Source organism: Panthera leo, chromosome B3 (genome assembly GCF_018350215.1).
Source record: "Panthera leo isolate Ple1 chromosome B3, P.leo_Ple1_pat1.1, whole genome shotgun sequence".
Classification (NCBI taxonomy): domain Eukaryota; kingdom Metazoa; phylum Chordata; class Mammalia; order Carnivora; family Felidae; genus Panthera; species Panthera leo.
In genome coordinates, this window is record NC_056684.1 from 119,896,400 (window position 1) to 120,430,553 (window position 534,154).

The 534,154-nt window shown below is 44.7% G+C and overlaps 5 protein-coding genes, 1 long non-coding RNA gene and 1 pseudogene across 26 annotated transcripts; 3 read left to right on the plus strand and 4 right to left on the minus strand.

Moving 5' to 3' along the window:
- The first annotated feature begins 2,293 nt into the window (after positions 1-2,293).
- Positions 2,294-57,624, plus strand: FLVCR2 (FLVCR heme transporter 2). Of its 2 annotated transcripts, none has more exons than XM_042943836.1 (10): positions 2,294-3,421; positions 31,826-31,967; positions 35,106-35,246; positions 45,482-45,549; positions 46,750-46,853; positions 50,200-50,310; positions 51,460-51,565; positions 51,716-51,827; positions 52,415-52,470; positions 56,307-57,624. In XM_042943836.1, exons 1-10 carry the CDS (start codon positions 2,717-2,719, stop codon positions 56,385-56,387), a joined length of 1,626 nt encoding a protein of 541 aa, XP_042799770.1. In that variant the 5' UTR covers positions 2,294-2,716; the 3' UTR covers positions 56,388-57,624. The 2 variants fall into 2 exon arrangements, with proteins under 2 accessions (XP_042799770.1, XP_042799771.1); XM_042943837.1 differs by lacking the exon at positions 56,307-57,624 and adding an exon at positions 52,724-53,258.
- A 2,746-nt stretch (positions 57,625-60,370) lies between these two features.
- Positions 60,371-70,131, minus strand: ERG28 (ergosterol biosynthesis 28 homolog). Of its 5 annotated transcripts, none has more exons than XM_042943857.1 (7): positions 69,913-70,131; positions 67,884-68,011; positions 66,961-67,124; positions 64,294-64,388; positions 61,718-61,861; positions 61,246-61,364; positions 60,371-61,117 (listed from the first exon to the last, which is right to left on the minus strand). In XM_042943857.1, exons 3-7 carry the CDS (start codon positions 67,091-67,093, stop codon positions 60,673-60,675), a joined length of 936 nt encoding a protein of 311 aa, XP_042799791.1. In that variant the 5' UTR covers positions 67,094-67,124; positions 67,884-68,011; positions 69,913-70,131; the 3' UTR covers positions 60,371-60,672. The 5 variants fall into 5 exon arrangements, with proteins under 5 accessions (XP_042799791.1, XP_042799789.1, XP_042799790.1 ...); XM_042943855.1 differs by having other exon boundaries at positions 67,884-68,020; XM_042943856.1 differs by lacking the exon at positions 67,884-68,011.
- Positions 70,132-70,270: 139 nt separating this feature from the next.
- Positions 70,271-355,208, plus strand: TTLL5 (tubulin tyrosine ligase like 5). Of its 14 annotated transcripts, XR_006203962.1 has the most exons (36): positions 70,271-70,553; positions 71,901-72,070; positions 77,809-77,915; positions 89,448-89,530; positions 91,340-91,446; positions 99,038-99,168; positions 103,910-103,992; positions 111,948-112,017; positions 112,518-112,602; positions 125,252-125,353; positions 127,154-127,245; positions 128,283-128,390; positions 138,775-138,856; positions 140,449-140,510; positions 141,657-141,751; positions 144,228-144,269; positions 152,169-152,282; positions 152,561-152,652; positions 160,085-160,147; positions 165,277-165,315; positions 172,422-172,589; positions 173,497-173,829; positions 178,341-178,461; positions 181,271-181,417; positions 182,755-182,858; positions 185,729-185,856; positions 188,412-188,492; positions 189,088-189,486; positions 198,412-198,599; positions 218,424-218,578; positions 264,476-264,671; positions 286,478-286,695; positions 305,042-305,121; positions 309,228-309,350; positions 354,557-354,660; positions 354,986-355,208. XR_006203962.1 is itself a non-coding variant. In XM_042943838.1 (35 exons), exons 2-34 carry the CDS (start codon positions 71,997-71,999, stop codon positions 309,347-309,349), a joined length of 4,071 nt encoding a protein of 1,356 aa, XP_042799772.1. In that variant the 5' UTR covers positions 70,271-70,553; positions 71,901-71,996; the 3' UTR covers position 309,350; positions 354,557-355,208. The 14 variants fall into 14 exon arrangements, 13 of the variants coding, with proteins under 13 accessions (XP_042799772.1, XP_042799773.1, XP_042799774.1 ...); XM_042943838.1 differs by having other exon boundaries at positions 354,557-355,208; XM_042943839.1 differs by having other exon boundaries at positions 198,415-198,599; positions 354,557-355,208.
- On the minus strand, positions 213,135-214,439 carry LOC122222965. The gene is made up of 2 exons (XR_006203964.1): positions 214,164-214,439; positions 213,135-213,694 (listed from the first exon to the last, which is right to left on the minus strand). It is a non-coding gene; the product is annotated as an uncharacterized LOC122222965 (long non-coding RNA).
- LOC122222964 lies at positions 234,800-235,868 on the minus strand (annotated as a pseudogene).
- Positions 355,209-355,757: 549 nt separating the features above from the next.
- On the minus strand, positions 355,758-380,023 carry TGFB3 (transforming growth factor beta 3). Of its 2 annotated transcripts, XM_042943853.1 has the most exons (8): positions 379,117-380,023; positions 378,621-378,768; positions 370,864-371,027; positions 370,429-370,558; positions 365,081-365,188; positions 362,281-362,452; positions 360,032-360,185; positions 355,758-359,144 (listed from the first exon to the last, which is right to left on the minus strand). In XM_042943853.1, the coding sequence occupies exons 2-8, from the start codon at positions 378,724-378,726 to the stop codon at positions 358,986-358,988; spliced, it is 993 nt and encodes a 330-aa protein (XP_042799787.1). In that variant the 5' UTR covers positions 378,727-378,768; positions 379,117-380,023; the 3' UTR covers positions 355,758-358,985. The 2 variants fall into 2 exon arrangements, with proteins under 2 accessions (XP_042799787.1, XP_042799786.1); XM_042943852.1 differs by having other exon boundaries at positions 378,621-380,023.
- A 4,391-nt stretch (positions 380,024-384,414) lies between these two features.
- On the plus strand, positions 384,415-465,201 carry IFT43 (intraflagellar transport 43). 2 transcript variants are annotated; one of them, XM_042943860.1, is made up of 9 exons: positions 384,415-384,479; positions 385,583-385,675; positions 413,699-413,763; positions 441,735-441,767; positions 442,423-442,469; positions 463,721-463,793; positions 464,071-464,146; positions 464,657-464,719; positions 464,886-465,201. In XM_042943860.1, exons 1-9 carry the CDS (start codon positions 384,426-384,428, stop codon positions 465,003-465,005), a joined length of 624 nt encoding a protein of 207 aa, XP_042799794.1. In that variant the 5' UTR covers positions 384,415-384,425; the 3' UTR covers positions 465,006-465,201. The 2 variants fall into 2 exon arrangements, with proteins under 2 accessions (XP_042799794.1, XP_042799795.1); XM_042943861.1 differs by having other exon boundaries at positions 464,657-464,783; positions 464,886-464,971.
- Positions 465,202-534,154: the final 68,953 nt, after the last annotated feature.

The window sequence follows — 534,154 nt, forward strand, 5'->3', positions numbered from 1 at the left end:
CCACGTGGGGCTCTGTGTTGACAGCTCAGAGCCTGGAACCTGCTTCGGATTCTGTGTCCTTCTCTCACTCTGCCCCCCCCCCCCCGCCCCAACTCATGCTCTCTCTCTCTCAAGAATAAATAAACATTAAAAAAAAAATTTAAAAAATCTTTTAAAAAATCCTGAAAATAAATGACTGTGGGTTAAGCCTCTGACTCTTGATTTCAGCTCAGGTCATGATCTCACAGTTCGAGAGTTTGAGCCCTGTATCTGGCTCTCTGCTGACAGCTAGGAACCTGCTTGGGATTTTCTGTCTCTGTCTCTGTCTCTCTGCCCCTCCCACCCTCTCTCTTTGTCACTCTCTCAAAAAAATAAAATAAATAAAATAAACATTTAAAAAATACTATAAAGGGGCGCCTGGGTGGCTCAGTCGGTTAAAGGTCCGACTTCGACTCAGGTCACGATCTCGCGGTCCATGAGTTCGAGCCCCGCGTCGGACTCTGGGCTGATGGCTCAGAGCCTGGAGCCTGCTTCCGATTCTGTGTCTCCCTCTCTCTCTGCCCCTCCCCCGTTCATGCTCTGTCTCTGTCTCTCTCTCTCAAAAATAAAAAAATTAAAAAAAAATAAAAAATACTATAAAATAAAAAATAAAATAAAATAAAATAAAATAAAATAAAATAAAATAAAATAAAGCTTTAATTTAGGAGGTCACGTGTGGGGCTGGGCTTCTGCCCTTGTAACAAGCTCCCAGGTGATACCCACACTGTGTCCCCAGACTGGCACTTGAGCAGCTAGGCTGCAGCTTGAATGAAATCAGACTGGCATGAGAACTATGTCCCTTCAAGCCAGCTGGGGTCATAGTAAGAGGTTACTTCACTTTTTAAGCCTCAGTTTTCTGATCTTTTTTTTTTTTTTAATGTTTATTTATTTAGTTTTTGAGAGGCAAAGAGAGAACGAGTGCAAGCGGAGAAGGACAGAGAGAGAGGGAGACACAGAATCCCAAGCAGGCTCCAGGCTCTGAACTGTCAGCACGGGGCGACATGGGGCTCGAACCCATGAATGTTGAGATCATGACCCCAGGTGAAGTCAGATGCTTATCTGACTGGGCCACCCAGGCACCCCCTCAGTTTTCTGATCTTAAATGCAGGCGAGCAGTAGTAACTACATCATAGAATTCCTGTGATGCTTTAATGACATAACGTACTAAATATGTTTAACACGATACAACAAATGCTAGCCTTTGAATAGTTAGGATAGCCAACACTCATGGAATGCTTAGGATCTGCCAGGAATTTTCGAAATACTTTCACGTCTTACATCATTCAAGCCTCAAAACAACACTGTGAGATGGGTACTATCATTTCATCCTCCCTATTTTACGGATGAAGAAACTGAGGCACAGAGAGGTGGTGCATCTTAATTTACATTACACACCTAGGAGCAGCTAGGCTGGTGTTTGAACCCAGGGAGAATCTGGGCTCTTATCCCTCCCGGGGCTAAAATGGACACTGCGAGAAGGCATTTCTGCCCTGCAGGTCTGACTTTCGGGAGGCGATGACTCGAGGCATTCATTACCCTCTATCACGGGCTGGGATCAACAGGTGGCAGCCCAGGGCTACCTAAAGACCACGTCCAGAGCCAGCGCTGTGCCCCACAACACCGCAGCTCTAAAGAATCTCCAAACTCCCGTCTACCCTCCACCCTCAGGTGCTCGCCTAGGGGGCTGCCCAGGGACCCCCCCCCCCCCCCCCCCCCCCCCAGGAAAGAAGAGCCCTACCTCACAGGTTCAAATCTGAGTTCCGCAATAAAGGACCAGGTCCTCAGGGAAAAGCAGCCAGCAAAACGAGTTTCCTGCAATTCCCGTTTACCCCAGGAGCGCAACCAGACTGGGAAATCTACAAATCTCTTTACACCGGAAAGTTCAGCAAGGATCTGGGAGCTCAGCCAAGTGGGAAAAAGTCCGGAATCCCTCTTCGATTCCCCAGAACACTTTGGAGGCGCCGGGCATCGGTGCCCGCGCGCAGGGAAAGGGGACAGGCGCGGAGGAGACTCTGTCTGTGGGGTCACCTTCGCAGAGTCGGTGTTTGTTTTCCTGCGGGCTCCCCTGGGAGGCGCAAATGCATTTGAGGGGCAGTGCGGGGGGTGGGGGGGGGTGGGGGGGGTGGGGGTTAACCCGGCGGTTTCCATGGCACCCGGGGCGTGGGGGAGGAATGCACCCCGCAAGCTGTGTCGAAACAACTGCTCAGCCGGACTAGCCCGGCTGGAGAAGGCTGGAGGGAGTGGGGGGGCAGGAGGGTGGGGGAAGCCGGGCTGGACGGGGGTGGGGCGGTCACGTGCGCCCGAGGGGGCGGGGCCCCAAGCGGAACCGAGTTCCACCTAGAGGCTCCGTGCAAGGCGCGAACTTTTCCCCCGAGATTTGAGGGGCTGACCTTGACCTGAACCCCTCGGGAGGACTCGAGGCACCCGTAGCCAGGACCGGGCTGAGGTGTCCGCGGCCAGCCTGGGACAGCGGTCGGGGGCTGAAGACACCCAGGAAAAGTGGGAGCAGAAGCCTGGGGGTGAGTGCAGGAAGAGCTCTGCTCGCAGCTTTTACGAAGGCTCTGGTCTCCGTTTATTCCGGGGTGGGCCAGGGCAAGTGCCCCTACAGCTCAGCTCGAAGGCGGCAGCCGAGGCCACTGTCCCTTAAGAGTGCTGGAGTCCTCAGCACCTGTCTAGGGCTTCAGCAGGGGCTGTGGTCATGGTGAATGAAGATCCCAACCAACAGGAGCAAAATGGCACGCCCGCGCAGGACCCCGCACTCCGGGTGGACCACAGCGCCTCGGGGCACCAGAGCGTGTCCACGCACCCGAGCGCGTCGATGCACCGGAGCGTGTCGGCCCACCCCAGTGTCTCCATCCACCCCGCCGTGTCGGCCCGCCCGAGCAGTTCGGCCCACCCCAGTATGCTGGCCCAGTCCGGTGGCTTGGCTCACCCCAGTAGCTCGTGCCCCGAGGACCTTAGTGTGATCAAGGTGAGCAAGCGCCGTTGGGTGGTGGTCCTGCTGTTTAGCTGCTACTCTATGTGCAACGCCTTCCAGTGGATCCAGTACGGCTCCATCAATAACATCTTCATGCACTTCTACGGGGTCAGCGCCTTTGCCATCGACTGGCTGTCCATGTGCTACATGCTGACCTACATCCCTCTGCTGCTGCCCGTGGCCTGGCTGCTGGAGAAATTCGGCCTGCGCACCATCGCCCTCACCGGGTCCGCTCTCAACTGCCTGGGGGCCTGGGTGAAGTTGGGTAGCCTGAAGCCGCATCTCTTCCCGGTCACCGTGCTGGGCCAGATCATCTGCTCTGTGGCCCAGGTCTTCATCCTGGGCATGCCCTCCCGCATCGCTTCAGTCTGGTTCGGGGCCAATGAGGTATCAACGGCCTGTTCCATAGCTGTCTTCGGCAATCAGGTGGGTTGAGTTGTTGGCCCGCGTTCAGAGGAACGGGCGTCCTATCATTGTGTGAGGCTCAGTGTGTTAAGAGTGTACCTGACTGCACCTGAGCCTGCGGGAGACTGTCATTTTCTGACTTCAGCAGTGTTTGTGACTCTGGGTGACTTCGTGGCTGGGTGTGACCGACGGTGGGAGTGAGTGATTGTGACTGGATGGCTGCGTGAGAGAAGTGCAGGGAAACAGAAGAGGAGGGGACCTTTTCTTTCACCAACAATTTCTCCTCCCCCAGCCGAAAGCATGCTTCTGGAACATACGCCTTCCTGACCCTGCCAGTCCACCAGCTTAGACCTGTGATTTCAGGAAAGCTCTTCTTTCTCAGGGAGCAGCCCATGGGTGTCAGATTATTCTGGTATCACCAGAATTGGCAGATGTTTTTAGCCTGACGAACCAACTTTCCTAGAGTGCGGTATCTCCTGTAGCACACAGGCTCTCCCAGAATGCTGCCCTGACGGTTGTTTGGCACTGTTTTTACCTTCGTTTATACACAGCTGAAGCCAGAACAGTGGGAACGATGCTTTGGGCCAAACTCCTTCCCTGGGGGTTAAAGCCAAACCCAGCAGGGTGGAGTAGAAATCTTTCTCTGAATTTCTAAGGCCTAGAAAACCTTTTGGGAAAGGTGTGGAGAGCTCATATCTCAATCCCTTCTCTCACCTTCTTTGTAGAAGGAGGATCGCAAATTCTTTGCGTCTCAGTTGAGGTTATGATCCCAAAAGTTGGGATCCTGCTTTATCTGGACCTTTGCCTCTGGGTCTCACTTCTTCGCAGGCGGACGCAATCGTGGCTGTGACCAGTAACCCCTAGTTCTTATAGGATTTTTCCCTTACAGGAGGGTAAAGCTGGGGGATGAAGGTCATGACCTTTGAAGCCTCCCAAGGGTGAAATCTCCCTGTTAGCAACAGAACACGATTCAGACAAGGTCACTGCAATCTCAAACCCATTGTTTGGGGAGGGCAGGATTGCTAACTGGGAGAAGACCTCAGGTCGCCTGGCGAGATCAGAGAATCCAGAATTTTTTTGTAAACCATAAAGCATAAACGAACAGGTTTTCAGGTGCCTTCTCACACACCTGTGAGGGAACTTAATACCAGATATATCTTTAAAATTTAATGAAACTGTTTATTCATTCCCCACGCGCACTCCCCACCGAGGTCAGGAAATGCGAAGAATTTTGCATTCAAAAACACTCTGACAGCATATATTTGTATCACGGAGGCCTGTGTTTCATTTGATCTTTTAGGTTTCACCCTAAAAAAAATTATGAAAAACTGAATTGTTTATGCTTCCTCACGTAGAGATGACCGTGTCTGGTTCTTGGAGTGTGTTTTTACCTTTCATTTTGAGGAAAGCAGGCTGAATGGAGGAGAAATATTATTAGAGTAACTTGAGCTTTGCTGCGTAGGAAAAAAGGCTCCACAAATTTGTCTAAACAGATTTAAAAATTTTTTTAATGTTTTTATTTATTTTTGAAGGAGAGAGGGAGACAGAGCATGAGTCGGGGAGGAGCAGAGAGAGAGGGAGACACAGAATCCAAAGCAGGCTCCAGGCTCTGAGCTGTCAGCACAGAGCCCGATGTGGGGCTCAAACTCACAAACTGTGAGATTATGACCTGAGCCAAAGTCGGACGCTTAATTGGCTGAGCCACCCAGGCGCTCCTGTCTAAACAGATTTTAAATGCTATTCCACAGAAGAATTCTTTGTGGCTTGCAAACCTCACACTGGTCAGCAAATACCCGTGCCCTGGTAACTCTCTGTTTGCATCACATTTGTTCATTCATTCATTCATTCATTCATTCGTTCAACAAGCATTCATCTGGTACCTGCCTTGTGCCCGACACTGTGCTAGGGCTGTAAAGATAATCCCTGCCTTTGCAAAGTTCCTGTACCAGATTTTAAAATTGCGCCAGGCACTAAGATTCCCGTAAACAAATGAACAAACAAACACCCAGACAGACCTACGCATAAAGGACTTATTTTCATTCTCCATGGGGTTTTTTTTTTAAATTTTTTTTTTTAACGTTTATTTATTTTTGAGACAGAGAGAGACAGAGCATGAACGGGGGAGGGGCAGAGAGAGAGGGAGGCACAGAATCGGAAGCAGGCTCCTGGCTCTGAGCCATCAGCCCAGAGCCCGATGCGGGGCTCGAACTCACGGACCGTGAGATCGTGACCTGAGCCGAAGTCGGACGCTCAACCGACTGAGCCACCCAGGCGCCCCTCCATGGGGTTTTTAATATCTTCTTTGCCTAAATGCTTAGGAACAATTGAAGGGGAAGGAAAGGCACTTTCTCATCTATTATTTAATTTTTCAATTCTGCGAGGTAGGTGGAATCGTCCCCGTTGTTACAGGTGAGGAAATTGAGACCCAGAAAGATGGAGCAAGCTTATCGAGGTCCCACAGCTACTAAGTGGTAGAAGGGAGATTTGAACGCAACTCCACCTCCAAAAGCCCGTGTCAGTAGGCCACTACCAACTTTATCCACATGAATTGTCATGTGGATAAAGCATATATTTAAAAAAATTTTTTTTAATGTTTATTTTTGAAAGAGAGAGAGAGAGAGAATGAGAGAGCGAGTGCGTGCAAGTCGGGGAGGGGCAGAGAGAGAGGGAGACACAGAATCCGAAACAGGCTCCAGGCTCGGAGCTGTCAGCACAGAGCCTGACGCAGGACTTGAACTCACCAACCGAGAGATCATGGCCTGAGCCAAAGTCGGACACTTAACGGACTGAGCCACCCAGGCGCCCCTGAAGCGTATATTTTTTTAAAGGGGGCCGGGCAGGATTGTGAGGTTCAAATCTTGCCCCTTGTGTCTGATTGTTGTTGGTGATAAAGTATCCAGCAGTTTTCTCCAGGATCAGAGCCTCGAACCTGTTTTCGGTTTTGGAGTGCTTGGCATTAGCATCGCCTTCCCACCCACCCTATTCTGCCCCTTTGAGCCTAGCGGGAGGCACAAGAAGGTGGGGCTCCGGTCTTTAGGGGAGAAGAAACCAGTGAAGCCTCAGCTGGGGTGAGAGAGGGAAGGAGTCTTAGAATTGCAACCGAGCCTCTTCCCTTTGGCTCTGGCCACTGGCACAGGGGTAACAGCCTGGCATGTAGCAACACTTGTTCCAGGGCTTCCAGGGAAATGATCCACGTGAGGTTTTGAGTCATGTGGATAATGTTACAGCGGAAGGGTTGGGCAAGAGCCCTGTCTTGGAGTCTGGTGCTAGCTTGGTGGCATTGGAAGAGAGATGTGGAGGCCGGAAGAGACCAAATGAGCTCCAGCCCCGATGAGCCTATAGCACTAAGATGGGAAGGGCCTTCCTCAAGGGCCCTTGGACAGCCGAGAGCACAGTGTCACCCAGAAGCGGAGTAGGAGAGAATGTTTGCTTTTTGAGTTAGGGTGCAGTAGTCTCCCCTTATCTGTGGCTTCACTTTCCGTGGTTTCAGTCACCTGTGGTCAGCCTGGAAACGGATGGGCCTCCTTCTGACTTACAGAAAGTCACCCGTCACCTAATACTGTGTCACAGTGCCACATCATCCACCTCACTTTGTCTCATCACTAGGCGTTTTATCAACTCACATCATCGTAAGAAGGGCGAGTACGGTACAAGAAGGTATTTTGAGAGAGAGAGAGGCGTCACTCACATAACTTTTATTACAGCATATTGTTAGAGTGGCTCAATTTTATTACTAGCTGTTGCTAATCTCGTCCTGCGCCTCATTTACAAATTAAACTTTATCATAGGTAGATAATGTGTAGAAAAAAACGTGGCATGTATAGGGTTCAGGACCGGCTGTAGTGTCCGGCATCCAGTGGGGGTGGCTTAAAATCGGTGAAATGTACATTTTTTAAAAAGTAGAAAGAGCAAGGGCACCTGGGTGGCGCATTCAGTCGAGTGCCAGACTTTGGCTCAGGTCATGATCTCACAGGTCGTGGGTTTCAGCCCCGCGGGCTCTCTGCTGTCAGTGCGGAGCCTGCTTCGGATCCTCTGTCTCCCTCTCTTTCTGCCCCTCCCCAGCCCACTCACACTCTCTCTCTCTCTCTCTCTCTCTGTCAAAAAAAAAGAAAGAAAGAAAAAGTGGAAAGAGCAGGTGAAACTAGTTTTAGTACTCTATTTTCTTTAACCCGATATATCCAAAATATTCTTTCAACATATAATCAATATGATAAAATCACTAATAAGTTGTTTTACATTCCTTTTTCACACCCTTTGAAAATAGGCACGTATTTCACCCTTGTAGCCCAGCCACATTTCCCAGGAATGATGAGACGTGTTCCATAGACAGGTTGGACTTGCAGATCTGGAGCAATGATGCTATTTAGGGGGTGAGAGGGGGCAGTTTTCCTTGACCCTTTTAGGGTCTCAAAATTAAACCGATGAAGACAGATTATCAGGAGAACATCATCCACGTTTGTTTAAAAAAATTTTTTTTAATGTTTATTTTTTTTGAGAGAGAGAGAGACAGAGTGTGAGCAGGGGAGGGGCAGAGAGAGAGGGAGACACCGAATCCGAAGCAGGCTCCAGGCTCCGAGCTGTCAGCACAGAGCCCGACGCGGGGCTCGAACTCACGAACCGTGAGATCATGACCTGAGCTGAAGCCAAGAGTCAGATGCTCAACTGACTGAGCCAGCCAGGCGCCTCCATCCGAATGTATGATAAGTATTCCATGACATGGGAGCCTCCCTGAGGAAAGGAAGAAACAGTGCTGTGTACATTTATGCGAGGTTTGGTGAAAAGTGCACCATGGCGGAGGGAAATGCCAGGTCAGGAGTACGAAGTTAACGTGGTGAACTGGGGGAGCTGAGGACGGCCTGCTTGTCAGGGTTCTCCTTGGCATCCCTTTGTCTTCAGGGGTAAGGGTGCTCCTTTGCCTGGTATGGGAGTGGTAACTCTCACAGGAGGTTTTTAAGGCCTCTTCCAGGGAAGAAGGGCGAGGAGGAGGAGGTCAGAGTGACCTTCCTGCTTCTGTTTCCTCAAACTCCTTCAGCGCAAAACATTCCAGGTGCCAGAATTTAGAGGACTCTGTCCTGAACCACATCATGTTTCAATATTTCAATACTGGAAATCAGATTCTAGCAGATAAAGATGGGGTCTAGGAAACTGAGGCCAGCCTCGAGGAAGTGGTATTTGCGGGACTGGCTAAAGGTGTGGTAATATTCCGAGAGGCCGGGTGTCTGACACCGGGTCCTTGTCCCTCTGACTCAGGGTCATGAGGTGGGTGGTCAACCTACTCCTGTTGCAAAATCATGGTCATTGGGGTGTGTTAAAGTCTAGGCTTATCACTCGGGATTTTCTTTTTCTTCTTTTTTTAAATTTTTTAAAAAAAAGTTCATTCATTTGGAGAGAGAGAGCGAGAGAGAGAGAGAGAGAGAGAGAGAGGGAGAGCACCAGCAGGGTAGGGTCAGTGGGGAGAGAGAGAATCCCAAGCAGCTCTGCCCTGATGCGGAGCTCGAACTCAAGGACCATGAGATCATGACCTGAGCCGAAATCGAGAGTTGGACACTTAGCCGACTGAGCCACCCAGGCGCCCCCACTCTGGGTTTTCTAACGTCAGAGGCGTTTCACGGTCTGAGTGAAGCTGGGGGAGGTGAAGGCAAACTCTTGTTCTCCGCTAGCATTTGCTCTTGTTACTTAAAGCACGTGGAGAGCCTGCCCTCACGGCTGACCACTTCTGGGCCTCCCCTCATGCACCGGAAGACAGGAATAGACCAGGGCCGGGAAGACAGACAGAGACAAGTGGTGACTGACTTGGGTGAGTCAGTGATGACTGATGGGGTGGGGCCGGTGCCAACCCTCAAATGCTCCTGGGGGCCAGCCAGGTCTTAGAAATGTGATAGAGTCGAGATAAAATTAGGGTGTGGTGGGGTCACAGCGTGAGAGCCTCCCCCCCCCCCCCTACAGAGAGCAGCTGCTTCCCTCCCTCCGACCGTTGACAGACAAAGCAGGACCCAGTGTTACCAGATCTCATTTGGGGGTGGTGATTGTTGAAGGAGAAACAAGATATCCAGATTTTTAGGTGAAGTCTGTTTTGTTGGTTTATTTGTTTTTATTCTGGTAAAAGAGACATCATGTGTATCATTTTAACTCTTCGCGAGGGTACAATTCGGTGGCCTTAAACGCTTTCACGGTGTAAGCATTACCGCGCTCTATACCCAAAACCTTTTCATCTCCCTCAACAACTCTGCACCCATCAAGTAACTCCTCCAATCCCCCTCCCTCCAGCCCGGAGTGACCTCTCTTCTGCTCTCTGTCTCTATGCATTTGCCTCTGCTAGGGACCTCATATAAGTGGAATCAGACAATATTTATCTTTCTGTGTCTGGCTTATGAAGTCTATTTTTTTTTTTAAATGCTGATAACTAATGCGTAAGTGTGTGTTTAATTATATTCTATCTTTTGAAACTGTGGATCAGATAAAACTTACAGTTTGGCGCCTGGGTGGCTCGGTCGGTTAAGCATCTGACTTCGGCTCAGGTCACCATCTCATGGTTTGTGAGTTTGAACCCCCACGTCGGGCTCTGTGCTGACAGTTCAGAGCCTGGAGCCTGCTTCGGATTCTGTGTGTCTCTCTCTGCCCCTCTCTCGAGCGCGCGCGCGCTCTCTCTCAAAAAGAAATAAACATTAAAAAAACCAAAAAACAACAAAACCACCAAACTTCCAGTTGGAGACTTCTAGGGAAGGTAAAGTGGAAGTGGATTGTAGTTTTCCTCCCAGTCGGAAAGTCTGCACCAAACATACGGGCTGGCAGAAATGAACTTGCAGTCTAGCAGCTCTGGGGAGGAAACCAGACCAGTGCTCCAAGCCAAAAATGGTGATCGCGCCTCACCCAAGGGGCTGGATAAAAATCCAGAGGCCTGGGCCCCTACGAGGACTTCCTTAACTGGACTCTCTAGGGGCGGGGCCCGGGCTCCTGTCTTTTCACCTGGCTTCCCACGTGACACTACCGATCAGTTTTTGAAATCGCCAGGTGAGAGGAACAGCAGGCCATGGGAAGGCAGCCTCTTGCTCGCAGCCACGGTCTTGTCAGGGTAGACTGATTATGTGCTTGCTGTATGCGGTCTGGTGTGCAGGTGGGAGCAGCGGAGCTCAGCTGCCCATCCTTCAGATTGAGGGAAGAGACTGGGGCTGGGGGGTGGGGCTCGTAATTCGGATTCATTTAAGGTTTTGAACATATACTCCAACCCGGGGCGGGGGGGTGGGGGATGGGGTTGGGGGTTGAGGGCAGGCTCTGGTGGAATGTGAGGTGGAACCTGGCTGATGCACCCTATTCCTTTTGTTTCCTTGACCTTCGGTTCAGGGCACTGGAGAAGGTTCAGGTTGGCCTGGTCTGACTTATATCTTGTCTTTGTTGCCTTGGTGGCATTGTCGCAGGAGCCTGGCAAGTCCGTGGAATCAAGTCTAAGTCTTCGGGTTAGCACGCTAAGACCCCTACTCCTCCCCATTTCTGTCCAGCTTGTCTCTTGTTCCCTCCCAGTCTGGTCTGTCTGCTGTGACCAGTGTGGCTCCTTAATTCTCTCCTTGGAGATACACTCACTGCTTGGAGAATAAGCCTTATGCCTGGGAGAGTGACATCAACGAGATGGTGGGTCAGGAAGCTTCAGACCCTGGCTCCCCCACAGAAATGTTAAATAAACTAGAAACCAGCTAAAATAATTTCTTTATGGGAATTCTGGAGGTTCGTCAAAGATAGCAACCAGGCAAACACCGGACCAAGATAAAGCCACATTCAAACTGGTAGGACATTTCATGGCCTCTTTGCATACATTTTCCCTCCCTCTCCCCCTTTCCCCATGCTGTGCTCCCAAGGACTAGTTAGTTCCTTTCTGCAAACTGACTTTGCAACACTGTAACCTAATTGTATTTTTGTGCACTAACAATGAACAATCCAAAAAGCAAATTAAGAAGACAATTCCACTTACAGGAGCATCAAAAACAGAACACCTAGGGATAAATTTGCCCAAGACTGCTGGAAGACTTAATATTGTTAAGATGGAAATACTACCAAAAACAAATCTCCAGAGTCCATGAGTTCCACATTAGAATCCCAATGATGTTATTTGCAGAAATAGAAAAATGGCGTCTAAAATTCATGTGGAAATTTAAGGGACACTGAATAGCTAAAACAATCTTGGAAAAGGACAACAAAATTGGAGGTGTCACATTTCTTGATTTTAAAACTAATAACAAAGCTGTACTAATCATGACAGTACGGTATTGGCAGAAGACAAACATATAGACTGATGGAATAGAGAGCCCAGAAATAAACCCTCACATATGTGGTCAAATGATTTCAACAAGGATGCTAAGGCCAATGGAAACCATTTACTTAAAAAAAAAAAAAAAAAAAAAAAAAAAAAAAAGACTATTTTTTTAAATGTTTATTTATTTTTGAGAGAGACAGAGAGAGAGAGACAGAGAGACAGAGTGTGGGCAGGGGAGGGGCAGAGAAAGAGGGAGACAGAGAATCTGAAGCAGGCTCCAGGCTCCAAGCTGTCAGCACAGAGCCTGACACGGGGCTCGAACCCTTAAACCATTGAGATCATGACCCGAGCCGAAGTCCAAAGCTTAATCAACTGAGCTGGGCACCCAGGCGCCCCCACCCCCCCAATACTATTTTTTTAGAGCACTTTTAGGTTTTCAGCAAAATTAAGTAGAAGGTACGGAGATTTCCCATATACTCCCTACCGTCCACTTCCACCATGCATAGCCTCCCCCATTCTCAACATCTCCCACCAGAGCCGTATATTTGTTAGAATTGTTGAGCCTACATTGACACATCATAATCACCAGTCTTTTCAATAAACAGTGTTGAGAAAATATAAGCCACCGTGGCACATTTGTTACAATTGATGAACTTACATTGACACATCATTATCACTAGCCTTTTCAACAAATGGTGCTGGGAAAACTGTTAAGACCATTAGAAGAAAGCGTTGGGAAAAAGCTTACTGATGTTGGGTTTGGTGATGATGGCAATGATTTCTTGGTTGTCATACTAAAAGCATGGGCAACAAAAGAAAAAAATAGATTCAGTGGACGACATCGAAATAGAACACTTCTTTGCACCAGAGGACGCTATCAATAGAGTGAAAAAGTAACGCATGCAAAGGGAGAAAATATTTCCAAATCATGTATCTGATGAGGGGTTGATACCCAGAATATATAAACAACTCCTACAGTTGAACAATAAGAGAAACAAATCTCACTTAAAAATGAGCAAAGGACTTGAATAAATATTTCGCCAAAAAAAAAAAAAAAAAAAGACATACAAATAGTCAATAAGCACATAAAAAGATGCCCATCATCAGGGAAAGGCGAATCAACAGCACAACGAGATACCATCTCACACTCAGGAGGATGGCTACGAAGAAAGAAAAAAGAAGGAAGCAAGTGTAGGCCAGGGTGTGGAGAAATTGGAGCCCTCGTGCATTGCTGACGGGATATAAAATGGTGTAGTCGTATGGAAGACACAATGGCAGTTCCTTAAAAAATTAAAAATAGAATTACCGTGTGATCCAGCAATTCTGCTTTTGGGTGTTTACCCACAAGAATGGAAAGCAGAAGTTTAAACAGTTATCTGTATGCCCCTGTTTATAGCAACATCATTCACAATAGCCAAAAAGTGAAAGCAACCTGAGTGTCCATCTACACATGTGTTACGTGATATACACATAAAATGAAATATTATTCAGCCTTGAAAGGAGAGGAAATTCTGACACATGTCACACATGGATGAACCTGGAAAATGTTAAGTGAAATAAGGTAGTCCACCGAAGGAGAGGTACTATACGATTCCGCTTATATGAGGTATTGATGTGCCTCTTTTTTCTGATGCCAGCCAGTTCTCCAATTTTCTACCACCAGCTGGGTGTCCTACAATTCCATGTAATTCTGACACCAACTACTTGGAGTTAATGCTGACCAACTCCACCAGCAAAGGCCTCAGTTCCACAAGACCGCCTCCACTTGAGATGCCATTGGCAAGTCCTGGTGGTGGCAGCCATATTTGTGACTGACCCGTTAGAAACTGAGGGTTCCCATGACCCCTACTCCAGTTCTATAATTTGCTAGAATGGCTCACAGAACTCAGGTAAATACTTCACTTACTGGTAAAGTAAGTGACTTACTTTATTTGTTTATTATAAAGGACCCAACTCAGGAACAGCCAGATGGAAAAGATGTGGGGGCCTCTCTAGGCATGCCACCCTCCCAGTACTGGTGTGACGTGTTCACTGACCAGGAAGCTTGCAGAATTTCCTCGTTCATGTGTTTTTATAGAGCTCAAATTCCAGCTCCCTTCCCCACTTCAGAGGTCGGGTGGGGGGAGGATGGGGCTGAAAGTTCCCAAACTCTAATCCCACATTTTTCTGGAGATTATCTCATCCTAAAGCCATCCAAAGGCCTTACTCTAAGGCACCTCGATAGCAGAAATTCAGGTGTGATGGAAAGGCGTTCCTTACGAGGAACAAAAGATACTCCTTTCACTCAGGAAATTCCAAGGGCTTTTAGAGCTTTGTGACAGGAGCCAGGGACAAAGATTAAATCTATTTTGATTCTACCACAAGTACAGGGAGTGCTCAATTTCATAGAAAGCAGGATGGTGGTTGCCAGGGGCTAGGGGAGGAGGGAATGGAGAGTTAGTGTTTGATGGGCACAGAGTTTCAGTTTGGGAAGATGAAAAATGTTCTGGAGGTGATGGTTGTACAGCCATATGAATGTACTTAATGTCACTGAACCATACAGTTAAAAAAAAATGGTTAAAATGGGGGGGGGGTGCCTTGGTGGCTCCCTCGGTTAAAGGTCTAACGCCTGACTTTGGCTCAGGTCATGATCTCATGGTTCGTGAGTTTGAGCCCCATGTTAGGCTCTGCGCTGACAGTACAGGGCCTGCTTGGGATTCTCTTTCGCCTCTCTCTGCCCCTCCCCTGCTCGTGCTCTCTTTCTCAAAATAAAAATAATAACAGTGGTTAAAATGGGGCATCTGGGTGGCGCAGTCAAGCACCCAACTCTTGATCTCGGGTCTTGATCTCAGGGTCATGAGTTCAAGACCCGGGTTGGGTTCCATGCCAGGCATGAAGACTACTGAAAGAAAGAAAGAAAGAAAGAAAGAAAGAAAGAAAGAAAGAAAAAGAAAAAAGAAAGAAAGAGAAAGAAAAGAGAGAAGAAAGGAAGGAGGGAGGGAGGGAAGTGGTTAAAACGGTAAATTTTATGCTATGTGCATTTTACCAGAAAAAAAAAAATCCACTGCTTGTGAGGTGTTTCCTTCTGGCTGGGTACCTGCTCACCTCCTACCATCAACTCATCAGTCTCTGTGCTTGGAGGAGTGCATTCTGGGCCTTGTGTGTGCTTGCTAAGATCACTGGGATACTGGCCTTTGTTTTCTGGAGGTTTGTGTTTCCTCCTCTTCCTTATCTCTTCTCCTGTCCTTTTCCCTTCTTTCTCCTCCTCCTCTTTTGGCTAAATGGGAAACTTGTCAGAGGACTGGAAATTTGGCTAACACACCTCTCCTGTGTCTCAGAGCAGTGCTCCAGGCCTAACAGGTGCCTACAAATGGATGGACAAATTAATACACAGGGATTAAGGTGACTACTCAGTTGAGAGCTCAGGTCATTGGAGGAAGGGACTGTCATACCTGGATTTGTCTTTCTGATGTGATTCAATCTTAGTCCTTCAATGGAAAGAGCTATGAAGTCCTTACTATGTCCCTTGAACTGTGCCAGACCCAGTGGGGTTGAGAACACCGTGTTTAGCTCTGCTGTATACCCTTGGACAAATCCCTTCAGTTTTCTACGCTTTGACTTCTTTTTTAAGCTGGAGATAATATTGGCTACTGCAGAAGGTAAAGGAAGGGATTAAATGAGGCAAATGGAGGGCTCTTAGCTAGCAGAATTTTTCAGATAAGAAGTGCTAAATGAAGAAGAGATATTATCAGTATTGACATCAGTAAAGGCCATTTTTAAGAGCTGATTCTTTTTTTTTTCTTGTGGTTTACTTATTTATTTATTTTGTGGGGTGGGATGGGCAGAGAGCGAGAGAGAGAGCGAGAGCGAGAGCGAGAGAGAGAGAGAGAGAGAGAGAGAGAGAATCCCAAGCAGGCTCCACACTGTCAGCATGGAGCCTAACATAGGGCTCAAACTCATGAATGGTGAGATCATGACCCGAGCCAAAATCCAGAGTTGGATGCTTAACCGACTGAGCCCCCCGGGCGCCCCTAGGAGCTGATTCTTAATGAGTGGAGTGACGAGGAGTTGGGTGACTAGGGAGGGTGGGCCATTCCAGGAAGTTTCCAGGCAGTATTGTGATGGAGACTTGTCCCACTTGAGAGCTGCTCAAACTAAAACTGTATATAGGTGTTGGGAGGTGGTGTTATTTTCCCAGCATGTGGTGATGACACCTGTTGTCTGTGATGAACACTTTGGAGTCTCTGGGGTGACCGGGATAGGGGCCAACCCCTACCCGCACAATCAGTCCTCAGTCTCACAAACTTAAGGTTCTACTGAAAGAAGTTGGATGTTCAGGCTTCTCAGGTAGACGCAGCTGTTTTCTACTGCCTGGTTCTTGATCTTTTTCCAGCCGTGCTGTTAACAGGATGTCCTCTCCTTGACTTCAGCTCCCCCCAACCCCCAACATCAAACAGCCCCATGTGGATTTCAGGATAAGGGTTGGAACCCCCTCAGGGAGGATAAAGAACCGTATGGTTAATGTGAAAGCTGATGTTTCCTCTTCTTTCTTTGTTCCCTGTCTCCTGACTTCTCTGCAGCTCAGTCCCTGACCTTAACCCAGTGAAGCACTCCCTTCTCTCGATTCTGCGGGACTGAAAGCCTTTTTCTTTAACTGAGTCGTTCAGAGGTGGGAGGGCTTCCTGCAGGGCTCCGGTGGTCCATCTCGATTCTTCTGCTCTCTGACCTCATTCCAGGCATCTTTCCTCTTTTTGTGCTGTGCGAAAACATTAGCTCAGCTTCTCAGCCCCACACGGTTCAAGATGAGGCCTTGCTCGGGCCTGCGGGCAGATAATAGTGCCATCTGTGTGTGCCTCAGGGGAGACGGGAGGCAGGCCTGGGCTTTGTTTGCTTACCATCTTCTTGGAATTAGACAGTGTGTCTCAGAACCTCATAATGGAGCAGTGTTTGCTTTGGCTCTTGTCTGCTCCTTCTCTACGGAGGAGGTAAACACAAGTTCCTTTCATTTCCTGGAGACCGATTTTGATTAGACGGCTCTGCTGGCTCCAGAGGGGGGGCATGAAGGTGAAGCACAGTTGGGGGTTTTTTCCTCCCCCCCCCCCCCTTCTCCCCTCCCCTGGAAATTCCTGCTTTCTGCCTAAAATGACTGTTGGCATGGCTTGGGCTGCTTTGATGGCTCTGGAGGCAGCTGTCCGTCCATGAGGCTATTTGTTGTGTCCATCTACTCAGAAATGTGGAAACGAGCAGCTGTGAGCCATCGTGTTAAGTCAGGGCCTATTCCAATGGACTGTTTGTTTGGGGTGGTGACTGCCCCTTAAGCAATCTGTGCCTCCTCAGACCTTTGCCCTGGGCTTCCAGTTCAGTGCTGGACATGTTGGTGGAACCACTCGATGAGTTCATTCAGAGGAACATTTCTCCTCTACCAAGGAGCTTGGCAGGAATACAGATCTCTCTCTCTCTCTTGCCAGTCCTGCCTAGGACACCTAAGGAAGACAGCAGCTGAGCACGGTCTCTTGACTTCTTTCCTTGAGGGCAGCGGAGATCCACCATGAAGTGTGTGGGCCATGAACCTTAGCACCAGAACCACCGGGGTGTTTGTTGAAAATGCAGATTCCTGGGCACCAGGGCAGACCCAAGGAATTAGCCTCTCTGGGTGGGGCTCAGGAATCTGTGTTCTTGATTCTCTGTCGGGGATTCTGCTGCCCACTCAAGTGTGAGAGCTCGTGGTGTGGAAGCCATGGAATCCGGACCCCAGAGCCCTGCTGGACGCTGTGTTTGGGGTCTCCAGCAGGGCACCTGCCCTCTGTGGGCATCAGCGTGGTTATCTATGGCAAGAAAACCTGCCTCACAGGGTTGCTACCAGAGTTATGTGAGGGAGGGTGTATGTGAAAGCCCTTGGAATCCAACAAGCCCTCCATACATGTGACTGAGCCCACACCTATCCTCTCTCTCCCTATCACACTTGGCCTCTGCAGCACCGTCTGAGGCATCTTTAGATGACAGCCACTTTCCTCATCTCTGCTGCCATCCCTGAAGTTTTTGCCCGCAGGTCCGCCTCCCTGGTGTCATACGTGGGGAACTTCAGCAGCCCCGCCTGGGTCCACTCTCTCAGCCGGTGAGCTGGTTGGGGCCAGCGTCACCCCCCTCCTGCATAGAGGTCAGCCCCCACAAGACCTAGCTCAGAGCACACGGGCCAGAAGAGGCCATGCCTGGTGCACAGCAGCAGCAACTGAAGATATCTAGATGGGAAGATGGAAGTCTGGGGCTCTGATTTTACACTTTAGCTGTTGGGCGTTATCTTCACCTTGCTGAAGGAAGATTCCAGAGGGCTTTCCGGGCTTATCGTCTATTGACACGTCAGCCGTGGCCTCAGGAGGGTGGGGGTGGGGGTGAGTGAAGAATGCAGCTTGACTTAACCCTCTTACTAATCTTTTCCACCTTTTATGTGTGACTAGGCCCCCTGAGAAAATCCCCTCCACTCGTATCCTCAGTTCCTGAACCTTTGAAGCAGGTCCTCAGAAAGAACAGCGGGTGGTTAAAGCCTCTCTCTTCCGGGCTGGCTGAGGGGGGCGTGAGGCTGGCTGAGGGGGGCGTGAGGCTGGCTAAGGGGGGCGTGACGGGTGAAGATCAGGGCTCTCTGGCTTCTGGAGTGACTTCCTGTCCTCTAACCGTTCACCACCCTGCTTCCCAAGTGTCGCAGGAGTGTCCCTGGCCCTGTCACCAAGAGACAATCTCAGCCTCTGGTCTGCTGGGTGGCCTTCAGGCAGGCACGGTCGGTAACTCTCGCTCTATTTGTGGAGTAAGACCGTCCTCCTTGCTAGTGTTTGGTTTCGCAGGCTGTTGTGGGGGGAGATGAAGTTGTATTCCCAGAGCCCAGATCATCGGCTGGTCTGTTTAGAGGGACTTAAGGAGACATTGATATTCTCTCTTCCCAGTGGACTGCCTTCTGATTCACTGTCCAGAAGGAACTTTGCTAAGAGGTACAGAGTAAGCGTGTTAGCCGTTTTATGATGTCCCAAACACGTGCCTCAGTCATAAAACAAACTCACTGCAGATGATCCCGTCAGGCCCTGGGTCATCTGGAGTCTCAGACTGCGTCTTCCTGGGACGTGTAGCTGTTTGGTGCCTTGTAGAGGCTCAGCGGGGTTCTATGGGAAGAGACCAGGGCTGGGGATGGGGGCATCAGACATCCCAATGTTTACCTCACTGCTCTGTGACTTCGGCCAGTTGCTTAAATCCAGGAAACGGAGAACACAACGTGCCACTATAGGGCTTCACCTGCATTTTGGGTTCCCTACCATTGACCTCACTGGGTTGCCTCGCTGCTTAGATTATGTGCTGGATGTGGAGGTGCCTTGAACACTGAAACATCGTGCACACATTGGCTTTTAACTGCCTCTAAGAAAAAAAGACTCTGGACTTGCCCCATGACCCTCGAGGAATAAAATGGCTTTCCTGGGCACAAATCAGGTGCTCTCTCTTTTGTCAGGCGCCATGTTGTTGGACTGTACGTGGCTTGAAGACCACAGCCTCCATTTGTACCCAGAGCTTGGCATTCTTGCCTTTAGAGCCAGCTCTTCATTTCAGAATAAGCTCTGGTCATTCTGGCTGTAAGAGCTTCTCCAGAACTTCCCCCTTTCTGGAGCATTTCTACTAACTTGAACCTCTTGAGCTGAGACATTCTGCGGCTCCAGGAGTCATGCAGAGCATCCTGATTCCTTTTGATTCCAAGAAGGGGCTTTTGTCGAGGGTTGGCCCAAAGCAGCTTTTCAGTCTGCGTGTACCTAGCATGACTCCTTTCTTCAGTGCAGGTGAATAGCAGGGGTGGTGATGTGATTTTGGAGTGATGGGGGTGGGGGTCCAGAGCTGATGGCCAAGAAAGAATTCTTGAGCTGTCTTAGGCGCAGAAAAAGGTGATTTTACTCAAGCACGGGGACAGGCTCAGTGGGCAGAAAGAGTTGCACCGAGGTTGTGAAGAGTGACTGATTATATGAGATTTTCTATCCTGTGGAGAGGAGGGTGATGTCAGGACTCTGAGAAATCGAGTTTATAGGTTTCTGGAGGTTGCCTTTTTTTCTTGTAAATCATTAAGATAGTTGCCAGCTGATGGAGACTCACTTCCGGCCTGACTCTGATCTTTATCGGTTAACCACTTGTTTTTCCCTTTCCTTTTGTTCTGGGGCAGCCAGGAATGCCTGAGGAATGTCACAGTCTCCCACCTGGGGGGAGGGGGTTGTTAGCTCCTGCTTTGTCCTCTGCTTGCCTTTGGCTCCCTCATCCCTGGCACCGCACAGAGCCCATTTGGTTCACGCCATCAGGAGACAGGGCCCAGAGTGAGAAGCTTTCTTCTGAGAGCCCGGTGGTCTTGGCCTTACCACATTTCCTCCCAGGCTCCTTACAGTTAGCTCGTGGCAGTGATCAGTGGCAACAGAGACTGTTGGGGCTTGGGCAGTTCTTGCAAAGATGTCGAAGATGTCGCCTTTTCTGTCTCCAAAGTTCCTCCGTCCCCTGAGGGTAGAGGGTACCCCGTTGTGTGTCCCAGGAGTGGCTAGCCCTGTATTTTCCTGCTGCTCCACAAAAATCCATGGCCTTTCCTACAGTGTCCCCACCCTGGGCCAGATCTCTGTCCCTTGCGAGTAACCCGCACACGCTCCCGGCCATCCTGTTTTTGTCTTTTTGAATTCTGCTTGTTCTGGATTGCATCCACACGGGTCCCCAGTTGACAGCAGGTGTTGTGACCCATGAGGGCCAGTGGATGAAGGCGCGCATCCTCCTGGCATGTCTTGGGTTAGTGGCCACACGCTCCGTTTATAGGGGCTCAGCGCTCTTACCTACACAGCCGACTCTTGGGAGCTATGGGGTTTTTGAGACAGTGCAGCACAACCTTTATTGTTTTTATTGAACGCATGTTTATTGAGCATCTACTTTGCTCTAGGTGCCATTCTGAGCGCTGAGGATGAAGGAGAGATTTAAGGGAGGAGGGATGGAGTTCTAAGGGAGTAACTGATGGAGTGAGTAATAGTGGAAATGTCAGGCCAAGTGGGAGGGAGGTGACTTCAGAGCAGGATATTGGGAGATGTTTTTGTGTAAGTAGGTCCCTGAGTAACTCCCTAAATTACAGGGTCGGATCTGATGATGCTGCTCTCTTGGGGTGGTGTTCCATATGGGTGGCTAATAGTTTTCCTGCTGCAAGGCTTAGATTTCTTTCTCTTTCTAGATTTCTCCTTGGCATCACGAGGCAGGGTTAGTTCACTTAGGAAGTTGACTGCATGGACCCAGCCTGTCTGTTTCTGGAGGCACACCCTGAGGAAAGGAGCTGGATCTTTCCATGGCAACTCACAAAACAATAACTTTTCTAGGGCCTGCCTGTGAGTAATCACCTGGGTCTGAGTTTCACCCCTGAAAATCAGAAGGGGAGGGCTGTCACTAAGAAAGTCCAATCTGACTTAGGAGAAAATCCGGGAGGGTTAGAAACCCTTATTATCACAGGAACTACTTTTAGGGGTGACAGCGTGTGACATCGCATGTGCTTTGGGCTGTTCTACCACCATCTGCACACAGGACAGTAGGATGTGTCCGTCGGCTGCTGTGTGGGGACGTCTGGGACAGAGTTGGTGCGACATGACCGAGCATTTGAATAGAGCTTTGCACGTTGTCTACTTCGCATGTGAGACACTGGGAGAAAGCGAGGTCTGTGCTCTGCCACTTTGGGTGACCTGGGGGTTTACGAGATGCCCCCTCGCTTTTTCTCTTTTGCAGCTGAGTCATGGGGAAGCTCTGTAAGCCTGTGGTCTTTGGCCATCAGTGCTGTCAACAAAGGGACCTTTGAGTGGTGAGGACAGTAGCGACCCGGGCTCTTAGTAAAAAGGGAAGCAGAGGAGGCTTCACGTCTGCCCTCACATAGAACTCAACTGACCCTTGACAGATCTCATCAGGAGGACAATTTCAAGAGGAACCCTACCCCTGAAAAGGAGGAGTGTGTGTACCCAGAGGCTTGTGGGTGGATGACTGAAAGCAGGCACAGATAGGAGGCTCAGCTAAAAAACAGAAATAAAGCCTTTTGTCAGCATCTCCCTTCCCCGGCTTTTTTTAAGAAAAAAAAATATATATCTATTTCCCTGTAGAACTCAGACCCTTCCCCTAAACGTAGCATCTTCTCTGTTTACAGCCTAGGGTGCTTCTGCTCTTCAGCTACTTTGCACCCCCCCCCCCCCCAAAGATGAGGAGGAAACCCAGCACCAAGGCTGTAGGTCAAGATCAAGGTATATTAGATAGCTTATAAGCTTGGTGATAGGAGCTCTTTGTCTCCTCCCTTACTTTTTAATCTTTTTTTAAATGTTTATTTATTTTTGAGAGAGAGAGAGAGAGAGACTGAGACAGAGTGGGAGCGAGCAGGGAAGGGGCAGAGAGAGAGAGGGAGACACAGAATCCGAAGCAGGCTCCAGGATCTGAGCTGTCAGCACAGGGCCCAGCGCGGGGCTCGAACTCAAAAACCATGAGAACATAATCTGAACTAACCATGTGCCCCCTCCCTTACTTTTTAGTACTACCAGTTGGTGCTCAATAAATACCAGGTATAGATTTTTTTTTTTAAATGTTTATTTTTGAGAGAGACGGTGAGCGGGGGAGGGGCAGAGAGAGGGGGGGACAGAGGATCTGAAGTGGGCTCTGAGCTGACACCAGAGAGTCGGATGCCAGGCTCGAACTCATGAACCGTGAGATCATGACCTGAGCCGAAGTCGGATGCTCCACCGACTGAACCACCCGGGTGCCCCCTGAGTGTAGGTTTGAGGGTGGGAAGTTGATTGGCCCATGTTCCAGTGGCCTCCGTATCTAATCTTGAGAGCCCTAAATCTGAGGTCTTCTCTGTCTCGTTCCACCTCACGTCTGCGTTCTTTTGGTGGTAAACTCTCAGAACGCAGCTAATTGCTACTGTGCCCAACCTGGTTGCCATCGAGGAGACTGTAAATACTTGAGTTAGGTCTGAGCTACATAATTCTAAGAGTTATCTCTTTGTTTAGAAGATATTTCCCAAGAGTCATCGCTGCCCTTGGCCTTGTGCTGGGTGCATTGTGGGGAGGAGTCACACGAGGCGATGTTAAACGGTGACCCTGTCCTCCAGGTGCTGACAACCTAGCTGGGGAGACAACAACCACCGCTTGCGGAAAAAACAAAACAGCAACAACAAAACCCAAACAAAACTCAGCACTACATGAGAATAAGAAATCCCATGGGGTGTAACTAAGGAGTAAACCAAGTAGACTATGGCTGGAGATACCTCTTCCCCTCCAACAGCTAGACCTAGGAGGAGGTGCTTGGATTACGGAATGGAACATTTAAGACTGGAGGAATTACCGGGTGTTTGAGGGCCGTCTCTTCCGTGAATTTCACCCTGCTTATTGGATTTGGAGTCAGCTAGTCATGTGTTTGACTCTTAGTCCTGCTGTTAGAAGCTGAGTGACCTTGGGCAAATCAGAGATGTTTTCTCATCTATAAAAACCAAACTAGGGGCGCCTGGGTGGCTCAGTCGGTTAAGCGGCCGACTTCGGCTCAGGTCATGATCTCGCAGTCCGTGGGTTCGAGCCCCGCGTCCGGCTCTGTGCTGACAGCTCAGAGCCTGGAGCCTGTTTCAGATTCTGTGTCTCCCTCTCTCTGACCCTCCCCCGTTCATGCTCTCTCTCTGTCTCAAAAATAAATAAACGTTAAAAAAAATAAAAAAAAAAAAAAAAACCAAACTAGACACGATGATGCCAACTTTACGGGGTTTTCATAGGGATTAAATGCGCTAACGTGTGAGAAATCATTTGGCACACTGCCTAGCACATAGGAGGCGATAGTTTTGCATTAGTTCTTTTCCTTTTAGTTTGGCTAATAGCCAGCACCTCATCATTTAACCTAATGGTTAGGAGTACAGACCAGTACAGATGGCCTGAGCTTGAAGTCTAGCCTTATCACGTATCGTTATGTGACCTTGGGTAAGCTGCTTCAAATGCCATTTCCTCAATTTTAAAATAGGGATTAAAAGGGGCGCCTGGGTGGCTCAGTTGGCTGAGCATCCGACTTCGGCTCAGGTCATGGTCTCAAGGTCTGTGAGTTCGAGCCCCGCGTCGGGCTCTGTGCTGACAGCTCGGAGCGTGGAGCCTGCTTCGGGTTCTGTGTCTCCCTCTCTCTCTGCCCCTCCCCCCACTCATGCGTGCGTGTGCTCTCTCTCTCTGTCAAAAATAAATAAACATTAAAAAATTTTTTTAAAAAATAGGGATTAAAAGAGTGTGTGTGTGTAGTGTGTGTGTGTGTGTGTGTGTGCGGCTTAGTAGTTCTTAGAATGGTGACTTTGGCATGGTGAGCTCCACGTATCAGCTGTTATACTGTTTTTGTCTTTAAGAATCAGTTGGAAGCTTTCCTAATTTCAGTAGCTGCCGCTTTCTGCATTTCCCTAACCTCTTTTCCCCCAAAGGGCTGAAGAAGTCCAAGAGTGGCCGGGTAGTAGAGGTCCCCAGGATAGTCCTAGATTTGAGGACAAACCCTGTGAATGGGGAGGGAGTCCTAAGTCTTTTTTTTTTTTTTTTTTTTTGAGAGAAGAGAGAGGCGCAAGTGAGCAAGGGGCTGGGAGAAAGAGAGAGGGAGGGAGAAAGAGAGAGAGAGAGAACCACAATGGGCAGAGAGGGGAGAGAGAGAAAGAGAGAGAAGTGGTGCTCACCTGAAGCAGGGCTGGAGCTCACCCGATGCGCAGCTCGAACTCACGAACCGTGAGATCATGACCTGAGCCGAAGTCTGATGCTTAACTCAGGCACCCTGGGAGTCTTTTTTTTTTTTTTTTTTTTAAGGTTATTTATTTATTTTGAGAGAGAGAAAGAGAGAGAGAGAGAGCAAGAGCCAGCAAGTGGGGGAAGGGCAGAGAGAAAGAGCGAGAGCGAGCGAGAGAGAATTCCAAGCAGGCTCCACACTGACAGTGCTGAGCTCCTCTTGAGTTGATGAGGTGTGATGACTGTCCCCTGTGACCCTGCTTCCCAACCTCTTGGAGACCTCAGTTTAGCCTTTTAAATCCATAAACCCCCCTTGTGAGTTATGGCCTCCCAAATCAATGGGATTGTTTTTGTTCCTGATAAAGGTCTGCTACCTCCTTAATCCCGAGTTGGCCTTTTCAAAAGAAGCCAAGGGCTTGGATTTGGGGATTTCCAAAACACAGTCATATGAGAGGGCTTTGCGTGCACATTGTTGCTTACCGTGGCATTTCGTAGGAGCTGCCTGGAGCTCCTAGGTGGCTGGGGGCTCACTTCCACAATTAAACTGTTTGTTCAGCTTCAGTGTTTCAGTGCCCCGGCACCCACCCCATTCTCCGTGCTTCTTTCTGGAGGCATCCACAGACTCAGTGCCCGGATGTCCCTCTGAGCCTCCTCTACCGGTCCGAAGGTGCCTCTCCTGCAGAGTGCCTTCACTCTGGCCTACTCCCTTGCATTTGGGACCCCGGAGCCTCTGTTTGCATCATTTTAACCAGACGTAGGGGTAAACGTGTCTAAGTGCCGTATGAGAGTGTGCAAATGTATATGCTTTAACAGCGCCATTTTTGGGGTGTTTAAATGCCCACACCGGTACCCGCCGGGGATGGGCAATGAGTGTTGAAGTCACTTCCGAGTGTTGCACATAATTCCCTACATGTACGTGGTCCTGGGAGACAAAGCATCAGTGGTGGCGTCCCTAATGGTGGCCATGCCTGTGACACTGATGTCAAGCCATGCAGCCTCAGAAGTTAGACACCAAACTTTCCCTGCGGACTTTGTCTGGATTTACAGTTCCGGCCGCATCTTTCCCTAGGTCTGGGCTCACAGCTAATCTGGAAGGGGAGTGATGTGTTCCTGACAGACCAGCTAGCTGAACCCCGTGCATTCAACACCCATTTATTGAGTAAGCCCCTGTTCAGTTTACCGGGCACCAGACTCGTGTCAGAAAAATGGCAGAACACCAAAGGATTAGAGGAGTTTAGGGCAGGGAGATCTCTCCTCGCTAGGATAATCAAGGGAAACCCAGGGAAGGAGCTGACGTTGAGATGGGCTCTGAAAGATTAAAAGAGGGAGCCCTTTCCAAGCAAGGAAGCTGCTTGCATAAAGATAGAAACTAGACCATGGGGAGACTGGAATCGTGACTCATCTGATCTGGCCGGAGTACCAGGGATACAGCGGGAAGTAGGCAGAGATGGGACTAGAGAGGTAGTTGAAACTAAGTGAAGAAAACCCAGAACAGCAGGCTGAGGGGTTTGGACCTCCTTCCTCCCTCTGAGAGGGCTGACTCCTTGTGGTCCCCGAGCAGGGACCTCGTGGCCAGTGCAGCGCTGAAGAATGCACACCTGAGTACATGGCACATGGCAATGGAAGGGAGCTCGCAGTTGCCCATTCAAAGTGGGCTCCAAGGAGGGCCTGGGAGGGTTGGGGACAGAGTGGGTGTGGGAGGGCAAGATCAAGGGTGACTGAGAGAACTGAGAAAGAGCAGTGAGGAGGAAGGAGCTGGGGAGGGAAGATGAGAACCGGGGAGGTGGTTTGTCTGGCTGCCCTAAACAGACCATGCCTCCTAGGCCTGGTAGCTTCTCATGTCCGCCATTGCTGTGAGAGGGTGCAGGGGGAGGGCTGGGCCTACGGCACCTCCTACCTATCTGCTGCACAGTCTGTTCGAAGGAGCTCAGAATAACCCCGAGAGCTAGGTAGTATAACTAGATAATGGTATCTAGTTATGGATGGAACAGGAACAAGGAGGTAAATCCTCTTCTCACGGTCAGACATCTAGTAACTGGTAGAGCTGGGATTCAAACTCAGGTCTTTCTGACCCCAGAGCCCGAGCCCTTAACCACTGTGTTAGAGTGATGATGTCTCCCAGGGCTGTTGAGGCAGAAAGGAAGAAGGGTGAGGGGTTTGTTTTTATTTTATTTTGTTTTCAATGTTTATTTCTTTATTTTGAGAGAGTACGTGAGGGGGAGGGGGGAGAGAGAGACGGAGAGAGGAATCTTAAGCAGGCTTTGCACTGACAGTGCGGGGCTCGATCTCACGAACCCTGAGATCATGACCTGAGCTGAAATCAAGAGTCAGACACTTAACCTACTGGCCACCCAGGCGCCCCTCATTTTTAAATTGTACACAACATAGGTGTGAATTTCTCGAGGAGCAAGGTGAGCTCCCCATGAGGTCATCAGGAGACCACGTTTGAAGTAAGACTTCAAGCCCAGGGGCTCTGTGGCAGGGAAAGCTGCCCACCCAGTTAGGGGACATTTTTTACCCTTGGCACCAGGGAGCCGGCTCCTGGGAGCCCTGAAATCCCAGAGACATGCCCAGCCCTGACCTGGTGACTGTGCCCAGGGGAAATGAGACAATGGCCCAGGAATGGCCCAGCTCTGGCACCGAGAGCGGGTCCATCTTTGTCTGAATGGCGGGTGTGCTCCAGGGAGGAATGGGCGGAGAGGGAGGTTGGGCAAGTGAGAACCTGTTTGTTGAGATGGTTGCCTCCTACCGAGAAGGACAGCATCCACCTCATCAATGGCCTGGGTCAGGAGGGTGAGGTGCCTGGGACCCTAGCACAGGGCTCAGATGGGGACCAGTGGTCTGTCTCTATTCCGTTAGGACCAAAGACCTCACCATAGTGTTGACACAGAGCTTCCTGCCTTTTGTGGAAGCCCCAGGGTTCTCCTTTAATGGTCTGGGCATATTCATGACCACACAGCATTTGGGAGGGCAAGCTTTGTGTTCTGACTCAGTGGTGACTTGGGGCTTTGTTGAATGCCCCATTGTGGTTGGTGATGGGGACAGTGGTTCCGTGGATCTCAGAGGCAACATAGCACGTGTTGTATTGTGCAGTGGATTAAGTGTGGAAATCTTAGCCTCTTCGATGCCGCCTGGCGGATTTCTGGGTTTATTTATGATCTGTCAAATGCGTAATAAGCAAGAATGACAAGTAACGCATTACACGGAGTATGGCCTTTTGCTGTTACCCAGACCCCTCAGGCCGCACAGATGTGTTTTTGACTGTGACCTTTGCTCTGGAGGTACTCATGCCAGTGACATGGCAGTGGTGTTTAGATATCACCCTTGGGTTTGCAGAAAGGGCAGAAATAAATAGAAAATGAACACTGAGCATCCCAGCCTACCTTTTCATCCTTTGATTCATTGCATTTTTGTTAAACACCTTCTTTGGGGTGAAGTGAACCATAGTGATTAGACTCACAGGCTCACTCAAGCTCTGCCACCTAGAGCTGTGTGACTTTGGGCAAGTCGCTTCACTTTTCTGTGCCTCAGTTTCATCGTCCATAAAATTGGGTTAATGTCACACACCCCTCTTTCTGGGCTTATTTTGAGGATTGAGATACTCTGTGAAAAGCTCCATATTTTACTGATTAGTTTGCTAGGTTCTAGAGATAAATGTGAGCCCTGCCCTTGTGGAACTTATAGTCTGATTGGGGAGACAGATGTTAATTGAATAATCATACAAATATAAAACTACCTGTGTGGGGCCTGACCTCGGATGAGACATCAGAGAAAGCTTCCCTGAACAAGTGCGGCTTGAGCTCAGGCCTGAGGGATGTCTGCATTTACCCGGTGAAATGGAGCGGGAGGGCATTCTAGTCTGGCCAGAGGAGCTGGTGTAAAATCCTTGGGCATGTCCAAAATGCTTTGGACATTTGAAAGACAGAAAGGAGGCCGGTGTGATAGAGTCCCAGGGAGCAAATTGCAGACCAGGACCAAATGACCCTATGTGCAGAACTTTGCCTGTGGGTGTGTTTAGATTTTTACCTAATTTAAAAACAAGGGGAAGTTACTGCAGGACTTTAAGCAGAGGAAGGACATAATCCAATCACTTTTTGCAAATAACACTGGCTGCAGAGCGGGAAAACATCCGGGAGCAGAGCCCCATGGAAGCCATTGGGAGACCCACGCCCAAACTGTCACCCAAGCTTCCTTGATGGGTGATTAAGGATTGCCTACATATGCAAATTACAAGTACTCAGGACAAACCCCAGACCTGAAGGATCACAATGGGGTTGGGCTGGAGACCTTTTCAGGCGACATTGGGAAATGTTGCTATAGGTTCTGTAGAAATGAAGAGAACCTAACTCCACTTTTATCGTATTGTATTTATTTTTCGAACCCTGCTTTAAAAGCAATTTTTAAAGAGTCAGCTCTTGAAGAGCTAAGACTGAGACTGGTTTGACTGTCCATTGTGTATTTTGCCCATGACTTAATATTTTGCTGAGGATGATAAAACTAGGACATAAACCAAGTCAAACCGGTTAACGATGACTTTTCGTCATTTACATTCATGGCCTGGGTCTGGGTTTTGTGAGTGCAGGAGAGGTGCCTGGGTAGCACCCTCCCATCTCTTTGATTTAATCTCGTATTGACTTGGGCTGCAGGTCTCTGAGTTTTACTCTTGAGGTGTCCTTGAAAATTCATGACAGAAGTTGAATGGGTGAAAATACAGACTTCTGTGTTGGCTAGTATCATACCAACGTGTCATGGGAGATGGAAGGTGAGGTCAGGTTCTGGAGTCAGAACTGGTTTAGGAGGCCAGCTCTTCCACTGGCTGCCTGTGTGACCCTAGGCAGGGTGTGGACCATCACTGTTTCTCATTGTTGTCTTCTTTGTAAAGTTTCTTGGGTTAAATAAAAAGAATAAGTTCTGTTAGATACCCAGTGCACCGTAGATGCTCAAGAAATGAATAGCCATCCTCCCTCCTCTCCCCCATACATATTTATTTCCTTACCACTCTGAGTCCAATGTGGTTTGTAGAAAGAACATGGACCCTAATGGGCAGACCTGTGTGATACTGACAGCTTTGTGTAGATGAGAGTTTTCCAGCATCTGTCCATTCATCCGTCCATCTGTCCAAGTAGCCAACATGACTGAGCACCTACCAGGGGATAGACTTGAGAAGTGGGAGCCAAGTAGAGCTGTACCCTCTCACTGAACCCAACTCTCAAGAAGCAGGAATAAATATGTCTTGAAAAAACAAAAGACGCAGCAGTTGACAATCCAGTCCCTATGTTTTTGCTTGCCACGATGCCCATGAAAGTATGTCCAAAGCCAGTTCCCTCCTGGAGAAAGGGTACCGAGGCAGTGTTGCTATCTGGCTGGGTCACCACAGGCCCCTACAGCTGGTTGCTGTGTCCTGCTGGCTGGAGAAGGTGTCCGTGCTGGATTTGGGGGTAGAATAACACTCACTCAGGCCTAGTGTATAGACTGAGAATGGAGTCCAGTCTCTGAGGGATCAGGTGTGTAGTGTGGAGCCAACTGGGAGAACTTACTTCTCAAGGCAGAAGATTACTGAGGCTTGGTTAGCTTGTATCAGGGTCCTTTTGGGAATGAAAGAATCACAGAGCCTTGAATGATATCTCATATCTTCTCTCATTCTTGCAAGAGGGACCTTCCGGGGTTCTGTTCCATGTCTAAGTCTCCAATGCTGAAGTGTGTAGGAGGCCAGCTATGACCTGCAGGGGCCCTGTTTCTGAGCTGTGGCAGTTGTATTTGTTCCTTTGTCTAGGGCTGGCTTTTACCCCTTGAAGTCTTGGAGATAAGCACTTAAGAAGCTAGATTCAACTCTGGCAAATCATTGTGACCAAGGATCAGATGAGGCTCCAAGGATATCAAATATCTTCTCTTCTGGAAAAGCCTGCTCATGTGGCCCTTTCTCAAGGCTCTTAGCCCTGGAGGGCCGTGCCAGGCCCAGTGGAGGAGGCCCTGGCCTGAGAGGCCAGGAGATGTGTTTTCTCATCCCAAGTCTGCTAGAAGTCCTGTGGCCCTGAATGAATCACTTACCTTCCAGAACTTAACCTCACTCAGCCGCCACTTGGCCCTTTAATAATCAGGTTGTACTAGAGGATGACAAAGGAACTTTCAAACAATACTATTGTGTCATTTCAATCCACAAATATCACCATTTGTATTATCTTTTGTGTCTCTGTTTTAAACTCCCTGCCCGACTAGATTATAAAGCTCTTTGAAGGTGTGAACCCTGTCACATACCTTGGTACCTTGGTACCTTGGTACCTTGGTAAAATATCTAGCAGAGTACTTTTTCACATAGTAGATGCTTTAAAGATCTGTTTGATTTCTTGATTATATATTGGCATACTTGGAAGACCCCTACTCTGAGCCTATTGATGATGACTTTTGCAACAATGCCGGAACTGAGAACCACCATCCCAAGTGGTTGTAACTGACAGGCTGGAAAACCAATCAAGGTGGTCAGCAGATCGGAAGCCGGTGAATGGTGTTATAGCGTGGCATGAAAGCATCTTGCTTTCTACCTGCAGTTCCTTTCAAGTACACTAACAGACAAGTGGGACCTTAAGACAAAAGATTTCCTCATCTTCCTTCACTCTTGGAATTTGAGGCTTGCCTGAGTTCTCAGGCTATTTTCCAATTCCTGCCTTGGTATTATGTGTGTCAGAAGGGCTTTCGGGAGTTGTGCCACCTGTATTCACTACTGAATCAAGGCATTTCTGACCTTCGAAACACCCAAGTCGTGTTATCTGTCAGGTCACTGGAGTTTGAACTCTAAGACAGGTATGAGATATGTTAATTTGTTGGTGTGTGTGTATATGTGTGTTTATAGCCAGTGTTCAAGTCCCTGTGTCCTGTGTGTATATTTTTACGCAGTGGCATGTGACTTCACACTACAGATGCTTTGTAAATTATAAGTTATTTACCCAGTGAACTTAAGCTTTCACATTTGTGAATGTGGTAACAACTTTAGGCTGTCATCTCCTACCGATTGCAAGTTCTTGGGGTTGTAGGATGTAGAATTTTTCCCTCAACCTGTCTCTCAGCTCTAGGTTGACAGATCAGTGAAATGAAAATTCAGTGAAAAAAAAAATCAGCATTGTTTTTGGTCTACTATAAAGATGGAAGTATTGGAACGATTGTTCATTAGTCGGTAGCTAGAGAAGAGCCAGCCTGTATTGAGAACCCCAACTATGGTTTTTTTTTTCAGTAGGTATTGCTAATTGGGATGGTCAGGGGTATGTTGTCAATCAACAAAAAGAGTTGAGTTGTCAATCAAAAGAAAGATCTCTCTGGTATTTTGAGAGGGGGAAACAATCCCTGTTTGGGTTTTAAGAAGGACTGGAAGTTAGGGTTTATGTTTCTTATCAGGAGTCTCCTTAAATTTGTGCTGTCACCTCTTGGCTGTTGGAAACTGTGATTGATTGTCTCTGTCTTCTATAGCTTGGAATTGCAATTGGGTTCTTGGTCCCTCCTGTTTTGGTACCCAACATCGAAGACCAGGACAAGCTTGCCTACCACATCAGCATCATGTTTTACATAATAGGAGGCGTGGCCACTCTGCTTTTCATCCTTGTCATCATCGGTAAGGTCGTTAGTACACTGATGGGGGGACAGGAGGCAGGGAGGTTCTGCTGACTTGGGTGGGGGCCTTGTGAACATGGCCCTAGAATGCCATGGACATTTATAGAAACTGGAGGTCAGGCTTCTAATGGTCTTCAGATATCTTAGCCCATACAGTGCTAGCTGGTCCCGTGTACTTTATTAGCTGCTCAGTAAAGGTGTAACTGTAATTAACCAGTTCCCCAATAAAACCTCACCAGAATTAACGGGCAGGCTGCTGACCCTCTTGATGAAACCCCAGTGAGTCCTTATGATATATATCACAGACACTGTGCTAAGCATGCCTGATCTCCTTGAATCTTCAACAGCCCTATGAGTGAAGGTACCCTTATCAGTCCCATTGAACAAAGAGGAAAAGGAGACTTAAGGCGAAGTAAGTAAAAAATTCAAGATTAGATAGCTAGTAAGTGGCAGAGATTGGATTCAAGCCTAACCTTGTCTATGTCTAACTCTATACTTTAAATTTCTGAAACAAAACAAAATAAAACAGAATTGATCTGCAAACACTAAGAGTCTCGTAGATTCACGTGAGAATGCCTGGGGACCATGTTTTCTGAGGCTTTAAAAAAACTTATAAGAGGACTACATGCTCATTAGGGAACTATCTAGACAATACAAAAAAAGCATAAAGAAAAGAATAACCAGGGTGCCTGGCTGGCTCAATTGGTAGAACATGAGACTCTTGATCTCGGGGTTTAACTCATGACCCCTAGATCAAGAGTCATATGTTCTGGGCGGCTGGGCGGCCCAGTTGGTTAAGTGTCTAACTTCTGCTCAGGTCAGGGTCTCATGGTTTGTGAGTTTGAGCCCTGCATCGAGCTCGCTGCTGTCAGTGCAGAGCCACATCACATCCTCTGTCCTCCACTCTCTCTGCCCCATCCCCCACCCTTGTGTGCTCTTTCTCTCTCTCAAAACTAAATAAACTTTTTTTAAAAATTAAAAAAAAAAAAAAAAAGTCCTCTGTTCTACTGACTGAGCCAGCTAAGCACCCCCTTCAGGGTCATGAGTTCAAGCCCCACGTGGTAGGTCGACTTACTTAAAAAATAATAGTAAAATAGGGGCGCCTGGGTGGCTCAATTGGCTAAGTGTCTGACTTCAGCTCAGGTCGTGATCTCATGGTTTGTGGGTTCGAGCCCCACATCAGGCTCTGTGCTGACAGCTCAGAGCTTGGAGCCTGCTTTGGATTCTGTGTTTCCCTCTCTCTCTGCCCCTCCCCCATGCGCTCTCGTGCACTCTCTCTCTCAAAAATAAAATAAACATTAAAACTTTTGTTTTAAATGAATAAAATAATTAAAATTAAAAAAGACTAACTATTAACTTAACCCGTACTAGTTAATCACAACTACCAACCTCAGATAACTATTACTAGTTTTATGTGCCTGTGCATTTAATCATGGCTGTATTGGTTAATACGTTTTATAATCTCTTTTATCATCTGAGTGATATTACATGTGCTGTGATAAATTCAGAAAGAGCGTAGCAGAGGCTTTCATTGTCAGTTAGTCATTAGTCTTTAAAGGTTAACCGGCTAACATTCCATCTCACGGGATGAAGGTTTCGCTCTTCCCTGCCATTGTCACCGTCAAAGTGAACACAGTTTTATAATCCTGTGGCTCATTCCCATGTTCTCTTTGAGGCATTCTCTCCCCGGGGTCCAAGATGAGAAAGTCTGATGTCTGATGGCCTTTCAAAGCTGGTGGGGTATCTTGGGCAGACGACTTGCTGTTTCTGGGAGGGTGAGAAGCTATAGGGCTGTGGGTGAAAGCCACAGAACAGAAAGAACAGTCCGATCTGGGCCCCTCTTACTCAACCAGACTTTGAGTTTCAAACTGCAATGTGCCCAACTTCGGATGCTTGTGTTTGTAGCAGATGAGGGCCTGGGGCTTTGCCTTTGAAGTCCTTGGAGGCAGGACATTTCTACATTCTCGCATTTTTACTATCAAGCCAGATAGTGGCCCGTTGAGTCAGGAATTGAAAAATCTCATCTGGATTCTGGTTCGTGGCTGCTAGGTCCTTGAACAAACACTTGCTGTTGCGGAGAAGGAATAACTTCTTGCCTTGCTTTCTTTCCCCTGCTGCAAGGGGAGGTGAACAGGCAAGACAATGGATGAATGGTTTCTAATGGCAGGAAGTTATCCAGGACTATTTCTGGAGAAGGAAGAAGCAGGGCTCTGATGTTAGGGCTGGAAAGTTTTCTGGGCGGGGTGAAGATCTCTTTGATCTTCACGGGAGTAAGCCTCAGTTCCAGAGCTTCCTCTAACTGGAGTTAGGGGCATTCTCATGGCATGTGGGGGAGGCTACATGCAGCTTACCTGGATGCAACTGGGGGGGGGGGGCAATTTAGCCAAACAGCTGGTTAAACTTATCTGCCCCCAGAGAACTGAACAGCGATCAGGGCCGTCAAATCGATTGTACCAGCTGTGCTGAAAATCGAACATAAAATGAATGACTTCCCCACTGTCGCTCCCCAGTCCTTCCTGTCACGGTGACCACTCCTGCAGGGGTATGTGTATTAATCCTCTTGCCTCTTCATGAGGCACATATCAGACTCAGACTCCGACAAACTAGGAATGGACTTGAGGTTTTTTCAGTACAAGAAGATCTTTTCACTTATTCAGGAAGTATTTATTGGCTGCCGTGTGCCAGGCTCTGGGCTAAGCACGGGCAACACAGTCCGTTCCCCCCAGGAGGGGCTGCGGTGCTAAGCTATTCACTGGGCTCACTAATCCCAAAGCCTCAGCTCTCACTTCCTTTCTACCCGTGTACTACTAGTCTGTTATTTTCAGCGCTCTGCTGTGTGTTATTTGCTGCTTATTTGGGGACTCCTTGATCCTCGAACACTGCCTGGGAGGCCCAGCGAGTGCACCATCCAGAGGCCATTAAGAAAAACAAAAAGTCATCAAAGGACCACTCACTCAGCCACAGGCAGTGAGAAACAGCTTCAAGAGAGTGGGGGCTGAAGGATTTAATGGAAGATTTAATATTGCCTTTTTGCGTTTTAGCTGATTCTCAGATGAGGGAGCCAGCTCCTGTCCATGTGTTGTCTCTGCAGGGGTGGGGCTACAAGGATTTGCAGTGATCTCTGTTTCTTTCCTTTCAGTATTCAAGGAGAAGCCTAAACATCCCCCCAGCAGGGCCCAATCCCTGAGCTACGCCCTGGCGTCCCCCGATGCTTCGTACTTAAGTTCCATTGTCCGGCTCTTCAGAAACCTCAACTTTGTGCTGCTTGTCATTACCTACGGTAAGGTGCACGCGTGTCCAGGAACGTCCTTCAACTGAGAATGTAAGGCCAGAGGCCCGATGTGTCTGTGTGTGTTACTCTTTCCAAATCCCAAATGTGTGTGTAAAGTCATTGCTTTGGCTCAACCAAGGGAGTCAGCTGTGCCTCAGGGCCTTTGCCTGTTCTGTAAAGTTCTTCTAGAAAACCATTCCTTCCCACGTCAGGTTGTCTGGCAAAAATGCCTGCTGATTCTCCAAGTCTCACCTGAGTATCACTGCTATAAGGCAGTATTAGGTGACCTTTACCTCTTTTATTGTGCTGTTCCTGGTACATCTTAACACTCAACATTAAAAACAAAACAAAACAAAAAACACTTCCAGGGGGCCTGGATGGCTCAGTCAGTTGGGAGTCTGACTCTTGATTTGGCTCAGGTCATGATCCCAGGGTCATGGGATCAAGCACTGCATTGGGCTCTGTGCTGAGTATGAAGCCTGCTTAAGATATTCTCTCTCCCTCTCTCTCTCCCCCCTCCCCCTCCCCCTTTGCCTCTCCCCCACTTCTCTCTCTCTGTCTCTCAAATAATAAAAAAATATTAAAAAGAACATTTCCAGGTCTGTCTTCCCACTAGACTGTGAACACCCTAGGAGTGGGGATTTATGGCTTTTCATCTTTATAGTTCCTTAGCAGTGGCCATCCTGGTGGGGATACTCTAACAATTGTTGAGTGAGTGAATGAATGAATGAATGAAGAATGAATGAGTACATACATGAATTTTGCCACAGGAACTACTCCTCAACCAACCCTCCTTCATCTTGTAACACTGACTCCTTTTTTACCTGAATGCAAGACAATATCCCTGTTTCATTTTACTTTCTTGGCTTTTGGTAAGATACATTTGCACATTTATGCTGGTGTATTGGCTTTCCTTTTTTTTTTTTTCTTTAGGTTTATTTATTTATTTTGAGAGACTGAGAGGCAGAAAGAGAGGGAGAGAGAATCCCAAGCAGGCTCCGTTCTGTCGGCCCAGAGCCTGACGCAGGGTTCAGTCTCACAAATGGCAAGATCATGACCTGAGCCAAAATCAAGAGTCAGATGCTTAACTGACTGAGCCACCCAGATGCCCCGGCTTGCCTTTCCAACATGATGTTTTCTGTGGCTCCTTTCCAACCTTTACTAAGAATGGAGGACCAGGCAGGGGCAAGGGCGGAGCTTCGTGGCATTCCATTAAAGAGGGTCTTTACAGACCCATTCAGCTATACGGCTGTCCAGCCTCCATTTGGCCATTTAATCTAGTAGTTCGTTTGATTAAAATCAAGAGTCAACAAGTGTGTAACATGCTTAGTAACCATAAGAAAAAAAGAAATAAGATTGGTTTGACATAACTTATGTTTGGTGAAATCCCAGTTGGCGATAACCTTACGTTTTCTGATGGGTCGCAAACCTTGAATTTTAAAGCAACAACAGCATTTACTATGTGCCAAGACCTTTCATGTATGATTTTATTGGACTCCCATCACATCCCCATTTAACAGATGAGAAAGCTGAAACTCAAGACAGATTAGGTAAGTAGCTCAAGAACACACAGCTTCGGATTGTCAGAGTCAGGATGCAAAGACAGGTTTATCTAACTGCAAAGTCTACATGCTTAATGCCTATACCCATTTCTAGAATTGTGTCAGAGTTTCCTGTTAGGCTTATCATGCACTTTATCTAAATTAAAGTGTTTATCTGCTGAGACACTAGGTAAGAGGTAGTATCATCCCCAGTAGAGGCACACACCTGTTTTTCAGTCATTCGCAAAAAAATAAGCGACCTCTCACCTAGAAAAGTGCTAGATGGGTCTTCAAGGTCTCAGGTCTCCATTTCTCATTCTTTCCAGCTTTTCAGTTCTGAATATGTCTCTGCATTCAACCACAATATAAAGACAAAATTTCCAATATTTAAGATGCCCAACTAAAGAAGTTATATGAGTTGCCCATCACTGGAAAGTATTCAAGTGTAGATGGGACCAGTCACTTAGTGGGGATATTGTAGAGAGTATCGGGCTGTATAGATGGACAATAAAACCAGATGACCTTTGGGATCCCTTTCTTACTGAGGATTCCATGGTTCCAAGAACTTTCGCTTTTCCTCGAGTTAAACATCTCAAGTGTGTTGACCTTTGATGACCATAAACCTTACTGCATCTGATAACAGGGTTTTTGGGGCCTCCCTTGGGATTCTGAGGCAGATGAGTGCTTAATAAATATTTCCTATGGAAGAGAATGATGATGGTGGTGATAACTGGGCAATGATTTCATTCTAGAGGCAGGGGAGCAAAGCAACTCCTCCTCTTTCCCTCTTGCATGGCTGTTTGCTGATATGGTCTTTAATTTGGCAGAGTGGTTTTAAACTTCTGGACACTCATCTATTGGGTTAAATGATCACACAGGAAATAGATAGGGAGGCACTTCTGGAATGGTGGGGTGAGGACCTTGGATAATCTGTTCTATCATAAAGCAAAAAGTACAACCGGCAAACATTGTCAAAATCAAATTTTCAGAACTCTGAAACAAAGGCTTGCAACAGCCCAAGGGACATTTATTTAAGAAAAAATGGCTGAATAATGGTAAGAACAGTGAGCTTTGTGTTTTAAGTTGCCCTATTCCAATCCGCCTCTCCCAGTCTCTGTGGTAGCCTTGACAACCAGCAGCCTCGCAGCCGTGGTAGTTGTGAGAACTTAGAACCAGCAGCCTCACAACCACCGGATGGGGCAAAAACAATTTTGGAGCTCTCCCAAAAGCCCCATCCCTAGGTGATTAGTTGATATCCGACGGTTCCTTAGAAGAACCCCATTCAGAGGACTTGCCTTTATTTAACTTGACTCAGAGCTTGCTCTGTGGGAAAAGCGCTATTTCCAGGGCATTTGTTGAAAACAATCCCTGTTTAACATCATAGCTGCCTAAGGGAATAATACCAGTTGGGGGTAAACAGGAGGCTGGCCAAAAATCTTGCAAGGGAAATCTAGAGACTGAGACGTTCAGAGGGGCTTTGGAAACCTCTGACATATTGTTAGGAATCTAGAAGTCCACATGCACCTGCCCAGGGAAGATCTGAGAAAGCCCTAAACTCTCACCTCTGGCCCACCTTGAGGCTCTACGCGAGGAGGAAGTGAAGGCTAAGGCAGAGTTGTCACGTGCCTGCTGGAGCCTGGAAGGAGAGGCCCAGCCCCCACACAGAGGATGTCCTGGGCAAAGGTGGAGACTAATTAGTTTAAGGCATTTAAAGAAATCTCTGTCTAAACATTAGCTCACCAAACAGCAGCAACAGCAACAGATCCTGGCGAGGGAGGAGAATCTCATTTCCAGAGTTGATATGGTATTTAAAATGTCCAGCTTCACCTAAAGATTGTGAGACATACGAGTATGGCCCATACACAAAGGGGAAAAGGAAAAAAACAGTTAAAAGAAACTGTTCCTGAGGAAGCCCAGATGTTGAACATAATACAGATTGTAAATCAACAATATAAATACACTCAAAGAACTAAAGGAAACCATGCCTAAAGAATGAAAGAAAAGTAGAGAATAGTGTCTTACTAAGTAAAAATATAAATAAAGACAGGGGCAAAAAGGAACCACATAGAAATTCTGGAATTGAGAATACACTAACTAAAATGAAATATTCACTGGAGAGCTCAAAATCAGATCTGAGCTGGCAGCAGAAAAAAAAAATCAGTGAACTTGAAGACAGATCAAATGAAATTATCCTGTTTGAGGAACAGAAGGAATGAAGAATAAGGAAAAATGAGCAGAGACCCTGAGACCTGTGGGAAACCATCAAGCAAACCAACATATGCATATTGGGAGTCCCAGGAGGCTAGGAGAGAAAGGGTGGGAGTAAATTGTCATTGAAATTGAGATCATGCTAGCCCAAAAACCCCAATTCATTTCTGAGTCTTTGGGAGCATTTGATTCCATGGTGTATCCATAGAATTTATTAACTTTTTGAATCAAAGGCCTAGGGTTATTCCAGTGAGAGGGAGTGAAACTAATCTGGATGTTTGCATATATGCCCATTTCATTATAGTCAGAAAACCGCAAGCCTTTTTTCCATGTAGATAATTGGACTTGGCAGCAAGGCTCTTGGCCAACAAGGAAATGATTCTTAGGCTTAATCACAGATTTGGAAAAAGTTTTATTGAGCTATTATTGTGTGTCAAGGCACCATGTTAAGTGCTTTACATGGATTATCACATTTTATCTTCAAAACAAACCCATGACATAGGTTCTTAAGTCCATTGCATTTTTATACATGAGGAAACTGAGGCTCTGTTTAGTTCTTTGCCCATAAATGGACACCTAGCAAGCAACAGAGCTTGGGGTTTTGTGTTTTTTTTTTTTTTTTAATGTTTATTTTAGAGAGAGAGAGAGAGAGAGAGAGAGCACATGAGCAGGGGAGGGGCAGAGAGAGAGGGGGACAGAGAATCTGAAGCGGGCGTGTTGACAGCAGGAAGCCCAATTTAGGGCTCAAACTCATGAAGCGTGAGATCAGGACCTGAGCCAAAGTTGGATGCTCAACCGACGGAGCCACCAGTCACCCTGCAACAGAGCTGGGATTTAAATTTCTGTCTGTCTGACACCAAAGCCCATTTTCGTAACCACCATGCCATTTTGCCTCCCCATGCAGAAAGGAGCATCTTAGAAACAGAGCCAGAGTTCTTTTAGTCCCACTTGCCTGAGTGGTCTTTGGGTCTAACTAGGGGAGTATGTCCTTCCTCACATTCAGTTCTCCAGACCAGTTGCCAGGGGGTTGTCTTCTTCTAAGTTGCAGATCTAGAGTTCTGGGGTTTTTGAAGCAGGACCAACTTACATTGACCAGCCATCTTTGGGATTTGGAAGTGACGGGGTGTTGGCCTTAGTGTATCTGTCTGAGGTTTATAGGTCATGTAAAGGCAGTGTTGGGCACTGAAGCCACCCAAGAATCTCTGTTCTCTTCCAAATTAAATCAGTGCTCCAAATTATGAACAAAACAAAACAAAACCCTCTATAAATTCAACTAGATGCTTTGAAGCCCTCAAGAATTCCCCCCACCCTTCTTGCAGTTTCAGGTTGGGCTTTGAAGAAGAAGATGGTTCATACTTTTTATACTGTACATTTGATGTTCTGTTCTCTGAATTATATGCACTTAAGAACATGCAGCTAGAATTGAGCAGATGATAGCATTTCATGGGCACATTTGCTGGACGTGGGTGGACATATCTTCGAGTAAGTGCCTCAGGTGCTGGAATGGTGAGTTTAGAGGAGTCTGAATTTTGATGTCAGCTCTGTCAATTACTGAGAGTACCTCCTTCACCCATCCTGTGCCCATCCTTTGTCTCTCTAGTTATCCTCCTCTTGGAAAATAGGAATCAAATTTGCTTCCCATAGGAGTGGAAATGAAAGCTTTTAAAGCAATTGCAAATAGACGCTGCATGAATCCATACTGCTGTTGTGTTGGTAAATTTGCTGATGTCCTACATACTTTCATTGGTCTGAACTGGATTTCACCAAGTAGGGAGTAACTCCTGTGTAGATGGCGGGATGTCCAGTATTGTCTTCATAATGGCTTTCCAAGTGCCTCTCCAAGCTGCTGAGTCAGCTGCCCAGAGCAGACCCAGTGAAGGCTTTGGAGGGATTCCAGGGGCTTTTTCCTGTAGGCCTCTGGTCAGACCCTTAGAGGGAGGTTTGAGAGATAAAATAAAGGCTATCTGGCTAAATTTGAATTTCAGATAAACAGCACATTCTTTTCAGCATAAACATAAACAGGTCTCATTCAGTATTTGGGACATATTTATGCTAAAAAAATTGTTATCTGAAATTCAAATGTATTTGGATGTATTGTGTTTTTTTAAATGTTAATTTGTTTTGAGAGAGGAAGAGTGCAAGCAGGGGAGGGGCAGAGAGAGGGAATCCCAAGCTGGCTCCAGTGCAGAGCCCGACTGTGGGCTTGATCCCAGGAACCACAAGATATGACCTGAGCTGAAATCAAGAGGCAGACAGATGCTCAACGATTGAACCACCCAGGCACCCTTGTTTTTGTTTTTTCTAAATCTGGCAGCCCAACTTAGAGGGGAGGGGAGCAGAGATGGGGTTGTGTTTGATGTTGCTGAAATATCACAGGAATAAGAGACCATGTCCTCCTCTAGTAAAGGGGAGAAATCCCTTCTCCAAGGTTGGCAATGCAGGAAGACGCAGGGCTGGAACCAGATTCTCCACAGATCTGCCAGAGTCTGGGGTCAGGGGGGGTCTTCAGATGTGTATCAACAGAGGGTGTGGTGGGAGTGAAGAAAAGAACCTTTCTTTGGCTACCTTCTCCTAGGGTCCCTAGGCCTTGCTTTCACATGGCCTCCTCTGCTGTCTTATCATCAATGGCGTAACAACTGCCATGCTGAAAAAAGTTGTTGAAAAGGCTCCTCTTCTAGAGAATGTCCTCAAAGGGACTACTTTTCCATGTTATCTCCCAGCCTTGCCTTCAGCGATGCTTCTGAATAATCTTTCAGTGTTGGGCACCCAAACTCAGAGCTTCAAAGACACCTTCCCTTGGGGCTCTCAAGGGCTTTACCACTGTCCCCACCTCCATAGGTGCTTTATGGCCCCCACTAAGATCCTGCTTAAGAGTGGGAATAATAGCCTTCTCATGATTCCCTGGAGCTTTGCTGAGGTCAGGCTGGCCCTTTAAAATGAGGGTTTACTACAAGTTAAGGAAGGACAGAAGGGGAATGAACACACAGTATCCGGAACCTAGAGATAGAATCTGGGATCAGTGTTTCCCAAGCTTGCCTGATGATAGAATCCCCTGGGGTGTTTGTTTGAGTGTGTGCCTAGATTTCCTTGCCTTTCTTCTGGACATTCAGACTCCCAAAAGTCTGGGTGAGGGCCTGGGAATTTGCTCTTAAAAAGCATTCCAGATGATTCTCGTTTGCAGCAGGGTTGAGGACCTCTAAAGTAGGTGTGTTATGGGTCATTCTCATGGTCACGAAGTCCCTTCCCATCCCAGCTGCCACCATGTTAACCCCAGCACCTGGGAGCATGGGCCTGGTCTTTGATCTTCTGTATTCCCAAGGCCATTTATTCCTGAGCTCTAGTGAGTCTAAGAAATGCCCAGGTTTGTTTGTTTGTTTGTTTGTTTTTGTTGTTGTTGTTGTTATTTTAAAATTGAAGATTCCTAGCTCCATTCCAGGAGGATCAGATTTAGTAGATTCAGGGTGGAGTCTAGGAATGTGCATTTTTAAACTCTAAAGCCTTCTAATGCCAGTGGTCTCTGGACCACAGTTTGAAAAACAGTTTGACAAAGAAGAGAAAGTGATGACACATCCTTTCCTCCTTCCTAAATCCCACCTCCTCAGTGACAGGGACTTCTCCCAGGTGACTGATACCAGCCATGACCAGGCCTTTCAGGGAAGAGAGTGTGGCCCTGATCTGACAGACTTACCTTGCTGTGGATAATCAGACCTGAATATCACTCAGGAACCTTTATTCGTACAAAGGAAATTCACACCGAGGGCAGAGCATGCGTTTCATTCCTGCCCTTCAATGTGGACGTCGAACCCCTTGGTTTGGACAGTGGAGTGAACTTGTGCTGTTTAACTGTGTCTGGCAACCTCTGACAATATGGGGAGGGACACCTAGATTAAAGATTGATTCAGAAACTGTGCAAAAACTCCTAATTCCTCTAGCGTTGGACTGTAGAAACGAAAGAATGGCAGCAGCCTTCCAGGGTGAACTCCTGCTCCTCTCCCCTTGACCCCTTCCTAGCTTTAGCCCTGATTCAGTCTCCAGCCTGGGGGGGAGTGGGGGATGGCTATTGGTAGATCCCACTAGTCTGGCTGAGCCACTGGGTCTGAAACTTGAGCATTATCAGAATTACCTGGGGGGTTTGTTCAAATACAGATTTCCCAGCACCACTCACAGAGTTTCTACAGCAGTGGGTCTGGGGTGGGGTCAGGAATTTGCATTTCTAACAAGCTTCCAGGTGGTGCTGATAGACCACGGACTACACTCTGGGACAGATTCCTCTAAACCATTGAGCCCCAGAGAGAGAAACCCCTCAGCTTTAATAGCGCGGGTCAGCCTACTTGGGACTGGATGTCTCTGCCTTTCTCAGGGTCACAAAAGTGATGGTGTTTGGGGTTGGAGGTTGGCTCCCAGTCCTCTTGGATCATTTCCCTCTGTTTCCTATGGATTCTACTGGCCTTGTTCATCCCAGTTGGACCCCATACTGAGAGCAGATGACCACTGAAGCTGAGCGTGGCTAGGAGTGTCCCCTTGCCCGTTACTGTATTAGACTGGGACCAGGGGCTGAGAGAAGTGTGATGGGCAGGAAGAGGTTATTTTCATCCTTCTCCCTGCCCACACCCCACCCCACCCTTCTTTCCAGGAATGTGTCTCCTTGATTCAGGAATGGAATCTCCGAGTGGCTGGATGTGTGTGGCATAAAGGTTAGGCAGGTATGCTTGGGTTTAGAAGTTGCTAAGAGCCCCAAAGTTCTCGTAATCAAGCATTTTGGCAGTTGTAGTGACATTTGGTGACACTTCTGGATTCTCTAGCTCACTGTGGCTCTGTACCGCTCAGGAGGTGGCACTGAGCCAAACCTTGCAGTGTTCCTCAGGTGACCTGCAGGGACCTGCTGGGACATGAAGTTGTCAGTAACCAGAGCTGGGGAAATCTTTGACAACCAGTTTTGTGAGGATGGAAAGTAGAATGATTAAGACTGGTGACCCTGGAGCCACAGAGTCTGGTTCACATCCAGCCCTGCCTCTCCTCTTACTACCTGTGTGAATGTGGGAATGGCAGACAAACTCCCTTTCTCATTTTGCATGCGAATTTGACCTTCACTTTGTGTCTCCTTCCTCTGGGAACCTGATAAAGGGAGTCAATCAACTACATTTAGGCAACATCGCGTATGATAAAAATGACCTCCTGTGATAAAAATGACCATCTGGTACTCCCGAAACCATTATTACACTATATATTAACTTGGATTTAAATAAAAATTTAAAAAATGACTATCTGGAGTGGGGGACCTTTTCATATTTGATCGGAGGCCTTCTTTGTGCCACTCTGAGCATGGCGACTCTTGCCACTGGCCTGTCCTCTGTGGGGCCCTAGAAGGTATGCTTATGGACGGCTCCATGGTCTGGTGTTCTATAGACTGGTTCCATTGAAGAGGAACCTCCTGAGGCTGCCCCCTCCCCATGAGCCGTGTCCTGTTACTTCCACTCTTCTAAGTGTGTCTTATGTTAAGTGTGAGAGTCTTGTGAGCCTCAGAAGTAGTTACAATGAAAAAGATTCCTGGTGGGTATTACAAAGTGATTTCCGTATTTGTTTTGAAACTCTGTGTGCATTTTTCTCATCTATAAAATGGGGATGAGAACATTACCTACCTTGGCATGAGGATTGTAAGGTATTGAGAACGCTGTGCTCCTGCCATTCTCCTCCTCACTGTCTCCTCACCATCCTTCTCCTCCTCCCCATCACCATCCTCACCGTCCTCCTCACCGTCATGGTCACCGTCATCATCACTGCCATTGTTGTTATTATGAAGGGAGGGCAGGAGGCCCTTTCTCCTTTGGGTCAGTTCCAGTCGCTTCTTAGCTACTAACTCATTGTAGAGATTTGGACAAACGGCCTCGTTCTTCAAGGACACGGATTCTTACATTATATTCCAGGTGCTTCATTTATTTGTTGGATGAATTGATGAATTAGGAGAGTCAGCTAAGTGCTCTTTAGGGTCCTCTCTGGTTTCAAACATAAGATTTTGTGTGACACTGAATCCAAGAAGAAAGTTGGAGGAGGAATGGGGAAAGAGAAAGCACCTGCGGAAAGAGTGGCGTCAGGGATCAAAGTCTGGAGCAATCTGGAGACGGGACAGGTCATCAAGAGAGATGAAGATGTCCAGTGGTTCTGATGATCCCACAGGTCAATAGGTCAGCGCTTAAGAGGAATGTATTCTGCTCTGGCTTGGGAGTAATGCTTTCTAGAGCCTGTGTCTCCAGGCCAGGGTTAAAAGGATCCGAGGGCAGTGGCGTGTGGCTAAGAAATGGTTTAAATGGTTACTTTTGGTTGCTTTGGAGAATTTCTTTGACAGAAACTGCAGAGTAGCCTTATACTTTCTGAGGATACCAGTCACAATGGCAACAGGGATAAGAGTTTCTGACCTCCTTAACTGCTGGAGGGAGAAGTTAGCCCTGGCCCCGGCGGAAGGCTGTCCCTAATGTTGTTTCTCCCTCCCTCTTTCAGGTCTGAATGCTGGTGCTTTTTATGCCTTGTCAACTCTGCTGAATCGCATGGTGATCTTGCACTACCCGGTAAGGGAGTTCCCTCAGTATGCTGGATCTGTAGAGAGTGAGATTTCTGTCCGGCTCAGTAGGAGCTGGGGCAGTGGTTAACCCTAGTTTCCCCCAGTTCCAGGCAGCATGGTACGGTGGTATGCTTATGGGATTTGGAGAGAGACAGCCCTGGGTCTCATCCCTAGCTCTGGTGGCACTAAATTGTGTGACAAGCTGGTTAGCCTCTCTGAGCGCTTGTTCTCCTCTCTACAAAAGAAACATAATTGCTTATTGGAAGAGTATTTTTAGGATTAGAAAGTAAATAATACTGCGCGTGTGTGTGTGTGTGTGTGTGTATTCATATATACATTCGTATCTATTATATGTATGTAAAGCACATGGCATGGTGCCTGGCAATATAGTAGGTAAACATACATACATATAGACCACATATGAAATATTTAATTTGTAAAATCGGGGCAGAGTGTAATATTGAACTCTTAGTTGCTCATCTGAAAGCATTTCCTAAATGTTGCCAGAACCAGCAAGGGCTGGATCCTGGGAATGGGATACTGAGTGTCCTAGAGTCCAGCCCTCTTTTGAAAGGACAAAGGTCTCACACTTGCAGACGTGGGAGGCCACTGTGGCTAAAGTGTTCCTGTTTTGGAGTCTGACAGGTCTGAATTCAGATCCTAGCTCTGCACTTAATAAATGTCTCATGACCTTGGACTGAGTAGGTTAATCTCACTGTGCCTTGGTTTTTTTCATCTGTCAAGTGGGGAATATTGATTCCTAACCTTATGGTGGGAATTTTCAGAAGTAAATGAGGTTATATAACTGCTACCTTCCTATTCCTTTTGGCACTAATAGCTCAAAAAAACTAAGTATGGAATATTTGAATATATATGTATTTTAGTTTCCCCATCTGTGAAATGGGAATAATGATAAATAAGATAAAAGGATTGCTGTAAGGATTAAATGGTTAAAAATCTGCTGCAAAGTAGGTGTAAGGACAGTTTGGTTCACCTCAGCATCCAGGATCATGCACACACATGCAGGGTTATATTCGGTTGGAAGGAGCAACTATTCTGGGATTCTCTCCCCACCGGCAGCTTCTTAAAGGCCATCTCACCCTGCTGAGAGAGTTGCTTGCCCTTGCCCCTTCACCTCATGGTGACTGTGCTCTGTCTGATGTCTCATCCCATTACTGGGTGATTACGGGGGCTGTGGTTTTCCCAGGGGGAAGAAGTGAATGCTGGAAGAATCGGCCTGACCATCGTCATTGCAGGAATGCTTGGGGCTGTGATCTCAGGCATCTGGCTGGATAGGTCCAAAACCTACAAGTAAGTGACCTCCTCTTGGACTGAGAATTGGGGGCCCGTGTTTCGAAATGACATATTCATCAGCCACATGGCTCCAAAGGTTTGGGTGCAACTGGGGGGTCTCAGTGGTCAAGTGGTTCACATTTATCTTCTCTGAGCCTCAGTTTCCTCATTTATAAAATGAGGGAAACAGTCCCCATCTATGGGGATCTTGGCAAGGTTAGAGATGGACATGAGGCCTCGCACGGTACTTTTCCCTATCCCTCCGTGTGGTTTGCAAAAGGGGCAGATGAGGGAGAAATGAAAAGGAACGTGGAAAGATGCCAGCAGCTAGAAAGTTTATGGAAGCCCCAAAGAGCGATGACGAGGAGGTGGTGCCACTGCCCGTTCCCTTGGCTCCCTGGCGGATCCCAGGGGGTAAAGCAGGGCATCTGAGCTTCCTCTGATTTACATTGTATCGTTTTGCGATTGCTTATACCTCCTTGGTAAGTTCTGTGATGTGCTTTGGGCCTGAATGCCCAGTATGTTTCCAGGAGCCCAGAACAGTGTTTCTAAGATTTTAGTGTATGCCAGGCTAATCCAGGACACTTATTAAAAATAGATTCCTGGGCCCCGCCCTCGTGGATGCTAATTCAGTAGGGGAATCTGCATTTGTAAAAAGCAACCCACCCTGGTGCCTCAATGCCACAGCCGGGCTTGGAGAAAAGGCTGTGGAGAACAGGAGACCCAACATCCTTCCCTCCTTGGTGCTTCTGTCCAGTGCTCTGCACCCACTGGGTGCTGGTCGGCTGCTTAGCTGCCAGGGTTGTCCCCGCACTGGGGCAGGGCGGCTGCTGTGTTGAGGCCTCCAAAGTTCCCAGTGCCTGGAGGCGACAGACGGTGGCAGACCTGTTCTCTGCCACACAAACCCGCTTCTGTGAGGCTCTGGTCAGACCAGGTCTCACTCTGGCTGCCCTACACAAAGGCCAGTTGAGGCCATCCCTGGGGATGTGGCCGCCTGGCTGGACACGACGTGGAGCCTGGCTTGGCTTAATGACTGCTGGTGGAGCTTGGCCGCCACCTCGTCTCTGCCATCTGTCAATTGCTTGCTTCGACCAGACATGAGAGCAGTGAGGTCTGGCCCTCCCGCGAACCGGCGAACAGCAGTGTCCCTTTATCCAGGGCTTGCTCTGTGGCAGGAGAGGGAGGGAGTGGAGCGTCAGCTGGGCTGCAATGTGGGCAGCCAGATGATTGAGAAGAACTAAAAAATACAGTGGAAGGGCTGGGGGAACACTTCAGGGCGCAGACGCCACCCTTGCCTAGGGTCGCTGATGTCTGACTCCTGCAGTCAGTGGGACACGTTCTCCCCCTGCGCTCTGACCCGGGCAGAGAAGGGGTGAGAGCTCTGTGACCTGCTCCTTTTGGTGCCAGTTCTCTTCTCCCTGAGGCGCCCGGATTTGTCCCATTTGGTTTGGAGGCTGGAAATTGGGTGGTCAGATCCCTTTATTTCAGGCTGGGACTACATATAGGTTTTCTAAAGGGGTCAGTGCTTTAAAACGAAGCTATGGTTAAGCAAATATGGCAGAAGAGGAGCTAAACTGGTATCCACGAAGTTGCCTTCTGCGGGGTGGGGAGTGGGGGGGACTAGATGAGGGTGCAGGGTGGAGGACGAGGCAGCTCCTCTGTCCCCAGCGACTGCTTTTTTTTTTTTTTTTTTTAACGTTTATTTATTTTTGAGACCGAGAGAGACAGAGCATGAATGGGGGAGGGGCAGAGAGAGAGGGAGACACAGAATCGGAAGCAGGCTCCAGGCTCTGAGCCATCAGCCCAGAGCTCAATGCGGGGCTCGAACTCACGGACCGTGAGATGGTGACCTGAGCTGAAGTCGGATGCTTAACCGACTGAGCCACCCAGGCGCCCTGCTTTTTTTTTTTTTTTAATGTTTATTTATTTCTGAGAGAGACGGAGACAGAGTGTGAATGGGGGAGGGGCAGAGAGAAAGGGAGACAGATCTGGAGCAGCCTCCAGGCTCTGAGCAAGCTGTCAGCACAGAGCCTGATGCGGGGCTTGAACCCACAAATTGCGAGATCACGACCTGAGCCAAAGTCGGACGCTTAACCTACTGAGCCACCCAGGCGCCCCCTCAGCGGCTGCTTTGAAGCCCCAAGTAGGAGGGGTGTCCTTTGCACCCTCTGGCCTTGAGCTTTTCCCAAGAGGTAACCCTGTGGTGTATTCGAGTGTATTTGTGTAATAGTTTCTTTCAGTAGAAAGGGCATAGGTTTCAAATCCAAGTGCTGGGTCCAAATGCCAGCTCTGCATTTACTCAGGGGGTGACTTCGAATAACTAACTTAACTGGTCGGAGCCTCAGTGTCCTCATTTGTAAAATTAGGGATAGTCCTACATTTCCTGCGGGGCTTCTGTAAGGCTTGAGTGAAATAATAAATGCAGGTGAAGTGCTGAGCAGAATTCCTGGCACCCAATAAATGCAGCATTAGTTTGGTATGACTGTAGCATACATCTGCTGGCATCCCCACCGTGTTTCTGGCTTCAGGGGAGACGAGTGAAGGCTGTAAGCTTTCATTGTCTTGAGTCCTCATTTTCGTGGCAGGAGGCAGAGGGATGTGCAGAAGCAGGACAGGGAGAGGGACGCGGGTCCAGCTGCAGGAGTCAGGGCTGCTACAGAGTCGTGAGTGGGCATCATGGGAGAAAAAGTGTGGGAGGGACACAAGCAGGGTGAGCCCTAAAGAAGCAGCGGCAGGTTGCCAATGGTCCTTCTGGGGGGACTGACAAAGGGAAATGGGGAGTGGGCAGAGCTTTCTCACTCTGACTTTGGAGACAAGCACTTAGTTCAGACAAGCGAGTGGCAACAGGAAGAACTTTGAGATGACAGACAGACTCTAAATGGCAGATCGCTGCCCAGCATTGTGATGGGGTCTTGGGGCAAAGCGGATAAGCGGAGTTGGGTAGCTTCTGGGGATAGTCCTGCACGCCACTGCTGCCTGACCACTGCTGATGTTTGTTCCGTAGTTTTGGTGAAGGATGAGGAAAGGAAAGGGTTGTGTCCTTCTTGCTTGTGGGGCAGCTTGATCTTGTTGAGCGGGTTCTGCAGGCGGAGAACACACATGCAGCAAGGTGGCTTCATACTCTTCTGGTCTTACCCTTTGTAGCAGTGGCCATGGTGTAATTAAGTGACTATTTGTGTGATCACCGGTTCAGTGTCCATCAACCTCATGGACAGAAAGTTCTGCGAGAGCAGATGTCCCAGCACACAGCAGAGGGCTTGACACACAGCAGGTCCCCAGTTGCTACTTGTACAATGAGTAAATGAATGAATGATCCTGTTAAGGTCAGAAGTGTATGACTCCATTTCTTTGCCTCTGCTTGTAGGGAGACAACCCTGGTGGTCTACATCATGACTGTGGTTGGCATGGTGGTGTACACATTGACCTTGAACCTGGGACACCTATGGGTAGTGTTCATCACTGCTGGCACAATGGGGTAAGTTTCACCTCTAAACAGTTTAACTGGGAAGCAGCATCCCATGGCTCCTAGAGCTGCCGACATCTTGGAAGCAACATTGATCTCTTTGCTGACTTCTCATTGACCTCTGGAGATGTGGAAATCTTGCCCAGAGGCCTTGTTTATGTGTAGTGCTGCCAAAGGCTGTCTAATAGGGCTTCCATGCTATTGGGATGGAGTTTGTCCTTCACAGACCTCACAGAGGCTAGGAAATGTTCGGAGTCTCTTTTAGCTCTGCCTGGGACAATGTGGAGTCATAGAAAGTACACAGGGCTAGGGATCAGAAAGCCCGGGTCCTTGTCTCAGTTCTGCTGCTGACTGATGACAGGTACATCACTGAACTGCTCTGAGCCTCAGTTTCTGCATCTTTAAAAGAAGATGAGAGTGGCCTGTCTTGTAGAGTTGTTGCAAGGAGCGAGAGAGAAATAGATGTGAAAGCAGCATGAAGTGTGGTGCAGGTGTAAGAAATTAGAATTGGAATTTTCCAGACCTGCTATATGAGGAAGCCTAGGAAACAGCACACCTTCCACAGGGATCTCTGCTTAGCGTCACATCCCAGATATTTTCCTGTGTGTGTGTGTGTGTGTGTGTGTGTGTGTGTGTGTGTGTGTGAGAGAGAGAGAGAGAGAGAGAGAGAGAGCAGAGACAGACACCCAGTCTTTCTCAGCAGGCGACTCTCCAGAGGGATAAAGGAGGATTTTGAGCTCCTCCTTCTAGGTCTCAAAGAGCCATGGAGATGCTGTTCAGTGTCCAGGGACTTCCCACTCCCAGCACAGGGCTTATGGACCTTTGACACAGAATTTCTCAGCTGAGGGCTGAACACTGCAGGCATCCCCATCCCTTCTGTAAACATTGACCTTGTCTTTAACTGATGGCTGGAACTAGAGGAAGCAGGGGACCCCAGGAGCCTCAGGAGCATGAAGCCTACATATGAACTTCTTCCTGATCTACAGGGGTATCTCTTTCCTTGGTATGACCACCTGGGGGATGGCCTGATTATTCAAAGGCCTGGAAAGTCTTGATGGCAAGAAACAAAACAGGAAAAGGAGTTCTAAGGGAGGAGGTGGGCTCCTTATCCTCCTTGTTCTTGAAGTTCTCCATCACCTTGTTTCTGTGATCGGCCTTCAGCTTCTTCATGACCGGCTATCTCCCCCTGGGATTTGAGTTTGCTGTGGAGCTGACATACCCAGAATCAGAAGGCATGTCGTCTGGCCTCCTTAACGTGTCTGCCCAGGTAGGGCTCTTATTTGGTGGAGGCCCCAAAGCAATGGCTCTTTGTTCCCTACCTGACTTGGCTGGCACAGGCATTGCATCATGGCGGCTCAGTTCTTCTGTGGGCTAGTTGGCTGGGCCCTTGTTTCCAGTCTTCTTGGTGCCTTTCCAGGTATTCGGGATCATCTTCACCATCTCCCAGGGTCAAATTATTGACAACTATGGAACCATGCCTGGGAACATCTTTCTGTGTGTGTTCCTCACCCTTGGAGCAGTCCTCACTGGTGAGTTGGGGCCTCAGGACAGGATGATGCTCAGGCTGCTCATGGGCTTAGGCTGTTGGCAATTTGAGACCTCAGTGTTTTGACTGATCATACAGTTTGAGGGATACACATGCAGAGGGGCAGAAGGGAAGGCTTGTTAGGAAATGTGTTTGAGAGGCGGTAGCATGTTTTTAGTGGAATGAGCCTGGGTTTTGGTACCAAAAGACCCTTGTTTGCATCCCAGACTTGACACTAACCTCCATAGCTGTTTGACTGTGGGCAAGTGGACCAACTTCTGGAAGGCTCACTTTCCTAATCTATAAAATGGGGGTTGTTGTGAAGATTAGAGCAATGTGTGCAAACTCCCTGACAAATATTAGTGATCTATAAATGAAGGCCAATTTCATCATTGGCTTCTGCCTGTCAGGGACATCAGTGATCCCCAGGCTTTATCAAGTTGGCAGGTGGAACCCCCATTTCCCTGGAATATCTGAAGTAGGTGACCCTTAGGAAAATGAGGGCTCCCTTTCTTGGGTGAACTTGTCCATTGGTCTCCTTAATAACTCTTGTGTCTCTGTTGTTGTTCTTTTTCAATCCCTTGACCTCAGCATTCATTAGGGCAGATCTCCGGAGGCAGAAAGCAAACAAAGAAACTCCTGAGAATGTGAGTATGTGGGAGCTTGCTTTGCTGAGAGCTGGGTCCCAAGCTTTGTTTGAGGATGTGGCAGCATGGGTGGGCCCAAGGGGCTCCCAGAGTGGGCTAGTTCTCTGGATGATGTGAGATCAGCTCAGCTCACATAAACATGGTGCCCAAGAGTTTCCTTGGTGGGTGTTTCAGCACGGTTTTTGTGCTGTTCTTTCCTGGACTCTTCTTCTGCTTCCTTCCCTTCTCCTGGCCTCCCTGCTGTGGTCCCCAGAGCACGTCACTGTTGTCACAGTCTGCTGAGCAGCGCCCACTCCTTGGATCCTGAGACAAGTCCTGAGACCCTGGCTCCACTGCTTTCAGCCTTGGGGTCAGTGGCTGGAGAGGAAAGGTGGGAGCCTACCTCGACCACAGTGGTGGTGGACTCAAATCAGTGGCTCTCCTGGCAGGTTACAGCCCCTTAGGCAGTGCCATGGGGATGAAGGGACCTGCACCAGTGGACTTCCAGTAAGGCTCTAACAGAAGTCAGGAAGCAAGAGCTGATGGTGATATAGGGGGAGGACTGAGAGTATGATCTAGATCAGAAGAGGGTTTCCCAACTGCTTTAATCAGCTGGGAACTATTTTAGCCAAAATGTTAGGTATCACATCTGAGCCAGGATGAAAGCGATTTCAAATCTGAGGAGTAAAAGTGGGATATTACTTAAAAAACAAATAAACACCCAAAACCTATTACAGAAGTAATACATGTTCTTAGTAGAAAAACTAAAAAATACAGAAACGTATACAAAATTTTAAAATCATCCTGTATCATCACCTAGAGATGAAATGCTGGTTGTTTTACAATTACTTAAATGTCTGTATCTACATAGAATATGTATGTGTATATATTTTATATTTATATATGGATATGTGAATATTTTTAAAAGAAAAATGGAATCTTCTATCGCTTTTTTTTACTTGTTGTGAACGCTTTATCAGGTCATTATTCTTTTACAATATACTTTTTTTTGTCTTTAAGTTTCTTTTTCTTTAATGTTTATTTTTGAGAGAGAGAAAGTGCGTGCCCAAGCAGGGAAGGGGCAGAGAGAGAGGGAGACAGAGAATCCCAAGCAGGGCCCATGTTGTCAGCGCAGAGCCCAACACAGGGCTCAGACTCACTGTGAGGTCATGACCTGAGCCAAAACCAAGAGTCAGACGCTCGATCGACTGAGCCAGCCAGGCGCCCCTATAACATGCTTTAAATGACTGCACAGTGTTTAAATGAGTGCACATGGGTAAACCATGATTTAACAGTTTTCCTGTCTGTAGACATTAAGGTTGTTTTCAGTCATTGTTATAAACAATATCGTGAGTAACGTCCCGGAGGCTGAATCTTTGCGCGTGTTCTTAAGCACAGTGTTTCCTTGAGAAATGGATCCGTGGTCACACACATTTTAAAGACCTTGATACGTGTTGCCAAACTGGTGTCTAGAAAGGTACTATCAAAACTATTAATTTGTATTGCTATAGCAGTGTATGAGTACCAATGTTGAGGATATATCGTTTTGGAAAACTTTGCCAATTTTCCAAGGCAAAAAATGGTACCTGAAAGAGGTATAGTTAGCGTTGTAAGGATATGTGTTGGCAGATAGATGATAACCTTTAGTTCTCTATTATTTGTCTTCTGATATCACGCTGTAGAGTTGGCAGGCTGCAGCAGGGAGCAGTAAATTCAGTGGGGAGGCAGGGAAAGCCTCGGAGCAGAAATGCCATTTTCCAGACTGGCGTGAGGGCTGTGGCATTGCCACGGCGGAGATGGGCTTTCACCTGTGCCCATGTAAAGGAAACGATGGTTTGGAACATTTTGGTGAATATATAGTGAGCCTGGGTAATAAAAAAGGAGAGCCGGTAACAAAACAGGAGAGATTTCTTGGGAGAAGGTTTTAATTTGGAATGTGACATATTGTGTCAAGTGATAAGAGATTTTGTTTACTCTGTAATCTGTGTTTATGTTGGCAGACATGGGCAAACACGAGGAAAGAAAAGGTCACCTGTTAATCCTAGCACCCGGAGATAACCTAATAACATTATAGTCCGTCATTAAAGTTGTTTTCTTTGGGTTTGCTTGTGCATATTGGTTTCCCAAACTGATTGTTTACTTAATGTTAGCTTGTCAGCTTTTCCCCAGTTACATCCTACAACTCTCTATTTCCATTTCCTCTTGTTTAATACTTAGGTTGCTCCACTATTTCATTATTCTTGCAGCGGCATCTTGGTGCACATAGACCAGGTTTGTTAATCAAGGTTGGAGTTGTTGGCTTACTCACCTTCTGGATGGGGTATTGGAAATAGCACTGAGTAGGAAGAGGAGACAAATCTGGGGATCGTGCTCAACCGTCTGTGTCCCTGGATAACTCACCATGCATCTTTGGACCTCACTTGCACCTGAGGAGGCTTATTGGTATGGGAAGGTCAGAGTCATGGTGGGTTGACACCCAGGGAAGCCAGGGCTGTTACAGAGCATCCCTCCACTGGAGCCCAACACTAAAACCCCACGGCAGTCAGGGTGAGACCCAGCCACCACCACATGAATTCATCATCAGAGCCAGGTAAAAAGACAGGGCGCCTGGCAGATGTGGCCAGAGCTGCTCTTTCTAATCTATGAGATGTACAGTTTTGGAAAAAAGAGACAGAACTGGCTTGGGGCTAGTGACTAACCTCGATGATGAAAATCTTGGTTTGGGTTTCCATTTTTCTTCCAGTTGGTAGTTCTCAGCCAAGAGACGGTGGCTGTACTTCTGTCCCCACTAAGCTGGGTTTCTGGTTGTGATTTCAAAGTGCCAGCTTTGGAGAGGGCAGGCATGTGTGGGCACACACGTGTGTGTCCGCGAGAGGAGAGAGGCTGCCTGGTTGACTTAAGCAGGCTGCTGGTTGCCTGAAGAAGGCTACTCATGGCTGAGGTTGACCTGGGGCCAAAAAATTAGCAAGAGTGAGAATGGGGAGGTTGGGTTTCTACAGCTGTTGACGTACGTTAGCCTTGAGACAGTCCCTGGGGGAGAAGCACCATTTGTCCAATTGGCACTGGACTCTAGCTGGGCCTGTAGATGTTCCTCTGGCTCTTGAATGGTGGTGGGGGCAGGGCTGGGCCTGTGCCAAGGTCTTCTCACTAACTGGATGCACACTCGAGGTAAGAAGCAAGGCACCGCATGGACTTAGGGACCCCACAGGATGACTTCCAGGCCATACTTAGTTCCAACCCCACCTCACATCCTTTCCCTGAGAAAGTCAAAGCCGCACTGACCCCAAGTCTTCTTCTCTAGGTATAAAGGGTATAAGAGATATTTTTAGCCAGTGAGTTTATATGCATCCTGCCTTTATACAGATTCTCTTCGATGCATCCATTCCCTGCACATTATCCTAATACTCCTCGTCCTGGGGGCTGCCTCCAAAGGAAGGTAGTCAGAAATTCCGTGGGAGTTGCAGACCCGGCACTTTGGATAGCTCCTTGGTGGCCAGTCCAGATGAGTTTTAGGCTGTCAGAATGGGGAGGGAGAGCAGGCTCTGCCATTTCATTCCTGAGAGGGAGCCTGGAATGGCACTTGGAACAGGATGGTTTGTGGTCGCTGTGGCATCAGAGATGGCTTTCTTGGCTTTTTTCTTTGAGGATGCTGTGATGGTGTGTGTGTTTAAAGGGCACACTGGCAAGGACTGGTTGCTTTTCTTCCCTTTGTTTACTCTTGGGGCCGCCGAGGGGCCTCTGGCTCTTGGTTTTCCCACTTTGCCACTGATTATGGTCACTAACAGGCAGTCGTTCCGGCCCAGGTGGAGTCTTGCCCCTCTTCACCCACAGGGTTGCCTGCTTGTTTTGCCTTGCAGAAACTCCAGGAGGAGGGGGAGGAGGAGGAGGAGAGCAATGCCAACAAAGTACCCACCATTGTGTCTGAGGAGCACTTCTGAGAGAAGAAGGTGGTGGCGACTCAGGGAACACCGACGGCACCCCCCCCCCCCCCCCCCGCCCCCGCCTCTTTGGTCAGCATTCACTGCCAGCACACAGGTCTTCACCGGAGCAGCTTTTGGAGGGAACCGACTGGAATATCTGTGGCTTGGATGGCGGTGCCTCTGCCTCCTGGAACCCGTTCAAGAGCTTGCATGGTCTGGTTGGGGACGATGGCACCTTTCACCAAATGCACACTCCATTCCCGCCCCCTCCCCCTCGTGGGTTATGGGAGCTGGTGTTGGGAGAGTTTGGTGGAGAACGGTGCTGCCCTGTCTTCCCCCTTCCCCTCCATCCTGCAAAGAAAGAGCCTGCAAAATTATCGCGGAAAGGAAGCTTATTCAGGATATTAACTTTTTCTAGTGTCTTAAGACCCTTAGAAGCCCAGTCCTAAGGAGAGGCAGCTGCTCCGGATGAGGGGAATTTGGGGGTCACCAGCCCAGCTGCTGACTTCTGTGGGAAAAAGCACCATCAGAAAAAAAACTGCATCAGAACGAAGCCATCAGGACTCGGCCTCGTTTCTCCTGGCCTGAGGTTGGGGTCTGCTTCCAAACCCTTTCCTAAGAGCTGATCAAACCAAACATCAATAAACTTGACAGAAATTTTGCTGTGGCCATGAAGAAGAAACCCATTTGGGAGAGTGAGCTGCCTAGGTGTGTGAGGGCACCTGTGAAGGCAGTTGGGGACCGTGGTGGCTTGATTTGGGACTAAGTTCTTTTCTACAGAGTCTCTGCCCAGGGACTTCCGTGTGGGTCACAGTCACCTCTGATGCCTTCATGTGGACACTACCTTGAGAAACTCCATCAGCCTCTGCACTTGCTTTCTCTGAAGGGAGGGAAATCCCAGCCAACTTCCTGTAACCTTTACTGAGAGCTAACCTTGATTCATCCCACGCTGAGAAATCCACAGCTGTTTCTGCGAGATGAGAGGAAAGGGGCAGAAGGAAAGCTGGCCCTTGAAATGGGAAGTGAGTCTGCTTGAATTAAGTGCACCTGCCTCCGGAGGGGACAGTATTCTTACACTCACCCCCTCTTCCTGCCCTCTTCCAGCAGTAATCTTTTTTTAAATCAGATATTGTGAATTTAAAGGGAGTCCCTTTAAACCAACCCAAGGTGACTTCCTCTCCTGCCTAGCCTGCTGTCTGGCTCTACTCATGGCCTTGGGTGGTGTCCCCTGAAAATAAGACATTTCAGTAATTTCTCCTGCGTGGTGAACAGCTGTGATCATGACCATGGTGCTGTTTGGATGTGGCCACTGCCCCGGCCTTGGCAAACGGGAGCAGCCTGGGTCGGTTGGCAGCAGTGCCGGGGTGCCTGGGCCACTGCCTGAGGGGAACCAGGTATGTGTGTGTGTGTGTGTGTGTGTGTGTGTACATTCTGTACATTCCGGGTAATAGAAGAAGTTCACACTTCTGGTGGGGGGAGTGATTGGGGGTGGAAGCGAAGTGGAGAGAAAGCGTGTCTTACTTTTGATAAGGAGAAAGGTGCTTACTCTTCAGCTCCTTCAAACTTTTTAACAGAATGTTTACCAGATCCATTTGTTCCTTTATTTTAAGAACATAATTTGTATTTTCTGTTTGTAATGCCAGATGTTTTAAGGCAATAAAAGATTCTCCGAGTGGTCTGCCTTGTCGTCAGGTGGGGGCGGAGGTGCCTTTTGGCACAAGAATGAGAGTCTTGCCCATTTCAGGTGCGGGAGGGGCTGGGGCTAGAGGAGCAGCTCCTGTGGCCTTCTGCGGAGGTGGGTCCTCTGTTTACGCAGATGTTACCATCCCAGTGGGTTACTTTTTAAAGACAAGGCAGTAAAAGTGAACGTTGGCCTACGTGGTGCCTGGCAACTCGGCGCCCAGCACGTGACCCTGACCGCCTTCTGTGCTGTGTGTATTTGCAGACGGTCCACTCGGGGTAACCGCTGATAGCCCACTGTGGTTTCTGGCTCTGCCTCAAAGCGTGGCCGAAGTATTTGTTCTAGGACTGTACCATCCTGCCCTGGCCAGAGTCCACGCTTTTGGCATCTGCTGTGGTGCTGCCACTTCTCTTCTGATCTGTCCGGCCAACTGCCACTTCTCCCTTCCCAGGTGCGTTCACCCCATACTGTGATCTGGACATGCTGCTATCTGCTTTCTGTGCATTTCTTTCCTGGAAATTGCACTGTGTCTGTGGCATTCTGGGACCATTATCTGTTAGCAGTTCTGAGCTGGAGAGACATTACGGATTCTACTTTAAATCATCTCGGAAGGGAGCCAAGACTGGCGGTTAAAGAAATAGAATATTCATAATATCTTCCAACTACTCTAAATCGTCTCTTTGGATCCTTTGGGAATCTTGTCTTTGCTCATCAGGAATCACATTTCTAGGATGTATGCTCAGAGGATCCGCATCCAACTCATGCATGTTTTCAATTCACTTTCTTAGGTGGGCTCCATGTGGATCTACACTTACATGCAAACTCTGCAAAATCATTGCTTTTACTATCTCCTTAACAGTAGTTGGTGAGGGAGGGATAGTCTGTATCCCTGAGCTATTTTTCTAGACGTAGTGTTGGCATGTGAGGCCTGGTATTGCTGCAACCACTTTTGGCACCATAAAGGAAGCCAGCCTGAGGATGAAACCAACACAGGAGGGCAGAGCAGAGTCAGATCAAACCATTCCTGAAGCCTATAATCCACTGAACTTTTCAATTTTGTGAGCCAATGTTATCTTTATTGTTTAAGCTAGTTTAAGACAGTTTTGTTCTTTTCACCTAAAAAGCCTTAACTGATAGAGAATTCCCAGTGCATTTAAGTATTTATTAAGCTTAAAGTATTTAACGTTAAGCTTCCTATCCTGCCTTTGCAAGTCCCCTGCCTCCCTGACCGCTCACCTTTCTCTTCCCAACTTCTCTACTTGGTTCTTACTCCTTCAACAAGATGGTTCCTACCTTCCAGATGCTGTTCCCTCTGCCCTAAATGTCTGCCTCCTATATGAAGACATCTAATGCCTGGGCATTCAAGGCTCAGCTCAAATCCCATCCCCTCAGGGAGTCCTTTCCTGATAATCTGAACTGTGCACCCCCTACCTTCTTGATCATAAAACTTTGTATTCTAAATTTTTTTTTTAACGTTTATTTTATTTTTGAGAGAGACAGAGACGGAGTGCGAGCTGGGGAGGGGCAGAGGGAGAGAGGGAAACACAGAATCGGAAGCAGGCTCCAGGCTCTGAGCTGTCAGCACAGAGCCCGATGTGGGGCTCGAACCCACAGACTGTGAGATCATGACCTGAGCTGAACTTGGCCGCTTAACCGACTGAGCCACCCAGCGCCCTAAAACCTTGTATTCTAGAGTTCTTAGCGTCTGAAGTTGTTTTTGTGTGTTGCTTTATTGTCCATTACCTTGACTTCACTGCAAGGGCCACAGGAACAGGGACATTGCCTGGGACATCATTTCTCTTTCTCAAGTGTCTGGCCTGGAGTTAAATGTTCAATAAATACTTTGTTGATGTAATGAATGGGTTCTTCAGTCTACACACTGCGTGTGGGCCCCGCCAGTGAGGAGCCCCTCAGAATTCTGTTTGGAGGGCAACTACCTGCTCGAGCCCATTATCATTGGGGTTTCAAGCTCTCCTTTCCATGGTTAGGCAGCTGTTCCTTCCGTGCTATTTTCTGCCTCTGCTTTCTCAAGAAGCTGTCTCCTCCTTAGCAAGAAAACAAGAAAGGGTCCTCCTGACTGTTCAGTTGTGAACTCAGAATCTTGAAGGTGGGGAAGGAGAGGCAGACTGGACTTCAGGACAAATGAACAAGTGACCAGACGTGCCAGCGGCAGCCAGGTGTGCCTGGGTCCTTGAGCTGTCCTACTCATTATAGTGTATTTGATCCACAAAATGCTGCGATTCTCCTCTGCTACAGCTCAGAGGAGAGCAGGAGCGCTCCTGGCTTAGGGAAGGTCAAAGTACAAGGACTGATCCAAGCACAGGGTTTTTCTATTTACTACAAAATTCGTTACACAAATACAGCTGACCAGAAGGTCTAAAAACAGCCCAGACTCTTCCAACCCCAATCCACTTGTAGACACAAGGATATGAGCCATGCTCACTCACAGGGGAGCCCTTCTTAGAAGAACTGCCCATTTCTCGGATGGTTCAGAGTCTCGGGTCCAGCAGCAGAGAGGAGCCCGACCTGGGAGGGCAACCCCGAAGCAGCCCTTGGAGGCTGCTGCTCTGGGCAAGGCAGCAGCTGTTAAGTTTCACAGTTCACGTGTTCCCACCACGCAAGTCAGATGAAGGGATGAAAATAAAAGGGAAAAAGCAGAAGGCTGGAAAAGGGTCCTGGAAGAGGCTGCTGGTGGAGGAAGGGCACACAGTGGGTTTCGAAGGTGCTGGCAATTTCTTGGTCTGGGGGAAGGTATGGGGTATCCACCTTAAAATGATTCTTTAAATTGTTCGTACACATCATATACTTTTCTGTATGAAAGTTATACGGTATTGTAAACATAATTAAAGAAAAACCCCAAACGTAAAAGGCTAGCAGGGGGTCAGAGGGCTCAGGATGGTGCAGAAAAGAAGAACTAAAAGGAGGGAGGATAAAGGTAGGGGACAGCAAAGGTGGAGGATGGAGTCTTGGAGCTGGTAACGTTGGCCTCAGTTTCTCTTCTTCTGTCTGGATACTGGTTCTACTTCTAGGTACCGAAGCCCAACTAGCATACCCAGGATCGAGAAACCTTCAACACAGAGAAAAGGTTCGTGGCTGACACAGGCACGGCACTTTCTTACACCCTTGTGTGTCTGCCCTCTGCCCCAGCCCGAGGGTGCAGTTCCTGCGGGAGGTCTGGGGTGCTCGGATGCTTACTTGCCACCATCAGGGGTGCCAGGACGCCAATCGTGGGAGCTGCGGTCCCAAAGACAAACAGCTCGGAGAGGAAGTGGCCCAGGGCGAGGAGGAAGGTCCAGAGTGTGATGTGGTACAGCCTGCAAGGGAGCAGACAGACGTGAGAACAGAGGCGATGCTTGTGGGGCGCAGAGGAAGAGTAGAGGTCTGGCTCCACACACACAGAAGCCAACCCAGGGAGGCGACTATGGCTAAAGGGAGAGGAGACTTGGGCCAGAGAAAGACCTGTCTGCTCGACCACATCGATTTATCCTCTACTAGGACAAAACGGAAGGTTTCCACTGCTAGACTGAGAGTGCGGTTCAGGCATCCAGAGTGGGTCTCTGAGTCGTGGCAAGGTGGTGAAGCCAGCTACAGCAAAGCGAGTCTGGGTTATGGCAATCCTAGCAGTATAGACAGTTTCGGATCAATCACGCTTACATATTCTACTCACTTGGCTCTGTAGTCCACGCCCACCTGGCAGGTGTATACGAGGGATGCCACAGAGTGAAGGGCCTGAATGGGGCATGAGCAGCAAGGACCTCTGTGAGGCTTTTAGACGCTCTTGCAACGTGGGCTGGTTATTTAGTATCTTAGCCTAGGAAAATGGTGGAGGACACAGTGATAATCTCATGGGAAGAGAACTCTTTCCTCCGTTTTGACCAAGAGGTGGAAAAGAGATAGGTTATAGGACGACTGACCACATGGATTGGAGATATCTTTTTTTAACTGTGAAAAATTTAAAATTAAGAAATACTTTAAACATACAAAACATTGTTGATAAGAGAATATTCTAATGAACCTGTATGCAACCAATACCCTGCTCCAGCAAATCTGGATGTTTTGACATTTTTGCTTCAGATACTTTTTCTAAGAAACAAAATATTACAGGTAATCAGTTAAAGCATTCTGTGTATCCTAATCCCACCTGGACCCCCTTCCCGAGCCCCCCTCCCTCCCTCCCCAGAAGGAACTGATATGTTAAATTTGAATTTTATCATTCCTGTGTATGTTTTTATACAGTCAGTAAATACGTATGTTTGGGTGCTGAATTTGAACTTCTGGTTAGGAAGGAAATCGAATCCCAGTGTAGATCAGAAGAACATGGACCAGCGTCCCAGGCTAAAAAAGGCTAGAAACAGAAGTCGGCATTTGTGGCTATCCTGTGTTGGAAGAAGGGGAAAGGAATGGGGGATGATGAGGTAAGTCTCATTCCAAAAGCACAGCAAATGAAAGATACACCTCTTATACCTATCGGCAATTCTTTATCACATAAAGGTCTTTAAAGGAATTAGTCAGTTCTTCCTCCCAGTCACCTTGAGAGGTACAACAGATATACTGGTTTCATCTTATACATAAAGAGACCAAGATGCCGAAGAAAGTGAACTGGTCCTTGAACAAAATGGGTTTGAGCAGCAAGGGTCCACTTTTATGTGATATGTGGATTTTTAAATACTTAATTCGAGACAGAGAGAGAAAGCAGGGGAAGGGCAGAGACAGGGAGACAGAATCCCAAGCAGGCTCTGCCCTGTTAGCTCAGGGTCCAGTAGGGGGCTCATCTCACGAACTGTGAGATCTTGACCTGAGCTGAAATCAAGAGTTGGATGCTTAACTGACCGAGTGACCCATGTGCCCCTACATGTGGATTTTTAGATAAATACAGTACAGTACTGTATTTTTTCTTCCTTATGATTTTCTTAAGAACCTTTTCTCTGGCTTATTTTATTGTAAGAACACAATATGTAACACAGATAATGTACAAAATATGTACTAATCGACTTTCTTATCAGTAAGGCTTCTGGTCAGTAGTAGGCCATTAGTAGTTAAGTTCTGGGGGGCATCAAAAGTTAGATGTGGATTTTCAACTATAGGGAGCCACTGTTCCTAATCCCCATGTTGTTCAAGGGTCAACCGTATAATGAACTTGCAGCTACAAAAATAGTTACCAGGAGAACTGAGACAAGAGCCCATTTTCTTGTTTTCATTCTTGGGCCCCAGGCTGTTTCCACTAAACCACACTGCTTCCAAAAATACATGTCAATCTAGAACAAGTCAAACTATAGTTTCAAGTTCCAAAAAATAAAAATAAAAAAAAATTTTAAAAGTTGGGAGAGATCGCAGGGTTAATAGCATTGCTTCAAATCCCACTTGAGTTGGCCTTCCTCAGTTCAAATTAATTGGGTCTCTAATATGTAGATCTGCAAAATCAGGAATGAAAACCATTCATTATCTCCCAGGGCTGCTAGGAGACTTAATCAAGGTCATGTGGATAAAAGCTCCTGGCATTAATCAGAGATGTTCGGTAAATATCATCACCTCCTCTTTTCCCAAATGCTGAGAGCTTGAATATGACAGAAAAACATTTTAGTGTGAGGTTGGTATTTTGGTGGCCTTAGCCACTGACTGGAGCAAACTTTCCACTTTGGTTGTGGTGAGGATGGTTGGAAAGGAAGCTCGAGCCCCCTCCAGTGGTCAGCACCGGTTACAGCATTATGTAGACAGGAGGCTATGGCCCTCTGCAAATGGTCCGAGGCAGTGTGACGACCCTAGAGGCAGAATGTTAGGAGTCCTGGGCTCTCTTTCACCCTCACATGTGGACTCTGCATAGGCGCACAGCAGTTTACTTGTGGGTTCCTTTTCGCATGGATTGTGATTTTTGGTCATTCCTACTTCTTGAGGAATGTGAGAATAAGGTATATGTGGGTGGCTGCTCTAAAAAGAGCACACTACTCTACTTCTGGAGCAGAGAAAGGCTGATTCTTTAGTAAAGGAGTGGAGGGATGTGCTGCAGGCCACTGGATCAATGGTAATAGCCAGTTGCTACCGACTTCCAAAGAATTTTCAAACTTCAAAGACCTGTTAGGCCTATTATGTTTTTTTGGCTTGGAAAGAATAGAACCCATTAACATTTTATTATCCATGTTCTAGGCTAATGTATGAACATCAGCAGGTCTCCAAGGGGAGGGGCACACTGGATATGCCTGGCACCTGATTTCCAACAAGGGATGCTTAAGCTCTTTCTTCCCTTACATACGTCTTGTTGTGGATGTCGATGGCACAGAGGCAGCGAATCACTGATGAGAGTAGGGTCCAGATCCCAAAGGTCCGAGCTTGGAGGCCATTCACTGTATGGTAGGAAAAAGCAAGAGTGTTGAGAGAGTCAGGGGTGAGGTTCCCTCCAAACTCCTCTCACCTCACTGGTGGTTCATGGGAGGCAGGCTGCTAAGCCTGAACTCTCTTTGGCTGGGCAGAGGGGAGGCTCTGGTGCTACACATGGGAACTAGAAGGAATGGAAGGAATTCCAGAATGAGAACGGCTTAGCTCCTCTTAGACCCAACATGTCTACAGTTGGGTGGGGGAATTTCAAGAGGAGAAACCCAACGAAGGGCCCACTTAGGCAATAACTCCTGAATGCAGACGTTTATGCCTCTGCCCTGGAAGCCACTCAGGTGCTGGTGAAGTCCAGCAAGCGTGGGTCAGCGCACGTTTGGGGGAATGTTGCACATAGTGGTCTGTCAATACAAGATGTCTAGGCGGTGTAAGCTTTCAAGGCTGAGGCAGGAGAGGACTCAGAAATCCGGGGGCTTATCTAGATGCTCAGTCTGGTTTTGAAGAGACGAAGTCTTCTCTTGGATCCAGATCTGTATTATTTGAACAAAGGCCAAACCGAGCTGCTTTCCTGTGCACTTTGTACTGGAACAAAACACTGCTTGTTTGGTGTTTGCTGCGGCCACCCTGCTCTTGGTGGCTTTGTTCTGATACCGCTGTACTAAGTATCTTGTCCTGAAAGTATTGATCATAGTCCTCCATAGCAGCTGTTCTTGACCCTGGGTGTTTATTAGAGTCAACTACAGAAGCTTTATCCATTTCTCAAGACCTGGGAATGAGACCAATTAAATCATATTCTCTGAAGGCAGGCCCTGGGCATGAAGTATTTTCTAAAAATCTCTCTCTGGGTTGACTGCAATGTACAGCCATTTATCTAAGGCATCCTGTGGCCAGGAATGCCACAACAGTGAAAGTTTTCCTTTGCTGGTCTACTGAGCAAGAGAAATTGTAAGGGACAAGACTGATAACTGAAAGGTCTGCTAATGTTTATTTGGGCTTTAAGGATTTTCCATCCTTTGGAAAACCAGACAGTGATACCAATTTCATAACCCTGAAGGCCTTTACGTGGTAGTAAGGTGGGAAAAAAATCCCATATGCCAAATATCTAGTGGGCGGCCCTGGAAAGCTGTAATTTTTATAAACAAGTTTGATAGCTTTTCTGATGAAAAGATTGAGGAAATATCTCTAGTTAGTGAGATACAAAAGTGGAGTATCTCACCAGCCCTAACCACACTAGGCCCCAAGTGACATTCTACGGGATGCTCCAGAATACTGTGGTTATCAGCAGAGTACCATGACAGCCCCCAGATTAGGAGGGGGGGAAGACAGTCTCTGCTTCTGGGCTGGAGATAAGACACCCACCTACCCACCCACAGTTCTTTTGCACAGCTATATGCCCTTGAGTGAATCACATGACCCCTGGACTTTTCTCTCTCAATTTAAACTTAAAGGGTCAGACCAAGGGTGCCTGGGTGACTCAGCTGGTTAAGTGTCTGACTCTTGATTTCGGCTCAGGTCATGATCTCACGGTCCCACGTCGGGCTCTGTGCTGAGTGTGGAGCTGCTTAACATTCTTTCCCTCCCTCTCCCTCACTTGTACGTGCTCTCTCTCTCAAAAAAAAAAAAAAGGACCAGACCAGGTAATTTCTGCAATCCTGTGCATCTACAGTCATCAGAAGGCAGTGTTTGAGGGTGAAAAAGTGAACTGTCCCACCCACTCTTCCAGGTTCTTTACTCCTACTGTACTTGAGTTTTGTTCAAAATGAGCCTTAGCCTACTTAGATTCACTTTATGTGGAGACGTTGCAGAAAAATGAGCTAGGTCAGGGCCCAAATCTGGGTTAGCTATAAATGTGACACAGAATTGTCAGCTGCGTGAAATGATCCTGCAGCTCAAACACCACTACCCCACACATCGGTGCAAGGAAGCGCAAGCTGAAATGTGAAAATGGTCTCAGCAGAGAGGCTCAGGAAGCTGGGACAGGCCACCAGGGGCCTTCTAAGCTTCACTTTGGGAGACCAGCTCAGAGGAATGTCGGGTATCATCTCAGGGGCTCGTCACGGTTTGGGAAGACTTTGGTTTTATAACTTCCCATTTGCAACACAGAATATAAACCATTTGGGGCACAACCTAGTTTCTGAAGAGGGCTGAGATAATATGAAAAGCTTCTTTATAGCTTTCTAGTGGGGAATCCCAGAGTCACCAAATAATTCGATTTCCTCACTTGCCCTTGTAATACTTTTTGTATTGCCTGTAAAACGTATAGGGCAGTATAAAATGAATGAAAAGGTATTCAGACAAGCTTGGGGGGAAGAGGGCCAAGTGCTATCCACAAAGTCTATTGTTCCACTGGCTGCCAAAGGTTAGGTTAGCCAGCATCAGAATCACCTGGAAAGTTAGGAAAAACTACACCCTTGGGTCCCATTCAGGAGTGGGGCGAAAGTTTCAGGAAATAAGTTTGGAGAAGAAAACAGGCAGCTGTGCTGTTTGTTCGTTTTTAAATTTCCTAGGTGGTTCTCATGGACGGCCTGGCCTAGGAACCACAATTTAGGCAGCTCCCGCAAAGGAGGCAATTCTCTGACTTCTTACCGAGGTCTGGCTTGCCGGTGTAGAGCTTTTCATAGAGAAAGGTGTGGTCTCGGAAGCTCTGCAGTGTGTTTCCCATGGCTATGATGGACACCATCACCAGCCAGCTTCGTAACACGTTCAAGAAACGGCTCATGACTTCCGGCCAACCCGAGAGGGCTCTTTGCCTTGGAAACAAAGGCAAAAAACGTGAGACAATTAGTCTACTTCAACTATGAGCTCTCTGACTTGTGTAGTTAACCTGTATCCCACTCATGAAGGCTGTACTAAGTTTATCTGGGCAATCACTTTGTGAACTGCTTTCTAAGTCTCTGAGGCTCATCTACCCTCAGTTATCTTGACATATTATTGTTACTTCACCCAAAACCAAAGGGTGCTAACCTTTACCTAGAGTGAAAAAGGCTAAATAATGCCTGGGGCTGGAAATGGTAAACCTAGCCAAAAAAAAAAAAGGGGGGGGGGAAGGAACGGATGAAAAGGAGGTGTACAAATTTTACTATAAATTAATAAAATGGTCTCTTTTTTCTTTAAAGTTTATTTATTTAGAGAGGGAGGGAGAGAGAGAGAGAATCTCATGAACTTGGGGCTTGATCTCACACACCGTGAGATCATGACCTGAGTGGAAATCAAGAGTCGGATGCTTAGCCAACTGAGCCACCCATATGCCCAGTGATAAAATGGACTTCTGAGTAAGACTTATAGAAACCGGTCTCAATATTTAGTTAGACTAATAGTGGTGAATCAACAGTATACTTTGCAATAAGTGACACAGTACTTATTTTTGTCTAAGCAACTTCTCCACAATGTTAGCCTTTTCTCTTGGTTGGAATCAGTCTTTTGCTATCTTTACTCCTAGCCTAGTTTTTTTATGTCATTCTTTTTAAGGTAAGTGGCTCAAAGGTGACTGTAAATCTACCAATGGTTACCTGCCGGGCTATTGATGACAGATCCTTCCAAGCCTTATATATTAGCGTGGAACCTGTGGAGTACGGGCAATATTTACACTCTCAGATTTTTTTCCACTCTGGTTCTCAGGTACATCGGGCTCCATAAGCTAAATGATCTAAAAGTTAAAAATAAATAAGCTGCCGTGACTCGAGAACTAGCAGGAAAATTACACAGAGAACGAAACAGCAATGTTGGTGTTGGGTTGTAAGAGAAAGAGTAACAGCTAACAGTTATTGGGCACTTGGATAGGCCGTGCACTTTGCCAAACACCTAACATACATTATCTCATTTAATCAATCCTTAAACAAGGTGGGTAGGGACTATTCCTATTTCCATTTTACAGATGAGGGCTGGCACAGAGACATTAAGGGATTTGCTTGGTTACACAGCTAACATATGGCAGAGTGGAGATACAAACCATGATCTGTTGGACTCACACTGCAATACTGCCTCCCTGAGAATAGTTTGATGAAGTTTTTTTTTTTTTAATGAAATTTCCATTTTTAAATTTTTTTTTTCAACGTTTTTAATTTATTTTTGGGACAGAGAGAGACAGAGCATGAACGGGGGAGGGGCAGAGAGAGAGGGAGACACAGAATCGGAAACAGGCTCCAGGCTCCGAGCCATCAGCCCAGAGCCCGACGCGGGGCTCGAACTCACGGACCGCGAGATCGTGACCTGGCTGAAGTCGGACGCTTAACCGACTGCGCCACCCAGGCGCCCCGAAATTTCCATTTTTAAGGGAGACAAACACACTATATCCACTTCTGTCTCGAAGCTGTATACAAAGTCCTCACATGGTATACTTTTTGTTTAAAAAAAAATGAACCCTTGAGGAGCAATGATTTCAATCTACTTGGTTTAAATAAAACTCCCGTTAAGAATTTAGTAATAGAACTACTTCTCATCTTCACTGTGGTTTTGTTTTGTTTTTGGCTGCTTTTTTGCTTTCCCCACAGTTTATCTTTTGTCAGGTTAACTCCTTGGGCCTGAAGTGGTGATAAACTATCAGGCTTTTTTTGGTCACTCTGGCAGAAGTTTCAGTGTCTTAGGCTACACAGTTGAAATAGATATTAAAGTCAGCAATGGCCTGACAGTGTGAAGCACTGAAAAGAAAAGAAAAGAAAAAAAGAAAAGAAAAGAAAAGAAAAGCTCTAGAGGAGGAAGCACAAATCCCTCAGGGAATGGTAGATCACAACAGTGGACCTAGTTGAAGTCCAGAGAGAATAGAGCTTTACTGGAGATCACAGGCGTCACAGCATGGGCCAAGATTCCCTCATCTTTCAAGATATCACCCTCCCCCCGCCCCCGCCCCCCCCCCCCCCCCCCCCGCCTCCTTATTTTCTCACCATTCCTCAGTAGGAGACTCGCGCTTTCACCTCCCAGGGTCAGAAAAGCCTGATGGAAGGCCCCATCTTTGAGAGAACTTCTGCCCATCTCACGGAAGCTCTTAGAAATCCCCACGATACCTGATGAGCGCAGAACCTCAGCACTCTTCCGAACTGCTCCACCCATCCCTCTCCCCCAAATTCCCTAAAGCTTTAGGGCCTCCTAAAGCATCCAGCATCTATTCTCAAATTTTCTCCTGGCCCGGCCCGGCAAAGGTGTGGTGTTAAAACTAGTCAGGAGAGAGAGAGAGAGGTTCCTATCCTGCCCCGATCATTCAGCACCTGTGTGACCCTGGGTGAGAAATCTGCAAAATGGAGCTTAAAAAACACCTATCGCAAGGGTTATTGTGAGAATTACATGAGAAAGTGAAGGGTCCTTGCCCTGGGCTAGGCTCATAGTGCCTGCTCATTCCTTCATTGGTTTCCTGAACCTACCATGCCTTCCTCTTCATAGTCCTAGCTCCTCCTTCTCAAGGTCTCTCGAACCCCTTGTCCCCCAGAAGGTTGCCTCCCAGGGATCTTCCTTCCACCCCACCTCCATTTTTCCAGACTCTCCGGATCCTCTCAATCAGATGGCACAAAAATGCCTCCCTCTCTTTTCTCCCCATGTTGCGCCTACCTGGTGACCGGAACCCCAGCTGAGCAGCGGCGGCAGCAGGAAGAGCAGCAGCAGCAAAGATCCAAAACAGCTCCAGCGAGGAGTCCACCTGAGCCATTTGTCCTCGCCCCCGCCCACAGCCCGGCTCCAGGATTGGGTCGTTTCCGTCAGTCTTCGCTCTGATTGGCTGCTCCTGCTTTGCTCGAGCAGGAGATGGGGCGTGAACCCCTTTACTGCCAATCAGCGGGTGCCGCTTCTCAAGGCACCTCCCCTCCCGCCCCCGCCCCTCTGTACCGCTGCTCACGCAGTGAGCCCTCTTCTTGAGCGTGGCGGAAGAACTTCGCGGCTGGAGTCAACCCCTTAGTAGTGGAGGGGAAAAGAGCGGAAAAAACAACTCAAGACTTCTGTTGAGGGCAAAGCTCTGCGCCCGCGCTGCGCCGCGGTGACGAAATTCCTTCGCGCCCGAAGTCGAGCGTTTTCAGCGCGGGGTGGCGGGCGCCTGCGCAGTGGCTCCCAGCGGGCGGTTGCTTGTTGGTTGTTGTAGTAACGGGGGAAGCAGCCGTCGGCGGCGGCCGTGAGCCCGCCTGGGGAAGGAGGAGAGGGTGGTAGGCGCAGAGCGCGGTCCCCGCCCGCCGGCTCCGAGCCATGGGAAGATGAGACAGGTAAACGCCTGCGCCGGGGCGCTTCCCTACCGGAGGGAGGTGAGCTCCCGGGACTGGGCGGGCGCCAGCTGCTGCACTTCCCTCTTGAAGTCTGGGAGCAGCTGTTGGCTTCCGGGCGCGCTAGGCTGAATCGCTGCGGCGGAGTCGCCCCTGTCCTTTCCGTGGGGAGCATCTGAGGACCTACCTGGGATTGGGGTGAACCGGGGGTGGGGCTGAGGGGCTGATCCCTTTAGGGCGAGGACGCTTCTTGAGCGAGTTGTCCTTAATCTTCTTCCGATCTCCGTGTCTCTCTCTACTCTGCTGGCAGCCTGCGACAGGTTTGGCATCCGTTCCTCGCTTGGAGGTCTTGTTTGTTTCGTTTTAATTTAAAGGACTTCCCAACATTTTGGGAAAGATCGGGAAATCCCGTTGGGAATCCCCCGAAGAACGCCTTTGAAGTTATTAGATCGTGCCCATTCCGCTGAAGATCTGTAGGGATCATTATCGGGATCCACGGTTTTTTGTCCTGTTTACGATCTTATATGTGTATATGAATGCATAGAAAAATAAGATTTGCAAAGATCGACATCAGATGATTATCTCTGAGTGATAGGGTTATGGTCATTTAAACATTTTCATTTTCTATATCTGTAATTTCCATTTCAGCCCTAAACACCCAACAAACGTACTTTTTACTATGAAAACATATTTTAAGTTAGAAATATCCTAATTTTAATGCCTTTTCGAGATTCAGATCATAGTTTGTGATTTTTAGTAAGGGAGAATAATTTTTGAGTGTTTGAAAGGACAGTGTTTTTGTTTTTGTTTTTTTCTCCCAGCTATTTATGACCTTGATTCAGGAGAATATATTAATCTTTTAGTTTAGTGGTTGAGTTTGTTTTAGTGGAAACATGAGGGCATTTTACCTGTGTGCTTGTCATAGAGTCTAAAGAAATAATTTCAAGGATCGTAAATCTTGAGTTTTTATTTTTAACCCAGACAGGTTTTTCTAAGCAAGGAGTCTGTTTTAGGCAATCGACTACCTATTTCAGACTTTTCTAAGAGCTAAGTCTTATTAGATTTAGTATGTAAAAGAAAAATGAGAAGCTCAAACTTAATAAGAGCTCTTTATTTTATTTTATTATTATTTTTTAATAGCAGCTCTCTAAATGCACAGAGGACAGACAGTATGTTTGCAAAAAAATTTTGATTTTTGTGGCATTAGTGGGGCACTGTGAGAGAAGGTAAGCTTCCAGAGATTGGGCACCATTTAGGTAAATATTCGTTTTTTTAGACTTGGAAGATTAATAGCAATAACAAACAAATAGACAACCCTGTTGTGTTTCGAATCATTTGGCTTTCTTGCAGGAATCACTGCCACCTAAATTGTTTGATCCAGTGAATCTGCAAGTAAAGGTCTCTGAGGCCCCCCGTCTGCTGACTGCATGACAAACCCTAAAGGAAATGCCAGTCGTGATGGCCCGGGACCTGGAGGAGACAGCATCATCCTCAGAGGATGAGGAGGTGGTAAGCCAAGAGTAAGTAAGAGCAAGCTTGCTTTTGACCCTTTGCCTTTAGGGTGGAAAATAATTCTCTTTTACTTATACCTTCTTTTACCTAGTCCTTCTTTCGGTATAGCCTGACTCTGGTTTTAGTTTCTGACCATGATTTTTTTTTCCTTTTTTTTTTTTTTTTTTTTTTTTTTTAATAACTTATTGTCAAATTGGCTAACATACAGGAGACAGTGTGCTCTTGGTTTTGGGTGTAGATTCTCATGGTTCATCGCTTACATACAACACCCGGTGCTCATCCCAACAAGTGCCCTCCTCAATGCCCATCACCCATTTTCCCCTCTCTCCCCCCCACCCCCCCATCAACCCTCAGTTTGTCCTTTGTATTTAAGAGTCTCTTATTCTAACCATAATCTAATTCAAGATTTTATTAGTTGGTTACCCTTAGCTATCTGAAATGAGATAAGGCTTTGTTTCTGGGCTCAGGAGTGAACATTGGCTCTAGATGTTGCTCTTTGTATACTCTTGATTGGAGCTTGTAACATAGGAGATTTTGATATTTGTAGACATTAAAGCAAAGTAGGCCTCCAAACTCTGTGAGATAGGTTCTATTATTTTCTCAAAAGCTTTTACAACCATAGAATGGTAGTATATAGAGAGGTCAAGTAACTTACCAGAGTAACTGTGGGGCAGTACATTAGAATTCTGTAACCTGTGCTGTGTCCATTGAACCACACTGCTTTCCTGAGTTCTTTTGGGTAAGAGTCAAGTTTTTGACTGCTGGATTCTCATAATAATAATAATGAACGACGGTGATAAGTGCAGCTTATCATTTAGCATAGATGACGGTAAGGGCTTTAACTGATGTATCTCATTTAATCCGAACATGTTATTATTCCCACTTGATGAAGCTCAGCCATGCAAATATCAAAGAACTTTTTCAGGGATTCAGGGGGAGTAAGTGATGGATTGAGATTCAGACCTAGTTTTCCAGGATTTTGAGGCACTTTGCTGTTTTGCCTCCTTTAACATTATTATTTGGCACAGAGGACAAAGAGAGAGTGCGACTCAAAGTTAAGATTCATTTTTAAAGATTCTCTGTGAGTCTCCTTGGGTACTTGTATGCTATGTAACCTGGAAAGTGGGGATAATATCTCCCCGGCTATTTTGTAGAGGTATGATTAGAACCGAATAGAATGATATGTAGGAAACTACTTTATAAATGATGAAGTGCCATACAAATGTTAAGGCATTATTTGTACTGGCTTTAATATTGAATTTAAAGTCGATTTCTTACTATAAAGTAGAAGGTTACATTATTTAATATGACTACAAAAAATTACTGAAACATTCATAGAGCTTTGGAGAGAGGCTTCTCATCACTGTTAGGTCATAGAAAAAATAGAGATTTAACATTATATTTGGGTCAGTTTTATTCAGGATAATTAAATGGATAATTCCCTCTAGTCACTTTAGCTTCTTGTGACTTTTTGCTTCTGTGTGCTGTTGCTTACCTGTTTCACAAAATTTAACTTTTGCTGCAAGCATCAGTCTTTCTGATTTCAAGATTATATAAAAAAATTTTGTTTTTACATTTATTTATTTTTGAGAGACAGAATGAGACAGAGTGCGAGTGGGGGAGGGGCAGAGAGGGAGACACAGAATCCAAAACAGGCTCCAGGCTCTGAGCTCTCAGCACAGAGCTGGATACGGGGCTCGAACCCACAAACCGTGAGATCATGACCTGAGCCGAAGTCGGACGCTCAACCGACTGAGCCACCCAGGCACCCCTCAAGATCATTCTTTTACTTCATGACTGTTTCTTTTATTAGTGGGCTTAAGGGTTGGGCCTGATGAGTATTAGATTGAACTCTATGAAATTGCTGTTTTGACAGATCAAAAACAGTAAAATATTGACAGTTTCAGATGGTTCAACCTAATATTATAGTAGGTACTCAGTAAATACTTGTTGACTGAGTGACTGAATGAAGGAATAAATGGAGACTTTATGCTTTAGATCACCTTGGATCAGGGGTTCTTAACTTTTTTCTATGCCATGTATCCCTTATCAGAATAATATTTTTAGGTGCTTAAAATATATATCATTAAAAATACTACCAATTACATTGAAGGCAGTTATTAAGATTAAAAAACCCAAACTTGTGACACAGTGTAGTGATATGTGCTTTTTCACCGATGCATTAAAGATTATTCATCTGAAACGTGGGTAAGTTAAATTCCATTTTCCAAAGACCGCAGTGTGAAGACCGTTTTTGCCCAGTTTGCACGAGCTCATCACTCTGTCGGGTAGTCTTTGTTAGCATTTATAAGTGGGGAATATTGGGAAGCATCTTGTTTGTCTGGACCACCACTGTGATGTGTCACCATTTGGCAGCTGACTGATTGCTTTGTGGGACCTACCAAATTGTTGTCCAGCTTCATGTCGGATGAGGAAGACTGACCACAGGTGATCTCGTGGCAAGGTTAATAACTACTTTAAGTGATAAATGTAAATGATATTTTTAGGTATCTGCAACCCCTGTGCGATATGGTAGAAAAAATCTCTAATTTCAGACAGACTCAAAGACACAGATGATGCTCGTACCACTGGGCTAGGTTGCCCACCTTCATAGTTGAGAAAGGTTAAGTTTCTAGTAGAAGGTAGTGAAAATACAGGTGTCATTCCCCATCCCAATCCAATTTCATGGGTTTTTTGCTCTTCTTCCTTTCAAACTCCTGTTGACTTTTGACTGTTAATGTTCCAGCAGCTCATGTCTAACTATCAGACATTTTATACTTTAGGAATCTTAAGCCAGTCTTGTTCACACTTGGAGTGATACGCTTTCATTTTTAAAGTTTTGGAAGTTATAAGGCCATAAATCATCTAAGGGCGTTGATTTAATCCAAAGATGTATCTCCATGGCCATCTCGTCGATGTGCTCAGATCCCAAGGCTGTGTTAAAGAGTTCATGCCTGGCAGTCCTGGACCTCAGGGCTAGAAACTGTCCAGGCAGTCCTTGTTTTGCATTATTTCAAATAGTGAATTTAAAGGGGCTATTTTTCTGTATTTTGCTAGATTTAACTGTAGATGTGGAAGGATTAGATACAAGGTTTCTTAAGGCACTAAAAAAATAATTTTAATTCCTATCATAAAAGCCAGCTTTATATCAGTTCGTCAACATACACGTGGGGAAAAAAAGATCATCGACAGATGATTATACAGTGAGTACTATAGGAATTCCGAGAAAGAAGGCGTCATTGTGGGGCTGGAGGAGGTGGGAAAGGCTTTATGGAGATGGTGAGATGAACTGGGCCTTAAGGGTAGGGCTAAATGAACAGAAATGACGAAGGCATTTCCAGCAGGGGCACTGGTATGAATAAGGCATAGAAGCTTTGAATTATGTAGGCTAGATCCCAGGAGTAAATAATATATATGCCTCATGAAATTGTTTTTTAAGAACCAAGACGTTGTTAAGCTTTCAGTAAAGTGAACCTTCAAACCTTCTGCTTCGGTAATCATCCAAGTCTTGTGTTCGTTCATGTCTCTAAGAGCGTATTTTCTTAATGTATACCTTTTTCTGGTGTGAATGAAAATTTAAAGTCCCGATTTTCAGTTTCCTAACCGTTTTGAATCTTTTGCCTTTAGCACCACCTGGCGGGAGCATGCTTTTAAAGACGACATAGCGTCTGCCTTAAGTGTGTTTTAGTTGACCTGCTGAATTCATTACGTGTCTGCCACCTCTTTTCTCTTTTCATAGGTTGTGAGTGGAAGGATTTCTCCATCAGGGATTTGGTTTTCCACAAACAGCATAGTTAGGGCGTTGGCTGTTCTTAGCCTTGTATGTGTTTCTTGAGTTCCTGACTCTTGTCACGCGTTTTAACTTGGAGCAGTGATCCATTGTTTGTAAGCGGGAAGGCAGAGTGGTGCCAGTTTGTAGCTAGTGCTAGATTCACAAGGAACTTTGCATCATTTCCAGAGTTTCTGTCCAAGACTTTGCTGTTTAGGCTGCCTAGTTTTTCTCTCTCCTCCGACTTAGAAATATAGTAGAAAAATTACAGTTGGAAGAGATCCTAGGAATCATCTGGCCCCGTGCCCACCTTTTACAGGTGTTTAAGATTAAAAAGCAAGCAAACCACAAAAAAATCCTTCTTGCTAAAAAGTGCCCCTGATAAATACCTTTTCTTACAAATGGGCACTGCACCCAAGTCAAAAAGTAGGAGCAGTAAGCATCCACATTCCATTTCTAGAAAACAGGAAATGAACTAGGTACGGTGTTCTTTGCTTTTTTGCTAAAACACTTTGGCAGCTCATCCAAAGTCTCAAGTCTGCCTGGCAGCCTGTGCATTCAAAATGGGCATCTTTTTAAACGTGGGTTGGGAGGGTCTGACTTGGCTCTGAGATCTGTAGTGTGACCTTTCTTAAAGAGGTGTGGTCATGTAAGTTTTTGAGAGCGGCCCAAATTTTGGCTAAATGGATCTTATTCTGTTTAAGGAATTGATTAGTTTAGGTTCCCAAACTGTTAGGTTTAAGTTGTTCCATATACGAAACATCACTGAAATGTGATTAGGGAGATGGAAACAGGGAAAGAGCCCAGGCAGACACTTGAGTTCAGGTACGTCTTCTCTTACTTAACCAGCTGTGTGGCCTTCAGCAAATCACTTACCCTCTCTGAGACACCCTTTTTTCCCCCCCAGTTCCTAGTGTGGGTAAGAGGATTAAGTGAGATAGCATATGAAAGCTCTTATTCCTGGCACATAGTAGGGACTCGGTCATTTCTTTCCCTCCTAACTCCTTGCACAAAGGAGGTTGAAGATTTTCCTAATCTTTGAGTAAATGTACATCTGTCTGAGATTGATTAAACAGAGATTTCCTGAGGATAGAGGAAGAGAGTAAAGTCAGAGATCCTTTTCTGGAGAGAAATATTACTCCATTTTGTATAGGCTTGCTTTAAAATACGTGATTTTAATTGGAGCGCTTGTATTAATTTTGGGTTCCTGGCTCAGAATCTTAGGATGCGTCATCAAATTGGCTTAAAAAGGGACTGTAGAGTATAAAAGGGTATATAAATTATTGTGAATGCTGTATATTAGTTAGGATTCTTTATGTATGCTGGGGATTAAAACATAAATTGTCTTAAAAAAGGGAATTTATTTTTTTATTAAAAAATTTTTTTTCCCGCTCTCCCCCATAAAGGGAATTTATTAACCCATATTCGGGAAAGACTTGATTCTGCAGCTCCCCGTTTGCTTCTCAGGATTTCGCGTCTCTCATTCCTCAAATGAGGTTTTCACTGACTTCCTCCTTTACTGACAGCTCCAGGCTCTTCTCTCAAGGACACAAAATGACAGTTGTACTTGGAGACCTCATTCTCTTACACCGTCAAGGGGAAGAAGCCATCTCTCCTGCAGCTGCTGTAGAAGAGAAAGGAAGCAGCTTTCTTCTAGAGGGTCTCACAACATATCTTCTGACACTCACCGGCTCCAGTGGGTTTATGTGCTCATCCCCGATCCAGTAACTAGAACTGAGGGGTGAAGGCCCTGAATGGCTGAGGCCAATCAAAGCCCGTCCCTGGAGCAGGGAGGGAGTTAGTCGTAAATAGAACACATGGCTAAGAATGGGAGATGAATGGTTTCCCATAGGGCATTTGGGGTTCTTGTTCCAGGCAGAGGGAAAGTTGCTAAGCAGCAAACCACAGCGATCTGCGTCAGTGGTTAATTCAGACTTGGAGCTGTCAGTTAATGAAAACCTTTTGTTACGGCTGTAGGGATCATCCGTGTATCATGTGGACCGGAGGCTGCAGGAGAATTCCAGTTTTGGTATTCCATGCTGAGGCTATTCTGACAAAGGACAACAATATTCGAGTAATTGGCGGTAGGTATGACGTCCCCCCACAGAGGGCAGGGCTGGGCATGGCCCCTGTACCCTTGTCTTGCAGAAGTTGATATCACATGTAAGTAGGAAAAGGGCCTTGGTCACAAGAAAAATGTAGCAGTTTTTTTTTTTTTTCATGCTCGAAAGGATTATTTGTAATTTCTTAAATTTTCTGCATTTTAAGTTGCTTTTCTTCTTTGAACTTTGTCTTCAGAATTATGCGTATGTGCGTTATTGTTATTCTTTGTGGTAAAATATACAAAACAAAATGTACCCTTCTAACCATTTCAGAGTGTACAATTCAGTGGCGTTTAGTACACTCACACTATTGTACAACCCTCACCACGATCTAGTTCCAGAACGTTTTTCATCATCCTAAAGTAAACCCTGTATCCATTAAGCAGTCACTCCCTATTACCCCTTACCCCAGCAACTAGTAACTGCTCATCTGCTTTCTGTCTCTAGCGATTTGCCTGTTCCGGACATTTCGTACAAATCCGCTCAGACAGGATGTAGTCTTCTGTGTCTGGCTTTTTTCACTTAGCTTTTTAAGGTTCATCCATGTTGAAGCATGTATCCGTACCTCATTCCTTTTCATGAAATGCCATATTTTGTTTATCCATTCATCAGTTGATGGATCAGTTGGTGGTTGTTTCCACCTTTTGGCTCTTGTGAACAGTGCTGCTCTGAAGATTCATGTATGAGTTTTTGTTTGGACACCTGTTTTCAATTCTTCTGGGTCTATAGCTAGGAATGGAATGCTTGATCTTAGGGTAATTCTATGTTTCACTTCTTAAAGAACTGCCAAAGGAGATTCCATAGTGTCTACACAGTTCTGCATCAGTGATGTAGGAGGGTTCCATTTTCTCCACATCCTCACTGACAATTGTTGTTTTCTGTTTTTTAGATGATAGCTGTATTAGTGGGGGTGAAGTGGTATCTTACTGCGGTTTTGATTTTTATATCCCTAATGACTAATGACATTGAGCATCTTTTCATGTGCTTCTTGGCCATTTGTATATCTTCTTTAGAGAAACGTCTATTCAAAGCCTTTGCCTATTTTTGATTTGGGTTGCTCGACTTTTTGTTGTTGAGTTATGAGTTCTTAAACATTCTAGATACTAGACCCTTATCAGATACACAATTCCCAAATTCTTCTGCTAGATGGATTCGCTAGTGAATTCTATCAAACATTTAAAGAATCAACACCACCAATCCTTCTCAAACTCTTCCAAGGAAGAGGAAGGAACTCATTATATGAGGCCAGCATTACTCTGATACCAAATCCAGAATAAGACATCACAAGAAAACAAAACTACAGTCAAAATCCCTTATGAATACACATGCAAATATCCTCAACAGAATACCAGCAAAGCAAATCAAGCAGCATATTAAAAGGACTATACCGTGACCAAGTGGGATTTCTCTCAGGAATACAAGGATGGTTCAACATACAAAAGTCAATCAATGTAACATACCATGCTAATTTCACTTCGTCTTTCCAACCTGGATGACTTTTCTTTCTTTCTTTCTTTCTTTCTTTTCTTTCTTTCTTTCTTTCTTTCTTTCTTTCTTTCTTTCTTTCTTTCTAAGTTTATTCATTTATTTTGAGAGAGAGACAGACAGAGAGCGGGTGAGGGAGGGGAAGAGAGAGAGGGGGAGAGAGAATCCCAAGCAAGCTCTGCACTGTCAGCACGAAGCCTGACACAGGACTCGAACCTACTAACTGCGAGATCATGACCCGAGCCGAAAGCAAGAGTCAGAGGCTTAACTGACTGAGCTACCCAGGTGCCCCATTTTTATTTATTTATTTTGAGAGAGAGAAAGAGGGAGAGAGAGAATCCATCTAGTCTGGGCTTTTCTTTATTGGGAGGGTTATTCCTGATTCAACCTCTACTTGTTATGTATGTATTCATATTTTGTATTTTGTATTGAGTCAGTTTTGGTAGTTCATGTGTTTTTAGTTTTTGTCCATTTAGTTTATCTTATTTGTTGGCATATGAATATTCATAGTATGTATTTATTTATTTATTTATTTCATAGTATTCTATAATCCTTTTTATTTCTGTAAGGTCAATAGTAATGTCCCCATTTCATTTCTGCTTTTAGTAATTTGAATCTCTTTTTTCAAGCTAGCTAGAGGTTTGTCAATTTTGATCATTTTAAAGAGCCAACTTTTAATTTTGCTTACTTTCTCTATTGTTTTTCTATTCTCCACTCTTCTTTGATTTTCAGTAGTGCTCTGACTCCTGGGTTAGCCTGTAGTTTGTCTTTAGAGGTTACAGTACCATGGATCAGAACTGTTGTGTGATATAGTGGAAAGAGTCTGTACATGGGTTCGTAGTTACTGGTTCAAATCCCAGCTTTGGTATTTACTAGCTGTGAATCTGGGGCAAATCACTTAAACTCTCTTGACCTGTTTTATTATTAGTGAAGTGGAGATCATAGCTACCTTGCAGGCATTGTAAGAATTGATGAGATCATTTAATATTTGGCACATAGTAGGCACTCAAAACTTGTGCTACTTAATTTCACTTGTTGAACAGGATCTGTTCTAGTTTGAAATGACTTTAAGGTCTGTCCTTGCACCATAATAAGCTAGGAGTTCAGAGGACAGTGAACACCTGCTTCTGGGATTTGAATCCTCCTCCCTCCCCAAGGGTCTTGTTCTAATCCCTTCAGCAAGTTGCTAGGTTACCACTTAAAGGGATATGGTTCATTCATGTTCTCTGAATTTGGAAGAACTAAAGATTTGCTAACATTTTCAAAGAAACTCCCTGTCATCATGATTGGAATTAAAACATCAAAGGCGGGTACAAACAACAGAAGTAAATAATCTCCCCCAAACATACTTCTTTTGGTCTGCTTGTCACATACATGCATCTCTGTATGCCATGGCAATAGGCAGACCCTTCCTTTTTTAGAGTATCCAGGGTTTACTGGGAATTAGTATCCATCAGTGTTGTCATTCCATTATTCAACCAGTCCCTGCGTTTTTAGAACGTATATGTCTTTTTTCTCCCTTTCCACATACTTGTGATTAAAGAAAAGGCCACTGAACTTTTTTCTCAAACTTTGTTTTCGAATTTTCTGTATCTTCCCAATTCTTTGAGATATCATGATTTTTTGCACAGTCCTTTATGAAAAGAACAATTTGAATGAGTTTTCTAGTTGCTGCCTCAGATTTCTGAATTGTTAAATTCTCTGGGTCCTTTTTTTTTTTTTCTTTCTTAAATAGCTGACATAGATCTGCTCAGATCATAATCCTGTGTTTAAATCCCCTTGAGAAGTTTCTGGGGGATTAGTTATCTTCTGTTGATCTTAAAGTGTTAGATGCCAGTCTTATTTTTTTCTGTTATCTGTTAAATGTTTCATTGTATTTATTGTTAATACTTTTTGTACAATATTGCTGTATTCCAGAAATATATTTTTTCCTTACTATATCCATTTTTTTTCAAAATTGTATATACTTTGAACATGTGAATGGATTGCATTTTAGAGACAATAGAGATATTTGCAGTTTAAGGTAATCCATTCCGAAGGAAGCATCATTTTTTTTTAAATTTAACTAATTAATTTATTTTATTTTATTTTTGAGAGAAACAGAGCATGATGGGGGGAGGAGCAGAGAGATAGGAAGACACAGAATCCCAAGCAGGCATCAGGCTCCAAGCTGTCAGCATAGAGCCCAACACGAGGCTCGAACTCACAAATCACAAGATCGTGACCTGAACCGAAGTCAGACGCTTAATTGACTGAGCCGCCCAGGTGCCCCAGCATCGTTTTATAATTTGTCTCTGAATTTGTCAGGTTCCTCAGTTTGCAAAATGTCAGTTTGCATTTGTGTAGACTAGCACTGTCCAATAGAAATATGATGCAAGCTAGATATGTAAGTTTTCCAGTGGCCTTATTAAAAAAAAATAGAAATAGGTGAAATTAGTTTTAATAATATATTTTATTTTGGGGCATCTGGGTGGCTCAGTTGGCTAAGTGTTTTGCTCAGGTCATGATCTCATGGTTCGTGAGATCAAGCCCCACGTTGGGCTCTGCACTGACAGCATGGAACCTGCTTAGGATTCTCTCTCCCTCCCTCTCTGCCCCTCCTCTGCTCATGTGCAAGTGTGCTCTCTCTCAAAATAAACTTTAAAATATATATATTTTATTTAATACAAATTGTCATTTCCACATTTACTCAATATAGAAAAATCATTAAGATATTTGACATGTATGGGACACCTGGGTGACTCAGTCAGTTAAGCATCCGACTTTGGCTCAGGTCATGATCTCGCAGTCTGTGAGTTTGAGCCCCATGTCGGGCTCTGTGCTGACAGTTTGGAGCTTGGAGCCTGGTTTGGATTCTGTGTCTCCCTCGCTTTTTGCCCCTCCCCAGCTTGTCCTTTGTATCTCTCTCTCTCTCTCAAAAATAAATAAACATTAAAAAAAAGAAAAAGATATTTGACACGTAGTATGTATTTTACACTTAGAGTGCATCTCAGTGTGGTGCAAAATATATTTCATCACAAATATTTAGTCTGTGGTTAGATTTTACACATATTATAATTGAAAAAGTAAATTCATATGTTCAAGTTCCAAACACGTTTTCCAGTAATTGAATCAGATATCAGTTTTCCAATTTAGATTAATAAAGTTAAATAACGTTGAAAATTCAGTTTCAAAAGGTCACACTAGTTATATTTCACGTGCCCAGTAGTCATACGTGGCTAGCGGCTATACCATGTTCAACAGTACAAGTGTAGAGCTCATTTTGTGACAGTAAGGCAAAGCTACACTGTGTTGCCATTGAGAGGATTACTCTTCAATTCTAGAAGTAAAGAACGTCAGTTTTATCTTCCTTCTAGTTTCCCAGGCTATTTTTGACCAAACTTCTTAGGGCATGTCCTCACTCCCTGGGTGCTTCTGTACTGACAGTTAGATTATTGGTTCCTTGTTTTAGTTTGCTGCGCTGCTGTCTGTCAGTCCTGGAATTTGCCAGGAGGCCTGGCACTGTGGGTTGCCCCTGATACACACGTGAGTGGTTGGAGAAGAGGAAAATTCCACGGTCTTATGGTGCATGCTTAGAGGCTCAGATATCAGATGTTAGGCAGTTCGCTAGTAGGATCATATCACGCCCTGCTTCTTTTTATGTGAAAGGAAATATGGATAAGGGAGTTGTTTCTTGGACAGTTGGGGGCTGGCTCAGTTTATAGTTGCAAGCCTCCGTTTGACTTTTGCCATGGGAGCAGAGCCCTGGGTTGCCAGGTTTTTCAAACGAAGCCCAGAAATCTAGATTTTTATATGAATTCTTTCTGTTTTAAAAGGTTAGTGACTAATTCAGTTTTATGTTTAAAACACCACAAAGAATGAACGAACCATGTCTGCAGGCTGGATGGGTTTGGCCCTTGGGTCACCAAAATATAACCTCTGGTCTAAAATACACTGGTAATCAGCATCATTGGACACAGAACATGAATGTGAGTTAAAATCCCCGGCAGTCACACTTGCACCCTATCTTTCTTGCACTCCCCTTTCGGAGCATGTGCAAAGTATTGGAGTTGGCTTATAGTTAGCTGGTATAGATTAGAGGAAGTTGGTCACTGCTTACTACTTACATACTGTGAGCGGTCACTGAGTGTAGTGATAATGGCATTTTTCTTCCGTGTTAGGAAAAGTGGGAGAAAGAGTATAAATAGCATTTTAATTAAAAAAAAATTTTTTTTTTGATGTTTGTTTATTTTTGAGAGAGACAGAGACAGAATGTGAGTGGGTTGGGGCAGAGAGAGAGAGGGAGACACAGAATCTGAAGCAGGCTCCAGGCTCCGAGCTGTCAGCACAAAGCCTGACGCCGGGCTCGAACTCACGAGCTGTGAGATCATGACTTGAGCCGAAGCCGGATGTTCAACCGAATGAGCCACCCAGGCGCCCCGCATTTTTATTTTTAAATTTGCTGCATAAAATGCATAATTTATTATGTAATACTATGTGTTAATAGCTACTTTGCTACATATTTACTTTTTTACTCTATAAAAATTTTTACTTGGTAAAAATTTATGCTGCTGTGTAGCAACGAGTGTTATAAAAGCTTTGTGTGTGTTAACTGAACTACCCCGTGAGGTAAGTACCTTTATTACCGACCCCATTTTACAAGTGGGGAAACTGACCATGGAGAAATCATTTGTTCATGATTGCAGGCAGGAAGTGGTAAAGCCAGGATTTGAACCCTTGGCAGTTACACTGCAGAGACAGACTCTTTCTCTTATTGCTCCTCCTCCTTCCCCAGTGCCCAGGTGGTCATTCTCCGTTTTTCCGCACACCTTCCTGACTGCCCTCCCCGTGGTCTGGCACCGTGAGGCCCGCAGTGCCGAACCGGTGCGGCATCAGGTGCGCTTCCGGTCTCTGGCGTTGATGATCCTTTGGCTTTTGCATGCGCAGAAATGGAGATGTTGGGGATCACAGTTATAATGAAGAGACCAGATTTTCTTTCACTTTCTAAACATTCAACCTAGAAAAATTAGAAACCTCTCAACCAGCTGTAAGAACAGTACATTGAATGCATGTATAGTGTTTCCCCGTGCTCACCAACTATTAACATTTTGTCTCCCTGTACCATTTGAGAATTGGTTCAAGTACTTTATGCCATAATATCTTGTTTAGCAATGTATCCCTAAGGGCAGGGCGTCCTCGGTATAACCACAGTACTGAGGTGACATTCAGGAAATCTGTCACTGGTAAAGTACTTTTATCTAATATACAGTGCTAATGCACATTTCCCTAGTTGTTCCCATTTAGACCTTTATTTATTTATTTATTTATTTATTTTTAATTTTTTTTTTAATGTTTATTTATTTTTGAGACAGAGAGAGACAGAGTATGAACGGGGGAGGGTCAGAGAGAGAGGGAGACAACAGAATCTGAAACAGGCTCCAGGCTCTGAGCTGTCAGCACAGAGCCCGACGCGGGGCTCGAACTCACGGACCGTGAGATCACGACCTGAGCCGAAGTCAGACGCTTAACCGACTGAGCCACCCAGGCGCCCCAATTTAGACCTTTATACTACTTTTTTTTTCTAAAGTCTAGGATGAAGTCAAAGATTGTATTTACTTTTCATATTTCTCCTTTAACCTCCCGGGCTTTTTTTTTTTTTTTTTTTTTTTTTTTTGTCTTTCATGGCATTGACAGTTTTAGAGATTCCAGACTAGTTGCTTTGCAGATGTCCTTACGTTTGGGATTGTCTGATTGTTTCTCCATGTTTAGATTCAGGTTTAAAGTTTTGTAGGACTATCACATAGTGTATCTTCCTCAGTGTATTACGTTAGGAAGCATGTGATATAATTGTATTGCCTTGTTGGTGGTGGCAAGTTTCATCATTTTTTAAAAAATATTTATTTATCTTTGAGAGGGAGAGAGAGAGAGGGCGTGAGTGGGGGAGGGACAGAGAGAGAGGGAAACACAGAATCTGAAGCAGGCTCTAGGCTCTGAGCTGTCAGCACAGGACCCAGTGTGGGGCTGGAACTCACGAACTGCGAGCTCCTGCCCTGAGCCGAAGTCGGACACTTAACCTACTGAGCCACCCAGGGTGCCCCTCATCATTTGGTTGAGAATAGTGTTCACCAGATTACTTCATTAGAAGTTTTGTTTTGTTGTTTTGTTTGCTTTGTTACAAGCATTCTCTGGAATGATATTTTGAGATGCATGAATATCCTGTTTCCCAAGTCTCTCACCCATTGGTTTCCACTGATTTTAGTCTGAACCTCTTCCTCTTACAGTTTTTGTGAAATACTAATATTCTGTTTCTTTCCTTTTACATTTATTAGCTGGATTTTCTGTAAAGAACTTTCCCTCCTCTGATAGGCAGAATAATGGTCCCGCCCAAAGATGTCCACCCCCTAATCCCAGAACCTATGAAAATATTACCTGACATAGCAAAAGAAAATTGAACTTTTAGGTGGATTTAAGGTTGCTAATCAACTGACCTTCATCACAAGGGTCCTTTAAAGTGGAAGAAGGAGGCAGAAGAGGAGTCAGATTGACGCTGCGTGAGAAGGACCAGACCCTTCATTGCTGGCTTTGAAGATAGAGGAAGGGCACCAAAAGCCATGGAATGGGGGAAGCCTCTAGAAGCTGGAGAAGGAAAAGAAATGAGCCTATAGAAAGAGTCTGTAGAAAGGAATGCAGCCCCCCTCTTGCCTTGATGACATCTGTGTCAGACTTCTGACATAAGAAATATCAGACAACAAATTTGTGCTGGTAAAGCCATCAAGTGGGTGGTAGTTTATTACAGGAGCAGCAACGGAAAACCAGTATACCTTCTTACCAGTGTGGACTCATGGGTTCTTTTTTTTTTTTTTTTTTTTTAATATAAGTGGATTATACTCTATCTCTGTCATAATTCATTTTTATTTTCAAATTGTCTTAAATTTGGCCATTGAGATCCTTGGGATCCATTGGGATCCATTGAGATCCTTGTGACATGTTCCCAGTCAGTTTTTGAGCACTTTCCTCTCTTTGGGCATAACAAGATATTCCAGGCCTATCTTGTGCTTTCCCTCGCCAACTTGGAATCAGAAGACAAACTCTTAAGCAGTGCACTGTACTGTTTCTTAAATTATTCTCTGCGCTGGAGTGAAGACATGACTCTGAAGTGTTTTTCTTATAACCATATTGCAAAGACAACATAATAGTGATTGATCATTGGGAAAATCCTGTGACTGGGCTTTAGAAGTTTGCCACAAGAATGAGAAGTATGGAGTGTCTGGTCTTTTCATTCCCGTCTTCCTGCGTCTGCTCTGCATGGTGTTCTTGCCAGGGCTGGGCAAGTAGCAGCAGGGATTTATGGATATTTTCACATAAATTCATAAAAAGATAGGCTTATCTTTGACTGGAGAGGCTGAATTTGGTTCTAAGGTCTGTCTATAAGTTTCTGTATTACACTCATTCAGAAATTGTTCACTGTGCAGTCTTTTTCGAAAAATGATTCTATAGATGTGGTGCCTGGCTGGCTCAGTTGGTGGAGCGTGTGACTCTTCATTTCAGGGTCGTGAGTTTGAGCCTCACCTTGGGCATAGAGATTGCTTAAGAAAAAAATAATTTAGGAGAGGCACGTGGGTGGCTCAGTCAGTTAAGTGTCTGACTCTTGACTTTGGCTCAGGTCATGATCTCATGGTTTGTGAGATTGAGCCCCACGTTGGGCTCTGCACTGACGGTGTAGAGCCTGCTTGTGGTTCGTTCTCTCTCCTTCTCTTTCTGCCCCTCCTCTCTCATGCTCGCTCTCTCTCTCTCTCTCTCTCTCTCAAAATAAATAAATAAAAACTTTAAAAAAGAAAAATAAAAAAAAATTTTTTAATTGTGCTGTAGAATTCTTAGCTAATTTTTTCAAACACTTTGTGGTGGTGCGTAGAAAAAGATGGCATTTAGTGGGCCGGAGTAAAATTTAGTCTTTGGAGATGTGTAGAAATCTCACATGATTGCAGACTTTAGTCTTAGGGGTCAAAAGCACAGAATGCGTATGGGGCCTGGCAGGTAATGTGAATGAGTGAAGGGACCATGAGGGGACTGTGCTGAACTAGACCCTGTGAACCTGTCCTGAAGGGAGCACTCACCCTTCCTCAGTGGACTCACCCTGGTAGAGAGAGCGAGCCCAGGGTTGCCAGGGTTTTCAAGAGAGCCCAGAATTCGAGATTTTTAAATGAATTCCTCCAATTTCAGAAGGTTAGTAATTCAATTTGTTTTTCGTTCTTTTCTTTTTTCTTTTTTTTTTTTTTTTTTTTTTGTGGTGGGGGGAGAGGGACAGAGAGTGATTAGAGAGAGAGAGAGAGAGAGAGAGAGAGAGAGAGAGAGAGAGAATCTTAAGCAGGCTCTGCACTCATCATGGAGCATAGTATCTACTTGGCAGTTCACTGGGCCTTTGTGCCTCCTGCAGAAAGCCTGGCTCGGAGCCTCCTGAGGTGGGGTCCTCACGCTGATACCGCGAGAGAGGCAACCAGTCCCGTGGTGGGCTCTGTTCCATTGTTGCTTTATTCTTGGTTACCTTCTGTGACGGTTCACGTAATGTGTCAAGGACTCCTGGCTCAGTCTCATGACCGTAAGATCACCACCTGAGCTGAAATTGAGAGTTGGACGCTTAACCGACTGAACCACCCAGGCGCCTCAATAATTCAATTTATTTTTATTTATTATTCTTATTTTTTAATTTAGGTGTTTGAAAGTCTTTTTTTTTTTTTTAATGTTTATTTATTTTGAGAGAGAGGGAGCAAGAGCGTGCGCACATGGGTGGGGACAGGGCAGAGAGAGAGAGAGGCAAAGAGAATCCCAAGCAGGCTCTGCCCTGTCTGTGCAGAGCCTGATGTGGGGCTCAATCTCATGAACCATGAGATTATGACCTGAGCGGAAATCAGGAGTCGGACGCTTAACTGACTAAGCTCCCCAGGCGCCTCAGGGTGCATCTGGCGCCTGAACAGGGATATGAGCTCCGGACCCTCAGATTACAAGTCTGATGCTCTACCGACGGAGAGACCCAGGCTCAATTTGTTTTTAAAGCACAATGAGAAGTTAACAAACAATGTCTGCAGATTGGTTTTGGCCCTGGATTGCCAGTTTATAACCTCTGGTCTAAGATATACTGGTAATCAGCATTATTGCACACAGAGGACTGTCTAGAGCAGGGGTTCTTAACCTTTTTGTGCAGTGGACCAAATGTGCAATGGCAGTGTAAGGAAGCCTGTGGGCCTCTTCTCAGCATAATGGTTCTGAAGTGTATAGAAAATATATAGGAGTCTAAACAAAATCAATTGTATTGAAATGTAATTATCAAAATATTGTATAAAAGGTAAATTTGTGACATATATGCATTTTTATTAGTGCATTAAATAACATGGTCTGCTAGGAGGTTTGTTAACTGCCATAATTTTTATATATTGTGAGAAATGACATTTTCAGATAACTGTAACAATTGTACAATAATATTAAAACACCTGGTACCTATAGGTGGCAAGGTCACGGGTATTGCTAACATTCCGTTTTGTGCCTACATTTGTAATTGAAGATAATGTTAAATTTCAACTAGTAGTGAGAACAAAGATGCCATTTTGTCTTCCATCTATTTTTAATAACCCGCAGCAAATGTCAGGTTAAGAACCCTTGGTCCACAATAATAGTAGCCTACTTAATAATAGCATAAGGGGGGCGCCTGGGTGGCTCAGTCGGCTGAGCGTCCCGACTTCAGCTCAGGTCACAATCTCACGGTTCGTGGGTTCGAGCCCCGCGTCGGGCTCTGTGCGGACAGCTCAGAGCCTGGAGCCTGTTTCAGATTCTGTGGCTCCCTCTCTCTCTGACCCTCCCCCGTTCATGCTCTATCTCTCTCTGTCTCAAAAATAAATAAACGTTAAAAAAATAAAAATAAAAAAAAAATAATAATAGCGTAAGGGTAGTAGTACAATGTTACCGAGTACAGTTAAGCAAGCCACAATCTCACAGTTTTATTTTTGTCTCTACAGTTAACTTTTTGGTTACTGAATTTGATTCTGTGTTTTTCTCTAGAACGTTATCATTTGTCTTACAAGATTGTGCGAACAGATAGTCGCCTGGTACGCAGCATTCTGACAGCCCATGGATTTCATGAAGTAAGCTCATTTTTACTACCTCACCTGATCTGCTCTAAAACTGAAAATCCTAGAGATCCAACCTGACGACCAGTTAATAGGGCAGCTCTAGAGGGTACTTGGGAATCTATGCTTAGTGATGATGCAGAGCTTATGTTGAATTTCTGAGTGGATTTACCAGTTTCTCCTTGAAATGCATGGAAAACATTTTCACAAGATTCCTTCCCCCCCGCCCCCCCTTCCTCCCTTCTTCTCTCTCTCTTTTTTTAAACTAAAAACTCCAAACGTTTTTCTTGCTATGATTAGGCTTGGGGTAGAGACAGAGCTGCCCATAGGGAATGGTCTGATACTGAATTAAGATTCTTTGATGGCAAGCAACAGAAGTAGATTCTGCCTAATTTCAACCCAAAGAGGGCCCCCTGGGTGGCTCGGTCGGTTAAACGTCTGACTTCAGCTCAGGTCATGATCTCATGGTCTGTGGGATTGAGCCCATGTCGGGCTCTGTGCTGACAGCTTAGAGCCTGGAGCCTGCTTTGGATTCTGTGTCTCCCTCTGTCTCTGCCCCTCCCCTGCTAGTGCTCTGTCTCTGTCTCTCTCAAAAATAAATAAACGTTAAAAAAATAAATAAATAAAGGATTTGTGGGTAAGTTATGCACAGGATGCGTAGCAGAATCAGAGGAAGAGGTGAAAAGGCAGGCCTTTGTAAGGAAAGAGACTAGAACAGCTCCAGGGATCTGGGAATAGGAATCTTAGGGACTGTCTTTTCGAGGCACTGCCATAGAAGTGACTCAACTCCATTCATTGTCATTGTGCCTTTCTCCACTGAAGACTGGAGATAGTATGACTAGTCCAGCTTGGGCCATGGAAGTGCTCCTTGCAGGGGGTCAGGGGGTGACTGGCAGTCTTTTTTTTTTTTTTTTAACGTTTATTATTTTTAAGACAGAGAGAGACAGAGCATGAATGGGGGAGGGTCAGAGAGAGGGAGACACAGAATCTGAAACAGGCTCCAGGCTCTGAGCTGTCAGCACAGAGCCCGACGCGGGGCTCGAACTCACAGACCGCGAGATCATGACCCGAGCCGAAGTCGGCCGCTTAACCGACTAAGCCACCCAGGCGCCCCGACTGGCAGTCTTTTAAAACCAAATGGTATGTCATTCCCAAAGAAAATTAGGAAAATTGGGATATTGATATTAAAAGGGACAGGCAAAAATGCTGGACTGATTTACACTGTAGATATTTTGAGAAGATTGATAATAGTCTGGTTCCTAGCTCCTTATCTTAGGTTGAGGTCTGAGGTAGACATTTTGTGAAAGTTCTGATACTAGTCTATATCCTGTCTTGGTGTTTTATCTCTGGGGCCTCACTCGTACCTCTCACATCATAGGCACAGGGTACATAATTGTTGACTGAACAGACAAATGAATAGACAAAATCATTCTTATGAGTGAATGAATGATATCCTGAGTTGGTTTGCCATGACAAGGTTTTAGTCCTGATCAGTGCTTTATATCCAGCATCTGTAAGGACCCAAGGACACTGAGACTGAGAGTTGTGGGTTTGAGCCCTCTTCTCATGCTTTGATGTGTAAGAATGTTAAGAGACATCACAGACTTCTATAGAAGGATTCATTTATTCCACTTTTTGTATCTGGGATTTGCCCACCTGTCCCATCCTTTACAGCTTTTCATACTCAGCTTTTATTTTCCTAGGTTTAAATACTAACTGGGCACTCACTCTGCTCTGTAGATGAAAAATTTCTATGGCCTTTCTTGCCATCTCCTTGGAGAGAGGCTATCTCTGATGTTTTTGTATCTTTTTATCTGCCCTCAGGTTCACCCAAGCAGCACTGACTATAACCTAATGTGGACAGGATCCCACCTGAAGCCCTTCTTACTTCGCACCCTTTCTGAAGCACAAAAGGTTAATCACTTTCCCAGGTAATGCTCTTGTAGCTACTTTGCTCCATTTAAAGGTACTTGACACTGGGCATGTGGCCAAGAGAGATAATTAATGTCCTTAAAAAAAGAAGTCTGTGATACGGGGCAGCAGTCTGCAAATCAAACCGAGGTGTTCATCTCTGTAAGCATATATTATATGAAGCCTCTCCAAGGACTGTGTAGACACGGATGGTTCTAAAGGAGACTGTTTCTGGATTGTAAATCCCATAGGTTCTCTTTCCTAATATTGAGCAGTTTGAGAGCCCCTTGTGTGGAAGTGTTCTCCCTCTCTCACCTCCTTTTTCAGTTACTATTCTTCCCTTTTGTAAGACAATGGCCCTCTTAGAATGTTAACATGGTGCATTGTCCTTGGGTGCAAACATTTCCAGGGTTCCAGACAAATCCCCCTCCCCCCTCCAAAAAATGGTGTTGAATTGAATTCTGGTAATGACAAATTATTTTTCCGTGATAGTGATTTCAATTTCTTTGCTTTTAATAGAATTCAAAGCATAAAACTTGACATAGTCAAGTTGTCAGCTGATAGGCCATTAATTTTAATTTGTAATGGTAGATCATCTTGCGATTTTTGACACAGAATTAGGAAGTTGAAAGAATTGAGTGTCACTGGTAGAGAAAACTCCTTCCAGTTGCATTTTTAATGGCAGCCTAGAGAGGCAATACTGCCTAGTGACCAGGAGCATAGGCTCTTCTAACCAAGTGCCTGGGCCCAGATACCAGTTCTGCTGAGCGACCTTGGTAACAAGACCTTTCTGAACATCATTTTCCTCATTGGTAAAAAGATGTTGCTAATGATCCACACTTCACAGGACTGTTGTGAGGATTTAATGTGTCCAGATCTAAACTATTTAGAACAGTGCTCGCTCGTTACATAGTAAACACTACAGAAGTGTTAGCTGTTATTTTTGTGACCAGAGTTCCCTAGTGTTTTCATCTGTGAAGAAGAAAATAGGAATAAAATTGATGCTGAAACCCTACCTTACTATGGCAGTCATACTCAACCACGGAGAGACAGATAGATGACCTTATAGACAAGAGGGAAACAAATCTCATCTCATGAAGAGAAGGAAATCCAGTACAACTTTTTTATTTGGACTGTGGTTACATTTTATTTTATTTTATTTTATTTTATTTTATTTTATTTTATTTTATTTTTTATTTATTTTTGGGACAGAGAGAGACAGAGCATGAACAGGGGAGGGTCAGAAAGAGAGGGAGACACAGAATCGGAAACAGGCTCCAGGCTCCGAGCCATCAGCCCAGAGCCTGACGCGGGGCTCGAACTCACAGACCGCGAGATCGTGACCTGGCTGAAGTTGGACGCTTAACCGACTGCGCCACCCAGGCGCCCTTATTTTATTTTATTTTATTTAGTTCTAGGACTTAAGTCCTAGTTACTTATGCTCACAAGTTTTATTTTCATATGCTTTTCTCATTTTTATCTAATGAAGTTTCTTTCTTAATTTTTCAATTCTCTTATATCTCGTCACTGTGTGTAAATACCTGGCCCAAGTCAAGTAATTTCCTCATAATCTTGCTTAAATGTGAATTTTGAGTTCATGACAAGTTTCAGTTTTATGTCTCTGCTTCATTTGCAAAAGTAACTTAAGCCTTATTTTTCTTCCTTCATGTCTAGAAGATGTGGATTTGGTATTCTAAATGTGTGACTGGATGGTTGAAGTGAATCAGATACGGTCTATCTTAAGTAGGCATTTAAAGAGTCCTTGAAATAGCCTACACTGGAGTCTGCGTTCCAGTTCATGTTACTAGTATATTATTTATTTTAATGGTTTTTGAAGTACTCCTGTAGGTGTATAGGAATTCTGTCTCAGTTTAGAATCAAACAGTCAGCGTTAATAAATTTGAACCTGTATTTTCTGGAGTATTCCTTGAATGTGGTGTTCTTGTATGTTCGAACACACTGATAACCCATCATCTAAATGCACCATGCTTCGTGGCTTCTGCTGCTCTGTCTCGCATGGTTTCAATCCAGAGACCTGAACTCAAGTGTAAGAGGCATTCAGGCACTTAAAATGTTTCCAGGGCACCTGCGTGGCTCAGTTGGTTAAGCGTCTGACTTCGGCTCAGGTCATGATCTCTCAGTCTGTGACTTCGAGCCCCACGTCGGGCTCTGTGCTGACAGCTCAGAGCCTGGATCCTGCTTTAGATTCTGGGTTTCCCTCTCTCTCTGCCCCTCCCCCCACTCATTCTCTCGCTCTCTCTTGCTCTGTCAAAAATAAACATTAAAAAGATTTTTTTTAATGTTTCCAATATTATTGTGAACTTTCTTAATATAATTTTTAACTTTTAATTTTAAATACTTTTAGACTTCTAGAAAAGTTGCAAAAATAATATAGTTACTCTGTATCCTTTACTCAGTTTTTCTAACATTAATATCCATTACAACAGTGGCAAAATTATCAAAATGGAGACATTAACCTTGGTATACTGTACATTTTAATAAAAATTCGTAATACTTATGGTGTTTTGATATATTGTGTACTACAGTAGTTGCCGTGATAATCAGTTTATAGCCTAATGATCAGATGAAATTTGAAAATAATGCATATTAACTCATATGCATATTTTGTTATAGAGAAGGTATGATGATATACGAGTTGCAAGCATGAAGTATGTTCTATTAGGCTAACCCCTTATTTGGGGGAAGCGTCACGGAAGAAGTAAAAACAAGAGTGATTGAGGGATCACGCCTGGGTTGGGAGTGTGAAGGAGGATTCTGGGGTGCTGGGAATGTTCTGTATTTAGTCTCAGTGGTGCTCACACAGGTGACCAAAACTCATCACGCTCTGCATTTGTGATTTGTATGCTTCTCTGTATATATATTACCTACAGTAAAAAGTATATTTTAAAAAGCGAAAAAGATACTGACAGAAAAAGAGCTTTTTCTTCGATACTATTTTTTAAATGTACAGGGGCCTTTGAATCCTGATGTTATTTTGATTCCCTTGAGTATACTTAAAAGGGTAGCATTAGAATTTTGTTTTAAAATAAGATTTACCATTCGTTGGCCCATTTGGGATGATGGGCTGAGCGACCTTGGTAACCAGATTTTTTTTGATGAAAAATCTTAGATGCCGACTAAAGGATATATAGTTTCCTAAAATTTGTATGGGGGGTATCAAGCAAAAGGATTTGGAGACCTCTAGGATTGGGCATCTGTAGGAGAATGCATTCTTTTTCTTATCCTCTCATCAATGTTTCTAACTGATGATAAACGTCACTGGGGAGACTATTTAAAAATATGCACTCACAGGTCCTGTTGTAGATTCGTGGAATCACCATACCCAGGGAAGATGTATATTTAAAAAGTACCTTCTAGGGGCTCCTGGGTGGCTCAGTTGGTTGAGCATCCGACTTCGGCTCAGGTCATGATCTCACAGTTCGTGAGTTCGAGCCCCATGTCAGGCTCTGTGCTGACAGCTCAGAGCCTGGAGCCTGCTTCCGATTCTGTGCCTCCCTCTCTCTCTGCCCCTCCCCTGCTCATGCTCTGTCTCTCTCTCTGTCTCAAAAATAAATAAAAAACATTAAAAAAAAAAAAAAAGTACCTTCTAGGTGCTTAATCTTTCTAGGTAAGTATATACCTAGAAACCATATATTTAGAAAACAGTGAAGATAGGGCGCCTGGGTGGCTCAGTTGGTTAAGCGTCTGACTCTTGATTTCCGCTCAGGTCGTGATCTCGCAGTTTTGTGAGTTTGAGCCCCACAAAGGCTCAGTGCTGACAGCATGGAGCCTGGTTCAGATTCTCCCTCTTTCTCTGCCTCTCCCTTGCTCACACTCTGTCTCTCTCAAAATAAATTAACTTAAAAAAAAAAAGAAGGCAGCGAGGTGATTTATATCTGGAAAATTTGGAAATTACTGTTCTAGGCTAAGTCAATATTATAATGTGGACCATCTGTACCCAAATCACCTGGGACACTTGTAGAAAATGCAGAATCCTAGACTTTATCCTAGAATTTTGAGATGTGGGACTTACAAACAATAATTTTAAAGAAACTTTCTGGATGATTCTTATCTAAAATTTAAGGACCTCTGCTTTACATTTATGAAGAGGATGATGGGTAAGAAAGAAGTGTTTGTGATACCTGGACTTGGCAAAGTCCCCTTTGATTTTAAGAAATTATATTGAAAAATTTGAACTGAGAAACATTAAGTTTTAGTGGTTATAGTAAAGATTCTTGGATGGTTTTTAAATAGTGGAGCAAACCATGAGTGGAAGCCAGTGGTGGAACTCGTGAGTCCAGTTGAGGCTAACTGAAGTGCTCTGGAATATACTTCCTGATAGGTGGCAATTATTGCCTGAAGTTTGTGGTGATCATTACCTTGCTTTTCTTTAAAATTTTATCTCTTGCACATCCATCTTTTAATGATGTAAACTAAGTTGTCAGTGGGATTCTTAACCTAGTGATCTGGTACTTTACTACAATAGGATCATTGTAGTCTAACATTAAGGTCTATCTTGGTCACTGTGTAGGAGAAACATATCCAACCCGCAGGTACTTGTTTTACTAATGGTGATGCAAGTTCCATGTAGTTATAGAAGAGGCTGGACAGTTACTGCTGTGGCATTAGGCCTATAAATGTGGGAAAGGTAGCCACATCTTCTGTTTTCCTCACCGGTCCTATTTTCAAGTCTGCTAATCTTTTTTCAGGCCATGTTTCTCAGAAGGTCACACCCTCTAGGTATCTTTGTGTAAAAATTCCCAGAATGCTTTGGGCTTGGTACTTGTTAGTTGGTTACTAGTGTTTTTTCATTATTTGGGTAATCTAGATTTTTTTTTGTACTATTAAAGAATTATGATTCAATTAACATAAAACACCTAAAATGTTTCATAATGATTTTTAGCAGTGAATAGTCACAGGTGGCTGATGAAGCTTTATGAAGCTAGAATTTATTTGATGCATTTGGCTTCTGGACCCTGAAAATTTGAATATATTTATCAAAAGTCGAACTTAGAACACAGTCTTTTTTGTTTATTTATATTTAAAGTGTGTTAGAATAAATTTAATACTCATAAATCCCACCAAAACACATTTGGCAAAAAGAATCAGATTTAAATGTAAAAGCTAAAACTGTAAAACTTCTAGAATAAAACACAGGAGAAAATCTTCATGCACTTGGATTTGGTAAAGATTTCTTAGCTCTAACAGTAAATGCACGATCCATAAGAGAAAAATGTTGATAAAGTGGGCTTCCTGAAAATTTAAAATGTCTGCTCTTTGAGAGACACTGTTAAGGAAATGAAAAGGTAAGCCACAAACTGGGAGAAAATATTTGCAAAACATATATCTGATACAGAATTCGTATCTAAGAATGTATAATAAACTCTGAAAACTCAATAATAAACAGGATTTTTTTTTTTTTAAATGGGCTAAAAATATGTGAACAGATACTCATCAAGGAAGATAGACATGAAAAGATGTTCCTCATCAATAGTCACTAATGGAATGTTAGTTAAAACCACACAAGGTGGGGCACCTGGGTGGCTCAGTCGGTTAAGCATCCAACTCTTGATTTCAGTTCAGGTGATGATCTCACGGTTTGTGGGTTCAAGCTTCACATTGGGCTCTGCTGACAGTATGGAGCCTGCCTAGAATTCTCTCTCTCTCTTCCTCTCTCTCTGCCCCTCCCTGCTTATACTTTCTGTCTCTCAGAAATAAACAAACTGAAAAAAACCACACACACACGAGGTACTACTAACTGCCTATTGGAATGGCTAAAAACAAAGAAAAAAACACCAGACAACACCAAGTGCTTGTCAGAATACAGCACAACTGCAACACTGAAACTTTGCCAGTGGGAAAGGCAAAACAGTACAGCCACTTTGGAGAACAGTCTGGCAGTTTCTTATAAAGTTAAATACATACACACGTGTTGGTTTTAAAACGTGTCCGCAAATTCCTTGACCTTGCCTTCAAATGGCTGAGCTAATTTTTCTGTTCTTGGGTGTGAGCTGGACTTTGTAACTTCTTGTTTTTATTTTTAAGTTGATTTAGTTTCAAGGCGGGGGGGAGGGGCAGAGAGAGAGAGAGAATCCCAAGCAGGTCTGCACTGTTAGTGCGGACCCCGACGCAGGGCTTGAGCTTACGGACCGTGAGATCATGACCAGAGCTGGAACCAAGAGTCAGATGCTTACTTAACTGACTGAGCCATGCAGGCGCCCCTGGACTTTGTGACTTCTAATGAGCAGTATGTGGCAGAAGTGACATGGTGTCACTTCTGAGACTAGGTCATTAAAGTCATTGCAGCTTTGTTCTTGTCCCTTTCCTTCTCACGTCACCTGATGTAGGAGGAACCAGCTGTCATGTCACAAAGACACTCTGTTAGCCTTACAGAAAAATTCACATGGGGAGCTGTTTGTAAAGTGGGTCCTTCAGCCCTAGTCAAGCCTGATGGCTGTAGCTCTGGTCAACATCGTGATTGACATCTCATGAGGGAGCCCCGGACAGAACTGCCCAGTCCTGCTCCCCTCACACTCCTGACCCACAGAAATTTTTGTTACGGTTTTCATCTGTAAGGTTTTGGAGGTAATTTTATTATGCAGCAGTAGACAGCTAATAGAACTTACCAAACACTCTTATTAAACCCGGCCATCTCATTCCTAGAGAGATGAAAACTTACGTCCACGCAAAAGCTTACATTCTTACAAAAGTCCGTACGTAAATGCTTGTAGGGACTTTATCCGTATCTTCAAAAACTGGAAATGGCTCTCATGTCCTTCAGCTAGTGAATGGATAAAGAAACTGCGGTACATCCAAGTGGTAGACTACTACCGAGTCATAAAAAGGAATGAAATTCTGATGCATGCAGCCACAAGGATACGTCTCAGTTGTTGCCAGTTGCAACGAAAGAAGCCAGTCTCAGAAGGACGCGTGCTATATCATTCCATGTCCTTGGCTTTCCGAAAAAGGGCAAAATTATAGGGACAGAAAACAGATGAATGCTTGCCAGGGCCTGGAGGTGATTGGAAGGTTCTTGGGGTCACTACAGAGGGACTTGGGGTGACTTTTTGGGATGTTGGAATTGTTTGTGGTGGTGGTTACATAATTGCATTGTTTGTTCAAACTCTTAGAATTATACACTTCTTGGGGCACCTGGGTGGTTCAGTCAGTAAACGTTCGACTTTAGCTCAGGTCATGATCTCGTGGTTCATGAGTTCGAGCCCTGCATTGGGCTTTGTGCTGACAGCTCAGAGCCCAGGGCCTGCTTCAGATTCTGTGTCTCCCTCTCTCCCTGCTCCTCCCCCACTCACACTCTGTCTCTCTCTCAAAAATAAACAAACATTAAAAAAAAATTTTTAAAAATTATACACTTCTTAAAAAGGGTAGATTTTACTGTATGCAAGTTATACCTTGATGAATAAATCTGACCAGAGAAATCCATTTTATGAAAATGATTAATAAATCTTTGGAGGTGACAAAGTGATAGATTTGAGATGTAATACTGTCCTCAATGACTGCTTCCGAACTGTGAACTATAAACTCTTTAGTATGTGATAACACGGGAAAACCTTTCACAGATGACTGAAATGGAAAAACTTTTACAATTTTTAGGTCATATGAACTAACCCGGAAGGACCGACTGTACAAAAACATCATTCGAATGCAGCATACGCATGGATTCAAGGCTTTTCACATCCTCCCTCAGACCTTTCTTCTGCCAGCTGAGTATGCAGAATTCTGTAGTAAGTGCCTGGCTGGGAAGGCCCCGATCCTTGGCCCCTGAACTTGGGGCAGACTTACCCCAAGGGCTAGCTACCTCGAGTCAGTAACTAATGAGGGCTTTTCACATCCTTAAAAAGTTGTGCTTCTTTACTAAAACAGTTAGGGAAATAATTTTAAGACTCTTTTTATTCTGATTATGTACCTGTATGTGTATTTTTAGTAAGCTCGTCACTGTCATTTCTGGAAGGACACATTGGTGCCCTGCACACATGCCCCTGTCAGGTACAAAAAGTCTCTTTATTGGCAAGACTTCGTGCCTATGTGAGAAAGTATATGCTTCTGGATTTGAACTATATATGCTTCCTTTTGAGTGCCTGTTTTCCTCTTGCCATTTAGGGGAATATTCCTGTCACCTTAACGTCTGGACTTGTGTAACTTAATGTCCTTTGAGGTTCAATGATCACGCATTTTTTAGTGTGAGGGTTTAGAGGTACCAGTTAGTCACAGTCTTGTTGGAGTTCAGGAGAATTGAAGAATACATGTGTTAGCCAAATGGGGAACCAAATGTCAGCTGTGTGGTTGGTAAAGCTAGATGGGGACCTGTGGCCTGCAGCCCATTCCCAGTGGGCTCCTTACTTCTTTTGCCTCGAAGTGAACGGTCTTCCCAGGTCCCAGCAGGTGAAATGGGCTGCTTCAGGCTTTCCTCCCTGGGGACAGAGCCCGAGTCAGTGGGCTTGGTGCACAGAAGAGGTGCGAGTACAGAGAAGGTGTGAGGCAGGTCTTTTGTGAGAGTCCGCACAGTAGTTGTAATATGAGCCAATACGGAACGAGTGTTTCTTTTCTGTAAAGCCCTCTTCCAAGTGGCATTTCTACTGTGAGGTAGGCACCGCTGTTATGCCAGGTTTACAGATGAAGAGATGAAGGCAGGCACGGAGAAGTCGGGAGCTTTCTGAAAGTCATGCAGGTTGCAAACGGTGCCGTCAGGCTCACACTTCGTGGTTTGGTTTTAGAGGCCGCACTCTTCACCACCGGGCCTTGTTGCATAAAGACACTGGGCAGTGTGCCCACAGTGTCCACTTCCCGGTAACACCGGTGAGAGAGGATCAAGGAGGACACGAGGGGAGGACAGACACATAGATATCTTTCTTCTCGGTAAGTCCAAGAGAGAGACTATTCCTGTCTTATGGGTAGAGGAGGCATGGAGAGAAGAGAAAGTTCTCTCTAGACTTCCTGACCCTTGATTTTCTTAACCTGTAAGACTTAACAGTCTGGTTGCCCAGTGCGGGGTTCATCCTCTGGGACTTCCGTCATCAGGATCTCCTGCTTCCACCCTGGTGAGGCCGTTTCTCTGATAGCACCTATTCCAGCGGGGACGCTTGACGGTTCAGTGTTTGCCCACAGAAGGCTCTGGAATGGGTCAGAAGAGCTCTGTTGGACTCAAAGCCGAAAACTTACAGCTTAGAATTTTTATTATGTGACTTTAGCCACGTTACTTAAACTGCTCTGTGCCTTAGCTTCCTCCTCTGTAAAGTAGGCTTATTACTAGTACTGACCTTATAGTGTTGTTGGGATGTTTAAATAGGTTAATACATGGAAAGCACTTGGAATGGCACCTGATAGGTGTTGAATAAGTGTTCAATGTTATTCCCTTTTTCAAGTGACGTTGAGATGTATTGTTACATAATAAAAGATCATGCGATAAGCCAACACGATAGCATAAAAAATACTTCAACTAACATGTTAGCAACATGGCCCAGGTGTGAAAACTGCTCCTGTTAAAGTGTACAATAATTCCCTATTAAAGTCTACAGGAATCTGAAATGAAAATTCCCTTTGTCCTCTCTCTGCTATTTCTTATCCTGTTGTTTTCCCTCTGGAGGCAGGTTCAGGGGTGGGGATGCTCATTCAGATGACTGGATAGAGTTAGGATTCCTCCATCAGTTCAAGCGTGACCTGTCTTTCAGTAGGATTGCTTCTTTAGCGTATTATTCAAACTCGTATGTGCTCTACTTTTTAACAAAAATGAATTCAAAAGGTCAATAGAACACACAGAATTAATACAGCCGTAACTCAGGGCCACCACGTTTAGCCCCAGGACAGTTACTGTAGGCAAATGGTGTTCTTCAGTCCCCCAAACAAATCACTTAATGATGTCATCACCAAAGACCACAGCAGGGACCCACCATGTTTGTGGAAAAGGGGGGAGAGGGAAGACATGATAGTCAAGAGGAGTCATCTTGATTTCAGTCTTGCCAGGATGCCATTCATTCTTTGCCAGTTGTCCAGAGTCCATGACCTCTAAGCTAAAATTCATTTGGGGGAGATCCAACATCGTTGGGTTAGTTGCGTTGCTAAGGTTACATATTAGGGGAGAAACACACCTATTTGTACCACTTCTTCTTTCAGAAAGACATTCCTCTTCTCCATAAAGGCTATTTTAAGTTCTTCTCTTCCTTTGGTGTCCACCCGCCATATGATAGCCCAGAAATTCCATTTTCTCCATGGCTTATGTTCCTGCCCTCCATTGCCCACTCGAGTGTGAGCAATAGGAGATTTTTGAGAAGGAAAGGAACGCAGGTTAGCCTTTAGAAAAATAATTGTGTGAAATGAATTGGAGGGAGCAAGGGGAGGAACGCAGTGGTCACTTGGAAGGTTAATTGCAGCAATCCAGAGAAGAAGTGCAGTTGAACCGAACCAGGTAGCTGGAATGGAAAAGAGGGAGTGGAAAGAGCGATAGAATAAACAGAGTGTACCAGCTGGCTTTAAGTAGTGAGGCCAGGGTCAAAGATGGCTCTAGAGGTGTGAATCTGGGAAGTTAAGAAGCTTAGAAGCACACTTTTTTAATGTTTTTTGCTTTTTTTAAACATTTACTCATTTTTGAGAGTGAGAGAGACAGAGTGTGAGCAGGGGAGGGGCAAAGAGAGAGGGAGACACAGAACCTGAAGCAGGCTCCAGGCTCCGAGCCGTCAGCACAGAGCCAACTCACAGACAATGAGATCATGACCTGAGCCGAAGTCAGCCGCTTAACTGACTGAGCCACCCAGGCGCCCTGCTAAGAAGCATGTTTTTAACCAGGGAGTGTAACCAGAACTGTAAAAGAAGAGCTATTAAAAGGGATGAGGAGTGTGAAATTTGGGAGCAAGTGTGGATTTGAGATGCCTAGAGGCTTCCATGCGGTGATTTGCAGGCAGTTGTAAAGGCAGAGTTGAGTTCTGGCAATAGATTCTGGAAATCGCAGGTATGGAGGTAGATGTGATCATAAGGGAGAGAAAAAGAGAAGAAGCACCCAGAGAGGAGAGAGAGCTTGAAGATAGGAGCTAAGGAATGGGGTCCCAGAGGAGCCAGGAGAGGGTTAAATCAAGAACAGACACGTGGAAAGATGCTCAACATCACTCATCATCAGGGAAATGCAAATCAAAACCACGAGATGTCGCCTCACACCTGTCAGAATGGCTAGTGTTAAAAAGACAAGAAATAGCAAGTATTGGCAAGGACGTGGAGAAAAGGGAGCCCGTGTGCATGGTTGGTGGGCATGTAAGTTGGTGCAGCTGCTTTGGAAATTGGCGTGGAGGTTCCTGAAAAAATTCAAAAAGAAATATCATATGACCCGGCAATTCTACTTCTCAGTATTTACAGGAGAAAATGAAAGCACTAATTCAAAAAGATATATGCACTTCTGTGTTTATTGCTTCATTATTTACAATAGCCAAAATATGGAAGCAACCTAAGGGTCCATCCACAGATGACAGATAAAGATATGATTGATACGTGTGCACAATGGAATATTACTCAGGCAAAGAAAGAATGAAATCTTGCCATTCATGACAACATGGATGGACCGAGAGGGTATTGTATTACGTGAAATAAATTAGACAGAGAAAGACAAACACCATATGATTTCACTTATATGTGGGATCTTAAACAAAAAAAAAACAGAAAAAGACTCATCAATGTGGAGAACAAACTGGTGGCTGCCAGAGGGGAGGTGGGTGGGAAGGGTGGGCGAAACGGGTGTAGGGGATTCACAGGTGCACAGGCTTCCAGTTTTAAAGTGAATAAGTCACAGGGATGAAAAGTACACTGTAGGAATATGGTCAATAATATTGCAATGACTGTGTGTGGTGACAGAGGGTAACTACCCCCATTGTGTTACTTCGTTACGTATATAAACGTTGAATCACTATATTGTGTGTATAAAAAGGTAAAGGGCACCTTTTAATCACTTGTAAATTATTGTCCTCCTGCGCCGCTTGCACATGGTTTGATTTAAGATGATTTTTTTTTTCTTACAAGCTAAGAGAGATCACTTAAGGAAATTAGTCATTTCAGGCGACGTAGTGTTGGACTCATATTGGCACTCTGCAGTGTGAGCTTCTGGACGCCCTCGGGTTAATGGAGGCGAGAATCTCAAGATTCGTGAAGGCTGTTTTGTGACAGTGATAAACCAACATCAGATAGTTAGTTGCCTTATTTTGCTTTCACTCTCTCATTCAAGAAAGAGGGGAAATGGTGGGAGAAATATGTAATTTTGCTGCCTCCTCCTCCTCCTTTTCCCTCCCCACCCCTGCTCTGTTTTTGTGCGCATTTTTGAAGCTGGTTTAGAAATACAGGTTATTTTAGCTGTGCTGCCCTTCACTTACAAACCTGGAGAACGCTTCGGGTATCTAGTTAACCATTGTTGAAATTTAAGATGACAAACTCTTGTCCTTTCTTTCTCTTTGTTTCTCTCTCTCCCTTTTAATCTCCCAATATTTTGAGCAGATTCATACTCAAAGGACCGGGGACCTTGGATAGTAAAACCAGTGGCCTCTTCTAGGGGGCGGGGTGTCTACCTGATCAACAATGTAAGTATGCAGCAGGTGGCACCCTCTGCTGCTGCTGCTGCTGCTTTTCTTATTTTTATTTTTATTTATTTATTTATTTATTTATTTATTTATTTATTTATTTAATGTTTGTTTTTTTTTTGAGACAGAGAGAGAGCATGAACGGGGGAGGGTCAGAGAGAGAGGGGGACACAGAACCCGAAGCAGGCTCCAGGCTCTGAGCCGTCAGCACAGAGCCCGACGCGGGGCTCGAACTCACGGACCGTGAGATCATGACCTGAGCTGAAGTCGGGCGCTCCACCGACTGAGCCACCCAGGCGCCCCCTTTTTTTTTTTTTTTTTTTTTAAAGTAAGGTCCATACCCAAACATGGGGCTTGAACTCACAACTACAAGATCGAGAGTCACACGCTCCACCGACTGATCCAGGCAGGTGCCCTGGCACCCTCTCTTCTTATTGGCTTTTCCCTGCTTCACCCTCCTCCTGATACGATTTTTTTTTTTTCATTGAGAGTAGGTGTTCCTTTCTGAAATCTGCATTCAGAAGTGTGAGGTGAGGTTGGGTGTGAGTTGGCTACTATTCACCTTACTGTCAGTAACCTCTTCCTGTGCCAACAGTTACCTTATGGCTAAAAAGTCACTTGATCACATGTTGAGGAAGAGCAGCCTTTGGGGTCAGCAGAAAAGAGGTTCCTTTTCTACTTTTAGCATATTGTCATATTAATTCCTCAGCACTAAGCATTCATTGGTAGGACACACATTTAGTTTCTCTTGTGAGCAGAACTGTGGGTTCCTGCCCTCAAGGTCATCGAGGAAATGAACCTTGGTGTGGTATGGAATTCTTGACGCTATTTCTGTATCTCCCTCTCTCCTCCTCCTTCTGCCTTATCCTCTTCTGTTTTTCAAAAGTCATCAGTATCTTGATTCTTTGCCAAATCCTCATTCAAAGTTGTTTGTTAAGTCGAGTACATATACGGAGTAAATAAAATTTCAACCCCAGCCTCACTTCCTAGACTTTTTTTTTTTAACGTTTATTTATTTTTGAGAGAGAGAGAGAGACATAGCATGAGAGCGGGAAGAGGCAGAGAGAGAGAGGGAGACATACAATCTAAAGCAGGCTCCAGGCTCTGAGCTGTCAGCATAGAGCCCGACGCGGGGCTTGAACTCGCTGTGAGATCATGATGTGAGCCGAAGTCTGATGCTCATTCGACTGAGCCACCCAGGCGCCCCTCACTTCCTAGACTTTTAATGGTAGTTTTTAACCTAATATAGTTGATTTATGTTTCTTTTCTTAACTTTACAATGTGTTTAATTCCCATTTTGATATGCTTCACCCTCACATCGCCATCTACCCTCCCTTCCACATTCCATTACTGATTACCTTTTATATTTCAGGGTTTATACAATTATGTTATCTTCAATAACTGTGATTCCATTTCTCTGCTTTATCTTTAAGTTGAGTAAAAAATTTAATTAAACTGAGTAGAAACTTCACAGCATTGAATTCTGAAATTTCACCAGCATTTCATTCTGGGTCTTTTCTCATTCTTACTTCTGGACATTTGGTCAACCCTTTTAGTCTGGAAACTAGTGTTTTTCTTTGTTTCAGGAGAAATTATCCATTTTTTTATCTTTGTCTCTGCTACTAGACCTCTTTTTTGAGGCATTCTTGGTCTTTCTTTTTTGTCAACTTGTCTCTGATTTTAAATTCTTGATTCTCCCCCATCTTGATCTTTCTGGATCACCAGTTTGAGCTTTATGCATTTTAATGTTCATTTTATCTACTGTATTTATGTATTGGCTATCATAGTTTGTAGAAACTTTCATTTTCTGATTTGCCTTTTTGTTTTCTTTAATAATAGCCTGTAGTTGCTTAATGGATTAATGGATAGAGTTTGCCGGTTGGCCTTAGTAAGGGTATCAGTTGAAAGTTTTTTAAAAGTTCTCTTCTGTTTTGTGTATTTTCTTGGGATTGCCTTTCCCCCCCCCATGCTGTTGGGTTTTCTCAGTTTCAGTGACCTTAGATGTTGAGTTGTATTTGTGAACAAAAGACTAGACTGATTGAAATTGACAGCTGACCTAGGTTTCCCGTACTGTCCTGTAGGAGTAATTCCCTAGTAGTTTCTCCCTGGACAGGAGGCTAACTCAGTTTTGTGCAAGGGCAAACTGTGTTGACTCACAGGCTGGGAGTGGACGGGAGTGAGGAGTGTGTTTCTTTCTGTCCACCCCTGCCAAAATAGAGCAGGCCTTATTCTGAATACAGAGGAAGATTTTGGTGATTTCGCCCCTGGTCAGCACTACCTTTCCTGTCTTTTCCTGTGTGTCTGTTGTAGGGATAGAGTGGCCTCAAATTCCACTCCTCTGTCTGATCTCTACCGACACAAGACGTCCTCCCCAGAGTATCATCGTTAGGTTCTATTCTGAGGGCCAAGCTTTGGGTGTTGGAGGAGGGCCACTCACTTAATTAAGAATTAATTACCTGGTTCTTGTTCCTCGGCCCACTCCTGGGCCATGTTTGTTCACTGCCAGCTTGGAATTTCTCAGAGGCTCCTTGAGATCACCCTCATCTCTGTTATTTTCCTTCTTCTGCTCTGTTTTCTCAACCTGATCCCATCTGCTTTCTATCTTTCAGGGTTTCCTTAAACTTTTGGTCTCTTATTGGCTCCTTTAAATGTTTTCTAGCTTTGTTATTATTTCATTCTTTTAAAAACCTCTTCACTGTCCTTCCAGTGGGACTCTGGAAGGGAAGAAAGGGAGTGTGTGTGGGGGGGGGGGGGCAGGGAGGAGGTCAAGTACTCTGTTTTAAATTCCCCAATTCTCTTTTTACATGGTCTGAGCTATTTCCTACACGCACAGAAACTAACTTTCTGAGAGGTCTTTCACATTGAAAAGTCCTTAAATTCAGTCTGGACTGAAAACTGAGCAATAATAGCAATAATAGCAGATCTTACGTGCTACAGAAATACAGGATCTGGTTGTGGTACAGCAGCTACTCCAGCCTGAGCCCCAGGCTACAAGTGCTGTTACCTGGCCCCGGGTCACTCTGGAGGCCCTTTTCCCTGGAGTGTCTTGTGACAGAAGGCCCTGGTCACATGCTTTGGATCTCTCTTTTCTCGTTTCTGTTCTGACCTTGGCGCGAAGGCTCCTGTCGGACAGCTTTTCCTTCAGCTCCGCGCCAGGGGCTCCAGTGTTGTTTGAATCTCTTAGACGGCACTGGTTTGGGTCTGGGTTTTAGCTGCCAAATGGAATTGCTATTGAAAGTCAACTGTGGTACAAGTTTGCTTTTTATTTTCTTAGACATGAGTCAAAAAGAATAGGATCTATTTCCAGCTCATCTGGGGCTTTTTTTCTTTTGGAATGCTCTTTTGCCCTGGTGATTTGTTATTTTGAAACCAACATCATAAAGGATAGAAAAGTTAAACTTTCCTCAGTGGGGCTGAGAACCCAGTGCCCTGACTCTTCCCTGGATGGAGTCTCCTAAGGAGGGTGACAAGTCTTTAGAGAATGCACTTGGCAGGCTCTCTTTCTCCCTCCCACCTCTCCCTGGGCTGAATCCCTAGAGACCCCCTGCGTAGATCAAAGTACTTGGCAGGACCCTTTGCCTCCCTCCTCCTCCTCAGTGAGGCTTTGGAATGAGTCTGATTCTTTGAGGCATTTGGTGGAGGTGCCAGACAGAAGCCTGGGAAGATGCCAGCAGGCGCGGGGTTGGGGGGGGGGGGGGCGGGCAACATGTGGACATAATGGGAAAATATTCCCATTTCACTCCCCAAACTGGAATTTTATCACCTTTTACGCAGGCCTACAAACCATGTAGTTAATACTCTTCTCTCTCTGCTTATGCACAAGGCCTCACCATCCCCTCTTTTCCATACCTGGATCTTTTCCCATGGAATATGTGACCCATTAGCCAACTGGATGAAGTAACTCTTTCCAAGGCTGCTGCCTGCTTTCCTTTCGGATTTGAGGGGGAGGGGGCCGGAGTGCTCAGGCAGAGAGGGTCTGTGAGCTGAACTGAAGTGAGCGGGTGCGGGACTTGGGGGGCGGGTGGAGTTAGGTGTGAAGGCCAAATAAAAATATCTTTCCCTGTCTTCCCCACTGGAGAGGGGCTCTCACTAAAAATTCCCAATAATAGCCGTAACCTTTTGGAAAATATCTGCAAACGGCAACTTTTACCATTACAAGAACGGGATAAAGGATAGAAAAAGCGTTACTTTTATGAAATACTGAAGAGGGAAGTATGAGCTCCTGCAGACAGAAGTTATCTTGGCCAGTCAGCTACCTTCCTCTCTTATGATGTGCTCTATTAACTCTAGAAATACAGCCCAGAGGAGCAGAGCTCTGTTTGCTCCATCTCCCTCCGTGACTAAGTGCCCTATTTTCCCCATGTAGTATATTCAAGTCGAGGAGGGAAAGCGCCGGCATTTTCTGATTAAGGTGTGACTTTGATTATGGAAGTCAGATCATTCTTCTTTGTCATTATCTCATATTAATGTTTTCTTTGAGATTTTGAAGTAGCAGGGGGGGTATTTGGTTTACTCTATTTACTCTGTGAACATAATTCCGTATAGCTCTCTTGTTTCTATTTGTTTATATGTTGTTATCTTAAGCACTCTCTTATTTTTTTCTTCATTGTTCAAGAAATATTTAGGGAGTCCTTGCTGTGTGCCAGGTGCTGCCGCTCCTTAAAACCTTTTGAGGAGTAGGGATTATCTCTTAATGCTAACACTGATACTAAGCTAACGTATCTTCGTTATAACTCGGTGCACGGCTCTGAGCGGAGGGGTGTGTGGAGTGCTATGATGATGATGATGCAGGCTGTTGGGTTGTGGAACTTCGTAGAACCCTAGAGGTGCTACGGAGTTTGCACTAAGAGTAATAACTGATATTTCTTGCGCATTTAATGTGTGCCTACCCCTGTACCTTCCAAATACAGACTCAGGTAGTCTTTAGAAGAACCCCATGAGGTAGTTTACTGTTATTTCCTTGGTAAGTGGTAGAGTCAAAATTATAATTCAGGTCTAGCTGATTCCAGAGCATAACACTCTTAACCACTGTACCACTCTACCTTACAACAACTTAACAGATACCATGAGATTTAGTCTTAAAGTCCATTTAGAAAAATGGATGTATTTCCAACTTTCCCAACAGTTTAGATCTTGCTTTAGCATACTTTGGAGGGCATTTGGAGCTTGGACTTGAACTCATTTGAAGTGAGTCAGTTGGGGATGGATGAAAAGGAAACAGGCTTGAAAATATCAAAAGGCTTTTCGTTAGTTGCTTCTTAGCAACTCATGTAATGTATGTAACACTACACAAAAAAACTATACCCAGACCCTTCTCTTCTTCGTTGAGGTTACAGTTGAATTCCTGGTGCAGGTAGAGATGAGAGGTTCAGACCATTGAACAAATATTAAAGTTACCTAAATAATGTGCGAGATTATGTTATGCATAACCCAGGGGACAAATGTGTATGACGAGGGAGGGAAGAGAGGAAATGGGCAAGGACAGTAGATGTGTTATGGAATGAAGACGATTACCAGTGTAGTCTCTGGTTCAGAGGAAAGTTGGGTGGTCGATATCTGTTGCAACCTGTAGGTGTTACTCAGTGGGAAGAGGTCTGCAACTTTATTTTAGGTTTGGAACACAGACTTGAGGCTTGCTCCTTTGTGCTATGATTCATCAGTTCTTACGCACTAACTCGACTCCAAATGGAGATAGCACTTGTGAGAAAGTGATCACGAAAAGTAAGGGAGTCTGGAAATGGTGTGGGTGCTCAAGTCCATGAGTATGAATCAGCAGTGATTGTTGCCATGTCCGTGTGATGCAGGGAGATGGGTTGTGAAAGTTGTGTTCTGAGTGTGGGACAGCAACAGTGGGAAATGAGAGGGGAGTCTCTTTCTCTTGCCCCTGGGGTTGCTCATCGTGTTTGATGTTACGGGCCACAAAATTATCCTTATTTTATGTAGTATTTGGGGGTAGCAAATGCACTGCTATAAAGACAGTCTTTTGAAATTGGGGGACAGTATTATAGGTCAGGACTTTGGGAAAAGATGTGAATAGTACCTAAGAGTTAAGCCTCCGAGGCAGACTGCCTGAGTTCAAATGCTGCTCTGCCACTGTGTGACATCTGTAATATTTAGATGGTGATATACCTGCCTCGTAGGGTTGGGGGAGGATTAAGTGAAATAATACTTGTGAAAAACTAGAACAGCGCTAGACACACAGCAAATGTTCATTCAGTGCATTTGTTAAATTTTATTTTTTTCTGCAAATTTTAATCGTTAACTTCTGTTGCCACTACCGTAGCTGTTATCATTGCAGTTATTACTATAGCCACTTCCCTTTTGGACTCCTTTTGTCCTGGATAGATTGTGGTGGCTTCCAGCTCGTTTTTCTGCCTTAATATAATCCCACACAGAGTTGTGCTATTCCCTATATTTTAACCTTACTATTTACTTAATCAAGAATCCATAATAATTTCCTGCTCCCCACCATGTTCAGGCCAACTTAACCCTTGTTGGGGGTTCGAATCCCTTTGCCAGCGGGGTCTCCTAATATTCTAACCATACCTTTTCATTATTCCCCAGGTCTGTCTTTTAGCCCCAGGTCAGTGAATCTGTCTCCTCTCCTTTCTCCTGAGCTTTGTGCTGCCATCTTTCCACGGCAGCTTCCTTTCCTTTCTACCATGTGCTCAATAGCTTTCAACACTCACTTCTGCACCTACTCTTCCAGGAAAGGCCTTCCCTGACTGATCATCCCACTAACTCATCTGCACTTGTATTTTGCAGTCTCATGTCTTGTGCTTGCAGATATGCTGGTTTGTGTTCTTTCAAATTATATATTTTGGGGGCGCCTTTGGCTGAGCGTCCAACCTTGGCCCAGGTCATGATCTTGTAGATCGTGAGTTTGAGCCCCACATCGGGCTCACTGCTGTCAGCGCCGAGCCTGCTTCTGATCCTGTTTCCCTCTCTCTGCCCTTCCCTTGTTTGCATTCTCTCGCAAATAAACAAACATTAAAAAAAAAAACAAAACAACTCTATATTTTGCTGTCCCTTTACCTAAATATTAAACTCTTCAGAAGTAGGGATTAGGCTCTGAGGGCAGAGATTGTGTGTGTTTTGTTCATCACTGTATCCTAAGTACCTTATACAGTATCCAAATACTCATGATTATTTGTTGTAGAAACAACTCTTTTTTCATGGAAAAACTCTTTAAAAGGGCTAGTTCATTCTTGATACGTAGTGGCATAGGACGTACAACTGATGAGCCCATGAAACATCCATCCCATTTCCCAAATGCCAGGATCCATTGTGGAAAGATCTGTAAGTTTTCTAAGCAACTTAATGAAAGTCTTCACTTAAGAATAATGGTAGTATTTAGGGGCGCCTGGGTGGCTCCGTCGGTTAAGCTTCCGACTTCGGCTCAGGTCATGATCTCACAGTCTGTGAGTTCAAGCCCCGCATCGGGCTCTGTGCTGACGGCTCGGAGCCTGGAGCCTGCTTCAGATTCCGTGTCTCCCTCTCTCTCTGCCCCTCCCCTGTTCATGCTCTGTCTCTCTCTGTCTCAAAAATAAATAAACATTAAAAAAAAAAAAGAAGAATGGTAGTATTTTAAAATTTCCATCACCCTTTACACTTGGGAGAAAACACATTTTTATTTATTTTTTAAGTAGCTTTTATTGTCTTGGCATGTAACTATTTAATGTCATGTATATAAATCTTTAAAGCTGTTATGGCTCTATTTATTATGTGACAAGTGCTGTGTAAATTTATTTTTCACCCCTACTGTAATTGGATATCCGTAGTGTTTCTAAGTGTTATGTGGCCAGTTGAATATAGAGGTAGCTTGTAGGGAAACTTGTCTTAGAGTTTTAGTTTGCCATTTTATCATTTCTAAAAGGTCAAGAACTCTGCTCCCTTATTGTAAATTAGGATTCCTTTGCATTTCTGTCCTTTTATTCTTTGTCTTTACTCCATAGCCGAACCAGATTTCCCTGGAAGAGAACATCCTGGTCTCCCGTTACATTAACAACCCCCTGCTCATAGATGGTGAGTTGAGATTAGGCTGTTGGCTGGACTGGGCTAGATCTTGCTAATTTTAAAACATATTTTCACAGTCTTCTCTAGTAAGCCTTTATGAAGCTAGTGTGAAGTTCTTGGCAGCTGTGGCCCCAGAGATGAGGCTGGTGCCTTCTGTACCTTGTGGGATTATTTTGACAGTGAAATAGAAATGAATAGAAAAGCAAATGCTTTATAGCACATATATGTGAAGACTGTGTGGTACGTATGTGTAAGCTCTCTTTCACATTTTATGTGTGTGTATATATATATACACACATATATATGTATACATATATACACATATATATATACACACATATATATGAAATATATAATTATTCTCAGAAGGCAAGGTGTGCTGCAGGCAGTATGTGTTTTGTTGGGAGATTAGTCTTTCTTTCATATTTCTTTGTTACATTGTCTTGTTCGTCTTACAACAGAAAACAAATGACCTGCATTTTTCCTGTGAACCCCAATTTTTTTTCTAGATTTCAAGTTTGATGTGCGCCTCTATGTGCTTGTGACTTCCTACGATCCCCTTGTCATCTATCTCTATGAAGAAGGGCTGGCTAGGTAAGAGACTTTTGGGGGAGGAGGGGTGTTTATCAGAGTGAATCCATTAAAGAGTGTGTTAAGATCAGGCTGTTTCTTCCTTTTGTGTTCAACTCAGAAAAATAGAGCGTACCCAGATGGATTTCAGATTACAGAAAATCAGTCATGTTACTTTAAGCTGCACTTGTATATCCGCAGGTGGGAATAACCATCTGTATGTAAACACACACCTTTGCCAACCGGGCTGTAGGATCACATTGTACATTTTCATGCAGTGGCAATTGTTATGGTGACCCTGGGGCATTAAGATAATTTGTCATTGTTCTTTACAACTCAACTAGAAAAAAAAAATCCCACATTTGTTACCTGTTACATACCAAACATTCATTTCAATGCTCACAACAGCCTTACAGTTGATGCAGTTTTGCAGTTGGGACAAGGGAACTTGGTCACTTTTTGGAGCGCTTCCAGCCAGATGGTGGTGGAGTGGGATTTGAACTCACGGATCTGACTTCAGAGCTCATGGCCTGAGCTGTTTCATGCCTCTTGTATTTTGGGGGCATTAGCTGCACCCCCCCCCCCCCCAGCAAGTAATATGCTTCACAGTGATTGTTTATACATTATTTTGTTTCTCTTGAGGTACTTTTTAGGTTTTAAGGTAATGTGGCTTACTTATTACAAAATTGAGTTCAAGTTGTAATAATCTGAAAAATTTCCCCCACAGCCACAGAATTTTACAAGTAATAATATTTTCATAGGCCCTTTACATTGTTTAAAATAAATACATAACTTTGCTGTGCTTGTGTTCCTTTCCCCCACAAAACTAGCATTTGCACCGTATAATATATATTTACTAGCTCGCTTACCGTGAAGTTCCTTTTATGTGAGGGGCCTTATAGGGCACAGCAGTTCGGGGGGTGGGGGTGCTTTGTACCCACGGTCAGCCATGACAAGCTAAAAAGCATGGCCTGTGTGTGTTTGTGTATTTTAGAAAATGTACTTGGAAGATGGGAAATCTCATGGTGTAAAAGAAGGCTACCTATTTAATTTTAGTTACTTTGACACATGCTATTGTACTCTGGAAACTGTTATTTTAGAATACTTTTTAAATTACATCATGTACCTAAATTCTTCGATGCATCCTGTGACTAGAATCGGAGGGTGAGCTCGGTTAACCAGCTTGTAGCTGGCTGAGCCGTGCCTTCCTTTCACCTCTAGGTGGCAGTGACAGCATTCGTAAACATTGTCCTCTTCTAAGTTAAGGTGTCTGAGTTGGAGCCTGAGGAACACTGGAGGCTACTGAAGCTCCATGGTTCTGGACTCCTGTTCCTCGAATATCGAATATCGAGGAGGGGGACACTAACATTTCTCAGTTTTTAGGTAAAGGGCTGAACCAGCATCTGAGTGCCAACTGACTCCTAGGTCTGATCAGATTTTCACAGGCAGGAAGTTTTCTCTGGTGTTTAGAGGCACGTGTGTTCTCCTACTTTGAAGCACAGGTTTCAAAGCTGAGTCCCCATCCTCTCTAGATTAAAAAGAAGGGAAGATATACCCTTCCTTCTGCTCAGGTGAACAAGGTGCTGAGGGTTTTCCATTTTGTAAGTTAAGATGATCTGAGCTGTCCTTTTGTAGCGTGAGCGTCTCCACTCCCTTCCCTCCCTCTGTTGTCACCCCATCTTGCCTCTTGTGCCCTTCTCAGGGGCTCGTTGCGTTCTGCCACAATTTGAACTTCTTGAGTAGGGAAAAGACCTCAAGGTATACCCACTGTTTCTCAAGGATATCGTACCAGCATGTTTGGCATATTGCTCCCAAGACATTGCATTCACAGTATTTTTTTATATTTATTTTTATTTTTGAGGAGAGAGAGAGAGAGAGAGAGAGAGAGAGAGACATGGAACACAAGTGGGGGGAGGGGCAGACAGAGAGGGAGACAAAGAATCTAAAGCAGGCTCCAGGCTCTGAGATGTCAGCACAGAGCCCGATGCGGGGCTCGAACCCATGGAACGCGAGATCATGACCTGAGCCAAAGTCAGATGCTCAACCAACGGAGCCACTCAGGCGCCCCGCATTCACCGTATTAATAGCCCTTTCTATTGGTAAAATTTGGCATAGCTTTAAGGCCTCAGTGGCTCAGATATGAAATGAGAGCAATGCCAATGTTTATGATAGAATTTACTACCGATATGCCAGTGCTTTGGCTACTGGGTGTGTGTTGGAAGTCAGAATCCACTGAATCGAATAACTGTCTTCTCTTGCCTCCAGCAGGAACTGAATGTATGTATGTGTGGGTGTGTGTGTACTGTCTTTTAATGGATGCTTTTTTTTTTTCCCCCAGAATAATTTAGAAGACAGCTTTTTAAAAACTTAGTCCGAACTGAAGCAAATAATAGGACTTTTCAGGACTTTGTCACAGTTAAGCTAAAAGCATTGGTGAATATAAAAGTTTGACACAAAGACGGTGCAGTATGTCAGGCTCTTAGCAAGTCTTGCCAGGCACGTTGCTCTGCACCATAACTTCCAGGTGCCCAAGTTCCTGTATCTTTTTAAAAAAAGTTTTTTAAGTGTTTATTATTTTGAGAGACAGAGAGAGAGAGAGGGACAGTGTGAGCAGGGGAGGGGCAGAGAGAGGGAGACACAGAATCCGAAGCAGGCTCCAGGCTCTGAGCTGTCAGCACAGAGCCCGACGCGGGGCTCGAACTCCCCGACCGGAGATCATGACCTGAGCCGAAGTTGGACGCTTAACCGTGAGCCACCCGGGCGCCCCTCAGGTTCCTGTGTCTTAACTCACTGTGTATCTTGGCTTTCATCTACTTTTTAATCCTCAGAATCCGCTTAACTGTGTCACCACATCCAGCAATAGTCTGTAGCTTCTCTGGATCTGCAGCCTCTAGTAATTTTGAGTCACGTGTGTTTTATGTAGATGTTACTGAAGATAAGCAGTTTGGGATGAGATCACTAGGCCATTTTACTTCGAGGCTCAACAAGGAAAACCGTAATTTTTCCTAAAGAGACAGTCCTGGCAGCAGATATAATTGGCTTCCTCGTTAGAAAAGAAGGGTCTTATCCCGTAACACTTGTTTTGGGCCTCGAATTAATGCTTAGGCGACATAAAGATTAAATTCATTTCACAAGACTGTTTTGTGAAGTAAATATTTTGTGTTAATTCTTGACCTTTTTAAACTTCAGAAAAAAGACCAGAAATAGTTTCTTTTTAGAGTCATAATTTCCAGGTGTCCTTGTTGTTTTATTGACACAGGAAAACTGTCATTATTTTTCTTATACCTGGGCAAAATATTGAGATGTTTAGAAAAAAATTGTAGTTGGGCCCAGCATTTTGCCCCAAAAGGTCCACCCTACTTTTGAGTTTGACGAGTATGTTCTTGCTTTGCACCAGCAGGGGACACTCAGTTTCCAGAGAGGGGCTCCATTCTCTATCAAAATGGTGTAGATTCTCTTTCTTGTCAGAGGTGGAATCCAAAAAGACTTTGTCCTGGATTTTACAGTTTTCCGTGGATCCAGTATGTGGTCTAAACGATCTGACAAGGCCCTTTTTGAGCCGGAGCTAATAGCCAAATTTTCACTGAAACAGGAAAAATAAAAAGTTAAAAGAAGTTAGAACAGAATGGACTTGAAAAGCAAATACACTGTCAGAGACCCAAAGATAGGTAGCACTTGCCACGTGGGGAAGTGAAGGTGCCCAGCCAGGGACCGGAGACTCCCATCCTCACTGGAGGTGGGGGGAGAGGTCCCTGAGCAGGCCCCACTCAGGATCTGCCTTTTCTCTGCCTCGGCCGTGTTATTCAGTGGAAATTCAGAAAAGACCCCAAAAGTATTAGCAATGCCTTTGCCTTCCTCCCCACCCCCAGTTCCTTCTTCAGTAGCCTTCCTTGCTAATTAACACTGGCTCCGCAGGGATATTTACCTTTTCTCTGCTGGATTCCTGCGGTTTTGAAAGAATTCAGGTACTTGCCGGTTGCCAAGGAATTCAGATTACCTCACAGGCTGCACACTGTCCAGAATCTCTGCCACAGCAGCGAGGGGGGTTGGGGGGGGTGTAGAGACAGCAACAAGGGGAAGAAAACCCTCTCCAGTGCTCATTGTCACCCTCCCTGGCAGGCCCTTGCTGTTTGTGAAGTTTGAGTCATTTCTGGCTCTGAAGACAGGGGATCAGGCTGGTAATCCCCTCCCAGACGGCTCTGTGGGGCGCTGCCCAGTCACTGCCCCACTTTGGCAGTCTCTCTCTCGGCTGCAGCTGGTTGACAGCAGATCAGAGAGCTCTCGGGCCTCTTGTTCTCTTCCATAAGATTTTTCTGGGTCAGGCCAGGATGAAACCCAGTGGCTCCTGGCAAGGCTGCCTGAGGTGCTGTCTCTTCGTCCTCCAGGCCTCTCTGGCTCGGAATGGCTACACCTGCTGAAAGATAACTCCTGTGCCACAGCCAGGATCTCCTCAGGGCCGGCCTCCTCTTTCCTTTGTGCATTTGGACTGAATGTGTGTTAGATTATGTGACTATCAGAGGGGAGGGACCAAGTGTCCTACATCCAGATTAGCCATGACTCTGGCTATGGTGCGGTATCTTTGAAGAACAAAACAGTTTTTGAATGGAGGAGGAGAGTTTAGAGGATTCCACGAATTCTGTGCTTTCCTTCCTGCTTTGCTTCCATACTGGTGAAGTTCCTGGGACAAGCAGCTCAGGTGCAGCTTCAGTTCATGTTATCCAGTACCTTCTATGTGTCTAACACGGGAACCCTGCCTTTACACAGACACTCGAGTTTTAGACAGGTTGTTACCATTGTCTCCATTCTCACTGAGAAGCATTAGAAGTGTGGCTTCTGACTTAAGAATTCATTGTCAGAATAAAGTTAATCTATATATGTTTCAGTGTGGTTAAAAAAAAAAAGCATATGCTTCTCTCTTCATCGGTAGGCTATGAAATACTACCCAGAATTTCAGATTTGGCGAAGAAGTAGAGGCTCCCCATCCCCCCCCCCCCCCGCCTTTTTTTTTTTTCTGTCATTAGAGCTTTTTATAAATCTTGATTTCATTAAGAGGGAAGTTCAAGACTCAGTGCATCATGTAGATTTCAGTATGTGTTAGGAGCAGTATTTGCAAACTTGGTCCTGGGGTGGCTAGTAGGGAATTAACCTCTTTAAGATTGTGGCTAATAAAGAATTTGTGTTGAAGCTTTCTGACCTAAACAGGTTGAAATTTGATATGTGAAGGTCTAAATCAGGAGGTCACAAACCTAAAGGCTCACAAGGACATTCACTGAAAAAGTTGCCCTGGTGGAAGCTGGAGATCACATGTGCCACTTAAGGGCATTTACTATTCAGTGCCTGCAACGCGTTGATATGTGGTGGTGCTGTGGTCTGAATGTTTGTATCCCCCCCCCCCCGATTCATATGTTGAAATCCCCCCCCCCCCCCCCCCCCCCCCCCGCCCAAGGTGATGGTATTAGGAGGTTAGGTCCTTGGGAGGTGATTATGTCATGAAGGTGAAGCCCTCATGAATGTGATTAGTGCCCTTTTATAAAAGAGGGCACAGAGAGTTTCCTGGCTCCTTTCACCATGTGAACACACAGCCGGAAGCTGCAGTCTGTCTGCCTGTATCTTGATCTTGGACTTCCCAGACTCCAGAACTGTCAGAAATCTATTTCTGTTGCTTATAAGCTACCCAGTTTATGGCATTTTGTTACAGCGGCCCAAATAGACTCAGACAAGGTGGTATTCCAGATCTTTTGGTTTTTTAAGGTTGGCTGAAAATCTAGGTTTTTACTGAGAAACTTCTGTTTTAATTTTAAAACCATTTCAGACTTCTAGAAAAGCTATAAAAATAGCGCAGAGTTACCTTTTACCTTTCATGGAGAGACCCCATTCAGTTTTGGCCAGTTATCCTAATAATGTTCTCTATAACAAAAGGATCTGATCCAAGATCACATGTTATATTTAGTTGTCATGTCTCTTTAGTTTTCTTTAGTGTGGAACAGTTCCCATAGTCTTCCCATGACTTTTATAACCTTTGCATTTGTGAAGATCACAGGCCAGTCATTTTTTAGAATGTCCCTCAGTTGAATTTACCTGATATTTTTTTCATGCTTAGACCCAGGTTCATTATTTTTGGCCAGAATAGCACAGAAGTGATGCTGTGTTGTCACTGCATTATATCTGGTGGCCCATGATAACTATTTAGTGGTTTTTTTTTTTTAATTAAAAAAAGTTTTATTAATGTTTGTTTATTTTTGAGAGAGAGAGAGATAGAGAGACGGAGAGAGACAGAGTATAAGCCAGGGGAGGGGCAGAGAAAGAGGGAGAGACAGAATCCGAAGCAGGCTCCAGTCTCTGAGCTGTCAGCACAGAGCCTGATGTGGGGCTCAAACTCGTGGACCGTGAGATCATGGTCTGAGCCGAAGTCCGACATTTCACCAACTGAGCCACCCAGGCACCCCTATTTAGTGGTGTTTGACCACTTGATTAAGGGGGTATCTGCCAGATTTCTCCACTATAAAGTTACTTTGTTTTTCCCTGTGTAATTAATAAGTATCTTAAGGGGAGATACTTTGAGACCATGTAGACTCTCATTCCACATCTAGTTTTTACCCAGTTTTATTTTATTTTTATTTTATTTATTTTATTTTTTTATTTTATTTTTTATTATTTATTTATTTGTTTGTTTTTTATTATTTATTATTTATTATATTTTATTTTTAATTTTTTAATTTTTTAATTTATTTTTTTAATTTACATTCAAGTTAGTTAGCATATAGTGCAACAATCCTTAATGCCCCTTACCCAGTTAGCCCATCCCCCCTCCCACAACCCCTCCAGTAACCCTGTTTGTTCTCCATATTTATGAGTCTCTTCTGTGTTGTCCCCTTCCCTGTTTTTATATTATTTTTGTTTCCCTTCCCTTATGTTCATCTGTTTTGTCTCTTAAAGTCCTTACATGAGTGAAGTCATATGATTTTTATCTTTCTCTGACTAATTTCACTTAGCATAATAATATTGCTGTAAACATTGGGGTGCATGTGTCCCTTCAGAACAGCATTCCTGTATCCCTTGAATAAATACCTAGTAGTGCCATTGGTGGTCGTAGGGTGGTTCTATTTTTAATTTTTTGAGGAACCTCCATACTGTTTTCCAGAGTGGCTGCACCAGTTTGTATTCCCACCAGCAGTGCGAAAGAGATCCTCTTTCTCCACATCCTCGCCAACATCTGTTGTTGCCTGAGTTGTTAATGTTAGCCATTCTGACAGGTGTGAGGTGGTATCTCATTGTGGTTTTGATTTGTATTTCCCTGATGATGAGTGATGTTGAGCATTTTTTCATGTGTCAGTTGGCCATCTGGATGTCTTCTTTGGAGAAATGCCTATTCATGTCTTTTGCCCATTTCTCCACTGGATTATTTGTTTTTTGGGTGTTGAGTTTGATAAGTTCTTTATAGATTTCGGATACTAACCTTTTATCTGATATGTCGTTTGCAAATATCTTCTCCCATTCCATCGGTTGCCTTTTAGTTTTGCTGATTGTTTCCTCTGCTGTGCAGAAGCTTTTTATTTTGATGAGGTCCCAGTAGTTCATTTTTGCTTTTGTTTCCCTTGCCTCCAGAGACGTGTTGAGTAAGAAGTTGCTGTGGCCAAGGTCAAAGAGGTTTTTGCCTGCTTTCTCCTTGAGGATTTCGATGGCTTCCTGTTTTACGTTTAGGTCTTTCATCCATTTTCAGTTTATTTTTGTGTATGGTGTCAGAAAGTGGTCCAGGTTCATTCTTCTGCATGTTGTTGTCCAGTTTTCCCAGCACCACTTGCTGAAGAGACTGTCTTTATTCCATTGGATATTCTTTCCTGCTTTGTCAAAAATTAGTTGGCCATACGTTTGTGGGTCCATTTCTGGATTCTATATTCTGTTCCATTGATCTGAGTGTCTATTTTTTACCCAGTGATTTTAATATCCATTGATGTTTCTTGCCTGAATTATTACTATGACAGTTGTTAAATGATGATTTTCTAATTCCATCATTCCTTTTTTCTTTTATTATTTGGCATTTTGCTCCAAGGCAGAGCTGTCTCTTCTTCCCATTTATTTATTCATTTATTTATTTATACCAGTAAGGATTCCTATTTTACTTAATGGGTTATGATGCTTTGCTGTCAGGATTTATTTTAATGTCATAGTGTCTCAGATTTGGCCAACAGGAGCCCCTGTAAGCTGGCTTTTGTGTCCTGTCATTTCTTTGGGCACCAGATGTTTCAGGCTCATCTTGTTCTTTCTCTGTCCCAGCTCTGGAATCAACCATTTTCTCCAAGGGGCATTGATTGCTTTTAATGGAGAAGAGTATTTAGGAATCAAGATGTGAGAGCTAGATAAGCTCATTGCTCTGGGGTGTCTCTGCTCCAGGTCCTTGAAATGGGCACACCTCAGAAATCTACGTTTGTTATGTGTTCATGTACACATATACACACTGACATCCATATTTACTTTCGTAAAATGTTTCCATACACTGAAAAGCAAGAATTTATTCTAATACCTCCCAATTCTTCAAAACTACAGGGTTCATTCTAGTTTTTCTCTTTCCTTGTTTTTAGTCTCTCTTCTTCAACAGTGAGAAATCTGACTCCCATTATCTCTAACATATTTATATACTCAGTTCCCTTTTGTGTAGCCAATCTCTCAACCACCTTGGCCACCGCCCCCCGTCAGATGCCCTCCTTGTGTGGATTTTTACCCCTGTGAGGCCGCCACGCTACACGGATAACCTCCTTGGACTGCCTGTGGGCTGCCTTCCTGTCCTGTCCATCTTCCTTATGTAAGCGCTGGCTGCAGGAAGGAAGGTCTGATTTTTAAATGTTGGCCAAGTCATTCAAGTTTTTTTTTTTAAGTTTGTGGGTTAATCAGAACTTGATTAGTAGGCCAGTGGGAACTTTGGTCTAGACGATACGAAGGAAATGTTGGAAGATGGTGACCAGAGATGGAAGTGGTATGTTTAATAGGGATTTGGTGAGAAGCGTGGTATCTTCCTGGCTTAGCAGGAAAGATGAGCACACACACCTACGTGGTCTTCCACGTTCTCCGTCAGGCTAAGGAAATAGTGTAGTTTTTGGCTCTTTTGATAACTTTCCATTGAGCTTAAGTTTTTTTGTGTTTCTCTAATTCTTGCTTCTTACGCTCTTTAGAGACCCACTCTGTGACACTAATGATCTTGTCCTTGCTGGAGTTGAGAATATAAATTCCTCAGTGAGAAGGATGATTAGGAGGAAGAAAACTTACTTTTTAGAGATGCAGTTCTATTGAAAAAAAAAAAGGTGTAAAAATGACAGATGTGTGGAATACCAGGTTGCTCAACCGCCAGGCTTTTGCCAGGCTTTTCTTGTTGACCAGGTTAGATCAGATACTCTTACTGAGAAGAGATGAAAACCCTCTTTCTCTGAAGCAGAACCCTTTCCCTCCCTCTCAATCATTATTCTTCTAGGGGAGAGGATGGCAGGAGGTATGTCACTGTGAGGTAATGTCTGGATGAGGCAGGCAGCCTCTGTGGGGCCCCGTGGGTCCTCTGTGCATTTCAGAAAGATTCAGAGAATGATGGTCTCCTGCTTGATTGGAGAATGTCTACAGAAGCAAGATTGGAAGGCACAGGCAAGGTTTACTCATCATGGAGTGGCATGGTTAGAAGTTAGGTGATAACTAGTGGAAGTTTCTGAGAAAAATCACAGGTCCTTCTCACACACAGATATAATTGTCATCAAGCCCTTGTCCTTTAGCCGTACATGCCTGGTCAACATTTTCTCTTTGTCCACATCCTTCTTCCTGTCCTCATGTTTGTTTATTTTAATTTTGGGTTTTTGGCGGGGGTTGTTTTTCACTTCTCTTTCTCTGGCTTTTGTATATTTCTAGTACAGGGAATTAGGAAGAGATAGTGGGTGGGTGAGAAGAAATAGAGAAGAGGAAAATTTTTAAATGCTGCCCTTTAATGTGGTAAAAATTCATGTTGACTTCATAGTCTGAGTAAGCATATGTAAATAATTTGTAAATCATATGAAAATAAACTTGTGGCCGTCCAGGATTTTTTTTCACACACTTGGATATGCCTCTTGGGAAAACCACTTTAGTGAGGGGTGATATGGTTATAGTGGTATGTAAACAGGGGTTGATATTTACCATAACCATTCGACTCGAGTGTCCTTTTGTTGATGTTGAGCATCACTGGAAAGTTTTCTCTTTCCCTGGTTACTTCCTTCAGAGGCACGTATATTTTATACTTTGGTCTTCTTTTGACAGTAGTCCAGGATATCAAATTGCTGCTCTGTTTTCAGTGGGTTCCATGTTTAATCCCTCTGTCTTTTGCCTTCATTCCAAATTCAGGAATTAGTCTCCTACGCTGTGCTCATAGTCATGTTGTCCTGCAGACCTAGGTTTTGTGTGCTGTTAATGTTGCCATTATTGTTTTCCTAAAAGGAACTTTATAGGTCAGTTCTGTTATTTCTACAGCCATGTATTTTAAATCGACCATTCTGCTGTCATTTTATTCTTTTTGCTTAATAGTTTCCAAAGAATGCTATGGTGCCAGCACCGTATAGGCACCCCATAGGTGTCTTGACCAGCAAATGCTCTGTCATCCACAGTGTCGTGTACACAATTTCCCAGCCATGGGTAACTCTGTTTTCGTTTTTCATCCTTCCTGTTTGTCTAAGGTTCTATCAGAGAAACAGCATCTCGTGGTTAAGAACATGTGTTGTGGAGTCAGTGTGATGGGCGGGGGGGCGGGGGGGGGGGGTTGGAATTTATATATTTATTAAAGTTGTTTTCTTTGAACTTAACATTACGTATGGAAATGCAACACATTATTACAACAGCCAGATTTGCAAACAGCAATATTGTGGGTGAGAAAATAATTCAATTTAGGGAGAAATGATTGTTTCAACATTTAACCAGATGTATAAGAGACAACAACATTGTGACTAAGAGCATGCGTTTTGAATTGGACAGCCTTGATTTTGTTACTGGCCATGCTGTTTCCTTTTTTTTTTTTTTTTTAAGTTTTAATTTAAATTCCGGTTAATTAACGTACAGTGTAATATTAGTTCCAGGTGGACAATATAGTGATTCAACACTTCCATAATCACCTGGTGCTCATCACAAGTGCACTCCTTAATCTCTCTCTCTCTCTCTCTCTCTCTCTTTCTCTCTTTTTTTCCCCTTACCTGTACAGAAGCCTTTTGTTTTGATGAAGTCCCACTAGTTTATTTTTGCTTTTGTTTCCCTTGCCTCAGGAGATGTATCTAGAAGTTGCTATGGCTGATGTCAAAGAAGTTAGTGCCTGTGTTCTCTTCTAGGATTTTGATGGTTTCGGGTTTCACATTTAGGTCTTTCATCCATTTTGAGTTTATTTTTTGTGTATGGTGTAAGAAGGTGGCCCTGTGTCATTCACCATGTTGCCGCCCAGTTTTCCCAAACACCGTTTGTTTAAGAGACTTATTTCCATTGGATATTCTTTCCTGCTTTGTCAAAGATGAGTTGACCGTGCTATTGTGGGTTCATTTCTGGGTTTTGTATTCTGATCCATCGACCTATGTGTCTGCTTTTGGGCCAGTATTATACTGTTTTTGATGATTACAGCTTTGTAATACAGCTTGAAGTCTGAAATTGTGATGCCTGCAGCTTTGCTTTTCTTTCTCAGGATTACTTTGGCTACTTGGGAGCTTTTGTGGCTCCATACAAATTTTAGAATTGTTTGTTCCAGCTTTGTGAAAACTGCTGGTGGTATTTTGATAGGGATGGCATTAAATGTGTAGGTTGCTTTGGGTAGTAGAGATATTTTAACACTATTTGTCTTCCAATCCATGAGCATGGGATGCTTTTCAATTCTTTCATCAGTGTTTTATCGTTTTCAGAATATAGGTCTTTCACCTCTCTGATTAGGTTTATTCCTAGGTATCTTATTGTTTTTGGTGTAATTGTAAATGGGATTGATTCCTTAATTTCTCTTTGCTGCTTCATCATTGGTACGTAGAATTCTTTGCAACAGATTTGTTTGTTGATTTTGTATCCTGAGACTTTACTGAATTCGTTGATCAGTTCTAGGAGTTTTGGGGTGGAGTCTTTTGGGTTTTCTATATATAGTATCGTGTCATTTGCAAATAGCAGATTTGCTGATTTGGATGCCTTTTATTTCTTTGTGTTGTCTGATTGCTGAGGCTAGGACTTCCAGTACTAGGTTGAAGAAAAAGTGGTAAGATAAGACATCTCTGTCTTATTCCTGACTATAGAGGAAAAGCTCTATTTTTCCCCATTGAGGATGATTATTAGCTGTGGGTCTTTCGTATACCGCCTTTATTATGTTGAGGTATGTTCCCTCTAAACCTACTTTGTTGAGGGTTTGTATCAAGAATGGATGTAGTACATCCATTTGGACAAGTGATTTTGGACAAGTTACTTAATCTTTCCAGGTTACATTTTAGTTTTTACTACTCTAAAAATCAGATATAATATTACCCACTTCAGAGAATTGCTTTAAGGAACGAATTACATATTATATATGAAACACCATGGGAGTGGGCATTTATTAAGCACTCACTGTTAATGACGTCACCCTCCTTTTATTAGTATCACACTGATCCTGAGTTCAAGCCTGTATTTCCTTGAACCCCTGTTCCTGGCATGTAACTTGTGTCTTTTCTATCAGATTTGCAACCGTGCGATATGATCAAGGAGCCAAGAACATTCGGAACCAGTTCATGCACCTGACAAACTACAGTGTGAATAAGAAGAGTGGAGACTATGTGAGGTACTGGCTGCATGCGAGCCGGGCGCCAGGAAATCAGTTTCACGTGCAGGTGCCGGAAATGTGGAAAGTCAACTTGTTGCACTCCATTTATCTCCATGGAACTTACAGGAAGCTGTCATTTAATGTAGTTTTGAGGCATATCTGCTATTGCTTCTCCGTTGCTTGCCCAGTTACGGCGTCTCCTTTCTCTACCAAAATAGGCCTTCCCACATTTCGTCTTCACTGTCTTTCCTCACTTGACTTAGGGGTGGGAATTTAATAGGCATATGGAACTTTTTAGAAGACAAGAAATGAGGTCATTTCAGCACTTGGCAAAATGTATCAAACGCTTAAAAAATATTGGTATCCTTTGACCCAGCATTTCCATTTCTAGGAACTTAACCTTAAGAAATAACACGAGATGTGCGCACAAGATCAGAGAGAAGAATGTTCATGACTGTACATTGTCAGGTGGAAAAAGCAGGTTACCAGACACTACTTGCAGTTTAAGTTCTTTTTTGAGTCTATAAGATAACTAAAGCTGTTTATTTTTGCTGAGGGAGAGAAAATGTAAACTAGGAGGATATATACCAAAATGGCAACAGCGCTTAACTATAGTGGATGAGATTATGGGTGGGTGACTTCTGTTTTCTTCTCTGCACTTTCATGTATTTCCTAAAATTTTCTAAAATAAATGCTTGTATGATCAGAGGGAAGAAAAGTTAGGAATAAATTAAATGAAGAAAGAAATGAGGCCATCTCAGAGAACGATTCAGTGGAAGGGAGTACCAGCACAGCTGTGTGGAAACATCCCTTCTGCTCTGTTTTCTTTCATCCTGATAATTTTGCCAGAAAGTGGAAAAATAAAAAAGAAACCCAAACAGTCACTTTCTACTCAGACTAAAAATAGGTGTCTAGAAAGTCCAAGGAAAGAGAGAAAAAGACTCTGGAAGCGATGGCATAGTTGCCAAGGCTGTGTAGATTTCACGGAGTGTCCTGTGACCAGTGTTTGGAATTGACGATACCCTGTCGTTCACCCTGGAAGATGAGCAGACATGCACCCAACTGGTGGGTGGTGGGGTGGTGGTAGGGAATGAGGGGGCATCTGCAAAACAGTTTCCAGATCGCAAGACCTTTCCAGTAGTCATGACAGTGTACCCCGTTTGGCAGTCTGCTGCTCTGGTGGTGGGGCACTTCACTGATTTTATTGTCGCTCTCACGGATTCTCCCTTCAGCGATACCTCAGAGGGTATCCAGAAAAGCTGTGTGGAGAGCTACCACTAGAGAGGAGAGAGCCTGCTTCAGATGCTAAAGCAGTTCCATGCTAGGTTAGCTCATTAGAATGTTATACTACATTAGTTCACTAGCCAACCAAGACTCAGTTCTGGTCTCAAAATGGCATTAGAAGTTGTTTTGTGGGCTCATATGACTTTCACCTCAAAGACTAGGTTAGCATCCCCAAACGTGTCATTCTGTTCACGTATTGTGGCCACTCTTAAATTGTTTACATCCTTTCACACATTGCTTCCACTTGTGATACATAATAATTGTTTGCTTAAGGAAGAATTTGCTGCCTTTTCCCCTGCCCCCCCCCCCCCATAAGAGAAGCTATATGCATTTTCATTAAAAAATAAATCAGTGGTAGAAAGGGATATATGACAAAGGGACTAAGAATAGGTGCTGAGTGGAGGTCCGCAAAGGGAATGTTTTCCTAAAGATTAAAAGGACAGGTATTTGCAAAAAAAAAAAAAAAAAAAAAAATCTGGTTTCTACAGCCAGGCCTATTTGCATGTGTGACTTCGGTCCATTCCTTTGTTTTAGTTGTGATGATCCAGAAGTGGAGGATTATGGGAACAAATGGAGCATGAGTGCCATGCTTAGGTATCTGAAACAAGAAGGCAGAGATACAACTGGTGAGTACCAGGCCTTTTTCAAAACTTTGTGATCTCTCTCTTCTGTATAACCTCCCTGTGCCTCTCAGCATGCATCATTCTCTCTAATTCTGGTAGTGTCTCTGAGACTTCTGACAGGGTCGTCGTTCTTTTTGTTGTTTTGTTTTTAAATTTTTTTTTTTAATGTTCATTTATTTTTGACAGAGAGAGAGAGAGAGAGAGAGAGACAGAGCATGAGCGGGGAGGGGCAGAGAGAGAGGGAGACACAGAATCGGAAGCAGGCTCCAGGCTCTGAGAGCTGTCAGCACAGAGCCTGACTTGGGGCTCGAACTCACAGACCGCGAGATCATGACCTGAGCCGAAGTTGGACGCTCAACCGACTGAGCCATCCAGACACCCCAGGGTCGTTGTTCTTGATGTTGATTTTTCCTGCCCTATAGAAGATGGAAAACAGGCTTTCTGTGATGCCACCCCCCCCCAATCCCTTTTCTTGTTTCTAGTTTGGAAGGCATCACTTTGTCCTTTAACCTTTAGTGAATTTATCCTTCTTGAATGTTGAGCTGCAGACTGAAGTACTGTCTTCATATTGGCCCTGAGTTCAAATTTTTCAAAGTTAATCTGCCTCACTCATGTTGAATTGGGGAATGAGCAGTGTCAAGTCTGAGTACAGGGCTTGGAATCAAAATGGACACTACTGGTTGAGCCTTGAGCAGAATGGGAAACAGTGTGCAACAAGGCTTAGCTCAGTCCACAAAGGGGAAGGGCGATGGAGAAGCCTGAGAAGGGGGAAGTAAGGCTTCTTTTCCATTCCATGTCTGTCTTTTGTCATAGGATGCCACTTCAGTACAACCCCTGCACCCACATTCTTGACCGTGTCACCTTATTCATAGATAATGCCTTCTCCTGGAGTACCTATTTGCAAGACCGCCACCCGGAGACTTTTTGGAATGAGCACATGTGCTTTTACAATCACACCGTGTTCCAGAACCCAGTTTTTCTACTCTGTACATTATAGTGTCTCTTCCTTCTTCTTCTTCTTCTTTTTTTCTTTTTTGTAGCATTGATGGCCCATGTGGAAGACCTGATTATTAAGACTATAATCTCCGCTGAACTAGCTATTGCTACAGCCTGTAAAACCTTTGTTCCTCACCGCAGCAGTTGTTTTGGTAAGGAGACTGACGAAGCTTAATATGTTGTGTGAAAAGGGGCTTGGGAAGTTGGGGGGATCCTGGGGTAGAGAGGCTCTGTGATTCTACAGAAGTGAGAATGTGTGTGTGTGGCGGGTTTTTCTTTCTAAGCTCAGGTGGCATATGAGGGCCCTACTAAGAGGCCAGTGGTGAGCTTAGTTGGAGGTCCCCTGAGGACTCACAGGCTTTCTGTGCGGGAAGCAGGGATTGGAACTAAAGTGTGGGTCTCTCTGTCAGAGTGCAATCAGAAAAAGCCTGCAATGGACTGTACAGGAATCCAGCTCTAACAAATATATTCCAGAGCCCCTTGGCAGCCAGACTGGGAACCGTTCCAAGAAGCTCTGGCTGGTACCAGTGTGTGCTTTCTCCCAGTTTCCAATGACTCCTCCTTTTTGTTTTAGTCTTCTTTCTAGTGGGTTTCTGCCCCCCCCTCCCTTTTTTTCCCCTCCTCTTCCTCCCTCCCTCCCCTCTTCTCCCACCCTTAACTCCCTGATTGCACAGAGAAGAGTAAGAAACAGTTCACAACTCCTGGATCAGGAAGCCTGTTGCCTACTGACCCACTGGCTATGACTGGCACCGAGGACACCTGCGCACTTTGCTTTCTGTGTGGATGTGAACTGTGTAGTGATTGCCAGTGTGTCTGTAAAGTCAACTAGGCTTTCAGCAGGTGTTAGGCTTTGTTAGTAAAACACACTAGGGTTGTTGCTGGGGGGATAATGAAAGTAATACAGTAGTAAGGATATCAGAGTCATGGCTCGCTCGGGAGTCAGGGTAGCAGGAACGTGAAGAACACGGACTTTAGAGCCTGACGGATGGAATTAGTGTAAAAGCCATTTGCACCCCTTACTTGCTTTCTTATTTTCAGCAAGTTACGCCAGTCCTGTTTCCTCCATTATAAAATTGTACTGATGACGGTACCGATCTCCCAAGGATACCAGGAAGATCAAATGAGATGATATATGCCAAGCACTTGGCCCAATGTCTGATCCTCAATTTGCACTCAATAGAAATTATTTCTTTGCTGTTTTTATAACTAGAATGAGTAATTCTTGATCTCTTTCACGGATTATCATAACAGTCTGTACTTGAGAGGCAGTAAACAAAGGGAGGTGTTGAGACCAGGAACAGAAGACCGTAGACAAACCAAGACCTGAAATTATATAAGAAAAGGAGAGGTTGTGGTACATTTTCTAAGTATAGACGTGTTCATGTCCTCTAAAACCCTACATGGCTCTTTAGGGTTAACTAGTCAATAGAAACTTGATAGGACTTCCAGGCTTCTAAGTACCGGACCACAGCTGAATTTTCTAGAATTCAATTTCTCCTCTTACACCTTATAATCCAGCTCTACCACCGAGCACTCCATGCCTTTGTGCCTCGGTATAAATTCTTCAGTCCTGTCTGCCTGGCACACTCCTGTTCATATTCTCAGACTAAGCTTGACATTGTCTCTTCTAGGAACCCTTGCTTAATAAAATGCCCTGTTGTGCCTCCTCTCTCATACTGTTCTGTTGTGTTCTTTTCCTCTCATATTGTGACGTTTTGCTTACACATGTGCTTCCCTGATAGTCTCCGAGCTTAACTTCTCGATTGTCAGTAGTCTCTCTCTGTCCCCCCTTCCCCTCTCATCCTCTTGTGGCCAAACCACACCTTACACTGACTCCCTGGACCTGCCAGGTCCTTCCCTTCACCTCTGCCCTTTGCACCTGCTTTATCCTGCATCTGAAATCTTTTCCTCATGTTCCTTTACTTAATAGATCACCGCCATCTTTTCAAGATGAAGTCAAGTATCATTTCTGTGGTGAAGTTTTTCCTAAGTGTTCCAGTCTGAGTTAGCCCCCTCTACCCACAGCTTCCCATGCATAATCTGCAGTGGTACCTGATTGTCATCTGGTACCCATTTATGTGTCTGTCTCCCCTCCTGGACTGGAAGCTCCTTGTAGACAGCAGCACCGTCTCCCTAGTTTCTGCTTCTCTTGTGCATAGTGGTTTTTTTGCTCTTAGGAGATGTTCAAGAAATGTTTATTGAACATTGGTACTTGCTTTAATTGCCTTTTGGTGGCCTCATAGTAAGCTTCTTAGTAGATCTGGTTTGGTAAGGGCCTAGAGCTCTTAGCATTAATTATAAACTGCTTGAAGAAGGGGTGCATAGAACATATCTTCCAACTTCAAAAACCTCATTGGATTAAAAAACTAAGGTTTCTTTTCCACATGTACTTGGCTCTTATACGAAGCTTAATTTCTTCGTATAAAAATCTTTGTTCTTTTTGAACAAATTCTCTTTGAGAATTTCCGGAACTTAATGGCAGTAGAGATTCCAATATGAAATAAGCAGTGACTTTCCCTGACTCAGTGAAATACCCCTAAGTCCATTTCATCATCTGTGGGTCTCCTTTCCTCCTCTTTGCTTTTATTCCGTTTTAATAAAGTGAGTGCATCTGGAGTTTTTTAAGTTGTTGACTGTCTTCTTGGTTTTTGTGGTTCTAATTCCACTTCCTGTCGGCCCTGGGATTTTGTGTGCTTCGTTAACCTCCCCCCCATCAGGTATGATTTTGTATGTGTGCGTATATTTGTGTGAGTCTCTCTGGCTCCCACTTACTCCTACTAACTTCCCTTGGGATTTGAGTTACAAGGAATAAAACTGTTTTGTTCGTTTTTTTTTCTTTCTTTCTTATTTGTTTTAGAGTAAACAGGAATTGAGAGCTTCCCAGAAGAATTTGGCTTACACAGAGCGTTGGTGCTTTTAGAGGAAGCCAGTAGTCCAGTGATGGGGTTCACTATATTCTTTTAGTTGTTTCGCCCTTACACATTATGAATGTTGGCCAGGAGCATTCCAGTACTATCTAAGTGTTTCTGTCTCATGATTTCTTTCCTGCTCCACCATCTGTGATGCCCAACTGTGCTTTTAGGTACTTCTAATATTCCCATTCATTTGTTTATTTATGCATTTAACTTATTTTCAGTCCCTGCTCTGTGCAAGGCATAGATTATAAGCAATTATTCCTCTCAAACCAGATTTTACATGGGATGATATATATACACACATGTATGTATACACACACACACACACCTGCATTATATTATTGTCATTTCAATGTAGACTTAGTAACCTTCATAAACTACTTGAAAATTAGCCATGTAATGCCTTCTCATAGATTTGTACATCTGGAAAGGACCCCAGAGAACAATTAGTCCATATAAAGAAGTTGGGGCCTGAGAAACTAAGAGCCTTGCCCTTGGTTCCAGGGCTCACGAGTAGAAGACCCCACGTGAAAGAGACCTGGCCTGGAGGGCAGGGGCCCACAAGATGGTTGGCAGACAGGTCACCTTGATCATTCCTTGTACTCTTGATTTACAGAGTTTTTGATGCCCCTCCCAATAAAATAGATTGCTGACAATCTAATTTTTACTGCCCTCAAGATTGTAAAAATACGGTACCATGTGAAATATATGCGTAAACAGCCACCCTTTAAACGTGCTTAGGAAATTGGCACTGTGACATAACTGGCAAGGAGAACGGCTTTTTTGACCAGTTGGAGAAAAACAGCCCAAAGCAACAGGATGTTAGCTGTCCTTTACAGATGCTGCTGCTGACGGCAGTTTTATCTATGTGTGTGAGGATGGCTGAAGTGACAGGCTAAGACCCCGGCCCTCTCCAGCCTGGGATCCTCTGGGCCAGCTGTCCGTGCCACTTGTAGAGCTGGCAAGGCTGGCTTTGTTTAGGGCAGAGACCGGTAGCATCTTTGCTCGGGACAGTCCATGCTCAGTACACCTCTTTGTTGAATGAGCGCTGGTTTGGCTTTTCATTGCTGTTGTTCTAGACCATTTTGTGGGGTAAGCCGACATTCTCAAAGGGTGGGTGTCCATAAATATTTGTTGAAGGGAGGAAAGTGGGCAGCATACATTCCTCAGTTACGTAAACTACTTGACCACCACCAACAACATCGTAGTGAAAGTCAGCAAACAGTTCACTTTGTGGTTTAGCCCATGCTCCTGTTCAGGTGGGAAGAGAAGTTACCGTAGAAAGTAACTCGGGAGAAAGTACCTACTGGTTGTTAAGCACTTTTCCTTGGTTATTCCCTTTAGCCCTGTTAACAGAGTTTTGTTGGTATTTATTACCCATGTTTTATAGCAAGGAAAAAAGATCTGGAAAGGTCAAATAATTTATGCTAGGTTGTGCAGTTAACAAATGGCCAAGCCAGGTTTGGGATCCAGGTCTCTTTGGCCCTTTCTCCACTCACATAAAGACAAGTTCTGATGAGCCCAGCCACTTTTGGCATGCCCCATATCCTGGATTCTCCTTCTGCTCTCCTGTAACTAGATCTCAGGAAAAATGATATCATTCTTTCTAGCAGATCAGGCCTGAAAAAGGCACTCTTCGGCTCTAATCAGCAGTCCTGAATCCTAGCTACTCCTTTCAAATCTACCTTTACATATGGTAGCCAGATACCATATTGATTTATTGGACTAGTTAACAAATTGGCTCTGGGCTTTTTCTTTTATTTAGTTCATTTTCCTGTGGGATCTTGATCTGTTTTTTTCCAAATTCTCCTTCTGGACCCCAGATAAAGACTTCCTCCTTAGGTTTGCAACTCAAATCCAAAGCCAAGGTAAAAAGAATTTCCTTTATACAATAGCATTTGACTGGCAGTGTGGACTGGCTAATGTCAGCACTTTCCACTGCCTCAGGATTACAGCTCCAGCTGGGACTTTATTTCTGGGGAGGGTTAGTGGATTGATTTCACAATTAGTGGTGTGCCATGTTTAGTCATCTGTTAGCCCTTGGATGCATTATTATTTTCTCTATCAAATCTTTTTTCTTCCTCCCTTCCTAGACCACCTTTTATCAAGTTTTTTCTTAATATGTCTTAATATGTAAAAACCTTAATAGGAATGTCTCTTATTGTCCTTGTGGTTGGTAAGCTTTATTATGAATATTTCAAGTCTTGTGGCCAGGGTTATTTTGGGGGAGTAGCTGCAAATTACTTGTCTTTTTGAAAAATTTCTACTCCTGAAGCCAAGACTACACTGTATGTTAACTAACTGAATTTAAATAAAAAAATAGGGGCGCCTGGGTGGCTCAGTGGGTGAAGCATCTGACTTCAGCTCAGGTCATGATCTCACGGTTTGTGGGTTTGAGCCCTGCGTCGGGCTCTGTGCTGACAGCTCAGAGCCTGGAGCCTGCTTCAGATTCTGTGTCTCCCTCTCTCTCTGCCCCTCTCCTGCTCATGCTCTGTCTTTTTCTGTCTCAAAAATAAATGAAAACATTTTTAAAAATTAAAAAAAATAAAAAATAAAAAATTTAATTGTCAAATGCTTTTCACTTCTTTTTTCCTCTTTCTTCTTATCTTTTCTTTATCTTTCTTTTAGTATTTCTTGATTGCTTCCTAGGTACCTTTTATGGTGCAGGCTGCTTGTAGTATAACGATGGGTAAGACATGGCCCTGCCCTCAGGTGGTGGGGAGGAACAGGCAGGAGATCACAAAAGCGGTATGGGTAGTAGAGTGACTCAGGTGCTCTAGGAACACACAAGAGCTATCCGCAATGCCTAGGGGAAGCCAGGGAAAGCCACGTCTACCAGAAGGAATACAACATGCACAGCGTCGTGTCAAGGCAGAATATGGCAGTTTGTGAAATAGAAGCTTAGTGTGACTGGATGCAGCCTGCATAGGCTGGGGTGGCAGGAGTTGAGGTCACGGAAGCAGGTTGGAGCCCCGTTCTAGAGGACTGACGTGTAAATTCCTCCTGGAGACAGCAGGCAGCGACTGGAGTGTTTTGAGCGGGAGGGCAATAAGATTGTTATTACTCTCTTTAACTTTTATCATGATTTGACCCAAAGCTTTGGATGACAGAGTAACAACAAAGGGAATACTGTATACCATGACTAGAAGTGACGAATTTAAAACCCTTCAAGTACCACCTGACGTCAAGTATCTGTTGTTGGGCCAGTTCACAGCCTATCTCTATCTGACTATTAGATTTATGTCTTAGAAATTCCGACGGGCATGTGGAGAATGGACTGCAGTGGGGAGAGACTAGTCCTAGGGAAACGAATGGGAAGTAAGAAGTCTGTGGTGATAATGTACACTTAACCACGTGATTCAGCAGTCCCACTTGTAGGTGTTTCCCCAAGACAAATAATGTTACGTGTTCACACAGATACCTGGATATGAAGGTTTATAGCACCTTTGTTCATAGCCACCAAAAATTGGAAGCGGCCCAAATGTCTGTGAACTGTTGAATGGATAAACAAGTTGTGGTATATCCATAACATAGAATCCTACACAGCAGTAAAAGGAATGAACTACACTGTTGATACATAAAAACATAGATAAATCTCAAAAGCACACTTCTAAGTGAAAGAAGCTGCTCTCAAAGGTTCATCTGAATGATTTCCTTTATTTGGCTTTCTGGAAAAGGCAGAGATCAGATCAGTGGTCGTTGGGGGATGAGGAGTGAGAATTGACTGGAAAGAGGGGCACTGGCGTGTCTGTGGTAGAATTGTTCCATATCTTAATTGTGGTGGTGGTTACATGACTACATACGTTTGTCAAAACTCATCGAACTATAATTTAAAAGGGTGAATTTTGTTGTATGTAAGTGATACAATAATTTTATTTTCACAAACTTGTTTTAAAACAAGAAACAGTCATAGGTGGATGAACTTCAAAAATGCTGATTGAAAGAAGCCAGACTCAAAAAGTGTATACTGTATGCTCCCATTTATATGCCATTCTAGAACGGACAATGAATCTATGGTGAAAGAAATAAGAATAGTGATTATCCAGGGGTACGATGAGGGGAAGCAGGGTATTTACCAGGAAGGGGCATGAGGGATCTTTCTGGGATGATGGAAATGTTTTCTGTGGGTTGATATGAGTGTGGATTACGTGGATGTATCCAGTTATCAAGCCTCATCAAGTTGTACACTTAAGATCTGTCTCTTTCATTATATGTAAATTACATCTCAAAAGAGAATGTAGAAGCCTGGATTAAAGAGAAATAGAGAAGAGGTCTGGTAATGTGTAGGTTTTGGGAGGTGGTGAAGAGAGTGTTTCTAGCTTTGGAGACTGGTGGATCAGGCCACCATTTTCCAAGGTGAAGAATAATGGGAAGCCAAACAGGTTTGGGGAAATACAACGAGCTATATTTTGTTGAGTGTTGAATACTCCTGGGATATCCTAGTGAAGTTGTGTAGAAGGCAGTTGTGGAGTTATGGATTTGGTGTTCAGGAGACACTTGACTAAAGATATAGATTTGAATGTCATCATCATAATGTTAATTGCAGCCATGAGAATACATGAGATCGAAGAGAAGTAGAATTGAGAAGGAAAGAGCCCTGAGGATGCCACCCTGAGCAAACCTGCCAGTGAATAGCTGGGCAGAAGAGAAGGAGTGAAAAGAGGAGGAGAATCAGAAGAGAGCAGTGTCCCGGAACCAAGGGAGAAGAAAGTTCCAATAAGTAAGGGGTGGTCAACAGTTTCAGATGTTTGGGCTTAGCAGTAAGGTGGTCTTTGTTGATCACAGTGAGAACAGTTACTGTTTTAGACAGCGGGAGCAAAAGCAAATTCTTATGGCTTGGAGAACGAACAGGCATTAAGAAGGTTAAGGCAGCTAAGTGTAGATTGCTTCTTCAGGAAGCTGCATTCAAGAAGTGGGGAGATAAGGACCCGAATGTGAAGTGGTGATGGAGTCAAGCTGCTTCTTACTAGTCACGCATATAATTCTCAAGTTTGTTTGGATTTGGCTGGGGGCTGAAGGAAATACGTCTCATGAAAGGAAATTTTCCTAAGGAAACATTGTTGATCGAGGTGGTAGCACCAGTCCTTTGAAAATACTTGCCTTTCTGTTATGATGGGGACCACACAGAAGAACAAAGAACGTAGTTCTCAGAGTGGGCAAAGCCTAGCTTGCCCACACCCTTTAGTGACAGGAACACTTGGTGTATCTCATCCTGGACACTGAGTTTTTGAAATTCTAGACCCTGTCGCTAAAACACACAGTATTAAAAGGGGAAGTTTAATATTCTCAGGACAGCATACTTCTTACCTTTTAAAATCTTTCATGTCCATAGAAAAGACCGATCATAAGTTAAAAGGGTCATTATGAGGACTTTTGTAGCCTGCCAAAAACCGAAATTATTTTTCTTAAGCTGAGTTGATTATTGGAAGAGGTCAACCTGATACAAATGCCCTCTTTTCACTCCATTTACCACCCTTACCCAACCCTCCCACTTCCAGCTCCTCAGGTGAGCTGGGCTTTGCACTGTGTCCTAATGCCACCACATACTCACCCACTTTGAAATGGGAGTAGATCCAAGCCTCGTGCGTGTACAGGTGCCGTTAGATCCAAAACTGATTTTGCGATTGTTTAGCCCTGATGGGTTTCATTCACCTGGGTAAAAATTTAGCATGCCCAGTAAATGGGTGTTGTCTCTCTTTGGGTTATTTCATTTTATTTTTTCTTACTTTCCAGAATGTTGGTTCTCAGCCTTTCTGCTGGGATTCTTGGAATTTGCCTCTTAATTCAGGAAATAGTTAAGTAAATGTGCTGGCTGTTTAATGCAAGGTGTCTAAATAACGGGTCTCATTGATTCTCATTCGGATTTCAGTTTTCCTTCATTTGTGGTTCATTCTGCAAATCTGTGGTTCATTCTGCAGAGCTGGTCAACATGTGCTTCAGGCATTCTTACCCTGTTCCTCGTGCCATTATTATTAATAATATTAGCATTTTATGAAATAGTTGAATCCTGTGCTACTGCTTGTGTAATGTTAACATGGACTTGTGGATTTTGCAATTAAGTCTTCCTTTTTCAGTGCCTTATTTAGTGCTGTATCACAAAAGACTCTTTTTTTCAGATTGAAAGGGGAATATTCTGTGGGATGATTGAAGATTAGGTAAAATATTCAGAAGAATGGCAACTTTTCCCGAGAGAAAAATTCAAATATGATGTCTACCTGAATCTGTACTGCATAAATAGGGATTCTGGATATAGGTGTATAGAGCACACAGGTATTGAGAGATGGTGATTAATAGAGAAGACCCGAGGGGTGAAACAATGCGAAAGAAATATCAGAGAGAGAAATGACTTCTCCAAGTTCCTCAGTGAATAAATAGTAGAGTCCTGAGAAGGATCCAGGTCTCCAGATTCCCCTTCTAGGATTCTTGGTCCCATAGCAGATTTTCTGTGTTCAAAAGACCATCTGTGGCACCGTCTTTTTTTAGAAATTTACATTTATTTTTCTATGTTATTGAGAGTATTGAGGAATGGGAGAATCCTTTTTGAAGTAAAGACGTTTGTTTCAAAATGAGTTTCTGGAAGATACCTGGATGTGTTCTGTAGATGTGAGCTACAGATGTGAGCCTGTGACCTCTGACTGAACTGTAAGGAAGCTCATCTTTTCTCTTGGAAGGAAGATGTAGATTATTTGAGGGACACGGAGTAGGAAGTTCGAGAATGAGTGGATCTTCTGAAAGTCAGATATATTTCATATATGTATACCAAAGAGGACTGTGGAGAGGGTCTCATTAATAATAATAATAATAATAATAATAATAGTAATAATAATAGTAAAGGCTGCTAGCTGAGTTTCCATAGTTAGTGTCATATTATCCCTGCATCCTGGGAGAAAAGGTTCTTGCTTTGCTCTTTGCAACAGATGAGGAGTTAGGGAAAGAATCAGTAAAGAACCAGAAACCATGGAAATTTGGTCTCTGGCTCCCTCCCTTTTTTAATAATATTAGTGGTGCAGGGTGGCTCGTCACAGTCTTCTGTCTTTCTGTGTTGAGCCAGTGTATTTTCTGTCTTCAAAGGGAAATTGAAACCATAGGAGAGGGGAAGAATAAATGTATTTTACACTCAGATTTCTTCTTAATCTAGGCTGCCAAAGCAAGATCTTGGTGTAGGAAAATGCATTGGAAGGGCCCTAGAGAGAGTCCTTCAGTAGATTTTTCTGTTTTCAGAATATGACGGGAGGACAATCCAGAACAAACCTAAAGTATCATTGATGTTCGATGCACTTGTTACATTCCTGCTCCCAACACTTTTTTTTTTTTTTAACCCGTAAGCACAGCAGAATCATGCTTGCTAACTTTTAGAGGTCAGGTCACTTTCTGTGTAGAGCTCAGGAATGTCAATAGAGTGGATGATAAAAAGTGGAATTTTATGACATTGTCTCATCTCTAGAGCTTGATTAATTTCTCTGGAACTTGAAAGATTCTCTGCTCCTACTTCCACTCATTACTTATACTCACCAAATTTCTAGGCCTCTGGTGGGGGTTGATTGGATTCAGCCTTCTAGGGTCTTTATTCAGTTGTGACATAGAAAATGATCTTGTGTATTGTGTTATGTTGTATTTCTAGAACTCTATGGCTTTGATGTGCTCATAGATTCTACTCTGAAGCCATGGTTGTTGGAAGTAAATCTCTCTCCTTCTTTGGCCTGGTAAGTAGTCTGTTCCATCAACTAGAAAAGGACAGACCTTCAATGAGTAACACTAAAATACTTTTTTTTTTTTTGGTCATTTCTCTTGGCACAAGACTTTTTTTTTTTAACCCTAGTTATTAGATAGAAATGACTAGAATTTCTAAATTTGAGGGATTTGTGACACATGGTTAAAGTCCAGATGGCAACATGAATCCCTATCTTACTATAGTCGATTTGTGATCTATGTTTACTGTCTTCTTGAGCTTCCAACGGATGCTTCTTGTGAACCTTTTTATTTCCAGTTCTCCCTCTCTCGCCCTCTCTCTCTTGTTTTAAAACGTTGTAGGTGTTCTGCTAAGGCTAAAGAAATGCATGAGGTATTATATTTCCTTTATTGCTACAGGTTTGCACAGACTCAAATCCGCATATACTATAAAGGTATAGAGCTGGGTCTAGGGTAGGGGGTATGATATTTGGTTCTTTTATCATCTGTGTTCTGGTATTCATCTAAGATTAGACTCAAAAAAACTTCAAACAATCTTATAATTTTTGTAACCTACCTGTTGTTTAAAAGAAGGAAAGAAACCTATTTTTTAAAACCAGAGAAGATTGTGCTTGTATCTGCAGCAGTAGCCAGAGTTTCTGTCAGCTGTACGCTTCTCTAAACAGCTAGAGAACCCTAGAGATTTATGCTGGAGACCACCCAGTGGCTGCATTTTTAAGGATGAAAGATGTTGGCAAAATGCCAAGTAATCAAATAAAGACAGATTGACTACTTCATGGGGTGGGAATTTGGCTTAACCCCAATAGTAAGGTATAGAACTAGATGTTACAGATGATTCAGATGTTGGGCTCCTCTTATGTTAAATCACCTCTTTGCAGATTGCCCAGCAAGGTGCATCATACAATGTTAGAGATCCCCAGAATGATGCATTGGTCCAGCAGCCAAAGTAATCCGGTTCATGGAGGAACACCTCAACACCAAAGCCAGCGTGGCAGTCGCTGCCACAGGGAGGCTTCCAGCTTTTAGTTCATATTGTTTCTGTTTCCATGTGGGTTCCTGCTGCATCATCTGGTGATATTTTGGTATAACTGGTATTTTTCTGCCCTCGTTTGCAAGCCTACAAGCTTAAAAAGATTGATTTAGAACAGAAAATGAAGGCTTAAAAAAAGTACAAAGATTACCCCAGTTTCTTCTCTTGCTTGTGAATGTGATTTGACTATTGCAGCAGTAAAAAATAATTTGAATGATGGGCATACTTATAAAAGAACATATTAAAAGGCTAAATCTCTAAAATCCACAGTGATAATGAAGCAGTATTCTTGACTTGTTCACAATTTGATTTGCACAAGACCTGCTGGGATAAAAAGATTGCGTGTCAGGGAACCAGCTTTGCTGCTGGACCTGCCTTACAGGGGATGAGGGTAGCAGTGGGCTTTTCTTTCTAGTATTTTTGCCCAGACTTCTTTTTCTTTTTCCCTGGATTTGATGTGCTTTATTGTGTTGCTTCTCATGGACATTTGGAAACTCTGCTCTATTGGGGCCCATGAGGAGGAGCTATTCTGTTCGTCTATAACATCGATTGCCCTTTCTTTCTCTGTTCTATCAGTGACGCACCTCTGGACCTAAAGATTAAAGCCAGTATGATTTCAGACATGTTCACTGTTGTAGGTGAGTAGTAGCGTTTTCTGAAGGCTCCCATAAAAGTTAACCAGAGCATCCATTTTTGTCAAGCCTCCTAGGTGTTAATGACTGGCAGTTCCTAAGCCATGCTGAATGTTTTGTACTAAAAAATTATATTTTCAGGCAGGCGCTTCTATGTTCCTGCTCCCCCTGGCTCCATCCTGTCCTGAGGCTGAACCGCAACTAGGGCTGAGACCTAATTCCTGGGGAACAGGAATTCTGGGCCAAGGAAGAGAGTTAAGCGAAGGTCTGGAGAAAGTCTATTTTTCTCCGAGCCGAGGGGAGTGCAACTCACTGAAGAAGCTTGTTACAAAGGAGACTGGCTATATTTCCACTAGACGGCCTCTGCTGGTGTCCACATGCTCCCTTCTGTAGTACTTAGAACTGAAGGCAGCCCGGGGAAGAAATCCCTTTTTGAGTAGATAAGTCAAAACTTTGAAATGGAGGTGGGCTGTCAGGTGGGTATATTGTGGGTTTGTTGTTTTTGAAGTGCTCTAAAAAGGCCTGACAAAATATATCTGAAATGAACTAGTACTTGGTGTACCAGCAAATGCAGTAAACCTTAGCTACTCTAGACTCCTGGGATGGGAATCGGCTTCTTTTTAGGAAGTGAAAGGAGCTCACACCTAATTTCTTAAGCCTATCATAGATAATCTAAGAAGCCTACTTTGGAAAGGTGCCAGTAGACCACCTTTGGCAGTTCCAGAAGTAGATCTTGTAATAGGACAGGAATCCTCACTTGCTTCTGGATTCTCCCAGTAAAAACAACATTATTTTCCAGTCACCCTCTAGGAAGCTACTCTAAAATAATTTGTTTTCATAAGCAACTGTGTGTTTTTAAATGGTGGTTTGCACTTTTACTCTGAAGCACATCAGCAATCCACATCTATTTTTTCAATCAGATTCAGCTCCCCAACAAGGAAGGTTGATTTATCTGCATATTTTCCATTCTTGTCCTGTCCAGTTTCGGTGGTTTGGAGTTCAAGTGGAGTGTGTGTATGAGAGAGCCATGCCTGTTCCTCCTGAGGATTTATGACAGTGCAACTGAGTTTGTATAGCTAAAGAAAAGGTGCAGTTAAACCTGCTAATTTCGTGGAAAATGGCGGGTTTTAATGTTTCCCATTCCCCATTCAGGATTTGTGTGCCAGGACCCTGCCCAGCGGGCATCAACCCGGCCAATTTATCCCACCTTTGAGTCTTCCAGGCGGAACCCTTTCCAGAAACCTCAGGTAAGCAAATTCAGCAGCAGGGAGCCCAGTCAAGGCCTATTGGAAAGTGGTAGCTGAAGTAAACGAGTGAGCCGAAGCACTATGGGGATGAGGTCACTTAAGAGCACGAAAATTTGGGAATCATTCCAGACAGGAGGCTGTTAGATTCAGCTGTGGCTAATAGCATATGCTTTTAAACCAACTTCTTCTCTGCTTTTTGTTCTTTTCTTTCGCCTTCTTTTTTCAGTATCTCTCCTTTTTTCTTTTTCTTTTTAAGAATCCCCTGCTTTTTTCACCCAACTGATAGGCTCATAAACAAGGCGCAGAGAGGGAGCCTACAGATTCCTAGTCATTATTCTGCTACATTATTTTTGATCTTCAGGCTAGCTTTGTAAAGAAGATGCTCGATTGAAATAACGTCTTCTCTACAAGTGATTCTCTTCAAAAGGAGCCTCAGTGATCGTGAGGTGTTAATTGAGGTTAAATGAGATAAATGCCTACCATCCGCTGTGCCTGTCTGTCTGAAAACATCACTTGATCGGGGCATCGCTCCAGGCTTTGTGTCCTCTGCATTTGTGTTTCAGTTAAGCCAATCAGCTCATCGTTCTGTCTGTCATCGAACCCATAGCTGCCTGTCTAGACCTGGCTAGTTTCCACTTCTGTTCTTTGCCTTTAACATTTCTTCTTATCTAAAAGGTCTACCTTCCTCCTCTCTTCCCATCTGGATTGATTACCTTGCCTGCCAAGAAGCTTAGAGATTGTTTCTTCTTATTAAACCCATCCCACTCAGTCAAGACCTCTGTTTTTTATTTCAGTATTATTTACTTGTTGTCTATTGCATGGTGTGGCATTCATCAGTTTGTTGCTTTTAAATTGTCCGGTGCTCCTCTGCTAGATTGTAAGCTCTTTGAAGGCAGAAATAGCTGCTTCTTCCCCCTCCCTTCCCCTCTCCTTTTCTCCCCCCGCCACCCCCCCCCCCCATTTATTTCTCCTCCACTTCTCCCTTTTCTTCTCCCTTCTCCTCCCACTCCTCTTTCTCCTTTTTTTTCTTTCGCTTGCTGGTCTCATTTCAAGTAGTGCTGTTTGTGTTTGCCAAGCTCATCACTCCTACTAAACAGTTATACCTCTAACTTTTCATTAGAACAAGGTCTGCACACTCAAATGCCGTTAGGGGCTGCAGGCAGACAGTGTACATGAATAAGAGGGCCAGGTGTACAATACAGCTGAGAGGGGCATGACAGTGGTAGACTGGAGTGTGTGCCCCAGGTGAAAAGGGGGCAGCTGTCTTACTGATGTGCTCTAGCTGATCGTTGCCATGCATGAGTGTGGGCCGCGTGTTGTCAGACCTTCCTACTGTCAAGAGGAATCAGAAATCTTATTTTAAAATATAGTCCAATTAAAGAAGAAACACTTTGCGGACCAAACATAGCATGTCTTTGAGTTGGATTCAGTCTGTGGGCTGCCTGCCTGTGACCATCTGCTCTAGGATTATCCCTTGTTAGTATCAGAGTTGCGATGTGGGACAGGGCGTACTGAATTTCAAGGGGTAGTGTCAACTTGCATTAGAAGGGAAACCAGGCAACAAGGTTTTAAAATTTTGTTTTTAATGCTTATTTTTGAGAGAGAGACAGAGAGACAGAATGCGAGCAGGGAGGGGCAGACAGGGAGACACAGAATCCAAAGCAGGCCCCAGGCTCTGAGCTGTCAGCACAGAGCCCGACGCGGGGCTTGAACTCAAGAACCGCAGGCTCATGACCTGAGCCGAAGTTGGACGCTCAACCAAGCGAGCCACCCAGGTGCTCCAGGCAACAAGGTTTTAAATCACAGATGTCATTTAGTTTCTATTAAGAAAAAGTAGAAGATTGTTTTCTTTGGTGTTTAATAAGAAAAAGTAGAAGATTAACCGAGGTGTCCTTTGCAGACCGTCTCCTGGCGTATCAGTGGCAAGAGCCACAGAGTCTTGTGTAAAGGATTGCGAATGTTTCTGTGCGGCCTTGCAGAGTTTCTGCCGATTTTACTCTAGGCACAGTTGTATGTCAGTCTTGGATGAATTGACCCCTTTTCTTAGCTTGCCGCTCAGCTTCTATTGGCCACTCTTTGCAAATCGTAGAGAATCTATTTGCCTAACTGGTAGGTCATGGCATGACTTCATCCATAAGCAGCCTGCAGGACGCTTATTTAAAGGGGGAAGAAACCGTAGGTGCATTATAGGTACTCTGGAACCAGTTTATCAGGTGGAGTAGTTAACTTCAGGATGCGACCGTAGGATTGTGCTCTCGGTGCTGCGGAGATGAGACTGTAGTGGATACACCAGAGGAGAAAGTGGTGGGAAATACAATAAATGCTCTAGTCTAACAAGCACGAAGTGTAGAGCTCTTGCCTTTGGTGCCTGCTTAGAGATTGTTTTCTCATTTGTGAGATCATAGATGTAGGAATTGGAAAACCTAGGTACGTTAGGAGAAGATGAGGCTTTATTCCGTTTTTCTGTCTTTTATAGCGTCCAGTGTCTGCACAGTTTCAGTCCTCAAACGCCAAACAGGTAAGTTCTGGATCGTTTGGAGACTTCATTCAGATTCTTATTTCCAGTCCCCAACCGGAAAGCCTTTTAGCTTTGTGCTTTCACAGTACATGTTTTGTGCACCTGCTTTTTGACCTTGAATAAGATAGAATTAAGTGCTAATGAACGTACAGAGGTCTTTCCAGATATAGGATACAAGAGTAGAGGCTGCAGGAATTTATGAATCCTCTTTTCCTGACAGTGATTGTGGTGTGATGGAGGCAGTCAGGTTTAAATGATGAACAGAATATTCCGGAAAGGAAATATTGTTCACAAACACTCTTTCTTTTCTTCAGATGTCTTATGAAATGTACCGTTGTTGGTAGCTTAATATTAGAATCATTTTCACATTGGGTATCGGGCTGCATTTGATTGTACCTATTTCTTTTATGTGGTGATTTGCAGTTTTATTAATCCTAGAAACTGCCATAATTAGTGTCTGAGATGCTGCCTTTAAAAATACAGACAAAACATTGTGTCTCCAACTCTTAATGAATAATAGTATTTGCTCTCTTACTGTCCTTGTTAGCGATATTTGAGATTAGCTGTCATTTTCTTCTGTGAAGATCTTTTTTTTCTTTTACACATCTTTTTGAAGTGATTGGGTAGCAGTGGGGGTGGCCGCTCCTGCTATTTGATGTTTTGAAATGAGCGCTGTCGATGTTTCCTACGTAAGCGTGCCACTTGGAACTAGTAGTCCTTCAGCAAAGAGCTCCAGGGTATTTATTTTGGCTTTTGTCCTCTCTGATGCAGTTTCTGGACAGCTTGGGAGCTTAATCTGTAACTTGCATAAGCTTCTGCTTTTGACAAAGCGCTTTCTCTCCATGGTTTATATGAATCCAAGAAGTGACAAAAAGACTTAACGGTTGTCTTGTCTAGTGTTTGGTAACTGGTTAATGTGGTTCCATAGTATGAATTTTGTGTTCAGTTGGTAGGATTTAAAATTTGGTGATGTTTAGTGTCTTGTGTTTAGCAGCCACCTGAGTGTGTTAGCTGCTCTCCATGGCAAACAAATAGAAAAACAACAACAACAAAAAGTCTCCAAAGCTGTTGACTTCAAAGAGTTTACATTCCAATACCTTTTAGGGATATCTAATCAATTTAAGGAGAACTTTAAAAATGCTTAATTCATAATCTTCTGCATTTGACTCCAAAGAAGTGTCTTTGGTATGTTTATTCTAACCTTAATTTCCCTTCACCATTTTAATTCTCTTCTGTCTGGCTCGGTTGCTTGAACCCTTGTAGGTTGCAATAGCCTGTGTCCGAGCAAGCAAGCGAGTGAGGCCTCTTCCCTCAGGATTGTGTGTTTGAACACTGCTCGCCTGACACAAAGCCTCTCTAGCTTTACTCAGCCTGATACATGTTGAAATCTTGGACTCTTCTCGTTCTTTGCAGTGTTTTATTTTGTCACTGTCTTTCTGTTAATGAAGCCATCTCAGCTCCACAGTAGTTCTGACAGAGCCAAGGGAAAAACGAACACAAGTTCCCTGCTCTGGCCACGTACACTTTGTTAAGTTTTCTTTTTCTGTTGCTGTCAGATTGCGAAGTCACCGTTCTTTGCCTGTTGTCTGACTATTCCTTTTTAATCCATTGTCTCTTTCTACATTTCTTCCTTCCCTTGAATGCCTGTGGTTCAAATTTTCCATTCACCAGAAACTACATTTCACTGTTCCAAGGCAGATGGCATGGTTTTGTGGGAAAGACATGGACTTTAGAGTCGGATAGACTCCGGTTCATACCAACTAGCTGTTAGACCTTGGGCAAGTTCCCTTACATCTCTGAGGCTTAGTGCCCACGTCTGTCAGATGAGGATCATAATACATACATGGAGGTATGGCGTGAAAGAAATGATAAAACATTGGGAAAATATTTGGGAGAGTTCTGGACACATACTTTACCTTGGACACATAGACCCCTTCACACTTTTCAGTCTATTGGTTTTACTTTCGCCCATTTGATAGGTAGTATCTGGTATTACTTTGATATTCTTTCTGTAGCCATTCTTTTCACATTTGCTGTCATCCACAAATGCAAATTACTTTATATTTGTTTATTTATCCATCCTCCCAGACATCAGTGAAGATTCTAAGGAATGCTTAGTCAATACGGATTCTGAAAATCACTTCCTAAGTTGATTCAGTACTGTTTATCCTACATCACATCTTTTAACTCTTTGCAGTTTTTGTTGGTGTATTTTATTCATTATACCATGACACTAAGTCTAGATTAGAAGTATAACTTCAAATAAAAATTTTATGAAATTTGTACAAATGCTTTTGTAAAACCCAAGGACATTTAAATATACTTGCTATATTCCCCCGTTTTTGTAATTTTGTCCAAAAAATAAACATTTTAAAGCATATTTTAAAATAAATAAAGCAGTTTCCATACTTACTCTTCATGAGCCCATTAAACTCTAAATGTTTATGGATTTTTTTTCTTTTAATGTTTGTTCCGTTATTTTACTAGGGATTCAAGTTAGACTTACCAGGTGGTAATCACCAGGAGCACACTTCTTACATTTTTGAAGATTGGTACCTCATTTGTTTTTTTCTAATCCTCTGGTACCTCCTCAGTTCTTCATGATTTTTCAAACATAATTGTAAGTGGTTTTGGTAAGTTTTTTGTTTTTTTGTTTTTTAAACCAGTTCCCTTAATAACAAGATGCATGTCTCTCAGACCTGCTGACTTATATTTATTCCAGATTTCCGGATGTTGCATATCTCTTTTTGACTGTAACACAAGTCTACTTACTTTCTGTTTTTTTTCCCCCTCCCCTCATTTCAAAGTATACTTCTGGTTGTGAATTACACTTAAACTTTCTCTATTAACCATTTTTTGTTTATTTCCCTCCCAGATTTATTCATATGTGGTCCTTTTTGTTCCTTTTATTTCATTTGGTAGCATTAATTCGTTTTGCTTTTTAAACTTGAGTTTACCTTTCCTAGGTGGCAAGATGTGTCACATGTAAATCAAGATATTTCTAGTTCATTTGTTTCTAACACAGAATTGCAAAGTTTGTAAAACTGCTTTGGGACATTTTTATTCTTTGTATGTGTTCTCTGACAGACAGGTTTTATTTTTGCTCCTCAATTATGGTATCTTTTATGATACCTGGCCCTTTTCATGTTCTGTGTTTTGTTCAGCCCTTCTCATTGCTGGTACTTGCCTGCTTACTTTAGGTCGGGAATCCTTTTTATGATTCAACATCTGTTTTTTTACTACTTAGAGTGGAGACAGGTGGTTCCTTGTCTCCATGATTTCACATTCTCAGTTCTTCCCTCCCGATAAAGGTTAGACATGTAAAGGTTCTTCTCTGGGTATATTTCTGATTCATAAGTTGTACTAATGATAATTTTACATCTTTGATGCATGTTGCATGGCAGAATTCTTACCTAGGCAGTGGTTTGGCAGTTTAACATCTGAATACCCAGTAGTTAAAATCCTGTGTCATCTAGACAGAGGCATTGGTTCTCTCTAAATTCAGAAGAGCTTTATTTCCTTCGTGTGTTCAGCCAATCCCCTGGAACATGTGGATTTGTTCTACCACCCAGGGAATGTAGCTGCGCTGAAATGTACAAGGTCAGAACCACAGAAGGGCTTGCATTTGGACGGTTTTGCTCTTGTTTTTGGCAAGTCAGTCTGATTCCTTTTTTTTTTTTTTTTCTTTTCTTCTTTTTTTTGCTTTGCTCTTAATCTCCAGGTATGTCTTCTTGGCATTCAGAAGCATTTCTGTCTTTTTTTTTTCTCTGTTACCTTTTCTTCTTCTTTTTCTCTGCCTTTTCTCTCACCTGTGTCTATAATTCAGGTCACCTTTCTTAATCGTTTGTTTCATTAACAAATACTGGTAGAATTCAGCCAGTGGTCTGGGATTTTAATGCTCTGTTGTACCTATGTAAACACATGTCTCTGTAGACCAGTACAACAGATATTGTGCTGATAGAGAAAATTCTCTTTAATCTCAAATTTATTGAAAAGCTGAGATGGGAAAAATACTTCTGACTTTCTAGTCTCATATTTTCCAGCATCTTCCCCGAAGACACAGGAGACCTGGGGGATTTTAGAGAGGTATTTGAGATACTTAAACTTCAGTAGCTACAACTTTTCATATTTCTTTCCCTCTCAGGCTTGTTAATAGTTTAGTTTGAAATAAATAGGTGAAGAGATTAAAGGAGTATCTAGCCACATTGTTGTCCTCTTGGAGTAGCGTTGGCCTTTTTATTTGTAGCCTGGTGATATTTGTGGCGATAAAAGAGTAATAGCCATCAGCTTATGGGAGTTCACAGCTAGAGCGTGCATCTGACAAACACCATTAAGCCCCTTCCATTTTCAACCCCCCAAAGACCCCAGCCAGGAGCATCTCCTGAATTCCTCCACACCTCACTCAGACAACCCACATACATGCACAAATAGCTCGAGTTGGAACTGTGGATTCTGGGGAGCAAAGGAGTGTTTCTGAATGTGCATGGGAGACAACTCTTTGAAAGTGACCAGGAGAGAAGATTGAGAATTTTGGAGCACCAGTGCACTGTTTCCCAGAGCAGGTTTAGATTCGTAGAGGAAGGTTGCAGCATCATTATAATCTCAGTCTCTGGAAGCAGTAATATTATTCCATTTTGGAATATTTCCTAGTTTCCTAAATTTCCTGATTTCCTGAAAAAGAAAAAAAAGATCAAAAATAAAAATTAAAAATTTACAAAGACAATAATAAAAAAAAAAAACAGACAAGAAATGAGCAATAAAAACAAAACAAGGACAAAAAGCAAAAAATTTTTTTAAAAATTGAGGGTGCTGATTAGATGTTATTCAGTAGTGATTTGATCCATGTTCTTATAAAACCATGCATTTCTTTTCTTTTTGATGTTTATTTGTTGGAGCACCTGGGTAACTTAGTCAGTTGAGTGTCTGACTTCGGCTCAGGTCGTGGTCTAGCAGTTTGTGAGTCCAAGTCCCACATGGGGCTCGCTGCTGTCAGTGCAGAGCCCGCTTTGGATCCTCTGTCCCCCTCTCTGCCCCTCACCCACTTGCTTGTACATGTGTATGTGCTCTCTCTCTCTCTGTCTCTCAATATTTATTTATTTTGGTAGAGAGAGAGAGAGAAGACACATGCACACGTGTGTGCGTGGAAGGGGCAAAGAGAGAGAGAGAGAGAGGGAGAGAGAGAATCCCAAGCAGGCTCCGTGCTGTCAGAACAGAGCCTAATGTGGGGCTTAGTCTCATGAATGGTGAGATCATGACCTGAGCCAAAATCAAGAGTCAGGCGCTTAACCAACTGAGCCGCCTAGGTGCCCCTACAACCACGCATTTCTTAAAACTATTCTGACAGCTAATAACTATTTCTTAAAATATTTTTATTATTAATCTTCAGTACATATTTCAATTTATCATTTTTAAATAAATTTTTCTATTCTAAAATGCTTAATCTTTTTTTTTTTTTTGGCTATATCATTTTTTTAAATGTTTATGCTGGAGAGAAAGCGAGCACGAGCACATGCACTGGGGAGGGGCAAAGAGAAGGGGATAGAGGATCCAAAGAAGGCTCCACGCTGACAGCGGAGAGTCTGATGTGGGGGTTGAAGTCATGAACCTTGAGATCATGCCCTGAGCTGATGTCGGATGCTTAAACGACTGAGCCACCCAGGGGCCCTTTCTTATGTCATCTAAATGAGTGCTTAGTCGGTACTCACTCTTACAATAATTTTAGAGAACTTGAGGTACTCTTAAATAGTCTGAGTGATAAGGCAACTTGACCTTGGATAAGGCACTTGACTGCCAGTGGCTTTCTGATCAGAGCCACATCATCACATGTGAAAAAGTATTTTTAGTGAACGATAAGTATTTTTAGCCAATGATAAAATGAGAAGAGTCCTTAAAGCATCCAGTTAATATTTTGGCTTTACGTGCTAAGTAAGCATTCATACTTTTAAAATTTTTGAAAAGGTGAACTTACTTATATGTTTACTTTCCTCAGTCTTTAAACTTTCCTGTTGACTCCCCTCTCATGCCAACATACACTGTTTAATTTATTCCCAGAGATTGCAAGGGAATTAAAATTTTCCCCAGAATCCTCTGCAAAATTTAGTTCTAACCATGATTAATCTATGTGTCAGGACATTTATTTCTTTGTTCAACAAATACTTATTGATCTCCTACTCCATGCCATGTACTATTCTGGGTACTGAAGATATCACTGGAAAAGCTGTTTAGACAAAAGACCCTGCCTTCACATATTGTTTATATCTGCTGATTTCATGGTTATTCTTCATAAAGTTATGTCATTGTGGAGTTACCTATTAGAAAATCTATCTTTTATAACTCGCATGCCAGCTTTGAAGATTAGTATGTATTGGCCTCCCTTGTGTCAAAGGTAAAAGCATTCATGATATATATATTATATATATATACATATATATACTATTCATATATATATACTATTCATAATAGTACAGGTGTGTACTATTAGTCCGCTTGGGTGGCCATAACCAAGTACCGTGGACTTGGTGATTTCAACCACAGAAATTTATTTCTCACACTTCTGGAGGCTGAGAAGTCCAAGACCAAAGAGCCAGCAAAGCAGGGTTCACTCTGAGGCCTCTACTCTTAGCTTGTAGATGAATGCCGTGTCACTCTGTGCTCACATGACCTCTTTTTAACATGCTTGGGCAGACAGAGTACGAGCTGTCTGATGCCTCTTCTTTTAAGGGCATTAATCTCATCGGGCCAGGGTTTCACCCTCCTGACCTCATGTAATCCAAATTACCTCCCAGAAGCCCTGTTTTTAAATACCATCACACCGGGGGTTAGGTCTTCAACAAATGAATTTGTAGGAGGACCCAAACCTTTAGTCTGTAGCAGTGAGTGTTGTTGAGAAGGTCAAAGGTTAGTTACCAAAAGCCTTTCCATAGGTAGTCTACCCAAAGAGAAAACTAAGCCCTTCACAATAGGACTGCTTCTTTCTGGTCAGAGTCACTTCTAGGAATCTAGAATGATAATTTGTGTCCACGTTTCTTGAATTATTTATTAATCTCTGAACTTGGCAGATGTACTTGTCTTATTTTATCAGTCACTTTTTCGGTTTCAATAATAGTGTGTTGACATGCTTCATACCATCCGACTTGCTTTGTTACCTTGATATTTTTCTGCTCGCCTAACATCGAAATGACTTAAAACTTCCATTCTCAGATGACCTTTGTGATCATCCTTCAGAAGGCTGTGAGGAGCATGGCGCATTTGGCTTCCTCCTTGAAGTGCCCGAGGCAGTCATCCTTGATCAAGGTCTCTTGAAGTCCAGCAGTCGCAGTGTGTCTTTTGGTCATAGTTCTTTTCTGTGTCACTGGTGACTGTCATCTCAGTATTTCCTCCCCCCACCCCCCACCCCAGTTCTAAACCATCCCACGGACCAACTTTCACCTGTGACATAATAAATTGTTCCTTGGTTTTCTGTCTTACATCTCACTTCTCCTAACTCTCCTTGTCCGCTGCTGAAAAGAATAGTGTTATTTAGCAAAATTAATGCACATTCAATCCTCCATGGTTATTTTCAGATGTTTTCCCATATCTTTAAAAATATTGGATGAACTTTAAGACCAAGAGTAGGAGTAAGTACTGGATTAGAAGATCACATGGACATAGCTCCTGTTTTTCTGTTGTTTCCCTCTCAACACATAGCATTTTCCTTCTATTCTGTTTTCTCTTCTTGCCTTTGAGTCTACTGGCTTTCATTTATTTCCCAGGGTTTCAGGCTAAGAGAGTAATTACAGAAAATGGGCTTTGGAGTTGAGCTTATCCATATTAGGAAAGACAATGATGTTGAGGGACTGAATAGAGGGAAATGACGAAAGGTGAGGAAAACATTTTGTTTCTGTTTGTCCTTCTCCATAGCGTTCCCGTCCCCTCTCTGCCAGTGATGCGGAAATGAAAAACCTTGTGGGCTCAGCCCGAGAGAAGGTGCCGGGGAAGTTAGGTGGTTCTGTGCTTGGTCTGTCAATGGAGGAGGTAAAGATAACTCTATTTCAGGCCTTTGTGGGTTAACACAGGGTTCAATAAACATTAGTAAGCGATTCATATGTTTATGACCAACTCATTCTTACATTGGAAGGAGAAAGATTCAAGATGGGAGGAACTTATTCTCAGAAAATTCCATCTTATATGGAGTTAATTTCTCCCTTCATGCTTCTTTCATATTTGTGGGTCATAACCCTCTTTCTCTGCTCTGTAATCTTTTGGATTACGGTTTCCAAAATCAGTACTCATTTTATTTTCTCTTTATGTAGATCAAAGTTTTACGGAGAGTGAAGGAAGAAAATGATCGGAGAGGTGGATTTATTCGCATATTCCCTACATCAGAGACATGGGAAATATATGGGTGAGGTGACTACCTTTTTTTTTTTTTCAATCTGTGCCTCAGGTCCACAGCACTGGATTAATTGTGACACAGTGTTGTCATTGCTTTCCATGTGGGTCTTTCTTATTTTGCATATTTACTTATAGTAGTGTGACTATTATCCAACCTAAGCATTAACATTAATGTAATCTACCTGTGCATTATTCTTCCTTTTGAAAAAAAAAAAAAAAAAATCCCCCACCTCCTTCCTAATAGCCCCCTAACCCAGGGTTACATACTTGTAAAAAAATTTTATAGTCATCATTACCTTGGTTTGAAAAAAAACTGTTTTATCATCTATATTGTGCCTAAACAATATATTATTTTTAATCATCATTTAGATCTAGCTAACATACATCAAAATGAGTTTATTTTAAGTGTATGGTTTGATGATAAGTCTTGACAAATATTAACACCAATTTAACCACTGTCATCACCACAATCAAGATGTAGAATGTTTCTGTAACCTTCAGAAGTCCCTTCATTCCCCTTTACAGTTATTTGCCCTCATTATCCTGAGCCACAGATGTCTACCGATCTGCTTTATGTCATTATCATTTTTCTAGAATCTTTTATAAGTAGAATCATACAATATATATACTCCTGTGTCTGGAGTCTTTGTTTGGCATGACGTTTTTGAGAATTATCCATGTTGTGTGAAGTAGTAGTTCGTTCCTTATTGTTACCTACTAATTTATTGTATGAATATACCACAGTGTATTTATCCATTCACCTGTTGTAGAACATTGGCGTTGTGTCCAGTTTGGAACTGTTGTGAAGAAAGCTGTTATGAACACTTATGTAGTATGTGAATATGTGATTTCATTTCTCTTAGGTTAATACCGAGGAGTAGAATAGGTGAGTCATATGATAGGGCGTAAGGTATAGTACCAGTGTATGAGAGTTCTGGTTGCTGTTCATCTTTGTCAACACTTGGTATTGTCAGGGTTTTTAATCTGAGGTATTATAGTGGGTGTGTAATATATCTCTGTGGTTTTAATTTGCTTTTCTCTGATGAATAGTGATCCTGAGCATTCATGTGCTATTGGCTATTTGTGTCTTTTTTTTTCTATTTTAAATTTAGGATTTTGTTGTTGTTGTTGTTACTGTGCTATAAAGGACTGCTGATACAAGTCCTTTCTCGAGATATTTATATTGTGAATATGTTCTCCAAGTGTGTGAGTAGCTTTTTCATTTCCTTAACAGTGGCTTTAAAGAACAGAAATTTTAAATTTCAATGAAGTCCCATTGACAACATTTTTAGAAGATTTATAAATTTTGTGTTTCCAAGAAATCTTTGGCAACCCCAATTTTCACAAAGCTTATTCTCTTATGCTTTCTTCTAGAAGCTTTACAATTTTAGCTTTTATATTTAGGTCTATGATATGTATTGATTTAATTTTTGTGTATGATGTGAGGTAAGGGTTGGGGTTCATTTCTTTTCATATGATGTACATTTGTTCCAGCACCATTTGTTGAAATTGCCCCACTGAATTCCATTGGCATCTTTTCTGAAAATTAATTCAAATATATGTGGGGGTCTGTTTCTGGACTTTATTCAGTTTCACTGATTAATGTGTTTGTCTCGATTACCATAGCTTTATACTAAGTCTTAAAATTTGATAGTGTGTCTTCCAACTTTGTTGTTCTTTTTTAAGTATTTTGACTATTTTGTGTCGTCTGTATTTCTCAAGACATTTTAAAATTTCTTTGTCAATTTCTACACAGAAGCCTGCTGGCTTTTGATTTGGCATTGCATTGAGCATATAAATTTTGAGAGTGAACATTTTAACAATATTGAATTTTCTAATCCATGAACGTGATATATCTCTCCATTTATTTAGTTGTTCTCCTCCTCCTCCCTCCCTTCCCCTCCCTCCTCCCCATCTCCCACCCTCCTCCTTCTCCCCTCCCTCTCTCCCACCTCCTCCTTCTCCCCTCCCCCTCTCCCACCCTCCTCCTTCTCCCCTCCCCCTCTCCCCCTCCTCCTTCTCCCCTTCCCCTCTCCTCCTCCTTCCTCCCTCCCTCCCTCTCTTCCTCCCTTCCTTCCTCCTCCTTTTCTTCTTCTTGTTTTTTTTTTTAATGTATATTTATTTTTGAGAGAGACAGAGCACAAATGGGAGAGTGGCAAGGAGAAAGGGAGACACTGAATCTGAAGCAGACTCCAGGATCTGAGCTGTCAGCACAGAGCCTGACAAGGGGCTCAAACTCACAAACTGTGAGATCACAACCTGAGCCAAAGTTAGACACTTAACTGACTGAGCCACCCAGGAGCCCCTCTTCTTGTTTTTATTTTAATTCCAGTCAACATACAACATTATATTGGTTTCAGGTGTACAATATAGTGAGTCAACCATTCCATACATCACCTGGTTCCATATATCACCTGGTGATGATCACAAGTACATATTTAGGTTTTCTTTTATTTCTCTTAGCAATATTTTCTAGTTTTCAATGTAAAGGCCTTGCACATATTTTTTAAAATTTATGACTTGGTGTTTCATGTTTTTGAATGGTATTGTAAATGTTATTTTTTAAACAACTTTATTGAGTTATAAATATGTTTAAAGTGTACAGTTTGGTAAGTTTTAATATATGTATATATCTGTGAAACCTGCACATAGGCAACCTAATGAACAAATACATGACCTCTAGCTAGAAGTTTCCTTGTGCCTCTTTGTAGTTCTTCTCTCTTGCTCCTCCCTTTCCTTCCCTGCCCATCCCTGTCCCCAGGGAGCTATGATCTGCTTTCTGTTACTAAAGATTAATCTGCATTCCCTGGAATTTCATATAATAGAATTCTACAGGTTGTTTTCTTATTTGTTGGGTCTTTTTTTTCTATTTGGCAGAATTATTTTTATATTCATACACGTTGTATCATCTATCATTGGTTTAATTCCTTTCTATTGTTGAGTAATATTATAGGCATATGCCAGAATTTGTTTATGCTTTCATCTGTTGGACATTTTGGTTTCAAGGTTTTGGTTATTACAAATATATGCATGCTTTCATTTCTTTTGGGTAAATTCTACTTATGAAATGACTGGATCATGTTGTAAGAAACTGCCATACAGTTTTCTAAAGTGGTTGCACCATTTTACAATCCCATAATAAGTATATGAGAGTTCCAGTTCCTCCACATTGTCACCAACAATTGGTACGGTCAATTTAATTTATCTCCTTAGGAGGTGTGTAGTGCTATCTCATTATGGTTTTATTTGCACTTCCTTAATGATTGCCCATTTTTATTTATTTTTTTAAAATTTTTTTTTTTTTAACGTTTATTTATTTTTGAGACAGAGAGAGAGAGCGAGCATGAACGGGGGAGGGTCAGAGAGAGAGGGAGACACAGAATCCGAAACAGGCTCCAGGCTCTGAGCGGTCAGCACAGAGCCTGGTGCGGGGCTCGAACTCACGGACCGCGAGATCATGACCTGAGCCGAAGTCGGCCGCTAAACCAACTGAGCCACCCAGGTGCCCCAATGATTGCCCATTTTTAAATGAGGTTATTTTCTCATAGTTGAGCTGTGAGAGTTCTTTATGCATTCTGGATATAAGTCCTTTTTTCCTAGCTCTTTAAAAATGGTTGTTCCATTGGGCACAAGGGTGGTTCAGTTGGTTAAGTGCCTGACTTCGTCTTAGGTCATGATCTCGCGGTTCGTGAGGTCGAGCCCCACATTGGGCTCTCTGTTGTTAGCCCAGAGCCCACTTTGGATCCTCTGTCTCCCTCTCTTTGCCCCTCCCCTGCTTGGTCGCCCTCTCTCTCACAAAAATAAATAAACATTAAAAATATATTTTTTTAAATGTTGCTCCATTATCTTTGGCTTGCATTTTTCTGATAAGAGGCATACAGTAATTATTATTTTTGTTTTTCTGTGCATAACATGTCTTTTTTTCCCTCAGCCTGCGTTTAAGATTATTTCTTTCTGGCTGATTTTTAGCAGTTTGATTATGATATATGCCTTGTGTCATTTTCTTCATGTTTCTTCTACTTGGGATTTGTTGAACTTCTTGGTCCGCGGGCTTATAGTTTTCATCATAAATGGAAAGCTTTTGGCCATTAAAAAAAATTTTTTTTTTCTATTTCCTTCCTCTCCTTTCTCCTTTTGGAACTCTGGCTACATGTTAAAATTGGCTGATATTATACTACAAGTCTGGCTCTGTTCATTTTTTTAGACTTTTTCTTTATTTTGGATGGTTTTCTATTTCTCTTTCTAAATTCATTCATCTTTTTGTCTGCGGTGTCACATCTTCTATTCATTCCATCCAGTGAAATGTTCATTTCCGATACTTTATTTTTCATCTTTAGAACTTTTTGGTTTTTTCCATTATTTTCATGATTTTTTTAGATCCTTGTGCATATATTATAATATGTATAGTAGCTATTTTTAAATTGTTATCCTGTTATCTCTATCATTTCTGAGTTTATTTCTACCGACTGATTTTCCTCTTATGGGTTACATTTTTCCTTTTTCTTCACATGCACAGTGATTTTTAAAAATTGGATGCTGGACATTATAAATGTATAGTTGAGTGGGTTGGTTTTATTGCCTTCTTTGAATGCTGTTGAAAGTTGTTTTTGGTTTTTTTTTGGCAGGGGGGAGTCCAACAGTTAAGTTACTTGTAGTCTAGCTTAATCTTTTTCAGGCTCATTTAAAAACTTTTTTTTTTTTAAGTTTCAGTATAATTAACATATAGTGTTATGTTAGTTTCAGATGTGTGATGTAGTGATTCAACATTACTTAGATCATGTAAAAATTTTTTATGGTTTGTTTAGGATAGCTTTTGTTTAGGTCTAGGAAAGTTTTACTATTAAAGACTCTTTGGAGTTATCTGTTAAATGAGCCCATGTTCAGTGAGATTTATCCATTCTGGGAACCAATCAATTTATAGCCCTGGGTGAATTCTGCAAAGTATTCAGCTTATGCTTTCTTTTTAATGTTCTTTACCCTGCCCCTTCCTCTTTGCCCAGCCCTGTGGACTTTCACCCTATGTCTGAGCAGATTTGTATTTACCCAAAGACTCAAAAATCCCTTGTGATGATTATTCTCTGATTACAATAAGGTTGAGAATCTTTGTACTTATTTATAGGTAACACATTTCTTTTTCTTTGGTGAGTGGCTTTTGATCTAGTTGGGATATTAGTGGTTCTAAGTATAGAGCTAGAACTTAGAGGAATAAAAGAAGGTACCCATTTTGTGTTTGTTTTGTTTTGTCTTGAAAACCCAGCTGTTCATAGAGAAATCTTCCTTTCATCTTACAAAATATTCTATCGATGTAATTATACCTTATAGAGACCTAGGAATGCAACAGAAAGATATTGTTTGTGTTTTCTTTTGTTATGTTTTTGAAGAATTAAAATGTTTGCAGTTCCTAGAAAACATACCTTTTAACTAATGAAAGTGGAAATCTACACTCTTGAGTATTTTAAGAAGTAGGACCTTAATTTAAGTGCCTTTAGGAAAATTTGAAGGAATCAGTTACAGGTAATGTTGGGGTCTCTTATGGAGTCCAGTAATGATACCTTTCTTTACTGGTTTGGTTCTGAACCAACGGAGAAATAAGACAAAGACTAAGGAGAGAGGAGGCCAAAATATCTCCTATTTTACTGATAAAGTCTAGGTTGGGAGACTTGATCATATCTATCTGCAGGCAGGCACACTTTTTGTTGAATTTCCAGTTTGGACAGATGTACATGCCCATTTCTGGGCAAAGTTAGACTGGGCTGTGTGTGGGGAGCACCTGACCCCATCAGACCAGCAGAAGATACATACCTCCTAACGGGAGATTGTCCCCCAAGAGAAAAAAGGGAGCTGCTCGATGAAGCATTTCTGTTTGTTCTTTCTAAATTACCAATCTGGTAAGTCACTCTACCTCTCCTGGGGCCTCTGAGAAAAGCAGAGCAAGGCCAAGAATATTAAACTAATTGCGCTGCCTTCATTTAGAGTGGGGAAGATGTCACAAATATGCCTTTATATATATACCTATATATATGTGCCTATATATATATGCCTATATATATATATTTATTGGGTATCAGCCAAGTGTCTAGCACTGTGTTTGGTGGTTTGGTGCTTTGGAGTATAAAACCAATATTAGATGGAACCCCTGCCCTTTGAGAGTTACCAGCGTGACTATGGAGACATTATTTATGCATATAATAAAAATAGCTCATTTGTATAGTTCTTCATAATTATAATGTACTTCATGGACATCATTGTTATCCCCATTTTAATGATACAGAAAGTAAGGCTTAGTAAAGTAATGTGACTCGTCCATGATCACACAGGGGGACCTGATTCAGGTATTCTGAATCTGGATCTTAACTTTTTTCCTGCTACCACATGCTGCTTTCGGAGAAGAAAAATTTTCCTCGGTGAGACAGTGTATGGCAGGTCCGTCGAGCATACAGTAAAGGGCAAGGTAGCTCAGACAAGGGCGCTTCTGTAGACTTGGAGCAGTCGTTATCAGGGAAGGCTTCGTGCAGCAGGGAAGACTTGAGCTGCTTCTTGAAGGGTAGATTATGGTAAGTGGATGGAGTGTGAGGAGGTATCCAGACCAAGGCAAAAGGATCAATACGAGGGGTGGTGTGAGAGGATTGTGAGGGGCCTCGGTCTGGCTATATGGCATGATCACTGTTGAGAGGAACTTTCTGGACAACGTGTGAAGGAATTGGTGGTATAGATTATCCAACTTTGGAAAGCTTGGAAGAGAGTGTATGCCTCCTGCAGTAGCCATCAAGGAGCCATTGAAAGCTCTTGAGAAATAACATGGTTGAAACCATCTGTCTACATTTTCACGCCCTTTATGCATCTCCCATTCCTGGCTTCTTTTGACCTCTCTCTTAGTTATATACGAATTTTAGTCGTGGTTTTTTTTTTTTTTTTTTAAGCATTCTTCTCTTAACATTAAAAAAAAAATGATTTTAGAGAAAGAATGCACATGTGCTCATGAGCTGGGGCAGGAGGGTGGGCACAGGGATGGAGACAGAATCTCAAGTGGGCTCCATCCCATGACCCTGGGGTCATGACCTGGGCCCAAATCAAGAGCTGGGCACAACCCACTGAGCCACAGGCACCTCAGTGGTTTCGTTTTTACCTTACAGTTTTATTTTCTGATTTTAGTGTGTCACTTTTTATTAATCCAAGAAATCCTGCCATTTCTTTCTTTTTACATTCTAAATTAACTCCGCCACTTATTCTTTTCATTTTATTTTATCTGCTGCAACTCTGATATTTTATAATTTTAATTTGAGCAACTTTCTCTTACTTTGTCATTTTAGAGAACAGTATGTTACTTTAGAAACACTGTATAAGTACCCTGTCACTTCTGTGCTTGATTCATGGCTTTATTTCCATATTCTGTCCCTTCAGCCAAACCTAAGAAATAGCCAGTTTCTTTCTTTGTCTTTCAGGTCCTACCTCGAACACAAGACTTCCATGAACTATATGCTGGCAACACGTCTCTTCCCGGACAGGTAGGGATTTGTTAATCTTGTAAATTTGCTAATCTGAAACCATCACTAGATCATTTGATGATAAAATACACACAAAAGAAGAAAAGAGGCTTTATAAAAGTCTTTTGTAAAATCTCTGATAGAAAAGGCCTTGCAGAAAACACAACATAAAACCTTGTTGTTCCAGAATTCATTAACTCTCAGTATTTTGTACTGTTTCCAGAAGCCACAAATTAAACTGTAACGATCTTTAAACAATCTTAACAGATGCCCTAGACTTTATTCTTCTTAGAGGAAGGCCTTTACTCAGTCCCTTTTTAACGTTAGACACAATTTTAACAAGGCATGATCATCTCTTTTTCTAGACTAGAAGAGATTAGAATGATCAGATTAGGAAAGGTAGAGAGGGGTGGTAATTCAAAAAATAAATACACTAAGAGTTGTAAAAAATGACAACTGATAACCTCAATACAAGGGGAAATAGGGGGAAATGATGGAAAGCAGACATTGGAATTCAGATAGCACAGCAATCAGGGACTACTTAGCTCCACATAACTTTTGTTGCCCGTAAGACATAATTGTATTACGGTAAAGTTCAGTAACTGACTCTCAAAATAAAGAACCTTAGTTATTTAGAGAAATGTATATTATTTTCAAGGTTATGTGTGCTTTTTTGCAGGATTCTTAAAATAGATCCGCAGATTTTAGCCATTTCCTACAATTTCATGATCTGTTATCAGGAAATATATGGGATTTGCCATTTCTCTCTGTAAATTTGTAGTTATTACCACTGATAAAGTAATTATACTGTATAGCTTCTAATGAAAGAGACCTTCAGATTTACTTAGAAGACAGAATCTCAGTCCTCTCTATATATAACCTGGTTTTTTCTCTCCTCCCCCACCACCCTGGAAACTTTTACAAGGCTCCTTTATCTTTAGAGTTCAGATATTTTACCAAGATATGTTCTGGTGTGTTACTTTTCATTATTTTGGTTTTGCAGTGGGTGGGTTGTTTCAGACTGAAGATTTAAGTTTTCCAACTGTCATCCTCTCTTTTCTCTCCTTGTGGAACTTCTTTTAGATGAATTTGAGATCTTTTGCTGTATGTTCCATGTTTTGTTTTTTGTTTGTTTTTTTACTTTTTCTCACTCTTTTTTTATCTCATTGTTTTTTTTAGTTAAATTCTGGGAGGTTTCTTGAACTTTTTCTTCTAAAATTTTAAATTGATCTGCAGCCTTATCTATTTAATTATTCAGTACCAGCACAGGAGAGGTTGTTCAGTTTACCTTTTTGATTTTGGCAAGTACAATTTTAATATCCAAGAACTATTTTTGGTTTCTGAAGAGTTTTTAAAGTTCATGGATGTAATATTAAAATGCTTCGGGTACCAATTCCAGTGTGGCCGACAGGTTCCCCCATAGCACCAAGCAGTTGCCCCCTGTTGGCATCTGAGAACTCAACTCAATTCTGACACTGTCTACCTGGAGCTTAGCATTGGATTCCACAGTTGAAGGGTTCAGTCCTACAAGGAGTCATTCGCCACCTCCTCCGCCTTTGCCCTACTTTGGATGCCAGTCTCAAGGCCAGGCTGTCACCTTTGCTTCTGACTGAGCAGCTACATATCGGAGGTTCCAACGTCCCTCTCCTTGGACTTCGATTCAGACACCAGTTGCAAGTCCAGGTTGTCACCTGTACTTCTGACTGACTGGCTATAAACCAGAGGTTCCCACGACTCTCTTCTTCCTCGGGTTTGATTAATTTGCTAGAGTGGCCCACAAGACTCCAAGAAACATTTCACTTACTAGATCGTTGGTTTATTTTAAAAGAATATAACTCAGGAATAGCCAGATGGAAGAGAGGCACAGGGCAGGGTATGGGGAAAGGGAGCAGGACTTCCATGCCCTCCCCAGATCACGTGTTCACCAGCCTCACACCTCTCCTTTTGAGTTTCGAGGGAGGCATCATTACAGAGGCATGATTGATTAAATCATCGGTTGTTGGTGATTGAACTCCCTCTGCTGGCCCTCTCCCCTCCATGTTGGTCAGAGGCGTGGGGCTGAAAGTTCCAGTTCTTTGATCACATGGTTGGTTCTTCTGGTGACCAGCCCCCATCCTGACGGGGATCCAGGGCATTCCCAAAGTCACCTCACTGGCATGACCAAAGACCTTTACCATGCTCATCGCTTAAGAAGTTCCAGGGGATTTAGGAGCTCTGTGCTAGAAATGGGGATGAAGACCAAATGTATATTTCTTACTATAAATCACAAGATCACAAATCTTTTTTCACATCTCTTTGACTATTTTGATTAGTTTGTTGAAAGTTCCTTTCTGTTTTTTGCATTATATTTAATTCTTCTAGATTAGTTCTGTTGGCTCATCTCATTCTTTCTGGTTTGTATTATTATATTTCCTCATATATTTGGTGATCTTTGATTGTCCAGTTGTTTTGGTAAGTAGTGGACCTTTTGCTGAGGATGGGAAGTTTGCATGAGTTTCCTCACAGATTATATCTGTCTCAACTGACATAGACTCTATGCTTGAGGCCCAGTCTTTCCAACCTTGGCGTTCCCATGAGGGAGAAGGAAAGGGCAATCTGAGAACCTCCGGCCAAATTAGGAAGCATTCTCCTAGGGGGAGTAGAACAATAAAAAGATTTGAGATGTATTAATATATGTGTTTCTTTATTAACAATCCAATAAGAAGGCTACCAGTGGGTCTAATAACCGCCAGAATTTCAAAAGTGTGCTACATGTTGGCAAGATTTGGAGATACCTGTAATATCTCTAATATGAAAAAAAGGATGTATTATTTTCTTTTGGTAACAAACTCATACTAACACTGTTGTAGACGGTTTCCAACATGTATATGAAGGAAATGCTAAATTTCAGTTGGAGGGAGGATTAATTTTTTCTCCATCTAAGTTGGTATACTCCCTGAATTCTTTCTTCGAGTCCCAGAAACAACACCTGTTTACAAAGCATTCTAGAAATATGAATTTCAGGGTACCTGGGTGGCTCAGTCAGTTAAGCGTCCAACCTCAGTTCAGGTCATGATCTCATGTTTTGTGAGTTCAGGCTCTGCATCAGGCTCTCTGCTGTCAGCGCAGAACCTGCTTTGGAAAACTCTGTCCCCCGCCCGTCCCCCACTCGTGAGCGTGGTCTCTCTGTCTCTCTCTCAAAAATAAACATTAATAAGAAATAAAATAAAAACATGAATGCCCGTGTTTAGCAAAGAAAGACCTCATGATCTACTCTTGCCTACCCTTTTAGCCTCGTCTCTACTTTTCCATATCCAACCATGGCCAGTATCTCTGTATCAGCTTCCTCTTTCATGCCTCCTCCTTCTTACATACTCGCCACCCCTTGGCACGGCCTTCAGTTCGTCCCTGAATTCTTCTAGCTGTGTCCTTCATCCTCTTACCCAGACTAGGAGGAGGTTCTGTCGGCCCTGCCAGTCCCTCGGTGTGATTCAGGTTCCCTCCTCGTATTAGAATTGCTTGTTTACTTACTAGCCTGCCTACTTTACAAGTGGGCTTTTAAGAGTAGTACTTTGTTATGTTCATCTTTGTCCATATCTAGAGCGTACCACATGGTAGGCACACACACACAAACATGGACCGAAAAAATGAAATTGCATTTGTTGCAAGCCCTCACATCTCCGGTAAGTCTCTTCTCTTCGATTTGAATTGATGTTTTTTTCTCTCAAAAATCCTGTTGTATTCGTGTCCGAATTCCTTTCAAACTAATTCCCTCATCATTTCTTTTAGGTTAATTTTGTCTTCCTTTTTCTTGCCCTCTCCCACTCACCCCCCACCTACCTCCCTGCCTTGGCAAACAGTATCTTACCTACTGTCTTCTAGTATGAGGGTAATTTTAACCCTGGCTGCATATTAGTAACACCCGTGGATTTTGTAAATCATGTTTATGCCCTGGCCCCAGCCCCAGACTGAAGCATTGGTACTTCCTAAAAGCTGCTGAGGTGATTGTAATGCGAAACCATGATTGCATATTACCGAGACAAAGCATTATTGGATGAAAGAGTCATCTTGAGGCTTTCTGATGGTAAGATGACAATGTTAGGACATTGGCATGAATAGAAGACATGGGACGGCAAAGACAAAACATTCTGGTGAAGACTTACTTTTACTTGGTTTTCTCTAACTAGAAAATTTTGACCTAGATTGCATGTGTCTCTTTTTTATAAACCAATCCCACAGGTTCTCATTTATATAAAATTTTCAAAATGATAAAATTTTTAAATGTAGAACAGATTAAAGGAAACCAGGGGTTAGGTAGGTAAAAGCTGTGTGGTTATAAAAGGATGACACAGGGGATCCTTTTGGTCATGAAATTGTGCAGTATCTCGGCGGTGACGTGTACGTGAATCTATGTAGTGATAAAATTGTACTGAGCTAAATATACACATTCACAAATGAATACAAATAAAAATGAAGAAATTAAGAAAGAGATAGAGTATGTGTTAAATGAAAGGAAATTGAATGTGGAAAGAATGTTTTAAAGGAAAAACAAAAGCTAATTTAAACATAAATGGCATTCACTTCTTGCGGTGAGAGGCCAAACTCTAGTTCAGAGACAATGGAGAGCAGCTCTTTTTTTAAAGGGATTTTTTTTTTTAATTGTGAAAAATATTTCTTCTGAGCATCTTTTTTAAACCCCATGAAAACTGAGATTGGTTTCCTTTACTAAATACAGTTCAGTGAAAGTATAAAGAGCGTGGGCATCTGAGACCTAACTCCTGGGTTCAAATCTGAACCCACTAAGCTTCAACCTCGGGGATGTCACAAAACGATCATATCCTCCTTTTTATAAACGGGGTTGATAATAACCTTCTTCACATGGTGGTGGTGAAGAAGAAGTGTGATTTGATTGCTGACTAAATACACAAATACAAGTCATTGTTACGATTCTTCCCTAGAAGTCATCTGTCCTTTCCCTGTGGTTTTTTAATTGATCTTCCCCCATGCTTATGGGACTCTTTTCTTTTCTCAATATATTTCTCTGCTTCTCCCCAAAGATGACTTCCCTGGCATAATTCTGTATTATCTCAGGAGTGTGTGTGTGTGCATGTGAACTCAGGAGAGAATATCTGAACAGTCCTCTAACCCAGTTGTCCTTTCTACTTCTGTAGGGGAAACCCAAGAAGAAGCTTATTGACAGGAAGAACACGGTAACTGATTTTTAAAAGTTGAGAAATTCTTTCCATGTGCACCATGTGTGACCATGCACGGGCTAAGCATGGTATTTTATATAGTCATTTTTGGTGGCTCAGCTTGAATAGTAACATAAAAAATGTTTCTGTTGAAACACTCTTCCGTGGCAACTTTTTACAAACTAAATTTGAGATTTACTTTTTTTTATAACTACAGGTATATCATTTGAACTGATAATAATAGTGTTCTTGCTTGGCTGTGTGAGAGACACCAAAGTATAAAGGAGATTTCAAGACTCCTGTCATGATCGAGTCAAATAAGTGGTTATGTTTGGCCTTGATATACTTGGAGCCTATAACTCTATGCCGTATGGGATTGAGCAGAACTGCTTCAAGTTTGCCACAGAACTGAAAGCATTCAAAATACCTGTGGCTCTTCACTTTGGTGGAGAAGAGAAGGGTCTTGGAGGAAGGGCTGGGATGGCCTTGCCCAACCGAAGACCGCAACCACAACAAAAACTCTTAAACCTAAGCACATACCCTGCCCCCTGGTTTGAGACCTTACATACATCCCCTTTGTGCTCTGCCTCTTGAGAAAACAAAATGTCAACAATAGAAACATAGAAAGAAACATCCTGTATCTAGTTGTTAGTTTCACATTTAAGGATTAGTGAGGATAAACCTGGTTTCTTGTTGAAACCCCTTGAAGCCTAAATCTAATTTTTCTTTAAAGAAGGAAAACATATGCTTGCCGTTGAATTAAGGGAAAACTGGGAGAGGTCGAATTTGTAACTTGCTTCCAAATGAAAGTCACAGTTAATTCATAAGTTTCCTCCAGTTTCTCGTCAAAGAATATGCCTCCTAGAGTGTATTGCTATCAATTTGGCGATTAGAAAAAATCAAACAGAAGAAAAAAATCTTAATAAGTATTTAAAATTCACTTGGTTCTGGCCTTCATTTTTGGCACTTATATTGCCATCAGGAGTTTTTTGTTGGTATAGAGGCATAAGCAAATGAAAGCTGGCATATAATAGATCATGTGCTGTTGTACGAAATACATCTTAATACATTTAAAATGATTAAAATCATAAGCAGTATGGTCTTTGAACACAGTGGAATTCGAAAGCAGTAACAATAGAAAATCTCCTAATACTTGGAAATTAACACCTCAAAATAGTGCATGGGTCAAGAAAGAAATCATGAGGGAAATTGGAAAGTATTTCAAACTGAATGATGATAAAAATGTAACATTAAAATGTGTGGGATGCAGCTCATGTCATGTTTTGGGGGCAACTTACAGCTTCTTAAATGCTTGTATTAGAAAACAGAGGACTAAATCACTGATCTAACATTCCATTTTGTGAAACTAGATAAAGAAGAGTAACCCGTGTAAATTGAAGAACGGACATAATAAAGGGTGGGGATCAATTAAATGAAAGACAAACAATAAAGAAAACCAGTAAAATCTAAAATTGTTCACTGGTGAGATAGAATTCATAAACTCTTACGTAGACTGATCTAGTAAGAAGAAAGAACAAGAATTACCAATATCAGATAGGAAAGAAGGAAGTAATTTATAGATCCTACAGAAATCAAAAGGACGTTAAGGGAGTATTATTAATAACCTTATTCCATTGCTTTGACAACCTAGAGGAAATGTCTGAATTCCTTGGGAGGGGGAATACTTGACAAAAATGACACAAGCTGAAATAGAAATTTTGAATAGTCCCATATCTATTCAGAATATTGAATTTGTAATCAAAAGTCTTTCTGCAAAGAAAACCCCAAGCCCAGTAGTTTCGCTTGTGAATTCTATCAAGCATTTGAGGAAGAACAGCACCAATCTTACATAAATTCTTTTAAAACTATAGGAAGAGACACGTCCCAATTCATTTTATGACGCCAACATTAATTATGACACCAAAGCTTGACAAAGACATTTTTAAAAAGGTAGGGGAGGTGCCTGGGTGGCTTAGTTGGTTAAGTGTCTGACTTTGGATTTTGGCTCAGATCATGATTTCATGGTTCTGCTATCAGCAAAGAGCCTGCTTGGGATTCTCTCTCTGCCCCTCCCCTGTCTCGCGCATGTGCTCTCTCTCTCTCAAATAAGTATACATTAAAAAAGAACATTACAGGCTAATATCTTCATGAACAGAGACACAAAATTTCTTCAAAGAATAGTAGCAAATTGAATCTACCAGTGTAAAAAAAAGGGTAATACATATGACTAAGAGAGGTTTTTCCTAGTAATGCAATGTTGGTTTGACATTTGAAAATTCATCAGTATAATTCACCATATACAAAGGGAAAAAACCCGATGATCATTTTATTAGATCCAAAAAAAAAAAAAAAAGCATCTGATGAAATTCAACACATTTATGATAAAAACTCTTAGTAAATAAGGAATAGAAGGAATTTCTTCATTTGGTAAATGCCATCTATAAAAAATCTATTGCTATCATCATACCTGATGGTAAAATATTGAAGGCTTCCTTCCATGAATCATAAGATATCAAGATGTCCATTTTCACCATTTGTAGTCACTTTATACTAGAAGTCCCAAGCTGTACAATGAAGCAAGGGTTGGGGAAGAAAAGGCATACAGATTGGAAGTGAAGAAATCAAATGTCTTTCATCTTGGATGATCTGAGCTAGTTAATAGGAAATCTTTTTTTTTTTTTTCTTAACGTTTATTCATTTTTGAGAAGGGGCAAACAGGGGTGGGGCAGAGAGAGAGGGAGACACAGAATCCGAAGCAGGCCACAGGCTCTGAGCTGACAGCACAGAGCCTGACGCAGGGCTCAAACTCATGAACCATGAGATCATGACCTGAGCCAAAATTAGACGCTTAACTGACTGAGCCACCCAGGCACCCCAAGTTAATAGGAAATCTTAAAACATCTACAGAATAACTACAAGAACATATCATTGCATTTAGCAAGGTCTTTGAACATAAGGTCAATATACTAAAATGTATTGTAGTTTTAAATACTAGTAGTAAATAATTTGAAAATGAAATTAAATTTTGCTTATGGTAGCATTTGAAAATACGAAATTCTCAAGGGTAAATTTTATAAAATATGTTTAATACCTATACAGTAAAAGCTAAATATTCAGTAAATATTACTGAAATAAATGAAAGAAGATCTAAATAAGTGGGGAGATATGTGATGTTCATGGATTAGAAGACTGAATATTGCAAAAAGTGTCTGTTCTCCCCAAATTGATCTAAAGATCTGATACATTATTCCAGTATATATATACGTATATATATTGTGTATATATACGTGTATATATATATATATATATATTATATATGTATATATATGTGTGTGTGTATATATATAATTCCAGTATATATATATATATATATATATTTTTTTTTTTTTGTAGAAATCCACTATATTTTTCTTCACCAAAGCAGAAATTGACTTTAAATTTTTTTTTTTTTTTGTATGTGGAGATACAAAGGACTTAGAGTATCCAAAGTCATCTTGAAAAAGACTTAGGGTACCTTACTTAAAGAAATACTACAATGTTATAGTAATCAAAACTGTGGCAAGTTGAACAGAAAAGAGAGTCCAGAAACAGACCTATATTTATGTGGTCATTTGACTTGCATCAAAAGGCCCAAAGTAATCCACTGGGGAAAGGAAACTTCTTAACAAATAGGACTGGAACTGGATATCGTACTTTTAAAAGTGAACCTCAGCCCCTGTCTCCCAGAAAAATTAGTGATGATTCAGAGACATAAACAGAAAAGCTCTTACGATAAAATTTCTTGAGGAAAATCTAGGACAGTGTCTTTGGGACTTTGGGCTTGGCAAAAGTTTTAAACATGACGCAGAAAGTGGTACCCAAAAAAGAAAAAATGATAAGCTAGATTTCCTCAAAATTATCATCATCCCATACTGTTCGGAAAGTGACCAGGCAGGCCATAAACCGGGTGAAGATATTCATCAAACAAAGGTCTGGTGCCTAGAGAGTATGACAGACTCCTATAACTGAAAAATTAGAAGACAGCCCTCTTACCAATGGGTAAAATATTTGGACAGACACTTCAAAAAGAAGGTATGTGAGTGGCCAGTATGCTCATGAAAATGTGCTTAACACCATTAGTTATCAGAGAATTGCAAGTTAAACCATGAGATACCACTGAAATCCAGCAGAATGGCTTGCGTTATGTCATTGTGTTGTACACTTTAAATACATTACAATTTTATTTGTCAGCGACAGCTCAGTAAAGCTGGGAACAACCTGAAAATGACCGACAGCATCAGATGGTGTGGAGCTAATGGAGCTCTGGTGCATTGTCATTGGCAGCAGAAACTGGTACAAGTTCCTTAGGAGGGGTCTGGCAGTTTGCTAGCCTTGAAAGCTCCGTGCTGAGATCTCTGCCCAGAAGGAATGAAAAACGTAACCACAAAACGACTTGTACAAAAATGTCCATAGCAGCTTCATTCATAATATTCCCAAACTGGAAACAACCTAGGGGTCCGATAACCAGAGAGTAGGTGAACTGTGGATTATTCATAGAGTGGGCTAATCCTGAGCCGTACAAAGGCATAAGTATGGATACACATCACATGGACGAATCTCAAAAACAGGCAGAATGAAAGGAAACTTATAAGAGTTCATACTGTGCAATTCCATTTTTAAGAAGTTCTAGAGTAGGCAAACTTAATATGTAACGAAACAACTTAGGACAGTGGTCTCCTTTAGGAGTGTGAGGGAGGGATTGACTGGGAAGCTTCATGAGAACTTTCTGAGGGGGTGGTAATGTTAGAGCTCGGGTTACATAGTTCTAGGCATTTGTCAGAACTCACAAATGGGCATTATAGTATTTGGGTATTTCACTGTATATGGTGTTTAGCTCACCAACAAACTGAGCAGAAACAATAAACCAAAACACCAAAAACAAATACCCATAAAACAAATACTGAATTCTAGCTACTAACGATGTGCATGTTAAAGCATTTGGGTGCAAAGTGCACTGACATCTGTGTGTAACTTTGAAATGCTTTAAAAATTAAATGGATTGGTGGATGAATAGAAGAAGGGATGGTTGGATATATATGTGCTGAAACAAATATAGCAATATATTTATTTCAGAAACTAGGCAATGGGTACATGACTGTCTGCTGTACAGTTCTTAAAACTTTTCTGTTTGTGTAAATATTTTCAGAATACAATGTTAGAAAAATAAAATGAGGTAGATGTAGCTAAAAGGTGTTATAATTTACTTATAGGGAATTCAGTTGTTTATTTAAAAATATTAATGGGGGCGCCTGGGTGGCTCGGTCGGTTAAGCGTCCGACTTCGGCTCAGGTCATGATCTCGCGGTCCGTGAGTTCAAGCCCCGCGTCAGGCTCTGGGCTGACTGCTCAGAGCCTGGAGCCTGTTTCAGATTCTGTGTCTCCCTCTCTCTCTGCCCCTCCCCTGTTCATGCTCTGTCTCTCTCTGTCTCAAAAATAAATAAACGTTAAAAAAAAAAAAATTAATGGTATGTCGGCTATGTGCTGGGCAGTCTCAGGACCATCTCTGATCCAGTGACTGACACGCAAGCCTGGTCTTTACCCGTATAGAACTATTAATTCTGTTTATCAGATTCATAGTTTCTCCATCGTTCCCTACCTCCATCCCTTGTAATACTTAGAACTTATTGGTCTATTCAGGGTTTCTTAGAAGCTCATAGTTGTTATTTTAAAATGTTAGTTTTGTTTCATTTTCTTTAACTGGCTAAAAATCTATTTTCACAACTACGTGCGTGTGTGAGGGGGGTGCAGTGTTCAGTTTTTGGGACTATGGTAAGCTGGCTTTGAACTTGGAGCTATTTTTAAAGTTTATTAATTTGCTTCCGGTGTCTGTCCCCATGTGTCAGGACCATCTCTATTCTTGGCTCAATTTCCTGTTCTAGAGAGAAAGATTCTAGAAGATTTACTGTCCAGTTTATCTACTCAGAAATCCCTAAAACACCTAAATAGACCAAAAGACACAGTCTTTCCATCATGCTTAGAGATTGAAAACTCTCAGAGAATTGAGGTCCCTTGACCTCAAAGGGAATACAATTTGAGTTCCAGGGAGTTCAAGAGAGAGAATTCAGAGCCAACCAGTTAGATCTTGCATTCTGAGTATTCAGAGTTAGCTGCCTGGTTTAGACACTGACATGGGCACTTCTTTTCTGACCCAATGACCAAGATCCCTCTCTGTCTTTGCTGACCTAGTTAGCTCTGCCTGCCCAGTACTTTTCCCGGTCCTTGTTTGGATTGGGCCTGATACCAGTCACTTCCCTAACTTATGATTTATCGTACTTTAATGCCTAATGTAGTTGTTGCCATTCTCTGTCCACCCCATTTCCCGTTCATGACCTGATTGAACTTGGCTTTGTCCACCATCTGCTGCCTTCCCTTGTCTGTGCCTCTGACACTAATTCCTGACCTGTAATCACCAGCTGGAGAGTCCCTACCACCTCCCCCTATCTCCTCCTGTAACTAAGTAGACTCTTAGGGAGGAGAGTTCCTTTTGTTGGAATGTTTGAGACTTGGTGTGCCTCGGGGTCTTGGTAACTTTTGACTGAGACTTTCCCCCATAAGTCTTCGCTCTGGGCTACCATATTCACAGGCTATCAAATGTTCCTCCCCTTGTCTCAACTTCTGCTAAATTTGTGTTTATTAAATAGCGTATACGTTAGAAGAATATTTGTATAAGTCTGAGTAAACTATAATGAGTAACAATAAAACAAACACCTCTAGCCACCACCCAGCTTAAGAATGAAAGCGTTGCCAGTATCTCCCAGTCATCCCTAGGTATAAGGTATTGGGTGGCACTTTATGGTCTTTGCGGTAAACCGTCAGCCAGCCTGACTGAATACTTTAAAAACACTTAAACATTGTTTTCAGATACGTTTTTGTTCAGAATATTTACTAAATTCAGACAGGCCCTTAGGGAAGTTTTAATGTAGATTCCAATTCCAGTATTCCCATTTTTCTGTCAAACTTTTTAGAATTCAGTAGACATACCATGCCCAACCTGTTGTGGTTACAGAATTGTGTCAAGCTTAGCCTTGGAATAAAGGAGAGCTTTCTGAAGCCTGTAGCAACCATATTGTTTTTTTTTTTCCATAGACTGGCTGCTGACGGAGCACCGGAATTGAAGGTGGAGAGTATGAACTCCAAGGCCAAACTGCACGCTGCCCTCTATGAGAGGAAGCTCCTGTCTTTGGAGGTGCGGAAACGTCGACGACGGAATGGCAGATTGAGGGCAATGAGGCCAAAATACCCAGGTACCTGCTGGTGAGCTTACGCCAAACTCCACTGTCCGGGTCCTGCCAGGCCCAGTTGATCAGCTTCTTACTTCATACTTAATGAATCAGAACCTTCCTCATCACATACATTTAATTTTTCTGCGTAGTCTTTTTCTCTGAAACTTAATTTCAAAAGGGTTGGAAGTTTCTAAATCTTCCAGTCTATAGTATTTGTGCTGGGGAATAACTGAAGCACATACGTTTTGGCCCATGGCTAAATACTTGAGATGTAGACATAAATCAGTAGAAAGAAACACTTTAGCTGAAGTTTAATGGAACCCTGAGCATTGTTGTTCAGGTTTTTCATAATTAGGTGTTAAAGCTGGTTCATCCCTTGACATTGCCAAATCATATAAATATTTTAAACATGAACAAAGAGGAATGTGTCTCTCTCCAAGATGCTCCCATGTCATAGGTCTGTTTGTCATGATTGATGGACTGACTTCCTTCCCCCCACCCGCCCGCCCGCTCCTTCCCTCCTTTGTTGAGCACCTGTATCAGGCATGTTGGTCACTAGGGTTTCATTGGTGAATAAAAAAGGTATAGTCCTTGTCCTCACAGACCTTCCAAGTTGGTGAAAGAGAAAGGTAATGAATAAACATAGGATAGAACGATGTTCCCCTGCTCCTTGTGCCCTTCTGAAAACCTCCAACACACTGTAGAGATTACTGTACCCAAGATGTTTGCCTGACGTTGAGAGAGAGCCATTGGTATTATGGTGAGGAACGTGAACTCTCATGGAGGTCGTTGCAGGCTTTTGAAATATGTAAGACTGTAGAGTGGCATGTGTGTGCTGTTGATGTTGTGCCTCTATTGTGGTCTGATTTGGAAATGGGATTTTATTAAAAAGATAAAAGGAAGGTATTGGGAGAGAGGAAAATTTAATCTTTTTTCAGCAACATTAGTGATTCTTCGCATTTAGTGATCACTCAACCAGCTGAAATGAATGTTAAAACCGAGACAGAGAGTGAAGAGGAGGAAGAAGTTGCATTAGACGACGAAGATGAAGAACAGGAGGCTTCCCAGGAGGAGTCTGCAGGGTCCCTCGGAGAAAGTCAAGCCAAATACACCCCCTCACTGACTGTTATGGTAGAAAATTCACCCAAAGAAAATGCCGCGAAAGTTTCTGAATGGAACAATAAAGGTGAACAGTGCTGCAAAATTGAGACTCAGGAGCCAGAGCCTAAATTTAACCTGATGCAGATTCTGCAAGATAACGGCAATCTTAGGTATGTACCTTTTGTAGTTGTAATCGTAAAACCAATGACTTGTATTGTGTACCAGGTCCTGGGCTGATGGCTCTACGGCCATTTTCCTTTTCTGACAGTGGTCCTGGGAAGTAATGACTCTGATTTTGTTATTATTGTTACTAAGGAAGAATGTCATTACTTTTGATGTTGTTTTGAATATTAATAATTGTCAAGAGGAGTTACTTGTCCAAGGTATAGCGCTGCAATCCATACCCAGGTCTCACTGGCCCACCAAATATTTGTTGGGCTGGAGTGTCAGTCACTAAAAGCACAGAGTTCAAGCAGCTCACGGTTTTGGGTAGGGATCCTTAAAGAGCGGGGGCGCCAGTATGGACAAAGCGCTCTGTATCTTAAATACAGAAAACAGAGTGACTGATCTTGCCTGGGAGGCCCAGAGAGACATTAGGGAGGTGGCAATATTTGAATCAGGCTTTGGCGGATGAGTAGGATGCCACGAGGGCCGAGAGGTGACAGCTAAGTGCGGAAGTGCCAGGAGAGGAAATAAAGGCAGAGAGATGTGATAGTCTAGTCATTCATTCAGCCCTTCAACAGAAGTTTATCGAGCACCCGCCCTGTGCGGGAATGGGCCAGGCTATGGTAGTGTTACAGTAGAAACCGAGACAGGCTCGTGGGGCTTACGGTCTTGGGGGGTGTACTGACGGTAAACAAAGAAACAAGGTAGTTTCAGGGAGTAAGTAGTGCAATGCAGAAAGAACAGGTTGTAGTGTTAGAGTGTAATTGGGTGGAGGGTTTCTTTAGATTGTCGTGTTCAGGCATGAAGAGGTAACCTTTGAGGTGAGTCCTGAATGATGAGAAGGAGCCAAGTCATGGAGTATCAGGGGGCAGAATGTTCCAGGCAGACAAGCAAGTCTGAAGGCCCTGAAACTGGAATGAGCTTGGCGAGTTTGAGAAACCTGGGTTAGCGTAGTGGAGTTACACGGAGAGAAGTGTGCGGTAAGAGATACGACTAAATAATCGGATGTTGTTTGATCACAAAGGGGTTTAAGAGGAACTGGGACTGTATTTTCTAAACGGATAATTTTTAAGCAGATGAATGCTATGGTCAGACCTTGATTTAGAAAGTAAATTCTAGGTGCATTGTGGGGCAGTGATTGATAAGAGGAGAACTAATGGCAGAAAGGTGAGTTAGGGGCTGTCACAGTAGTCCAGAGCCAGAAAGATGAAGGCCTTGACCAGAGCCACGACTATAGGAATGGAGGGAATGGGGTGGACCGGATGAAATTTGCAGGTTAAAATTGGCAGGGCTTGGTCTCTGTAGATGTAAGAACTCCAGAGAGGCTGGATTTTTCCAAACGTAGCAACTTGGCGATGCCATCAGTCCACATAAGGAGCATAGGAGTTGGTTTCAGGATAAAAATGATGTTTCAGTTGGGGCACGGTGAGGCAGAGGGAGGGCTCTGGGATGAAGTTGCTCAGCGGATAGGTGAAGATATCACTTTGAGGGTAAGAGTTGAACAGGATCGGGCAGTTGATAGTTAAGAACTTCAGAGTGAGTGAACTTGTCCAATTCATTTAGTCCAGCAAGCATAGACTGGAGAAAAGGAGGAGAATTGAGCCCTGGGGAAAACCGGTGTTTAATAGTAAAGAGATAGGAACTAGCAGCTAGAGAGGTAAGCATCAGCGTAGGAGGTGGGAGTGTGGTAGAACTCTCCAGAATGAGAGTTCCAAGCTGTAGCATGCTTCAGACGGCCCGAGAGAGCATGAAGAGTGAGAAGAGACTCCTGCATTTCTGACATAGGGCCAGCCTCTGAGTTGTGAGAAATTACGAGTTGAGAAATAAGAAAGCAAGTGCAAGCTAACTTTTTTAGAGGATTTGGCAATGAAAAGAAGATGAGAACACATCAGAGAGAGTGAGGAGTGAGCTAAGAGAAAAGGATTTTTTTTTTTTCCCAACGATGGGGATTCTGAAGCTTATTTATAGACGAGGGGAAGGATTTGATGGTAAGAAGACCAGAGATACAGAAATGGATATATTGATAGAGAAGGGCCCCAAAGGAAGGCAAAAGAGGCCACTGGAGGGGTCTCTCTTCCTGTTAAGTCAGAAAGAAAGCACTATGGGCTGAGTGTAGTAGTTAGAAGTTAAAGAGGAAAGGAGTTTACGTATTTATGCACGATGGCCTTTATTTTCCAAGTTAGAGGGCAGTTCTTATATTGCACGGGTGGCGGGTGACGTCGGGGTTTGGGGAGGTATGCAGATGGAGTTAAGGTTTGGAAGAGTCTGTTAGTTGAGAGCTCACTGAACTGTTGGAAGACCTGGACTCTCTCTTCGCTTTTTAGTGATTCCCAGCTGGCTGTGTGATCATGGCGGCCAGTCAGAGAGCTCCGTGCCTCAGTTTCCTTTTCTTTCAGGCCAAGGTATAAGGTTAGACAAATGTTTTTCGGACTGTGCTTTCTGAGGGGGAAAAAGGATTCCACTGAGTTGAAATAGAACATTTGAAAACCACTGGATTATATTCTGAGGCCCTTTCCAGCAATAACATTCTACTTAGCTGTTGTAGAAATAAATGATTTCTTCATAAATCTTAGGGATCTGACTTTCACTGAGTAAACTGTTGTAGTTGCCTGGTGTGTTAATGCAAATGAGTGGTTTTCAGACTCTGTTCCCTGTAGCTACCCATGATTCTGTGGGGCACCTCAGTGGCTACTGAGGGGTCTCAGGGAGGTCGTGGCAAGGATTCGAGACTCCAGGCCCTAGCCTTTAGTTGCGTATTTTTTATACTGAGGATCCATATAAGCTTTTATGGTTTTAAAACCAAGTTTCACTGGTATAAATCATTTCTAGTTTTCATTCTTTCATCTTTTTTGGTATGTTGAAAATGCCTAGCCAACCAGTGTGTCCAAGTATCTTGGGGGCAGTCTCAGAATTAACAACCCAGGGGTCCCTTCAATAAGGTTTATAGAAATGGCAACCTCCACACTTGTTCATTTGATTTGTGGCAATGACTTACAACAAAATAATGATTGAAATCTCAACTTCGAAGTGACATCTCCCTTATCCAACAGACCTTCACGTTTCAGCATTAGAGGAATGATTAATAAAATGAGGTATTCTACTTGGGAGATATGTGAAACATGCCATTTCTACCTCACTAGGTAGCAAGTGAATTTGTGGATGAAAATTAAGAATTTGTTTCATTTGTTTTGTCTTGCAAATAGTTTGTTGTGGAGGTAAATGGTTGAGGGGAAAGTGGTCTCCAGGTGAACAAGAATATAAGTGTCCTTGTTGAGAAACATTTGAAAATAGAAATTTGTTTTTTCAGAATCATAACTGTGCTTCCATAAACTATCCCCATTAGTTAGAAACATGTAGCCTTACTTGTATTTTATGCTTTGGAGATCTTCTATATTAAACTCTCAAGAGCAAATCTGCTTCCAACCTGACTCCCCTCCTCTTTGGTCCCTCCAGCACATACGCAGAGGTTAGACCTAGACCCTGTTAGGATGTCCAGTTTACTCTGGTCAAGTCCTTCATCCTAACTTTGGAGGAACAGTGAATAGAAAGCATTCAGTGATTGCATGTGTGAGGATTGTAAACAAAGTTTGTGCTGGGCCCTAATCTTCGCTGATGTAATTCTGGCTGGAGTGTCAGAAGGCCGATCAGCTGAAGTAACCAAAATCTCTCCTGAAGGAAAACAGATCCGCTACAATTAGCAGCTGAAGTGAAAATCATCAGTGTGTCTCTGGCCTTTCTGTCTTCTAAACCGTAGCTTCAACAGATTTCCTTGTTTCCAGCCTAGACCACCAAGCAGAAATCAGCTGAGTTCTCCAGTGATGTCCCTGAGGTGCTTTTTTTTTTTACTACATGTAAAGATTTTGTTTTCCCACTGAACATCTGGGCTCGTCCCAGCCTGTCAGTTCATCTACGCCAAACTCTGTTGGACCTCACTCATTTGTTCTGGGCTCCAGCCATTCCTGTCTTGTAGTTGAGAAAAGCAGGACTTTAAGATTTGGTCTCAAAAGTTCCTTTGTAGGATTTATCGATTTCCTGCTTTGGAGGCTTTTGCACACCAGAAATATTAGTTGCCATAGCAAAAGCATACTTTCGCACCAACTGATAAGTATATACTTTAGGGCCTCCAAGGCAGGAAAACCTTTCCACATGAATGCAAAGGTTCTTGTGAAGATTCAATACTTTGCCTGCCCATCTCCCCCAGGAAAGTTGTTAAAAAGTTCAGAGATAAGGTGTAAGAATAGGAAACCTGATTTCCTATTCCTGTTTGATTTTTTTCCCCTCTGTTAATAATGAGAAAATAAATAGGATTCTCCATCTTTGATTCTGTTAATAGGAAAAAAGAACACTTCATGCACTGTGTAGAAGGAATCTTTATTCAATGACTGCATGATGGACTTCATTTTTTTTAGCCTTCCCAATAGGAGGATCCTCAGAGCCCGCTTTGAATGAGGCAGGTACACATTTGGTAGGCTTAGCATTCTGTCTCGTAACGGTATGTTGTTTTGGATTTCTATAGCAAGGTGCAGGCCCGAAGAGCGTTCTCTGCCTATCTCCAGCATGTTCAGATTCGCCTGATGAAGGACAGTGGAGGTCAAACGTTCAGTGCCAGTTGGGCTGCCAAAGAGGATGAACAGATGGTGAGGCTCTTCTTGTTGGAACCTTTTTACTTGACCTGTTTCTTTTCTTTCCTCCTCCTCCTCCTCCTCCTCCTCCTCTTCTCCTCCTCCTCCTCCTCCTCCTCCTCCTCCTCCTCCTCCTTCTTCTCCTTCTCCTTCTCCTTCTCCTTCTCCTTCTCCTTCTCCTTCTCCTTCTCCTTCTCCTTCTCCTTCTCTTTCTCCTTCTCCTTCTTCTTCTTTTTTTCCCCTATTTTTTCCCCCCAAGGGTGAAGAGTATTATATTCTTCCGGTGAAAGAATTGTTCTTCACTATAGTTGATGGATTTCTCTTACTTTAATGTGAACTGGCTCCTTGATCTGGGGCCATGTTCATCACACTGTGTGTTGAGGGCATCAGTTTATTTCATTCTGGAAATGGAAACTGATTGCTCATTACATGTCAGGCCCTGTGCAAAGCCCCCCAAAAGAATAACAACCTAGAGCCCTTTCTCAAGCAACTTCACGTTGTCTGAACTCTTTGATGTAGGCACTGTCATCCCCATTTTGTAGATGCAGAAACAAAGGCCTGGAGCAGGGAGGTAATTTGCCTGTGGTCCCACAGCTTGTGTGTGGTGAGACTGGAACTTGAGCCCTGATGTTACAGTTGTACGTTACTTCGTTTCCTATCGTTTCTGTGCATCACAAGGCATTCGTTTTGTGTCCTAAGGGGTCACGTTCACTCTGAAAAATCAATGCTTTGTCATAGGCCCTCTAAGAATGTACCATCCTCCATGTTAACTTTATTTCTCTACTAGTTAAAATTTTATAAAATTCTGAGATGACTGGAAACAAACTGTGTCATAATTTTTGCTGTGTGTCAGTCATTTGAACATGCCTAGAATTTAATATTCTAGCAAGGTTTGGTTTTCTTTTTGAATTGGAAGGATCAGGAACGTCACGCTCTTTGGTAAGACCAACGCTTATAGAAGAAGCCATAGCCCTTCTTTGCCTTTTAACCACAGGGATCTGTCACTGCAAAGAGAGCGACTTTTAAGGCTGAGAAGTCTGCATCCTTTGTCCGTCTCGGTGGTGACCCTACCATAATGTTCAGTTCTCCACATACAAGAGGCATGTGATATGCCAGGCTTATTATGAAAACATGATGGATATCCCAGAAAACAACTTGTGAAAGTAAAGTAGCCAATACAGCCCAGAGATAAAACCTTGTGCATTGTGAATAATCCTTCAACTGTCAGTGGAAAATGTTAGCTCTCCTCTTTCCAAGTGGAAAATTGAGGCTGCCTTTTTGAGAGTCAGTTTGTCTGCTCCACTGTGAAAAAATAATATTTTAATATAACAGCTTAAACCACCCTATAGTAGAGATAGCAGAGTAGAACCGTACGATCCAACCCTCTGGTTATCCTTTATGCTGGAGGAAATGAGCACCAAAGGACAATGAACGGAAATCAAATGCAAGGGATAAAAAAATAGCTCAGAAGAGGGTAACCGCTGTAAGTGCTGGCTTGGAATTCACACAGGATTTCAATGGGATTTGTTACAAGAATGCTTAGGATCATCACTGCAAAACCTAATACCAGTTCTGTGCGTTCCTGTGTGAAAGTATATCTAGAGAGCAAACCCTAACCCATTCCCTGATGATTGTGGCGGTGGGCTTGTTGATGAGGAAGGTAGGGGTAGAATTGCTCTGTCTGCTCCAGGTGAGGGTTAGAGATTCTTTATCACAGCTCACAGGAGGTGCATTAATAGAAGGTCCCCAAATCTATCATCTTAAGGCAATTTTTTCATGTTGTGGGGGGTGGTGGAGAGGGAAGGAACAATGATCTTTAAGGCCCCTGGTCTCACAAAATGTCCCTTTGAAGCATTTGTGATATTGTGAATGATCTGATTGGTATCTGTTCAGATTTCAAAATCCCTTGCCCCATGCCAAGTGAGATGTGCCCTTTGTCCCCTTTAATGACTTTCCCCTGTGCACTACCCCCCAGGCAGCCTCCTTCGTCTTGGGAAAGGAAAAAAGAAGCCATCACCTCTCAAGCATAGAGTAGCTGTTCTTTCTTTTTCTTTAGCACTAAACTTTTGAAATTGTGGTTTCTGTTCTTCATTACCCATGCACTTCTTAGCCTCTTCCTTCTATTCCCTTTCCTCTACTGGAAGCATTGTCTTGAAATCATCTCACAATGGCCGGATCCCGGGCCTTGTCTTGGCCTTGGTCCTTTTCAGCACCAGCCTCTTGGAAGCTTTTGACATGGGGCTTTTAACCCCCTTGACCTCCATGACACTATTTTCTCCTTGTTGTTTTGTTTTGTTTGTTTGTTTGTTTGTAAATGTCTGGTGTTTCTACCATGGGGTTTTTTGCTTTCGTTTCTGATTCTTCCTCCTCTTTCCTATGAATATTTCTGTTCTTTCTCTTCCGTCTCACCTTTGATGATTTCATCTGCTCCCATGGTTTTAATTTCCGCTGTCCGTGAAAGCTACTTTCCCTTAAGCTTAAGCTTTCTCTGATCGCCCTGGTAGAAGTGGTATCTACACTTTGAATTATGATAGTACTATTTGCATGTGGGTTGTGATACTTTTGCGGTTACTTCTTTAATACGTAGTTAATTTGTATACGTATTTATTTTGCCTTTCTGATTGCCAGCTTTTTGAGGGAGAGAATAAGTTTCTTTTGCTTTGTCTTTCTGTATCCTTACTGTACCTAATGTTTTTGCTCTGGGTCTTTTTTGTTGAAATGTATAGTATACCTCTTCTTGTATCTCTGTTGGGCAAATCCTTCATACCTTATCTTCTGTTGCTTCCCATAATCCCTGCTTTCTTTCCCTCACGACTCTTAATAGGAGCTAGTGGTTCGCTTCCTTAAACGAGCATCAAGTAACCTCCAGCACTCAATGAGGATGGTATTACCCAGTCGACGATTGGCACTTCTGGAACGCAGAAGAATCTTGGCCCACCAACTGGGTGACTTTATTCTTGTGTACAACAAGGTAGGTGGTTCATCTGTTACTTGTGTGTGTTAGATTGCCACGCACTGTTAGCAAGGCTAGAAGCCACTGTCCAGCTGGGTGGAGAGGTCCTTCTCTTTTCTATCATCGTCATCCCTTGTGTGTAACTGTTGCAGGGAGCTAGACCTTGCTCCTTAACTCAGCTGATCTGAAAAGCTGCTCATTACTTCTGAAAGCCCAGTGGCCATAGTTCACGCTTATCAAAAGGCAAATTCCCAGGGCGCCTGGGTGGCTTAGTCGATTAAGTCCCCAACTCCTGGTTTTGGCTCACTCATGGTCTCACGGTTCATGAGTTTGAGCACTTCATCAGGCTCTGTGTTGACAGTGTGGTCAGACAGATTCTCCGACTCCCTCTCTGCCCTCCTCTGTTTGCGCTCGCTCTCTCTCCCTCTCTCTCTCCCTCAAAAATAAATAAATAAACATTTTTTTAAAAAAGGCAAATTCCCTTTGAGGGTTGTGTATCTGAGATGAATCACAGGCTATGTGAATTTGCATTGTCATTATGCCTGTAGATAGTGGTAAATAGACGGTTTGAGAGCAAATGAACTGTGGATTTAATAGAATGACATAATCTTCTTTCCTGAGAGAGTTATACTTTGCTCTTGAGAACATTGTAGACAGTGATATCATTTTACAACCAAGACCAGGAAATACACTATTCAGTTAGAATATTTTACAAAGCATCGGATATCCAAGGGTCTTAGAATGCTTTGGAAATATCAGTATTTGGGAGAAAAACGTATGGTCATTTTGCAAAAGGGAAAACGGAGGCCTGGAAATTTAAGTGATGCTAGTATAGATGTGTGGAATGGTTAGTAGAATAGCAATATAAAAAAATCCATGGCTGCAATTTACTCCAGATCTGTTGAGAATTTTGGTATGTCTTATATAAGTGAAGAATTTACTCAGTTTGGATGCTGGTATAGGAGTAGGTTCCAAGACCGATCTTTCCTTTCCCTAATTGTAACAAAATGCAGCATCTCGGTGGTCATACCGGTGAAGCTACAAGTGTGAGCACAGATGTTACTAAGCTGCTATGAAAAGTTCTTCCCTGAAGGGGCTTTGTGGGCAGAAAGCAAAAAGATGATAAGGATTTACATTTACTCTGCAACCTTTATTTGGGAATTCCAAAATGTTTCATGAAACAGTGGCAGAGAGTAATATATCAAATGTATAGGTGGCAAAAGTACCTGGAGGGATTATGTCTTTACTGTAAAGACAAATTAACCCAATGGTAATGAAAGCAGATGATGAAGTGTGCACTTATCAGGAGCCAGTTTTATCTTACTGTTTTCCTTTGTGGGTTGGGGACTGGGTAGGAAACAGAACAGATGGCTGAAAAGAAATCAAAGAAGAAACTTGAGGAAGAGGAGGAAGATGGGGTGAACACAGAAAACTTTCAGGAGTTCATCAGACAAGCAAGGTAGAAGATCCTCTTTATTAAGAAAAACAATCTTATTCTCTCTTCCATACTGCCCCATATCAGTTCTCAATATTTCCTTGTTTCTAACGTAGGAATGTGAGTAAAATCCCTCTCAGGATGAAAGAGAGCATTTCATAGGCTTGGCCTCTCCATATCTCAGCCAATCATGTTGTTGTCCTCATGGTTTCAGTTATCAAAACGCTGCTGCTAGGTATCTGGGCTGTATTTCTAGACAGCCTTCAAAGTACACACCACTTGAAGTGCTGAGAGAGAGCCCTTTGGAAAGTTGAAGTCAGAGGCTTCCAGTGTCGACTGAATCTGAATTTATCCCTGACCTACTGATGCTGTGGTGATGACCAAATTTTGCCTATGTTGAGTGGGTTGAGGAATTGGCAGTTTCTCAACACCGTGAGGGTTACACCTAATGTGGACAAAATAGAACCAGTCCTCCATGCGTAGATTTGGCTTTGAGGATTGAAAATCTCAGCATTCGGCTCTATCGTGATACAAATCAGTCAGGCCATTTTGTCCATTTACAATATGTTTCCAAAGGAAAAGGTGACAAAACATTTCATTTAAAATTTTGTGAGACTCCTACTGGGGGAACTTTTTCCAAAACAGAAAGTCATACAAAACCACTCAAATAAAGGATAAAACATCTGTGTGACCCTGTTCGTCTTCAACCATCAAAGTCACTGTGGAGTGAAAAGCAGGAGAAAGTCCCTTCTTTGTTGGTTTATAAAGCTGAATCAGGTGGTGGTGTATCAGTCACCAGCACAATCTGATCTGTGTTTAATACCTTGTACAGACCTAAGTATAGCCTGACTATCTTGTGCTTAAACACACAGCAAACAAATCTATCATTTTGTAGGAGTTCAAAACTGTCATGTTATTTTGTTGACATTCTTGAGTCTTGAGTTACATGATTGATAATAAAGTTACAGAAACAAAGCAAGAAACGGTTTCTCACATCAGCATGATAAAAACAGGAAAGAACAAAAATGAGGTTATGTTCAGAAAACGGCTCTACATTTAAAGTTAAAAAATTAGGGGCGCCTGGGTGGCTCAGTCGGTTGAGTGTCCGACTTCAGCTCGGGTCACGATCTCACGGCTTGTGAGTTCGAGCCCCGCGTCAGGCTCTGTGCTGACAGATCAGAGCCTGGAGCCTGCTTCGGATTCTGTGTCTCCCTCTCTCTCTGCCCCTCCCCTGCTCATGCTCTGTCTCTCTCTGTCTCTCTCTCTCTCTCTCTCTTAAAAAAAAAATAAAAATAAAACATTCAAAAAAAATTAAAAAAAAACAGAGTTAAAAGATTAATATTTAGTTCCTCTTCAGGATCTTCAAGATCCCTACAATATAAAAAAAGAAAAGAAAAGCCACCTTTTTTGAAAAGAGACATGTATCCCCCTACCAGGCCTAACTGTTTGCTGGAAATGAATTATATATACTAAAACTAGTGATACAGTGTTAGAGGTAAAATATGCTGGAACATATTTGTTAACTGTCATCGCACATTAAATGTCGATTTTTGGAAACATGTTCAGTCATCAGTTTTTTATTATGTTTGGGGTGGTACATGGATACCTTTGTCAAGGTTGATAAATCCAGATACCTGCAGGAGTCAGGCAAGGAAACATAAATTATGAAGTGAGCAAAGGGTAAGAGAGGCGATATTAAGCAGTTTGTGTTTTGATCAGCCTTAACCTGCCCCTTCCCCTTCCTCTTCCCCTTTCTGTGAAGGGCCAAAGAAAGCACATGGACATACAGAGGCGTTCGCCCCATTTGTAACTTCAGCGGTAGATCTGTCATAGTTACTGAGGTACTTGCCTTGTGGCCCTTCACCTTCTCCACTTTGAGACCTTGGGGTTTACTCTGAGATTCGTAGAAATGGGTTCCTAGGTTTCCTAGGTCATTACAATGTATTCTGAAGATGGGATATAGGTTCCTTGTGATAATGCTGGAATAGTTTGCCTATTTAAAGACCACTTATCTGGAACATAGCCAGGCTCCAGGAAAAAAATACAAAGGGCCGTTGAGAAGCTGCCACAGGTGTTAAAAATCCACGTCTAATATGTTTACTGGGAGAATCCCGTGGGCCCTCATCAAATTCCTTATACTTTCCATTTTGTGGATGTTCATAAAGGACAGGTAATTTCAATATTTGAAGTGACCTAGAACCATGTACTTCAGTTTCCTTCACGGACTAGATGGTTAGGGAACTCTTCCATGGTTATGCTGGTAGGTCTTACTTCTGACATAGATAATTAAAATGACAAGTGACTCCTTTAGTGAATACACTTCAGTTATCTGGAAGTGCGGTGGGCAAACCGTGAAGGACCAGATAATATTTCAGGCTTTGTGGGATATATGTGGTCATTATAGCAGTCTTCTTTAAAAATATAAAAACATTTTTAGTGAGGAACCGTACAAAAACAGGTTGCTCCTCGGGTTTGACCCCCCCTGTTGTTTGTAGTGTGTAGTTTGTTGACCTCTGATAGAGAACATGGCTGCCAGTAGAACCTTCTGTGTTGTAGCTACTGAGTATGTGAAATGCAGCTGGTCTGAGAAGAATTTTTCAATGTACTTACTTTTAATTCATTTAAATTTAAATAGTCCTATATGCCTAGTGGCTACCATATTGGACGGCGCGTCTAGAAAATTCACTTTGGAATGAATAAAGCCTTATCATGCTTTAAATTTTTTAGATTGCTTTGTTTGTATTCCGATTTAACCATCTATTAATAGGGAGTTTTCTGCTCATACTTATTATTTTCCCCTTCTCCAGCTGACTCCCATTTCCATAATAAAATCTGGTGGAAAGATTTTCCAGAAGAGCTTCCTGTTCTGACCATACTTTCTCTCCTCATTTCAGTGAGGCTGAGCTGGAGGAGGTGTTGACTTTTTATACCCAAAAAAACAAGTCTGCAAGTGTCTTCCTGGGGACTCACTCAAAAAGTTCTAAAAACAGCAACAGTTATTCTGATAGCAGGGCAAAGGGTGGTAAGTATGATGGTTAATTAATGAAAAATAAGAAGAACGAGTGAAAAAATGAGATCTGCAAAGGAGAGCCAAGAATAATGTGCTGCCTAAACACTGACAGACTCCAAGATGGTGAAATTTTGCAGTGTGGGAATGGGGGGTGAGGAGGCATTGCATTTTTGTCCTCAAAGCAGAAGAGGGACCTGGTCTGATTTTTTTTTTTTTTTCATGAAAATTAACAGCAGAGAGCTTTTCAAGACAAACTTGTAATAATTGCTAACATTTAGTGAGCGCTCATATTACTATAATCTGTTGGATGTGATCTGACTTTTATTTTCAAAAAACCATTATGGAGTGGGTGCTATTTTTCAACTTCTTGACAAATGAGAAAACAGAAGCTGAAAGAGACTGCGTAACTTGCTTAAAGGTACCTTTTACGGTGCAGTGGGACAAGAATTTGAACTTTCGTCTGCCCAGCTGAAAGCTTGTGCTCTTAATCTGCTCTTCTGTCTTTCCTAATGGTTATTTCCCACTCTTGTTACACTTTTTGCTTCCTCTAGCTCATCAGCAATGGCATTTGAGATAGAAGAATTTTTTGTCGTGTGCGACTGTTCTGTACCTGGTGGGATGTCTAATAACCTTAATCCCACATCCTAAATGCTATTGGCTTTCTTCAGTCACTGTGATAACCCAGAATGTTCCCATCCATTTCTAAAAGAGCTCACTGCTAGGGAATTCCATGATTGGGGATTTTGGAATTAGTGTGGACCGAACTATCTAGCTCATGTCATGTGATAAAGAAAAAAAAAATAGCAATGATGTTCTGTTATAAATAAAGCTCTGCACCTTAAAGTAAGATCCATTTAAAATCTAGATGGAAATGTAAGACGAAGGAAATCTACACCAATTCCTGTCAGTGCTAAGCACTAGATTAAAAGACAGAGACTCGTTCCCTGCTGTTAAGACTACCACAGTCTGCGGTGGAAATAGCCAGGATAATCGGTCATTTCTAATGTAGAGTGAGTGTTCCCAAAGAAACAGTGTTAATGTTTTAAAAACTATTTTGGTTCAGAGGCTAGTCTGCAAAAGCCTATTTATATTGAGCTCACTGTATAATGGAACGGTATTTCTAGAAGTCCCCAGCCCAGCCCTCTTCTTTGAGCTTTCCTAGCTTATCTAAGTTCTAAAGCTAGTTTACTCATCTGTTCTTCATTCCTTCTACACATTTTTCCCGACCACCTGCTGTGTGTCGGACATTGTGATAGTTGCTAGGTGTCTGTCCAGTGATCAGACTGCCATGGTACGTTGACTTCATAAGGTTTATTGTCTAGTGGATGGAGTTGGGTGAGTACATGTAGGAAGAAGGCTGGTGGAAGCTTTGAAAAGCTCCTCCTAGAACAATGTTGAGAAAGGGAGCCTGAAGAGACCGAGGAGTCCTTGTAATGAGTTGGGGTAGAGAAAAGTGTGTTAACCTGGGGAGCTGAGGGCCTACACTGGCATTCAGTAGTCACTTCTCCCCTGACAGTAGTGCGGAAGCCCTAACAGCATGTTCTCAATGGTGTCTGTTTGTACAAATGGGCCCCTGGAAATTCTGGGGTTCATGTGTTAAGGACTGTCTCTACATAAGGAGATCTGTCCCTATCAAGAATAACGAGAGAGGTAGTAGGAAGGCCTCCATCAAGGAAACAACATGATGACATCTGATAGTATCCAGACTGATTACAAACATGAGCAAACACACGTGTGACAGTGTTACCGCTGCTGGTGGTGATAGGCAGCAAATAATTCATATGTCCTTATTCTTTCATTCTGAAAGATGATCTGCAAAATGGCCTCTCTTAAGCTTTTATATGAATTAGCCCTTGAGAAAGATTTTGGAATATTTCCCCAAGTATATGGTTAGCCCCAGCTGTCCTGTTTCAAAATTCTATGGTAGAAAAAAAAAAAAAGGTTTATTAGAGTGGAGATTTATTTTATTAGAGCGATTTTGTCATTGAATATACTGATCACCCTATCTCAGGTGAGCTCACTCAGCTTGCTCAAGTAAAACCAAGGAGTTTTCTTTAAGATACAGAGCTATTGTAGTTTCCAGGTATCATGCCCATGGATACGGGGGCTGTTCTTTCTGTCTCTTGGTAGTTGCCCTGCTCCGTATGTATGAGGACTTCTTTGCTCCAGTGCGTACCGCCAGCCAGCTTGGTTTCTTAGTTTCCCTAGTTTGAATTCCTGGCAGAGGCATCTGACTGCTCATACCTTCCCCGCCCCCTCCGCCTCCCCCCCCCCCCCCCCCCCCCCCCCCCCCCCGCCCGTCCCCCCGAAGGCATGTCCTAGCTTGTTAGCATCCAAGGATGGCTGCCCTGGTATCTTTCCCTGGTTTGGTTAGCTGGAGCTTGGGGTTGGGGATGGTTGGGAATCTTTTGGTCGGTTGCCCCCTCAGCAGGACTATGGATGTGGCCGGCTTTGGGAAAGTGTGGCGACATGTGCAGTTTTCCCTGGGATTGATTATTTAGTTGTGTTATATTTCGGAAACACAGTTATATAGAAAGCATTTGATCATGATTTATTTTCTGTTTCAGATCACCATGAGACAATGGAAGAAGTGAAAATAAAGCAACCCAAACAGCAGGCAACAGAAATTCACTCTGATAAATTATCTCGTGAGTGACTTCAAACCTACATAGATTTGCCGCTCTCTGATCAATCCCTAAAAGAGGAGAAAAAGAGTCGTCAGATAGCTAATGAGGCTAAAGCATGAGGCATTACCCCACAGAAGTTCTTTTGTGCGTTCTTTCTCTTCCATTAGAATGTCCTCGTATTTATTGATAACCCGTTTTCCTTCTGAAGAACTTTTCATTTTCTTAATGTTTAGAAATTCGGAGCACTCCCTCCCCGCCTGCACCCCCCCTCCCCGCCCCTGAAGGGTGAAAAGCAGAGGGAGAGGAGTTAGCTGTCACTACCAGAAACTTTTTCCTAATGCCCTAGCATGTGCAAAATGCCTGCTCTGGTTGATGGAGGCGGTCTCGACTCCAGCTTTTCGAAAGGACTAAAAATAAACTGTTTCTGTTGCCAGGTTGTCTCGGTAGGCAAAATTCACTAAGTTCATGATGAACACTCATTAAAGTCTCTATCTTTCATGATTTCTGTTTCACACTAAGATTATTCTGATGTTTAAAAATGCTTACTTCATGTTGTATAGAGGTTATGTCAGTTTTTCCTAAAATGATCTGTTTTGTTTTGTTTTTGTTTTAATAGGATTTACCACTTCAGCAGAACAAGAGGCTAAATTAGTCTATACCAATTCTTCCTCTGCTTCTTTCTCTGGTCCTGCTGCTACTCTTCTGCAGAAAATTCCCAATACCCACTTGTCATGTATTGTTACAACTTCTGACCTCTCACCGGGGCCCGGCCATCATTCTTTATGTCAGATTCCTCCAGCTATCCCCAGCATGTCTCACCAGCCAACAATTGTACTGAGCACAGTCCCTGACAATGCTTCTCCCTTCGTGCATCCTGGGACACAGAACGTACCAAGCCCGGCTGGCCTGCCCCGCTGTCGATCAGGCAGTTACACCATTGGCCCCTTTTCCTCTTTCCAAAGTGCTGCACACATCTATAGCCAGAAACTGTCTCGTCCCTCTTCAGCAAAGGCAGGTGAGTGAGAAAATGAAAGGCAGCGTGCAATGTTAGCTCCTCCCCAGCCCCAATAAGGAAAAACAACAAAAACAAAAACAACGCATTCTCTTCCCTTTGCCTTTCAAAAGACACACACACTGTTCTGATGAGACTGAGGAAGTCTTGCATTTGGTCCAGTGTTCATTCAGATAAAAAATGAAACAGGGCTTCTTTGAGGTGCTGGGGATACAGAGATGAATAAGACTGTTCTATATAGCAGCAGCTTATAGTCTAGTCAGGAGGTTTTCCATCCCAGATCATCATAGACCTGCAAGTGTGCTATATGCATTCTTTCTGATTCAGATAGTTATTTTTCAGTGTATTAAAATTTTTTTTAACATTTATTGATTATCAAGAGACAGAGAGAGACAGAGCATGAGCATGGGAGGGGCAGAGAGAGGGGGAGACAGAATTTGAAGCAGGCTCCAGGCTCTGAGCTGTCAGCACAGAGCCTGACGCAGGGCTCGAACTCACGAACTGCCAGATCATGACCTAAGTCAAAGTCGGATGCTTAACCAACTGAGCCACCCAGGCACCCCTTTTCAGTGTATTTAAAGTCAAGTGTGACCGGAATAAAATAACCAAAGAATTCTTAAAATAAGGTATCTAACTCTAAATGAAGTAGGTAGACTCATATTACCAGTCAAGTTTTCCCCCCATTTTTAATAATAGTTTCATTGAGATATAATTCATATACTATAAAATTCACCACTTGAAAGTGTGCAACTCAGTGGTTTTTAGTATATTTACATAGTTGTGCAGCCAACACCACTGTCTTGTTTTAGAACATTTTCATTATCCCCAAAGAGATCCCCTACCTATTTGCAGTCTCTGCCCGTTTCCTCCTCCCCCCAGCCCTGGCAACCACTGAACTACTTTCTGTCTCTATGGATTTGCCTATTCTGGGCATTTTATAGAAGTGGAATCGTACAGTTAGTGGTGTTTTGTGAATGGCTTATTTCAATTATAATGTTTTCAGGGTTCATTCACGTTGTAGCATGTATCAATACTTCGTTGCTTTGTAGAAATGTAGGCTGAAGAGTATTCCATCGGGCAGATATACCTTACCTTGTTCATTTATTTATCAGTTGATGGGCGTCTGGGTTGTTTTCCCATATGGGCTATTATGAATATTGCTGCTGTGAACGTTTGTGTACAAGTTTTTGTGTGAACCCATGTTTTCATTTCTCTTGGGTGTGTAGTGGAATCACTGGGTCATACAGTGACTTTATGCTTCCTTTTATTGAGGAACTACCAAACTTTTCAAAGTGACTACACCATCTTGCTGCCAGCAGTGCAGGAAAGTTCCAATTTCTCCCCCTCCTTGCTATCACTAAAACTATTGTCTGTCTTTTTTGCCCCACTATTCTAGTTGGTTTGAAGTAAGTAGTGTCTCATATTTATGGTTATCATTTGCATTTCCCTAATGACTAATGACGTGATGATGAACATCTTTTCATGGGCCTATGGTCCATCAGTATTCTTTGGATAACTAACTATTCAAATTCTTTGCCCATTTTTAAATTGGGGCATTTGTTTTTTATTGTTATGTTCTTTATGTATTCTGGATACAAGTTCTTTGTCAGATACATGGTTTTGAAATATTTTCTCCCATTCTGTTGGTCATCCTTTCATTGTTTTGAAGCACAAAAGTTTTTAATTTTGATGAAGTCTAATACATCTATTTTTCTTTTGTGCTTATGTTTTGGTATCATATCTGAAAAACTATTGCCTAAACTAAGGTCACAAAGTTTTATATGTATGGTTTTTTTCTAAGAATTTTATAGTTTAGACTCTTTCATTTAGGTCTTTTTTCATTTAGGTTTTCTTTAATTTTTGTGTATGATGCAGCATAAGGGTCTAACTGTATTCTTTTGCATATGTACATTCAGTTGTCCCAGCACCATTTGTTGAAACAGAGTGTTATTTCCCTTTGAATTGCCTTGACACATTTAATAGTAAATGTAAGGGTTTCTCTCTGGTGTCCCAGTTCTATTACACTGCTCTATATGTCTGTCTTATGCCAGTACCAGATTGCCTTGTTTATGTAGCATTGTAGTCAGTTTTGAAATCAACAAGAGTGATTCTTCCAACTTTGTTGCTTTCTTCCATATTGTTTAGACTATTCTGGATCCCTTGCATTTTCATGTGAACTTTAGGATCAGCTTGTCAATTTCTGCAAAAATAAGCAGATGGGATTTGGATAGGATTGTGTTGAATCTGTAGATTAGTTTGGGAAATACCTTACTATTGGTCAAGTTTTTAAACACTTTAGTAATATCCATGTTAATATGAGTTACAGCTAAGCTATGTTTTGCAAGTAGTCAATTTGTATTTCTTAATTAGTATCTGATTTCAAATGAAATGGATATTGTAATATGCAGCTTGAATCAGAGATTAAATGTCTACTTTACTAAGTCATAATTATGAATATATGCATGTATGTGTGTCTGTGCTAATTCTGAGTGGTTATTCTTGTGATTTAATCTTCTAAGATCAATAATAATAGTAATAATAATGTCTGGTTTGAACTTTTTTCTCCAATTTGAGAGAAATTCAGCAAAATTAGTGTCTCCAGTACTCTGTATTATCAAAACTTAAAAAAAACAAACAAACAAAAAAACCTTCCTTTTTTACACTTTTCCCAGAGAGGGATAGGGAACAGAAGGAGCTAGTCAGTTCAAAAATATTTTTCAATTTCTGTTGTGATTTATACTTTGACTCATGGATTGTTTATAAGTATATTGTTTAATTTTCAGATAGTTGGAATTCTCTACTTCTTGTAATTGGCTTTTAGCTTATTTCCACAGTGGTCAGAGAACATTCTGAATGGCTTAAAGTAGTAGTAGACAACAATATAGTAAATGACAATAACAGCCTGGAAGTGATTCGAGTTACATTTTTCTGTGGTTATTGAATAGTTTGGGAATGAGATTAAGACATTATTTAACTTTAGTCTTTTTAAAGATAAATATACAGTATGAAATTTCAAAGGTCACCACTAAAAGAGTAAAACTATGGAAATTCTAAACCTATGGGAAGAAGAAAAATGGATTGAGCAAGCAGCTTAGAAAAAGCAAGAGAAATGAAACTTAAAAGATGGTAAACCAAGTCCCAATATGTCAAGAATCAAATAAATATAAATGGGTTGGACTTGTTAGAAGAGTTAGAAGAGAAAATATTGAATTTTCTAAAAATCCAACTATATTCTGTTTACCAGAAAGATACACTTAAAGATAAGAAGAACAAGGAATGGTTGAAAGTAAAAGGATGAACAAAATGCCATGTAAATACCAACCAGAAGAAACGTGGTGTAGCTATATTATATATGCTAAAATAGACTTTAAGATAAAAATTTTCTTGGGGCACGTGGGTGTCTCAGTCGGTTAAGCATCTGACTCTTGATTTCGGCTCAGATCATGATCTCATGGTTTGTGAGTTTGAGCCCCATGACGGGCTCTGCACTGACAGCACGGAGCCTGCTTAGGAATCTCCCTCTCCCCTCTTTCTGCCTCTCTCCCAAAAGAAGCATTTTATTTTATATTATTTTATTTTTTAAATGTTTATTTTTGAGAGAGAGAAAGAGAGACAGAGCACGAGCAGGGGAGGGGCAGAGAGAGAGGGAGACACAGAATCGGAAGCAGGCTCCAGGCTCCGAGCTGTCAGCACAGAGACTAACGTGGGGCTCGAGCTCACAAAATGCGAGTCATGACCTGCGCTGAAGTTAGTCGCTTAACCGACTGAGCCACCAAGGCACCCTTCAAAATAAACATTTTTAAAAAAGATACACAATTTTCTTATAGATACAGAGAGTAGTTACATAAGACAGAAGGCAAAGGTTTATTTAGTTAAGCTGAAAGGCAAAACAGTTCTAAATGCCCTTAATAAAATAACATCTAAATATATTAAAAAGATTGATACATGAGGAATCTACAAATCCCCTTGTCTCAGTGGGAGATTTCCATGCTTCTATCAGTTACTAATAGACTAAACAGATTTTTTTAAATCAGCATTTGATTTTGAAAAGCATTTAAACAAGTTGATAAACTTTATCAATTGATCATACATAGGACTGTGTACCCAATAATTAGAGAAAACACCTTCTAAAGAACATATATTCATAAAGCCAGTCATGTCCTACATTATAAAATAAGGCAAAATTCACAGAATTGGTATCACAGAGCCACATTCTCTGTCTACATTGCTGTTAAATTGAATGGTGATGACAAAAAGATACAATATATAACAAATTCTCAAATTTAAGAGTCAAACACCAGGTATTGCATGGAAGTGTTGAATGAATATATTGTATACCTGAACTGGAGTTTAGTTAACTGGAGTTAACATAAAAACTTAAAAAAAAAAATTAAAAGTGTCAAAGAAGAAATCATAGTGGAGGTAAATGTAAAAGTATTAGAACTGAATGGTAATCCGAAAATTGTGTGTCCGTATTTGTGGAGGGCAATGAAAGGCAATATTTAGAGGGAAATTTACTGCCTTAAAACTTATGTTTGAAAAGAAGAAAGGCTGAAAATTAATGTGCTAAATATTTAATTTTAGACATTATAAAGACAACATCATAAATCTAAATAAAAAATAATAAAGATAAAGGCAAAAATCACAGAATTCAGAAATAAAGCACAGTAGAGAATATCGAAGCCAAAAATTCTTTGAAACCTTAAGAAGATGGACAGACTTCTGGTGAGATGGATAAAGAAAAGAGAGAAGACATGGATAAATAATATAAGGAATGGAAAAACAACAGAATGTACATATATTGCATTGGTGACAAAAAGAATACTGTTTTATTCCAATAAAATTGAAAACATACAAAATGGACAAACACAAAGATGTAACTTACTTAAAATTGACTAAAAGGTGAAGAAAGCCTCAACAGCCCTGTAAGTATCAAGATAATTGAAACAATAGTTAAAAAAATTCTCACAAAGAAAATTTGAGGCCCAGGTAATTTCATAAGTAAGTTCTAATAATCTTTCAAGGGGCAGATAATTCCAGTCTTCAGCTCTTCTCGAGAATGAGAAAAGAAACAGTCATCCTCAGTTCATTCTGTATGCCTAGTTTAATCTTAATAACAAAAACCAGTTGAGGATGGTAGTAGAGAGGGAAATTGTAGACAAGCTTCATTTATGAACATACATGCAAAAATTCTAATCAAAATGTAAGCTAGCCAAATCCAGCAACATATGAAAGAGACAGGACACCATAAACAAGCTTAGCCAAGGAACAACAGGAAAATCTATAAGAACCGCAGTAGAAAATCTATAAATGACATTTGCATCAACAAATTAAAGGAGGAGAACCATATTCATCTTAGTAGATGCAGAAAAAGAATTTGATAAAATTCTCCACTCATTTGTGATAAAACTCTCAGCATACTAGGAAGGGAAGAAAACTCTCTTGAGCTGAAAAAGGCTATCTGCCAAAACTCTACAAGAGGTATCAGTGTAGGGATGCATGGGTGGCTCAGTCGGTTGAGCATCTGACTCTTAGTTTCAGCTAGGATCATGATCCCAGGGTCGTAGGATCAAGCCCCACATCGGGCTTTGTGCTGAGCATGGAGCCTGCTTGGGATTCTCTTTCTCCCTCTGCTCTGCTCATGTGTGCGCTCGTAAAAAAAAAAAAAAAAAAGGTATCAGCGTAAATGGGAAAATGTTGAAAGAATTTTTTTTAGTGTTAAGAGCCATAAAAGGATGCCCACCAACATTGCTTCTATTTAATGGTTTACCAGAACCAGCATAGTAAGATAAGGAAAAGAAATGAAAAGCATAAGGATCAAAAAGGAGGAAATAAAGTTTGTTTATTTGCAAACTAGTCTATGTCTACATAGGAAGTAGAAAATAATCAACAGATACATTTTAGAAATAATTATTTTAGCAGTATGATGGCTATAAGATCAATATTAAAAATCAATAGCTTTATCTATATATTAGCAACAAAGAGCTAGAAAGCATGTTTTTGAGGGGTGCCTGGGTAGCTCAGTCAGTTGGGACTCTGACTCTTGATTTCAGCCCAGGTCATGATCCCAGGGTTGTGGGATCGACCTCTGCGTTGGGGTTTTGCACTGAGTGTGGAGCCTGCTTAAGATTCTCATTCATTCTCTCCCTCTCTCTCTCCCTCTCCCTCTCTCCCCATCTCTCCCTCTCTCCCCATCTCTCCCTCTCTCCCTTTCCCTTCTCCCACTCTCTAAAGGAAAATTTTTTTAAAAAGCAAATCTTTTTGTATTGTGGTTAAATGTATATATAATTTACCATTTTAAATATTTTTTAATATTTTTTAAATGTTTATTTAAAAAAAAATTTTTTTTTAATGTTTATTTATTTTTGAGACAGAGAGAGACAGAGCATGAACGGGGGAGGGGCAGAGAGAGAGGGAGACACAAAATCTGAAGCAGGCTCCAGGCTCTGAGCTGTCAGCACAGAGCCCAACATGGGGCTTGAACTCATGAACCATGAGATCATGACTGAGCTAAAGACAGACACTTAACTGACTGAGCCACCCACATGTCCTCCCTTTTGACTATTTTTAAGTATACGGTTCAGTGGCATTAAATACATTCACATTGTTGTGTAATTGTCACCACCAAGACAACAATACATTTAGGGATATATTTCAGAAAGAAAGGAAATTTCGTAAGGCTTTTTGTGAGACATTAGAGAAAACCTAAATAAAATAGATTAAATAGACTATGTGCATGGATGGAAAGAGTCAGTGTCCTAAATGTTTCCATTCTCATCAGATTGGTTCCTAGATTCAATACAATTCCAACCCAAACCTCGACAGGTGTGTTGGTATACTTGACAAGCCCATTCTCAACGGCAAGCATAGAGAGAACCTATGAAGGAAGAAAAATAAGGTAGAGGAACACCTTATTATGACTTATATAAAGATCTGATAATTAAAACAATGTAGTATTGGCAAAGGTATAGGGGATGGACTAACGGAACAGAATAGGAAGTTAGAGACAGTCACACAGATAGATGGAACTTTGATACATGACCAAGATGGCATTGTACATAGGGGAAAGGGAGGGGTTTCTCAATATGTGGTGCTGGGATAATTGGTTAATGATACAGGAAAAAAATGAAATTAGGTCACTGAGTCATACTATGTGTAAAATCAATTTCAGATGCAAAACTTAAAACTTCTAGGACAAAATAAAGGAGACCCATCTTTAAGATCGTAGGATACGAAACAAGTGAAAACATAAACAAAACTCCCATAAATTAATAAGAAATAGAGAACCCAAATGGAAAAATGATCAGTGGGATCAGAAAAGAGGTAACACATGCTTGGCATCGTTATCAATCAGTGAATGTAAGTGGAGAGTACAGTGAGAGATTTTTCACCCCCTTGGAAGTGGGAAGAATTAAGATATTTCATAATACTAAGTGTCGAAGGGATGTGGAATCAATAGGAACTCTCATATTTTGTTTGTGGGAATGTAAAAAATGCCACTTTGGCATGATCACATAAATTTGGAAATGTACATACTCTGTGATTCAACAATCCCATTCTTAGGCATATGCATAAAAGAGGTTCTTCCACATGTGCACCAGGAAATGTTTTCAAGAGTGATCATCGCTGCACTGATAATAGCAAATAGCAAATAATAGCAATGAGCTTGAAATAACCAAAATACCCATTGATGGGAAATAGAAAAAGAAGTTGTGGTGTGTTTGCAAAATGGATTGCCAAGCAGCAGATAAGTTAAGGAATGTTAGCTATACCTCGCAAAGATGAATCTTGAAAGTATGGTATTAAATGACAAGAGCAAATCCTAGGAAACTACGATAGCAAGATACCACTTTCGTAGAGCACAAAACCAAGCAAAATTATCTAGTATTTTATTTAAGTATGCATACACAAACCCCACAAATACATAATTAGAGATACTTCTAAAAAGGAAGGGAATGAATGGTAAGGGGAGGGAGGTAAGGGATGTCTCAAGGGAGCACAGGCTTGTTGCACATTAATTGGTAATGTGGTTTTGAGTTGGATAGTAAGTTCACAGCATTCATTATAGTATTCTTTATAACAACACATCTGTTATAAATAATATTTTCTATGTATCTCACAATAAAGTCAACATGGAAAAGTTACAGATTTTTTAAAGCAGATTGTGTATACCAAGTGATCCCAGTTATATAAGGACAGAAAGGAAACACATTGTAGTGTTCCTACTTTCCTGGGTTTAAAAATTTTTCCGGTGAGATGTGTGACTTCCATCATAGAGAAAATATGAACCTTGATTTTATGTTAAATAATTTCTTTTTACCAGAATTTCAGTGCCCCCAGATAATAGAACACTGTGATATTACAGTTGGAAAAAGAGCATTTAAATCTGAAAGGAAAATGAGTCACTTGGAAATCTAAGAGTATTGCTGTTTTTGTATCTAAATACACTGTTTTGCTTTTTTCTGTTTCCCCCTTTGAGCTTGGTAAGAAGGACTGTGGCTAATTTGGCAGTAGCTGTTACAGACAACTGACCAGAAGAGTCACATAACAAGAAATAATGAGTTTTAAAACTACATTTTTTATTCATTATGATTAGTAAATTCTAGGAGTGGTTGTTCCCCACTGCCCGTGATGAAATCTCGTGTGTGTGAAGCTTTCATAATAAACAAAAACATAGTTAATAAATGCTTGTAACAACTTGGCGGTAAGAAGAGTTTCTTGCGCATGGTAAGGATTTAGTTTTATTCGTGTGAGCATTCAAAGATAGTTTATTGCTCTTTAAGTTGTCAAGATCCTTGGGATTCAGTCAAGTATCTGTTGGCTGACATTTGTTTGTCATCACCCTAAGTTTTTCAGGGCTTTTGTCCGAAGTGGGTAAAAACTTTTCTCTCTCTCTCTCTCTCTCTCTTTTTTTTTTTTTTTTTTTAGCAGGGTCATGCCATCCAAACAAGCTGCATTTGGGAGTGGCTAAAACACAAAAAGAGGGAGAAGATGATTCTCCATCCAGCAAACGGTACAACCCAAGTATGGTTACGGCCGAGCTCCAGCGGCTGGCTGAGAAGCAGGCGGCCAGACAGTATTCCCCATCCACCCACATCAGTCTCCTCACCCAGCAGGTACGGACAGTTGGGGGACCGAAGAGCTCTTTGGTTCCGAGGATTGTATCAACAACAGGGCGCTCTGTCCTTCCCTGTCTTTGCTCGTCTCCCATATGCTGATGCCTGTTGAAGGAGGATGCGTTGGTGTGAGCTGAAGAGTGAAAGTGTTCTCTTCATCTGTAAAGAAAATAAGCTTCTGTTACAGGTATTCCACAGTTAAGTCTGCTGCTAGCTCTGATGTCCTCATTTCATGGATAAACAGACTTGAACGTTCAGCTGTCAAATACACATTTAAAGGATCTTTAAAAATAACTTCTTTCTTTGGTATGATTTTCCAGTGAGTTCTAGTCTTGTAAATCTTTTTACCAGAATGCCGTAACATTACCTTTTAGTTTTTTTCTTTCTTTTTTTTTTTTTTTCCAACTGTACCACCTTTCATCTCATGATCTCAGGACGTGTTCTGGGCACTGGTTAATAAAGTATTCCAGCACACCTTTAGTCAACACATATCATTTGCCCCATTTTACAGATGGGGGAAACTGAGGCTGGAAGAAGTGATATAATCAAGATCATTCAGAAAGCTGAATAGATGGAAGTAGATACCAGAATTTTGACCTTAAGCTATATGTATGATAATAAGCTTATAACACAATAAAGTTAGATGAAACTTGCACAGGAACTTTGGGAGTGTTTTTGCCCTCCTCGCTGATTATTCCCATGGTATTTAACCAGAAGTGGAAACCATATCTTCTCCCTTTCCTTAATGCAAAACGGTATCAAAGTCCTCCAAAGAAATTATTATGATTTAACTCCACGGTAATATTTTGCTATCTCTCTGTTGCATCCGAGTCTTAATTAGTGGCAACTCTGTAATGATAATCAAGTCTAGAACAAAGTGAAGCTGAAAATTACTTCCACCACATGTTAAAAGTAGGCAACACACTGCTCCCTGGTGGCGCCCTGTTTCTCTGTATAAAATTGAGAACCAAAATTAAAGGTCAGGTTTAGCTTTACTTCAGCCTCATCCCAGTGTGTGAGGCTGTACTGAATTTTCTTTTAAAAATCCCTACTCGTTTGAAGGGATCAGATGAGGAGGCCCGATTTGAAATAGGAACACAGGATCCTACAAGGGCAGTGCGGAGACTTGACGGGCTGGCGAGTTAGATTTTAGTGTTGGAGCTCTGGGAAGAGGGACTAGAATGTCATGACCATGGTCGAATGGGAAGGAACTTTGAAACGTGAAGTGGCTATGAGGAAGGGAGAGGGCCAATGATCCGCTACACGTTTTTTCACCGGGTCATTGACAAGAGTGTATGCTTCTAGTTTATAAATGAGCAGCTAGAAGCACCCAGGCATTAGGGAATTTTCTTTGCAGTCACAGTAAGAAACATAGCCAATATTAGTGTTTACATATTTTCAACTTCTGTCATTGGGTAAGCTACGAAGCTTGCAAAATGGCAAGATTCTGATCCTGTGGACTCCAGGGTGATTGTATCCTAATTGGAAAATAATTTCCTTCAGTCCATCTTTCTTATCTAAGGAGAACTTCAGTGCCAGTGAATTCAAAGTCCATCAGACTCCTATTCGTAGGAATCTGAACTTGCCATTAGATGTCAGTCTTAACTTTTAAAGTCTGGTAAGAGGGTAGTTGGTGCTTGGTACAGTACTGAGGGAGGGGCCGTAGTATGTAATAAGCAGGGTAGGGTGGTAGAAAGCGAACTAGACTAGCCAGCTGAAGATCTGTCTTCTGCCACTGACTAGCTGTGTGACCTCGGACAGTTGACTCAGCTTCTCTCAACCTCAGGGTCTTTATTTGTCGGGGAAAATGTAACAGGGTCCTGAGGATAGTATGCAAAAACTTCTTTGTAAAGTCTAAATGCCATGTATTTGGGAAATACTGGTATTTCAGCCATAAAAGGCTTCAAGTAATAAATTACTTAAAAAAATTTTTTTTTAATGTTTATTTTTGAAAGAGAGAGAGACAGACATACAGAGCACGAGCCAGGGAGGGGCAGAGAGAGAGACAGAGACATAGAATCTGAAGCAGGCTCCAGGCTCTGAGCTGTCAGCACAGAGCCCGACGTGGGGCTTGAACTCACAAGCTGTGAGATCATAACCTAAGTAGAAGTCGCATGCTTAACCGACTGAGCCACCCAGGCGCCCCAAGAATAAATGATTTTTAATTTGATTTCAAAAAGTTAAGTTTTTGGATAAAATGTACTGTTACCAAAATGAACTTTGTTATTGAAAAGCTCAATTATGTTATCTGGCTCCTTCCCCTCAGAGAAAGCAATTCCTTAATTTGGAATTTGGAAAATTCTTTTATTCTTCTTCTAGTAAATAATAACTTATTAGAGTGGCTTCGTATGGGCTCTGGCTCTTGTGTTTACTGGGGGGCGGGGGGGGGCTGCAGACCCAAAGTGGGGGCAGCTCTGCCCTTCTCTCTCAACTTGGACCATGAAACCTTCAACGCTGCTTCAGCAGAAGCAGCTTTGTGTTCGGTAATCACTGTAAGTGCTTTTTACCTGTGATTGTTTCCAGTTCCTGTTTTGTGTTTGTGGGTTTTTTTTTTTCTTTTTTTCTTTTTTCTTTCTTTTTTTATCCAGTAGGATTGATACTTTCTTAATGTTTTCTGATTGTTTTGTTTTGTCTTTACTAATTTTCTTCCTTCTGCTTTTTCTAGCTTTATTTCCTCCCAGTTTCTTGAGTTGGGTACTTATTTTCATTCCCTCTTGTTTGTCACTATATTGAAAGCTGTGAATTTTCCTCCCAAGTGTCACTTTCATTATTTCCCATAAGCTGATGTATCTTTACCTTGCTCTTTTGGGTAAGGTATTAAGAGACCTACTACTAAATAAGGAACACCGATGTTAAATTATTTGTGTTTTGGAAGATAAGTATAAAAAATTGAAATCCTTGGGTCCATTTTTGAAAAATCATTTTATTTTGTCTGTAATTTCAACTACCTAGTCCATTAAAGCTTTTAGTGGCATTCTTTATAAAACTTTTAATTCAAATGTGGTTTTTTAAATTTATTCATTCAAAAACATTTTATTAAGCTGTTAGGAATGTTCCGGACTTTGGTACTAAGCCACGGGGATGATATAAGACATAGTCCTTGGCATGAAAAAACTCACAATCTGGTAGGGGTGACAGCCACATAAACACATGAGAGTTCTAGCATGGAAAATGCACAACAGAGATATTTCTAGGGGATAAACAGTACGACCGAAAGAGGTGACACCTAACCCAGCCTGTGTATGGGAGTGAGAAGACCAGAGCAGCCTTCTTGGAAGAGATTGTGTTGAAACTGAATCTAAATGGTGGACCTGTGGGTGGAAGAAGAAGGGTGAGGACAGGTTTCAGAACACAAGCTAGCGTGCATGCATGTATATATGTATGCATGTATGTATAACAGCAGGCTGGTTAGTGGTATTGGACGATAGGGAATCAGCAGAGAGCAGCTAGGATGGAAGCTGGAAGAGAAGACAAGGGCTGATTTAAAGGAGAGCTTTCTCTGTGAAGGAACTTCTCTATATCTCACAGGTGACGGGCCATAGAGACCCAGTCGGCTTTGCCTTTCAGCTGGACCGCTCGGGTAGCTGGAGGAGGGCAGATCGGAGGGCGGGGCAGCATCACCGCTTTTCCTTCCTGCTCACTGGTGACCACGCCGAGGAAAAGTGAGCTAGCCAAAAGTAGAGAAGCAAAGTACTCCGACAACCCCAGAATTTGATCATAAAACTCTGCAGCACCAAGGATTTACATCAGAGGCTAAATTCTTATGGATTTGCATGGCTAGAAACAGAACCCTTATTTATTAGCTTGTAACAACTTTCACTACCTCTGTTATGATTTAACCTTATTTATAGCCAGGAACACCTAAGAACCTCAGACTTTTCCTTGCCCCACGAAGTGGCCACAGTAGCCACTTCAGAATGCTTGCCAGCATGTGTATGCTTTCAATATGCTGGAAAGAGATAACGTGTCCTTAGCGTATGGTTATTCAGCATCTGAGCAGAGAGCAGGTCAAATGTAGTTCTTTCCCTTGACACCTGAGAGGCTGATTATCTTTGGGGGACGGGATTCTTTAGAAGCCAGAGTGTACATCCCTGAAAGCAGGGTTTTCTAGGAGCATCTTTCACCTGCTGGGTGGGGGGAGCGCTGCGGTAGCTGACAGGGCGCTGGAGGAGATCTTGAGTCTCCCTTTCTCCACCTCACTCAGTGCTGGGAGACGTGTGCGTTAGCCCTGCAGCACTCTGCGCCCACGTTGCCCTTTGTGGTTACGGCTGTTCGTGAGCAGAAGAATGTGGCGAAGGAGCCCGGCTCTGTGGTGAGGAGTGGGAGGCTGCGACTCAGAGGGAGCGCTGGCCCTCTCTGTGCGGGCGAGTGTGAGATTTCAGGACCAGCTATCATTAGGAGCAGCTCCAGCTCCTCCAGCCTGGGAGTTTAATCAAAGGAATAAGAGCAGACCACCCAGGCGAGGGCTCCAGGGCGAACGAATGTGCTGTGTCAGTCTCTGTTCCCCAGCCAGCCGGTGCCCGGGATGTGGCCAGGCCTCCTGGAAATGTGCTGACAGATACATAGGAGGGAGGAGACACTTTCTGCTTCTCACATTTTTCATGAAGATGGAGAGTGGAAAAGAAACCAATTCTGTTTCTTTCATTTTTTGCTCCTGACCCTGATACTTTTCTAGAGCAGTTCTGGAGAAGGGTGTATGCCGAGGTGTGGAATGTTTGGTTTCCACTGGCTACTCGTTCCTCTCAGTCACTCATGTATCAAGGAATTCTCTATCATTTCTTCTGCTTCAGCAGCTGCCACAGTAGACCTTGAGTGAATCTTAATTTCAAAATTTCCAATTTGAAGGTGAAATTGGCAGAGAGAGCTAGCTAAATTTCTGAAATGATGACGAATGTTCTCCAGAACCGAGGCGGATGGCACCCAGTTTATCACAAGGTTGGGCGCTGGGCACTGGGCACTCTCCCCCTGCCTCCTTAGCGTGCCTGGACACGTTTGAACTGCTGTACATTTGGGTTCTGATTGGGTGGTTGTTTTCCAAGTCTAGCTCCATTTTGTTCTGTATTCTTTCTGGGTAGAAAAAGTTGCACTTTTTTTGTATCGTGTACATTACTCTTTCCCATTTCTAGAAACAGAAAAGGATAAATAGAAAAAGCAGGAGTTCTTGAGTCAGTGAGACCTTGGACGAGTTACTTAACATCCCTGTGCCTTGATTTCCTTTTCTGTAAAATGGGGTAATTTTAGTATTGAGACTAATTCTCCTCCTCGATCCCTGTGCCTCCCGGCTCTAGGACCTAGTTCCAACTGATCCTATTTAATTCCCTAGCTCCTCTGTCTCTCAAGGCTTTCAGCCCCAGTTTTCCTTAGTTCCTTAGCCTACTCTGTGGTCTCTTGTTCTAGTAACCTTTCTTTCACCCTGCCACCCCCAACCCCCACAAGCTCTTGTCTTCCCTGTACTGCCATCTTGTTTTAAAATAACATGCCCTTGGGGCACCTGGGTGGCTCAGTCGGTTAAGTATCCGGCTTTGGCTCAGGTCATCACCTCGCGATTTGTGAGTTTGAGCCCCATGTCGGGCTCTCTGCTGACAGCTCAGAGCCTCAAGCCTGCTTTGGATTCTGTGTCTCCTCTCTGATCCTCCCCAGCTCTCTCTCTCGCTCTCTCTCTCTCTCTCTCTCTCTCAAAAATAAACGTTAAAAAAAATTTTTTTAGTAACATGCCCTTGCTGCCCAGGTCCCTGACCCCTTCCCCTCCACACTTACTCTTACAGTCTGACCTTATCTCTTACATTTTGTCCAGCTCTCAGAGATTGCTGATGACCTTGGATTGCCAATCTTGGTCACCTATTTTTAATCCTTCTTCTCCCTCAGCATGTGGTACTATTATTGACCACCTCCTACCTGAAAACTTTTCTTAGCTTCTCCAACCCTTTAGTTCTTCCTCTAAGAGCTCATCCTCCTCTTTCCCCTGAAAACTAGATTCCATTTGCAACATGTGTTTTTTTTAAATATAATTTATTGACAAATTGGTTTCCATACAACACCTACCAGCACCCAAAATACCCAACGTATTGTAAACATATTTTGAAAATATTCAAAGAAGTATTCAGTACTCAAAAACCTATTTGTTCTTTCCCTTTTTTCTCTCTGTATTGGTGACACTGCATTTCTTGGCATTTAGGTATGGAGCCTTTGATTTATCACTGTCTCTGTTTGCGTCTTGATTGTCTGTACATCCAGGCAATTGCCAATTCTTGCTGATTCTGACTCCATAATGTCTCATATATGTCTTCTCTGTTTCACTTTCACATCTGCTGTCCTGCTTAAGACCTTAATTATCTCAACTGGACAGCTGCAGTTACCTCCCAAAGGGTCTCCTGCCCACCCTGGTCTTGGCTGTAAAGGAATCTTCTGGAATCACAAGTCTGATGATAATACTCCTTTGCCCAAGAATCTCGAGGGGGCTTTCTGTTATCTACAGTGTGGAGCCCAAGCTATTAAGTGTTATTCAAAGCCTTTATTTAGAATCTGGCTCCGGGCTACTTCCCCGGCCTGTCCTCGCCCATCACACATGTTCTTGTGCAAGTCACTCAGAATTTGTTAGTCTCCACGCCTTAGGTTTTGCTATCTTCTCACGGGAAATGTTCCCCTGTTACCATGTCTAACCTTATGCATTTGTCCAGGCTCCACATAGTTGCTGTTGGTTCTCACGCCTTTCCTGGTATAATCTGAAAGCAGCCCCTGTACTCAGAGGGCAGGGAGAGACTAAAGAAGGAGGCAGACCACTCGAGGTTGGTAGGTGGCAATTTTAATAATAGCAGAGGAAACTTACATAGGAGGCTTGTTTTGGGCAGCAAGACGAATGGCTCCCCGCACCTGCCCACCAGATCTTATAAGCTTATAAAGAGTCGCTAACTGGGCTCAGCTATATATACCATGCAGGTGTTTTCAACACAACATCATCATCTCAAGGCCATGTCCCTGGAGCAGCCTCTAGGAGCGCTAACAGCAAGCGGAGCCCACATTCCAAGGACAGGGGAGGAGGGGCTGAGAAGCTTCTGAGTTCCCGGAGCCAGCTCACAGGTCAGTTGGCGGCCACGTCTTTCTCATGACGTTTCCAAACAGGTGCCCCTTCACTCATATACATGCTACTTCACTCATCACACTGTGCATGTCCAGATAGCTGTCTCCTTCGACAGATGGTGGGCCCTTTGGGGGCAGTGTCCTCTGCTGCCTCAGAACCTGACTCATGGGTAGTACTCAGGAAATGTGCTCATGCTATTGGACTGGAAGTTTCTTGGTTAAGGATGGGGACTGTGTCCATGTTTTCACCCATTTTGTTTTCGGCTTGGTATATGGTGTGCACTCAATACGTTTTTGAATAAAGAAATGAATGCAGAACCCACTGCTGCCCCAGCCAGAAGTCATCTTTCCATTCTCCATACTCCTTTAGCCCCTTATTAGTCTCTCTGTAGAGTAAACCCATTATAGTGATGTTTCATCTCTTATTTCTTATTGAGTTATAATCTATGTGATGGCAGTTCTTTCTAATCCATCAGCTAATTCAGCACCCTCACACTAGCTAGGTACTTATCACATCCCTGCTAAGTTGAAAAGAATTTCTCTTCTGTATTTTGTTGGTTTCTACATTGTTTTATTTTTAAATATTTATTTTTTAAATGTTTATTTATTTGAGAGTGCACACAGGTGAGCGGAAGAGGGGCAGAGAGAGAGAATCCCAAGCAGGCTCTGTGCTGACAGTGTATGCTAGACCTCACGAACCTTGAGATAGTGACCTGAGCCAAAATCGAGAGTCGGACGCTTAACCGAATGAGCCACCCAAGCATCCCAGTTTTTTTATATTCTTTTTGAAACTCCTGCTCTTCCATGTTTCATTTTTTTTTTTAACGTTTATTTATTTTTGAGACAGAGAGAGACAGAGCATGAACGGGGGAGGGTCAGAGAAAGGGAGACACAGAATCTGAAACAGGCTCCGGGCTCTGAGCTGTCAGCACAGAGCCCGACGCGGGGCTTGAACTCACGGACCGCGAGATCATGACCTGAGCCGAAGTCGGCCGCTTAACCGACTGAGCCACCCAGGCGCCCCCCATGTTTCATTTTTATTGGGAGTACCACACTGCCCTTCAGAATAAAGCCCCTGACATTAACTGAATGTCTATTTTGCACCAGGCACTGTGCTAAGAACTTTATAAGCATTATTTCTTTAACCCTACGATGCGGATACTTATTTTTTACAGATGAAGCAAACAGAAGCTGGAAGGAAAGATGACTGTGCTAAGGTCACACAAATGGCAGATGGCTGAATCAGGACTCAAACCCAAGTCTGTGTGATGCCATGCTCTTTCCTTTAGTGTTTTCCTACCTCCTCCTGTTTGATTCAGGACTCTAACCTTGCGTCAGCTGAACACTGCTGCAGTTATAGCAAAGCCAATGATTGAGCCTACAAGAGAGAAACAAATTGAACTTCCTGAGTTCATGATGAGAAGTGCTTCTCCACGCTCCAAAGCAGGTTGAGAAATGTGCAGGTCTGTCTAGATGATCAGTTACTTGTTGAGCGAACACTTCATCAGATTATTTTATGGTGAAATCATAAATTTGCCTAATCTTTTGAGCAGGCAAAATTCGGCCTTCTTAATTTGCAGTGATGCAAAAAGATCTATTTATCACTGGTGGTGGCAGCCCCCATCGACTCATAAAAACCAAATGTATAAACTGGAAACACTACAAAGTGATTTGGTGGTTTTGTAAGGTTTCCCAGGAATGTCTCAAATCTTAATCTGGAAATCTTTCCAGATTTTGGAGCACTGAATGTCGATATGTGTATGTGTATCGTGTAAATGACAGTGTTCAACAGAGAGGGGGGTGCATGACAAGAGAACTTAGTGCCGATGTACTGGGGCTGCAGAGATTCCCAGCTTTTCCTAGCCCCGTTTAGATTTCGATTAATGTTCTGACTCGTGCCTCCCAGTGATCAGAGTGTAAATCCCTTGAGGCTCATTTTATTGGGATCCAGGAGTTGACACAGGAGTTGAAGCTGTCTTAAAACACGTTGGTTGTTGTGGCTGATGATTTTATAAATTCTCAGGAAGTGGCCTTAAAAGAATGGTTAGAAAGGTAACTGTGTAAGGATGATTTTGTTTCATGTTCTTGATTGAATGTATGCTCTAAAATTTCTCTAGTGATGAGAATGATGTAATAAGTGTAGATCTGGGACTTTTGGTTTTCCTTTTCTCCTGAGTGAAGTGGATTCTGGTCCACTGGTGTTTCCTATTCAAGGCCTGCCTTTTGTTCTAGCTACATACACTAGAACAAGTCAGGAAGGACTTGCCACTTCATTGCCCCTGTTCCAAATCATTCGGAGCCCCATGGTCAGGAGAATGAAAGTTTCGGTAGCATGCTCAATTGATTTAGTCATATTCTGATGAGCCTTTGCATGTGAATAACATAGAGAGCTTTGTTCTCAAGATGATATTGGTGTAGCTCTGAGGACATTATGAATGCAGATTTAGACAAATTAATCTTCGTAACATTCTGAGTGATTCTTAACCCTTTTTGAGTCAGAGATCCCTTTGAGAATTGAATGAAGGCTATCTTGTTCTGAAAAAAAAAAATGTGCGGGGCGCCTGGGTGGCTCAGTCGGTTGAGCATCCGACTTCGGCTCAGGTCGTGATCTCGCCATCCGTGAGTTTGAGCCCCGCGTCCGGCTCTGTGTTGACAGCTCAGAGCCTGGAGCCTGTTTCAGATTCTGTGTCTCCCTCTCTCTCTGACCCTCCCCCATTCATGCTCTGTCTCTCTCTGTCTCAAAAATAAATAAACGTTAAAAAAAAAAATTAAAAAAAAAAAACTCAGTACTTAGACTAAGTACTCAGACTTAGAAATTTGCATTAATTTCAAAGGCTTCACAGATACTTTCCAATGAGGCTCCCTCTTGGTACAACCAGGGACCCACGGTCTCCACGTTAAGAACCTGTGAAAACTTTAAGGTAGCATATAGCCAGTAATATTGATAATTTGGCCAAAAATGACCACTCCAGATCTATGATCATCTTTGCTTCACACATTCTTTATATTATTTCAGTGATATCCCCCGACTAGGGTATAATCTTGATGGAAGCAAGGAGTTTTGTTTTGTTTTCACTGTTCACTCCATGCTGAGAAGAATTCCACCGAGTAGCTGATAAATATTTGTTGGATTAATGATACGATCTTCTGAAGCCCCATCTCTAGACTTCGCCTGAGCTATGCCAAGATTGTAAGTTGCGTTGGGAGCGCTAGGCCACCAGTTTGCTCACGTGGTAGCTATTATTTGGTCTTTCACGTTGAATTCCCAACCTCCATTTTGATAAAAAAGATACATGACATTTGCAAACAGCCTAGTGAACCTGAGGTTCAAGATCTGTTTCACGCAAGATAAAAGAAAGGGAAAACCCAAAGTGCCAGATCCATACTTACTACATGATTTTCATCACTGAAGAAACATTAGAGAATGTATGCAACCCGATCTCAAATGGAGTGTCAGCCGTTTGCAGTTTCACTGCCAAGAAGAAACATAACAGCAGAGACGTTGTGCAGACAAGGAGCAAAATCTGTACGCACAGCTCTTATTTCCCACATTTGAGAACCTTGCCCAAGGCTTCAAGACCAGGAAGAACGCGTCTCTAAAATTATGCAGGGCACTAGCAAGAGCAACACTTGCCTCTCTCTAATCACTGATTATTTTATTTCCCATTATTCCAAAGCTAGCCTTCCAGTGACAGTAATCACTTTTCCACTCACTGGTGATTCTAGCTTCTAGCTAGAGGCTGTGTGTGTGTGTGTGTGTGTGTGTGTGTGTGTGCGCGCGCACGCGCACGCGCGCGCTTGTGAGTAGATGAGACCCACTTCATTCAGTATATAAATGCTTTTGTGCCTGCTGGGCTAAGCTCGGAGGATACAACAGTGAATGAGATATAGTAATTTGTGGGCCAAGATAGGCAAATAAGCCTACAATTATAATACAGTACAAATCATGGCATGAAGTTCTTTCAGCCCTACCTCTAGGCTCTTGAAGCAGTTTAGTGACAAGGATCCTTTGCAGCTAAGGGAGATTGTTTATGAAAAATAAAGTTGACATTGGGAAGTAAAATGCAAGATGGTAGCAACTAGATTTCGGGATCCTGCTGCGCTAAAGTGGTTTGAAGGACCTTCTTAGAGCCAGTGATGAAACACCATATAAACTGATCTTTCGGTTTGCATGTTGGGGGTAATCCCTGCCTCCTGGCATAGCCCTCTCTAGATTTGCTGGTTGCGTTTTTCTAAGCAGCAATGATAAACCTTGGAACTGTGTTAAGAAAGGTAAAAGCCACGTGACAATCCACCAGCCCCAGTTAGCAGAAGGCTGCATTTGTAGATAAATCGTATCTATAGAGAGCATCTATAGAAATGGAGAATGTGGTCTGCTATGCACGGAGATTGTCTTGTCCTTAAGGGACTGATGGCATATGCATTCACAGAGGCAGATACCAGTTGATGATTGATGGGCTCGAGGGCTCACGCTGGATGCCGGCACCTTCGGTTTTTTTCATTAACCTGTGTTGTCTTTCCAAATATCTCCTAAAACTTCACCATTCTTAAATATCAGTCTGTTTGATTTTGTTGTTCCATGGTGGAGCTGGAAATTACTACCCATGTGGTCATTAAACACTGATTTAGGGCAAAGTGTGGCTGGAATCTAGGATTCCATAGTCACCACCTTGAGGTTCAGAAGAAGATGCCCAGAGAGTATCCTTCAGGCCAGAGCCACCTCTTATTACTATTTTTGGTTCCAGACTCCTGACTGGAATTCCTAGCTTTGGTGACTTGGGCTACATAGTGTATGATCCAATGACTTCTTTTGCCCACCAGGCCTCAGGCCTAGACCCAAGCCATCTAGTCAGACCTTTCCCCCCAAGGCCCACACCCTAATCTTGATCATCAAACCATTCTACTGTTGAAGAGAGGCATGGCAAGATAATCTAAGGACAGGCATACTTGCACTAAGGCCCACTCTTTGACCATCCCTTCTTAAAATGCCAGGCAGCACCATCTTGCTTTGCCAGCTGTGGGAAGATGTATCCAAAAGAGGGCTGATCCAAGAAGAAACCACGAACAATGAACACATGAATTTAAGAGTGTTTATCGGCAGATTACAAAGCAGGTCTCTAGCTCCGTGGTCCAGCACTCCTGAGCCTAGGAGGGAAGTGAGTAGAGGCCAGCAATGGCGTGTCCTGCATCCCGACCTCCGTACCTCTTGCCTGACTACCGTGGCTCTCGACGAATCTTAGTTTTCCTTATTAGCTCCTTTCTCCCCAGCCCATGAAACAGCACTAGATTTTTCTACCCACACCACGATTCTGACATAGCACTACTCTATCAGAACCCTTCAGCAAGCTTACTGTTACCTCTTAGATTAAGAGCAAAATGTTTAGTCTGGCATTCAGTGATCTCCCCAAGCCATTTTTTCTTTCTGTTCCTATCTTTTATTGCTCTGAGATTTAGCCAAATTAGACTGCTTCCTATTTCTCAGACATTCTTCCTGCCTGTTTCTGCATTTTGACTTAACGCTTTTTCCCTCTAGGAACCACCACCATCCCACCACCCCCACAGCAATCCTACTGCCTGTCCTTTTAGGCCTAGCTCAGAGGTCTTTAAATTTCCTTAGCATTTTTATTGTGGCAGTTATCACATCCTAGAGGCCTTGAATATTGTTCTCTGTTTCTATGTGTCTTGTCTCGCTAGATTACCAGTTCCTTCATGGGTAACGTTTTAATGGGCCACATTTTAATCTGTGTATACCCCTAAGATTTGACCCAAGACCTTGCTTATATGAAGCAGGTTTGGACTTCTTTTGAGCGTTCAGGTGTGCAGCATTTCTAGAGCATGGCAACTACAGCAACAGTGATCTAGTTAGGCCTGGCCCTGGATCCTCTTTGGATACCAAAAGGTTATGTATCTGGGTGGGTGGTGGGTATATTCTGGGAAGCCATCAGGGCAATGCCATCATATTTTCATTACAACACTGGCAGCAAACAGCAAACAGCAGTAACAAGCAGTAACACTTGGGCGGGCCAGCAGCCGGAAATTGGCCTCCCTCTCTGTGTTTCACCTACCCCCTTTACAATCCATCACCTGTATTTATTCCCGCTGTAATTTAAACACCTGTCTAGATGGAATGCGCACAATGTGTCCCTACCCCACACATTCAGATATTTGCTCACCTGCCTGATTCGGAAGGCTGGCTCTAAAATAAACAGCGTTTTGGTATTACAAGAAAAAATGCACCGAGGTCACCGTGGCAATGGACATGAAGAAGGGAATGGGAGTGGAACCTCTGGAAGAGCAGCCCCGGGAGAGTGGAGCAGAGGAGGGGGAGGAGCAAGGGGTGAAGCATCTGCCTAAGGCCTAGGCAGCGGTGGGTGGGATCCTGTGACTAGATCTCCCCGCAGGCAATCATTCACTTAGCTGACCAGCTAGAGAAAGGCTGGGGTGGAGGAATATTTACCAAGTTTAATTTTTAGGCTTAAATGTCTTGGTTATTTATTTTTTTTCCTTTTAATGATTTTTAAGAGAGGAGAGAGACAGAGTGGGGAAGGGGCAGAGAGAGCCTGAGACAGAGTCCAAAGCAGGCTCCAGGCCCTGAGCCGTCAGCGCGAAGCCCGATGCGGAGCTCGAACTCACAAACTGCAAGATCGTGATCTGAGCCGAAGTCAGACGCTTAACCAACTGAGCAACCCAGGGACCCCAATGTCTTGGTTATTTTTAATGGCCACTGTTTCTCATGGCAGCAAAACAAGTAGACTTGGAATTTTCTGACCCTTGTTTTAAACCATTTTATTCACATTTGCATCCTTGTCATACTGAATGATTACTTAGTTAACGTTTGAGCATCCAAACAACACTGAGAAATAGTAAAATCTTGAAGTTCTGATAGAATTATTTTCTCTACTCCTTCCCCTTGGGTGTTTTGTATCGTGCTCTTCACCCCGTCCAGGCATTTCTGCTGGTTTTTGGGAAATTCCCGGAGCTTTCTGGAGGAGAACCTTTCTATGGCCCCCGTTTCCTTTTCCACCATCTCCTGTAAAAGTGCTTCCCTGACAATACCAGGCACGTGAATTACCTGTGTGTGGCTCTTGTCAGATGCACATTTCCTGCACTGGGGCTGAGGCTGGCTGAGAGTCTGCCTCCTTATCAAGCTCCCAGGGATTGCAGATGCTGCTGGTCACAGATGGACCTGTAAGTTCCAGGTTCTGGTACAAGGCAGTGAGAGTAACACAGTGCTTAGAAACTACAAGCATCAGGCAGACCAGGAATTGAAACTAGGGGCTGAAATGTAACAATTATTCTTGAGCAAGTTATTTCAACTCTCAACCTCAATTTTCCCATCTATAAGTGAAGGCAATAATCCTACCTAACAGAGTTGTCTTGAAGACTAAATAAGTTTATATATAAATACATACACACACACACACACACACACACACAGAGGACAATGCCTGGCAAAAATTAAGTGTTCATTAAATTTAGCTATCGTTAGCTAAACATGACTTTATTGTTACTATTACTGTTGTGAACCTGAAAGTTTTTGTATTTGCATAAAAATTAAGGTAGACTGTTTTAGAAGTCCACAGACTTACAAGGTTTTTACGTACGTGTGCTATCTTTTGCACATAAAGATGTTGATATCCATTGTCAGCAAGGCATGTTATTTGTGTCATAGTTTCAGTAATTAAAATGGGTTTTAAACTGTCCCATCTATCTTCCAGACACTACGTGACCAATGGGATGAATTCATGAGTTGGCCAGCCTAGATTTAGTAGCACAGACTCTGATTATTGGCCCAGGAAAGCCACCTGGCCCAATGGCTACAACCTCTACCTTGATAGCCTAATACTCCTCACAAAAATCATGAGCTGTCTCTTTTGTTACTAGTACTCTATGTCTTTATGTGCTATTAAGCCTGTCCTTCTTGAAAATGCTTCAGCGTGGAATGTTCATCATTACTGAAAATCAGATATATGTATGAAATTGTCCACTTTCTCTTCATCTGATGAGGCTTTGTTTACCTGGAGAAACAGAGATGGACAGAGCGTCAGATGTAGCCTGGTGGCAGCCATATTTATCATCCTTCTTCCTGTTAGGGTGGAACCTCCACGTGTGAACCCTGATTGACGTGTAGAGTTTATTAAGGCCCGGCGCAACGCAGGGAGATTTGCCCTGCCCTTAGATATTCCCTAGTCAAGACAAGGTGCCATTGGGGCCACAATTGATGCTTGGGTCCATTTTAGTTCGGCATCTCCTTCTGCCCATCCTGGAAAAAACTGGGAAACTGAAAGGAAGAACCAGAAGCTGTTTTAAGTCACATAGTCTAGGAATGATTAGCTTGGACCGACTCTAGCAAGACGTAAGTTTGTACACATAAGATTCAGCTAGATCTGGTTGAGGCTTCCGAGCTATGCTATCTGATTAGGTAGCCACGAGGTAGGTACATGTGGCTTTTAAAATTTAAGTTATATAAAGTTTAAATTCCAGTACCTTAGTCATACCAGACACGTTGCAAATGCATAATAGCCACATATGGCTTGTGGCCACTGTATTGGGCAGTGCAGATTATAGAACATTGACGTCATCCCAATACGCTCTGTTGCATAGGGCTATTCTAGAACAGGGGTTGTTTGTCACTTCTGACTGATTTGTATTGGCTGTCTGGAGGACTGTGTAAAGAAGTTTCTGAGGCCATATCTAAGTGAGCCCCAAGTTGTTTGATTATTTACTGGCAACGTATGTTCCAGGAAGACAGAGCCGGGTCAGGTAGGGATAGTTGTGACATAGGTCCTGGGTGTCTTCTAGACAAAACCTTAGAAGTAAGAATAGAATATTTAAAATAGAGGATCAGTTATTATTTAAAGAGACAGGTTACATTTTTAGCAGGAGTCCTTTGTAAAGAAAGATGAGGGGCACCTGGGTGGCTCCGTCGCTTAAGCCTCTGACTTCGGCTCAGGTCACGATCTTCTGGTTCATGAGTTCAGGCCCTCATCGGGCTCTGTACTGACAGCTCAAAGCCTGGAGCCTGCTTCAGACTCTGTGTCTCCCTCTCTCTCTGCCCCTCCCCCTGCTCACACTCTGTTTCGCTCACTCAAAAATAAATAAACATTAAAAACTAAAAATGAGAAGCTTTAAAAGTTTTGTTATTCTTTATATAATCTCTCATTTAAGAGTGGTCCCTTTGCTACTTCAAAATAATGACGATATTTTGTTTTTGTGTAGAAGCAAATCACAATAGCTACCATTTTTTGGTTTATGCATGAAATGAGGAATCAGTGTTACATGAAAAAACAAAACCCACAAAGAACCACCAAGAATCTAAAATTCGTTTCATGTTCATGCCTCCTTTTACTATACCTGCTAAGAAACCAAACCGATTGATGGGATGTTGGGTTCCCCCCACCCCACCCACTTCTTTAATATCCTCTGGTGAAGGGTAACATGGGGAATAATATTTAAGGCAAAGTGTATTCAATGCCTGTATAATCACTGTTGTCAGAATTTGAGATAGCTAATTATATTTTCAAAAATCTCTAAGAATTAAGGATAACGAGGACTGTTTCCTACTAGTTTTAAAACTAGAAAATGGATTCTAAAACAAGAGTACCAGTTCTGCAACTGTTACGTGACCTTGAGCAAATTAGTTACGGTGAACTCTGAGCCTTAGTGTCTCCATCTCTGAAAGGGAGCGTAACAGTGTCTGCTTCCGTGAGTGATGGGTAAGGAGTAAGTGAGATCTAAAAGCTCACTTCCAGGTGCCTGACATTACTATTCAAATGTTAAACCATGTTTGGGGAAAGTATACCACATGCACTTGGAGGAGAACATTTTCTGTCTAACCGTGGCCCTGCACTTAGCAGGTATGTGACTTTTGTCTAATTGCTTACCGTCAGAATTATCAAATTGATTTCAGTTTCCTCTTTTATAAAATGGGGGTAACAATAGAACCTACTTCAGAGGGCTCGCTCAGGGTGAGCTAATGCATATCAAAGACAATGCAAGGACATCTAATACATGGCACATGGTGAGCATTCAATAACTTAGGTATTAGCATGAAAATGACGGTGTTTAAATTAGGGGTAGCCTTGCCGAAAGAGAGAAGATTGAAGAAATCTGATATTTCTTCTCTTTCCCATCCACTAATCTCCAAACTATACAGTTTATACTAAACATGGTAAAGTGTGTACATTTTGTTTATTTTATTGCTGTTCCACTATAAATTATTAATAAGCCTCTTGTATTAGGGTTTTGGCATGCTGCCTGAGGCAGCAATAGGAGAAGCTGCTAGTTATCATAAAGACCTTTCTCACTCTATAGCGTTTTTACAAGCTGCGAGCTCATGTCTAATTTGAAAGGCCTGATGTTTAAGGCCAGGGAGCAGGGCAGGAAGGAAGAGGGCTCAGTGTGGGGCAGGGGTGAGTTCGGTCCTTTTATTTTATTTATTGTCTGAGAACCTGACCTATGTTGCCTCTGGGGTGTAGGAAGAAGGCATGGCTCCTCGAAGGCTCTAGGGGCCAGAGAATACTACCATAACCTGCCCCAGTATATTCCCTCCCTACCCTTTCGTCTGCGTGTGTCTTCTCAAGGGGGTCAGAAATGATGAGCCAAGGTTGGCTTCTGAAGCTTCTTCTAAAGACAGGTCCACACTGAAGGGTGCAGCCTGAGTGTCCCATACCCCAGCCTCCACAGACACTCCTGACCTATGGAAAATGCTTTCTTCCCAAGAAAACTATTTGAGTCCTTTGGTGTGAAGGCCTAGTCCTGGGCTGTTTCGCGTACTGAGTTCTTTAACTAGGGATGAAGTACTATACGGTGGCTAGAAATGATTTCTGTTTCTTTCAGAATTTTCAGAGTTAAAAAAAAAAAAAAAAAAAGACAATGCTCCAGAATTCTTCTGTTTGTAAATGTCAAAATTGCTAGGCTGTTAGGACATTTTTGAGGAGGATGCTTTTCCTGGAATTTCCATCTCCTGTGCCTCACGCTCAGCACCCAGCATTCAGCTTTGTGCCCTCCCGCCTTTCATCATCCCCTCCCTGTGCAACTGATTTTGAAACACTTCTCAAACCATCCTTTCTTTTCTGATTTCATCCTCATCACACAGGTTTTAAGCTCACCACCTCGTGTCTGTATTTCTCATAATAATTTACATTTTCTCTTTTGGATGATAAAAGTACTCCATGCCCTTTAGGAGTTTGTATCTGTGTGTGTGTGTGTGTGTGTGTGTGTGTGTGTGTGTGTGTGTGTGTTTAAGGAAATTTGGATCTGCTTTTTGTACAGTTTCATAGTGTGATTTTTTTTCTTTAACCTGAGATATTAACATGTTCCTATATTATTACGAATTTTTCAAAAAACTACCAAATGCATAGCGTTCCCTTATATAGACAGAGCAAAATTTACCAAACAACACTGTTAGTCATTCTGATCTTTCCCTTTTTCAATATTAAAATCAATGCCTGTTTTCAAAATCTGTTCACAATATAGTGTAGTGAGTAAGAAGATAGGCTTTGGAGCTCCAAAGACCGGGGTCCAGATCCTGGTCTGACCAATTGTTCATAGGCCTCAGTTTGATTCTTTGTAAATGGGGATCATAAAGGCACTTACCGACAGAATTATGACAGTGTAAATGAGATGCGTGTAATGTACTCATTTACGCAGAGCTTTGCACGTTCTCAGTTCTGCTAAATGGTAACTGCTATCACGACAGTCACCCTCATTAATCATGTGCAATTAGTTTTTAGCACAGTTGCTAGAAGTTAGATGATAGCATCAAAGTGTACAAATACTCTGATACCTGTAATAATCGATTGCCAAATTCTAGAAAGATTCTACCAATTTATAGTCACATAAATACTAGAGGTACATATCTAATATAATGTTTTTTGTTGTTAGGTATTGATGTATATACGAAAATGGCCTCTTACATTTACATTCCTTTGATTTTCCAGTGGAAATGACTAGTTTTAAATGTTTAGTTGGTTAATTATATTCCTTTTTTGTAAATTGTTTATTGGGGTCGGTGCCCATTTTTCTTTTGCCTGTGCATCTTTTGTCTAAATGAGTGAGTTCTTTGTATGTGACAGTAATTATTATTATGTGTAACTAAAATTTATTGTGCCTTTAGAACTTGTAGATGAGAGGGGCGCCTGGGTGGCGCAGTCGGTTAAGCGTCCGACTTCAGCCAGGTCACGATCTCGCGGTCTGTGAGTTCGAGCCCCGCGTCAGGCTCTGGGCTGATGGCTCGGAGCCTGGAGCCTGTTTCCGATTCTGTGTCTCCCTCTCTCTCTGCCCCTCCCCCGTTCATGCTCTGTCTCTCTCTGTCCCAAAAATAAATAAAAAAATAAAAATAAAAAAAAAAAAGAACTTGTAGATGAGAGAACAAGGGTCAGAAAGGCTGAATATCTTGCCTCGTGTCTTAGACCCTTGTCTGGCACAGAGTAAATACACAGTAAACTCTTGCTGTTGTGGTTATTGATCTTTGTATTTCACAGCGCCTGGCACAGTACAGTACTTTGCACACGATACGAGCAGAATACATAGTTGGTAACTTACGTTGACACCAGCCACCCTCACTTCTCTGAACTCTTTGATGGGCACAGAAGCCAGCCTCTAATGGGTGCCTTTGTCACAGCCCCTGTTTTAGCTCAGATGAATCAGCATCTCCTGGACTTTACTTGATTTCCTCCACATGTTCTTAATGATACTTTTCTAAAATGCCGTGAAATCATGTTATTTCCCTCACTTCGCTTCTAGGTAACAAACCTGAATTTGGCAAGTGGCGCCATAAGCAGAAGCAGCGCTTCAACGTCCCCCACCCTTCGGCCCGTGATCAGTCCTAATGGCCCGACATGGTCCCTACAGTCAGACCTTCAAGCTCCTGAGAGCCACCCCACCCCTCCTGGAAGCAGGTATGTGAAGGGTCCTGGAGCTAGTGCTTGAGTCACCGAGACAGCCTGGGTCCTAAGTGAGCCTTTCCTACCTTGAACTCCCTGCACAGACTCCCATGGTCTGTGCCTTTCCCCACTTGTCCCAGTAGTCTGGCACTTGAATTGAGGGCCTCGTTTTATCTGTAAGACAGTTTGTGGACAAATCAAAGGCAAAGGAAGTTTCTGATACAGTTCAGTGAGCTCACTTGGGGGTGAAAGAGGAAGAATTTAAACTATGTTTAATCCTTGCCCGTCGTCAACATTTTCGTGTTTTGACCTCTGACATTTTCTCCCTGTCTCCTCATACTTGTGCTACATTGCATTTCAGTAACTTTGGATTCTCTTTTTTTTTTTTTGAGGGACATATTTGTTTTTTATGTTTTCATCTAGGTTATGTAATTAAACTCAAACAGCCTCCCTGGACAATGTTCATTTGGGAAGTGGGAAGGAAATGTCCTTTATGTAGTTGAGCAAAGTGGCAGAGGATAAAATCCAAATAGATTCTGGCCATAGAGTAAGCAACTTCCGAATTAAAAGAAGAACCACTGTATTGAATTCTAGTCTCAATCCATATTTGAAGTCCCCTATTAAAAAACAAAAATGTAAGAAATGGATTCCTAGTACATCTTGCCTTCGTGGCTAGTAAATATGGGTTTAATTGCATCTGTCCCTGAGTGAAGTGAGCTAGAGAGGAATGTGACCGTTCCGATCAAATATTCTGTTCCCTCCAAATAAAGATATTGTCCCCTCTAACTAAGGAAGCTCTGGCCCAGGTGCCCCACTGAGTCCCCACCCCTGCCCCAGCACTTCCGGCCTCTGAGGGTGGGAGGGTGACCTAAGACTTGGGCATAAAGGAAATTGCTATTTGTCAAAGTATCTGTTGGTGTTAGAATCATTACTGAAGGAACTCATTTGGGAAGCAGAGACTCTGCCCAGGAAACAACATAAACATAAGCACATTACGTCACGCTCGAATCCAGTGTCGTTCGTACCAGTAATCCTTGCAGTCAAGGGTGAAAAGAATCATCCTAACTGAGAATCATAAAGAGTCGAAGACCAGGAGACAGGCCTGTTTGAGAGAGGACATCCTCCCACAAAGTTCTCTTCACAGAAGTCTGTCGTTTGGTGATTTACAGTCCACAGAATAACCACATTCCTAAAACATAGGTCGTAAAAGAGAAATTCTGTTTATACCATAGAGCTCTATTTTCCATATAAAATATTTCCAAATATTCCATTTTCATTTTATAATCAGAGCCTTGTTTCTGTGGAAAACATTTTCCCTGCAATCTGGGGTATATTTTCTATCTATATGACAAGACTGTAACCATTTTCCGTACTATAAACAAAATGTCAAAACTACATATTTTGGAGAAGTAGACTTGTAGATGGAACGAGGAAAAATTTTTTTTTTAATAAAAGTTATGGCTGGGTTTCGAGCCTTCTTTTCGTAGCACCTGTTTGTCAGAGCTGAGACACAGAAAGATGTGGGAATCCGTCCAGCACTGTGCGTGGTCTTTTCCTAGCCAGACCGTGCTTGTGAGCTACAGGAAAATAGCACATTATACCGCCGACTGAGCCACTGGCCTCAGAAAGCAGCTCCCGCAGAGTCCCCTGGCCTTTTCCTTTTTGGGTTAGTTGTACCCAAAGCCGCCCTCTTGTCACCTGCTCTTCAAGCTTAAGGACCAGTTTTCAGGTCCCATTTCAGTGTGGGGTGGCCCTGGGGAATCCTCCTCTGCCCTCAGATAACCTCTGGTGGCCAGAACAGCCCGGAGGTTCGGCTTGGGGATTCCAGTTCCGCGTGGAGCTCCCAGAGGTGCCCACCCTAACGCAGTGCTAACTGAGTTCCCCAAGCTCCTTCCAGACCTGGCGGTGTCGCAGGCCCCAGCCAGACACTGCCAGCAGGCATTCCATGCCGTAACGGGCCCCGGTTTCCATTTTCGCCCGGTTCAGTCACCGTTTCGTGGCTCTTGAGTCCCTTGTCCCTCTCTTAGTAGTAAGGGTGACTGAGTTCCATGAATATGGGATCAGTAGCTTAGAGACGTGAGTTTTATTACTGGTTTTGACACTGAGGGACCCTAACCTACTTATTTAATCTTTTTATTGGGCTGTTTTGAGAGCTTTTAGAATGTCCTTACAGCACTTTGCCCTCCCTGGAAGTGGACGCTAAGTAAATAAGAGGTACACGCCTGCTGGTTCATCTACGAAGCAGCAGCGGATTCCAGCGCTGAGAAACTGACAATTCACTAAGCCAGGCACTGTCCCGTAAACAGTAACAAGATGTAAAGAGAATCCATCGCTGGCTGTGCTCCTCATGTGCATATTGGAGGACTCAGTGACTTGGTAGCCACAGGAATGAAAACTGGTGACTCACGAGAACTCTGCAAATAGTGTTATTTTTCATTTCCCTGTGGTGTTGCTATTGTTCTCGATTTTATGGATCACACAAGTTTTCACCAGACAACCTTGTTCTCCCCCCGCTGTTTTGAAACCACCCCAAACGTAGCCTCAGGGCTGTCGTCTCCCATTGGGTCAGTGTGAGCTCAGCCCAGCTCCTCAAATCCCTTGGTTCCTCTGGTCTGTCTGGAGTCCCTGCTCAAGCTTTGTTGTGGGAGAGGAAGGCAGAGAGCCCACGACTTGCCCAGACAGTCTGAGGCCTGGCCATGTAGCTTGCAGTTCCCTAGACACTCTGGAGCTGGACTTGGCCAGCCATTCCTCTGTTGTTACTTTTCAGAGGTAATAAGTGAGATTAATTGCAGGCCATTCTCCAGAAGAGAAAGTAGTCGGGGCCAAGATCAGTCACATGTTTAGAAGCCTGAGTGAGGTGTACCTCCAAGCAAGGCCGATTTAGAATTAGACAATAGGGCCTCCAGGGTGCAGGTACCAAGTGTTCATGACCTCTTTTTTCTTAAAGGGATCGGTTTCGGTCTCTAGATGCTGATAGCTGGGTAGTTAAGCTTTTCTTTAGCCAATGAGATGGGTGGGATTTTTCGGCTGCCTTTTAACTACACATTTTCTGGGCACATGGGGACATGGTTAGGGGCCTGAGGTGATAAAGCAGAGGCATCTCAGCACTGCCAGCCTTGCCTGGTGTCGGATCATGTCAGGGAGGGGCATTTTCTAGGTGACGAGCACTCAGCGGGTTCACAGTGCATCTTTCTTTGTGAGACCTGGAAGGGTTACTGTAAAGTCTTGGCTGCTGCTTGGAATGATTTGGGAAGGACAGGGCCTCAGACGGCTTGGCAGGAACCTGAGGCCCTGTTTTTTTCCAGTCCAACCCTTCCTTGTGGATCGAGCTGTCAGGGAATCCCACGAATGTCTGGCTTCTGCCCCTTTGTATGTTTTTCCAGCATTTGTCATTGAATTATTTTTATCCATCTCTGGCTTTTTCACACATGCAACCTGGGGATTTGTCTGTTCCTCGATATTAAAGGTGGGGGAGTTGGAAAGCACAGCCACGGGTTTGTTCCTCCTTTTTGTGACAGGGCAAGACATCGTGGGCCTGGGGTGCTCGCCCTGATGGCCCCCGCTCTCGAGAATAGCTGTGTGTCAGAACTTTAAGTTCTGTATGGGGAAATGGGGTACAATGAAGCACCAAATCTGGGAAACCTGGGCTAGATGTCATGTCACTCTGTCCCTTCACCCTCTTACTCTCCAAAAATTAAATTATAAAGAGTCCGATGCCCTACTTCACATAATTTTTAGGAACAAGTTTTTCAGAGATTTTGATTCTAGTTAAGCTAATACTTTTGTCCCTTCCTTCAGATTGTTTCTTATAAATGTTGCTGTAGAGTCAGGTCTCTGACTTCCCATCGTTTCGTGCTTAATCGGTCCTCAGAAATATCGAGTTTGGTATTTTAAAAAAAAAATACATCTTATTCATTTTCCATGTGCCAGGCATTAGGTCAGGTGCTGGGAAGTCATGATAAATAAAACAGAAGAGTGCCTGATCTCACGGAGCTTACTGTCCATGATGTATCTTTCATGTTCTCAGCATCATCCCAGGCGCTGGGTACGGTCTAAAAGATTTGGAAAACATGGTTTTTGATCACAAAGAAGTCACCATCTGGCAGAGAAGGGGAAAAAATTGCAGAGTCGTGTCAAATGGCACATAACAAAGATTTAAATTTTCTGGCCCAGGCAATTAGAAGAAAAGATATCAAGAAGAGTGTGGAAGGATTTAATCTGGTCGCTGCCATGTGGGTGAACCTTGAGGCCATTACGTTATGTGAAATAAGCCCGTCACGAAAGGGCAAGTACTGTATCATTCCATCCACATGAAGTACTGTATCATTCCATCCACATCTAAAGGAGTCCTAGAAACAGGAAGTGGAAAGGTGGTTGCCAGGGACTGCGGGAAGAGGAGAGGGTATTAGTATTTAGTAGCTACAGCTTTCCAGTTTTGCAAGATGAAAAAGTTCTAGAGATCGGTTGCAGAACAGTGTGAATATACTTAATATCAGTGAACTATACACACAGAAATCGTTAGGTGGTAAATTCAAAGTTAGGTGTTTTTTACTGTACTACAAAGGAGTATCGTAAGGATTTAAAAGAAAACCCCGTAGTTGTGCGCTCATTTTACTTAGTGATTAAAATGGCAACGTTTTGCTCCTATCCTCTGCCTGTCTGTACGGGGACTTATTCTGAGCCTAGTCCTTTAAATGCTTCTATTTCTTTAAGAGCATGTTAACTTTATAGGAAAGGGGGCCGTTGACCTGTCTGAGGAAGGTGGCATGATGTGATAGAAAGAGAAGGGACTGTTGAGTTGGAAAGACCTGGGTGTGCCTCACTAGGTATGCGACCTTGGGCAAGTTACTTGGCTTCTCTGGGCCACAATTTCCCCCTCTGCTTAGATATGCAAATGATGGCTACCACATGAAGTTGTTCTAAGATTTAATTGAGTTATGTACGTGAAAGCCAGTTCAGCGCCTGATTTTAGTGGTAGGTTGTTGATAATATTTAGTTTCCTTCCCAGAAAAAAATGAAAGTTAAAACTGGACTTGATGGGGTCTGATATTGCTACCCACTTGCTTTTATATCTAGTATGGGAGAAACTGGCCATCACCCATGTATGGTATGCTCCCGGGGCTGGATTACAGAGATGTGGCCTTTCCCGCTGAGGAAGGGAAGGCATCAGAGTGCAGCCAACTGGAGACTCTTCCTTTTCCTCTGACCCCTTTGTTGAAGGGTGACTTCTGCCTACTCAACAGGCCCTTCCTCTCTGCTATCTTCTTCTGAATGTTGAAGTTTCCACTGCAGCTCGATGTTCTAGCCAGTAAACACTCATATTTTCCATCTATCCTGGGGGTCGAGCTTTGGGAGAGCTTTTCTCTGGAGGAGTTTGGAGCTTATAATTTTGTACTTTATACTGTTATATAAACAACACTCTCTAGCCAAAGAGCACAATCACAAAAAGAAACCACTTTTAGGGGGGCCTAAAAAAAAAGAAGAAGAAGAAGAAGAAAGAAACTCTTTTATGCTCAGAGTTCTGTAGAAGTGATATTTCACTTCTTATTCTCCTTCCTTCTTTCCCACAAAATAAAGTTAACCTGGCCTTCCTCCTGCGGAATCTTAGTTCTTACCAGTCTCTTCCCCTTGAGGAACATGTTTCTTCAGCACATGAAGGATAAAGGCCTGTGCTTCTATCTAAAATTCCCCTGCTGCTTTTCTCACTCAGCCAGACACAGAACCTCTCCAGGGTTATGCTCTGTGTCGGTTCAAGCTCTGTGACAGATTCTACAGTTCCTCATTCACCGGGAGAGCCGAGTGTCATAGGTGTTTGTGCCAAGGCCAGAATGATTGGGCCTCTGCCTGTTGAAGGAATGCTGGTAAACCTAGGAAATGTGTGAGAGATAGCTGGCTAGACATCATAGCAAGGCCTGGGCAAAGTGCGTTTGGGAATGTTTGGGCCTAGTACCAGGAGTGAAAGAAGTAGGTCTTTTCTTATCTGCGAGCCAAAATGCAGGTTGCCATGTGGTATGTGTGTGCCAGTGCAGCTTTTCTTTAGTCGGCCTCCACCCCTCCCCTCCCCTCCCCTCCAAAGTATCAAAGAGAAACCACCTCGCATTTCCTTAGGATTAGCACGCAGGAGAACCACCAGCCACACAGAGTCGTCGTCGGAGGCAAGACTGTATCTTATGTGATTGTTCGCTTTATAATTTTAGATCTATCCACAGTTGGTGATTATGGTGGTTTTAACAGGCCTGAATGACAAAAATTCGCATATGAAGCTGGATGAGGCTCCTTTTCTCGAATTAAGAAATTCGATCAGTGACTCAATTCATAATTCAGTTTAATTCTCACCTGGTTTTTCTATTATCTTCCATCTGGCCAAGTTCACTCTGTTTACCAGCCTTGAAAGAGCTTGGAAAGAATGGCAGTAGTAAAAAAAAAAAAAAAAAAACCACTATCTTTCTTTCTGGCTCCTGTAGGGAGACCTTGATGATCCAGTTGTAAAGCAGTACTTAGTGTTGACTCAGCGAATTTTTAGAAGGAAGACCAGCCGGCTTCCCTGAGCCTTTAGCTGAAGATCCCGTCCTATCTCCTCCTCCACTCTTCTTTCTGTTAAGACTGTCAGCATGTTACCAACCTAGTACAACTAAGAAGTCGTTGCTTTTCTTTAGTTCCTAGGATTTAAGAGGAAAAAGGAAAAACTCCCTGTACCTATATTTTAATAAAAGAAAACAATAGACTGATAGCGTCCGAAAAGGAGTAAAGAGCCTCTCTTCCCTCGCAATTGCTTTGAGAAGGAAGGTTCCGGTGTGGGTTCTGGTTTTGCCTTGGTTCTTGATGACTCTTAGTTCCTTTTGTAGAAAAGAGAGAAATGTAAAATTAGACTCACTGAGAACACGGTAGTCCTACACCACTTTGTTTAATGCTTACGTTAGATACATGGTAGGGAAAACAGGTATACCTAATTGTAACACTGAGGTTTACGTAATGTATTTTTATTGTGAAGTTAGTATCCGGAAGTTAAAATTTTGATTACAAAGCGAGAAAATGCTCCTAAAGAAAGATACCTAAGAGAAGCTTTTAGCTTTTTATTTATTTATTTTTATATGTTTATTTGTTTATGAGAGATAGAGACAGCATGAGTGGGGGAGGGGCAGAGAGAGAGGGAGACACAGAATCCAAAGGAGGCTCCAGGCTCCGAGCTGTCAACACAGAGCCCGACGTGGGGCTTGAACTCACAAACCGTGAGATTGTGACGTGAGCCAAAGTCGGACGCTTAACCGACTGAGCCACCCAGGCATGCCTAAATGTGGAGTCAAGTATTCTTTGGTGGATGCAAGGAAAGCCGGAGGAGGGAGAGAGGCAGTATATGTGCGCCTAGGAATTCATAATGTCGCATCATATGCGAGGCCCCTGGGGTTCATAATAAGCAACAGTAGAACTCTTGTCTTAACTGCCCTATTCTTCTGCCTCAGAGGCCACAAAGGGGTGTTTTTGGCTTTCAGGAATTATCGGGCTAAGTAAGACTTGTATTAGTTTGTCTTCAAAGCCAATAATCAATACCACGTTTGGCCTGGTTTTTAAAAACAAGTTTTACTATCTTTCTGTGATGAAAATGAAATATGGCTGCATCTCAGTAATGTGACTACAATCTAGGAGGATTTAGATGAGAAAAGCAGGCTTTCTGGCATAGCAGGTAAGGAAACCATAAAGGGGTTAATAAATGGGATGTACTTAAAGTCTAGAGGAAATCAATTCTTGTTTTTCTGAAACTTTGCACCAAGGAAAATTGAGTAGATGAAAGAATCTGCCTATATATCATTAGTGTTCTCAAATATCATGCTTAGCTACGTGAACCCAACACATTTGAAATACCAGCCCCCGAAAGAAAAGTTTTGTTACTTTCTTCACCAAATTATTAGTGTATTGAAATACATGAATAAGAGAAAAGGTGGAACTGGCCATTAAGTGGTGTTCCAGCTAGGAAGTGGCTTCATCTGGTGGTTGTTAAAACAATGTCATCCCAGAAAAGTTAACACGCATTTACTGACAATTTCCTAAATGCAAGATACCGAGCTGAGCTCGGAAGGAGGTATTGGACAGGGTCTCTGTTCTCAAGGAGGAAAATGAATAGTCCTATTAATGCAAGTACTGTGAAATAATTTGTACTTGATTGTTGAAGAAGAGGATTATCCTGTAGGTGGTACGAGTTCAGAGGAGAAATTGATCACTGATAGAGAAGCTGGCAAAAGGTCCACGGAAAGGAAAGACACGTGAGCTGGATCTGGAAGGGCAGGTGGGGCGTGGATGGGCAGAGGCTAATACTAACAAATTAAGAGATAATTGCACATTTACTTTGTACTCAACACTATTCAAGGATCAAAGTAATGTGATTCACACTCCTACTAAGTTCAGCAGGGTGGTCTAAAGAATACTACCTAAATGTTTGTTTACTTTATGCACCTAAAATGCAAAGCGAGTGATTAAAAGAGGGCATATAGGTTCGTAGGAGTCACAATTCAGAACAGGTACCAAAGACAGGCGGAAAGAGAAGGCTCTGCAGAGGAAGGGTTTAGGGTAGGGAGTAAATTCGGTCCTAGACTGTGTGTAGGCTACGGGCAGGTGAAGGACAGGAGAGGCGGGGGAAGACAGGTAATGGCCAAAGTGTTTGTAAGCATTTTAAAGGGACAGGGAACAGGAAGTAGTCGGGCTGAAGCAGAGTATTTCTGTTCAAAATACCAAGCATTGGTCAAAACACTTAGTGAGTTTCAGGTGATAGAAACTGAAATCAAGCTGGCTGTAGCTGTACAGATTTTTTAGTTCGTAGAGATAAAAAGTCTAAGTTGGTGTTGGAAGCTTTGGAAATATCATTGATCATACTTTCTGCTGCCTTCCAGTTCACAGGTAAATCAGAAGTTACAGGAAAAAATCAGAGAGCGAGAGCAAAACACTGGCTTTATTACTGATAAGGATAAATCGGAGAAGGTAGCCTATGAATGTGGCACAATTTGGCTTCTACCTCTCAAGTCTAAGTCTTTCTGACTCATTTTATTTATATTGTTAACCTTTTACTTAAAGATTTTCTTGTTGATATTTTCTCTGATCATTAAAATTTTTAAGGAAGAAGTAAAAAGACCTAATGCACCACAGTCTTAAAAAAAGAAAAGAAAAACAAACAAAAACTTGGCCCGATTTCCAAAACACACACCTGCCGCTGGTCCCAAACTACATTTCTAGTTTTATTTCTCCTCACAGTTCAGTTCCAGCCAAACTCAATGGATCAGAAATAAGCCTGGTATATTTGCCCTAGGACTTCCTTGCATATACCGCCCGATAGCCTTGACCCTATTCGTTTACTCTCTACTCACTGTCACTCCTTCACGGAAGTGTAAGTTGTCTTGTTCACTGTTGTGTCCCAGTGCCTTGGTAAGCAGTAGGCACATGGAAATAGGAACACATATTAAATGACTATTTAAGGACTTTACATGTAAAGGAGTGAGTGGATGGACATCCTGCCCCTCACCTGCATCTGCACACGTCCACACCCTGGTGTCCTACAGAGCTCAGCTCAGGCCAGCCTTTCTGCAGTCCTCCCTGTTCCTGGCGCAGATGCCGTTAGCATTTCTCTTCCTTCTCTTCCCTCCTCACCCACTGAACTCATGTTCCTAAGAGCTATACCTCAAAGGAAGCTCAGGCTAAGCGCACAATGTTAAATCCCTAGAGAATGGACATTTGGGGCCCTTCCTGTCCTAGTGAACTGAACACTAGGAAAAAAAGACCCTAGATCCTCCATTGAGCCTAAAGCTCACAACACCCCTGCCCCCCGCCCTTCCCAAGTCATCGGGTCTTTACTGCTTCTCCTTTGGACGCTATTCAGTTCTTTCATGTTATCCAAAATCACAAGTGCCCCACAAGCAAGAGGCCTTCCTTAATCTGGGGGGTAGAGACAGGTATGGAAGAGGAAACGGCGGACAACTTTTTCCCCGTATCCTTCTCCCCACCCCACCTAAACTATAGGAAGGAGCCTTACGAGCCAATCCTGAAGATGGTTGGAGTGGAAGGTCATCCACCATCTTGGACAGCCCAGGATGGGCTTAAGCTATCTCTTTACTCTGGCCTTTTCACCTTGATTGCCTAATGAGTTCTAGAGTTTGCTAAATGTGTGTTTTTATGGTGTTCAGCTTTTTGGTGTTCTTTATAGTAGTTCTGTCTCCTCACTGCCCTTCATTTGATAGACTTACTGGCATCCCCTACCTGAGTGGTTGATATGGCAGAGGCATAATGTCAGGCCACCATGTCCCTATTCCCTGTTCAAATATCATCTCCTTACCTCTGTGATGACCCTTCCCATTCCTCCTTATAGTCTGCTTCTTTGTATATTTGTCTCACCTGTCGTACTAGATTGTGAGCTTTTTGAGGGCAGACATCAAGTCTTACACGTTTTTACGTCTGTACAGTACCCTGCACAAAGTCCTCAGTAAATGTTTGGTGAACAAGCCGCTATATTTGGTGAACAAGCAGTTTGGTGAACAAGCTCTCCCGTGTGGGTGCCACAAGCCAGGTGTGGCTACTTAAATTAATTAAAATTAAATCAAGTGAAAACACCAGCTCCCCGGTCATATTAGCTCTATTTCTCATGCTCAAAAGCCATGTATGGCTCGTGGCTACCTTATTAAATAGCACAGGACGAGACAGTTGCCCCGGAAGATGTGAGGAGGACCCAAACTTGGTCAGTGGATTAAAAAAATAAAAAGGAATGAGTTTTCCAAGAAAGGCATAGTCTTGATTTTCCTCCTAGGCCCTTCTGTAGATGTCAAGCCTCTTTTGTTTAGAGCTAGAGATTTACCACAGATGCTGTTCTTGAACTAATTTGTGGTGCTGGGAGGGGCATATTCTAATGCCTTGGGAATCTCTAAAGCCCAGAGCTTCTGTATTACTAGTGTCTAACCAATCAGAGCTGGGCTGACCGAGAGGAAGGGGCTTTTTAAGCCGATCCCAGCGTTAGCGTTTTATTTTCTGCCTGTGGCTAAATACTGGGGAGAGGTCTTGCTTGCCCACGCTGACCCAGCCCCCCGGCCCCCACCTGCTTGGCTGGCAGTTCTGACTTGGCTTATAGAGCTGCTATAGCCCTGGGGAACGGAGCCAAACATGCGGAAGTGGTTACGTGTACTAGCTCCCAGGGAAGCTGTGGCTAGCAGGGGGAGTGGGTGGGGTCCTGCCTGATGGCTTTTCAAAGAAGCCAGATCTTTGAAGTTTTGTTTTAGCAGCTGCCAGGTATGCTATTTCAGCACTTTGCAGGCTCTCTCACCCTGTTCCCATATCGCATTTTTTCTTTCCTATATGTGCATCGCATACACAATGGGAGCTTGAATGTCGGGAGGGTAAATACAAAACTGTGCAGTAAGTTGTTAAACACAACCCTCTTGCCTTTTCTTTTTACGTGACTCTGCTGTGAGATAGCTACTTGAATGCTCCCTTTTCCCTTCTCAGCTCCGACCCTCTCTGACCACCTGCCAAAGGGGAGACACACAGAGCCCTCTTCTATTTTGGGAAAGTAGTTAAGTTTTGAAAAACTGGAGGTCCCACATTCCTCTGATGGAATGGGTTATCATTCTGGGAATAGAGCATCTCCCTTTTCCAAAAGGGAGCCCCCAGCGAGCAACCCTGACTCTTGGTCTTGGAGTACATTTCTTGAGCGCACCCCTTGTTCGCCACTGGACCTTCAGCACTTAGCACAGCGTCAACAGCACATGGTTATTAAACATGATTGCCCTGCGACTGCTGTGCCGGGTGGAGGGACGAGCGAGACAGGCAGGGTGCCCTCCGAAGCCCACACTCAGAGCTCTCCCCAATTCCTCGCTTGCTTGCTTAATAATCTCCTCCTCCCGTCCAGTCTGCGGTCACCTCCAGCCTGTTCCAGCTGCCCCCAAACTTGCTCCTTCCTCTGGACTCTGACTCCTCCCTCTTCTGGAGTATAGTATCTGCTCCTCTGCGTAATTATTGATTTATTTTTATGCCTTTGTTCTTTATCTCCTGATGTGTAAGTCTTTAAAAGACAAAGGCTAGATTTTCTTCCTACACCAAGAACCTGGGACCAGGAACATGGACCTGGAACTTCCTGACTTGGGCTAAATCGTTTGACAAAAAGCCTCACTTTGCCGTGTGGGAAATGATGATGCCTGGGTTGTCTTGACGGTCTGATGAACTCATATATGTGAATGTGCTTTGTAAACTATAAAGTACTGCACATGAGTAGGTCTCTTCAGTATTAATAACACTTATCACTGTAGAATAGCGATGTTTATCCTGCTGACGATACACAGTCTGACCTCCCCCAGAGCTGAGGTAGATCACCAGCTCCGTCCTGCAGTACTCAGCTTGGCACGGGTTTAAAGCACAAAATGGGCTATTCCGGGCCCTCTCTGTCATCACCTCTCTTTCAGTCTGCAGGTTCTTCTTTTTCAGACCTGTGGGGTCATTATTTTTCTTCCTAGTCTCTTCCTGCTTCTCCCCTCAGGCCCTGGCTGAGTTTTCTCTTTCAGCCCATCTGTTCTTAGCGAAGCAAGGTTCACCCATGTCCTTTCCCATTTGAGGTTGGATTGGCCATCCCAGAGGACCTCCCGCAGCTCTGCCCACAGCAGCGCTGGCCCCTCGTCATTCTCCCTCCTCCCAGCCCCGTGCCTTCAGCAGCAGCCCGCTCGGGACCCTTCCCATTTTCCTGTCCCTGCCCTCGCTTCTCTGCCAGGCTGTCCCTTCAGTCCCGCCTTCCATGACATCCCTTCGCGCATTTCCTTCCTTCTTTCTGGGCTCAGACTTTTCATCTGGGAAGACTACTCCCCTTTTCAAGACTCTGAAGTTTGGTGTATCACCTGTCACCCAGTCCCCATCACCTTTAGTAGACGAACAGACACTGCCATTCTTTACGGCTATCACATGGCTTGAGAAGGTCCAAATTCCTTTATATTACATTCTTGAAGGTCTCACATTTAAATGTGATGGCCTGGTATTTGAGAGCATGCATTTTAGAGGCAGACCAATTTGGATCCCTCCTTGTTTTAGCCACTTACTAGCTATGTCACTCAGGGCAAGCTCTTTGAAGCTAATGTTATTATATCTAAATGAAGGCAAAATGCCTACCTTGTAGGGATATGCTGAGGAGCAAATGAAAATTAAACGACATAAGAAAAGCACTTTCACACGGTGCCTGCCATACAGTAAGTGCTCAGTAAATGGGAATTACTATAAACGTTTCCAGGCCACTTGTCCATACCCTGTCTTGTGAGTATTAAAAACTGGAGTTAGGGGGTGCCTGGGTAGCTCAATCCTTTGAGCATCTGAGTTCGACTCGGGTCATGATCTCTCGGTTCGTGGGTTCGGGCCCCCTGGTGGGCTCTGTGCTGACAGCTTGGATTCTGTGTCTCCCTCTCTCTCCCCCTCCCCGGCTTGTGCTGTGACTCACACACTCTCTCTCTCTCTCTCTCTCTCTCTCTCTCTCACAAAAATAAATAAACATTAAGAAAAAATGGAAGTTAGCTGGTTTTGTAAATTCTTACCCCTGCCTGGTGGTAAAGTAAGGACTCGAACCCAGGGCTTCAGGTTCTCTTCCTGATGAATTTTTGATTCAATCCTTCTAACTCCTCCAAAGGCTCATTCTAGTTTCGTTTCTTTGGGCGGAACATAAGACCACCCCAGAGAGGAATGTTCGTTTCCTCATGCATATGTTCATTCAGCAAACATTGCATGACTGTGATGTTGCCAGGCTCTGGGTGGACAAAGACCAGAATGATGAATGCAGTGCCGCCAAGGTTGGTCCCAGCGGGTAAGAAACAGTCACTGTGAAGAAAAGTCACAGCACGCTGCTCCTGAAACTATTATTACACTATACATTAACTACCTTGGGTTCAAACACATTTAAAAAATAAATAAAATGACAGCAAAAAAAAAAAAAAAAAAAGAACAGTCACAGTCCAAAAAAAACATACCAATAAAAGGCATCTTGGAGCCTTGAGGAATAAGCTGTATCAGAAGAAAACCAGAGTAGGCTTTGCAGGGGATAGATTATTATTTTTTTACCGGGTGAAAACGGCAGAGACTTGCGTGAAGGCAGAGAAGTGTGGGAGAGCATGGTTGTGAGAGCGTGGCGTGCAAGTAGGGGATGGTTCGGGTTGAGGAGGGAAAGTTAAGTGCGCCATTCTGAGGAGAGTTTATCCTGGTATCTGCCCAGTTCATTAATGTCGCCTGAAGGAACCAGGGGCAGGTGTGTGTGTTTTAACATTGCTCTGTCTTTTTTTTTTTTTTTTTTAATTTTTTTAAATGTTTTTATTTATTTTTGAGACAGAGAGAGACAGAGCATGAGCAGGGGAGAGGCAGAGAGAGAGGGAGACACAGAATCCGAAGCAGGCTCCAGGCTCTGAGCCGTCAGCACAGAGCCCGATGCGGGGCTCGAACTCACGGACTGTGAGATCGTGACCTGAGCTGAAGTCGGACGCTTAACCGATGAGCCACCCAGGCGCCCCTGCTCCGTCTTTTTACCTCATGTTTCTACTGTCTCTTCCCCATTCATATCTGGCAAACTCTTCCAGTCATTCTGGATGAGGCCCAGCGCTAACCGTTACCCTGTGCGCCTTCTGCGCTCATCTCGCAGAGGTGGCCTTCTTACCCGTGGCCTCCACCTTGTGTTGTAGTTCAGTTTCACGTCTTCTGCCACCTCCTTTAAAGCGAAGACCTGAACATCTGTGTACTCCTGTCCCTCACCGCGACGTCTGACACGCAGTAGCCACTAACATAACTGAAGGAACGTGAATGCCGTAACTCAACGTGTTTCCATCTGTAGGATCTGAGCTTCAGCGTCCGCCAGTAAGGAACCCCGGCACTGAGCTGCTCAAAACCCTACTGTGGCACGAAGACCTTTTTGCAGCGCACTCCCACCTACTAGAACCGTGCGCTGCACACTCGAAGGGATTAGACGACTGAAAACAGTACTCAGCCCAGTGACTTCCACCCAGTGGAATCCATATTAAAGCGGAGCAGTGTCTCACAGTGTTCACTAAGCTGTCTACGGTTATTGTCCTCACCTGGCCTTTTTTCAAGGACTGTGTGGCTGTTTGAGTAGCACTGTTTACTTACAGCCCTGACTAACCTCGGCTACACTCACAAGGAAAAGTTTCTTCACATTCTAATAAACACACAATCTATATTTGGTACCAGCTTCATGTCACATTTTCTCTCTTACTTTTTGCAAATATACCCTGGTCTGCACCCTGCCACAGGGATCCAAACAGCTCAGCGGTCTTCTGACAGACGGAGCTGTAACACGGTATTCACATGTGTAGTTAAATATATGTTACATACTGATCAAACTTCCACATTTGTGAAGTTGCCTCAGCACGGAAGAGTGGAGAATCTCTCTTAAGGCTTTAGTGAAGAGAGGCATTGTAATTCAACAGCAGACCATCACAATGATGTACCCCGATGCGTGCTATGGTAGGATGGCAGGCCACTCCACTAGGATAGTACCTTCAAGCTAAGTTTTCTTTTCCTTTTAAAATGTGTTACCCAAGTAACTACATAACAAATTATCTCCCAGGTTAGCAGCTTAAAACAACAAACGTTATTATCTCAGTTTCTGTGGGTCAGGAATTAAGGAGCAGTTTAACTGCTCGGTTCTGGCTCAGGCTCTTTCATGAGGGTGTAGTTAAGATGGCCGCCGAGCGGGCTGCAGTCATCTGAAGGCTTGCCTGGGGCTGGAGGATCCACTTCCATGATGGCTCACTCTCACATGGATGATGAGATCATGCTGGCTGTTGGCAGGAGGCCTCACTTCCTCACCACATGGACTTCTCCACAGGGCTGCCTGCATGTCCTCATGACACGGCAGCTGGCTTCCTCCTCATGACATGGCAGCTGGCTTCCCCCAGAGCGAATGACTCAAGAGAAAGACTGCAGCCAATGTCTCTTATGACCCAGCCTCAGAAGGCTTTTATGACCCAGCCTCAGAAGTCCTACACCATCGTTTAAAAAAATTGTTTTAATTGTGGCAAAATACACATAACATAAAATTTACCATTTCTAACTGTTTTTAAGTGCACAGCTCAGTAGCATTAAGTACATGACATTATTGTGCAACCACCGCCACCATCACTTCCAGAACTCTTCCATCTTGCAAAACTGAAACTCTGTAGCCATTAAACACTAACTTCCCCTTCTCTCTCCCCCCAGCTGCTGGCAGTCACTAGTCCACTTTTTGTCTCTATGAATTGGGACTATGCTAGGTACCCCATATAAGTGGAATCATACACTATTTGTCCTTTTGTGATGGACTTAATTCATGCAGGGTAATATCCTCTAGGTCCATGCATATTGTGACATCTGTCAGAATTTTCCTCTTTATGGCTGATAATATTCTGTGGTATGTATATACTACATTTTGTTTATCCATTTATTTGTCAGTGGATACTTGGAATGCTTCCCCATTTTGGCTGTTGTAAATAATGCTGCTCTTAACGTGGGCGTACAAATACTTGTTCGTGTCCCTGCTTTCATTTCGAGTATATATCCGGTGTGGAATTGCCGGATCACATGATAATTCTGTTTTTTCCAGGCTAAATGGATCCACTTTATTTTTCTTGTATGAACATACTACGTGGTGGCCATGGATGGAGTCTGGCCCCTCCACATGGAGACTCTGGTGTAGCTCTTTACTGGATGCTTGATGCTCAGTGATAACTTTATAGGCTTGGTTAACACAGTCTCTTCCTAGAGGTTGGGTGACATAGCTGGAGGTCTTGGAGACGGCATCAAAGGTAGCCTTGGCAATGATGCCCAGAGTGGCAGTGCTTCCCCTGGACAAGGTATAGCAGTCATTGATAGCAGCCATCAGCAGCAGCTTTTTGGGCAGAGTAGCTGAGATAATGCCAGTGCCTCTCAGGCTAGGGAATGAGGCATACTGGCACGGAGCTTCTGCAGCTGGTCAGCTTGCAAGGGGTGGTGTGGGGCCTGTGATTGAGTCTTGCTCCTGAGTACCCTCGCCGCACAGCGACAGTGGAGAGCTTGGCCAAAGTGATGGTGCCGCGAATGGCAGCGGCTGCCTTCTGAGAGCATTTACCCAGATTGACGTGGCTCATGTGGCCCCCGATGGCAACAACGCCTTGAACCTGGTTCACTGGCCAGCCGGGATCTGTTTTTGCACAGGCATAATCCTTAAGCTCACCCTTAAAGGTCACCTCTAGGAAAAAGTCCATGACCCCTTAGGCTCCTTGATGGGCAGGGGGAAGAGATAGATTTCCTCCAGGGACTCAGCAATCATGTCCTTGACCAGGTGGCCCAGCTTGGTGACAGGGAACCACACTTGTCCTTGGCCTTGCCTCAGTGAGCTCTGTGGCTCAAGACACCTGCAGCTCCAGAAGCTGTTGCCCAGACCTCTGGAAGTCGCTGCTTCCAGGTTTCCTACAGCACACGCACGCATCCTCTGCCATTTGGTGTTTTCTTGGAGGAGAAGGGCAATTCTATTTTTAATGTTTCGAAGAACCATCATCCTGTTTTACACAGCCACCGCAACATTTTACAATCTTCACCCACACTTGGCATTTTCTTTCTTTCTTTCTTTCTTTCTTTCTTTCTTTCTTTCTTTCTTTCTTTCTTTTCTTTCTTTTTTTTTGATAGTAGCCATCCTAATGGTTGGGAGGTGGTATCATTGTGGTTTTGATTTGCATTTCCCTAGTGATTAGTGATGCTGAGCATCCTTTCATATGCCTGTTGGCCATTTATTTGTATATCTTCTTTCGAGAAATGCCTATTCAAGATTTTAATAGAGTAGTTCAGTTTTTTGTTTTTCTGAATTTGAGGAGTTCTCTATGTATTTTCTGTATTAGTCCTTGATCAGATATGATTTGCAAATATTTTTTCCCATTTCGTAGGTTGCCTTTTTATTCTGTTGATGGTGTCCTTTGAGATGCAGAAGTTTATCATTTTGATGAAGTACAATATTTCCATTTTTTTTCATTGCCTGTGCCTTTGGTGTCCAGGAGGGCCTTGTCAAATCCAATGTCATGAAGCTTTTGCTCTTTGTTTTCTTCTAAGAGTCATATCATTTTAGCTCTTAACATTCAGGTCCTTCAAGCACACTATGTTTGCTGCATCCATGGTGCTGGGATAGGAACAGCAGGGACTGGGGGACGCTGGAGGCCATCTGGAGGGTTGACACCCACAATAATTCAGGTATCTTGTTTTTAAAGTTAAGCAATTCTAGGGGCACTTGGGTGGCTCAGTCTGTTAAGCCTCCAGCTCTTGATCTCAGCTCAGGTTTTGACCTCAGGTTATGAGTTCAAACCCCGTGTTGCGATCCACACTGGGCATGGAGCCTACTTAAAAAAAAGTTGAGTAATTCTGTAAGATTTAGAGTGACAATGGGAATCGTTTGTTCTTTCTTTCCCTACTGCTACAATCTTAATCTCCACACCTCAGAGATGCTTGCTTTCAGTTATTTCTTTTAAGCACTTTCTTCTGTTATTTACCTTCATATTTCTAAGTCTGCCATTTCTGGCTTTGCATTTTATGTATTATTTATTAACTTCCTATCAGGAGATGGAAGTTTAGCATTCTCATACTACCCCCGCCCCCCCCACCCCCGGCATAACCCCCACCACACGCACACACACTTCCCTTCCTCCCATCCTTGCCCTATACGATAATATCATGTGTTGTTCAATCAGTGTTCACTGTTTTCATTATCATAACTATTCCTTCAGAAACTTCTGGGCCTCTTAGGGTCCTCATTTCTTCTCTCCTATTTATCCATTTCTCTGTTGGCTGAATTTCTGAGGGATTCTCTTAATAATGCCTTTTACTATCTGTTTACCTACATCCAACTCGGTACATGTTGTGAAATGAAGAAATGTTCTGAGTTTCAAATTTCTTCCAGTTCAAGACAGTTCACACATTGCCGCAAACCCATGGTGGGAGGTGAGGGGAATATATGTGTGTATACACGCACACACACACACACACACACACACACATGCATTGTAATTAATATAATATAAAATATACAATACATATAACTATGTGTTTTCCAATTTTCTACAGACTTAAATATTTCTGCACTTAATTAGTTGGACAAAATAATACATACATGTAGCCACACCATGAAACAATCACACAAATATATACAGATTGTGAGGAGATGAACAGCCCTCTCCTCAGAGATAGTCACAGTTAAAAAATTAATTTGTGTATTTTGTGTTTTTCTGAGGCTTTTTTTCCTTCCTAATGTCTCCATGGTTTTTTTTTTTTTTTTTTTTTTGGTCTATTTATATAAACCTACTTAAATATTTTCAGCTACTATGCAGTTTTCCAAAGTTTGAATATGCGCTCTAATTTATTATACCACTCTCCTAGTAAAGAGTAAGTTGTATCCAATTTAGGTATCTGCGGTGAGCACCTCGTACATATATCTGTGTGCACTTGTGCAAGTATTTCTATAGGGTATGTTCCAAGTGGAATTTGTTGGGTCAAATGCTATGTATACTTGGAATTTTTTATAGTTACTGTCGAATTGGCCTCTCGAAAGGCTTTACCAGTATAGCCTCCAGTCTGGAGTTCAGAAGCATGCCCTTTCTCCACACTTTTGCCAGCATTACACCGTTGATCTTCTGAACTGTCACATCTTTTTCATAAGCTCCCTCCCATTTTTACTGACCCTGAGATTAGAATAGAATCTATCTTTGGATATATCAGGGACGTTTTGTTTTAGGGGACGACCACAACTGAGATCGGGCCCGGATGGGGAAGATAAAGGGTTCTCAGTGGTCTCTTTCTTTTCATAATGTCAACTAAGACCAGAAAGAATCTCTGTGAGTCAGCTTCTTTCCGCCACACTGCTTAGGTGCTTTTCTCTCCTGCTTTTGTTTTTGACTGATTTCATCCAAGGAGCCTGACCCTTCCCCGCTCCTGAAGTAATGAATAACCAGAAAAGTCACAGAGCCCAGCACTGAGTGCAGGAAGCTTAAGGAAAATATTAAAAAGGAAGAAAAGTGTTTGATGTACTTTTAATATAAAATGTGGAAAAAGCAGAGGAAGGGTGGGGGTTGGGGAAGGGAGGGGGAGAAAGATTATTCACGGTAATGGGAACCAAATGTTGGCTGGGCCCTGCGGCTTTTCAAAGTGATAATAACGAAGAGCCAGCAGCACAGGGCACGCCTTAACCCTTCCCTACCTGCACAGCTCCTTCCAGGCAGCTTTTCGGGGGCGGGATCCACTTGGAAGAGGTCCTGGTACGTGGAGAATTTCTGTTCCCCTCCTGCCACCGTGACGAAAGAAGGAAGGTGGAGGCGAGTGGTAGAACAATGAGTGGCCACCTGCCTGCTGAAACCCCTCCCTCTGTGTCGGAATCTCTCTCTCTGTGCCGGGCTTTCATAATCTCGGGCAAGGAGCAGCCTGCTTGACCAAGAGCTCACCGAGATCATCTCCCTTTGCTGTGTAAAAGGGGACTTAGCCAGAGCCGAGGTCCTAAGGAACAGACAGGCGCACTCTCTCCATCAGTAATAACCCCACTGCCTGAAGGCCCCCCCCCCCAGTGGAGGCTCAAGTCCTCTTGGGTGCCAAGTATGTGCACTTGTCTGAAGGCTCGGGCCTCTGTTTCTCTTGGAAGTCTTCTCATGCCTCTGTGGGATTGACATGTAAAGACTGTTCAGAGCTGAAGGGCACTCCCTGACTTATGACTTCCAGGTGGTCAGGGACAGGCCTGTCAGCCTAGCCGTTTATCTGTGGAGGGAGAAGGGAAAGGGCGAAGGGACAGAGATCCTGCTTCAGGTGGCTCTTCACTTCCATCTGGGTTCAAACTTTGTTTAGGCACTTTTAAAAGTCCATCTCGTAGGGGCGCCTGGATGGCTCAGTCGGTTAAGCGTCCGACTTCGTCTCAGGTCATGATCTCACGGTTTGTGGGTTCGAGCCCCACATCAGGCTCTGTGCTGACAACTCAGAGCCTGGAACCTGCTTCGGATTCTGTGTCTCCCTCTTTCTGTGCCCCTCCCTCGCTCACTCACTCTCTCTCAAAAATAAATAAAATTTTAAAAAGTCCAAAAAAAAAAAAGTCCATCTTGTATAAGAAAGAAGGAAGCCTTGTTTTTTATGTCGAATATTTACCATTTTAGAGAGGCAGCCCCCAAATGTAGGGCAGTGGTAGCGATAGGGCAGGCAGCAGACGAGTGCTCAGACTCGGTGGTCAGCTGGGCGGGCTGCTGGAGCTCCCCAAGCCTCAGTTGCCTCATCCGTAACATGAGGCGGAAGAGTGTCCGCCTGCTCGGAACGTTCAAGGTTTAAGTGAGTTAAAGCAAGGAGAGCAGGGAGCACGCTGCCTGGCATCTACCTCTCCCCGTCTTCGTCATTCTCGTATCGCTCACAGCTAAAAGTGAAGTATCCGTTTTGTTTCAGATGTTTTTAAAAGACATCTTGGGGGGGTTTTATAGTTTTACATTTCACATTTAAGTCTGTGATCTATTTTGAGTCCCTCTTTGTCTGAAGTGTGAGGTTTATGTTGTGGTTTATTTTTTTTAATTTAATTTAATTTTTTAATGTTTATTTATTTTTTGAGAGACAGAGAGAGAATGCGAGTGGGGGAGGGGCGGAGAGAGAGGGGAGACACAGAATCCAAAGCAGGCTCCAGGCTCCGAGCTGTCAGCACAGAGCCCGACGCGGGGCTCGAACTCACAAACCGTGAGATCATGACCTGAGCCGAAACCAAATGCTTAACCGACTGAGCCACCCAGGCACCCCCGTTGTGGTTCATTTTTTGCTTATTGACATGCCATCGCTGCAGCACCATTTGTTAGCAAGCAGATGGCTTTAAAATGGCGATCCTTCCTCCATCGGGTTGGTTTTTCTAGCTTTGTCAAAAATCAATTGAGCATATTTGTGTGGGTCTTGGATGATTTGATTTGATTTTACTTTACTTTAAATATTGTATTTTCAGTAGTGAGTCTTTAATTTTTTTTTTTTTTTTCTTTTTAAGTAGGCTCTATACCCATCATGGGGCTTGAACTCACAACCCTGAGATCAAGAGTCACATGCTTCACTGACTGAACCAGCCAGAGACCCTGAGTTTGGATGATTTTAAGTATTCCTAAAACAAAGGCCTGTAGCAATAACTGTTTATTAGAAAATCTTCAGCAAATGCTATGTTAGGTTCTAATTTTCTGTTCTTCAACATACCTTTGATATCCTACAGATTTAGGTTCAAAGCAGCTCTTTCACTTCCTCTGTATGTGCGGGTTGACCTGTTACTCAGTGTAAGCCTTGGTGTCCTCGTCTTAATACAGAATAGTGACCTGTCACAGTGGGTTGCTGTCAGGACTAAGCACGGTGAGGCGTATAAGGGGCTCAGCTTGAAATCAGGCGCGTAGAGAGTCCTCGCTCTAATGGTAGTAGCGGTGATGAGAGTCACCTGCCTGGCCATCCATCCTAAGCCACGCTTACTCACGCTCCTTGCCTTCCCCAAAGCTTAGCTGTCTTTAGCCTTTCCATCATAGTGTCTTCACGCGTGCATGAGTGATCCCAATGAAAGCTGCTGTGCTGTGCTTTCCTTGGATGACACTTTTGACCAGTCACATTTCTATTTCCGAACACAGTATACGCGAGATTGCCGTCTTACCAGCTTTAATGACGGTATCTCTCTACCCGTCACCACCCCCACCGTTTAGCCACACTGGAGTTCCTGTTCTTCCCTGCTCGTTTATGTGCTCCTCCTTCTACCTGGAATGTCCCTTCCTGTTGTCAAATTGCTGGTCGTCTTCTGAGATCATTTCTACTTGGAAGCCTTTCTCGATTTCCCCCATAGGAAGTTGCTCTCTTCCTCTTGTTTTCTAAAGCTAGTGTCCTATTTCCAGCACGGTGGCACCCAGAGTTTGGGGAGTCACAGGAGTTGTTCTTTCTTAATTTGAAAAAATATACACATATTCTTTATGATACATGAATACATAAGATACATCCCTATGTGTTCCTGTTAACATTAAATGATAAAAACAAGATAATATAATCACAGTGTGCTGGAATAATATGAATGATATGCACCAGAGTACCATGATTGCAGAATAGGATTATGGGTGACATTTTGGTCTGCTTAGTTACACTTTTCAGTTCTTGGACATTTTCATAGTCAGCATGTATTAATTTTTAAATTGACTTTTATGTTCTTCAATGTGCCTTACAGTTTATTAATTCAGAAATGCTCTTATTTGAAACAATAAGATTCTTTTTTTTTTTTTAAGTTTATTTATTTATTTTGAGAGAGAGCGAGCAAGAGCCGGGGAGAGGCAGACAAAGAGGGAGACAGAATCCCAAGCAGGCTCCACACTGTCAGCACAGAGCCTGATGTGAGCTCGAACTCACGAACCACGAGATCATGACCTGAGCCGAAATCCAGAGTCGGATGCTTAACCGATGGAGCCACCCAGGCGCCGTCAAACAATAAGATTCTTCTTGTGCTTTTGAACTTAAATCTATAGGATTCCAAAGGTATATTGAAGTAGAGAAAATTAGAACCTAACAGCATTGCTAAAGATTTTCTAATAAACAATTATTGCTATAGGCCTTTGTTTTAGGAATACTTAATATTTGTTAAAGAGGGGAACGAAAGAAAGGGAGGAAAAAAAGAGCTAACATTTATTGAGTGCCCAGTTCATGCCAGATCCTGTACTTTTGCAATTCATCCTATTTATTCCTGAAAACATGAGCATTTTTACCCTCAAGTACAGATGATGAATAGCTGTGGAAATGTTACCATTTGAGGGACACCTGGGTGGCTCAAGTCAGTCAAGCATCAACTTCGGCTTGGGTCACGATCTCACAGTTCGCGGGTTCGAGCCCCGCGTCGGGCTCTGTGCTGACAGCTCAGAGCCTGGAGCCTGCTTTGAATGCTATGTCTCCTCTCTACACCCTCCCCCACTTCTCTCTCAAAAATAAACATTAAAAAAAAAGAAAAGAAATGTTACCATTTAAGTCTAGCTCTTTCTTTTTTCTTTTTCTTTTTTATTGTTAAATATAGTACCTCTTTAAAAAAAAATGCAGTACCTCTTAATCTCTTCCACCGATTTTGCCTATCCCCCCACCACCTCCCCTCTGGCAACTGCTAGTTCTCTGTGTTTACAAATCTGCTTTTGGTTTTTGTTTTGTCTTTAGATTCCACTTGGGAGTGAAATCATATAGTATCTGGCTTTCTCTGACTTATTTCACTTAGCGTAATACCCTCTAGATGTATCCATGTTGTCACGTATGACAAAATCCCATTCTTTTTTATGGCTGAGTAATATTCTGCGTGTGTGTGTGTGTGTGTGTGTGTGTGTGTGTGTGTGTGTGTGAACACCACATCTTCTTTATCCATTCTTCTGTTGATGGACACGTGGGTTGCTTCTGTATCGTGGCTGTTGTAAATAATGCTGCAGTAAACATAGGAGTGCATATATCTTTTGGACTTAGTGTTTTCATTTTCTTTGGGTAAATGCCCAGCACTGGAATTACTGGATCCTATGGTATTTCTATTTTTAACTTTTTGAGGAACCTCCATACCGTTTTCCACAGTGGCTGCTCCAATTTACCTTCCTACCAACAGTGCACGAGTGTTCCTTTTTTCCCACGTCCGCACCAACATTTGTTGTTTCTTGTCTTTTTGATACTAGCCATTCTGACTGGTGTGAGGTGGTATCTCATTGTGTTTTTGATTTGCATTTTCCAGATGATAAGTGACGATGAGCATCTTTTCATGTATCTTTGGCCATTTGTACATCGTCTTTGGGAAAATGTCTATTCAGGTCCTCTGCCCATTTTAAATTCAGATTATTTGTGGGGCTTTTTGATACTGAGTTGTGTAAATTTTTTATATATGCTGGATATTAGCCTTTTATTGGACATAGCTGCAGATACCTTCTTCTATTTAGTAGGTTACCTTGTCGTTCTGTTGATAGTTTCCTTCGCCGTGCAGAAGCTTTTTATTTTGGTGTAGTCTCGATAGTTTAATTTTTCTTTTGTTTCCCTTGCCTGGGAGGCATATCTAGAAAAATGTTGCCGAGGCCAATGTCCAAGAGATTACTGCTGTGTTTTCGTTTAGGAGTTTTATGGTTTCAGGTTTCACATTTAGGTCTTTAATCTGTTTTGAGTTTATTTTTGTATATGGTGTGAGAAAGCAGTTTAGTGTCATTCTTTTGCATGTGGCTGTCCAGTTTTCCCAACACCATTTATTGAAGAGACTATCTGTCCCCCGTTGTACATTCTTGCCTCCTTTGTTCAAAGATTAATGGGCCATATAAGCATGGGTTTATTTCTGGGCTATCTTGTTCCCTTGATCTATGTATCTGTTTTGTGCCAGTACCAGATTTTTTTATTACTATAGCTTTGTAGTATATTTTAAAATCTGGGATTGTGATACTTCCAGCTTTGTTCTTTCTTGATTGCTGTAGCTATTTGGGATCATGTGTGGTTCCGTTTGAATTTTAGGACTGTTTGTTCTAGTTCTGTGAAAAATACCATATTTGGTAGGGATTACATTGAATCTGTAGATTGCTTTGAGTAGGATGGACATTTCAACAGTGTTGGTGTCCAGCTCTTTCCGGTATGAAAGTTTGTGCTGTTTTTACTACTTTAATTTTCCTCCTTTTAGAGGAAAATCAGTACTGGCATTTTCACATTGGCATCCTCGACCAGTCTAAGACCTAGTTATTAATGATGATAATGTGCAAAAGAGAGGCCGAAATATTTCTGAAAATAAACTATCATTTGTGGAATATAAGAAACAACCTGTGAACAGAAGTGGAGAACAATTCTGTTAGAAGCTGAAACAGTTTGGCATTATAAATATCTTTACCATCATCTGTGACTTTGTACAATTTTTCACTTTCGCTGGACACTAATATCATGCTTTGTGTGTGGGCAGAAAAACATCACTAGCCTGAAGAGCTAACTATAAGTATATGGCTTATATTTAGAATTTGGATTAAATTTCTGTTTGCTTTGTCTGCTGCCTTTCTGGCTATAACTTAATTTCTTTCACAGATTCGAACAAGCAGTTCAGGCAGATTGGGATGACTACTTTAGTCTTCTTGGTTTCTTACAGTGGCCTCATCATACAAGTGCTGGTCAACAAATCTTATAAATATGATTTATCATTTTAGCCATTGTTTAACGAACATATTATTCAATAGCAATGATATGGTATTTTAGAAGAGAACCATGATATCCTGGAAAGGATGTAAACAAAAAGAAATAATGAAAGATGTCCCTTTTAGCTTCCAGGCCATTTATGGACCTAGTGGGTATGGAACCAGGCCATAGACAGACACAAAGAGAAAGCCCACATTTCTTCATCAGCAAGTGTAATGTCTGAATTTAGAGCTCTAGAAGTAAAGAGTTTTTGTTTGACTCAATCCCTAGAATACAAATTCCATATTCCTATTTTTATCATATTCAAAGCAAAACTGGTGAGCTTCTCTATACGAAGAGGACCCATTTTACCATATAAGAATATGGATTGCCTGTTGATCACTGAGAAATCAGGTTATGTCCCATTGACCCTCAAAAATAAGATCATATATAAGAACTAATAGTAGCCAATAGTAACATGCAGGGCTTATGGTATGCCACACACTAAATGCTTTATGTACCTTAACTCATTTAAAAGCTTCTACTATGTGCTAGCAACTGTTCTCAAAACTCTACGTGTGTTAACTTATTTAGTGCTTGCAGCTACTTTTTAAGAGAAGTACTGTTATCATTCCCATTGTACAGATGAAAAAACTAACCACAGAGAAATGAAGCAGTTTGCCCAAGATAGGCATTGGTGAATGGCAGCCAGGATTCAAACCCAAGCAAGTGGTCACAGAATCCAAGCTCTTAACCACTCTCCGAGGGATTCTCAATGGTGTGTGTCCGAATCACCTGAAGGGCTTGTTCAAACAGATTGCTGGGCCCAAATCCAGAGCTTCTGGTTCCAGTAGGTCTGGGGGTAAGGCTCAATTATTTTCACTTTTAACAAGTTTCTAGTTGCTGCTGTGCGATTGGTTCAGGGGACCACACGTTGAGAATCACTGCGCTGGCACTGGTAATGAATTGGTGTTCAGTGCAAGCAGCTGAGGACCAGAATAATGAGTTTTCAGGGGTATCCTGTCAGAGGCAGGTGCCTGCAGTTTGCACTAGCTGTGACCTTGGACTACGCCCCTCCAGTAAATCTTGGGGACAGCACATTTCAGTAGACTTGTCTTGACATAACGGAATCATGTGCCGTGGTTGCCATGTTATGGACTTGATGAATAAGAGGCCAGTTTCTAGTGTGGTGAAGGATTGTTTCTATAGATTCTATGTTGAAGGTAGCTTGGGAATGGGCTCCTAGAAGCAACACACACGCACACGCACACACCCACGCGTGCACACACACACACACACACACACACACCCCTGCAGTAAGAAAAAAAGACCTGACCATGAGTACACATTTTATTTCCTTCCCTTTGGTCCTATACCTTTAAAAAAAAAAACCAAAAAACAAAAAACAAAAAAAAAAAACTCCTTTCTTGTGATTTCCCCAGTATTTTCCCTATTTTATGAAAACAACTTTATAAAGAAAAGAAAACAGGGCTGGTGGAGAAGGTAAAAAGTTTAAGAAACGAAAAAGGTAGAGTTTTTGGGTTTTTTTTTTCCTTTTTTTTTAGTTGTCCCCCATTTCCCTTGGCCACTTGAAGAAAGGGGGCAGAGACAGGTTGCTGAAGCCCAGGCTGTAGGCTTGACCCTTTCAAGTTCCCTGCTGTTTTGCTTCCTGGGGAAAAGAGGAGGAACGAAAGGAGCCTAACTGATGCGATGAGGCAGGAATTCTAAATTTGTGACACTTTGCAAACTGTTTGTGTGCACTGAGTTTGAACCCAGCTACAATTCAGTGTAGAAGTTCTTGGAAACTGGCATGTCAGCTGCCCTAGACAATCTGCACATTAACTTTCACTTTGAAAACTTTTCCTGGCTTGTCTTTGCAGGGTGTGAAAGCTGGGTGACGGTGGGCCAGTTTTACCAAGGCCAGCTGTGCTCGTGTGTACCTGCCTTGTTGTCACAAAGGCATCAGACTTTTCCCTTCATCTGATGAAAATCCCGCTGAGCTGGACTCAAGTCTTCATTGTTGAATGAACTGGTGTCAGGGAGTTCTCTTTTGGCTTTCTTAAAGGTCACTCTTTGCTCACTTCTTTTTTAGTTCACAGCTACATTTTTCAGGCTTCATGCGGTATGCCGGTTATGCCAAAGTAAAGAGCTGGATCAAAGACATTTCTTGTTAATAAGGCTAAGGATCAATCTGTCTTTTCAGATCCAGACTGCTAATAGATAAAGGACAAGGGAGTCTCCGTCTATATAGCTTGCTGACTGCCAGAATCCTAAGTTGCCTTCTAGAACAGTGCTGTGAACTTAACCTTTGAATGGTTAGGTTTTATATCCAGCTTTGTGTTCCATAAAGCTTGCCCCCAGCTTCTCTGCCAGATGTACTGAGAAATCCTAACTTTGTCCTTATTTCCTCCTCCTGGGGATCATTCCATCAATCATGGAGTGGTACAAGCGTAGAGACGGCAAAAGTCTGGTTCACATTCTGTATCCATTGTCAAGTCCAGCTGGCTGGGGCCTCACTGTACTTTTAAAGGACAGGCATCTCAACGCTTAGCTTTTTGACACGATACCTCAGCGTGTTCCTCCCAAATTTATATCGTTGTCATACCGTATTTAATAAACTCAAAATAAAAGTAGTCAAAGTATCTCCCTTAGACATCTTCCAGCTATCACTACTGCTTCCTTTTCCTTTTCTAGATCTCTGCCTATTGAATAAATAATCAGAAACCTCCCTTCTTAATTGCTTGCAGTTCTGTATTTCAAGTTATATATCTTATTTGGACCCTGCTCTCACATTTTTTTTTTCATTTTTTAAATGTTTATTTATTTTTGAGAGAGAGAGAGCAGGGGGGAGGCAGAGAGAGAAGGAGACACAGAATCTGAAGCAGGCTCCAGGCTCTGAGCTGTCAGCACAGAGCCCAACGCGGGGCTTGAACCCATGAGCTGTGAGATCATGATCTGAGCCAAAGTTGGATGCTTAACCAACTGAGCCACCTAGCCCCCCACCACCCTGCCCCGGCTCTCACATTTTAGTCTCTTTTCATTCTTGCCTTTTTTTGGGGGGGGAGCTTCTGTTGATTTTTAGCATGTTGTCCTACTTTTACTCTCGGCTTTTCTATTAAAAGAAGGGTAGTAAACAATAGGTGACTGATTTATTTTGAGGGTACCAGTTGATATACAGTCTCTTCCTTATTTAGGGTCTTAGTTTTCAGGGTGTGTCTTCCCCTATCCAAATCCTGTTCTCTTCAAGGTAAATGAAATTCACAAGAATCATGGTATTGAATCAATCGTATTCTCTCTACCTAATAATTGAATTACTATCTCCAAAGAAGGAGCAGTTCTTATGATTACTAATTCATGATTTATGGTTTTAGCCCTTGTGATTCAATGTGTGATTTAATGTGCAAAGAGGCTTATACACTGGGAAAGGAAGGGAAGAGATAGAAATAAATTGGATACTGAATATGTAAACTAGTAACTGAGATGTCAGTTTCAGGCCCAAGTTGAACAGGTTAGCAAAGCAATGACTTGGCAAGCCCTTAGAGAAGGCAAGGGGAATTACTTAAGCCCAGCATTGATTCATGAGAGGAAAAAAATAAAAGCCATGCTACACTAGCCTCATTTCCCTTCATGGTAGAATTTCTTTAGTAAGAGAAGATCAGGGGACTAGGAAAGAATTATCATAACTGGGTTTCAGCACAGCCTAATGAAATCTTGTGAGCACCAAAGGGAAATGTGAACAAGAGAATGCTGTCATTAGGAATATCTGGTTTCTAAATAGGCCACTCTACTCAAACAATACGTCAATGTAAGTTTGAGAATTAAGTGTCTGGTTTGTCATTGGCCCCTTAATTCACCCTTTTTATCAATGAATTCATTCACCCATTCATATTCATTTAGGTGCCTACTGTATACCAGGCCCCTACATAGCTAGAAGACGTACCGATCCCATTTCCAGATGACACAAAGTAGGATGCGATACTGAATATCTGGGATGACGATCGGTATTAACGATGATCTGGTCAGGCCAGAGTGATGCGTCTGGCCCATGGAATTTAGAACTTCGTAAGGAAGAACATAAAGCTCTTCACGTGGCTTCGGAAATTCAAGTGTGAAGAAGGCTTAAGGGTTCAGGTTGGCCTTAAGTATAATAGAAGTTAACAGTGTAGAGAGAACTGCCAAAACCCGGTGCTGCCATGTGAGAAAATTTTCACAGCACACTCTGCCAGATGAAAAAAGCCGACTGCGAAGCAGATAGTGCAGAATCACTCTGTCGGAGGGAAATACACACAGAGGAAGAATATACAGCAAAATGTTGACGAAGTGTTCATAGTAGCCATCTTTGTTAGTTGGATCTCAGATGACCCTGTCTTTTTGCATTTGTCATGTTTATGGCATTGAGAATATTTTTGTTCCTTAAAAAAATTACTTGTGTTTCATTTTGAAAAGATGTAAGGAGATGTGGGCTCTGCTAGCAGCTGAGGCTTTGGCCAACAGGATCGGGGGTGCGGGGGGAAGACTGATTCTCCCTCATTCATCACGCTCGCATCCACTGCCTGAAAAGCTGCCCCTCCCTGCTAATCAGCATGATTGGTAAACCCCCACTTCCACACAGGGGCCAGCGCCTTGCACAAGGTTACAGCACTCTCTGTCTGGGCTGGCTTGGAGCAGCGGGCCCCCGTCATGAGCCCCCGCCGGCTCTGGTGGGGGGGACTGGCAGGTGGCCTGGGCTCCCCTGCTCACACATGCTGAGCCACTCCTGAGTCCTTTATCAGGTCCACTAGGTTGGCACCCCCATCATCACCTAGTTAACCCACACGGGCACGGTACTTGGAAGGAGATTGTAAGTACTGCTTTACTTCTCTTCGATCGGACTGGCTCACACCTGTTCCTTAGTGCCCTTACTGTTCATTTTCCCCAAGGTTTGGATTCACCTTCCATGGGACAAATGTTAATAATAGGAACTCCCATCTATTATGTGTGCCAAACATCGTGCTAAATGCTTTCCGTGAATGATCCCATTTAATTCTTGGGCCAGCCCTCTCTCTGACAGATGAGGTTGATTTTTATTCCCATTTCACAGCTGAGGAAAGCAAGGCACAGAGAGCCTAAGTGACTGGTAGAGCCAGGATTTGAACCCAGCTGTCTTGTTCTAGAGCACAGGCCTCGTCACTAAGCTATGCTGCTTCCTGTTCTCGGGGTCATCCAGTTCAGAACCCGGGGTGTGGATCCAGGGGCATGGGGCCTCTGCTCTCCCTCCAGAATTCTCTCACTAACCCAACTCTTGGATTGGTTTTGATTCCTTTCCAGCGTCTGAAACCTTTCATTTCTTTTTGCCTTCTTTCTTGGATTATTTCTTTAATCCTCTCCCAAGGGCCTTTCATCCTCTCAAATAAACAAAATATTTAAAGGTTTTTAAGCCCTTTCACCCTGTTCTCAAGCAGGAAGATCAGCTTGCATCTATAATTTTATATAGTTCTGTGCTCTTGACCTAGCATATAGGTCATCAAAAGTTTACCACTTTTTCACATAATTTCTGAGCTTTTCTATGTCTCTAATACCACCCGGTTGTACTTCAGGTTTTTGTGCAGAATTACCATTTCCGTAGGACTCCACAGATTCAAAACAGAAAGGTCAAAGTGTTCTATCTAGTCTTATCTCAAGGAGCAAACTCAAAAGGGAAAAATAAATTTTAGTCTTTAGCACCTGTGTTTTCAGAGGTCCTCTTAAAATAATATTCCAACACAAAGACTCTCTCAGAATCAAGGCACCTGTCACCATGAGCATAAAATCTCTTGGCGGGTCGAACTCATTGCACTTAAATAATTTTAGGCACGAACGAATTCTGTTTGGCTAGCTGTCACTGTTCCGGGTCCGCCACAGCAAGCCTTAAGACTTGTTAGTGTTGCTTATTACACTTGTATCTAAATGCAATTCGACTTTTATCCTTTCACTAATGAAAGAAGTCCTCAGTCATTCACTGGATACCTTTAGTAAGCAGACTTTTTTCTCGGAGCCCACACCATGCAATTTAATGCTAAACTTAACCGTCCCTGACCCTTTGACTCCCTTCTAAGTACATATTACTTTTAATCTCATAATATATCTTTCAGGCTCAGTTTTTCCGAGCCAGCATTTCTTTTCTGCCTTTTGTCCAGACTGTTCATTTACCATTATTATTGCCTCTCTGCTTACATTCCCCTTACTTCCCCAGACCTTCTGCCAGCCTGTTTGATCCTTCAGGGGCTCATGTGATTTTCCTCCTCACTCACATTACCATGTCGCTAGCTCCCTGGACTCTGCCCCCCCGCACTGTTCCGCCTCAGTTTTGGACACCTGTGGGGATGCCACCTCTTCCACAGTCCTGCCATCCCTGCCTTTTTTCCCACCCCCGCCCCCATCTTCCCTGTGGACTCACCTTAACAAATGTATTTCCTCCAGATCTGGAGCTCTTTGAGAGCAGAAGCTCATCTTTTTCTTCTTACTAGTGCCTACGAACAGTGTCCAATAAATGGGTTGGATTTATTTCGTGGGTTATTTATTTATGTGAATTGAATGCTGTGAAAATAAGAGAACTACTTAGATATGTACCTTTATATGGGGTCCCAGCATTGCAAAATGCAGGATGAAAAGAATAATTTTGCTGCAAAAATCAGGGAAGTCAGCTAGAGATGTAACATATACACAGAATAGGAAATACTAGTTTTTTTTTAAATTTTTTTAAATCTTTGCTTATTTTTGAGAGAGAGGGACAGAGCGTGAGCAGGGGAGGAACAGAGAGAGAAGGAGACACAGAATCTGAAGCAGGCTCCAGGCTCTGAGCTGTCAGCACAGAGCCCGACGCAGGGCTCGAACCCACGAACTGCGAGATCGTGACCTAAGCCTAAGTCAGATGCTTAACTGACTGAGCCACCCAGGAGCCCCTAATAATTAGTTTTTTTTTATGAAAGATAAAAGAAATTGTCTTTTTTCCAGCTGAGGTAAAAATTTACATAATGTGCACGGATCCCAAGTGTTGAGCTTGATGAGTTTTGGCCATTTTATATATATCCACGTAACCCCCACTCAACACAAGATGAGGAACATCTCTGTCACACTGAAAATCCCCCTGTGTCTCTTCCCAGTCAGTACTCCTCCTCCCTCACTAATCACACTATTGACTTCTCTTATGATACAGTAGTTTGCCTATTCTTTTTTCACGGTTCTTTATTGCAGTAAAATACACATGACATAGAATTTACAAACCATTTTTAACTGTACAGTAGAGTGGGATTAAATCCATTCTCATTCTTGTCCAACCATCACCACCATCTAGCTCCATGACTCTACATCTTGTAGAACTGAAAACCGGACCACACAGTAACTCCCCATTCTCACCTTCCCCCAGTCCCTGGCAAGCACCTGTTATACTTCCTGTCTCTATGATTTTGACCACTCTTAAGTACCTCATATAAGCGGAATCATATAGTATTTGTCCTTTTGTGACTTGTATCTTATACTTAGCATAATGCCCTCAAGGTCCATTCACATGGTAGCACATGCAGAATTCCCTTCCTTTTTAAGGCTGAATAACATTTCACTGAATGGTGTACCACATTTTGTTTATCCATTCATCCTTGATGGACACGTGGGTTTCTCCCACATTTTAGCTATTGTGCTTCTGAGCATGGGTGTATAAATACAGTTTTGCCTAGTGTTGGACTTCTTATAAGTGGAATCCTACAATATTCTTTTGTATCTGGCTTCTTTCAGCAAAGTGTTTTAGAGATTCATCTATATTGTTGCTTATATCAGTGGTTCGGTGTTTTGTATTGTTGAGTGTAGTGTTCTATACGAATATTCCCACAATTTGTTTATCCATTTTCTTACTGATGGGCATTAAGATTGGTCTAAGTTTTTTACTATTACAAATACACACTCAATGAGAATTATTATATAACTCTTTTTTTCATAACCATATGTTTGGGGGGGTATCTACTTAGGAATAGAACTGTTAAGTCATATAAATATTTTTTAATTTATAAAAAACTGACAAATGGTTTCCTGAAACTATTGTATCATTTTACACTCCCATCAGCAACGTGTGAGAATTCTAGTAATGCACATGTTCACCAGCATTTGGTATTGTTGTGTTTGATTTTAGTCATTTTATTTTATTTTGTTTTGTGGGTTGTTTTTTTTTTTTTTTTTTTTTTTTTGATGTTTATTTTTGAGGGAGAGAGAGAGCATGAGCTGGAGAGAGGCAGAGGGAGAGGAAGAGAGAGAACCTGAAGCAGGCTCCATGCTATCAGTGCAAAACCCAATGTGGGGCTCAAACCCACTAGCTGTGAGATTTGACCTGAGCCGAAGTCCGACACTCAACCAACTAAGCCACCCAGGTGCCCCTGATTTTGGTCATTTTAATAGACATAAAGTGCTATTTTCATTTTCCTGATGACTACTGATACTGAGAACCTTTTATGTGCTTTTTAATGTTTTATTGGCCATTCATATGTATATTTTTGTAAAGTATCTATTAAAATGTTTTATACATTTTAAAATTAGGTTGTCATTTTACTGTTGAAGTCAACAGTTAACGATAGGACTTTTTTATATGTTATCAATTAAGAATCCTTTCTTACATGTACGTATTGTAAATATTTTTCTTCAGGGCATGGCTTGCCTGTTCATTTTCTTAGTGATAGCTTTGGATGAGCAGAAATAATAAAGCCTAATTTATCAAAATTTTTAAAAGATTTTATTTTCAGTAATCTCTACACCCAACATGTGACACAAACTTACAACCCCCACATCAAGAGTCACATGCTCCACCGGTTAAGCCAGCCAGGTGCCCCTCAGATGTTTTCACTTATGATTAGAGCTCTTTGTGTCCTAAGAAATCTTTACCTATGATGTGATGCCTGGGTACCTCAGTTGGTTAAGGGTCTGACTTCGGCTCAGGTCATGATCTTGCGGTTCATAGGTTCGAGCCCCACATTGGGCTCTGTGCTGAGAGCTCAGAGCCTGGAGCCTGCTTCAGTTTCTGTGTCTCTCTCCCCCTATGCCCCTCCCCCACTTGCTCTCTGTCTCTGTCTGTCTGTCTCTCTCTCAAAAAATGAAAAGACATCAAAAATTTTTTTAAAAAAGAAATCTTTGCCTATGACAAGTTTACAAAAACATCATATTTTCTTCTAGAGGCTTTTAAGTTTAGGGGTCTGTAATCCAACTCAAATTTATGTTTATCTGTGGAATGAAGTAAAGGTTGATGTTCATTTTTTTTTTTTTTCATATGGATATCCAGTTGTTTTAGCAGTATTTGCTAAAAAAAAATTATTTTCCCCATTGAATTCACTTTGGCACCTTGGTCAAAAATTAGTTGACCATATATTTATGGGTCCATTTCTGAACTCTTTATTCTGTTTCACTGACCTGTTTATTTACTATTATGCCTATGCTTCACTTTCTTGATTGTGATTTTTATATAGTGGCCTTGAAATCAGGTAATGTAAGTCTCCCTTTTCAAAATTGTTTTGACTATTCTAGATTCTTTGACTTCTCTATATAAATTTTAATATCAACTGGTCAGTTTCTTCAATAACAGCAAAGCCTGCTGGGATTCTTACTGTGATGGCATTGGATCTATAGATCAGTTGGGGGTGGTTTCCAGTTCCGGTTGTGGCTGAGTGAGTTTTTATCCAATCAGCCCACTGGATGAAACACAAAGTACAACAACCTGAAGGCAGTGGAGGGTAAACAGAAGCCAGTATTTGGAAGAAGGAATGGAAATTTGGAGGAAGGGAACTGCAAGAGGTGAGCTTTCTCTTTGTTTTTCAGTTATTACCTTTTGACCTGAGGGCAGGCCACGGTTTGCAATTAGAACTTACATGGCAATCCAAATTAACTGGCTTAACAAACTGGAGGCTGAGGTTTAGAACAGCCACCTGCTGGAAGAGTGAGAGGAAAACCCTGGAAACGAGGCAACCATCTACTGCAAACTATACAGTTAAAGCTAAAAGAACTGAACATAGAGCCATGGCCCATGGAAGGGAAGAAAGAATTGCAGGTGGAGTTTAGCCAAATTAGCTGCCTGCTTAAAACACACACACACACACACACGCACGCACACGCACACGCACGCGCGTGGTCTTTGGAGCAATATAATACAATCCATTATCTATAACATTTCACAGTGTCCAGGATACAATGTGAAATTCTTCAACATATGAAAAAACAGGAAAACATGACCCATTCTTAGAATGAAAGATAATCAACAGAGACCAGTCTCAAGAAGGCTCAGATGATGGAATTAATACACAAGGATTTTAAAGTGGCTATTATAACTATGAACCAAGATGTATAGGAAAATATGCTTCAATGAATCAAAGATAGGAAATCTCAAGCCAGATTTCCAGATAGAAACTGTGGAACTAGGAAAGCAACATTTGAAATGTAGAATAAACATCTTAACAATATTGAGTCTACCAATAGAAGTTAACCATCTGACTCTTGATTTTGGCTCATGTCATGATCTCACAGTTTGTGAGATCAAGCCCCATATCAGACTCTGCACTGACAGCACAGAGCCTGCTTGGGATTCTCTCTCTTCTCTCTCTCTGCCCCTCCCCTGCTTGCTCTCTATTTCAAAATAAATAAATAAACTTAAAAAAAAAGAGAATTGTTAAAAATATAATTGCATTTTGTTTATGGACCTTGATTCCTGTGCTACCAATATTTTTATAAAATTCATAAGGTTTTCTGCGTAAACAATCACATCTGTGAATACTGGCAGTTTTTTTTTTTTTCCTTATGACATTGGCTATGTCTTCCATTACTAATTTTTTTATAAAAGTTTTTTTTTTAATGTTTATTTTTGAGAGAGAGAGAGAGTGCACGCAAGTAGGGGAAGGGTAGAGAGAGGGAGACACAGAATCCGAAACAGACTCCAGGCTCTGAGCTGTTAGTACAGAGCCTGATATGGGGCTCAAACTCACAAACTGTGAGATCATGACCTGAGCTGAAGTTGGACACTTAACCGACTGAGTAACCCATGCACCCCTTCCATTACTAATTTTTAATTGAAGTAGTGAGAAAAAACATCCTTCCTTTATTCCTGTTCTTAAAGGAAAAGAGTTCAGTGTTTCACCAATAAGTATGATGTTAACCATAGATTTTTTTATAGAGATACTTTATTAGGTTAGGAACTTTCTTTTGTTCCTAGTTTACTGAGAGTTTCTGTCATGAATGGGTGTTGCATTTTGTCCAATGTGGTATTTCATCTAATAATATTCTAATATGATTTTTCTTCTTTATTCTTTTAATGCAGTGAATACATGATTGATTTTTACATCTTAAACCATTCCCATGGTAAATATCACTTGGTCATGATACGATCTTATTTTTTATAGGAGATATTTTTTTTTCTTTTAATTTAGAGAGCATGAGTAGGGGAGAGGGCCAGAAGGAGAGAGAGAGAGAATCTCAAGCAGGCTCCACACAGAGCTAGATCCCACGACCCTTGGATTATGACCTGAGCTGAAATCAAGATTTGGGCAGTCAACCGACTGAGCTACCCAGGTGCCCCGGGGGTAGTTTTTTTTTTATAAAGGAGATAGATATAGGTTGATTGATTTTATTTGCTAATATTTCATCAGAGTCTTTTTGTGTATATTCTTGAGGCCTATTGGCCTGTAATTTTCTTGTAATGTCTTTCTCATGTTTTTTGTGTCAGAGATATGTTAACATCATAAAATGAGTTGGGAAATTTTCCCTTCTCTCTTTTGTTCTGAAAGATTTTGTGAAAGATTGGAATTATTTCTTTAAATGTTTGATAGACTTCACTAAAACCATCTGAGCTTAAAGTTTTCTTTGTAAGAAGGTTTTTGATTATAAGTTAAATTTCTTTATATACCTATTTATGTAAAGAGAGCAATTTAGACTTTCTCTCATTGTGTCACTTTTAATAAGTTGTATTTCCAAGGATTTATTCACTGAATTTTTGGCATAGAGTTGTTCATAATATTACTTTCTGTTTTTGTTGTCTATAGACTCTATGATATTCTTCATTAATTTTTTATGTCCTTTTATTCTTTAAGATCAGCTTGTTTGGAATTCATCAACTTTTAAAATCTTCCAAATAGCCACCTTTGATTTTGTTGATATGCTCTGTTTGCCTATTTTCTATTTCACTGTGCTAAAAGATAAACTGAAGTGTATTAAAATTTTGAAGAGCTCATTGGAGCAAACATTGATTTTTAACTGGGCAGTGACAAACTGAAAATGGTTAGGAGCAATCTATCAGGGGGAACTAAGGGAAAGGCTTTCTTTTTTTTTTTAATGTTTTTTTATTTCTGAGAGACAGAAAGAGACAGAGAGTGAGCAGGATAGGGGCAGAGAGAGAGAGAGAGACAGAATCCGAAGCAGGCTTCAGGCTCTGAGCTGTCAGCACAGAGCCCGATGTGGGGCTTGAACCCACGAACCATGGGATCATGACCTGAGCTGAAGTTGGACACTTACCCGACTGAGCCACCCAGGCACGCACCCCCCCCCCCGCCCCCCCCTTTTTTTTTTTTTAATAGAGCAGACTCCTAAATAAAGCAAGGAAATTATTTGATTACCTGATTGACTATAGCTGAAGCAGTTGCCTTATTTGGGAAAGCCTACTAGGCTGTTTGTGATTGGTTGTTCTTAATTTCATTTTCTCAGACTTGAGTGCACTGATGCTGGCTTAAGTTTTGGTTTGCTTATAAAGGCTGCCAAGGCATTAGAGCCACCTCAGTCTAATGGCCTCCTTGTTGACTTCTGCTTTTATTATTCTATTTTTTATTCTACTTACTGTGTGTTTACCTTGCTCTTATTTTTCTAGCTTCTTAAGGTGAAAGCTTAGGTTGTTAATTTTCACGCATTTCTTTTCTAATAAAGACATTAAATATTATAAGTTTCTAATTAAGTACTCTTTTAGGTTTTGTTCAATTGTGTTTTCATTACCACTCAGTTGAATACATTTTTAAATTTTTCCTGTGATTTCTTCCTTGACTCATAGATTATGTAGAAGTGTGTTGTTAAATTTCCAAATATTTTGGAATTTTCTAGATATCTTATTACTGATTTATAATTTAACATTCTAATCAGTGTACACTCTGGATTTTAGTCCTTTGATTTTTTTTTAAAGGTAATTACCATTTATTTTTTGAGGTTCCTTTGATTTTTATTGAGACTTATTTTATGGCCCAGCATTTGGACTATCTTCATGAATGTTCCGTGTTCACTTGAAAAGAATGTGTATTCTGAAGTTACTGGATATAGTTTCACATAATTGTCAAATTGACTGAGTGGGTGGAGAGTGTTGTTTAAATGTTTAAGTCTATACTGGCAGGGTTTTTGTTTGGTTTTGGTTTTTTTTCCCAGCACTTTAAAATACCTGTTCATTGTTTTCGGGCCTTTGTTTTCTAATGATAAGTCAGCCTACCATTAGCATTGTTGTTCGCTTGTGGATAATATTTCTACCAGCGCCAACCAGCACCCCACCACCCTGGCTGCTTTGAAGTTTTTGTTCCTGGTTTTTAGTTTTCAGCAATTTGACTATCATGTGCCTGGGTGTAGATTTCTTTGTACTTGACCCTGCTTAGGATTTGCTGAGCTACTTAGGTCTGTAGGTTAATGTCTTCCATCAGCATTGGAAATTCTCAGCCTTTATCCCTTTATAGATTTCTTCTACCTCATTCTCTCTCCTCTGCCTTCTGGGATTCCAATTTTATATATGTTACATACTCTCCTCTATTGCATTCAGTCTGTTGTTAAGCATTTGGAATGAATTCTTCCTTTCAGATTGTATATTTTTTCACTTCTAGAATTCTTGTATGGTTTTTTTTTTTTAAGTAAATTTCATCTCTCTATTGAAATTCCCCCATTTGTTCAAATATGTTGCCCACCTTTTATACTTGACCCTCATACATATTTCTCATGGTTATTTTGAAATCCATCTTTGGTAAGTCCAACATCTGTGCCGTCTTGTCAGTGCCCTTCTATTGACTGTTTTCTCTCCTGGGTCACATTTTCTTGCTTCTGCGTGTCTTTTACAATTATTAGTTGTATGCTAGGCATTTTCTGTAAAATCAGAGTCTTAAGTAAATATTATTTACCCTCCCCCCTCTCCCAAAAAGACATGCTTATCCTTTTCTCCGGTTGCTAGTGTGTGGGAGAGGGGTGGGAGGAGAAGGGGGTGAGCCAATCTAATTGATAATTAAGCTGGGTCTGGACTTTGTCACAGCCTTTGTTAGATTCCAGTTCATCTCTGGCTTCAGATGTTTGGAGAGCCGGATGGGAGCACCAGTTAAGATTCTAGAGATCCTTTTATGCTTTACAGTCATGTGGCCAGCTTTCTGAACTGTGAGAGGTGTCTGCTTTTCATCCTGTATGTCAGCTTTTTGGGTAACTGAAGAGTCCTTTTCCGGTCGTGCTCTCTTCTCACCTGTCCCCAGGCTGTATCGCAACAGGTCTGTGGTTCACAAAGTGTAGTTCATGGATCTGGGGGTCCAGGGGGGATCCTCAAGACCCTTTGAGGAAGCCAGTAGGATCAAAAGGTTTTTCACAGTAATGCTAAGACATTTTTTTGCCTTTTTCACCACGTTGACATTTACACATGTTGCAAAAACAATGGTGTTTTTGTAAAACTCTTCATGCCTTAGCAGAAATTAAGGCTGTGGCACCAAAGTATAGTAGCAACCATTGTAATCTTTACCACCAAAGTATTTGTAGTTACAAGAGTAATGCCAGTGCTACTTAAGAAAATCCTTGTTAAGCAGTAATAATTATTAAATCTCAGCTCTGGATTACATATCTTTTTAATGTTCTGCCTGATGAAATAGGATGCACACATAAAGTTCTCCAGGGCCCTGTGTGATAGTCGTCTCAAGGAAGGGCGCTTGTGTGACTGAGTCACAGTCCAAGGTAGCCGCTTCTTATTCCGGCCAGCACTGCTTTGTACTGCTCGTGGGAGCCCCACCCTTCCCTGTAGGATCTTCAGCATTTACCACACATGTACTGTGTGCTATGACTACTTTGTTTGGGACTGAGAATGTACAAAGAGAATGTAACCTCTGCTGTCTTTAACATCTACACATTCTGTAAAGTGCCATAGAAGTAGATGGATATTCTTTCTTGTGAAGAAACAGTAAGATTCTCCCCAGAAAGCACTTCCTTCATGGCTCTACAGTGTTTCTCATTAGAAGCATTGGTGGCATTCTGAGCAGACATATTCTTCCTAGTACACGACTCTTCCCTGCGTTTTTAGACGTTTAGCACCCTTGACACTCTCCCCCCCCCCCCCCCCCCCCCCCCCCCGCCTATTGAATGTCAGCAATCCCCCACCCCCATTATTATGGCCTTTAAAAGCACACCCACACACTTCCCAACCCTCAAGAAAGACAGGGGCATCCTTACCTGTACATGATAGCTCAAGTTTTGCTGCGATTGGGTGAAGGAGCCTGGGGAAGTGGGCTGTGGGGGTCACACTCTCTGTATGACTGTCACATTTCTGTGCCCCATTCTTCCCCTACAGTCTTGTGACATCACATGATTCTCAGAAAATCTTGACGCTGAAAGCCTATCTTCATGGAGAGTGTAATTGCCTGGTGAGGAGATCTGCTTTGCTAAAAACCAGTGTGTTTGATAGATCACCTCCAAGTTCCTTAGAACCAACATCCATTCTTTGGAACAGCTATTAAAGCAAAGGGGAAAGTCTAGCCCTTCAATGTATATTGGCTAGAGGTTGGGGGGGCGTTCTGCAGGAAGACAGTTATGGGGAAACATTTAGCCCTCATATGCCACAGTGCAACATAGAAAGTGAGATGAAGTTCTAAGTAAATTGGCTAATAAGAGAGGGTGATGTTGAGAAAAATTTGCCATATTGTTGCCTATTAGCTACATATCTAGTAAAGGGAAATACAGCATAGTTGACTCTGAATCTTTGAATTTGAGTCCAATGTTAGACATTCTGAGCTTTTCCACAGCTAACTTTCTTGGCTGTACAGATAACATGAAACTCTTAGAAGTTATTTTCAGGGACTCTTTGCACTATTATATTTTAGTATTGAGCAAAGAATAATATAAAAACTAGAGAGAACAATTGAATCTCAAAATTTTGATGGGAGTAGAAAATATATTACTAGTAGACTACAATGAATTGAGGTTCAGGAAAATGGGATGGAATTTTGGATGGGAACAGAAACTATTAGATGCCACATAAAGGAATATACAGATAACGGAATCTCAGGGAAGGCCCAGAAGAGAGTGCGCCTGGCCTCCTCCAAGTCAGCCATTGTACAACCTGCGGCCTACAGACCCCACACACTTGTGCTTTAGTTGGAAGATACAGCGGCCTGAGTACCACCCACTGGCGCTCCAAGCAAGCGAGCTTCACCCGGCATCACCACGTCGCCCTCCACGGATCAGCGCTCTGGTCCCCACCCAGTGGTGCACTGTAAAAATTCCTGCCTCTTGGCTAAAAGTTCCTCCTTGCTTGAGAAAGTTTCTTTTGTGATTTGGAGAGTGGATTTATGGTACTGAGGAGATTAAAAGCAGCTTCTGCTGTGAAAGTTTATGACGTTGCAGTCTGTTCACAGTTTGCAGTTGGATGAGCAAACCTCCTCTCATCCTCAGTCTTACTCTTACGTGATCTCCTCTTGCCTGCTGTCCTACCCCTAACACTCACAGTCCCTGGTGGTCTCCATGGAAGAGGGCCCTGTTACAGATTCTGATTTTTGATGCACAACAAGCAGGCGTTAAAGTAAATGCCTCCTAGGAATATTTGTTGTTAAAGAAGCTTTCAGAAAATAAAACCAACCTAGCCTGCCAGTGAGATGATTTCTGACTTAATAGTTATAACGTAGTTACAAAAATCCTTTAATACCTAATTCCCGAGTCTAGGTTGCTGCTCGTGGCCAGAAACTTCTAGAACCAGCAAGCCAGAGTGGAAGGAGAATCACAATTGGTGTATTTTTTGACTTTTGGTGCAGTTACCATAAACAGTAGTTTCCTTCTAAATTTGAATATCTGCCCTAATTGATACAGAAATCTGAAGGTTAATCCAGCCAGGCAGTTCCTGCTGTTTCATCTGTATCTTCCCGTGTTCCTTTGTTCACTGGATCAACCCACCCTTGCCCCCACCCTTCTCTTCCTTTCTACCTGGAGGCCTTTCTCCACCCACCACTCCTTCCACTCAGAGCCCGTGCACCTCCCCACATGTTTTCTTCACTAAGCTTTCCTCTCCCCTCACTAATGAGAAAGGAGATGACACGTGCCTCTGGCCCCTCCTTTCCTCACCCCTTAACTCCTGTTTGACTCCCATTCAGCATTTCACTTTGTGAACAACGTGAACATTCTATCTGCGTATTTAGGTTCGACTCCTTTCTCGTCAGTCTTTGGCCGCCACACTTCTCCATACCTCTGGAAGCCCCTTGGGAAAAGACCGCGTCGTTTGAACTATGTAGAGTAGCACACACACCGAGGGGTCACTGAAGATCAGATGTCACACTTGGAAAAATTCATAAATAAGCCCTGAGCATTTGGGTACTTTTCTCCAAGAAGATTAGCCAAAAGCGTGTAATTGTGCAACTGAACTGTGGGAGCCAAACTGTGGGAGGAGATGAGCAAGGGATGTGACATATCAGAGGTGAGATTATGTGAGTAGAAAACCTTTCATCCATGGGCTTCGGGATACATTATGCAGACTTTCCCTTAACTAGGTATTTGGAAATCTCTTTGAGAGAGGCAGAGACTCCAAAGCAGCCCCCTGAAATGAGGAAGCTGTGAGGGAGAACACAGACAAGAGAGGAGCCTGGGCTTCTGGATTCAGCAGACATTCCGCTCTGTCCCCTCCCCCAGGGTTCCGTTGGGGTCACTAGGAATCAGGTTATAAATAACTAGGTGGCCCATAGGTCAGGCCTCAGGAAGGTCGGCATAACCTTACCCCAGTGTTGCTGTGACTCTGCCATCAAAGTGACCATTAATGCCAAAGGAAATTTGCAGAGGAAATAACAGCGTGATGATTTAAGTCACTGTGAATATTTCTCTTCAGTTAGGCACTGTTTCCTTTCCTAAAGCCCCGTTAATCAGGTTTGGGGTAAGGTTGTTCACAACGAGATTCTTCATGTTTCTTCTGTGTGCAATTTTCTGGTCACTATACTTCAAAAAGGAAAAAACAAAAAAAAAAAAAACCACAGGGTAATTAAAGAAGGTCCAGAGAAGAACCAGAAGTGAGTGAAAAGGGCTGCCAGATAAAAGACTGTTGTAAAAACTTTTTTAAAGGGGACCTTTTTTAAAAATGTGGGGCAATATATATATCCTAAAATGTACCATTTCTGTGCTACGATTCAGTGGCATCTCGTACATTCACAATTTGTGCAACCATCACCACCGTCTGTCTCCAGAACTTTCTCATCATCCCAAGCTGTAACTCAGTACCCATTAAACAGTAAGTCCCGATTCTCCCATCTCCCCAGCCCCAGCAACCACTGTTCCACTTTCTGTCTCTATGAATTTGACTCTTCTAGGGACCTCGTATAAGTGAAATCCTGCAATATTAGTCCTTTTGTGACAGACTTCTTTCACTTAGTATAACGTCCCCAGGGTTCATCCGTGTTGTCTCTTGTGTCAGAATCTACTTCCTTTTTAAGGCGGACTAATATTTCGTTGGAGGTATAGACCACATTTGTTTATCCATTCATCTGTTGATGTTTTCACCGTTTGGCTACTGGAAATAATGCTGCTGGGAACTTTGGTGTACAAGTAGGCCCTGTTTTCAATTGGTGGGGGGGGGCGGGGGGTTATGCCTAGGGGTGGAATCACTGAATCACATGGTAATTCTGTGTTTGGCTTTTTGAGGAACTGCCAGAATGTTTTCCACAGGAGCTACATCATTTCACGTTCCCACCAGCAATGCACGAGAGTTCCGGTGTTTCCTCATGCTGGCCAGCGCTTGGTTTTTTTCCATGTATTTGGTTTCATTTTTAATAATCACCCTCCTAATTAGCATGAAGTAGTATAAATGGGGACTTTTCTACCTGGAAGAAACAGACCGAGAGGGCAAGCAGAGGCCTATAGTTATGAAGACTTCAACTGGGATATATACAGACATGGTCACCAGAATCTAAAATGTGGGGATCTGGGCAAGGAAGAAGGTCAGAGTTCTTAACGGACAGCATAGCATGGGTACTGAACAGTTCCAAAGGCCACCAACCCTCCTCCTTCCTCATGTGTCTGACAGGCCAAACATCTGCTTGGCTGGGGACCCTACTGAGGTAAATTTAGAATAATGAAAAACCTGTCTTCTCAGACCAGTTATCTTATCTCATGATGCACACGTAAGCTCACTAATAGGTGGTTAAGAAAAACCATGACTTCTGTATAATTAACCCCTGTTCTTTTAAAGTTGATGGTTTAGAAGATGATTGTGCCTCTGTTCCTACCTTAGATTCAACCAGCCGTCCTGCATTTGAAGCTTCCTGGGCTCCCCTTGGAAGACCTTGTGGCCGTCACAGGGGACTGAAATTACTATTTTAATTACTTAACCTTCAACAGATACTGTAGACTGACCATGTGCCCCGGCCTCAGGATAAGTGCTACGAAGAGAGTGGAGAACAGAGCGGGCCCTGTCTTTGTCCTCATGGAGCTGTGGTTTAGTGGGCGAGTCAGATGATTTCTCACACAAACAGATTTGTAAATTCCAAGCTATGTTAGCTCTGTAAAGGAAAAATACCTGTGATATTTCTCTCTCTTCCTTTAGGTTGTTCACACAACCACTCTAAGAGCTCTGCTTTCTTTTCTCTTCAGGAGCCTTCAAACAGGTGGCTTTGCCTGGGAGGGAGAGGTAGAGAACAACGCATATAGCAAGGCTACAGGGGTTGTCCCTCAGCACAAGTATCACCCCACAGCGGGCAGTTACCAACTCCATTTTGCCCTGCAGCAACTTGAACAACAAAAACTTCAGTCCCGGCAGCTTCTGGACCAGAGTCGAGCCCGGCATCAGGTAATTCAGATAAGGCTTTTCCGTATGCTAGTATCTTTCTTCTACGGGGGTGGAAGAAGGTCAATGGGAAAGGTAGGAATAGTTTCCCAAAAGTTTACCTACACCAATATGGCTCGCGTGGCTCTTGGAGAACCTACTCCAAGGGAAGAAACGTGCTGAAGCCTTGATGTTGGCTTTGGCAGGAGGTGACACTGAACCAGGTGTGACATTTTCTTCCACTTGAATATTTCTCTACAAAAATCTCTGTTGTAGCATTGGCCCTTTCTGTTGCCTGATGGTCGTTCAGTAAGCTCCCAGCGGGTCTAATTTCCACATACCTAAAAGCTAGCATTTGAAGCAACTTTTTTCCTAAATGTACTATTTCTTTGGTACACCCTTGGTATACATAAGCACACATTAATCCTTCATAACTTACCAAGATTTTCAAGGTGTAAATAATGTGTCCAGTTCTTTTCACAGGAAGGAGTCGTAAGTTAAGCTGTTGGTCTTCTGGCTTGACGGTACACAAAACAACGTACCCGCAAAAATGTAACGGTATACACAAAAATCCTCGTTGTCTTGGCCCTTATGCTCTAGTGAAATACCATTTTCCTTCTATCTGTAGAATGGCAGACACTCCCGAGTATATGTGTGAGGGAGCTGTGTAAGTGAATTGTAAGTGAATTGTGCTGGTGTGTTAGTATGGCCCAAACTACAGGGAAAGACCATCTGGAGTTAAGTTTCTCTTGATCATTTCAGGGCCATCTTTAGAATCCGTTACTGTGTTCTGCATGTTGTGTTGGGCTATCTCAGCACTGATTCCATGAGCTTCTCTTTTATTTGGCTATGTGAAGAAATATATCAGTTTGATCTCTTGTTATTTGCTCTTATAAAAATGTAGTACATAGTGTGCGTTAGTTTGTGCAAAATTAATATTCACTTAAAGACAAAAGCACCATTTTCCAAAGTTTTCCCCCCCTCTAAATAAAACAATCATCATGATGCTCTCTATCTTAATTTTTTTTTAATTTTGTTTTTCAGTTTTTAAAATTTACATCCAAATTAGTTAGCATGTAGTGCAACAAAAATTTCAGGAGTAGATTCCTTAGTGCCCCTTCCCCATTTAGCCCATCCCTCCTCCCACAACCCCTCCTGTAACCCTCAGTTTGTTCTCCATATTTATGAGTCTCTTCTGTTTTGTCCCCCTCCCTGTTTTTGTATTATTTTTGTTTCCCTTCCCTTATGCTCATCTGTTTTGTCTCTTAAAGTCCTCATATGAGTGAAGCCATATGATTTTTGTCTTTCTTTGACTGACTAATTTCGCTTAGCATAATACCCTCCAGTTCCATCCATGTAGTAGCAAATGGCAAGATTTCATTCTTTTTGATTGCCGAGTAGTACTCCATTGTATATATGTATACTACATTTTTCTTTATCCATTCGTCCATCGATGGACATTTGGGCTCTTTCCATACTTTGGCCATTGTTGATAGTGCTGCTATAAACATGGGGGTGCATGTGTCCCTTCGAAACAGCACACCTGTATCCCTTGGATAAATGCCTACTAGTGCCATTGCTGGGTCGTAAGGTAGTTCTATTTTTAGTTTTTTGAGGAACCTCCATACTGTTTTCCAGAGTGGCTGCACCAGCTTGCATTCCCACCAACAATGCAAAAGAGATCCTCTTTCTCCGCATCCTCACCAACATCTGTTGTTGCCTGAGTTGTTAATCTTAGCCATTCTGACAGGTGTGATGTGGTATCTCATTGTGGTTTTGATTTGCATTTCCCTGATGATGAGTGATGTTGAGCATTTTTTTCATGTGTCGGGTGGCCATCTGGATGTCTTCTTTGGAGAAGTGTCTATTCATGTCTTTTGCCTGTTTCTTCACTGGATTATTTGTTTTTTGGGTGTTGAGTTTGATAAGTTCTTTATAGATTTTGGATACTAACCCTTTATCTGATCTGTCATTTACAAATATCTTCTCCCATTCCATCGGTTGCCTTTTAGTTTTGCTGATTGTTTCCTTCGCTGTGCAGAAGGTTTTATTTTGATGAGGTCCCAGTAGTTCATTTTTGCTTTAGTTTCCCTTGTCTCTGGAGATGTGTTGAGTAAGAAGTTGCTGTGGCCAAGATCAAAGAGGTTTTTGCCTGCTTTCTCCTTGAGGATTTTGATGGCTTCCTGTCTTACATTTAGGTCTTTCATCCATTTTGAGTTTCTTTTTGTGTATGGTGCAAGAAAGTGGTCCAGGTTCATTCTTCTGCATGTCGCTGTCCAGTTTTCCCAGCACCACTTGCTGAAGAGACTGTGTTTATTCTATTGGATATTCTTTCCTGCTTTGTCAAAGATTAGTTGGCCATACGTTTGTGAGTCCATTTCTGGGTTCTCTATTCTGTTTCATTGATCTGAGTGTCTGTTCTTGTGCCAGTACCATACTGTCTTGATGATGACAGCTTTGTAGTATAGCTTGAAGTCTGGGATTGTGATGCCTCCTGCTTTGGTTTTCTTTTTCAGATTGTTTTGGCCATTTGGGGTCTTTTCTGGTTCCATACAAATTTTAGGATTATTTTTTCTAGCTCTGTGAAGAATGCTGGTGTTACTTTGATAGGGATGGCATTGAATATGTAGACTGCTTTGGGTACTATCAACATTTTAACAATATTTGTTCTTCCTATCCAGGAGTATGGAATCTTCTTCCATTTTTTTGTGTCTTCTTCAATTTGTTTCATAAGCTTTCTATAGTTTTCATGTATAGATTTTTCACCTCTTTGGTTAGATTTATTCCTAGGTATTTTATGGTTTTTTGTGCAACTGTAAATGGGATCGATTCCTTGATTTCTCTTTCTGTCACTTCATTGTTAGTGTATAGGAATGCAACCGATTTCTGTGCGTTGATTTTATATCCTGTAACTGCTGAATTCATAAATCAATTCTGGCAGTTTTTTGGTGGAATCTTTTGGCTTTTCCATATAGAGTATCATGTCATCTGCGAAGAGTGAAAATTTGACCTCCTCCTGACCGATTTGGATGCCTTTTATTTCTTTGTGTTGTCTGATTGCAGAGGCTAAGACTTCCAATACTATGTTGAATAACAGTGGCGAGAGTGGACATCCCTGTCTTTTTCCTGACTTTAGGGGGAAAGCTCTTAGTTTTTCCCCATTGAGGATGATATTAGCGTTGGGTGGTTCATATATGGCTTTTATGATCTCGAGGTACGCTCCTTCTATCCCTACTTTCCTGAGGGTTTTTATCAAGAAAGGATGCTCTATTTTGTCAAATGCTTCTCTGCATCTGTTGAGAGGATCATATGGTTCTTGTCCTTTCTTTTATTGATGTGATGAATCACATTAATTGTTTTGCAGATATTGAACCAGCCCTGCATCCCAGGTATAAATCCCACTTGGTCGTGGTGAATAATTTTTTTAATCTATTGTTGGATCTGGTTGGCTAATATCTTGTTGAGGATTTTTGCATCCATGTTCATCAGGGAAATTGGTCTATAGTTCTCCTTTTTAGTGGGGTCTCTGTTTGGTTTTGGAATCAAGGTAAAGCTGGCTTCATAGAAAGAGTTTGGAAGTTTTCCTTCCATTTCTATTTTTTGGAACAGTTTCAAGAGAATAGGTGTTAACTCTTCCTTAAATGTTTGGTAGAATTCCCCTGGAAAGCCATCTGGCCCTGGACTCTTGTTTTTTGGCAGATTTTGATTACTAATTTGATTTCCTTACTGGTTATGGGTCTGTTCAAATTTTCTATTTCTTCCTATTTCAGTTTTGGTAGTGTATATGTTTCTAGGAATTTGTCCATTTCTTCCAGATTACCCATTTTATTGGCATATAATTGCTCATAATATTCTCTTATTGTTTTTATTTCTATTGTGTTGGTTGTGATCTCTCCTCTTTCATCCTTGATTTTATTTATCTGGGCCCTTTCTTTTTTCTTCTTGATCAAACTGGCTAGTGGTTTATCAATTTTGTTAATTCTTTCAAAGAACCAGCTTCTGGTTTCATTGATCTGTTCTACTGTTTTTTTGTTTCGATAGGATTAATTTCTGCTCTAATCTTTGTTATTTCCTGTCTTCTGCTGGTTTTGGGTTTTATTTGCTGTTCTTCTTCTATCTCCTTAAGGCGTAAGGTTAGGGAGTGTTTCTGAGATCTTTCTTCCTTCTTTAGGAAGGCCTGGATTGCTATATACTTTCCTCTTATGACCGCCTTTGCTGCGTCCCAGAGGTTTTGGGTTGTGGTGTTATCATTTTCATTGACTTCCATATACTTTTTAATTTCCTCTTTAACTGCGTGGTTAGCCCATTCATTCTTTTTTTTTTTTTTCCTGGAGTTTAAACTTTATTAAATGAGTATAGAGGACACTCAATATTACGTTAGTTTCAGATGTACAACATAGTGATTCAATAAGTTTATACATTATGCTGTGCTGATCACAAATGAATCTACCATCTATCACTGTATAATGCATCATGATTTCATTCACTGTATTCCTTAACTGTACCTTTTATTCCTGTGACTTACTCATTCCATAACCGGAAGCCTGTATCTCTCACACCCCTTCACCTATTTTGCCCTGACGCCCCATCCTCCTTCTCTCTGGCAATCATCAGTTTGTTCCGTGTTTATAGGTCTGGTTCTGCTTTCTGTTTATTCATTTGTTTTTCTTAGATTCCACATATGAATGAAGTCATATGATATTTCTCTTTCTATGACTTATTTCACTTAGCATAATATCTTCCAGGTCCATCAATGTTGTCACAAATGGCATGATCTCATCCTTTTTTATGGCTGCATAATACTCCACTGTGTATATGTACATGTGTGTGTACCACAGCTTCCTTATCCATTCATCTATTGATGGACACTTTTAGGTTGCTTCCATATCATTATTGTTGTAAATAATGCTGCAATAAATATAAGGATACATATATCTTTTCGACTTAGTGTTTAGTTTTCTTTGAATTATTGGATCATATGGTATTTCTACTTTGAATTTTTTGAGGGACTTCCATACTGTTTTCCACAGTGGCCACACCAGTTTGCATTCCCAAGCCCATTCATTCTTTCGTAGGATGTTCTTCAGTCTCCAAGTATTTGTTACCTTCCCAATTTTTTTCTTGTGGTTGATTTCAAGTTTCCTAGCGTTGTGAGCTATCGTAATCTTTTTAACTATCATCCAGGTCCAGACATTTTATTATTTTGATTTCATTCATTACTTGCTCATCTTTTTCTATGCCCATGTACTCTATGTATTATATTAACTCAATGTAATTGAGAAATTGTAACTCTAAGCACTTGGGAAGTAGTTCTGTAGGTCTGTTTTTCTAGAGGAAAACCCAGCCTTCTTACCTGGAAAGCGTGGAGTGTAGCATCTCATTTTGATCACCGTGTTGCCCTCCGTCATGTAGAAATTCCCTCCTTTAGAAAGTCTTTGGGATAGACAGTTTGCATTTTCACAATTGTAGGTAGAAATGTGTATCTTAGATTTTTTTTTAAATCTATGTACATTTCTTAAAACTCTTAAACATCTGAACTCCCCATCATTCAGATACTTGAGAATGCCAGCTTAATCAGATGCTGGAGAGGGGAGGCATCGAAAATAGCTTTATTTCTCTTATGGGAGTATAATCAATGAGCTAACAAATATAGACACTCGGTCCCTTTTGATGCTTCCATGCCTTGACATGGTGATAATGTTTAAAAAGGGAGAGGAGGGGGGGATTGTAGGGCATTGAAGTTTGAAGGGATGAGAGACAGTTTTTACTGATTTTCACTTTTAGAAACTGCTTCATTTAATAGCCCTTCTCATTCTTTTGATTAGCTTCCAACAACTCACATTCCTTTGAAAATTCAGAGTACTGCTATTTTTGTGTGGATTTTTTTTTCCAGTGAGGATTACACTGGTTTAGTTTCACTGAACTATGAAGTATATGGAAAAACATGTTTTTTAGAATCTGTCAGAATATCTGTCTTAGGGAGGAGTCAGAACTCCCAAGAAGGGAGTTATCTTGTGTCTCCTGGAGAGGGAACAGAAAATCATTCATCATAATTTTATATATGTTTATAACATCATTTATTTCTTCCCCCTGTTCTTCTAATCCATAGTTGATTTAGGGAAAAATGAGTCAGGATGAAGTTCTGGGACTGTGGGGAGATCTCAAGAAACTAAGTTCTTAGCTTAAAGAGTTTATAACTAAGAAGATAGCAAATAAGATATTAAATGTTCTCACATGAAGGATATTTAGTAATTTAGAGTACGTCATTTCAGAGGACATGAAGAACACTCCACAGAAGAAGCAAAGCCCTTCTAGATTTTAAGCCTCTTCTTGTAGCCCAGCTTATGGCTGTGTGAGGCTTGACCATTATAATTATCACCACATTGTTGATGGAAACATGGTTTGCATTCTCAGTATGTGCTGTGTTTCTATCCTTGGGTTAACCTATTAGATGGTTTCTTTGACGAACTCCTTATGCTTTGAATTCATTTTTCTAAAGTGTACGTAGCCACTGACATAACTAACAATTTGATTAATTGTCTATTTGAGAGTAGTGGGTAGAATTGAAATCTAATTTGCTTAGCACGTTCACAAAAGATACCTGTCTATGGAACAGGCTGTTAAAGGAGGCCTTTACATTGGATTGCACTCTGTCGTACCGATTTGCACTGATTATGTGCGTGGTCTGTGCCTCTCATAGTGATTCCCTAAAAACGTTTTGGTTAAGATCATGCAACCTTTCTTGCATTACATGCAGAGGAGGTTCTCCATCCTTTTCTGCACTTAGGTGGCCAGCTTATTGAAGGTATTGATTTCAAGAAGGCAAACTCTGATTCAGGGTATGTTTGGAAATGACATCTCTAACATTCATGCCGAGGAAGCTTTGATCTTCATCTCTGTCTATCTCCGCACTCATGAACTGAGAAATTGTCATGCACTGAATCCACCTCAACAAAAACCTGGTCCTGTAACCTGGACGTGGAAGAGGAAGTCACCTGGAGCCACTGGCAGGGTTTCCAGGGACTGAGGTGCAAGGAAGTAGGTGTGATCCAGTCCATTGGATAGAGACCGTGATAAACAAAGTAAGACAAAATGGAAAACATGCACTTTTACACACTGATGAGTAAAACCAGCAGTTGTAAAAAAGAAACCATTCTGGGACGCCCAGGTGGCTCAGGCAGTTAAGCGTCTGATTCTTGATTTCAGCTCAGGTCATGATCTCATGGTTTTGTGAGTTTGAGCCCCATATCGGGCTCTGCACTGACAGCACGGAACCTGCTTGAGATCCTCCCTGTCTCTCTTCCCCTCCCCTGCTCACACTTTCTCTGCCTTTCTCAAAAATAATAAAGAAAAAAGTTAAGGCAAATAAAAATTTAAACAGAAAAAAGAAATCATTCTAAGTCGGAGCAGGGGTCAACAAACTTTTTCTGTAAATGGCCAGATAGTAAATACTTCAGGCTCTGTAGGCCAGCATCTGCATGGCCACTCCTCCACTTTGCCAGGGTAGAATGAAAACAGCCATAGACAACATTTAAGTGAATGAGTGTGGCTGTTTTCCAGTGAAACTTTATTTATAAAAACGAGGGGCAGGCAGGACTTGTCTTATAAGCCGTAGTTTGTAGACCCCCAGTTTTGAGCAGTGGGACCACCTGGAGGGCCTGTTTTTAAAACACTGATCGCTAACCCCACCCCATTTCTGAGTCAGTAAATTTGGAAATGGGGCTCAGTTATTTCCATTTCTAACAGGTCCCCCTGGTGATGCCTGGGGGGGACCACGCATCGAGAGCCATTGAGCTACAGGGAAAGAGATGGGAAATGTCTCCTTCCCAGTTATTTGTTTTCTGTCCTTTGGCAGGGAGATGGAATATGTTAAGACTTGGTGTTGCCCTTATAAAATTTCAGGCAATTATTGTTTTATAGGAACTTTGTTTCCATCTTTTTCGCTCCATCTGCCAGTCTCCTCATAAATACGTTTTCCAAACTTGAAAGCCTTCTTGCGCATTTTTCTTATCAGGGTACATTCTGCTCAGCATTCTCTGCTCCCAGGATTCACATTTTATGGGGGACGAGAGATAAGTAATGGGACAGATTCCTCCCTCTTTGTTTTTCCTCATAATAGCCAATACTCAGTCAGCACTTCCTGCGGCCCAAGCACTATTCCAGGTGCTTTACGTATATTGATTCATTTAACGTGCACTTCAGGGTGGTTGGAGAAGTGACGGAATCCTGGGAGTCTCGGGATGGCCACATGAGTCTGTTACGTGCTGATCTGGGCCCCACTGTGTCTTCTCTCTAGTCTGCCCTCGTTGCTTCCCACCTCCTCCTCATTCTGGCTTCCTGCCTCTGAAGGAGAAGGATAAAAAACTTTTCTTTCAGCTGAGTCGGGGGACTTTCTGGGGCAGCAGCGACTGCTGGTGACATCAGCATGAGTAGCCCTCGGTGCTGGGGGCTGTGAGGAGGGCCGCACCGGCTGTGAGGCCCAACTGGCCTGATTCTAATTGCCGACATTGAGCTGATGTTATTCTTGGCCCAGGACAGAGCGATTACTCAGTAGTTTCTGTTAAAGTGATCCTTTGTTAAACTTCTGCTCCCAGCCCCCTTCTCCTTCCCTCCCACTCTCTTCTCTGCCTCATCCAGACTGAAAAAAGCCCCAAAAGCAGAAAACTTAAGGACATTTTGATGGCCAAGGCAGAATTGCTGAAACTTCTTTGAACGACAGAGGGACGAAAGGGGGGATTTTAAATACATCTGGATTTTTCGCTGGTTCCGTTCTTGTTCCAAAGCCCTTCCATTTTTAGTAGACTTGATTTTGAACATAGTGAGGTAACTCAAGGTACGAGAAAATGGTGCGTCCTGAATTCCTGTCACCCTTCCCCTCCATCTGTCCTTGACTTCCCCCTTCCCACCAGACTCTGTCTTGCCAGACTCCCCTAGATACAGTAGGGGCCGGCGGAAGCTACTGTTCCTATAACAAGTTGTGGGGGGAAGGGGTGGGCAGCTCTGGGGGCATACCGAGGGGTCTTTCAGTACGCTAATAACACCTTGGGTGCCGTGTGTCATGAGCCCTTTGCTGACGGTATATGTGTGCATGCATCACCTCACAGGTGTGGAAAGGATTCCCATAGAAGCCCAGCCAAGTCTTGTTACCCTGCTCCTAAAAGTCCATGGCATGTGTCTAGAAAAATTCTGCTCTCCCCTGCAGGAATGAATAGTGTTTCTCCATTACCTTCAGCTGCTGTGTGTTTGTTTTGTGGGGGAGGGGAAAGAAAGAGAAATTCAGCAGGCACCCGGGCTTTTCCAGGAAGCCAGCAATAACACCCTCGCTCCTCAGCATGGCACGAAGAGAGCAGGCAAACGGGCTGACTGTGCAGGGGGAGTCTTTCCACGTCCTTCTAACAGTATCCAGGAGGAGGGGTGGACTAGGGGTATTTAGGGGGAAGAATGTGTGCACGTGTGCTTAGGTTTCTGGAGCATGTTGGCCTGTATGGCATAATCTACTGTTTTGTTTTTGGGGGGTTTTGGTTCCATTTTGTTTATCCTTCTGACTTTTATCAGGAACTCATACAACACTTAGTTTCTAGATGATGATGATGATGATGTAGATGATGATGATGATTGATTGATTGGTTTTCCTAGAACCATTTGATTTAGTAGATTTTGCCAAGCCAAACTCTTTTCTTCTTGTCTAATAAAAATACGTTGAAAATATGTGAAACGATACATGTAAAACTACATTTAACTGTTTTGGAAATAGATCCTCTGAACGGACTTTAGAGTCAGATAATCTTCAGTTTAAATCTTGGTTCTGTCCTTTGGGGTGTCTGGGTGGCTCAGACAAGTCAGTCAAGCTTCCGAGTCTCGATTTCAGCTCAGGTCATGATCTCACAGTTCATGGGATTGAGCCCTACACCAGGCTCAGTGCTGACAGCGTGGAGCCAGCTTGGGGTTCTCTCTCTCCCTCTCTCTCCCTCTTCCCCTCCCCTGTACTCGCTTTCTCTTTCTCTCTCTCTCAAAATAAATAACATAATCTTGGTTCTGTCTAGCCTATGACTGGGACAGGTTATTCAAACTTCTTTGGACCTCGGTTTGTTTATCTCTAATATGGAGATGATACTATATAGACGTGGGTTATCATGAGGATTGTATTTCTCAGGATGTTATCATGTGCCAAGCACTGAACCAGGAGTTATATTTGTATTATTGCATTGAATCCTCACAGTTGCCCTCTTATTAGTCCTATTTTAACAGACAAAACAGAGCATCACTTATGTGACTTTCTCAGGGTCACGTAAACAATAAGTGGAAGGACTGGGCTTTAACCCAGGTATGCAGGCAGGTGTAGCATCCAGCCTCTGGACCGACATGCTATATGGCACCACCCTCACAATATATTAAAGCATTCATATATTTTGTATATATTGATCTATATGTATTATTACATGAACTGTTAAGTAGCAGTGTACTTAGAACAAGTGTACTTATTGGCACCTATAAAACCGTGCTTGAAAAGTTATCTTCAGCTATTGGAACTAGTCTGCTACTGTTCACATACACTGTTATAAGAGAGGAAGGCCTGCTTTGTAAACATATTTAAACTCGGGTCTAGACATTATCTCAGTTATCTCAGATTCTTAAATGTCTTAAGAAGGTGTTCCTGGGCGGAAAACTCTTGGAAATGCCCATAATTTACCTTCTTTGTGCTTTTATTAGTTAGTAATAGGGTTAGGGACTACTGAGTTGTGCAGTATCCTGAAATATGTTCTAGAAGTTTGAAGATATGGAGCACTTGTGTGGGCTGTTATTAATAACATGGGAATTACCTCTCCAGTTATCACTTTGTCCTTTCCACCCTGTTATTGTTGCTGGTCATAGTATTTTAATTTTATTTCTATGCTGGTGTTTTGAGAAGACTGCTAGGACACATGACAGGTGTCTACAAATGTGACTACCATAGATGATACTTTTGCATGATTAATATTATGCTTCCTTTTTCAACTCCATATAAATCTGATTCTTAGTGCATTATTATAATATAGATATCAGTTCATTAAGCTGATTCATCACTACTGGTAATAGAAGTCCCCTGATTACCACCGGGTAGTTTTCTAAGCTGTTGCTAGAGTAGTATCCCTCTGCGATCTTGGAGGGAGGGAGGTGAGGGGCAAGGAAGTGGACGCAGAATGAGTACCTCCTGTGTGCTCAATGTAGCATTATCTCTATCCTACTGAGGAGGGAATTCAAAGAGTTTAAGCATGTTAGACAAGGTTGCATAGCTAGCTAATTGCAGAGATAATATTCAAACCAGGTCAGAAGACTTCCAAAGCTCTTTTCCACTCTACCTACCTCTCTCCCTCTTGAGAGAAGTGACCCTTCGTTTTCTTCTTGTTTTACACATGTATCATGAGTCAGTTAAGACATTCCAAATTTATTGTTGTTGCTGCTACTATAGACCCAAACACACAAAATCTGGAAGAAAGGCTCAACATAATGAATCAAAGTACAGAACTGTGCTTGGTTGTGAGAATGTTAAAAGGCAACTGTTCACCTACCAGCTGCTTGGAATCGGCCTTGTTTGTTGTATGACCTTAAATGTGTTTTTACTCCAGTTGCCTGGTGACCAGTTTCATTCCCCGCCCTTACTCTGTCACCTATGCTTTGTTTGTGTTTGTCTGTGGGCATATGGGGGACTCACAGCAGTAACTGTGTGAGCTGATGAAAAACCTCATTCCTAAAGATACAGAACCCCACCCATCTGAAAAGGATGCCGCGCAGGAAGAAGCGTGGATGACAGCAAGTCCTGGGCAAGATGCACAGTAGGTCAACCATGTGAGATTCTGAGCCAAATAAAACAAACCGTACGTTTGAAGGCAGAGACAAATTAGATATTTATGAATTCTGAATTTAAAGTTGTAAGGGAACTTAGAGATTGCCTTATCTGATTATTTCATTTTACTCATCAGATGTCAGACACAGACACATTATCAGGAGAACAAGAGCCCTGATATAGAAGAATTCCCTAAAATTGCTAGCCAATAAAAGATAAGGAACAATTGAAAATGATGCTGTGAATTATCCTTTTTTAACCAATTGAACTCTTGATCTGGGGTCATTGCTGATCATTTGAGATTATCTTTACTTATATACATACATACATACATACATATATACATATCTTTACTTATATACATACATACATACATATATACAAACTTATGTTAACTCTTAAAATAAGTAAGAAAAAATTTGCTTGTAGACATTTTTTTTTCAAGCTTTCTTTCTTAGAGTAAAGCTAGTGAAATCTGGGTCTTTCAAATGCATTTGATGAAAATTGGACACATTGCTAAGTTTGCTTTAGATTTGCTCTGGAAGGGAAATATGATTTCAGCAGATTTGCTTTAAAGGGGAGTCAGCATAGCATAAATAAGGAAGGCAGCATTGTATAATGAGCTCTGAAATCATCCTCTTCCATGGGCATGGACCCCCAGCTGACTACTTAGTAGCTGTGCCATCATGGACAAATTATGGAACCTTTTGTGCCTTGGTTTCTTCCTCTGTATATGGAGATGACGATGGGAGCCGCCTCAATGGTTTGGGAGGATTAAATGTGATAATTGCATGTAAAGTGTTTAGGACGATGTTGACCCATGGTAAAAGCTCAGTAAAAATCCATAACTAGTTTTTCATTATGGTAAAAACACATAGCACGAATTTACCCTCTTAACAATTTTAAGTGTATAGTACAGTATTGTTGACACTGTATGAACATTGTTGTATAACAGATCAATAACACTTTTTCATCTTGGGTTGAAACTCTGTATTCATTGAACAACTCCCTGTGTTCCCCTCCCCCTGACTCCTGGCAACCACCATTCTACTTTGTGTTTCTATGAGTGTTATTACTTAGATACCTCATATAAGTGGGATCATATAGTACTCATCTTTTTCGTGACTGGCTTATTTCACTTAGCAGAATATTCTGAAGGTTCATCCATGTTGTAGTATATTACAGGATTTCTTTCTTTTTTGAAGACTGAATGACATTCTACGATATGTATATACATTATCTTTATCCATTCCTCTATTGAGGGGCATTTAGAATGCTTCCACATCTTAACTGTTGTGAATAATGCCTCAGTGAACATAGGTGTGCAGATATCTCTTCTATTATGTATTACTTTTTTTTTTTTTTTTTTTTTTTTTAAATTTTTTTTTTTTCAATGTTTTTTATTTATTTTTGGGACAGAGAGAGACAGAGCATGAACGGGGGAGGGGCAGAGAGAGAGGGAGACACAGAATCGGAAACAGGCTCCAGGCTCCGAGCCATCAGCCCAGAGCCCGACGCGGGGCTCGAACTCACGGACCGCGAGATCGTGACCTGGCTGAAGTCGGAGGCTTAACCGACTGCGCCACCCAGGCGCCCCTATTATGTATTACTTTTAACCTTAAATATACATAGCGTTATAATTTCAACCTGGGGGCTTTAGTTACTCCCTGCCCCCATGCTGGAAGCAGAATTGGTTAAAATGATCTTAAGTTGTTTTAGAAGTTCAAGGCTCAGAAAATATTAATTGGCTACATGATTTTTTTTAACTTAAATTTATTTATTTGGACAATTGAAAATAAATGCATATGAATTTGTTCACAATTGCTAGAGAGAGATGTGAGAAGAATACAGAAAGGATGATTAATACCATGATAAGATGATGAAAAGAATGATACGGGGGGTGGGGGGGAGGTGCCTCGGTGGCTCAGTCCATTGAGCATCTGACTTCAGTTTAGGTCATGATCTCATGGGTTGTAGGTTGGAGCCTGCTTCGAATTCTGTGTCTCCCTCTCTCTCGGTGCCTCCCCAGCTTGTGCTCTGTCTCTCAAAAATAAATAAATGTTTTAAAAAATTTTTTTAAAAGAATGAGGGGCGCTTGGATGGCTCAGCTGGCTGAGCATCTGACTTCAGCTCAGGTCATGATCTCATGGCTCATGGGTTCGAGCCCCACATCAGGCTCTGTGCTGACAGCTCAGAGCCTGGAGCCTGCTTCAGATTCTGTCTCTCCCTCTCTCTGGCCCTTCCCCACTCACCCTCTGTCTCTCTCTATCTCTCAAAAATAAATAAACATTAAAATTTTTTTTTTAATTTTTAAAAGAGAATGATATCTGTGTAGATTTTTAGCATATTTGTCTGAAGGCATAAATATCTTCTAAAAAGAAAGAAAAAGAACAGCATTAGGATCAAATTATGAGCCACCTTTTCATGGGACACATGCTGTTTCTTCCCAGTAATCAAGGAAAGATAAGGAAATTATCATCCTCTCAAACAGACTGATGGAAATATAATTGGCACAGTCTTACCAGGGGGTAGTTTGAAAATATACATAAAAAAGATTTAAAACAGAAACAGCAGCCTTCTGAGCTAGCTATTCTACTTCAAGGAAATTATTTTAAGGAAATGATCCAGCACATGCAAAAAGATACAAATGACATGATGTTTGTCAGAGCACCGTTCTTAAATAGCAGAACAGACTGGTGACAACCTGCATAGGTGTATGTGTGTGTAGTTTCAAAACAGAAGTGTAACATTTTGGGGGGCCTACTTTTCCCCCCACTTAGATATCTCTTATGAACACAAATATAGGTTTGTATTACACTGTGTCAGTTTATAGTAGTCTACTGTTGGGTGGTTAAGTAATTATGATAAACTATCATAGAAAATATGCAGCCATTTAAAACAGTGATTGAAATCTACCCTCGTAGATATGAAGATATGCTCAAGTTAGATATTTGAATGAAAAAAAAGGTCTCCAAAACATCAGGTACCGTATAATCCTATTTTTGCAAGCCCACAGAAATACGCGCGCACACGTGTGTGTGTGTGTGTGTAAAATAACTTCATATATACACAGAAAAAAAGTATAAATGTTACCAGAGGTTATCTCTGAGAGTGGAATTTGAAATGACTTTCAAAATGTTTTCCTTTTTCTAATGAACATGTATTAAGGAAATTAACACGGGGGTAGCTGGGTAGCTTAGTCAGTTGAATGTCCAACTTTGGCGCAGGTCACAATCTCACAGTTCCTGAGTTCGAGCCCCACATCGGTCTCTTTGCTGTCAGTGCAGAGCCCACTCAGATCCTCTGTCCGCCCCCCCCCACCCCATCGTCCCGTGCCTTCCCTGCTTGCACGCCGTCTCTCTCAAAAATAAATAAAAAAAACATTTAAGAAAAAAATAAATTAATATGTTTCAAAAAAAAAAAAAAAAGACAAAAACCCTTGGGCTGCCAACCTTCTGTGAGTGTGTGTGACCAGTGTTCAAATATTGCTGGGCATTGAAGGAGAAAAAAATAGAAAGCAAAGCAGAATCCACAGCCACGAGTCTAAATTTGCCATCAGAATATGAGCCTCTACCAATGTAGGACTAATGGGTTCTGTGGTTAAAGTGGAAGTGGGGGGCTGCTAGTGAGAGAAGGTTATCTGTGTGATGTCTTAAGGCTATTTAATTTATTTAATTTCACTGGGTTTTCTAGTCACGGACCGCATCCCTGGCCTTAACCAGCTGCCTCATGGTCGGACTTCTTCGTCGTAACGCACACCTCACCCAAGATCTGTTCACTTGTCTTGATTCTATTGAAACGCCAACTCAGAGACTACTGCTAGAATCTTTGGTTTTATTGGATGACAGAGAGTATATCTAAGTATCTGTTAAGGACCAGCATGGTTTCCCACATGTGCAAGTACAGTTGACTTAGAAATTGCCTGAAACACAATGGTTTTTGTCGGTTGGTGAATAAATTGTTCTGTCCAGGTAAGCAGCTGTAGACACATCCTTGAGAGTAGATCATTTGAATTAGTAAGAGCCTTCTGTCTTAATTGCTAAAGGAGACAGAGCCTCTTTATTGATTTAAGAAATGAGGAAATTCCAGAGGCTGTCCAGTACCTTTGGCCACTCAAAGCTCGATCTCAGGTACGAAGCTCGATCTCGGGTATTTGTGTCGCCAGCCTCTCTCCGTATGAACAGTAGCATCTTCTGGTTTCTGCCCCATCCCTGTGAGGGTTACATACAGCACTGCCCCCTGCCTTCTCAGCAGTACCAGATGTTGTACTCTGTTCCTCTTGCTCGGCTCCTCTTGCTTGGCCCCCGGTCTTGTCCCAGCTGACAAACACTGTGAATGGAAGACAGCCAAGAACTCCATACAATGTGAGACAAAGGCTTTTTGGAAGCTTGCTTTTGCTAAAATAGAAACAGCTACCCTCACCCTCACCTTGGCCCCCAGCTTTTTACAACATCACATGATTGCACAAATGACACAGTGTGTTCTTTGCCTTGAACAGCTCTTGACTGGTTGTGGTCAGGTGAGTGATCAGCATCTTACATGCTCAGGAAGATACACCATCCCAGTACTTGAGCTGCCAGAGAACAACATTCTAGAAGCAGTTTTGTGTACTATGTAATGGGAACTTAATCCAAGTTGGGATGAAACTCGGTGGGGAGACTAATGCATAAAAATGTTTGCTTTTATGGAACCAAAGTAAAAGGGGTACAAAAAGACACTAACCCATTGAGGTTAAGGTTAACATTTCCCAACTTTATCTCCCTTAATTAAAAGAAAAGTGAATGTAGAGAGTTACTTCACTACAAAGAGCTATCTAGCTCCACTCCATCACCAATAAGCCCAAGTAAAGACAAAAAGAAGTGTTTTACTGGGTGGAATTTAAAAAAAAAAAACCTCCCAGAATTTAATCTCTGAACAGTATTATCTTTCTAGTAAGAGAGCCCAGATCTTGCTTCCCCATAACCTTCCAAGTTGCAGTCTGTGTTCTGTCTATCAGAAATTCCTCCTTCCCACCCACGAGTACCCTTCTGTTGTGGGAGAAGGAGGGCCTTTCCAATCTTTGGCCTGGGGCCAAGCCAACCCTCAAACTGTGGTTTTCTCTGAGTCTCCTTACTGAAGCATGGCTGTTTCCCACACCCAATAAAGAAGCAAAAGTCTTGTATATGTTGACCAGGTCTTGAGTGGAGGCCAGTGCTTACACAGCTCTCACATTCCCAAGACATTGACTGATGACGGTGTAGCCCATTCCCTGGGCTGTTAACCCGCAAGTGCAGAGTGCTAACATTGTATATCCAGACTCACATTTCTTAGAATTTATGTGGAGAGAACTTTATCTATTCTTCTATCCATTTATGAATGAATATCAGGACAAAACAATTCACATAATCTATTGTTGATGGAGTTGTAGGACCGGAGCCAATACACGGTATGAGAGGCTGATTTCTGCCAATAGTCTAATGAATTCATTTATATATCTGCTTTTTAACATTGCCTGAGTATTTTTGTGGGTTTCTTTATCAAATTTGATTGCTTTAATCTCATTACACTTAGCCTTGGCTTTGGTGAAATACCTGGGAACTTGTCTACATTACTGACTCTTGGGAAGTTTGGACAGTACAGAATTGTGATTTCATTGTCCATTTGGTATATTAGAGTGTGATGACTAAATAGCTGAGAACCTAGAAGCTGCTTTACTGTATTTGGGAAGAGTGTCTGCTTTTTTGAGATGCAGTACATTTGCATTATATTAAGGCTTAAACAAGCTGGACTTATTGGTAGATTGAGGATTATATCTCAGTTCAGGCGTCCGTTTTGCTGCATTTAGCAGACCCTCCCTTCTGCCCTATGCCACCATAGCTTAACAAATTAGAATTTTTCTTTTCCCCCATATAATCAGAAATCTAGAGTTAGGCTCTCCTGAACTCTATGGTACTGTCATGAGCCCATGCTTCTCTTGTCTTTATCCTTTACAATCCTTAGCAAGTGACTTCCACCCAAGGCCTGTCCACCTGATGCTAGCTGGATATCCATGTTCCGGATGGGAGGAAGAACAGTAAAAGGCAAAAATTGTGTCCTAACCCAGTTTGCCCCCTTTAAAGAGCTTTCCCGGAAGGTGCACATGGTTATTTCTAAGTACAGGAGAGATTGGGAAATATAGTTTTTTTTAAGTGGACACACATCATTACCCAAACAAAAATTGGGGCAGTATTATTAGGAAGAAAGAAAGAAGTATTAGTATCCAGGCAAGTGACAGTCTCCTAAGCAATAAATCCTCTTAATTTTTCTATTTTGTTATTTGAGGTAAAAACTGTTCTTATCACTAATGAACGTTGGTGTCCTGCCACAAAATTTGCCACAAAATTTGCATCTAAGGTCCTGCCACAAAATTTGCATCTAGGAAGATGAATTTATTTTTGTTTGGGATCTACAGAAAGCCTTGCTTACATTTTGTGGCTAAGTATAAGTTGATCACAGATAACACACTAGGCACTATTCAAAGTCCAGACAATGGTCCTATTACAAGATTACATCTCTGTAGAAACACAGACTTGACTATTTTTTTGCATAGGAATTTGGTTGTTACTAAAAAAAAAATAAAAATGAGTAGTAGTTACGAGTTTTCTTACTTTCATTCATGGGGTAAAATTTATTAAGCACCTGTTATGCACAAGGCATTCTACTAGGCACTGTGCATGAAAAAAAAATTAATCAGATGTCATTCAGCCATCTGCAGTGTGCAATGTCCAGAAGGAGAGAAAAGTACACATATCAGTGGCTGTAACACAAGGTAGAATGAGCTAAATGTGATAAGACACACACAAATAAATTGTTACAAGCATTCAGAAGAGGAAAAGATTATTCCTGCCAGAGAAAATTGAGTAAATATGATCTGGGGAACCTAAACATATGTTTTCATTTTAAGCGTTTGCTTTCACAGCTAGTGAGCATCATCGTAAGACTAGAAAAGTATGTTGAAAAATGCCCAGCCAGCTGCCATTCACAGACCCTACAGAGGCAGACCTGCATGCCATCCCATCCTTCGGATCCTCAGCAAATGGAGGTGGGAGTTTGGGAAGGAATGGAGCGTTTGCCAAAGGTCTACAATGCGCCTGGTATTTGGTCTACTTCAGGAATCCTTTATTGAATGCCTGGGTGATATTGACATATGGGGGGTCTTCATTTAACCCCCAATAATCCAGCAAAGTAATTGTAATTGCCTGTGAGGAAGCTGAAGGTCAGAGAAGTTCGCTAACTTGAAAAAGTCACTGTTTATAACTGCCAGAGGCTACATTTGAGCCCAGGCACGTTTGGCTGCAAAGCCATGCTGTTCTTCACTTACCTGAGTCTCTGCCTTTCACTGATGACCAAATCTGGATTTGTAGGCATAATAAGTGTTGAACAGTGAACTCCTTCAGCCCCGTCTAATGCTGAGTCCTGTACCCACCTGGTTAAAACTAGGGCGCCATTTGGATACTTTGACTAGTACCCAGAGTTAACTTTGTTACCTGCTTAAGTCTTAGGAGAACTTGACTTTTTTTTTTTTTTTTACCCTTGAATGATTAATTTTTGTAATAAATAACTACGTATGGATGGTACAAAATTCAAAAGGTTATAAATGATATGTAGTGAACAATTAGTTTCCCTCTTTCCTGGACCCCTAGCTAACCGGTTCTTCTCCATGGAGGTTCCTAGTTTTTTGTGTACCCTTTCAGAATTATTCTATGCACATATCAACCTTCTGTGTATGTGTGTGTGTTTCTGTGTGTTTTGTGTGTCTGTGTGTATGGTTGTGTATATTCTTTTTCCTTTTTTACACAAATAGGAGCTTACTACACTCACACCATTCTGATCTTGCTCTTTTCATTCATTTTTTGTTTGTATTTAGAAGTCCCAGCAAGATTTTTTAACAAAAGAAAAAAACCTCAGTGATCTTGAAAATATGGTTAAGTTGTCACCACAGCAACATGTATTGAATGGATGTTTTTTTTTTTTTTATGATGGCAGTTCCTTTACAACACGAAAAATCACGCTCAGTAAGGAATATTTTCATTTCCAAGAGCCCTTTGCTAATAGTGGCTTTTCTTTCTCAGCTACTCATCCAGTGAATTTGTTTATGGATGGCTGCTATAGAGCTCTTCAGCCCTGCTTCGGATTTCTAGTCTCCTCCCCATTCTGAAAGGGGCAACTTTCACTTTTCAATCTAAGGTCGTGTGTAGGGATGTAGTAGTGAAAATAAACTGACAGTAACCCTCTCCTGCCTCCTTCCTTCCTTTTAGTTGAGTCTCTCCCACAGATATTGAGACCCTCAGATATGGAAATGGTGTTTGAAAGGAATAGATTTGTTTTTGAGTCTGTCTTGCTGTACCCTGTGGTTACTTGTCCTCAGAAGGCTTGCTGGAGCAGAATCAGGGCTCCTGGGCCCTCTTGGACCATCTGAAGACCTTCCCACATGTATACACCCCCCAACGCCTCCCTCCTGGCTTGGCCCATGGGCTTGGGTCTTCCTTTGTTCCCCTTCTTCCGTTCAGAGTTGGAGGTGAGGGAAGAGCTCTTCGGGTTCCCCTTTGCATGGTTTGCAGAGATGAAGAACATCTCAGTCCGAATGGTCCATTTGAAAATGCTGTAACCCTCTACTTCTGAAATTGCTTTGTTCTTTGTTAAGCCTGCCAAACACATTTACTCTGCACAAGAGTCTCTGATCCCTCTCAGACCTGCCTAGCCCAGGACCTTTGGACATATTTCCCTGAAATGGGACATTCCAAGGCATGAGTGTAGAAGGGTTGGTTAACATTTTGCTAAAGCTACCCAATTTATATTTTTTTATATCTTAAAGTATGAAAGCCATAAAAGACAAAAATAATATTAATAAAGTCTGTCTCTAAGGTGAATGCTTCCTAAGAGCATCTGATCTTACCCTTTTGGCCTGGCCAGAAGGAAATGACATTTCTCCATGTCTCTTTAAATGCAGTGTCTTCAGATGGAAATCAATTGCCAGAAATCTTTTTAATAAAAAAACCTTCTGTACTTTGCCAATTGTATATTTTCTCTTAATATTATTTCACATTTAAAGCTTTTGTAACGCATGCGTATTGAAAGCAGTGTTAATAGTATGGAATGATCAATAGCAAAATTTGTGGCCTCCCCCAAAGGAAACACCAATTGCTAATGAGATAAATAAGTTATAAGCATTTTTTAAGCATCTACTTGAGAAAGTATACCTTTACATCCTAACTACAGACATATGTTGGTGTTTGTGACATTTAGATGGTGATTTTTAGGTCTTTATTGATCGGTAGGCTTACCCTCTAAGCAAATACACATTTGTATTGATCTTATATTCATACAGTAACTAGCATTCAGGTAGTGATTTTACTTTGAAAGCATTTTAAAATGTAAAGTCTTATGTTAATCCTTAAGTCAATGAGGTGTTAAAGAATTCTGCAAAGAGTCCTCAAGGCCACACATGGTCTGGCTGTTCTGTTCCAGCCTCCTCTCTCCACCTCTCTGCTCAACATGCCCTTGCCACACTGGCTTCTACCCACTCCTCATATGTGCACACCTTCTAGAAGAGTTCTGAGTTCTCTGAGTGGGCTGGAATTGAGTCAAGCTTCAAGCCACTTTTGTTCCTGTGCTTTATTTCTAGTACTTGACACCCAGTAGGAGACATTCATTAAATATCTGTTGAACTTAACAGTGAAGGAAACAAGACAGAGAGACCAGACGCTTTTCTAATTTCCACAGATGGATAATACATAGTACCCATATGCCCTGATTCCCAGCACAGTGTACTTTCAACAAGACCGTCTCAACTCTCTCCTTCCAGACCTCTCCATTCTCTGAATCTGGACCTACACTGGCAGTATTAGAGAAATTTTTCCTAAAAAATTACTTCAGCAATCTCCCTTTTCCTTTTGTCCCACTTCAGGATTACAACCCAGTTACTCATTTATAGCAAATGGCTTATGAAGGACATCTCCAACGACCTTTCTTTTTCTCTTCCTTGTAGGCCATCTTTGGCAGCCAGACACTACCTAACTCCAATTTATGGACAATAAATAATGGTGCAGCTTGCAGAATTTCAAGTGCCACAGCTAGTGGCCAGAAGCCAGTCGCTCTGCCGCAAAAAGTGGTGCTGGCTCCAAGTTCTTCCTCCTCGCTGGTCCCCAAGCCCCCAGCCAATCACAAACAAGTCCTCAGGAAGATGACCTCCCAGAAGGCCTCCAAGTAAGTTTTCCTTAATCTCTCGTTCAGTTTCTTCTGAGTCGTATCCATTCTGTGCTAAGAGTACTCTTCGTTTATGAGGCCTTCAAAATAGTTGGTACTGTACAGAAGACAAGAACACTTGATGGGGACTGAAAGTTAACTCTGGTTCTCAGCCTGGGCTGAGAGTCACCTGGGGAACTAGTGGACCATGCTGAAGTTTGGGCTGTGTACCCTGTGGGAGGGGCAGGTGCTGCTCTTAGGTTCTCCGGGGATTGTGATGAGCGCTGATGGCAGGGTTCAAGGTCACTGCCAGTGACTAAGTCTTCCAGCCTCTGACAGGAGCTACCATCAGACAGTGCACTGGGTAACAGTGCTGAACCGTGGGTTTGGAGAAAGGAAATGCAAACTTCTTCCTGATGTGTTTTTTTCCTGGTCTTCCTAAAGAGTCAGATTTTTTCAATTTCATCTAAAATTCTGTATGCCTTCTCCCTCTCTTCCCCGCCCCACCCCCCCCCCCCATACACCTGTATGCGTTGTTCACTCTTAGGGATTTGAATGGGAAGACACTGGATTGGGATTTCACTGAGGGGGTTAGGAAGGGGCAGTTTGTGGTTGAAGGCCAAGAGCACAGTGAGAAGGAAGCTGTATGGCTCTTCAGCCTGGAAAGAGTAGAAGTGAGCCCTCAAGGGTGTAGCTCCGGAGCCAGACTGCCTGTACTCACACCCTCACGCACTAACTGTTTAGTAACTGAAGACCTTTGGTCGGTTGCAAGTTACTTAATCAGTTAGCCTCAGTCTCCTCATTTGTGAAGCGGAGATAATAAAGAGGATCTGCTTCACAGAATGTTGATAAATACTAGCAGAGTTAATACATGTAATACTTTGCATGTAGAGCATCTAGAGCAAGACTAGCACACAGAGGAACTCAGTGAGCCTTAATTACCATCATAAACATTCTAGAATCATGCTCTCTTCCTCGGGTTCAGGAAGCCCTCAGGTAGGAGAATCAGCGAGCCGGATGTGCATGTTGAATTTGCCAGTATGCGCCTTGTTTGTGGATCCTCTGAGTATTGCCAGTACCCTGAGCTGGCCCGTGGTGGCCCACTGGGGCCGGCTCGTCTGCTGGTAGGGAGGGGGCCTTGTCAGCAGGCAGCAGGACCATTTGCCGCCCTGAACTCAGTGCTGGCAGGAGAACTCTTCAGCCTTTTGAGATGAAATTGCGGCTCTATGGACAAACTTTGCTGCATTTTTGTGGTTTCTTCTCTCTGACAGGCAGGAGTGTGGGAAAACCGGAAACAGCTCAGCACCAAAAATGCACAGAAGGGGGGAAAAAAGCAAGATTTCTTCAGAATTTAAGAAATATAATCCAAGTATCAAAAGGCATGCTGTAAGGCGTTGTTCCAGGAAATAGTTTCCAATTTGCCTTTAAAATTCTAGCACAAGTCTCTGAAGCTAAGTAAGTTAGTACTAATGGAGACCTTGATGTTCCTTCACTTATGTGTATAATGTACAGTGTCGTGGGGAGCCCCACTGTCTTTAATAGTCTTCTGACTTTTAGGAAAAGGAATGGCATTGTTCTTATTTGACCTGACCCAATGAAAAGTTCCCTCTAAGAAGTATTCAGATAAAGGTTTTTTTTTTCTTTAACCTTTTTATTTTATAATAATTTTAGATTTACAGAAAAATTGTAAAGACAGAACACACAAAGATAGAAACACCCCATTTTCCCCATTGTTAACATCCTTTATTGCCATGGTGCATTTGAAGAAGGTACCATCCTGAGAAACTGTCATTGATACGTTATTAAGAACTAAACTCCATACTTTATTTGGATTGATGAAGTTATTATTTTTTTTTTAACATTTATTCATTTTTGAGAGTCAGAGAGATACCTAGCGCGAGTAGTAGAGGAGCAGAGAGAGAGAGAGAGAAGGGGGCACAGAATCCGAAGCAGGCTCCAGGCTCTGAGCTGTCAGCACAGAGCCCGATGTGAGGCTCAACCCATGAACTGTGAGATCATGACCTGAGCCAAAGTCGGACGCTTAACTGACTGAGCCCCCCAGGTGCCCCTTGATGAAGTTATATTTAATCTAGAGAAACCTTTCACAGATCCTTGAGTATCAGTCGATATATTCTTATGTTCTAAAGTAATTCATGTTCCTAGCCAGCCTAGCAAGTTACTTAACATTTAGTGACTTCGTTTCCTATTTAAAATGGGAGTAATAATAGTACTTGCCTCATGGGGTTATCAAGAGGAACAAATGAATTAATGTCAAGCACAAATATCATGCCTGGTACATAATGTATGCTAAATAAGTGTTCGGTGTTATACTGTTATCATTTAGGTTAATACTGGGATGTCATTTCAGGAAATTTTCATATAACTTTTTACTTTCGTCTTGCAAGATATGTTGCTTCATTTGCTAGGAGCTCGTTTTGGCCTTTATTCTGGCTCCGTTCAGATTAATCAGGAACCATCAGTTATGAGTGGTGATACTGAGTCACACTCGGGAATGCCATAGTTGCCCCAAGAGACACAACTAATGAGAAGTTGTAATGAGCTTTTGACTGCGCCAAGCCCTGTGTTTTGGGGTTGAACTTCAAACTTCTCCTAGCACAGAAGTTGGCATTGGACAAATATAGAAGCGATTTCCAAGAGCATCAAAGTTTCCACATCCTAGAGGGTTGAGTTTAGAGAACAATAGAACATAAAAGATGGAATGTCGTTTGGAGTTGGTGCAAAGGGAGTTGAGAATCAGAACAGTGGGGTCCTATTTCTTTATGATAATATTGAAGTCACTTTCCCTCTAAAGGTTTCAGTTTCCCATCTGTAAAACAAAACCACTGTCCCCACTGAATAATTAACCAAAATAACTGGTTTTCTGTCTATTCCATTGAAAGCTTTTTATGAGCACATTTCTTTTTTAATCTTGTTGCTTTACAGCCATTTCCTCATCCCCTCTTGGCCCACAAGTTCTTTGTTATAGTCCTCAAATTCATATATTTATATTTCCTTTAGCTAAATCTCATTTGTCAATTCTGTGGAGAGGATGATTTAGATTTTTTTTTTTTTTTTTTACCCTTTCCATAGTGCCAATAGCCTTTCTTGATTTTCCTCTCTAGTGTTTGCAACACTTCATAATTTAGTACCCACTTCAGATCCTCCTTTTAAAACTATTTGTGGTATTTCTTCCAAACAGTCAGCTGAACTAAGAGGAATGACAGCCTAGGAACAACTACGTGCATATGAACTGTGTCTTCCTTGTAAATGACCTTTTCCTCAGAGCCAGACTCATACTCTCCAGGAACATGGAGAAAGAAACCTAAGGAGATTAAAATTTGCCAGGGTCATGGGCAAAACTCACAGACTAGAGATAACTTTGGAAGGGCAGAGTCAAAGCTGTTGTACCTGGGGCTTCTCTGAAGAAAAAAACTACGAAAGAAACACCAGGGCTTAACTAAAGTGCTTTTCTTTCAATAGCTGAGATTACCTTTCCTTGCCTAGGTTTTAGGATATTCTACAGCAGGGTGACCTCAGTGGAAATTGAAGGTAACTGCTTGTTCTGTGTCAGCACCCAGGACAGTGGTGTTTGTTAATGGCTACTGGGCATTAGGAAGGGAGGAGAGAGGCCAGGAGCCCAGCAGTGTGGGCAGACCGGTACCAGTTCACGTGACCTGAGCATGTGTGATATTAGCAATACGATGAAAGATGCTCAGAGATTAACGTCAGACACATATAAAAATAAGGGTCAGGTTTAAAAAATATGCTGTATCTTTTTTTTTATTATTGACTATTTACTTTAAATATTTATTGTAGTCATTGGTTTTTTTTGTTTCTGTTTTTGTTTTTTGTCATTTACTTCCAAGTTAGTTAACATATAGTGCAATAATGATTTCAGGAGTAAAATCCAGCGATTCATCCCCTACATATAACACCTAGTGCTCATCCCAGTAAGTGTCCTTCCTAATGCCCCTTGCCCATTTAGCCCGTCCCCCCACCCACAACTCCTCCAGCGACCGTCAGTTTGTCCTCTGTACTTAAGAGTCTCTTATGTTTTTCTCCCTCCCTATTTTTATATGATTTTTGCTTCCCTTCCTTTATGCTCATCTGTTTTGTATCTTAAATTCCACATATGAGTGAAGTCATATGATATTTGTCTTTCTCTGGCTAACTTATTTCACTTAGTGTAATACACTCTAGTTCCATCCATGTTGTTGCAAATGGCAAGATTTCATTCTTTTTGATTGCTGAGCAATATTCCATTGTATGTATGTGTGTGTGTGTGTGTGTGTGTGTGTATATATATATATATATATACATATATATATATACATATTCTTTATCCATTCATCTGTCGATGGACATTGGACTCTTTCCATACTTTGGCTATCATTGATAGCATTGGTGTAAATATTGGGATGCATGTGCCCCTTCAAAACGCCACACCTACATCCTTTGGATAAATACCTAGCAGTGCAATTGCTGGGTCATAGGGTAGTTCTGTCTTCAATTTTGGGAGCAATCTCCATACTGTTTTCTAGACTGGCTGCTCCAGTTTGCATTCCCACCAGCAGTGCAAAAGGGTTCCTCTTTGTCCGCATCCTCGCCAACATCTGTTGTTGCCTGAGTTGTTAATTTTAGCCATTCTGACAGGTGTGAGATGGTAGATCATTGTGGTTTTGATTTGTATTTCCCTGATGATGGGTGATGTTGAGCATGTTTTCATGTATCTGTTAGCCATCTGGATGTCTTCTTTAGAAAAGTGCCTATTCATGTCTTTTGCCCATTTCTTCACTGGATTATTTGCTGTATCTTTTTAACATATGAGTCATTAACATGAGGCAAAGTGATGAGCAGTTATAATGGTCCAAAAATAGGTTCTTGATGTGAGGATACAAGATGCCGTGTCTTCTATCAGCCTTTTAGCCTTTTTACTTATGCATAGTTTCAAGAAATATGATTGAATCTGTGGCGTTCCCATCCTTAAATACAGGATTCTCTAAATTATGCATTTCCAAAATATATAATGATAAGCTTTTAGTGCTGAAAGATATAAGATTGCAGGCATAGTGCAAGGCTATGAGTGTAGCAAGGCACACAGCTAGTCAGTGGCAGAGCTAAAGCCGAATCTGTGTCACCTACTGTGCGCCAACCACAGACTCTTCCCAGTAGACCACCGATTTGAAAGACCCCCACCAACCCATTCACATCCATTCTGTACAGCAAATGACAGGTTAATCGTCCTAAAAAATTGCCTTTGGGAGAATGCAAAGTAAGCACTTAGGAGCTCACTCCCCTCCGTTTCCATACCAATTTTACCACTTAAGTGACCACTGAAATACTCAAAAGGAGGAAGAATTATTACCACTCATACTAAAGTGTGGAGAGAATTTGTGGTAAATGTAGCATGAAAAGGATTGAATTGAAGAACACTACTAAAGGCTTTTATATACTCTCTTCCTTATGAGAGTGAAGTGTAGGAAATGGGTGAGAGGCTTGGAACCCACTGATAACACCCTCTCACTCTAAGGGGCAGGGCCTGGAAGTGGGAGAAGGGAGGGCTAGTCAAGGAGCCTGCCACTTAGACTCTTTCCTCCATAAGCCCTCAGCATGTGGACCTCAGTAGTGGCATTAGGAGATCTTAGGGTTTGCTTTTGGCATGGATGATGACATCAGTCAAAGAACTGGGTCCTTGTAACCACACCTAACCAGAAGTTGCCGCTGGTGTGTGTGTGGTCCAGTGGGGAGGAGAAGTACATGAGAGTCATGGAATGATGGGCCTTCCCCTGGTGATTCATACTTGGGTAATTTAAATTAGAATCTTACTTCTCATCCCTGCCACTGGGATATTAAAATGGTTGTTAAAATGGGACTCTAACTGCTGGATATTTCCCACCTCTCACTTTTCTTTATTATCTGCATAGGAAAATCCCTTTTTAAAAGATTTGGGTAGGATCTTATGGATTTTGTAGAATCCGTATCAGTTCTTCCATGATCATGAGCCTTTAACGGCAAACTTAGACTTTCAGAGGGTGAGCAAATATTTAAAAATTGTGGGACCTATAGCTTAAAAGAAAGCTCCATGGAGAAGATTTAGGGGAGCTGTCAACCCCTGAAATCCATTAAAGCAAGCAAAAAAACAACATTTTAGAAAATCCCTAATGTGTATTCTTGACAAAAGTTAAGCATAGAGTGCATTGATGTGTAGAGCTTCAAAAAGCTATCTCATGTAGAGAGCAAGCAGTCTGTGGTCAGGGAGGATATGAGAAATACCTAAGTGAAAAATTGGGTTAACCACAGTGAATTGGGCACTGTAGAAAACTTAATTAGTAAAATAGAGGACAGATTTCAAAAATTCTTTCAAAATTCTGAGGAAAAGTGTACAAAGGTAAAAATATTGAAATAAAAGGTAGATTCCACCTAAAATAACAAATTCCAGAAAGAGAAGTAATAGTCATTATTAATAGGCAAAATAGACCTAACATAAGGGCATGAGGGTTTTGAACAACATAATTGTGAGATTAAATTAATAGGTACACAGTTTTGTACCCTGCAGAGCTCCCATGGAATATTCTTCAAAACTAGAACAGGGGTACCTAGGTGGCTCAGTTGGATGGGTGTGTGGCTTCTGCTCACCTCATGATCTTGCAGTTCCTAAATTCGAGCCCCACATCGGGCTCTGTGCTGACAGCTCAGAGCCTGGAGCCTGCTTCGGATTCTGTCACCCCCTGCCCCCATCTGCCCTTCCCCGGCTCGCACTCTGTCTCTCCCTTTCAAAAATAAGTAAACATTAAACAATATATTTAAAAAACTGGAACATTTCAACTGAATCCTCAAAGAATAGAAGCATACAGACCTCATTCTCAAGACTACTTTGCAATAAAATGAGATATTAGAATAAAAGTCTATACAAAATGCCCAAATAATTTTGGAGTTTTTATTTTTTATTTTTTTAATGTCTATTTATTTTGAGAGAGAGAGAGAGAGAGAGAGAGAGAGAGAATGAGAGAGAGAGAATATGAATCCCAAGCAGGCTCCATGCTCAGCTCAGAGTCTGGTATGGTGCTCAAACCCACAAACCTTGATGTCATGACCTGAGCCGAGATCAAGAGTTGGACGCTTAACTGACTGAGCCACCTAGGCATCCCTAAAGCTGAAATATTTTTTAAAATAATGAAAAGAAGTATATATATTAAAACTTAAAGTTGAAATGTAACCAAAGATGTACTCAAAGGTAAATTCGTAATCTTAGTTATTTTCATTGTTATAATGTAGGAAGATTGAAAAGAAATTAACGAAGACACAAATGGCAGATTGGCTTCAACTGATATACTAGCTTTGGCTGATTACCGAGAGTGTTTTGTTGACAAGAGTTATGAGCACTTTTCTGAGCCTGGCAAGAAAGAGTGCTCTGATAGATTAGTAATGTCTGCCGCAGGCAGGGAGGATGAGTGGTTAATGTTTGTCATACCTGAACTAAGCTTCCATCTTTTGAAGTTAGAAAAGGGTCAATAAAACAAAGCTAAGAAAAAAAAAAAATCAAAGGAAATCAAGAAGAAAACCAATATAAAGTCAAAAGCAGCAAAAAAGTTATATTCAAAACCTTATTTAGTTTGGGGTATGGGGACAGAGAAGGATAAAATAAACATAGCTCTGCCAGACAAAGAAGAGAATTAAAAATAAGAAAAATGTTTTAAAAGTAGATATAGGGGAGACTGAAAATTATGAGAACCCTGCATAATTGTGTGCTACTAAATTTTAAAACTGAATGAAAGGTAATATTTTCAAAAATATGAACTATCAAGATTGGTTCTTGAATAAAAAGAACACCCAAGTAGAACAGGGTAGCAATCTTAAACTATCCAAATTGGTTCTTAAAGAAATGGGGTACATGAGTAGGCCTAGGAAACAATTTTAAAATATCATCTCTAAAATAGTTCTTTGAAGCTTTTTTCCAAAATCTTTGGAGGCTTCCAGGTGCCTACCTGGTAAAGTTGAGAGTCCTTAGTCTGACAGGAAAGCCTTCTGCAAAATGTCCTCTATCCTGTCTGCAGCCTTTTCTCTACAGTCTTACAGTGTGCTCCACACACGTGCTTCCATATAGTGTTCTTACATGCTCATGTTATCCCCTCTTCCTCGTGCCCTTTGCCCTCTTGAATCTAAGTCCTGTGTTTTATTCAAGATCAGGTTTTCATTTATCACCTTGATGCAGCTTTGCCAAGAGCTTCAGCTAACTCTACTGTCTACTTCCTTGTCGAATTTTCCTTTTTATATGTGTTCTTCTCATAAGTCTCTAGGGACAGATATCTTGTCTTTACCCTTTTATCACATAGGTACTGAATGTCCATTATGCCGGGTATTGCTCTAAGTATTGGTAATAACACCAGTGGACAGGACAGACACAAGCCCGGTTTCCATGAAGTTTATCTTTAAGAGCGGAGAGAGAAATGTATTCCCTGGCCCCTGATCTGGCTTATATTCATGACAAGGTCACAGGAGATGGTGGTAGAGGAGACAGTGGTAAAGACAGAGATGTGCTAGAGACGGTGGTTGGGGCAGTGGTGGTGATGTGGTTTGCATATCAAGGTGTATGTGTCAGGGATGACCAAATAGCAATTATCCCATCATTACTTATTTATATTGCATAGAGTAGAGTAGAGCAGTAAAGCCCAATTGCTAACAGCCCAGGATTTCATATTAGATTTGAATCCAAGCGCCTTCATTTAATTGACTGTTATTTGGAGCTATCTCTAAGCCTCTGTGTCATTATCTGTACAACATTACCTACGTTGAGGAATTGTTCTTAGGATTAAATGAGATCAGGTATTGTCCTGACATATATCAAGTGTCCAGTGTGTGTGTGCTGGTACAGTTATAATTTCTGCTGCCACCGCTGTGCCCTATTAAAAGAAATTGCATTCTTGTTGTTAGTAAGCTGATACTCGTAAGTATGATTTGGCTCTATCTGGCAAGGCTATGGAAATTCAAATACATTCTGAGATCCTGAATGCTAATAATGCTAATGACTATTGAAAGCAAGGGCTTAGCTTCAAATAAAACAAAAGATTAGATTTGGACACACTGACTCCCAGTCAAGTTGTCTCCATAAGTTCACACTTAATACTCTCCTTCTGCTTCAAATACACTGCAGTGATAAAAAACACCCAAAGGACCTACCTGACCTTCAGAACGAGGGAGCCTTTCCTTGGCTCCCAAATGTGCAGAAATAACTGAGGATCAGTGAATGAGGCTGAAACACCAAGCTTTCTGAACTCTGCTTTGGGAGCAGGCAGTGACAGCCCAGAGTTCAGCCCCTGTAGCATGTTGGGGCCTAAAAGTTCCCTCCCTACCCAAGAGGAAAGACGAAGAAGCCAGGCTCATTAACTGGCAATAAAACAGTGATTTTTCAGCTGGGGACGATGTGGCCCCAGAAGACATCTGGCAATGCCTGGAGTAATTTTTGATTACCATAGCTGGGCAGGGGCGAGGGGTTTCAATTGGCATCTAATGAATCAAGTGTAGGGATGCTGGTAAACGTCCTGAAAAGCACCTGATAGTTCCCCACAACAAAGAATTATCCAGTCCAAAATGTCAGTAGCACCAAGATACTATTGGAATGCAGTGGGCTCTCCTAATGGGAGACTGATGAAACTGACATGGACCCATTGCCTGAGGCCACATCTTTATATGAGGCTGTGGGCCTACAGAGTCAGGAGGATAATGACACACCCTTGCACCTGCTCATGTTTCAAAACTCACCTGGATTTCTAAATATGACTGAGGCAAGAGCACTGAAATACCACTGGAAAGTCTGGTTCTGGACTAGGGTGATGGGCCCTAGGTGGAAGCAGTTATAAAAACTTCTGCCAGGGAGGGGTGAGCAAATACAGAGACAAGGGAAGAAATGATTCCTATTCAGAATAAGCCTACAAACTAAAGTTGCAAAACACATGAGTAAATCTGAATCTAAGAAGGATTGCCAACAAAGCTGACAACTGGAACATGAATTCCTTAGAAATGAAATTAACATTTTTGAACAGCCAGACATGTTAGGTCCGGTATCTGGTAGGCTTATCTTACAACATGTGATTCTGATCAGAGTATCAGAAGGGAAACCTGAGGAAGAGGTGGACAGGTTACGCTTTAAGAAATAATAACTGAGACTTCTCTGGAATTGAAGAAATAAGTGAGTCCTCGGCTAAAATATTCATCCCATGTACCAAAATAAATGCACATAGACATATCATAGTGAAACTGCAGAACACTGAGCATAAAGGGAAGAGTTACATGCTACTTGAGAGAAAATTCACAAGGGAACACAGAATCCCACATTCTTCTTTTAGAAATAGTAGGTGGCAGAAAACAAGAGCTAACAGCTTCAGAATGTTGTGGTGAAGAAACTTTCAGTCTAGAATTTTATACACAGCTAAACTGTCATTCAAGAGAAAAGCCAAAATAAAAATAATTTGAGATATTCAAAGTCTAAGAGTATACCACATGACCTTCACTGGAAGAACTAGCAAAGACTGGGTAAGATAAAAGTGAACACAGAAGTGTTGGATAACATGAAGCAGTGAGGGGCCAGACTTTTATTAAGTGATAATAAATGCTAATGACTGTAAACATAATTGTTGGTCTTTTAAAAATATAAAACACGTTTGGGACAACAAAGACAAGACTGAGGGCCAAGAGGATTCAGTGGATGGCAAAAATATAGCAGGTCTGTGTCAAGTTCTAAGGGCAAGACAGAAATATTAAGGGAAAAAAGTGGAAAAAATAAACTAAATTTTATACTTAGAAAAAAATAGCTAAATAATTGATATATACTCTGTAGCTTTCAAATCCACAGAAGGAAAGAGAAGAGAATGTAGAAACTTTTGAGTCCAGTGGAAGGCAGGAAAAGAAAAAAAAGGCAAAGGAAAAGGATGGTAAGTGGAAAATAAAAACTAAGATAGTAGAAATATATCCAATTATATGAGTAATCACACTAAATGTTAACAGGATTATACTCTTCTATTAAAAGATAGATTATGAAATTGCATTTTTTTAAATAGGCTTCACATCCACTGTGGAGCCCAAAGTAGAACTTGAACTCACAACCATGAGGTCAAGACCTGAGCTGAGATCGAGTTGGACACTTAACCAACTGAGACACCCAGGCATCCAGAAATTATACTTTTTAACATGTTTGGTTGTAGCCTGCTTAAAAGAGAGATACCTACAGTAAAAGTTCACAGTGCAAAGGATTAGAAGAAGGTAAACCATGCAATACTAATTAGGGGCATGAGTATAGCAACAGAGAAAATAGAATTAAGCAAGAAGCATTCACTGGGATGAAGAAAAGCACTGGTACGCAGTTAGCATAATAAATTCAAAATCTATAAATCAAATGCTGATAACAGTACAAAGAAATGTTGGAAAATTATCAATCATAGTGGGTGATTTATTTAAATCTGCTTCTATCAATAACTGATAGGTGCCTCATACAAATTTCTGAGGATTTGGACTATTTGAAATATAGAATAACAATTTGCTTTGATAAGTGACTTTTCATGTTTTCTGACCACCACTTATAATATTAAAAAAAATACATTTTATATGCAACCTAGTAAAAATATCTAAATTATGTATATGAAATAAAAGTTTCACAAAATATCATTTCCTATTATTTGAAAAATGCCGATTGGGTCCCCTAAATTGATTTTGCAACCCCCTTACGAGCCACAGGTCATAGTCTGAAAAACATTAATAGCTCTGCATAGACTCCTGCATCCAGTAGGGAGAATATACATTCTCTTCGAGGATATTTTTACAAAAATTCAACACATACTGTCACAAATGAAGGCTCCACACATTTCAAAAAATCTGTATCCGTTTACACTCTTCAACAGTAAAAAACATTTTAATTAGGAAAAACCAAAAGGTAATGTTTAAAAAAGACTCGTGTGTTTGGAAATTTAAAAAAATTCAGTACATAATACCCAGCTGTTAGGTTATCATAATGAAAATCATAAAACACTTAGAAGTAGATGGCTGTGTAAAATGCTACGTACCACATTTGTGGGATAGCCAAAACTGCACTCAAAAGTAAACCTGGAACTTTGAATTTATTAAAAAGACAAGAACGATTGAAAATAAGTGAGCTAATCATTTAACTTGAAAAACTATAAAAAGAACAAGAGCAAATTAATCAAAATCAAAATAAAATAATAAAAATACAGAAATCACCTAGAACAGCCCAGCACATGGGAGAACACGAGAGAACAGTGCCTCGAGCAGTGTTTGGCCCATGGTAGATACTCATTAAATACTGGGTGAAGGAATGAATGAAACTGACAACAAATGGTAGACGGGGTCACATCTGGAAAGACTAATATGGTAAATTTAAAAAAGAGGAAAGACCCACATAGATAATACTAGGAATGAAAAGGAATAAAACAACAAATATAATGGATCGTGGGTTAGACAATGTGTAGTATATTTATAAAATGGAGCCTTATGCACCACTCCTGCACAAAAGTTGACTTCACAAAGTGCTTCTTGAATTGGTCTTGTTTTCAGACCCAAATTAATACTGTTCTAATTGTTATTTGCCAAAGATTAGTATATTAGCTTCTGTTTGTGAGATGCATACATAATCCCTGGACTGATGGATTAAAGGAGGAAGCACACTTACACCTGCGTGCATGTAGGTTGTAAGGAACATTGTGAGATGTTTCATCTGTGAGTAAACATTTGCTAAGAAGACTCAAGAGTACATGTCCCTTTTGGAATTCAGTTCTATAACCTAACTTGTGCCTTGAGATTTCTTCTCTCCTTTGGGAGTTAAAAGAAGTTTGGTTGTCACCAAAGTTTTATAAAAATGAGCAAGTGCAGGGTTTCTTTTCAGGACCTTCACAGATGCCACCATGCCTGTCTGCCACAGCCCTGGCAAGGTCAGCATTTCGAGCTCTCCTCTTCCTGTGAAATCTTGAGCACTTTTCTTTTGTGGCTCCTTCCTTCTATAGAAAGGTCATCCCCGATGTGGTGGCATGAATCCAAGATAAACTTTCACTTAAACCATTGGAACAGAAACCTAGTACCTCTGTGTTAGAGATGTGGAAAGCCTTGAAAAGAACTCGAAGAGAAACAATATAGCACCAAACCACAGTCAATCTTGTGAAGTAATGAACAAAACAGATCTTAAAGAAAGGATATCACTTTCAGAAAAGTTTCCACTGATCAAAATAATGGGAAAAAAAGAACAGAGGAAACCACAAATAAAGGAAACAAAGATCCACGAAAAAGCACGTCCGAAGCCTTACCAGCAAAATGGATAGTAGGGATTTTGCTTATTATTACCCTCCTTGACTGGCGATGATATGTCGTATAGGCTGGCTGTATGGTGTGCTCTTGACGCCAGTGGCATTCCTAGCCAGCTGTTTGATCGGCATTTATTTCCCAAGTAGAGACCAGTATTAGGAGACATCTTTCAATAATAAATGTAGGCACTATTTCGGCTTGTAGGGATACTATTTACTTGTAATGCATTCCCGAACAATGTCTTTGAGAGGCCCAGGAAGGCTGTTCTTCCTTACTCGGGGTAGAAGTAATGCCCATGTCAGGCCTTTTCTTGGACTTCAGGAAAAGGCAAGAGATCAAAGGAGTAAGTGGGAGTGGAGCAAGTGACTTGAATCCCGGGTTAGAAAGTAGACATTTAATACGTAAGGAAACTCTTCGGGTCCTAGCCATGAACACATCCCAAGGAAAGATCCTGCCTTCGTTGAAAAAAGGATGTCATTATTAATGGAATTCTTCTAATTAGAATTCTTGGTTGCGACTAGCGTGCTACTGTTCATGGCTACATCATATCTTGTTTCAGTTTTGACGTGGCTCCGGTAATCGGGAAGCCTGCCCTTCGGCAGCTTTTGATAATAACACGGTTCGTTGTGTGGAGAAGAGTCTGAACTAAGCCCATCACCACAGCTGAGGTTGTAGGAAGCCTCAAACTCTCAAACCTGGGCTATATCTCCTGTTCTTCTGTCTTCTGGAACCTATACCACTTCCAAGAAGAGCAATTATGGAACACTACGGGACTGCATGGTCACATCTAGCACTCTCCTTGGTTTAAACTCTAACTTTTGTATGTTGTAAAATTAACGGCACCTCTCTTGTCCCATCTTTTCAGTATTCCTCACTGCAAAACTCGAGACTTTTATAAGGCACTTTCCTGAGTTCATCTTTTGGTCTTCATATTCCATATGTTCCGTGATCAGAAAACAGCAGCTAACGGAGCTGCACCAAACACACATTTAGCTTTGCACATTCGGCTCTTCAGAGAGAAAGAGACTGTATGGTTTCAGTGGCGGCCGACTCCGTGTGTTGTTCTTCTTGGGGAGAGCTGGGAGACGCATCGTTCCTCCCGTCAGTCTCATTTCCCATGAGCCTCTTGTGTAGGACGGACATCCTCTGTGCCATGTGTAATTCTCATGCTGAAAGACATGTGTTCTATGACAAGCCAGCTGCTTCATTTGGTGCACAGTTGAAGAAACAGTGGTTTGTTCTGATGCTGAAAAATGTGTATATTAGATTTATCGGGAGGTAGTTTGTCAATCTCAAATGAGACCTCTCTTCCTAAGGGAGTTTAAGAGTAGTTGTGACCATGAGATTTCTGCCTCATAGGCCGCCAATTAACTACCTTTTGACTTTAATAGCAAGTTGCTGTTAACTTCCAGGTTCTGCGTATGTTGTGGACATTCTCCTATTTAGCACCCACATTCCATTTTCAGTCAGAGTCACTGCGTCACCCGACTTAATATTTCTGTATGTGGATAAGCTTATAGTGAATGCAAAGATGGTTAGCAATTCTAAGTAAAAATACCAATTCCAATAAAAGTTAATGTTTGTTTAGCCATTGATATAATACTAGATACCGTGCTAAGATGTGCCTTACAGTCGCCATCTTCTTTAATCCTCAACAACCCTACGAGGTAGGTCGTGGTAACTTGATGTTAAAGGACAGTAACTGACTCAGACAAGCAGGGGAATACACATCTTCCTACGTAAGGAGTTCCTAAAACACAGGCACTCCCAGGAAAGCTGCAAAGAATTATCGCAGAAGCAGATCAACAAGCGCCCTAAGTAAGCTGTGGTTCAAAAGTTCTCACTTAGGAGTGGGTTGACCAGAGGCTGGAATGTATTTTCCCAGGGAAATGATGCTTGCACGACAAAAGCGTATTTACCCACGATGTGCCTGAAGCAGTAATAACATAGACCCAAACCACTTTGTGTACCAGTGTTTTCATGGAAAAGTCCACTCTGAATTTCCTCTTGAATGGCTGTTGGACACGTTTCTCCACCGCGGGGGAAATGGGGCGCCTGTGCTAGAAACAGTAGGCTCATTAGAAGTGTTCAAAGTTTGAGTCAGCGGTGGCTCCCAAGGCCTGTGATGGGAGTTGATGGAGAAGGCAGGGTGGAAGAGTGACAGGGGATGGACAGAGGGAGAGGGACAGGAGACAGCCCATGAAGGTGAAGGGTGGGATAAGAATTCCAGAGAAGAGGGGAAAAGAGGAAAAGAATTTCAGGGAGGAGAAGAGAGGAGGAGGAGTTTAAGGATCCAGACTCACTAGTTCTAAACACCCAGGGACTCTGTTCTCCCTCAGGTAGCTCCTTGTTTGCTGCTTTTGTTTCTTCTACCGACTCTGGTATTTCGCCTGCCTGGTTCCCTTTTGCTGTTCTGCGCGATACTGAGACCAGCTTCGTGGCTTTTCTTGACGCGGCTGCCCCTAACACAGGCAAATGGCCCTAAGGGTTTTTAACCTCTGTAGAAGAAAGAGCCCATCCTAGGTTCTAGAACTTTTCCTTTTTCACTTGGACCTTGAAGAGCCAATATTAGCTAGAGATGCTTTGGGTAGTTCTTTGGGTCTATAAAGGGCTGAAATAAAATGGATAAGCATTCCCGATGTAGCTATTCAAGGTTGAGGCTTGTGGGACAAGGGAGAATTCCCTCTGTTCCTTTCTCTCCTGTTTGTCTCTACCATTCCCTTGTCCTCCAATGAAAGTGGAAAGGAGTGGGTGGGGCCGCAATCACAGCTTGCTGGAGGGGAAGGGGTCCAAGAGAGTGTGATCCTTGCATCACTGCTGGGGTGTGCTCTCCATCAGTGAGGGGGGGTGGGGGTGGACCCCCTGGGCACCTAAGCGTCTGCCAGAGTCTCCAAGTGCTCTTCGCATCACCTTCCCCTTTGCCCACTAGTCAACGTTCTCCTCACTGCTGATACAAGTCACTTGGACACCTGGGAGCTATAAAAAGCCTAGGTTCTCACACTTTATCCCGGACCCACTGAGTCAGAATCTCTAAGGGAAGGGCCTGGAGAGCTGTGTGATTAACAAGTGACCCCAAGTGGTTCCTGTCGAGGACATTTGACAAACACTGCTTGACCATCCCTCCATCTTGATGGTCTTTAAAAGCTCCTCGGACATTCTAAACCCCTTTCTGCCTCAGGATCATTATACGTATATTCTATTTCTTCTCCACGAAAAGCTCTTTCCTGATCCCTACTCTTGGCCAATAGCTACTTCTCCTAACTTCATGACTTTGCTGAAATACGACAGTTTCAGAAAGACCATCCTTGACCACCGGTGTCACATCTCAATGAGGTTCCCTTGTTTCATTCTCTTTTTTAAAACACTTCATGCTGTTTCTCCTTAGCATTTATCACATAGTTTGTCCCTTATGTCTTTGCCTAATGTCTACCTCTTCACTAGTACCAAGCATGGAATACTTTTTGCATGGATGAATAAATGGAAAAACAGTGCCAGGAGAAGGGTTCTAAAGGTTGGATTGATTGCTGCTCAAGAAATAAAGAACTTGAGCATATGAAAGTTTTAGTCTTACAAAGTAAAATTTTTACACGTCAACTAAAATCAAGGTAGATGGGTCCAACAAGTAATTTGTATTTGTGGGGCAATGGATCAGATTATTTTTTAAAATATTTATTAGAGGGGCGCCTGGGTGGCTCAGTCGGTTGAACGTCCGACTTCGGCTCAGGTCATGATCTCGCGGTCTGTGGGTTCGAGCCCCGCGTCGGGCTCTGTGCTGACAGCTCAGAGCCTGGAGCCTGTTTCAGATTCTGTGTCTCCCTCTTTCTCTGACCCTCCCCTGTTCATGCTCTCTCTCTGTCTCAAAAATAAATAAATGTTAAAAAAAAATTAAAAAAAAATATTTATTAGATACCTGATCTGTGCAAAGTGCAATGTTAACAGCCATGGCTATAACAGTGAACGAGCCGATATAATCTCTGCCTTTACGGAGCTTACTTTTTAGCAAGGATGACAGATATTAAGCAACCAGTTACACAATCCCGTAATTACAATTTTGGTAAATGCAATGAAAGAATTCCAGATCTATAAGAGCCTGTAGTGATGAGATCCAGCATGGTCTGTAGGGCATCAAGCTAGCCATAGAATTTCTAAGACATGTGGCTGGGGAACCTGTGCCCAAAGCATCCAATTTACTCTGTCCTGTCTCTTGTCAAAGTTGGCATGAGGGGAGGTGCCTCTATATAACAGTTCCTCAACTTCAGCACTATTTTTTTTTTTTAAGTTTATTTATTTTGAGAGAAAGAGAGAATCCCAAGCAGGCTCCACACTGTCTGCGTGGAGCCCGATGTGGGGCTTGAACCTCACGAACCATGAGATCATGAGACCTGAGCCGAAATCAAGAGTTGGACGCTTAACCGACACAGCCACCCGGGTGCCCCTCATATTCAGCACTATTGACATCTTGGGCTACAAAATCCTTTGGGGGCACCTCCCAGTGCACTTTAGGAGATATTTAGCACCATCCCTGGCCTCTACCCACCAGATGCCAGTAGACCTTGCTGTTGTGACAACAATGTGTCAACATTGCCAAACGTCCCTTGTGGAAGGGTGGGGTTGGGGACAAAGTCTGTCCCTCCTTTCTACCTCAGATGAGAACCGCTGGTCTACATGAACCTTGGTGTTTTTTTTTTAATGCCTTTACTTATAATTTATCCAAGTCAATACTGGAAACTTCATTTATTCATTCAGTAAAGAAATATTTGTTGAATGCTTATTAGGTGCCAGGCACTGGAGACACAACAGTAGTCCAAGCCTGTGCTTTCTTGCAATTACCTTCCAGTGGAGAGAGATGTACAACAAACTTCAATATATGTAATATTTCAGAAGACGGGGTAGTTGGTCACAGGAGTCCTTTCTGCTAAGGTGACATTTGTACCAAGTCTTGAAAGAAGCAAGGGAATGAGCCACATGACCGAGAACACCGAGAGCAAGAGGCAAAGCCATTGGAGGGCCTGCATTTGATCTAACCTTTCTATCTGCCGATCTAACCAAGCTGCTTGTGTTTCAGAGGGTCCACAGAAGGGCAGCTGAATGGACTCCAGAGCAGCCTTAACTCTGCAGCCTTTGTGCCCATCACCAGCTCCACAGGTTAGTGGACACACCAGCTCTTCCGCGGCCGGGACGACAGGGAGGGTGCTGGGCTGGGCATATTCTCTCTTCTGCCTCCGAAGAAACCTGCAGTTCAAAGAATGAGGAAGCCTCCAGGCTTTTGAAGCATTGGCAAATGGGCACTGTAGGATGGAATGGTTTTCCAGAACTAGTTCAGGGTAGATGACATTCCTTGGTCTGGGAGAATGCTATCAGATTGGCAGCATTTAGGCTGGTATTTGACAGGTGTTTCACTGTGCATATCGTATTCCCACCGGTAGTGTCTCTCCCTAACTCTTCAGGACAATGGAGCTCTGGTCTTCGATCATAGTCCCTGTCATGCTAATGTAATGGCCTATTGATCTATTGCCAGGTGCTTACTGAGGTCTTTTTAAAACCTCTCGTGTAGGTATCCACATCTAAGTCAGGCAACATTGGTCCAGGCATAGTCTTCTGTGAGTACTAACTCGTAAGAATATACTGATAAGTAATCAGAAAACTAAAAGAAAATCACTTGGATTCAGTTCAACAAATACTTATTATTGAATACCTACTGTGGAGAGAATGAGATGTCAGCTGAGGGACATAAAGGGTGGACCAGGCCATCCCTCCTGTCAGGGAACTTACAGACTTAGGAAAAGAGGAGAGTCAGCAGGGAGCGGGGCTGCAGGGTGGGTAAGTGTCAGGTCCTGGGGATGCAGAGAATAACCATAGACGGTTGGCGGAACACCCGCTGTGCCCGGCACAGTTCTGAATGCTTCACATGTAACAACTCATTTGTCCACAAAACAGGCATATAATAGGAACTGTGTTCCCTGTTTTACAGCTGAAGAAATAAAGGCACAGATTATGAAACATATCTAACATCTCACAGCTAGTAAATGGTGGGGCAGTATTTGAACCCGAGCGACCTGGCCCAGGCTCTTAAGGGATTAGAGAGGGCTTTCTGGAGGAAGAAACATCCAGGCGGAGGGTTGAATGTTGACACGTCTGCTGGGGGGGGGGGGGGGGGGGGCGCTGCAGGACTAAAGGAGTGCCAGGAAGAGGGAGCAATACTGCACAGTCGGGGGCGGGGTGAAAATGCCCTGTGTTCTGGGAGCCCTCGTGTGTCACTGTGGCGGGGGACTAGGGCACGAGCAGGGAGCAGCAAGAGAGAGGTCACGGAGGTAGCAGGGCCGGTTTGCGAGCCGTGTAGGGAACTTGGTCCTGAGTGCAATAAGGAGCCGTCAGGGAGTCTAGAGCCAGGGGATGAGGGGTGTGCGTGCGACATAATACACCTTAACATGATGCCAGATCTCCCAGAAGCCTGGTTAGACTGTATCACAGGGAGAATTACGCACACCTCCGGCTTACTGTGGGGTTCAAGGAAGCCACATATAGAGAAAGGCTCTATAACCACACCCACATCAGGTAATAAGAGTATAAAGACTTTGTTCTCTGCTTAATATTTTAGAACCCGAATTCAAGAAATAGTTGATGGGTATCTACTTGCCCCTCCCCTCCCCCCAAAAAGAATGACTAGGATACGGTAGTTATTTTTAAGGAATGAACATTTCCCCCTGGAAGTTGGTGCGGCCTGGCAAGTGGGTGGCCGGGAGAACTGTGCACTGTACACACAGCTGAATATATCTGTCCACAAACTGCTGCAGCCAGAGAGGTTTGCGGAGCACAGGAGATCCAGGAAACCTGCCTGCTGCATTTGCAGGTCTAACTAACGTATTAAGTACAAAACGGAACGCTCTGCGTAGACTCTGGCCAGGGAAGTTGGAAATTTGAGGGGCCAGGTGGGTCATACTCTCAGCATCTCGCTTATGAATTAATATTTATCGACTGCCGAAGTTATGTGTTAGAGATTTTGTAACCATTGTAATGACCGCAGTGTCAGCCTAAAACCACAGAACAAAGGGAAAAGTTGTATATTAGTTACATAAAGGTTGTATACTGTATACTGTATATTAGAATCCCTGGATTCTAGTATCTCCCTTTTCCCTCTGCTTCTACCTTAAGACGAGTGCATTATTTTTTTTCGCCTTGCTTAGGTAGCCTGCTGTTCACTGCTTTTATCTCCATTGACTCTGGACCTCTAAAGTGCCTTGAATTTGTTTCTAGTCTGTGATTTTCCTGGTGTTCCCGATCCTCAGTTAAAGAAACACTGATGAACTTGGTACACGAGTCTCAGGCATTTTCCACACTTCCCAATAAACATTTATACAGCTAGTAAGTAACTACCTGGCACTTGAGTGTTTTGGCTACAAATCATGCGTTTTTCTGTATGACACATAGATTTGAAGGTGTTATTCTAGGGGTTCAGAAGGGTGTCCTATAAAAAGGTTAGGTAGCTATTAGAGACATTTTTCTTTAAACCCAGAAGAAGGGAGAGTAGCCCCTGTAATAAGTCAGTTATATGGCTCTCAGAGATAGGAAGTTTGTGCCTCTACAGGAATCGCTAAGCTGACTTTGAAAAGGTATTTAGCCCCTGTCTGGTCCAGTTAACTCAGTTGGTTAAACATGGTATTATTGAGTCCACGAATATAGCAAAAGTCTGTTTCCTGGCCCCTTGACTCTTCTGCAAGTCTAGCCAACCAGGCCTTAAAGCTGTGTGACTTTGTTCCTTGGGCGCCTGACTGAGATACTGGTTCATCCCAGGGCTCTGTTGAAAAACAACTCAGAATCCTTCCCCACTGATGGTGACCTAGTGACAGTCTTTTAAGTGTGGATGTTAAATGAGGTAGTGGACATGAAAGCTGCTAGCAAAAGGTCTGGAATGCTCCATGAATGTTACTTTTTCCTTGACTTCCCTACCTCAGGCTATATATTCTGAGTTTGCTATGGGAGGCAAGACGTAGAGTCAGCAAATTTGGAAATTTGAGAAGGAAGCTAGAGTGAGGGCCTTTGGCTCAAAGCCAAAGCCATTGGCCTTCGTTCTTTATAACCATGGCGTTCTGGAGTTTAGAAGTGGTGATGGGGAACTAAAATAGCAGAGAGTACCAGATTAGATAACTGGCATTTCTCTTGTGCGGACTTCATAGCGTAAACTACCATTCTTGCAGGGTCTGAGGCCATACCAGCTGCCCTCATCCCTGGCCCTAGCTTCTGCCTATGCCTCTTCTGTCCTGGAGCCCGGCCTCTATCTGCCCCCGCCCCAGTTTGTTTGTTTTGTTTTGTTTTGTTTAAAAAGCTCTTACTTACTGGTCTGGAGTTGGTGGAAAGATTCTTTGAACACCAATGCTGGATTTCATTTACAAGAAGTGAGCAACAGTGTCCTTGTTAAATATTTGCTATTTGGGGCCTTGATAAAACATACATTTTAGCTTTATCCTCCTTGTTTGCATGGGGCTGGGGCAGCAGCCCATCAGTGTGCCTCTGCCCGCCCACCTCCCTGCCTCCCTGTAATACAAGACAAAGGAACTTACTTTAATAGAAAGTAAACCCAGCGGACCTTAAACTCTGAGGATCTAGAAGTCACTTTAACTTTCAAGCGAAATGATTTGCTGGGCAATTCTCAGCAGAATGACCTCTTTTTATTATCAGATTCTTATTCTTTTCACCAAGCGTTATCTAGTTGTTATAGATCCTGGATGGATCTGGAATATAAGAAGTGCATAGTGAAAATGAATACAGCTCTTAAGATGCTTGCCCTCGTGTCTCACATCCTTTGTTACCCCCAAAACGTTCTTCTCTTCCCAGAGCCAGAGGGATAAGAATTTGGGTTTCCGTACTCTTATGGTGTTAGAAAGCAAAGGGCACAGGTGTGGTGTTTGGCCGGAAATGGAGCATCAGCATCTGGGCAAACAATGATCCCCTAAAGCCTAGTTTTGTTTTGTTTTGTTTTGTTTTGTTTTCTTGAAATACACATAGGTGTTTTCTCCTTTCTTTATGTTCAATGTATTTCTCAGCCTTCTCTTTCCTTCTTTGGTCCCTTCTGTCGCCCGCCACCTAATGCTAGATATTAGGCGTTTTTCTGGGCCTGGTGTCCCTGGCTAGTCTTCTGTCTGGTTTTTGTCCTATCCTAAAACCTAGTTTTAGATTTGACCTCTTGTCCTTTCACCAAGATCAAATAAAGTGTTAAGTAGGGATTTTTTTTTTTTTTTTTTTACATTTTTCAGGACCTTTGGAAGCTCCCCAAGTTATTTTCGCCAGATCCAAACGCTTGCCCACACAATCTGGAGCCCTTGCTACAGTTATAGGACAGAGAAAATCAAAGTCGGTGAAGTCAGGGCCAATTTAAGGTAACAGTAAGAATAAGAGCATATTTTTTTATTATAACTTGCTGACTTTATGCCACAGCAAGAGGCTTAATAGCTATCAAGAGAAGCGATAGTTTCTCAAAATGACAAGGAAATTGACGTTTTGTAAAACCAGAGCTCAGAAGGAGTCTCCAAACTGTGGGTCAAAGTTAAGCTACTCCTAGCTTGCTTCTGTAATAGCCTGCCAGTAGGTGGCGCTGTGGCAGTAAGAAATTTCCTCACTATTCTGGAGGGTTTTGTTTAAAACCATGGGGACATTGAGGCCAATCAAAGAAAGAAACTAAAGCTATAATTGAGTTATCACAGGTAAAGTGTAACAGAATACATTGGAGAGAATGATATTTGAAGTTCAAATCGCAATAACCTCTAAAGAGAATGTTCTCAGTGATATTTATTATTTTAAAGAAGGCTTTTAGACTAGAGTCGTGTAGTTTGTGAACTGGACTTTCAAATAATGGGAGGCAGGAAGGAAGAAAATTAAAAAATAGTTTTTGGGGGGTGAGGCTGAGTGAGTAATTATGCTGTGTGTCTGAGTTAAGATCAGCATATGCTATAACTGGCCACAAAACAAACCGTAAATCCCAGCCTACCACCCATCCGTAGAAATCTGACTTTGAAGGGTCGGCCTGACTTGATCTTGTGAGGCTGTACCCACACTTCACCAGCGCTGCCCCACAGTATTTTGTTCCCAGCTGTGGCCTTCAAAACTTTCCAGAAAATTCTCTGAAACCACAAGGTTTTGATGATTCCTTTCCTCTTTGCTCTACCCTACACACTGAAGCATTAATGGCACACCTGCTATGAGCTTAATACCCTTCTTACCTCTGGGGGAATACTTACAAGCTTATTTGAGAAGCATTATTCATCAAAATACCCCAGGAGAGCAAAGGAGGGAGGAAAATTATTTACCCACCACAGGATTCATTTACATTGGATCAGAGAGCTTCAAATATCTTTCCCCAGCCCATCTAAACTCTTTCCAAAAAGGAATGAGAAGAGAGAAGGGAACACCAAATCCATGGCTTGGTCATCTACCAAAATGTACCAGAAAAACTGAAAACAACTCGAGTTCTATTGGTAATACTTGGCCAATGGGCCTTTAATTCTGATATCCAATGATGAACAACTAATGAAATATAGAAAACTAAAGCGAGAAGGTCAATATTTCCTTGAGGAGACTGGCAGCCAGGAGAATGAATGCGACATCAAGCTCCAAACTAAACCGATGGCCTGCCAAGAAGCACTAATGTCCCATCGGCTTCCAGGACTGTGAGACTTGGACCCTGCCGCCGTTGTAATATCACTTTCCTTGAACCTATTTCATTAGTATCCCTTACAGTCCACCCAGAACATTACATGGCAAAGTAGGATCATCAGCAGAGAAGCCTTGGGAAAGAGCCCATCTCTCAACACTTAAATCTCTTGCAAACACAGCCCTGCTGAGCCTGAGCGGCACATAAGCTAGGGAGGGTGATGCTGTACTTTGTAGTTAGCTGAGGCGGTAAGACCTCATGCCAAGCGTGCATGGCCTCGACGCAGAGTGGGTCAGGGGGCCTCAGAAGACCAGGCTGCCATGGTGCAGCACGACCAGCTGGGAGGCTCCGGAGGCAGGCCCACCAGCCTGGCAGGTGGTAGGTGTCAGATGGCCATGGGCTGCCTCTCCCTGAATAGGAGAAATACGTAGTTCACAAAGTGAGGAGGCAGAACCCCAGCGTCCGTGTCCCATCACCCAGATGCTTGTTTTCTCCTTGCTGTGAATGCAGTAGAGGCACGATCACTGCTCGGGCCAGAGGTCCCTTAAACCACAGTCACAGACGAATGTTATCACGAGCTGTAATGATCCTAGAGCCTCTTCATATATGGGGTTCGGGAGGCAGGCAGGTTAGATGCGAGGATTGAAGTATGCTTGCATAGCATGTTATCTAAGACAGAAAACATCAGTTGTCCTGATCAAAGAACGAAGGAGCTGCACTTAAGCATGCTGGGGACTCGGACTTTCTAAGACCCCCACTATGCTGCCCCAGGCAAGGGTCGTATTTAAATAGATACATTATTTTGCATCTTCTTAGACTCTGTATTGTCTGTTTGGCATCCCTTCATCACAGAGCCAGTTAACTATGTTTTCTGTATTCTCGATGCTTTGACATTTGGGGCCTCACCGAGCCAGAGAGAAACTGCCCCTCCCAGGGCTAGCTAATTCCTAGAGATCATAACAACTTGCCCACGAGTATGCCTTTCAAATAGAAGCTAACCAGTCCCAAGTTTATATCCCCAACCGCCTCCTTATCTAACTCTCACATGGAACACCCACATTTCCCTTGCCCCAGATTGCTCCAGGGCCAGGTACAACTAGAGAGCACTGCTGGAGCCCGTAGCCCACCAGAATCCTTAAAACGAGCCAGCCTTAAGCTGTTTACCCTGCTCTGCCTTGCCTTTCCCGGGGAAATCCCACGTAAGGTTATGGCCTCGGCTTTCTCCTCACTCCTGTCTTCTGTCTCCTGACCACACTGGTGTTTTCCTCTGTGACCCCGTGTGGCACGCAGTGACCTTCTCTCTGGGACGCTGAGTATAATCAGCTTGCCCCTGCCAAGCCTTGTTCTCATCTCCTCCAGAGCCACACTGACTTAACCATACCATACCCAACTTGTACACCCTTAGAACAAACATCAACAGAGTGAATGTCTTTACTGTGCAGTGCGAGGAGCCAGGGAAAAAAATCTCCATCAATTAGGTTTATACCACTAAGTTCTAAGCAACTGGTCACAGCACTCACTTCATTATAGGCTGTGTTGTATAAGTGGTGTTTTAACAGTGTGTGTGGTGCTAGCCTTAATCTAGCTGCAGCCACACATGAAGGATGTGGATCCCTCTCCATGGCAAAGTCGCCTGGCTGTCAGCCATTGAAATTTCATGCTTTCCTGTCCCGAGGCCTCTTCTTTTCATTTAGTAACTGTTTCTACATTCAGAAACAAAACCCAAGCATAGCAGAACAACCTGGTTGGAAGTGGGGGAGGAAACAACCTGGCTTTCAGTTTGGGGGGATGTAGGGGAACACTTCCAAGATCCTCTAAGGGGGTTCATTTGCCTTAAAGAAAACCAGGGAACTCTATTCCTGAAATGGATTAAGAAGTGGACCACTAAGAAAGATAAGATCTGAAAATTGATATTGTCTCTTGCTGAGCTGGCAAACTGCCAAGAGAGGAGTGATGATTCTTCAATTGTTAACAATTACTACTTTGTTAGAAAGAGACAAGGAAAGCGCAGCGGCCCCTTTCTCAAATTACATTTATGTTACAGAAGCGCACACACCTCCTGGAAAAAATGCTTGGCACCCTGGATTGTGAGGCTTGTACCTACCACTGCCTCTTGCTGCAGATTCGTATTGTCCTGTGTAATATCCGTTCACTTTGGGTGGGAAAAGATCCTGTTTATTCTTGTATTCCTGAACTGGGCAGGTAACCGGCATAACATTGCCTTACTTTGTAAGTTTTTATACTTATCGCTACAAGTTATCAATCTATACTCTGTGGTTATCCGTCCCATGAACCCACACATCTTGCTGCTAATTTCAATGAAATGCTTGTTATAGGCACATACCTTTGCTTTACCACCCTTATATCCCCAGGTCATAATTGCTCCTAAACGTTCTAAAGAAAGAAATGACATGCTAAGCCATGCCTACCTTTGGAAAAAGCAAGCTTTGTGCATGGAAATATTTACAACGCTGCTCGCCTGATCTGTAGCATGAACTGGGCCCCAAAGTGTGTGGGTGGATACGCGTAGGACGCGGAGAATGGTGACTTGATGTGCATTGCCCCGTTGGCATGATTGGTGCGGATATTTATGCTTTATTCTTTGAAATTATAAAGAGAAAGACTCGGATTCTCTTGTCCTCCGAATGAAGAGCATCGCTGGTAAAAGTGGAACAATAGCGTCTCCTACTTCTTTGTATTCTCCTCTTTGGAACACCCAAGTATTTCCAGACAGGACTCTAACATAGATATCAGGAGCCCTCTTCCCTTAAAACCTAAATCCCGGCTAAGCGGTTACCTGATACCAGAGAGGTACTGCTTGAATGTGCGTAATGTCCCCTTAGCTACATCAAGAAAACAAAGCATGGGGGCGCCTGGGTGGCTCAGTCGGTTGGGCGTCCGACTTCGACTCAGGTCACGATCTCGCGGTCCGTGAGTTCGAGCCCCGTGTCGGGCTCTGGGCTGACGGCTCAGAGCCTGGAGCCTGCTTCCGATTCTGTGTCTCCCTCTTTATCTGCCCCTCCCCCGTTCATGCTCTGTCTCTCTCTGTCTCAAAAATAAATAAAAAACGTTAAAAAAAAATTAAAAAAAAAAAAAAAAGGAAAACAAAGCATGTTTCCCCAGTACAAAATAAGGATGTAACTTGGGAAGCCAACCTGGCTGTAAGATGGTGAGATGAAGTAAAGAGGTCGGCTGCTTAGAAGTTGCTATTTTACTGTTATTTATGTGTTTGTGGTTATCAGGAAGAAGATTCACTGCGTTTTATATTCAACTGGACTGAAAAGTGACTGAGGTTTTTTCCGCCTTCCATTCACTTCTCATTAAGACATGTTTGTTCATGAGACAAACCCAAATGAAGATGTTTTAGAATTTGACAAGAGTTTAGCTTTTTTGTTTTGTTTTTTTAATGAGTGAATTGTTTGTAGTTGATCAGACATTGGAACATGGAATCTTGACATCGCCGCTCTTTTTTAGAAATATGACCCTTGCAGGCCTTCGGTGTTTAGTCATCTTTTCTACTGTTCTCCAATGTAAATTGCCGTTGTGTGTATGTACATATCCTTATCCTCCTCTGTTTACGCGGAGAATTTGAGTCATCTGCAATAGCCTTTTGATTATCAAAAGAGAGGCACCCTCAGTTTACCTCTTTAAGGAAAGTTACTGTACATAAGCATAAGGAGCAAACAGTCTCAGGGGCCGGACCTCATAAAAACTTGCAACCTTGGGGCGTTTGGGTGGTTCAGTCAGTTAAGCATCCAACTTCGGCTCAGGTCATGATCTTATGGTCCCTGAGTTTGAGCCCCACTGAAAGCTCAGAGCCTGGAGCCTGCTTCAGATTCTGTGTCTCCCTCTCTCTCTGCCCCTCCCCTGCTTGCACTCTGTCTCTCCCTGTCTCTCAAAAATAAATAAACGCTGGGGGTGCCTGGGTGGCTCAGTCGGCTGAGCGTCCCACTTCAGCTTGGGTCATGATCTCGCAGTTCGTGGGTTCGAGCCCCGCGTCCGGCTCTGTACTGACGGCTCAGAGCCTGGAGCCTGCTTCGGATTCTGTGTCTCCTTCTCTCTGCCCCTTCCCTGCTCATGCTCTGTCTCTCCCTGTCTCTCAAAAATGATACACGTTAAAAAACTTTTTTTTAATAAATAAATAAATAAATAAATAAACGTTAAACAAAATTAAAAAAAAAAACAAAAAACCTGCCACCTTATTTGGGACAATTAGCAGTTTTAGTGGCTAAACAGCAAATCTGTTAGTCCATCCCTGATACCAGGTTGTCCGCTATCCCCTCGGTGGCTGGCCTCCACTGTTTTCCAGGTCAGCACCTCTGCCGTATTCGAGATTCCACCTCCCTCCGTGTGGTTGTTTCTCTCTCCACTTGTTACATCCACCTTCCAGAGGACAGAATTAGAATACTCTGCATTCCTTCATTCATTCCAAGACGTGCCCCTGGTGTGCAGAACTGAAGGTGGCAAATGCCCCCTTGCGGACAAATGCCAGCCCTCTGCTAGGATCGCATGACTGCGTGATACAGAGCGGCCAGCTTCGGCACTTCTGACCCCTGTCTTGAGGTGGCATTGTAGCTAGCAGGTACAACATACTTTTCATCCCTACCATAGAGTCTTAAAATAGAAAGCCACATGCAGTAAAATAACAAAACATAAAAGGAGAATCTGGGCCAAAAGTCAAGATATTTCCAATTTTTCAAATATAAGCCCAAATAAAATTACTGTGATCAAGGTTAAATTTGGTTCTGAGTCTCTTAGCCATCGAGACAAAAAGGGAAACAAGAAAAATCAGGGTATATATAGTTCTCATTTTCAAAAAGGAAGCCATACTCTGGAGGAAAATGAAGCTTTTTCCTGGCTCTTATTCTCCAAGAAGTAGTTCATATGCTTTAGAGAGAGGACACCGAAAGAAGTAAGAGTGCCCTCCCAACACAGCAGTGTGCTTCATGGGGCTACTTCTTGGCGTGAGCTACAGGAAGTCAACACACATCAGCGCAAGTCAACGAAAACCGTTTTGTGAGGGACAAGACTGTTGCAGTCCAAGTCTCTTTCTGGTCCGACAAAACCCAAGGGTAAGGCAGTGATTCTGTAGAGGATTGGATGGATCGCATGTGGCTTAGACAATCCTAAGTGTAACTTCTCTCGGTTGATTGCTTGTAAGGGCTCGTCTTGCTCTTGGGCAGGGACCCAGACGCCTCATCTACACGTGAAGATGTGCGGATATGCTTTGGAAAGCAGGTGGCAGAGGAACCATCTCGTCAAAACTGCAGAGCTAAGCGGTTTTCTCACCCATCATATGGCACGTTCACTCTCCGTTCCTTTATTCACATCTAGTTTCCTCTGCCCAAGCACCATATGCCTCCTCTTGCCTGCTTCCCCGCAATGTGGCTAATTGCTATTTGTCCTTTCTCCTTTCCAACCCTCCCCCACTCCCACCCCCAGTATGAGCTAGATGGTATTTGACTGCGCTGAGCACTGACTTGTATCTCCTGTGGCATTTACGACACTCTAGTATCTTTCTGGATGACCTGACGGTTCCCCCACTAGGGCCGTAATTCTCTAGAGGGCAAGGAGGAGTTCTAATTTGATTCTGAAATTCTGGGACCTACCGCAGTGCCCAGCCCATAGAAGGGACTTAGAAAATTCTGATTGAATAGATGAATGAGTGAATTTTCATATTTCTGCAAACACCTGTCCACATATACAAATCCTTCTTATCCTCTAAGTTTCCAGTTAAGATTTGCCCAATAATCTGTATTCATATAATTAGATTCATCTTGCCATTTTTAAAATCCCTACAGCACTTACAATTTATATGACAAAGTTTGGCACTCCACTGTATTTTTGTCATCTTTTATCCTACTTACTTCTTGGGTAAATTGTCCCCAATAAGGCTGTAACTTCCGTGAGGGCAGGATTACGTTCTGTATGTTTCTGGAATCCCTAGCAACATCCAAAATGCCTCATTACCTTGTAATACCAGCCCTAAAGAAAAGAATACATAAAACACATAAAATTTTTCTGAAAAAATAACGTATATCCCCTGTTCTTCTGGTTTCAAGAAAATGCTTAACCTCAAGTTAAAATGCATTAACCTTAAATTTCATAAATAATGCATTTTGTTATTTTTTACTATTTTTTTTAAAGTTTATTTATTTTGAGAGAGAGCTAGAGAGCAAGTGGGGGAGGGGCAGAGAGAGAGGGAAACAGAGTCGTAAGCAGGCTCTGTGCTGTCAGTGCAGAGCCCGATATGGGGCTCGAACCCGTGAACCACAAGATCCGGACACTCAACTGACTGAGCCACCCAGGCGCTCCTATAATGCATTTTTTTTTTTTTATTATTAAGCAATCTGAAAAATCAGAAGAACCTTCCTTATAATTTACCTACTGCAGTATTTCTAGCCTGTTTCTTGCAATATTGTAAAACTACTTCCTCTAAAATAGAGAAGGAGCCACCGCTGTCCTTCAGGTTACAACCTGTTACACACATTCGTGACCTTACTATAAACCTACCTTGTAATTACGATGCAGAATTCAAATGTTAGACCACATCCAAGGATCTTATTCTAAGGGAGCAAAGGTTCCCGTAAAATGAGATTTAGTTTATTTGAAAAACATCCTCCTTCAGCGTTTTTCCCTCTATATCAACTCATTGGAAGTCTTTGACCTCATAACACCGATCAGGTTTTGCTTTTGAAACACTAAACTGTCTTTTGTATTCCTTTCTGAATTCTCCATGAATTTTTTAGGCTTCTCTTAAATTATGTAATACCTGAACTGGACAACACAGAGATCTTAGAGATCTGTCTAGTATTATGTGTAGTGTAAGATGTATCATCGTGGTTCTGGAGTCATGTAATCCGTTACTTATATTGTACAGTGTTCTCAAAAACAAAACAAGTTCTCTCAATCCTTGTCTCCTACTTTCCCTCCTTACTCTTGCTTCAAGTTCAGTGCCATAGTATGGTGTTTTCTAAAAACTGTAAAAATAGAAAGACAATACAATTCAGAAATTCCACTTCTGGATGTATACCCCAAAAGAACTGAAAGCAGGGCCTTGACTGGATATTTGTACACTCAGGTTCATAGCAGCATTATTCACAATAGCCTAAAGGTGGAAGCATCCCAAGCGTCCATCAGTGGATGAATGGATAAACAAAATGTGGTGTGTGCCAACAATGGAATATTCTTCAGCGTTTGAAAAGGAAGGAAGTCCTGACACATGTGACATCATAGATGAACCTGGAAGATTTATGCTAACTACAAGAAGCCAATCACAGGAAGACTAATGTTGTATAATTTCCACTTATTGAGGGAGCTAGAGCAATCAGATTCAGAGACAGAAAGCAGAATGGTAGTTACTGGATGCTGGCCAGAGGGGAGAATGGGGAGTTTTTTTTAAATGGGCACAGAGCTTCAGGTTTTGAAGATGAAAAAAGTTCTGCAGGTAGATGGCAGGGATGATTGCACAACGTGAATGTGCTTAATGCCACTGGATGCCATTTCACTTAAAATGGTCACTTAAAATGCCATTTCACTTAAAAATGGTCACGTGGGTAATTTTTCCCCTATCCTCTGGCAACTGTGAATCTGTTCTCTGTATCTATAAGCTTGGCTTTTTGGTTTCCTTTTAGATTTCACATGTGAGATCATATGGTATATGCCTTTCCCTGTCTGACTTATTTTACTTAGCATGATGCCCTCAAGGTCCGTCCATGTTGAGCCCAATGACAAGATCTCATTCTTTTTATGACTGAATAATATTCTAGTGTGTATATGCACCACATTTTCTTTATTCATTCATCCATCCACGGACACTTAGGTTGTTTCTACATTTTGGCTGTTGTAAATCATGCAATGAACATAGGGTGAACATGCAACGAGTTAGTGTTTTTGTTTTCTTTGGATAGATACCTAGAAGTAGAATTGCTGGATCATAGGAGAGTTATATTTTTCATATTTTGAGGAACCTCTCTAGTTTTACATAGTGGCTATACCAATTTACGTTCCCACCAACAGTGCAACACGTGTTACTTCTTGTCTTTTTGATTATAGCCATTCTTAACAGGTGTGAAGTGATACCGCCTTGTGGTTTTGATTTGCATGTCCCTGGTGATTGGGGATGTTGAGCACCTTTACATATACCTGTTAGCATTTGTATGTCTTCTTTGGAGGGACACCTATTCCATTCTTCTGCTATTTTTAATTGGATTGTTTGTTTTTACCACTGAGTTGTATGAGTTCTTTATATATTTGGGGTATTAACCCTCTATCATATACAAGATTTGCAAATATTTTTGTCCCATTTGGGAGGTTGCCTTTTCATTTTGTTTTTTTCTTTACCGTAGAGAAGCTTTTTGGTTTGATGTAGTCCCACTTGTTTATTTTTGCTTTTGTTGGCTTTGCTTTTGGTGTCAAATCCAAAAAATCATCACCAAGACCCACATCAAAGAGCTTACCACCTATGTTTTCTTCTGGGAGTTTTATGGTTTTAGGTCTTACGTTCAAGTCTTTAATCTACTTTTTGAGTTAATTTTTGTGTATGGTGTGAGATAGGGGTCCAGTTTCATTCTTTTATATGTCACTGTCCAGTTTTCCTAACATCATTTATTGGAGACTGTCCTTTCCCCATTGTATATTCTTGGCTCCTTTTTCCTACACTAACTGACCATTTACGCATGGGTTTATTTCTGGGTTCTCTATTCTATTCTGTTGATCTGTGTGTCTGTTTTTATGCCAGTGCCATATGCCATACTGTTTTGAGTATGATAGTTTTGTAATATAGCTTGAAATCAGAAAGCATAATGCCTCCAGCTTTGTTCTTTTTTGTCAAGATTGCTTTGATTCTTTGTGGTCTTTAGAATTGTTTGTTCTATTTCTGTGAAAAATGCCATTGGAATTTTGATAGGCATAGCATTGAATCTGCAGATTGCTTTGGGTGGTATGGACATTTTAACAAAAGCAGTTCTTCCAATCCATGACCATGCAGTATTTTTCCATTTATTTATGTCTTCTTCAATTTCTTTCATCAGTGTCTCATAGGTATTCAGTGTAGTCTTTAACCTCCTTGATTAAATTATTCCTGGGTATTTTATTCTCTTTGATATAATTGTAAATGCAATTATTTTCCTTTTTTTGTTTGTTTTAATGTTTATTTTATTTTTGAGAGAGAGAGCACAAGAAGGAGAGGGGCAGAGAGAGAATGGTACAGAGGATCTGAAGCAGGCTCCGTGCTGACAGCAGAGGAGCCCGATGCAGGCTCAAACTCACGAACCTCAAGATCATGACCTGAGACAAAGTCAGGCGCTTAACCGATTGAGCCACCCAGGTGCCCCAAAATGCAATGATTTTCTTAATTTCTCTTCCTGATAGTTTGTTGTTAGTGTAAAGAAAAGTAACAGGTTTTTGTATATTGATTTTGTATTGTGAAACTTCGTGGAATTCATTTATTTTAACAGTTTTTTTGGGTGGAGTCTTTAGGACTTTTTCTATATGAATGTCAGGTCGCCTACTAATAGAGACCATTTTACTTCTTTTCTGATTTGGATGCCTTTTATTTCTTTTTCTTGTGTATTGCTGTCACTAGGACTTCTAGTACTGTGTTGAATAAAAGTGGGGAGAGTTGGCATCCTTGTCTTGACCTTAGAGGACAAGCTGTCAGCTTTTTACTACTGAGTGTGATGTTGGCTGTGGACTTGTCCCACGTAGCCTGTATTGTGTTAAGGTGCGTTCCCTCTGTACCCACTTTGTTGAGAGTTTTTATCATAAATGTGTTTTGAAACTGTCAAATCTTTTATGCATCAATGGAAATGATCATATTTTTATCCTTCATTTTGTTGATGTGGGGTGTCACATTGATTTGTGGGTGTTGCAGCACCATTGCGTGGGTGGAATGAATCCCACCTGATCAGGTGGATGGTCCTTTTGCTGTGCTGCTGAGTTGACTTTGCTACTATTTTGTTGAGAATTTTTGCACTTACATTCATCAGAGATATTATTGGCCTGCGGTTTTCTTTTCTTGGGGTATCCTCGTCTGGTTTTGGTATCAGGGTGATGTTGGCCTTGTACAGTGACTTTGGAAGTGTTCCCTCCTCTTCTACATTTTGGAAGAGTTTGAGAAAGATTGGTGTTAATTCTTTAAATGTTTGGTAGAGTTTGCCAGTGAAGCGGCCTGGTTTTGGACTTCTGTGTGTTGGAACGTTTTTGATTACTGATTCAATCCCATTTACGTTACGTGTACTTGACCACAATTTAACAAAGACTATAGATTACGTAATGCACCCAGTATGGTGTTTGGCACATGGTAGGTACTCAGTAAATGATAGTTCTTACTATTTGTCACAGTTCAAAGCACATGGTGTCATTAGTTCCCATTATGATCCTTGAGGACATACTGTTAAATAATGTCAAAAGTTAGGTCCCCTAGAAAGCAAATGCTAAAATGGAGATTAGTGTACAGGAAGTTTATTCGGGAGTACTCCCGAGATTGATTCCTATAGAAGGGAAAGGAATGAAAGGAAACAGGATTGGACAGTGGGACAAGTTGGGCTGTGACTCAGTGACAAGGAAGGCCTCAGCTGGTGCCACAGAGAGTATAAAGCCAGCCTTTCAGGGTTGTGAATTGTGGTGAGGTAGCTAGGATATAGCTTTTATGCATACTTTATGTTGACTCATCATTAGATATGGGCTGCCTGGGAAGAGGACATTCCCTTGAGAACTAAAACGCATGTTTCTGTGGCTCCTAGTCCATTTGGGCTTATCGCCAGTCCTCTGTATTAATGAGTAAAATTTCCATGTAGTCATTCGTATTGCTGAGGAAACAATCAGGAAATTTTCAGCTGGCTACGGTTGTGCTTTTCAGACCCTCAGTGTTGGAACCCTAGTTATTTTCCTGCCCAGGCCAGCATGGACTGATGCTTTTGTAAAATACACTAAAAATAAATTACTAGAGAAACTAAATAAGAAAAGAGGACATCTAACACACAAGCTCAAATTCATTATTATTAGATTCACCAGGCATAAAATTGCTGACCATTTTCTATAACAGGTTTTAACTGCCTACATTCAAATTCTAAATTTGTCTCATTGTAGACTAATAACAAAGAGTTCTCAGACTGTTACCAAATTACCAATCCGGGACTCCACTCTAAATAGTCCTGGGTTACAGGACTCTTACAAAACATTGCTGATGTCCTTCTCAGCTGACACTGGCCATATATATATTGGGTTAAGTGAATGTCGTGCTTCAGCCTCGAGACCTGATCTTTGCTGTTGTCGGGGAAGCCATCGTCCTCCTCAAATCTGGCCTGAATCCAGGAATACCGTGAGCATCACAGGTTCCAGATATAAATAGTCCTGAGGCCATTCCTTACTCCTGTTTTCATCTGCTTCCTCCTAGAGTCAATTACATAAATGAGAATAGAGATGGAGTTTTTTATAAGGATCTAACGGATGAAAGGGACAAAGACCGTTTTCTTGTTTTGTTGGTCATCAGGCACTAGGAAAACTGACTCATCTCTCAGCGTCATCCTCTCAGGACATTTAGTGTCAGGATAGGGAGATAAGAGAACAGGGAAAGGAGGTGTGCCAAGCAGAATATAACCTTCAGGAAAGAAGTACTAGTAAAAACAAGGGGGTCATGATATAGTCAAAGAGTCTATCAAGCTTTATCGTCTAATTCAGGGAGTGTGACCTAAGAGCTGTGGCCCATGGTTGTAGCTTTAGTTGATCTGTGAATCCCCTGAAATTGTTTATAGGATCAAGTGTGCTGCATCTGTGCCTTTTTTGGAGAGGATGCTCAGAGTGACCCCAAAACTCATATTGACTTGACTCTCTAGTTTGTGCTTTTTTTTTTTTTTTTTTTTTTTTTTGGTTTGTTTGTTTATTTTGAGAGAGAGAGAGAAAGAAAGAGAATCCCAAGCAGGCTCTGTACTGCCAGCGCAGAGCCCGACATGGGACTCAAACTCACAAACCATGAGATTATGACCTGAGCCAAAATCAAGGGTCAGAGGCTTAACTGACTGAGTCACCTACACGCCCCTTAACTCTCTAGTTTGAAACATGGATTCTGTCTCCCTATTTGCAAGGAGTCAAGCTCGAATCACCAAACAGTCTCATTTGGACCTACTGTACCAGCTTCTCAAAGCATCAGCCCTTGCCATCCTGGTCTTCCTCTCCATTCTCCACATTGCTGTGAACCGAGCTTTCCAAAATGTATACACACGACTTAAAACCCTTTAGAAAATCTGACCTTTACTCTGAAGATCAAGATAAAACTAGATAAAAGGCCTTACACGACCTGCCTACCTTTCATCCTGACCTCACACCACCTTCCCTCCGTGCTTTCTCCACACTAAGCAGCCTGACCTCTGAGCTTCCCCCATCCTGGGGTCCACTGAGCTTCTGCAGATGCTGTTCCACCTCTGATGCTCCCCTCCTGCCCTCAGGTGCATTTGCTTTCTCCGGCCTCTCTGACAGGATGTGTCCTCGTTTTCCAGAGACCTTTGCAGCGCTCCTTTGTGGTGTTTGTTACAGATCCTTGCGGGTTTCCAGTAGTGTCTGTCTTCCTCACTAGACCGCATCGGTGTTAACTCTCCTTCGTAACCCGGGGTGCCCTTCACTACTGTAACAACAGCAACAATGGTCCTTTTATCGAGCACTTGTTACATGCCAGGGGCTATGCTAAGCATTGTGGATCCGTCACATTTCATCTTCTTGAACCCTGCAAAAGAAGGTAGCTTTGTTATCTAGTTTGCATATGAGCAGACGAAGGCTGAGAGAAGTTAGGTACTTTGTCCAAGCCACGCAGTCAGTGGTGGAGCTGAATCCAAAGCCAGGCCGCTCGATTGCCAGAACACGCTGCACTGCCTCATCGCGTCCAAATACTAGGTCCCTCGAGATGATTCCGTTTTCCCAGGTTCCTTTCCTAACGGAGCTAGGTGGCTGGTGGCCCCGCCCTCCGGCCTGAACCTCTCTCAAGTGTCCGATGGTTATCTGCAGCCACCCAGCAGGGGGATCCCTGGTAGTGTGGGGGCTTATGCGGGTGAGGTGGGCTTGCCTTTAATCCAGCCTTTTAACAACATTCCCTGTTTGGATAGAGCCAGACCTGGGAAGGGGGAGGATAAGGACCAAGGTGGCTCCTGAGCCTCCACTCCCACCGATGGGGAGGAGTGGGGAAGGTGGTCATCTTTTCACGCCTCGTGAAGCCCCACTGGGGGGCGGCAGTTCTTGATAAGCAGAAGGAGCTTCAGGGGGGTCAGAGCAAGAAGCCTGGGACCTGGGCGGCAGAGGGCAGAGTGTGGGGGGTGGGGGGAAGGGAAAGGGGGAGGGCAGGGGAACATTCCCTGCAGGTAACAGAAACTCAGAACTTCAGTGGCTTACATCAGTAAGATTTATTTTTCTTACCTGTCAAGAAGTTCAGAGACAGGAAGTCCACAGCTAGCACAGCTCTTCAGAGCCAGGCCCCTCTCTCTTCTGCTCGACCAACCCTAAAGCCCTGGGCCCCATGGCCACTTCTCCTAGCAACAGACAAGTCTGGAGAGGTGGTCTCTGGGCTGGGCACACTGCCCCGCCACACAAGGTGAGCTGCTCTTATCGAAGGAGAAGGGGAGAAGGGGTGTTGAGAAACATCCATCGGTTTCTTTCACAACACATTTTCTTTCCATAGTCTCCTCCCCTGTGGGATGGAGCCCACCACCTTTCTGCGGCCCCTCTACACCAGCTTCTTGACCCTGCCAAGAGGAACGCCATTCCTTAACCCTAGTACACCCCAGAGCTGGCTTCTTAGTACATGGGAGTTGAGCGTACCTGATACCTGGAGGTTTCAAGAACACAAGAGAGCCCCATATTCCTGGACAAGAGGTCATCCCGCAAGTGAGGAAAATGGAAAAAGTGAGCCATGGAGAGAAAAATGATTGTTCTGTAGCAGAATTATTATGTATACTCAAATTACGCAGGTTAACTGTATTGTAAGTTTAATAACTTCATTACAATACTAAATTCTTTTCACGTACGTTGCCTTCCTAAGCTCACAGTACAGCCGCTTCAAAAACTGAGGGAGGTTGGAGCGCCTGGGCAGCTCAGTTGGTTGAGCGTCCAACTCTTGATTTCAGCTCGGGTCACGATCCCAGAGTCGTGGGCCCCAGGTCAGGCTCTGCGCTGACAGTGCAGCACCTGAAAAGCTGTGTCATTAGGCATTAGGGGAAGTCAAATGCGAACCACAGTGAGATGCCACACTCCACACCCACTAAATGGCTGCAATCAGAAGACAGCTAACAAGTATAGGTGAGGGAACGGAGAGATTGGAACTCTCGTGCTTTGCTGACAGAATGTAAGAGGGTGCAACTGCTTTGGAAAAAGAGCCTGGCAATGTCTCAAACAGTTAAACATAGAGTTACCCTATGACCCAGCAAGTGACTCCTAAATGTATATGCAGGAGAAATGAAAACGCTGTCGACGTGAAAACTGTAGCCGGGACGCCTGGCTGGCTCAATCAATAAAGCATGCAACTCTGGATCTCAGGGTCATGAGTTCAAATCCCACTTGGAGTGCGGAGCCTACTTAAAAAAAAATAAAAAAATAAAAAAACCAAAAAACTGCACACAAACATTCGTAGGAGCATTCCTCAATAGCCAAAATGTGGAAACAACCTAAATGTCTATCGGATAACGAATGGATAAACAAAATGAGATGTATCCATACAATGAATACTATTCAGCCATTAAAAAGAACGAAGTACTGATACAGGCTACAGCATGGCTAAACCTTGAAAATGTAGAGCCAGTCACAGAAGACCGCATACTGAATGGTTCTATTTATGTGACGGGCCCAGAATAGGCAAACCCATAGAGACAGAAAGTAGATCAGTGGTTGCCTAGGGCTCGGTGGGCAGAGGGGGCTGGGGGGTGGCCGCCGATAGGCATAGGGTTTCTTTTGGGGGGTAATGAAAATGTTCTAAAATTAGATTGTGGTGATGGTTTCACTAAAGACCATTGAGCTGTTTACTTTAAGCGGGCGAATGTTGCTCGTATGTGAAATAGATCTCAGATCTTAAAAAAGTTAATAGTCGATACCTAAAAAGTAAAGAACAAGACAAAAAGCCTTCGGTGTAAGCAGCCAGATCGTATTGACTTCTTAGATAGCCAGATTTTTAAGAAGTACTTATTTATTGCCTCCAGTTCACTAATTAGACAAGTAACTGCCCCCTTTGTACTGGGTGTGACATATGCCCGTGCCCAGCTTTGCCCCAGGGTTTTTTACGGTCCCAAGTAAGGTGGTGTGCCTGGGTGACAACAGCTGTCCCTGGGCCTGGCCTCTCTTGCTTTTTTTCCCCGTTTGGAAAGGTGTCAGGCTCCAGAGTATTTCTGTTGCTTTAGTCAGCACAGAGCAAGGAGGACCTTAACTATAGCTGCAAAGCCTTAAGCTTCACCTCGTGCTCCAAATCCAAAACAGAGCAGCTGGGAATGGGGCTCGCCATGCCGCCAATTGCTTCTCTCCCATTGTTAATCCCCCTGATTCTGCCGTCCACAGGCCCTCCTCCCCTCACACTGTCACGTTGCCCGCTTGTGATACGACTGAACAAGTGGTTTGGCTTTGAAAGGTGATTCTTAAGAGACACCTCGAGTGACCCAGTCCCTGGCATGCCAGGACGCTCTTGATGTCCATTGCCACGGGGCACCACAGCTCTCCGGCTAAGTACACTTGCCAGTCAAGCCTGCCCTGAAAAGAAGGTACCCGCTACTGACTCCCCCTGAGATCCTGGCGTAGCTGGCTGGGTCCTCGGGGAGAGCGACATTCCATCGCTAGGTGCAGACAACGAGAAACCTCCAGTGCTTTTTGGTTCTTACAGAAGAGCTCACGGTCTGGTGTTTGGGTTAGTGAATCACTTTAAAGTATGGCACAGCTGGCTTCGTGATAATTATGTATATTGTACGCTCTATTTTTGCTTTGCTCCCTCATCGCATGGTCAAGATGTTACAGCTTATTTAAAATTTCATTCGTCTCTTTCCCAAACCCTGCATATTATACCCCTTCAAAAGCGAGTCACTTTTCAGTCTGTATGTGCTTTTTTCATAGAGCCCTAGAAATCAACTCATTCTAACTTCTCCCTCTTCCCAAACTGAAGAATTCATCGGTGTACTAAAGTGTTCGTTCCGTTTACAAAAGGTTACTTCCTAATGGCATGTGGACAGAGAAATCCAACTGAAAATTGGGGGCGGGTAACAGCACGTGGTAGCATGTGAGTGACTGTCACGCGTGCCTCTCTGGTCACCATTCCTCGTGTTCTTGGTGCTTGCAGAGGGTAAGGAAAGCCTCTTCTTCCTCCTGGGCTCTCCCCCCTCTTGCTGTGGGAAGGGGACTAACAGGAAATAGAATCTGCCCCGGTCATGGGATTTTTGAAAGAAACAAAGCACGATCTGATGAGGAGCAGGTTAATCCTGCTATTTCATTTCCCTTTCGGAGAGGGTGGGGGCAGGATTGTGATATGAAGTATTTGGTTTCACATCTGTTCCAGGAATTATCCTCGGCATAAGTCCATTTTTCTTTTAAGCATCCTAAAGCATCCCAGGGAGTTCCTCCTCCCGTGTGCCCTTCCCACCCCCACAGTCAATTCCATGGCCACAGAGCAGCTGACAGACTCCCAGAGAGATCATCTTGTCACTGTTGCGGCAGGAACCTCTCAGTCCCGAGGTCTGAATTTCCGTGGGTCAGTACTGTATCAGTTTTGTGTCTGTTCTCCACGAAGGGCTCGGGTGGAATGAAAAGGAAGTTAGCGGTATCATGGAAAGAGGCCCGATTTAAACAGCAGAGGAACTGAGTCTCCTCTCAGCTTTGCTGCTGTTCGTATGAACTTGGGTAAGTCACCAACCTCCCTGGGGTTAAGGCCCTCATCTGTAAAAGCAAAGCAGGGTTCTCCGGAGTGCGCCCTGCAAAACGCAAGCCTCCATCATCAAATAAACTTGAGAAATGCCACTTATGCTATGCCACTTCTTTCAGGAGCCGTAATGCAGATTTGTACATTAAAGCCTCTGAGGAGTCCCTCAATAGAGAAACTTGTTTTTCACCCAGCATTTCTCAAACTTATCTGACACGAACTCTTCTTCCTGTAATGCTGAGTAACATCTTGATGCTCTGAGAAATGAAGTAGAAATCTATAATCTGTCACGTTCATGTTTACCAACCTCAGTTGAAAATAACTTTTCAACTTTCCTAAATCTCATTCGTGGGGAAAAGAAAAACAAATTTCATATGTGTGGTAAGCTGACTTCTAGTTTTACAAATTGAGCTTAAGAGCCAAAGCAGTTATTCAGGCCACCCCAGGCTTGTGACTAAAGTTTTGAAAAAGTTTTGTGGAACTTCTGTTTTCCACTTCCACCTGTCCGATGGTTATCATTTGCTTATGGCCATCGGGGCTGAGGTAGGAATTTCCTACAAATGATTAATTATGCTCAGCACACGATTAGGTTCTCATAAGGAATAACTAAATAAACCACAAGCTCCCTAACCTTAATTCAGAGAATAAGCAGATAGGCAGAGAAAAATACAATTCCACATGTTAAAGTGAGGCGCAAAGAATGGTTACAAATTTATATTTTGAGAAATGTTAGTATATATTATTAGATGTCTACTGAGAAGATGCAGAGACAACATGGAATTCAAGGCAGTGATGCAAGTAAAACATGAAACAGTAAATTCAAGAAACAACCAGATCAGAGGTCAAATGGGAGATTTATGAGAGAAAAAAAATGTGAAAATAGGATCAGGTAAAGAAATACTTTTAGGACCTTGACAAAGTAGCAGTTCCTGGTGGAAATATTAAGGCTGAAATTAAATTCTGACCAAGATCAATTTTAGCCAGACAATCCTAATGTCAGTAAAAAGTATGGCTAATAACTCATCTTGTAAGGAATAGGGCGCTTGGGTGGCTTACTTAGTCAGCTAAGCATCTGACTCTTGATTTCTGCTCAGGTCATGACCTCGCGGTTCGTGAGATCCAGCCCTGTGTGCGGTGCTGTGCTGACAGTGTGGAGCCTGCTTGGGATTCTCTCTGTCCCTCTCTCTGCTCCTGCCCCACTCGCACAACACACGCACTCTCTCTCCCTCAAAATAAATAAACATTTTTTAAAATACATCTTATAAGGAATAAGTAAGGATGGTTTACTTAATCACTTGGTTTAGAGTGATTTAATCTACATATTTAAAATTTTTTTATGGTTATCTATGTATTTGGCTGGGGGAGGGGCAGAGAGGAGAGACAGAATCCCAAGCAGTCTCCGCACCATCAGTGCAGAGCCTGATGTGGGGCTTGGACTCAAGAACTGGGAGATCGTGACCTGAGCCAAGATCAAGAGTTGGACACTTAAGGGGCACCTGGGTACCTCCGTTGGTTGAGTGTCCAACTTTGGCTCAGGTCATGATCTCGCAGTTTGTGAGTTCGAGCCCCACACCAAGCTCACTACTGTCAGCCTGTCAGCACAGAGCCCTCTTCAGACCCTCTCTCCCTCTCTCTCCCCACTTGAGCTCTCTCTCTCTCGAAAAAAGAGTTGGATGCTTAACCAACTGAGCCACCCAGGCAGCCCATCCACGTATTTAAAGTGTCGGCCTTTAATAAAAGTGAGTGTTTGGTAATGTTGGCTCTTTCCTTTCTCACCTCTATGGCAACCCCTTCTTAATCTCTCTTCTTTTTTTTTTTAATTTTTTTTTTTTAACGTTTATTTATTTTTGAGACAGAGACAGAGCATGAATGGGGGAGGGTCACAGAGAGAGGGAGACACAGAATCTGAAACAGGCTCCAGGCTCTGAGCGGTCAGCACAGAGCCCAACACGGGGCTCGAACTCACAGACCATGAGATCATGACCTGAGCCAAAGTCGGACGCTTAACCGACTGAGCCACCCAGGCGCCCCCTCAATCTCTCTTCTAAAGCTCTTCATCCTTTGCTTCCTTGTGAATTTTCATTCTCTGGAATCCTGTCTTTGGTACCGTCCCACAGTTTCAGCTGACCTCTGTATTTGACCTGCACTAATTCCAGACCTATACCTTCAGCCAGGATTGTCACATGTGGCTTCCCAGATTGGTTGTGCACCACACAATTCTGGGGGTGCTATAGACACCAAACACGTATGCAGCAGCCCTTCCCCAGCCCAGACTCCTCTCTGGATCTGTAGGTTTCAGCCACCTTTAGACATCTCTCTCGAATACCTTCCAGTCATCTCAAACCCAGCACATCCCAAACTCAACTCTTCATCCTCTCGGACACACCCCCCCTGCGGTCCCTCCCTATTCACCTTCATCAGAGGTGAAGCCAGAAATCTAAGAATCTTTCTAGCTGGTCTCCTCACCTCACATGGCTAACTGGTTCTCAATCATTATATTTTTCCCGTTCGACCTCTCAGATCTTACGTCCAGTCTCACTCATTGCCACTGCCTTAATTCAGACACGTGGCACTTTTGTTTGAATGGCTACGGTGTTTTCCATGTGGACCTCTTCACCATCAGTCCCATCCTGTGCTTACACTCCACTCTGCTCTTTACGTGATCTGTAAAAACAGTTATGATGCTTCCCCACTAAAAAGTCTCTGCAAGACCCCTTCGAGGTGCAGTGGGTCACCAAAGCCCTGCATCATCTTCTGTCTTCTCTGCGCGTATTTTCCACCACTCCCCCGATAAGAACCTTTAAGTTCCGGTCTTTCTAAACTTCTTGCCACGTTGTCTCCAACGCCCATGCCGTTGTACACACTGTTTCTTCGTGGAACTCTCATCTCTTCTTGGCTAACTCTGGCCCAGGCTTCCGCCTCCAGATCTTGTCATCACTTCCAGAATCCTTCACTGACCGCAGTGCCCCCTTTCACTTCTTACCATCAACTCCTATAGCATCCCTTGCCTTCCTCTGTCATAGAATTCGCTAAAATATGTTATTTTATTTTACTTGCTGGCCTCTACCACTAGATTATAAGCTCCTGGGGGGATCAGGAATTATGTTATTCACCTCTCTGTCACCAATGTTCTTCACAGTGTGGGGCATGAGGTGGGTATTCAGTAAGTGAATGTGGGGCAGAAGGTCAGTTTCTGTTGCTGTTGTAAGATTTAACCTTCACTAAGTCTCTGCCTAGTGTTAGGGTCAAGTATGCATTGTTTATATGCTGTAAATTATGCGGTTTTTAATAGCTATTTCTATACTTCTTTGGGTCCATTGGACTTCTCAGAGGAAACAGTAACTCCATGCCATTTTTGCTGTTAACTTTTCCCTGGTGTTCAAGGGCTGTGTGCCTTCCTTCACTCAGGAACTTATGTTGGGGGTGGGGGGAGCACCTGGGTGGCTCAGTCGGTTAAGCGTCTGACTTCCGCTCAGGTCATGATCTCACGGTGAGTGGGTTCCAGCCCCGCGTCGGGCTCCTTGCTGACAGTTCAGAGCCTGGAGCCTGCTTCGGATTCTGTGTCTCCCTCTTTCGCTGCCCCTTCTCTGCTCACACTGTCTGTCTCTCTCTCTCTCTCTCTCTCTCTCAAAAATAAATAAACATTAAAAGCTTATTTAAAAAAAAAAGAAGAAGAAACTTTTGTGGGGTGAAAACAGGCATATAATTGAATATCTATCTTTAATGAGTGAAAGATGTTAAATCCACTGCTTACTGACTATTAAAAAAATAAGGTGATTTAAATACACAACTTCTGGAATTGACTCAGTAGCAAACTCAGGTGTATGTTACTTTATGAATTAACCATTTTCAGAATGTAGTTGTTTGTTTATACCTACTTTTCATTGATCCCAACACAGCCCCCCTAGAAAATCAAAATGTAAAATGAAGCATCTTTTAACTGAAACTTTTAAGTTTGTTTGTTTAGAGTAGCATCTTGAATGCCAGGACAAAAGGACAGTAGACAGATACTCAGTAGGTTTCTATTTATTGGTAAACTCATGTTAACATTATTGTTTCTAGAATTCCCTAACAGTGTTAGATTTTCCCTCGGTGCTTCATAACTGTGGAAACGTGTAAAAATCACCTTTTGCCAAAAATGCGCAATTCAAAATCCCTTCCCGGGCCTGCTGAATTCATTTACTCGTGGTGGAGAGTAGAAGTAGGCATTTTTAGACAGTGATTTTTGGCGCCCTCACCGCCCATGATACTACTTCCGCTTAGAAACCAGTGTCCCCCTTGAGTAGTGAGCCGCGGCGGTCCAGATAGACAGTGCAGTGCTGACTGACTGAACAGAGCAGTGTTGAATGATGAGAAACTGAGCCTGGCTTTTGCTTTCTATACCCATCATAACTCATAGTCACCTTCAAAACGTTGATGGAAAGCGATAACCGATGGCCTCATCACCATGAGTAAATATCGTATGACCCACCATCTGAGAGGAGAGCTCTGGTCACGTTAACCAGCAACTAATTAAAATATAGTGCGTTTTGAAATGTGTTGAGATGTTTCTTTTTTAAGTAGGCAACTTTTCTTAGCCGAGTCACAGACCCATAGCAGGTGTATGTTTAATATTAAAATTCGCTTTGTGTCCTCCTGCTACCGGGATCTACCATCTGGAAATAAAAGAAGTGATTTGGGAGATGGCCAAATACAACATTTATTTTAATGCAATAAACCTATTACCAAATTGTAGAAGAAGAAAATTTCACTTCTAAAAAATAAAATGTATACTACAATTACATTTTTATTTGTACAGTCCACAGAAAAAAAGGTCAGACTTACAGTCTAAGATATTTTCCTTTCAATTGAATACACAAATAAAATAAAAAGGTATTTGTACAGGTTAACTTATGAAAACCTAATATGAAATCTTCCGTGAACTTTACAACCTGCATAATCCAGAGCTGTTATAACCTTTACAAGCCCTAGTGTTGTTGAGACAGTAAACTGCAGTGTTCTATATATTTTTAATTAATTAATTAATTTTTAATTTACATCCAAGTTAGTTAGCATATAGTACAACAATGATTTTAGTAGATTCCAGTGATTCATCCCCTATGTATAACACCCAGTGCTCATCCCAGCAAGTGTCTTCCTTAATGCCCGTTACCCATTTAGCCCATCCCCCCCCACAACCCCTCCAGCAACCCTCTGTTCTCTATATTTAAGAGTCTCTTATGTTTTGTCCCCCTCCCTGTTTTCGTATTAATTTTGCTTCCCTTCCCTTACGTTCATCTGTTGTGTATCTTAAAGTCCTCATATGAGTGAAGTCATATGATATTTGTCCTTCTCTAATTTCACTTAGCATAGTACCCTCTAGTTCCATCCACATAGCTGCAAATGGCAAGATTTCATTCTTTTTGATTGCCGACGAGTACTTCATTGTGTGTGTGTGTACATCTTCTTTATCCATTCATCCATCGATGGACATTTGGGCTCTTTCCATACTTTGGCTATTGTCGATAGGGCTACTGTAAACATTGGGGTGCATGTGTCCCTTTGAAACAGCACATCTGTATCCCTTGGATAAATACCTTGTAGTGCACTTGCTGGGTCATAGGGCAGCTCTATTTTTAATTTTTTGAGGAACCTCCATACTGTTTTCCAGAGTGGCTGCACCAGTTTGCATTCCCACCAGTAGCAATGCAAAAGAGATCCTCTGTCTCCCCATCCTCGCCAACATCTGTTGTTGCTCGAGTTGTTAATTTTAGCCATTGTGACTGGTATTTCCCTGTATTTCCCTGATGATGAATGATGTTGCACGTTTTTTTTATGTGTCTGTTAACCATCTGGACATCTTCTTTGGAGAAGTGTCTATTCATGTTTTTTGCCCATTTCTTCACTGCATGCTTTGGTTTTGGGGTTCTGTATATATTTTAAGTGTGGCCGTACGAACTCACCCCAAAATGAGGGAATGGACAAGATGCTATCAAAGACTCCTCTGGTTTGAGAAAAGGGGAAAAAAAAAAAAAAAAAAAAACAAGACAAAACACTTCTATATGTTATAGGAGGTAGAGAAATGATAGAGAGAGAGGTGGGGTTTTTAATCAGGTAGCTGGTTGTGGCCAAGGTAGCTTAGCCTAGCACCATCACATAGGGCTGTTGAGCAAATAAAATTTACTTTCTTCTTCAGCACCAGTCTGTTGAAATTTTTTAATCATTTGTGAATTTTCAGAGTCCTGAAATCACTACTAGAATGTGAGAGCTTAATCCCATCTCCTGATCTCACAGGGCTGTGGGCCAGACCTTTCCAATTCTAAAAGGCAGTGAGGTCTCCTTCCTTCTGATTTACTTTCACAGGCTCCTGGGACATTAATTTTTAAAGGCCTTAGCCAACAGACTAGAGCAATCATTCAAGTTAAATTTTTATTAGAAAAAAAATACTCCACAAATATCCTTTCCTATAAAAATATAAACTTGAATATCTTTGGCTGGGGAGGACGAGCAGAGGGGATGGAGCAGAAAACTTGAAAGGTTTGTGTAATGTGGACATGCAGCCCTATGATTAAATTGGTTTTCTAGTGGTTCTGTTGAATCATTAGTATTGGTACTATTTGCAAAGGCATCAGCACTCATTAGAGACCATTGGCCAGGGATCCTACAGGACCGTTGGGAGATGAGTCTCTATTGACAACAGATCTATTGGTCTGTTTGTTTGTTTGTTTGTTTTAATGTTTTCACCCATAACTTTAAGGAAGAAAGATGCAAATAGCAAATCCGTAAGGTGACATAATACAGTAGGAAAAATCATGGACTCGGGTTCTTTTACCATACCTGCCGCCGAGGAGCTGTGATCTGAAACAGTTGGTTAACTTCTCCAGGCTCAGTTTCATCATCTGTAAAATGGAAATAACATTCATTTAGAAATAGTTTTTGAATGCCTGCTGTAAGTCAGGTGGTTTGCTTGGCACCTGACTTTGAATAATAGCTGCTGTGTCTTCCTCTTGGGGTCACCGTGAAAACTAGATAAGATACCGCATGTGGAAACGTTGATGTCTTTTACTTTCAAGTGGCACCCAGAGCAGTCTTGATCTCCAGTTATCAAAGACTTATTTTGGTAAAAAAAAAAAAAAAAAAAAAAAAAAAAAGTACGCCGGTTTCCTTTGCAGCCAGGTTTGAAGAAAAATTTGGCCTTAACCCCACTTAACTGAAAGTTCAAGTAGCCACAATATTCTTTGCCCAAGTATTCCAGTTAATTCGGGTTTTTCTTTGTTGCTATGTGAGGTCACTGGTGGTGAAGTAGTTACCTATTGCCACATAACTCACTTCGCCCCCAAACTCATGGCTTAAAACCGAAAACATTTGTTAACATTACACTTTCTGTGGCTCAAGCATCCTAGCTTAGCTGCATACCTCTGGTTGAAGGTCTCTTGATGAGGTTGTAGGCAAGCTGTCAAGTGGGAGCTGGGAGCTCATCTGAAGGCTCATCTGGGAAATCCACTTCCAATTCAGTCACGTGGCTGTTGGCAGGCCTCTTTCCACTGGGGCCTCTTCACAGGCCTGCTGTTACGGGCTGAAATGTGACCCCCCACATTCATATGTTGAAGTCTTAACCCCCGTTACCTCAGAATGTGACTATATTTGGGCACAGGGCCTTTAAAGTGATGACTAAGTGTAAAGGAGGCTTTTAGAGTGGCCCTTACTCCAACCTGACTGGTGTCCTTAAAGGAAGAGGAAAGTTGGACACGATGGGACACGCCAGGGATGCCCTTGCGCAGAGGAAGACTCTGAGGGCACGTGGAAAAGAGGGCCATCCGTAAACCAAGGAGAGAGGCCTCAGGAGCCACCAAACCTGCTGACACCTTGACCTTAGACATCTAGCCTCCTGAACTATGAGAAGGTGAATTTCTGTTGTTGAAGTCACCCAGGCTGTGGCATTTTGTTGTGACAGCCCTAGCAAACTGCTACAGCTGCCTTACAACATGGCAGCTGCCTCGTCCGGGCGAGCAATACGTGAGAAAGTGAGGAAGCACCCACGCAGGAGCCACAGTCTCTTTATAACTTCATCTTGGAGGTGAGATCCCATACCTTTAGCTACGTTCTTTTTGTTGGAAGTGAGTCGGTAAGTCCAGTCAGTCCATACTCGAGCGATCACAAAGGGCCCGGATCCCAGGAAGTGGAAGTCACAGGAAGCCATCGTAAAGGCTGCCTACCACACTAGTTTAGGTTTGTTTTTAATAAAGCAAAAATTAAAAGTTAAGAGAAAGACAAAAACCGGCGTATTTTACATGATAGATTCAACGTCATCAAATACCTGAGCGCCCTGGCTGATCTAATCTATAGGCCATACTACCATTCTGCGAAGCTAAGATTGTTCTGATCTGGAAAATATAAAATGTTGACATTTAGAAAAAAAGGTTTTCTAGTGGTGAAAAAAGGATCATGTGATGGCCAAGACTGAGGAGAAATGGCGCAGTGAATCCTTACCTCGGTGTCTAATATACACAGGGATGCATACCAAGAAGGGATGAGAGGGAAAGAGGAGGGGAGATAATCATGAGTTATAAAAAAACATGGTCAAACCATAATACAATCTTACGTAGGAAAAGTGAGAAAAAACAGCTTCAGTAAAACAAACTACGGCAAGTAAAACTGAACAGAATCTTCTTGATTGATAGAACATAGGTCATAAAGAGTTGAAAAACTGCTCTAATCTTTCTTGTATTGTTAATAGACAAAGAGGGGATAAGGAATAGCAGGTGAGAGGTGGGCATTCAGTGAGCTGTAATACCCAGCGAGGTGGTACATTTTAGAAAATCTCGTAAGGAGCAAAAAATGATTAGTGGGCTCTACGGATTGGTCCGGAAGGTAAGTATAAAGGAACAGACCTCTTCAGGAGTATTTCCAGAACCAATAGGAAGAACTCCACAAGAGGAGGATGGGTGATAGTTGAACCCGGCTTTTAGTTCAGAGGATCCAAAGGACATCTGCTCTGCGGTGATAGCGAGCTGACATCTGAGTCCTCAGTAAGTATGCTGAGATTCCAGTAGCTTTAGCCTCTGAAATTAGTAGCATTGTCAGCTTGATTGTCTCATGTTTTTCTAACGATCAGAGTCTATGTGGCAAAGCTGTCCTTACTCCCAAGCACGGTCAGATTTCTTTTCACCAACAACCCTCTTTTTGGCCTCTTAAATGATGCTAATATGAGGTTAAACTCTCCCTTTAACTTTCAGAACATTCAAAGAGCTATCACTTGTAATAATACCTCCAAATACTAAGCTTCAATAATTTGGCTCCTGCTTCATCGGAACTCCCCCTTGGGTGGCCCTTTGTTTTAAGAGAGGAAGAAGCTGTTTCCTGTTATCTCCTGGTTGCACGATAACAAGATGACAGACTGATTCTAGGTCTCTTTCAGTTTTCCTTACACAAAGCTGTGGAACCAGAGGGGGACAGTACAGGGATCTCACAAGGTGATCCTCATTAAAAAGATGCCTTCAGATTTGAATAGTTCAATGGATTACCTTAAGAGTTGCCCTGAAGTAGATGTTTATGCTGGTATGGAACAGTTTCTGAGATATATTGTTAAATAAAAGATACCCAGAAAAACCCACTGGAGGTCACGTTCCCATTTGTGTAAAAAGGGCAGCAGGAAAATACATTTGTATGTGCATGGACTCTGCTCAGAGAAGGGCACACACACCAGTAGTGAGTCTGGAGTAGAAGAGACTTTTAACTCCGTATCTCTTGTTATCATTTGATTTTTTTTTTTTAATTTGTGCATGGATTAATTTTTTTTTATGTTTATTTTTGAGACTGAGCATGAGCGTGGGGAGCAGCAGAGGGGCAGTGAGGAGGGAAAGAGAGAATCCCAAGCAGGCTCCATGCTGTCAGCACAGAGCATGAAGCGGAGCTCCCTTTCACGAACCCTGAGTCGTGACCTAAGCTGAACTCAAGAGTCAGGCACTTAACCAGCTGAGCCACCCAGGTACCCCTACGTTTCTTGTTTCTGTTTCTGTTTTTGTTTTTGTTTTGTAGTGAGGAAGCTATTTTAAAAATGCCTTTAGGAGTGCCTGGGTGGCTCAGTCGGTTGAACGTCTGACTTGGGCTCAGGTAATGATCTCATGGCTCATGAGTTCGAGCCCCATGTCGGGCTCTGTGCTGACAGCTCGGAGCCTGGAGCCTGCTTTGGATTCTGACAGGTGTGATGTAATAGCTCATAGTTTTGATTTCCATGTCCCTCATGATAAGTGAGGTTGAGCATCTTTTCATGTGTCTGTTGGCCATCTGTATGTCTTCTTTGGAGAAATGTCTGTTCATGTCTTATGCCCATTTTTAATTAGATTATTTAGGTTTTTTCATCTTGAGTTGTATAAATTCTTTATATATTTTGGATATTAACTCTTTATCAGATATATCATATGCAGACATCCTCTTCCTTCTCAGTAGGTTGTCTTTTTGTTTTGATTGTTTCCTTTGCTGTGCAGAGGCTTTTTATTTTTATGTAGGCCCAATAGTTTATTTTTGCCTTTGTTTCCCTTGCCTGAGGAGACACATCTAGAAAAATATTGCTACAGCCGATGTCAGAGAAATTACTATCTTTGCTCCCTTCTAGGATTTTAATGGTTTCAGGTCTACATTTAGGTCTTTAATCCATTTTGAGTTTCTTTTTGTATGTGGTGTAAAAAGTGGCCCAGTTTCATTCTTTTGCATGTGGCTGTCCAGTTTTCCCAGCACCATTGGTTGAAGAGATTAGCTTTTTTCCCCCATGGCATATTCTTGCCCGCTTTGTCATAAGTTCATTGATTCACCATATAATCCTGGGTTTATTTCTGGGCCCTCTATTCTCTTCTATTGATCTATGTGTCTGTTTTGTGCCGGTACCACACTGTTTGAGTGCTTCAGCTTTGTAGTAAATCTTGAAATCTGGGATTGTGATGCTCCCAGTTTTGTTCTTCTTTTTCAGGATTGCCTTGGCTATCGGGGTCTTCTGTGGTTCCCTACAAATTTTAAGATTATTTCTCCTAGTTCTGCAAAAATGCTCTTGGTATTTTAATAGTGATTGTCTCAAGTATGTAGATTGCTTTGGGTAGTACAGACATTTTAACAATATTTGTTCTTCCAGCCCATGGACATGGAATGTCTTTCCATTTCTTTGTGTCGTCTTCAGTTTCTTTCATCGGCGTATTACAGTTTTCAGAGTACAGGTCTTTCACCTCTTTGGTTAGATTTATCCCTACGTATCTTCTTGATCTTGGTGCAATTACAAATGGGATGGTTTGCTTAATTTCTCATTCTGCTACTTCATCATTAGTGTATAGAAAATGCATGGATTACTGTGAATGTAACACAACTGGTTTTAAAGAGAAAGGCACTGAAGAGATGAAATTTAAGTTACCACAAAGAGCCTTTGAACTCCTGTGGTGTTCTCTCACGTGGTCGTCTGCATTGTCCGGTCCTCTCTTCCTGTCGTTGCAGTTTGAAGACTCATAAGAGCAAGAACTGCTCTCCATTGAGCACCTGCTCTGCCCCGAGTGCTGGGGTTTTTACGTGGAGCTTCCTCAGTTAATCATCCCAGCCATCACATGAGGAATGTCTCTTCTTGCCTCCTTTTTTAGCTGAGACTTTGTATATTCCTTCCATGGGTGCTGTTTAGAAGATCAAGAAGATCAGTTCCAAGATCAGTTTCCTGCCACATGCCTATCTAACACCTTGCTTCACCAAAGACTGGAGTGACCCTTCTTCTGAGGGACACGTTAGTCAGTTCTGCCCTTGAGTTTTTCTCTTCCGTGTGTGTTTCTTTCCTCGGGGCTTGTCCTTTCATTCACACCCTCAGAACTTCAGCTTCCACCTGCACTCTGACGATTTTGACACGTGAGCCCCAGTCGGTGGCCCCCAGAAGCCACCATAGTAACAAATCCCAGCTCAGCCACCTAAGAGAAGGGGTGCGTCTGCTGACTTCTGTAGAGAACTAGGACGGCTCCAGGACCTCCGGTGTGGTCAGGTCTTTCCTTTTCTCCATCCTTCTCTGCCTCATCTTTCTCCATCTCCTTACATGTCTCTTCACAACTTCATTAACCTCCCTCTTTCCTTCTTTCTTTTCTGTGGTTTCTTCCATGTGGCAGATCAGATGGAGGGGAGTAGTTTCATCAGCTCCAGCCTTATTCTTTCCAGCTCAATGACCGCAGAGTAAAGAGAGTGTTTCTACGTTAGTACGTAGAGGTCCCCAGGAAGGGCTGTGATTGGCTTGGCTTGGATGACAGGACCACCTCTTATGGCAGTTGCGGTGGCCCCGGGGGTGGGCCCCTAGGCCAGGTCTGGATCGCCTGCCAACTTTTGTGCTCAAGAGGGTGTGAGGCTCTCTTAATTATAGAGAACAAACTGATGGTTACCAGAAACGAGGTGGGTGAAATAGGTAAAGAGGATTTAGGAGCGTACTTGTCGTGATGCGCGCTGGATAATGCATGAAATTGTTGAATGACGATACTGTACGCCTGTAACTAATAGAACACTATATGCTAACTATACTGGAATTTAAAAAAAAAAAAAAGAGGGTATTGCACTGACATTTATAGTCTGGCTGTAATCACCTGACTGGAATAGAACAGGTGGGGAGCAGTTTTCCAAAGGAGGTGAGAGGAGCCGAAACCACAGCAGATGGGAAGGGATATTAGGCAGATAAAAATCGTAGATTTCCCCTACTTTCAACCCTTAGCTTCTTTGCAGCTGTGCAAATCAGGGGTAAATAAGACAATGTGTGCAGTAAATACTTCATATGATGCCTGCAGCAGAATAAGCGATAGAGCAGTATCTACTGTTATTGACTCTCTCTCTTTTAATTGTGGCAAACTACATTTAACACAGAATTTACCACTTTAACCATTTTTAAGTGTTACAGTTCAGTGGATTAAGCACATACGCATTTTTGTGCAACCATCACCACCGTCCATCTCTAGAACTCTTTTCCAACGCGGAACTTTATTTTGCAAAACTAAGACTCTACTCATTAAACAATAACTCCCCATTCTCCTCTCTCCCATCTCCTGGCAGCCACTGTTCTCTTTTCTGTCCCGATGAATTTGACTATTCTAGATACCACGTGGAAGTGGAATCGCACAGTATTTGTCTTTTTGTGACTGGCTTATCTCACTCAGCATAATGTCTTCGAGGTTCAGCCATGTTGTGGCACATCTGAATTTCCTTCCTGTAAGGCTGAATAATACTCTATTGTACGTATGTACCACGTTTTATTAATCCCTCTGACAATGGATACTGGATTTGCCTCTACCTTCTGACTGTTAGGAATACTGCTGCTGTGACCATGGGTGTACAACTATCTCTTCAAGTCTGCTTTCAGTTCTTCTGGGTGTATATCCAGAAGTAGAAGTGCTGAATTGTATAGTAATTCTATTTTTAATTTTGTGGAGAACTGCCATATTCTTTTCCATAGTAGCTGTACCATTTTCATTCCTAGCAACAGTACCCAAGAGTTCCATTTCTCCACATCCTCACTAATACTTCTTCTTTTCTTTTTTCTTTGCTTTGCTTCTCTCTCTCTCTCTCTCTCTCTTTTCATAGCAGCCATGCTAATGGGGAAGTGGATGTGAGTTCTTTAAATTAAACCTTGCTGGGGCTCCTGGGTAGTTCAGTCAGTTGAGCAGCTGGCTCTAAGAAAAAAAGAAAATCTTGGTAACTGGGCTATTAGGAGTGCGGTTGATAGAATTAGAGTACCTAGTTTTGTGGGTGAGTAGGACAAATAACACTGTTAGTATTTTAAAAGTCAAATTTGGGGGCACCTGGATGGCTCACTCAGTTGAGTGTCTGACTATTGATTTGGCTAAGGGCACGATCTCACAGTTTGTGGGATCGAGCATCTCATTGGGCTTTGCACTGACAGCAGGGATTCTGCTTGGGATCCTCTCTGCCTCTCCTCTGCTTGTGCTCTTTCTCTCAAAATAAATTTAAAAACTTAAAAAAAAATGTTTTTTGAGTCAAATTTGACATGATGGCCGCACATTAAACCGAGAAAAGTCTTCTCAAAAGCTAGGGAGAAATGTGAGCCAGATGTAGAGTTTACCTATTAAAGCTGTGAGTGGATAAATTATCTCAGGGAAAGAATGTCAGGGAGCAAGGGGTTGGAAGCAAAGCCAAAGAAGAAAGAAGAGCCAGTGGAACCATCCAAGGAGGCAGCCTTAAGAGGCACCTGGATATTTCAGACTCTCAGAGACCCACAGAAGGGAGAGTCAAGAGGGCGGGAATGATTGATGAGCTCAGATGATATTTTTAAATTGCCCATGATTAAGATTTTGTTAAATTGAACCATTTTTGTGTGACTATGCCCTGTAGAGTCCTTTATAATTTTCAGAATGTTTGCATATAGTTTATCTTATGTGACCCTTAGCCAAAGCACACAGATTATTATCATTAGTATTATTCCCACATTACAAGAAAAAAACAAACTCAGGAAGACTGGCATTTTCCTAAAGTCATTGCTCGATACCTCTCATTTCCCCAAGATGATCTATTTTGGGGAAGCTGAAGGCAGATGATGCCAGGTCAGAGTGGGCACCAGAGTAGGTTCCCCTCAGACCAGTGCCCAGGCAGCTTGTCATCCTGAGTACAGGTGCCGTCACTCAGTACCTCCTGGAGACCGTGTCTACTCGCCCCTCTCAGTTTCCTGTTAAATACTAATGAGTTTGATTCTCTAGACTCCAGAGCAGTGGTTTGTGAACTGTGGGTCATGACCAAAGAGTTGGTCATCAGATCAATCAGTGGGTCCCAACCAGGCGTCCCAGAGCCAGTGGTGCATGTCTTCCCAACACTGCTTTCACCAACTTCATGTTGGTTACTTGAACTTGGCTGTGGTGGAAATCAGCCAACACCACAAAGCTGGGGCCTCTGTTTTACCACAGAGAACCAGTTGGTAAACATTTACTAGCATACCCCGATCATAACCATCATGTCTTTCTCTTCCCTCCACCCCTCCTGCAATGGAACAGGATAGAATAGAAAGAAAAATACCAGGGTCCTCTATGATAAAAGTAAGAATTGTTTTGTGAGACTTCTGTTCAGGTCAGAAAGATATTTATGTGTATATTCATATATCATGTATTTTTTTACTAAAAATAAGTTTGAAAAGTCAGTTGTCTAGAGTCCCTTCCTTTATCTTCCTCAAGTAATTGAAAGTCCTCTGTTCTGTTGATCTTTAGGCAGAGAACCAGTGTCCAGCATCTTCTTTGAATTAATGCTGTGTCTACTCTAGGTGGAATGAGATGGAATTTGTATCAGGCTAGAAATTATTATTCTAGAATAGACAAAATGCCTCTGTGTTATCAATTCTTTTGAACTCAAAGCTATATAAAAATCTATTTTAGACCCCACCAAAGACTTTCTGCAGTGAGCATGTATTTGTCCTATGCTCAGAAAACAGTAATCATTATTTTTAAATCCCAAAGATTAGAAGGCCAATAAATAGAAAAAAAATCAGATTTAAGCAAATATGCTTGTGTTACTCTACCATTCTTCATTATTAGAACTTTCTATGAAGAAATTAAATCTTTTTAAGAAAGTAAATGCACTTTTTGTGAAATATATCACTTTCCTTTTAATGACTTAGTGATATGTTTTATAAATCCAGATTATATACATATATTTTTATATACACAAAATATATATATTTTTTGATATACACAAATATATATATATTGATATACACATACATTTACATTGTATATAAACATCTTATATATAAAGTTTTATGTGCGTGCGCGCGCACACACACACACACACACACACACACACACATCCCAGATATGCTTAAATGGATTATGCTTCAAAACTAGATAGATGTGGGGCGCCTGAGTGGCTCAGTTGGTTTGTTAAGTGTCTGATTTCGACCCAGGTCATGATCTCGCAGTTCGGGAGTTCGAGCCCGCATTGGGCTCGCTGCTTTCTGTGCGGAGCTTGCCTTTGGATCCTCTGTCTCCCTCCCTCTCTGCCCCAGCTCCCCTTGCACACACTTTCTTTCTTAAACATTAAAAACACAAAACAAAAAAAACTAGATGTACGTAGATCATGGAATTAAATCTCAAGAGCTTTGATTTAGATCAGCCTTGCAATTTTGAAATTTTCATAAAAGGGAAGTTATTAAGTATTCTTATGCAAAAAAAAAAAAAAAAGGCTGCAAACGTGTGAAATAGTATGTCCTTGACTATCTAAATGGAGTTACAAAAAGAAACATTTTTCACTGAGTCACATTTGAAAGTCATTCTATCTTTCTTTCTATTCCACAATGTCACCTTACCATGCCCATTTTACTGCTTTTTTTGTAATAAGAAAATGAGCCAGAATAAGGGGAACATGGTTTACAGGTTCATAGGAGTTAAATATACTTTCAGAAATAAGTTATGGAACATTTTGGGGGGAAGAATTCAGCTTATTGTATATGTGACTTCAGTTCTCCAGTTACTTGCAAGTAGAATGTCCCCCAGATGGAGACTTGACCCAGGGTGCATTTAACATCCAAGAGTGAAACTGAGTGCCCTGTTGCTCACTAGAAATGGAGAAGGTTCTGGGAGGGCATGAGCGCTCGGTGCTCCTGTGGTCAGCCAGTTCGCTCCCCTGTCCCCTGTGGCTGCACTCCAGAGCTGCTCGGGGCTGCCTTTTCTCTGAACAAAGCCCGTGCAGCTGTGCCCGGCGCCTCAGTGTCACCAGGCAGGGTTTCACGAACTGGATCTGATGCTCTTGTGCCTGTGTTGTTCATTCCTACACGCTGGAGCCGTGCCCAGGAAGGTGAGGGGACAGCAGGTTGGCCCTCGCTCCCCAGCTGTCCCTTTCTCCTCATGTCACTCAGGATATAAATAAATGGATTCATTCACTCTCTCATCAAGCCAGAATGTTGCCAGAAGGTACTATCAGGGCCACTCTGATCAGTTGGAAAGGGCCTTAGGGGCAGATCTCAGAGGCACAATTTACAAAAGCCTTTGCATTTAGGCAATTTAAAAAATAAAGCTTTTAATTTTACTTCTCCTGTTCACTTGAGACCTCGGAGGGAGAAAAATAGCTCCAGTTATATGTTCATGTTGTTTGAGGTCTGGGCCTCCTTTAGTGGTGTGGAAGTCATGGTGCATTCTTTGTTTTTTCTCAACTAGAAAAGCCTTGAGTCTGATGATCTCATTGAAAATTTACTTCCCTTTCCTTAAGACAGCTGACGGGTAGTAGGAGCACTGATCGGGAGCGTGGATCGCTGCTTATCACACGAGGCTGTGGTATTTCAGAGGCCAAGTTTGTATTGTTAGTTGGAAGTCTTTTGCTGCCCATAGGGAGCACTGCTATCGATCATTTCCCACATCCGTCGATCCAGTATTTCCCAAGCAGCCTCCATGTAAATATGTACATGGCAAAATGCTGGGCGCTCAGGTCCTGTGAAGATTTGCAAGACGTGGTCTCTGCACTTCAAAGAGTGCATCGCAGGAAACGAACCACACATGCAAGACACAGACCCCCCCCCCAACCCCACCCCTGCCCTCAAAAGTGGTGTAAGAAGCAATGATTTGGTGGTCTAGGAAAGTCTGTCCACCATTCCTCTCAGAGAACTTACTCGTCAAAGTGAGCATGAGCATGATCGGTGCCCTCAGCAGTTCTCCGTGCCTAGGTGCTTCTCATGCACTTCACCTTAGCAGGTGTGGATCACGGTGCTGAAAATAATTTTATTTGCTATTACAGTAGCTCGAGCCAGTTACTTAATATGATGCTAATGGGAGAACAGTAGCTGGAGGACAAATTGGGTTCGTTGGACTCAGTTGCCAAACCAGCACAATGTATTTTACAGTGCTTCAAGATTTTTAAGGGTAGTTCTACTAATATTTTATGTCTATGTTGCTTGTTGACTTTAAAACTAACCTAATAATATTGCTGTAACTTCATTTATTTGATAAATGCCAAGTGAGTGTATAAATAGTGTGATCCACAGCCATTTCACATACACATACACAAAACAAAATTTCCAGGTCAGGATATCAAAGCCAAAAAGAAGACGGGCAGCTTCAGTGACGGGTTTTTCAGAATTCTACCATAAAAGAGCACGGCTGTGATTGTGGCCACAAAGGACGTGAGGGGGTGGGGGGGAGGGCAGTAACATGGTTGTCCTAGGTATTGTCCCTGCCCTTATCAGCCCAGAACCGAGTCAGCAGGCAGGAGTGGAGATCCCAGCAGCTCTGGACTAGAATCATGGCAGGTGTCAGGGAAAACAGGTGGAGAGTCTAATTGGAGACGCTTTACCTAAAGATGGAAGCCCAAAGGGCTGTATTCTCCATGTAAAGTTCAACCAGAAATAAACCCTCCCTTCCCACTTTACCTTTACCATCTCAGGCACTGGAAGAAAACTGCCTGTCTTGGACCTTGGTGCTGAGTGAGATGGAGTAGGGGACTCTTCCGTGAACATTTATAACCACAAACTGGCCCTCGTGTAAGCTTGGGCGTGAGTTGACATTCCCTAGGTACCCTGAAAAACTTGAAACTGAGAATTTAATCCAAGGTGGTCCTAAGCTAATAGTGGCCCCAGGCACCTAATATAATCAAATGCATAGTTTTTTCTGGAGGGATCTTCCTTCAATTCAAATCTCAAATAAATTCTTTTTTTTTTTTTAATGTTTATTTTTGAGAGAGACAGAGGGTGAGTGGGGGAGGGGCAGAGAGAGAGGGAGACACAGAATCTGAAACAGGCTCCAGTCTCCGAGCTGTCAGCACAGAGCCCAACGTGGGTCTCAAACTCATAAGCTGTGAGATCACTACCTGAGCCGAAGTCAGATGCTCAACCAACTGAGCCACCCAAGCACCCCTCAAATAAATTCCGAAGAACTGTGATCACAGTTAAAAATCACAAAACAAATAAGGAAACATGGCACCATAAGCAAAAGTCAGCAAAAATAACAGATGACACTATCAGACCTACAAAGACAAAGATACTGAAATTATCAGATATACAATAAAAAATAAATTTTCTCATGTGTTTAGAGAAATTAAAAGAAGGAGTAGAAAGTATGAGTAAAATCAAAAGATTAAACTTATAACTAAACAGATTTGAAAAAGAACTATGTAGACTTTCAGAATTACAAAGATATAAGTAATTAAAGTTTTCAAATCAATGGCTAGGCTTAACTGCAGGTTAGACCCAGCTGAAAAGATATTTAGTGAACTCAAAGATATATTTATTTAAAGAAATTATGTGAACTGCAGGACAGAATGATGAAAAATCACATGAGAAGGCCTGATAGATATCCAGATAATTGGAGTTCTAGAAAGAAAAAGAATGGGACCGGGACAATAGTTGAAGGGATAATGGCTAAAAATATACCAAAACTGGAGCCAAAATATCTCAGGTGGGAGAGCATTAGACTGGTCCAATCCCAGGTTTTGGCAAAGAGGAGGTGTCCTCTTAGAGCCTGTAATAATTAAAAATATTCCAAAACTAATGAAAAGATACACCAGTTGCAGTGAATCACAACAAATCCACATCTCGACACACCATACTGAAACTTTGGAATACTAAAGACAACGAAAAGATGTTCAAAGCACCTGGAGACAAAAGAAGGCTTTCCAGAGGAATGCCAGTTTGACTGACAGCATACTTTTCAACAGCAAGAGTGGAAGCCGAACTACAGTGTTATGGCCACTGATGAGAGAAAATAAGTAGCCAGTCAGAAAAACAGTGTAAGCAAAAATATCTTTCAAAGATGTGAATGAAATGAAGACATTTTTCAACATTTAAAACCCAGAAGAATTCACAAAAGGAAAGCAAAGATTCTAAAGAATGGATATTTCATGAGCAAAGGAAAATTAAAGAAGAGAGAGAAATAGACAAATCAAGAAATAGACTCCACAATGGAGAATAAACTGATGGTTACCAGAGAGGAGGTGGACGGAGGGATGGGTGAGGTAGGTGATGGGGCTTAAATAATCCACTTATCATGATGAAAAAAAGTAATCAAAGAAAAGTGAGAGCAAGGGTATGGCCAAAAATTTGCTCAAAAAATCCAAAAGCATTAAAATGTCACAGACTGTGGTTAAGCAACCAAGCAAAGTGTCAAAGAAATACAGAATCCAATCCTGTAGTAAAGAAATTAGTTGAACTCTGTGTGGATGGAGAATAATGTCCATTACTATCATGTATTTAAAGTTGAATTGTGAGATGTTGGCTACTTGGGAGCTCCTGTAGAGGTACTGAGTATAGAAAGGACCCTGTGTATCCACCAGAGCGCTGCATGGGGACCAGAATCAGTTGCTTAAAGGCTAAAATAATCTTAGACTATCTGAGGTAGTAATTCTGTTTTTTAAGTGTACAAGGTAAAGATTTGAGTATCTGGTAAACTAAATAAATACTAATTTTATATAAATTCAGAATAATCTATGTTTATTGTGAAACATCTGTTGTTTAGAGAAGCTAACATTTTAATCTTGAAACTTCCTTTTGAAATATGTCATTGATATTAAATTTGTGATGTTGAGTTAGAAAAGATAAAAACTGACTAAATGTATACACTATCGAATGCATAAAATAAATTATTTTATTTGCTTTACATTTAAAAACAAATAAAATAAAGAATGGATATTTCAAACAGAGGAAGGTAATACCACATTTCGTGGTACACGAAAATACACATTTCAAAGGTCTGAAATGCAAAGAGGAACTACAAGCAAAGAATGTTTACAAATATGGGCAGATATAATAATAAAATAATAATGTTCTTGGGAGGCTAAGAAGGAGGGGATGAAAATATTCAACACCAGTCTTGTTAATCAAGGCAGGCGGTATGATGAGAGTTAGAGTAGTCTAACTTGATCTTGCACAGTGAAAAGCTGAAGATAATGATTAATTTCAGCTTTACATAATCAGTATATACAAATGCAAAAATAGAGTAACAACTAAAAGAATAGAGATTATAAAACTTCAAGGAGGAAAAGAAAACAAAGAAGAGTAGGGACAAATAGGAAGCACAACTTAAGACAGTAGAAATAACAAAGTATTTGTAACTACAGAAGTGTGAGTGCACTAATGTCCCAGTGCAAGTGGAAGATTGATTCATTCAACAGTATTTACTGAGTATCTACTATATGCTAAACACTACTAGGCATATAGCACAGAGCGGTGAACAAAACAGCCCAAATCCTTAATTGGAGAGAGAGACAACAAACCAAGTAAGTAACCCAAATAGTACATTAGACAGTGGTGAGGGTTCTAGAGTGAAAAAAACAAAACAAAACAAAACATGAAAGATAGAGAATGGGGAAAGTGACTATTCTAAATCAATCAGTCAGGAAGAGTAGCATTTGAATAAAGCCCTGAAGGAGGTGAGGGAATGAGCCGGTGGAGATGTAGGGAAGGGAATTCCAGGCTGAGGGAACAGCATGAGCATGTGCCTTGAAGAGGGATCACGGCTGCCGTGTTTGGGAAGTACAGGCAGGCCAGTGGGCCACGGTGTAGGGTGCGAGGAGAGTGGGTGTAGATGAGACTGGAGAGACGAAGAGGGCCGGACCACAAAGGACCCAGCGGGCCAACGGAAGGACTTGCACCTTCCTTCTGAGTGAAGTGGGAGTTGGGGTTCTGGGCAGAGTCATGCATGAGCTGATTTGGGATTTAACAGCATCTCTGTGGCTACTGCACCAGGCAGGGGCAAGGTAGTAGCAGTAGAGGGGTGCAGGAAATGGTCAACCAGAGATGGATATATTGTTGGCCTAGATTTTCAAAACTGCACTTTTAGGCTGCTTGAAAGAGACCTATCTAAAACATAAGTATATAAAAAAGAATCAAAGAAAAAGTTTGGCAAAAGATATGCCAGGGGATATAGCTATATTTATCAGAAAAATAGATTTTAAGACCAAAAAAAAAAAAAACATATCAAGAAATAAAGACGGTCACTACATTATGGCTAAAAGTTCTAAAGATTCACCAGAAAGTATTTAACCTTTTTTTGTTGATTTAGTTTCACTAGCTTATCTACTGATTTTTTTAATTAAATAAAATGCATATTTGTAAAGACTATATTGGACAAAAAAATTAACAGAACCACAGAGAGAAATAGACAAACCCACATTCATATTGGAATGATTTAATATAACTCAATAATTGGTAGATCAAGCAGTCTGAAAATCAGTTACATTTTAGGAAATTTGAACCACACAGTTGAGAGGCTTGATCTAGCAGATATGGCTTTGAATCACATTTTGAAGGCCATCTTTCCTGGTCACAACGCAGGAACAAACAGATAACTGGAAAATCCTCACATGTTGGATTAAATTAAGAATTAACTCACCAAAAAAAAAAAAAAAAAAAAAAAGCATAATATAATTAGAAAATACCGTTCACCAAAACCCTGAGGAATGTAGCTAAGCAATATTCAAGGAAAACTTATATTTATAGTAGGGAGAGGGTAGAGGCTCAAAGTTAATGTACTAAGAACCTGGCCTAAGAATTTCACAACAAAATAAGTCCAAAGAAAGTAAAAAGTAAAGACAAATACATAATAATAAAGATAAAGGAAGAAAATAATGAAATAGAAAATGAGCACCATTGAGAGGAATGAATGGGGACATTATTATTTATGCCTCAGAGGTTAAACAGAGGGACAACATTATGAATAACTTCGTACTGATACCTTTTTAAAACTTTGGTGAGATGGATACACATTTAGTATTTAACTTAGAAGAATTTGCTCAAAAAGAAATGTGAAGCCCTAATATTCTTTAATTATTAGGAAATTTAACCAAGAACAAAAATGATTCCACAAATACAACAGCCGGTTTTTATGGTTTTACTGGACATCCAAGGATCAGATATACCAACCTTCTACAAACTATTCCAGAATAGAGGAAAACAGGGAAGACTTCCCAGCTCTTACTATCTTAATAGCAAAACCTAACCAGGACAGCCCTCCCACAAAAATTCTAAAATCACAACATCTTCTTAATTGTGGCTATAAATGTGAAAAAATTACGAATAAAACATTAGCAAACTGAGTCCAGCAATGTAAAAAAAAAAAAAAAAAATCATGATCAAGTTAGGTTTATTCCAGAGATTCAAGGATTATTTAACGTCTAAAAATTGACTAATGTAGTTACTACAGTAACAGATTAAAGGGAAAAGAATCATATGCTCCTCTCAATGGATACAGAATAAGCAGTTGATAAAATTCAGCATACTCATCGCTTTAAAAAAAAATTCCCAGGTCACTAAGAATAGAAGGGAGCCTAATTATAAAGTATCTCTACAAATAGACAGCAATAGCCATCATACTATTCATTGGAAAACTTTTAAAGATTCCCTTTAAGATGAGAAGCAAGACAAGGGAAGCCCATCCCTTCTCCTGAGTGTTGTACTGGAAGTCCTAGTCAGTAAAGTAAAATAAGGAAAGGAAATGACACGGGAATCAGAAAGGAAAATGCAAATCTGTCCATATTCTCAGATAATATATTTGTCTCATCAGATACCCAAAAAGAGTATTCAAATAAATTATTACCTTTATAAGAGAATTTAATGATCTTTCTGTACATCAGCAATAGAGTGTGTGATTATAGGAAAAGATACCTCTGTATCAAAAGTATAATCACGAAGACGTATAATGTACCTAGGGAAAAATCTTAACAAAAAATATGATACCTATTATTTTAAAAATTATAAAAACGTAGTGAAAATCACTTTAAAAACCAAAATAATGGAGAGATGTACATGTTCCAAGATTAAAAGTCAGTTTGGTAAAGATGTCGGTTCGTCCCAAAATTGATCGATAGATTTAAGGGGGTATTAGTTGTTGTTTTTTTAATTTGACAAGCTGATTTTAAAATTTACATGGAAGGGAAAAGGGCCAAGAATAACCCTTGTACTACTAAAGAATGAGAGTGAGGGGCATCTGGGTGGCTTATTCAGTTGAGCATCTGACTCTTGAAACATATCTCACAGTTTGCGGTATCAGGCCCACATCAGACTCTGCATTGACATCGTGGAGTCTGCTTGGAATTCTCTCTCTCCCTCTCTCTCTGCCCCTCCCCCAGCTGGTGCACGCATTTCTCTCTAAATACATACATACATACATACACGTTAAAAAAAAAAAGAATGAGAGTGAAAGATAGAGGCCATGTGTCACTTGTCTTACTAGACACCAAGAATGATTACCAAACTAAAGTAATTAAGAGAGCATGGGGTAGGGGCACCTGGCTGGCTCAGTCGGTGGAACGTGTGACTCTTGATCTAGGGGCCGAGAGTTCAAGACCCACGTTGGCAGAGATTACATTTAAAAAAATTTTTTTTAATAGGGGCGCCTGGGTGGCTTGATCGGTTAAGCGTCCGACTTCGGCTCAGGTCATGATCTCACGGTCTGTGAGTTCAAGCCCCGCGTCGGGCTCTGTGCTGACAGCTCAGAGCCTGGAGCCTGTTTCGGATTCTGTGTCTCCCTCTCTCTCTGCCCCTCCCCTGTTCATGCTCTGTCTCTCTCTGTCTCAAAAATAAATAAACGTTAAAAAAAAAAATTAAAAAAAAAAAAAGAAAAAGAAAAAAAAATTTTTTAATAAAATAAGAGAGCATGGTGTTGGCACAGAATAGAGAAAACCTAAAACTGGTCTCCTATGTGAAAACAGTTTATAACAGAGAGGTGTTGCCATTAAAGAAGGTAAGGATGGACTTTTCCATCAATAATAACTAGAATAGTTAGTTATTGTGTGGGGAAAATGAAATTAGATCTGTGCTTCACACTGTAGATAATTTTAGGTTGGATTAAAGACTTAAAAATGACAGGCAAAAAAAAAAAAAAAAGTGTCCCATCTTATATAAAGCATCATAGGAGGATACCATTATGACCATGGGGTAAGGGAAAAGATTTCTTACATTAGCCCCAAAAAGTGCAGACTGTGAAGATGGAGATTGATAAATTTGACTTTGTTCAAATTGAGAACTTGTAAGACACCATAAAGACATTGTAGGTTTTTTGTTTTATTTTGTATTTCTTTTTTTTTTTTTAAGCCCTTAATATCATTAGAGATACATTGTGAAGTTTTTATAGGTGAAATGATGTGTTACCTTGGGTTTGCTTTGAAGTACTCCAGGGGGAGGAAACTGGGGGAGGGAGAGAGAAAAAGAATGGTAGAATGTTGATAATTATCAAAGTGAGATGCTGGGAACATGGAACGTGGAGGTGTCTTACACTATGCTATTATGTGTGTATATCTAACATTTTTTTATTTAACAAAAAAATTTTTTTAAACAAACTATCCATCTTGGGATGCCTGGGTGGCTCAGTCGGTTAAGCGTTCAACTTCGGCTCAGGTCATGATCTCACATCTCATGAGTTCAAGCCCCGCATCGAACTCTGCTGACAGTGCAGAGCCTGCTTGGGATTCTTTCTCTCCTTCTCTCTCTGCCCCTCCCCCACTCACTCACTCTCGCTTTCTCTCAAAATAAATAAATAAACTTAAAAAAGAAAAAGGAATAGAGTACTGCTACATGCTACAACATGATGATCCTTGAAAACATCACGCTAAGTGAAAGGAGCCAAGACACAAAAGACCACATATTGTGTGATTCCACTCATATGAAATGTCACGAATCGGCAGATCTATAGAGACTGGAAAGATTAGTGGTTGCCTGGGGCTGGAGGATGAGATGTGTGAGAGTGATGGCTAAGAGGCATGGGGTTTCACCTTCTTTCAATGAAAATGTTCTGGAAGTGATTGTGGTGGGAGATGCACAACTCTGAATATACTAAAGCCACCGGATTATACACATTAAATGGGTGAATTGTGTGGTATGTGGCTTATAGCTCATTGAAGCTGTTTTTTTTTTTTAATCAATAAACAGTAAACTCAGTAAGAAAATAAGCAAAAGCCATGTCCAGACATTTCACAGAAGAAAAAACATGTATACGCCATAGATACTTGAAAAGAGGCTCAACTTCATTCCTTTTTTTTTTGTTTGTTAAGCTTATTTATTTTGAGAGAAAGAGAACGCGCATCGGGGAGGGTTTCATCTCACAAGTCTGGAGAGATCTTGACCTGAGCAGAAACCAACAGAGGCTTAACCTGACTGAGCCACCCAGGCGTCCCTCAACCTCATTCCTAATTGGGGAAAATGCTAATTAGAACCACAGTAGGACACTTGACTGGCAAATATTTTAAACTCAGGCAACACCCCTTCTCCACCGGTAGGTGAGGCAGAGAAGCAGGAGAAGCCCATCCAGTGCTGTGGGGGTAGGGGGTGAACTGGCGCAACCGCTCTGGAATGTAATACGGCTTCGTTTTTTAGAGAGTTGAAGAGGCAAGTGTCGATGACCCAGCGGTTACGCTCCTAAGTATATAACTGAAGAAATTCTCCCAGCTGTGTGCTGAGATCACATGTAATAATAGTTATAGCAGCACTGGGAAATTGAAAACCACATAAAACGAAACGACATATATTTAGGGATATGAGTATATGTGGTGAATAAACCTGTTTTTAAAAAACAAACGGGAAGGATAAACACAAAATTGAGGATGGTGGAAATGGGCAGGCAATGGGAGGGCCTCACAGGGGACTCGGGGTAATGGTAATGTCTTTGTCTTAAACCTGGTGACGGGATATAGGTGCATATATGGGGGATAGGGACAGGGGTACAAGGCAGAGTGTATTCTGACAACCTGCTGTTCGGCAGAGTTTTAAACACCCTCAGAGGTGTGCATAGAGCAGTGTTTCCACGCAGTTCGATACTGAATGCTAATTGTGCTGGCCCTACACTTCTCGCAAGGATTCACATATTTTAGCATCTTCTGTTTAAGAAGCAAAAGGGATAAAATGTTCTTACGGGGCGGTGGGGGGGGGGGGGGGGAGAAGGGGGAAGAAACTAAGCAGCACACAAAAAAAGCAGCAGCAGAACCGGAGTGTGTTAGAAAGGTTTCCAACAAAAGTGGTTAAAATGACAGGTCTTCAGGTTCAAGGTGAACTTCATTTATTTGGCCACAACTTCCTTAGTCTTCCGTAATGCTGACTAAACCAGACGTTATTGTAAGGAAGTGAAACCCCATGTCCTCATTTAGGTCACTTAGCGGTTGGTTCTTTGTTTCAGATCCTGCTCACGCTAAACGATGAGCCACAACCGCACTGAGGAAGAACCTATTTGCTGTCCCGCTACTGCCATGGGTGTGTCAGAGGCGCTGCAAGGGGTCCATGGTATTTTTTTTTTTTTTTTTTTTTCTTGCTGCCTCAGTCCCCAGAGCCTTCAAGCGGTGGTGGCAGTAGATCGTTGCCATTCAGCCACTCCAGACTTTTACTGAGACAACAGGAAAACACATCGGCTGGGTTTTGATTGAACTTGGCAGTGGGGACGTTCCACTGATACGTTATGTACCCCATCAGAGCACACATGTATCTTTTACCCCTTTTACCTCCTCCCCCAACCTGCTTAGGTCTTCTCTGTCCCTCTCCTGCTACCACACAGAGATGATATAAAAGAGGCTCTTTGGCTATTTGCGTTTTGCTTCCTCTTCTTTTCCAGATTGCAGTATTAAGCTTTACTTCCTACAAGCCTAAAACCCCAACAACAGTATCTACCAAAGTTGTTCTTCCCTTTTCTGAGGGTTTGGGGGAAGGGGGAAGCATACATCACAAGTTTCCCAGAGAGCGGAGAAAAGTCGGTGTGCTGCTGACCACATGAGCCATGGTAAGGGCACCCTTTGGAATTACTGATTTCTAAAATTAATAAAGTAATTCTATTTTTATTTTCTTTTTTTCCATTTACTAATTTCCCCCAACAATCAGTACTCACACACAAGCCTGAAATGGGGCCGACTTGGTGTTTTATGCCCTTGCTGGGCAAGTTTTGAAACTCTGTTTTAGAAATGCGAACTCGGAAAGAGAGGTTTTATTCTTCCATTTGGTTTCAGCAGATGGCGGGCCCAGGCCGCTCCCCGCGGGCAGCTCCTGTACCTGGGAAGCTCGTATGTGCAAATGTGTCCGTTGTCAGCCCACAGCAGACAGGTCCTCTAGTGGCCAGTGGATCTGCACCCGTAAACAGTTCGTCAGAAGGAGGCCGCACAGCCCCTGATGGCTTTCCACTTGACCTCTGCTCCCTTGCCCCCTCACCTTTCCCCGGCCCTCTCTCTGGCTTCTGCTGAAGAAGAGGTTGAAAGGTGGGCTACAGAGCCCACCGAAGGACTGACTTAGCTGCCCTGGGGAGTACTGGGCGAGGATCCAGAGTCTGGGGTTTCTACAACAGGGTGCTGTAGACTCAGCATGGAAACCCCAAAGGAAGAATGACACCCAACAAGGAAGAGAGAAAAGGGACTTTATTGACTTCTTAGCAAACGAAAACAGGTTTGAGCACATTGAAGCGTCTTGTTTGCGTGTGAGGGATGAAGACCGTCACTTTGCGGGAGAAGAGAGAACGTACTCATGGGATTTCTGGTTAGTAGCTTGAGGTCCACCTTAACCGTTTGCTAATTTGGTTGTGAATTGGTTAACGGGAGACAAATCGGAGTTCCTTCATGATTCCCTAAGTGATGTGTAGAACCAGGAAATGAGATGTTTGGGGAGACTCAGCATATGGATCTTGTGGGAGAGGATAAGAGGGTATGAGCCCAGTTTAAAAACCAAAAAACAAAAAACCTTTGAGACCTACTAGACCGCTTGGAATTGCCCTAGGTAACGGTCAGAATTGAGCCCTCAACCTGATTTCTTACTGCACTCACCACTTGCTTATCCGGTGTGAGACCGGACTCCAGATCTCTCCTTCATTTAACCAAGTACTTTTCACATCATCTCTCCTGTACCGGACTTCTCGTGGCAAGTCCAAGTCTTGGTAATAAACAAAACAGATCATACGATCCGCCCCCCCACCTCCAACAACCGTGTCATTTCCAGTGTCCCTACCTCCCCTCCCCCAAAACAAGCGTGTATTTTTTTTTAAGACAGACAGACAATGGTTCAAGTTTCTGCAGTGCCTATAAGTGGCATGTGGAATGCAGAGACTGGACTTCAGACCCCCGTCCATATTTGTATCTGCTGGTAAAGATAAGAATAGAGCTCTAATATAAAAAGAACATTTGGAATCACAGTGTGTTCTGTTTTCTTTGGGATACTTCAAGAAACATATCTCATTGCCTCAGTTCATTAGGATGAGCCACAGGCCAACATTTTTGTGATGTCCTATGAGGTTGGATAAGAAGGAAGGTTTATTCCGGGGTCAGAAAGAGTACTCCTTTCTTCCTTAAGCCTTAAGTAAGGACCAATGATGTCAGGTATAAGCTGCTCAAAATGGAGCTTTTAGGCAGCCTGGACCTTCCCCCAGGCCTAAAGACACCTCCAGAGCTGCAGCCTGAAGTTGCACATTTTTAGTAAACCCTTGGGTGCTTCTCCTGCCCGCTGAAACTTGAGAACAGCTGCCACGAGTGAGTAGACTCTGAAGCTTGGGATAGCAATGGCCCATGGCCACGGGGCTGGCCCCTCTCTAGGCCCACTGGCTTCCCTGGGTAGGATGGACCACAATCCCAGGAGCCATGAATTTAGGGCAGGGACACAGCCCCCAAAGTACAACGGGATCAAGACCGCAGGGGACAAAGCCTTAGAGAAGCTCTTAGGACTGGTTGAGCATGGACAAAGCGAGAAAGAAAGACTTAGTGACCAAAGTCAGGAGTTCAATCCGGGAGAACTCCAGAAGGAGCAAGATACATCTCCGTACACACACACATACCACACAGACCCTTCGACCTGCAAATTTTAGCTTCAGATAGACTTTTTCACCAATGGCACGGTGATTTCAATAGCGGAACATGTTTTTGGGGAGCTGCTAGGTGGTTCCTCACTCATTGCAGATGGTTGCTTCAGGTGGACGTCAACGCCACAGTGGAATTCTGCATTGCTCTGGGATCTGGGACCTCGAAACAGAACTGTGGGATTGTTCTTTCCCCGCCCTCTCCCATCCCTAAATCATTGACAAGAGGCCCTCTGTCTGTAAAGGGCTTCCTGGCGAGCTTAGCCTGATAACAGAATTAGCCTCGTCTTCTTAGGCCATTTGCCAGACAGGTTCTCTCATTCTCCACTGATGTGGCGGGTGAGATCAGATTTTCAAAAATGATGTCCTTCGTGGATAGTGGATGTACAAACCGACACACTTCCGCGTACAAGGGCTCACCCCAAGTGATTTTGGCCCACAGTTACACTTTCTGCCCATCTGAGCCACTGCCACTGCCTCTGTGTGTGTCTGAGAGCAAACTACTTCACCAGAAGGAAAGGAAGGAACACCAATGACAGTTGAGTCTTCTCCCTCCGATGGCAGAGGCAGTGCAGTTTACCGGTGTCCAGGGGACTCACACTAAGCAGTGTGCTCGAGATTCCCTGCCCCGGGCTCCCGTTCCCTCTAGTTAGTGGATATGAACAGGGAATTAAGAAAAGAGTGATTAAGGATATTCATCCAGTCAGACTTCCACCTTAGAAAAGGCTTTTTACTGTTCTAGAAACAATCTTCCAGAAGATGGAAATGATCCAAGATTCCCCAAAAATATTTATTTATACAAAGATTTTGAGAGTAATATTTGTATTTGTCTTTATACCTCAGTCTATGTGTCTGGGGCCAAGTCGTGTGGCACATTTGCTGCTTCCCCGCATGCCTCACCCGTTCTAGCACCTGCTTCCAGGAACACCAGATGAACACAGGGTCTTGGGGGATAGAGGGGAACCCATAATGCCCCAAGACTGCACAGACCATAATCCAGATACGTGCACCCTGACCTGGACGGTGTCTAGCCAGATGTCCAAGGGGAAATACGGTCGAGGAAGAAGGCAAGAGGAGGGGCCCAGAGGGCGGGCAGGAGAGCGTTCATCCCACCCTCCGCTTCTGAGTTCGGCGTGTCCATACGGCCCAATCCAGTTGATGGCCCGGGAACGACATTACCTGGATTTTCTCCCTGTAATGACCCTTAGTGCTGACTGATGTCGAGAGGACCATTTGCAAAAAGCAGATTCATCCTTAATCCCAGGGAGTATGAGCTACAAATCTGGGACACTGTCTAGGTAACCTGCCTGAGGGAAAATGCTTGCCTTGTCTAAAGTGATCCAGGTTCCCTAGAGCAGATGTGGGGCAGCGATGAGCCAATCTGACCTCAGAAGCGTCTTCCAGCCTGGCCCTGTCCCGGCCGTTCTCTGCCCTTCCTCCTCCCTAGGGATTCCCAGATCCATTGCCACACCATGTGTCAGGTGCCGACTCGCCATCCCTCTTCCTCCGTCCCCACCACGTCTGTCTAGGTCACAGAAAATCTGTGTATTCTGAAGAGTTGGGCCTTCCCCTAACCAAACCCACACTTTCTTTACCACAGTGATTCTCAGAGCCAGCAAGAAGGAGAAATGTCCCAAAAGGGAACATCCGTCTCAGCCATTTGCCTGGAGCTGAAGGTTGCGGGCTCCAGGCCTCTAGGTGAGGAGTGTTGCTTTTGTGTTTCCCGAGGAGCAGGCAGTCAGGCAGTGGCGGTTCTCTTTCCTCTCTCTCTGTCGCAGGCGGGCTCTCAGCTACACTTACAGGACTTGACCACCATGTTAGAGAGCTGTTCCACCTTGGGGGTCCTCCCGACATAGTACAGGATGGTCAGGGGCTCCAAGTCCTGGGGCACACAGCAAGGTGAGGCAGAGGCTTCGGGATTCAGGGTGTTGTACAGTCCCAGCACCTGGGGAGGACACATCATTTAGAGGTTGGCAAGCCAGGCCCCGGGCCGAGAGCCCTCCGCCAGTTCTGGGGGCCGCTCCAGAGACGGGGCGAGCGGTAGACTGGCCAGCCAGGCTATTTCGGTTTGGGGGAACATCTGTACCGGTTTGAGCATTATCAGGTTAAGCTTGTAACAATTATCGGGCGACTTTGACGGGATAATGAGATTTTCTTTGCTGTTAAGAAACGCTCCTATATCGGTGTTCCTAGCTGCGACTGGCCACTTTGGTGAGAAGTGATCTCACTAAACGCCGCTTTGGGCCATTCAGGAAGCGCCAGAGTGTGGGGCCCCAGACCGGATGCAGTAATCATGAGCTATCGGGAAACACGGGAAACACGTTCCACAAATTACTGCCCTAGCTTTGATTCCCCTTGAGGGAAAGAAAGGCCAGCAGCTAGTTTCTCCCTTTCTCTTCCCACTGTTGCATATTAGCTTCTTCTGTGTGCTTTGCATTATCTTTCAAAGTAACTTTTCTGCATCCAAGAGGCTGGAATTATCAGAGCGTTTGAACGGATGGTAGAAGCCTCTTTTCCCCCACACTCCCCGCTAGCTGTGTGCAGACATCTTTGACATACAGGGTGGGGTGTGACCGTTAATTTCCAGAATGGTACAAGAGCTTTAGAACTAATTTTAATGTCTGGTGGAAACCATGGAAGAAATTTTAAAGGGCACAATGTGACGAAGTAGAGTCGGGCCAGGGTGCCAAGATCAGAACCTTCACAAAGGGATTTTACTCGCCCTGGATCATCATTCGCTCATTCCACATTCAGTCCTTCACGCATTCAGTTGAACCAGTGGCCGGGCGGCTCCGCCCCAGCGCCCCGCCTGGCATGAGCCCCGCCCCGTACCGTGCTGTGGGTTGTGTCCGCACTGCGGAGGTAGGGGCAGGGGCCTGAGCAGAAGTTGGCATAGTAGCCCTTAGGTTCGTGGACCCATTTCCAGCCCAGATCTTGTCGGAAGTCAATGTAGAGAGGGCGCACACAGCAGTTCTCCTCCAAATTGCTACAACGAAAAACATTGAGAGACAATCAACCTAAAGGAAACCACCCATATGAAAGAACTTCACCAACGGCCCTCGTATTTGTACCTGGAGTCCTTCCAGGTCATCCTAAGAGGTGGTCCTAATCGATGGAATCCCAGGTTCAAGTGCATTGAGCAGTATATACCATAAAGGCATTTTCTTGGTCCCAAGGACACAACAGGCAGATACAGATGATGCATGAGGAAGAGAAAAAAGGCAAAAGTGGACCTGCCCCCTTTTTCACGATGGATCAAAGCAGAGCCTTAAACTGCTTCACATAGAACCAAGCTCTGAATGCTCTTAGCCAGCTCAGTTTTCTTGAGGTTGGTTTCATTGTTCCCTTCCTAATGTGCACCCAACCAGACGTGAACTCTAAGCTCATGCCGCTCACATACAACCTGAGACTGCTCAGACTAAACCCAGGGGCCATCACATAAAAAATGAAGGGTATCCTTCCATTAGACTCATGATTCACCCCAAGTGCGATTATCAGGCCATTTCACTTCTGTTCCCTGCAGAAATCCATTTGGCAGTAACTCTTGCCAAGTGGGCATCTAGCCTGTTCTTCAATGTCTGCTGAGACTTAAGACTTACCACTTCTAAAATCTGGCTTCTTGTGGGTTCCGAGGGTGAACCATGGCAGACACTCTTGGTTATCTATTCAGTAGCCATCCCTACCTCCCTTCTCCCTTGCCACCTCCCATCACAAGAGTCGAGAACACCATTTTCCTGGCCTCTCTTGCAGGTAGGGGTGGTCATGTGACCCTGCAATGACCAATCAGACATAAGGAGAAGTATGCAGAGGGTAAGGGCAAATTCTGGCAAAAACATTTTGATTCTTTATAAAAGTCACAGATGGGAGAGGAGAGCTTCTGGCTCTGCCTCTTCCCCCTTCTTTCTTGTCTTGAGCCTGGACAAGATACCTGGAGCTTTAGCACTCCCTGCAACCATAAACAAGAAGATGAAAAGCAAACCAACATAGTAATCGTGGTGGCCTGCAGAGAGAGAAAGCCCGTATTCCCGATGGCATAATTAGGCAGCCAGCCCAGCCCTGCGCCTGCTGCTGTGGGCCTATTGTGAACAAGAAATCCTTTGGGGTTTAGGCCACTGTTACTTGCAGCCAAGAGCATCCATTCCTAACTGATTAAGAGCCACACAGAACAAATCTACACGCCAGCCTTCAGACAGTCGGCGCAACGTCACTGCTTCTGTTACACCTTCAAGCTCAACAGCCTGAGTTCACTCAGTTGTTCCTCGTAAGACGTGGTCGTAGATCTGAAAAATTTCCTAATTCATTCTCCCCCAGCTCCATTCAGGCATCCCCCTCTCCAGCCAGACTGACCCATGCGTGCTCCTTCCTTCCTCCGCCCATATCCCTACAGGTCCAAGCCTCACTCACCCACAGAGGCTCAAATTCCACACCCTTCCGAAGCCTTTCCTGCATCCACAACTTCTTGGTCCAAATTCTTCAGGCACTCGATCTTTCAGACCTTCTCATGGATGTGGGCATTTTCTACCTTTCAGTAATTGCTGTGTGTGCTTTATCATCCCCTCCCTTATGAATGAAGAGCTAAACTAGATCAGAGAAGAAGCTCTTTCTTTTCCTCTCTTCCCAGGGGCTACGTAGTCCTTCTGAGTTAGTTCATTAATTTCTCCAGCTCAAATTCCCCCGGAAAGGGGAGGCTGCCCTACTCCCCTCACCCAGGAGCATCCTTGAGCAGCTCATAGGGAACAGAGCACTTCTTTCGTGGGAAGTTCTCCACTCATCTCCCCCATGCATAAACACCCCCTACAAGTCCTTTAAAACACAAAAACTGCGGGGATGCTTTGGCCAGGTATCTCCGATCCAAACTGTCTGAACCACACTCTCCTCATTTCCTTCACCTGGGCCCTCACAGAGCTGGGCTGTGGAGAAACAGTAGGGCTCCCAGAAAAACAAGAACACCTCTGTAAGAGGGTTTGTGAATCGCATCCAGGACCCCCCGGGTTAGCACCGCTTAAGCCTAGGGACTGAGCCACAGCAGGTGCACCGTAAACGTCTCAGGAGTCCCGGGTCGTGAGAGGGCCCCAGCTCACCGGAAGCAGTAGTTGGTGTCCAGGGCCCGCTTCTTCCTCTGCCCGCCCTGGCCCGGGTTGTCCAGCCGGTGCGGGGGAATCATCATGAGGATGAGGTGAGGGTTGTGGTGGTCCTTCTGCTTCTTGAGGCGCCCGAGATCCCCACGGCCATGATCATCCTCGCTGTCCACACCTGCAGAAGGGAAACAGGATGACAGTCTCCTGTCTAAGGAAGGCAGAGTGGAGGCTGTGTTCTCACCCCATCCCATCTCCGCCCCAGAGGAGGGGCAGTGCAATCTCTGCGGAAGGTGTTGGGAGAAGCACGGCTTCATGCTAACATCCAGCTGCAGGAAGGGGAGGACCGGGTGGAGGGGCTGGTCGCACAGGAACTCCCAAGACACCCGTGGTCGGATCCCCTCATGACTCCTGTGTGTAAATCTTTCAGAATGCAGACAGCCCTTCCAAGAGGCTTCCTGGTATCTCAGGGATCCATGAAGCTTCCGTAGAGAATCCCAGACACATTGCTTTGTGCTGTCGGTGTAGATTCTGAGACTTAGAATCTTGGGGTGTGAGTTTCCTCTTATCATCTGAATCGGTCAAGACTGCACAGAAGTCCTACCCATAAGGTAAGGTGTCTCTGTTGAAGGTAGCTTTAACGGGAGCCAGAGGAATGAGACTGAATCATCGTTAAACTTGCACGTGCACTAGTTGCTTCACAGAGTTCTCACTATCACTCTCAGGTGAGATAATGAAGTATATGACACACAGATTAGCAAATAAACTCTCAGGCTGGGGGGACCTGCTATTTCATCTAAAAAGGAGAAGACTGAGGACTGAATTAGTCTCAACTAAAAGGAGATCCATTTTGTGACAGGCAGCTGCCAGCTGTTCATCTCCACCAAGGACAGGAACACGAGGAGCTTAATTTACACGGTGACGGAAGGGACCCTGGACCCCACAAAGGGGCACTAGGACCATAAGAAGAATGGGAGGCCTGGATCTAAAATTCCCTTTTGTCCACATTGAGAAACCACCTCACACCGGTCAGAGTGGCTAAAATTAATGACTCAGGAAACAACAGATGCTGGCGAGGATGTGGAGAAGTGGGAACCCTCTTGCACTGTTGGTAGGAATGCAAACTGGTTGCAGCCGCTCTGGAAAACAGTGTGAAGGTTCCTCAAAAAATTAAAAATGGAACTACCCTAAGACCCAGCAATAGCACTACTAGGAATTTATCCAAAGGACACAGGAGTGCTGATCCATAGGGGCACATGGACCCCAGTGTTTATAGCAGCACTTTCAACAATAGCCAAAGTTATGGAAGGACCCAAATGTCCATCAAGTGATGAATGGATAAAGAAGATGTGGTATATCTGTACAATGGAATACTACTTGGCGACGAGAAAGAATGAAATCCTGCCATTTGCAACAACGTGGACGGAACTGGAGGGTATTGTGCTAAGTGAAGTAAGTCAGTCAGAGAAAGACAGAGATCGGATCTTTTCACTCATATGTGGAACTTCAGAAACTTAACAGAAGACCATAGGGGAAGGGAAGGGGAGAAAGTAGTTTCAAACAGGGAGGGAGGAAAACCACAAGAGACTCTTAAATACAGAGAACAAATTGAAGGTGGATAGGGGGATGGGGGAGAGGGGAAAATGGGTGATGGGCCTTGAGGAGGGTGCTTGTTGGGATGGGCACTGGGTTGTTGTATGTAAGCGATGAATCATGGGAATCTACTCCCGAAGCCAAGAGCACTTTATGCACTGTACGTTAGCTAACTTGACAATAAATTATAAAAAAAAATTTTTTTAGTAAAAAATAAAATTCCCTTTTCTGCGGCACATGGGCGGCTCAGTCGGTTAAAAGTCCAACTCTTGTTTCAGAAGCTCAGGTCATGATCTCCCGGTCATGAGATCCAACCCTGCATCAGACTCCATGCAGAGCACGGAGCCTGCTTGGGATTCTCTCTCTCCCCCTCTCTCTCTGTCCCCCCCCCTCTCAAAATAAACTGTAAAAAATAAAAAATAATAAAAGTAGGCTCTGAAATAGAGCCCATGAAGGGTAAAAGCCCAGGGCTGGGAGCCAAGAGAGGCCTGCACCTTTTCCCAGACAAGACTCTGATCTCAGGCTCTGGCTTGGTTGGTTTGACCTTGAGGAACCACCTGGCTTCAGGCAAGCCTCAATTATCCAAAATGGGACTATGAAAGGAAAAGAGAACTTCGCTGACATCCAGAGATTGTCCACAGATTGCACGCCTTAGAAACATACTGGAAGTCCACAGAAGACTCTTAACTATTTCTCTATCTCAATACAAACACCCTGAGCCCCAAAGCGATCATTCACACCCAGATGACTTCTGGGTGGGAATCAGGGTGTCTCTGTAACATCTGGAAAGTTCAGTAGTCAGATCACCACAGTTCATTTCTTTTAGGGAAGGGAAAGACAACAGCGATTTGTTGAGTGTTTGCGGTACTGGGTTTGACATTTGTTATCTCGTTTAATTTGTGTGATAACCCTATGAAAGAAGCATTCTCAGCTCCATTTTACTGACTGAACTCAGAGAGGCGGACCCGTTGGCATCCATGACTATACCCCTCTTCCCAATGTAATACTGTCTTCCAGATGTTAACATCTTCTATCTATAAACTGAAAGTCACGCCCGTTGTCTTTGGGGCAAAGCAGAATTACTCAAGTACCAAACAGTTGGCCATCTCTGTGAGGGAGCTTGGTTGCTTCTCTTGGGGCCTGGTAGGCGTCTCCTGTTCTATCCCATCTCATCAACTGCCCCCTCCCCCACTATACACATCCATTTTGTTACCTTTGAATTTGATTTCCATCACCTCATGAATGTTTTCCAAGATGTCTCCATTGGGCTGAAATGTGTGACACGGACAGTGAATGCTGATTTCCAGACCTAAGTTGGACTCTGCAAAATAAGACACGGAGTCAGCGAGAAAATTCTTTATGTGATGCGGAAGTGTGCCCATCACCGTGCCTGTGGGCCAGGGCTCTGCTCCCACAGGCAGTCACGGGAGCTGAGTAATACCGAGGGTCCCCGAGGACAGAAAGTGCTGCGAAAGCTACAGTGGACCTCCACACATGCGTTGCCGCACTGCACGTGTTTCTGTTATGTCAGGAACAACCAAATAAAGGCATAAAGGGAAATTAATGGGAAGGAGAATTTTCAAGGTCATCTATTTTCAAAGGATGGTAGTGGGAAAAACTGTCACCCACCTCCTTGGGGGGGAAGAATGAGGACATAAGAGGAAGAAAAACAGCCATCACACCCCCTAGGTGTTTGTTGCAAGAGGGGATATTCGAGCCAACCTACTGAGGAAAGATAAAGTAAGAGGCAGGGGGACTAGGAGAGGCCAGGGAAAGAGGCTCGCTGAAGAACTTTAGAGCAGAGAGGCAGTGATTCAAAAGGCCACAAAGTCCACCAGACGGGAGGAAGATGGGACAGTCTGGGCCATAGGATTAAGTCAGGAAGCAACGCTAGAGGCAAGGTCACCTGCACACAAGCAGCGGTATCAGTCTAGGTAGAAGACGCCAGCCTTTCTACCAGGGCCATGATTGTGGGTGTAAATGGACTGGTAGATTCCAGAGGAGATAAGATGAAAATCACAGTTACCCTTGGCCATATTTTCTTGAAGGGATAAGGACATAACTGGGTCAAAGTTACTTGGACGTTTCTTCTCTGGGAATCCTTGTTCGCTTAACAGCGAAGCTGGAGATGTGGATGGCTCGCTGAGGGAAAACGAACAGCTCAGGAAGACAATTGTGAAATCAGAGCACAGGCCACAGAAGATGGCCAATGGCCAAGGCCAACGGCCCAGATGATATGAGCTCAGAGAGAACCAGCAGGAGGAAATCTGGAGGTGCCAGGGTTTGTGGACTGAAACTCGGTGTAAGACTACCAGCTGTAGCCCTTACTCCTATTAGTTGTGGGATCGAGGTGTTTTGGTTACTAAAATTGGGGAATCAAGGAAATTAGTAAAAGGGGTTGGGTAAAGTGGAGGGGGGAAAAAAAGGAAGAATAAAAAGAGTTCAAAACATTTGAACTGGATCCAGGAATTCTGTGCAGGGAAACCAGGAAGGATCGGTGTCATATCAGTTCTGCAGGGTAAGACTCAACTAGGGAAGTTCTGTTAACCCGGAGACAGCAGCAAGCTGTGGTGTAGGAAAGGTCATGAGGAATGGACCCTTCTGCATTCAGGGTCAGCATCTCAGCAAGCTGATTGATTTACTGCATCCCGAGCTGTAGGGGGGCAGCAGTTCTGTGTGAGCATCCAGCCTTGGGACCAACCTGTGGTCTTCCCGATATCTGGTGTCACCAGGGAAAACCCCAGAGCCCAAACCAGCTCAGCACCCTTCTCATGCACAGAATGGCCCAACTTCAGAGGTTCTGGTCACTGTTAGGCAGGCCTGGATCCCTTTTTCCATAAACTCCAGAACCCAGTCTCATCTGTCCTGCTCCAAGCCAGGGCAGCCTCTAGGACATACTGACCCTTGCTGAGCTTGAAGACTTCTATTCCAGAAGGTTAGCTCTGGTGGGAGGGATGGGACTAATATAACAAGGAAGCTGAGGCCCAGCCAGAGAACAGGGAGTGAACAGAGACGGAGCCGTAGCTGTGTTTTCTTCCTGGTTTAAGGCCATTGAGGGAAGGAGCTAGGGAGGTTGAAATGGGCTACAGAGTGTATTTCCTAGTACTCAGAAGGGGCCAAGGCCAAGAGAGACCTGGAGTGGACGAGTTCTGTGATTCTGTGCATTAGAAAGTCAAGGTGCAGACAGATGTGTGGGGATAGTTAGGTCTTAGTGTCAGAGATGGTGGCCTGGCTTGGCCAACAGGCTCTGTCTGTGTAGAAAACTCACCGTGATGATAACAATTACCAACATTTGTTGGGCATTCTATGTCAAACGCCGCTTTAAGACTTTACATGCGTTAATTCATTCAATCTTTAAAATAATCCTACAAAGTAGAGACTACTACTACCCCCCATTACATAGATGAGGACCCTGAGGCTTAGAGAAATTAAATGGCTTGCCCAAGATGCCCAAGCAGTAAGCAGTAGAGCCAAGATGCCATCACCTGATGCTGGAACCATCCTAATTGTTTGAGACAAGGAGGGATAAAAAGTGGGGCAATAGAGACTACCAAAGGAAGATGCCTGTGTTTTTCCAGCATCCGCCCCCCACCTGCCCCCATCCTAAGCTATGAGGCTGGCTGTGCTCCCCGACAGGGCTGCTGGGGGATGCCTGACTCTGCACCTGGAGAAACTGCAGACCTTGTAGAGCAATAAATAGCCCAAGGGTCTGAGGACCCAGGCCCCTAATTCTGGATAGGGCTCCAGCCGGCTCCGGGACCTAGAAGGCAGCCTGGGAACCTAGCGCACGGTAGGCTCTTGGATGTTGGCTGAGTGAATACAAGACCCTATATGTGACTCGGCTTCCTCATCAGTCCGCACCACCAGTTGTTCCATTTGGAGTCCATCTGCTGCCTTGTTTGGGGCCACGAACTCTGAAAAGACTCCTGAGCTCTGCATAAGTAAAGGTCTGTGTGTGATTCCCCTGTACGAGGGGCGGGAAGCATCTGCCTAAGTGGGAACTGAAGGTTCCAATGAAGGCCTAACCTCAGAATTGGCAGCAGTGGGGATGGTGGGTGGGGGACCCACAGGTTTTATTACGAAATTATCTTTTTGATGTCTCAAGGAGGATGGAAATCATTCTCCGCGCAAACTTCTCATTGAGCTCTGCAGCTGGGAAAATAAGAACTCCTTCAAGTGCCCAGGGCTTCAAAGAAATCCAGGTGGAGCTGATCAAAATCAGACAGGGAAGCTAAGAGATTAATTTCCCCGGCCTCTCCTTTCTGCAGCCATGTCAGGCTCTAGGTGGAGTGCCGTCTGAGTCAGAATTCCCAACTGTGCTGCCCAGGGCAGATCCCTGTCCCGTGGGTGCTCCTAGGCTTCTGGCTTTGTGCTCAGTAGGAGAGATAGGATGGAGCTCCCAGGTACCCCTGGGGGTGAGGCAGGACCTCCAGCCCGCGATCAGCCAGCTCAGCCATCAGGTGATGCCCCTTCGATGAGGACCTACAAATTCGGACGCCTACGGAGCCCAGGCAGGTGACATAAGTGAGCGAAGATAGCCAGCGTATCATGCTTAATGGGGACTGCCGGCCTCACTCGGGGGGCGGGGGGGGGAACAGTGGGGACCGGGAGGGCCTACAGGGGTGTGAAGAATGTGTGCCCCACCTCAAGAGGTGGCCACTACTCCTCTCCCATGGATCGTTACCAGGAAATCTTCCCACTTTTCTAGAAAATCCAGAAGTCCAGGTTTTATGTGAAATCTCCTGACTTAAAAAACAAAACAAAACAAAACAAAACTGCGGGCCATTATTTAATTTACAACATTACGTAGGCCGAGCCTTAGGGCGTTAACCCCTGGTTTCCCAAAACATCAAGTACAGGGAAGGACCCACCAGCTCCAGGGACGCTGGACATCAGGACGTGGATGGACTGTGCCTCTGTGGCAGTGATGATGGAAGGAAACTCTTGGCAAGAGGGGGAGAAGGAACAGACGAGCCCGCCGTAGGCACCTGCTCCCCACTGAGCATCATCCAGACAGTACCACCAGGTAAAGAAGGGGAGAAACAGCACAGCGTGATGTTACGAGGCACCACGACTGCCAGTCAGGACACTCTGGTTCTGATCCAGGCTGGATAACCCTGGTCAAGTCACTTAACCTCTCTGGGCCCCAGTGTCCTCGTCTGACCTAATGAAAACTCACTCTTGTGTAACAGGCTGAAAGCCATGAGGTTCTCTCAAATACATTGTATCCTTAACACAGCCCGTGAGGCGTGCAGGGAAGGGACCAGTACCTGATTTTCCAGGTGAGGGAACACAGCAAGTGGGTGAGAAATTTGGGATGGGTGAAGTTTGATACGGTGATGGGACAGCTCTCCTTGGATGACTACCACGCTTTTCGAGCTTAGTTGGCCCCAGCAGAACCTGCCCCCGTATCTGCTCTTCTCCCCGCCTTCCCCGTGTCAGTGTTAGCCACCCGGGGGGTTCCGTCCACAATCAGAGAAGGCGTTCTCCTGTCTTCACACCCCATGCCTCACCAGCCCGCCCAAAATATACGACAAATCTGTATCCTCTCCACGCCCACGGCCACCACCCTAGCCAAAGCCCCTTTTGCCCTCATCCGGGCTGCTGCAGGGGCCCCTACATGGTCGTTTTGTTTATTATTTTTGAGAGAGAGCATGCGCGGAGGGGAGGGGCAGAGAGAGGGAGACGGAGGATCTGAAGCAGGCTCTGCACTGACAGCAGCGAGCCCGATGCGGGGCTCAAACTCACGAGTCGTGAGATCACGACCTGAGCCGAAGTCAGCCGCTTAACTGACCGAGCCACCCAGGCACCCCCCAAACTGGTTTTCCTACTCCTTCCTTTGACTTCATGGCAACCAGAGGGACCTTTTAAAGATGGAAAAGATATAAAATCACCTCAGTCCACATCCCAGCCCTGCTTGGAATACTCCAGGGCTTCTCACCACATGTGGAATGAGTCCTAAAACCTGACCATGGCCTCACAGGTCCCAAATTAAATGGCTCCGGCGACCTCTGGCCCCCCAGCTCACTCCGTTCCAGCCACATCAGTCCGTGTGCTGCCAGAACAAACCAAGCCTGCTCCTGCTCGGGGGCCTGGGCCTCACTACCTCCTTCGCCCAGCATATCCCTATTGAAACCTTTTCATCACTCAGGCCTCGGTGCACACACTCCTTGTCACAGAGACCCTCCCTGAGCATCTCATGTCAGACTGCGCCCTGTCATCATCACAGTGCCCTCTATGTTTCATGGCACTCATCACTGAGATTCCTATTCATCAATATGTTGCCTTGTGTAGTGTGTGTCTCTCCCATGAGGAAAGAAGCCCGATGGGATAGGGACCTCACCGGCCTTGTTCCCGGCTGCATCCACAGTAAGCCATACTTAATTTTCTTCGTAAGTATCGGTTGCGTGAACAGATGAAGAACACAGCGAATCGATGGCAGAGCTAGCATTCGAACCCAGATCTGCGACTCTTCTGGTTTTGTCCTCTTCCTTCTGTTTCGGAAATGACCAAGGGACCTGAGGGGTCCTTCCCAAATGCTCAGGCTAAGAGTCAACCTACCTCTTCGCAAGAGCCATTCCCGCACGGTGTCAGTGACGTCGAAAGACAGCCATTCGGCGGTGCCCCGTGTGGGCAGATTTTTGCCACCGATATAGCGCTGTTTGGCGATGTGCTCATCGGGCCGGAGTATCTAGAGGGCGGAGAAAGGAGTAAGCGGCCCAGGCCGGGACAAGGACAGCAGCACATGTCACAATGCAGAGGGGCACGTGAGGCGAGCAACAGGAAACTGAAAATTCCCGAACGCTCCTTCAAACGCTTAGCTAATGCTTAATCCTCTCAGCGACAGACGCACGTACAGAAAGCAAGACTCCAAGAAGGTAGGATTCACACCCAGGCCTTCTGAACTGCGCACAGAGCAGAGGCCTGCAGGGGCAGGGGAGCCGGCTTTCCCCATCCGTCCCTGTCCGTGTGGCTTCTGTTCTGGGAGGGGCTCACCTGGAAGAGCTCGATCCTCTGCTCACTGCGCTTAGAGCTGGGGTTGGGCACCCGCAAGACCCGGAATTCCGCTCGGAACAGGTTGGTTCCATTTTTCTCCACTGAGGACACGTTGAAGCGGAAGACCTTGGAGGTGATCCCTTTGGGGCAGACGGCCAGCTCATCTAGGAGATCAAGCAAGCAGGAGAGGTGCAGTAAGTGTGTGAGTGAGACCCCGCAGGAGCAGTGTGCGGCCCACAGACACCCGCCAGGTGGCCAGGGTCCCACCCATGACCTCCCTAGAGGCGTGAGGCCCCAGGCCTGAAGGCGGAGATGGGAGGAAGATCTTCGTGAAGGCCCGAGTCAGGAGCAAGGAGCCCCGCGAGTCCCGGGACCGGCACTAATGACTGGCCGGTCAAAGGCAATCGCCACTCCTCCCACAGCCTCGATATCCCAACTGTGGCAGGCTCTCCAGCCTGCTTGGCTACTCTTTTAGAAAACACACGTCCTCAAAAGATCTCAGCAAACCCCCTGGCGGTTTAGCCATCTCACAGCTACCTGCCCCATGCATGTGTTCGTTCCTTTGGGCGTTCATTCATGTATTACTCGTGCACTGAGCACATACTATGTGCCAAGCGCAGCGCTGACACTGGGAAGCAAAAATGAACAGACGTGCCCCTGCCTTCAAGGAGAGTCATGCCGGGGTGGGGGGGAGGATCTTAATACAAGGGCCCACATAATGGGACGAGCGGAAAAGTGTTGAGGGCCTTTGGAGAAGCCCAGGAGTTGGGAGGGACCAGAGTAGGGAGACAGCAGGGAGCACCTGATGGAAGAGGTACCATGTGATCTGGGTCCTGCAGGAGGAAAGGGTTTGAGGATGGAGAGGAAGGGATTTTCCATGAAGGACTGCTGGAAACAAAGCAGGGACAGGAGGAGATGTGAGTAAGAGGAAGCAGCCAGGGGAGGGCCCGCGAGACAAGGTCAGCACGGCAGGCTAGGGAGGCTGAAGTATCAGCCCGAGAGGCTGCATTTTATCGCGTTAGCAGTAGGGAGCCATGGAAAGTGTTAGAAGAGCAGTGCAGTGACTTAATTAACACTGTGTTTTAGACCCAATGAGGCAGCATGGTATGGCAAAGAGCCCACATCTCAAGTCTGGCAGACCCACAGATGTTTCTTCAGACAGAGCTGGGCCATCCCCACTGACTCCTTTCTAAGGATTTCTGACTTTGACAGCACGTGCTCTGCCAGCCTCTGTCACCGTGCTGGCCTCTCCGTCCCTGTCCAGAAGACACGAGGCAGCAGATGCTCTTTCCCCACACCTCGGAGCCAGATGAAGAGAAGAGAAAGATCCTGTCTCTTCTCCTGCACGCTTTACAACCTCAAGGTCGGAGCAGCATTAACACCCAGAGAAAAACTTTCTACCCAAACGGTAATAATAGCCAGAACTTGAAATTCAAGCTCATAGACCCAGATTCCACACATAATGGACATGGCTGGAATGAGCTCATAATCACCCCGAGGGGTGGTGTAGGAAGTCAAGGACAAGGCGGGAAGGATCAGAGGCTTGGAAACAAGCAAATGCGCTACTGATCTTGAGGAAAGGATGAGCGAGTGTTTCTGGAAATTGCCATCTGGTGGGCCTGACACTGGTTCTTAGAAAATTAATGGAACAGATGTTAGGAAAACAAATGTGTGAATGCCGGCTAATGAAGCCCTGCTTAATAACTGGCTTCGAAAGAACAAATATTGCCAACTATTCCCTAAATTATTGCAGATAGAACCAGAAAGAGGCACCAGCGTGAGCAGTTTAATTTTTAAGTTTGCCCGTTTGAAACCCTCTGGACGTGGGTAGGTTCCTCAGACTGGCCACCCTCTCAAGTACTCGCACGCTTGGTTCCTGAAGGACCTGTCATCGGTGTGGCTTCAGTTATAATAGCACCTCCAGCAGCTGCTGAAAGGGGGCATAAAGCGTATGTCCACACGACGTGCACACTGCTGTGGAAAAGAAGATGGAACAGAAGATGGCGCATGCCAGTGAGGAGAGTCAGAGGCGGGTCAAGACAGCAGGAAGCCAGGACACGCGGGCAGCGATGAGCTAAGAGGGTCTTTAGCACACCCTTGTAACCATCCCTCCTTTGCTTCTTCCAGCCCATCAATCAGATATCTGTTCCCTACGACGGACTCCTCTTGGTGGGAACTTCAAGGAGATTTCGAGAAGGAGGTGGAAGGGTCATTTTTTATCACTGGGATCTACAGGTTTCTAGCAGAAGTAGAACGGACGCTGGGGCGGGGGGGGGGGGGGGGTTCCTTGGTTGACACAAGGAAATTGACCCTATCAGTAAAGCTCAGACAGAATCATTGGGGATTACAAAAGAACTGCCTAGGAGAGAAAAGAAAACGTAAATATAATCTTGGCAATTAAACCCACTGAAGAATGATGCTGTTTTAAGTAATTTGTGGAATGAGACTGTAAATCAACTGTGATAACACCACCTTACATTGCACAGAGCTCTTATTAACTCATCTGACCCTCGAACAATCCTCGAGGAGAACGAGAAGTCAAATTGGCCATGTTACAAATGAGAGCGGCGCCTGGGTGGCTCGGTCGGTGGAGCGCCTGACCTCGGTTCAGGTCACGATCTCATGTTCATGAGTTCGAGCCCCACGTCGGGCTCCCTGCTGTCGGAGCAGAGCCCGCTTTGGATCCTCCTGTCTCCCTCTCTCTCCCTCTCTCTTTCAAATCAAATTTTTAAAATTGCAAATGAGAAAATTGAGTGTCAGGAAATTTAGCGGGTAGCACAGGTGGCATTTGAACCCAGGTCTTTGGACCATACCTCTTTTATTGAAGTGGGGAATCTGGAAGTTGGGGGGCCCAGAGAGATCTAGTGGAGGCACAGTTTCACCAACAAAATGAAGGCTTCCCTGAAGTGGGCCCAGAGTGCCAACTTAGGCCTAAGCAACAGCCAAGCCCCGCTCAGTTCTGTGGGTAAGCCGTGCTTCTGCAGGATGCTGGTATTATTGGGAGCTGGACTAGAGGATCCACCTTTCAAACTACAGTATGACCAACTTTTTCCACTGCGCGAGAAATACATATATTGGTGGAGGCCCTTTCCCCCCCTTTTTTCCTATGAGGAGAGAAAAATAAGCAAAGAATATTCATGTAGAGTTTTCACACAAAAACGTGGAAACAGCTGACCGTGTTTCGACCATGCCTTTTAAAATGTTTTCAGACACCGGGGCTCCTAGATGTGCCTTTGCTTATATACATCATTTCTGCATGTAAAACCCTGCGGGTTCCAATGACAGCATGCCTATTTCAGTGTGGCCAAGCTTCTTCTGGCTACACGTTAGGATCACCTGGAAAGCCTTGAAAATACACGATGCCTGGCCCCACTCGCCAGAGATGCTGACATGCTGACTACCTTGGAGTGGGTGGGTCCGGAGTTGTTTTCCTTTTCTTTTTTCTTTTCTTTTCTTTTCTTTTCTTTTCTTTTCTTTTCTTTTCTTTTCTCTTTTTTCTTTTCTTTTCCTTTCTTTCTCTTTCTTTCTTTCTTTCTTTCTTTCTTTCTTTCTTTCTTTCTTTCTTTCTTTCTCTTTCTTAAAGATCTCCAGATGATTCTGATGTGTAGCCAGAGTTGAGGGCCACAGTTTATAGTGCTCTGCAAAGGGTACCATGGCTTCCAGATGTTCTAGAAGTATGAGAAACCACACTCCAATGATTTCACCATTAAACGGGTTAACCTTTAAACGTATTAGACATGCAGTTGGACCAATGCATCATTTGAAAAATTTTTGAATCAGAAGCCCATCAACATGTTAAGCCCCTGTTACAAGTTGGGAAATTTCACGAAAAGATCCAGATTTTCTGCTCTTCTGGGTTAACGGCAAGGTCGAGGCAAGCTGGACCCACATTCCTAAATGCAGAAATCAGCAGGGACTGAGCAGCGGGTACCCTCTTTTAACAGGGCGTGGGCGCTTCCAGCTCCCCCCGCCCCTTCAGCCCCTTGCACACCCTATTCTCTCCTCGACCCTGAGGCCAAGTGTCCTGGGTCTGCCGTCATGGTGTTGGCTTTTCTTCCAGATCCTTCGTATCAGCTGGGCACTTGTGTTTTCAGCTCCTTAAGGAGAGGTTTTGCCCTACAGTTCACTGAGTCTTAAGCCTCAGTGAGCTTAAGGATCAATACAGATTGCTTTTCGGAAATACAGATTCCCCAGGACCCCACGCCCAGCTTCTGATTCTGTAAGGGTGGGCTTGGGCCTGGGAATCCACATTTTTTACATTTACCTAGCCCTTCTAGGAGAAACACTGACCCAGCGTGCAGAGGGCACTGGCCCTTAACACAAATGAGTTCTTGTGATACAAAATATCTTTTAATTTTCAGAATGAAAAATCCAAATCCAAAAGTAGCATCCAGGAAAGAAAGGCTAAAATATCAAGTTTTCTCTTTGCTCAGGAACTCCGGGTTTGCCGGCTGTCTAAGAGCCACTGCTGGATGAAAACAAGGGTCTCCCGCCAGACACAGATAATTACAAGCCAGAGTTTAAACAACACCTACACTGGTGATATCTTGATAACAAGGATGACAAAGGAATGGAAAAGCCTGTGTCTTTCCCCACCACGTGGGGCAGAGACAGCCTCCATAGAGCCAACTCCTGGTGAATTATAAAAGGATTTCCAGAGTCTTGCCTTCACTGCTGAGGCTGTTGAATCATCCCAGATGTATGCATAAAATTGCTTCAGCTGCGAGAGAGCTTAGAGATGATCTCTGACTTTACAGATGAGAAAACTGAGGCTCAGAGAGGTGACCTGACTAATGCCATCTGGTGTGGTTGCTTAACCAGCTTGAGGCTCTTCGTTAAAGAACGCCCTTCCGTTGAATCTGGGAGAACGTCTGTGACGATATCAATCTCCTGGCGATAACGATAGGCAGAGCTAAGAAAGAACACACCCAATGGTCCCTGTGCGGTCTGCCACCAGGGTTACAAATAGCTCCTACCCGCTCCTGCTTGGTCCGATAGGTGATTTGCTCATGTTGTAAATCAAAGTGCTATTGGAGCCTTGAGGTTAAAGGTGGGGCTTAAAATGTTTATTTTACACACTTGGGTTAGTGCTTAACAGCATGCATTCTGCAGGCAGAACAACGTCTAGGTTAGAGCCCCTGCTCTTTGAGGCACATTACTTAACTGATGCACGTTTCTGTGTCCTCATCCGTAAGGCAGAGAATCGGGGTTCCTCTCTGACAGGGCAGAGCCAGAAGATGGGCCCTCTCCTCTGTGCTCACCGTGGTGCCCTTTCTCCTGCACACGGGAAACGATTCCTTGCCATACTTTGCTCTCCAGGCTCCCCTATGTCCTTATGCCAGCTCCTGCTGTCACTTCCCTCTAAGTGCCCCTCCACTGGGTACAGGAGCAGGCTGGGAATGATGAAACGTGGAAGCGAATGCGATCTCATCACTTCCCCCCAGAAGCTCTGGCACCCAGACCCTGCTAGGGTCCCGCCACGGACCCAGTGCCACTCTAGGACACAGCCCTCGTGAGCTCAGGACGGGCTTCCCTCACCCCAAGCCTCTGAGGATGGCCTTCTGCTTCTTCTCAGCATCTGCCCCGCTGCCTCCTTTATAATTAGTGTGCCTTCTGCGCCTGCCTCTCTGGGGCTGGCTCGGCACCTGACCAGCTGCAGGGCGGGCCCAAGCCGCGTCTGCTCAGCCTCTGTGTCACCTCCAACAGCTGCAGAGAGTCTGGGCCTGCTTCCTGTTTGCACCTGCAAGCCTCCACGGCATCGCCCGTGTCCCGCTGTGCCCTGGCCCCTCCACAATATCCCAAATAGTATCTTGCTCCCTGTGCCGGGCTTGCTCCCAGCCTGACCAGGCTCTGTGGCCCGAGGGTCGCCCCTACCTGCTAGGGTTCTGCTGCTGCAGGCCGAGCTGCCCAGCGTCCGTGGGCCCTTGCCCTGGTTCTCCCCAAGACTGCTCGCTACCTGTGTCCTGAGTCTCTGTACAAAATCCACATCCACTGGCACCCATATGCCCTCGCATGCATCTGGCCCATTCATTCTCGGCTCTGGATTCCAGGCTGGATGCGCCCTTGTGACTCAGAATCCCTCCTCCCTGGGACTCCACCTCCTGACCCGGATCGTAAGGTCCGAGCCCTTCTCTCTCACCCTGGGCTCTCTTCAGACCTCTCCTGCAGGCCTCAGTTTTCCACCCTCGTGGCCACTATCTCCGGACTTGGTGGTTGCCCAGGGGGTTGGGGGTTCAGCCATCCAGGTGCTGGTGCCTCTGGGAACCGTGGGCCCCTGGCAGAGGCTGAGCCAGACCCACGGGAGGACCCTGGGCAGGATGCACTAGCCCTGCCTCTTACTTCGGCTTCCGCCCCGCACGGTAGCCACATCCTAAGGCAAGGCGCTCCAGGCGGCCACAGGAAACGGGAGCGGGAACCCCTCGCCAGTAACCACAGGCTCCTGGACCTGGCATGGGCCGGCTCCCAGTAGGGCCTTTTGCACCTTCAGCTGGAGCTGCTCCACCCACCAGCCACCTACTCCTCGTCCTCCTCTGCAGCCAGGTTCCTTTCAACTTCCCAAGTTCCCCCACGGACCCCCCTCACCCTGCCTGCTCCCTCCCACTCCCACTCCCCACTGCCAGGTGGGCCTGGAAGAGGTAGTCCGGGTGGTGAGGACACCTGCTGGTAGGAAAAGCAAACAGAGCTACTCCCAGGGTCCCTGGCCCAGCGCGGCTCACATTCCTCCTTCTCGGGCTGTCAGTTTCTCAACATCTGCCAAATCTCTCTCTCTTGTATTGAGGTTTTTTAAAGGTCCGTTCAGTAAACACACATGACTTCCACACGTGTACAAACACACACACGCAGACGTCTCACCCAGAAGCCTCCCAGCCTCTCAGCACAGACGGGAGCCTCCTGGGAGGACACACTCCCAGACATATGTCCTCTCTGCACCCACGGCCACACCTCCCACCCACTCTTCCCGTGACACGCAGACACAAAAGGGCGGCCAGCAATCATGTACATGTCCAGAGCCACAACCCTGCTCTCCCCGTGTCCACAGGCCTGGAAGACGCCCATTTTGAGCACATGAATCTGTCTACTGTACACAGCCAGACTACACATCACCCTGAAGCACTTGTATGTGTGAACGTGGGTGCGTGCCTTTCAACCACGCTCACAGCTCACGTGGGTCATGTGTGTGGCATAGACCGAAGGGCCTAGACAGCAAGCAGCTGGATCTTGCCTGGGCTTCAAAAAGCTTGACAGACATTAATCTAGGGCAAGTGTACCCTTCTTCCCAAGGACTGGAAAAACTAAACCAAAGACGCGTCACAATGAGTGGCGAAAACAAGGGAGAAGACCGAGGTCTCCAGACTCAGGGAGCTATAAGGGCTTTCAAGAGACCCAGCCCTGTCCCTCTATGGCATCCATATGCTCGCAGTCGCCTATCCCATCACATGGGCCAGAGCACAGATGTGAACAGGACGGCACGGTGTAATTCCAAAGTAAAATCAGTCGAGGATGTGATGTGAGTTCAGCAAGCCACTCAACTCCAGGGCGCCTGGCCTCCCAGAAGCCCCCGGCTCTTCCCACAATGGCCCGGTCTCCCTCCCCAGCCACCCACCCGGCCCCAACTGTGCATCACGCCTCCTGAGCCTTGGTGTGGGTGATCCCGGGGCACCCTGCTGTGAGGCCCCCGCTAGGCCCCCCCCCCCAGGAACTCCCCACTCCTGCTCAGACCCTCTAGAGCAGACACCCCAGCAAGAACGTGGACTTACTGTGCTCCGCCAGCCCCTGGATCATGTCGAATTTATGGATTTCTTTGGCATAGTACTCCGACTCGGTGTTTTCCTGAGTGCAGCTGTCCTCCCTCTCCCCCTGCATCTCCTCCAGCAGCTCCCGGGTGCTGTTGTAAAGGGCCAGGACCTGGTAGGGGACGTGGGTCATCACCGATGGCTCGGGGGGACTGGTGAGCCTGAGCTTGCTCAAGATCTGTCCCCTAATGGCTTCCACCCTCTTCTTCTTGATGTGGCCAAAGTCCAAGGTGGTGCAAGTGGACAGAGAGAGGCTGACCGTGGCAAAGTTCAGCAGGGCCAGGACCACCAGAGCCCTGTGCAAGTGCATCTTCATGCGCAAGCTGGGGAGAGAGGCCAGGGGGGCTGCGAGGCCTGGCGAGGAGGAGACCCCAGCAGTCGTGCAGAAGGAGGGAGGAAAACCAGGCGGCCTCCCTAGATCCCGAAGACTGAGGCTTGGCAAGAAGGTGCATGAACTCACTGCACTGCGAGAGCTTCAGGACTTCCAGGAAGCGCTGGCAACCCTGAGCGCGAAGAAGCCGACTGTGTGCCTTGTAGCTCTGGGTTTCTTCTCCATGTGTCTAAACAGGTTCTGCTGGGCTCTGACTCCCAGCAGGCCAGGTGGAGGGCAAGCAGAGGGCTGGGAGGGGTGGCGAGGCAGCTGGGAGTGGGAAGGGAGCTGGAGTTTTTCCTTAGGTAAAAATAAATAGAGCGGATATCTGATATTGCCAAATGCCGCTTGGCGATGGGGAGAAAGTGGGTATTTTAAAGAAGGAGCAGAAGGACCGTGGCTGGGTCCCAAAATCAAAATCCTTGCCTTGCCCTGAAGGAGGGTAAGAAAAGAGAATGGAAAAGAAAAGGAAAAAAAAAAAAATTGTTTAAAAAAAAAAAAAAGTCAGATCACCAGTGAGTAGGTGGGGAGAGGCAGGGCTGGGCCGCGCTGGCCCAGCTCAAGGTGGGGGCAGCCCGACACACTTGTCTCTCGGGCACACCATTCATGCTTTCTCTTTTGTTTACACTTCCTCGGGGGCTTTCTAAATGACTTTGTTCATGCTGCCTCTCCTCTTCATTGGCTGGGAAGTGGGGGTATGTGCAATTGGAAGGCAGGGAGAACAGGCCCCAGGAACAATAATCCACTTGGACGCCCAGGGTCACCAGCACCTCGGCTTGTCTTCTCCCTCGGCCATTGCTTCTGTTCCCTGCTTCTCTTTAAAAAATAAAAAGGCAAAGAAAGAGAAAATAGAAGCCAGTTCACTGCACGCCTGCTCCGGAAAGCTGTTATTCCTTCTTTCTCAGGCTTCTTCCCCTATCTCTCCCCTCGCTTGCTCATTCCCTTGGCCTTGGCTTTCTGCTTCCCTCCCTTCCTCTCCCTGCTGCTTCTCCCTCTCCTTCTCCCTCTCTCTCTCTCCCTCTCCCTCGCTCCCTCTCGCTCCTCTCCCTCTCCCTCTCTCACACACACATGCACACACACTGCTTTCTCTATTTCTCTCTGCTGAAATTTTATACCTCCCTCCCATGACGTCTCTGGCCCGGGTGGGGGAGGGAGGGACCAGCGCACGCAGCCTCTTTTGCAGCACGATTTTAATGTTTTAAACAGGCACAGGAAAAGCCGAGCCCATTTGAAAAATACTTTGCGAGTCCTCTCGCTCGACGTGGTAACTGAACTTTTTTTCCCCTCTTGGAGTCACTCCTGCTACACGTTGACTGTTTTTCTGGAAAGTTACTCCGACGAATCCCTTCCCTCCTTCTCCCCCAGCTCCTTCGCCCTCTCGCCAGCTGTCAGTCCGTCCTCTCGCCTCGGGGCCCGTCTCTCGCTCCGGCCCGGGCCCCCCGGCCCCCGGGCCGCCCCCGCGCCCGGCGGGACAAGGGGCAGGGACTGGGGCAGGGGCGCGCGCGGGGCCCGCTCTGGGGCGGCCGTGCCCACCCTCGGGGGTGGGGGGCGACGCCCGGCCGGGGAGCGGGGTTGGAGGTGGGCTCAGCTCCGCGGCGATCCTGGCCCCGATTCTTCACTGACAAGCCTGGAGTCGGGCGGCGGGCTGAAGCTTGGAGATGCTCCAGGGCCATTGAAAATGGTGGCGTTTTCCGGCAGATCGAGGGTGCCCTCTGGCGAGGCGAGGCCGCCAGTGAAGGAGCGCGGCGGGCCGGGGCCCGGACGGCGGGCAGGGCGGGGGCGGGGGGGGGGGAGGGACTGGAGGGGGGGTGCTGGAGAAAAGGGGCCGCGGGGGAGGGCGAGGGCCGCGGGACCGGAGCCTGCGGGGACGGCCTCCCTCTCGGCCCGACGTGCGCACAAGTGCACCTCTCTCTTCTCCCGGCCCCGTTCGGCAGCCGCTCTCGCAGAAATGTCCTCCAGATGTTCGCAGCCTCCCTCCCCGCCGAGGGTTCCGCAGGGAGCCGCGCCAGCGAGCGCAAAGTCAGCAGTTGGCCCCAGCCCATTTCCCAGATGGGTGAGGGGAAGTTTTCCCTCCGCTCGCTCTCGTTCCTCTTCTCCAACTAAGCTTCTGGGTCTTTTCCCACGAGAAGCTCAGAGAAGGCAAGGCGCGTTGCTTCCCAGCCACACAGCCTCCCGATCACTCCTGGGAATCAGTGCTGCTTCCAGCCACCCCACCCCACCTCACCCAGCCTTCCTGGACCCTTCCTGTGAGGTCAGTTCCCTGCTCCTGGCTCCTAGGCCGCTGGGATGTTCACAGAATTCCAGTCTACTGTTGAGGAAACTGAGGCAGTCTACTGTTGAGGAAACTGGACAGGCTACTGTTGAGGAAACTGAGGCACAGAGCAATTTTTTTTTTTTTTTAAAGGCCACACGCTTATGGGTGGCGGAGGTGATAGTTCACTCAGCCCCTCTAGTTTGGGTAGGCATTGTTGTCATTTGAGTAACAAGAGGAAATCTAGGTGTAGAAAGCTTAAAAGTAATTTACCTACAGTATATAGCCAGTAGGTGCCAACCTTGAGATCTGGAGGCAGGAAGTCTCTTGCCAGAGTCTATGCACGTCCCATGCAATACTGCCTCTGAAATTCAGCCATCATTCGAGAAATATTTATGACCTTCACTGTGTGCCGGGCCCTGTTCTAGGCTCTGTGGACGCAGCAGTGAACAAAACAAACTACTAAACAAAGCCCTTGCCCTTAACGGAACTTACACAGGGGGTGGGTAGGTGCATGGGAAAGGCCATAAACCAAGTAATTCATGTATTATGATAAAAGAGAAGTGCCATGGCAGAAAATAAAGCAGGGAGGTAGAATATGGAGTGCCTGGGTTGGGACTGCTGAAACTTGAAATAGGGTGACAGCAACACAGCTTGTTGCTGTGTTACTGAGGCATTTAAGCAAACACTTGCAAGATGGGAGGAAAATTAAAATTATATCCTTCTGGACTCCACCTCTACCAAATCACCCTCCAGGGGTGGGGCCCTGGCACATGTGTTTTTAATAAACCTCACAGGTGGGGCGCCTGGGTGGCTCAGTAGGTGGAGCATCCGACTCTTGGTTTCGGCTAAGGTCATGATCTCATGGGTTCATGGGTTCGAGCCCCGCGTGCTGCTCTGCTGACAGCTCAGGACCTGCTTGGGATTTTCTCGCTCTCCCTCTCTCTCTGCCCCTCCTCTGCTCTCTCTCTCTCTCTCTCTCAAAATAAATAAACTTAAAAAAAAAAAAAAGAGTAGTATAATAAACCTCACAGGTGGTTCGGGTGCTCAGCAAGGTCTGGAAGCCACCATTCCAGAGCCTTTCTTTCTGCCCAGAGTGAGCACCAGGCACCTTTCGCTTTCAGCAAGGCAGGGAAGAAATGAGGGTAAAGGTTTGAAAACTGGCTTTAAGGTGGTGGCAGTGTAGCTATGAGCTCACACAAAGCAGGGAAGTAGGTTATGGATTTTGGAAAAATCCAAAGAGTAAGCCCTTCTTCCTCATCTGGTACCAAGGAAGAAGAAAACAAAGGATTCATCGGAGCCTATATTTCATCTGTCTCAGATTTTGGCAATGGATGTTTCTTCAGGTTAAAATCTAACAGGGTATTTTCATTGAGAATCAGATCTTAGGGTAATCTCTAAGAGCAATTACAAGGGAGGAGACAGGTCCAGAGGGCTCTGCCTGGCCACACAGGTAGTTATCAGCAGAGCCAGGATAAGACCTCAAATCTTCTGACATCCAAGCAGTGCTGTTGCTGTCACAAGGCATGTGAACACACGGCCCTAACCAGTAAACATGTGTGGATGCCCAGTTGAATTGAGTAATTTATTGGGTATTGAAGAAATGCTTGCAATCCACTTTTAAGGGGTGCCACTTCCACTCTCAAGTCCTCACGTTTTAGCAGTGGTCATCTTGACCTTATGCCCAGCATGATATCTTGCTCACTTTTTTGACCTTATGCCCAGTGATATCTTGCTCACTTTCAGGACCATGAGACCATCTCTCTGGGGGTTCCAGCTGATCAGGACCAGGGACCTGGCCAGTGGTGTTGACCTGGGGATCTTACATGAAGAATCAATGAAGACTCAACTTGCTTGCCCCATTAGGCTGGGAATTGGAGGGATATCTTCCTCGGTTAGCCTAGGAGAATGGCTGGTACCCAGTAATATGTGCAGGAGAAAAGTATCTTGTAAGATCTGGTATCACAAAGGCACCTGGCGGGGGCACCTGGGTGGCTCAGTTGGTTAAGCCTCCGACTCTTGGACTCTTGATATCTCATGGTTTGTGAGTTTGACCCCACATCGTTGGGCTTTGTGCTGACAGCATGTGGCCTGCTTGGGATTCTGTCTCTCCCTCTCTCTGCCCCTCCCACATGTGCATTCTTTGTCACTGTCTCAAAATAAGTAAATAAACTTAAAAAATAAAAAAAAAAGGAACTGGCTCTGCTGCTTAGCACTCAGATGATTTCCCTCAAGCCACATCTTTGCACCTTCGTATATCCTCAATTGTTGAATGCAGATATCACTGGTGCTCACTTTGTGGGGCTGTTGGAGAGATTACTTATGCTTTTGAATGTTATTACTACTAAGGTATTTGACATCTTTGTTCAGCCTCTTCGTAAAGTTCTTGAAGGCAGAGATTGTATATATTGCATTTTCTATTAGAAACTATTTGCACCTGACACCCCCCCCCCACTCCCCCACCTGTAAGCCTGTTTTCTTTACTGTCCAATGGAAACAATACAACTCATCTTGTTTTTCCACATACGGTTATTATGCCCTTCATGTGAGCTAATAACTGTGAAGGTCGTTTGTACATTGCAAGGGCTATATAGGAAGCTAAATAGGAAGGATCAATTTAATTACTACTATTAGCTAATGCTTTGCACTTAATATTTAAATTAAAAATTTTTTTAATGTTTATTTTTGAGACAGAGCACAAGTGGGGGAGGGGCAGAGGGAGAGGGAGACACAAAATCCAAAGCAGGCTCCAGGCTGTCAGCACAGAGCCCGATGCAGACCTCGAACTCACAAACTGTGAGAAAAAGGGCCTGAGCCAAAGTTGGACGCTCAACCGACTAAGCCACCGAGACAACCCTGCACTGAATAATATTTAAACAGATCTACAAGTGTAGACAGTTCCTAAACACTAACATTTTTTCACTGTCCCACAGGACCAGCCTTAGCGGGATTTAATATCTGGAGGTTTCTTCCAGAACTGTCAAGCGAGGAAGTTTAGGGAAGTTTTGGTTTAAATTCAAAGGTGGCACACGGAATCCAGGAATGATGCCACGGATCCTTTAAATATTGAGATGAAGGGGCGGAGCCATTGTCAGGGACGCGACTGGGCCGCTTGGTTTCCAGGAAGTGACGTCAGGCGGCCGCGGAGATGGAGGACGTGCTGGACTTAGGCGAGGAGCGACGCCGCGGCTCGGCCACCTCCGTGAGGATTGACTTGGGGATTTGGGGCTAGGATTTGGCGGGTGGGGAGGAGCGACCTAGCCGGCTCGGCGTCCCTGAGGCGCCTCGGCCTGGCCTGTCCCCAGCGGCCGGGCCCAGAGCCGCGCAGGGGTGAGGCCGAGGAAGAGGCGGCCTCAGCTGCCCCGCCCCCGGCCTGGAGTGTGCTTTCTTTAAAATTCTCCAAAAGCAGAAAACAGATCCTGCGCCTGCAGGCCTCCGGAACCGGTGGGAAATTTCCCAGCCAGTCTGCGCTTTCTGGAGTCCCGAGTGCTAACTCCCCTAGAAAGGACATATCTGAAGGGTGATTGGGGCGGGGTGGGGGGGAGATCCTGGTCAGGGTCGCACTTGCACCTACCCTAGGGCTTTTTCCGTGGGACTTCACCTGCCAGAAGTTCATGGTAAAAACCGCAGTGTTTTAACGCCTGAAAAGAAGGCAGGCAGGCTGGAGTGGCCTTTTCTTGACCGGAGTTCCCACGAGGAGGTGGGCGTTACTTCAGTTTTATGATTTAGGAAATCAAGACTCGGATTTCTAACACGGAGGAATGGCTAGGAGCTGAGGTCAAATGGAGTATGAAGCTGCTTACTGGGTTAAAAAAAAAAAAAAAAGCTAACATTGTGTGTCAATTATAATAAAATTTTTTTTTAATTAAAACAAGTGAACCCTCCCGAACCTCGGTTTCCTTGTCTCTAGAATGGAGACGTTGATATCTACTTCAAAGTGCTGCAGTGAAAATGAAATGGAATAACGCATGGGAAGCATTTAATCCAGTGCCTGACATGAGATCTCTGTTCCTTCTAGAGGAAAGTCTAGCTGCATTTCTGTGGGTAGGAAAGATCTCTGGTAGTTAAGAGAGAAACTTGTGATCGTTAATCCAGGAATTTCATATTTTCCTATTAAATAGAAATGATGTCAGGTGCTTTGTTTTCAGGGTTTGGAGCATTTTTGAGAAATATATTCAAGTTACTCAAATCCCATCCTCCACCACGTCTTCATACATCTTGTCCTTGCTTACCTTCCCAGAATTCTTGTCCTCATAGTGGCTCAAAGATGTTTGGGTCAGCAGCGCTCCCCATCTCTCCTTACAGGGGCCCAAGATGGGTCGCCGAGCTCAGCAGGAGTCAGCTCAAGTGGACAATCATCTCAGTAACAAGAACTCCTCTTCGATTCTGACTGGAGAGGTGGGTGTTACAAAAAAATGCTAAGAGTTAGTAATTGCTTTTTTTTTTTTTTTGCAAGTTTATTTATTTTGAGAGAGAGAGAGAGAGAGAGAAAGAGAGAGAGAAAGAGAGAATCCCAAGCAGGCTCCGTGCTAACAGCACAAACCGTGAGATCATGACCTGAGCTGAAATCAAGAGTCGGTCGCTTAACGGATTGAGCCACCAGGTGCCCCAGAGTTAGTAATTACTTAATCAGCAAGGATTTGGTATTCCATATGGCTTCTCGTTGACACCAGCCCTTCCTCCTGTCTTGATTTGGGGATTCCCTTCCTTGGCATTTGTCCTATTTGCAGGAAATGACAGAAGAACGTTTTTCTTTGATGCCAGAGTAGTTTCTGCATTGCTTTATATTCTCAGTGGAGAATGTTCTTCAGCTTGCTGAGACAGGGGTAACTGGGAAGTCTGAAAATCCCGGAGAAATCCAGGTTTTTATTTCTACCGAATAAATGCCAGTGAGGCATGCTGATGACGTAAGGTTGGATTACACAACTGGACGTTTGCTCTCAGCGGTGACCTGCACTTTCTACAGTTTTCAGGCAGGAAGGGGATTAGTACTGGCCTTACTTTCCTGGAAACTTCTCCGAGTGCCCTGGAATTGTGGGAATTTATCCAGCTGCTCTGTGGAGGGTGGGTAATCCTGATGAGCAACACTTTTAATGCCAGGGCGCTATTTTTGGAAGTTTACGCAGAGCCCCTTTGCACTTTCCTCTGTTCATTTGAGCAAACTTTGCCCTTTTCAAGAGTCAGTTTCAGGGTAATCCCTCCGTCAGTTCTTCCTAACTCCTCCAGGCCATCTTAGGGCTCCTTCTTCTTGGTGCCCGTGGTACCTATTATAGAACGCGTATATGTTCTCACGTCGTGTGCTCATTTTCTTTTTATGGATCTGTTTGCCCCACGAGACAGTTCCCAAGCAGCAGGAAACCTGGCTTCTCAGTTATCCAGCTCGTTGGCCCTAGCAGGTATAAGATAGATGAAGGGATCTACGCGGCAAAGCCATTATAATGGGCTCGGCAGGTGCATGAGCAAAGCATGCTGGGGACAAGACACAGACACAGCTACTTACATATCACATGTGTTGGGATGTTCTTCACCCTTCTAGGAAGCAAGTTCTCCAGCATTTCTGTACATGGCCCTTTCAGTTTATCTTTCCCTTTCTCACTTACTATAGAAAGGGGTTGTGGGAAGGTTGTGGGAAGGTGGGGGTGGTGGCTGTTTGTGGCACATGTCCCCTGTATCACTGCCTAGCGAAAGCTAGTGATACTGGAGAATACCCGGTATTGCCGGATCCTCTGATTTTCCAAGAGATGCTGGCCATCTAAAATGTGGTGAGAAAGCAACACATTTTTACAGGTTAGCAACCAATTATGACAACTCGTCATATGGACCAGATTGGGCCTGAGGGTTGTCAGTTTGTGATTTTGGCCACGGCACCTACATTATGGCGCTTCTTATGTTGTATTCTAATTGTTTACCTGCCTGGCTCCCTCACAAGATGTGAGCTTTTGGAAGTCAGTTTGTGCTTTACCATTGTACCCCTTTGTTGATCACAGTGCCCAGCGTGGAACAGGCATGCCGTTGACAGTGCAAAGACTCGGGGTGAAGTACACCGTGTGCGATGGGGCCCTTAGAAGCTGAGAAGGAGTGTTGCAGGGTGGGGGTTGGGGTGGCGCACTGGAAGCACAGCTCAGGGGAGCCGTGGTAGAATCTAGGAAGACGGTGAGAGAACACATATACCCAACACTGGGTATGGAACTGCGGTCCATACTGCGACTCGAACAGCAGTCGTGGATGTCTTTAAAGAGAACTGGGCAAGCACGTGACTAGGTTAATGGAAGTCTCCTCTTGGCCTCTGGCCACTTTAGACTGTGGGTCTACAAGGATGCATCTCAACAGCAAATCATTTATTCCTTTGTCCAACAAATATTTATTGAAGTTTACTGTGTGCCAGGTACCATTTTACAGGGTTCTCATATCTCAGTGATAAAAAGGGACAGAATCTCCTGCCATCATGGAACTTCTATTCCCATGATCACTGGCAGCCAGAAGGACTAATCACACGTCTGCTTAACTACTTAACTGTGAAGGAGATTCTAGCCGCCCGTCATGGTTAGGTGGTGGGCCAGGAAGGATGTCCTGGAATGACCTGACGGCCTTGAGGCTCTGTGTCACCCCCACACCAAATCAGCTTCTAGGCTGGGGTCGGTAGGCATCGTTCAGCCGCCCATCGCCTTCCCCTTGGCTCCCAGCTGAGAGTCAGTCCTGTGAGTACCTAACTTCAAAGTTGCAGACTGGGATGAACTTTTCAGGGTTTCAGCCTCTCTGGAATACCTACTGATTTCCCCAGGGATACCTACCTCTGGGCCTTAGCATTTTTCTGGGAGAACGTGATGAAAAGTCATTCTGTTCTTCACCCAACCGGTGCCTGGCTGTGACATGCACATCAGAAATGCAGCATTCCTGGTCTCCCTGGGCTGTGTGGGCAGCCTCCCTCAGGGCCAGATGCTCACTGTGCTGTGTGGGACATTTTGGCTGTTTCTTTCTAAAATTAGATCCTGAGACTTGTGTGTGTGCCCATTTACATTCCGATTCAGAGTGTATGACTTGATATATTTTTCTTTGCCCTCTCGCTGACTATATTCTAGGATGAAGCTATCCATGAAAACGTACTTAATGGTACCTGGGGGCGGTCAGACAGCTGCAGTTCCTGTAGTTAAGTAGGAATGATGATTTTGAAGCAGGGTGGTGGAGTTGGACGCTCTGGTGGGGGAAGAAGAGGCGCATCCTGCCAGAGTAGAGAGAACACACGGCTTGGACAGACCAGAGCCTGAGACCCGGCTCTGCTAATGGCCTGGATCTTGAACAAGTCCACTCCTCTCTCTAATCTCCCATTTCATTATCTGGCAGGTGGTGGTAACAATACCACCAGGTTGCTGCGGGGATTACGAGAGGGATGCATTCGACCGTGCTTTGGTAAACTGAACGGCACTACGCACATGTGCGTTCGCTCGGTAAACTAGCAAATAGACGGGCACTGGCCAATGCTTTGCCATTTCTATTAAAGGACAGCGACGTAGGAGGATGTGAGCCTGGGTCTCTTGTCAAACTGACTTGGAAGTCCCTTCGAGGGCTCTGACTGATTTATCCACAGGTAAACTAGTAGTGATCCAAAGCAGTGTTTGTGCTTCCTGGGTGTGCGGGCATGCCTTAGGAAGAGTGGGGAAGAGCGCCGGCCTCAGGGTCATACGGGCCTGGGTTGAAATCCTGGCTCGGCCACCCATGAAGCCTAGGACTCCGGGCAAGTTATTTAACCTCTTTCAGCCTCAGTTCCCTCATCGATAAGCCGGGGATAATCATTTCACATCCTCCACAGGGCGGCTGAAAAGAAAACATGAGCTAATAGATGCAAGCCCTTCACACAATCTGGCACATGGCTCGCAGTTTGTTACTAATCATTATTATCTCTCTGGAACTTAGATGTTCTTTTTATTTTGCCTTAACCCCCTCTATTAAGATTAAAACCTGGGAGCCTTTGGGTTGAATGTGGCATACGGTCAGGTCTTGTTTGATCCGCACAGCGTTTAAAATGTTTTCATTGGGTTGTTTATGAATTAGGAAACTTCACGTGAAAATCCAGATTCTGGGCTTCTCTTTAAAATCAGAAGTTCTGGCACAGTGGGAGTGCTGGGCCGGCGTCCCCCCATGGCGACAGCTGGCCGGAGCTGGCTGGCACCGATACTGGTGCTTGCTTACATGCGGCCTCCCTTGTCCAGTTTGCCACTCCTTCCTTTCGTACACCTGTTCAGATTTACTCACGTTTCATCTGCCGTGTGCTACTTCCATTGAAGTTTAAAACTCCTGGTCTTTCAGGACGGATTGATTTTCAGGTACCCTTGTGTATCTCTCAGTATTGAATTCGACCACATGGATCAGAAACTTGACCCCAGTTTTTGAATCAAGCAGGCATGAGTCTTCTAATAGCAGGAAGTCCAGTGGAGGGCAGAACAGGGCAGGTGCAGTGACTGGGCAATATCCTGCATTACCCCGGGGCCTCCTGGCTTCTGACTCCGCCACCTGTGGCTCGAGGCTTGTTCTCACTGTTATGGTTGTGAGCTGGCTGGTGGTTCCCCGGGCATCAGATCTGCATTCTAGGTAGGAGGAGGGGCCATAGTAGAAGAGTTCAAGGTGCATGCCAGCTAAGTTTGTTCCTTCTTATGAGGAAAACAGTAGCCACAGACCTCACCAAGTAGACTTCTAGTTACGTTTCATTGGTCAGAACTGGCTCTTAAAAACCACCGTAAATTTCAAGGGACTTTTCAACCAGGCATGTTGCCACAGCCATAACACTGGGGTTTGGAGTTAGGGAGAAGAGGAGAAGGGCTGTTGAGTGGGCCATTTGCAACCAATGTGTCATCATTCTTTCAAAAAACAATTCATACAAAGGTTTTATTCAGAGATTTGGGTATGACAGGAAAGAATTATTTTTAGTAATAACAACAACAAATCCATATTCCTCTCCAGATTTCTAATTTAAAGTTGTGTAGAGTTCGGTGGAAGATTAGATGCCCTGAAATCCCAGGATACCTGCCTGAGTTGCCTTTGTCAGCTCTTGTGGATCTTTTCCTTCTGCCCATTTTCTCTGTAACCATTTGGGCCTTTCTGCCTCTAGGATCCCGGCGGCGCAGTCCAGGTTGTTAAATGCTTCCTCCCTCTCTGAGACGAGAGGGAATGTCTCTTTATTTGCTTAGTCATTCTGGAAATTTCAGATAATTTCAAAGAACGTCAACTGTCTAGTTGTACTGAGTCACCTGAAAGATGAGCTCTTGGTGAAGTTTTACTAGCTCGGAGTTGGTTAGAGTTCTAGTTCCTGCTTTAGACGAAATTAGGTAACGAACATAACGTGCTTAGCCCAGTACCCGACGCACGGGAATCTCTCAAAAAACAGTAAGCACCAAGAAAGTTTATGACTGCACTCTTCTCTTTTTGGGGGTTATGGGGCCACCTGTCACAAATCAGGTGTGGGTCATAGATGCCTAGTTCAGCTGGCAGTTTGCTATTGGTTTGGTATTTGGTATGGGTGCTGAACAATTACGGTTGCTGAGAATTGTACTGGAAGATGATTCCATGGTGAGTGTCTTCCTGCCTGCAGTGTCTAACTTCCTCCTGTCAGGGCAGCTCTGAGAATTGAACTGGATTTCTCTGTTTGACCTTTCACCTTCTGTTGATTCAAATGATTCTGCTCTTACGCAGCTCCTTCAAGAAAAGACCAGGCGCTCTCTAACATGATGTTACATTACCGGACGATGCTGTTGGCGGAAAGTAATCTCGGGCAAAACCTGCCCAGGGCTGGCCTGTCTTTTGGATGAACACTTCTCACTTGGGTCTAGACCTCTTTGCGGCTTAACTTTTGGCTTGCAGATTGTCCTTTTAATAATAAGTTTGGTTTGCATTGGAACAGCTGCTACCTCTCTGTTAATTGCACACAATGTCCTACGTAAGCCTCACGGGAGCTCTTGAACTGGGTGCTCCACTGACCTCATCTTACTTTGAAGACACTGAGACTTTGAGAGGTTGGGTGACTGGTCCAGAGTCATTCAGCTCATCTCCGACTCTAGTCTCGTCTCTGTGACTCCAGCCAGGTGCTTCTCCACCACCTGACCTCTTCTACCTGCCGGACAGGTCGGCGCACAGAGCTCCCAGCAGAGAGTGGCTTTTGGGTTACTCCCCGGGAATCCTTCTGGAGCGGGGGTTGGTTCTCGCTTGATGACCCTTATTCATCCACTTGTCTGGAGAAATGTTTGAGTCACAGCTGTTCCCTTTCTCTCCACCCCCCCCATCCCTTCAGTGTTCCTCCTAGGACGCAGAACTGAAAGTTAGCCAGATTCTCTCGCAGGAATCTGAGCAATGCCGTTGGGCTCATGTTCCCAAATTAGGCCAATTTCCTCATCCCTCGGCCGCTTCACTCCACTGGAGCTCCCTCAGCGCTCTGCATTACGTCTCTCGTCCTCCGCCTGTTCCCTGACGGCCCTGCCAGCCGGGCAGTTATTTTCGGCCCAGGAGGGTTATCTCCTGACCCTTTTTGGTGACATTTTTCTTCTTTCTCACAAAAATAACTTTCCTGATTGGTCACATTTTTCAGCCTTTTTCGTAGGCGCGCTCCAATGGGCCGGGTTGAACGATGCTCCTGATAACGTCGTTGAAGAGGGATGTGGGGAATTTGACGGGGAACCGTTCGCGAGGAATGCGTTTTCCACACTTCATGTTTGTGTCATGCTTCGCATGCTTCAGTTTTGAACTCTCCCTCAGGGTGGGCGATGCCCGTCGCTCACCATCCCTGGGGCCACCACTGTGTGGGAGGGAATGTCAACTGAGGGTAGAGGCCGCCATTAGAAATAGCATCTTGAGATTCTCCTCCAGCGCCGGCTCAGGCTCTTTCATTGTCCCCGCACGACACACTTTAATAACTCGTGACTCATTTTGCTATCTGGAAAGCCAGAGGGAACCGCTCTCGCTGACTTCCTGCGGGTCTCGGGGTGAAAGATAGTGCTTGAATGCCACTCGAAGGTTCTCTTAGGCACCTGTGGGCAGGGCTAAATGCGAAATAAGTGTAAAGAGTTTAGCCCAGGGCCCCACTAAGTTAGCTGTCGTTCTCGTGATCTGCACAACCTGACAAGTGGACAGGATTATCATTTCGTCTTTAATCCCTGCTCTGCCAATTATGAGGTGAATATCCTGGGAAAGTTCCTTAATGCCCTAAGCCTGGCTTCTCATCTCAATAGATCATATGGAGATAACAGTAGTAGTTCTCTGTTAGCAGTTGTTGGAGGATTAAATACGAGCACATACAAAGCTCTTGGCCTAGTGCCTGGCACACGCCAGCCGTTATTGTCATCCACGTTAGATGAGAATTAGGAGGTATTGTCCATATATCTTCAATTGCATTTCTGGTTAAGATATGGAGATATTTATATTTCACAGTACTAACTGGCCCTTAGGACCAGAAACATGTGGATGAGGAAGGAGCCTTTTGATGAGAATTCTTGGTGCCACTTGAGAGCTATTTTATTGGTCTCCTTTAGTGGCCTTTCTGCCTGTGCCACAGACCAGTTATCCGCTAGTCTCTTTCCATCTCCTTCTCAAAACCCAACCCTCTGTCTAGAGGTTGGTGGTCTTTCCAAAGAATCATCTTTATTTTTTATTTTTTATTTTTTTAATTTATTTTTGAGACAGAGAGAGACAGAGCATGAATGGGGGAGGGTCAGAGAGAGAGGGAGACACAGAATCTGAAACTGGCTCCAGGCTCTGAGCTGTCAGCATGGAGCCCGACGCGGGGCTTGAACTCACGAACCGCGAGATGATGACCTGAGCCGAAGTCGGCCGCTTAACCGACTGAGCCACCCAGGCGCCCCAAAGAATCATCTTTAATTGCTGACATATATCATTCTGTCATTCTGGAGAAATGTGGGTAGAAAGTGCGGAGGGCAAGAGTGACCTTGGTGACCCCCAGTGACCTTGGAGTAGAAGGTAATATCTATTCATTTATTCATTCATTCACTTGTGAAACTAAACTGAGGATTTTCTACGTGCCAGGCATTGTGCTTAGAGCTGGCAACCCAGTGAGAAACCGGACATGCTCCCTGTCCTCTCAGAACTTTGATCCGGGGGCTGCAGAGAATTAAGTGCCAGGCAGGGGTGAACACAGCAAAATACAGGAATACCTACGTTGCGCCCCTTTGAGCCCTGAGGACATCCAGAACGGTTGTCTAGGGAAAAATCACATCTGAGCTGAGACTTGGAAGAGTGAGTAGATGTTAGCCCAGGGAAGGGGCGGAGGAGAAAATACTCCCAAGCAGAGAGATGAGCATGTGCCAGTCCTGGAGGTGAGGGAGAGAGCGTGGCCTGCTGGCTTTGTTAGTGCGGCCATTGACCCTACCAGCGAGGGAGTAATGGTTGGGAGGGACTTTTGCCAGCAAAGAGATGGTTTTCAGATCATCCCAAACCCGTCCCGTCGTCTTTTTTAACAAAGAACCACATGAGGCCAGTGTTTCTTATATGACGCTGAAGTAACTGGTAATATTGTGAAGGTGAGACTGACCTTTCCACGTTTTTCTAGCCTTTCACTGATGCATCTTCCGTGCAGCCATTACACTTCACTGCAGGCGTTTGTGTTGGCCGGTCAGGAAAATCTCAGAGATGTGCTCAAGTGCAGTACCCCTGCCTTGTCACTCTCCGGGCTCATCCTTTATGAGGGGGCGCCTCGTAGTCCAGCGGTTTACAGCGTTCACCCTTCATTTATGTCCTGAAAGTTCTTAGCTTTCTCTGAGGATTCCTCTGAGCATAGATCCTGGTGACCCTGGAGAGAAATCTGTCCATAATGGACGTAACACCGAATTAGTCGCCATCTGCTAGGATTTAGAAAATGTCCTTTAATTTCACACAATAAGAGACTAAGTATTCAGAACTCTGCTATGACAAGAATATGCTAGATGCTTAATAAAAATATGTGTACAGGAATCGGTGACACAAGTCAAGTTGGTGTCCGTGACGCATGACTGTTGCATAGCCTCAGGGAAGACAACCCTCAGCTCAGCATCCCTAATTTGCATTAAAGAACATACATGTAATTTAACAACCCAGGTCATATCTGCTTACGACCCAATTCAAAAGACTTCAGATTCTGTTGTAACATTAGAATTTGACGTGACTCCTGTTTGAAATAAGTAGAATACTGGCATGTGCTCGGAAATCTTTTTTTTTTTTTTTTTTTTTGTATGTGAAAATTTTCACGATCATGATACTTTTGTCGTAATGAGAATTGACTCATATTCAGGCAAGGTTCCCAGAGCAAAGACTTAGCAAAATCTATGACCATCAATGCCATTCTGTTAGGAAAAAAAAATTATCAAGAATTGGCGAAATGGCTTAAGCCACTGTTAACTTACCTGGACTGTGGCAGCCACCTTATCCCTGGACTCATCTTTTGTACTTCTGCCCTCCTGCAGTTCAGCTAGAGTGGGCTTATACAGAGGTGCCTCGTTCACTTCGTACTCGGGACCCTTTACTAGACACCCCTTGCACTTAGGCTAAAAGAAACCCTAAGTCCTTACCTTGAACCTGTGTGATTTGGTGCCTGCCTGCATCCGCAGATTCATTTCACGCCTGCCACCTGGTTGTTGTCCCATGTGGAACGAGCTTCACTTTGCTGAGAAGTCCCCTACTTATTCTAGCTTCCTAGACTACTACAGAATGGAGTGGACTGGAGTGGATCCCTAGAACGTTCATGCCTCCTCTTTGCTGGGCTGACTCCGACTTCTCTTTTCCACTGTGTTCAATGTGAATATCACTCCTTTTTAATTTTTTTTTTTTAACATTTATTCATTTTTGAGAGGCAGAGAGAGAGAGAGAGCATAAGTAGAGGAAGGGCAGAGACAGAGGGAGACACATAATCCGAAGCAGGCTCCAGGCTCTGAGTTGTCCGCATAGAGCCCTACCCAGGGCTTGAACCCATAGACTGTGAGAATCATGACCTGAGCCAGAGTCAGATGCTCAACTGACTGAGCCACCCAGGTGCCCCATCACTCCTTCTTAAATGAGAATATTACCCTTTTTTTTTTAATTACCTCCCTTTATTACATTGTCTTTAGCTTTGTTTTGTTTTGTTTTGTTTTAACTTTTTCTATCATCTTATCCACAGTTTGTAACTGTGTCATTATTTAGGTCCTTGTCCCTCACTAATTGCAAGCTCCAGAAGTAGTGCCTGAGCCTGTCACTTTGTAGGTCCTCAGTAAGTCACTTGTCCAGTGAAGGTGAAGTGGGTGTGGGAGGGATGATGCATTCACTTTAGGGGCAGGTTAGCTTGAGATGCCTCTGACACCCCTAGCTGGACACATCCAGGAAGCTTTGTTGTGTGGTACACCTGCTCGGGACGGGGCCCTGAGCTGGAACTGGAGATTTGGAAGTCATTAGTATTGAGGTGGTAAATGGAAGCCTAGCTCTGTAAGGGAGAGTCTGTGTAATAAGAGAAGAGGCCCTTGGACAGAACCTGGGGAACATCCATGTGGAAGGAACACACAGCCAAAGAATGTCTCGCAAAAGGAAATTGAGGACGGGCCAGTGAAGGAGGGGAGGGGGAAACACAGGCATGTGGCATCCAGAAGCCAAGGCAAGAGAGTGTCAAGGAGGAGAGAGGGGTCGAGAGTGCTTGATGCCACTAGGAGGGCGGGAGCAGGGTCTGTTGGATTTAGCGGTATGGAGGTGTCTGAGGTTTCACATTAAAATGCAGGACTGTTTTTAGAAGGCACATCAGCAGACCACCTCCAGTTGTCTTGCTTATGGTGGCGTATGTACCTTACTGTGGGGAACAGCAGACTAAAGCCTGGCTAAGGGGGTGAAGAAGAGAGGTCAGTGCCCATAGGCATTTTTTTTTTTTTTAAACTCTTATGTTAGAGAGAGAGCGCACACCTCAGTAGGAGAGAGGGAGAGAGAGAGAACATCTTAAGCAGGCTTCTCACTCAGCATGGACCCAGATGTGGGGCTCGGTCTTATGACTGTGAGATTATGACCTGAGCCGGAACCAAGAGTGAGATGCTTAACCCACTGCCACCCAGGTGCTGCCCCAACCCATAGACATTTTGAAGGAAAGATAGATAAGATGTGGTAGCAGACTGGCTGTTGGAGGTAGGAAGAAGGACAGTCTGGAGTTTATCCCACGTGTAGCTAACATGACTGAATAAATATTGATATTTTTGAGACTGATGATTTTTTTAAATTCAATTCATTTTATTTACAGTTTTTAGGAATTTAGAAGAGACTCATTTCTCTTTTTTTAATGTTTCTTTATTTTGAGAAAGAGAGAGGAGGGCGGAGGGGCACAGAGAGAGGGAGACAGAATCTCAAGCAGTATCTGCAGCTGTCAGCGTAGAGCCCGACACGGGGCTCGAACCCACGGACCGTGAGATCATGACCTGAGCTAAAACCAAGAGTCAGCCGCTTAACCGACTGAGCCACTCAGGCGCCCCCGAGACTGAGGATTTCAGAGCCTCAGCTGAGGGGAGCAAGAAGAGATCATTATTTCAGTTTGGGGCATGTTGAATTTGAGTTACCCTCAGGATTTTCAAAGAGGTATGTCAGGTAAACGGTTGAAAGTTTTGGTCTGGAGCTTAAGAGGGAAAGTTGAAAACTAGTGATAACAGATGTAGGAGTCATCATTATATATTCTGGGGTTTCTAAGAGGAACATATAAGAAAAACTTCTGATTCCTTTGGGTAGCTTACAGACCATTCATGATCTCCAGGTGCCAGTGTGTGAGTTTTAAGCAGAGAAGAGCTATGATCAAATTTGCGTTTTAGAAGGAGTGCTTTGGCAGTCAGTGGTCAGGGATACTTGCAGGTTTTGTGGGCCCCAAGCTTACACAGTTTGGAGGCCTTCTTTAGGAAAAATAATTCAAAGTTATGTGTTCAAAATGAGCTATGAAAGTGAATACCTATTTATAATGAGGAAAGAAATCATAGCTCATAGTTACAAGAGCCCTGGGTATTCAGATGCCTTTCTTCAGAGAGCTTGTTAGGCAGTGTACCAGCAATGCTTACACCGAAAATGCCTCCTGATTGAGACCTAGCATCCCTTTCCTGTGTAGAACTCTCCGTAATTCCCAGGGGCCCATCCAGGTAAGGAGTACAGGTTGAAGGAAAGTAAGGCCGATGCAGGGAGACCAGGTAGGATCCAGCCAAAAGAAGGCAGAACACGAGCCTGATAGGCCTTAGTTTGCATGATTGTGCAGGTTCCCAACAGCCCTCAGCAGGTGGGTATTGACAGAGTGGAGGTATATGGGTGCCTTGATCCAGTTTTGGGGTAGTTCTCCGGGAAATGTGCTGAAGAGGCAAGGCAGGGAGGCATAGCATGATGGACCTTGGGGGTGAGCTGGGTTGATGGAGAAGGAAGTGAAACCAAGGAAGAAGTTCTTAGATAAGGAAGGAGGGAGGGGATTAGATATTTCAGGGATGGAGCAGTTCCAGGTTATGACATGTTGGAAAAAGTAGCAAGGTCATTGGTATTTAAAGAGTCAGGGACCTCTTAGCTAAGCATTAGATGAACTGTTGATGTGAGAATGGACTTTGCTCAGGATGGTGGGGCAGGTTGGGGAGCAGTCATGCCCTAGCATCTCATCAGTCTGTGCTCATGCACTGTTAGTGACAGACATGAAGAAGGAAGGAGAGGCGATGTAGCTGAACAGTACAAGTTTCAAGAGAAGTGTTCCATGATAATTTAGAAGAATAATCGTCTCAAGGAACTTTGGGGGAGTGAGCCTCACTTGGGACCCTGTTCTGTGCAGTTTTAAACAACGAACAGGCTCTACTTGAAAGAACTGCCAGAGAAATGGTGTCCACGGGGGAACGCCAGGATTCGGGAGAGGGTGTGCTGTGAACAGAGAATATCTAGTCGGTTAGGAACCAGGAGACTGATCAGAAAGCCTCACTGAAGTCATTAGCCAGGCTAGATTTCTTCTCATTATGTAGCATGGCGATAATTACTGAGAAGGAGTGGAATGATAGTAAAATATTCTTTTCAGAATGATGTTTTACAGGAAAACGGTACTGACTGGTGTTGAATGTCACTGGTGATAGACGGAAACATTTCTGGTCACGTGCCTTTACCCCATATAACAGAATTATGTCAGTTACTAGCTGATTGCTTTTTATATTCCATTCTAATCCCTCCATTGGCTTTTCAGGTATAGGTTTTTTTTTTGCTAATTTTTTTTTAACATTTATTTATTTTTGAGAGACAGAGAAAGGCAGAGCATGAGCAGGGGAGGGGGAGAGAGAGAGAGATACAGAATCTGAAACAGGCTCCAGGCTCTGAGCTGTTTGTTAGCCCAGAGCCTGACGCGGGGCTCGAACTCACGAACCGCAAGACCATGACCTGAGCTGAAGTCGGACGCTCAACCGACTGAGCCACCCAGGGGCCCCTCAGGTATAGTTTTTTTATACTTTTTTTTTTTTTTTTTTTTTGGTCCCAGGGATTAGAATATACATCTTTAACTCCTCCCTGGCTATGTGGAGTGACTATAATACCCCTTCACGTAACATGCGAGAGCCTTGTAGCAGCGTGAGTGCATCTGACCCCCTCTCTCCTTTGTGCTGGTGACGTCACATACTTTAAAACAACCTACTTCAGAAACTCCACGGCACCATTTGTCATTTCACTTTAAATAGTTGTCATTTGGAGAAATCAAGAGAAAAAGAGACTCTTGTATTTCACCCACATGTTTACCATTTCTGTTCTTCCTTTCTCCCTGTAGGTCCAGGTTTCCATTGGGCATCATTTCTCTTTACCATGAAGAACTTTCCTTAGCATGTCTCATAGTACGGATTTGCAGAGAACTGCTCCCTGCTTGCCTGCTTGATCTGAAGATAGTTTTATTTTACCCTCATTTATGAAGGATATGTTCTATCCACCTAGAGTTCTGGGCTGAGAATTTTTTTCTTTTCAGCGCTCTAAAGATCCTCTTTCCTTTGCCCTCTGGCCTTCATTGTTTCTGAGGATGGGTTTTATATATAAATCTTTTTTCCTCTCTTTGCTGCTTTAAAGATTTCCTTTTTATCTTCTTTGGTTTTCAGCAGTGTGACTATGACTGGCTAGCTGTGATTTTCTTTGTATTTGCCGAGGTTCTGAGATCAGTAAGTCAGTATTTATAGCCGAATTCGGGAAACTTTAGGCCATTATTTCTTCAATTATCTTTGCCCCATTTTCTCTCTCCTTATCCCTCGGACTCCAATTGCAATATGTGTTAAACTGTTTCATATTGTCCCATTAGTTTGTCATGTGTTTTTTGGTCCTAAAACATTGGTAATTTTTTCCTATCTTTTATCTTTTTTTTCCCCTTCAAACTGGATATTTTCTATTTTCACTGATAATTTCTTCTGCTGTCTTCCAGCTAAACTTTTCACTGCAGCTACTGAACTTTTAAGTTCTAAATTTCCATTTGTTTCTCTTTCTTTCCTTTTTACGTCGCTTCTGTTAGATTCCCCGTTTGTGCATTTATTACGACCATCTTTTCTTTTAAAGTCCTTGAACATATTTATAGTAGCTGCTTTAAAACCCTTATCTGTTAATTCCGTTATTTGGGTCATCTTGGGGTCAGTTTTTGTTGTTTTTTTTCTTTTGCCTTTGGGTCACATTTTCATGTTTCTTCACATGTCCAGTCATCTTTATTTATACACAGGACCTTGTGGACAGTACATTGTGGAAACTCTGGATTATGTCACTCTCCTCTGAAAAGTGTTGTTTCTGTTTTAGTAGGCAGTTTCATTCTTTGCAGAGCACCTTGAATTTATCAAGACTTGGTTTGAGGCTCTGTTAGGTCAGGTCTATTTTGGTTTTCCCTTTAGTCGTAGAGCGAATCCCATAGTCCTGGGACATGAACTTCACTCCTAATGTGTGATTCACTTGGGATTTCACTGGCACACTCAAGGAATGTACCAAGTACCTCTAAGTTGCTGGAACTCAAACCAATGTCTTTCCCCTGCAGGGAGCAGCAGCTGAAATCTCATCTCCACTCAGTGGTTTGGGGGTGTTTTTTTGTTGTTGTTTATGTTTTTGTTTTTTTCTTTTTATCTCTTCAGCAGTTGCTTTTCACTGGGTTTCATGATGCAGCTCAGGTAAGCCTAAAGGATTTTAGGGGAGTTCAAATGCAGATCTGGGGCTCCTTTCTTCCCAGGATTTCTCCCTTTCTTTTTTTTTTTTTTTTAATTTTTTAAAATGTTTATTTATTTTTGACAGAGAGAGAAAGACAGAGCATGAGTGGGGGAGGGGCAGAGAGAGAGGGAGACAAAGACTCTGAAGCAGGCTCCAGGCTCTGAGCTCTCAGGACAGAACCCGATGCGGGGCTCAAACCCACGAACCGTGAGATCATGACCTGAGCCGAAGTCGGACGCTCAACCAACTGAGCCATCCAGGCGCCCCAGAATTTCTCCCTTTCTATGTTTAGTGACTCTGGCAGCCCCCAAATTTGTCCTCAAGCCAATACAACTGCAGCTTTCTGCTTTAGTTCTGTGCTGCTCAGTTGCTGCCCAGACAAGAGAGTGCACTCAAGGGGAAAATCCATTTTAACATGGATTTTTGGCCAGTACAGTTTTTCTTTTTTCTTTCAAGGGTCAAGTCCCTTCCAGTTTCTGCCTGCTTTTGTTTGCCCTCCGGTGCCTTCGAATAGTTTTACGTATTTCACCCTGAGCTGATAGTTGTTATCTGTGTGGAGGTTAGCCGAATGCAAACTACTCGCCTATTACCGAATCCAGAACCTGCCAGTTGCTTTTGGATTGTTTCAGAGTCACTGTGGTTTTTTTCAAGTGATACTGTTGCCAAGTAAAGAATGAGAGTGGTTGTTTCAGAGACAGAGTGTGTCGATTTTCTCTCAGGGTAACTGACGGGACGTACAGGTACGTTAGCTTATTCAGGCAGGAAGCGTTCTGACATCAGTGGTACCCTCGGAAGTAATGATCAGAAACACGGGCACGAAAGAGACCCAGAGACCTGTGATGCAGACACTAGGATGTCAGTACCCATTCAGGCACACGCTGTGCTGAGCACTCTGAAAAGTTAATCTAGAAAGGCCTCTAGAGTTGGAGAAGTTGGCAGTGGATGATTTGAAGGGTGGGAGGTCTTCCCGTACAACTTCAAACTGAGTAGCAGAATTTCTAGATTAAGGGACTGCACCTAGGTCATGCCTTTCGTGTCAGAGCATCGTCACCTGGGAGGAGTAGAGTGGCTGGCCTTCTGCCGTTCTTGTTCGAGGAAGGGTGGGATGAGAGCCTGAGAAATCAACCTTGGGCTTGGACTGAGAGGCTGAGAAAAGACAGAGAACGTAGTGTGTTTTAACCCTGGTCTAGGAGGAAGTTTTTACCAACACGAGAAAACCAAGAACAGTGTAGTAAGTTTTTCATAAGCGGTTCAAATTAAAGGAACATTCTTGGGGTGCCTGGGTGGCTCAGTGGGTTACATATCCGACTTGGGCCCAGGTCATGATCTCACAGCATGTGAGTTCAAGCACTGCATCGGGCTCTGTGCTGACAGCTCAGGCTCTGGAGCCCGGAGCCTGCTTTGAGTTCTGGGTCTCCCTCTCTCTCTGCCCCTCCCCTGCTCACCCTCTGTCTCTGTCTTTCTTTCAAAAATAAACATTTTTAAAAATTAAAAACAAAAAAAAGGAACATTCTTTATCCTGATTTGTGTCCTTCCTAATCTGGGGAGATTGAAAAGGTCCCTTCTTTAGTGAAATGATCATGAGAGGAAATGGGGTGTGTGTGTGTGTGTTTAAGTTTATTTATTTTGAGAGCGAGAGAGAAGGCAAGCAGGGAAGGGGCAGAGAGAGAAGGAGAGAGAGAATCCCAAGCAGGCCCCATGCTGACCATGCAGAGCCCAACATGGGGCTCAAACCCACAAACTGTGAGATCATGACCTGAGCCTAAATCAAGAGTCCAAGGCTCAACCAACTGAGCCACCCAGGTACCCCAGAAATGGTGTTTTTTTTTTTTTAAAAAGAGCCCTACTCTGTGCTGACAGCTCAGAGCCTGGAGCCTGTTTCAGATTCTGTGTCTCCCTCTCTCTGACCCTCCCCTGTTCATGCTCTGTCTCTCCCTGTCTCAAAAATAAATAAAACGTTAAAAAAAATTTTTTTTTTAAAAAAATAAAAAAGAGCCCTAACAAAATTAAAAATTGTGAACTCTGAACTGCCAACCACTTCCTACTCCCCACAAATCAGTTTTTTGAAATATTAACAGTCCATGAAATGTAGAAGCTTGGGAAACACGGTTGTAGAATTTTTTTAGATTTTGGGATTACTGAGTTCCTTGAAACGTTGGGGGGCAAAGTGGAGTGGGTGCTAGCCCTCCAGCCATGACCTTGTGGTGTGCTAGCGCCTTCTCCCCTTGCTTCCACAAGTGAGTCAGGACAAAGTCGGGCTGCAGCGGGAGACCTGTGGTGTGTGGCATCTCACCGCAGCGAAGAGAGGAGTGGAGCCCGCCATCGCGCTCTCTAGGTCACGTGACGGGGGCCGCCAGCCCATGGTTGAATACTTCCTTCAGGCTCCCTCCATTTCTTTTCTGTCATCACCCTTGAGGAGTCTTGTGAGAGATCAGGCTTCTTAAAGCATCAAGGTCACAGCTCACTCCTCTGCTCTCAGCTTCCTCCAACTTATCCCGCTCTGGATTTGGTTGAGGGAGCAAGTCTAGACCGTGCTTATACAAACTCACAGGTGCCAGGAAGGGCTAGCCTCTCGGAGTTCTGGGAATTTACACCCTCAGTGTTGTACACGTTTCTGGCTCCACATGTGCCGGGTGGATTTTTAGCAAACTGAAAGTTAAGAGAATGACAGAAATGTATCGGTTTTAATTTATGATGAAAGTTGGAAGGAATGTTTATTTTAGCTGAACTGCAAAAAGTATGGGGGAACAGGGCATTTCTTTGTAAATGTCTGGGAGGTATAGACCTAAGGAGAGGGGAGAGCTGATTTAGCAGGACCCAGAGGGGTAGAGCTGAGATTCAGAGGATGCCATCCAGGGTGGAAAAATCCAGGACAAATTTTAAGAATGACTTTTGAGGCTGGAATCTGTTCTCTTTGGATCAGCTACTTCAGCAAACTGCCGGCAGCCTCATCCCATGAGTCCTTTGAAGTGGGCAGTTTGATGGCTGCACATTGAGATACGGGATATGGGTCTTTTATTATGGGGTACGTGGGAATATTTGGGGAAGTGTGACCCCGCCAGAGTAACTGGCAGACACTGTGGTCATCCTGAGCATCACGGTTAGTTGTCAGTGAGCAGCGGAACTGTGGTTTCCTCTTCTTGGTTAAGGCAACTTTAAAGGATTTCTGTATCTTCGGGGCAGCAGGAATAGGTAAGAGTTGGCCCCCTGGAACGACACTTGGGCGAGGCAGCCCCACATACAGGTCCCTGCAGTGTTCGCCTGCCGGAAACTTCCTATTGTTGCAGCCCTAGGCATTCCAGATCTTGCCGCCAGGGTGTGTGGTTTAGTACTATCGTGATTTCTGGTAAATAGTATAGCCACCACCGTCACCACCGTTTACTGTGTGCTCTGTGCCAGAGATGGTCTCCAGTGTTCACAGTGGATCTGCAAGAGACTTGGGACCACTGTTGTTCTTCCCACGAGGAAAAGGAGCTTAGCGAAGACACGACTAGCCCAAGGCTACACAGCTGGAAAGTGGCGGTCCTAGGATTTGAACCCAGGACTCTCTCTCCTCTCCTCCAATCTGTCCCTCCGTCCCTCCTTTAAAATCATGGCTTTTCCCCTTTCCTTCTTTATGGCAGATGCCCTTCTCCCCGCATTTAGTCACCCCTTCTTCAAACTGCTGTTCTGTCGGTATGAAGAGCATATCTTGTGACATGAGGCAAAGACAGCCACTTTCCAAGGCCAGAGACTTATGTTGAATTCCTCTTAATACGCTTTGGCACAATGCTCACTAATGGTATATTGTTGGCATCACTTTTTGACCCTGACTTGACCCTTAACCCATCCGTTGGCTGACCGCACTACAGAGGTTAAGGGTTAGGCTGAGTTCTTTTTTGGTCCTCCCATCGTATTGAACACACCTGTCTCTTGAGCAGATGTATTTACTCTGTGCCTAGAAAGTGAAGGAAGGAAATGGTCCTTTGGTTTGGCCTTCCCAAATCTTTCCCTTGTCATTCTAGTCTCTCTTGTTATTGGGCAATTTTTTTTTGTTTGTTTTTTTTGTTTTTTTTTTAGCCTAGACAGGTTCTTTTTGTAGTTTCTCTGTCGTTTCAAACCTGTTCCAGCTGGCATGCATCTAGTGTCTAGGAACTCACCTATCACCTGGTTCAGTGCAAAGCTTTGGCGTCAGAGACTTGGACTGGAATCCTTGCTCTGTGACTTAGAACAGGATGATTTTAGGGGAGTTAGCCTCTAAGTTTCAGTTTCCTTGTTGGTAAACTTGGCGGGTGGTATTGTCCTTCACTGGGGCGCGAGGATTCTGCATAGCGATTCTGCTAAAGCTTTGGCGTATAGCAAATCCTCAAGGGATGATGGCTAATACTATTATCATTCGTTAGGAATTAGCGAGGATATTCTTTGTCATTGTGTAGATTGGCTTATTCACCATGGGTGAAGTCTTTTTTGCTTATTCTCATTTTTCTCTGTACCTTTTCTTCTGTCTCTCTCTGTCTCCATCTCCTTCATACCGGCTCAAACTGATGATGAGTGTCACATATCATTGTTTATATCTCCTTGCCCAGATACCCTCTCCCAGAATTGAAAATACTATAATTCATAGACTCTTAGAATCACAAAATTGTAGAACCAAAGGGAATCCCCTCTGGCTTGACTGAAAATCCAGAATCATGGAGCCAGTCAGTGGTAGAATCAGGACGAGAGCCTGGATTACCTGGTGTCCAGTCTAATGTTCTTTCCGCCATGTTTTTTCCTTACCCACCTTTCACATACCCATATGTACACACAACTACAATAGAATCCACGGTCAATTGAAGTGGGTGAGGGTGTGAGGAGGCACCTTGTGTAAAAGGCTCTCTCCTGTCACTTGTAATTGTGGCGGGGATGTCAAGACTGGAGGTTTTGGGTGAAGAGTTGTTTTCTGGTCCTCAGGGCATCGGTGTCAGGAATTCCCAGCCACCAGGTGGAAAGTGATTGTCACATCCAGCCCAGTTCTTCACTGAGCAGATAGATCCATGAACAACCCCCATATTGGTGCCCCTCCTCTTCATCAACCCTGCCTTTGGCCTCCTTTGTTAACCTGAACTTTATGCGTCTGGTTTCTTTCATTTCTTAACTTCACATTAAAATCAGAAACATCCAGAAAAGTAGACACAATAAACACAGTAGTCCAATGAATAGCATATGCCCACCACCTAGCTTCAACTGTTATCAACATCAACGATAATTTGTCTTTCCTTAAATGATAATTTGTAAACTATCTGTTAATTCTATGCATAAGTGTTTCATATTTATACATTTTGCTCAATTATCTCAAAGCAGACCTAATGACGTGTCACTTTAATACTTCAGCGTGTATCTCTAGAAAAATGGGGATGTTTTCCTAGAAATCCACAATTCCACACCTCACAGTATTAGCAGTTCCCTGACATCATCCATACTTGGTCCATATGCATTGCCCCCCGTTATCATCCAAATGCATTTTATGGCTATTTTTTCACAGCAGGATCCAATCCAGAACCAATCCATTACATTCCTCTTAAGTCTCTCTGAATTTAGAATGGTCTACCTTTTTAATGGTGTTGACTTTTTGGGCCAGTTGTCCTATAGAGATCCCCCCACACCGGATTTGTCTGAGCCTTCCTTCCTACTCTCACTCTTACTCTTGCAACAAGCTGGAAACATCTTGGAGGGCTCGATGGACATTGGCAACAGGAGTTTTTCCTGGGTGATGGTGCGTGCTTCAGGTGAAGCACCTTACCTCCCACTGATAGTGCTGCTAAGTCTGACCACTGAGTTAGGGTCAGGGTAGTATCTCTGTTGTGAAGGAACATTTTCTCCCTTGTGCCTGCATGTGATATATGGGGCGATTCCTTGGCACCGTGAGAATGTCTGGTTCCCCGTCAGTCAGTCTTTCACCTAAGAGCTTTAACATCTAGTGACCATCAAGTTTTATTCCTACACTTAAAGCAGATTTTGCATTTTGTTATGTCCATTTCCGTCTTGAAAGAGCTATTCGTACTCACAGGGGTCGATTTACAAGTTTGGATGGTCCATTACCTTCATGACCTTAATTCTGTGAGGGAGAAACTGAGGTCTGTGGTGAATTAGTTGTCACACCCAGGGCCGAGGCTGGAGGAAGAAGGGGACAGAGATGGAACTGGACACAGGTTTAAGGAGCACACACCAGCCCCTGTGTTGAATTCACATCTTTATCAGTGTTAGTCTTCTCTCTCATCAAGCATGTAAGAACACCTGTCTTGGATCTTCTGTCCGGTTCTTAGAGAAAGGTGGGGAAATTTGCTCTCAGCCCATAATCGCGTTGAACACCAGAGCTGTGTTGCCCCTAGAAGCTGGGAGATGGGTGGGTGTGAAGTTTGCGAGGGATCTTGCTTAACCAATGTCTCTTCTGTTGGGAATCCATGCGTGTGTTTGGACTGCATTTTTGAAACAGGTTGCAGTTTGGATTTGGGAGTGACTCACATTGTGGGGTTTCTCTGGGACTTTCGAGAGTGTGTGAGAAGTTTCTAAACTCAAAAGGCTCCTTTTTTGGCACTGCAGCATCTTTTCTATTTCGGCATCTTAAGAATCTGGGGGAACCATATAAAGATCAGAAACAAGTCTGGCCCTAAAGGCTCCCTGTGACATAGTAATTCCAGTTAGTTGAATCTTGGCCCATTCGGATGAGACCATATAAAGAGGCCGCTTCCTGAATTTCCCGCTCTCTGTCTCTCACAGGCTCCTTTTTGTAGAAAGCTGGTATTTCAGGACCGCAACCGCCAGTCATGTGCTTTCAACTCTTCACTCTCAGTCTTTCCTGCCCCCTGTTTATTTTTGGAGAGAGCACATTTTTGCTTCTCTCCAGGAGCTATGCGGGGTCCTGCCCCCTCCGTCCATCAGGCGGCAGCCCCAGCAGGCTGTGCTCATTTCCCACACTCAGAGACGTGACTCCAGCTTTCAAGAGAGAACACGAGGGATGCGCCGCCTAAGGGCTCCCGTCGCCCGATCCTATTTCTGGCCCTCGTGCTGTTGCATGTTTTAAGACTCTCCTTCTTAAAGCACATTTGGATAATGTTACCTGGCAGTAAATCTGCCCAAATTGGAAATGGTTTTCCCAGCAGATGTTTTGAGGCTGTGCTTCTGAATTTCAGAGGCAGAACAATGAAAAGAAGAAACCAGGACCTTTTGAATTCTAGAATCAGGTCTTCTTTTTCGCTTTTAAGATCACTTGAGTTTTCCCCTCTTTTCCCCTCCAGGGTTTTGTTTGTTTGTTTGTTTGTTTTGTTTGTTTTCCCTTCTCCTAACACAGGGGTAGCAAACAGACTTCTTCCAAAGTCTTGATTCAAACAGATTGGTGATGTCTTCCTGAGTGCTTGACTAGGGAGGATTCTGGACTTGGTGGGCTCCATGGAAAAAAAAAGAAACAAGGGCCCCAGCTGACTGTCTTAGCCTGTCTAGCCTTATTAGAGTAAGTTTCTAGTTTACAGGATGGAGCAAGAGCTAATTCCTTTTCCTTTAAATACCCGGGCCATTATACAGAGAACTCAGACCCATAATATTTGAGAGCAGATAAATCACATGTTCATGTGCTCTTGTCCTGCCCAGACCTGATGGGCAGGAGAGGGAAGGACCCCTGGCCCCAATCGAAAGGTTTGTAACCAAAGGGTTACAACTTCTCACCACACCAGGCAGGGACTGGAGCTCTGGAAGTCAAGCTTGGGAGCACGTGCATGTCTCTAAAGCACCCCCCCCCCCCGCCCCCCAGCATTTCATCTGTCACCCAGGGAAACTGGAAGCTGCGTTCCCGGCAGCTGGTCCTAAAAGGACAACAGGAAGGGTGTGGCCTGTAAGTGTGTTTCCTATGAGATCACTCTGTGAGAAAGCTGCGACACTCTTTTTGAAACAGGGCCTATCAGGTATCTAGGTGTCTTCATAGCTCGTAGGAAGCGAAGCCAGACCCTCACGGGCTGGACTGTCCATTCAAAGGACCCGCCAGACCTTTTAAATTATATTGCTAAAAGCCAGTGAGCCACTTACATTTCAGACAGATCGCTTGCACTTAATGTCAAACCGCTGCCTCATGAACAAGTTGCAGCAGCTTCCACTTAACAGCCTGCATTGGAAAGTAACAGGTGCCAAGCTGCTCAGACCCCCCAGAGAGTTCTCCCAGGGACTCCTACCAATATGCCGATCAATGAATAGCGTTTGCTGCAGCCCAAGTGTTATTTATGTGCTCTCCTGGAATCCCTGTCCCTTGCATCTGGTTGCTTCAGGAACACTTTTCCTTTTCATCTCCATGTATATTTCAACTCCAGGGCAAGCTCCACTTTCCCCATGAAGCTTCCTCGCCCCCTCCTTGTCCACAGCACTTCCTGGCTTGCACAGTTCTGTTGAATCTTCAGTTGTGTACTACCAGCTTATGCACTCCTGTCACAGTTCTGTCTTAACGATGCGCCAGGGGAAAGTGGTTCCAGTAAAACCACCGGAGGTGGCAAGAAAACTGCAGAATTCGGTGGAACTATCCCGTGGCGGAGGGGATCCCTCCTCAGCTTCGCCTTGGGACCATGGATGCAGCCTGTCCCTGGAATAACCCTTTCCCTCCACCCCTGATGCCTGCGTCCCACCTCCAGTGTGGCCTCTTCAGTTTCAGAGTAAGCCAGATGTCCCATCACGTAGATTTCATACAGACCTGATAACACTCTGAATTTGGCCTCTTCTCTACCTCACTGAACAGGGGTAACATTTGAGGACAAAGGTGCCATCTGTTTTTTGTTGTTGTTGTTTTTTAATCTTACCCAGTGCACATAGGACAGTGCCCAGCTCCCCACAGAGGGAACCAAGTTGGGATTCTGGGGGTACTGCCTTTGTAACTTAATAGGGGTTAATTAAGTCTGTTTCATCTAGACAGGATATTTGTGTGTGGCCATAACAAGACTTACAGTAGGGAGTATTACAAAAAAGTTTTCTTACCCTGGGACCCAGGGTATGAGACCGAAACTAAGGATTTTCCATGAGGAGGGAGACAGCTCCCTCTTCGTGCCAAGCCCCAGCTTGTGGGGAGCGGGTTCTGCCTGCCCTTCTGGTCTCCCCTCTTCCTCTGCACTCTCTCCCAAGGTCGAGGTCAGCGAGGCTCCTGGTGGGGAGTGGGGAGGACAGTCGCAGCCTCTGCCCCACCCTGTGCATCTAAGGGGAAGGTAGCTTACACAGTTTTTACAGCCTTATGTCAACTCTTGAAGTCTTTAGTCACTTGTGAAAAAAAACCCTTCGATTTTGGAACTAGGTTTTCAGTCTGTTGGATGCGGAGGTATGACTCTTACGTGGTGATCTTTTTGTTTTGATGCTGCGGTCCTAATGTAGCAGCTGGTACGCTTTCCTAACGGGAGGAGTGTGAGAGAAAATGCGTCTTTGTGCTACCGCTGGCCGGCTGGAAAGGGCTCGCATCAGCCCCCCGACAGCCGTGGCTTCCTGGGATTTGTGGTTAAAGGAGATAAAGCAGGTCGTTTTGGTTTTCAGAATCTTAGGGAACTTTATTAACCACACAATGTCCCTTAGTAGTCAAAGTGACGGCTCAGGCCGGGCTCAATTTTTTTCTCTCTTTTTTTTTTTTTTTTTTCCTAATGGTGGTATATTTTACTGCCCGCGGTCTAACCTTTCACATACTGACATTAGTAACGCCGCCAGTGATGATCACAGGGGAAGACAGAGTGCTGGCGTGGCGGGCACTGCTCTAAGCGCTGACCGTGCAGCCCCTGATTTAGTCTGGCCGTTCAGCAGTTACTCAAAGGAGCGCATTTTGACGGAAGTATAGGCTGCTGGTGCCCCTTTTCCGAGCCGTCTGATCTCCCAGAGCCCCTTCCCAGTTCAGTCTCTGCTCCCTCTGTCACCGTTGTCACCCCACAGTGGAAAACCGCCGGGACCAGGAGACAAGTGGCGGAACCCTGCCAGTGCGACCCAAGTTCGCTCCCTTCTCGCCCACTCTCAGCATCTCACGGCACTGGGAGAGTGCCAGGGGGACTCAGGCACCCCGACCTTGTGGCGCCCTGGATCTGACTTGGTTCATTCTGTGCTTCCCAACATCCAGAGCGAAGAGAAGAGAGCAGAGGTTGCCAGCTCTGAGGCCGTAGCTCCGGGGTCACTTGCACGCGTGACAGCGTGGGCCGGGCAGGTGTTCTCGCTGAGTGAAGTGGGGCTAGGGGTAAGATACGGGCACTCCTTCGGTGCACATCCGGAACTTGTAAGATAAGCTCACACTTCCAGCCGAGAGATACGCTCAGGCCCGTCTTTCTCAAAACACCTGACCTGGCTTCCATTTTCCATTAGACGTAGGAACAGAGAGAGGATTCTGCACTGCAAGAGGAACAACAGCACAAGAGCAGTAGTACCAGAGGGCAGCTGCACTTGACTTTAGCAGGAAGGAGACAGAGAGGGCGGGTGGGGACTGTGGCCAACTGGAATGCGCCGGTCTTGTCCACAGGGGCAACTATTATCTCAGCCCCAGAGCTACTGGATCTTAGAGTTTTTCAGGAGAAGCCGGATTTTGTGTGCAGATCTTCCAGTTTTTTAAATGTTAATTTAAATTTACAAACCAAAACACACAAAAAAAACCCCACTGTCTGGCAAAACACAACATGTGGCTATGGGTCTGTCACCTCCAAATTCAGGAATGTTCATTCTCACAAGATGGTCCTATCCTTGGGTAAGGAAGTAGGGAACGTTACCTGCAGAAGTACAGGGAAGATGGCCTGTAGGCCAGACTCGTTTAAAACATCCTCAAGGGGGCCCCCTGTGGTTCAGTCTGGTTCTCTTTAACATTTCAAGTGTCCCCAGCACAGTGCCTTACACACAGTAGAAGCTCAGCCAGACAGGGTTGTTGGTTTCTGCTTATATGCAAGTTTGGTTTGTGGTAGTTTGGGGCTATTCCGCTTCCAGGTAGCTGGTCCTTCGACAGCTCCTGCTTTCGAAACAACTTAACCTCTGAGCTTCAGTTCTGGATTCCTGGGACAGAGGAATCGATTGGTCCCCTGGTTCATCCAGTGTCTGAGGGAAGTAGGGTTGTGGAGTAGAGGCTTCCCCTTCTGGCCCAGGGGTGGGTGGGTGTGGGTGGCAGGGACACCAGACAAGGATGTGTGGACTGGGGAGCAGCGGTGGGCGTCTCCTTGGTACATCTTCTTTGGATTGGGATTTCCCCCCTGATAGAGACAGACAGTAGCTTGTTTTCCACTTCTGCATTTTGGTCATTTCTAACAGAGTCCCCCAGATAGCTCCATTACCTGTCTCTAGCTTAGAAAAGTCAAGTTCGTTTTCTCTAACGTGGCACCTAGTATGTCCTGGGAGCTGAGTTGGATAGAGGCATTTTAGGGCTTGGTTTCTTCTCAGTCATTTCCGGAAGGTTCTGGCTCACCCTGGTATCTAGATGGAGCATGTCCTTGGCAGGCTGGGGTGCTACTAGAAAAGCCAGAAAGAAAGTATATCTTGGTGCAAAATAAAACATCAAAAGTATAAAGGTATTTTGGCACATTGAGAGATGTTTTCTTAAAAAGCTACAAGTTAGGGGGAGCCTGGGTGGCTCAGTCAGTTGACCATCTGATTTCAGCTCAAGCCCCATGTCGGGCTCTGTGCTGACAGCTCAGAGCCTATAGCCTGCTTCAGATTCTGTCTCCCTCTCTCTGCCCCTCTCCTGATCGTGCTCTGCCCCTCTCTCTCAAAAATAAACAAACATTAAAAAGAAATTTTTTTAAGTTACAAGCTAGGCTTTAAGTGATAAATTTAAAGGATGTTGCAATGGCACATTTTAGTCTGAGGTTCTACAAACCACATCCTTCCTGCTAAATTTGACTGCTGCTTGTTTTTATAAAGTTTTATTGGAACACAGTGACACCTGTTTGCTTACTTATTGTCTGTGGCTGTTTATTGCCGTACAGTGCCAGAATCGAATAGCTGCAACAGAGACCGTGTGGCCCGCAGAATGAGAAATATTGAAAAAGTTGGCCAACCTGTGTTTTTAGTCATTCATCAAAGTATCTCCTTAGACTGAGAGCAACCGTTATAAGTATATGCAGTTCTTAGAAAAAGGAAGTTGATATTTCAAAACACAATCCTAGGAGAATGCTGGGCAATTGAAAATAGGAAATGTTCTCATTGCTGTTTTATCCACGTTGATTGACTCAGTGGATTGCTTGATGTTCCCTTGGTGTTTCCAGTTGAGATGTACTGGACCAGAATGCCCACACTTGGGTTCCTGAATGCATCCTTTGCAGGTGAATCCTTCTTCCCCAAATAAGCTGAGTAGATTTTTATCCTGCCAGTTTAGTTTATGTTTTTTAAGCAAACCTGTTTTACATCTTTTTTTATTACCTTTCAATTTATAAAAGATAAAGTGATTGTAAAGAAAAAAAAAGTTAGAAAATGGACAACAACACAAAGAAGGAAATTAAAAATTGTCCATAATTCTGTCACTGGGGTCCTCTCTCACTCGTGTATTATATAGCTCATTAGACACTTGATACTACGTATTAACAGTTTTTTCACCAAATTGGAAGCATATATGTACTGTTCTGCAACATGTTTGTTTGTTTGTTTTTAATTTTTTTAAGGTTTATTTCTTTTTGAGAGAGAGACAGAGTTCTAGCAGGGGAGGGGCAGAGAGAGAGGGAGGCACAGAATCCGAAGCAGGTTCCAGGCTCCGAGCTGTCAGCACAGAGCCCGACGCAAGGCTCGAACCCACCAACCGTGAGATCATGACCTGAGCCAAAATCGGACACTTAACCGACTGAGCCACCCAGGCGCCCCTGCAACATGTGTTTTAAAAGTTAATATATACTGAATATTGTCATATCATGAAGTATCCTTTTTTTACCATGTTCTTCATTATTACATAGTATCTTCATGTGTGTATTCCATGATTTACTTCATTTCTTATTACTGTCTGTTTTGGTTTTGAATTTTTTACAATTCAGAAATGACACTAGGTCTCTCTCTCTCTCTCTCTCTCTCTGATTCTTTCTTTGGGATAAATTCCTTGGATTAGAATCACTGGCTTAAAAAGTATGAAGTATTTCTAAGGCTTTCAGTAAGCTTTGCCAAATTGCCCTATAGATCTTTGTTTTTTATATACCCACAGAAGGGCATGAAAGCACCCAGATTTTGAAAGTAAATTAGAAAGGCTACTGTATTTTTATTTGAAAGATTTCAATAGGCAGAATATTGGTTTAGGTGGCCTTAACCTCATCCACTGCATGCTTGAATGTCAATGGTGAGCGACTGTTATTGTGGCTTCTCCTTCCCTTTTAGGCTCCCCCTCCCAAGCCACCGCGCAGGCAAGGAGGCTGGGCCGATGATTCCACGAAGGCTTCAAAGTAAGTGCGGCAGCTCGTGAGGGTGGAGGTGGGCATTTTGCTCTTGTGGGTTTTTTCTTTCAGTTTTTATAACAACTTGATTGAGGTGTAATTCCAGTTCCATGTAATTCACCCGTTTAAAATGGACAATTCAGTCCTTCCTGGTGCCTTTAACAGAGTTGTGCTACCAGCACCTCAGTCAGTTTTAGAACATTTTCATCACCTACCCCTTTAAAGAAACCTGGTACCCATTAGAGTTATTTCCCATGCCCTCCACCCCCCAACATCCCCAACCCTAGGCAGCCACCATTCTGCTTTCTATCTCTGTGACTTGCCTGTTCTGGACATTTTGCATAAATGGAATCGTACCTCATGTGGTCCTCTGTGACTGACTTTTCACTTGGCTTGACGTTTTCAAAGTTCATCCATATGTGGCATTCTGTGTTCTTTTTGTTTTATTTCATTTGTTATGTTTTAAATGTTTATTTATTTTTGGGAGAGTGAGAGAGCGGGGGAGGGACAGAGAGAGAGGGAGACAGAATCTGAAGCAGGCTCCAGGCTCTGAGCCGGTAGCACAGAGCCCGACGCGGGGCTCGAACTCACGAGCCGCAAGATCATGACCCAAGCCGAAGTCGGACGCTCAACCGACTGAGCCGCCCAGGCGCCCCTCTGTGTTCTTTTCTTAAAAAATGGAGGGGGGCACCTGGGCGGCTCAGTCGGTTGAGCATCTGAGTTCAGCTCAGGTCACGATCTCGCAGTTCGTGAGTTGCTAGCTGCTATCAGGACAGAGCCGGCCTCAGATCCTCCGTCTCCCTCTCTTGCTGTCCTTCCCCTGCTTACGCTGTCTCTCAAAAATAGATAAAACATTAAAAAAAATTTTTTTTAAATGGAGGTATAATCGACACACATTATATTGGTTTCATGTAAACAACATAATGATTCGATATTTGTATCTATTGCTACATGATCACCACAATGTACAAGTTAACATTCGTCACCATACGTAGTTACAAAAATTTTTTTTCTCGTGGTAGTTACAAAAATTTTTTTTCTCGTGCTGAAAACTTTTAAGATCCACTCTCTTGGCAACTTTCAAATATACAATACAGTATATATATTTTAATGTTTATTTACTTTTGAGAGAGAGAGACACACACACCATGTGAGCAGGGGAGGGGCACAGAGAGAGGGAGACACAGAATCCGAAGCGGGCTCCAGGCTCTGAGCCATCAGCACAGAGCCCCACGCGGGGCTCGAACCCATAGACTGTGAGATCATGACCTGAGCCGAAGTTGGACGTTTAACTACCCAGGCGCCCCCTGCAATACAGTGTTATTAACTGTAGTCACCACGCTTACATTCCATCTTCATGACTTAAGTCATTATATAACTGGAAGTTTGTACCTTTTGACCCTCGTTCTGTGTTCTTAAAGTAACTTTCTAAACAGAATGGAATGGCTGGTTAGTAATTGCAGGATTACAAACTACTTTGGTCTCTAATTCCTTGCACTAAGTCTTTGATGGGAAGTAAACCAGAAAAAAAATATTTACTACACCAGCAGGATGGCCAGCTTTCAAGTTTAACTATTTGATTTATACTTGGAAAAGGAATTTCTTTTTCTTGAAACATAGACATGACTCTTTTTTTTTTTTAAGGTTATTTATTTATTTTTGAGAGGGAGAGAGAGAGAACGCAGGAGGGGCAGAGAGAGAGGGAGACAGAGAATCCCAAGCAGGCTCTGTGCCGTCAGCACAGAGCCCAATGTGGGGCTGGATGTCACAAACTGTAAGATCGTGACCAGAACCAAAATCAAGAGCCAGTTGCTTAACTGACTGAGCACCCCAGGCCCCCCAGATGTTACTCTTGTTGAGAAATTTCCTTCAGCACTTATTGCCTTCAAAGTATATATTTTTCTAATTCTTTTCCTCCCTTCATTTACACACACACACACACACACACACACACACACACACACACACACACGTTTCCCCCTCTGAATCATTTGAAAACAAGTTGCAGACATCATGACATTTCACCTCTAAATACTTCAGCATGCATCTCTCAAGATTAAGGACATTCTCCAGATAATCACAGTATGATTATCATATCCAAGTAATTTCATAATGAATTAACAGTTAGTATATAGTTTATATTTAAATTTACCCAGTTGTCCCCAAATGTCTTTTATGGCTCCAGGATCCTGTCAGAGTTCACACATTGTGTTGAGTCGTTCTACCTCTTTATCTAAAATCATTTTTATTTAAATCTATCCGGATAAGTGCAGTTAAAGATAAATTTATCTTCTCTAAAATCTCTCTCTTGATCTGAAATAATTCCAATTCCTCCCCCGCTCTCCCAGACTTTTTTGAGGAGTCCAGGCCAGTTGTCTTACAGAATGTCATACATTCTGGTTTTCTCTGATTGGTTCCTCATGCTTAGGTTCAAATTGTAGGTTTCGGGCAAGAACAGGTGATTTTGTATACTTCTTATCATATCAAAGTGGCATAGAAACACGTACTCAGAGATGCCTCACTCCCATCCTTATTCCCTCCTCCTCATTCCCATCCATCCCATCCAGTAACCTCTGTATTAGTTTCTGGTCTGTCCTTCCTATCTTGTCTTTTTCTTGCTTTTGCAGAATTAAACACACACGTATGCAATTTTAATTTATTCTTCTTTGTTTCTATACATTAGGATTCAGCAAACTTTGACCCACAGGCTAGCTGCCAGTTTTCATAGATCATGTCTTATCAGAACACAGCCACACCCTTTCATTTTAAAAATTCAGATCTCTTATCTGTTTGGAATTAATTCTAGCCTACCATATAAAGCATGGATTCAGTTTTAATCTTTTTTGAAGTGGCTATTGCCCACGCCCGCCGTTTATTTAAAAATGCATCTTTCTCCAGGGAATTTAGAACCCATCTTTATCATAGTCTCCGTCTTTGTACCTGAGTCTCCTTTTGGACCTGTTACTCTGTTCCGGTGGACTTTCTGTCTGTCTGTACGCCAGTAGATGCCACGCTCTTTGCGTTATGGAACACAGCACTACTTTTCAGTGCTAACCGAGAACAAGAAGGTAACGCTGCAGTATTAGTGAGAGTCTTAGAGAGTAGCCCCATTTTTCTAAGCTATTAGGGGATTTTAGTGCTTGTAATAGCTGGAATTTATTTTGAAGTATGGAGATGAGACAAATCCTGTATCTGCTCCTTAGAGAACAAAAGAGAATCTCAAAAATGGATCTATTAAGTGAATGTATCAGTGTACGTATTAAAGATTGTTCCAGATCAGATCAGCTTGCTCTTGGAAAAAGATGCTTTTCCATTTCGTATGTTACTTCTCAGTGTATTGTCTTGCGTGGCTCCTTGGTCTGTGGCCTAGTCCTGAAGCTGCTGGGGGGCCCAGGCCTCCTCCTCGAACCTCCTCTCTTCGGCGTCAACCCTCACTCTTGCACGATCTCAACCCAGTCTTGGGAGTTTTACTATCACCTTCACAGTGACGACTTCAAAATATATATCCCTCCAGGCCTTTCCCTGAACATCCAGTTATCCACGTGATGTTTCTACTTGAAGACACAACTCGGTCATAGCACGTCTGAATCAGTCCTCTTCATTGCCGCCCCTTCCATCCCATCCCCTAACCTGTACCTCCCAGAGTTTCCCTCACATCTCCGTAAATGGTGACTCTTCTCTTCCCCATTTCCCAGGCCATAAACTTTGGAATCCTCTTGGACCCTTCTCTTGGTCTCAACTCATGTTCAGTCTGTCAGCAAACTGGCTCAGGTCTACAGATGAAATACATCTGCTGTGTGTCCTGCCAGTGCTTGGCTACAGTCACCGTCATTTTTAGCATTGACTCAAGTGAGAACGTCCTGACTGGTCTCCTCCCTTCATCCTTGCCTCCCTCCGTCTTATCTCTACGGAGGCAGAGTGACTTTTTTAAAGCATAAGTGAGATCATTTCACGTCTGTTGAGAACTCTCCAGTGGTATTCCCCGTAGTCAAAGTACATCACAAAGCTTTTACCATGGCTTACAAGGCTCTACCTGACCTCACTTTATATAAAGTAGCACCCTGGTCACTCTGTGTTCCCATCTCTTGCTTTATGTGCCAGCATGTGACATATATGCATACATGTGCGTGTGTGTGTTTGTGTACACGTGGATATGTTACCTTTTTCTCTCTACTGTGATATAAACTTCTTGAGAGGAGACATACTCTGATTTACCTATGCCCAGTACCTCGAATAGTGCTGGTCCATAGTAAGTGCTCAGTGACTGTTTATTGAACATATGAGTGATCGCATCAGTGTTTTTGCTATCAGATCGAGCCACTCTGCTATCAGTGTGGAAAGTGGAGGTCTGAAAGGTTGGAGCCGCTTTGGGGAAGGTACTAGTCTGTATGAAGGAAGATAAGAGCTGAACTAGGGCACTGGTGTGAGCACGGAGAGGAGAGGAGCTTTGGAGACGTTTCGGAGATAGAGTTCACGGACGTGCCATTGGTCGGAGGTAGGGCAAAGGAGGGAGGAGGGGAGGGTCACCACAAGGCGCCTCGCTTTGATGGCTGGTTGGGTAGTGGTGCCGTCAGATAGGGAATGCAGGAGAAACCTGATTCGTAGGCTGGTGGTGGTCCACATAGATAATTTCCACAGTTTGGGAGTCTGGAAGGGAGGTCAAAGGAGAGGTGCAACTTGGATCATCTACGCAAATAGAAGTCAAGGATGGAGCCTTGGATTTGGCTGTTTGGAGGTTACTAGGGACCTTTGAAAAAGTGGTACTGTGATTTGCACTGGGGCAGAAGCCAGATGATGGGCTGAAAAGGAATGGAGGCGGGAAATGGTGATCTGGTCTCCTTCCCTGAGAAAGAAAGGAGATAATGGGACGGTATTTGGGAGTGGTTTGTGTTGAGAACGATGTGTGTAATACGTGGGGAAAGAGTGACTGCAGGTGAAATAGGGATTTGACCAAGCAGATCCTTGGAAGGATAGGACCTTCCAAGAGAGATTAATTAACCTTGGACAGAAGGAGGCGAGGACGTTTTTCCTCCAAGATAGGGAGCTTGGACAAGTTGGGTAAGTGATCAAGAAGAATTCAGGGAGTAGGGAATTGGGGGAAGTTCATTTTGGATTGGCCTCTTGGTTTTCTTCTTTTTTCAAAGTAGAAAGGTACACTGTTGAGTTCACTGGAGCAAAGGAGAGCTGGTCTCAGGAGGCAGGCGGAGTAGATGTGAGGCAGGAAGAGGATGGGCACTGACTAAGGGTGAGAGAGGCCGTTCTTGGGCTACATTGAGGAGCTGCCTGTTCGGGTCGGAAAACAGGGGCTCCTGCTCCTACAGGGCACAGTACAGAGTGCCCCCTGCCCTGCAAGAGTTTCCGTTCAAATTGCAGGGTCAGGCATTTTCATTCACAAAAATGGTGAAAGGAGCACATCGCAAGTGAGAAACAGACTGGCTAACACTGGTGATGTGACCTCAGAGAAGAGAGTAATCACAGTGGTTAGGGTCCCTTGCAGAGGAGATGGGGGTCTCACTGGGTGGATTCTCACGCACAAAGAGGATCAGGAGGAGAGCACTGTAGTTCAAGGACATGTAGGCAGAAGTGTTGGGGGGGCAGTAACCTTACTGTCAGTCTGCTTAGAGTAGAAAATTCACACTGGAAATACTCGACTTAAGTTCTTCTGAAAGGATAATAATAATGGCATGGATTCAGTTCAGGCTGCTAGAACAGAATGCCCTTGACCGGGTGGCTTAAACAGCACACGTTTATTTCTCACGTTTATTTCTAGTTCTGGAGGCTAGAAGTCTGAGATCAAGTTGCCAGCATGGTCTGGTCCTCACTGAGGGCCCTGTTTCTGGATATATCCTTACGTGGCCTTCCTCGCTGTGTGCACACAGAGAGAGGCAGGTCTTGTGTTTCTCCTCATTTTATAAGAGTACCAATCCCATCCTGGGGGCTCTACCCTCATGACTTCATCTGACTCTGATTAGCTCCCAAAAGCCCCACCTTCAAACACTGTCACAATAGAGATTAGGGTTTCAACATGTGCATTTGTGGGGGGACACAAACATTCAGTCCATAGCTGCCCCTTATATGTGCATTACACCAACTCTCTTGGGTAGGTTCCATTCTCTACGGTAGATATCCCTCTACAAGGGAAGGAGGTGGAAAGTGAGGCTGACAGAGGTCTACAGCTCTGTTGTTGCCAGTGGGAAGTAGAAGACCTATTTCCAGATACGATCCGGGAGCTCATAGTCAAGGGATACGAATTTCTGGGATTATTTTATTTATGTCAACACCGCCCAAGGTAGAGAGCAGAGCGTGCGTCAACCACCATACTGGCTAGAGATGTTGGTGCCGGAACTCATGTGCTCACTCCTGAGCCACAGGAAAGGGCTGTATTCAGGAATTCCATGGGACCTGGGATCACTACCTTTCCCTTCTCCCGGCACCACAGTCACAGCCGTGCCGAAGATTCCATCTTGGAGCCAGGCTGTCCTGGGCTCTGAAGTTGCCTGAGGTGGGGCCCTCATGGCCTGTGGGTCGCTGACTTGGCCATGAAGAACAGAGCTGAACGAGAGGCAACTGGACTTGGTAAAGAGAGGAAGGAAAGGTAGAGTGATTAAGTTTTGTCTCAAAGTGTCTGTTTTTGGGTTTGTCCCTGCATTGATCTGCAAGGGAATGAGGCAAGTAATGGCCCCTCAGGGACTTTCAGGACTTTGCTCTCAATGTCAGCCGTCATTTTCAATCACCCTCTCCCTCCCAGCCATTAATTTTGGCCCAGGATCATGGGGACTTGTCCATCTATCACTCCTAATTGACACTAAATGATCTGTCAGTTTATTGATGAACGGCAGGAGTGGAATTGTCACAATATATTTTACTTTCTAACAACTCCTCCTGACAATTTTACCTTGTCCATCTCACTCTCCTCACATAAATCTCCATTGGCCGCTCATTCCTTCTCCTGGGCTGTTCTGGTGCCAGCCCTTCCACACCATCTGCACGCGTCAAGGACATCAAGATGGCGGGAGAACAGCCGAGTGCTGGTCCTGAGGTTGCCCCCTTCCCTCCTCCTTCCCTCCCTCCCTCTCTCTCTCTCCCTCTCTCCCTCTCTCTCTCTCTCTCTCTCTTTTTAATAGCATAGATGTTCCAAGAATACTAAAGGGCTTCTGTCCTCTCTCTCTCTGTGTCATTGCCATACCGGAGTCTCTCTACCTTGGTGTTAGCAGGGAATAGTTCATTCTTATTAGGCTACAAAAGTGTGAAAGGCAAAAACTCAGAGCTGCCGGGCGCCTAGGTCTATAAGCACAGTTGCAAACACGTTTTGTCCTCTCACACCAGCATCGTAACAGGCTTTCTAGTCCCACAGAAGTCAGTTTCTTAGCCTGGAGGGTAGGTTAGCTGGAATTTCACCACTGGTGTGCCCTGGGCTGCACTGGGAGCACAGGTGTGCCCAGATGCTTGTGCTCTGCCTCTGGGCCAGACCCAGAGTTGCCAGGGCCCTGAGGCTGGTCGCGTGTAACCATGAGCAGTCTTGTTTGTCACCTCAGGTTTCCACTAAAATGACAGTTTTAAGTGGTTTTTTTTTTAATGTTTATCTATTTTTGAGAGGGAGGGAGGGGCAGGGGACAGAGGATCCAAAGCAGGCTCTGTGCTGACAGCAGTGAGCCTGATGCAGGGCTGGAACCCACAAACCATGAGATCATGACCTGAGCCAAAGTCAGATGCTTAACGGACTGAGCCACCCAGGCACCCCGAGTTTTAAGTATTTTAAGTTTTGAGAAAGATGAAGGAAATATATATATATGTATGTATATCTACGTACACACACACACACATATATATATAGTACTGGGTTTTATGTCGATATATGTATATGGATGTATATATGATGTAGTTATTTAGTCTTAAGAAGGTACACATATGGGTGTGAAAAATCTTTTATCGTCTACGAGGTCAAGGATGATTAGGGAAGCTTGACAACATAGAAAGAATGTCATTGTTTCCCCTCCCTCCTTCCTCTCCTGCTGCAGGTAATTTTTATTAACTGATAAGACTGTTTTTGTTTATTAACTGCCATCCCATTATCATGTTTTCTGAAATTAAAAATGATTCCTTAATGCCATCTCATATACTCAGATATTTCCATTGTCTCAAAGATGTTGTTTTACAGTTGGATTGTAAGAAGGCAAATCAAGGTCTACACCTTATATCTAGTTACCAGATGTCTTTAGTCTTCCTTGCATTCTGCAACATGCCCCCCACCTCCCTTTTATCCCCCATGCCATTGATTTTTTTTTTTTTTGTGGAGGTGGGGGGAGACTTGTCTCATAGAATGTCCCACCTTCAGGATTTGGCTCATTGCTTCCTGCTCATGGTGTTTAGCTTGCTCCTCTGTCCTTCATGTTCCTTGTGAAGCTGATAGTTAGATCTAGATTAACTGCAGGTTACATCCAGGCTCACTGTTTTGGCAGGAATACTTGGCAAGTGGTGCTATGCCCACACTGCGACATCACATCCGAAGGCACGGGCAGGCATGAGAGGAGCAGGTGTGCGGGCGGTCCACGTGACACGAGGCTGCAATTGATCAGCGGGGTCAGGGGCGTGCCCCCCATTTCACATTGCCCACCAGACTCCTACCTAGAGGCCACGGTGTCCATTGGGGATCGTTGCCTAGAGCCATGATTTCAATCGAAGGATGTCAAGTGGTGATTCTCCAATTTCCCCTTAACAAAACTTCTTGTATAAAGAACTTTCTCTTGCCGATTATCTGGCTGCCTGAAACACAGTTTATAATCCTGCCTCCTTGCTCCCTCCAATCTTTATTTCAAAAAGTTTCAAACCTGTAGGAAAGTTGGAAGGGTAGTACATCAAACACCTTGCCGGGTAATGTTTTACCCCCCATGGCTCTTTCTCATTCTCTGTTTATTTTGAGTTTTTCTCTTTTCCTGAACTGTGAGAGAGCTGCAGCTGCCTCTGCCTTCGCATTAGTAGTAACTAGTAAACAGTTACTTTACAAGAGACTTTTGCCCATATTTTTTGCTTCTGAGTCTGTAGTGCCTGGCACATTCAGGTGCTCAGTACACAGTTGATCGGTGAGTGAGTTTTAGACAGTAATTAAAAAGAGACCAAGTATCCCTCGGTCCACCGAAGTAAAAGATCTTAATCGACCTTCAGATTTCATCAGTAAGCATAATATTGTTTATTTAGTTTTTCAAGAAAAACAAAACGGATTAGAAGTACGGAGAATTTATTTTCCACCTGCGGTCCTCAGTCACAGCAAACCCAGAATCGGTATGGCTGGACCAGGGGTCCTGGGCACCGTGGGTGAACAGTTACTTGGTTCTCAGTGAGGTCAGCCATTAGAGAAGAATGTCTACGATTGGGTGAAATCGGATGAGGCCGTCACATGTGAGGTGGTAAGAAGGGAAAGTCCTTAGTAGCGAATCGTGCACCCATTTCCAGCGGCTGTATCCAGGGCTCAGGTGCCTTGTCCCTGGAGATGCCCACAAGAGCCCCCTGCATAGTTGTCACAACTTTCTATCACATGCTTTCTTCTACATTTACACGTCTCCTCTGTAGGGCCTGCAAGATACAGCAGATTCAGAAAAGGTAGCCTCGGGGCTCAGCAACAACAGATGGCTTAAATGTACACCGCACATTTGCTTGTTCTGTGTAGGCTCCCCGAAGAGTCATTGCTGGCTTTGCTCTCCACTTACATTCAGAGCCTGGACAGAGAGCTGATAAAGGAAGGTCTGCATACATTTCCATTGTAACTGAACTTGGAGAATTCACGGTTGTTGTTGTTTGTTTGTTTTAATGTTTTTAGCATTTTTTTCATTTTTTGAAAGACAGAGCATGAGCAGGGGAGGGGCAGAGAGAGAGGGAGACACAGAATCCCAAGCAGGCTCCAGGCTCTGAGCTGTCAGCACAGAGCCCGACGCGGGGCTCGAACCCACAAACCGCGAGATCATGACCCGAGCCGAAGTTGGCTGCTTAACCGACCGAGCCACCCGGGCGCCCCTGTTTTTTGTTTTTTTTTAATTAGAATTTAATTGCATTGTTTGTTGCTAGAAATCCAGTATGTTCAGTAGGATCTGAAGAGGAAAGAACACCTGGACCGTGTTCGTTGAAATAACTCACCAAAAAGAAGTCTCCTCCCTGAAGTAGTGGAAAGTGTGGACTGTGCCGAGCTCATTCTATCCTTAGGCCTTTCCTGTCTTCACACACTTGTACCATTTTGGTAGATTGCATTTGCCTTGGTGGCCGGTAGGTGGAAAGGAGCAAGAATAATGGGCAGATATGACAGGACTTAGCAGAGCTGCTCTTTCCCACTCGGCCCTGCAGCACACAGCAGTGAGGTCCTTACTAACGTCCCCCTTCACATAGATTCCTGCGTCTGAGTTCCTTGTATAACCCCGTGTCATCTTTTGAGACATTAGAACTCCTAGTGAGTCTTAATTATATTTATTTTAAATACATTAGAAACATGCCTAGCACAGAAGGGTAAGGAAGAATGGTAGGAAGCTACATCTCTCTTTCCCTGCCCCCAGGCACTCAGTTTCCCTTCCTGGAGGCAGCCACTGACTGTTCCCCAGTATCCTTCCAAAGATACTCTGTGCATTTACAAAAAATATAGATTAATATATCCTCTTATCCCCTCACATAAATGGTAACCTATCTCCTCTGCGTTTTTCTCTTATCATATGACAGTATTTCTTGGTGACCTTAAGAATCTCAATACAGAATAGAACTGCCTCACTTTTAAGGGCTACATAGTACTCCAAAGTTTCCTATCTCAGTAAAAGCAATCATAAGCCGCCAATAGGGTGATATTTTCCCAGGTGGAAAGCAGACTTCCGACGTTGATTCATGTACTAGCCATCACATGACCCTTTGGAAAGTCTCATAAAGCCTGGAGGCAAGGTTCGTATAGACCCCGTGGGCTAAGGAAGAGATACGAAGCATGGATCAGCCTTTTCCTCTTTGAGGTTCTGGGGGGGGCGCATTTTCGTGCACTTCCACTTAGGCTGATCCAGTGATGTTCCGTTCAGAGCAAGCAGAGATGTTCTGAGTGATAGTCGCTAAAGGGTAGAGCCCTGGATGGCTCGTCTGGTGTCGCAAAACCAATTTACTTATGCAAATGACTAAATATGAAATAATTGGAATCTTGCAATTCTGTCAAGTGCCTCCCAATTGAAGGTGATAGCAGTCTGTTCCTGTAAGCCCCACGTGGAGTAGCATTTGGCCACCTCACTCCCCACTGTGAAAAGTGGAGCAGTCTCCCTGACACGTGGCCCTAGTCCGTCCTCTCCCTGGAGCAGAAGTGAGTACCTGGCACCCAGGGAGGAGGGGAGGAGCACGTGCGGTGACTTGAGGTAAACCTGTTGCCCACGTTTGTGCACCAGGGGAGAGACAGCATCCAATGGCTGTTTCCAAGGGCTTGGGTCAACGGAACTGCTTCCCAGTTGCCTGTGTGACGGCCTGTAGGGAGGCCTGTGTGGCGGCCTGTGTGGCGACCTGTAGGGAGGCTTGTGTGGTGTGGTGGCCTGTAGGGAGCCCTCCCAAAAGACTACAAAGTCCAGGCCCTGATCCCCACCTCCCCTGAAGCTGCTCTCAGCTTCCTTTCAAGCCCTCAGCTTTTCTTAACAAGTCCAGCTACTGTTGAATTTTATTTTCGTAACTGAAAACCAGGAGTGGTTCTAGAGTGGGTTCTTCACATGTCCTGTGAGTGAAGGCTTTGACTTGTGGCTCTTTGTCATTTCTCATTTTGCAGAAGTACAAGTTCTCCTGTGACTAGAGCTGCTCATTTCGTAGAGCTGGGGGTAGGATTGTAAAGCAGAAGGGTCTCTGAAGGTCACGAAAGAAATGATAGGCCTACAGGAGTATCCCTTAGATAACAACAGCCCAAACGCCCACAGCGTCCTGTGGAGTATTCCTTTGTCTCTCTGGATTATCACACAGTGCAGAGGTTTGAAGCTAGAAGGTTAGAGCCAGTTTCATCCCATCTCCTGTCAAATTCTAGTGCCTCTTCTTTTTTTTAATTTATTTTTTGAGAGAGCACAAGCCAGGGAGGGGCGGAGAGAGAAGGGGACAGAGGATCCGAAGCAGGCTCCGTGGTGTCTGTGCAAAGCCCAACGTGGGGCTCAAACTCAGGAACTGGGAGATCATGACCTGAGCTGAAGTTGGACGCTCAACCGACCAAGCTACCCAGGTACCCCAAATTCTAGCATCTCTAGCAGGGTTGGTGCAGGGTCTGTGTGAACCCCTCCATTGGTGGGGAACTCAATGGAAGCATATGTTTTTACAAAGACTTTTTAAATCGTGCGAGCAAGCCAAAAGCACTTTAATGACGTAAAAACTCAAACAAGACAGATAAAGCTAAATTTGCCTGAAGCCGCTATCTTGTCCAAGCCTAGTCGTCTCTCTGGAAGTAGCTACTGGTAACAGTTCCTTGGTTATTTTTTACCAATAACAGATATTCAATATATAATTGTATACAATAGATATGCTTATATATGTGTGTGTGTGTGTGTGTGTGTGTGTATTTTTTTTAACATAAATGGGATCATGCTAAGGGTGTTCTGCTCCTAAATTTTTTTCATTTTTCACCTAACAGCACATCTGGAAATCTTTTAGTCCAGGTAGATTTTCTTTATTTTTCTAACTGCTACATTACTATCCTGTGGTATGGACGCACTATTCCTCTGTTGGTGGGCATTTAGGTTGTTTCTAATTTATATGCCATTATCAACCCCCTGATTTCTTTTTTTTAAATTTATTTTTAACATTTATTTATTTTTGAGAGACAGAGACAGAGCACGGGAGGGGGGGGGGGTGTGGGGCAGAGAGAGAGGGAGACCCAGAATCCGAAGCAGGCTCCAGGCTCTGACCTGTCAGCACAGAGCCCAGCTCGAGGCTCGAACTCACAAACCGTGAGATCATGACCTGAACTGAAGTTGGATGCTCAACCGACTGAGCCACCCAGGCGCTCCAACCCCCTGATTTCTTGTCAACAACTTGTCTTTAGGAAATTTGTAGCCTCACCCTGTGATCCGGATTCTGCCTTCCGGGGCCCCACTGCAGAACCCGTGTACGGGTAGCCCACATATCTTGCCCACCCTCCTTGTTGAATGGATGAGACACACACACACTATTTATTGTGGCTTTTGTCCTGGGCACTGTCCTAAGCATAGTTGTTTTGCTTTATCTTCAAAACAACCTCAGGAGCTGGTACTATTATTATCCTAGCTTACAGATGAGGAAATAGAAGTTCAGAAAAGTTAAATAACTTGCTCAAAGTCACATGGCTCGTAAGGAACCAGCCAGGACTTGAACCCAGGTGAGTCTGACTGCGGGGTCATGCTCTTGTTCTCTGTGTCTCGCTTCCTTCCATTTTTATGCCCTTGGCTCCTGATACCGTGCCTTTGCACGTGGTAGACCCCCAGCAGACGTTCCCCGAGGGCTGTTTGGACATAGCTCCAGCATGTTCAGCCCGTGGGAAGAATGGCAGGGAGCGAATGCTTGCCCTTAACCTCCTCTGGCCTACCTGTGTGCAGAGCGGAGCTCCAGCCAGCCGCCTGGCCCTGGGAAAGTGAGTACGGAGGATGCAGCCTGCACTTAGGGGCACGAGCCAAGGCCGTGCCAGTCCTGCCATTAAAAGGCCTAATTAGGCTGGTCATTAAGTTCAATTAGGCATTGGAAATGATCGTTCCTTCTAACCCTGCGGTGCCCTCCAAGAACTGGATCCATTCCCAGGCAGCCAGCTCGAGAGCCGGCTCTAGTTACCGGTGCGCCCAGCAGCCCCGCCCCTGGTGTCGGGCCTGTGACTCCCCTTCGAGGCTGAGGGCAGAGTAATCTAGGAGGCCTTCAGCCCAGAGCAGGGTGCTCCAAGGACACGTCAAATACGGTCAGGTGTCTGCCTTGGTGGCCATTTCCTGAGCTCATTCTGGTCACCCTCCTTTCTTAGGGCCACCCTTTCGCCGTGCACCTGTTAGGAGTCGGGACCTCTGCCTGTGTCCTGGTCCCCTTCTGCCACCCACTCGCCATGTCAGCCTAAGGCCAGTCGTGTGGACTCTTGGGGCGGAGGCTCCCCTGAGGGGTTTGAACTACATGATCCCAGAATTCCCTTTTCAGCACTGGAGTTTGATTCTAGGAAATCCCAAATAGATAAGCCTTGGCATGTACGAGATTTCTCCTCACTGAGCCCTGAGCCGAGAGCAAGGAGGAGAGGGCCAGCGTAAGCCTGTCCCACTAGCTCAGCACGCTGGGGCCCTGTCTCTTCAGCATTAAAACAGAGTGGTCTGCCGGGCCCTCCAGAACTCAGAAAGTATGTTTAAACTTCTGAAATCTGCTTTCTAGATGGCTACTTGAAACCTTTTAGTTTGGGAATCATTGCCTTGAAATGAAACCGCTAACAAGCACGGAGGCGGGGGCAGGCCTTCCAGGCACAGGGGCCGGGTGTAAGGGGACTGAATGTCCACAATCGGTCTGGAGTGAACAGAACTGGCTGGCGACAGCCCAGGGTTTGCCTAGAGAAGGAGATGGCAGCAGACGGTGAGGTAGAAAATGGGCTGGAGCACAGGACCTTGAGCTCCAGCACATGGGAGAACAGGGAGCCGCTGAAGTGTTGACAGGTATGTGACCAGTGGTGCGAGGGACACATCACACCTCTTCTGAATGCCTTTTTGATGTGGTATGAGCTTGGGGTATTTGCAGGGGTAAAAAGACACCCATTTCTCCCTATGCGGAGTCATCTTCTTAAAGGTTGTCTTAGCTCCATTCTCGATGGCAGAATGTTGTCTTTTTAGACCAGACAAAGCTGTAGAGAGAGTCTACTCACCTTTTCTCCCCAAGTTTGATGGCTTTTTTTCCCCAGCAGACTTTGGGGACATTGCTCCTTCCTATTCTGAGAGTGCATTATTCTTGTATCTGACTCAAATGCTTGCTTTCTCTTAAGAGAACTTAACTAAATCTGATTGTGTGAGGTTGGTTTTTCCACAGGATCTGTGTTCCTTCTCAATTAGGATGACTTCTCATTTGCCACTGGATGTGCTGTGTTTGTTGAGGCTGCATTTTTATCTGCAAGCCACAGGGAACCCCACTAGCAGAGGCTTAAACAGAAAACAGTTTGTCTCAGAAAACAAGAGGTCCAGGCTTCACAGTCCTGGGCTGGTGTGGCAGTTCGGTGGTGACGACATGGACGGAACCCTTTCCATCGTCCTGCCCACCATCCTTCACACGTAGGCCTTCGTCATTGTGTTCATGCCTCATGGTTGTATGATGGCTGCTGTATCTCCAGCCCTCACGTCTGTTTTCCAGGTAGGAAGAGGAGAGAATGACATGGAGGTGAGGGTGAAGGCTGGTGAAGGATGAAGGAGGTGAGGGCTCTTTCTTAGTGGGAATTTGTCTTTTGGAGGAAAGGAAATAGGATCTGCTTTCCAGGGATGGCCTCATCTTTCTCATTGGTCAGAAATGTGGTGTATGCCCACCCCTCAGTGTGGAGTAGGCTAGGGAATTGAATGTCTTTAGTTGGGCTCATTGCTGCCCCAAACAAAATTGGGGTTTGAATCCAGAGGAAAGGACTTGTTTTCTGTGGTCAACCCCATCAAATGGAGCTACAGAAGTCACTGGGTGAGACTGTCCTACCATAAGGAATGTATTGTGCGATATGAATTTTTTTAATGTTTATTTATTTTTGAGAGAGAGAGAGAGACAGACAGAGACAGAGCATGAGCAGGGTAGGGGCAGAGAGAAAGGGAGACACAGAATCTGAAGGAGGCTCCGGACTCTGAACTGTCAGCACAAAGCCCAGTGTGGGGCTTGAACTCATTAACCACAAGATCGTGATCTGAGCCGAAGTCAGCCACTTAACCAACTGAGCCACCCAGGAGCCCCAAGAATGTACTGTGGGATATAGAGGGTCAAGTGTGCTAAGGAGCATAGAAACAATTTCACCTAATTCTAGAAGCTCCCCAGCAGTGGAGAATCCCTTCAAAAGGATTTGAAAGCCAGCAAAAGTTGCATTTTAGACAGGGATAATGAAGGAAGGGAACCAAGACGCAGAGAAAGTAAAGCAAGAAACAGGAAACATGAGAAGGGTGCCTGCTGAAAAGCCTGGAGGCTGACACTGGAGGCGAAGTTAATGTCGTTGTAGCGGGCAGTGTCCAGCTGGTGGACAGGCCTGGGAGCCAGGCAAAATGTTTCCCATGTGGAGGTGGGAGGTACCAGGCCAGGCAGTGAGGGAGGGCCGCTGGGTGTGTCCGCTGAGGGCTCCAGGCGAGTCAGCAAGGGGTAGCAGGTACAGGGGCAACAAGGGATCTAGAAGCAAAAAGCCTGAAGCAACTCAGCTGGGCAGCCAGCCAGCACCCACCTCGGGGCTGGGGTTCAGCGGTAGGACCAAGGAGGAGAAGGACAACATGTCGAGCATGGGCAGCATAGGGAGTAGAGACTGGGGTCAGAATAATAACGGTCATAATAACAGTAGTCACAGTAGTAATGGGGGCAGCAGCCACTGTTGAGAGTACTTCCTGTGTGCCATGTGCTACACTAAATGCTTGGCATGGATTATAAGCTCATTTGATTCTTAAGAACAACCCTGTGAAGCAGAATGTGGTGTTACCAATTTTGTGGTTTTTTAGTGGCTGGCGTAAGGGCACACACCTAGTGAATGGTAAAACTCTGCTTTGAGCCCCCGGACTCCAGAGCCCTGCTCAGCCACTGGCTTTAAGCCAGTGTTCAAATCAGGGCCCCAGATCAGAGCTCTGCACCCACACGTAGGCTGGCTGGCTGGGTCCCAGGTGGTTGAGCCCAGGGCTGCGAGTCCCCTGGGACCCGGAGAACAAAGGGCTACTTTCTGAGAAGCCCGATTTGGAGGTTTGGAGAGTTCAATACGAGCCGGCAGATACCTCTTTCCAGCTGCTTGGAGGGAAAGGAAGTAGAAAGGAGTCAGTGAGCAGGAAGAAACCAACGGGAATGTTAAGAGGGGGTTAACTGTTCAGAAGAGGGGGGTAAAGGGAAAGTAAAACTGCCCTGTGTGATTGGGAAAGTAGTGGCTGCTTTGACAACCCCTAAGGGAAGACTGCAGTGGGAAATGTACTAAGTTCTGAAGTAGGAAGGGAGCTTGTGTTCATTGTCCCTGAAAATGATTGACTAAAAGAAAGAGATTTTCCCTTCTTTCATCCCTCTCTCCCTCCCTCCCTCCCTCCCTCCCTTCCTTCCTTCCTTCCTTCCTTCCTTCCTTCCTTCCTGTTTTATTTTTTTCTTGCCATGTTGACATTGGGATCTGCACACCAGCACATCCCAGTAATTGAAATTTGGGGACCCGATAAGCCAGTTCCAGGGAAGGTGGTCAGACTAGGGAACGAATGGTGTAAATGGGGAACAGGGAGGGTGGGGCCAGGACGGGGAGAGGCAGGGTCGGTGTCATTCACAGAGCCAGGGAGGGACCTGAGAAGTCATGGCCCCTTCACGTTACAGATGGAGACAGTGAGGCCTGGGGTTGGTGAAGCGACTCAGGTGTAAAATCTCAGAGTTAGAGAAGCCCTTACATGTCACCTTGGCCTGCTGCCCAAGGTCATACAGCTAATTAGTGTAATAGGAGGTGCCTCTCATTCTACAGCCATGCCCGTCCACAAAGCTCCCGTGCATGCATTTATCAAGTTCACGAAAAGGCCATGCACTATAGTATTTGTGCAATAACTCTGTTAGCATGAAATTGCCTTTGCCGCAATCCTCTGGGACCCTTACAAAAATGCAGTGTTGATTGTATGAAACAATCTGATTGAACAGAAAAACTTTCAGAGAAAAAAGTTATGGACCCCAAGCCAGCCAGTCCCCTGAGGGGCACCCGCAGCTCTGCAGCTCGAGCAGGGAAACGCCAGGAGGAGGTGACTAGGGACGCCAGGCACTGGTTAAAATTCCCCTGACATCAATGAAGTGATCTCCTTGTCCTCCCTGTCATGGATTCAGTCTCTCAAAAATGAAGTGCATGTGTGAATGTCATACCTAGCCCTTCCCTTTTCTTTTCAGTTCTTTGTGGAGAAACAACCAAGAACAGTCTTGGTACAGAAGCAGCAGCTTGGGCATCCGTGGGTATGAATATATGCACGGAGTACAACCCCCTCACACAATCTAGTTTTTTCCTGGTCTGTTGTGTGTGCCAGGGATTTTGCTTTCTGACCCATTCTTCTCTCACCACAGCTGGTCACCAGTGGCCATACTGGGCTCTCCTGGTTTCGTTGGAGAGGCCATGTTTAGAAGCGCCAGGGTGTTCTTGGCTCACCTATAACAGGAGGGCACCAGGGTGGGTGCTGAGCCTTCCCGGAAGCCGCCCCACACGGTGGCCCTGCACTGCCTCGATGGCCTGGCATACCGATGGCCAGCTGGAAGAGGGTCCCCTGTAATGGCACGTGTCACCTTCTCTTGGAGCACCTCATCACTTGGCTGAGTCTGAATGTATTCATGGGGCTTTGGGGACCACGGGATATAACAGAGGGGCAGAGAAAACAGTGGGTAAGTGGCTGGAAGGGAATGTTTAAAGGTCGCTCCATTACAGAGCGGAAAATTCTCTCCAGGAGAAGCAAAAGACGCAGCCCATTCAGTGATTTAAAATGGGCTGAAATCCAGATTTCCAGAAACACCGGTAAATTTTGCCCTCGACTTGTGGACCCATGATTGCCTCTTGTTTCAGCCCCCGCACCCTGTGCCGTTTTGCTCTCCGCCCTCCCAGTCCCACCTCCCAGGCACTGCGTGCGGCTGCACAGTCACTCTTTGCCACTAGCCTCCGGTCCCTCCGGTCAGGTCAGTGAAAGTCCCTGTTTGCAGCTCTTATATCGTTAGCACCTTTCTAACCCTGCTAATCTGCCCACCTAACAGAGAAAGAATGCGCTGTAGGTCAGACTTTTGGCAGACGGCGATACCCAGCTACGATAAAATAAACTCTGCGATGTTAAAAAAACTCTTGTTTTTCGCGGCTAGCCTTCTGTCTGGCTGGTAATGGTAGCTTTCCATTGAGGATGGAAAGCTTTTTCAAAAATAAGTTTATGAAAGTAAAAGTAAGGAGCCAACTTAAAATATGAAGCAGGCACAGAAAACGCACGGCTGTCGCACAACCCACGAAGGTGGCATTTGGAAATGACAGCCTGTTGGGAAGCCTGTGCAGCCACACTTCTCCGCGACCTGCTGCCGTAGCCGGAGGGCGAACACAGCCTCACGCCCCTAACCCCTTCGTGTGCCCCCGTGCCACGCAGGGTGTGAGGTGAGCCGCACTTCATTGCCACCTCCCCTCTCTTTAAATTCTGGGCTTGGATAACTTGGAGGGACAAAAGGAACCCGGCAAAAATGCATATGTCCGGGCCCATGATTCCCTCCTGATGCCTGACTGGTGCCCGTGCACATATTTATAGCGTCAGTACCAACACGTCTGCATGTTGGCCACCCCAGATCCCCCGCTGTCTCCCGAACACACCTGGCCCTTTCCTCCCTCCCCCCTCCTCCCTCCTCCCTCCTCCCTCCTCCCTCCTCCCTCTATTCGAATTGTGTCCTCCGGCAGGAGAAGCCTGCCTGGGGCTTTTCCACCTGCTGCAAGCCTGCTCATCTTTCAGCGGGCAGGCCCTCTGGAAAGTTTCCCCTGACTCTTGGAACTGGCGTGGCTAGTTCCATCACTGGTGCCACCGTGACATTTTGCTTCCGTCCACCTCACTTGTCCCAGTAAACTGGGACCGGCAGTTGATGAGGAGTGGGAACTTTGGTTTCTGGCACCAGCTCTGTGTCCGGCTAGTCCCAGGGCTGGAACTTCGGTTGCTCTAATAACTAACTCCTTGTCTCCGTTTCCTCCCGTAGGAGGTGCACAGGGAGGGCGGCGGTAGTTTTTCAGGCCCTGCCGCATGTGTCTTCTGGAGGTATTACTGTTATTTCTAGAATGTTCTTTTCTCCAGCCAGATTGTCAAATCCTGAGCAAAAGATCCCCAAATCTCAACACTTAGTCATGCCAAAAGTTACCTAGTAAAGTGTCCCAATAAAATAATGTTCGTTTGAGACACCAAAGATATGGAGTTCTCAATTCTTCCATTCTTTAACATATTGATATCAGGCATTTACATACATTTTGTATGTTCCCACAATTATTTGTCGCTGTTACAACTTTCAACCTTTTTCCCTCCTGATAAATGCTCCTTTAGAATTTGAATCAGAACAAAGATGTTATTTTGAATCTGACCAGCAGGGGGCAAACTTCACCCAGGAATTGCCTTGTAATTCACTATGCGTTCAATTTGATAAGGCTTGGTAGTCCATGGACATCCGTTTTCATCTTTCTACTGAACACCTTGTGGACTATACCAGCAGAAGCTAAATATGATATAATATGACCTAAAGCCCCAGAGTGCCAACATTTGAGTGCTGAGGAATTCTTGCTTGTCTTTAAAACAAGGGCGAAATACAATACCTACAAATATATGCCGGACTCCAGACACACGAATGGCAAGAACTAGGAACCGAGGGGAAAAACAGTGGGGGCTTTAACTTTCAGGAGTGATTTTGATGAGGAAAAACCTTGTGGCGAAGCAAAATTGCATGACAGATATCTGACTTCCAGTAAGTGTTATAGGTGCCAGGGACATCTTAGAGCAGAGGAACCCCAGCTGCCCAGTCGACAGCCTGATACTGAACAGACACGGTGGCCGTGATTACCGTGGCAATGTCTCCCGTGCCCAGATTTGGGTTTCCCCTGTGAAGGCTCTTTTTGTGGGTCACGGGGTTCATAAAATAGAGCCTCAGTTTCTGATGTGCTAGTGATGTATGTGATCTGGGACAAATTACCTCCCTTTTCTCATGCCTTGGTGGAATTGACCTCAGTGAAGTTTGGAGGCATTGTGAGATTTCTACTGGACAGTGAAAAATTATGAAAGTAGAGGGGCGCCCGGGAGGCTCAGTCGGTCGAGTGCCTGACTTTGGCTCGGGTCGTGATCTCGCGGTTTGCGAGTTTGAGCCCCTCATCGGGCTCACTGCTCTCAGCACCGAGCCCACCTCAGATCTTCTGCCCCCCTCTTTCTCTGTCCCTCCCCGACTCGTGCTCTCTCTCTTTCAGAAATAAATTTTTAAAAATTTAAAAATTATGAAAACAGGAAACCTCACAAGAAAATGGTACTTCGGCTTCTTTTCCTCCGGAAGAGTGATACTTTTTGAAAATGTAAGGTAGCTTTGGCTCCATTTCAGCTGGTGTCTCATTCTTGCTCTTCCCCTTGCCAGGCGTTTATGAATTTAGCCCCTGGCTGCGGACTTTCTTCTTTTTGTCATGGGAACCCTGTGGGCTACACACCGTGGCTTTAACTTTTTTCTCCCAGGCAACAAGTTGCACTAGTGAACCATTTGTCCGAAGCCTTCACATCCGGATCAGAGGCCGCGGCCCTCGGAGACTAGGCTAGCAGAGGGCCTTTCCCTGGGACAGTCGGGCCTCCAGATTCCTGGCACTTTGGTCTATTTTAAGCCTGTTCTGTCTTGCAGCAGGAAGGTGAGTCTAGGGTCCAATGTGTGCTGTGGTTATTAAGAGACTTCAAGGACACTTCCCCCCATTTATCCCAGTTATGTCCCCTGCTAAAATAGGTTAACGGTGTCTAATTAACCACTGAACATTGTCATGCTGCATAAAGATAGCATCCGGGCTGTTCTCTGAGCCGTGGTACTTTATCTCCATTTAGATCTCTGCAGTATTCCATTAAACTCGAGAGAAACATTTTAACTGAGATGATGTCTACATTAGGGCTGCCTTTCACCCTTCAGCACGTAACCTGTGTAAGCAGCAGCTGAGGCCTTCTCTCTGCCGCAGCGGGGAGGACAGAGGAGATGGACTGCAGGCAGGAGGCTTTTTACGTGGCAGCGTTTCCTCACCACGGAGCCCCAGAAGGAAACTAAGGCCCCAGGGTTCAGTAGCGGTCCCGCGTGGCCGCGGTCACAGGACGGGCAGTGCCATCCAGCCGGTCCTCGGCTGCCCGAGTCATGCCCATCGAATGGCAGCGTGGTCTGTGAATGCCGAGAGAAAAGAACCGTATTTAAGCAAAAGAACTCAGGAAAGGAGCGTGTGTGGAGGGAAAGGTGACTTAGCTGCGTGGGGTCTCCTTTTTTGGCACGTGCAGGCTGTCCTGTTGTAAAGAAAACATACACGATAAGTCTCACAGAAGAGTTAAGGCGGCGTTAACTACCAGATCGTCAGGCCAAAATGCGGTCCTGCTGTGGTTGCAAGTGTGTCCTTGTGGTGGGAAATAGTCACTGGATTTGAAGCACAGTCTATGGGACAAGCATTCCCCGTCGTGTAGAACTACCTGCGTGTCCCCATTGTCGTGTAGAACTACCTGCGTGTTCCCATTGTCGTGTAGAACTACCCGCGTGTTTCTATCGTGGGGGGGCTCAGAACTGGACTTCGGTGCCAGCCACCCCAGAGCTTGTATCCCGGCCCGACAGCTTTCTAGCTGGGTGGCCTTAGGCGAGCTGCTTTACTTCTCTGAACTTGTCTTATTTGTAAAATGGAGCAAATCAAAAGAGATAATGTGATAGTTCAATAATGTTGTATCATACTACATAGAATATATAGTATTCTAGGAAAGTAATATATGTAAGGATAGTATAATAGCAGTGTGCAGCACCCAACAAGCTCAGGAAATGTTAACTGTTGATATCATCAGTCTGGCCAGCCTTCCTGTGACAGGCTCGCGGGAGCGGGGCCTGGGAATGGGCCTCCCCGTGAGGGGTGAAGGTCTCTGTGTGGAGCCAAGGAGAGGAAACCTGGTGTGAGTCCGAGGGAAGCAGGGCAGTAACCAGGAGGGATTGGTTGAGGGTCGGGCTGAAGACGAGGCTTTAAATGGAGGTAGGGATACCGACCAGGTATGTCTGTGTCACTCGCGGGAGAGCAGGAAGCCAGAGTGCCCTTACTCCTGTCGCCCTGTCTTCACAAGGTGGGAGGTGAAGGAGAACATTCCTGTCATTGTCCAGAGCTAAAGCTTCATTCTGCAAAATGGCCAAAGCAATCAGCAAGTGATGGAGTAGCTCTTCAAAAGAAACCTGGCATTTAATTAACTTTTCAAAGCGCTGGTTCAGCAACCTCTGTGTTCTACATTTTGAATATTGAACAAGCATCTCTAATCGGATCTGAACCGCTTCTGGGCCTGCCGGGACGAAGAGTGCCTGCTCAGGCTTCACGGGCACCATGGAATCTTGTCTGAATTTCAGGAGAGCCAGCTCAGGATCCCTCAGGAGCAGAGGCTTCAGCTATGAAGGCTTTTCCTGCCTCCCCTCAGCCTTCAGGTCAAGGCAGAGTTCATTGACACTGGTGTTAGAAGACAGCGGGCAACCCAACAGCATAAGGCGACAGGGTTTCCGTTTTGCTGCTCGGTACCTGTCGTTCAGCACACTAGCTGAAGTGAGCTTCAGGGCACTGATTCTCATACGTGTGACCGGGTCCCGTCTCTGGAAATTACTTCCTCGGGGGGCCTGGGGTGAGGCCCAGCACACAGACACTGGGGAAAACAACAAAAAAAACTCAGTGATTCTCTTGTGCACCGCTGGTTGAGAGCTGTCGTGGTAAAGGATTCTTTCTAGTTCTCTGTATCCTCCTTTGCCTCCCGCAAGTGTGGCAAGTCAGGAATGGATGGTCTGCACGGTAAACGCACACAGGTGTCCGGGGGCCCGAGGGGCGTCTGAAAGCCAGCGGGTACCCGCTTTTGAAAAGGCCCGGGCCGGAGTGTTTGGAATCTAGGGTGCAAGTCAGGAGATGGGGTTTCTTGCGTCAGCCTCGTGGCTGACTCGCCCCATGACTTGGACGGAGCGCACGCCTCTGTCACATAGCGTCTCTGAAACTCGCTCGAGCTCATCCCCAGAGCCGGGCTGAGCTGGCATTAGTGTTGGCAGAGCGCGAGGTGAAGAACACTGAGGGACACTCCTCCTGTGGAAGGTGGTCGGGCTCCCACCCCCTCCCCCCCCGGCCTCCCCCTCAGGAGCCACTTCTGGGACAGAAGGCTCGTGGGCTGGGCATGCAGCAAGAGACCAGATGCCCAGGGCACAGCCGACTACAGCCCTGTGGACGGTCTACGCTGAGGCTGGGCCCGGTCATGCTGTTTCCTCAGAAGTACGTCTGTAAGGAGGAGATGCCCCGGAACCCTCCATCCCCTACCTCAGCCTCCACCTCCCCGCAGTCTGTGGGAGCCCAGATCCTTCTCTAGTTACCCCACCCTATGGCGCTGGGATAAACCACGGTGTTTGGGTTTTGTTGGGTTTTTTTCTCTTTAACCTGTCACCGACAGCTTAAAAATACACTTTACGTCATGACTGGGTTTGTCTGTTTATAAAACCGGGGTGGGGGGGGATGTTTATGTAATACATTCCCTTACTATTTGCAGGCTACTCTCTTTTCTGTTCTACTCTATGCTGTTAAAAAAGAAAAAGGAAAAGACCAGAAAGGCTGGCGATGATCCACTAAATTGATTTTATGACTCACGGTGGGTCATGACCTGTAGTTGGAAGATCACTGTGCTTGAATCTGTGTCCTTGTGCCGGACTCTGTCAGTGTGTGACTGGAGGTGCCTTTGGGGACCAGGCAGGTAAAGTAGATCTGCGAAGTGGGTGGGGTCGTATATCAAAACGGCACCTTAAATTCTGTTACTGACGTGCACGTACGGATTAGTTGCGTGTTCACATTTCCATAAAGACACGTACGCTGTCACTTCTGAGACGTTCTTCCCACTTAGCCTTCCTTTTGCTTTCTGGCTTTTGGTAGCTGCGAAGCTCCGGGAAGTGCTTCTCTTGCTTCTTAATTCCTACTCTAAGAGAGCCAGCAGTGCAGACTGAATGACAAAGACACTCCTCCTGACCACCCGCCCCAACCCTGTGCTGGGAAGGGCTGGGGGTTCAGGCTCGTCACAGCCACACTTCACTTGAGTTTTCCATAAGGGAATGCAGGCCCGGCCTCGCAGGCTTTGTCTCTGAAGAACTCAGAAATCTGGATTTTTGTACAAAATCTCCCCGTTTGGGCAACAAATTCATGTTGAAACCAACACAAAAATGAACACCAGTGTGGTCCAGACAAACTGATGCGCTCCTAGGTAAGGCCAGAAAGTGCTCAGCTTTATCAAAGGCAAGGCACTCCTGGTCCGTTCTCCAGGGCCTTGCCCAAGTTCCCACTGGCCTTTCCATCTATCCTGAGCAGAAGGCTTGCCCAGAATCTGCTATTTCAGGCAGAGAGAGTGAGAGAGAGAGAGGGAAAAAAACAAAATGAGAGAGAACGAGAGAACATGCCACCCAAGGGCATCCCCACTCTCTGTTCTGGAGGGCTCCATTCTTATTTTTATTATTTTTTTAAAGGTTTATTTATTTTTGAAAGACAGAGAGAGCGCTAGGGGTACAGAGCAGAGAGAGAGGGAGACACAGAATCCGAAGCAGGCTCCAGGCTCTGAGCTGTCAGCACTGAGCTCGATGCGGGGCTCGAACCCACGAGCCATGAGATCATGACCTGAGCCGAAGTCGGACGCTTAACCGACTGAGCCACCCAGGCACCCCAAGGGCTCCATTTTGATCTTGTTCCTCCTCATGGGGTGAAATGAAATTTTGAAGGAGTCCTTGGGCCACCCTGGAGTGAGAGTAGGATGTGAACTCAGCAGCAGTTATGCTGAATGTGAAACTTCTTCCCGTTTGGATGTGGAGTGGATAAATGGCAGCTAATCAGCCTTTCCCTGAAGATTAGTGGTACCATTATTGCTTCCTTCAGACAAAATCACTGCTACTTTGGCCATGGCATGTTGCTTAGGAAGGAACGATATAATCACAACTCTTCAGGGTAATCAGAGATGCTATGTCTTGATGTACAAAATGCAGGTGCTGTCCGGCCCGCCTGGCCTCTTTAATCACGTTGTTCTTCTCTGACCCTGTATTCAGCCAAGCCCTTCTGCTGTTGGTGATGTATTCCTGAGGCATTTGGATGGTGGGTTGTAAAGTTCAATTTCACCAGGACAATTAGAGGCAGTGGTTCTGGGGAACGTACATGAGCTGAGAGTAGAGCCTTCTATCCTCCCACACGAACAGGTGGCTTTGGTGGCTGCTAGGTGCTCTATGTTTAGGATTTTCTTGACTCAGATGAGTATTGAAAACAAATATCCTCCAGCAACAACATGGTGGTGGTGCCTTGGGCACCCGTCTGCAGTTTACCTGTGGTGCCTCCCTTCTACCTTTTCTGTCCCCCGTGCCCTCCTGGCCCTCCCTGCTTGCTTAGTCTCTTTACTTTCTCTTTAAGAGTCAAAAACTACAGCCTGAGAGATCCGCTTAGAGTTGTTCCATCCAGTTCTTACCCATTCTCTTCTTCCCAGCAGCAGCCAAAACTCTCCCCCCCCTCCCCCTCTTCCTTAACAGCGCAGTTGATGTGGTCCAAATTTCATGGAAACTAACCTATTTAAAGTTGGGCTTAATTTCTAATTACACTCAGGATGGGGGTGGGGGTTGTTTGGATTCTAAGGGAATTGTGGGTTGGTTCCCATGTAGCTCCACTGGCAAGGCTAGTGGGCCCAGCACTGTCGAAGGCCTTCTCATGCATCCTGGCTCTTGGCCATTATGACATTGCCACCACCCTGTGCCCATGTTCATCATGGTGGTTGATTTCTGACTTGGAAGAATTCATTAAAACACACACCACACACACACACACACACACACACACACACACACAAAACCTTTGTTACTGTGGAAATTTTCGGACATACAGAAAAGTAATCAACATGTACCCAATACCCAGCTTTAATAATTGTCAACATTTTGTCAGTCTCATTTAGAAGACTTTAGATCAGTGTTTCTCACAGTGTCAGTAGTGATCAACTTACATTAGGATTATCTGGGGATTTGTTTAAAATGCATATCCTCGAGCTCCCCTTTTCCCAGAGCAACTGATCCAGAAAGTTCTCTCTGCCAGGTCCAGTGATCTGCATGTCTAATAAGCTTCCCAGATAGTTCTTTTTAAAAAAAAAAAAAAGTTTATTTCTTTATTTGGAGAGAGAGTGTGCATGCAAGGGAGGGGCAGAGAGAGAGAGAATCCCAAGCAGGCTCCGAACCGTCAGCACAGAGTCCGACGCGGGGCTCAATCCCATGAACTGTGAAATCATGACCTGAGCCAAAATCAAGAGTCAGATACTTAACTGAACCAACCAGGCGTCCCTTGAGATGGTTCTTATGCACGTTGAAGTTTGAGAACCACAGCCTTAGATAAATGTCTGTATAATTAGGCTTCCTGTTCTCATGGAATGTCTTAAGGGCACTACTTGCCCAACATCACTCACAGGGTCTTCTGATTCTTCAGGTGGAGGCTACAGAAAGGCCCAGAACCTGCAGCTCAATCTGTATGGCTGGTTCATCCATTTTTGCTCCTGGGAAGCTACACATGCTAACAACTAAAGCTCCAACTAAGACTCCAGGCCTCAATCCTAAGAAAGTGTTCTATAAATTGGTCTGTTAATTGTTGAAAGGAGGGCACCGTATCGTCTCTATCCTTTTGCGTTTTGAACTTCCTAGTCTGCCCTTAAACTCAACGATTTCAGTTGGGAGTTATACTGAAATAAGCCTAGGCATTACAGGGGCACCTGTGTGGCTCAGTTGAGCGTCTGCCTCTTGATTTTGGCTCGGTCAGTCTTGTGGTTTGTGGGTTCGAACCCCATGTCGGACTCTGCGCTGACAGTGAGGAGCCTGCTTAAGATTCTCTCTCTTTCCCTCTCTCTCTGCCCCTCCCCCGTGCTTGCTTGCACGCTCTCTCTCTTTCAAAAATAAATACAAATAAAATAAAATAAAATAGAGAAACACGGCAGCGTCTGTAATTCTCTCATGTGGGTTATGGGCCTTGGTCTAGAAAGAGAAATACAGATAAATAAAGCACTTGGAATATGATAATTTGCCCTCACTTTTGAAACCCCCTCTCCTCCATAGACATGAGTCTAGTGGGTTCTCACAAACCCTGTTTTTCTGTTTTTCAGGTCAGGAAGGAGGGCTTCTGAAGAAATAGAAGAGTATGTTCCCAGCATATTCTTATGGCATCCTTTGGGGACCTTTGCTAGCCGTGCAGGCTTCGTGGGCATCATCCGTTCAGCCTCTGTTGGACTTAACATTAGAAAATGGAACACATCTGACCGCAATCTGTCCCTTTAGTTATGCACGTTGAATCAAGAGTTCAGTTAATGCTGCTTCCTCAGCCGGAGGTCTGGACCCTGGCACTGATGTCCCCGTCCCTCTCCCACCCTGTGGTTTTTAGAATTGGACGTCCAGGTATCAGAGTGCTGACCCAGGGGTTCTGCTTATTGGTACAGATGGGAAGAAGCAGCACCGGCTTTCTAAACCCAGCCTTCTCCTAAGACTTCCATCAAAGAGAGAGAAAGAAGGTTTCTAGGCAAAGATAGAGTGTAAAGGCAGAGCCACTGGACGCCAGTCCCCCCGGGGGTGAGAGGAGCATCCGTGTCATAGTCTGTGGAACAGTCCCCCGCACAGCTTGTGCTACCGTATATGGCAGACCCGGTTGCCTAATTAGGTCTGACCAAGCTGATGGAGGAAAGTGGGTCCAGAGACAGTTTCATCTAGGAGAAAGGATACCCACAGTGACAATTTGGGCAGTTTCTTTCTGTGTCTGAAGTTGATTTTCCTCTTTCCTTTCCTTCTTTTTGGGGGCAGTCACCGCCTCAGACAGCAGAGCTTGGATGGATCAGATGACGGAGGAGGTAAGATACCTTTGGAGGAAATCAAAAAAGCTTCCAGAGAGGCTCCACGGCCCCCAGAACATTTCCTGGGTTGCAGCGAAGGCACTGTTTGCCGCAGCCTTACCGGGCTGCAGTGGCCGCATCCTGTCATGTCTCCGTGCCTCGGGGGAGTGCTGCTTCCTCTGCCTGGAGCACCTCGCCTCCGGGGTTATCCTCCAGCCCTACTTGTCCTTCACAACTCTGCGGAAGCATCACCTGCTCTCACATGTCCCCCTGTCACCACGCCACTGCCTCTCTGACTCAGAAGTTTCTCCCCTGTGCTCCCGCAGCGTGCTGGGCAAACTTAAGTTATAATAGCTAATGTTTATTGGGTGTTTATTCTGCCGGGCGCTATTCTACCAGTTTGTATGTGTTAAAGCGTTTAGTCATCACAACGACCCCATGAGATGGCGCTATTCTCCCCATTTTACAGATGAGGAAACTAACATACAGAGACATTAAGTAAGTCTTCTTTCCAGTTCGTTTTAAACTCTGTGGTCCAGTGAGGATGGTTTCCACTGCTACGTAGCTACTCTTTTCTTCTATGGTGTCTAATCTGCCATTAAGGCCATTCGGTGAATTTGTTCTTTCAGATAATTGTATTTTTCACCTCTAGAAGCTCCATTCAGTTTTGTGTCTTCCATAATTTGATTATGTTTTGCTTCATCGTTGATGGTAGCCTTTATAGTAGCTGTTTTAAAGTCCTTTTCTGCTAATTCTATCATCTCTGTGTTTTCTTCTACTGACTGATTTTTCTTCTGGTTACAAGACATATTTTTCTGCCTCTTCGCGCGATTGGTAGTTTTTTATTGGATGCTGGTCATTGTGAATGCTGCTCTGTTGAGTGTCTGGACCTTGTTTCTGTTTTAGTAGGCAATTATATCTGTTTTAGGGGACAGTTAACGAATTTGTTAGTCAACTTGGTCATTTTGTTTTTAAGCTTTATTAGGGCAACTCTAGAGCTAACTTTATTGTTTTCATACTTTAAAAAGTTTATTAGGGGCGCCTGGGTGGCTCAGTCGGTTAAGCGGCCGACTTCGGCTCAGGTCACGATCTCGCGGTCAGTGAGTTCGAGCCCCGCGTCGGGCTCTGTGCTGACAGCTCAGAGCCTGGAGCCTGTTTCAGATTCTGTGTCTCCCTCTCTCTGACCCTCCCCTGTTCATGCTCTGTCTTTCCCTGTCTCAAAAATAAATAAAAACATTAAAAAAAAAAAAAAAGTTTATTAGAGACAGTATTAGCAAAATGTCAGTTCTTAACAACTATAGACGCAGTATAATCCTAATCAGACTCCCAGCAAGTTTCTGGATATTGACAAACTAATTCTAAGGTTTACATGGAGAAAAAAAAGAACCAGAATATTCCCTCCCTCTCCCCCCTCCCCCCCCCCTCTTTTTTCCCATAGAGTTAACTTTAAACATTAAGATCCCCAGGCATCCCTGCCTGGTGGTTCACAGGACTCTCCACTCTGCCTGGGTGGAGCTGAGCATCTTCCAGTTCTCTGTAAGCTGTGGGGATTGTTCTTTCTTGGTAGTAATTCGTTGTCCATCCATGCGGAACTTGACCCTATACACACACAGCTTAGAGTGCAATCAGTCTAGATTTCTGCGGCCCTTCTGCTACATAGGTCCTCTCTCTCATCCTCTGCTTCTCTGGTTCCAGCCACCGTCGCCTACCTAAATTTTGACCTCTGTCTCCTCAACTCCACGAGATCTCCATGATCCACTTGGCGTTCCCCCTCCCTGGGCCAGAGTCCAGGAGGTGTACACCCAGGCAGGAAGCCAGGGCGGATGGTAAGGTCTCACTCATTTCCCTTCTCTCAGGGATCACTGTCCTGCACTTCCTACTGCCTGCAGTCTGCACACAGTTGTGTCTGTGTTATTTCCAGGTTCCTAAGTGTCCCCTGCAGGAAGGTATTCCCGGTGCTGGTTACTCTGTCATGGCTGCAGGTGGAGCCCCAAAGCTTTCAGTAACTAACCTTTGCATGTGACCACAAAGTGAAATGGAGCATTAAATCTAGAAAGCTTAGATTACCTGTGTTTCAGCTGCCTCACAGGACTGGGGACATGTGAGACGTGTGAACCATACTGGGATAATGGTCGAAATATAGATTCCCAGGCCCAGCAATCAGAAGCTGGAGTTGGGGCCCAGAGATCTGTATTAATGTAAATACACTCCCTGGACGAATATTTTGCACACCGAAGTGTGTCAGGCCTGCTGTAATGCCTCAAAAGTCAGGATTGAGGACAGGAACGGACAGGAAGTATGAAAAGGTACTTCTGCCTTATTTCACGCCAAAGGGGTTTTAAGGTAAAAACGTAGTCATAGGAAGTCAGGAATTCAGCTTCCGCTCTGAGATTTAGAGAGAGCTCCTGAGCACGGCTTCATCGTTCTTAAGTATTTGACTCTTCTTTTTCTATTATCTCTTATTGACAAGGTCATTTCTTTTTCACCAGATCTTCTTCCTTAGCTCTACTCACTCAACTCCTTGTCGCTGGCAAACTCGTCCACCCACTAATGATTCCCAGTTAAATGAGCCCCTGTTAAATGAGGGATCCCGCGTTTCTGTTCCCAAGTCTCTTTCCCAACACGTGTACCTGGGTTGTCTCGTGTCAGTGCCAGATGTGGTGGCTCCGTGATTGGTGGCTGCTGGCCACACTTTTGATCTGCCTGTCCTCACGGATTGTCTCTCCGGACGTTGATTGCACAGGATGGCAGGTGATCATCCAGGACGATGGGCCAAAGAACTCAGGGAGACAGGGGCCCTCCTGGACATTGACAAGGCTGTTAGGTGGTTAAGCAGCAGTGAGTGTGGACATTACGATGCTGCTAACTCTGAGGTGCTCATTAAACTCATGGTCTACAGAAGGTTTACTCAACTGGTATCTTTTCCCGGCCTCCTCCTACCCTAAACCTTAAACCTCTTTCTAACTCCCTTCAAAGGACTTCTGAAATCCTTCTTTCTCCATTTTTTTGCGATGTGTGAAAATGCTACATTTCAAGGAATAACTGTTCAACATTACAGCACTCATTACCTCTGAATGCTGAAGTTAACACACATCATAAACGTGTGTTATTAGAAGGTTGTGCTGGCTGCCGTTGTGACGTCGTCACATTGGAAGTAAAGGATTTCAGCTTTGAGCACCTCTGCAGGCCATCTCGTCCCAGCCTGTCATTTCACATGTGACAGCACCGAAGCTTAGAGATCATCATACAAAATAGGGTTCTGAGAGGGACTCTGGTCTTCTGACTCACAAAAGAACGCTCGCTCTCCTAGCGCTTATCCACCAGTATCACTGCCATCACCACTCATCACCAAACTCCTTTAATTCTCAAGACAAATCTATGAGAAAGTCTTTAAAAATCACCTTCATTGAGGTCTAATGTACATACAAGAAACTGAATCCACTTAAAATGCACCAGTTGAGTTGTGACAGGTGTATACACCCCATGAAACCGCTTCCGTAATCAAATATGGAACATTTCTGTTGCCCCTCCAGAATTTCTCATGCCCCTTTCCAGTCCATCCTTCCTCTGCCCCTGTCTCCAGGCGACTACTGATTCGTTTTTTGTCGCTCTAGGGCGGTTCACATTTTCTGGAGTTTTATGTAAGTTGAATCATAAGTACATATGCTGTTGTGTCTGGCTTTTTTCGCTCATTGCGACGATTTTGAGTTTATCCAGGTTGTTGTATATATCGTTAGCCTGTTACGTTTATTGATGAGTACTATTCCGGTGTATGGACATACCACATTTTGGTTATCTGTTCACCTGGCAGTGGACATTTTGGATTGCTCGCGATCTCCATATTCAAGATGAGCTGACTAAGGCAAAGAGAAACATCCTTGCCAAAGGTCACACAACTAGTAAGTGATGACACTTGGAAGGCGGCTGTGCTCACCTCTATACCACCAACACTACACAGCCCAGCACCAGGATTTGAATACAGATCTTGACCCCAGAGTCCTTGCTCCTGGCCTCTGGGCTGTCACAGATGGTGTGACCCTCAGCTATGTTGGTGTCTCCTTCCACAGGTGGGTTGTATTCATGTCAGCTCCCACGTTTGTAATGTAGAGTGCCTAGCGTGACTGATAGGATGCTTAATATAATTCCATGAAGGAAGGAGAGAAGAAAGAAATCTATTTTCAGAGAATACTCCTAGTATTTCTTTTTCCCTTTCATAAACTTGAAGTGTGAAATTAGTGATTTGGCCTTTATTTTGGCTCTGGAGGTTTAACACGTAAAACCCCCTTCCTTGTCACAGTGTACTTGATTTTACCTTCTAGGAGGGATGCCTCTTCCCTGGCATAAATCTGTTTTCCGTGCAGTTATGCCTGAGTCCTTTAATGGAAAATCAGTTCATATGTTACACTTCACACTCGACTTCGTCTATTTGACTGTATGTGAATGTTTAGAATCCATTTTGCAGTAGGAATCATATGTTACCTATAACTAGTTTTTAGAATTATCTTTGCTCAGAGAATTACTTGGTTGGCTAGTGAAGGCTGTTCCTTTGAACTTAGAATAGCCAGTGGGTGGGGACACTCCATGAATGATTGCCCTGAACCATCCATGGATGCTCATTCAGCAATGCCATTAAGCAGATCTTTGGGTGCCTTATGAGGGAACCTACTGGTCCCCATAATAAAATCACACCCAGGTTCTTCAAGGTCATTGGTGCGAGGAGCTTTGTCACCTGGGAAGAGGCTGCTAGTTTCCTTGTACTTGGTAGGGGTGACAATTGGCCAGCAATCCCAAAGGAGACTGAATCTTAGGGAGTAGATACAAGGATCCAAGGTCTTCGATCCAAGCAGGCGGTCTCATTCCACTACCAGTCTTAGAGGTTAGATTTTATTGAAGAAAGGCAGCAGGTGTTCGTACAATGCCTCCTGTGGCCAGGACTGCCCTGATGCCAGAGATAGTGGCGAGTAAGGCAGCCCTTGCCCTCCGAGAGATTCTGATGTAGTGAGAAATGCCCCCTCCGTTCCCTCCCTGTCTTGTCTAGGAAGTTTCCAGGAGCCATGTTTCTGAGATCTGTGTCTCAGCATTCAGCCTCCCAAGCTCTGGGCACGTGTTCTCCTTCTTCCCTGGGGAAGATGCCCAGGGAGGGAAGAGAAATGCTTCTTCCATCGATGTGTCAGACTTCCAAGGAAGAGAGCAGGAAAATAGAAGAAGAAAGGGGCTTTTAGGATAAGATTTGTTTTTAGAATGAGAAACGGGAGTGAGTGACGTTTGGAGGTGGTTTAGAGTCTGCTGGTTAGCTAGAATGTCCTGCACGGGACTGTTTGCAAGGCCATGGTGGACCACAAGCTTGCATACCCTGAGGGGCCAGACAGATACCATACACACATGAAACAGCACACATGTGAGACAGTAAAGGATAGGGGGGCCTGTGGTAAACCTAGAGAGGAGATGGCATAGCCTGAAAGTTCAAATTCATATTTCAGAAAATGACAAAGAATTTTCGAAATCACTTCATTAACAGAACAAAATGCACCTGCAAGTTGGATTAGGCCTTTGGCAAGTGATCTGCGAACGTATCATCAGACTTTGTAGGGCTGTGCTCAACGGGAACACAGAACTTTGTTGGGAAGACGAAACAGAAGAGATGAGAAGCGTTATGGAACTAAGACAGCAGCAGTATACTGGATGGCAGAGGCAGCCAGTGGTGGTTGCTGTGTTCATGATTTCCATTAGGGCCACAGTTCAGGCGACAAAGAAATCCCTGTGGGCTGAGGATGCTTCAGGAGGAAGGAAGAATGAGCAGTAGGTCCTGAAGGCCAGGCAGGATTTGAAGGAGGAGAAGAGTGCGAAGGGCCTTCCTGGTGAGGCCTGGCAAGATGAGCTGGTTCTACAGAGCAAAGCCCTGATTCTGGTCCGTTCTCAGCTACAGATTTTCAGTGTCCCATATAAACTGCCTTTAATGAAGTTCGGAGATTGCCATTCATCTAATTTGCTGATTCCAAGTGGAATCACTCACAAGAGTTGACACAATGTTTCAGGGAAGTTGGGAGTCATGAGTATGAGAATAGCTGAGAATGATGGACAGCCAGAGCCCCCAAATGACCCCAGGGTCCCCAAATTGTAGGATGGCCACACTTATCTTTCTTATTTAGATGGCCATCCTTTAGTGGCAGGATTATCCATCCCGATCCTTGGAATCAAGTTTCTGGTTTACACTAAGGCGTTCAGACTTCTTCTGTCATGGAAGGTTGTGTGGTGTTAGAAGAAAGAACATCAGATCTGGAATAGGATCGAACCCAGGCTCTACAAGTGACTTTGGGTGAGTCATTCATTCAACCACCATTTGTTGAGTACCTACTCTGCGGTACTCAGGGCTGGGCTCTGGGGCTATGGTGTTGAAGAAAACGTGCGGTCCTTGGCCTCCTACCGTTTAGAGCTTGGTCAGGGAAATGGGAACTACGCAAATGGTCACACAAATAGATAAGCAAGGACAAGTGATGATTGAGCCCACTAAAGGCAGAGCTCAGAGCGCCATGAGAGAGAATAGTGCAAAAACCTGACTTGGATTCGGTGATGAGGGAAGGCCACCCTGAAGCAGTGGTTTTTACACTTCAACCAGAAGGAAGAGTGAAGTTTCCAGGAGGGAGGGTGCGAGCGGGGGGTTGGGGGGACCCTGGTAGAGGAGACTGCAGGTGCAAAGTCTTGTCACCTCTCCCAACTCCAGAAGGGTTTCCAGCTCCAAAACACAGCTCTCAGAAAGGGAACTCTGGATAGAGTGTGAAGCTTTGAAGACGAACTTTGAGAAGCACAGAGATGGGGAAGAGCATTTTCTTGTCCTTAGAAAAGATGGATAGTATTCAGGGTGAAACGACTTCTGAAAGTACAATTAGACACAGACTCAAATTTCAAATAGTTTGTCTCAGAGTTAAGGTCAAGTTAGGAAGGAACCTGTGAGCCCCCAAAGATGTCTTTCACAAGTAGAAAGTCTCTAAAAACAGGAGCTTTAAAAGAAAGGATTAGCTCTTTCTCACATTTCACCACTGCAACTTGGCGTGATCCAGGACCGTGGGCAGAATTCTCACTGCCTCTTCCCACCATCTCATCCCCACTGGAGAGGGCTGTGCTCTTTGCAACTCGGATTCAGTTTTGACAGAATCGAATACCTCCAAACCTTGGGAATAATAAATCCTTATGGCCGACCAAAAAGTGTTTAATTCCTAAAGGACCAGCCGGGTTGAGCCACTTCTAGCCAGGGGCAATTGGGGACTTAATTCTGTAAGTGTAGCAATCTGGATGATCTGAGAGCTCTGAGTTTAAGGGTAATTGCTCAATTTTCTGGCCATGTCAACAGGGAAAATAGGTAAAAGTGGCTGAACACAGCCAAGCAATGAGGCTGGATGAGATGTGAGATGCTAGACTGTCAGTGGAATTAGAAAAATGCCATCTGTAGGGGGCTGGCGCGCCCTCACCCCTGTCTTCCCCTCTCCCCCTTCATCGCCTACCCTGGGCTTCCCATCTCTCTTTTGGGCTGCTTCTCGCTCCTTGCTTAATCTTCCCCGCCTACTCTGTGTCCCTTCTGCAAACAGCAGAGCCGCTATGAGCCTGCACAGCTTCAATGTGGAGAAAGAGAAAGTGGAAAGAATTAAGTACAGATAAATTAGAACCCTGACATCTCAATTCCTTTCCCTTGCTTAGTAAGAACGTTCCATTAGGGCAGCGTTCAGCATACGGGACTTCTTAGTTGGTTCCCAAACCTACTTCCTTTGCCTCCCTAATCTTTTTAAACTATTACAGTCAGCACTAATTTTTTGATTAAATAACGTTCCTTAAAATCTATTTGTTTTTTCTAAGTTCAGAGTCAGTAGAAGTGGGCGCTAAGGTTTTCCTGAACTCACGCCTGCCCACCCTTCCCTGACACCCAAGCAAGGACTCCTTTAGCTGAACATTTGCATCACAGGGGTGGGGCCTGTGGGGGGAGTGGGGGGGGGGATACTCGCTGGTGCAAGGGCTGGCTGTCATGTCTGTTGTGTCTCCGCTTTGGTCTCTGTATATGAGGTAACAAATTTGGAAAAGGAGCCATTCTTTTTTTTTTTTTTAAGTTTATTTATTTTGAGAGAGAGAGAGAGAGCACACACAAGCAAGTGGGGGAGAGGCAGAAAGACAGGGAGAGGGTGAGAATCCCAAGCAGGCTCCTCACAGAGCCCAGTGCAGGGCTCAACCTCACGAACGACGAGATCATGACCTGAACCAGATTAAGAGTTGGACGCTTTACCAACTGAGCCACCCAAGAGCCTCCTCTTTAAATTTTTTTGTATTTTTGAGAGAGAAAGAGAGAGAGAGCCTTAAGCAGGCTCCATGCTCAACACAGAGCCCAGTGCAGGGCTTGATCCCACAACCTCAGGGTCATGACCTGAACCAAAATCGACAATGGGATGCTCAACCAATGGAGCCCCCCCGGCACCCCAAGAGAAAAGTCATTCTCGTGGGAAACGGTATTGGTAATTCGTGTTTGCGCTCACTGCGAGCCAGGCCCTGTGGTTTTACCTGCCGTGGCCCTCACAGCGGCTCTCGGAGGAGACACTGATTATCACCCCTGTACAGAGGAGGAAATGGAATCCTTGGCACGTGAAGCCGCTCAGAGAAGTCACATGGCTGTTTCGCAGCGATGTGCTGGTTACTGTTTTGACCACTGGCTGTCCAGGGGAGCAAAGTCCTCGCGGGTTAGTGTTTGCCGATTTCTGTGGCGTCAGTATCCCCACCGTGACTGGTCTCGGGCTCCCAGAAGGACATCACTGACCACAGAGCTGGGAAGACATGGGCAGGAGCACACGAGTAGATCCTAGTTCTACCCTACAGGTAGAGAAGGGAGAAATTATCACAGGAGCATGGATAAAGTGAAATGTAAAATTTAGGAAGTGCTGAGTTTTGACTGTTGATTGCCTTTGTTTTTAATATAATTTATCTGGTTATGAGGGTGTATAGCTTAGTCCTTAATGATGTTTACGTGTAACAGCTTGCAGGCAGTATTCCTAATAATTTAGCTCTTGGCTCTTACAGGCCAGTATGAGCTGCTCCGGCACACCCCCGCTAGCTCGTAGGCAGTGGAGCTGGATTGCAGACGTGGTCTTCGGGACTCCCGAGCACTCTGCTGTCACAGCCGTCCTCGTCCTTGTTGAAGCATCGGGTTGGTGTCTCAACCCTGCTTATTGAGGAAGCTAGTCTCCACTCATTTTTCTAGCCCCCTGTTGCAGATCCCTTCCCACCCCGGTTCTCAGACTAGCCTGCCGGCCTGTGTCCTCGGCTCTGCCGACCCTCCCACCCTCAGGTTTCGCCTACAGGAGTGGCCCGGCTGACAGGCATAAGCCGAAGAGACCAGGCTCGTGCAGCTCCGTGACATGAAACAGAATCTTTAGGTTTGACTGTTCCTCTCTTGTTATGCTTCGTTTTTTATCAAATCCGTGGAAATCGCTTTTAGATGATGATTTCTTGTGCCCGTGCTGAGTCTTCCAGAGAGGAGAACCTGCTTTGGAGGTTTCCCCGGGCTTCGGCGGGTGGCAGCAGGTGTATCGGGTGTTTGGGACGTTTGTGAGAACCAAGGCCCCACAGGGCTCCTCCTGGGGCTGAAGGGCCATGTTTGTAGTTTTCACACCAACCTGCCCCTTTGAGGTATAGCAGAGGAGACAGACTGACACCTCAGAGACATGGACACTTGAAAGACTGCATGGGACGTGGGGGAGCCCCAGCCAAGGGTGCTGAATCATGGTGTGGGCTGAGGGCATAATGGGGCTGCAGGTGGAATCTGTGCAGGTTAATTGCATTATGGAAAATGAATTTTATTACAGTGATTCTAAACAAAAGATTTGCTGTGCTCTACCAGTAGGCCACAACTATGGCTGGAACATTTGAAAAGACTCCTCTGTAACCAAATGTGACAGAAAGAGTTGGTTGGGCAATATATATACATATATGTACATATACATATACATATACATATACATGTATACATATCATGAGATATATTCCTTTTTTCATTTTCTAACATTTACTTATTTTGTTTCTTTTTTTTTTTTAACATTTATTTATTTTTGAGAGACAGAGACAGAGCATGAGTGGGGGAGGGACGGAAAGGGAGACACAGAATCCGAAGCAGGTTCCAGACTCTAAGCTGTCAGCACAGAGCCCGACATGGGGCTCAAACTCACGAACGGTGAAATCATGACCTGAGCTGAAGTTGGATGCGTCACCAACTGAGCCACCCAGGTGCCCCCATGAGATACATCGTAATGGACACCCCAGAATAAGATTGTCTTAGAGATAGAATAGTCCTTCTTCGTTGATAAGGAAACCTAGGACCAGAGTTGATAAGTAATTGCCTGAGTTCAGCAAATTGGGGCAGATCTGGGACCCATGTTTCCTGGTTTCTAATCGGGCACACCCTGCAGTACAACTCTACGGACCAGAAATCTGGGAATTCAGTTCTTCCTTGATAGGCAGTTAAAGTCACGTTCTTGGCAGCAAAAGAAAAAGGGGCATTAGTAGATACAGACTCTAGAGGCCACAGGGTTAACTTCTCTATTCTCCAATGTGGGTATGGCCAGTGCTGGTCCTCAGAGTGAGTGAGACACCAGAGGGGGTCACATGGAACTTGCCAGAAATTTCTTCAATGCAGCCAGAGAAGTTGCTTTTACTTACTTACTTACTTACTTACTTATTTATTTGTTTGCAGGAGGTGATTCAAGGTCCCATGACCCTACCCTAAGCAAAGTATGCACTACCATAGAGTAGGCGTCTACAAATTGACTCCACAAACATGGGAGAGACTGGTTTGGCTATATTCTTCTGGCATCCCCAAAAGGCAGGGGCGTCTGTGAGAACCAAGTTGAGCTTTCCGCAGATCTTAGTTCTGTTTGTCAGCTCGGTTACGTTCTACCTTACCCCCCATCCAGCTGCAAAGCAGAGCCCAGTGTCTTGACCGGACCTCTTGCTCTGTTGGCAGAGCTGGGACCGGGTGCTTTACGCCACGTGTGGTGCCCTAAAATCTCTAGGTCTCACCAGACTTTCCAGACTTACAGTCACGGATGTCTTTACCTGAAACGTGGCTGACAGTGACTTTTCTGGGTTCTATTTCCTCTGTTCCTGTGCACAGCCTGCTTCCATGTGCCCATCTGAAGAGGCAGAATAGGAGAATGGAAGCGAAAGCCTGGTGCCATGCGTGCACACGTGCTTTATATGAGGCGCATTGTATTAACCTTCCTCCAGGAACACCCACGGAGAGAAAGCTCCGTCAGCACTGTGTCATGCTATAGTCAGTTTAGGGGAATGTGATTAATAATAAATCATCCAACGTCAACCACTGACAAAAGTAAAAGAGAGCTAAATCTCCCTGAAATCATTATAGAGATCAAGGTATTTATTCTGTAGCTCCTTGGATTCTGTCCCGGTTGAATACAGGAGACAGGATCGGGATAGGACAAAACTAATCGCATTTAGTTTTGTGAGACCGTGGGAGAAGTGTCGGCAAGCAGTGTTCCAGCTTTCAGGGAGGGGCATGGGGACTTCACGCAATTGTGAGGGGAGCAGACAAATAAGGAATCAAAGGGCCCGAATGCAGCAGACAGGCCGTGTTGCTGAGAACTACTGCCGGAGGGAGCTTGTAGACAGCTCAGATTTTTATTTGACTAGAAAGAAATAGAGGCTCAGTTTTCTAGGAGGTCTGTCTCAAAAGATGGGACTGTATACATAGGCATCATGTTCCCTGCATGTACAAAGACAGGTAGAGTCGTGGAGTTGTTCCAGACCGTCTTTGTGACCCAAACACAGCAAGTTGCGCCCTGGGATAGCTGTAGACTGTTCTCCCAGAGAGATGGCCAGGGTGCAGACCTGACAGCCAGGTGTTGCTTAGGGGAGATGGGAAGGGACAGGCATGTTTATGCTCGGAGGTTGGACTTAGCTCCCCTCTTAGCCCTCAGCTGGAGAAGTCTTTTCTTTCTGACGTATCACACATGGAAATGTGTTTCTAAAGAAGGATTAGGTAGGGGCACCTGGGTGGCTCAGTCGGTTGGGCGTCCGACTTCGGCTCAGGTCATGATCTCGCGGTCTGTGAGTTCGAGCCCCACATCGGGCTCTGTGCTGACGGCTCAGAGCCTGGAGCCTGTTTCAGATTCTGTGTCTCCCTCTTTCTCTGACCCTCCCCTGTTCATGCTCTCTGTCTCAAAAATAAATAAATGTTAAAAAAAAAACTAAAAAAAAAATAGAAGGATTAGGTATAGTAGAAATCTAGGGGAAAGGTAACGGGGGCCTGACTCTCTTACCCCAGTAAGAGATGAACCTGATATGGCCAAATGGTAGATCTTACTCTGTAGCTTTATGTTCTGCCAGCTTTCTCAAAGTTCACAGATGTTGGGGTGTGTGTGTGTGTGTGTGTGTGTGTGTCTGTCTGTTCGCCTATATATACACACACAGGAGGACACACACTGGGAATGTGATTCCTGAGTCCATAAGTGTGGTTGACGGACTAAGTTTACCTAAAAGACCCTTTAAGAGAAAGCTCTTGAAAGATGATTACAGAATTGAGACACCATCATTTAAAAGTGCCCGAGGCAAACGCCTTTGAAAATTGCAGCAGCGGAGGGACAGAGAAAGAACCACGCAGCCCTTGATTGTTGCGCTGTTCCCTCAGGACCCGTTCTCCCCCTCCCCCTCTGTTTCTCATCTGATAAGAGAGAGAGCAGCACTAAGACTCCTCATCTATCTTATGAAAATCCGATTCGGAATGGCTGTGATCAAAACCAGCTGGCTGTCACCAGCAGTGGCCTCGCGCGGAGGGAACCGCTCAGAAGCGTTCCGTATGTGGGAGTGTCACGGGTGGCACCGATCAAAGTGGCATTTTTTTAATAAATATATATAAGGAAAAACACAAAACCTAAGGATTTAGAATAAAAGCAGTGTAGTTTGTCTTGTTTTTTTTCAATGTAACACGAAGAGGATGAAATAGAATCAGATATGCCTGGTTTCTAACGTCCCTACTTCCACGGGCGGCTCTGAGAAGGCGCTCTGTGTCACGTTAACACTGTATCACTCATCTTGGGCCTTACTGAAGAGAGTGGAAAGTTCCTCAGTTTCCATTCCTTCCAGCCACTTTTTCCTCGTCGCTTTTAAAGTCCTTTACCCCTCCTTGTCCTTAGCACATCTCTACAGATCAAAGCTGGAAGCGCCAGCGACCTCCGAAAGCTAACAGAGTGGCAGGGAGCGTTCCTGTTCATCGTCCTCCGTTTCCTTCAACTGTCAGTGACCGGTGGGTGTGATGTTCCCTGGAGGCCACCTCGGCAGGTGGCAGCGGGGTCCTCCCCGTGTCGGGCTCCTGGGCTGAATGGTATCTTTCTCCATAGAGAACTCTTGTGCTCACGAGCGCTACCTTTGAATTGCTGGGAAGACTCGATCTTGTAAGCACACCATGGACTTGGGTGGGGGGATGCGGCCAATCTCATTCTGGGGTGTTGCGTTCATGGCTCCTTGCGAAATGTGCAACCATCCCGCTGTGGGTACCGGAACACAGCTCCAGAGGTCCGGCCCTCACACACCACGACGTACCACGAGCCGCGTTGCCACTCTTAGCGAAGCGCCCCCTCTGCCCGCGATCCGGCCAGCACCACGGCAAGCTGGGGCCCGGTTTCTCTTGGAAACTAAAGTCAGTCCCAGCCTTCGTCGTCAAACCGTCGTCCGCCGGGAGAGCCACCACAGCTTGGGGGGCCGTGAGGAACAATCGGCTATTTTGATCTTCGTGAGGTCTGTGATCTCCTTGCCCGGCGACATGAAGAGAGATGCGGTTTGGCAGGAACGTGGAGGCATTTCAGGACCTCAGCACCTCAGGACCTCAGGCTCCATCACACGCTTCCCCGGGGACCTGCTCGTGCACAGCGCCAGAGTAGACATTGGCTCTGCCGTGTATTTCTCGGCGTTTTAGGTGTGGGTCTCTAGCGAACGTCCCAGTCTCCCGACTCTTTTCTGCCGTGTCCATTGCCTCTCTCCTCCCCTGCCAGTAACGAGTCCGGGCCGGGCCAGCTTCGATCAGATGAAGTCACAGGGGAAAGGTCTTCATAAAGCGGACCTGTGGGGACCCGCAGACCTGTTTTTGTCCCTCGAACCCTGAGTTGGGGAGTGCGGGGGACCGACGGTTGCAGGGCCCAGGCTCGCTCAGGAGCTCCTCTGAGACCGTCTCTTTCTCTTGTTCCTTCTGGTGTTTGAAGCCTGTTGCCTACTGCTTTCCCCTTTTCTTCTCCCTTTTAAAAAATTCCCCATTTTTTCACTTAGAAAAAAATTATTTATACGATTGAGATCCACTAATTAAAGCCATTTTCTGGTATTTGGTTACTGGAGCGTTTGATGTCTCTCTGACAAGACCATGAAATGCACAGAGTGTCCACAGGGACAGAATTTGCTGAACACGGCTCTTTGTAAATGAGGGGACACAGTGTCGCAGCAGCTCATGAATATGGAACGCCCATGATGCCACCTCAGTGGACTTGGGAACACAGATGAATCCTGTCATGTGCTAAATGAGACCAATTTCTTTCACTTAACTTCATCTTCAATCAGACCTTCTTCCATTTGCCTGTTTAAAATTCCCCATACGTGATGCAGAAGGTAACAGCATTCAGTAAAACAAAGTTTTGCAGCTGCAGAGAAAAATTATAATGATCTCTGGCTTCAAGTTGCCATCTCCCGAAAACATGGGCATTGTTTCACTTAAGAGCTCTGCTGAGGTCTTTTGACTTTGGGCACAGAATTAGGGGCTGTGTGGACCACTGTCTCTGCGGTGTCCTTAAGCATTATGTCCAGATCCCCCTCGTGTGGATTAGATATTGAGGTTGGCTATGGACGGTGGACGTGAGCCATGAAGAGCCTTTGGGTGCTCTGTGGTGGCCAGTGCGCCGAGTGGGAGAGCAGCTCGGGGAAGAGATTGCATGTAACCAAGCAGGGCCTTTGCCAGAGGGAGCTCAGTTAGTGGATGGCCGAGAGGGACGGATGTCATCAGAAGGCACCCGGCGGAACCTGGCAAGGTAGGCCAACCACTTATATCATTTACTAAGATGTCAAGATGAGAAGGTGCTAGAGAGTAGAAGAGACTTTAATGGAGCTCTCCAGAAACGCCTGTGGATGCGACCAGGAAATCCCATTCAGAAATCTCCAAACAAGGAAATCGGCAAAAACCTCAAGGGACACAGAGAACAGGGGCTCCAGGGTGGGACCCAGGGTCTGGATTAGGGGGTCCCCTTTGTTCTCTTCTTCTTGCAGGACTTAGCTTTATATCCCAGGTTAAGAGTCGGAGTCATGCTCAGGGTGTATGCTGCGTGCTGAGTCCAGTCTTCGAAAATCACTTTCTGTTCTAGTACCAAAACAGGCCAACGACACCGGGGTTTGAACGCGGGCCATCTCGCACACAATGCATCGCAGAGATCTGGAGCCAGCTTTATTGGACGAGGCAGGCTGCCTTCTTACTGTCAGGCCACAGGGGCTGAAAAGGAGCCCTCTGGGACTTCACTGGGTAGTTAGCTTTTTAGTGTGTGCGTGTGATGATATTACCCATAACGAATGTATTTCGGGGCAAATGGCAGCTTCTCACATCTTTGAAACCAGTTGCAATCGATCCTGCTGGTGTTCCCACATGTTTCTATTATTTATTTAAGCACCCCTCGTTTCTGTGGTTTCATCCGGTAGTTGGTTTGTTGGGTAGATCTGTTGGCAGACGGGTGTTCTGGATCGTAATGAGTTGCCCATTTGGCAGTCTGTCTCTTTGAAGTAACTTCTTACGATTGTTGCTATGCACTGACAGACCTTTACTGGGGGCTTCCAGAAGGTGGAGCGATACAGGGGAGCACTCCAGAAGTCCAAACAGAAAGAAACACGGGTTAGTGAAGAGCAGTGTGACCCAGCCTCGGGATGGGAGCCCTGTGGTCCATACTGCCAAAATATGAGTGAGTCTTCCTCTGTAACTTTGTGCCCACTTATCCGTTGTTTCCTGTGCAGACACAGGTCCTTCCCAGGCAGGCCTTGCAGCTGTCAAGTGAGGCAGAACCTTTGCTAGGATGTTATCGAATCCAGGAAGTATCCAAGGATTGTGTCCGTGTTGTGTATAGACAACTATGGACTCGGTAGCACTTATAGCATAATTGGAACGAAACAGATCAACGTGGCTCGTCCCTGTGTGTGACTTTCAGATGGGAGGAGAATCTATTGATTGGGTTCTGTTCGGTTGTCCCTTGGTTTGCTAGTCCTTGGGAATGCAGAAGTGACTGGGAACTGCTCTCTGCCCTCTGCTAGCAGGGGATCTAGGGGGCAGACCCAGGGCAAATTTCCTGTACTCTGCCCACACAGTGGCCGCTACCTGTTGGATTCCAAGGTGAGTCACAAAAGAAAGGATTTTACATTTTCCTGATTCTGCTTGTATTACTATTTTTTTTTAAGGTGTGGTCCCTCCCTCTGCCACTTTGCCATGCTTCATCAATCTTGGTTTTCCTGTCATGTGCCCTAGAAGGTCTTGTGTATAGCAGACACCCAGTCCATGTTTCCTGGCTGGCCGATGCAGGTCCTTCCTCACCTGCCACCAGGCACCCTCTCTCCTCCCCCACCCCCCCAACCCCCGCCCCATCACTCTCCCCTGGCCCCTGGGCCGCCGACATTGGCCTTTTTCCAGTTTCTTCAGTGCTGGGAGATGCTTCTCACCTCACAGTGCCTTTGCACCTGCCGTCCCTGCCTGCTTTAATCCTGTCTGTCCTTCGGCTTTGAGCTGTGTCGTCCCTCATTTAGAGACCTTCCCCAACTCCCCACCCCACCTTCCAAAGTTCTAAATGAGATCTCTGAACCAGATTAAATGCATTATGGAGCACCCATTCAATAGAATCCTAGGTGGCCATTTAAAAGAATAAGATGTACAGTACATTTATTGACAAGGGGAGAGAAAGCAAATTGCAGAACCATGCATGTGTAAAGTGATCCTGTTCACAAACATTTTTTAAAGGACATACGTGTTGCGGTAGGTACACATTCTTTTCAGTAAATACAAGAAATTGTTAATAGCACCTCTAGGGAGACAGACTGGGGCTCACATAAGAATAGGAAGTTTTTCATTTTAACCTTTTCTGGAGCATTTGAATTGTTACCACACGTGATATTTTACATTCGAAGAATAAGACAATTCGTTGTTTCGGCCCTGGTACTTTCCGGCGCTCCACGAAGACAAGGACTGTCTTTTATTTGCTGTTGTTACTGGCACCGCGTGGCATTGCACCTTTCAGATGCTCAGTGTTCCTTGGATGAATGAACGAATAAACAAGCAAATGCGGTTTCCCCACGTGCGGCTAACCAGGTGACACGTAGGGAGACCAGCAGGTTGAACAGGCAGGAGAGATGGCTAACAGAAGAGGTGGGGAGCAAGGGCAAAGAGCAAAGAGAACCCGTTCGGTCGAAGGAGTCGGAGCTGGGAAAGAGAAGCACGTGATGGTGGCCTGTGTCCGGGTGGCGGTCCGTGTGAGGTCATAGCCCTCCTGCCTTGCTCCCCTTTTCTGAGACTGTTTGAGGTGCTCAGTCACCTCCATGGGGCCAGTTTAGTAAGACACGGGCCGCAGGGAGGAGTCCCCAGGGCTCCGGTGTCACTGCGCTCTTTCCATTCTGTTCCATTTGGCCTTGCTGAGGCAGTGGTGAGTTGGGGCATATGGCGAGGGAGAGACTTAGCTTATTTGTGGTGATGGGAATCAGGAGAAATACCAGAACAGAGGTCGTTGAATCTTTAGAGTAAAAGCTGTCCAGACTCCGCTCTACGAGTGCCTTTGAAGGCACTGTTCATTTGCAAAGAGAGCACGAGTGGGCGAGGATGAGCTCATGGGTTGCAGTCGGACAGAGCCGGAAACCTGGCGCTGTCCGTTGTTGATGATCTCAGCTCACGCCAGCTGCTGAATCTTGCTGAGCCTCACTGTTCTCGCCTGCAAAATGGGCAAGAGCAAATGAGATGCTGAAGGTAGAGCATATAGTTTCTCTGCAGGCTCAACACTTTATCTGTTAAGTGAATAAGAATAGCTCTAGAATCTTTATTATGCACGGAGCAGAGTTTGGCATTTTGTATGGTTAGTATTTTGTAAAGATGATGCCATTTAATGCTTGTAACAACCGTATGCGGTAGGTGAAATTCCCCCTTCTACAGATGAAACCACTGAGGCACGGAGAGGATAGTCACACAGCTGGTAGGTGGGGAAGCCAGGATTGGAAGCCACCCATCCTGCCTCCGGAGCCTGCGTCTTAACCACGGGATGGACGTCCTGCCCATATACTTAACCCACTCACTGTTTCTGTTCACGTTCTTCTTGCTTTTAGCAGCGCAGAAGAACAGGAGAATAAAGTCAATAGAACCATTACATTTTTTCAAAATAGCGGTAGCTTTTCAGCAGCGCTAGAGCAGACCCCCTGTATTCCTCTTACCGTCTCTGTTAAAAATCACGCGCTTTCTATTTCATTTTATTAGAAATTTGTTTTCTATTTGAGCACAGTTGACATACAGTGTTACATTAGTAACGTTCCAAGAGTCACGCTTGGGGTCCTGAACCAGACTGGGTCACCGGTCCAGACGTGCAGGCCAAGCGGCCATGACCGAGCATTCCCGGTATATACTTTTGTGATGAAGCGGATTTCGCAAGTCCGTTTTCTGAAACCTTCTAGGGGAAGACGAGGTGGGAAGGAGCAAGGCCGAACAAGTTACGTATACATGAAAGCTTGTCTGTGAGAGTAAGTCAGGAACTGTAAAACTGTGAAGTTCTTTGAAGTTTGCCCCAAACCGGCTCCACGGCCACCTGTTCCACGGGGGCCGGGAGTTGGACGGCCCGACTCTGCTGCGATGGCTCAAGCTGTCACCGCACCGGAATGGTCCAGCTTGCCTCAGCCTGGCTGTCATCGCTGGCTCTGTCCCACTCAGGCGGTTCACCGGGTTCTGTTGGGCACCGGGCTTCCAATTAGAGAGAAATCCCACTGTGTGGCCGGCCTCACCAGTGCCACTCTGAGAGGCCCCTTTGCCAAGGCCCGGGCTGACCTCTGATCTGTCACAGATGGGCCAGCCCCACACTCCTTTGTGCGCATTTGGAGGAGGGGGGCGGGGACGAGGAGGGAAGCCCGTGAGGAGTCGGAGTGGACATTGGGCAGAAGTGCAGTTCCTCAGAGCCGGGAGGAGCGGGGCGGAGTTGACAGGACCCAAATGCTAACGCTGTGGAGGGAGAGGGGACTCGGGGAAGACCCCGTCCTGAGCCCTAAGCCCAGCGTGGGGCCTTCTCTTGCCACCTTCTGAATATTCATCTCAGGCTGGACTCCACACCGAGGCGAGCCGGGGGCAGCTAACTGGCTCGCTCTAACACTGTCACAGTGCTGATGGCGCGTGGCACAGCCAGCTTCCTCCCTGCCCCGCCGCTCGGCCCGGGCTCAGGGACGGTGCTGTCAGCGGCTCTCACCGTGGACGGCATTAATCACGCAGAGCGAGAGTGAACAAGAAGGCAAAATTCCTATTAGCATAAGAGGTAGAATCTTAGAGGACTCCACGTCTAATTCTTCAGCAGGACGGAGAGACAGAATCTAAGCCCTCCACAGCTGCTTTCTGGACAGAGGACTTGCCGGACGTGGGTCGTTATTTTGGGGGTGGTGTGCGAGTGTTCTTTATTTCCCCTCTCAGCCATTCCTTTTCTTAAGCCCTTTTGATTCTTTTAATCACTGCCTTTAACTCTCGGTCTTATTTTCTGTGTCTCCGTCTCTCCCTTGCCTACCTCCTCCCTCTCTTTCCAGGTACGGCATCTGTAGCTCTGCGGTCGGAGGCCGTAATAAAGACACCAGGCTCGGAGTTGACATTTATATACTGAGGCTTAGCTGGACCAGAGCAGTTGCAAAGTCTGAATAATGAATAGTCTGAAAGTGGCAGAAGGGTCTTCCCAGCTGTTCTTGGAATGACTCTGCATGTCTTTTAAAAATTAAATTGGGGGCGCCTGAGTGGCTCGGTCGGTAAGCGTCCGGCTTCGGCTCAGGTCGTGATCTCACAGATCGTGGGTTCGAGCCCCGCGTCGGGCTCTGCTCTGACAGCTCGGAGCCTGGAGCCTGCTTCGGATTCTGTGTCTCCCTCTCTCTCTGCCCCTTCCCAACTCATGCTCTGTCTCTCTCAACAATAAATAAACATTAAAAAAATTTTTTTTAACGAAATAAAATTGAATTTAGTCCATGGAAGCAAAAACAAAGAGTTTCTTCACTACTCAGTCTTCACTGGGCTTTTCCTCCTGATGTTTGTGGTTGGATTGGGAATTCTAGGATGCTTTCTCTCCACTTGGCCTTTTTTTCTGCCCCCTCTCTTTTTTTACTCTGACCAGTTGAAACAAAGAAAACCCCTCAACCAGTCAGTGATGCTCATTTGGAAAAGGAAATACTTCTTTAGGGCGTTAGGTTGTCCCCGTGACAAGAGGGGCTGTTTTGGGGAAGTCACCACTTGCTTCTCTGCTTCTCTCGGCCTCTCTGCTCGCGTTACTCTGTTGGACTAATGAACGAGATGTCCCCTCCTGTGTCTGGATGTCTGTCTCACATGTACAGTTTGAAGAAGGGAAATCTCCATGACCCGGCAAGAGACGTGTCATCTTTAAAATCGGCATTCTTTATTATATCAGACCTGGCAAGACTGAGCCCAGGGACACCGCTGGGGAACCACTTCATCTCATTAGGTGTGAAATGTCCTTCAGAGTCAGGCTCAGGGCCATGACGGCCGTGATGATTGCAGGGATTACGACGAGCTAATGCACCGGTGGACCTCGGTCATGAGGTGGCTCGTTCACCGGCTCCTCCAATGTAAACTTCCCCAAGTACAGTTGGGGACTCTCTTCCCATTTCTTTACATTTCTCATTGGGAGGGCCACTCCAAGGGCTCCTAACCTGGAGCGTACAGGTTTCTTTGGATCACCAAAGAAATCTTAGGAAAAAGTACAGAATCCTGAGCCCCGCCCAGGAGGTTCTAATCCAGCAGGTGGCTGGGGTAATGCCTGGGATTCGGAAACGGTTGCAGCCCACCTTTGGTTTCAGGCACACCTCTAGTTCAGTACTGCAGCCCTAGATGGGGACCCTGGAGGCCAGAGACTGTGTCTGAGTATCTGTCCTACCCCCCCCCTCCCCCGCTGGCACGTTGAAGGTGGTAAATACACGGAGAAGCGGGCGAGATCCCTCCCTATTCACGCTGCCGACAGTGCTTTCTCCTCCTCTCGTTGCAGATATTCCTGTTATTCCGGATCTGGAAGAAGTACAGGAAGAAGACTTCGCTTTGCAGGTGGCAGCCCCCCCCAGGTACGTTACATTAGGTGTGGAGTTGGCGGGAGGCGGAGAGCATGTGAATTGAACACATGCCGAATACCGCGTACAGCGGGGCTGCTCCCCCCACCCCCCCAGTGGAGACAGGAAGTTGCTGGTGATGGGTTCCTGCCCGGGTTCCCGTGTTACTAGGCATATTCTTCCCACTTTGGTCCTTCCTCGCTGCTCAGGAGGCTCTGGGGATGGTGGCCCGGCAGCCCGCCTGGAACCCGTCCTGCCTGGGATTCCTCCTCACCTTCTCTCTTTCCTGCAGCATCCAGGTCAACCGGGTGATGACCTACCGTGACCTGGACAATGACCTCATGAAGTACTCAGCCTTTCAGACCTTGGTGAGTGCGGCAGCTTTTGTGCAGAGGGGCGGGCTCCGGGCCTCATCTCCTCCGCGGGTCTCTGGGGCCGCCTGGCGACAGTCCCTTTGCAGGAGGCATTCCCCTCGGGTATTACGGCATCCCTGGGCCCCACCTGTCCCAGTGTGTCCCGGGGCCAGGCTCCCACCTGCTTCCATGGGGCCCCCGGGATCAGGAGGTACCACGGCCCTATAGATCCGGCGCTGTCACGCCCTGCCCTCTTGGTGTTGACCTTCCTGCAAAGAATGTCCAACCTGTAGGATGCTGTGGCATTCCCTCATTCCTCAGTGGCTATGAGGTCCACTCACAGTTTTCCTCTTTTTAAGGCATTTCTGCAGGTCTCGGTTTGGGAAGTTCCACCACACACAACCTGACCATCCTCACTTTGCAAGACATAGGTGTCCAGAGTGCCCCACCCTCCCCCCCCCAGCCCCGGGGAAACACAAGCTGGTTTGTTTGCTTGCTCGTTTGTTTGCATCCTTGCATCCACAGGATGGAGAGATTGACCTGAAGCTCCTCACCAAAGTCCTGGCTCCAGAGCACGAAGTCCGAGAGGTCAGTAGCAGCAGAAGCTCTTCCTGTGGGCTGCGTCATCCCTGCGACCAGCCGGCTCCCCAGCGTGAGCTCTGCCTCCCCAAGGCCGAAGGGTGGGGGAGGTCGGCTGTGACCGCGGGGAAAGGCCTTCTGCCTTCATCTTACCCAGCGCCGCCTCTCCGGGCAGGATGACGTCAGCTGGGACTGGGACCGTCTGTACACCGAGGTGTCCTCAGAGCTCCTCACCGAATGGGACCTGCTGCAGGTGGAGAAGGAGGACCCCGTGGGACAGCCCACGCACACCTGAGCCCTTGGCGGTCGGCAGACTCCTGTCCCCGTACAGAGTAATTTCTGCTTCGGACTTGAAAAAACGCGATAAGCCTACAGCTGAAGAAGCTTGCCGGTAGCTTAGCATTTTTGTATGGAATATTTTGTAATAAAAATGCTTATTTTCAGTAGACCATGTTGGATCATTCAGGTGTAATAAATTGCTTTATGCTGTGGCCATCTCTTCCTTTTCTTTCCAGCAGCCTCTTGGAAAGATTCGTCAAGAGTGAAGGAGGGCAGCTTTTAAACAGTCTGACGGGTTTGCTCCCTGCTGTTGAAGAGCATGAGGGAAAGCTAGACTCAGGGGGAGAGGAATGGCGCCCCTTCTAGAAAGTGTTCGGTTCACAGAGGCCACAGCATTTCCCGGGAGCACCTGTCTGCTTGGAAGCACCTGGAAGCAGGGGTATGGGAGGCTGCAAGCCGCTACCTGCCGGGGTCCGGTGGGGGGGCCTGGCAGGACGCCTTTCTTACTGCGGACGTTCAGTTACGTTAGTGAAATTTTACTGTCTCCTTCATGCTGTCGGGCAGCTTAGCTGAGGAGACGGCAAAAAGTGGGCGCGCTAAGGCGACCCATTCCTCACAGCGGGACTTGGGAGCTATTCTCACAGCACCCCCTTTCTCCTTTCTTCTTGCAGCCCATGCCCAGGGCTCCCCAGGCATGCCCTTCCTTTCCGCCACGGGCTCCCAGAGCCTCGATGCTAGCTCTCATTAGAAGCGGCCGGCTTGCCCGCTCCGAGCATCCCACAGAATGCTCTCTCTCGGGGAGCCTGGGATCCCCTCTGACCTTTCAGATACTAGCTGCTCATCTCCACTGCCCCCCGAAGCATCATTGCTGCCTGTTTGCAAACCATGCCGACGTCTGGAGCAGAGCCCAGCCCTCTTTCTAAACAGAGACATCTTTTGTTTTTGTTTTTCTCTCTTTCTCCCCCAAGACCTCTCATCTGAGGACAGGGACGTCTCCCTGCCCGCCTCCCCTAGATGCCACCTTGGATCAGGCCCATGCAGGCTGGCAGCCGCTGACTAAGCCCCGCTCCTCGGCCACGGCCACGGGGAGCTCGAGTGCTGCTCTCATCCAGCCTGGAAAGCCCTTCATTAAAATTCAGTAAAACAAAGAGGCTCAACACTTCAAAAACCCACTGGGGGTTATTTTTGTATGACTACTAGTGCCCTTCCCCAGTGAGCCACGAGGGCTCCAGAGCCAGCAAAGAGACTGTGTGGCTGTTAATTATAAACTCAGGGATTTAGTGGCTTTGGGGCCCCTTTTCCTCCTCTTCCAGAGTCACACGGTTAGCCCGGCCAGCCCCTCTTTGGAATAATTCCCATGGTCACTGAGAACTTTGTGTCCAAGCTTGTTTTTCTTGAGCACCATTCTGAAACCCAAAGGAGAAAGGTCTTTCTAGTACCTTAATTACTAGCAAATTCAGCCTCCTTGGGACTCTGATAACCTTGGAGGTCTGTGGCCAGCCTGAGCAAGTGGCTAGGGGTCGACATCCTTCCTCCCTTTATTTTACGATTGCAGTGGCAGCAAGGTCTAACGCGTCATGAGCCCTCACCACGTGCCAGGCACGGGGTTCAGCACGTACGAATCATCTAGCTTAATCCTGACAACCACCCAGTGAGGCACAGAATGTTTGTTATCCCGTTTTACAGATAAGGAAACCGAGGCTCAGAGAGGTAAAGAGATTGCCCACGATAATCCAGCTACTTAGTGGCGGTGCTGGAACTCAAAACCAAGTTCTCTGACACCTCTGTACTTTTAACACTTGTGTTAAAAGGAATCTTCTGCCGCCTCCAGTTTGGGAACGTCCTCGAATTTCCAGCAGGCCGAATTCGCAGCGTGCTGACCAAGCCCCGCCCCCCACGCCAGGCATCCCTTCTTTCAGTGGAGTGAGCACAGGGCAGAGGGCTTCTGTCCGGCCTGGGGGGGGGGGGGGGGGGGGGGGGGCGAAGCCTCTCAACACGGCTGAGCTGCAGAGTCCCGGCCCCAGGAAGGTACAGATGACCTGGGTGGGGAACAGCTCTAAGTCATATGAGCTGAGCCCGGCTGAGAGTCACATTCAGGCCACACGTGGCCAAGTCTCCTGTCACCTGTCGGCTTCGTCCTTTACACAGCATTTCAGGGGTCCTGGGGAACGACCTAGTTCTTACCCGACTTCTGAGATATCTTCCTTATGTTCCAACCAGCAGTGTCGCCCAGCCCAGCCTCCCTAGAAGAGGGCTCGACAGGTGTGACAGAACGGACAAGCGTCTACAGGTACCCACGGTGTGGTTTTCTGCAGGCGCGTCGGGGAGGCGCGGAACGGGTCCTAGGGATGCTGCCTCCTTCATGGGGCACCTCGGCGGGCTCCCGTCACCCCCCGAGCTGCTGAGAAGCGCCAGCTGGTCTCTGACAAAATCTCCCGTGGCATCTTTGGCATTGGGTGGTAGCTGCAGAGATGCTATTCGTGGGCCGGGCCCTGGTGGGGGAGTTTGTTCCTTCGTGAGATCTGGATTGCTGTTTAGCCAGGCTCTGTCGTAGGTGCTCCAGCCAGAGAACTAGGTAAGCCACACTCCCTTCCCTCTGCTGGGGGGGGGGGGATGGACAAATAAGTCAAACACGCAGAAAATTAAAGCTGGAATCAGGAGTTACGATTTTTTTAAAAATTTTTTAATGTTTACTTTTGAGAGAGAGAGAGGGAGACAGAGTGCGAGCAGAGGAAGGAGAGAGAGAGGGAGACACAGAATCTGAAGCAGGCTCCAGGCTCTGAGCTCTCAGCACAGAGCCTGATGTGGGGCTCGAGCTCACGAGCCGTGAGATCATGACCGGCGCTGAAGTCGGGTCGGATGCTCAACCGACTGAGCCACCCAGGTGCCCCAGGAGTTATACATTTTAAATGGAGTAGTTAGGGGAAGCCTCACTGAGAAGGTGACATTTGAACAAAGACCTGAAGAAGGCGAAGGGATGACAAGACTGGTAAGTGGATGACAAGACTGCACAGCGTTCTGAGCAGAGAGGACAGTACGTGCAGACCAGACGCTGGCAGGTCAGCGTGCATGGGGTGGGGGGGGTAAGGGGAGAGCAGATGTTCTGTCTGGCTGCACCGGGAGCCTGGGCGTATCGCAGAGAGGGCATCAGGGGGCATGGGGTCCACTCCCTCCAGTGACACGAGCATTTCCAGGTCTCCTCGGCCTCGCCGGGCAGCCTTTGGGAAACTCAAGCTGCTGTGTGGCCTGTTGGTGCCTCTGCCTGGAAAAAGCAGGACAGTTCTTGCTACATTGAGAGAGAGGGAAACCATGAGCCCTGCTGCCATGGACCGAGGCCGAGGAGGCCTGGGAATGCTCGTGTCACTGGAAGGAGTGGACCCCACGGCACGGACCCCTGCGTGGAACACGCCCTGGAAACTTGCAGCGCCGATGAAAAGTCCAAGCAAGAAATCCACGTGGGCAGGCCTGTCTCTGAACCTGAGGTCATCTCTGTCCCTGATTGTTGGCTCGCATTTGCTGAACCCCAACGCACTCCAGACAGGCTTTAGGAACCATGTGCTGCAGACAGAAACTGATGCTGGTGCCTGCTCGGTGTTGCCTGACCGAAATGTGTGGCTTCCGTAAATCAGGGCCTTTCTTGCTTAGTGGTGAGGGTGGCTCCTCGCAGCGTTGACCCTGCAGACCTGAATGAAAGGTAGTGTTTGCTACAGTGAGCTGAGGAAGGTGAGCATCCTGGCTCGGCTTGTCCAAGCAGTGCTGTGCTTCTCTCCTAGGGCCAAAGAGCCATTGGGGGTGTGAATAGCTGGGGAGGGGCGGGGGCGGGGTGGGGGAAGGGATAGGGCACAGGAGCAAAGGACACAGCTTCCGGAATCAGCCTGGGTTCCAGTCCCAGCTCTCCCACTGGTGGCTGTGGGTCCTTGAGTGAGGTGCTTTCCTATCCTGATCCTGTTTTCTCATCTGTAAAATGGGCGTGATGCTAGCACTATCCTCCTAGGATTGTGATTGCCCAGTTAAAGCTGACTACTCTTCGAGTTTAGAACTGGACGGGCTCAAAGAGTGAACATAGGTAGGGGCGCTTGGGAGCATAGTTGACCATCTGACTCTTGATCTCGGTTCAGGTCATGATCTCACGGTTCATGAACATAGGTTAAGTCGCATTGGATGTTTTATTGCAACGACAGTGCATTTTGCTAGGGGATATCACCTTCATTTCCTCTCCTGCTACCAGAATGGTTTGCCACCAGGGTCTTTTGTTTTTGTAGCAACTTTATTAAGGTACAATATGCACGCCTTAAAAGTCACCCACTGAAAGCACACAACCCATTGATTTTAGTAAATTTACAAAGCGGTGCTGCCATCACCATCGTCCTGACGTTCATCACCCTACAACGTTCCCTCCTGTCTGTTTACGGTACATCCCTGCTCCCGCTCCCAGCCCTAAGGCAACCACTCGTCTGCTTTCTGACCCTGTCAATTTGTCGTTTCTGGAAATTGCATTTAAATGGATATGATGGCGCTGCTTTCACTTCACAGGTTTTCACGGTCCATCCACGTCATAGCACGTGTCACTGGTTTGTTCTTTTGATTGTTGAACGGTGTCCCATTGGACGGGTTCACACCACACTGTGCTTATCCATTCAGCAGTTGATGGGCTTTTGTCCTGTTTCCAGTTTGGGGCTATGATCAATGATGCCCCTGTGGACATCCAAGTACATGTCTTTGTGTGGACCCCTGGTTTCATTTCTCTTAGGTAGATTCCTAGGAGCAAAATTACGGGGTCTATGCTGTGTTTAACTTTTTTTTTTTTCTGTTTCTTTACATACTTTATGTAAAATTTCAAAAAATGTGAAAGGGCAAACAAAATAGTTTCAGAATTATTTACGTTTAACTTTTTAAGAAACTGCCAAACTGGATTTCAGGGCATCAGTTTTGTTTTGTTTGTTTGTTTTTCAGTGCTTTAGGGTATCAGGATTAATAAAGTACTCAATTTTTTTCTTGTAATTTTTCCTTAAGTTTTTAAAAAAAAATTTTTTTAGTGTGTTTTTATTTTTGAGTGAGAGAGACAGAGTGTGAGCAAGGGAGGGGCAGAGAGAGAGGGAGACACAGAATTCAAAGCAGGCTCCAGGCTCTGAACTGTCAGCACAGAGCCTGACATGGGACTCGAATTCACAAACCATGAGTTCATGACCTGAGCCAAAGTGGGACACTTAGCTGGCTGAGCCACCCAGGGGCCCCTTAAGTTTTTCAAAGGTGGTAGTTCAGTTTATAGGAGGTGCAATCTGCTCCTTCCATCCTTCCTTCCTTCCTTCCTTCCTTCCTTCCTTCCTTCCTTCCTTCCTTCCTGTCATTGAACTTATCTCGGTTTTGAGAGTGAAGAGCTCATCTGTCTGTTTCCCCCACCAGCCTGTAAGCTTCTTCAGGATAAGAAGGGGTGTTGTTTGAGTTTCTATAGAGCCCCTCGCGCATTCCAAGAGTTCCACGTCAAATAAGACGTGGTCCCGACCCGAGGGGCTCACAAACTAGTAGAGAAATAGATAGGTTGCATCTGTGTTTTCAAAGCACTGCCTCTGAAAACCACAGAGGCTCTCCAGAAGAGTGGAAGAACCCCAAGCCATCCATTGCAAAGCGCAGATGAAAATGGGGACAGAGGGAGCTTCGTATGTCCACCGAGAAGTACAGAGGTGGGGTTGGTTTGCTTAGAGCAGGGTCCGCAAACCGCAGCCCACGGGCCAAATCCAGCTGCCACTGTTCCTATAAAAGTTTTCCTGGAGCACAGCCATGCTCTTTCGTTTACATATTGTCCATGGCTGCCTCTGTGCCACGATCGCAGAACTTAGTTGCGACAGAGACCATGTGGCCCACAGAGCCTGAAATATTTACTGTCTGGCTCTTTACAGAAAAAGCCTGCCAACCCCTCCTTAGAGGACAGAATGAACACGACAAATAACAACACCCACATGCTCCCAAAGTTCAGCTGCGTGGTGCTATGCAGAAAACCAATTGTAGTAACAGTGATTTGAGTTAGACGTAAGGGAAGACCGGTCGGGTGGCGAGATTCTGGCTCCTGAAAGAGAGAGACGAACCTCCCTTCAGAAAAGGGGAAGACGGCACTCATCAGTTCCAGCACAGCTGAGACATAAGCTATCTGGAGACAAAAAGCTGGAAAGAGGGACTCTGGGCTTCTTCTCGGTCCTCTGATGCTCTTTGAGATGCGGGCAAGGAGGGGCTTCTCCAGGAGTCGAATACCTTTGGCAGTGGGCTCAGAGTACTGAAGAGAAAGCCTGGTGGAGGGGACTTAGGAGCAAGCGAGGGCGGGAAAGTCGGACTTTTCTTCTGGCGAGGTAGAAATCGGAAAGCAGGGGTGGTGGAACCAGACGGAGGAAGCGGCCGTCCCTCTTGCGGCTGTGACGCAGTGAATTAATTCCCGGCATATGTTCCCGGCATCTGTCGTGGTGGCCTGGACCGGAGGGGTCAGCGAGAGAGGGGACCATGCCAGGGCTGAGCATTAGCCCAGAATTCCCAGGCTGCTGGGGCTCTTGGCTCCCGCAGAACGGTGGCTGGCCAGCACGCCCAGAAACATCTGCTACAGCTGCAGCAGGCAGTACTGCCGTGGGGAGGAGGGGGTCCCCTCCGCAAGAAAGCACCTGGCTGCGAAGGGGCTGAGAAAAGACCAGTGAGAGTCCTGCAAAACCGTCTCTTCCAGATCTCGGCTGCGGTAGATTCCACCTGCCACCCGGCTGGAGGTCCGATGTAAGGGAGCACATCTGGTGAAGCAGGGCCAGGGGGAGCCACAGCCCTGGGTGGACACAAGGCAGAGATCTTGGGACACCCTCCTAAGTACCAGTCGCGGAATCCCCCTGGATGCTGTTGGGGCTGCTGCCTGCAAAGTGTCCCTCGGGAGTCCGTGATCACCCGAGAGGAAGCAGGGCAGAGGACACGGGGGCTAAGAATGCAGACGATGCCGCGTTCGCATTTCTGCTCTCCCATGCTGTACCTGCACATTCCCACACCTCTCTGTGCGATGGTTTCCTCGTCTGTAGAGTGAGGTAGAAAGTGACTACAGCCTCATCGGCTCTGGGCTGAGCAAACGACCTGCTACACGTCAGGTGTCTGGCAAGAAATGAGCACTCAATGAAGGTTAGTTCTGATCACACCTAGGGACAGTCAGTGGTGACTTGTTGTCCCTGACAGGAAGTCACTGAGAGGACCTACACGGGCATCTCCCCCAAAGTCATGAACTGGAGGCCTCTCGGCTGACCTTGAGCCGTAGGACATTTGATTTGGCCTACACACTTCTTAAATTGTTTAGTTAATTATCAGCATTAAAAATGGAAAGGTTTCGGGCGCCTGGGTGGCTCAGCCGGTTAAGCGTCTGACTTCGGCTCAGGTCGTGACCTCACGGTTTGTGCGTTCGAGCCCGCTTCGGGCTCTGTGCTGACAGCTCAGAGCCTGGAGCCTGTTTCAGATTCTGTGTCTCCCTCTCTGTCTGCCCCTCCCCTGTTTGCACTCTGACTCTCTCTCTCTCTCTCAAAAATAAACATTAAAAAAAAAAAAGGAAGGAAGGAAGGAAAGAAGGAAGGAAGGAAGGAAGGAAGGAGGAAGGTTGGTTTCACATTATACCCAGATTTCCGGCTTCTCTGAGGAAATTAGGGGATCTGGAGCCACGGCTCCTATGGGGGTGATTGGCTTGAGCAAAGAGACGACAGCTCCTCTAGGTTGGGGCCGTTCAGCATGGCCCCCCACTGACATTTCGAACCGGCCGCTACAGGCATTGACTGTGAAGACCCCTGCCCGACCCTCCCCCTCACCAATGAGAATTCTGTTCCTCAAGAGCCCTTGCACAAGGTCATGTTCTAAGACTGGAACCTGAGTCCTGACTTGCAGGCCGTGTCCTTTGTCGGTAACCAGGACCCTCTGGCTGACGTGTGACCTAAAATCACGTACGTTCCGGAGAAGACCCAGTTTGCCTGTCGTGAGCTTATTCCCCTCTGAGCAGGAATCCTGACCCTGTGTCCAGCATGGCTCTGACTCGAGTTTGAGCAGAGTCCTGGGATATTTCCTGGGCCAGTACCTGGTTAGCCGTTTGCCCTCTCCTGAACCGGTTCAACTCTGCCCTGGAGCTAATGGTGTCTGCTCCGGAAGAGGGTCCAGCTCGACAGTCAAGAAAGGGAGAAGGTGTGTGCCTTCTTTCTATAGCAGCCACCAGCGCCTCAAGCACCCCGCTGAGGCGTTCGGAGGACGTGGGCAGCTGAGGGCGCAGATCGCGTGTCGGGCAGGAGGGCGCCCACATCAGTCAGCCAGGAGGGTCTCCGTGCGGTGCTCGGGAGGGGGGACAACCCTGAGGGCGCACCCTTCAGCTCACCCTTCCAGAGAGAGGACGTGGCGGAGAGCCTCCAGCGATGCAGCCTTCAGGGTCTGCCCCAGTGTCCAGGCAGCACCCAGCCAGTTACTAAAGCCCGTGGCAGCAAAGCCATTCCTGGCCGGCAGAACACTCCTCTCGGGCCGTCCTTCCTCCAGAACTCTCCCTGGGGCTGGCTAGGACTTTCTCAGAGCTGCACCATGGTCTGCGACTCTCACTACCCGGCCCTCCTTCCTTCCGCCTCTCATCCCACTGGTGACACACCTTTACCACCCCCTGTAGGTTTTCTTATTCCTCCTGCTCCTCCTCCCCCACCCTGTATCTCTCACAGGCATTAATGACCTGGCGCCTGCTTCCTTGAGGATCTAAAGAGTGGGCCCGGGGTGGCCCTGCTAGACGGGGCGGGCAGACTCCTGGGCAGGGCAGAGAGGTGGCAGCTCCTAAGGAGTATGGCTTCTCCTCCAAAGCCACATGCCTCATGGGTCCCAGCGGGTCAGCTGGAGGGTGGGATCCCGCAGAGGGATAGAAGGTTGGCCAGAGGTAGGGTCCTCTGTCACTCGTGTAAGTGCCAACTTGGAAACTAATCCACCTGGGTAAGCCTGGCAGGCACTTGGCCAAAAGAATTCAGTTTCTTTGCAGCAGGGAAAGGAAACAGCTCCCCCCACCCCTTTTTGTTTTGCTGAGGGCGGGCAGGAAGGGCCTCTGTTGGTGGCTTTAGAGGCAGAGAACAGGGATGTCATGGCATACCAGGCCTCCTAGGAGACGAGGCTGTGCCCTCTAGAGAACTACATGTCGCCCATCAGGATCTGGCGGCATCCCCGCTGAAGGTGGGAAAAGAGATGGAGTTTGGGCAACTGTACCCCAGACCTCGGCAGCGCGGGGCCGGGTGGCCAAGCCCCCTCTCCCATACGGTGGTACGGGTGACGCATTCTCTGCTGGCAGAGGGGAGGCTGCTGCGGGCTTGCGAAGAGCCAGGCTGTCGCTCTGGAAGCCGAGTGGGTGGCGCAGGGCCGGCCAAGGTGTTCTTGCAGTTTCAAGGGCAAAGACAATGAAGCAAAGACCTGACGGAAAAGATGCCTCACAGGGCATAGACGACAGCGATAATACTTAGTAGGGAAGGCTAAGTAAAGAGAAAAAAAAAATAGGTTAGCTCTTTGAATAGGGAACAGACTAAAACAAACTCAAAACCAAAACCTGGGTGGGGCAGGGCGGGTGGGGTTTTGTGGCAGAGGACAGGAGGGAACTTCTGGGGCTGCTGGAAATGTTCCGTAGCTTGACTGTGGTGGTGGTTACATGTCTGTTTGTGTTTGTAGAACTCATCAACTATCCACTCTGAAAAGGGTGGTTTTTATTGTATATAAGTTATACCTCAGTAAGCGTGACTTTAAAAATTCTCCCTGTCACTCCACACCATCTAAGAACCCGAGTTGGCAGAGTTTCTGTCTGTCCCACAGCATCTGACGGGTTTTTGCAGCGACCCCTGGGCTGTGGTCGTCCCTGAGAACCAGGCCAGGGAGGAGAGACCACCTTAGCCCCTGAGCCCCCCGACCAGGGGACTGTTCAGAGTCCAGAGCGAGCTTTTACGTCCTATCTGCACTTTGATTTTCCATGAAAGGAAAACCCAGTAAATTTGACTACTGGGGACAGCAGATGGTCCAATTTGAAGGAAAACACAGGCATCCGGGAATCAGTTTTGACAGTCTAACAGAAGCGTGGGTTTGCTGAGCCCAGACTAAGGAAGGACGCAGAGAATCTTGAAAACCCAAGATGGTTTAAAGGAGATCTGACCCCAGGGAGAGCAGGCCATGCCCTCTCCTGCATTCAGTAGTTCTTTTGACCTGGGAGATGAGCAGGGATAGAAAAACTTTGATGCCAGGTCTTTAAAAAAAAAAAAGTGTTTTTTCCTTTAAAAGTTTACCAACACGATTTTAGAATATTATCTTCTACAATGAAGATACGTTCACGAAATTAAAACCTATATAGCTAAATATAGCGAATATTCCTTTTCACTCTGCCCTGCCCCATCCATTCCGCGGACCTCCCCCCAGGTGCCAAAGGGGTATTCTGCCAAATGTCTCAGTGTGCTTATCTCCACGTGGATGTACAGAGACCTAGACCCTGGTTTTATTTATGTAACTGGGACCATTCTGCAAGTATGGCCTACATTTTGCTTCTTCTACTTAAGAATACCTATTGCAGAACTTCCCTCTCTCTTCCTCATTCCTTTTGTTTTGTTTTGTTGGGTTTTTTTTTTTATTTATTTTATTTAAATCCAAGCTAGTTAATATCCAGTGTAGTAACGGTTTCAGGAGTAGAATTTAGTGATTCATCACTTACAGACAACACCCAGTGCTCATCCCAACAAGTGCCCTCCTCAATGCCCGTCGCCCATCCACCCCCCCCCCCCCACCCAACACCCCTCCAGCAACCCTCAGTTTGTTCTCTGTCTTTAAGAGTCTCTTATGGTTTGCCTCCCTCTCGGTTTTTATCTTATTTTTTCTTCCCTTCCCCTACGCCCATCTGTTTTGTTCCTTAAATTCCACATGTGAATGAAACCATATGATATTTATCTTTCTCTGACTGACTTATTTTGCTTAGCGTAATACACACTTTTGAGAGAGACCGAGAGAGCACGCAGGGGAGGGGCAAAGGGAGAAGGAGAGACACAATCCCAAGCAGGCTTCACGCCGTCAGCTCAGAGCCTGATACAGGGCTCGATCTCCAGAACCGTGAGATCATGACCTGAGCCCAAATCAAGAGTCCGATGCCTCACTGACTGAGCCACCCAGGCGCCCCTCATTTGTTTTTAAAACACTGGTGAGTGCTCTGTGGCCAGACATGGTATCAGTGCCTGTCACTGTGACAGTTCGTACCTGGTTTCAATAAGAGCTAAGTCCCTGCATTGTCCATATCACCCGTGTGCCCTTGTTCCTGTCACCCTGCCTCCAGTAATAGTAATATGTAATGGTTAGGATGCCCTTAACAGATCTCAGGCAGTGTACCAGATGCTTTGCGTACATCATCTCCCTCAATCTTCTCAACTCCCAGGAGGTGGGTACTAAATCCTGCCCACTTCAGCAGTAAGAGAAACTGAGGCTTGAACCCAGGCCTTTCTCATTCTGTGCTCATGAGGCACCCAATGAGGGCAGTAGTGTCCATTCCTATGTTGTGCCTCATCAGCGTTCTGTCGCTGCCTCCTCCCGACCGGGGGCACAGCAAGGTTCTGTCCCCCAACGGGGGGCTCTCTCAGTAACCCTTGATAAATGTGCCACAGCGGTGCCAGGAGACTCTGCCCACTGGCCGCACGATGGGAGCACCCGCTATAGGGAGCTCTGCCTTGGAGACAAGGACCTCAGGTTGTCTTTCTGGCCTCCATTAAGTGGGCTGTTTAAAGTGTTTTCCTGGAGTCTAGAAGCAAAGTGAGAACATCTGCAAGGCAGGATTTCTCAGAGGTGGTCACCTGGCATGGAGCACCTACGTCAGAAGCATCTACAAAGCTTATCAGATATATAGCTTCCTGAGCCCCCAACCCATCGGATTAGAGTCTGGGCAGGGAAGACCTGAGAATATGCATTTTAAACAAGCCCTTCCCCAAACCCTGACTCTGTTCAAGAACCTTGCACACTGCTGGCTCACGGGCTGTAGCCTGTACTCACCGCTCTGACCGAAACACTTCTGTTGCCCTTTTTGTGCTAGTATAGTGATCGATCTCGAAAAATCCAGGGTACCACAGGAAAACCACACGGACCTCTGCTTTTTGGGAAAGACCCGGCAGTGCCGAGGCCACTGACAGTTGAAGCCCTAACTAGAGAAGTACGGCAGGGCGTGGGCCGCCCTGTCTGCCCCAGTCCCTGCCTCCTCCCTCCGGCTTCCGTGGACATTTTGCTTGTGACCACTGGTCAAAGGAGAGGGCAACGCTCGTGTGTGTCAGCGCCAGGTGGCCAGGGCTCGACAAGTAAGGCCAACTCTGGTGTGCGCTTCCTCCCTGCACGCAGGCCCGCCTCTGCCCTGCTTCGTAGAGCTTGTGCGGACGGCGTCCGTTCACTCCCCTACCCCCCTACCCTCCATCCGTTGGCAGCTGCTGCCAGATGCGTTTTGGGAACGATCCAAACATGAGACATGCCCCCTCTTTCCGGGTTGGCATGAGATCCGTGTTTCTCAAAGCGCGGTGCACGGACCACCTGCGGCAGATCCCCCAGGGAGGCTCACAAAACACAGATGCCTGGCTTTCACCTGCACCTGGGCAGTCAGGATCCCTAGACTTGGGGAAGCAGAATTGCCAGGTGTGGGCCCAGGAATCTGCATTGTAAGCGCAGTGCCACAGGGGGTTTTGATGTACTTTAGGGCATTGAGACCTGTACGCATCTGGAGGAAAGAGGGTGCACGTAAGTTTAATTGGGCCTTGGGTCAGATCAGCCTCCTGGGTCTTTGGCCTCCCAGCGAAAAGCAAGTCCCTTCCCCAGCTCAGCTCCCGGGGCCTCATCCCACCCCCAGAGCAGCAGGCACCCAGGCCGCCTTCTATCAGATTCAATCTCCTGTCACTTTCAGGACCAGTTCATTATTCCTTTATTATTCCCATTCTCCTGCTTATCATTATTAATAATCACTCTCACTGGCCAGGGTGCTGACAGCTCCCCCTTGTCCATTCTTTCTGTCTGTTTTAATCCTGCCTGCTTATCTGGCATTAACCTGATCTTTCCCCCCCGTTTAATTAAGCAGTCCTGGTCAACCCACTACTGGCCATGTGGAGATGGGAATGATGGGTTCTCCTGATAGGGCGGAGGAGTGACAGGCTCTGTGGCCTGGACCTTCTATTTCCCAGAGGGGCCCGAGGGCAGGGGTGTGAGTCCCAGGAAGGGCCACATTGGGTCTGAGGGCTGGGAAGGCAGGGATGGTCGATGACTAGTATGTACCCCTGAGAAACCATGCTTCGCAAACCTTGGGGAGTCTGGCCCTCGCTGGGAGGGCCTGTTGGGATGCAGATTACTGGGCCCCACCGCAGGGATTCTGATTCAGTAGGTGACCATGAATCTGAATTGCTAATAAGCTCCAGGGGTCACTCTCTCTCGTGAGCAGCCCTGCGTCAGTGGGCCAACGTCAGATTCGCGCTGGACGCCGGCCGGGCCCGAGTGTTCCTTGGTGGGAATGGACTGAGGAGGAAGAGACTTGGGCAGGGGGTAACTATTACAGATGTGAGGTGTGAGGGACTGAGCCTAGGGGGTGCTCGGACTGCAAGGGGGTTCCGGTAGAGGCAGTGGAAGAGAAAGAGTAAAGGCACTTTGGTTTTGAGCAACCGGCAGTGTGCTTGGCAGAAATAAGTACAGAGGCAGCGTGTGGGGGTAGGGCAGGGATGTGATGAGGTCAGGACGAGCTGCATAACTTTCAGGGGCTAGAGAAAAATGAAAAGTCTGGGACCCTCTTCAAAAACTAGTGAGAATTTCAAGGCAGGACAGCAGAGCATGAGACTAAGCCCGGGACCTTTCCAAAGTGCAGGGTTCTGTCCAGTTGCACAGGCCACATGACAGGAAGTCAGCCCTGGCTGACATCCCATGTGATTCTTTTGCCCTTGATAGCCAGACAGAACAGGCCATCGCCTTGGTGGCCAGTCGGTTGCTCTGCGGACCCTTTGGTGATTGGCGTGTCCGCCTCTAGATGCCGTGGAGACAGAAGGGGAAGTCATGGGGCCCAAGACTCACAATTCAGAGTCCTATAGTAAGAGCCCCAGTAAGAAAACACGGGTAAGATCCTAAAAGAAGATGCTGGTAAGTGAAGAGTACCATGGTACTCTTTTATGGGAAGTCGCCCACCTTCAGGAGAATCTGACGTTTTCTGTGCGTGGACCTTTCGTGTTTTAAGTTACCACTTATTATGTATGTATTCTGTTCCACACAAAGAGAGAGAGAATCTTGAGCAGTCTCCGTGCTCAGTGTGGAGCCCAACGTGGGGCTTGATCTCATGAACCGTGAGATCATGACCTGAGCTGAAATCAAGAGTTGGATGCCTAACTGACTGAGCTCCTCGGGCGCCCCCACACAAAGCGCTTTAATATCTTTATTTCGTCCTGGCAACAACCCTGTGTATGAACTATGTGTTATTATCCCCCTTTTACAGATGAGGAGACTGAGGTGGGGAGACGCACAGAAAGCTGCCTCATGAGGGAGCGAGCCAGCCCATTAGGCTTGTACGTGTGTGTCTGGAGTGGGAGATCCTCAGTGCACATGACCAGGGAGTTGGGGGGGCTGATGTGGATGGGGGCGCGGGAGGTGTTACAGGGAAATGCAGATACCCAAGCCAGCCAAAGATGGAAGGATTTAGAGCAATTAAAATGTTTTGCCTGGGAGCTGTTTGGAGCCTTTTTTTTTTTTTTTTTTTTGAAGTGAGAGTTTCCTGACTTCAAGGTGTTAACAGGCTCTCTAAATGGTTTTGTTTTTTAATTGCAGCAAATGACTGTGGAGCCATTAGATTTTGCCTCTCTGCGTTGTTTCTGAGCCCGTGAGGTCCTCCTCCTTCTATTTATTCTATTTAATTCAGTCAGGTAGCTCCAGGGCAATGGAGATCAATACTCCTCTTTGATAGAAAAGAGTCAGGTTTGAAACCCAGAGATAAAACTGACACATTTTGTATAAATTTAATTAAAAATGCACCTTTAGTGGCTTGTTGCAGGCACAAAGCCGAGTGTCTATCTCTCTATCTCCCTGTCTTTCCCCCTCTCTTCCTCTCTCTCCCTCTGCCTCTCTCTCTCTGTCTCCTTTCTTGTTCCTAACTAGGAGATCTCTACATCTGCCTCGCCACAGTCTTGGTTCATGATTTTGGACTTGAAACTTCCGTGCTGAGGGACGCCGAGGGAAGGGTCTGAAATTCTAAGCAGATGAGCCCGGCCTCCTTTTGTCCAGAGCCGGCTGGGGACAGGGCTTCTGAGGGGAGAGGACTGGGGAGCAGAAGCCTCCGAATCGGTTTGCTTTTCTATTTCAAACCCTTTCTCTTCGAGCGCCGCCATCTGTAGGCTCAGAGGCTCCTCTGGCCGGACGTTTTTGACCCGCCTGCTGGTGCACCTGCTCACACTTCCTGGGGCCCTAGTGGGGTCCCGGATGGAGGTGCGGGGTGTGGGGGGGAGGCACAGAGCCTGGAGCCCCTCTCTAGTGACCCCAGGGCTGCTGCACACATTCGTCTTGTGTTTTACAGCCCCCCCTTCACCTCCTTCCCCCCCGGCTCTCCCCCTTTCACTCGCCTCAATCCCATTTGGCTTTCCTCATTTTTCACTTGAGTGCGTTTCCTATCCCCGACTCTGCTCTGGCCTCACTCTGCTCAACACCAATAAAACACACTCAACACAGGTAGAACAAGGTGCCCGGGCCCGGCGTGACAAATGACTCACCAGCCCTCGCTAAGCGCGGCTGTAAATTGCCCCTCCCGTCGCGAGCCGGGGCCTGTTCTCCCGCGGCCCCTCAGTGGGCACCACAAGGTTGCAACGGCAAAGCCTCAGACCCAGAGTCTGGTCAGCCCCCGAGGCCTTCCCTGGGATCCTGGGCAGACGGCAGGGTGGCAGAGGAGGGACCGCTGAAACGTCTACGACACCTGCAGCTTTGGCTGGAGCAGCTCAGGCTTCTGAATTTACTGGCCGTGAACTCCAGCAGCTGGCATTTACTACGCCCTTGCCATGTGCCAGGCACCGTGCTTGGGTTTACGTTACATTTTCTTTGACCCTCACAGCAGTTCAGTGAGGTGCAGTTCGAATGGCTGCCCCCGTTTTCACAGATGAAGACCCCGAAGGAGGCCCTGCAAGGTCACAGAACTTGTCCAAGGTCATCTGGCTAGTAAACATCAAGGCAGCATTAGGGCAGACCTCCCAGACTCTAAAATCTGGGCTTTTCATCACCACATCCTGTGTGTGTGGCAGCCCGCGAGGCACTTTGGGAAGCAAGCTCTGGTCTGCATTCTCCAGTGTTCATGATTTCATGCTATGGGGGCCCGGGCTTACTGGAGAAAGATCACAGAGGAGATGACAACTGATTTCCTTCCCTACCTGATGAGACTCCTCCCTCCGGGGCCCCTGCAATCTGTGTACACGGGGGACGTTTGTGGCTCCTTCCCAGGAAGAGCGATCAGAAGCTGGGAAGCCCATTATGTCCATCCTAGGACAGCGAGGGCGCCACCACCATGGAGAAGCAGAGGGGGACGTGGTATCATGGGGCGAGGGCAAGGAGGGCTTCTCTAGCACATTCTGGGGCTCGTGCGTCAGGGCGTGTAGAACCCAGGGCTTGTGCACCTGTGACCTGTGGGTATGAGTCAGGCAACGTGGTGGGGCAGCATGTTCTAGCCGGCCTTCTCTTGAGCCTCGGGGGGCCTTTAATCGCTGCAAATGAATGTTCAGACTGGAGAGGCAGACGTCCCAAGTTTGAGCCACCGGACCTTCCTCTCTCTGCCTACCTCCTCTCTGGCAATTACAAACACCAGCCGCTTTGTGTCTAAAATGGCTGAGATAATTGAAACGGAATTTGGAATCAGGGCCCTGCAGGCAGCACTTGTTGAAAGAAGAAATAAAGATCGTTTGGGTCACGTCTTTTGTAATTTGCGTTTAATAATCGTACCGGGAGGTGTGCACAGAGGGAAAGGCGGCATGTGAGCCGCCTCCCAGCCTGCCAGCCACCCTCCCTGGGTCTGCTGGGGAGGGGTGGGCAGTGGCAGGAAGGTGCTGGGGAGAGGCATGGGAGTTGGAAAAAGTTGGCTCCGTGGGGCGGTGGCAGGAGGCAGGGCGCAGCTTGGGACGGGCCTGAGTAGGCAAAATGGCACGTTGGGTGTCCTCGCCTCTGTCCTGGGCACATCCTCCTCCACACACGGCCATGCCCCTGCCCCCATGTGTGGGGAGAGTGACGGAGTGGAGTGACACAGCAGGAGCCCCCAAGACCCATGCAGTGATTCCATGCAGGCTGCAGTGGGGCTCTTACTGGATCAAATGCTCGGGACGCTGCCACTATTCAGTATTGCCAGCCACACATGGAGCTGGGGCAGAAGGTGGCCCCAGTCAGAGGGCAGATACAACATCCAGACTATGGGTCTGTGGGTTTTCAAAGGCGTCCTCCAGGAGCCCTGCAACCCACGCTTCCCTGGAATCACAGCTGCTCATGTTTGGGTCCTCAAAGAGCATACCTTTCTACACTGATACAGCCCCCTCTCCCACCAACGACACGCACTACTCATACATAGAGTCACCCGCTCCCCACAACTCCGAAAAACATTCCCCCCCCTTCCCCTGTGATGCTGCCCTTTCCTGTCTGCAAGAACCTGTACACTCAGGATCTCAAGGGCTCCCCGCCCCCCGTGTCCACCATCGTCGTGGAGTGGGGAGGCTGTGAGGAACTCAGACTTGAGGGGGAGAGACAGTGGTAGGAGCTGAACTGTGTCCCCCCCGCCCCCCCCCCCACCAAATTCTCATGTTGGAGTCCTAACCCCAGTATCTCGGAATGAGACTGTGTTTGGAAATAGGCCTTTGGAGGTGATTAAGGTAAAATGAGGTCGAATGTGTGGACCCTAATCCAATAGGACTGGGAGCCGTAGAAGAAGAGGAAGGGACACCGGGAATGCTTGTGCACAGAGGAGAGACCACGCGAGGGCACGCTGTCTCAGTGTGCATCCATCTACAAGCCAAGGACAGAGGCCTCGGGAGGAACTAACCCTGCCCATACCTTCGTCTCAGACTTCCGGCCTCCGCAACTGTGAGAAAGCACCTTTCCATTGTTTAGGCCACCCGCTCTCGGGTACTTGGATACGACAGCCCTAGTAAACTAACACAGATGGTCAGCTGCAGGGGGGCACTGGCTTGTGATGCTCCTTGTGCTGCGTCCTCTCCACCCCCCCTTGCCCAGACATGCATAATGTATGCTTCGAAGTACCAGAGAGAGGAGCTCCAGCCGCTTCCCTTTCCCGGTGGCTGGAATCTAGATGACACATGGCTCAAGGAAGGGAGTTTGCACGCCTGTCTTTGCCCTTGATTCTTTCTTGGAGGCTCTGTGCTGTCCGCTACCCGGTCCTGGGCTTGCGATGCTTACAACTCTGTGATGCCCAACTTCAGTGTCTTCCCTCCGTTGTTAAGACCCTTCCCCTTTTGCCATTGGTCGTGTTGGTGACACAAGGGGACTCTCAATCCTTGCAGAAGCCAGAGGCCTGGTGTGCCCTAGAGATCTGTCATCTGGAACCACCCAGGCAATCACAGTCATGAAAAAATTGCTGTAGAAAAGGAGGGATGAATGGAGAGCTTTTCAAATTCTGAGTGTCTGGTGGGAGCACTGTGATTCCTCCCCCTACCCAAGACCCCTGGCACCCCCTCTCAGGGCAAGGCCAGAGGGTCCCAGGACAGCTGGTGGAGCACACTGAGATCCTGAGCTCTCTGTGGTGCATGGCTTGGGCCGTCAAAGGATCAGGCTCTGGGCAACAGGGGTGACCCAAGGCCAGGGGACACAGGAAGGAGGCAGGAGCAAAGGATGGAAAGGGACCAACAGCGTCCTGGGCTTTTCACCGTAGAATGGCTTTGTGGGGAAGAATGCCGGATCGGCCAACGTTCCTGAGGACCACTCCTGCTTCTAAGAGCTGGTTATATGCTCTTGACCCATCTCACCCCTGCTTGCTGGCGGTAGATGGCAGAATCTCCGTTGTGCCAAGGAGGGAATGGGGTTCAGAGAGGTTATGTAACTGCTCATGATTGCACAGCTAAAAAGGGCAGAGGACTCCATAATTCAAACCTAGAACTTCCAGCCTCCCAATCCAGCCTGTTCCTTCCAGAGCAGGGGTTGGCAAACTACAGCCCGTAGGCCAAGTCTAGCCTATGACCCATCTTCACTGAGCTCAGAGCTAAGAAATGGTTTTATATTTTTAAATGGTCGGGGGGAAACAAATCCAAAGACAAATAGTGTTTCGTGGCGAGCGAAAGCTATATGCAATTCAAATTTCAGTGTCTATAAATACAGTTTTACTGGAACACAGCCACACCCATCTGTTCATGTGTTGTCCGTGGCTGCTTTCCTGCCACACCAGCAGAGTTGAGTAGTTATGACAGAGATGGTATGGTCCTCAAAGCCTCAAATATTTACTTCCTAGGCCTTTACAGAAAACGTGTGCCAACTCCTGCTTTAGAGCCACGTGACGTGGAAGGTGGAAGAGATCTTAGAAACCATCTAGTTGAAAAACCTTGATGTCCTTTTACTCTATCCTTCCATTTTCCAAATAACCAGAGCAAGACCCATTGCATCTGAACAGCCACGGTACCAGGCTGCCCTTGGACCCCGATCCCCCTGCTGTCAGGAAGCCGGGGGCTGGTAGCAGGACTCTCGGCCCCACATTGTTTGCTCCTTTGCGGCCGAGGTGTTTACGGGGCTCCTTTGGCACCTTGCAGGCTCAGGACCTTGCAGCCTGCAGGAAGCATCAAACCCCGGAGCCCAGAGGTGACCATCGCCTGACCAACAGGGTAGGGCACAGGTGATGAAACTTGGGGTGCACGTTGGGGCAGCAGCATGGTGGTTTACGCAGGCCCAAGTCCTGGCTCTGTGACTGGTGACGTCGGGCGAGTCACTTCAACCTTCTGTGCCTTAGATTCCTCATTTGGAAAACGGTGGAAGTAATAGAATTTACCCTGTGGGTAAATGGCCCGTAGTGCATATTGTGTGTGATGGTGAGGAGCCCTGGCATTCTAGCCCTAGGAGGCAGAAGCAGAGACTTCTGCCGGGCCTCCCCCTGCAGGGGCTTCCCTCCCCAGGGCCTTCACAGGACCATCAACTGCAAAAAGAAGCCGGCCACGGTCTGTAGCTTGAGATTTTCTGCCCGTTTCCCTTGGAGTCTGTGTCTGGGGACTGGGCGGGGAGGACCAGAGGATCAAGGCCACAGGCCGAGTGTGCTGTGTGTCAGGGGGTCAGGGGGCAATTGAAAAACCTGGGTAAGAATGCGGTGAAGGTGGGTGAATTGACAATATGCTTGAATCCCGTAAATATAACACGGAGACAAAAAAGCAGCTTGAGAAAGAAGACGAACGGTGTGGTGGCCGTTTGTACAGAAAATTAAAACATACAAAACAATGGTACCTTTGGTTTAGGGATACATTCCTACATGGTGAAAGTCTAAAGAAATTTGCAGGGATGACAAACACTGAACTCAGGGTAGCGGATCCCCAGGAGGGAGAACAGTGCTCACGGAGAGGGGCGGGCGCCCAAGGGCCTTCACTTGAATTGGGGGGGGGGGGGACAAAAGTGTGATTTCTTAAGCTGGAAGGTGAACGTGTGAGAGTCCCTCGTATTATTCTTGCTAACCTTTTGAAGGCCTTAAGTATTCTGTGATATATATTTTTTAGTGTCGGCAAGGCTAGCTTTGCAAAACCCAGTAGAATCTTGAGGCCCCACATTTTTACCGTGGAGTCCCGAAGACGGGTTGGTAGGGATGATTGCGTCCTGGGGGACCGTGTGCTCTTGTGGTGTGCGGGCAGACGCCTGACACCCTGCGCCCTTCGTCCATGCCCGCTGGTCCCCTCGCCCACACACACCCCGGCCCCTCTCCTGCCCTCTTTGTCCATGCCTAGCAGCCCTTCCCCATCTGCTGGCTGCGTCGCTCCTGGCTCAGCCGTGTGTCCTCTCTAGGCTGTGGAGCGGCAGAGGCTCCGGCCCCCCTCCCCGGTGAGGCAGAGGGACTTCGGAACATGTGTTTCTGGGAGGCAGACACCAGCTGGTTGGGGAGACATTTGCATATTCAACTGAGCCCCCCAGAGCCAAGCCAGGACTGCGAGGCGGAGGCTGTGGCAGGACAGAGGGAGAGGGAAGGCTCTGGTCAGCTAGGGGTCAGGTGGAACAGATTTCAGAGTGCAGAGACAGATGGTTAAAGCAGAAAAAGAAGGAGGGGAGCAAATCCCCACTCCGACATGAGGGAAGCCATTCGAGAGCCCTGAAATAATCTTCTGTCTTCACAGGGCTATGTGGTTTTCAAAGCGTTTTTGTATCTTTCATCGGATGCCTCATCGCAGTCCCGCAAAGTAGGCATTAACATCATCCCCATTTTACAGATGACGAAACTGAGGCTCAGGAAAGTTAAACCCCCTTGTCCACAATCACAGGACTAGTGTGCGGGGCGGGGGAGGGGGGCACTCTGGACTCCTAGTTTAGTGCTCATTTCACTACACCTCAGAGCCAACCAGATTTGCTGCCTCTATTTGCCCGTCTGACATCTTTCTCCCACCCCCCTCCAGGGGGGTTTCTGAGCCCTCCATTCCACTGAGACTGCTTCTCTCTAGGTCACCAGTGACCACCGCCCCCCCCCCCCAGCCCCCTTCATGCCAAGCCATGGTCACTTCTCTGTGTGCACCTTACTTGGCCTTCTTCCTCAGACAGCCTCCTCCTTGGTTGCCATGGCAATGTAGGGTCTGGTTTCCCTCCACCTTCTTGGCTGCTCCTTCTCTATTCTTTTGCAGCCTCCGCTCTGCCTCTTAATGTGGGAGCTCTTAGGGCTTAGCCCCGAGCCCTCTTCTCTCTCTCTTCTCTCTCTCTATGAGCCTCCTCGTCTAGTCCTGGCACTTCAAATATCATCTGTGCTCAAGGGCCCCAAGTCTGTGTCCACAGTATTGCCCTTGCCTTGGGCTGCTTTGCACAGCACAGACTCCGGAGTCAGACCGGCCAGATTTGGATCTCAGCTTTGCCATTTGTTAGTTAGATGATTTGGGGCAGCCTTTCTCTGTCTCCTTCTTGCCATCTGTGAAATGGGGATGATAAAGCCCTTCCTCTAGGTGGCCGTGAGAATTGAATGAAACATAAAGGCTTAGAACATTGCCTGGCACGTGAGCCTCAATAAATGGAAGATACTGTTACTTGGTAACTGTTCTTCCTCATGTCAGGCATCTTTTCACCCCAGGGCCTTTGCACTAGCCCATCCCTCTATCCAGAATGTTCATCTCTGGATGTTCCTAGGGCTGACTTTTAAAAATTCGGACCCCCTGATCCACCAGGAGAATCCCTCTAGTCAGTCACTGCCACGTCACCCCATTTAAATTTCCTGCAGAACAGATGTTTTCTTTATTGTTTTTCTATTGTTTGACTCCCTCAGTGGAACACAGTTGTCATAAGAATGGGGATTTTTGTCTGTTTTGTTCACTGTATCCCCCAGCTCCTAGAAAGGACACATCGAGGGTGTTAGATACAAATTTATTGCATGCATAAAGTGAACGGTGGCTTCAGCTTCCGGCCTGGGAAGGGCCTGGCGTGCGCCTCATACATGGATATTCTTGTGATGGGCAGCTGGGGAGGAAGGTGCTTCCAACTGAGAAATCACTGAGAAGGCGTTTACTTGTGTGTCCAAGCCCCAGAAATGTTGGAGGTATCATAAATTCTGGGGCGCCTGGGTGGCTTAGTCAGTTAAGGGTCCAAATCTTGATTTCGGCTCAGGTCACGATCTCATGGTTTGTGAGTTCGAGCCCTGTGTTAGTTAGGCTCAGCTCTGACAGTGCAGAGCCAGCTTGGGATTCTCTCTCCCTCTCTCTCTGCCCCCCCCCCCATTTGCTCTCTTTTGCTCTCTCTCAAATAAATAAACATTAAAACAACAACAATAATAATGAATTGTCCCCCACCCCTTCCTAAAACATGATCACAGCAACCACACTCCCCCTGTCTTGACCCAGCCTGTCTCTCCGCCGGGGCTCGACAGATGATTCTAGCATGTGGAAGTCAGACAGGAGGGCAGGAGTACAGAGGGCAGTGCCTGGGTCGCCTCCAGGGTTCAGATGCACCCCTCAAGCTACCACACCCCAGGAATGGGGATGGAGGGGTCATCCACGAGCTCCTTCATCCGGGCCCCATTGCACTTCACCTCAGCTTTTAGTCTTATCTTTTCTCTTGCCTGCCTCTCTTGCCTTCAGGGCGAAGAACAATAAAAGAACACTAGGAGGCCTGCCTTTGGGTCAGTGCAGCTGGCCCTTTAAGATGCAGGGCGAGTCTCCTCACCTACGAGCCAGTACCGAGCTTGGGTTTTTTTTTGTGTTCAGTCAGGAGCCAGCTCCCTTTGTGGACAAGGCATTCCAGACCTTTGCAGAAAGAACGAGTTGCAAATCCCTGATCCCAGTGACTGAGTCATTGGAGCACACAGGCTGGTGAGATGTGGGCACTGGGTTTTGATCTGGTCATGGGCAACAAAAGGGTCTGGTCTTCCTGCCCCCGCCCGCCATGGGAGGGAAATGGCTTCAGGCAACAGTAATACAGGAGGAAAGTATACCAAGACTGGGAGCCCCAGAGATCCAGGTGGGTGGCAGTGAGGAAAGGCAGGCTGGGTCAGGGAACAGATACCAGTCCTTGGAACCATGTACGCCGAAGCGCGCAGAGGCAGGACAGCAAGATTCTCCTGGGGATGAACCAACGTGTGCATAAAATGGTCACTGATGTGCTGCAGCCCCATTCACTCCATCATCACAAGGTGGCTGTGGTGGCTCCAGTTCTGGGTCCTCAAATCCACTGGGGAGAGACTCTTTTCAGATTCCAGAAATAGACTCATGGGGTACCACTGCCTCTCACTGGGCCATGTGCCTCTTCAAGAACCAATTGTTTGGGTCCAGGATGGGAAGCTGGGGTTGGCTGGGAGCTAGATTACCTGTGGCCGGCTGGTATTGGGGCCTTCCGTGCACAGGGCCTAAGAGTAAGGGAGGGCTGGTTCCCCAGAAGGGAATTGGGGTACAGACACCAAAGTAAGAAGGAATTGAAATTCCCTTTAAACAAAAAATGGTCCACTAATCAAAGATTGGCTTCTTTTCCACTCCGAAAATACGGTCATCTCACATAAGGGCAGCTCAAGAATTTATTACCCAAAGGGAGGTAAGCCAGAAACTCTGACACCCCCAAATTCTCCATAAGTATGTACTGAATTGAACGTATGCTCTAGTGTCCAGTTGGTGAATGGCTGGGAGATTGAGTGGGGAAGACAAAGCAACAGTGTTCCGTCTCTTTTGTTTTTCCCCACCCTCTCTTTTCATTAAGCAACTATATATTAACTAGTTAAGAGTAGGCTTTTTTTTCGTTGAAAGCTCGGGAGGGCTGAATCACAGAAACAAGAAACCATACTCTTTCAGCTCTTTGTAAAGTGATTGATTCCAACGTTTCCCCCTATTTTGTAGGAACATGCAGCACAAGTTGTACAATTGTCTTATGTTTATGGGCTCTCCCCCAACTAAGTTGTTGTTTTTTATCACAATGAGTCCATTTCACGTAGAGTTTTCCAAAGTGTTTGACGAGTGACTTGGATCAGAGACAAGTTGACACATCAGGACGAGGGAGTATCTAGACAAGGTCCTGTATGAGGAGTGTTCTTAGGAACTGGGGCTATTTGTCCTGCAGAAGAGTTTTTAATAGGTGTTTTCAATAGCCTTTCATAAGAAAGGCTCCATGGATTTTATCATGTGTGACTTTCAGAAGAAAGTTTGAATCAGTGGTTCCAAGTTGAGTGGAGGCAGGTGACAGCTTAGTATAAAGAGCGGTTTTCTGTGAACGTGGTTGCCCCCGGTTGGAGTGGAGGGTGCTGATGGTGGTGGCAGTGAGTTTCCATCACCGGAGGCGTCCCCTCTGAAGCTGGATGCTGTAGAGAACACTCCAACATCACGGGTAGGTGTGCAGGACATTGGAGGGGTGTTTAACTGTCACGTTTTTTAGTTGTGCAGATGGGAATGGACACAAGGGCCAAATCTAGGGGAGCATAGAAATCCTTCTACCCACTCCCTCCGATCCTGAGCTGGGGATTCTGTAAGCTCCTGTGCAAGAACACTAGGGGGAGGCCTGGTGGGGCAGGGAAGGCGCATGTGTGGGCAACTCCTGCACACGCGGACCTTACACGCGACCCTACACACACATGTACCCTGCACACGCACAGCCCCTGCTCACACACAGATCTTGCACACGCGTGGACCCTGCACACTCACAGCCCCTGCTCACACACAGACCCTGCACACCCGTGGACCCTGCACACACACAGCCCCTGCTCACACACAGACCCTGCACACCCGTGGACCCTGCACACGCACAGCCCCTGCTCACACGCAGATCCTGCACACGCACAGACCCTGCACACATGGGCTCCCTGCTTACTCACACGGAGCTGGCCCTACCTCCTGTACCATGCAGTCACAAACAAGACCCCTGAAGACTGGCCATACCCTAGGAGCTCACCGGTCTCCTAAGAAGTGCTGGTCCCCTGGCGAGGTCCAGGCAGAGGAAGCATGAGGCACCGTGGAAAGGCGTGGACTTTGGATTTGACCCATCTTGACTTGAACCTCAACTCCAGCCCTTTCCAACCCTGTCTGGTACCTTATTTCTAAAATGGAGGGACCAAGACCTACCTTGAGTCTTGAGGTAAGACACGGGGAGTTGTTGGAAAGCCTAGAAGGGGAAGCTGAACCTGGGAGAGTTTCAGCTACCCAGGCCACCCAGCCAGTCAGAGGCAGAGCCAGGACTCCCATCCGGGCTCCTGAAGCCAGCCGAGCGCCAGCCAGGACACCTCGCAAAACAGGCTGTGCTCAGGGGCCATAGGTCGTTTCGCAGCTCCTCAAGTCCAGTGCAGCCGTGCCCCTCCTTGCCTCTGCTGTCCCCACTCCGTGTTTCTGAAACAGGGGCCCACTGACAGCCAGCTGGGCAGCTGAGCTCTCGGCAGGGCTCCATCACTAGAGGTCACTCTTCCTCTGTGTGTGTAGTCTGGAGGGCAGAAATGTGCTGACTGGGTACAGGATTCCAGGTGTCTCCTCCGGTGAGGGTACATTCAGGCCTACTCTGCCGGAAGTGAGAGCACCCCCCCCCCCCTTCCCAACATCTTTGGGCCTGAGAGGGCATGAGGAGAGTTCCCCCCAATAAGCCAGGTCAATCAAGTGCCTGAGCTTGCCTGGGTGCAGGTGGCGGGGGGGCGGGGGTTGCTCATGTTGTCCCAGGGGGGCCTGGCCGGCCCAGCTTTCTGTTTAATACTTTCTGGTTCCTTCTGAGCCAGTTGCAGTGGGGAACGGGTCTGAGGGGGTGAATTGCAAGGCAGGAAGCCTGGACTTCACCTCCTAGTTCCTAAGCTTACTCACTGTGACCTCTGTTGGAGCTCTCTCTTCTCAAGGGGTAACCCCACTTTTAGTACTGTCTCTTCTCCGCCTACACTGGCTGCCCCCTGTGCCTGCCAAGCCCTCTCCTGCCACAGGGCCTTTGCACTTCCCTCAGTCTGAAGGTACTGCCCCAGATCTTCACCTACACTTTAGACTGAGCTCGGGCATCACCTCCTCAGAGAGGTATTCTCTGTCTTCCTAGTCTGAATTAGCTGCCTCCTAGCTTCAGCTGGCTACTTTTTTTTTTTTTAATTTTTTTTTTTTAACGTTTATTTATTTTTGAGACAGAGAGAGACAGAGCATGAACAGGGGAGGAGCAGAGAGAGAGGGAGACACAGAATCTGAAACAGGCTCCAGGCTCTGAGCTGTCAGCACAGAGCCTGACGTGGGGCTCGAACTCACGGACCGTGAGATCATGACCTGAGCCGAAGTCGGACGCTTAACCGACGAGCCACCCAGGCGCCCCTTCAGCTGGCTACTTTTTATCTCATCATCCTGATGATCTCCTTCATGGCACTTACCACAACTGTCATTACCTCCTTGGTTCACTTGGTTATTGCCTACTCCTCACATCCCTCTGTTGACTAAAGCCCTGTGCGTACACAGACTCTGTCTTGCTCTTTCCTGTGCTGCCAGCTCCTAGAATGGTGCCTGGCACACAGTAGACACTCAATAAATACTTGTTGGATGAATGAACTAGAAAGTCTTAGAAAGCGGACTGTTATTATTGTCCTGTTTTATGGGTAAGGAAGTTAGAGTAAGAGATTTTCCAAGATCACGCAGGTAGGAAACCACTGAGTGAGGAACTCCTCCCCAGGTCTTTGAACTTGAAATCTGTCTCCCTGTGGCCTCCTAACCCATATCAGTCTCTGTGCAGTTTCACAATCTGAGGCCAGACACCGTGGGAGTTCCCTGGTGGAGGAACGCTGGCCCAACCCCACCCCTCTCCTCCCCAGCCTTCCTACCCGGGATGGGAGTAGGGTGGCAGTCAGAACAGAAAAGGGAAAATGAGGCCTCGGGTTGAAGAGCACGGAATGGCTGGGTGGATTTGGGGACCCCTGAACCCCAATTTTCCAGGAGAAAATTAAAAGCATATAGGAAGGATGCAAACCTCCTTTAAGGTGAAGAGTGTAACCACAGGTCGGTGTTTGTGTGGGTGGTGAGTGCCCCAGTGCGAGCCTACGGCAGCCCCACCCCCACCCAGAGTGTGAGGATGGGCCTGGGGTCCTCTGCGAACACACACCGTGTCCTGGGGCCCCGAGAACACTCGAGGCCTTACACAGTGTGGATTGTGTAACCAGATTGTCCTCTTTTCACCTGCCCCCTCTAGCCTGGGTTATATAGCTAGGCAGTAAAAATTAGAGTCAAACCTAGACTATTTTTCATCCACTAATTTTCCAAAGGTTGGACAAGTCTCCTCTCCCCCGGCCCCACCTTCCCCCCACTCACCTGTCCTAACAACCCACAGCAACCCCACTTAGTCCCGAACACACCTCTCATTGCTTCACCTGTTCCCCCACTACCCTTGAAATTGAATCCTGGCATTGTGTTTAGTCTGCCAGGCTTATGGGGGTGGGCTGGAGTGTGATGGAGAGGCGGCTGGTAGTCAGGGGCTGACGGAGTCTCTCTTCCCAGCAGATGGAAGAGAAAGAAAGCAGTCATCTCTGCGGCTGCCAGTAGCATAGGCGTTGAGGATGTGCAGACCAGATGTAAGACTTCCAAAAAGCTCAGGGATCCAGTTTACTGGGGGAGGCCAAACCCAAACCAATAAGCACAAAGGTCACGGAGCCAACCTGTCCTGACCCTGACTTAGCCAGAGCCTGATGGAAGGGTCCTGGAAGGGTCCTGGAAGCCAGAATACCTGGGCTCTAAGCTCAGTCCTTCCCTGTAACTAACTATGAGGCTTTGGGCTACTCACTTAGCTGCTCTGAAAGTTGAGTGAATACAGTAATGATATGATATATGGTATGATATAGTATGATATGATATGATATGATATGATATATGATTGACATAAAAGTGGATGTAATAGAAATAGTTTACATTTATAAACAATTCTGCTATAGCAAGCATCAATAATGTGGTAATGCATGTGAATAAAGTTAGATTATAAAGTTCCGTGGAAGGGCCAGGTAGGCGCAAGCCTTTGCCTTGTATTTTCCATGTTTTTCTGCCACGTCTATAGCAGCAATGAGTCAGGTTTCACCAGGCAAGGAGGGGACTTTTGGTCTCGGTGCTATGACAGGCATTCCAGCTGTTTGCCCATGTCTCACGCTTCTCCTTCCTGGCATGTGGAGGGTTATCTTTCCCCACCACCACACGCCACCACCCCCCCCCCCCAGTCCCCAAGAAGTTAAGTGGGCCTATGGTTAGTTCTGGCCAGTGGGTTGTGGACAGAAGTGCTATATGTTGCTTTGAGGCTGGAACGTCTCTTTGCTGATGGGAGGCCCTGCGGCCGTGCTCCTTACTGGCATTGTGATCATCGGACTCTGGTTGAGATGGGATTCTGTCAGCCTGGGTCTCTGAGGAATGTCAGTGAACAGGGCCTCCCTGCCAGCTTGCCGTGGGCATGCAGCTTGAGCGAGAAATGAATCGCTGTTACTTTAAGCCCCTGGCTTTGGGAGCTATTTGTTACAACAATACAACCTGGCCTAACCTAACTGATATGTCGCTGCTCCATCAGTAAGATCATGTGGGGAGAACAGCTGTCTCCGAATCACATGGAGGAGCCCTGTTAAAAATGCAGATTCTCAGGCTCCACCCCAGATGCCCTGAGTCAGAATGCCCAGGGGTTCTAACCACAGGGAGTGCATCTGCAGAGGAGCACATATAGATCCCAGGCCTTAGAAGTAGTGGGAGAGGGCTCTGCCCTTCTGCCCCCTCTGCCCCCCCTGCCCCCCATCCACTTCCTGCGGCTCCAAAGCAGGTCAGCTCACGGCTGGATTCTCCAGATGTCGCTGGGGCTCTGGGCCTGAGGGGTCCCTGCCTTCAGCTTATGGTCACAGTGCTCTACCCCTCTCTCCTGCTCCTCTTCAGCCATCCGGCGACTCAGCAAATCCCCTGGGCCAGGCCTGGGGAAGGGCGCAGACAGTAGTCTGGGAACGAGAGCTAGAAACCCTGCGTGATGGATTGAAGGAGACGAGACCATTCCCGGCTGTGGGCTGATGTGCAGCGCCAGTGACAGGCGGCGATGTTTGTGCTCTGAACCCGCAATCTCAGCTAATGGGAAAGATTGAGGGATTTGGAATGAGATGCGTCACGGCCGGCAGCCCCACAGGCGGAGATGCTGCAGGCGGACAGCAGCATCGTTTGGTGGCTTCCTGAAGTGGGAACTGGGAGACGCGTTACTGGGCCGGCCCTGGGGCAGGTGGGGGAATGTCTCTGGCTCACCAGGAGCTGGGCTGCCCCTCTGGCCTCCTGTGATGTCAGGAGGTCCAAGCTGAGCAACTGTGGGAGCGGGAAGGCAAGAGGGTCTCCCTGTCGCACGATGAATGTGTCCTCCCAGCACGTCCGTGGGGGGGCTGCCCGACACAGGCACACCATGACGGTGTCCAAGGATGGTGACTGCCCGCCCCGCCAGGCTAGGGTGACGGAGGGCAAGGCTGAGGGCCAGAGCAGCCCTTGAATAACTTCCTCCCAGCCTCTACCGGTGCCAGTCTGGTAAAAAATAAGAATCAAAAGCTCAGGAATAGAGATTTCGCTCAGAAACCTCCCATCACTTCTTTCTTGGATTTGAAGCTATACTGCCCTGGGCTCAAATTCCAGCACTGCCCTTTCCTACCTATGACCTTGGACGATGGGCTCCACCTCTCTGGGCCTCAGTTTTCTCATCTGTAAAATCCAAAGGGAAAAAAAAAACCTCACTCCCCGGGAATGTTGTGCTAAGGACTATAAAGCAGTGCCTGAATCATCAGGGGATCTTGTTAAAATACAGATTCCCACTCAGCAGATCTGGGTGCGGCCTGAGAGCCCTCATTTCTAATAAGCTCCCAGGTGACGCCAGTGGATCACAATTTTAATAACGAGGATGCAGGAGACCAGAGCGGGTGCCTGGCTCAAACAACTTTGGTTGTTATACTGTCAATGCAAAACAGGTGGCGCTGTCCTTTTCCCCACCACAGCCCATACCTTCCTTCTCCACTTCCTGTTCTATTCAAGATATCCTTTAAAGACACCTGGATACAAATATCGGAGAGGCCCAAAGTGGGTTTCATTGCAAGCCTCACCTCTAGAAATTTCCCTGGGCCTTGGGCCCACCATGGTTGGCCCAGTGGCCAACTGTTCGTTAGGCATATTTAGAGGTGGCTGTTTTCCCCCTGATCCAGAGTTGATGGGCCCAGTCACGGGGGCCCTGGACTGGGCAAGCTGGGATGGCAATGGATGTTGCTAAGCAACAACAACTTCTTCGTACCAGCCATCACAGTTGCCCAAAGGAATGACAAAGGCCATTCCTGTCCCTATCCCAGACCCCAAAAGAAGATACTTACTCTCCTCTTTTTTCATGGGAGGGAAACTTAGGGGGTCTGAGGCAAGATCCTCCACCAGCAGTGGAAGCAGCATGGCTCACTGGTTAAAAGCTTGGGACCATCTTGTATAATCACCCAGAGCTTCAGTTTCCTCATCTGTAAAATGGGGCTAACGTTACCACCACATCCCTCTGTTGTAAGCATGAAATGAAATAGTGGATGTGTTGTGCAGCAATGCCCGTCATTTTATGATCGTGACTGTCCCCATAATTCTGGGCCCTGCCTCCTCATGACCTTTCCCCTAAAGCCGGCCTGGAAGCACCTGGGCTGTGATGAGGACTGTGGTTTTGAACTGGCCCTGCTTTAGCTCTGAGGGGAAGTGGTTCCTGCGTTTTGGAGCCAAGTTAAGCAGAGACATGAAGCCAGAGGAGCCAGAGGGGGACATCAGCTATTTGCCACTGTGGCTCAGGTGAAGTGGACAAGCCAGACAGGACAAGCCACTGCTGAGAAACAGTGGGGAGAGGAGAGGAGGGGAGGAGGAAGGGGGAAGGGGGAGGGGAGTAAGGTTGGAGAGGCAGATGCAATGCCACCCTGGCCCAAGGCTGACCTGTCCATTGCCTGGGGGAGCCTAGGGAGGGGTGGGGTGAGGCTGCAGGCTGTGTGGTGGCTGCAGGAGGGCTGGAGGAAGATGTTCACACCCACAGCCCTCTCTGGGGACACTTCCTGCAGGCCTCCTGTCCCAAACCCTTCGTTCCATTTGCACTTGTGCTTAAATACATACCTGGAACGTTAAAAAAAAATGTTTTTAAGGTTTATTATTATTTTTTAACTTTTTAAATGTTTGTTTATTTTTGGGAGAGAGAGAGAGACAGACAGAGCACAAGTGGGGGAGGGGCAGAGAGAGAGGGCAACACAGAATCCAAAGCAGGCTCCAGGCTCCCAGCTGTCAGCTCAGAGCCCTGTGCTGGGCTGGAACCCACAAACCGTGAGATCATGACCTGAGCCAAAGTCAGATGCTTAACCGACTGAGCCATCCAGGTGCCCCAAGGTTTATTTATTTTTGAGAGAGAGAGAGAGAGAGAGCGCACGCTTGTCGGGGAGGGGCAGAAAGAGAGGAAGACACAATCTGAAGTAGACTCCAGGCTCTGAGCTGTCAGTATAGAGCCCAACGAGGGGCTCAAACCCATGAACTGTGAGATCGTTACCTGAGCCAAAGTCAGACGCTCAATCGACTGAACCATCCAGGCGCCCCGAACATCTTAATCATTTTTTCTTCCTTTTTTTATTGAGGTATAACTGATATACAACATCATATTATTTTCAGGTGTACAACATAATGAGTCAATATTTGTATAGTTTACAAAATGATCACCACATGAAGTCTGGTTAACATCCATCACCATACATAGTTACAGAATTGTCTTCTTGTGATGAGAAGTTTGAAGATTTACTCTCTTAGCAACTTTCACGTATGCAGTAGAGTATTATTAACTATAGTCGCCATGCTGTACATTACCTCTCCCTGACTTATTTATTTTATAGCTAGAAGTTTATCCTTTTGACTCCCTTCACTCATTTTGTCCATCCCCCAACCCCCTGACATCTTGCCTCTGGCAACCACTGGTCTGTTCTGTGTATGTAGGGGCTTGTTTTTGTTTTAGATTTCACATATTAGTGAGATTACATATAAGTGAGATCTGTGGTATTTGTTCTTCTCTGTCTGATTTATTTCACTTAGTATCATGCCCTCGAAGTCCATTCACGTTGTCACAAATGGCAAGATTGCATTCTTTTTTATGGCAAAATAATATTATTTATATCTATTTATATATTATTAATAATATTGATATATTAATATTAATTTATATTTTAATATATTTTATATACATATAAATGTATATAATGTGATATATACATATAAATATATATAATGTGATATATATATGTAGGTATATATATATGTATATATATACGTGTATATATATATATATATATATATATATATATATATCACGTTTTCTTTATTCATCCATTGATGGAAATTTAGGTTGTTTCAGTGTCCAGTCTTTCGCCTCCTCAGTTAAACTTATTCCTAGGTATTTTAATGGTTTTCAGGCAGCTATAAACAGATTGTTTTCTTAATATCTCTTTCCAATAGTTCATTATTAGTGTATAGATTAGTGTATACATTTTTTTTACGTTTATTTATTTATTTTGAGAGAACGAGAGAGAGAGCATGAGCAGGGGAGGGGCAGAGAGAGAGAGAGAGAGAGAGAGAGAATCCCAAGCTGGCTCTGCACTGTCAGCACAGAGCCCAATGATGGGCTCCATCTCACAAACTGTGAGCTGGTGATGACCTGAGGAGAAATCAAGAGTTGGACGCGTAACTGACTGAGCCGTTCAGGCGCCCTACAACAGATGTTTATATATTGGTTTTGCACCCTGCAGCTTCACTGAGTTTTACTGTATTAGTTCTAACAATTTTTTGATGGAGTCTTGAGGGTTTTCCATGTACAATATCATGTCATCTGCAGACAGTGGCAGTTTTATTTCTTCCTTTCCAATTTGGATGTCTTTTATTTATTTTTCTTGTCTAATTGCCTTGACTAGGACTTGCAGTACTGTGTTGAATAAAAGTGGGGGGAGTAGGCATTCTTGACTTGTTCCTGATATAAGAGGACAAGCTGTCAGCTTTTCGCCGTTGAGTATGATGTTAACTGTGGGCTTGTCCCATATGGCCTTTATTATGTTGAGGTGCATTTCCTCTGTGTCCGACTTGGTTGAGAGTTCTTATCATAAATATGTTGAATTTTGTCAAATGCTTTTTCTGCATCTATTGAGACGAGCAAATGGTTTTTATTCTTCCTTTTGTTAATGTGGTGGGCCACAATGACTGATTTGAGGATCTTGAGCCATCCTTGCATTTATGGTGTATGATCCTTTTAATGTATTGTTGAATTTGATTTGCTAGTATTTTGTGGATGATTTATACATATAGGTTCACTGGGGATATTGGCCTGTAATTCTCTTTTCTTTATTTTCTTTTCAGGGTAATCTGCCCTCATAAAATGAGTTGGGAAGTGTTTTCTCTTCTTCTAATTATTAGAAGAGTTTGAGAAGGATTGGTATTAATTCTTCTTTAGATTTTTGGTAAAATTCACCAGTAAAATTCATCTGGTCTGGACTTTTGTTTGTTGGGAGGTTTTTGATTACTGATTCAATCTCCTTACTAGTAATCAGTCTATTCACATTTTATATTTGTTCATAATTCATTCATGAACAATGGTAGGTTACATGTTTCTAAGAATTTATCCATTTCTTGTAGGTTGTCCCATTTGTTGGCATATGATTTTTCATAGTAGTCTCTTATAATCCCTTGTGTTTCTGTGTTATCAGTTGTAGTGTCTCCTCATTCATTTCTGGTTTTTTTAAAGTTTATTTATTTTTGAGAGAGAGAGAGCAAGCACGAGAAGGGGAGGGGCAGAGAGAGGGAGAGAGAGGGGATCCCGAGCAGGCTCTGTGCTGTCAGTGTAGAGCTTGATGTGGGGCTCGAACTCACGAACCATGAGATCATGACCTGTCAATTTTGTTTAGCTTTCAAAGAACCAGCTCTTGGTTTCATTGATCTTTTCTATTATCTTTTTAGTGTCTATTTTATTTATTTCTGCTCTGATCTTTGTTATTTCCTCCCTTCTACAACTTTGGACTTTGTTCTTCTTTTTCTAGTTCATTGGAGTGTAAAGTTAGGTTGTTTATTTGAAATTTCTCTTGTTTCTTGATGTCAGCATTTATTGCTATGAACTTCCCTCTTAGAACTGCTTTTGCTGCATCTCATAGGTTTTGATATGTTGTATTTACATTTTTATTTGTCTTAAGGTATTTTTTTCTCTTTTGATTTCTTCATTGACCCATTGGTGTTTCAATGCATGTTCAACGCATGTTGTTTATCCACATATTTGCAAATTGTCTAATTTTCTTCTAGTAATTGATTTATAGTTTCATACCATTATGGTTGGAAAGGATGCCTGATACGATGTCAATCTTTTTAATTTGCTAAGACTTGTTTTGTCCCTAATATATCATCTCTCCTAGAGAATGTTACACGTGCACTTGAGAAGACCATGTATTCTATTGCTTTTGGATGGAATGTTCTGTATATATCTGTCAAGTCCATCTGGTCTAATGTATCATTTAAATCTGATGATTCCTAATTGATTTTCTGTCTGGATGATATATCCATTGATGTAAGTGGGGTTATTAAAGTCCCCCTATTATTGTGTTGCTGTCTATTTCTCCCTTTAGGTCTGTTAATATTTGCTTTATATATTTAGGTACTCCTAATTATTATTATATTTACATTGGTATTATGTTATAAATATTTTATATTAGGTGTTCCTAATATATAAATATGTAACCATTTTAACCATTTTTGAGTATACAATGTAGTAGTGTTGAGTACATTCACACTGTTGTACAACCAATCTCCAGAACTCTTTCTATCTCCCCAAACTGAAACTCTGTAAATTTGACTACTGTAGGTATGTCCTATGAGTGGAATCATGCAGTATTTGTCTTTTTGTGACTGGTTTATTTCACTTAGTATAATATCCTCAAGCTTTATAACCATGTTGTATATTTTCTGGTTTTATTTTTATTAAAAAAATTTTTTAACATTTGTTTATTTATGAGAGAGAGAGAGAGAGAGAGAGAGCATGTGCACATGCACAATAGTTGTAGCCAGAATTTTCCTACTAATCCGCATCCCAAGCAGGCTCCACACTGTCAGTGCAGAGCCTGACACGGGGCTCCATCCCACAAACTGTGAGAACACAACCTGAGCTGAAATCAAAAGTCAGAAGCTTAACCTGACTGAGGCACCCAGACATCCCTATTTTCTGTTTTTAAATCTAGTTTTACTAGTTGTTCTTGGAAGCCTGGTTGGCCAGATACAAGCTAGTCATCCAGAGCAAGAAGCAGAAGAGCAGCCCAATGGCTGTGTGAGGCATGGGGCCACTTCCCCCACTGCCATCCATCACTTCTAGGAGGTTAGCGTGAAAACATCCCTCCCACTCAGCACCTCATTTGTAAGGAACAGCTTCTAAGAGCACAAGGCTGGTGAACTCAGCTGGTGCAGAGTGGGCTCATGAAGTCAAGTTCATGTATTTGTTCCCTCCAAGGACGGTATTGTGCGCTGATAGGGAATGTCGGCTCTGAGGTCAGGCGGCCTGGGTGTGAATCCTGGTACTGTTACTTACTCTCTATGGGTTCCCGTATGAAGTGGAGACGATGATAAGGCTAATGTGGAGATTTGGTTATATGGCCCCTCTACGGTGCCTAGCGAAGCCTGACACAGAGGAAGTGCTCAGCAAAGACTCGAAATGACTGGTTTTAGCATTTCATTAGTTGAAACCTCATCCATATGACTTCTGCTGTTGCCCAACTTGGACCAAGATAAGCAAGACATGGTCATTCTCAGGCTAGTCCAGTACTTTTTAATTGTTTTGTATTTGTGAACAGTAGAACCCTTTGGGCAAGTTCATTTATGTAACCTCAGTCTTGGGATGGAAAGGGAAAATTGTTCCCACTGGGAGGGTAGGAAGTCCAGCCCTCTGCACCACAGGCACGTTGTGTAACACGTGTGTGTACACACACATACACGCACATATACTTTCTCTCTCAGCCTCCCCACCTCTCTGAGATGGATAAAGCCCTAGGCATGAAGCCCTGCCCTGTAGGAAGACCCTTAGGAGGGGTCTCTGAGTCCCTTTGAGCAAGGAGATACTGGGCTTTGTGAGAAGCGGGCAAGGGCCCCTGCCTGATGGGGTGTGGACAGGCTGGGCTGGCTGGGCCGCCAGGGGCTGAATCAGGGTCACAAGGAAGGGAGCTGTGGAGCCCCCACCCTCCATCTCTCCTCTCTCATGTCCTCACAAAAACACACTTTTACCTCCCTCTCAAGAAGAAAGATAACTTAAGAAGCAAAGTCTCTGGCAGTAGATCTGAGGACACATGCCTGAGCTCACAGTGTGTTTCTTTCTAGCACCGTGACTGAGCCAGGCAGAGAAAGGGGTGTGTCAGATGTGAGTGAGTGTGTGTGTGCGCACGTGTGAACTTTTGTGTGTGTCCACTTACGCGTGTGTGTGTGTGTGTTTGGGTGTGTGCATATATCTACCTGAGTATCTGTGTTCATGTGTGTGTCTGCTTGTGTGCCTGAATTCTCAGAAAAGTCCTCATGCTTCGTCACGTTCCCTGCAAAAACTTTTGGTTAATTCACAAATTCGCTCATTCATTTCTTCAACAAACTAGCAAATCTTAAAATGATGGATTATAATTGTGCTAAATGCCACTGTGCCACGAGAGCATACTTCTATGATTCTGTAATTTCATAAGGAATGTATAGGGACCCGAGTCTCCCTGATCTCAAACACTGTCAAGAAGGTGAGCCCTTGGTTTCTGGCACCCTTGCAGCTGTGTGTGTGCTTCCTGAGCTTTATTTATGTGTATAACCCTATTTTTCCCCCATACGTGTGGCACTGGGCTGTCACTAAGAGCATGGCAGTTCCTTTTGCTGCATTTTTGCCACATCAGGCAGCTGTGGATCCCATCAGAGGGTTCCCATGTCAACTCTAGATGTGTGTGTATGTCCCTGGGTAGGTGCTGTATATACTCCCCTGGATGTGGGCAGGGGTCTTTGGGATATGAGGTCTGGAGGGATACTGAGATCCTTCTGTGAGGACATCGCCACGTGTGTGAATGTATCTCTGAGCGTGGTCTGGGCCTGGACCCCTTCCAGCCTGCCCCCAAAAGCCCCCACTGCGTTGTCCTGCCAGTAATTACAGCAGATAAACTGCTCCAGTTGAGGGCTGCTATCCCAGGCTGGCTGCCAGCCGTGCGGCCCCAGGCTGCGCCGTGGGAGTCCATTCATTTTAATAAGAGGTACACCCTGTGTTATTAAGAAGAGTGTTTATTACTGTCGCCACGCACTGACAGCAGCTTCCATCATCGTTAAAGAGCAGATGGGGGGAGGGGCGGGGGGCCGTGCACTGCAGCTCTTCAGAGGCACTGGGCCAGCTGGTGAGGCTAGAGAGGGAGGGTCTCTCTCTCTCTCTCCCTCTGTCACCCCAGGACTATGTGGCAACCCCTTTCCAAGCAGGGATGGAGCCATTCAGCTGAGCCTGACCCTGCCTGAGGTGGGGGTTGGAGCTGGCAAAGGGGTGATAGAGGGTGCTCTTAGCATCTCAGCATCCACATGCTGCCCCAGAGACAGAAGGGGACCCCAGTTTGGGGCTTGTCCTAGGGGTAGGCAGCGTGACCTGCTGGCCCCACTCGCCCGACTCCCAGTTTCACCTGGAATGCCCTCCCCAGGGCGTTGCTCGAAATACTCGTGGGAATCCTGCAGTTTCAGCTCAGTCTACGGCAGCCTGCCCCCCAGGTCCCTTGCCACTGGTCAGTCTCGCCCCACCACCCGCTAAAGATGTCTCCCGTCTCTTTCCACTGAAGAAAGTTCCACGTAAAAGAGCCTCTTCGGTCTGTTCACAGCTCAATCCCAGCACAGAGAGCAGGGCCTCGCACTGGACATTGAACAGATACGTATTCAGTCCCTGGATCAATGAAGACTCACCCAGCTCCTTACCCTTCCTATCGTCTTCCAGGACGCTTGGGTGTAGACAAGCATCAGGCGCAATAATGACAAGTGTGGTGGGGTAGAAGAAAGAGCAGAGGTTCCCAAACTTTCCCCGCTCCTGGTGCTTTTAACATCTCAGGAATTTTTTTCATGATGCCCTTTGCTTGAAAGAAACACCTGAAAGTTCTATTTATCAAGTGGCTGGATCTAAACACCTTACCTAGTCCTGTCTTCACAACTAGTGAGCCATTCGAAAACACAAGACACGTAAATTGAAGTGAAAAAGACTTTATTTGGTTGTTGCACGCCAGTTACGTACCAGTGGGATGTGTGTGCCTGTTGGGCACATCTTCTCAGGCTTTGCAATCACATTGGACACTGCCATCCCATTTCTGGTTCCATGTTGATTTTCATCACAGCAACCAATGAAAGCCCAGCTTCTCAGAGATATGATGCCATTGCCAAGAATGTAGTGTGATCTAACGTGGAAGCTGTGAACTACCTCAAGTTAGCAGCCCACGTGGTGTCTGACGGATGTTGAGCATCACCGCGTTTGCCTGGAAAGTTTAAAATGTCCTGTGGGGCCCCTGGGCACGTGCTTCAGCGTTCAGGAGCATCCTGGCACACGGTTTGGAACCTGTGGCGGTAGAAGACCCAGTTCAAGTCCCAGCTTGTTTGTTTGCTTATTTACATAATTGTTTATTCAACACTCTCATAATACTGGTTATGCCAGCCCCTGTTCCAAAGCCTTACAAGTATTAACCCATTCCATCACCTTAACAACCTTATAAGATAGGTGCTCTTGTGTGATAGTTGTGTCATCTTGTGTGACATCTCATATGTCAACTCGGTGAGGCGATGGTGCCCAGTTGTTTGGGCAAGAACCAGCCTAGATGTTGCTGTGAGGGTATGTTTTAGATGTGATTGACATTTAAACCAGTAGACTTTGAGCAAAGCATATAGCCCTCCCTAACGTGGGTGGTTCTCACCCAATAAGACGAAGGCCTTTAAGACTGACGTTTCCCAAAGAAGAAATTCGCAAGACTACGACACAGGAATCCTACCTGAGTTTTCAGCCTGCTGCCCTGAAGAACTGGGACTCAAGTCTACAATGTTCACTCTTATCTGAATTTCCAGGCTGCTGGCCTGCCCTATAGATTTCAGACTTGCCAGACCCCACGATTGTATAAGCCAATTTCTTAAAATCAATTTTTTAATGTTTCTTTCAATAGATAGGCAGATAGGTGATAGATAGATAGATAGATAGATAGATAAAGATAGGGATCTATTATATCAGTATCTATCCATATCTATCTATATATCTGTATCATTTCTTTGGCGAACTCTTGACTAAAACTCATTTACAGATGAAGACGCTGTTCAGCTACTAACTAGCTATGTGGCCTTGGGCAAGTCTTTTTCCTTTTGGGCATCTGTTTTATCATAGCCAAATGGGGGAGTTAAACAAGATGAATTCAAGGTTACTACTACCAGTGCTAACATCTGGGCTGTGAGGTTTAGATAACTAGGACTAGGATTTGTTTGTTGGCCACCCAGCAACCATTCCTAATCCACTTATCCCTTGCCACCAGTGGCTACACAGTATCGATAATCTTGTTCCTAGCCTCCATTGTAGCTCGGGGTAGCCATGTGGGCTTCTGGCTAATGATGTACAAAGAGGAGGTATACTGGGAACTTCCAGAAAATATATTTTGCTTCCCCACAGGAAAAGTTAGAGAGGAGAATTCATTGAAGCTGATCTTTCCCCTTTCTTTGTTCCTCAAAGAAGGCCACAATGTCTGGAACTGCAGTAGCAATCTTGTGACTATGAGGCACAAACAGCCAAAGACAGCAGAACAGAAACAGAAGGAGCCTGGGTCCTTGATATATGGTTAAGCTGCTAAAGCAGCCCTAAGACCTGCTGCCTCTGGACTTCTTGGTATGTGCACTATACAAATCCTGACTGCCAAGTCATGGTGGCTGAGTGCTCTGTTACTTTCGGGTCACAGAATTTTTAACTGATACAGGCGCTTCCCTTTATTGCTAGAGGCCATGGCTTAGCTTGGTAAGTGATCAAGGGAAGGGTTCTGACTTTGGGGATTGTTGTTTGGGGCCTCAAAGAAACTGACTTTCTCTCTCTCTCTCTCTTTTTAATGTTTATTTATTTACTTGAGAGAGAGAGAGAGAGAGAGAGAGAGAAAGAGCACAAGTAGGGAAGGGGCAGAGAGAGAGAGGGAGACGCAGAATCTGAAGCAGGCTCCAGGCTCTCAGCACAGAGCCCGATGCAGGGCTCGAACCCACGAACCATGAGCTCATGGCCTGAGCCAAAGTTGGACACTCAACCGACTGAGCCATCCGAGCGCCCCTGAATTTACTCTTCTTGATTGAATACAACTTTGATTGAATATAAAGAGACACTAATACCATGTTGTTTCAAATTTCCGGTAGGTGATGCCACACATTCTTTATTAGTAAGATTGATACTCCCCAGAGAGTGTTAGAACAGTGGGCGTATCAAATAGATAGATTTGGAGCTCATAGGAAGGTATGTGGGTCACAAGGGGCCAGCATTGCTCATACCAGCCAAACCTCACTTTCCCTGGTTTCTAAGATGGATGAGAGGAAAGCCAGAGATATCACATTCTTATATTGCAAGGTGTTCAAAAATACCTATCACAGGAGACTTAGGGCCTGGTAAAGAAATGTGGGTTGAAGAATGGCACAATGTTTTTGATCGATCAGGTCCCAGCTGTTTGTTTATCAAACACTTTTCTACTATTTACCATGCGCCAGGCCCTGTTCTAAGAGCTTTACAAATACCAACTCATTTAATCATCACGACAATCTTAGGAGATCGGTGCTGTTGTTATGCTCTCATTGGATTGATGTCAGCCTAGATGGAGCATCCAGTGGCAGGCCACAGGGCTCTGCTCTTAATCCTGTCTTGAAGCCTTTTGGATTTAAAAAAAAATTTTTTTAATGTGGCTAATTGAACTTGTATATTTTTTTTCTTTTTAAATTTTAATTTAAATTCTAGTTAGTTAACATGCAGTGACAGTGCAATATTGGTTTCAGGAGCAGAATTCAGTGATTCATCACTTACGTACAACACCCAGGTGTTAGCTCATCATAACAAGCGCGCTCCTTGATCTCTGTCACCCATCTAGCCCATCCCCCACACACCTCCCTCTGTCAACCCTCAATTTGTTCTCTAAGAGTCTCTTATGGTTTGTTTCCCTCTCTTTTTTCCCCTCTTCCCATATATTCATCTGTTTTGTTTCTTAAAATGCACATGTGAGTGAAATCATATGGTATTTGTCTTTCTCTGATTGACTTATTTAGCATAATATTCTTTTTTTTAGTGTTTATTTATTTATTTTGAGAGCATGAGTGGGGGAGGGACAGATAGAGAGAGGGAGAGAGAGAATCCCAAGCAGGCTCTGGGCTGTCAGTGCAGAGCCCGACATGGAGCTCGATCTCACAAAGTGAGATCATGACCTGAGCTGAAATCAAGAGTCGGACGTTAAACCTACTGAGCCATCCAGGTGCCCCTACTTAGCATATTCTGTAGCTCCAATCACGTCCTTGCAAATGGCAAGACTTCATTTCTTTTTGATGGCTGAGTAATATTCCTCTGTGTGTGTGTGTGTGTGTGTGTGTGTGTGTGTGTGTGTATGTGTGTGTGTGTGTGTGTGTACCATATCCCTTTTATCTATTCATCAGTTGATGGACATTTGGGCTTTCCATAATTTGGCTATCGTTGCTAATGCTGCTGTAAACATCAGGGTGCACCCTTCGAATCTGTATTTTTGTATCCTTTGGGTAAATACCTAGTGGTGCAGTTGCTGAATCATAGGGTAGTTCTATTTTTATCTTTTTGAGGAAGCTCCATATGTTTTCCAGAGTGGCTGCACCAGTTTGCATTCCCACCAACAATGCAAAAGGTTCCCCCTTTCTCTGCATCCTTGCCAACACCTATTGTTTCTTATGTTGTTAACTTTAGCCATTCTGACAGGTGTGAGGTGGGATCTCATCATGGTTTTGATTTGTATTTCCCTGATGATAGAGACGTTGAGCATCTTTTCGTGTGTCTGTTAGCCATCTGGATGTCTTCTTTGGAAAAATGTCTTTTTATGTCTTCTGCCCATTTCTTAACTGGATTATTTGTTTTTTGGGTGTTGAGTTTGATAAGTTCTTTATAGATTTGGATACTAACCCTTTATCAGATATGTCACTTGCAAATACCTTCCCCCATTCTGTCGGCTGCCTTTTGGTTTTGTTGATTATTTCCTTCACTGTGCAGAAGCTTTTTATCTTGATGAAATCCCAATAGTTCATTTTTGCTTCTGTTTCCCTTGCCTCCAGCAATACGTCTAGTAAGAAGTCGCTGCGGCCAAGGTGAAATAAGTTGCTACCTGTGTTCTCTAGTATTTTGATGGTTTCCTGTCACACTTAGGTCTTTAATCCATTTAAAAATTTTTTTTAAATGTTTATTTATTTTTGAGAGACAGAGAGAGACAGAGCATGAGCAGGGGAGGGGCAGAGATAGAGAGGGAGACACAGAATCCGAAGCAGGCTCCAGACTCTGAGCTGTCGGCACAGAGCCCGACGCAGGGCTCAAACTCATGAGCCATGAGATCATGACCTGAGGCGAAGTCGTATGCTTAACCAACTGAGCCAGCCAGGCGCCCAAATCCATTTTTTTTAATGTTTATTTATTTTGAGAGAGACAGAGAGAGACAGAGCATGAGTAGGGGAAGGGCAGAAAGAGAGGGAGACAGAATCTGAAGGAGGCTCCAGGCTCCAAACTGCTGGCACAGAGCCCAACATGGGGCTTGAACTCACGAACTGTGAGATCATGACCTGAGCTGAAGTCGGATGCCCAACTGACTGAGCCACCCGGGGGCCTCAGTCTTTCATCCATTTTGAATTTATTTTTGTGTATGGTGTAAGAAAGTGGTCCCAGTTTATTCTTCTGCATGTTGCTGTGCAGTTTTCCCAACACTGTTGGACAGACTGTCTTTTTTCCATTGGGTATTCTTTGCTGCTTTGTCAAAGATGACTTGGCCATATAGTTGTGGGTCCATTTCTAGGTTTTCTATTCTATTCCATTGATCTATATGTCTGTTTTTGTGCCAGTCCCATACTGCCTTAATGACTACAGCTTTGTAATATAGCTTGAAGCATCATGATGTTTCCAACTTTGCTTTTCTTTTCAGGATTGCTTTGGCTACTAGGTGACTTTTATGGTTCCATACAAATTTTAGGATTGTTCTAGCTCTGTGAAAAATGCCAGTGGTATTTTTAGAGGGATTGCATTAAATGTTTAGATTGCTTTGGGTAGTATAGACATTTTTACAGTGTTTGTTCTCCCAATCCATGAGCATGGGATGTGTTTCCATTTGGGTGTGTGTGTGTGTGTCCTCTTCAGTTTCTTTAATAAGTGTTCTATAGTTTTCAGCATACAGATTTTAACCTATTTGGTGTAATTATAAATGGGATCAATTCCTTGATTTCTTTTTCTGCTGCTTCATTATTGGTGTATAGAAATGCAACTGATTTATATACATTGATTTTATATCCTGGGACTTTGCTGAATTCATGTATTAGTTTTAGCAAATTTTGGTGGAATCCTTTGGGCTTTCTACATAGAGTATTATGTCTGAAAATAGTGAAAATTTGACTTCTTCCCTGCTGATTTTGATTTGTTAAGCCTTTTTTTTTTTAAGTTTATGTATTTATTTTTGAGAGTATGTGAGTGGGGGAGGGGCAGAGAGAAAGGGAGAGAGAGAATCCCAAGCAGGCTCTGTGCTGTCATTGAGGAGTCCGACATGGGGCTCAATCTCATGAACTGTGTGATCATGACCTGAACTGAAATCAAGAGTCGGATGCTTAACTGACTGAGCCACTCACACACCCCTTGTTAAGGCTTTCTTAAGATCAAAGACTTGATAGGTAATACATGGCCATAGTTTAGGACTGCAGAAGTGATCATCTGTTAGATGATTCCAACGGGCTTCAGTAATGGGGCTGAAACTATCAAGCTAAGATTGAATAGGATTACATGTGAAACCATGCACCTCTGTTTAAAAAAAAAAAAAAAAAAAAAACCCTAAGGTATTAACACACAGGGGGAGGTTAGTGGCCAAATGGCAGTACCTGTGATGGAAGACCTTGGGGTGATAGTTGCCTGCAAGCTTGGGGAGCCAGAAATGCAGTGTGGTCACATACTAGCAAATGGGTTGCTTCATGTGTGATGAAAGTGGGGGGTGTTCAGAGTGGATATACCTGGGCCTCATTTCTCACAGTTGATAGCATACATGGGAAACTGGGTTCTGCTCTCTGAACTATACCCCACAGAGAAATAGCAAGACACCAGAAAGCGGAGAGAGTAATTGGGATGGGATGGGCCTCAAAACCATGACGACTGCAGCAGGCAGTGATTGTTTTGGTCCAACCACCATTCTCCCGTGTTCTAGAAAGAGTTCCATGATTATCCTTAGGGTGCCCACCCCACCTCACTATACACGTCAGGTAGCTGGAACCAACCCCTAGTGGTGGGTATATGACTCAGGGGTGGACACATGATCCAAGCCCCGTCAAAGAGATCCCCATCCATGGCCCTTTCTAGACTTGCTGGGAAAGAGGAGCTCTTTTTCTGCCACATTTGCTGAGCTGGTGGGACTTAGGCTGGGTCTGCCAAGGGCCACCACATTGGGAGTGCCTGCCTAAGAGTAGTGTCAGTGAGGAGGGAGACAGGCGATAAATGGGGACAGGTTCCTGAAAATGTTGTTTGAATCCTTGGGTTCCATAGTACCTAGCACTGTATTTTTCCAGGTTCATGAACCAATAAATTCCCTTTGGGGTCAGGATTTTGTCCCTTGTGAGTCTGACTGACATAGCACCTGAGCTTGTTTGGCCTGATGAAAGGTCTTCAAATTCTTAAAGTCGATGAGACTTTTCCAAGTGGATCCTGAGAGAAGCAGAAGGGCCAATGGTGGTAGTAAGAGGACCTCATGGATTTGGGCTCCAGGAAGATGAGAATTTTCTAAGGACAAGTGCTGCCCAAGGATGGGACAAACCATCCTTGTGATGCGGTAAGCTCCTTGGCCCCAGAAGTGCCAGCAGGCTGTGTAGGAACACCTATGTTGGGGTTATCATGAAGGCTCTTTGTGCATAAGGTAGAGAACTGGATCAAATAGTCCTTGAACTCTGAAATAGATGATTCAACTATACATTTATAGTTGGGTGTGGTAGAGGCAACAGCTTAGTAGAATTATGGTCTGGTGGAAAGAGACATGTGGAATCAGAACCTTTGGGTTCTCATCTCTCTTTTGTTGACCAGCTGTATGGCTCAAAGCAAGCCAGTTAACCTCTCTGATTCATATTCTCCATCTGCCCGCGTGGGGGTGATGCTATCTGCTGTCCCAGGGAGGTATTGTGAGGCTCAGGGGCAGTAAAAGCTACAAAGGGTTTGGGGAAATCAATGCAACATCCAGATAGATGTAAGAGGCTGGCAGTGGGTGGTGAAGTGGAGAAGGGCTGAAAGCAGGGGGGAGGATCTGAGTGGGACCACCCAGGAACCGTGCCTGGGCAGCAGAGGCATCCTCAGGGGTCCTGCTCCCTTTGGGGAAGAGGCAGGTGATGTAAATGACTGGAACTGGGATGGGGTGAGACGGCAGGTGTCTGTGAGTGTGTCCTGGAGGGGGCCTGCCATATCTAAAGAAATGCAAGTTCCAATTTGATAAAAACAACTGCAGAAAACATAACAGATTCCTGTGCGGCCATATTTGGCTTATGGGGCCCAGTTTGCAGGCCCACAGCCAAATGAATAGGTAAAGAAGGACTTGGAAGCTAGCTGGTGTCTTATGAATGAATGTATTTCAGAAGAATCAACTCACACCAACTCGAGGGTCCATCTGTGGAAGGGGGACATGCCTGCCCAACTCGAGGTTTTAGGCTATCAGATTTCTGTTCCTTCTCAGATACCTTAGTGGGGGAAGGTCCCCTCATACTAATCAGTGAAGCTTAGAGAGGCCCTGATAAGTCCTGCACACAACTCATTAAGTCATTCCCTCAATGCCTCCTGTCCAGGTGACTGGGGGCACCACTGCAGGCTTTCTCTAGAAACTGGGGAGATCTGCAGGCCTGATGATGCTCCTGCCCTGTCCACTGCCTGGATGAAGCTCCTGATGGAGCTCCTCAGGGAACCCCATCCAGGCCAGGCCAGGCCAGCGGTTGCTTGCTTTGAGACTGGTTCTCCTTCCTCCTTCCTGCCTTCCCCTTGTGAGGCAGCAAACCAGCCAAGGAGCCAGCATCGGTGGCATCCTGCTGCCCTCGCCCGTCCCGCTCTCCCCAGGGACATCAGGGTGGATGTGACATTGGGACTCATGTGGAGCCTGCTGGCTTTGGCAAGGTTGATTGGGACCCACATGTCAGCCTGGGCCGCTGCCTCATCACCGTAACTCTGTGCCAAATAACAAGACCACGGGAATCTGCTAGCGCGGTCCTGGGGAGCGCACTCCATTACTCTCTTTTATTCACTAGGGAGATTTATGTGGCCTATCTCCCTTCCCTTTGTCCACCTGCGAGGCCCTATAAGTCATGTCCCCAGGCTGACAGGTCACAGGGCCTGTGCCGCTGCTCTGTCAGAGTGAGTGATGCCGGGGGGTGATTGAAGGAAAGGAAGGGTGAGAGGTCAGCAGCAAACGGCATGATGGGAGTTGGGGATGTAATTATCACTCTCATGACATACTGCTGGCTGGCTCTCCCCCTTCTTGTAATAGATATACACACTTGGGTGCAGCTCAGAGCGGGGGAGGGTGTCGATGCTAAGAGGTGCCGGAGGGACCTCCTGGAGTGGGCTGTGTGCAGTGGGCCTCACAGGTGAGCTTCCAGCATGAAGGCAGAAGTTCACCGGAGGCCCCCTGGATGCCAGCCCCTTCCCGGCAGCGCGACAGTTCCCCAAGCCCCAGGCACAAGGCCTGGGACAGAGGAAGCATTGTTAACCTGCGTTATTGTTATTCACTATGCCAGAAAGTATGGAAGAAAGGTACAGATAGAGCCAGCTGAGGAAGTAACTGAAAACTCCCCAAAATGTCTGGGGCTGAAGGTTCACTAATTTTCTGGACAGCTTAGCACTTCCCACTGGCATATAGTCAGTCAGGGGCACCAAGCCACGTGGGTGACTCGGGAGATGTCAAGTCCCCACTTGCTCAAAAACCTCTCCCTCCCCCACTTGCCTTAATGCCTGGAAATTTTACCAAAAGAGCTATCCCAGAAGACCGCTCTGGGGGTGGGAGGGACAGGTCCAAGATTGGCTGGGACTTAGCACACTGAATGACAGCTAGCACAGATCAGTATTGTCCGTTGGTCCTGAGGGTAAGTGCTAATGGGAGTTAGGAAAGGTCAGAAAGGGTTATTCTGGAAGGTGGGCTGGGGAGGCCAGGCCTTGCCCAAAGTCTGTGTACTGGGGTGAGGCTGTAGAAGGCTTCAGACAGAATCCTCAGCTGCACAGCCATGTCACCTAGGGTCGGCGACTTCTTAAATGCAGGAGAGTCCCAGCTTCCAGCTGGCGCCTTGCTGAGTCGGGTATCAGGGCTCTCGGAATTCACAGTCTCCTGGTTTCCCTCCCACGTTGAATCTGGACTGGCCTGCGACTTGTGGCAAAAGTGAGGCTGTGCCAGTTCTAGGCCTGGGCCTGAAGATGCCTTCTGACTTCCACTTTTGTTCTCTTGGGCTTTCTGAGCCACCTTGTAAAGAAGTTTGGGTCATCTGTTAGAAGAGTTATGTGCAGGAAGAGAAAGAGAGAAAGAAAAGGAAGGAAGGGAAGGGGAGGGGAGGGGAGGGGAGAGAAAGGGGAAGGGGAAGGGGAAGGGGAAGGGGAAGGGGAAGGGGAAGGGAAAGGGAAAGGGAAAGGGCCTAAAGGAAGAAAGACCAGGAGGAGAGGGAAGTCCCAGTGTTCCAGCCATCCCAGCCGAGGGGCCAGGCATGAAAGGGAGGTCTGTTTGGATCCTCTAGCCCAAACTGCAGCCGTAAGCCAAGCCCAGCTGAACCATATGCAGCAGACATGTGCTGTCCCGGCTGAGCGCTGCCCAGCCAGCCCCCAACATCATAAGCAATAAAGTGATTGTTGTTTTAAGCCATGTCACTTTGGGATGGTTTGTTATGCAATAATAGATGATTCTCTTATCTGTGGTGCCCAAAGCCACCCTTCCTCTGCTCCTTGCTTCCCGCTAGTCCCCCCCCCCCAAAAGCCCAAGAAAAGACTCCTTATGGGAGCAGGTACACTTGTACCAACTAGAATTCCTACCCAGAGGTGTACCAAGGGTGGAGTCGGGGAATGGTCCATCCCGAATGCAGGCACTTGGAACTTAGGCCAGTGAAAGTTTTTCAGGGAGGAGTATTTTATCACTGGCATGGTTTGGAATTGCTAGGGCATGTTAGTGACAACAAGCAGACTGCCTTTCAGCTGTTCTCATGATTGTTTTTACGTTCTTTAAGACAATGCACCCCTTACTGCTGGCATCTAGAGCACACTGTGCTCATTGCCCTACCCTGGAAATGCCGCTGATCCTAGGTCTTCCTGGTGACAATGTGAGCTTCAAGAAGAGAGAACTGGGAGGAGGTTGACTCTGAGAATGGCCCAAAGAAGGAAGCACAGTAAAGTTTTCTTGGGCCTCCATCATATGCAGGGTTTTCGTAGCCACCCCAAGAAGTGAAATCTGGCTCACCCCTCTCCCTTTAACAACATTGACATACAGGTAAGTGGTGCTGGACAACCTGGGTTGAATCCCAGCTCTGCCCATAACAGCAGAGCTTTTGACCTTGGACAAATTTCTCAACCTCTCTGGCCTCGTTTTTCTTTTTTTTTCCATGAAATGGGATTAACAATAGGATTTATTTCATTAAAACTGAAGGGGACTGAAATAAGTCAATATGTATAAAAAATGTAGACTCTGGCATATCATAGTTTTAATTAGGAACCACTGATAAAACATTACAGGCAGGCGCTTGAAGAACAAATATTAACTCATTTAATTCTTCCAACAACCCTATATAGTAGGTGCTACTATTATCCCCATTTAATAGATGGGATATTCAGGACTCAGAAAGGCTAAGGGACTCCCTGGGAGTCACACAGCTAGCAAGCGCTAGGGCCAGGATTCAAACCCAGATACATCGGCCTCCCAGGCAGGTACTTCGTAACATCAACACAGGGCTGTGCTCAGTAAGCGTCGGCTGCGTGATTTTACCCAGTGTCCCCTGAATAAACTCCAGTGTTTCCTCTACCTCTGTCTCCCCTTTTCCTCCGTAGAGATTCTGCTAGGGTCCCTTTTCACCACATGAAAAGAAAAAGCAGAACAGTTAAAGCAGGTACGACTTCCAACCATCAAGCGGGCAAACATTAAAAAGTGTGGTGACATCAAGTATCATCAAGAGCGTGAGGAAGTGGGTACTTTCTTACACTGCTGGCGGAAGTGTTCGCGGTAAATCTTCTTTGAAAGGATTGTTTGGAAGGGATCATTAAAGTTAGAACTGTGTGTTCCTTATGATCCAACAATGCCACTTCTTGGTGCCCATTTTAGAGAGGCATATGCACAAGGTGACGTGGGCACAGTGTCCTCTAGAGCTGCATTGTTGACAGCGATAAGCCAGGAACAGACTAGGTGTCCGTCAACAGGGGATGTCTGCACAAAGTCCAGAGCCACATCCTGCCCGGTCCACTGTGGAGCACCAGGCAGTAATGAAAACAACATGGTAACCCTGCAGGCCTTCACACGAAAGGCTCACTAAGATAGTGTCTGTTCATTCATCCATCCAACCGGCAAACATTTATTGCGACCTACCACATGCCAGGCACTCTTCTAGGTCCTGGCGACACAGCTGTGAGCAGGACAGACACAAATGCCTGACTTTGTGGGGCTGCCGACCACTGCTGAGTGAGGCAAGCTTAGCTGCAGAGTGACACATGGAAAGCCACTGATGTGGAAATGAAACCACGCCACAGAGCAGTGACGATACTTCTTGTCTAAGGGTATTCACGTTATGTGTGTGTAAGTACAGAGAGAAGGGACTGAAAGGTGACACAGCAAAGTGCTAACAGTGATAATCCCTGGGAGATGAGGAGCAGACCAAGACTTAAGGTTGGTTAAACATTATCATTTTTTATGATAATAACTGATTTTTGTATTACTTTTACAATGTAATTTTAATATTGAAATGGGAAAATATTGATCCAGGAGTGGGCTTTCTATGGCATGGTCTTCGAAACTAAGACTAATGTCTTAGTCTACTCAGGTTACCATAACACAGTACCATAGACCAGGTGATTTAAACAACAGACCATTATATCTCACAGATCTGGAGACTGTGAAGTCTAAGATCAAGGTGCCAACCAGTTGGGTTCCCAGTGAAAGCCCTCTTCCTGGAATTGTAGAGAGCTACCTTCTCGCTGTGTCCTCACACAGGCCAGAGAGAGTGAAAGAGAGGTCCGGTTTCTCTTTCCCTTCTTATAAGGACACTGATCCCATCATGGGGTCCCACCCTCATGACCTCATCTAAACCCAATTACCATCCAAAGGTCCCATCTCCAAATACCATCACATTGGGGATTAGGACTTCAACATATGAATTTTGAGGGGACATGAACATTCAGTTCAAATCCCAGCCATTTACTGTGTGGCTTTGGCAAATTATTATTCTCTCTCCGATTCTGTTTACTTAGCTGTGAAAATGGGGCTTACACCCCTCACTCCCCTAGATTGTGATGAGTTTGGAAAGACCCATATAAGAAATGCCTGACCTATAAATGTGGGTCCCCTTTTCCTGAACCCTGCTTCCCTACTGGACTACACCAGACCTCCTCATCTCCCTGCCAGTGTCCCTCACCTCATACACAAGACTTCCTGCCCTTGAGCCTCTGTACTAAGGTTTGTGAGTGGAGGAAACACAATGTGTGCGCCAACATCCTCCAGCCAAAGTCAACAGGAATGCACTTGTACTTGAACAAATTTGGGCTTACTGACTTGTCGCAAGGAGGCAAATAAAGTCATGGGGAACTGTGGGTTGTCTGTGGGTTATAAGAGAGTGTTAGAAATGACTTCTTATAGGATTTGGACTCATGGTAGGTGATTAGGTGATTAGGGGAGGGTTCAAGGAAGTGGGGCTCTGCTGTGGGCAGAATACTGTCAGGGAGTTGGAGTAATTCTGTGATTGGGTATCTTAATGAATCTTATCTAGAAGAAAACAGGAATAGGTCTAGGTTAAAGCTGTGATTGATAAAGAAGCAACAGTCATCCAGTTAGCCTGCATAGGGGAGTAGTGGGTCATTTTATGCTTTGGATAATGTTCTTGTTTTTGTCTATGTTGAAACAGGATCTTGAAGTGGTTTTATTTTCATCTTGATTCATCATGGTCACAGGGTGTCTTTGTCTGATGGTGTTCTGTGAAACTGTTTACAGTAATCAGGAAAGCACCACGGTCTACCTGTGAGTGCCAGACCAGCTCTCTGATGTCAGAAGCAGCTTTAATCCTTCTCACGTGTGAACAACTTTGAGGTCAATCAAAGTATTTTGAGGCTTGGGTTAGAGGAAGAGGATGACATTATTAGCCAAGTTTCCCTCCCTTCCCTATCCTTCCACCTTTGCCCAGGAGAACTCCAAGGGCTTCCCTGCCCCAAGCCGTACCCAGAGCACCAGAGTACCCAAAGGTCAGGAATCTGCATTCTCAGCAGCTACAAAGGCAGGTAGGCCTGAAATCAGAATACAAGTGGGGGGGGGGGAGGGCGGGGGAGGAGAGATGGGGATATTTTCTGTTGAGAAGGTAGGAACTCTATTCCCAGCTCAATGCGGGACTCAGGAAAGGTGGAGGAAGTGGAGGAGGTCCCGTGATCAGAGAATCAGTGGATGCTCATGCTGCAGAGACCATTTGGAGTATCAGGGGGAACACGGACTATTTTTACTTGCAGAACTTTTTCTTCAAATCAAAACCTGTACAGGAATCCAGTATGTAATGTAGACCTCATTGGAGGCACTGGAGCTGAATCAGAGAAATGGGGTGTTCAGAGGCCTGCCCACTCCCCCTCCCAGAGCACCCTTATCAGTGGTCCCTGAATCATTGCTGGGGGTCTCTTAGAACTCTCAGGGTTGCAGGGTTAAAATCCCTCATCTCACTCCACATTTTACTTTCTAGAAGCCTAGAAAGGAGTGGTTACTTATCAAAGGAACTCCCCCCTCACCGACCTTCTAGATTCCTCTGGGTCCTCCATGGCCTGAGGGACTTTGTTCAAATCATATCCAGGTCTTCTTCCAACAAGATTTTTACTCTCAAGAACTTCTTTTTTGGGAGATGTTGGTCAAAGGGTACAAAGTTGCAGTTACATGAGATGAATAAGTCTAGCAATCTAAGGTATAGGCGTGATAACTGTACCTAATGATGCTATATTGAACACTGGATATTTGCTAAGAGAAGAGATATCAGATATATTCATAACACAAAAAATGGTAACTGTGTGAGGAGATGACATGTTAATTAGCTTGACTGTAGTAGTCACCTCACTGTGTATGTGAATTCCAGATCATGTTGGATACCTTAAACAGATATACTTTTTATTTTAAAATGTATAATTAAAAGCATTTTAAAAAATCTCCCCTTGATGGTGAGGGGGCATGATAGGGTGCTGGAAACGTTCTAGATCTTGATTCGAATACATGAATATGTTATACAGTCTACGGAGGGGCATTGGATCTGACCCAAAGGTGGCTCCCACCTGGCCATAAGAGGTGATTGTGCAAATCTCTTCCCAGCTTTGCATTCAGTGACATCATGGTAGTGACTTGAAATTGGCCGTGATGGGATTTACACCACAGTAATGGGCAGTTACAGTCAGGGCTTTTTTCTCCTGGGGAGCCTGTTAAACATTTACCAGCATACTAGGGGTTATATACATATATAAATATTCATTGAGCTGTATGCCAAAATCTGTGCTTTTTACTACATGTGTGTTGTACCTCAGTAAAATGATCTGGAGTCTCCAGTCCCCTGGTTCCATGACTGCAACCTAAAATTATCTCACTGACTGTCTGTCTTCTTCCTGTAAGTTCTGTGAGGGCAAGGACCTCATCTGCTTTGTTCATCATCCAATGATTAGTGGTTGCATGAAAAACAGGATTTCCCTGATGCTAATGCAGGTTGGGCCATCCCAAGGGTGTGCCTATCCATGATCTGCCTAGGTTTATGTATGCTGCTGAGGGCTGGGACATGCATAGTGGTGCTCACCATGGGCACCCAGGCAGTCAAGAACTGTAAGGTTGGCATGGTTCCTTGTCCCCACTACTCTGCCATATTTGTAATATTTGCTGTATTTGCCTTTTCCAGTACTCTTCCATCCCCTATAGATAGAATTAACTACTGTTTCCTCTCTGGCTCTTTGCTGGTCTCCATACAGAGCACTTACTTTGTTTGCTTTGTTGAGTTGGGGATCATGTCCATTTCAACTGCAAGGCTAGAGGCTGTTTCAGAAGGACCACATCTTCCTGGTCTCTGCTTGGATAAGACTGCAGGGCTTACGCCAACCAGGCTCTTAGCAGAAGCCTGCTGAATGAATGAAATGGGCTTTAGGAGAAGAAAGACAGATTAGGTTTGGAGGAAGAATAACCTGCCCCACCGACAAGGTCACATAATTGCCAAAACAAGGGCGACTCTTCAGAAATCGGAAAAGGCTGGAATGGTTTGGGTTGTGGTCCTGCTTGGTGGTGGGGGCTGACCAAGTAGCCTTTGACATATCTACTTCTGCAACCTCACTATTCAAAGCGGAGATGGCTGTGAATATGAGCACAAATTCAGAAGCCACTGCCATGCTGGTTGCCCCAGGCTATGTGCTTCCTGGGATCTGACACAGAGACACTCTCTTCCTCACATACAACCTTTTAGACTCTTCTGGATCCTCCGTCCTAGGGGGTTTAGCTCACATCCAATCCAGATCTCCTTTAAACAAAGGCTTTTTTTCCCTCAAATGTCTCCTTGACTAAAGGATGGACACGAGGGAGGCAGTTGGAGTGTTAGAAATGGTCTATGGCTTGATCTGGGTGAGGGCCATAGCAGTGGCTGTGTCTATAAAAGGTAACCATGCCCTACACATAATTGTGCATTTTCTGTAAGTTATGCCTCAATGAAAAAGTAAAAGAAAGAAAACTAAAATCTTCCCCCTGTTGAGGAAGGGGCTACTCTGGTGGTCATGCCTCCGTCATCTGCAGGGCATCCTGAGTCAGAGGCCAGAAAGGACCTAGGGCCCCCAGAGGCTGGGCTAACCAGGAGAGAGAGAAGAGAGAGAGGTGGTAAAAAGAAAAGCCCTGCAGGCTTCCCTGGAAGGACAAGGGCACCAGGGCCGTTTGGGGTCCAGCCGGAGGAAGGCATTGGGCGTGGAGGAAACCCTTGGGAATGCAGAGGGCAGAAAGGAGCCAGGAAGGAATGTCATGGGCTGTGCTTGCTGGGTGGTGGCCGGACCCAGCGCGCTGACTGCAACGTCTCGTCTTGTCTGAGGATGGCCAAGGCGGGCTGGGGATGAGGGGAGGGGGAAGACAGCGTGACTGCGTCTGATCTACAGTGACGAGTACCAATGTTAACTGTCACCTCTCATCTCCAAACTAAATCACACCTGGAATTGGAGGCGCCGAGGAGCTGATAGAGTCAGCCTCGCAGAGGCTACAAGTCAATCAGTGCAGAGATGCGCGCGGAGACACCGGCTCCACGAGGCCGGGCGCCTTCATTCATTCTGGGATTTACACTTGTCAGGCTGCTGCCTGGGGGTGGACAGGAGGAGGGGTGGGCAGGCTGGTTTCACTCCAGCTCCACTTAAAACTGGATGACTGGCGGCTTCTCCCCAGGGGCACTGCAAGCTAGACCCACTTGCTTTCACTGCCCCTCCACTTCTTTATCCTGTGAGTCATTCTCCAGGGTCAGGGGACTTCAGGCTCATTGGGACAGATGGGTGGTCTCAGGGCTGGGAGTACTGGCTGCCCAAGCAACCCTTGCCACGCTGGGAGCACGTGAAGGGAAAAGGGTTCCTATCCTGAGTACTGAGGCATGTGTTTGAAAGGGAGCTGGGCGGCCCTGTGGGGAAAGAAGGATAGATTTAAGCTGACTACTTTGCAGCAATTCTGTCTGTGGTCAAATGAAATGGAAAAGATCTTTGTTTTTCCTTTTATTCATTCCTTTACTCATTCAGCCAGTGGTATTCAGTGAGGCTCTATGTGAAGGGCTAAGAGTCCAATCGTACGGAGCCCCCTTAGCCTTCAAGAAAGGAGAACTTAAAAGTGTTAAGAACTTCTCAGGCTGACATTTCTGACCTAGAATTAGTGTCTGAATCTGTAGCCCGCACCCCTTCATAATCCTCAGCACAGTCATTTATAAAGTGCTTTTTCACATATAAACATAACTATGCTAAGTGCTGTGCCAAGGAAAATGGCTGGAGATACAAATTCCAGATGGAGAGAAAAATATTGAGTTTCCTTTGCTGTTAAACATCTATTTTATTTTTGTTACTATGAAAATAATATAATTTTGTTACAGAAAATTTGGAGCAATAGGGAGAGAGAAAATCACCTAAAGATAAAGCTGGCATTTTGATATGCTTCCTTCTTGTCTTTTTTCTTGTAGCTCTTTAGCTTTTTTTTTTTTTCTTTCTCAACAGCCCATCACCCAGGCCATGTCCTATGTCACTGAATATGGAGTTAGGGTGGAAGCTTCATTTTCTCCTGACCCCCAATCAGAGTGGCCCCTGAGGACAAGGCTTCACTCTGCCTGATGCCCGGGCACAGAAATGGTGATACAGGCATTCGGCAGGCTGATCTCTTAATCCAGATTGGTGTAGTCATTTGAAACTGAAAGCAGCTCCTTTTTATGTCGCCTGCTTCTCAGCATTAACTTCTCTTTGATGTAATTTTTGCTTCCGATGCTCTCTCCCTTCATGGGTTAGATTAGTGTGAAATTGGCCTGGCTTCTCCAGAGACTGCAGTGTTAAGCTTCAAATACTTGGTCCTTATTGGAAATCCTTAACCCACATCAGGGGAGAAAAGTGGCAGCGTTACTTGGGAATGGGGGGGGGGGAGTGGGGGGGTGGGGAATGAGGAGAATTGGGTGTAGGGCAGTAGGGAGAGAAGTGCTTATTGGCAATAGGAGGATAGGGAAGTTGAGACTCCTGTCCACTTACTGACTGCTAAAGATTTCCTCACCTTGATGTGGGGCGGGGGAGGGGGTAAGAATTGATCTTAGGGAACTTGAAAACGTGGTAATAGGGGAAGAAACTTGTTTTAGTTGGCTGGAGCTCTGGCTGGAGCTGTCCAAAGGTCTTGGTTCTGAAAGGAAGAAAGAAAGATGACAGTGTTTGGGAAAGTAACAGAGCGATGTTACACAACCCTGTCTCGATCCCTGGGGTTATACCTGCTCCTGTGAGTGTTCCATCTGGTTCAGGTGTGACCTTGAAGTACATACAAGATGTAGTTACCAACATTGTGTGGGAACTGGCAGAAGTAGGTCCTTTCACCAGTTCTGTCCTGCCCTCTTACCTACCTCCCATCTGGCAGAGAATGACAATTTGTAATTGAGCCAGACTGCTGGAGGGAGTACTCAACTGCAAGGGAGACTCAACTGAGCACCTGACCTAGGGGAGGGTTTTCCCCTGGTTTTAAGGCAGAACTTTGGACAGGGAGTGCTCCTGTAGTGATTTGGAACATTCCAGAGGGAAAAGATGCTCCAAGTTTGGGAAAGCACCTCAACTTACGCCCCGCTGACAACCTCAGCTCTTCTGCCATTAAATTCAGATTGCTACCTGAGTATATCACTGCAGGACAGAAGCTGCCAGAAGTGATTCTGATGGCCAAACTAGCCCATGCTGTCCATAAAGGAAGTAACCACCAAACTTTCATCAGAGTCTGAGGGAACTTCATACTGTCCGCTCAAAGACAGTTTAGTTCCAGATACTTCAAGTTGGTTATCAGCCAACAAACATACACTTTCCCCCTGTAATTGCCATTCAACTTTCTCCGCCAGACTAGACTTGACCTTTACACATACCCCCCGCCTCTGTCTCAGTTTCTCTTCTTCCCTGCAATGCTTCATTCCCCAGCCTTGGCCCAATATCCCTGTGACCTTTCTTTCCTTGGCCGGTTTTCTCTTCCTTCCCTTCACTCCTAGTGGGTCCTTCCACCCACCTTCCCACTCAGCAAGATCCTTCATTTTGCCCCCTTCTTCCCCCAGCTTGGCCCGCTTGTCCCCATGGAGCGCCCCTGCCCCCACCAGGTCTCTGCACAGAGGAAGGGCCTTGGCCCACTTTGGTTTATTTAGCCTTGTGCCTCCTTGTGCATGGGCCCTCCTCTCCCCTTCTTGAGTCCGCAAATCACTCCTTCCAGTGTCAGCCGGCAAATTGGTTTATCCTCCCCCCAACCCGGCTTTCATTACCTTGCCGAAATGAAGCGATATCTCCTCGGCGGAGGCTTCCCGTCCGTGCCGCCGCTGGCATAATAAATGAAGACAAAGTGCCGGCGGCATAGACCATCTCTCCCACCGCACCACCAGCCGCTGCCAGCTTCATTATTCGCTTAAGTTGCCGGAGAGAATTACTTAACCCTGACCCGTGTATTAGGGGCCTGTATTAATGCCGCGACAGGCGCCTCTTACGGCAGAGAACAATTTATTAGTGCCGAAACAGGCTGCTTTTCTCTGTCATTTTTCCAATCTGAGCTTTGAACACACATCATTAAACTTGTCTGACTCTCTCCCCTTCTCCATCATTCCTTTTTCATTTTTTTAAACAGAAAGCACCGTACAGAATGGAGATTGTTCTGAAAATCTCCAAGTGCCTCTCTCTCTTCTCCTTTTTCTTTTCTTCTTGCCCTCTTTCCAGTTCTTTCTTTGGCCTTTTTTTTTTTTTTTTTTTTTTGCTTTTGGTGTCTTTGCTGGTGGCTCTTCTACTTTTAGGGTCAGAATAATGGGGGGAGGGGAACATCTGGCTGCCGGAAGAGGATCCCTTTGGGTATGGGGGTTGGGGGGGGGGCAGAACAAGAGGGGCTCCCTGGGAGTCCCCTGAGCCCGGTGTGGTGTTGGTTGTCTCTCCCTCAGATTCCTTTTCCAGAGGCAGCCTCGGCCTCTCTGCCTCTCTGCCTCTCATTGTGCCTCCAGCTGGGAGCATCTCATTTGAAAACCAGCATTGGGATCAATTCTGGGAGCTAAAGGATCTGGCTGTGAGGAAGGACTGGGCAGGGTTGCTGTTTGTCACGGGGACTTTCTCATGTCCGCGTGTGGGGAAGAAAGTTGGGAGGGGACCCCAGAATAAAAAAAACCCGAGCCCTGGTGTGGTGTGTGGCCACAGTGGGGAAAGTTGGCCATCAGGCTGCGCTGCCATAGGGCCACATACACAGCTCTCCCTGACCAAGGCAGACAGTGTCAGTTTCTTTTCTTTTCTTTTTTTTTTAATTTTCAATGTTTATTTAGTTTTGAGAACAAGAGAGACAGACAGAACGTGAGTGGGGGAGGGCAGAGAGATGGAGACACAGAATCTGAAGCAGGCTCTTCAGACTGGCTGTCAGCACAGACCCCGACGTGGGGCTCGATCTCACAAACTGTGAGATCATGACCTGAACCGAAGTCAGATGCTTAACCGACTGAGCCACCCAGGCACCCCTAGACAGTGTCAGTTTCTGAGTGCTGTCATCTCTTTCTCCCCCTGTAGCTTTGTCTCAGCACCTGAGCTCAACTTATAGCTCCTACGTCCCCCCTGGCTCCCGGTTCTGGCTCTTCTGGCATTGCACATGCCCTTGTCTCTAACACCACTGCTGCTCAGAGCCACAGGGAGCCGCTCTCTGATGTAGCACTTGCCACTTCTCCCTGGTGACTATCTCCTGCCCTCTGTATTGGGGACGCATGTGACCACTGTCTCAGTTTGTGTTCCTCTGAAAGCAGAGCTTGAGCAGACTTGGGTACAGACAGCGTGAGATGACACCAGGAAACAGGGGCGAGGGGTGGAGAAAGTGAGGCCAATTAGAAGGAAAAACCACTAAAAGAGCGTGTTTGTTATCCAGAGGCCTGTTATAGAAGTGGGGCTTGACTGCAGCAGGCCTTCTGAGCTGGGTACAGATCACCTCCCTGAATCACCTTTCTGGAAGGCCTGGAGCATTTGTCCACAGGCTGTCCTCCTGTGCTCGTGGACTAACGGCTGCCCCTGGGAGTACACCCTCTCCCATACTCCTCCACTGCATTTGTGCATTGCACGAGGGGTACTGCTGAGCACCTAGGCGGACAACCAGAGAGAAATGTAGTGCTTCTCGAGGCAGGTTCGGTTGGGATGGGTTCACATCCCATGGCTGAACGGCACACCCACGGCTGAATGGCATCTACTCCTGCCATCATCTCGCATGCCCGCCTCCTCTCACCGGCTCTCCCTCTCAATCCCCGACCCCCAGGGCTTCCAGGAGCTCTCAGTTCTGCAGCCCAGCCTGTCCAGGGGCTGCAGAGACAAATGACAGAACAGCCCAGGCAGGGGCATAATAAACAGGTGAGGCAGGATGGGGGTCAACAAATAGGAACCGTGGGGACTGGCAAATCTGAGAGTAGAGATGATCTTGTAAAGACAATGACATAATTTTAAAAACATGTGCTACTAGACAGACCCATCTGGGGGCTAAGAAATTTGACTGCAGACCTACTGGTTTTAGTGTCAGGGTGGATGGAACGAATCTTTGGAGAAGATGTGACTTTCATGAAGTTTTCACTCACTTTTTTGCACTCTTCCTAACTCCAGCCGATGGCTTTGGGACCATACTGGGGAAAGGGGCTGAGGGGGACAGAAAAGCAGGAAAAGCCATGGAAAAGGCCAGAGGCTTCCCCCCCACCCCCCACAGCCCAGTCCTCCCCAAATTCCCCTGGCCTCCAGATCCTCACCATCCTCCCTCCCGCTTAGCTCAATAGCTCTTGAAAGTTCTCTAATCACCTCTCTGCTTCCTGCATTAATGAGCCTCTCATCTCACTGATGGCAATCAGAATATTTGCTTATGAAAGGGACACGGTTAATAACACGATTGCTCCCCTCCGCCTTCTTCCTTCCTCTTCTCCCCCCTCCCCTTCCCTCGCCCTCCACACAATTCTCTCAATTAACGATAGGCAGAAATTAATTTTTCCCTTCGATCGAAACAATTGCAAGGAAGCGGATTGCCAGCGTCGCTCCAGATAGGGACCGCTCCCAGCAGAGTGGAGAGAAAGGAGTGGAGATAGAGGAGATACGCACGGCCCTATCTGCAGGCACAGGACAGAGTAATACAAATGTTATCCTTAGAAATGTACTTAAAGAGGATATGTTTATAATTCGGAGGGGATTTTCAGGGGCTCTCCTGCCCTCCCTCCTTCTCCAGGGCACTCCACTCGGCTCACTTCTGTATAGCAGAACCCAGAGTTTGTTGGAGATTTTGCTCTCGCTGCCTCAGTGTGTGGAGTGGGCCTGGGGTGAGAAGGGAGATAAGGTTGGGGGAGAAGGGGTCACGGCCATTGTCCAAGGGCCCAGGGCTGAGACCACTACTGAGATTGCTCGCTTTGGCTACAAAGCCAAACATCAGGTGTCAGATCTGACTGTTGTGTGGGCCTTCGAGGTGAGACCCTGGTTTATTTGCCACCTTTAAGATCCTTCTGTGCCTGCCTGGACTTTTGGGTTGGCTCTCCTTCCCAGCCCATTCCTCCATCCAGGTAGGGAAGCAGGGGCCGTCGTGGAAGCCAAGATCATACCCTAGCAAAGTGGATATGAGAAAGAACACAGATTCTGGAGGCAGACAGCTCGGGTTTGAATGGGGCTCTCACAGCTCTGTGACTCCAGGGAAGTTACTTCAGTTCTCTGTGTCTTGCTTTCCTCACCTGCGAAATGGTGAGCACGCCTACCTCATAGGGTTGTTGTAAGGGTGAAATGAGTGAATATTAATTACTAAGTACTTAGAATGGCACTTGGTAGGTAGCCAGTGGTATTCACACATCTGGTAAAGCGGTTAAAAAGAAAAGAAAAAAAAGCTTATAGGCCCCTGTAGGCAGGAATTTGTTGGCCCATTCATTCAACAAACATTTGCTGTCCTACGGAGGACATACATATTTTAAAGATTTGGCGGTCTATACACCTGAGTTGTAATATGGGCAACCGGAACATGGGCAGAATTCACCAGAAGAATGGTGCGCGAAGTGCTGTGGGATTTCAGGAGGAGGAAGGCAGGACAGGACAATCGGGGGTTGGCTTAACCCAGGAGGTGACAGCTGAGCAGAGCTTCCAAGAGTAAGTTGGATTTCTTTCCATAGGTTGGGAAAGGTCGCTGCTGGGCAGAGGGGGTGGAAGAGTGAAAGCCTCTGGCTATAAGGCCAAAAGGCCAGGCTCAGAAGTTGGGGGAACTGGGGGGTGGAGGGATTCCAGTGTGCACCCCGCCCCGTCATCACCTTCTCCGCGTTCACCCGCCCCCCACCCCCCAACTCCTTCCCAACCCTCCCCTTTCTCTCAACATCCAAGAAAGATTAACTTCTCTCGGTGCGAGAGAGAAAGTTATCATTAGCGGAGAATTAAAAGAGTGATTAATGGTGCCCCCCTTCCCCGCCCCCCGTAGGCCTTATCTGGTGGCGGTGAGCTGGACAATGCGGCGGGCGGGGAGGAGGGGAGACGGAGAGGGAGCGATGGAAAACAATAAATATTAAGTGCAAGAAAAAAGGGAGCGCCAGCGCCGATCCCACTTGTTAGATTGAAGGCGCCTCTCCAGAGGGGGGAAGGCTCCAAATTGCTAATTAGCGCCTCTGAAAAGGCCTGGCTCTGATATGCGCGCCGCTGAAAGGCCGCCGTTAATGAAGCCGCGGCGAGCCCGCTTCCCTTTGACTGGCCGTCATCCCTCCTGCGAGCCCCGGGCCGCCGGAACAATGCGGCGGGGAGCGCCGGCTCCCCCAGGCCTCGGCGGGACGGCCCGGGCAGCGCGCGCGGGGAGCGGCGCGGCGCCGGCGAAATGTGGAGGGGGAGATAAGGCCGAGCGCAGGGAAGAGGCTCACTCCCAGGGGCCCAGGGAAAATTTGCAGTTATTATGAAGGCGATGAGACAGATTAAAAGCCCTTGTGTTCGCCGCTTTGCCCCTTTATTTAGTGGCTTCATCTAGGAGATGAAAGAAGTTGGAAATGACTTTCTCTGCTCTGCGCTGCGAGAAGCTTCATGGCACATTTCTTGACTTTATTCCTTCTTTTGTTTCTCCCTTCCTTGCCTTTAACCCCTGACAGACTTCTCTGTGGCCACAGGCACTGGAGGCCGGGAAGTAGGGACTGGCAGGGGCCTCCCCCATCGACACTAGCAGCCAGCCCTTGGAGGCTTCTGGCTGATCTCGGGGGTATTGGCTAAACTAGGAAGGACTGAGCTTTGAGGGTCCCTGGAAGGCCTCACCAGGAGGCTGGATGACCCATGATCCAGATGAGTCACAGGTTCCTCGAATGCCCTGGACCTATTCCCAGAGGGCAGCATAACATTATGCACAGGGACTCCACAGCCAAATCCCCTGCGTTCAAACCCAGACTCCACACATTAGCTGAGAATTTGGGCAAGCTACTTAACTTCTCTGTGCCTTAGTTTCCTATCTGTAAAATGGGGACAATGATCATATATCCGTTCCTACTTCATAGCGTAGGATAGACTGATCGCATAACTGTCCCTGGGTTTTCGTGCCTCCCTGTTCTACATCCTTTGCGAGGGCCTTTCCATACTGACTCTGGGCCTGGCCGTATCACTAGCTTTGGCCAGCTTGATTCAAGCAAAGGCATGAAAAGGCACCGTGTGTTTCCATCTTAGAATGCGCACCTCTCTTAGAACATTGTCACAGTCGTAAGAACGCACCATGGCTTGCCTCTGGTGGTGCGAGCATGGCTGTGACAGCCTGCTGAAAGCGTGTGGGACACACGTTGAGGAGAACCAAGTTGTCCCAGTTAAGGATATACTAAAACAGCAGCCCTCAGTTGACTGCAGACAGATGAGCAAACCCGGCCAAGATCTGCCAATCCTAGCCCAGATGGACAAGACGTTCTAGGACGCTTATGGACTTGTGAGAAAGAAGAAGCAGATGTGGTTTTAAGCAACTAAATGTGGGAGTGGCTTTGTTAGGCAGCGTTTTTAGAAGTTCGATGCTGCCAAAGCCAAAATAAAAACAAAACCCAACCCTGAGATGCATAGCTATGGCTTTGGGATTGGAAAGCAAGCGGAGTCTGGAAGAGATGATTAAAAAACTACTAGAGCAGCTTGGACAAAAGATGACTTGTATCACTTATGGTGAAACAGTCAAAACTGTTGTGTGAGGTAATTTGGAAAATAGAAAAAGTACTTAGTGGACTTATGGGTTTGAGTAAGGAGATTTCCAGGTGGAATGTTGAAAAAGGATCAGCTGGCCCTTACTGAGTAAATACGGTAAGGGACTATGAGAAAGAGGTAAACTAAAAAAAAACCAGGAAACAACTAATTTGTCAACATACTGTACAGGGAATAAAAGGTCCCAGAACTTGCTGAAATGAAAAATAAGACTGTTTCTCATCTACGGTCTCAAGATTCTCAGGGTATCAAATGGAACCACAAAAGACCATGAATATTCAAAGTACTCTCGAGGAAGAAGAACAAAGTTTGAGGCATCACACTATTTGATTTCAAAATATGTCACAAGGCTACAGTAATCAAAACAGCATGATAATAGCATTAAAAAAAGACATATAGATCAAAGAAAAAGAATAAAGGCTCAGAAATAAATCCACACACTCATCTGATCTTCAACAAAGGTGCCAAGAACACACATTGGCAAAAGGAGAGTCTTTTCAACAATTGGTGCTCAAAATGAATTAAAAACTTAAAAGTAAGACCTCTAACCATAGGACTACTAGAAAAAAAAAAAAGACAGGAGTGAGGCCTCTTGACTCTGGGCAATAATATTTTGGCTATCACCCCAAACATCACAAATAGCAAAATAGCCAAAAAAACAAAAACAAAAAACCACAAAAGCAAAAATAGACTCATGGGATCACATCAAACCAAAAACCTTCTGTAAAATGAAGGAAACAATCAACAGAACAAAGAGACAATCTATAAAATGGGAGGAAATATTTGCAAACCGTACATCTGATAAGGATTTAATATATAAAATATGTAAGGAACTCAACTCAGTAACAAATAAATAAATAAACAAACAACCTGATTAAAAAGTGAGCAGAGAACCTGCATAGACATTTCTCAAAAGAAGAAATACAAAGGTTAAGCAGATATGTTTTATACTCAACATCACAAATCATTAGAAAAATGCAAATTGAAAGCATAATGAGATATCACCTCACATCTTGTTAGGATGTCTGCTAGCAAAAAGATGAGGGATGATAAATGTGGGTGAAGATGTGGAGAAAAGAGAACCCTTGTACACTATTGGTGAGAAAGTAAACTGGCAGAGCCATTACAGAAAACAGTAGAGAATTTCGTGAAAGAGTGAGACTAGAACTTCCGTATGATCCTGCAATCCCACTTTTGGGTAAATATCCAAAAGAAATGAAATCAGGATCTTGTAAAAAGACTTATCTGCATATCCATGTTTATTGCAGTATTATTCACAGTAGCCAAGACAGGAAACAACAGATGAATGAGTAAGAAGGTGTTATACACACCACACATACAGACACACACACACATACACACACACACCGGAATATTTTCAGCCATTAGAAAGAAGGAAATCCTATCATTTATGGCAACATAGATGAACCTGGGAGCCATTATGCTAAGTGAAATAAGCCAGATAGAGAAAGACAAATTATGTATGATCTCACTTGTATGTGGGGAAAAAAAAAAAGTTGAAGTCAGGGTACCTGGGTGGCTCAATCAGTTAAGTGACCCAACTCTTGATTTTGGCTCAGGTCATGATCTCACAGTTTGTGGGATTGAGCCCCACATTGGGCTCTGTGCTGACAGTGTAGAGCCTGCTTTGGATTCTCTCTCACCCTCTCTCTCTGCCCCCCCCCCTCAATTTGGAAAATAAATAAATAAATTTTAAAAAAATGTTGAACTCATAGAATCGATGATTAACATGGTGGTTACTAGGGACTTTTGAGGGGCAGCAAGGACTGGGGAAATGCTGGTGGTCAAAGGGTACACAGTTGGAGTTACATAGGATGAATAAGTCTATAGATCTAATATAGAAGCATAATGACTATAATTAGTGATACTGTATGGAACACTAGAAATATGCTACAGAGATTTTAGATGTACTTGTCACACAAAAAATTGGTAACAATGCAAGGAAATGATATGTTAATTAGCTTGACAGCAGTAATCATTTCACTATGAATATGTACATTCAACTCATTGTGTTGTACATCTTAAATATACACAATTTTACTTTAAAAACATATAAATAAGAAAAGAAACATTCTGGTGCAAAGAATAAAAACTATTCTCAGTGTAATACAAGGCCTAGGACATCTGCTTCTTGCATTCATGGGGGGAATAGGGGCTGTATTTACTCTCCCATCCTAAATAATTTAAGGAATACAAAAATTTCCCATATTCAACAAGGTAAAATTAGTCATGTCTGGAAAACAATAAAAAATTACTAGGCACAAAGAAGCAGGAAAATATAACCATAATATAAAGAAAAGTCACTCAATAAAAATAAACCCAGAATTACTATATTCTATATTTCATGTGTTTAACAAAGTAGAGAGAAACATGAATACATTAAAGAGAGACATGGAAGATTTTTTTTTAAGGCCCAAATCTAACTTGTATAGAAACACAGTGTCTGAGATTAAAAAAAAAAAAAAAAAAAAAAAAAAATATATATATATATATATATATATATATATATATATATATATATATGGTAGAATTAACACCATGTTAGATACTGTGGAAGAAAACATTATGACTTTGAAGACATAGCAATATAAACCATTCAAAATAAAACAGGAAAAAAAAGCAGAAGAAGGAAACAAAGAAAAAACAAAAGAACAACTTAAAGCAACCTGAAGTATGTGTAATTGTAGTCCCAGAAGTAGAAAGGAAGTGAGAGGAGAAAAATCTTTGAAGAAATAATGGCCTCAAAGTTTCCAAATTCAATGAAAATTATAAACCCACAGATCCAAGAAGCTCAATGAATCCTAAGGACAGGAAACATGATGAAAATGACACTAATCAAATGGCTTAAAACTAGTGATAAAGAGAAAGTCTTAGCAGCAACAGAATAAAGACATATCATGTATAGAGGGGAAAATGATAAGAGTGACAACAGACTTTATCTCAGAAATGATGTGAGCCAGAAGACAGTGAAGCAACATCATTAAGGTAATGAAAGAAAAACACTGTCAACCTAGGATTCTGTACTCAGCAAACATCTTTCAAAACAATGAAGATGGGGTGCCTGGTGGCTCCATAGGTTAAGTGATCAACTCTTTTTTTATTATGTTTCTTTTCATTGTTGTTTATTTATTTTGGGGGGTGGAAGGGCAGAGAGAGAGCCGACACAGGGCTGGAACTCACGAACCAAGAAGTCATGACCTGAGCCAAAATTGGATGCTTAACTGACTGAGCCACACAAGTGCCCCAGTGCCCCAAGTGACTGACTCTTGATCTCAGCTCAGGTCATGGTCTCATGGTTTGTGAGATTCAGGCCCATGTCAGCACAGAGGCTGCCTGGGATTCTCTCTCTCTCCCTCTGTCCCTGCCCCTCCCCCACTCAGGCACACACACTTGTGCTCTCTCTCTTAAAATAAATAAATAAACATTTCAAAATAAAGACAATGTAAAGGCTTTCTAAAGCAAATCTGAAGAATCATCACTGACATACCAGAATTATAAGAAATGGTAACGAAAATACTTTAGGTAGGAGGAAAATTATACCACATAGAAATCTGGATCTCTCTATAAAAGAATGATACGCACCAAAAGTGATATTTGTAAAATTATCACTTTTTTAATTTTCAAAATCTCCTTAAACGATAATTGACTGTTGAAGGCAAACAAATGACAATGTATTGTGGGGCTTCTACCATGTGTAGCAGTGAAATATATGACAACAATAGCACAAAGGCTGGGAGAGAGGAAATGGAAGGATACTGTTGTAAGGTTTTTACACCAGGCATAAAGTGTTAAAATATTACTTGAAGACAGATTAAGATAAATTAAAGATGTATACTAAAAACCCTAAAGCAACAACTAAAAATATAAAACACAAGTATAACTAATAAGCTAACAGTGGAGATAAAACAAAATAATAAAATACACTCAATCCAAAAGAAGGAAGAAAAAAAAGGGGGAAAAGGAACAAAGAATAGATGGGACAGATAGAAAATAAAAAGCATGATGGTATGTTTAAACCTGTTTTCGGCGGAGTCGAAGTCCCTGCGAATTCATGTGTTGATGACCTAACTTCCAACACCTCCAAATGTGACTGTATTTGGTGAAAGCGTCTTTAAAGAGACTTACCTAAGAGATTACCTAAAGGGTAATTAAGTTCAAAATGGGTTATTATTAGTGTGGGCCCTAATCCAATTTGACTGGTGTCCTTGTAAAAAGAAGAATTTGGAATTTGATACATAAATAGAGAAGGAAGACAATGTGAAGGCACAGAGAGAAGATGGCCATCTATAAGCCAAGGATAGAGGGCTCAGAAGAAACCAAACCCACCAACACCTTGATCTTAGATTTCAAGTTTCCAGAACTGTGTGAAAATAAGTTTCTGTTGTTTAATCCACCAAGACCGTGGTATTTTGTTATGACAGCCCTAGCAAACTAATACATTAACTATATGAATAATCATATTAAATGTAAATGTTCTAAACCACACAAACCCAGCTAGACCAGAACCAACTTGTCCTTTTTAATTAATAAATCTCTGGATCAAGAAGAGCCACATTTAAGGAGTTGCACTTGATCATGAGATAGATTACAACATCCTAGACTCCCAGCCTGATGCCATGGTTGCTGAGACTTTTTGGTGTCCCGGGATGGAGCGTGATACTCTGCATGTGGGAGAAACATGAATAATCGTGATCAGAGGGAGGACTGTTGTAAGACAGTGCCATTAATGACCCCAGTTTTCTATGTGTCCTCCAAAAAGTTTGTTCAAGTCCTAACCTCCAGTATCTGTGAATGTCAACTTATTTGGAAATAGTCTTTGAAGATGTAATCAAGTTAAGGTGAAGTCATACTGGATTCGAGTGAGCCCTGACCCAATGGCTAGTGTCCTTACAAAAAGAGAAGAGGCCCCGAGACAGTCACACACAGAGGAGGACTACCAAGTGAATAGGGAGGCAGAGATCAGGGTGATGGATCTACAAGCCAGGAATGCCAAGAACCACCAGGAGCTAGGGTGACACAAGGAAGGATGCTTTTCTCCAGCCTTTGGAGGGAATGTGACCCTGTTAACGCTCTGATTTTGGACGTCTAGCCTCCAGAACTGTAGGAGACTAAATTTCTGCTGTTTAAAGCCATCTAGTTTTTGGTACTTTGTTCCAGTACCCCTAGGAAACGAATACACCACCTCATGGCCCTTACTCTGACTACTCCCTCTTCCTGGTACGTTTGTCCCTGACGTGGTTGGAGAGCACACTCCCTCCTTTCTTGAGGCATTTG

Excerpts from the sequence above, each read along its gene's own strand:
- TGFB3 (XM_042943852.1), bottom strand. The coding sequence starts at position 378,972 with ATGAAGATGCACTTGCACAGGGCTCTGGTGGTCCTGGCCCTGCTGAAC. Across the intron at positions 365,189-370,428 it reads GGAATGGCTCTTGCGAAGAG|AGTCCAACTTAGGTCTGGAA; the intron begins GTAGGTTGACTC and ends CTTATTTTGCAG. Across the intron at positions 359,145-360,031 it reads CGGACACAACCCACAGCACG|GTGCTGGGACTGTACAACAC; the intron begins GTACGGGGCGGG and ends TGTCCTCCCCAG.
- FLVCR2 (XM_042943836.1), top strand. The coding sequence starts at position 2,717 with ATGGTGAATGAAGATCCCAACCAACAGGAGCAAAATGGCACGCCCGCG. Across the intron at positions 45,550-46,749 it reads TGGTGATCTTGCACTACCCG|GGGGAAGAAGTGAATGCTGG; the intron begins GTAAGGGAGTTC and ends TGGTTTTCCCAG. Across the intron at positions 50,311-51,459 it reads ATCACTGCTGGCACAATGGG|CTTCTTCATGACCGGCTATC; the intron begins GTAAGTTTCACC and ends ATCGGCCTTCAG.
- ERG28 (XM_042943856.1), bottom strand. The coding sequence starts at position 67,093 with ATGAGCCGTTTCTTGAACGTGTTACGAAGCTGGCTGGTGATGGTGTCC. Across the intron at positions 61,365-61,717 it reads GGCGTGGACTACAGAGCCAA|GCTGTACCACATCACACTCT; the intron begins GTGAGTAGAATA and ends GCTCCCTTGCAG. Across the intron at positions 61,118-61,245 it reads GGCACCCCTGATGGTGGCAA|GTTTCTCGATCCTGGGTATG; the intron begins GTAAGCATCCGA and ends TCTGTGTTGAAG.
- TTLL5 (XM_042943838.1), top strand. The coding sequence starts at position 71,997 with ATGCCAGTCGTGATGGCCCGGGACCTGGAGGAGACAGCATCATCCTCA. Across the intron at positions 91,447-99,037 it reads AAGGTTAATCACTTTCCCAG|GTCATATGAACTAACCCGGA; the intron begins GTAATGCTCTTG and ends TACAATTTTTAG. Across the intron at positions 152,653-160,084 it reads GAGACATGGGAAATATATGG|GTCCTACCTCGAACACAAGA; the intron begins GTGAGGTGACTA and ends TTTGTCTTTCAG.
- IFT43 (XM_042943860.1), top strand. The coding sequence starts at position 384,426 with ATGGAGGACGTGCTGGACTTAGGCGAGGAGCGACGCCGCGGCTCGGCC. Across the intron at positions 464,147-464,656 it reads ACTCAGCCTTTCAGACCTTG|GATGGAGAGATTGACCTGAA; the intron begins GTGAGTGCGGCA and ends TTGCATCCACAG. Across the intron at positions 464,720-464,885 it reads CAGAGCACGAAGTCCGAGAG|GATGACGTCAGCTGGGACTG; the intron begins GTCAGTAGCAGC and ends CTCTCCGGGCAG.